Genomic DNA, 576,716 nt, shown 5'->3' on the forward strand with positions numbered 1-576,716 from the left:
TCCTAAGGTCAGAAGCCTCAGCTGTACTTTGTGTTAAGTGCTAATTAAAAATGTCAGTATGATAACATGCTAAACTAAGATGGTGGACATTATACCTGCTGAATATCATCAGAACATTAATAGTGTCATTGTGAGCATGTTATGTTGACGTTAGCATTTATCCCAAAGCACCACTGTGTCTATGCATAGCCTCACACAGCTGCTAGCGTGGCTGTTATCTTACAGTATATAATAGTTTCTGAGAACTTACTCAGAATGGTTTTGTTTTTCCATGAAAAAGTTTAATCTCAGAAAATAAACCTTAATTAGATCATTTGGACCTGTGTTGAGTGAGAATAAACTTAGACCAGATCCCATTTACCAAGATATGTTATTAATAATGAAACATAGTCTTCAAAATTAGATGTAAATCAACACCATAATACCAATATAATATAATAAGCAATTATGACAGTACCAGTCAAAAGTTTGGACCCAATGGGAGCGTGTGTCCAAACTTTTGACTGGTACTGTATATAGTATATAAATATGTTTAATATAGAAAATGTTTATATGAAAATTACCATTACAAATACAAGGAGGCTAAATGTGTGGATAAGTTTTAAGACTAACAGAAAAGCTGTGATTTTACAACTCTGAACCTTTTTAAATGTAAAACATGTAGAAAAAGAAGTATACACTTACCCTAAAGCCATGCAAGAGGATGGGATCTGAGGGCAGACAGGCAGGCACTCTACGTCACCCAGATGCTCAGAGAAGTAGATCCCTGCCACACCAGACAACTTATTCCCTACAAACTGAAGCAGCTTGTTCTCCTTAGGATGATCTGCAGCCCAGCTCCACGCCTGTCCGGCTATCAGCACTCCTCCTCCAGCTTTCAGAAATGCCACCAGGTCCTTCACATCTGCACCCACGCTGTAGGCATCTGTCACATACGTACCAACGTCCAGATTCACACTAAAGGCCTCCACAATTTTGGCTTGGAAGCTGGATCCGCTGAGATTATCAGCAACTCCCTTGACATTCTTGTGGACCCCCACAGACAGGTTTTTAGATGTATCTCCTCGCAGCCAGGTCAGAGCGTTCTCTACCAGAGCAGGAAAGGTTGTCAGGTAACCCTCATGACCCAAGACCACAATCCTTCCACTGCCGTACAGAGAGGCAGCCATCAGGATCTGGCCTTGGCTGTTCATTACTAAAGGAAAGGCATGGTCTCCAATCAGAACCAGATTGCTAGGAATACAGGGACCACAGAGGTCCAGCTTTTTCAAGCCTCTCATCAGGGAGATGTAGGCCTCTTCACGCTGCTGGTGTTGGGAGGGCTGGGTGGTCATGATGAGAATTATCGATGCTCTGAAGATCGGATGAAGAGGAGGGTGGATGGCAAAAGAAAGCTGTGCTGAGTGAGATGTAAATTGCACGTAAGATTAACCAGTTGAGCGTAGATGGAGGTATGTTTTGTCAGGCTGTGCTGTGGGATAGAAAGAGAGTTGACAGAGTTTAAAAAATAGTATTTAAAGTACATCAGATGGCCTGTATGTTACAAGTCTGTAACACTGACATTAGAACAATAAAATGTTAACCTACAACTCCTTTAGAGACAAAAAGTAAATGCAGTAACATGTATGGATGACCAGAAGCATGCTGGTTTTCATCTTAAAGAAACACTGAAAGCTAGAAGTTACTTTTTTACCTGAAAGTTAGCTTGACTTTCTGTTTGTATTATTACACTGCGACACAACAGTTTTCCAAACGAGGCAATCCACCTAGAACACCATCTGGACAGTGAAGATATGAGATGAGAGCAAGGGAGAGGAGGGACTTCAGTCAGTATGACCCAATGACAATGATTGGGAGAAAGATCACTTACCAGTAGACCATGATACCTGTTTGTCAGCATTCTGTGTTGGTGTTTATAGCTCATGGATTGAGACAGAGAAACCCCCTGGCTGTGACTGTAAAAGAAACCTGTTCGTCCAGTCAGCATCCAGGCAGTATTTTATCTGCCTAAAAACAGAACAGTAAGGCTGGCTCAAAATATACATTTATTTCTTTTCCATTACATGTGCCGCACTTGCATCAAGTCAGATATCAAACAGCCCACGACTCCTCCCCTGTGTGAATGTCCTTGTCTCTCTCTCTCCATTGCGTGTGTGGTTTCCATGTCTCTCCTTTCTGTGTGTGTAGTCTGTCCTCTTTCCAGGTCTCCATACTGATGGAGATCGCGTGACTCATGTCCTCTCTGTTCTTGTTGGCTCCTGGAAGTTGCTTGACATCCTCCTGATCAGATATATGTTATCAATCCATCTATAATTTTGTCATCCTGTTTTCCCATGTTGTATTTCTGTAATTTTGCTATCCGGTCTACTCAATACACACAAAATCTCTTGCATGTCTGTCCATTCTGAAAGAGGGCTCTCACTATTGCTCTTCCTGAGGTTTCTTCCATTCTTTTCTTTTTTTCCCTTATCCTAATCAAGGGTCTAAGGATAGAGGATGTTATATTTCTGTACAGATTGTAAAGCTGCCTGAAGTAAATTTGTGATTTGTGATATTGGGCTATATAAATAAACTTGACTTGACTTGACTCAAAGCAACAGGGAACCCTGTGTCTAAACCCAAAAGTGATACCTTTTGCAGAAATCGGAGAGAAATTGAGCCCAGATGGTAATACTTTCTTCCATCCCTGAAATAGTTTTTCTCAAATATTCAACAAAACTTTCATTTAGTCATAGATAAAAGACTGAAGATGTTTGCTTTGTTTGCAAGAATGGTTTCAGGCCTGTGTGGGCCTGATCCTCTTCTCTAATAATACAAATTTGGTTACAATGGGAAAAAGACTTACTATATGTCACTAACCTCTGCAGAATGAAATAGAGTATGAGATTCAAATTCAAAATTAGTTTATCAGTAAAGAGCACTTTGGAAATAGGCAATATTACTTCCTCAAGACTGAAAAGATTGGAACCAAAGTCTTCAGCTCAATATTAGAATAGTTGTTGGGAGACACTTTTCTTTCATTTCTCTCTTTCTTCTCTATCTGTACATTGGACAAAACCTCCCATACTAGGGCTTTATGTCTTCTTGCAGTTTTTTTTGGGTTTTAATCTTGTGTAACATACTTGATTCTTTTCCTTTTTTCTTTACGTTCACTGCAACAAACCTAATTACACCTCAAGACACACAAACAAATTCTGTTGAAAAACCAGCTCATCCTGTTTTGGAACACAGTATGTTGTCTACTTTACTTAGGTCTGCTACCAGTCTGTTTCAAGAAAAATAAGGGTGCAGCTGGACAAGCACTTGTCCCATCCCTGCTATATACGGACACACATGACACCAACCATCATATTGCTGTGCACTCACAAACTCACATTTTTACAATAGTAATATACTCTTTTGGGGTTTTATTTTTTGGGGGGGGGGGTTTTGTTTTGTTTTGTTTTTTGCTTTGTACTGTTTGTTGTGCGGTTGTATGTTTTGATTGTGGGGGACTACAGATGCAAATTAGTTTCGAGCTAACTCCGGTTCAGTGCATCTTTAATGTTTAAAACTGCACACTGCCCCAATCAATAAAAATCAATTCAACAATATATTCTAATCAAATTGAGTACAAAAATGAATACATGAATGACCACTGCAAATGCCAATTGTCCAGTCAATGATGAACTGGACAAGGCTTCTCACTAATGGCAATGTGGTTAAAGTGCTACAGTATTCTGAAATCCAAAAAAGATCTTTTGAAAAAGTACTACACAATAAGAAGTATTATTTTCAGTCAGATATCTGTTTGTTCAGATTTCTTGTGTTATTCTTAGTTAACATAATATATAATATAATAATATTCTGTGATCACAAGAAAAAAATTGAATAATTTTTCATCATGAGACAAAAACAAGTTTTTTATATCAAGATTTTGTTGACAAATGTTGATAAGAAGTATGCAATTGGCAGGTATCTGCTTCACATTCCTGTTTGTGTGCCCTACTTGACCATTGCACCGCAAAACTGATGGATTTAGTCTCATCAAGGGGAGGAGAATCAGGCAGATCAAGGACATGCTTCTTGAGGTATTATAGTTATTTAGACTTATCTTTGAAATGTAAGTTGTTGGCAGTCACTCATGCAAATTGTATTCATTCTTTTCCCCCTTTTTCTTAAATAGTACAATGCAATTGAAGTATGCAGAGAAGTAGCCACCCCCTGCCATTCGTGTACCTTGAAGAGAAGGAAGAGTCATGGTTCTGTCACTGACCCCAGAGACTCTTGAGTTCCTGAGTTGCCATTGTCCATCAGTCCATTGGATGCCCTTAGACTTTTTGTCTTTTTTGTGAAGTGTGGACTGTGTGGGAGAGGGTTTATTTTCAGTTGGACTTTCAGAATGACCATCTGATATATATTACTTTTGTTGCCTTTTGGTTATATGGTATTGCTCATTGATATGCTGGGTTGTATTAAGAGTATTGTGTTTTCTGGGTTTTGGTTTTCTGTTGCTCTGTGTTTCCCTTGTGTGTTCCTTCACTCCTCCTGTGTTCATGTGCTCCTCCTCTTACCTGCCCTGCATTACCCTGTTAGCCCCGCCCTGCTCTGTGTTTCCCTCCTATCAGCTCCCAGCCTGCCCTTGTGTCCAGTCACCTGTTCCCCATTGGCTCATCAGTTCAGTTTGTATTTTAGCCCTGGTTTTATGTTCAGTCTCTGTTGGATCCTTTGTTCTGTTCCATTGAGTTTGCTCTTCTATGTTCAGCCTGTTTTGTCATGTTTTTGTAGTCAGTTCTGTTCAACCAAGCCAGCTTCTGTTTTTTCATGCCCAGCCTTGAGAATAAAGGTTTTCTTTAACCTTGCATTTTGGTCTCTGCATTTGGGTCCACCTGCTCCCCAACTGTTACAGAAGGATCCAACCAGCCATGGACCAAGCTGAGACAGACCTGCATGCTGTTCCTTCCACACCAGCCCTTCCAGCTCAGATGACTCTGAGTTTTTCTGCTATCAGGCATCCAAGACTGCAAGCCATAATTCATCTAGCCACCAGCATACTGACCACCAACCATTCTGACCAGCTTCTTTTTTTTTCCTGCCCAGCCTCGAGAATAAAGGTTTTCTTCAACCTAGTGTTGCACCTTGGCTACAAGTTTGGCTATCAGCAATAATTAATGATTGTCAAAGATAACTATTAATTATTAAAATCAATAGAAATTATTAATACGAATTAATAACAGGGCACCACCCTGGAGTCAGGGAAAAAGATTTCCAATTCAGTCTCAAAATTTACTAAGCTATCAATTTGAAACTCTGATTAATAATTAACTTAATAACTGTAACCAAAATTACCATAATAATAGCCAGTTAAGGTTGAGGGATTTTGGAGTTCTTTGCAGAGCAGAGGTTGGCAAAACTCATTCTTGTGCAACATTAAAACAGACAGCATGTATATCAAAAAGCATTTATTAAGAAAAGGTAAAAGAGCAAAACACACAACATTAATCTAGCTAAATGTACCTATATACAAGTGTGTGTATGTGTATGTGTGGGGAAAACAATAGCAAGATAGCTTAAGTCAAAGATGGCATGCACACACAATAGGGCTGACAAAGAGAACTACACAGACAAAAGGCCAGAACATGTGATTTCTTGAGACCAAGTGTGCTGCCAGAAGTGTGCAAAGTTGGGTTTTAAACCTCTAAACTGTGTGGTTCTCTGTTTAAGGCCATTTGGTGAGGGCTAAAGGTGTCAGGTTAGGAAGAGGTTAGTTGCATGCAAGGCCTAGTTACCTGAGGTAACGTGTGTTAAGCATGCTAACATTAACTTGGCAGTGTGACTGTGCAATAACCTGACCATCACAAGAAGGACATCACAACAATAGTTCAATGAATAACCTTAGCCAAATTAATATTAAAATGTACAGTACATTGATTGAGTTAAACATTCATGCTTAGCCGTTCTATGCTACACTATATGTTGCTAGTGTGTCAGGCTGAGAAGAGTTTGGCTCCAAGGGGCCAGTGAGACCCAACACTTGCATTTCGGCCTCTGCATTTGGATCCACCTGCTTCGCAACTGTGACAGGAAGAGGACCTTTTCAAGGAGTATGGTGTAAGTAATTCAACATCTTGAAAAAAATTAAATCCACACTGAGCACAGTGTAAACACACAGGCTAGAAAACTGCTCCTGCACTGCCCCCTGGTGGTTCAAATTCTTCAGCATATTGCATTCTGGCAGGGCAGATCACAACCCTGGTATCAGCCCGCAATGTACTGAGCACTTCCATTTTCTTTAGAAACTGAAAATGTGTTTGTTAGTATATTATTAAAGGTGATTTCTAGTTTATCACAACTTGGGTTAGATGTGTTAACTAAACCTTTAGTTTGGCTTTAAAACTGAAAGTGAGTGCACCCAAAATCCTGGCTATAAAACTGTGCACACATAACTAGGGTAAGTATGGTATGTCAAAGCTGATAATTATTGAATTAAAATATAAAAATTAATTTTACTGTTTTCCTTACTTTTCACTTACAAATAAGTTTCTTGACCCACCTTGGTTTACTGATGTTTCAGAGTTTTCAGATCTCAGTAATTATTGAATAGCATATTAAGTTATTTAATAATTAGGAATGATGGAAAAAAAACTGCAAAAATAAGACCAAAGTTGTGATAATCAGTAATTTCCCTTTAATGGAAACTAGAAACTGCTTTAGACAGTGAACTTGTGAATAAGTTGCAGGCATCAATTTTGAGCCATTGAAAACCCTCTTAGAAATCTATTTCAGTAAAGCAGCCCAATATGGTCATAGAATACTATTTTATTTATGTAATAAATAAAAATATGTTAAAATGTGTTATCTTACCATTATTAGTGTAAATCAGTTTAAGTTATTTGATAGTTATTTTTTGTCACACTTATTGTTTCTTTAGCTCATTTGATGAGTGTGTGTGCGTAAGGGTTAAAATAGAATAAAGGATGGCTCCATTGATCAACTAAATCCACTAGTCTAAAAAGTCAGCAGTAATCATCCAAATCATTATCTCTAACACACTAACCTTCTTATGTTTATTTACAAGGACATGGAAGAGTGAAAATTCCCATCATCAGTGACCAGTCCACCCCAGGATCTGGACAATTTACATTTGTGGTGTTGTGTTTTTTTTTTTTTTTAAAGATTTAAATATCATGTGTTGAAATACAGATAGTGCAGTGCAAAATAAAAGTTAACTGACTAACAATTTTGTTGCTGAATGAACAACTTGTGTTCATAGTTATGGTCATTAAGTACATGATACTTAAATATTTCTTTTGAATATTGTTTAAAAACTAGTAATTATTATGAATAACCAACTTAGGTACTTTTGTTTATGTTGCCAATTATTAAGTACCCAGTAATTAAAAATACCTTTGATTGCAGGGGAAAAGCTAATTCCCCTAACTCATTGTAGTTTGTTGGTTCAACATAATTTCACCAGAGGTTGTCATTTGTTTGTTGTTTTTTGTTTTTTTTGTTGAGCCAAAACAATTGATTTTAGAGTGTGGTAGAGGTGTATATTAAATATTTATTTGTATATTCTGCATTAACAGTAAAGGCAAATATCAATATAGTTACATTAACGACTCTTCCATCTTAAAAAGGCTAAGTACTCAGTAGTGTTGGGCTGGAGAAATAAAATGAAGCAGCTGCTTTATTATTGGTATCAGTATTAAAGCTGCATTAACAAACCAAACTGTTTCACTGTTTTCCTAACTAATCATCAAAATTAAAGTCTAGTCTACCTGATAAAATTTGTGTTGGATCAATGACCTCTTGGTCAAAGATGATCATACTCATCGGTAGAGTGATAAATTGAGCAACATATTTTTAAAAGCTGTATATGCATGTCAACTATGTAACCAGTGTTTCTTCTTTTAAAATAGTGCAAAACATATGGTTAGAAACAACAACAAAAAGAAAACAAAATGTCAGTAAATTGACAAATCCTGTAAATTTGAATAGATTGACTCATTAAACCCCTCTCTCTGCACTTGAATCTGCAGCAGTCTACAGTTCAGCCATACTGGATCATGGGGTGGTCACTCCAGGGAGGCAGGTTGGAGAGCTTCTCCTCTGTGGCTGTTTCTATGGGCCAGCCCCAGGCTTTAAAGAATCCAGACAGGTTCATCTCCACAGTCTGAGAGAAAGTCTCAGCATACAGGTTCATCTTTCCTTTGTTGTCTTTGGGAAAGTTGCTCATCTTGTGGTAGGCAGCAAACACCTTCTTAAAGGCATCCCAGCCAAACTTTTCCTGGAGCTACATGGAAGGAGAAAGAAGTAGAGGGGGGGTGAAACAGAAGTATTGCTGTCTCTCCATTTTCATCCATCAATATTTTTGTTGTCTGGTGTGTAATGAGCTTTGTTAAACCCTCACAGGGTCAGATGGGACTAGAGTCTTATTTGCATTCATGTTTGCCGGTGTGTGATCCTGTTTAAAAAGTGACTCCAGTATGATCCAAACATAGTTTCTCTGCAGAATGTGATATACAGTAATTCCCTCTCACCTGCATATATGTCTCCAGGGCGACCCACATGTGCCAGCTGCTGAGTTTCATGCCCCCCTTAGCATACTCCTCTGCTCGATGGTTTCGCTTTTCTGAAGTCATATTTGGATGAGCCTGCATTGAGCAAGACAAAAGTAAGGGATTGTGAAAGAATATAATCCCATTGAAACGCTAAATATTTTTCTAAACATATGATAAAAATGAGGAATTGTCTTTTGTGGTGTCTACTGATATAAAAATGTGTTATAATACACGTTAAGAACTATTTTGTTTTGTCAAAAAAAGGATTTACTCCACCTTTGCCCTGTTGATCCCCAGCACCTGTTCATGCACATACACTGACCAGAGGTTGCATGTACACTCTGTGGTGTGAGATGGGAACTCCCAGCAGCCTCTCTGTTGGTTGTGTCCAAGCTCATGGATGGGGCCCCACAGGCCTTTATCTTGTTCAGTGCTGACCAGCTCAGCTGCTGTAGCCTTATGTGCCATGATGGGATAACCTGCATGCATCCAACCTGGACAGAGGAAAATTAGAAAAAACAAACAGTGTTATAGCAATGAATCTTTAGGGTTTCATAGCAATGGTACCGAAACATTATAGAACTTCACATTGGAGTGTAAGTGCATGCAATGAGAGCAAAGCAAAAAATGCATGCTTCATATTACCATGTGTTGTTACAAAACTTCTCAGTCAATTTATGATTTTAAAATGTAAATGTTGCAATTTTGAACCAAAAACATTGTCATTGTCAGTAGGTTATGCATATGATGTCTTCTGATGTCCCTAAGAGTTATAATTTATTTTAATTTTTTTTCAGTCTACTGTATATGGCAAACACAATATTCTAAGCGCATCGGTTAGCACTTTTGCATGGACTTGGCATGTTATCACAAATTCTCTCTGGGTTTGGTGACTTGGAAAATCTAATTTGCCTGTAGAAGTGAAATGTGAGCGTGAATGGTTGTCTGTCTATATATTTTAGCCCTTTAATAGACTTTCGACCTGTCCATGGTGTACGCTGCCTCTTGCCCAGTGAATGTTGGGACAAACTCTATCTCGCTGTGGCTCTCAATGGGATAAAGCAAACAAGGGCCGAGACACATTTACCATGGGAAATTTGCACATCTGCTACAAATCGCTCTTTGCGAGGAAATTTGTGTGGTATGACAGCCAGGTCAGCGATCCCTCTCATGATGGCGTCCCAGCGCGCTGCCAACTCATTGGGGCGATCCAGGTTCCGAACAACATCTGATGGTACAGTCAGGATGATGTTCTCAAACTCCAGCTCTGCCCAGGGTGAGGGAGCTGTGCGCAACAAGGACCAATCAGCTGGTGTTGTCACGCCTGAAAAGAACAAAAGGATGAGTGTATCCAGAACTGAGTATTAAATTATTACTGTGTCCTCTTGTCAAGAACTAGGTTTCCAAGAAAACATCTTTACAATGACTGGCTTTCGTTAATAGCTAAATTCCTTAAGAATGTACGGTAGATACTAGATTTATACTGTAACTATAACTACTGTAAAACAATGATATTATAGAGAAAATCATCATCGTGGTAGCCAGGCTGCAAACAGGTCCACGAAATACGGATGCAAATTATATAAATGCCTATAATCCAGAAAGGACTGTGTGGAGCACAAACAGAGAGTATGGGCATCCATTCAACACCATGGCCACAATCTGTTGAAAATCCTCATCCATTCTTTCAGTGGTTTGTTTAACACCAACCATGACCCCGTAAGACTTAACAGATAATGTAGTACAAAGCAGGGCACATGCAGATGCTGTTGTTTAGCAAACCTTGTACACTGACTTAGGGCAGTAGTTAAATTGTTACCTGGATCTATGTTTGAGGTACCCTTTCATAAATTGAAATTATTTTGCTTGAATTGTCCCAACACCAGTTATGTTTGATGTGAACTAATGAGATTGCTTTAAACAGGATATTCCCAAGAAAACGTATTCATCCCCTACTACACTGGATAAATATCACTACATGTCTTCCATTGACCCCATGAGAACATACAAACACTACCGTTCACCCACAACAGACTCACCAGATTTATAATATGGTGCAGGTACAGCCATTTGCACTATGACCTCTACCCCCTCCACCTGGGTTTTGGGTGGGGCCACCAGGTAGATGAGTCCCCCCCACAGGTTCCACACCTGCATCATCTCTGTGGTAACAGGAAATCGCTCATGAACACAGGGTGCTCTTTTCAACTCTGCAGCGTTGAGATAGTCTGTTTGACAACCTATCTGGATCTGAAGAAAAGATGAAATATGTTATATAAGTACAGTTTGCACTAGAAATAAAAGGATTCAAGGCTGCAAAGATGGATAGATGGATATGGCAACGACTGCAACAAACTGCATCCAAGGACTGAATGACCTGAGAGGACTGAATGACTTGTACTATCTCCCACAAAGTAGTTTCCTCCTCTGAATTTTGGGATAATTTATCTCTGGGGGGAATGGACACCTGGGCATTAAAGAATGGGCAGATGGGGACTTAGAACCAAAGCAGCTTCCCAGATGTTTTGGTGATATTACGCTCCTTAGGGGACTGCAGTGAACAAACAAGGCCAGGACTGGGTAGGAGAGGGTGATGGGGACAGATGTTGACAGTGGTGCCTGCTCCACAACATGTAGGGGGCGCAGCCTATTGCAGCCACATGGAGTGAGGCTGGGCTATATATTGGAGGTGGGGCCTGCTGCCACTGCAGAGTTTGGGCTGGACTAGGAAAGATGTTAGTGGCAGAGCCAAGCAGCTGCTGGGGGCAGGTGCCTGCTACCTCTGCAGGGTGTAGGGCTGGACCTCCACTGAGGGCAGGGACATAACATATACATACATATATACATATAAACCCACTAAGAAACACATTGAAATGAATAATTATTTGATTTTTGTACAGTACCTTCCATTCCTTGTTGACAATCACTGCTGGTATGGATATGTAGGTCTTCATACCAGGAGAGAGGTAGAGACCTGTACTGATCCACTCCTCCCCTCCTGGCAGACACACACATGCAACACAGCGAAGGTTATACTCATTGATATTAAGACATTTAAAATCTACAAGACATATTTCCCTTTCTCCTTCTTAACGATGTCTGACGATTAATTCAATGTAATAGCACAAGCATTACTGCAACATATTAAACTTGTGCATTGTTTTCAAAGTGTGCACATACTGTATATAAGTTGAATAAAAAACAGTTCACATATTTGTTTATGATAATGAGGTCTGACCTGCTGTATTAGCATTGATTTTGATCCTGTGGTTATAAACAACTGGCATCAACGGGTTATGCTTGATGAGGTAAGGCAGGAGGTCATCAGGATCTGGGCAAACCTTATATACCTCTGCCCCCACGCTGAGGAGTAGGTGGTCTTTGGGACTCTTCACAGGGCAGCTATCACACACCTTGAAAGAAAACAACTAGTGAATATCATAAAAGAGGTTGCTCTAACAATTGGATGAGAATAATAATCATATACAATGGCTATGGTGTACAATATGCTTTGGCACATCTCTGTATCACCAAAAGCCACCAAAGCTTTGTGTTGTTCCACTTAAATATACTGTATAAATTGTTCATGTTATTTTGTCTACTCACTTGAGGCATGTCTGAACTCTTTAAGATGTCAGTGAGGGTGGACACCACCTGTTTATAGGAGGAGCAGTCATGAGCCTGCATGCGCAAGTAGTTGGCACAGTCCTCGCCCAGTTTTTTAAGGCATTTCTCCTCATGCTCGGTAAGTTCCTTCCCCTTGGTTACATGACCAGCAAAGCGGCCCAGAAGGTGGCGGAAGTGGTAGGTGTCTTTGATGGCCTGGCTGGGCACAGGGGCCTTGTAGCAACCTCCTCCAATTGTTGTCCCCAACAGGCTCAAGCCCATTTTGTTCAGGATCTTGTTCCCTGAAAGTACAACCAGTATTTTTTGGTTTCAATCCCCAGAAAGCCCAAATTTGGTTGTGATATTCAGATAATTTTAGGTTTAAATTTATGCAGGTCAGTTTATTATTTAAAAAGCAGTAATCTTTTAATAACCAATTTGTTTATGTTCTTTTGCCTCTCTGTGACATCACACCACCTCTTCTGCATTAGGATATTTTCATTTTGTATGTTTGCATTTCTTATTGTTCCCACCTGCCCTCATGATGCCCTCAGTGTTCTCCTCTGCTTGCCTGACTCCCTCATCCGCTGCAGTTCATATGATTAATTACCCTCCATTGTGTGCTTGCTGTATATGTACACCACCCGCCTATATATACTGTGCATTCCCTCTGTGCATTCACCTTTACCAGAATGTATTGTCTGCCCTATCTTCTTGCCTTCCTGCTGGTTGTCAACCCCTAATGTTTTATTTTCAGTTTAGCTATGCATCTTCATGTCTGCTTTTTGGGATTCTACCGCAGCTCAGCCCTTAGAGAAAGCTCTGGCCCAAATGACACCTGTCAGCCCCATCTAACCCGATGTACTGGAGATGACAGGTTCTGCTTTGGACTGGTTCCACTTCAACCTCAACAGTGCAGTTCCTGGTTCCTGTGCCTCATATCGCTATGCCCATTCTTCAGACCCCTATACTTAACCTACAAATTCTAGCAGTCATTCCAAGCAGCATGTGACATAGGCTTCTTGCGGTTGGTCACTGAGCCAGCAATACCTATGATGAGTCAGTCAGAAAGCTTCTCTGAGCTCTGGTGAGCATAATTTGTGGGCCTTTGGCATGACATACTCCATTGTTCTCATAAACAGCCTGAACCCAAAAAACTCATATCACCTGGGTCACTAGTTCCCCAAGCCCTTTGCATACCAATCTCCCATTTTTCTACTGTTGCCCAATGCTCCAAACCTGATCCAACCTCCCCTTCACCCCAGTGCTCATAGGCTCCTGCTGTTACAAACAAGACTTCTCTGCCACTGGGCCACTGTTTACATTCAGCCACCAGCTTAACTTGAAGTTGGTAAAAGTAGCAAATTTCCATGTTATACGGGATTATTGTGGCTGTTTGCTGCTGTGGGCTATTGGAACCCCTGGACCCAAGTAAGTCATATTATCTGGGCCAGGACTGCCCAGTTCCCCAAGGGGCCCACTCTACAGTTTCTGTACAATTGCCTAGTGCTCCTGCCTCCCTGCTGCTCAGCACTTTGGCTTCACTTCAAATAATGTTTCCATTCCAACAGCCAGTTTTGCTTGAAGTTATCCAACCAGCAACTGCTGATACTGGTGTATCCCTATGTAATGATTCTGTAGTTTCCTGAGTGTTCCTGAACCTGAATGTATGTATTTGCCAGTGTGTATGTAGTAGTTTTGAGTTGTGCCTGATATGTGGAATCACCTAGTACATTATCACACCAACATGCACATTTAGAGAGTCAGCAGGCATCATGTTATATTATCATGGGATGAACTGGGCAGTATATAATCAAACTCTTGTGGTGCATTATCATACCTGAGAAATCTGTCAATGGATTCTGCCCATGGTGTGTCTGAGCCCAGTACCAGGCATGCCCACCAATCAGCAGGCCTCCCCCCTCTGCCACAAAGTCTTGGATTTCCTCCACATGTTGGTCACTGTATGCTGTACACACAAATACACTTAGGTCTTTCCTGAAGTTTGTCTTCTCACACTTTAACCCTGATTTTCTGAGAATGTTGAGGGCATGATCCGGCACTACACCAACAACCCCCTGTCGACCTTCATCCAACCAATGAATGACATTGTTCCAAAAAGGTGCCAGCGTCTGTGATAAAGGGAGTTATTGCAAGATAGGCAGTAGTTTATCAACAACACAAAAAATTTGGCAGATAAGCACAAATCTCATTAATTACCACACTGCAGATAGTCAAATACTGGTGGCAAGAAGTATATGTAACAAAATACAAAGTAATCATATTTGCTGTCTGAGATCATTACTATCTATGACATGATACCTTTTATACCTAGATTATACAACACCCACATGAACAAATTCTCGTAATGTGCTCAATTTTGACTAAGACAGATTTTTATTCATTTAATGAAATTCTAATTCTAAAACCAATTTTAAATGTAGACTTTACCTCTCGTCCCAGAAATCCTTCATGTGACACAACAATGACCCGTCCCTGCCCATAATAGGCTCCTGCCAGGAATGCCCGCCCATCACCTGTTGTCCCAATGGGAAAGGCTAGTGGGCCATGAACCAGAACCTCAGAAGCTATTGCTCCACCCTGGATGTCAAACTCTGACACCTCCTGGAGTAAGAACTCCAAGTCGTCCTCAAAATCTTTACCAATACTTTATTAGACAAGAAAGAAAAGGAGATGGAAAGAGCGGTGCCTAATATGAGATACAGTGTATTAGTGTATTAATTATTCATTATAAATAAAAACTAATTTTTATCAATCACATTTTTAAAATCTTAAAATCTTTTAAGTACATTAATGCATAATACATATAAAATATGTATTACAATTATTATAATAAATGAAATGAGAGAAGTACAGTATTTACTCACACTACAGCCATCCAGGAGGATGGGATCTGAGGGTAGACAGGCAGGCACTCTACGTCACCCAAATGCTCAGAGAAGTAGATCCCTGCCACACCAGACACCTTATTCCCTATGAATTGAAGCAGCGTGTTTTCCTTAGGATGATCTGCAGCCCAGCTCCATGCCTGTCCGGCTATCAGCACTCCTCCTCCAGCTTTCAGAAACGCCACCAGCTGCTTTGCGTCTGCACCCACGCTGTAGGCATCTGTCACATACACGCCAACCTTTAGATTGTCACTAAAGGCCTCCACAACTTTGGCTTGGAAGCTGGATCTGCTGAGATTATCAGCAACTCCCTTGACGTTCTTTTGGACCCCCACAGACAGGTTTTCAGATCCATCTCCTCTCAGCCAGTTCAGAGCGTTCTCTACCAGAGCAGGAAAGGTGGTCAGGTAACCCTCATGACCCAAGACCACAATCCTTCCACGGCCGTACAGAGAGGCAGCCATCAGGACCTGACCTCGGCTGTTCATTGCTAAAGGAAAGGCATGGTCTCCGATCAGAACCAGATCACTGGGAACACAGGGACCACAGAAGTCCAGCTCTTTCAAGCCTCTTGTCAGGGACAAGTAGGCCCCTTCGTGGTGAGTTTGGGGGGGCTTGGTGGTCATGGTAACAATGATCAATTCTCTGAAAGTTGGGTGGAGAGCAGGATGGCAGAATCTGTCCTTTGGGAATACAAAGAGAGACAGAAATAAAAACAGCTAAAGTACAATTGATGGTTAATGTGTTACACATCTGTAACAATAAAATTATAACAACAAAATGTTAATGTGCAGCTCTCCACCTGGTACCACCGAGGCCCAAGAGGAGGTTTTAATTACAACCAAACACTAGAAGAACAAAGTGATTTTCTATTTACCTTGAAGTTAAGTTGGCTTTCTGTTTGTATTATTAAACAACAGTATTCCAAAAAGGCAATCCACCAAGGACACTATCTGACAGGAGAGAAGAGGGAGTATAAAGGAGAGCAAGAGAGGGAATGAGTATTTCAGTGGAAATGACAAGAATAGGAGGGACATTAGTAAGTACAACCCAGTGACAGACTATTAATGACGACCAAGATCAAATATTAGTAGACAGTATGGACAACACCCTCCTGCCAACACTCTCTGTGTGTGAACAGCATAATGCTTTACACATGCAGTTTTGGATGGAGATACACCCTGGCTGTGAATGTACAAGAAACTTGCTTATCCAGTTAGCTTAAGTCAATATTTGTGAAAGTTAAGAACACAGCAAAACATTTGGAATATTAAATAAACCAGTTAGCACATTTGTGGTTTTGTTTCTTAAACAAACTTTTTTTAAAAAAATCTGTGTCTACACTTTGTGATATATCCTGGTTTGGAAAAGTAACTCTGTTTACAAGTAGCTGCAATCCAGAGAGGAATTAAATATGTACACAAATGTGACAGAAACAGGATTAGGAAAACTAAAATTAGGAAAAAATAATTCACAAGATCAGTCAAAATAATCACTGCCAGTAGAGGGCTGTATCCAAAATGTCAATTTGTATTCATTTGTAATGGCATATATGTAAGTATTATGCGCATTTTTTGCATCTTTTTTTGACATTGCATAGGCAGACTAAATGATTAGTCGATCAATCACAAATCAATTAACTGATGATGATTTATGCCTATAGATGAAGTGTATCACAGCCTATTTTATTTTTGTTTAGACCATCACCTCATCTTTAGTGTCTGTGTTGTCTGATTTTCAAAGACATTTAACACATTAAAAGTGTCAGTTATAAAGGTATAAAAGTGTCATGAAGATATAGCCTATAACAATGTGATATGCAGCCTCTAAAGCAAATAAACTTGAGTACACTTCTAAAGAAAGCTGGTTTCTCGCACTACCCTGCATCAGTAACAAAACCTAGTCATCCTGTTTTAGGCTACACTTTATTAATCTGTTTCTCATCAAAACATTAGACATTAAGTATAATAAAGAGGAAAGGTGATAAACAGGTATATTTCTAATAAGACTGAATCAGTGCGAAGAGAACCATTTAGCTCAAACCATGTATGAAAGTAGCTAATTTACCATCTATTCCTATTTCCTCCTAGTCTTAGTTTCTTCCTACTTTTTCCTACTTGTCCGACTGGCTGGTTGGACAAGCTAATAAGTGACGCACCCGTTTACTGTACTGCGCAACGTTCAAAACCCAAACTCCTTAAAATGTAACACTCGTGTAATTACCAAAAAAAGACATGAAGAAAACAAACCGAATCTGTGGTCCTCCGTGAGATGACACGCGTCAACAAACCATGTCACAGGATTGTGATGGAAGGCGGACTTGTGTGTGGTATCCCGGAAAATTTTAAGATAAGAGCGGAACGTAAAGCGGAGCACGTTTCTGTACGAGCGTATTTTTGTGATGGACCATGTGACACGCTTAGAAAACAATCCCCCCTCTAGTTTGCTGCAGGGCTGCTAACTACTTCAACAACCGGTTTAAAGAAGCTGTGACCAAGAAGTAGCAACTTTGCACAGATAAAGTATGTGTTAAGTATCTATTTGTGCATGTGTTCAGTTTCGCTTCATAATTTAATAAGGCGAAACGCTTATAAAGTCACAACATGGCAGAGAGTAACAGTCTGGCTGCTCACACGTCGTGCGCGCTGGTCGGCGCCTCTGTCCGGGTCCCTCTGCAGGATGGACGAGCTGTGATTCTGGGCCGGGGGCCGGACACCGGAGTCGCCGACAAGAAATGCTCCAGACACCAGGGTGAGGACGAGGTTAACAGAAACACATCGGTGCTTTAAAGACACCGCATGTGTGGGTCAATTACATGTCAAATTCACCACGGCATAGTTTTAAACTGCTCAGTAGTTTTATAATGAATGCGAGGCAAGAAACTTGTGATCATTTGGCTAATAATTTAGTAGTTACTTGTATGAATTTAAGGTTGAAGAACATAAATGTCCCCCGCCAGAAAAAAACAACCTATGAATGAACTCCATCCACTCCAGAAGTTGCTGAGTTGAAAATAAAAACAATAAATGATCCACTTCTTACACACATCTTGGGAAAGTCAAGTCAAGTCCATTTTATTTGTATAGCCCAATATCACTAATCACAAATTTTCCTCAGGGGTTTTACAATCTGTACAGCAACAGCATCCTCTGTTCTTAGACCCTCGATTCAGATAAGGAAAAAATCACTTAAAATCCTTCAACGGGGAAAAAATGGAAGGAACCTCATGAAGAGCAACAAAGGAGTGATTCCTCTCTCAGGACGAACAGATGTGCAATGGATGTTGTGTGTACAGAATAGAGCAAGAAAGACAGATTATAGAAATGGAACAGGATAACAATATTATATTTATAATATATGAAGAATGATTTGAGTTCCTTATTGCCTTAAATCTTCTTACAGTAGGTTATGAAGGGAGAGAGAAGGATCAAATGACTCCTCTAAACCAGAATTTAGAGGAGGTGGAGGTCTACAGCTGAACCAATTAGTCAATCAATCAATTAGTTGATTGACAGAAAATTAATTGGCAACTGTTTTCATTCATTCAGCCTTTATAGACGGTGGCCTGATGAAAGCAGTTAATTTTCTTTTGTATGGTCACCCTGTGTACACAGGACAATAGAAGCAGAAGCAAAATCAAACATTAAACCTGAAAAAACTGCAAATAAAAAAGAAGGATAATGTTCAAACGTTTGAGTCAGTTTTCAAGCAAAAATGCAAAATATTAGTTGGTTGTGTAAATGTGATGATTTGCTGCTTTTCTTTAAATAACACTGTGAATCTTTGGTTGGACTGTTGGTCAGACAAAACAAGGCATTTGAAGATGTCACCTTTAGGCTCTGGAAATTGTAATGGCCTTTTTTTGTTTTCTGACATTCAATCAATGAATCGAGAGAATTATTTTGAGGTTCATTGATAATGAAAATAATTGTTTGTTGCAGTGCAGTAGACATCATTCTTGTTGCTGTGCATAAAATACTTTCCTCTTGAATAAGAGTATTACCATAATAAAAATGGCTGACAGAATTATTACCGGGAACGCCATTGTAGGCCACATTTAATGAATACAGGGCTGCAATTATTTTCATCATTGATTTTTCAAATTGATGAATTATTTTTTCAATAAGTCATCTGGTCTATAAAACGTCAGAAAAAAAGTGAAAAATGCAGATCAAAATTTAAAGCCTGTTGAAGTTGAAATATGCGAACTGCTTGTTGCGTCCAACCAAAAGTTGAAAGCACAAAGGTATTCAGTTTACTATGATAGAAGGAAACCAAGTAAATATTCACATTTGAGAAACTGAAGCCAGTGAAATTATGGAGAAAAAAACGACTGAATCGACAATCAGTCAGTTATCAATTGATATCAAAATTGTGGATAATTTTTGGTCAATTTATTAGTTGAGTTATAATTTCAGCTCTATATGCATATCAAAATGTGTGTTTGCATGTGTCTGTGAGTATTATATCTACGTGGTTCTAATATTCTTGTGTTTCTTCCAGTGAAAGTGGTCGCTTGCTTTGCAGACAAGGATGCAGTTGTTACTCAGGTATGAAAACAAACCGTTAAACCCAGATCACAGTTTAGAGTTCAGTCTATGTATGAGGTTCACAGTTGACCTGCAAATCTCTCTGGCTAGAAAAACACAGCTGGTGGCCACACCTCACAAAACACAACAGAGAGTTAATATTTGACAACACAATCAAAAACATCAGTTATGTTATTGTGTCTGAAAGACTGACGACAGCACACCTTTCACTGTGTTATCTCACATCCGTTAAGCTCTAATTGTATAAAGGCTGCGGTCCAATGTCTGTACATGTGTTGTTTTCCTCCACAGCTAGGTCCCAATCCCAGTTTCCTTGATGGTGAGAAGCTGGGCCGTGGTCAGTCTGGTAAACTCGCCCATGGGGGCACCCTCTACCTGGTTAACCAGAACCACCCATTAAAACTGCACTACTCCCTGAGCTCAAATGGAACAGCCTCCAGCCCAGCACAGAGAGGGCTGAAAGCCACAGATAAGACAAAAGGACGGAGGAATGGCAAAGAAAAAGAAGGGCAGTGGAGTCCCACGCCTAAACGCAGTATAAAGGATTTCTTTTCTGCCTCCCCCAAGAAGGTAGCACATTTGGCACTGTTAGGTTATTATTTCATAAAATAGTTTGTGCATCATATTTGCTTGCTTAACAACAAAGATAAAGTTTAAAAAGAAAAATTTAAGTCAAACAACTCAGAAACTGTAATATTAAAACATTTTCACTTCTGTGTAGCCGTCTAAGAGGCCACTGAGCCCAGACAGGGGGCACCATGACGTGAAGCGCCAAAGAAGAGATGAGGAGGACTTAGGTGGACGGATGAAGGAAGAGGAGGAGGATGAGGAGGAGAGACTGGCAGAGGAAAAGCTCAAGCAGCTGCAGAAGTTGGCAGAGAAGTCCATGACACAGAGCACCCAGCCTTCATCTTCTTCATTGTCTTCAAAGGCCTGTGTAAAAAGTAGCTGGCAGCAGTTTGGCAACCTGATGCTTTATACTGCTGCTAGTGTCAAAGGCAGCGACAAGGTGGGAACTGTTTCAATAGAACATGATTTTGCAAATTACTCTTTTCAAATGAAAATATCAGGTTAAATTGAATTCAAATTAAGCCTCAATCAAAATCTGTTTAATTGCTTGAATAGTAAAAGCTGCAATTGTCAGTAGTTCATGTTTAAAAGCAGTACCTCTGACCCCAGGGTGAAGGTCTCAAGCTCCATCCTGTTTTCCCCAAATGTGGATCTGCAAGAATATATCAACAAGATCAGACATCATTTTTTTAAATTGCAAAATGGAAAAAAAAATTCTCATTGCAGCTTTTTAATTGCGATCATTTGCTGCTTTTCTCTGTTCATAATATTGTGAACAGAAGATCTTTGGGTTTTGGACTTTTGGTTGGACAAAACAAGGCATCAAAATACAAAAAGTCTTTTCTAAATCTATCTAAATCCAAGTATCCAAAATGTCTTTAGATACAAAGCAATTAATTGATAATTCAAGAAAATAGTAGATTCATCTATAATGAAAGTAATTGTTAGTTGCAGCCTTCATTTCTGCTTTTGGTGGGGGATCATCTCATGTCACAGGAAGTGAAAAATCAAAACCAATTGTCTGCTTAATGGCAGTGAGTCAGTGCTTCTCCTACAGTATAGAAAGCTTCTCTGACCAGTGTTAGATCAGTTTCCACTCTTATTAACATGGTTTATTTTCATATAAATACAAAAATGCTGTTTTGGGCTTTAATGACATCACACTCATTACATGATTTGAGGGTGAAGTTCAAAGTGTTTCAAACAATGATCTCTGCCATTTAGAGACATGAAAGTTGTCTTGTGTCTGGTGACATCATGCATCTAATGTTTAAATGTATGAACACTTCCTCTTCCCTTTGTCCTCTCCAGATTGCTGGCTTTGACATAGATGGCTGCATCATCACCACCAAGTCTGGCAAAGTCTTTCCAACTGCACCAGATGACTGGAAGTACGTCTGCACTCCTGAACGTCCCCTTTTAAAATGTTTGTCATAGTTCAGAAATGTGATAAATGACTGGTCTTTCTCCTTTTCGGGTGGCTTGTAGATATTATATGCCATGTCTAAATGTTTTTCTTGTCCTTGTGTCTGTTTAATTAACAGGATTCTGTACCCTGAGATTCAGCCCAGACTGGCCAGCTTGCTCAAGAAAGGATACAAGGTGGGGAGGAGTAAAACACAACACTTGCTAAAGATATTTAGTGAACTTTGCAAGCTTAAAGCATGTGAAATGTTGAATTTTAGATGTTGTGGTTGTGTTTGTCACTTGATTTCTTATTCTACCCTTGTTCTCTTCCTGTAGGTGGTGTTCTTCACCAACCAGATGGGGATCGCTAGAGGAAAACTGAGACCTGAAGTTTTCAAGTCTAAAGTGGAGGACGTCCTCACCACGCTGCAGCTACCTGTGCAGGTGGGTCACGTTGTAGGTTGACTTTAACATCTCACCTAATAATTGTACATGAAACTGATTTTTGTCTGTGTCTCAGGTGTTTGTAGCTGCTGGTCCTGGTATCTACAGGAAACCGGTGATGGGAATGTGGAATCACTTGTGTGAGAAGGTAACTGTCAGTAGAGATGCATGGACACTGAGGCTGAACAATGAATCGAAAGTTTATCGAAATAGCAACATGGCCTACCGCAATTTTCAAATCGCAGCAGGTGCAATATTTGTTAAAGGCTAAATGTGTGTTAAAACACTATTTTAGATTAAATATTGTCGTGCAGGCTGATGACCTGGCCTACACATCATATTCTACATACTTAAAAAAACATCTTTGTTTGGTACAGATCCCTGCAAAAATCACACCATAATCATTTTAATATGTTTTTCAATCAAAATGAGAATATGATGTAAAAATGATCATTCCCTCTAATATCGCAAATCATAAAATAATCACAATTAGATATTTTTTCAAAATCGTTCAGCCCTATTGGACACACATACACACACACACATTTAAAAGCCACACCTCTTATGCAGTATTTGCACTGAGACAAAGCACAAATTACACTCATTGTTATCAATCATGGGAGCCGCCCTTTTATAATTTCTGACAACATTGTTTGTGGTCTTTCCATGTTTGAGAATAAACACTTTGCTTCTGTGTGTTTCCTGCTCAGGCCAATGATGGTGTTCCTGTTAACAAGACACAGAGTCTTTATGTCGGAGGTGAGTGAGCTTGGATATGAAGTGATGTGTCCTCAGTTATCTTCTCTGATATCACACAGACGCTTACATACATACACATGTGTTCACCTACATTAAAAAAAACAACTTTTTGTTCAATACTTGTGCAGTCCTTTTTGCCTAAACCCAAAAACGAACCCAAACTTTAAACCTGATCAGTACATAACACCGAACCCCTGGCCCAGAGATGACCCGGATCAAATCTCCAAGACCAAGAAAAATAACTTTTTTTTTTTGCAAACCTTAATATTTCTGTAAGAACATTTGATCCCCAGAAAGACAGAAGTACAAGAGCAGACACAAACATAGACATACAGCTGCTGACTTAACCTCTGTGCACAGATGCTGCAGGTAGGCCAGAGAACTGGGCTCCAGGGAAGAAGAAGAAGGATTTCTCCTGCAGTGACAGACTGGTAAGACCTACTCTAGCTTTGTTTTATTGTTTTTACCTCCCAGTGCTTCTCCTCCTCCTCCTCCTGCGTTGACTTGCTTGGTATGCTAATTTGTTATTGTGTTATTATGTGTCATTCTAAATGTCATTAAGTAAGACTTAAACTTAAAGAACACAACTGATATCATCTGTCTGTAGTTTGCTCTGAACATCGGGTTGCAGTTCCACACTCCAGAGGAGTACTTCTTGGGCTGGAAGAGCGCCCCCTACAGCTTACCTGAATTTGACCCTGTAAGTAGAAATGCAACATATACTCGCTGTGTGCTGTAACCTCAAAAGCAGTCTGTTTTTTTCCCCATAGTGTATGAGAATTCATGTGTAGATTAGGTGTGTGTCTGTATTTTTTGTAAATGTTTTTCTTTATCTGAATAACTAGAGGAAGCTTGACTCCTCCGCCAGACTGTACGACCCACCGTCTGCCTCCCTCACTTCCAGCAAGACAGAGGTCATTGTTGCTGTGGGTTTCCCTGCATGTAAGTGAAAGTGGACTGTGTATCACCTTTTTCCTTTCTGGTCTCCCCTCTCACCGACATCCTTCTGATCTTGTTTCCTTGTCCCTTTCCCTGCAGCGGGTAAATCCACTTTCTTCCACACCCATGTCATACCAAAGGGTTACGTGTACGTCAACAGGGTGAGTGGATTTTACAGGAACGGGTCTGTTCTGTAGGTGCACAGACCCAGAACATTTGGTTCTATATACAAGAAGATTTAAAGTGCTGAAAATAGGCAGTTAGTGGTTTATTTTGATTCCCTGCTTTTATATTTGATACAAATGTTTATAACAGTTTTAAGCATTGTATTATTGTAATTATGATGATAATCACCAACATGGTGAAGGTAATGATGAATGTTCTTTAAAGTCTTCCTTGACATGTTGTGACCAATGTGTAATGTTTCCTTTCTTTGTCAGGACACGCTTGGTTCCTGGCAGAGCTGTGTGACTGCATGTGAGCGCGCTCTGAAGGAGGGCCGCAGCGTCGCCGTGGACAACACCAACCCAGACCCCGAGTCTCGCAAACGGTAACGTACAATCGTACCAGTATGTGCTGTGCGAGTGTATTTTTGTATGTGTCCTTGCATGTTTCAGTATGCATATATACTCAGACTCCACCTCACCGGGTACACCTTTATGCAAACAGGCCTCAAAAAGCATCCAAAGACAGAGAGTCACGCTTAAATAAAGGATAATTCTATGCAGACAGATGAGTATATTTGCAGACAGGGTGGAGATGTTCAGTTATTCTGCTCACTAAGCTCTGATTTAAGTCACTGTGAACATTGTTTGATGGTTGACGCTGTTTGGAAATGATGTCAGGAATGATGCTGTAAGTGAAAACTATTTTCAGACAAAACACCTGCCAGCTAACAGAAAATAGTAACAGTTCAGTATATCAAACTGTTAAATGCGCTGAAGGGCTACAGCTGCAGAATATGATGCTCTATCACACGTCTGTCAGCTAAGAACAGAGACCTGATCCAATAGGACACCAAAACTGAATCAATTTTTGCTTTTTATAGTGTGCTGATGAAAGGTTAGCACTACAATTAACAATAAAATAAACTACAAAAAAGTTATGACAGACCACATGTTTGTTTCTGTAGTAACTGTATTTATTGCAGTTACTGGTTTTATTCTCTAAAACTTCCTCAGCAAAAAAGAGATGCTATAAAAGCAAAGATAACAGAAGAAGTCTATATACCTCATTTCATAGCAAAGAACATGACAACCTTTTTTTAGTGAGGAGAAATGTCAGTTTGTTAAAATGTCATAGTTCAAAAAAATATCCAAAGTGTTTCATTTACCTGAATAGCCAAAACACTTTTTACAAGAAAATAAGTATGATAACAAATATATTTAAGTGCTTAAGTCCATTTTCACATTTAATCATTTAACCTTGTTGAAATCATCATAAATCTTCATCATGTTATTGCATGAGGGAATATTTTTTGGCCCAAACGTGGTTCAAACACAGCAGTTTACTACACAGAAACATCGTAGGTTGCCTTCATTGCCACAGTCTTAACTTTTTTCTAAAGAAATCCAACTAAATGTTAGTACTTCATAAAGTGGACACTGACTGTATGAGGCTGTTGCTGTATTTTGTGGTATGAATCCTTCGGCTCTTTTGCTGCTTGTACGTGCATATTTTTAGTCTATGTTGGTACAAGCAGTGCTTTGTGTGTTTTTTTTTTTCCAGATATGTGGATGTGGCCAAGGCAGCAGGAGTGTCCTGTCGCTGTTTCCACTTCTCAGCCTCTCTGGAACAGGCCAAACACAACAACAGAGTATGACTCACCTTTCCACTCTCTCACACTTTCCCCTTTCTTTTCTTTAATCCTTGCTGGTGATGCAGAGTGATTTTTTTTTTTAATGCAATATTATTGTTCTCAGTTCCGTGAGATGGCTCCCTCAGACAGCAAACATCTCAAGGTCAATGACATGGTTTTCCACAGCTACAAGTAAGTGACACTGACCAAGAAAACGCTCATAGTGATCATAAAATGTATTTGTTTCTTTTACTAAAAATTCAAACTTTATGTAAAGCGCTTGAAGAAATTCAGCAAAATGCATGACACCAAAGTCTTTTAATATTCAAATGTAATGCATTTTGGAAACACAAACAGGCTTTTGTTTCATCTTTGTCACTTGATACCACTATAAATGGACTGACTGTGGACTGTGGACTTTAAAACACTGATAGATAAAAGCATAGCCTTAATAGTGACAGATGACTTTGACCACTCTAATCTATATCTCTCTCTGGACAGAAAACACTTTGTGGCTCCTGCTCTCTCCGAGGGATTCTCCGAGATTCTCCACATCCACTTTGTCCCTAACTTCAAAGACAGCCAATCAGAAACGCTGTTCCGACAGTTCTCTGAAGGCTGATTGGACTGCTGGCTGTCTAACACCTTTTGACTTCATGGAGACAGAAAAAAAATTACATATTGCAACTATTGAAGAAGTGAGATCCAACCAACAAGCAAGACCTTCTGAAAGGGCAGAAAACTTGCATTAGTTAGTAGAGACTGGCATATTTTTCTTCTCCAGCTGAGGAATGTCTGATGCTTATATGCATACTGTATGTCTAACAGCCTCAGACCACAACCTGATGATGTCAACTAGAACTGCAACACTGAATCAATCCATCCATTTATTTCCATCATATCTGCGCTTCAGGAGCTGAGTATGCATGTTATATTTGCTGGGTATAGAAAGAATAGGGTGGACAAAAACAAGTAGAATAACTTTTATATGTTGTTTATTATTTTTTAACAAAAAGGCTAAAAGAATCATTGGTATTCCACTAGACAATAAAGCTTTAGAAAACACTTGATACTGTATTCTTGTCTATGATCAACTATGATGATTTACGTTTGGATAAAGAGGTAAACTATTTTATTATATTCTGCATGAGATATATATTTGTAATCCAAGCAAATCATCCCTGCAGACCAATTCTGGATCCTCTCAGTTGACCTCTGGCAGGAACTGGATCTCCTCACCCAGATGCTGTTTCAGCCATGGCAAGATCTCGAAGAGGTCGATGTGAAAGTCTCGAGCATCAGGAGGCGGCCTGTCACTGCTGTACGGTCCACGCTGCTGGGCACAAACGTTTGTGGTGCCCCAGCTCACTACTCCCACCTGGAGATAGAAACAGGAGAAATGTCAACGTGATTGCAGTGTGTGTGTGTGTGTGTGTGTGTGTGAGAGAGAGAGATGAGTCTTGATTTAAAGGAGCCATGTGACTCACCTGAAAGTAGCGCTTTCTTCTTTGCAGGAACAGAGATCCACCAGAGTCACCTGTATAAAAAGAGTCAACATGTAGCTGTCATGAGAATCCCATGTTGGTCAAACTGAGGTGATCATTGTACAGGAAATGCTGAGTCCAGACCTTTACAGGTGACGGGGTCCTGGTATCCCAAGCTGCCTCCAGAACACAGGAACCTGCGTGGAATGTACTCATCCAAAGTCACATCTGTGGGCTGTCTTAGTGTTTGCATTGCCTTCTCCACACAGCCGGGCCTCTGCAGACAGCAAATAAGATACAGTATAACACACATCACTGAGTAGTAAGCCTGAAAGCAGTCCAGTATGAAAGTCACATCACTCACCTGACTCTCAGTGTGAATATGTGTTTCTTTGCGCTTGGAGTTCTTATGGATAAAAAAGGCAGAAGTCTCCTTGTGTGGTAGAAGCTCCTTTCCTGTACACATGTGAATTTTACTCATAAGTCTTATTGGAGGGATTAATGTACCATCATGAATGCTTTCAAAAGACGTATATGCAGACTACTACAGTCTTGTATTCACATCAGTGTCTTGTGTGTTGATGAAAGTGGAAAGGTCAAAAGGTCACATACTATGCTGCTGACAGGTTGAGTTGATTTTCTTCATGGCTCGGCTGGCTGGTACGGTACATGGCAAGCAGATAGGTCTGTTTTATAACATACAGTACATACGCACAATCAACAGTGGAACATTTAAGTTGGTTACATGGGCATCGCTGCACACTGCCCGCTTTTTCATGACAAAATCGGTTGAGTGTTTTTTCTTTGGGCTGTCTTACCTGGCCTCCCTGGAGAGAGGGATGCTCTTGTTCACCTGTACCAGAGCTACATCATAGTCATAGAACTCCGATACATTTCTGTGTTCGAGTGCGTTGATGTTGTACTTGGGGTGCAGGATCACCTTGTTGGAAAGCGCCCTCATTCTGTCACCTGCGAACCGAAAAAGGCGCTTGTTATTTTAACATCAAGTCAACAAGATGGTTCATAGAAAGAACTTTACTGACCTTTACTAATCTAGACTTGCTCTCTTCAATACAGCTAGCTGAATGTAGCAAGGACACTAACACTTTTAGAATTTATGGTTTGATTCCTAAAAGACTAACTTGCGCTAGAAATGTGCTCCTGTCGTACTTTAAGGTGATTTTGGCTTAAAACCACTACAGATTCCATCAACCTTCTTTTAACACTTTTCCTTTTCTCCCTTTCTCTGTATTTTTCTCTTACATGAATCTCCATCTCCAAAACATTTTCCTCGTACTGACACTGACCGTATTGTATTTCCACCTGTCCACTGACTTTCTCTGTGCCCACTCTGGCAAAGCAGTGAGCGGCCGTCAGCACCCAGTTCTGACTCACGATGGATCCAAAACATCCCAATGCAGGCTGCAAGAGAGAAAAGTGTTAATGGATGAAAATCCGCTTTAAGATATCAAAAAAATGGGGGGTGGGGTTGCAAACTCACTCTCACTGTTTTCACAGTGACGTGCCAGGGTTTGGTGTAGACTTTTCTTCCACCCTCCTCCTGATCCTTGGAGATGTCCTCCTGAGCTACCCCACACATTGTCACACTCTCGTCACCTGTATTATAAAACCGTTTTAATGGTTATACTTAAGTTACAAAAATATTGGTATTGCTGTTAATAGCAATCTCTCCTACTCACTGATGATGCTGTTGAACACGTCTCCCAGTACTTCATAGTCTTTTAGAATAAAGAGGTGGTCCTCACCACGTTTGTTTGAGGCTAAGGAGTTCAACTCATCTTTGTTCACTTTGCTCCCAATTCCAAACACATAGACATCTGAAAACACAACCAGATGTACATAAACCGACTGTATACATACACACCATGTCAACACACTAAAACAAAATGCACATGTGATTTACAATTGCTAGTAATTTTGGTGATGTAGGAACTGCTGCAAGTAAATGTCAAGTGTCATACATGGTGTATGAGACATTTTAATTCAATGTTTGGTTTGATTCTCTTTTATCATTTTACCCAGCAATGTCTCCTCTGTGTGATCAGGGGAGTTGTTGCTGTAGCCCAGCAGGTGCCGGATCTTGGCCAGAGCAATCTGAGGTTTGGTGCCTGTGTTGGAGTAACCTGCAGGCAGAAAGAGAAGGAGAAAATGAATGTCTATTCTCAAAAGATACAGCTTATCTAATGTTGGCTTTTCTAATATATAGGGGTTGTAAAAAGTTTTGAGAAGGAAAATGAGCAGGAAATGATGAGTTTGTGAGACTCTCCCTGCATCTTTACCATCTGTTTGTATGATGATGATGTTCTGAGTCTCATTAAAATGGTTCCTCTTGCTGTTCTGTTTAAAGAAGGCGATCACCTCACTGACGCTGTGCAAGGCTGCGTGAAGGTTGGTGCCGGTCTTACTCCCGTGGCCTGCAAATGAACAAATGCAAAAGCAATATTTCTACTGAACACATTTGGGCATCATGGTTGTAGTGTATGGCACAGAGATTGCTTGAGCAGATCACACTGCAGGAGATAAAAGGTTATGGTCATTAAATGGATTCATACAGTATATGAATAAAGGAAAACAAGCAGAATCCTACTATGGTAGTCAAAGTTCTCCAGATTCCATATGACGTTCTCTGCGTCACCACTTATTTCGGAGTGTCTGATGTCTACAATGGCCTTTGCCTCGCTGGCAAATGACAGTACATGGAACTTCATCTGTACCTCATAACTGTCCAACTAGAAGGAAAACAAAGAACACATGTAGGTTTCACCCCCACTGAGGACGAGTGGCAGACAAGCCGCTTTACAGATGTGCTTAAATGATTTCTGTATCTCTGTCTTCCACCCACATCTGCTATTGAACTGAATCGCTTAGTACAGACCTTCCTGATAAGAGCGATGGTGGCATTCCTGGATTTTTCAAAGTCCTGCTTTTCAATGCTGCCTGATGTGTCCATTAAGATGTAGATATTCATACGACTGCCTTCAGCTACACGGAAGGTTCGACCAAAGGTCACTGGATGAGGAAAAGGGAAAAATTATAATGACAAACATGCTCTCCTCATCCTCACGCCTTTACTTGACTTACGCTAGTTGCTTTTCTTCTATTCCTCTTGTTTTGAGCATCTGTATAGCAAGTTTGTTTGTACTGCAACACTGTTGAAATATCAATTTGTTCAAATCCTGAAAATAACTTATACCCACCTTTCTTTTTGGAATCTGATGTGAGGACATCCATGACTCCTGCAAGTGATCCCCCTATGGCTTCTGCCACAGCGCTGGGGGAGTCAAAGGTATTCGGGCCTGTAATAAAGCATAAATATAATCATGCATGGGAGTTGTATCCTAATATAATAGTTCATTGTGTACTGTTTTGGGGCTGCTTCAATCACGAGAATTGCTGTAGTTGCACAGTTGTTGATAATATCAGTATAGGTAAATCAAGGATTAGTTGTGCGTATCAGATTCGTTGGCTTTTTTTGGTCTTAAAAATTAATGTTCTGTTGTTTAAATGGAAAAACACCCGAAACTAATTTCTTTAATTCTAACTGTCACACAGCACCTTGGCAACGTGGCGTTGAGCCGCTCCACTCCCTACTCTCCAGGCAAACCCTTTTAGCCGATCCCAGCAGATCCAGACCAGCTTGACACCTGTAGATCACCTTCTCTCCCGTCCGAAACCGGCCTTCTGACATCTGGGCCCCCGGTGGGACCCCTGGGTTCTTACAGTCGTCAGCTGCATTTAAAGACAGGGCAACAAGGGACAAAATCATTTTTGAGGCTATAACCATTAAAAAAGGATATTTGTGCTTTTGTTTATATAGAAATGTTCAGAATAGAACTTTTAAGACATCAAAAACCCACTGTGAGCACATTGTAGCTACATTATGTCCTAAAATCTGACTTATCTGTCACTCATTTAAGTTGATATTCTGTCAGTTGTTCTCTATTGCACTAATGTAAGAAGGAAAAATATAACTATTCATTGTACATAATTTAATCATACACAAGATTTATATTACATGACGAATTTGGTTTTATGCTTGTGCCCTTCCTCACCCTGGTTGTCGCAGATAGGAGTGGTTCCTGTCCACTGCCCAGAGAGGGTGCAGTTCCTCTGGGCTGACCCAGACAGGGTGAACCCTTCCTGGCAGGAGAAGCTCTGCATCGTCCCAACACGAAACCACTGATCCCTGGGCCAGAAGTCCCCATTATCCAGCTGGAGCTGAGCCGGACACAAGATGTCTGAGAGAGGGAGTTTGAGATGGAAAGAGGACGGAGGATGAGGAGAAGAGGATTGATTATAGGCAGGATGAAAACAGGAGGAGAGAATCACAGAGAGTGGTGATGACAGAAAACTCATATTATGAACATAAGAAGCTTGTGTACAAAAAAAATTTAAAAATCCAAAATATTACTTTTGCACGAGGCCTGTGACACCAGTCTGCCAGTGGCTAATCTCATGGGTGACCATTCCCCATTTGCACCGCAGAGCCTATAGCTGACCGGGAAAGGGTATTGACCAGGACCACAGTGATAGGTCAGTACACTTCCCTCCAGTCCTCCCTGTGGAGGAAACATCTTGTCACTTTCTGAGTTAAATTAAGTAACGTGAAGTTTTACGGTAAAGAGATGCTAAATTTGTTTCACATTCCAGTCTCTCTAGTTCCTCTTTATGGTGACTGGAAAGTGACGTTAAATACTTCACTGTTTTATTATTGTTTCTAATATTTCACATTATTTTTTTTACCTTAATCTTCCATAGTTCCTCTTCTCAGTCCTTCTACTCCTGGCTAAATGAGCACTTTTTAAACTCTGTTTTGCTTTGTTTTATATTTGTGTTATAAAACTATTTTTATGTCTCTTGACTAATTTAGTTTAGGATTCAATACAAAACGACTACAGCAGAGCTTTCCAAGGAGATTAGACCACCTATAAAAACAATTTTACTTGCATACTTTTTACTAAATTAATGTTTTATTTCACTGCATATCATCGTTTCTAACATCAAAATATTTTATCTCTATTTGTCCTTGTACTGTTTGTTAATTATCTTATAACCTCTGCTCTGGAGTTCTATATTTGTGCTATATCATTAGCTCATTGAAGTGGATTTGTATTATTTTGTTACTACATAAATTAATCTTAAGATTCAATACATAACAAACAACCACATCAGGTGCGCAGGGATGTAAAATATGCAGATATACACTGTTAAAAGAGCATTCTGTCACTTTAGTGTACAATGTGACCTCTTAGCATTTTACCTAAGCCTTTAATCTCATGTGATGTTAGCTAAAAATGAAGGTAAATGGTGTGTTATTTTTACCTGTGAATAGGTGACATGTCCACCTTTGATGCTCTCTGTGGTTGAGCAGTTCAGAGGAGTATCTATGTATGAGTAATCATAATACTCTTCCTCCTGCAGCAACACTGGAGCACAAACATGCAGGCACACACATGTGTCAACACAGCCAGAGATCCATATGAATGCTACCAAACACAACTGTACATTAAGTGTAACATAGAAGTGAAAAGCTCACCCTTCTGGAAAGAGATGAAGAGCAGGATCCACGGTGTGGACTTGACATACATGACCAGACTCTGTATCAGCTGTGTTCGTTTCTTTGAGTGACAAAAACCACAGCGAGAGTGTCTGAATCGACCTGCAGTCTGCTGCTTTATTTGATGACTGATTACCCATTAACACAGCAGCACCAAACAGAGAAGGAGGTATTGAGCAATTCAAGAAAAAACACAGAATTGAGCTCTTACTTTCATTTTTGATTACCCTGATTTGATCTCTTTCTCTTTCTCTTTAGGATTCTGAGCAGTTTAGTATTTCTTTTAGTGACATTTTAACATCACATATTCATTTAAAATAAAAGCTGCTCCAGCTGCAATGTCATGAGCCAGCTTTGGGTATTAATGCTATTTCAAATCTCACAATCTCTTTAGTACAACTTAATGTTATTCTCAATTCCCAAACAAAGCCTCACCCCAATTCTGTTGTTGTTTTGATGCCTAATTACCAAGAATGATTACTAATTGACTCAGATTGCGTCGTCTCTGTGCCAAAGTTTTTTTGGTTTGATTTAAAAGTTGTGTAGTTCTCACGTGTACGATTGTTAGTGTGTTTGTGCAACTGCTCAATCATACATCTGGGCATGCAAGCGTGCGTGTAACTGAATCATTTTAGAAGCTTAAAAGATCATTATAGGGATTATAGAGTTTTAACAGGGACCCCCACCTCCACCTTCCCCTGTTGTCCCCTGTCCCCTCCCTCCTCCTCCTCCAAGGGGCTCAGTCCTCTCAGCTGACTCGGCTTTGTTCAACACTGTGAAGGAGTTTTCTAAAACTCTTTTGTAACCACTCACACACCATCAAAAAAACAAGAGAACTATACAGGTCGATGCTGCTGACACTAAACTACACAAAAGGACAGACACCAGCAGCAAACATGGATATTTTGATAAGTTAACAGGGATAGTTTTATGTGACAAAACTTTTTTTTAATTTTACATTTTATCTGGATTATGTTACTGGATGTCCAACAAAGGACTGCTCTGCTACGCTGTAGGAGTGAAGGCCGTACACTTTCTACACTTCAGTGGAAGTTTACAGTCGGAGCAAAAAGTGAACAATGTTGAGAAAACCCAGGATAAGGTCTTTAACATTTCTTCATGGACAAATAGCTCTCATCAGGATGTCAAGACTGGTGTATTTATCACGACATCAGGCTCTTTGAGGAGAGGAGCACTGATTAGAGTGCCTCTTGTTTCCCTGACGGAGGGACAGCAGACTAAAGATGTCTGACCTCAGCCAAGTAGCCGTGTACTCAGACTCCTCAGACATTTATAAGGTGAGTGAGGATGATGAGATGGATGATAATAGTGCTTTACTGTGGGAAAGGTCACAGAGTTATCGGGACGTTCAACAGATGTTCATTTGTTACAGCCTTGAAATAGACTTGGTTAAGATTCAATTGGTGACAAACAAACAAATTCATGTTTTGACTCAAGAGCTGGTTTTAATCAAGATTTGAAGGTGAAGGTTCCCCTTCTGGACTGGGCACTGATTTTTGCCCCTTCAAAATATCTTGATTATTAAGTTATAGTTATAATGCATCTTAGCTGTGAGGTTTGAACCAAGTCATATTTTTAGGCTGGAAACCTGCATGTGTCTAAAATTTGTGCATGATCACTGCAAATGTAACTGCACTGTAAGGGTTAGTATCTGAAGTGTGTGTTTTGCTGAAAAGCGACCACTGTGGCCACAAGCTGCAGTTACAGGATGATGGTACATTAGATTTTCCTACATTTCCCAAGATTCTCCTTAGTCTGTCGCTTAAAGACACCATCACCAGATGGCCTGGCCAAAAGTGAGTGGAATGGGACCATAAATAGGAAGTAAAGTCAGCAAGGTGACTTTTTAATGTCTGTTATGCAGCAATATCTATCTAAAGTTTAACACTGGTCCCACAAGCTACTGGTCATATCAGACCAAGTAATGCTGTCACCTAAATCCTTGAATGTATTGTAGTTAGGAATTATGCATTTCATTACTTATGAATTCAACTTTTCATTTGCAAGAGGAAGAATGTGATATTTCTTCTTTCAGAAACTATAAAATCTTGCTTTAAAATCAACACTTTTATAAATATTTTATGTTGATTTTTATATTTTCATTTCCACTTTCCTCTGTTCTGCTTTTCTCAGAATGTGTTCTGCAATCCCGCCTTCGAGCTGGAGGGGGAGCGAGAGGAAAGGGTGGAGGGATTCAGAACCTCCTCATCCACCCCTGAACCAATCAAACCACCAGCAGCTGGTGGGTTAGCCAACCAGTTTACTGCTTGAACTGTGTTGGACTGGGTGTGTGTGAGTGTGTGTATTGGATTAGTAACACTATTGCCTCACTTATATCTGCTGACTTTTAGTCCAGTTTTCAAAATGAGTAAATAAAAGTGTTATAAAAACTGTGTGCAAAACATGGTGATTATATATCTCAACTCAAGGTCCCCATACAAGTTTTTGTTAGAACTTTTTCCTAAATGTCATGACAACTTACTAAGCTCCATCACTGATAAAGACCATGAGATGCAGTAAGAGTACCATGAGTTGATTATTTGCCAAATTACTATTCCCAAGGTCATAAATGAACCTTTATGTTCAACAATAATTATTATAAACAGAAACCAGAGATTCATTGAAAAGATTTTAGAAGACTAAACTTAAAACATGATTAAGTTAAATACAAAGGTTACAAAACATGTGCATAAGATTCCATTTTAATAACAATTAGGTGTTAAATAAAAGGGGAATAAAAGGGAAATAAAATTCAAATTACATGCAAAAAGTAAAACTAAAAGAAAGTTAAAATAAAATCGTAAGTATATGAACTGTTATAGCAATCAAGCTCTTCTCTGTGCTGCAATACTGTACATGTTAATATGTCTGTGCACTCTATCACTCAGGCCTGGGCTGGGGTCTATTCGGGGTGTGTGTTATGCGTCTGCGGGGACCAGGTTGTGGCTGGGGAGCGGTGGTGGTCTCTGCTGCTGCCCTGCTCCTGGTAGCAGCCATCGGACTGGCGCTGGCCCTCATCCTCACACGTGAGTCGGACTGATGTTTGCAGTGATTTTATGAATTCAACTGCACCATAAAGCATGTATTTATTTATTAATATTATTATTTAGATTAAGTAATTACTTTTCTCTATAGAACAAACCTTTTCTCTGACTAGACGATCTGTCATATTTCCGTCATGTGTTGCTATTTTCTGTCCATGATGTAGAGATCAAAGGTCAGGCAGTAGAGGAGCAGTTGCTGCCCACCAGCCCTCCAGACCTGCTGAGTGCAGGAGTGTCCCACACTTTACCCACAATTCCTGCCAACAGAAGTCAGCAGGACAGTTCATCAGCACCGCAGCCCGCTAAGATCCCCCCGTCTGAAACACGTAGGACACTCAAACAATATGCCCACTTACTCTAATATTGTAATGTAATATACAACATTTAAAACATTTACAAGGTAAATTTCTTTACCTGGAGGCCTTTTCTTTTTTTTTAGTGATTTAGACAATACATTATTTTCTGTCTCCCAGGTTGTGGAGGAGTTTTGACTGAAGCAGAGGGCAGTTTCAGTTCACCTAACCACCCTGGCTCCTACCCCGCCAACTCCCTGTGTGTGTGGGTGATCAGAGTCCCGCCCCCCTCCTTGGTCCAGATCCATGTTTCCTCCCTGAACGTGGAGGGTCCATCTCCCTGCCTGTTTGACTGGCTGGAGGTGCAGGAGCAGATAGAGCAGAGCTCTGTGGTCACCAGGTTGGTCGCTGATCACTTGTCACAACACATGATTGACACATGTTCAGGACGGTGGAATCACTCCTCATTTTACATTATACACTCATACTCCCTTGTCAGCTGTTATTTTCATAATACAGTGCGTAGCTCACTTTTAAAAGGTTCTGCTTGTGTTAAAAAGTTTAAATATTTGCTACATATTATGGGTTGCACATAGATTTTTCTGAGATAAATTCCAAAACCGCCTACAATGTAAATGTAATAAGTTCCTACCATCTACTAAGTGTTTGGAGGACTTTACTATTGAAGGAAAGGTAAAGTATGGATGTGTTTTCTAGAAAATTTGAGTGAATAAAAATGTCAGACAGACCTGAAATTCAAACCTACGCAACAGTAACTTTTTAAAGCAACATTTTTATAGGTTTTACCTGAAGGAACATTGTAAGGGTTCATGTCATTACCTTAAATGTTGGTAGATGGCACTGCTGGTCTGTGCATGATTGGGGAGTACTTCTAGGTACTGAATGCTTCTTGGAAATATTTCATTACATGTAAATACTTTGACCTTTTTGTTACTTGCATTCTTGGAAAGTGTTGTAACATGATTCATGAAATTCTAAAAATGTTACACAACTCTTGCTTACAAATCCTCTCAAGAATTTACAGGGTGAAGTTCAGACTAAAAGCTCCAAACTGTAATATGGAGGGAAAAAAAGTTCCAATAAAATTCTACATTTCTCTCCTGCAGGTTCTGTGGAAACGTAGCGCCACCAACAGTCAACACAAACAGCAGCACGGTGTGGGTCACCTTCCGATCTGATGGCAGCATTGCAGGCAGCGGCTTCACGGCACAGTACAAGGCCATCCTGCCTGGACACAGTCAGTAATGTGTGTGTGTGTGTGTAACTGCATGTGATATACATGAATACTTTTTCTAATGCTCATTTGCATCTATGTGCATATGTTCTCTCAGAGAGCTGCTCCAGAGAAGAGTTCATGTGTGACAGTGGTCGCTGTCTGCTGCCTGTGTCTGTGTGTGACGGTCATCCAAACTGCCAAGACCAAACAGACGAGGCGAACTGCAGCCATAAAAACAAGGGTGAGAACATGCAAACTAAGTTAGAAACATACTATAGAGAAAAGTTACACACTTTTTTTTAAAAGCCCTAGTTGCTTCTGTTTTTTCACAGAATGTGGTGGGCAGAAGAGCGGGCCGTATGGTTACCTGGCAAGTCCAAACCACCCCAGGCCTTATCCTCACCAGCAGGTACATTCACTGCCAAACACACTCCAAACTGGCTATTACAGGACTGATAAACTTGTGTTTTTCACTAATCTTGGGTTCCCCTGTTTGCCATCAGTTGTGTATATGGTACATATCTGTTGACGAGGGTCACTTCATCACACTGAGCTTCAGAAACTTCAGTCTGGAGACTCAGGATGTGTGTGAGTTTGACTATGTGGAGGTGCACGACAGCGTCGACACTGGAGCTGGTCGAGTTCTGGGAAGGTGAGACATATCGAAGTCTTGATTTTTTTTTTGCATGTCAGATGTTTAATTAGATTCCTACCCTGCTATTACAGCTTCAACTGCCTGGACAGTAACTGTAGCTTCAGTTATCCTTTCCTTGCTGTTTAAATCCTGTATGATAAGAATAAACGAGGGTAAATGTGTCTTCATTCATGTAAGTTATATAACCACAATGTTCTGAAGCCCCTTTTGTTTGCTTTGCCTTTGTCTCAGGTTTTGTGGTACCAGCTTCCCACCAGACCTGACCTCCTCTGGCCCCCACATGACTGTGGTGTTTGTGGCTGATGAGGGAGTGGCCGACAGCGGCTTCAACGCAACATATCAGGCTGTGTCTCTACTGGATAGTGAGTTCTTGCTTTTGTTAAGCTAATTCATTCAGTTCAGTTCATTTATCCGTTGCCTCTGATCTTCCTGTCTTCCCTTTTCTTCTCCTTTCTTTGATGCCTTTTCCTTCCTCAAATGAAATGACCTCATTTGACCATATTTCTTCTCCTTACTTCCTTTTGCTCTATATGACCTACATTTATTCTCCAAAAACTGGGAGCAGCTGTTAACGCCATACTTCTTCCTTTGCTCTTCACATAGTCTCTTTTTGCTTTCTATAACCGACTCCTGTGTTTGTTTTTTCAAGGGACATGTGGTCCTAGCCAGTTTGCATGCAGTACAGGAGAGTGTCTTCAGCCGCAGTGGTTGTGTGATGGATGGAACGACTGCTCTGATGGAGCAGATGAGCAGGGCTGCGGCAACTCCACCTACCCTCCCTTCAGTGAGTCCATGCTATCTCTGACCCCAATCAGAGGGCTGCTAGACTGTCACAGATACAGTGGTGTTTGTTTCCAGCACCACTGAGAAGAAAATGCAAGAAGTTTGGCTGTTGAAATCACCCATAAAATAAAAAACAAACCCTATCAGAATTAAAACTCAAAGAAACTAAATGTTAAGGCCTTGACTTTATAGATAAGTGTAAAATAAGAACAGGAATGATTTCCTTTCTCCATGCCGCCAGCTTCATCATGCGAGTTCATAGAGGTAGAGATGTGTCAGGGCCTCAGCTACAACCTCACCTCCTTCCCCAACATCTGGCTGTCCATTGCTGATCAAAGAGAAGCTGCCACACTCCTACAACAGTATCGGGTAAGAGCTACTTTCATAACCTACCTTTTATTTCATGTTACTGATCTGCCATCTTTAAAAATTGGGCCTCTTGGAAGCACAAACACACACAATCAAAGCATGAACTGACCGCTGTAGCTTCTTCAACAGCTGTACAGCAGTTTCAACCCACACACTTAACCTTCTTGTCCAAGGTGTTGATGGAGCTGGCATGCTTCGAGCCCCTGCGGAAGTTGGTGTGTGGGATGTTCCTGCCCCAGTGCAGCCCTCACGGTGGCGTCCTCCAGCCCTGCCGTTCAGTCTGCTCCTCAGCCGAGCAGCAATGCAGCCAAGCCCTGGACCTCTTCTCCTTCAGCTGGCCCTTCAATTGCCACCTCCTGCCTGACTCACAGGACCCCATGGAGTGCTCACTGCCTTGATGCCTCAACATCAACAATGCCTTAACGTTACCGCTGTGTTGTTAGTGAGAGATCATATCATATCATACCTGGTCTGCTCCAAAACAGACATCTGGCACCAGATGGAGTGTTTGAGGACTGAAAGGCCTGAACTTCAAAGAACTGGAGACCAGGCCAGTTTTTCACAGCAGGTCCACAACATTAAAGAGTTGTGTTGTAGCAAGCAGACTGACTTCCAGCAAAACTGCAACCCTCAACACACTGCTGCCTGTGGAGCTTGTAACATAGAATATTATGGCATCGTAGCAATTTTTAAAGAAGGCTGACACTGTGGCTACAGCTGACGATTACAGGATCGTGGCTAATGTCAAAATGTAGTGCTACAGTAGCACAAGTGGAGAAGAGTGATAAGGTCAATAAACAACATCTGTTGAACAGTGTTTTCTAACTAAAATTTTTATTAGTTACAAAGTTAGTCTTGCTTTAAATAAGCCATAAAGGAGATGAAAATTAGTTTTTATCTTATTTAGATACCAACTAAGCTAAAAAAAAGTTCTCAATCTCCAATAGGAATCACGCTGTTTTGCTGTAAATTGTCTTTTTTGCACTATTTATTGCTTTGATGTCAATTGTAAAAAACAGATCATCTATGAAGAGTGAATAATACAGTCAGAGTACAATTAAAACCATCGTCATTGCATTGTTCTTCAACACACCACATCATGATGTGCTAATATCATTTCAGTGTTTATAACAGTCCAGATTTGCTCTAGGGTGAGGTAAAATGAGATACAGGCAGAAGTTGAATCACAGTGGAAATAATGACCTGTTATAGATTTTCTTCGCCGAGTCGACATGATAACAAACACAAGCCTCATGTTCAGTTCATATGGCAAAAGTTATCTCAGTGACGCATTGATTTAACTTGTTAAAATGCATTTAATTGGTAACTGCTGGTACAGAAGATCTGAAGCTGAATTAAAGCAGGATTTGTAACAATTAAAAAAAATAAAGGAAGTCTGTAGTCTTCATACTAAAGGTGTTCAGGTAGGAATTCAGGTGTATTAAAATACTGTTTTTGCTTCTTACATGTTCTACAAATCAAATTACTGTTTTATCTCCGACATCAACACAGCTGGCCACCGTCTTTATACACCTGATCTATTCAACAAAGATTCTTATACCCCCGAGGTTCAGAAAGTGCGTAAATGAGAACAGTCTCCTCCTTACTGTGAAATTCCCAGGAAGGAAATAAATGTAACTTTATGAATGAGAATGGGTGAATAAAAATCTGTTTTGTATTCACTCTGATTCCTGACATGCTTTTGCTACACAAAGGTTGATTGCACATTTGTCCTGATCAAATCTTGATGGGTGTGCTTTAGCAGAGCTGTGATCGAGGCAGTCGCTACGACGGGACAATAAGCTTAAGGGTCTGGTCCAGGGCCACGGCTGTCAGGCCCCACACTCGATGCTTCCCATTACGAAACACAGGGAGTGTGTATCCGTACTTGTCACCGGTGCGGAAGTGTGTGTAGCCACGGTTGTGAGGGTTGCACAAGTGGGACAAGGACAATGTGAAGATCTCCTCGACCTGAGACACAAACACATAAAGAGAGATCATGTTACAACTTTGGTCGTCAACCTGAAAAGAGGCGTGTTTTTATGTTACTGTTATTCGTCTATTTATTTGTATTTTTTATGTTGCTAGACAGAAAAGATGTCAGAGAAGAAACGGAGAAATGATAAAAGCTGTAGGCTAAATTGTCTGGATGTGACATCATAACCCCAGAAAAAAGACATTTTTTTAGATCTAATATGGAAAAATACACTGACATAAACTGTATAAAACATGACTTAATAAATACATGAATCACTACCATGTCCAAAATGAAAACTTCCAGTCATTTACACAAGTGGAAACCTGCCCATTTGGAGTAGATATAAAATGTAGGACAACTGTACCTCTCCAGGGTTTGGTTTGAAGGACAACTCTTCTAAAGGACCTAGGTTAGCCAGAACAGGAGCAATCATCATCCCTGACTGGAGAGAGAGATGAAAGATACAGACAGCGCCAGAATCAGATACAGACTTACTATCAAAATAATGAGATTAGCAAAAACAGCTTAGACAAGTGATAGAATTGACTGCTTAGCCTTGTTCTCATTTTGTTTTGTGTACAAGTGATTTACATGACCTATAAAACAATTTACTGTTTATTTCTTTATCATGGGTGTAGACTTCACTATGGCCTAACTTTATGACAAATCATTGAGGATTTGTGGCCATATGTGGCTCAGCACCACAGTTTTACAATTTCTGCCAAAAAAATCATTAACAATAAAAATTCCATCCTGAAATCATTTCATAAATTTAGACCAAGTGGTGAATGAAGGGAGTTTGGAGTGAAAACAGCTCACCCATTCACCACATGGCCTCAACTCTTCAGAACAGTTCTCACTCACCATGTCTCTGAGAGGTTTCAAGACACCCCAGACCCGATCTGTTGCCACATTAACACCCAGCTCCTCCTGGGCTTCCCTCAGTGCAGTGACCACAACATCTCTGTCTGATGGATCACTCTTCCCTCCTGCAAAGCTACACAAATGTAGAATTGAGGACACATACAGTACCCTGCTGAGCATTTTATACACAATGTAGCTTGTTTCCAGGCTTCCACTAACCTGACATCTCCCTTGTGCCTGCCCTTCAGTGTGCTGGAGCGCAGGGTGAAGAGAAATGCTGGCTCCCCCTCAACAGAGCAGAGAGAGACCAGAACGGACGCCCATTTCCCCTGGTTCTTTCCCTGACTCTGACTTGCCCCTTTTCTCCCCTTTTCCACTTCGTAGAGCTTCAAGTTGGGCCCTAGCCTCAGTCGACACCTGTTTTCATTCTCCGGGGATAGACAGCCTCTCCATCCGTCCGCCACATGAGGAGCAGCCTGATGAACAGCTCTGGTTTGGTGAAAAGAGAGGCTGTAGTGTTGTGGTCTACTGTGAAAGTGGTTCAAAATCCATGGCTTACATGTGGACAAGCTGAGAGGTCTTACAAAGAGCTGTCTGTAATATAAATGGCTTTGAAGATAAGTACATTGAGTCTTATTGGGGAAACTGTGTGAAGGTTGGCAAATGTTCCAAAGCCTTCTCCAGGGCTGAAGGCAAGTGGTGTTGGTTAAACAGTCCCGGTAAGTGCTCACAGCTTTGGGATTTTGAGCTAAATCTTCCACTACAGTGCACTTCCAAGGATTAGATGCTAGTTTGGATTTTCCAGAAGCAGGAACCTGGGGGGGTGGCTGATGGCTGGACAAATTGGCTTTGGATGTGAGGTTGTGAAATGAAGCCTCTCTCAGCGTATGGTTACCACAGTCCCAGCTAAAAAAAGACAGCTGTGTTGAACAGGATACAGTCTCTGCGGACAATGATGACCCCTCATATCTCCTTTCCTTCAGCTCTCTTGCAGTATGCCAACCAGCACCAGCATGCTCAGAAAAAGCAGTTAGGTGAGACTCTCTCAATAGCAGCAGTGGCCTTATGGGACAAGACCAGGTCAGGATCTGATGACCCCTAATAAACATCCTTCAAAAAGAAAAGTAATAAAAGCATCAGTCAATGAGACTCATTGTGCTCATCAAATAATTACATCAACATGAGATTGCATGAAGTTCAGTATATCTCACAGCTAAGGTAAAGCTTAAATACCACACATCTCCACTTGTGGAGGAGGAGTGATTACGTCCTGGTGAGTAGACTAGTTTGGGCTCTTGAAACCGGCTGATCTGTGCTCAGAGATTTACCCAAACTTAACAACAATCACTATAATACTTCAATGTTACATTTAACGACTGCTCAGGAGGTGTTACGGTCTCGGAAAACTGTCTCAGAGCCTGCAAAGTTCGGCTGTTAGTGCATTAAGTTACATGAATATAACGTTAGTTTAGTTAACGTTATCTGTCTTCAGACAAACTTTGGCGTACCGGCTACAGCTGCTAGTTAACAGTTAGCTGACTTGTGTTGGCTGCGTTAATAATATCAAAAAAATATCACATAAAGGTAAAGTTTGAGGTTTGTGGCTTATTTACTACTAACTGGAGCTATCAGAAGATGGTTGACAGGTCGTCAACATCTCTCTTAAAAGTCAGCTGTCGAAGTGTAAGCACGTTAACTATCCGGCTAACACATTAGCATAAAACTGACTGAATACAAAGCTAATGTCATTCGTATCCTAATGGTGACATTTAAATTTGGTTAAAAGCTAGGATCCGACATGTCCTGCACGAAGTCAGGAAACACGCCACTGACCCAGTTTTGAAAGCAAAATGTCATTTGAAGGCGGAAAACATTCACCTTGAAAGTTGAATCCACATCTGCTAGCCTCTCGTCCAGCTAGCCGGCTGCCACTAGTCAATATGGCGCAGAGTAGCGTCATGCACGTCACTGTTGCCCTCACTGCGCTGTGATGATGACAAATGTTTTTTCAAACAATTGTTCTATTTAGCTGTATGTAATGCTAATAAACAGAGGGTGGGGTGAGACTGGATGTTTGCATTACTTAATGATGAAATGTTTGGGAAAACCCCACATTGTTCTTACTTTACATCACCAGTCACATCTTCAGAGGTGGAAAAACCAGTCTATCCTCTTTGGACCCTGCATTAGTTAACTAGGCCTGTTTACTTTGGTAGGAAAACATTGATTACAGTTAGTTTCTAAGGAGCATCACATCACAGTCAAACTCCAAACATTATATGATTACACTTATGATTAGATTATTAGTTCATTTTACAGTGACATATAAGTTGACATTATTTCATGAGGCTGACCATTTCTGATTTGACTGACAAGTACCTCTGACATAAAGAGAGAGAAACTCCTCATAACCTGTTTGACCAGCCCCACCAGGTTGCTTCAGTTTTTAAGCAGCATGTGATTCACGAAACCTGGCATTTGAAATTTGCCATCTACGTGTGCCTTTCCTATTTCTGTAGCCTACTTGAACAGGGAGCCTTGTGGTTATCCATACATACACCTGGGTCTGACCTCTGGGAAAACTAATCCACCTTCCTACCCTCAACCCAGCATCATATGGCTTCCGCCTGGTCAGAAGAGGAGACTTTTGTCTGCCCAGTGTGCCTGGACACCCTAAAGGACCCAGCCACTTTACTCTGTGGACACTCGTACTGCTTGGTTTGTATCCAGAGCCACTGGGACAAGGAAGACAGCAATGGCCAGTACAGCTGCCCCCAGTGTAGGCAGGTCTTCGACCCTCGACCCTCGCTGGCCAAGAGCACTGTGCTAGCGGAAGCTATGGAGAAACTGAGAACCAACAGCCTCAAGCAAAGCCCCTCCACAGCTGTCTCCTCCGCCCCGCCATCAATGCCTGTTTACCTAGAGGTCCTACCAGATACAGGACCACGACAGGGCAGCATGTACCCTCAGCTTCCCACAGTGGCCCCCAGACCCTGCCCTCATCACAACCAACCCCTGGACCTGTTTTGCCAAGATGACAAGGAGTGTGTGTGTGAGGTATGCTGCCAGAATGGACACAAGGGACATTGTGTAGCCAAACCACAGGAGGAGAGACGAGAGAGACAGGTATGTAATATATTATTATTAATATTATCAGTGCTTTTCAGTAAGTCTTGGTGTACAGGACTCTGAGGTAGGGGAATCAAAAACTGTGTTGTCACAAGTGTGGCATTTACAAAATGCAGCTTAACTTGAAGTACTTGTAAAACAGCTAACAGTCTGTGTATACCTCACACATCTGTTGAAGTGTCCTCCCTTCTCTTTAAGATGATTTTCTGAAGTAACATCACAAATAACTAAGTACAATGTCTATGTCTGGGGCCATTACTGCCCCATAGTGTGTGTAGTGTCAGTTTTTAAATGTAACACTGGATGGTGTGTGTTTGTGTCTAGAAAGAGCTTGTTCAGATGCAGGCAGAAGTACAGAGGAGAGTCCAGGAGACTGAGAAAAAGCTTAAAGAGCTCCCACATTTTGCTCGTCAGCACAAGGTAAGGAACAATTATGATTGTTTGGTGTAGAAATTTTTGTCACTATCTCTAAAGCTTGTCGTTCTGCTTATGACAAACATTACATTCTTTGTAACCTCTTTTCATTATTTCCTTATCCCTCATTATCTCTTTCCAGGCCTTGGTTCAGGCTCTGGAGCAAGAGAGCACTGATTTATTTTCTGAGCTGGTCAAGAATGTGAATTATACGGGCATCCAGGTTGGTGAGCTTCTCAGCACCCATGAGACCTCCTTAGGCAGCAAGATTGAGGGGCAGATCCACAGACTGGAGCAGGAGGTGGTACAGCTCCGCTGGAAGAGTGAAGAGCTGAGCAGACTGGCTGATATGCAGGACCACATCTGCTTCTTGAAGGTACTGAGTGTGAAGCAGGGTGTTCTAGGAAAAAGATTTAAATCACATTTAGCTACATTAGTAATAGATAATATTCACCGCCAGTAAAATAGGGAATGCAGTTTTTTAATTTCGTGTTATTTGGTCTCAAGAATTTCCTCATCATGGAGCCACTGGGTAAGACTGGTGCTACAGGAGAGTTGATACTGACTGAGGACTCAGTGGTGGCCTCCATTCGTTCAACCATGAAAGAACTACAAGAGTCAATACAGGACCTCTGCAAAGCCAGCCTAGACAAGATCATCACATTAGGTCAGTATTTCTCTTCTTTTTTCTTTTCTTTTCTTTTCCTTTCCTTTCCTGTCTTTTCTCCTCTTCAGACAGTCAAAACCTTCCCTCTGCTCTGTAGTGAATGACGACCCCGTGGCTTCAACACCCAATGGTGCTGCAGCAGTAGCAGCAGACACTACAGCAGCTGATAAACATGGTCAGGCCACCACACAAAACTCAGGTACGGTAACTTCCAGTCAGCTTCTTCAATATAAGCACAAGAATAATTTCAAACTGAGAGGCACTAAAGGGACACTTTGAGATGTGTTCTTACAACTTACCCACTCTTTTCTGTAGTGTATGAGATGACAACAAACCCTCCACCTTTACCCCCACCACGACCTCAACGTAAGTGACCTTGCAATTTCATACAGTTTGTGGCTTATAAAACAAATGCTCTGGAATGTGTGGCCTCCTTGTGGCGGTCAGAAAGTCCCTGAGTTAATATTTTGCTTCATCTGGTCATTCTTTTTTACCCACAGGGCATGAAGATTCAACCAAATCTTCACATCTACTTCCAGCATGTCCTCTAGGTAAGAATAAGAAAGCCTGGGACTGTACATGAAAACAGTTTCACTGTTCTTTTAGTTTATCTTTTCTCTTTCTTGTCTGTCTCGCCATTTCTCTGGACATGAAGCTTCAGCACCCCCTCCACCATTCCCTCCTCCTCAGCCTCAAGGTAAATACTAAAGCACTGAAAACTGCCTGTACATATCAACTTCAAGTTCTCATTGTAGAAGTAGAAAGTGTGATGTGGAGGACTTCTAATGCCTGATTTAAGTTTCATGGGCAATGCTTTTTATAAGGCTGTGCACAAATCCTGTCTCCCTCTGCAGGAGTCAAAACCCAAAGTGGGCCCTAATTATAACCATATCAATTTTTAACCTAAAGCATTTGTCTAACAACCTGAAAGGCTGAGCTCAGGCCTAAATGTCATTTGTCCTAACTATTTTTTACCAGTGCAGTGTTGTATCCATTTTTGTACTTTGCTCCTAGCACCTCCTGTGTCAACAGTGGGACTTGTGAATCCAGAGCCAAAGACTAGAGGAGAGATGCTGAAATGTGAGTTCATTATACTCCATGATATGAAAAAGAATATACTGTAGATCACAGTGTCAAAGCCTTCAGGGATGCTTAACTAAAATGCATCTTCTGCCTTCAGTTCGCTTTGAACCCACCTTGGACCCCAACACGGTGTATCGCCATGTGCTGCTGTCAGATGGAGGTCATAAGGCCACGATGCAGGCTGAGAACCTGAAACCAACAGACCACCCTGAACGCTTCCTTTTCTGGAGACAGGTTCTCTGCAGAGAGCCGCTGGCAGGGAGCCCTTACTACTGGGAGGTGGAGTGGACTGGACAGAAGGTGACGTCAGTCAGGCATCAGTGGGGAAATGGGAGCTTTCAGTTAGGCATATGTTTCATACAATGGAAACCATTTCTAATGGCAAGAATTTTATGTGAAAATGTATTAACAAATCAACTTAAAGCGCTAACTTAGACAGCAACTGAGATCTTGGATTCAGGGTCTGTTGATTGTAGAGCCCCATTTGCCCAAATAAAAACTTAGTAGTGATTATGAAACAGCTCTCCAGCAACTTAAGTTGACAGATTTGAGAGCACAAGAATAAGCAGTCTGTCCAAAGAAAGCTGCCAATATTATGTTTAATCTGACTGCGAACCTATATAAATTCTTTTTGCTTTTGTTTACAGACTTTCCCCAAAATATTGCCATGAAATTTGGTACAGACACTCACAGTTCCCAGACGATGAATCTTAATAACGTTGACAATCCCGACTTTTCCTTTAATGCCATCATATTTATGGTGTTGATTGAAATGTCTCAACAACAATTGGATAGATTTCATTGAAATTTGGTACACACATCCATGTTCCCCTCAGGATGAATTATAATAACTTTGGTGATCTCCTAACTTTTCATCTAACACCATCATCAGGTCAAAATTTAAATCTGGTTAATGACTAAATACTTGCAAAACTAACCACAGAAGCTTCAGCTGTACTTTGGGTCGCTAATCTTCAAATATTAGCATGCTAACATGCTAAACTAATATGGCGAGCACCTGGTTGCATGCTGTTCCTGTCAGAAATGTTAGCATGCTGACTTTGATATTTAGCTTATAGCATACCTCAGTCCCTAGCAGAGCTGTAGACTTTTAATCTTGTCTTTAAAATATTTTCCAAAAATAATGAGCCCTGGGAATAAATATCAGATGAATCGGGAAAACTTAAACTCAAAGACTCAGATTACATGAGAAAACATGAGAACTGACATCCCTCGAGATGTTTTCTTAGGTATTGAAGATAAAATTCTATCTTTTAGCTAGCATTTGCAGCTACCAGGATTTGCCTCCTTTCCTAATCTAGTTTTCCCTGTCCCCCCTGCAGATCACCATCGGTGTGGCCTACAAGGAGATGGAACGTGAAGGTTCTGATGACAAAAGCCGTCTGGGCCACAATCCCCTGTCCTGGAGCCTGTACTGGTCCGGTACTGGCTTCTCCTTCTGGCATGATGGCCAGGAAAAACTGCTGGGCTCACCCAAGGCACGACGAGTTGGCATCTATCTGGACCAGCATGCAGGGATTCTGGCCTTTTACCGCATTGTCAACAACCAGGCTGACCTCATCCATAAGCACCAGACCCAGTTCAATGGACCGCTGTACCCAGGGTTCAGGTTCTGGGCAGGGATAGGGTCTACAGTGACTGTTTGCCAGTTGGATTGAGTTGTATATGAATGATAGATTGGTTTGTTATATAACCTGCTTGTCTGGTTGAAAGTATTTTACACTTGGACATTTTAATAAGGGAGTAGATGTCCTCTCGCCCTGGAGTTTGAACCCTCTTGAGAAGTAACATCTATATTTTTCTTTAATTTTTCTTAAATTTTCTTTTTTCTCAATGTTGTTTTTGCACCAGCCTCCATGCATGTGTTGTGTATTTTCTAAAAATATATTTGTTGTAAGTTAATAAAATAGTAATAAACACATTTCATCAAATCGGTACACCTTTTTTAACATACAATATTCTTGGAATGAAAGTTAACATCTCTTCAACCTTTGTGTCCTGTGACAGTATTTATTTATTAATGTGAATACTATATAGGCTAATGCAGATTCTGTGAGCTTACATGACGCTTTTTACATGACTAAATGAATAACTAGAACACTGCTGATCTTATCTTTGGATGTTTTTAAGCTTGCCCTCTGTTCTCAAGTTATCTGTAGTATCTTTAGTTTTCCCACATGTTTTAGAGAGAACTATTTGACCTTCAACGGTCTTTTGTCCACCCATTCCTTTCTCTGGACACAGGTAAGATGTTATTCATAAACCTGCAACGAAAATTCATGATTTGTCTTAATCAAAGATTTATTTTGACTCAGTCTCCCCCACCAAATTCTCACCTGCTCACTCAGTACTCCTTTGGACAAACATTTTTGTGATTTCTCTCTTACTCTAAACATAAGCATAGCCTGCTTGCTTTGTGCTAGTAAATACAAGTAATCCAACACTATTCACAGGAGGACAATGAAACTCTCATTTTACATGTGGTGGCAACAGCTTGTTGTGACCCGCCCTGATTGAAAAAGTTGGAGAAATTAGAGAGATAATGAACATTTATGACATGACGCATACATAGTCTGTGTATGAAATATCTGTCTTGAATTGGACATTTTAAAAAAATGAAAAGACAGAAAAACAATACTTCAGTGTCAGTGTTCAACATGTTGTGGATTGATGTGGACACAAACCCCAATCTCAGTTCACATCAACAATAACTCCACTGTTGTGGCTTGTCTTACTCTGCCTAATTTAAACAGATTTATGTGGACAAACTCCGTAGAATCTTCAGCCCTGCGCTCTGTCTTTGATACAGTAAAGTATTGCACATGTAAACACAGAGGAAGGAGGTTATCTTTGTGCTGATGGGAACAGCACTTGGACAGATGATACCTGACCTACATCTACAACACAAAGCCATGGAGTGTGTGTGTGTGTGTGTGTGTGTGTGTGTGTGTGTGTGTGGTGGTGGGGGTGGGAGGTAGGTGGGGGGTCTGTGAGCACCCACTCATTAAGAAACAAGTTAAGGTATACAGGTACATAGGTATACAGGGTGAACAATAGCGGAAACAGGGTGGAGCCATTTGAATGTCAGAAGACTAGAACTGATGGGGAACATATATATATAGCTGTGACTCTGGACCCTGCATCAGTCTATCACACCTTCTCTCCTTCTGAAGCTCTCATCAGTTGCCAGCATCACCATGCGAGGTGAGATGAGATATGATAGAAAATGGTTGTAACTATACAACATGTTTTGTTCAGTCAGAGGGGGAGGGTTGAAACTCAAAGCATGTTGTAGTAAGTGATTTGTGAGACCTGCAAAGGTTCCCCTTTTTTTAAAGTGGCTTTTTAGTGCTTAGTGTGACATCGCTTTTATCCTGTGTTAAGTTAAATGGTTTTGGGATGAAGGTTTAGATGAAGGGGTAAAATTCTTTGTTCTCAAAAGAGTCAATGATATGATTCTTTCTGGGTTTACTGGTACATGCCTTTGTTCTTTTTCTGCCAGCTATTATATTGCTATGTCTGTTGGAATCTGCATTCGTCCGGGCTGTTGATTATTCCTGGACTGGACCTGGAAAAAACACGGAAAATCCCAGAACTGTCAATCCCAACACAGACAATGGTGAGAGATGGTTAAGAAAATAGGTAAAGTGTCCTATCTATCAGGACATGGTCAATGTATCTGCATATACTCTGATCTGCACAGCTTCAACTTGATGTGTTTGTATCTGTGTGTGTGTGTGTGTGTGTGTGTGTGTGTGTGTTCAGTGTGTCTGACGGACCAGGCGTCGTGCGGTTGCTGTCTGATGCAGCAGCAGATACAAAGGATGAAAATGTTCTTTAACATGAGCCTCAATGAGCTGGAGAAAGAACTGATGAAAGCAAAAACTGTCCTGAATAATGTCAGAGGTGAGACACATGCACAGGTTACACAAACCAGAAGAGAGTGCAGGTCATCAAAACATCTTATTTTAGATATCTATCTTGTAACTCAATCAACTCAAGGTTTTTCCCAATGCAACTTCTAACATATCTGTCTCTTCTTCTCTGCATCTCCAGCCAGCCGCAGCGCCTTCTCTGTCGCTTTAACCAATGAAGACAATTTGAACTGCTTTGGACCCTTCCGTGACGACAGGCTTATCGTCTACAAACATGTCTTCATCAACCTGGGAGATGGCTACAATGCGGACAACGGTATCTTCACTGTTCCCCGCTCTGGTGTCTACAGCCTCGCCCTCACCGTCTACAGCGACGCTGGTTCTCCTGGTAACAGCCTGGCCGCCTGCGCCGGTCTGCAGGTGAACAATAAGGTGGTGGCAGGCCCCAGAGAAAAGAATATGCAAGACCAAGAGGATAGCGCCACTATTGTTGTGGCCCTCCACCTGAAGGCTGGGGACCAGGTGGCTGTCAATCTTCCCATCGGATGTTTCCTCTGCGATGACAAGAGTCACTATAACACATTCACTGGCTTCCTGCTGTATGCCACAGACTAATTTAGGGAAATGTAGCTGCTCTGGGATTTTGTTACCCTACTGTCTGATACATGAAATCTTTCTGTGGTGACAGCTATGCTTTATAACCCTTAATCTCTGATCCTCTGTACCCTCAAAATTCAACTCATCTATATTATGCTTGTGTTATTTCATCATGTTCCATGTCCATCTTCTTTAATCTTGTAACTGTAAATCTTTTACATACTGATTTTATGTGATGGAAATATGTAATAAACCTGTAAAATCACAAGAAAATAAATCAGGATTTTGAACAAACTAGTACCATTATGAAGTATTTTGTTTTAATCTCCACAATGGCATGCTGGAGAGTTAGGAGTTGTGTCTAAATTCAATAATTGTTATTATTAATTGAGCTAAAATCTTTAGAACTTTGAATTTCAAGTCATACATTTTCATCATTCATCTTCTTGAATACATTTACACATTTTAAATGAAGCAATTTAATTATTCAATCAACTGTATGTTGCTACTACTCCATGTGCTTTCTCATCCTGAAGTGGAAGACATACTGTATCACATGCCAGGTGACGCACTACACTGTACTTGTTCATCCTATTCTGGGTCATAGAAGCTGGAGTTTGTTACAGTATCCATTGGGAAAAAAGCAGAGTGCACCATGGTCAAGTCACCTGTCTATCATAGAGCTCACACAAAGAGAGACAAACACATACATACCTAGAAGCAATTTAGATGCCACTTAATCTGCATTTCTTTGGACTGTGGCAAGCCCACATAGCTGTGTTCAAACCAAGGAACTTCTTCAGTTCTGTTGCTCTCTCCAGTATTACTAAGAGGAACTAATATGCGTTATAGCTGCAAGCAAGTCAAATGTATTTCTTAGCTTGGAGGCTACTCTAGATCTGCTCTTCTAGGTGGCACAGAGTAGAAGAACAGCAGAGAAGACCCACATCTCCTGCTGGGAGGAGTTAGCCAGGGACACAGCATACAGTGGCAGAGCTCAGGACCCCACATGTCCCAATGGACCAGAAGATCTCAGGAAGAAGAGAGACTAACAGGTTTCAGTCAAAGATTAAGACTAAGAACTGCTTCATACTAGAATAACCTCAACTGCTGCACAATTGGCCAAATCTGCCAGAGGTGTTCAGTACAAGTATGAACAAAACTTTATCAACGAATCTTAAAAGTGAACTGAATATACTGCCAAATCGCCATTGTCTTTGACTAAATCACTAGCTTTTAGCAGTGGAGTTCCTCACTGGTGACCAAGAGCACAATCAACAAAGATAAAACATATCTGATAATTATATCATAAACACTAGGCTGATGAGATATTAAACTTATGTGCTGTGCTTGAATAGGCTAGTTTTGTACTGAACTGGATGTGAAGGCTTAAAGATTCCCTCCATACATGTTTTAAGATGTATATGTACTCTACTTTGAATAGAACTTGTTTCTGATATGGTTTTTCCACAAAAAAGTTTAATTATGTTGTTAAAATCTTTAAAATGACATCATATTGTAATCCTCCAAGACTGAAGGAACTTCAGCTGGAGGTGTCAGAGGTGGTGGAGGAGGAGAAACCTCTGCAGAGTCGGTTGTCTGGTGGGCTCCTCCTTCATGCTCTTGCCATGCAAGACTAAAGCAACTGGAGCTTCAGCTGGAGGCGTCGGAGGAGGTGGTGGAGATGAGAAAGGTGTTTGTCAGGCTGAGGCTGAAACAGCACACAAATCTCTCCCTCTGCATCAGTGATGTTGTTTAACACCTCTGTTGCAAAGAAGTTCAGCCTCTTCACCAGGACATCTGGAGTGTAATCCTGTCTAACCTTCCCCTGGATACACAAGGCCACATCGACTCTGATGGAGCGAGAGAAGATGGAGCATGGACAACAGAGTTGTGGAGAGACCTGGTCCTGAACAGCCTGAGTGACTCCAGTAGCCGTTTTGCAGAGTTGCTGGGATGGCATGCTGAAGGAGGTGTTTAAGGGAGACAACCATACTCCTCACACTACTTTTGGGACCACCTCCATCACCACCCACGGGCCGAGCAGTTTGGTCATGGGGGCCTGCTGCTGCTCTGGACCCCACAGAGACATCACAACCACTATACTGTAACTGATAATAAATGTGTGTCAAATATGACTCACTGAAACTGAGGAGGGATGGTCTCTGGAGAGTTGAGGAGCCTTCTGACTTCAAACTCAACATCTCGCATCTTCATGCTGGTGTTCATCTCAAATACCTGAAATAAGGAATGGGATACAATGAGCAGATTTGACATATTCTCAAATTCAAACTCCCAGAGCCTTCAAACAGAAAGAAAATACAAGCTTCATCTTTACTGTTCAGGTCAGGTGTAGTGCTGGACTATATGTGGGTCTCAGTAACTCGTTTAACTCTCACTGTGCTCTTGCTCTCCTCCACCAGAAGGTCAGTCATGTCTTCAGCAGTCGAAGCAGATAGGAGTTGTTTTCTCTGCTAAAGTCTCAACAGTTCAGCCACCAGTGCGATCTAAAAACATACAAGAGATCACATGTCTTTATGCTGAAGTGCAAGACACAATTTATGAGATTTTACCTGGTATTTTATACTAGTGTGGACTTGACTATAGTTACCTGACACTTATAAGACCCCATGTGCCAGAAAGCTTGCTCATATATAGATGTGTCAAACATCACATGTTAAGGAAATGAGAAAATATTGCTCATTAGTTTGTTATTCAGAGTCTTAACTACATCTGAAAAAGTTTGGAGTCTAAGTCCAGTAAGAAACTCTTACATACCCTGATGGGCCTGCAGTCCACTGGTGCCAGAATGGGGGGGACAACAAGATTTTTTGTCCCCCCACTTTCAGGTGTTATGGTAATAAAGTGGTAATGTCTAAGCCAGATATTACGGTAAGCCTACTCTAACATATTGGACCTTTGAATCCAATCATAATCAACCATTGTGTGATTCAAATGAAATAAAAGTGATCTGACATCCAATATCTGACATCTGACACTGATTATGAATTGTGTGTGTGTGACATGTCGTGTGTGTTTGCCCTAACTGCACATCCTGTGTGCTGTCTTTGCTGGCATACTGTATGTTATATAGGCACTGGGCTACAAAAAAAGTTTGTGCAAAGAAAACTTGGTTTTGCGACCAATCCTAGGCCTACAGTGCCCTTGCCAGTGGAGCTTTCAGATGTGAGAGAGAGTGCACCACCACCACCACCACCGACACTGACTCTTGATGAAAGAGAGAGAGGAGTCGAACATTCTTAGCCACTTTTTGGTGGACCACTGTGCTAAAAAAAAAAGGGAGTGCATTTCTTACCATATTAGTTGTAGAAAAACAGTAGGCTAGGCAGATTGAAAGGAAGCTGACATGAAAAAGTTCACTAACCTATTACATCAACCAAAGCTGGATGTCCCCCCACTTCAAAACTCATTCCGACACCACTGCTCTACTCCCTTCTATAAACTCCATGGTTAGATATTTTGTGGCTGTATTTCCACACAGAACAAGCTCAACAACAACAATTACACAACAAGTTCAACGGCAGACTCAAGAGTACTCAAATACAGTTGATCCAGGCACAAATCAACAGAGTGAGTTCTGGTTGAAGAGTCCGAGAAGTATGCAAAGAGATAATGATTGTTGAGTCAAAAACAAAACAGCAACAGTCAGGGATTAGGCTGGCGATTTTCTTTATTTTTCTTATTATCAACAAATCTCATGTGCAGAGTCAAACCAACTTGTTACTTACAGGTATTGCGTGTGTATCCACACATAGATTGGTGACAGCAACCATGTTTTCAGTCTCCTAAGAGAAGTTCCTTGTAAGGCAGATGCCACTGCTCGTGTGCAGGAACGCAGCTCTGTTTACAGTGCTTTGCTAGCTTGTGCTACATATCACAGCCTGGAGTTCTTTGAGAAATTTACAACAAAGTCAAGAGGTTTTGATATGTAGCACATAATGATCATAATCATTGTGTGACTCACTGATGTGTTTTTAATAGTTTTTCATTGTTGGTTTGGCTCTGTACATGAGATTTTTTGACAATAAGAAAAATATAGAAAATCACCAACCTTGACCTTTAAGCTCAAAGCACCACCATGCAAAAGTACAGCCTCGCTGAGCTCTCGTTTGAACCTTTGTGTGTGCAAATAAGTACCCTCACATTAAGCAGTCACAGCATTCATTCCTCTCGGCCTCCTTTCATTATGCCCCCCACAGATCTGACTGAACTCTTTATTCTCTTTCTACAGTGATAGAGCAGCGAGATCAACATGTCTGTGGCTTTTCCCTTGTGCTTCATGTTGGACAACAGTGAGTCAGTGCATCATTTAGTCCTCAGAATGTAGTGATGCTGTGAGCAATACTTCACACTCTCAGAAATTTTTTTTTTTCATTTCAGGAAGAAAAGTATGTTCTTATTGAACCGTGGCCCGGGTGGTTGGACTAGGTAGTTAGAATAAACATGGTGCATGGCTAAAAAGTCATGTACACTGATAAAAATAATGCTGATGAGAAAACTGAACTCCACATACAATACACCTCATCTCAGATGATAGATGATACCTGGGTGGCATCAACAACAAAGCCTTGCAGGGTGTGTGCCTGCTTGTGTGTGAATTTTGGAAAATGAGAGCCCCTAGTGATGAAGAAATACATCTCCAGTTATAAAGTTATACAGGCGAACAGGGCGGGCGATAAAAAACAAAACAAGGAGGAGTGATTTTAGAAGAGGAGGAATAAAACTGAGAGGTAACGAGGGAGGGGCTCTGAGAAAAATATATATCCATGAATCTTGTTTCTTGATCAGTCTGCACACCTTCCATCCTTATGAAGCCATCACCATTCACCAGCATCAACATGAGAGGTGAGACTGGGTGCGTTTACATGTTGCAGCTACAGGGGTATAATATGTAAGAGGGAGATGGTTGGAGCTTCACAGACAACCTGAACCAGAATGACTTTTCAACAGATCAGTCAAACATAATAGAAGTAGTTGAGGATTGAAATATCCTGACGGAAGGTGGCTTATTAATGTTAAAATTTGTAATGTTGTAAGATTAAATGGTTCAAGCTTGTATGTTAAGATTTAAAATAAATACAAATTAAACAACAAGAAAAGAAAAAACTGTAGCTAATGCATGTGCATTTTCAAATGCAGTGGTACATGCCTTTCTTCTTTTTCCCAGCTATTGTGCTGCTGTTCTTGCTGCATGCAGCTTTTGGTGAGTATAAACGTTATTCCTGGAACGGACCTGTCCAAGAAACTCCAAAGCCTAATGAAGGTAATAGAGATTGTTAAGGAAATAGATCTGTCAATACATATTCAACTGCAACTTAGTATTTTAATGTGTGTGCCTGTGTGTGTGCAGCGGGTCTTACAGACCAGACGTCATGTGGCTGCTGTCTGATGCAGGAACACATGCAGACGATGGAGTGGTTCTTTAATATAACCCACGAAGATATGAACAAGGAGCTGATGAAAGCAAAAATGGCCCTCAACAATATGAGAGGTGAGAGACACATCCATGAGTCACACAAACAAGGGCACAGTGCAGATTATCATTAGAGTATCCTAAAGAACAAAATTGATCCACTTCTTACACATCTAACATGATTCTCTCTGCATTTCCAGCCAGCCGCAGCGCCTTCTCCGTCGCTCTCAACAGTGACAGTACTATGAAGTGCGATGTCCCCTTCACTAACAAGAACATCGTCTACAAACACGTCTTCCTCAACCTGGGAGGCGGCTACGATGTGCAGACTGGTATCTTCACTGTTCCTCGCTCTGGTGTCTACGGCCTTGCTGTCACCCTCCACGGTAACGCTGTTTTCCTTGGTGGCAGATTGTCCACCTGCGCGAATCTGCAGGTGAACACGCAGGTGGTGGCTACACTCCTCGAACAAAACAGTTTGGACCTTGAAGACAGTGCCACTGTTTTTGTGGCTGTGAAACTCAAGGCCGGGGACCAGGTGGCTGTCAACCTGCTCAAAGGATGTTTCATTTGTGGTGACAACAACCACTATAACACTTTCACTGGCTTCCTGCTGTATTCTACTGACTAAGTTAGCAAAGTGTAGCTGCTCTGGGTTTTGTGGCAACTCTCACCTCATACTAACAGGTTTGAGTCTGCTAGATGAACTCTTTCTGTGTTGAGACTCATGACTTGTAGCCCCTGATCTCTATCTGCTCTTCTGTACTCTCATCAATCCCAACACAACACTCTCATCCTTGTTTTGTTTGTTTTATTCCATCATGGCTCATTATGCTCTCTAAGATCAGATCCTCTCAATTATTAATATAAACTACTGAGGGAAGCCAGGTTTTTTGATCTCATCTGATTAAACTCATGCTTTGAGTACGCTTGTAAACACTAAAAGCATTTTTTTCCTCACACCTGATTGATGTCACACTGTTTAAATACCTTGATTGTAACGGCTGTTGATCTTTAACTACAGAAATTATGTGATGTAAATTGTGATAGAAATATGGTGACAAATCTGTGTACCTGAAACTTACCAACAAAATAAACCAGACTTTAAATAAACTAGTTGACTTTGCAAGTTATTTTGTTTAAATCTCTGTGAAAGAAATGAAACATACAAAAGTGATGTCTGCATTAAAGATGTTGTTTTTGAAGTTGGATTAATAATTAAACTGCAGTTAATAAAATTGTAAGATTTGTGGATGTTTTTGCAAGTCTTTCACAACCACATAAAACATTTTTTATCAGTTCTGCAGGTTTGGTTACAGTTTTGATGACCGTGTGTCATTACCTTCCTTGAACACAAAGGTAAATAAAATCAGATGCCATGTCAGCAGACAGATGAAATAGAGTCCATAGTGAATTAAGTGTGACTACAGTATGATACATATAGTTGAAATGTTTTTAAAGACTACAAAAGTGAATAAGCACAGTGTAATAATAACAATAACTCCAATACTGTGAATTGTGGGATTTTTACAGTCTCTCATTCAGCACATAATTCTGGACACACATCATATCTGTAATGAAAGCCGTGAAGAATACGGTGTCTACATGATGAAACAGATCCTAAATGAGATGTGGCCTGTAACATATCAATGGATTTCCACCTTTTGTAGAGCCATATTGAATATTCTCTCTTCATAATTTGACACAGCAAAATAATCATGAGCAGATCAGTGCACTCAGCCATTGTATCTCATTGAATACAATAGTACATCTATACAGAATGACAGAGCAGCTGTCTGAAACTGTGAGGCTAATTTGTGACTTTCTTCATCTTAAGAATAAAATTATCAGCACAGAATATAACAATCATTTAAACTATCATGCAGCTCTTCAAAATGTATGCCTGTCTGCCGATGACACTATTCTATTTCCAGACGATAGATGATACCTGGTGCTGATCCACTAAGCCCTGAAGGGTGTGTGCCTGCTTGTGTGTGAATTTAGGAAGTGAGAACACCTGACGACGATGATGATGATGATAAAATATCCCCAGTTATTAAATTATAAAGGCAAATAGGGCGGACAATAAAAAAACAGACACACAAGGAGGAGCGATATCAGAAGAGGAGGAATAAAGATAATGAGGGAGGGGCTCTGAGAAAAATATATATCCATGACACTTCCTCTCCTGATCAGTTTATCACACCTTCCATCCTTCTGAAGCTGTCGTCATTTCAACATGAGAGGTGAGACTGAACACATTTATAGAGGCAGCAAAGGTTCATGAGTTGCCTGAGAGAAGCAACAGTGCAGTTACAGGCATCTAATGCAAAACTCTTCCTGAGTTTAGTGCTACATTTGCTTTTTTCCCCTCTCAGCTATTGTATTGCTGTGTCTGCTGGAAGCAGCATTTGCTGATATGATCTATCACTGGGATGGACCTGGCCGTGTAGCACCGGACCCCAACACAGGCAATGGTGAGGAATTGTGGGTTTATAATGAATGTGTTTGCATGTATTCTTATCTGCACAGCCTTAACGAAATGTATTTATGTGCGTTTGTGTCTAGCGTGTCACACAGACCCGGGGTCTTGTGGCTGCTGTCTGATGCAGCAAAAGATACACAGGCTGAAGATGTACTTAAACGGGACTCTGAATACCTTGGAGAAGGAATACTTAGAAGCAAAGCAAAGTCTCCACATTATTGAAAGTGAGTGACACATCCATCAAAGATTGAATATCATAAAAGCATCTTAAAGTATAAAACACACATTTTAGACTCTTCCAAATGTTAATAAGACAACACTGACCTACTTTTTACACTCCTAACCTGTCTTCTCCCTACATCTTCAGCCAGCCGCACCGCCTTCTCTGTTGGTCTATACAGTGATGATCGTGCTATGTGCTATGGCCCGTACGATTTCAACAGCCTCATCATCTACAAACAGGTCTTCCTTAACCTGGGTGGCAACTACAATGTGGAAACTGGTATCTTCACTGTTCCACGCTCTGGTGTGTACATCCTTGCCGTCACCATCTACAGTGACGCTGGAGCTCCTGGTGCCAAACTGGCCATCTGCACCAGTCTGCAGGTTGACGGCCAGGTGGTGGTCGGAACCAAAGACGTAAATACATATGACCAAGAGGACAGTGCCACTATTGTTGTGGCCCTCCACTTGAAGGCTGAGAACCAGGTGGCTGTCAACCTGCCCAAAGGCTGCTTCCTCTGTGATGACAACAGCCACTATAACACTTTCAGTGCCTTTCTGCTTTATGCTACTGAATAAGTTAGCGAGGTGTAGTGCACTGTTGTTTGTACCAAGTCTTTCCCTACTAACAAGGTTAGAGTCTGCTAGATGAAGTCTTTCTGTGGTGGCATCTGTGCCTTATAGTCTCTCATCTCTCTTTTTGAGAGAAACCAGGTTTAAATCCATCACATCTGGATTCAACCCCTGCAATTTGAAAGCTTATGAACCTCAAAGCATGAGTATCTTCTTTCTGTAACAGCTGAAATGATGTCATGTAAAGTTTGAGAGAAATATGCTGGACACCCATGTAAACAAAGCGGTTGACATTATAGTTGATTCTATTTCAACTGAGATGTTTGATGTCTACATTGAAGAAATTGTTGACAAAAGTAAAGTATTGAAATACTACTTTTGTGTCTATTTTTGGTATTGTTTTGACATTTGGATGGAACTGACCTAGTTTTGGTTTGAAATTTGAATTTCAGTTAATAATACACACATAATTTAATTAAGCCCTTTAGTTTCCATTTTGGTTGCTCTGTGTATGAAATATCCTTATATGACATCATGAAGGGAAATTAAAATGAAAGCCATATCACTAGCCATGTGGAGTAGATTCCAGTAAGATACATACAGTAACATATATATGTTAACATTTAGTTAAAAAGTCAGTTATAGTGACATATAGTGTACAACAGTATGATTTTGTTTTTTTAACTTTTAAAGGTTTTGTTCAGTGTTCATTGAATAATACAGCAACAGTATTTGTTTATAATTATAGTACCAGTATGGATATCAGATCATAACACCATCATATTACACTGGATGCACTGATTTAGTGCATCAGTCAATATAACCAATAAAGTGAGAGTCATTAAGGGAAAGGAAAGTATTTTAAAATGTTTTTCAAAAATATAAAATTTATTTGAAAATAAAACACTTTCTCATGCTAGACAGGTCACCCGTCTATCACAGGTTGAACAAACACATCCACATTCACAGTAAAGTCATTCACAAAGTGGTTAATGTCAGCTGAGCACAGCACACTAACAGATACTTTCAAACCCAGTGTAGAAGGAATCAATATTTGCAGAGCACAGCAGAGGTCAGGTGAAAACTTGTCTGTTTGTTAGCCACTGAAACATATTACTAATAGGGACGTGTACATAGATTTTAATGGGCAGTGACTCAGATATCAACAATTAGTCTGATACAATTTCATGCAACTTTGTCCTGCATCATACAGTATTTATAAGTACACTGTTTTCATAGCATGAAAAATAAATTAATTAAGCAAACAGCGCAATCTTAATACACATTGCAAATGTTCAAAGCTAACAAACACACATGCAGGTGCTAGCCTGCCGAAAACACTCTTCCCCATTATCTGACTGACTTCCTACTGTTACAGTACCATTAATTATGGAGTCTGAATTATTATATTGTGCACATAAAACAAATAACATTTGTGTGTGCAGAATTACATTAATTTACTCTTGACACCTCCTGGGCTGCGTAGCCTACACTGAACACAAGTGCACATTGTGCTAAAGAACTTACTAAACCTGCATTAAACTGATTTTTCAGCCACTTTGGGGCAAACTGTGAACATTAACATACCATCACCTTTTAAGTTGATATGGCTAACAGTTAGGAAACTATTTACATATCCAACAGACACAGAGCAACATTAGCATTCATTTGGAGTTGTTTCTGTGTTTCTGGCCACATGATATAAGTTCAATATTTACTCTCCTTTTAGCTCTGTTTTTGGTCATGAACCCTTCAGGAGAAAATATCTGTATCTTTAGCTGCTAAATAATCTGTTATGTTCACGAGCTAGCCGCTGACTTTGTCTGTCTGCTGTTTGGCAGCTAGTACAGTCAGGTTTTGGAGCTTTTCCATTGAAAAAGGCTGAAAACAATAAGAGGGCCAAAACAAAATAAACCAAAACAATAAGCGAAAGATGTTGTAAGTGTCAGAGTCAGGTGGGTTTAAATCGAACCCGTTCACCCTGAAATAGTCCTGTGTTAATATATTGATTATAGCCACCTTAATGACCAATTAAATAAAGTTATAGATGTATTTTAAGATAATGAAAAATACAACCATACAAAAAAGGGTGAAATCTGTAGAGTGAAAGTAGATCTTTTACATTTCAAATATTTTGACCTGTCAAAAGCAGGTGGCACTAATAACATTATTAATTGCTGTATTATATTGTCCTGTAATAATGTTATTATAGTCATTCTTTTCTTTTCTAGCTATCACAAGTCAGATTGTCTGCTGTAAGAAAGGTTAAAGCTTTTAAGCTTCTAAAGAAGCGAAAGACCCACTATTAAATCACTTGGCCCCGGACACCCTCTTTAATAACTGAAAAAACATACTTGACATTGTTTTATCAGTGTGATACTTCATGATGATTTCCTAATTTTATGAGCAGAGCAGATAGTTAATCCTGACAAGTATGTCACTGTAGAATATACTGTACATTGCTTTGTCTGTGAATGACTTTTTGGCAAACACAAGGAGTATATACTGTATGTTTTTATGGATAGTTCATATAATATACACAACATGAAATATTTCCTTATTTGGAAAATAATGTGTTATGGTAATTTCTGTAGTTTCAAATGTGTATGCCCAATTTGTGGCAGAGGGAAGATACTTTTCTATTTATCAAGTTTAAATAAGGTTTGAAATAAAGAAGAAAAAAACTAAGTAAGGTTTACTTTGCAATTGTTATCATTTTTACAGCATACTAGTGGGGTCTCATGGACTCCCAACAATGTGGAAGTAAGTAGCGAGACATGGCCAATGCTGCTGACTAGCCTCGTCACATGAATATGAACTGGCACATTTTCACCTCCATATCCAACAATCTCAGAAAGATGACCACTCTATTATTTTCACCATCACACAGTAACTCAAAGCTCTGGTTTGAAATCACATCTGAGGTCAGGGCACCGTGCACGTCACTTTTATCCCAAGTTATTATGTGACTCATATAGTTGGCCTGTTTTGAACTGATGATGTGCAAAGCAAACATAAAACACCTGAAACACCCTGACCTCCATCTAACAGATAAGACTATGTGTGAAGAACCAGGTCAGCTGACTTGGGACTCCATACATGCAGGTGGCTATCAAAACAATGCAGACAATGAACTGTCCCTGGAGCTAAGACCATTTCAAAAGGAACTGTCAACACAGGAAACACCCTGTTATCCAATAGGACTAGAGAAACCTCAGAGACCGTAACAAATTACTGTGCAATTTAAGATTACAAACAACCAGTGGAGATGAACGCCGGCAGGGGCTGTTGTGCACACGGCTGATTGTTATTTTGCTTTGAGCGATATCAACACACAAGAAAAAAACCAAAACTGCAGTTATTCATGGCATAACATTACTTATGTCAGAAGGCTGTTTCATGTTGAAATTAATTCAAATGTATTTATCTACAGTATAGCAAACCTATAGTGGTATAGATGAGATTTTCTGTTGTACAATATCTCTACATTTGAAAGTATTTGTGTGGTTCTTTTTTTCAAGATGCCACCATGACTTTCAGCCATATTATCATGGATGAAAAGTCTCAACGTCAACAGTTCAAAACTCCATCTGCTGTTGATGATCATGTGACATGACAGAAAGCCCAAGCTCAGCTACTAAATGGACATTAAGGTTATTTTGTCAACTGTTAATGGACAGATTAGTTTCATGCCGAATAATTCTATTACTGTATGTTAACTAATTCTGCCAGCATTTGCTAATTAGCACTAAACACAAAGTACAGCTGAGGCTGATGGTAATGTCAGTAGTTTTGCAGGTATTTGGTCATAAACCAAAATATTGGACAAAGTGAAATTTTGATCAGATGAAAAATCAGATTAAACCATACAATTCATTCTGAGGGCAACATTAATGCCTGTACCAAATTTCATGGCAGTCCATCCTATAATTGTAGATTACATAATAAATGTCAACCTCATGGTGGTTGGTGGAAAAGTCAGAGGATCACCAGAGTCATTAGGATCCATCCTCTGGGCACCATGAATGTCTGTACTAACTGTTTGTGCTACTCCATTTAAAAAGTGTTGAGACATTTCAATCTGGATCGAAGTGGTGGATGACCGACTGACATTGTCATTCATTGACCATAAATATCACACAGATTTAACATTGTCTAATTTTCCCTCCAATCAATGTCTCTATATTTTTCAATTGGTGCTCAGCTGTGACTTTTAAGTTAATTAGGTTTAATTGAGTAAAAGTAAAAAGTACCTCCACTACAAAACTGCTCCCAAATACAACAGTCTTGAGAACATATACAGCCTCTGCAGAAATTTATTTATCATCAGCTGTCTGTCACCAAATTAACCTAGCACAACCAACATCACCTAAAACCTCTTAATCAGGATTAAGGCAGCTCATAACTTCTTTGTTTGTCTGTGTGACACATTTTGCATGAACTGCTTGGAATGAAAACCAAGATGAAAAATGGCAACAAATAGCCTTCCTGTTAATCTGATTGTATTTTCTTGTGAAATAAATATTGCCCTACAACACAAGATCATTTCATTTATTCCAGCCAAATAACTATCTCAACTCTCAACAAACAATAATCAATACATCTGGGTTTCCAACAATATCCAAAGAGAAAGTAATTATGGGAACACACAGTATCACGTCTCTCCTACTTCCACCTCAGCATGAGAACCAGGTGACGCTGTATATTGTTGTCCAATCTAGGCCTTTATCGATGAACTGGCTTCTACCAGCTTCTTTTTGTCTTCTTGTCAGTGGACCATGATATCCTTGGGGACCTAACAACAATGTTATCCAATGTGCTCTGGAAGGATGGGAACCAGACACCGCTGTCCTAATAATGTTATGGTCCAAACAATAGGGGGCCAAAAGGTGCAATGACACCAATTCTTGGTCTTTCACACTAAAGGAAAACCATCTACTGTACTGTATTACCAGGGACGAACGTGGCTCAGTTTGTGGAAGGAATTAGAGTGTGAGTGTTTGGCTGTGAAACTTGTGTGTGTGTGTGTGTGTGTGTGTGTGTGTGTGTGTACATGTGAGGAGGCGGAGCTTCTGTCCCTCACCTCCTCGAGGGGAGGATCACCTGAAGTGCATCAATAATAAGCCAAAAACATCCCCTCCTTAAAACTCTTGCGGGCATTGACTAAGACGCCGTTTCACAAACTCACAAGAACTTGACATAAACTTTCAGAGCAACAAGCGGGAGGAACAAAAAACAGTAAGTTTTATGTTTCTATCCGTATATGGCATTTAAAACTTATACATCTTCAAAGAAAAAAAATCATCCAAAATTAGTCACTCTGGGTCTCAACCACCAACCAATTCACTTGCTGTGAGAAAGAATGTGACAAATCATACAGATTTGTCTTTTCTCTCTCAGATATTTTTGCAGATTATCGGGTATAATGAGTGATGTGATTTTCAGACACAAAATCAGGTTGGGCAGGTTTGATTTGTCAGAGATCGTAACTCATCTGTTGTTGAAATGTAATGGGTCATTTTTAAATTATATACTTCATTGTACAATTAATGGATTAAGCATGTGCATATATCAAAATCAGATGTATTATATACTTCCTGTTACTTTTGAATTTTGTACCTTTACATAAGTTATTTTAATTTTTTTCTAATGATTTAAACCTTTATTAAGTGATTTTTGACTACCACTAGGGAGATAAAAGAGTCAAAAACCAATCCTCCAGAAACTAATACAGTTAGCTAAAGCTAACCTTTTAGAAGTAATTGCCTATTTTCACACCCATATGCATCCCATATAGTTGTGCTTCTGGCCTCCTTCTGACAAATGTCCCAAATCCAATACTCACTCGTCTTTAACTCTGTTTTGGACCAGACAAATATCTGTTTGAATTTCTTCATAGGGGTTATATGACCTGCAGATCACTAAATCCGTGATAACTGTGTTGTTTGGTGGAAATGGCTGCCTTCGGTTATTTGCATATTGGGTGGTATTAGTTACTGAGAGCCGTAACACTCAACCATTCAATGTATTTGAGAACTAAAACAATGGGCTAAAAGTGGATAAAGTCTGAATCGATTTTTTGAGTTGGGTTTTTTACAAGCAACTTTTCATCTTACATAGAACTACTTGAGCCAATATAAAAATCCAAAACATTGCTAATGTGGGCTTAAACAGATTTAATTCTGAATCAGAATACAGGCAGCTCGTCTTCAAAAATTGCTCATAAACTGTGCGCCATGTTTTAACAGAATTTTATTATTAAATGTGACTCTGAGATGTACAACAAGCTTTGTATCAAAGATGTGTCATTACTGACTTAAATTACAAAACTGTATGACATATATGTTTTGACTGCAAGTAAAATGTAATTATGTTACGTATAATTTACCTCTTGACAGGGCACCAAGCATTTCCCCGCCTTGATGCGTAATAATCCATAACTGACAACTACTTTTTCAGATGGTTGTATTACCTCTTTTGTTCCTGTTGGGGGTGCTGTGTCGCTGTGGTCATGTAGAGGCCCAGTCCAGCACCACTGAAATGCTGAAACAAGCTGCACGTAAGCAACACAATTTACCACATTTCATTCCTTTCATCTAGTACTCATCCACACAAACTATACAGTACATCATGGATCATATCATCCAGCTTTGAGTACTTTTGTGAATGCTTTTTTTTTTAACCCAAATATGTGTTTTTAACTTTACTCAGATAAAGTCAACAGAGCAAGCATGTTCATTTGCAGCAACATCCTGCTTCAAACTGACACAGTTATACACCTCTGACCTCCATGTTGAACTCACATAACCTTCTGTCCCCCGTCTTCTCTTTCTCGCCCTGCCTCCATCACAACACAGTCCAGTTGAAGGAAACTCTGACCTGTGACAAGTGGGACTGCAACTGTACTTTCAATCGCCAGCGTGGCTGCTGCTGTGCAGCCCCAGAGATGTACCAAATAGAGGAGGACACCTTTATCAGGATGACATATTTGTGGAATGATATCAGCACACTGAATGACAAAGTACAGGCACTCACAGGTAAACACGCTCACACTGATGGATAGGAGATTTAGGCCAACATATCAGTAAATCATTGCATACTGCAGACAGAAACACACACACAAGATGGATGTTTCATAGATCTTTTGTGGACACTGAACTTTGTTGTAAAATAAAATCTCTCTCTTACTCTCAGCTAGCATGAAGTTTTCCTTCAAAGCCACCATGGACTCAAATATTGCCGTCGTAATTCCTGGATCTACTGAACATTGCTTCGGTCCTTTCAATACTAATGTGCCAATCCCCTACTCCATCGTCTCTCTTAATGATGGATATGTCTATAACCCTTCCTTAGGTAGGAAACACACATACAGTATAAACACACACAACCACACATATATACACAGATTTTAAATTTAGTCTCTTTAGTTTATTTTCCCATATATCACTGCAGTTCCACTAACCCTCCACCTACTCTTGCAGGTGTCTTCACTGCCACTCGTGCAGGAGTTTATGTCTTTTCCTTTACAGCCTACTCATCTGTGGAAGCAAATGGGCGCCTCTACCATAAAGTAAACAAAGCAGATAGATTAGACAAATATCTGATTACACAAAACATTTCACTGATTTACCTGCATAGCAACGTCGAGCCTTTTGTGTCTTTATTTTGTGTTTTGTTGTATCTGTAGGTCCAGCTGGTAAAGAACGGGAAGCCGATAAGCGGCGTGTGGGAGAACAATCGAGAAGACGGTGAAGACAGTGCCAGTCAGGTAAGAAGTAAGAGGAAAGTGAAGGTTTAACAAGAGTGAAGTAACACAATTGCACAACTGGTTGCTTGAAACTAATCTAGTGATTGCAATAACATCAAATTGCAAATAGAAGAAAGATTCCATGCCCTTTGCATGATTTTATAATGACTATGTGAAACATGACACTGTATGATATGTATGTCCTCAGGTTGTGATGCTGGAGATGATGAGAGGCGATCAGGTCTACACAGAGCTGATATCTGGCAGGAAGCTCTGTAAACATCTTGAGTTCAACGTCTTTAGTGGTTACATGATGTACCCCTCTAATGATGAGTAACACACCATTAGACATCAGGGCTACTTAAAATTTCTCACTCCAGGACCTTAAATGAATCTATTTATCCTCGTTCAACTAAACTCCTGATCCATGAAGACACACTAGTGTGTTTTGTCATATTTTGACCCACCAGAAGTGTTGTGGGACACGCCCCATAGTAACAACTCCTGCTGTAGAGACAAACAAGATGCTTGAGTTTGCAGGCATTTATGATCAAACATATTTATGCATAGCATGAGTACAGAAAGTCACATGTTTGGAAGTATTTGCATCATTAGAAAATATATGGGTACGCTTATAAATGCATTACCACACTTAATGACTGCTGTCTGTGTACAGAGAAAGTGTGAAACGGTTTTGATTTGGAAATAATAAAAGTTTATTTGACATGTCAGTTTTGTATGTGCTGTATCCCACTTGCTACACACACACACACGCAGCCCTTGAATGGAAATAGGTTGTAGTCAGAAGCTTTGAAATGAATCAGGATGACAGCGATTGGTCATAACACTTCTGCTGCTAGCATTTGGTCCGTGACTTTATTGTATAACCCTGTAAACAAGTGCCTTTCATGGAAGCTCATCGCAAATGAATATAAACCACAGCCGAAGTAAATTCCTTAAGTTGAATAAACACATGATGTAGAAGCAGCTTACACACATGCTGCATGCACGTGCACACACACACACACACACACCATAAAAGTTTAGGCATCGTCATAGACATTCCAGTAGGAAGCTTTTATGAGGCAGCAGTGTATTTCCCAAAATGTCAAATATCTGGCTCTATGTCTGTCCACCAGTCCACCAGATGCCCTGTCTGACTTTTTCCCTGTTTGTTGAACTGGACTCTTGAAGTTGAAACTGAAGTTTGCTTTCACACTAGTTGTAAAATGTGACTGAGGAGTTTGACACACCCAGTTAGACGTCAAAGATGCACCAATTTATACATCAGACAGTTCATTCTACACGTTCTCTGTGTTTACATTCAGGGCATTTAGCAGATGTTCTTATCCAGAGACTGACACGTGTTTGTTACTGTAGATACGACTTATTTGCATTTACAGCCTCTGTGTGCCATGTTAGAAGAACTGCATCATCATGAAATGGTAAAGAGTTTGCAGGTTATAGTGTACTTGTGTATTTGTACTTGTTTATTCATGTATATACTTAAATGGGCTTATTGGATATATAAGCAGATTGTGTTTTTGGTTTTCTGTTTGTCCTGTGTTTTTCCTCCTGTGTCCCCAGCCTGCTTTTCCCTCCACACCTGCCCTGCATTAATCTCGTTAGTCCTGCCCTGCTCCCTGCGTCTTCCCCAGCCACTCAGCTCTTTTCCTGTTCCACCTGCAGCTCATCCACTTGTTAGTTTAGTGTACATTTAAGCCCCGGTTTTCAGTTCAGTATTGTTCAGTTCAGTTCCACTTTGCCCGCACTCCTGAGTTCTGTCCCTGAGTCGAGAGAATAAATATTGATTCTTCAGTGTCTACTGCCTGCTGTCTCCTGCATTTGGGACCACTTGCTCCTAACAAAACTTCTCCTTTAATTTGTCCATGCTAATTTCAACAGTCTGAGAGATAATGGTCAGACTCATTGGATGTCAGCAGAGGATCAGAAGGCTCAAGAAAGATGCTATGACATCAATAATATAATGTTATCAGAGTCATATAAAACTTCATACATCACATTGCTCATTAAAATAACTGAATCTTTTGGCAGACAGGTTATATGGGTATTCCAACAAAAAGGCTGAGATACTTTTAAAACATTCATACATTTTGTGGATTTTAAGTGGAATATAAACTACAATGTTTCAATCTGAAATTTAGTGGAGTAGACATATAAAGCAGCATAAAAAGCATTTTTAATTGTAGTATGTAATTTTAGTAAATGCACCTAGTAAATATAATGACTGAGGGTGAGAAGACCAAGAACAGCCCAGGGGTGCTTGAAACTGTTCAAACATTTATCATTTCAAAAGTTCTCCAATGAGAAGTATGGAGGGCCAGAAAGGACAATGGTAAAGTAGATTAAAACATGGATTTGAATGAAGTAAATTACAAAGCAGGTGCTCCTGACGCACATGTGGTAACTATTATACAAGAGTGGGAACATACAGCGATTTCCCCAAAAATGAAGGCACAAAGTACAAAAAGTTAAAATGCATACACATGAGAATGTGTGCTGCTCAAAGTGGGTTTAAATGAGGGGAACACAACCATGAAACCTTGAAATTACTGAGCCAAAAAGACAAATGAGACGAAATTTTGTTTTCTTGTGATCTTGTGACGAGAAATATGTTGTTATCTTGAAAATACATTTTTTCCTTAATACAGCAAAGGAATTGCAATTTATGTTATTATGAGTCAATTAATCATAATTTACGTCATGATCATGTGAACTCAGTTTTGTCCACATTACAACAGGCTGATGATATATGTTTGTTATGCTGAGTTCATACAATTCTATGTTTTTTGTGAGAAATAATTAAAAGTCTGATCTCTCTGACCTCAAGCAGATAATCGTTTTAAATGTTCAAAAGGATATAGATTCATAGTTAAGTGTATATGTAACTTTGATACTTCATAGCTATCTATAGTAAGTATAGTCTAACAGTATCTGAGAATTGGTCAAGGTTGAAATCTGGTTTGTTACATACTTAGTCTATGAATCCCATTTATGTGATGAGGTAAGGGTGGTTTCTTATCCGGGGTGTGATCTAACCTAAAACTTTCCACTGAGAGAGTAAATCCAGCTGCAGTTATAAACATGCTGTACGTTAAACACCTCTTATATTCAAACAGGAGCACTGTGCCAAAAAGTGTAATGGAGTGGAAGTGATGGAAATGTCATGACTGACGGTGGTGGGGTGTACACACACACACACACACACACACACACACACACACACACACACACTCACACACACACCCTGTTTGCAGTTACTGAAGAGCACCCAGGACTTACATGGAGTTCTCTGCCTGAATGATGATGACTCTGTTACTCCTCCTCACTCCCATCCATCCATTCTGTCTCCTCTCCTCTCCTCTCCTCATGCACACCTTTCCCTCTTTTTATCTATTACCTCCCACCCTTCATGAATGTCTAAATCTAAGTAGAGAAAGTCTTTGTTCTGCTGCCTGCTTTGACGTTATTTAGGACTTGTGCGTTGTGCCTTCATTTTCTTTTCCACACCCAGTGTCTCATTTTTTTTTTTCATACGCCATATATTCTCTCCCTCCCTTTTCCTCCAGCCCCCATCCTCTACCTCACCATCGCACAGCCACTCTGAACAAGGAGGGATGTGGTGAAAGTATTTGGAGAATTCCTACTGACCACACCGACGCTGCCTGGCTGCTGTCTCTCCTCTACATGGAACAGCTCTACCCAAATAAGGCTGGGCTTTTTAACTAGACGGAGGGGAAGAGATTCAGAGACAGAGAGAGGGAGCTGCTGAAAGGCCATGCCCTTTTAAGGATGAAGTTTCCTTTTTTTCCTTCCCCTCTCTCCCTCCTATTTTCCCTCCATGCTCCCTCCCTCTCTCTCTTGGTAGACTAGTGAAGTCATCTTGCCTCATCTGCTCCTTTTAAGCCGGCATTTTTGAGAGGGAGGTCCCTGCGAAGCATATACAAACACTCAGTCAAGCATCCATACTCACCCCACAGGCTGCACTAGTAGCTGGCAGAGAACTGACCTATTCCTTCACACAGTGAGTATACTTTTCTTTTATTCCTCCATATAGGATAAAACCTATATAGTGGATTTAGGGCAGTTAGTAGGGCAAAGTCGCGGTTGGGCAAAGTCTCCTGTCTGGTCATGGCTTGGCTTGTCAAGAGGCCGTCACTTTCTTATTCAGTCAGTCGGTAGATTTTTATACCTGAGGACTTTTTAGCTTAGTTTTTTAATCATAAAATATATACATGTTTCCTTGATCTACCATGTTTGAAAAAAAATGGTGACCTACTGTAGGAGAACCGCCCAAATGTCTTAGTAGAGCTGTGTATCCAAGTATAGAGACTTTGAGATGCAGCTGCCCTTGACTAAAAGTTTCCTAAAGTTGTTTCTGTGGATTAGATGGTATTGTATCTTTTATCTGAGTTACTTTTGCATTCAATCCAGTGTGGGCTCATATGTCTGTGAGTATGACGTTAGTTGTATGTGACTGATCAGGTATCATAAATTTCAGTCCTGATGTGGATTCTGGCTGCCTGCCTTTTATTGGGGTTTCACAATAGGCCAATTTTGACAGATAAACGCCTCATTGCAAGTAAACGCACTGTTTATCTTTTATTATGATGTTGTTATATTATGATGTGAAGCAAGGAGAGCAGAAGTTGAGAGGAGAGCCAGACAGTGTTGCATATCTCTGTCAGAGTGCAGACTTTCATTTGCACAAGCAAATGATCCTCTGCTATACATGGGCTTTGGAAGCCTGTGAATTCACAAGGCTCACAGATGCAGACAGACTAGCAGGTACAGAAAAAACTATTAAAATCCACACTTTTCATCTCTGTTAATGAACCTGGGTGTTTTATATAACACACTGCTGTAAAGCCTAAGAGCTTGCTGCAATGTTTTGACTGAAGATAACTAGCAAATTCCAGCAATTCCAGTAAAAGCAGGCCCACAGTAGCAGAAAGGAAGTACCAGCGGGCAGCTCGGACTCTAAGCAGGAGCAACAGGAGCAGATAACACTATCTACGCTGCCAATCCTGTGCCAGCACATAAACACAGCAGAGCACAGTGGCACAAAAAAAAATTTTCAGGAACTAACCACATCCGTGCACCATCCAGAGCTCCGGCGTTGAGTTGAATCGGACATAACTATCTGCACATCAGAGTCAGTAGGAATAGAAATACATCAGCTCAGGCACACAGCAGCAATAAAGTTTGTCAGAATAATCAGACCCATGAAGGGTCTTGGCAGCAGTTAGAGAAAATTCTTTCTGCACTCATAAAAGTCTGGGAAGACTAAGCAAGTTTTGTCTGCAGCTGGCATAAACCGGAGTAATGTAACAAAAGAGCTTTGACTCTGGAGGCTTAGTCAACACACAATACATCAACTAGCGACCAGATGATTCAAGTGACAGTTTGGCAACTGCAACACAGCTTGAAGCAAGAGACACTATCCTCTGAGGGACTTTAAAGTTTTACAAGCTCATATTTTTCATAATCTTTTTGACAACGAGTGTCTGTGAGTGTTTATGATGGTGGTTCTGTGATGTGAACGATATCCTGTGTTTATGTAACCTGTTATCAGCTCTCTCCTGCAAAAGAGATCTTGATCTCAATGAGATTTCCTGAATAAATAAACTTTAAACTGAACATCCACATTGCTGATTCTTAATCTAGCCAAAGCTTTAGTGGACAGGGGCTAAAATTAATACAGTCACTATTATCTAAACAAGTCACCGGCAATTTATTCATACCAAATAATTATTTGGTGGTTAGCTGGTTAACTGTAGTGGAGGTGAGGCCGCATGACGCCACATCCCCTGAGGCTGCCACAGTCACCACAGCCCTCACACTGGTTTCCTGTTCTGGCATGAGGCAGATTTACCATGGCAATAGAGAAACAGAGCAGGAAAAACAAAACTGAGAGAGATGGATGGATAGAGGAACAGATGTGATGAAGTCATGTTTGTGTTCTCCTTTTTGTATTGTATTCTTTCATCCTCATATGTTGTTAATGTTGAGTGAGTTCTTTTATTCTATTCTCACTCAATTTTTGTTTATTGTATTTTTGATGTTAGACGTGCAGTAGCAATAAAGTAAAGCTACTGATGGCAGTGCTAGCACTGTGCACATAAAAGTACTAGTAGTTGTAGTAGGCTAGTCAGTATTATAGTTGCAGAAACAGATTTTATGCATGGATTGTTTAATTCTGATGTGGTTGTAATAGTATGTGTAATAGATGCTGTTGCAAAACTTAGTAGCAGTAGTAGTACTTAGTAGTATTACTTTAGGAGTAATTGCAGAAACAGTAATAATGATTTATTTCCTGATTGATAGGTGTTGCTGTAAGTTGTGTTCACTGAAAAATCAGTATTATAGATGGTTTGTAATAATATGTTGTCATATTATGCAGTATTTCAAGTGAACATGGCCTTAAATATTTGTAGAAGCAGCCAGACAGCACAGAAGCTTGTTTAGGAGATAATCTTGAGTTATTGGACTTGGGCCGGGTCCCAAGCATAACAACATGTCCCTGGATACACATAAATACCAGGAATAGAGACCAGGCTCTAAAGAACTTATTTAACCTCCAAAAATATTATGTGATGTCTCTATGGTTGTCATGCAATGCTCACATAGAGACTGATACAGGACAGAACTCAAGAGAGAAGTAAAATGAATGAAAATAATGCTTCTCTTCTCTCTTCTTGTCAAGACGTGAGAAGGCATTGAGTGCACAATGTGGTGAACATAACTTCTATTTCTTCCCCTACAAAGAGTGTAGTGTGTGTGATTTGCAACTGTGGTCCAGAGAGTAGTTTATAAGGCTAAGAACCAGAGGCCAATGGAAAAAAGGACAAGCTAACAGCATACCAGACCAACATTACCCTGTAATAATGATTATATAATGACGCATGTCAGTGAGGGGTGTGTGTGTGTGTGCCAGAGAGAGAGGGGGAGAAAGCCAGACAGAGAGAGATAAAATATAGTAACTGAGCTGGTGGTTGCATGTAAGTGAGCGTGTTGCCCAGCATGTGTGTTTGGTTTCTTGTGGCCCGGAAAAGCACCACAGGGAATGCAAAGAATATTAAACAGGGTTGGTGGTAACACTCTGCAGACACTCTGGGCAGAAATCCATTAATGCTTTTGGCATGTAGACTCTAATATGTAGAAAAAAGTATATCTATTTGCAGCAATGGAAGAAGTGTTCAAACGCTTAGTAAGCAGTATCACAATGTAAAAATACTCTGTTACAAGCAAGTCCTGCATTAAAACTTTTACTTACTGTAAGTAAAAGTAAATAATAATTACCAGTAAAACATACTCAAAGTATCCAAAGTAAATTACTTACAGAGTTAAGTTTTGCTTTCAGGTGAAAATTTTGTATCTCCAGTTTTGGGGATTTACATTCACTTCGATCAATTGAAGCGACGAGAAGACGAAAAGAAATAAGTAAATAAGTAAAGTTAAAAAATGTGGAAGAGTGAAAGAAAAGAAGGAAAAAAGAGAAAAGTACTTTACTATTAGCCACAGCACTCTATGTGCATGTTGCTAGCTGGTATATTTACTATATGCTGAGATTATATCAGTCCAGTCTGGGCACGACTTGACATTCTGTCACTTAATGCAATGAATATTACAGCGAAAATCTATGTGAGTAATAGATAAAAAGAGTCAAAAAAGGTTGTATATTGTTCATACACAACAGTTTATTGTTGCCCCTGGCAACAGCATCCCTCATCCCAGTCCAGAGACGAGCCCCTTCTGGTGAACTCCGGGGTTTAACCTTTAACATTTGAACTTTGAACCTCCCCAGGAACAGGAAGTTGAAGTGACCTGACATCAAGATGGCAACAAAGGTTGTATAGTGCAGACAGCACTTTGATATGGGTTTTGCACTTGGCTGTTGGCCCAAAGGCAATACAGAAGCATTAAACAAGAAAAAAAGTGCTGGCAATGATATGTGTGTATTTGCTGACAGAGTCCAAGAGGGATTGTGTGTGTGTGTGTGTGTGTAAAAAGGAAATATGTAAAAATCAGCTGGCTGATATAGAGCTCCCATTGTACACCACTTTGCCTCAGACGAATGTCCTGACAGGGCTCAATGGTGTGCATTAGGAGACACAACGCTGTTATTGCCACCGTTCTGGGAAAAGGTATTCAACTTGAGTGCTGAGCATCTACGCTTATTTACACGCTTTTGACATGCATGTGGTAAATGTACTCTATATGAAAGAAGTATCTGTGTGTGCCTTTGTAAGTAAATATGCCTTCATAGAGATTATTTTCACACCTACAGTATGCATGTTTGCGTATAAAGCTCCATCCAAATACTACTGCAATGTGAAAACGTTAGCTATTGTTTGTTTGTTGTCACGAACATTAACACTGTTGTAAATTGTCAAGGTGTTGGGTAAGATACCAGTGAAAATCGAACTACAAAGCTTTACATTTACTTTTTCTCCAAAGACAATTCATATAAAGTCATTTCCCTAACATTTTTTCTTTGATTTTCTCCTTTACTTCATTACATCCCTCTTTGTCTCCTGCCTTTTCTTTTCTCATGAATCTTCCTCCACTGTACTCTCCATCTTCCCCCCCATCCTCCGTTTCGCACTCACCTCTCAGGGAGTCGGCATGGCTAACAAAGGTCCATCCTATGGCATGAGCCGGCAGGTTCAGGATAAGATTGACAGCAAGTATGACCCTGAACTAGAGCAGATCCTGGTGGAGTGGATCAACCGTCAGTGTGGTGCTGGTGTGGGAAAGCCTGAGGCAGGCAAAATGGGATTCCAGGCTTGGCTGAAAGACGGATGTGTGAGTGCACCGAGTCTGTTTATTTGATTGAATCCATCTGGGAGTGTGCTCAAACTGCTAGATGTTTGCTTTCCCTTTACAGCTGATAAGTGGTTATTTTGGTCACATCGTATTGACCCAAAGAGAACATTATTATGAAATTTTATGATTAATGATCTCCATCTGGTCTCCCCAGGTCCTGAGCGAGCTGATTAACAGTCTGTTCGCTGGAGATAAACCTGTGAAGAAGATCCAGAGCTCAACCATGGCCTTCAAACAGATGGAGCAGATCGCCCAGTTCCTCAGTGCTGCTGAGAAGTATGGTGTCACCAAGACCGACATGTTCCAGACTGTGGACCTCTGGGAAGGTGAGACCGGTTTCATGGTCTTCATTCCTTGTTTACTGCAAACATTTCATGCTAGAAGACAAGACTTGGCTCAGGTTGAAGCACTTTGGTTGCACAGGTATGAAAACATTGTAATCCGACTGACACTAAGGCTCAATAATCCTAACTGTATGTGTGTGGGGGGGCAGGTAAGGACCTGGCAGCAGTGCAGAGGACCCTGTCAGCTCTGGGCAGCTTGGCGGTCACCAAGGATGAAGGCACATACAATGGAGACCCCAACTGGTTCTTCAAGTGAGTCCCATTATGGAATGAACCCTGTTTTACCTGACCGAGTATTCATAGAGCACTGGGGTTCATTTTTATTTTTTGTGACATTTTCATTGATGTGTTGCAGGAAATCGCAGGAGAACAAGCGAGACTTCAGCGACGATCAGCTGAAGGCAGGCAAAAATGTTATTGGCCTACAGATGGGGTCCAATAAGGGAGCCAGTCAGGAGGGCATGAGCTACGGAAGACCGCGACAGATCATGTAAAATCACTGAGCCACAGATACCCCAAACCACTTCAGCCCCTTTACCCTGATGCCCATTACACCCTCTTAAAGCCTGTAAGCGTCTAACCGGTTCACAACAACCCCCTTTTCATCTTAAACCCTTTCTGCTTCAGAATTGAGCTTCTTTCTAACAAGTACCCCATATCCCCCAGTCTTTACACTTGCCCTAAACCCCTTATGAAAATGCTTGCACTGGTGACCATCGCAAAAGGACCAGAACAACTGAATGTTTGTAGTCTTAAGCGGAAATAGTAACCATAAAAATGACCAACACATTATCTTGGAGATAAAAACAGCAAGATGACCATGAGAGTAGTTGAGCTGTTCCCTCCCTCTACAGAGTTTACGAAACAGTTCTCATATCACAGATAAGCGACCACTGTTTCCTCTCTGAAGCAAAACAAATGTCTGAATTATGGCATGTTTCCTAGATTTTAGAAATGGTTCTGGATTTTGACACAAATATAAATCTGTGTTTACAAAACCTTCAGAAGGGACATTCTTTCTAATTTGAGTGGTGATACAACCCCCCCCCCCCCCCCATAGCAATTCTCCTCAATTTTACTGTTACAAAATTCATTAATACTTCCCACAATGCTACGCCTGCTGTATCAGCACCAATATTTTTGTACATTGTCCTATTAAATAATGACTTTGAAATACATCTCTGAATTGACTTTGTGATTCTGGGTATTTACGCTTCCAACTAAAGGGATAGGAAAAACATCACCATAAACTGTTGAAGTGCAATGTCGAAATGTAGGCAGATGTTTCCTTTTCTACCGATATTTGAAAGGATATGTTCACATTTTTAGAAGTCTGTCTTGAAACAGTACTCACATGATGTTAGGCATGTGTAAAATGGGGAACGTTCCAGTCCTTGTTCTGTACTAAAATGCATTTCCTTATCTTTCAATGGAATTGTGCTAAGAAGGGGTTTCTTCACGGCAGTATGAAGAGGAGGAATACTTACAGCAACAAATAACTTGTTTGGTGTGCATGCATGAAGGGGCATGTGAGTATTTTTAAGACAGACTTTAAAGACTGTGAACCTATTCTTTAACTCAAAGTTTTCTGCTTCCTGGTAGTTCAGCCTTTTGCCAGTTTAGGGATTATACTTCTAAAATGTGGCACATGTTGTTGTTTAAAAGTTTTGTAAAATTTAATTAACCTTAGTGTTAATCATTCCTGCTACACCACACACACAAAAACCTCTATCTTTACAACTATGGGCAACAGATTGTTTCACCGATTCCACAAGTGTGTGTAACTGGGTTTTAAAAACTGCCTCAATGATCCTCTGAACGGATATTCCATCAGCAGTCTTTTATTATCAATCAGGTCACCTGTGACTTGCACAGCAAAACACAGTTTCCAACTTCACTCCACTCACTCATTTACATTAAAAAAGTAGAACTCTTTAATACAGGTTTAAAAACACTTTGTATAAATCATAAAACAGTTGGTATATATCTGTACAGCAGGCACACATCGTGTATATATTACACTTCATAAAAAAATACATATGCAAATCCCACACTTGAAAATCCCACTTCAAGTTTTTTCAGTAGTTGGCTGATAACCCACAGATAAGAATCCCAGACTTAAAAGTCAAATGCATCAAATCACATCTCAGAAAATAAATCTTGTTCTTAAAATACATCAGTACCCTCTCGAGGACACTTTTCATGGAAGACCTTGCATATTACAAGTACATCTACTCATGTCACAAACACACACACACAAGCTCTCAGTCATAAACTCACACACAACAGACTCTTACCTTTCTGTAGTGCACAATAAGTTCTTGTCTTTCTCTTGGTTAGATGATCACACAGGTGTCCATAAAGTGTATCCTCAGTGTCTGTGGGTACACATTTGCACGGACAAGCCTGTATACATACTTTCACACATGCAATTATACCATTAAACCCTATTAGATTCATCTTCAGTTCTGACCCTAAAGTTAACCTAATCATAATCCTGATGGGAATCTTACCCCGGGACTGGCAAGAGGGATGGGTCATGGGTGTCTAAGAAACACACACACTCTCACACACTTTCATGTCACGGCACAAACACAGATTTTCATACAAGGCCACGTGTATGGGGAATGCAGAGAAGGACAAAGGGTCCACTCTTCAGTCCTATTCATCTGCAGTCCACTCTGTGATCCCTTACCACCACGCCCAGGATTGACTGGGGTCAGCTGGGTGCAGGAGGCTGGGTGTGTGAGGAGGAGAGGGTGAAAGCCTGAGAAGTCCCATAAGCACAGACAGTTTGAGGGTTTTAGGCCCATCAGCTGGCTCAGTGCTATGTCGCCACCAGATCTCCACTGAAAAGCGGCACTTTGGCCTCGGAGTCCAGCACTGTAAGCAACTCCACCCCTGAGTCTCGCTCCTCTTCCTGCCTGTCCTCCTCTTCTTCCTCTACAACCGCCTCCTCCACTCCTCTCCCTCGGCGCCCCCTCCTGGCCCAGTGACCTCCCCGTCTCCTGCGCAAGCAGAGAAGGCCCCTGAGGTCCAGGTGGGCCAATGTGACCTCCAGTGTGTAATAGAGAGACCAGAAGAGAGCAAAGCAACCCAGCAGGAGCAGGAACTGGAGAGAGATACAGCAGAGGTGGTTAATCACGACAGCAGGAGCACTGGATCCTTTAAATCACCAATGGGTGGACGTGGATGAGGTGGAGGGCAAAAAACAAGAATGGCTCCAAAACATTTTTTATTCCTTCCTGGTTTAGTGGCAGTAGGTTGTTAGGGGAGTTTATTTTTATTTTTTAAATCTTATAAATGCCTTTTTGTGTCTGTACACTCAGTCTGCAGGATGGGATTAGCTGGCTTTGATCAATTACTGGATGTCTATGGGATCAATTAACAGCTTGGTTAAAAGGAAGGCGAATGCAACTTTAAGCCTCTTAATGGATGGCTGCTCTCACTAAACTACATAAAAAAAAGTGTAATCACATTATGTCAATTTTCAGATCCACTTTCTGATCACATGCAGCCACATAACAGAAAAATTCTATCTTTCATCTCAATTTTAATCATTTGATCACGTCATAAATTAAGTTTACAGTAAATGGCAACGGTTGAGCTGTTTTTGAATTTGACAAGAACAAAGTCAGTCAGTGCTGGAAAAAAGACTTCTTTTCAGTGGAGCTGATCTAATCCCGCAGATATCCTAAAATTAAACTAAATTAGATTAATCTCTCCATTTAACATACCCCATAATGCAAATAATGGAATTAAAAACAGCATCCAATAGTTTTTCACTCTGGCTGAATAGAAATTAGAAAAAAACTGGATGGAACGGTTCATTTGATGTTAATTTTTTAAAGGGGTGAAGTGTAGTTTCTTCCAATATAGTTGAACTTATGAAGAAAACCTCTTAAATAATGTAATTAGATGCAATTTCATTGTGTTCTCTGACTTTAACAGAAAATTAATCAAATTTAATGACATCCCAGCGGAGAAAACAAGTCTGGAGATTGAGTGATATTTTAGAAATCCACAAGGGGAATGCTTAAGTTAAAAAAAGCCTGAAGTTTGCTCTCTGCACACACTGTGTAACGTAACGCCACAGATATTTCACATTTTTTGACTCATATGAAAGCACAATTATCACTTTTTGGTAATAGATAAATGTATGACAATGGACAACATGTACGGTGTTGGTTTTGGGTCGCTAACCTTGAGGTTGTTGGAGGTAAAGGGGTTGATGATCTCTGGAGGGATGTCCAGGCCTGGAGGGCAGGGCAGAGAGAAGCTGCTGTCCAGATACTTGCCACTCATAGCCTCCTCCACCAGCCTGTCAATCAAAGCACAGTCAGTCAGCCAAACATCATTCTGGCATTCAGGCTACAAGCACTTGTATCAATTAAGTATACATACATAATACAAAGATACATGAAAAAAAAAAGTCCAGTCATTAAACATCCACTATTAAATACACTCATTAAAAACAAGCTAAACTAAAGCTTTCAATAAACCAGGAAGAAAACCACACACATTCAAACAAAACAGATTATTTTAGCAAAGGCATGAAAAGCCTGCGAGGTCTCACCTCTGTCTGTCCTTGACCTCGCTGTAGGTCATAGAGGAGCCATACAGGGTCAACTTCCACTGCTTCAACACTCCCTCACTGGCACACTTCTGAGACGACGGCTCTTCTACAGAAGCGGAGAGAAAAGTCGGTGCGGGCAGGTGAGGTACACAAGAAAACAACAAAAACCCAAACAAGAGTTTGTGTTTCTGATGCTTGGAAAGTCATTGCTATCTGACACTTGAACAGTAATTGTCATGTGTGTCAGTGTGTGTGGCAGCATCTTACTGTGGTCGGATATCTTGAGTTGGTACTGGCCTTCAGCTCTCTCTCCCCAGCAGCGCACAGTGGAGAAAGTCCAGTCCTGGTAGCCTGAAGGGTCTCTGTGTGCAAAACACAAAGAGGCCACTGTATTAGATGCCAGTCACAAATATTATTTTTGATATGACCACAGGTACATGTGTGATTTTACAGATGAATACTGTTATATACTGACAAACTGATTTCATTCAGTTTTGTAATAAAAACACACATTTTCTTGTTTTACTGAATTCAAAGTGATACCAGTGCATGTGTGTGGGTGTGTCTGCACCTGTCGACGGCACGGCGCGCCCCGATGACTGATGACATACCGCTGGGGCAAATCAACACGATCTCCATGTTGCCACGGCAGGGGTGGGTTATGGTCACGGTAACGGCCACGTGCTCCAGCGTCTGCATTCCAGACTCTCTCAGGTCAGCAGCAGAGACTGAGGGAGAGAAGAGAGCAGCTTAGTCATGTGCCTGTAAGGGAGTGGATATGATCTATCAGACTGACGCTGTAATACGACTGTATTGTGTATGTGTGAGTGTGTGCGTAACCTGTAAGATAACGATTGTAAGATTATACATAGCGAGAGAAAAGAAGAGAGAAATACAACAGGGTGAGCCTGAGAAGCACACTGGGAAAACAGGTGATTAAAAAACTGATACCAACTCCGTAAAATTCAGTCTTCGGCCACTTATCAGTCTTCCTCACTACTTCCCGCCCTCCCAGTGCAAGTGTCTAGTAATTTCTCGGTATTTCCTGGGCTCTGACTACTAATGAGCTGTGGTGTTCCCTGACCATGTAGGGCTACACACATCCTCAGGGAAGAGAGGAAGACGAAGCGACGAGGGAACGAGGAGAGTAAAGTGTGGAGGTGTGGAAGGAGAGACAGAGATGTCAGGGGACAGATGAAGAGCGAGACGGCGAGGAGATGGAGAGAAGAGATGGAGACAGGGCAGAGGTAGATGTAGGGAAGTTGGAAAAAAAAAAGATGTGGTGAAGGTGTATTTCAAACACAGATGCTATGCTATAAAACAGAAACTAATTAAATATTGATGTGCGTTTTGGGCTTTACAAGCTAACTTCTCCTCAAAAGTCATATTTTCCACTGACAATTCCCATAAACGCGCCATTCTGGCACAGTTTTACACTTTAAACAGAGTTTTCATCCGCACATCAGACAAATCTATAAAAATCTTTCAGGGTAGGGGTTGATCTATTTGGGTAGGCTGCTCATATAAAATCTATACGTGACTGCACGTGCTTCAATGACGAGGAAGGAGATCTTCGGTGCTCCCTGTAAGCTGTACATTTTGTCCTCTCTCATGTATTTTTTTTTTCCCCCCACCTTTTTTTCAGTTGAAATACCAGCTGTTGTCACATTTTTTTTTACCAACTTCTCTCTCTAATCACAATCTCTCCTTTGCTTTCTTTCATTTCAGAACAACTCTTTCTGCTTCAGCTCTTTACTGGCATGACCATGTGTTGTCTGTACAACCGCACACAGCTTTCACTCAGAAACACGCTTGCTTGTTTCTAAAACAACCTCATCTACTCCTCATCAACTGGATTAACAGCACCACTGGGATCTAACTGGTCGTTATTAGGTCACAGCACAAAAGCACACGCACACAACTGAACATCAGTACCAACTGCGTTCACATGGGAAGGCAGCACTTTGAAATTCTCAAGGGGCAGGGCATTAGCCAATAAGGCAGCCAAGATACATAGAAACTGAGTCGTGCTGAGTCGTGTGACAGGCAGACTCGAACGCTGTCGGCGATAAAATACCTGTTTGACCGAAACTGACTGAACAGAGGTCTACATGACAAAATGTACCTCATAGTAGTTTGATGTCATTTAATTTCTTTTTAAGATCAAGCCCAGACACATTTTGTTAGTCTCCTCTATAACTGTCAGCAACTCTTTGATTTGTCCTTAAGAAACTCCTGTTGCATGAGACTACACACACACACACACACACGCACACACACACACACACCCTTCTGGCAGTGCTCCTGACCGCAAGGCCATAAAAGAGGGAAGATACAGATCGAGGGAGGAGAAGAAAAGAGATGAGGGAGAAGGAAATGTTTCTGCAAGGATGAGGTCACCATGAGCATATGTGAAAAAGTGCGTGTGTGGGAGAAACAGACACAGATTGCATACACAGACAGTCGAGGGATTCGGAGAAGTGAGAAGCTAAAGAGGAAGAAAAACTAACGAGAGTGAACAGAGAGGAGCTGTAAAATACAGAGACGGATTGAGGGGAAAAAATGAAGAAAAAGGAGGGGGAAAAAAAAAAAAAAGAGAGAAATTGGGGCAATCTGGAAAAATCTCACCCAGTATTTCAATGTGGACGCAGGAACACACAAACAAGAGAACATTACCTAATATGGACAGACAGACTGACTGGGGAGCAGCGAGGGAGGGAGGCAGGGAGTCAGCTACGTAGTGCAGTGTGTAAACTCGACAATCAACTGTCCAATACAGAGCCGAGAGAGAGAGAGAGGAGTAGATAAACATCTAGTTACCAGTCCAGGTGCGAACCAGCTCCTTGGGATAGGTCGGGATGGATGTGTCCTCTTTTGTTACTGAGCTCTGATAGGACACGAGGAACGGCACTGACTCCCATACCTGAAAAACAGAGGAGAGCAAAATTTCAGGCTTTGGTAACTTGAGGTGGAAATTATGAACTTATTTTTGTCATTTCCTAAACTAACTGAATGCTAGAAAATTTTTTAGTGATACTTGTGTGTCTGTATGTACCTTGGCGGCATTGACGAGTCTCCACGCGTTGAGCAGACCGAAGCCGTGCTGGTGGCTGTGACGGAAACCAGCTCCGTTCACCCTCCAGTCTGCACTGGTGTCACACTTTTAAAGCAGATATTGAAAAAAAAAAAAAGACTCAGCCATGTTGCTGATAATTTCTCCATGCAATAACTCAGTTTTTTTAGAAAGGTGTGAATAAAATAGTTATCAGGTTATATGTATTACTCTCCTATCTGTCCCTATTGCTTGGAAAATATACCACATCACTAACTGGAGAGGCAGGTTACCTTCTGCAAAGCACTGAACACTACATACTGAAGATATCAGTAGTGCTTAAATGAGAACAACAATTAAGCAAAAGTGCCAAACATTCTCAGCTCTGTGCTGCTTCTCTCTACTTTATTTCATTGTAAATTGAACATTTTTTGGTTTTGGATTGTTTGATGGACAAAACAAGCAACTTCCCACACTGGACTGGGTTGCACCAGCTGTTTGTAAATTCATCACTAAGTTTGTGTGTAAAGTTATTCCAAAGTTCTTCATAACTACTAACTAGTTTCAAACTAGTGATTTACTAAATCAGGTTGCACCATTCAAACTTATGAAGTGTCTTAGCTAGTAAACACTAGTAATGTGTAAATCAGTTCTAGGAAACATCTGTAGTGTGTCCAATAAGAAGCAACCAACTATGTAAACAGGAAGTCACTGTTAGCATCACATGCTGTAACATCCAAAGATAACAGTTTTAGGGGCCAAAAGATAAAATAAAGATAACTGCAAATCCTTTATGAACAAAGGTCTGACATTGTTTTATTTCTATCTGCATGCCTGGAGAAGTAAATGTGTATTAGAATAAGTAGAATCAATGCAGTTTACAGTGAGAGGGAAACATACGATTATGCTAAGCTAACCATTGTTATTTGGTTATTTAGTCTAATGTTATTGGCATAAAGTTTTGTAATTAAGAATTTATTGTGTTTGTTTTTTCTGTGAAATGTTAAGTGTCGGGTCAAATATGTCGACCATATTCCACATGACCTCTTTTACTCTTCAATCTAAAACAGGTCAGATATTGGCAAGCTAACATTAGCTTTGTTAGCTAGCTTATGCAACAGTTCCACTTCGAGGTTAGTAGGCATCAATATTTAGTTACAACTCATCTCTACGTAGGAACTAGTTTGTGTGATGCAACCGGTTTTACTTTAGTGATCCATGAATAAACACTCAGTAACTACTTAGCTTATAACTATGCAAAGTTTGAACAGCTGGAGCAACTGGCTCCTGTGAAATTGTGATAGATATTATTCACTATTTGACATTTCAAACACAATTCATAAATGAGTCACTAAAAAAAAAAATCAACAGATTATTCCAAAATAAAAGTAATGGAGCGCTATGGAGCAATGTTTTTACAAGGGGGTCCTTGTTTTGTTCATACTCTGAACACTTACAAGGACACACAAGCAAAGCGATACACAGTCCTGCCACAGCTTCTGTGCTTTTCTGCTGATTGACAGTTGGTAGTGCAAAGACGCAAAGATGAAGTGTTATAATGCAGCTGCAAAGGCAGTGAAGTAGACTAATAGCAAGCAAACACAGATGTAAACACTGTAGGATTTAATGTATTTTTTTTTAAGACACACACCAAATGTGAACATAAGTTTTGTTTGTTTAGAGGAAAACTCCACAGGGCACCTTTAACAGGAGTTTAACAAGAGTTTCCTGTCAGGTCTGACACCAATATCCAGGTGACTTGAGCATCTACACGGTATACAGTAATAACTGATGCAGTGAGAAACTTCATCAGGCCTACCTTGGTGGCGGTGAAGGTGATGATGTGCTGGACATCCCTCCAGCTGAGGCAGGGTCGGACCTGCAGCATGAGGGCCACCATTCCCGCCGCCAGGGGGGCTGCGGCAGATGTGCCAGTGTGGCCGTCGGTACAGCCCGTCCCCTGCCGCATGGACCAGTCTGACGTCACCTACAGAGATAAACAGATGGGTTGAGTGTATGGTGTGCAACCATGGAGATATGTAAGGTACAAACAGTGTCAAGGTGGTAATAGCTTGGCAGGAGGCCAAACACAATGTATAAAAAAGCGCTCACCTAAACCCTTCAGAGGATATACACATCATTAACTATGCAAGTCTTGAGCATTGAGGCTCTGTATCTAAACTAAAGTGCAAGGAACACTTCAGTCGGGCGCCAGTGTCACGGAACCATCCTGACAATACGATATATTTACAGTGGGTGGCCAGAGGTTGACACAGTTTGTGTGCATCAGGGATATATGAGGTAAGGCTTTTAAGAACATAAAATGAAGTAAAGAGAGAGAGAGAAAGCAGCTGTACCAATAAAAATGATGAGTAGAAGAGTTATAATGTATATACACAGAGAATGGAAACGCAGAGGATCCTGACAGGAGGTCGGAGAGGACGATTAATTTCATGAGCAGGCAAAAAAAAGACCAATGTACAGTAAAATTGTTTTTCAGCTTTGTCTCTCATCTCCGTGTAAGATTTAATGGACAAGTCAAATAACGCTGGAGGACACATGCGCCGAGCCAAACTCATCCATATACAGGGCCCCCTACTGAAAACATGTCACTGACATCTTCCATGAACACCACCCGGTGGTGCACACGTCAGTTACAGCCTGTTTGACAGAAGCACCGCAGTGATGTGGGCGGAGGAATTCCCAGCCCTCTCTGTGTTTACACGCAGAGGACATGTGGGCATTTTCCAACAGCTGTTCAGGACCATGTTGAAGGCTTCAAGCTACTCTACGGTGTTGTTGTGCAGGGGTAGTCATGTTCATCCAGAGCAGCTGTTTTTGTTGTGACAGCGTACCAGCATCATCAGGAGACGAGTTCTGCAGCTCAACATTCAGTTCAAACACTGAATTTGTTCTGTTCTGAATATAGAGTCCTGGCTCATTATGATTTTTTTTATTTTTTTATCTTAAATAATCAGAAATCGTTGACCCATAAGTCCATTTAAATACCACAATCCAACAGAGACAAGTTTGAAAAAAGGAAAGGAACAGTTGAAAAAAAAAGATGAACAAACAGTCATTTAATTCCCCAGACTCTCCTAAATCTGAATTTGCTGTAAATGATCTGGTAGTTTCCCATTCTGTGACTTTTCCAGCCTTTACAGACTCGGGACACTGATAAAATGCATTTGTGCAGGCAGCTGTTCCTGTTCGACTCTAAGTGTCCTCTACAGAATGATACGCTAATGGGCAATGTGTGGTAAACACTTGGCCTGTGAGTATAAAGTGGTCAGCGGTGGATCAGTCTTCTTCAGAGAGAGCCAATCTTCGCTAAGCTCTTTTCCCCCCAGGCGATGACATTCCTGGTACAAACTGTGTTTCCATGGTGACACCCGCAAACAGCAGCAAATAGAGGTGAGTGGCTTCATCGGGCCTTTATTCCTGTCATTATCAGTCATCGTTTTAGATTAAAATAGTCTCTTCTCTCTCCTAACGTGGAGCTGATCTGTCACAAGCTTTCAAACAATTTTCACCATCGCTACGTTTTTACGAATACTTCAGGTTCACACGGTGAAATTTAGTTACGTTGTTCTCTGTATCATGTTGTGGAATATGTTGTCTGCAGGCTTCAAGAGAAATTCCAACCGAAAAGAGAATCCAAGTTTTTTCTTTCATATTACAACTTTCTCTTTGAGGCTGTTTGCACCTTGGTTTTAAAATGCGTTTTGGTGATGTGAACACAAGTGGACAGCCGAGACACATCGCCACTCACACCCGAGTCTATCACGCATCTCCAACATGTCCAGCTGACCACTTGTGTTCAGATTTCATCACTGCCTACGTCAATTCCACTGCAAGGTCAAAGGGCCTCGCACACATTTCTGTCACCAGACACACCCCAGATTGTTTCACATGGCTAGCTCCAAAAACGAAAATGTTTTAAGAACTAATAAACATGTTCACATGCCAGAGTCATTTGGCGTTGGCACAAAACAACCACCACATTCTGCACTGATGATGCATTTTCCTATTACGTCCTTGTCAGGGACGCAACAGGATGCATTCATGTTTACACTACAAAAGATACGTGTTCAGATGTGTCACAGATCACCTCTGCAAATGGTTTGGGTGATCAGATCACAATGAGCCTTGATGGTTGTTTATACTTGTATTTAGTGCCGTCCACTTGTGATCTGATTGCCCGACACACATTTTAAAACCAAGTGTAAACAGGGTCATTAAGTCTCTTAAGCTGAACTATAAAAGAGAAAGACTGTAGTGATGATGTCATTTAGAGGAAGATCTTATAGCTGCTCTTCTACAATTAGACCTCATACAGTATGTCATAAATAACAGAACTTTCTATAAGCGCCGGCTACCGGCCAAACAGCTGACTACTCATTCAAGTCCAGCCAGCTACTTTATTATATTCATTTTTGATTCCAATAAAATAGTTTGGATTAACAAGTTGGGATTCGCTATGCGTGTACATTTATGACCACTAGCCTCCGCTTCCAAACAATGTGAGCATGATAGAGAAAGGTGCTTATCTGTCTGTATCAGTCCTGCCCTCACATGCTCTATATGAATGTGTGTGTGTGTGCGCTCAGCTGAGAGCTTGTGTCCTGTCCTGTGACTTTGTTTATTTTCATTGAATAAGAATGCATTTCTGCTTCTTGTAAAACAATACATTAACCATCATTGTGGTGTGTCTTGATAAACCTTACAGTGAAGGTGTCGATAAATAAATAAAAAATAATAAATAAAAGGTCTAATGATTCTTAATTAGCTCTGATAAGTCAGGATTAGGTGTGGTTTTAAATGTTAACAGACAGATTGAGTCGGCTAAAACGCACGAGAAGTCTAATTCTCCTTTAAAATAATTCACTACATGTTTAGTCAGGTAGGCAAACTCATTAAAATACGCAATAATTAAGATCAGTGTATGTGATGGAATAATGGCATTATAATGTGCCAGAGGCCACCAAATTTAGGCTTTTACGGCCACCAAATCTTTCTCCAGTGGGGCGGGTATGTCCCCAGACCCCACTGGCTGGCTACTCCATATCTTTCATCAAAGCCCTGAAATAATGACACACAGGTAAAAAGGGACAAAAAAAGAGGCGTCTTACACTGCAATACTTGGGGTTATATGTACTTGTCATTATTATGTTTCTAATTCTTAATCTGGAACTGCTAATATACATGGAGTAGGAAACACACCCCATCTGATGTATCAGAAATAATCCCCCACACTCACATGCTGACACATATACATGTTACCACGGTACTTGATCTTGCAGAAACGTATACTCTGCTCGTACAGGTCACTTATAAGATCACTTTCTTCCCAGTTCAGAATCAGCAGATGCATGTAATGGTAGTTTAGCTTTTGAAATCATGCTAAAATAACATACCTACTACCTCAGACTCCAGAGCTTGGTCTGCTTCACTTTCACACCACAAATGAACAAATCAGTGAGAAAGCACCTCGTTCACTGTGACTGACTCATTGCTCGTCACTGACTTCCTGCTATTTTACTTTTCCTTTTGCAACCATTCATCTATTTTCTAGTCTAATCATCTTTTGTGTGTGTGTGTGTTTGTGTGTATGTCACGGAAGACCTACAATGCTCCTCAGCTTGGTCCCACCGCTGCTGAAAGTGACAGCCAGCATGGATGCACACTCCTCAGCGTAGAAAGGCATCCTGCCGTTCTCATCAACTGCCCCTGCAACACACACACATAGTGATTAGTAGAGCCCTAAGTGCACATGTCCACACCCAATACATGACAGAACATTTGCACACCTGAGACTCTGTGTCTTACCGATTGTGATGGTGTAGATGGAGTTGGCGTAGCCGTCATAGTTGCAATTGTCATTGAATTGACCTCCATTGCCACTAGCGACCACAAAGATGCTGCCGAAGCCTCGTCTGCCAGCAATCACTCCATGCTGCAGCGCCGCCTGTGGAGGAAAGAAAATAATTAATTAATCATCTACTGTGATTAGCTGCTGTGATAAAAAAAAACAAAAAAAAACAGAAGTATTACATTTTATACAATCAAGAACCAGAGAAAAATTAAACAAGTGGAAGCACTGTGGACACAGTTCTTCAACAAGTCTACTGCTCTAAGTGATGTGTTGCAGTCTACTGCCCTCTGCAGGACAAAAAGACAGACACAGAAAGTCTTTCTGTCACCTTGCCCAGGGGATGGGGTCCATCCACGGTGTGTCCATCATCATCAGGACCCCAACTAGAAGACGGTTAAAAGGTTTGGTGTAAGCTTGTGAAATGGAGGGACACTTGGAGGCACACATATAGTACACTCGTGACATTTTTTGTGCCACTTCTCTTGTGCAAATACCTAAGACCAGACAGAGATATGCTTGTTACCTGCAGCTGTAAATGTCGTTGACCTGGTAGTGCTTGTTGAAGGCTATAGCCTCCAGGCTGTCAGTCAGCGGGCCGTCCAGGACCCTGATACCTGAGGAGAGAGAGGTTTCACCACACACATGTAAGCAAAGTCTCAGCCTCTGTTTTATTCAACGTAATATAACAGAGCAGTGGAACAACAACAGTGCCAATTTAAACGTTCTTGTCTGTACCTGCCACCTTGCTGCCGTATGCCACCCCCACTGCACAGACGCTGTTGTTGGGAACGGCTGCAATCTCTCCGGCACATCGCGTCCCATGGTGGTTGTCACTGTTGACATCTGGGTGAGGCATGGGATCTGGGTCGTTGGAGTTCAGGTCGTAGCTGCCCTCTGGACTCTATGAGGGACAGAAAATCAATTTGGGTAAACGAGTGTGTGTGATTTACACTATCCCTCAACTTAATTTTGCGTTTAGTTTAAGTTTAACTGGAAATGCTGTGATTCTATACGGACTGGGAGCAGTAGTGACCCAAAACTGCGACTACTACGTGAAACTCATTTCATGAGTCATTACTGCATCTGAATATGATTCATTTCAAGAACTGCCACCTTTTTTGCCACTGTGTTCTTCATTTACTTCCAGATTGTTACTGCCACCTTGCTGCCGTAGGCCATGAATGCCATGAATTACATTGTGAAATCCTGCCTTCTCCTTGCTGTGAGTGACATTCTCTTTAGCTTAGAGCTTTTTTTCTGCTCTAGAAAGTGCAGAGATCAGCTTAAAATAAAGGCAAGCACGGCAGTTCTTCTAGAATGGGAATTTTATGTCTGCCTTGCAAGTAATTCATCTTGACTAAAATGTAAAAAACCCACTGGCAGATTGACAAGAACTGGCGAGCAGAGTCTTGCTGGTACACATCCTCATTGTTTAATTCTCTTCTCTTTCCAAAACATTCAGCCACGTCAAGGACACACAGTTCACATGGAAGTAACAGAGATTTCTCTCATATTTATATTCCAATTGTAAGAATTTATTATTGATCATGGAATGGAGTCACTGTCACAGTTTTGACCTACATAGTTGGGCTGGATATCCTGGTGCGTGTGTTCCACCCCGTCGTCTACCACCACCACCGTGACTCCTAGGCCAGTGATGTTGCGTTCCCACACCCCTGTCACGTTGATATCCATACCCTTGTTGACATCATTGTGCTGCAAGATGAAGAGAGAAGATGAGGTCGTGTAAAGAGGAGAAGGAGAAAAATTACACGATCAAGGAAATAAAAAAAAGAACATCACTACGAGGTATTTTCATTATCTTGAAATGCACCTTGGTTTTTGTGCCTACAGGACATACATTAAGCTTTCAATATGTAAGTTTAATGCAACTATAACCAGAATGTCAATAAAGCAGTCTGTACTGAGCTCAAGATTAATGGGTGATATTTAACAGTAACTGTGATCCCAAACTGCTTTAAGATTGTATCTGTAGTTCATCAAACCTCTACAACCATTAAATCACAGCAGAAAACATCTGTGTTCTTTCTTCAGTTTCAGCCAGTGGATTATTGTGGAGAATTTAGTCATTTCTAACAATCATATAATCACTCTTTGGCAGCAGTGGAATCATTGTCACATGTAAATGTAACCAAATCTAATTTAATACAACCCTGTTAATTACTTTAAAAAAACTCACAACCTTATGTGTGAAAAACATGGTAATGTGACTTTAAATATATCCACAAACATTAAGTGAACTTAAAAAAATACAGGATCTGTATAAATGTTGTGCTACATTTCTGCTGCGGCAATCTGCATCTTCTGGACAACGATATTATTTTCAGACAAAGAAGTCATGTCCTTTCGTCTCTATTTGGTAAGTTGTTCTCATCATGTTCCTGTGCATTCGGCACAGCTGTTTAAAAGGTATAAGATGAATAATGTGACTGGCTGAGAAGATAATGATTTACTATCCGGCCTTTTATGCACACAGGATGCTGTGTGTAAATAAATGAAAATAGCAGGTTTCATTTTCCTTGCACACAAGACCTACTGTAGTACATATTTTTATTCGGTTCCTTTTCACTGAGCATCAGTCATAACATCTGCTGGCAGATCTTTGAAAGACATTTACATAACATTTAAATACCTTGGCTTGATAAAACTTTCCCTGTGCTGACCACGGTGTATTCTTGCTGACAACATTAAAGCACAAAAAGGCTCTGTGTAAAACAGACTCCTGACTGGTCCCACATTAAGTGATTTTCTGGTAAATTATTTAAAAAAACATGAATGACAGCCATTATGTTCATTTTCAACACTGAACAAAGGCAAAACTCACTACAGGACAAATAGAGAGCAAAAAAAGATGGTGCACAGTCATCTACATCCTCACCAGGTGCCACTGTTTAGGGTATCTGGGATCATTGAAGGCCATGGATCTCTTAGAGCGACTGAGCACTCTTTCCTGGGAGTACCACAGGACGTGAGGGTGGGCTGCCAGAACGTCCCCAGGCTGGACGCTCTCTTTCCAAACTCCAGCCTCAGATCCAGCGCCAGGCTCAGATGAACACAGCAAGTAGTGGCCTTCCAGCTGTCCTATCTGGCCCTGGTTCTGCAGACCAGCCTGCTCTGCTATCTGGGGTGGAGAGAATACTGATGATAAGTACAAATAAAACCGGGACAATAAATCGGGCACCTTTTGTTTTTTTCCCTGACACATAAAACTTTAAAACAGATTAGATCCAATTTCAATGACTCCTGTGGAAAGATGGGCTTGTTGCAGAGAATACGATACACATAACTCAAAAATTTAAAACATATATTGAATTTTAAAAAAGCTTAATGTGTGCTTAATGCAGTGTTGGACATACTTAAAGAACTTTTAACTTTATTTAAAAGCTGTTAATAAAAATGTCTGTAAATCAAAAAATATGCAGTAAGAAACAAGGAAAAACTAAACATCATTTTCACAGATCATGCAGTCTCAAATAAATAAATAAATGCAGTAGCCCTCTTAGGGAATCCCATTTCATCAAGTGCATGAGATATTAGATGTGATGGAGAAAGAAACTGATGGATCGATACGGGGCCTGTGCAAGCAAAATGGTCAACAGAAATTGGCCCAAACATGATCAGACCCATTAGATAAAGTGTTATTGAAGCACTGTACCCTATTGGCTATCACATCGAGGTCCACAGAGCTCTGTTCAGCATCCTCTTCCTCCAGGTGTGGGCCAGCGTGGAGCCGGACTGCCCAAGACTGACCCGGGCCGCAGGGGGGTGATGGCCAAGATGAAGAAGGAGAGGAGGAAAAGGGAAACGAGGGGGCAACAGAGGGCAGGAGGGTCAGAAGCAATAGGGCAAAGCAGGACAGAAAAATGAGCAAGAGGAATGGGGGAAAATAGAGTGTTGCCATGGCAACGGAGGGCAAAACGCAGGGTCAACCAGGCAAGCCCTCCTCATCTGAACAGCAACCTGGATGTGAGACAAATACAGAGAGAGAAAAGGAAGGCCTGGTTAGAAGTGAGAACAATCTGAGAATGAGTGGCTGGTTGCTTATCATCTGTGTGCTATATTCAGAGGCCACGTAATAAATTCCCAGTATCACACTGACTCAACACCAGTTCAAAGAGCTGTGGCTATAGCCTGTTTGATTAATACTGCGTGGATACATCAGATACTGCTATTCCATTAGCAGTGGTGTGTTATGAAAATAAAGGACAAAACTGAAACACACACATCTACTTTCATATGAAACATCAATACACCATTTCGTGTCCCTAACATGGCCCTTCTGTAATATTTCAAGGTGAGTAATGCATGCATGTATAATTTTAGTGGAAAAGCCAATGAAAAACCCGAAGTAGTCTACCTGGGACGACAAGCATTACTAATTTAACCATGTTTTTGGACCTTCTTTGGCAAACGTCACATACTCCCACCTCATACCCTCTGATCTGACTTTGATATGAACTGATATGATATGAGTAGTTAAGTTAGTGGAAATAATTTGTCGAGCAGAGGCCCCAGGACCTGTCTTGCTTTAGTGTCACTGCTCTGCAGCCACATCTGACACATTGTAAATGATACATTAGGATAATCCATGAGAAATAGAGATGGAGATGTTCTCAGACTGCTACTTTTCTTCAACCATTTGAAGCACGTCAACATTAACAACAACAGCCTGGCTGTTAATGACATTACCACCGACAGCTGTTTAGATACTTAATTATCATATTATATTATTGTATAAATCGCCTGATACCTGCCAGAATTTGCTGTCAAGCTACAGTCAAACCTGCTGGCTGCGTAGGAAGCTATCAGCTCTGCATTTAGCTGCATTTAGTTTTTGTTTCGCTCGTAGGTCTGCTAGCTAGCTAGTTTGAAAAATACCTGAGGCTAGGCATATATGTTAATAAACCGTGAGAAAAACCGCGAGAAGTGACAGCGTCTTCATTCTACAGCTTTATTAAGATAACGTTCATCAGTATACACTCAAAACAACAGAATGAAGGCAGAACTTGGAGTGGGACTCGAGTTTCAACCGGAGCATTGTTGTTGTTGTCACAGTAAGTTAGCCACAGTCCTGAGGCTAACTGTCGACACCGTCGTTCTTACGTGTAATAAGACGAATCAGTCGCCATGACAATGAACTGCGATCATACAGTTGGATCTTACCTTTCGCTTAATCCGTTCTTCTCATCGATTTCTTGTGAATTTTTCGAGTAACGATCAGCTTGTCATCTCATTTCCGTATGTAACACACAAGTCGCAACCTGGACGTTTGACGTCATACAGCAGTTGCGCAAACGTCGTACGTGCCACCTGATTGGACCAGAGCCATAACGGAGTGGCTCTTAGGTACTATGCTGCCCCCAAATGAAAAAATAGGGTGGCATTTATCTCTATTTCCTTCAGACGGCGTGTACTTTTTGTGTGAAACAGACCACGTCACATTCATGGAGACCTCTCCCGGGCTGAGGCAACTCCGCATCGAAGGAACTGACTGTTATGACAATACATGTACCAATAGATATTAGAAACATACTATTAAAGGAATGTTACCCTAACACAGTAAGGTAAAAGAAGTAAACTTCAAAATATTACGTGAGATTTAACCAGCGAACGAATTCTTGAGAATGAGATTAATTTGTTATGAGAATAACTGTGTACTTTGTGAAAGGGAAGTTTGGAATGTGTTTTTCCATTGTGAATCAGTGCAGTCTTTCTGGAGTGACAAGCAGAGCTGGCTATAGTCCAAGGAGATTGAGTTGTCACCCTTGGCAGTGAGGACAGTCAAGTCTGGTGTTTTTGTTGAAAACAGGAACTTGGACTTTGTTCTCAATATTGTGTTTTTACTGGAGAAGTTTTTTTATGCATAAATGACCATTGGATTAAGGAGTTAAAACTCTTGACTTGAAGACAAGAAAGCTCTCAAGTTGTTTTCATCACTAGATATGTTTAAGTTAATCTGAGACAGCCCTATTTTTTCTGTTATGTTATTATTATGTATTTATTTTATTTTATTTTATTTATTTATTTATTTATTTTGGAGCTACAGACCCCTCAAAACAAACTAGGTTGATTCTTAAACTCCATGCACATCTTCTCCCTGATCATTTTATTAGTCTCAACTGGCTCAGAGTGGAGGAGAGAGTATCATAGATAAAAATGTGTGCTGTTCACAGGATTGTCAATAATGTGGTACCCAAATATCTAATTTTTCTCGGGTCAGCGACGTCCACAGTTATCCCACTAGAGGGAGCTCCACTGACTTTGTGACATGCAGATTTAAAAGAGGCCCTCCTGGCCATTGTTACATGAAAAACTGTCTCCCCTGCCAATGCCTGATCTGTCTTCTATTGAATGCCTTGCTCTAAAATGTAAACCTCCATAGTTCATGGCAGTGCTGCTCCTAAGTCTGATTGAGTGTCTTGGCCTGAATCAGCATGTTGATGTCCCTACTCACTCCCAGGGGGCACACACTTGACCTAGTCATCACTGAAACCCTGTACTTGTGCTGTGGACCCATTTCCCACAGTTCTGCTCAAATCATACATCACAGCCCCCTGATTGCCAAAGCTGCAAACCTCTCCCTTCAAACCGATAGTGTTCAAAGGTCACAGTCATCCACCCCCTCCTTATGGAACCCACCCTGGACCCAGAAGTTCTTGCCAGCTGCAGACCTTTCTCCAACCTCCCTTTCCTGTTCTGAAACAGAACAGGAAACTGAAACAGCTCTGCTCAGGGTTGTGAGTGACCTGCTGATGGCAGCTGATGCAGGGTCCCCTTCTCTACTTATTCTCCTTGACCTAGCCTAAGTGCTGCATTTGACATTGTGGATCCCACTGTCCTCTTAGAGTGCCGCCACACCACCGTTGGACAGTAAAAAGTAAAAAATCCTTTCTATTCAGGAAGGCTTTTTCATCTTAACTCTTATTACTATTTTCTTTATGTTGTGTGTTCTATGTTATTAATGCTGTAGCACTTTGAGTTTCACTATGAATGAAAAGTGCTATACACATTACATCCTTTCAGTTGATATTGTAATTTAATGATGCCTATTTAAAACTAAATTTCTGTTCACATGACCACAAACCAAACAACAATCCAGCCTTGAGGAAACTGAAGTTTGAAAATGCAAAAAAAGAAAAAATTAAATTTCCATAAGACACAAAAACAAAGTTTCCAGATATTTAAGACATTATACATTATTTCAGACATTTACTATGTTAACATGTTTACCATGCATATCTTTTTTAAATCTGGCTGTACCAATAAATATATTTACCCTCACTAAAAAGGTAAAATAATTAGTGAACTGAATTTTGGAGATATTACACCTTTTGGGCATTAAAAAACAGAAAAATTAAAGGATGTAAAGCATCCAACAAAAGCAAAATTTTAAGTTTTTTAAAAGGTGAAAGAAGCCATTTGAGAGATGATTCTTATTCAGCTTAATTAAACTGATATACCGTATTGGCCAGCAATGTAACATTAATGGCCTTTCATTTTTGCTCAGGTATGCACAGTTCATGTCATATTTATTCTTATAAAGATTCATTACTAATCCTTTCCTTATTTTTATTTATTTATTTATTTTTAACATTGAAAAGGTCAAATTTTAACTGGCAACCTTGTTTTCTTTGGCGGCACCATATGGTGATAGGTAGTGATTACAGGTGTGTTTTTGGAACTCACTCTCAGAGATCCAGTGTCGCTGTGTGATCATCATATAGTATTGCAAATTCAAGAGCTTTCATCAGCAGGCCATAGGCTCAATCACCATTGTGTTACCTCATTCAGTGACTTAACAACATTTATTTAAATGAAAATCTTCAAGATTATAACTTTAAATATATCAGATATCAGTATATACATTAGAGTTAGTGGTCAAAGTTTTGTTCAAAGAAATCAGAATCATATGTTACAGTTACAATAAGTACTTTATTGGTTCAACAGTGCTGCCAGCGCCTGACAGATAAATATACAGTTCTGAGTTTTTCTATTTACAGCTTGCTCAGAGACAATACAAACTGTCCCTTGTAGACATACATTGTGTTCTTTAGTGTGTAACATACTTTGGGCTGGTTTCCTTGTCCAAGCATATATGGTCCCCATAGAAAGATGTAGTGAGTTAGGCTGTTTCTGTGTCTGTGAGAGAAGCCCTATTAAGTCTCGGTTTGTTAACATGTAATGTGTTGTCACGTGTGCAAATCATCAGATGGTGCAGCAGTAGTTTGCAAGGATAAGCAATGTGTTTCGTGTGTGTGTGTGTGTGTGTGTGTGTTTTTTATGTGCCTGCGCAAATAGAAGATCTGGAATGCACAAATCTTATGTACAATAGATACATTTAAGCTATCAATAGAAGAAGAAAAAGTGACATCTGATACTGACTGTTCAGTAGTCTCTGTTTCATATTAAGCAAAACCGATTTCATACAGTAAAATGCTGTTATTTCATCAAATCAACCTGTTTATGCTTACTAATTTGCATTGCAGAATTCTTTGCTGGCGTTTGCAAAATAGTGTAATTTCATAGACGCTATTCATACTCAGTAGTTATCATTTTCATAAGTGTCATCTTCATTTTCATAAAATCTTCCGGTATACTCTTCACTTACAATACAGCTATGCACACATACATACAGGCATGCTCACACATATCAAACTTGTTTCATTTACTCGTAAGCAACAAATAGATCTATAAACGCACACACGTTCATACGGTATGTTCAAATCATACCATAACAAACCATGTCCATGATGGATTCTCATCTTGTATGCACATCCAGGTCACCAGTTGCTTCATGTTTGTAAATTATATTTGCCCAGTAATTTTCCCCAAAGCCAAAATCACACGTGGAGCTCTGCAGTGTTAAGAGACCTTCAGAAGTTCCATATCTGATGCATCTCTGTGGTCTATTTATACGCTGTTTATAACAATAGGAAGATTTTTTTATTTCACTTTATTTTCCCACCTCTGTGCTGATCTAATCTGCATAGGTAGTTTACAGGAAAGAGGCAGATCTGCCTGTGATGAGACCGACTTTCTCTTGTTCCTCCTTTATGTCAGTAATGGCTCTAGTAATCCTCTTATCCTCTCTCATTTGAGAGCAGCTGGGCTCACTGTGTGTTCACTGTATGCCTGCGTTTCCTATATTTTTATATATTATATTCCTGAAAAACTTTCTCAAAACTCTCTTTCAACAGCACCATTTTATAACATTGTACATCCCTTTTACCACAATCCAGCTCGGTCCAGTGTTTCAAGTGTAGGTCTTCATGGCTCCTTTTGTCCCTGTCTTCTCCTTGTTCACTTAAGGAGTGATATGTCGTCAGCAAAGTCCCCATGTGGGTGGAGGCAGCGGGCGAAGCGCCACTGGCACACCATGAGACAGAGTGGCAGCATGAACAGAGCACAGATACCCGCCATGATGTAGGCGATGGTCATAAGAGTGGACTCGTCTGTCTGGGGGATGTTGTAGCCGCAGTCCTCCAGGTCGACGCCATGGAACGGGCCCTTCACAGAGGCCGTGCGAAACTCATCGTGAACTGGAAATGGGAGAGAATTGGATTGTATTTGATCAGGATAACAGACACTCCATGCTACTAGTGCTGTAAATAAACTAAGACATCCTCAAGACATATCCTGCATTTTATTCTTTATCCTTTTTCTTCTCCCCTTTTTGGTAGCCACTGTACTTCTTCCACTGTTCACATTTCATTCCTGACATTACAAACCATAAATCATTTTAATTATAGGAATCCATTTTCCTTCTCCCCCTCCCCTCCTCATCCCTCCTTCCTCTCTTCCTCACCGTGGCAGGTGCTAACAGCAAAGCCGATACGTTTCTTCTCTCGGTCAAAGACCACATAGAAGCCCTCCATGATGACAGCGCCCATAACTGTCCCAGTGCTCGACTGCGACACGGCAAACTTATAGCAGTCCTCCTGGGCCGAGGCTACATCCTCTACTGGCCGCAGGTATTGCTGCATAGAAACAGAGGGAGGAAGAAAAATTAAGTAGGGTTATATATGGATTATGACAAACAAGAAAGGGGACAAGACATATAAGACATATAAATATGTCCTATGCGCCTTTTTCATGGACTTTGAATTGGGATGGTAAAGAAAGAGACACAAGCAGCTGGAATGAGAAGTAAAAATGTTTTTGTGTTCTCATTTGTGTGTTCATTGTTGGCTGATTTGAGCTTATCAAAAATATATTGGTATCAGCCACAATAACATAAAATGCAAGAAAAATGCAAAAATCCAGAAACACTGGTGCCATTACATTGTTTGTCCACCAGAGGGCATCTTGGGCTTCTTTTCAAGCAAATTTAAGGGCTCCTTAACATTTATTTTGTTGATAATGTGTTTTTATGGTAAAAAAAAACAAAAAACTAATTGTATGTATGTGACTGTATGTCCTGATGTATTGTTAGTATGTTCCTGCTGTAGAAATGAGAACAGAAGACAAAGAAAGTAAAAACCTTTCTCAAGCGTTTCATCAAGGTCACTTGCCTCCCACAGGTTTACGGCACTGAACCTCAGTTCTAAATCTCTTTGTCAAACCTTATTCAGTCCACAACCATCAAGGCCTTTCTGAGCGGCTTTTTTGAGATTATATTTTTCAGGCTTTTTGCCTTCATTTGAAAGACAGTGTAGAGACAAAAAACTAGGGGGAGAGAGAGAGACAGTGGTATGACATGCAACACAGGTCTCCCTATGTCGTATGCGCCTTGACCATTAGGCCACCAGGGCACCCCTTCTGAGTGGCTTTTAATAAAAAACTTTTAGTGACTTTTCAGAGCTTTGTGAAAAGCATGAAAAGCTTTAGAAAATATATTCAAAAGGAAATTCTCTTTGAAATGCGGTCATTACTTTTTTTCCTCATGCCACCTAGCCAGGCATTCATCCACTGAGGATTACACAAAGGAGTACGGTTGAAGGATGAGGTGACTTACTGTGACCAGACTCCACTGTGAAAAGAAAACTCTGCACATATTCATGATTACAGGCAGTCAACGAAATCACCCAAGACCTACAGAGGATGTACACGACGACTCCTGGGTAACTTTGTCTTTACAGAAATGACAAAGTTATTTGAATTTTCAGTAAATGTTGTAACTTTTTTTGAGGCTGAGAAGGAAAATTAAACACCCATCCCTGACAGTGTCTAACTGGTTCACTTCAAATTTCTTAGCACTGGACAAGACTACAATTAAATTTTCCCATCCATGAATGCAGGTTAAGTGAATCATAATAGCTACTGATCATTTTGACAGATATTACTTTGTACAGTCCCATGCGACAAGTGTTATCACAAAGACAATCTCAGATCTGAAAACATTTGTGAACTCCTGCTTGATGCAGCCAGTACAAGATACTGTAATTACCTGTGGCAGGATGGAGATTTGAAACGACTGGTTACGGTTTTCACTCATCAGGTAGAGGGAGATGACTGGGAAGATGTGCCAGGGTGTCGTGCCGGCCTGCCAACATACCAGCTGCTCCCCCAGCCAGAACCCAGAGGGAAACTGCTCTGTCTGGAAAACAGGGTCAGGAGGACATTCATTCTTTCCTTTTCCATAACTGCTCGTTAACAATCAGGGTCATGAGGGAGGCTGGAGCCTATCCAAACATGCAGTGGGCACGCTAGGGAAAGATACCTGCAGTATTATTTTTAAAGCCCTAACTGCAATTTTGACCTTAAATTTGAAGTATATCATAATACAGTTCATTACTCAAATAAGAGTGACTTGAAAATGTAGTCAGATCTAAATATTGTATATTATGAGTTCTTAATCAACCACAGGCTTATTGATAATGTACTGTCCACATCAGTGCTCTTCTTGGTGGTCTTTCACATTTTCATTCATACAAATTTGAGAGCATTCCTGCTTTAAGATATCAGTCTAATAAAATGAGTCTGAAGCTTTTCAGTGTGGGGTAAAACATTATCATTTGCTTTCATTGGTTATCGCAAGATAATGCTTAATAACTGGGGTAGCGGAAGCAACAGAGCGAGGAAATGTGACACAGAAGATAATAAGGATATAACTGTATTTATGGTATAGTAGGGACTGACCGAAGAAGCCGCTTCAATAGCCTTGACCGCAGCCTGGAAGACTTTTCTAGGCAGTCGAAGGTTGGTGGTTCCACTGTCCACGATGCTCTTATCATAGTTGTACTGTAATAGACAGAGAAATAGTCAAAATTACAAATCTTTTAGAATCAATAGCTGACCAAGAAGTTATTCTTTGGTTTTTGCAGCCTTCTATCTAGTTGGCAGATCTCACCTCCTTACAGTCCATGTTGAGGTCCTGCCCATTTACCTCAATGCGAACGATAATGACCTCATAGTACCACTCCCTGCGGATGGGAGTGTACCAAAGTTCTCCTACATACAGTGACGGATCCACTCCTCCAATGATCTAAGAGAACAGGGATAAAGATTATCCAATACTGGCTCCAAATGTGATACTGGATGATTTGTGTGTCTGTGTGTCTCACCATGCTGCCGCCAACAGTAGAACTGCCCAGGGAGTAGTTTTGGGTAAAGCCGGCTCCACACAACTGGAGAGAGAAGAGGTTGGGGACAGGCGTCTGGCGAACCAGAGAGTCAAAGAAAGGCTCCAATGTCTCGTCAGGCTGGAGAGAGAGAGAGAAGTAAGTAGGGTAGCTTTACTGCTGAATGGCCGAACCATAATGCTGTTTTTAGCTTTCAGTTTTGAATTTCCAAAAGATTAAATAAACCTCCTCCTGCTCTACAATACCATCGTCCAAACAACATAATTGTTGTTAAATCAGGTTTCATCCTGCCTCTCTTTTTCCTAATTCTCCTTTCCAGTGTTTACAATCTTATATTACTTTTCCTACAAGTATTGCAGTGAATTTCAACAGTAATACAATTTAATTTTAAGTATATATATCCAAAAAGAAAAAAATATATCCAACATCCATAAAGACATCACCTCTGTTCGGTTTCTCTGAGCATTTTTGAATGAATGCTGAGGTGAAACTATGTATGTTGGGAGTTCCAGAGAAAAGTAATCTAATAAACAAATAGTGTAACTGCTCCTGGGGCATAATGAAGAATATTACCTTTACAATAAGCTTTAAGTAAAATTTTAAAATGTTTCATGCAGCTTCATCAGCCCACCTTTCTTCTTTCACCAGCGGGTAGTGCAGTGATCTAGTGTTCATAGAGACCGTCCTGTACCTGAACAGTCTCATGTTCAGTCTCAACCAGCAGTTGGGTTTGTGTATTTTACTGTAACAATTTGGTAAAATGCAAGTAAAAGAGGAAGAATGACTAAAATAGAAAAGACTATGATTTCTGGATACTGTCATCAAATGTTTTACCAACTGAAGGCGCCAATGTGCAAAAGTGCCCTGTGAGGTTTCACACTGAGCTAACTGACAAAGGGACAGGCTGCTCTTACCCGGGCTATATCGGCGTAAGCCAGTCCCAGGATTCCCTCCCAGTTGGATCCATTGATGAAGAAGCGATCTGACTGGGTGATTGCAGCAATGTTGGCACGCAGCGTGGCATTTGGGCCATGTGGCACAGAGACAAGGTCGGTGCCCAGCTCCCCTTCCCAGCGACCCTGGGTGTAAGGAACATACACACTTCTGCCGAGGTCACGGTACGAGGTGGAGCTGTGAATGAGACAGAGGAGGAGTTTTACTTTCCAACAATCTTAAAAAAAAATGTATCTGATGTTTTTAAATAGTACAACAAATTTGATTCTTGGCGCTTTTTCATCCAGTTTTACCACTGATTTTGTCTCTACTCACAGTGAGCGGTGGTAGTATCTGCGCAGGAAGGGATGAGCAGCTGCCCCGACAGCAAAGTTACTGCTTCCTGTATCCACCAGGATGTTCAGCTAATGAATGCAGGGAGACAGAGAGAGAATGACAGGCAGAGAGAGAGAGAGAGAGAGAGCAACTTATTAAATATATGCTGGATGCATTCTGCACAAATCAATAGGTTTGTAAAACGGATGCTAAGGTTACATTGTGAAATTGATTATGTTCAATCTCTGAAGGGCAAGTTTAATCTGAATCTTGGCTCCCTTGGAGACAGAGACATCCTGTAAAACAATTTTCCCTGCTGCACTGAAAAACAGAGTCAGACTGCTGTGGGCTTTTTAACGTCTGATACTGACACCTCCATTTTTTTAAGATATCGATGGCCTTGTATGATATATTTTTTAGCCGAATTTTCTCTCTTATTCACTTCTCACTTAGTCTTGTTTTCATCTCCCAGTCATTCTCTATATCCATTTCTCTTTCCTTGTAGCGTCCTGTGCTGTTTCCTGTTGCCCTAAATGTCCTTCACTGTCCCCTCTCTGTCTCCACTCTAACACTCCACTCCTCTCAGGTTGCCCATTCTACTCCCCATCTCTCCATTCTCCTCCTCTTCAGGCTGCATCTCCATGTAAGTATCATATTTTGCGCAATCAGTCAAAACAGACAGTGAATGTGTGAATGGAGCACACTGGCAGACGGTGATGAGTACAGACATACAAAACCTACACGCATTATATTATATATTACCCATATAAACTACTGTGTGTCATATTTCTGTACTTGTCTGTTATCTCCATGCAACACATAATTTCATACTATAATATAAACTATATAATACCTTTGTCATTTGTCTCATTTTTCTCTTTATGCTGCTGTGGTTTTACACACTATGCATACATTGTATTATTCACACATTTTCATAGTTTTTAGTCATACACAGTATGTCTACTAAACACACTGTAGAGCTAGTGTGTTTAGTAGACGGTGTGATAGATAGACACATACTAGACAGACTGATTGATTGATGAAGAAAACACATTGATAGACGAAATGGCACAGAAACACCCAAACAGATGAAGAGACAGGCAGCCATAGAGTCACAGCAAGCTGTTCAATAATGGATTGGCTCTTTAAATATCCAGAGAAGTGCTACTGTCTCAAGGGCTGGGCCTGAAAGCCCAGAATAAATACTGACTCTGTCTCATTCATTTTTTTCTAACACACACATATGTACAGTACATCCCTGTCAATGATACATTACACACGCACACACACACACACACCTATATATACTGTCTCTCCAAACACCACTACCATCAGTAATGATGAACTACACACTCTGTCTTCCTCTCTTGGACTGAAATTTGCTGACTGCTCAGGATAGATCTGTTTCTTTCATGCATGCTCACACACATACACCTAGCCCTAGACACAGCACTGCGCACAACCACACAAACACTACCAAACACTAAAGGCTGCATCTTGACACACAGAGACCTCACATCCTTCTCTGCTCTCTGTCTCTGTCTTCCTGTCCTCTCTGGCAGAGTGCCTGTCCGTTTCAGCCATTATGGAGGAGAAATCATCGAGTGGTTACCATAACATCTGAAAGTTACTGTAAACGACTTGAGGTAATTTCCACAACTTTATATCTACCACATCACTTCTCCTTATGCACTTATTCGAGTTCAAGCCATTTTGCACTTGCTGAACCATTGAATTACACAGTACTTTAACCTACTGCCTCTTTTAGTCTATTATATGTGCAGACTAATAAATTAGTTTATATAAAGCTTTATTTAACTGGATGTGAGGGCTTTTAAGGCCTTAAATACATTTACATAATTTGATTCATGTTTATTTTAAGACTTGCTAAAGGCCTGCAGATGGCTTATCAGTGTGGGGTTATAGATATGGTTTTCCTGCCTGGTCATTTTAATGAATGAGATGGTCACTGATCCTTGACCTGCACTTTTCTGCTTGATTAATATACATCACTTGACAAGACTTGGAGCTGCTGTTTTTACTGTACTAGAGGGCATGTTTCCCTGATGTCCCTCAGGCTTAGTGTGCTTGGCTCCAAACAGGTGCAGCTTTCCTCAGAAATCTATACACCCTCATATATGGTCGTTTTCAATATGCTGTCAGAAATACACAGTGTGTTGTTGTCACCTTTATTTTTGCATCTTACAATGTCCAAATTTAAAGTCTCCCTCCTGTCATAAATGTGTTTTTCAGTGTTCAGTTGGATGTGTGAGCTTCACTTCATTCATCTCTGTGCTCACCTGAAATCTGAGTTTGAGGAGGGTACCTACGAGTTTGATTTGTGACATCACATCAATTTTGAAAGCAATTATGTTCCAGTATTCAACTTACACAAGTGTGATGTGGAAACTTGAAGCCTCCAGTGCACAAACACTGAGAATGGACTATACAGTGTTTTTTTTAAATATCTTCAAACATGTCTGGAAGGGATCTTTAAAAAACAATTTTATGGGTTTTCATTTCAGACCTCAAAGCAATAAATGTATCTGCACGCCCGGTTGTTTCAATGTAAATTCCAAACTTGTATAGAATAGAAGTAATGATATAACAGCAACAGATTCTGATAATGAAATTATAATTTTTGTTTGTCCTGAGATCAGAGGTCACAGTAGGCTACATGGTGATCAAGCCCCCGTATATGTGGCGGTGATTTTTGACACAGTGTCCAAACCCTGACATGCAGGTCATGTGATGCTCTCCAGCCCAATAAGACTTGCGTTATGGAAATGTAAGTAGGACGTGATGTAAACATTTTTGGGGTAGGCACTGTGTGAGCCACTTTCAAAGGAAATGAAGGGCCCCCATGCTTGGATACGTACCTCATGGGATCACAAATCTCAATACTTTTTTGCTACCGAACACTGAGTACCAGGAGACCGCCAAGTAGTGAAAGATGGCATTAAATACATTCACATATTCTTGCTTTTCTTTACTCACTTTTTGATCAGTTTTGCCCATTTTAGATCATATTTTATTAATTAAAAAGAGTGATTTGAAGAAGAATTTTTATATTTCTCAAAGTAAGGTGTCAAAAAAGCATTGCTTTAACATTAGTAACAAAACATAAGCATTATATTATATCACCACTAGAATCAAACATTTCAAATGATCCCCAGGTCTAGATTGTGGGGACTTCCACAGGTTGAAGGACATTCACTCTATTCAGCAAAACAGCGTGTTATCTGTCTTTGCTGATTGGCTCTTCCTGGCTCCCAGTCACTGTGGTAGACAACAGAATTCCCGACCTGGCAGATATGACTCTGTCTTTTAATGTCTCTCACTATCTTTGATATAGGAAACATCAGTGTCTCTCATGGGCTCAGTGACACCTCCGCTCAGCACCTCGGGCCCGCCGTCTCCTTTATCATCTCTTTGTAATCTTTCCCTTTACAGTATTTCCTGAAAGCTCCCAGCTTCACTCCCACATCCTCCCTCTGTCCTACACACTTGTGTTTTTTTCTCTCAAACTCCCACCTTTCTCCCACTTTCTCCATCTTCTCTTGCTTTCATTCACTCATCATTCACACCTTGCTCTCTCTCTCTCTCTCTCTCGCCATTCATTAATTTCTGTTTCACTTTCTCTGTCACCTTCTCCCTCTCGTTCTTCTCCTCTTCCACCACCTCATCACTTTCTCCCTCTCCGTCTATCCGTCGCCCCTCTGTGTGCCAGCCTGTACAGCGCAGCTGCACCCAGCTGGCACTCCTCACTCTGCAGAATTAATGGTTCCATTATCTGTCTGTATCATTCAGTCCTTTCTCTCACTTTCACAGATACACACACACACGGGCCATCTGTCATTGCAGGGCCATCAACGGTATTGTACCATCGGACTGTAAATTTTGAAATAATTTCAATTCAGTTCACTTTGATTTCTAATTCACCCAATAATCACAGAAATCTTACATTAGAAACATAAAAGTGTGATGATCTTCATATTAATAAAGAACACACACACTGCAGGTGTGTTATCCCTTTGTCACTACGTGCTTAATATATAATATAATATGATCATAATATCCCCATAGGCCCTTGGAGCGTGTCTGTGATACTCTAATATATCTGTTTTAATGTTATAACCTGTTGTGTAGCTGACTGAAACAAAGTGAGAGGAACACACATAGACACACACAATTACAATTTATAATTTCATTTAACAAACGCTTTTATCCAAAGTGATGCACATCTGAGAGCTGATACAACACAAGCAAAGATCTAGTGAGTCAGTTGCAAGGCTGAGGTTAAAGTGTAATAAATGAAAAATATATGTTAATGCTCTCATAATATTGCTTTTTCACTTTCATACTTGCATATCAATAAAGAACAGTGGATTGGATTTACTTTATTTTTGAGGCTGTACCACATTGAGTTAAGTGCACCTGGCTGAAGTACCTGCTATTTAATGCAACATTCTTGCCAATAAAGCAGATTAAATTAAATTGAAAGAGAGGGAGAAAGACAAGGAGTGAAGGATCATAATGAAAATTGCATTTTGCAAGCAGAGCCAGACTTTGTGTGCAGTTAAAATAATAAGCAGTCAAACACAATGCTGAAATAGAGATTTTATTGATTTATTAGCCATTTATATCTGATGTCATGTAGGCTAGTTTTGTTTTATAGGCCAAACATCTACTTGTGCACGTTTGTTCACATCATACATCGAGGAGTGCTTTGACAAGATGAGAGACACTTTACCTTCTGCGGAGGAGACCCCACGGCCATCTCCACGTAGTACCCCTGGCCGGACTTCCCACGCAGGTTATCGATCATGTCCACGAAGCTGATACCTCCCGCCGATGCCACCGCTCCTCTCCGCCTGCGCGCAGCTAACCTCCCCGTACTGCCGCGCTCGCGGTTGACGGCCGCGGCGGGTGGCAGCGGCGATGGCTGTTCAGCGCGAGCGCCTTGCCGCAGTGGCACGCGGATGGCTAGAGGCAGGCCCGAGGCGTCCGGCGCGGACTGACCGCTGCTGAGCACAAACAAAGTCGTCCATGTAAACAAAGCTGTCAACAACGTCGACGACTCCATGTCGACGCAGAGTGAAGTTGTAATTTTTTGGTATGTTTGGTTTCGACTTCAGGGCTCTCCGTTCAGTTTGACATTCAGTCTGCAGCGGCACCGGAGAGGAGATCAGGTGGCGATGATGCTAAAATGACGGATAAAACCATGATGAGCGACAAATATGTAGAGGGACAGGGTCACTTTCTGTTCTTTTTCTCCGGTCAAATGACATTAAATGAAACGGCTGAGAAGAAACCTATTTCAGACTACGAAACAGTATGTGGCCTAATGCAACATCAAATCACCCTCACAATGTAGCCAAGCAACCTTCGGTGTCACAGATCATTTAAATAATAATTAAACTACAGGCTCTCCCTCCGTGCTCAGTGTATCAGCAAACCGCGGGCCTGCGGGGTCTTCATGTCAAACGACCGAAAAACCATCGTCGGTAGGCAGGCTGGCCGGCGGGCTACCGTAATCCGCATCCTTCCCCTTTCCCGACCCGTTCATTCTGTTCTCCGCCTTCCAGTCTTTCACCTCCTCCTCCTCCTCCTCCTCCTCCATCCGCCCCGCTGCATCCTCAGAGCTGCGAGAGCTCGAGCATCACCGCCATCAAGTCACAATACAAAAACACACGACTTCCTGTGGGCATTTCCAAAAAAGAAGATAGTAATAATCCCGAACTCAGTACTTCTCAAACCTTTTCACGTCAAAGACCCCTGAACTGACACAAATTAGACCACGGACCCCCATTTGACCAAATTTTGTCCCAGGGTCCCCCATCTGACAAGGTTTTTGCCCTCAGATGTTTTATTACAGAGAGTGTTTGAAACCTATGACCAAAATAGTCATACATTATGTCATTGTGTCAATTATAAATGGGATTATAGTGAAAATAGATTATTCCCCTTTTTTGCTGGAGACACCTGGAACACCCTCAAGGACCCCTGGGGGTCCCCGGGCCCCACTTTGAGAACCACTGATTCAAGGAACTGCTCCATATCTGTCATTGTTCAGTTTTATTTTACAGAACACTTTTCTAAAGGAACACTTTGATTTAGATTTCTCATCGTTATTTGTTTATTTATTGTGTGTTTGTATTTCATGATGTCTTTTAGTTTGAAGGTAAAGCGCTAATGTCGGTCATGGGTCGCTTCACTTCTTCAGGAAATAACACTGCATTCTGGGTAATGAAGTTTTCACCACAATGCAGTGTGGCTCAAAAGAATGTCTGTTTCCATATCACATTTTAATTTGAGGCATTAATTAAATTAATTATTAATCACGCTACCTGATTTCATACAGTTAGGTCCATATTATTTGTTCAAGTTCAAGTTTACTGTCATTCAAACTATATATTCACATTATATGGTTTCAAATACACACATATGTGTATTTGTATACAGATATTTTTTTAAATACACACAGTATTTAAAACAGTATATTATGGCACGACTATTGAGTGCCCTGGTATAGATAGTATATAAGTTAGTATTTGCTTTTTTTCTAAACAGGTATTATGCCTAATTTAAGAAGAATCAGAGACCATGATTTCAAAATGTATTTTTATTATCTCAACAACAAACTATTTCATTACAGTTGCACAAATTTTGTAACAAGAAATAATATAACTAGTGAGACTTTTCAGTGTCTGTGGTGTCACTGTACTGCTACAATCCATATTACTCCACTATGACTCTGTAGTGCTCTCATTATATGCTGTGGTATTATTTATAGCCTATATCACTGTAGTATATCTATCCTATTGTCATAGACACTGTGGAAGAGTTATATAGCATCCCTATAGATTTATTTTGTATGGCAGACCTCAAACTATGTACATGTATTATCAAATACACAATAAAACTGCATTACATCAGATGAAGAAGCAGGTCCAGTTTTTTTCAAAACACAGTCACTTGGCTTCTATGACAGATTGCCTCTTTCATGCGATGATCCTGGACAGTCCCAGTAGGAAGGGAGGGGGGAAAAGAAAGATGCAGGGGCTGCTATATTGTCCCCATCTTTCCTCTCCATGTTGAGTCCAACTGAGTCTTTATAGGGGTGGAACAGTCCACTCTGCTCCACTAACAGCGGAGCTGAGTCTTCCTGTCCTAGGGATGCAGGAGACCACAGTTGGACAGGTATTGATCAGCAGTCAGACTAAATTTGTTGTATCCCCTATCTATTAAATCTAAATCATTAGGCCACTGCTGTTCTGACTTAATCAGATTCTGCCTATGTACCCATCGCGGGAGTGGTAAGACATTAATGATTATTACTGCGACTGGAAGATGTCAAAGCACAAAGCCCACTTTAACCTGTGCTTCAGTGTCTCTTTTCAACCATGCATTTTGTATGAGGTGTCTGCTTAGCATTCAGATACACTTCCACCACATAAAACAATGCTCTGACTAAAAGAAAAATAGCAAATATAAGTTACAAAGTTACTTTAATGATCCCTACCGGAGGGCAGGGGAAAGCAGGGAAGAAAATAGTGTGTAAGAACAGAGAAGATATTGGAGCAAACTGACTACTGTGATAAAAGAAACTGAACAAGTATAAAATTTTATTGATTGCTGAATCTTTGCTTGGAGGAAAAACAATATCATTATTGTGAAAATGTATTAATATGCAGTACCAGTCAAAAGTTTCCATGCACATTCCCATTGCCTTGATTATGCTGAGACATTATACTCAACATGTATTGCAAATAGAGAGATACTCACTGGTTAAAGTCTTTGAGCCCCAGCTTGTCTCCTCTACAGGTTTGGTGGTGAGGGTCTCAGCTCTGCCCTCTGGTGGACACCACACTGCTAAGGGCCTGGAATTACCCACCCTACACACACACACACACACACACATACACACAAACAAGTATTCACCCCACACAGATACAGTTTATGTTCACACAAGTATAATATATGATATTATACTTGTGTATATATATATATGTGCCCATACATACACATACTGTATATATCTAAATTCCTATAAGTCACCACAACCATGTATCTCACAGTTAAATGGCCAAAAATCTTCCATGTATGCACTTCTTTCTATACAAAGGTCAGTGATTAGGTATCAGCAAGACAGCTGCCTTATCACTATTTACCAGCTGATAACAGCGATAAAGATGTACTGTGATCTAGTCATGATTTCAACTGGCCTATCCAGGGAAAGATGTGTTTCTTAATCAGGCAAGCTGGATTCAGACCAGACTGAATGACACTCACCAGTCCTGAGGGTCTGTAGTCCTGAAGCCTTTAGCAAAGGGGTTGCTGGCAATCTTTAGCTGGGTGATCTGAGAGAGGTGTAGGAGATGGGGGTAAAATAAATCAGATAAAAAGTAAAGAAATTTCTCCCTAACTCTGGGTAATTATTAGTTTGAAGCCCATCCTGGGTTTCCTACCCGGTGGTTCTGATAGGCGGTGACCGCCATGAAGCGTGTCTCAGGGAATGAGAAGGAGCAGAAGTTCCTGTATGCATTCAAATGGCTGTTGGGTGCCGGATCCACATACACCACATGGAAGCGCGGCTGGTAGCGATGCATTGAGTTCAGTATCATCTGGCAAGGAATAAATAGGAGAAAACAAACAACAAGCAAGTTAAAAACATTTCTACATGTTCTAGCACAAATGTTAATTTATGTAAAGTAACGGTATTTGTCTACTCAAAAATAAATGCATATTGCTTGTAGTATATAAAATGACATTAACTAACATGTCCGTTGTCATCCAGCAGGTTGTTGGTGAGCTTGAGGGTGTCGAAGGATACAGTCTGCTTCATCCATTGGGCTCCACGGGCTGGTGAGTCTGGGTGGAAATGCATCCTGCTTGGAGCTGCAACATCTGCTCGACCTGCCACTAACCAGGATGAGCTGTGGAACGCATATCTGACACACACACACACACACACATGCATGTGTATAATGTTTGAAATGAGGCTCATAAGGTAAGAGGAAGCTAACGGAGGGACAAATAATGCTAAACGGATCAAAATCATTTACGTTAACACAGTTAGTCTCTGTTACACACGAAGAACTGCACACCTCCCTCTATGTGTCTCTTACCTGTATCTTTTATCATCAACAGGGATGAAGTCCATGAGCAGAACATATTCAGCAGCAGGATCCATGCCAGAGATTCGCACCTGGAATGTTGGAAACATCCTCCTGCAGTTTACAAACACATAAATGAACATAATGTGGTAAGAGACGCCAAAGAATATAAAAGGATAAAACAACATAATGAGGAATAGAAATATGAGTGCTGTTGTTACCGTCCAGCTTTGGTAACAATCATCTCTGTGCCCAGCTGGTCAAACTGCTGCCAAAGTGCATGCATCTCCAGCTGAACTCTGACCCCACTGACTTGGGGGGCTTTAGCGCTCGACAATGACACTCCGTCTGCACAACAGGGCAGAGACAGTTCACAGCTCCGAGACAGCTGAGGACCTGAAGAGAAGAGAGGGTGAAAAGAGGGGTGTGTGTTGAACTTTTTTCCACATTTGGATCACAGATTGAACCTTTAATCATCATCATATGAATCAATATGTTCTCCAGTGAGCTCAGCTAGTTTTGATCCTAAAACAAACACTTACCGTCCATACTTTGAGTGGACCTTGCTGTGGGGCTGAGGGTCCACAAGATGAATACTTCTGACCACAAGTAGCAACTCCGTCAATACATCAAGACCAGTCGGGAATCAAACCCACAATTTTGCTATGTAGCATAGAAGTGAAGGCAAAAATCTTCACAGGCTTCCTCCCAGTCCAGTGCCAGCTACTGCGGTAGATGTACATCCAAGTGTTAGGAGTGGCTGTTTGTGTCCAGGAACAAGCTGGTTTTATACACCATGAGCCTCTCACTGGGGACCTCCATGCCTGCCTCATCCATTAAAATACTCATAGTGCCACTGACATGCACTAATCACAGCTGCACGCACGTATATGCATGTGGCCCCAAGACCTGTGAATACACAAGCGCGTGCACATAAAAACACTCACACATTTATGAAGACATGCACACACACTCACAAAACCTATTTGGAAAATGTAGAAATTCATTTCTTATTGTTTCTCATAGCCTAAAGCCTAAATGTGGGCTTGTCTTGACCAACCAGTAACACATTATTAACATCCTGATCAGCCCAGAGTTACTGGGTGTGGACAGATGAAGACAGCAACAAACTGCTTTTATTATTCATAGCCTATTTTATTGGAGCGCAGTTTCAACACCATACTAATTGGAGAGTCAGTTATTCCCTGAAACTTTAATGAAAAGATATTTCTGGTTTGGTTTGTTGTCAAACATTTGAGCATATTCACAAAATGCAACAAATCAGACTTTGTCAAATATAGAAAGATTAGGTGCTGGACTTATTTCTAATTTCTCTGGTGTGTGTGTGTGTGTGTGTGTGTGTGTGTGTGTGTGTGTGTGTGTGTGTGTGTGTGTGTTTGTGTAAAGCAAGGCTTTGTGTCACATGAAGACCTCTCAGTAATGCATAATACTCAAAGTAAGACACAAATGATTTGATATATGATCTTGATCATTCAAAGCTAGCTAATTACAAATGTCAGTGGAAGTGTTTAGTGTTTAGTAGTGTGGTTGTGATGTGTGCAGGTGTGTTTGTGTGTGTGTGTGTAGCCCTATGTGGCTCTATGATGGGACAGTGTTGAAGGGTTCCAGCCTGAGGGATCCAAAGAAGAAAAGAGGGTTTTTCCCTAATAAAGCACAACAAGACTTAAGTTTGTCAATAGGCCAATTCGCACCCTCGACTCACTGACTCATTAATCACAGCTTTCAGGACCACGGGCAGAAATATCTCATATGTTATTGGATGCCCATCGTAAGTAGAAATGATTGTATTAATATTGCTCTTTTCCAATGGACCTTGTGATCAATGATGACCTCTCAAAATGCTGTCTTCATGACATGACCTTAGAGGCTCACTGAGGTCAAAAACACTCCAACAGAGCTGGCCGTGTTCTGTTATATTCCTACGAGGGTAATTTTGTTGTTAAACTGCATTATAGGTTTTAATAGTTTAAATAAAATGAGCTATATTATAATGTTGGTTTCTGGGGGGCCAACATGGATGTAATAACAAAGTGAAATGCAGTGTGTTATAGATTGTTATATACACTCTATTCTGCATTAGTGATCGTTTAAGAGACAAGAGTAGGATTGTAATATCTAACTGGCATATAAAATGTTTAAATTTACAGTCAGAGAGCAAAGTAGTATAAACAGTCAGATGTTTATTGAGCTGTATTTCATCAAAGCACAGTTTTCATCAAACAAGCATCATTACACAGAGGTTCAGGCACTTGAGATAATTCACACACAATTCCTACACAAAATGTAAGCAGATGGTCATAGTATGTGAAGAGTAAAGCATGTGTGTGCTGAGTATGTTTGTGTCTGTGTCTTTGCTTGCGTTTGCTTGAGCATGTGCGCATAAAGTAAGGTGTTTGCATGGGAGAGAGAGAGTCCCGCCAATTTGTTGCAAAGAAGTGCATCAGTTAGGCATTGGCTTCTTTTTGGGAGTTGGTCTGGATGTGTGAGGAAAGAGGGAATGGAGAGAAAGGTGGAATGGGTCTATTACAGACAGGTAGGTGAGGTTAGTTATAGGAACAGGGTACAGAGGATTTAGCTTTGGAAAGAAGCAAGGACGATCTCCATGATCTGCTGGAGCTTCGTCTTAACTTCCTCGGCCAAAGGTGCAATCTTCTCCCTCAGGGCGGTGAGGTCTTCGGTTTTGATGGATTTTGCCTGGTCATACATCTGCCTGGCCTGATCCTTGTATTCATCCACGTAGGGCTTGGCCATGGTCTTCAGCTCCTCCAGACGCTCACTGACCTTGGTACGCACAGCTTCCACAATGGGTGCCATGGCAGCTTTGGTCTCCTCAAGGTTGACGGCAATCTTGGAACGCAGCTCCTCCACAATGGGCTCCAGCTTGGCCCTCAGGGCTTCCATCTCAGCGGTGTGCTTGGCATAGTGCTCGCTGACGACGGGCTCCAGATGGGCGGTGTACTCTTGGATGTGCCTGTCAAGGACTTCCTTCAGAGCAGCACGTTTGGGCTCGAGCTCGGTCCTCAGGGTTTCAAGATCGGCCTCAACAGCGGCACGGAATCCAGCGGTGGCGTCAGAGATGGTTTTGACAATGCCGTCAGTGACGGGGGACACAGAGGTCTGCAGAGCCTTGATCTGAGTGTGCATGTCCTCCAGGCGCTGAGACAGCTGCTCCCTGGGAGAGGACAGAATAGAGGACAGCAATGCAATTTTAGCTAAACATTAAATAAACACATCATAAATGGTGATTTGAGAACTGCAAAAAGTCAGAAAGGTGAATAAACTAGTGACTAAGAGCGTAGACAAATTACTTAAAGCAAACAGAAAGTGGAACTGACTAAGGAGAATGACATAGCCTTACTTGAGCTCCTTGTACTCAGTGTCATCCAGCTGATCCAAAGCTCTCTTGGCGCTCTCCTTGACCTGGGTCATGTAGACATCCATAGCGGCCCGGACGTGGGCCAGCTGGGATGGAGCATCAGCCTGCATCAGGGAAGCTCCCTGAGAGCCTGAGGAGGAAAGAAAAAAAAAAAGAAAATTAGTAAGGGGAAGGAGGGGAAAACCGCAACAGCAAGCAACATACAGCTTTTAAAAACTGATCCACTAACTTTTCAACACTGTATTCATGTTAAAGTATTTTCCCTCCAGTAAGAACACTAGGTGCAGTACTCACCGACGGCCAGCAGAAGGGCGAGAGCAAGAGCAACGAATTTCATGATGGTGGTCTAAACAGGAAAAAAGAAGCAACAGTTGCTGATTATTCAATGCACAGGTTATACTCACATTATTACACTGAAATGAGTTTTAATAAAACATCTTTACAAATACATCTTTATACAAAAAAATGAACAAAAACCCATTAATCCAATAAATCTTGAATCCCCTGAGGTATCCAGATAACCAGGCTTAAGAGTTAACACACCTTCAAAGCTACACACTCATCCCAGAATTGGCCCAAATACATTCACCACTAGACATATGCCTGCCTATTAGAAGAACCTGTAATCTGGGTAGATTAGGGATTGCTACAATCTAGAGACAGCTCTGTCAGATTAGCTCTGGACTTCTACCTAATCCTGATCCAGCCTTTACAATAAGACACGGTCATAGAATTAGCTAGTGAGCCCTCTGGACTCAGAAACAATCTCAACCTAGAGGCACTGGAGTTGAGAGATTATTTTTACAAATCCTTGAAGTTAAGATAACTGCTGAAATATCACCAAAGGCTGAATAACATTCTCTCAAAGTTACAATCAATTAAATTATATTTCTTAAAGTCACAATTAAAGTTAGAATAAACTCTACTGTAACTTTACAACTTATCCTCCTGCCATAGAAACTTATTTACAACTCCATCAAATCTTACAGCGTGCAGAAAACTCAGTCACTCTGGCAGATCAAAAAGTTCTCCTGCTACAGTTACAATGTGCTGACTGCCCGTTCTACAGCCCAAGTCCCAGTTACAGCCACAGCAGTTGCTTGTCTTACCTGGTGGAGTTTCGTGAGGAGACTGAATAACTTCAGCAGGAGCAGACTTTTTATAGTGCCCGGGTGAGGGATGAGTCCTTGCAGAGAGGAGGGGGAAGGTGTGAGGGTTGTGTGTCTCCGTGGAGGTGGACCTCACCCCCCAGCCATCTCCCTCAGCAGGGGACTGAGTTGAGAGTTCAATGGTCACCTGCTGGGAGATCACTCAGCACACACACACACACACACACACACACACACACACACACACACACACACACACACACACACACACACACACACAGTCACAGATATGTTATCAGTATCATACATCTACTGTAACTCTTACAGAAGTACAAACATTTCTTGGCAGGACCTAAAAATCAATCACTTTTTTTGAGGACACCATGACATTATAACTTGTGGTTTGATGGTTTATTCTGGAACAACTATTAGCATTTTGTCCTGCTTGATAAAGGCCTTTCTCATTTGCCTTTTGACCAAGCCTCTCCTGTTGTGCAGAAGACATGAAAGGCATGAACAAAAGGAAACTTGGTGTGAAGATAGAGTCATGAGGATGGTTAAATTAGGAAAGAAATGTGAATATGACTAACAAGGGAGGGGTTGACAAGATGGAAAATTTATTTGTTTTATAATACCAGTCAAAGACAGGAATAGAGCGGGAGAAAGGGAGAGAGGGAAGGTAATAAATAAAATAAAAGCAAAATAAATAAAACTAAAGACTGAGACAAGCAAATAGGTATGAAACAGGAACAGGCTGCCACAGAAAGTCTAAATTTCTCCACATTGCCTGAGTAAAGGTATCTTGCAGGGATCCATACTTGGGTCCTGTTTTATTTTACTCATTTTTGCAGCATACACTTCAAACAACAGTTTCGGTTGAACCCCCACCAAATGGTTTTGCATGACATTTCTTTGAGTGCGTATGATAGCAAAGCCACATTATTTACAGTCCTAGTGCTGCCAGAAGGCTGCCAAGAAAAGCAAACAAGAGCAAACAGAGGACAGTGACTAGAGCTGAGTTTGATGCAATCAACTTTGTCACTAAGCTGTGGATAAAAAATATGCATGCACATACACTCCCACAGACCCAAATGATACCACGTAACATAGTGCAGTAATCTAGTATCATAACATAGTATCAAAATAGACTTATCTCAGTTTATAGAATAACAAAATTTGTGGCTGGTGTTTGAATATGTGTGCACTAGGATGTGTGTGTGTGTGCATGTGCGTGTGTGCGCTGTGATTAATAGGTCAAAGATTGGTTTGTGCCATGCTGTTGTTTGTTGTCCTGTCACCAGTGGACTTTGTCACCATGGCTTCATGTAATTTGAGGAACAGGAATGATCATAGTATAGAGTTGTCTCTAATTATACATATATATGTATATCACAGGTACTATAATCTTTTCTGTCACAAAAGCTTGCCTATCAAAAGAATTTTCTTTGATTTGCTGTAATATATAATTCTGCTCTCTCATTAAAAACTGATATAATGTGAATGTATGTGGTGAAATCAGTTAAACGCAATAATATAAAATATATAAAAACTTGCTCTGGTTAATTAAATGCCTTATTTATATAAAGAAGGTGACATAATGTGTTCTTTCAGTGATCAGTAAAGTGCTTTAAACTAACATTCTAGTTAAAACCAGACCAATATTGCAGATGGTAGGGTGATATTTAAGGTTTATGATTGATTTATTTCTTAATATTTTGGGGATACATATATTACATATATTTTTTATTAACCCTTGTGTATTAATGTGCTTTCTAAATGATTCCACAAAAGCATCTCTATGTGGTGATTGGCGAACCATGATAGAAATAAAATGTTGCCTTATCTGACATACCAGACCCAAGCTATCTGCAGGGTGAAAGCTAGTCTAAGAGTGCAGGGTTATTAGGTACAAGGTTAATCATTGTCATCTGCAATCAACAGCCGCTGAGGCTGATCTGTGTTTCTTGCATAAGACAGTTCCAGTAACATATATAATCAATACACGTTTCTCTGAATAATACTACTCTTGAATTCTCCCCCTGTCAATATTTGCTCTATGTGATTGCCACGTGTTTAGTGCATCCCTTATACAACACATGACAAGATACCATAAATTATACAGCAATTCAATTCAATTTAATTCAAGCTATTCAAAACAGACACTTGTTCCCCGTATATGCAGATGCTGCATTGAATATGCTACCATAATTGTCTGAATTTGATAGGAATGAATTAGGAGGTGAAAACTGTTTAAGGTAGATTTTTAGCTGGAATAATCTTAAAGGAATAATCCAATAATAGTGTTGATCTTAGGACAGAATACAGTGCCAAATATTCATAGTCATAGCTTAGTACCATATAGTATGCTGGAGGAATGCTACTGTACATTTATGGTTGAGGTTGAATTTGTACTAAACTATCAGAAACTACACTTACATGGTTGATCAAGTAGCCCACATTGGGACCTATTATGTGCCTGTTATGGTAAATCTGTGAAAATGCGTTTTTCATGCACATATTTGAACCAAAACTGAGTATTATCATTTTCTCATAAGTAGTATTATTGCAGGACTGTTCTGTTGGATCTTATTGCATTGTGCAGGGGTTGCAGTTTCTCTGGAGGGTAAACAACAACGCTAAATTCCAGTTTCTCTTTGTGAAAGTTAAAATGTATGTCTGCAGCAATTCATCTATCCTCTGTCTTGTCTTTCTCCACTTTCATCTGCCTTTGTTATTTATCATTCGACACCGGGGCCTCTTTCCTGTCTCTCACCCCCTACATCATCTCATTTTATGTTTTTACGGGTAGCTTGATGACACCGTGGAGACAGAGGGGTGACAGAGCAATCACCTATGCAAGCCTCACATGGATGTTATCAACTCCAGCCATTTGTCTGACACCAATTAGCAAAATACAGCAGACAATGTGAAAATGAAACAATGGGAGCCTTATAGGTGACATTTGATCATGTGTATGTCTGGACTTCTGGCCAAGGGGTGTCTGATTTAGTAAATCAAGGTATCAACTATCCTTAACATCTCACATAACAATGCATTGCTTTAAAACAACACTATACTAATACTGAATCAATCAGTTGTTTAATGGATTAGTCCATCATCAAAAACATAATCAACAACTGAACAATTGAATTCTTAATTTGTTTGTCAATCATCAAACAAAAATTCCAGACATTTGTTGGTGTCAGCATCAGAATTGTGAGAAGTAGCTGTTCTCTCCGTGCTTAAACACTTTGAATTTAATGTCAGTGTATTTTGGACCCTTGGTTGGACAATACATGCAACTTGAAGATGTTACCTTGTGCTCTGGGAAATTGTGAAAGAGATTTTTCACTATCTTCTGACATTTCACAGATTGAACAAGCAACTGAGAGAATGATCAATTCCCAGTACACACCAAGCACATTAAAATGCAGAACACATTCGCAGAACATGACCTCTCTGAATGGCTCCAGCTTGTACTGTCATTGTACAGTAGTCTATAGGGCTTTTGACCTGGCTCATGAGATAAGAGTGTTCTACATATCAGCTGCTCTGAGCTCAGAGCTGCTGACCACGATTGAAACCGGCCATGTCAGAAGAATGACTCTTATCTGGAACATCAACCTTTGAGACTGCTTGCATTGCACCACGTTGACTGAGCATCCTCTCTGAACCATCTATCTAGATTACTGCCGCCATAATTGTTATCAATAAGACCTCAGTGATCCTATTTGGCCAGACATTTGCTAAGATTGCTTGTGTCGTAATACTGTGAAGAACACTAAGTTCTTATTATGAGCAACAAGAACATTTAAAAAGGGTAAAAAGAGCAAAAAAGTTTCACCCTAACACCCTAACCCTAACCATAACCCCATCACTGGGAACCTATAGATTAGAGACATTTTCAAATTGTTGAAATTGAGGAAATTCATGGCGGAAAACTATTTTGAGCAAATCACATTGGCAGCATCACCACTGGGTCAAAGATCCAGCTAGTTTGCAAATATTACTTGGGCCTAATTTAAGACAATAGCATTGCTTCATGGAGAAACTTTAGTCTGTTTAAGGGATTTTATTAGTGTCTTCCACAAATCTGTAAAGCCAGCTAATATCTGGGCTAACTCATGTGATGAAATTTATTGATGCTCTATTAAGAAAAGGAACTTCTTTAGTGATGATCAACAACCAGTTTTACAGTGACCATCAAACAGCCAAACAGATGTGGGGTAATTGCCTGGAGCTGATAAATATTTAATCAGCAAATCCACCATTTGATCAGGCCCTGGCTGAGGTTCAAAGGTCACGTCATTGTTCCAGCTGACTCCATGATGGAGCACTGTTCTCAAATCAGCAGGGGAGGTTATCTCAGCTGTAAGCGACAGTGAGGAGCTCTCTCTCTCTTTTCACTCCAACACACACATCACTTCAGATGGCTATACCCAAGTCTACTTAACTGTAGTGATGTGGTTTTGCAATGTCGCATCTGCTGAGGTCGCTCCTGCTTTAATACAGATATTTGGACCAAAGCCCTGGTCGAAGAGTGTCACTGTAGGTTGCATCGCCCTGCGGGTTGTACAGCTTGACAGCAAAGCAAGAAAATCCACCCTGAACTCAGATAACCTAAATGATTTGAGGAGAAAAATGAGGGTGACATACAGTCAAATTGAATATTGTTCAAGCACTCATTGAACGCTCACGTAATCACAGAATGAGGTCACACTCGGGCAACTTCTATGCCAACCAACATGCAGTGAGTTGTTGTTGTGACCAGTGATAGGGATCATTATCTTTTCTGTTTATGAGCCTCTGAGGCCATTTGCTGCTCTTAAGCCTGTTCCAAAGATAATGTAGTTTCTTAAGTGCATAGTAAAATGTAAGGATCTGCCAACAAAGCAGAATGTGTTCCTCTGTGAAGTGTTGAAACCTCTGAAAGTCAATGTGGGACACAAGAGCAAGTTTTTAAAATAATATCAGAAAGGATTTGTGAACACACAGTGTGAAGTTACTGAGTGTCACAATCCATACTATGTGTCTGCTCAAGGATTGCACTGTCAGAAAAGGCATTTTAATTAATCACGTTTGTATTTTAAGTAGAGTTGGAAGTATTATTACACCTAAATACAGTTTTAAAGTACTGAGCATTTTCATTTTGACAGATTTTATACTTATACTAATGGCCTTGTTACTTCACTACATTTTTCTGATTGCTATAGAGGCTACAAATCTGCAGAGGAATATTTCACATGCAAAACATGTGAAAAGCTCATACAGCATTATGCATTACAATATGTTAATCTAACATGCATTTTATGGAGTATTTAACTCTCAGGCAGTGTTACCTTCCTCAGAAATACTTTTTGATTCTGAAGTACACTTAAATGCAAACACTTATTTACTTTTACAAGTAAAAGTACTTGAAGGTACAATTTTAAATGTAATTTGCATAAATTAATTGAATGATTTATCCACCACTGATTTGAAATAATGGCTAAACAAGGGACTGAAGCAATATTAGTTACTGGCTGAAAAAATCTGCACAAATTAACTTAGTAGCATTACTTTTCTCAATTTCAAATGAAATTTTGTTAAATAGAAAGGGTCATGATGCTTCGCATTTAACCTGGAACAAAAGAGATGTAACGAAAAAGCAGTTGACTCATATTTTAGCATTAAAAAAGGATTAACTTCATGGCTACCATGTTGTAGCTCATTCACACACTGAAATATATAGCTTATGATATATGTTTGGGGTGCTAAGATCGCATTGCACATTGAAATCTCACATTCGGACAATGTATTATGTACTTTGATGCGTAGGTGTTGAATTGACCATCTGAGTTTCAAGGCCTGTTTGTAATTCTAAAGCTACCATTGCCCAAGATATAGAGGTTATTCACCTGCTTACTAAAACCAAACCGCCCACACCAAGGACAAAACAAACACTAGAAGGATAGGAAGAAACAGAAAACAGAATGTCTAATAGGCAAGAAATGCTGTACGTGAGAGGGGAGGAAAATATATGTCGAGCAGTAGGGAATATTTTAAAACTTAATGGATTTTTCTCATTAAACCAGAGAGTTGAAATCATTTAATGAATTCAGCCATTTGCCAGAGTTGTACCAAAGACTGCTTTTCAAAGTGTCCCCCCCCCCCCCCCCCCCCAGTCCTTCCTCTTCTGCCCTCTTGTGGTCAAAACCGTAATGAAGAAATCAGGACAGAAGTGATGCTAAAATAGTGTTATTTATTAGAAAGTTTTAATCCTCCCCTGTGCAAAAACTATAATGGCTAGAATTGTGAAACTCCTCTGCAAAATGGTGGATGGGAAGCTTGTTGTTTTAATTTACTCTGTTGTAGGTAACATTCAACAATGGATTGCATGAGAAAAGTGTCATTAATCTGGAATCACACCATGGCTCCACGACTGGACAAAGGACTCATTTAGCAACAGTGTGTTAATGCAGCCTCCAGCTGTGAAAGAGAAGATTGGGGACAGAAAGTACCATTTACCACACCACAGGGAGCCTTACATCCAACTTCTCTAAAACACATGCAAAATACTCGCCTTTTTAAAAGGAAATTCACTCTAAGCTGTTTAAGACACTTTGAAAGGACTTCTTTGAATTTCAACTCACAATGAAACAAGAAATCACAGATAAATAGATAGTTTATTAATCCCAAATCCCAGTGAGGTAAAAACAGTGAGGTAAAAAGGCAAAAGAAACAAATGCAATTAAAGGCTAAATTACATACAATAACTAAGTAATCTAACTCAAATATGAACAAAAATAAATAGAACAGAAAGAATAAAATGGACAAGTGGATAATGCTACAGTAGTAAGGTGCATGATTGTCCTTGGATATCAGATTGAGTGTATTAAATATTGATACCTGAATAATCACACAATATATATTGATCCTTGAATAATCTACACAAAGTTTATACAGTACATATGTATATGTATAGTTCTGAAATGTTGATTTTATACATCTACTGTTTGATGGCATAAATGGTGAATTGTAGGGTGTCATTACAAAATGTGTCAGTTGTGCTGGAACAACGTGAGACGTATCTCTTCCTTCTCCAAATAGATTAGCTGCAAATCTCTGGAGCCCAGTTCCTCAACCGAGGAAAGTTAAAACTCTGATGTGTCTCAGTGAAAATGGTTGTGGTCTCTAGACGTTAAAGTGAATGATTCATTTTTAATTTGCTCAGTGAGTTGAGACATCAACACAGGACCAATAAACATGGGCCAGCTGCTGCCTACAGGGATAAAGGGACACATGCTTTGAAGGAGAATAGGAGGCATTTTTGGAGATGATCCTCTGCAGAAAGGATTCCACAAGTAGAGTAATATCATGTAACTGCTGAGCACCAAGAAACTACTTCAATAGATAGCTGTGACTGTGTGGGATTCAGTTGCCTAATGACAAAATGTAAACCTGAATGTCTGAAGAGCGAACTACACATTGGAGCCTCAACTGAAAGCTAGGTCTCTCTCTAAAATACCCCCCCATTAGAGTCCCTCTGGCCTTGAGGAAAGCAAGAACAGTTGAAACGTGGCATTTAAGACATTATAGTTAAAACTATTGATGTCCTATGGAGATGTACAGATATTGCTGCTTTCATATGCAGTAGGAAATAGTAAGCACATATGTGCATGAAGTACACAATCAACTGGAAAATCAATATTATTATGGCTAACATCTCATAGTAAACATGAGCTCTTCATCACAGGCTATTGTTTCCATATTAGATGGATGTGCGTTTATACTTAATTATTATTATGAATTATTAGTGATGCATTTATCCTGAGAAATCAATAAAGAAATCCGTTAAATGCGTGTTTTTCTTTTCTTGATCCACACTTATGTTGAGGGAAAATGGGTGTTTTGTGATACTTCCTAAATAAAATAAGTGCCACTGACAACACATTTGGTAGAAGTTAAATTTTTCTGTTGCTTCTTGTACAAATGTACTGTATTACTTTCACGAAGTAGTAGTTTACGAGGATACCTGAACGCCTCATGTGGCTCAGCCAGTCAGAGCCACGTTTCCATCGTCAACAGGAAACCAGAGGAAGCGTCCTTGGAGATGTTGTTAGTAGCACAAACTTTCGCATCTTTCTCCCCTCTGCGGACACAATGTTTTCGTTAAACAAGTGACAACTCATCGATATTGCCGCAGAGGCGTGTGAGAAAGCGATTAAAAGTTTGTAAGGTAAATAAATGTCATGAATAAGCTATTCTTCAACTGCTTTAACTTTAGCTGGCTGAGCTAACGTTAAGTAGCTAACGTTAGATGGCGCTCACATTAGCTGAGACGCTAGCTGAATTAGCTCACCCCTTTCCTTGCTGGTCTGTCCCTTACTGCCCCTAAAATGAATTCACGTCGATATTTTTTGGTTGTTTAAATTTACTGATGCAGAGTTGCCCACAGGCTTAGCAATTTGCCTGCTAATAAGCGCTCGCTTTTCTTTGTAAGTACAACAGCCATCCAGCTGGATACAAGAGAGTCATTTGTTAATCTTATTAGCTGAGCCTTGCTTTTTGTCACAAAGCAAGACATGTTTTACACAGCACAAAGAGTAGCGGGGGCTATCTAGTTTGTACCTGGGTAACTCTTTGCCACTATGTTGTAATGTATGAGGTATATCTCCCTTCCTTTGGTCAGTCATCTTGTTTTGCATTTCTTCCTCGTCTCTGCAGTAACCATGACTGCAGCTACTCTCATAGGAGACCAGCTGATCCTTGAAGAGGACTACGATGAGAACTATACACCCTCTGAACAAGGTACATAGGTCATGGTAAAAACTAGGAGTTGGAGGGGGACGATTAACTCACAGTGACTAGATTATCCCTATATCCTATATATATACACATATCTATCTATCTCTCTCTGTCTCTCTCTCTCTCTCTCTCTCTATATATATATATATATGTATGTATACTATATGTATAGAGCTACAGAACACTGTTCACCAAAACCACCACACACAGGAACAGTAGTTTCTTCCCCCTCGCTGTCACACTTATAAACAGTTAACTCAGTCACTGTGTAATAACCTCAGAACACTATAATACCCATATAAAATACAATATCTGCAATACATTTCACTCACTACTGTATATCTGAACAGTCTGTATATACTGTATATAACCACCTACTATATGTATATAAAGTAACATTGATAATTTTTGCCATTTTATATTTATCTCATCAGTCTGCTCTCTTCACTTCTTTGTACTATTTGTATTCTGATTACAGTTCACAGAAACAGTTTCTCATGTATATAGTTATTCCTTGTGTATATTTCTGAAGATTGTTGGGTTGTTATTCTGGGTAAGTACACTGAGAGCCACTAAACCGGAGTCAAAGTCCTTGTATGCGTAAACATGCTTGGCCAATAAAGATGACTCTGTTTCTGAATATTCAAATGTATAAACTCATCACTGCTGAAATCCTGAGCACAAGTGGTTTAAATGGATATATTGATTATTGATTATTATAAGTATTGTATTATTATTTAATGTGTTGGGTGATATAGGATCCTCGAGGATCTTCCCTGACCACAGAAGTTTGGAAAATCTGCAGTGTTATTTAGTTTTATTTACACACATTTGTCATCATATTTTATTATTGTTTGCTTTGGGATGCGTCATTTTACCTCATTTTAACACGTATTGTACAATATACTATCACATTCAGCTCTTCTCATATCACCCTTTTTCTCTCTTTTTCTCTTCCTTATCAGAGATCCACGAGTACGCGAGGGAGATCGGCATTGATCCCGACAGTGAGCCGGAGCTCCTGTGGCTGGCCAGGGAGGGCATCGTTGCCCCTCTGCCTCCCGAGTGGAAACCTTGGTAAGTACACTGAGAGAGGCTGGGGAGTAGAGCTACGCCAGAACGGCCACCCACGGGAAACAACTGGCTGACTGGCTGTGTTTTGTTGTGTATCTTATCTTATCTACCTGATTGAATAAAAGTTATATTGTATAAACAGTATGTTTCCATATTTTAAAAGGTGTGATGTTACAGTTTTGCTCTGGGTTTCTATTACTCTTGATGAAATTTGAAAGTTGTTGTGAAGAGTCTTGTTGATCCTCAGTGAGGCACCAAAGATACAAGCTGTCCGCAGCGGCAAGTTTGATTTATCTGTGTGTGACAGTAATGGAGTGTATGAGTGTTTGTGTCCATCAAGGATGAAGGTCTGCTCTTGACACCTGAAGGTGGAGGCACATGGCAGCCCTCCCTTAATATCTGCAAGGAGATGTCAGCCGCGGGGAAATTGTCTAAATAATGCACCTTAGAGATTACAACACACCACTAACACCAGTGTCAGGCATCAATGCCTGTAGATGGATGTTAGATTAAATTAATTTAAGTTACAGTTGTAGATTTATAGCAACAATATAGAGCAGTAACCAACAATTATTTTTAGTATTGATTAATCTGCCCGTTATTTTCTTGATTAATGGTGTTGTCAATGAAATGTCGTGTCATGATGCCCATCACAAGTTCAAGATGACATCTTCAAATTCCTTTTTTTATCTGATCATAAGTCCAAAACCCAAAGATGTTCAGTTTGCTATCACATATGACAAAAAAGCAACAAAACCTCACATTTTAGGAGCTTACCTTTAGGGAATGTTTGGCAATTTAAATTGAAAAATGAATTATTTGATGAGTAGATTATCAGTTTCAGATTCATTTTCTGTCAATTGACTAATAACTTAAAGTAAGAATCTTGAAGAACTCAGATTCATTCTCTTTTGGTGGCACCTATGGCAATAAGCGGTAATTGCAGGTGTGTTTTTGGTTCTCACTTCCCAGAGATCCAAACAGTGTCGCCTGTGTGACGTCAGTCAGTTGGCCATTACAGAAGAAGTCTGTTGAATTACCACCCTACCCTCTCTGGTGGACCAACCACTGCTGGGTGATGGAAAACGCATCATTAACTGTTCGTCATTTGTTATATTTCATTATCACTATTTTCCAAGCCACACATAATACAGCGTCAATGCTTGACTCAAACTGTTAACTCGTAGTCTTTCAGAATTAATGTTTCCTATCACTCAGCACCAGACACCCACTCAACAAACCGTTAGGAAAAAGGAGGCTAGCGGCGCAAGCATGGACGCCTGGCCAGTCCTCGCGTTTGAATGCTATGCAAGATGTGTCTTACCAAGAAAAGCAGTGGGATCCATAATGACGCCTCAGCTCTCCAGGAGCTGCAGCTGACAGACGGCTGCTTCTGTGAACAGAGAGGCTGAACGCAGGTCGAGTGAGAAGCGGGGAGGTCGCTGAGAGTATGGATGGACTGTTTTACTCACATGAGATGAAATTTTTTTCCCACTTGTAATAATGTGTGAGAGGAACAGACTTGACTCTACAGCATCCATGTATTTGGGGGGTGGAACTTCTAAAGGAGCACTGAGACAAGGGCTGTATTTGTTTACGTGTTTAGTTAAAATATCAACAATCTTTCTCCAAAATGACTGACTCTACCTTTAAATGAAAATCTTTGCATTTAATGCAACATTCCAGATGTACAAAGCAACCAGTCTGAATCAATCAGAAGCCCTTTTTTTGCTTTAAAACAGTATAAAGCTCAAAAAAGAAATATACAGTATTATATCTGAACTCAAAGTAAAGGTAATACCCCTCCACTATTCTTTATGTGCTCCTGTCGACTGAGGGAATGAAAAGAAATCATGGAGAAAACAAATCAAGTAATAATTGGTGGTATGTAGGTGGTTTTGTATATTTCAGCTCGAATCTGATGCTTTGATGGAGTTGGCACTAAAATAATAATCTATTATATGATTGTAAATACATAATCAATTACTAAACAATTCACTAGTAACACAGTCAGTATTGTGAAAAGGAAGTAGTCATTTGGTTCAGCATTCAGTTTAGTTTCTGGTTGTCTCTTTGTTCACCCACCCACCCACCCATCATACCTCCTTCCCTCTGGGCCTTTTTGGAGGTGCTGAAGTGACCCCCCTCCTCTCCCCCCTCCTCCCCTGCAGCCAGGATGTGACAGGGGACATCTACTATTTCAACTTCTCCTCGGGCCAGTCCACCTGGGATCACCCCTGTGACGAGCACTACCGCCGCCTGGTGGTCCAGGAGCGTGAGCGCGCCCAGCTCACGGCTGCTGCAGGAGGCACAGGGCCGAAGAAGGACAAGGACAAGAAGAAGAAGAAAGAAAAGAAGGAGAAGAAGGAGAAAAAGAAGAAGGAGCCGCTCAAGACTCCTGGAGTGAGTGCTTCTTATATTTTTCCACAGTTTTCACTTTGTGTTTTCTGTTTTGTTGTGGGAGAAATGCTGCATTCTCTGTTACTACTTCAGTGTACTACTTTACTGACAGTCTGCCTGAGTAACAAATTATACAAAGCTGATGTGTGTTTAAACTTTTGTGTTTAGTCATTGCTGAGTATGAAGAGATACAGACTCCATAGCCATATGAACAATTCCTTGTTGCTAGGAGATGTCAAAATACACACATTAAATAAAATACACAGATCCTGTCAGCTGTTTATATGAGTAGGTTGAAGACAGGCTCAAAGTAAAATCATAACAAAAACAGACAACACAACATTAAACATTATTACCTAAATTGGACAGGATTTTATGTATGGATGGCAAAAACTTGATCAGGAGATCCCTATTCGACTACGATGGAGATACTAGATCAAATAAATGTATTCAGTATTGCTTATGTGCCAAGATTCTAGGTGTGATCTTACTTTTCTGATTGTGTCTCTTTCCCATAAGGCACTGAGTTCACCTTTGGGACCCTTACCATCCCCGCTGGGCAACCTGGCTCCTCTGAGATGTCTGGATGCCCCTGGCATAGGCCCACTTCCTGGAGTTGCCCCTGCTCTGCGTGGGTCCCTTGGCAGCTCTGGGGGTCTGGAGCCCCTCAAGACATCCCTAGGGGTAAGATCCTAGAGCTATATGAAGGACCATATGATGAGTTTTTATCCTCTCCCGAACCCTCACAGTATGTAATGTGATTACTTTCCTTCTTTGTCAGGGTCCTCGGAGCAGTGGAACATCTAGTGTTTTCGGCAGCAGGCAGGAAGAGAGGGTGTCTCTTTCTCTGCCTGGCTTTGATGATGAAGATGACAATGATGAAGACAAAATCTCAGAAAATGAGGTACAGTACAGCCTAAAGACAACAGTTGGTTTAGCTGCCCATGGCTCTTCAATAGATGTTCTATGTCACGACTTTTTTTCTCAGCCAAGTCCTCGTGGTTCAGACAGACTACTGAAGAACCTCCATCTGGACCTGGATGCCCTGGGAGGAGGCCTACAGTATGAGGTAGACTGTTCTCTACAGTGCTGATCATATCCCACATTGTGCCTCATGCAAGAACATTTCATATTTTTACCCTGAAACTCTCTGACTTTTCTCTGTGAGGTTTGCTTGTACGAGTGTTCCAAGTTGGATTCAACAAACTCTCATAACTACCTGAACTTGTCATAAATGGCTCATTTCAGCCTGATGAATGTCCTGTTCATGAGGAGGTGCATGATCATTAGCATAATCCCCGCCCCTAAAATTGCCACATAATTGCCATGTTTCGCTACATTTGTGGGCGAGTTTCATTCACAAAAAAGTTCCCAAAGAATCAAAACACCAGCGCAGCTTCAAGTCCTGCTCTCAGAAATCAAAAAAACAAAACAAATTAAGTAGTGACAGTAGTCAGAGACTCAAAACAATTAGAAAATATGAATCCAGCTGCCAACAACGTCATCAGAACAGCTCTGTACTGTGACAGAAGTTAAGAGGGAATGCTGTGACATGAAGTTAGATGCTAAAAAACATCTTTCTAAATCAAAGTGATTCGTGATGCGAGGCGGTCATGTGACAGTTAATTCAGATTAGGACATTATAACCTTAAGTCAAAGAGGTGTTTCTCCAATGTGAAGAAAAGCAGAGATGATCTATTCATGACGTGTACCACTCGTACATTTCGTTCGTACCTAAGAGAAAATTCAAAGTACGAGAAAATTGATGAATGCCATAAATGTTCTTAAATCACTTGTACGTGCATCTTAAGAATGATTGTGTTCATACGAGTGGTTCTTGCATGGGGCCCAATTTCTTTATAATAAGAGAAATTGAGAATAGCTGTCACAAAATCATATTTGCCACTTGGGTTATTCTGATATATTTCAGCCTGATAATACCCTTGTATACAGTTTTGACCATTGCCTTGTATATTTCATGAAATAGATACTGTTTTAGTTTGTTCAATGATATATTTGTTGTAGAAGTGCACCTTGTCTTTTAGGTGTGAATATTAGTTTCAGTGTCCTATGTATATGTACCTTACTGTAGGACAGTGAAGCCAGTGGTGCAGCTCCAGTGGAGGAGAGGACTGAACCAGAGCTGCAGGACTTGGCCCTGTCTGGAGACCACAGCCCTGAACCACCATCCCAACAGGTACACACACACACACACACACATACACACACAGCGTCCATTTTTTCAGCGATTCCCAGGTTCTTTTTTTTTGTCCGTGCATTTCTTGCCTGCTTTGCTTTCAGTTTGAACATTCAAAATGTAAACTCACTGCCATTTCTGTGTTCTGTACACACATCATATTCTTTGAATGGCCATAGTGTTTTTTCACAGTGATTGACAAGTGATTACTCGACTGAAACATTTCTGCATATTGCATGAGTTGACAGGAACTTTACAGGCACAACCCTGGCATCTCAGGTAGATTCATACATATGGAGGTTAATATTGTGTTTCTATCTTTAAACCAGAAATTCTGTACAAATATCTGAGTATATGTTGATGAAAGGGGACGTTTTTCCTCTTGAGAAATTAAGAAATAGCACCAGACGATGTTGTAGTTTCAGTATTTGTTTTAGTTGAATTCTACTTTGACCGATTAATGGTAAGATGTGTGCTATAGCTGCTTATATCGGTGCATATACTGTATATTTTTAAGTTGGAGGGAGTCCTAATTGTCTCCATATTTCTACATGTTTTCAGTGAATCACTACCATAGCAGACTGTTCTTGTTGTCTCGTGTAACTCTGATTTCTAAACCATCTGTTATATCTTCTCTTGTGTCTCTCTCATGTGACCTCACAAACCTCTCACCTTTGCACCGTGACCCGGGGATGCGTCCATGTAGCTGCTGTGCTGCTGGGATCTGTCCTATGGGCACGGCTGCCACTGTGTCTTCCTCTTTGTCCTGCTGTCCACCTATTGTCACTGTTACTGCTTTGCTGTCTGAATCTGAATATCAGCAGCATGTCGTAACGTGTGTTTCCCTCCTGATTCATTCATTTATTCACATTAGTGGAGAGCATTACAACTTCCCAACACTTTCTGATTCATGAATTGTGCACACCTTACACATTACCTAGAAAATGAAAGTAGGCAATACACATATTCGTTCTGCTAAACATAGATTGATCATAATGTCACATGACGGCCTCTTTGTAGGGGAAACACTGAAACAAGAAAATCACATTCATCAAACCTTCCCCTGTGTGTGACAGAGACCCAGAAAAATAACATTTGTATATATTTTTGTGCATTCGTATTGGTTCTTGTGTCCAATTTTGTCCCTGCAATGTGCCATCTGTCAGTTTTGCATGCTGTTGTGTCAAGACCATCACCCTCCACCATCTTTGTGGGGGGGGAGGGCGGATCACAATCTTTTTGTCTGCCTCCTTCCCTCACCTGCCCTCCTCCATCCTTTCTCTCCCTTGTGTCTCTGCACGCCTTCCTTTGTGCCTCTGTTTGGGACGGACGGACTGTTCTCCCTATTCCCCTCCACCAAGGATTCTCTGAGGGGCCGCCACCTCCACCTGTCTCCGCTGGCGGGCGGCATAGACCATGTCAGTGAGGAAGGGGCTGACGCTATCACCCCTGAACCTGAACAGTCCGCTGAACAGGAGGTAGCAGAGGAGTTGAATGAGGTGGAGGAGGATGAGGAGCTAGGAGAGCTAGAAGATGAGGATGTTCAGAGAGAGAGAGGAGAGGATGAAGGAGGAGGAGGAGAAGCAGAGGATGGAGAGAAGGAGGAGAAAGGAGAGGTGGGAAATGAGGAGGAAGACGTAGAGGCATATGATGAGGAAGCAGATGAGAAAGATGAACAAAGCAAAGAAGAGGGGGGTGGAATGGAGGAAGAGCAGGGGGGAAGTAAAGGAGCTGTAGAGAGCAAGAAAGAGGAGGAGGGGGTAGAGAGTGATGAGATCGAGGAGGAATGCATTGAAGGTGAGGATGAAGATGAAGGGGTTGGTGGAGAGACAGAAAACATGAAACACAGTGAGAAGCAGGAGAGTGTTGAGGCTGAGGAGAGCAATGAAGGAGAGGAAGATGACAGCGATGAGAAGGTAGAAAGGTGCGTTGAAAGCCAGGACGATGAGACCAAAGACGGAGAGGAGATTGTGGAGAGAAATGAAGCTATGGAGAATGTTACGGAGGAGAAAGAAGAGGTGAAGGAAGAGGTGCAAGATGTAGAGGAAGAGCAGGAATTCGAGGAAGGTAGCGATGAAGTTGTGGAGAAATCCTTCAAAAGTTCTAAATGTGGGGGGAGTGAGGAGGAGGAGGAGGAGGAGGAGGACAAATATGACAAAGAGAGAGATGAGCTAGAAGGAAGCATAGATGATGAAGGAGGGCAGAACGAAAGCGTGGAAGAAGAGGTAGAGGTAAATAGCGAAGGAGTGCAAGAGAAGGAAAACAAGGAGGAGGACGGTGAGAGCGAGGAGGGTTTGGAGAGATGCTCTTTGAGCCAGAGGGAACTGACGGAGAGCGAAGAGGAGGTGATAGAGAGATGCGTACAGAGCGAAGGAGGAGAAACAGAGGGGGAGGGAATGGAGGTAGAGGATGAATCAGATGCCCAAAAACCACAACCGGCATCTGAGAGTGAGGAGGAAGTCGTCGAGGTTTTTGAGATGGAAGCGGCTCATGTCCGTACAGCTGAGCGAGGCACGAAAACGATGCTGAGCGACGTTAAAACACTTGACCCCAAGAGAAAAAATCTTGCTGGCAAGATGGAGAGTGTGACAAATAAATCCCCCTTGCCTGCAGAGGTATGGTTCGCTGTTGCCTCTGTGTGTGCTCACACTCCCCCCATTGCTATCCCACCCTACCCCTGCACCCACCTATCTACTGCAAGCATGCACGGGTAGATCCCAAAATCCAACTCCACTGCCTGAGGGGCTGTCTCATCCTCATCCATGTGATTCTCAGCCTGGATGTCATCACTCCCACTCTGGAATACTAATTGGGTCAAAGGACAATCCATTCAAGCCCCTGAGGACTGGATTGGAAAGTAATAAATCCCTCTTCGAACCCCTCCTCCTCCTCCCCATTGATAGCGCAGGCTGTCGGTAGTCTGTTTTTAGATTGGTGGTTGGTTTTGAAGTATTTGACCAGACACAGGACTCCCATCTCCTGCTACCACCTCCCTGATTTTCAGAGTCCGTGTGCTTTGATTACAGATTGCCTGATTGTTTAGGTTTTACGTGATGACTGCCTGCTCGCTGGACTGGATTGTGTGGATTGCATGTACGCTCTGCTCTAGTCTTAATCTCAGTGTGTTTCTGTGTCTCTTGGGTAAAGGCAGCACGCTTCCATGTTCTGTGTTGCTTGTGGGCAGTTTTGCTTGTGTCATCTCGTGCATGTGTGTGTTTTAATTCTCACCTTTTACCTTGTAATTGAGTGTGTTCGTGTGTGTTATTGCAGGAGTCTGAGGCTTCATCCTCCATAGATGTCAAGGTACCCCAATCATGCAGTGTGACACCCATCTACCGTTCATTCAGTCGTTCACTCAATCGTTTAACGACATCCAGTTTTGTAAATGTTCTTGTTTTGTCTCATAAAGCTGTCAGAGAAAGTTCTGGGCCTCAACGACTTGTCTGGCACTGTCAGTCCACTGGAGAAATATGACAAAGAGGAAACAATAGAAGAAGAGGAGAATGATGAGGGGGCGAAGAAAAAGAAGGCTGAGCCAGCCAAGAGGTTTGTTGTTCTTTTCATTTTGGCTGCTGTGATCAGACTTGGCTTTTGTGATGCATGCATTATACATTCTGTTGGTCCCTCAATTGGTGATGGTCATTTTCAGGGAACATTTTTCAACTATTAAAACCAGTTTTGCAATTTCCATGAGCCACAATGAAGGTTGTGTTGGGAGAATAAACATGAATTTACCTTTATTCTACTGAAATCTCACTTACATCAGACATTAGTAGTTTCACTAGAATACCTGCAGTGTGTTTTCATTCATTTCCATATTGAAAACTAAAGGCTTTTTAACATTTTCTTCACATTTGAACTAGAATAACACCTTTTTCTCTCTCTCCTTAGGCTCACAAAGGCTGCAGACAAAGACAACCCTCCAGCTCCGAAAGTCGAGCGGCTCGTCCTCCACCAGTCCAGCCCGTCGCCCTCCCTCTCCAGCCTCTCCCACTCAGAGCGAGGTGTCGGCCTCCGTCCAATAGCAGAAAGTGTCAGCACATCTCTGGGTCTACAGAGGCCTGAAACGTCCAGAGGTCGGCTGATCCGCTCTTCCAACGCCCGGCATGAAGATGCTGAACCCTGCATAGAAAATCGCGAGAGCTCACCGGAAGAAGAGCCGAGCTGGAGAATCCGGAAAGACAAGGAGAAGAAGGAGAAAGAGGAGGAGGAGAAGAGAAAGAGGGCTGAAAGAGAGGAGAGGAGTTTGAGGGAGAGGAATGAGGAGATAGAGAGGGACAGGAAGAAGGCAGATTGGGAGGTGGAGGAAGAGAAGGAGCGATTGATAAGGGAGAAGGAAAAGAGAATGCGTCTCCTCCGGGAAGAGTTGAAGAGAGAGGAAGAGGAGGAGGAGAAGCAGCTGAAGGAGGAGAGTGAGAAAAGATTGCGGTAGGCATAATTATGTAATAACCTCCTACTGAGTCACAGGAGTCCATTAAACTCAAATATTACATTCTACAAGTTACTCACTGAAACAAAATAGCCAAATAACAATGATGATTTTTACTTCACACTGTTGGTTATTATTATTTGTTTTATGAGTTTCAGTTTTGTAAAGATCCTTTCGGTTGGGCTCGATTAAACAGCATTTTACTGAAACATACTTGCAGAACATTTCTTATTTGTGTATGCGTGTGTGTGTGTGTGTGTGTGTGTGTGTGTGTGTGTGTGTGTGTGTGTGTGTGTGCGCACCTCCTCAGGGATCTGCAGCAGCGTCTCCTGTCTAAGAGGAAAGAGGAGGAAGCCAGGCTGAAGGAGGAATCTGATAGGACGCTGGAGGAACTGAGAGAGTCTGTCCAGATGGAGAGAGAGAAGCAGCAGCACAAGCTCAGGTCAGACACACAAACACACAATGGTTCACTAAATATTAACGACTAGCTATTAATGTCTCATTTACAAAATCTGATTAAGTGATGAATAGAATATGACCTTTCAGTAACCCGACACTGATACAGAACATCAAGAGAAAATTAACTGAACTTTATTCAGTTTGTAGTTTATCACCCATTATCCCCAAAATAATGCTGATGTATGTTGTGTGCTCAGGGAGGAGAGTGAAGCCACGCTGAAGGAGTTACGCATCACGCTAGAAGAGGAGCGGGTGGTGGAGCGTGATAGACTGGAGGCTCAGAAGAGGCGAGACGTTGAACATCTGAAGGCAGAGTCAGAAGAAGGGCTGCGAGTGGAGAGGAGGAGACTCCAGGCAGAGAGGGAGGAGAAACTGAACTCTCTGAAACAGGAGGTGACTGTGATGATGATGTCCTGCCTGTATTCAGCTCGTTTTTGATTTCAGACTTACTCAGTCTTTAAAATTTGAGTGTTTCAGTTTTGTCGTTGCACAAGGTACATCTGTCTTGAGACTGCTTTTCTGCATGACTAACTGAAGCTAAAGCTTAAGACAAATACCAGGAACAACAAAGTTAAGGCCAAACAGATTGAATATAGCTAGGATTAATGACTTTAATCAGCTTTACATTATTGTCAATCTCTGCTCAGAGAAGTGCAGTAAATTGCAATATTCAAATAGTGTCATTGTTATTAAGCAATCCTAAGAGGAAAAACAAGTGAGTCATAGAGCTTCTAGATCAATGCTAGATGTTAGCAGGTTGGCATATTAACCTGGTACATGTTTTCATGTGTAGGGGAAAGGTCAGCCAAGAGCCACTTTTGTGGGTGGCTTCATGTTGTGTTATACAAGTGCTTTGATCCCACTTGGATCGTCATCAAGTTGGAATGACAAAGATCCAAGTAGGTTCGAAACGTTGTCCAGATTTAATGTTTGTGGCTCGGAGTGAGTCTGCAGGCGTTACGTTTTTTCATTGATACTACTTTCTGATAGCCTGGCACGTATGTGATCTGCGTATAATTACTCTCCTTCAATGTGTTATACAAGTGTTACACAAGTTCTAGTGACACCTTTCTGAAAGATGTTTGAAAACTGAAGTCTTTGTTCAAAAAATCACAGTCCATTGCAGCATTTTGAATTGACTTTTTAATCAGAATTGTGTCCCTGCAGTTTCAGTCCAAGTTTATTTCATGTCAGTTATTTGCAAACACTGCAAAAGCAGGAATTATTAGTTCCGAATCCGATGATGTTTTATCAACATATGAGGTGTATTTGTTAAAAATCACATATGTCCTTTTTTGTATGTTATTAACTTTGACCCATTAAGACTGTTATGTTCTGTCAAATGGCCTATATGCAGTATATGACCCATAGGAACACCTGACACAGATGTAAACAACAAGTTTGGATGTATATGTGCTTGTTCCAATTTGATTGTACATGGTGGCATTGGAGTTGAGGGACATGGATTAATGATCTGTCTACACGTGTTTTTGTCTGTGTTTGCACTATTTTGTCTGTATAAAGTTCAAAAGCATGGAGAGGAGGAGGGAGCTGATGAGTCCGCGACCTGAACAGCAACTGGCAGAGTACCACCGAGAGGTTAGACACACGCACACACACACTTTGTACAAAATTATTTTTTATTCATTGTGTGTATTTTTTCTGCAGTAGGCTTGATGTTCAAGTAAATTATCACTGGAATAAAACTTTTTTTTTTTGCTTTAAACTGACTTTAACTTTCACTGTCTAGCTGGCTGATGTGCTCCAGGAAGTGCGGGAGGAAGTGCAGCGTGATCACGAGAGGAAGCTGGAGCAGCTGAGGGAGGACCACAGGAGAGAGATGAACAACATCAGAGAGAAATACCTGGATGAGGTCAGAGGGTGTTTACATTTCTCATTTAGCTGAGGCCTTCACCCTGTACAACTTGCAATAATGGAAATAGTAGAATATGTTGTGAATGTGCAGTATTTTTGTTTCCAGCGGGCACAAAGTGATATTGACAGTAGAGACAAAATAAACATTCCTGGGAGTCCAGGATGTTCTTGAGTAATCAAATATGGTCACAAATTTGCTGAAGTATCTCAAAACTGAATCTCAGCTTTATCATCCAGTTTATTTCCTTCCTACAGTTTAAACTAACTTAGATAAGATACGCCAACAAAGTGTATGTTTTTAGATAGATGTTAACTTGTTGATTCAGTCAATCCAAAAGAAGAGACGAACACTGACCAGTGTTGTTGTTTGGCTTCCTGATCATGGGAAGGCAAACAAAAGAACTGCTGCTTGACAGAAAGAAGATATTATTATTATTATATATTCTTAGGAAGTCTTGTTAAACAGTTTTACTTTTGCAATTGGTTAAAAAAAAAAGAAGTTTATTTTTTGAGTATCAAACCCAAAACTGTTCACTGACTAGTAGTATCACTCCTAATAGAGTGCTATTAACCTTAAGGTTTTCAGTTCTCAGTTTTTGTAATCAATTTTGTGAGCAAGATACTGATCATTTATGGAACTTTAAGATGCTGTGTGTGTGTGTGTGTGTGTGTGTGTGTGTGTGTGTGTGTGTGTGTGTGTGTGTGTGTGTTCCAGGAGACTGCTCAGAGGGAGCGCTTGCTTTCTACTCTGCAGGAGGACAGAGAACGTCTCCAGGCCTCACACGCTGTCCAACTGGAGAAACTCCGCTTGCAGCTTGACACACAGATACAAAAGTCACAGCTGACACACTCGCGCAAGGTGAAATGCAACAGATGCACACAGTTCAAAATCTAAAACCAATAGCTCATAAGGACTCCTTTCTGCCTGGCATTATTGTTTGTCTTGTGTCCGGTTTCTAGATATATGTAAATGGATTGCTTAGATTTGCACCAGTTTTCTTTTTGCCCACTCTGTAGTGCCACACACAGACAAACAAATACTATTGTAGAGAATAAATCTGTCTTATTTCTTCCTGTAGGAGTCAGAACTGCAGGATCTGGCAGATCAGTTAGAGCTGAGAGCCAAAGAGCTGAAGAGCCAAGAGGCCATGCTGCAGACCAAGGTCTCTCTCCCATACTGCATGTACAGTTTATCAACCACTGATACACTAACCTAAACCACATGGACTAATGATGATGTCTCCTATTAGGCAGCAGATCTGAAGAGAAGGAGGAGGAAGCTCGGGGAGGAAGAGGAGGAAATGGATAGACAGATAGAGGTGGGAAGTCCAGCTTTTATTTCTGAAAAGAGAGATTACATTCACCCACCCCTCCATCTGTCAACCGTATATTTCCACCTGTGTGTGTGTTTGTGTGTGTGTGTGTGTCTAGGCTCTACCCCGGCTGATCCAGGAGAGAGACCAGCTGAAGGAGGAGCTGGACAGGATGAGAGAGGACAAAGCTCAAGCCCGAGAACTCATCCACAAAGCGAGGGAGGAGAGGAGCGAGGCCAAGCAGCAGGAGGAGTGGCTGAGGGAGGAGAGAGACAAAGCCAGGGAAGAGAGCAGGAAGGCGAAGGAGGACAAGGAGCGACTGGAGAGCAAGGTGGCGCTGCTACAGGAGAGATGTGACCGTCTCAGTCGCAGAGTCAGGTACAGTTCCAGTTTCTATGCAAGACCCAGAACGGAACAGGCCTCATCCTTATTTACACATCCCACATGTCACAGGAAAGTCCAGAAGAGTAGAAATGAAATATCCATGTTAAATTCCACTGTTGATGAATGCATGATTTCCACTGTTTATGCCCAGACCAGTTTGGATTTTAAATGGGCTTGTTTTGTCCCACAGTGAGCTGGAACAAGATGAAGGAGGGGGCGCCTCCCCGAGACAAGAACCTAAACCCGGCAAAAAGAAGGCAGAGAAGGCCGAAGTGACAGCGCCCCCCAGTGACCAGAGAGACTCACCTCTACATGTAGACGACCTGGAGGACCCGCCGCTCTCCCCTGTTCCTGACAGCCACAGCAGCATGGACGAGTAAGGAGAGAGACATAGAGTTGTGGTTATAAAAGCATTATTTGAATTGTTTGGTATATACAGGATGCGAATGCTCTATTAGACTGTTTTTAGGCCTCAATATAAATGTCAATTCTTACTGGTGTTTGACTAATTGTTTATTGAAAGCTGATATGAATACTGTATTGATAGCTGATGTGCCAGTATTCAATATTTACACATATATGTGATTTTAGAGCCACAATAACAAATATTCATGCTTCTACTGGAATTATATTCTTCTCAGAATGAGGAAAAAAACAACCCGAAATGTTAGTGTGCACTCAGACAGAGTGATACTAATAATACTACTGCTACTAATAATACTGAGAGTACTACTGTACAGTCTAATATTACTGTCAGTTCTTCCCTTAGGCAGCTAATGTAGCATTGTTTGATTCTAAAATGAATACAAGTGTATATTATAGTTCATAGACAGTTGATAGTAAAGGTGGCCTAACTGTGCTGGCTGGGACAAATATGTTTAATTAATAGTAATTGGCTCATTATTGATTAAAGCATTCATGGTTTAGATGAGAATTCATGAGAGCGGGATACAGTCTGTATCTTAACTTCATCCCTACATCTCTGTGTGTTCAGGTTCCGGCGGTTCATCTCCTCACACGGCGCATCCATCCAGAAGACCAAACTCTTCCTGGAGAGGGAGAGCAGCCGACTGATGGAGAGACAGGCAGCTCTACGGGTGGCCCAGACCAGCTCCTCCCCGGACCCCGTCCAGAGAGGAGGGGTGACTGAGGAGATGGTTAGGAACCTCCAGCAGGTAGGGAAGAGTGTGATCCATCTCCTGACGAATAATAATCGGTGTGACGACTGGTGAGACGTGCTGGTTTCTTTCTCTCGTTCTGTCAGGAGGCCAGAAATGTGGCGGAGCTGCAGCGCACGGTTCAGAGAGGAAACACTCTCCTGCGGAGGAAAGAGGAACAACTTCAGCAGCTGGAGAGTTCTATAGCTGACGAGGTCGGGAACAAACATCATATTGCGTTTCTAATATTATAGTGCACTCAGTTAAAGTGATGCTTCACTTAGGTTGAGCATTTTACAATTTTCACTACAGAGGACTTCATGTAGTCAACTAGCACCGATAGTCATAGCTGAAAAATTTGGGGTAGAGGTGAAAATGAACACTTATAGCTGTTAAACTTAACCTGAACATCTGACTCTGTATTTTTTGCTCTTGAGCTGCTGTGATTATTATAAACCATTTGAAATTATGAAATGTACTTAAGTATATTAACAACATATCATGGATGTAAGTGATAAATTGGTGTACCAAAATGATATATCATATAAGTTCTCCTCAGATTTTATGTGCCTGATATATTTGTGTACACATATATGTTCACTATTGCTGGTCTTTGCAAGGTCAAGCCAACAGGTAATACTGTATGTACACAAGGCATGAAATATCTGTTTTTAGATCTGCGTCAACCACATTCTGGCTTGTTGTTTACTCTATTCAGCCGCTGTTTGAGGATCTGTCTCGGCTGGCGGGAGAGAGGAAGGTGACCTTCGATGTGACGGAGTCAGACCTCAGCAGCACTGCGGACCCACCAGATGGGACAGGTAACACAAAACACAAAGGGGCACAACACAGTAGCATCAGCTGTTCCTCAAAATATAAATGAAATTTACACTCATTTCATTCAGATCCTGGGTGTTGCTGATATGTCATATACTCGCCATACTGTAGAAAATATATTTTTCCAGCTGTACATTAAGGTCACATCTGTTGTCTGTTATCTCTTTATCTGTCTCTCTCATCAGGAGGCCATCCCACCGTCCCGGCTAAAGTCCAGGAGTTAGCAGAGTCCCTGCAGCAGATCTCAGGGCAGCTCAACACCGTCCTGAGTGCGTTGGGTTCACTGGCTCAGAGGCAGAGCGCCACACCTTACACAGCCTTCCCTCTGCCTCTATCTCAGCCTCACTCCACACATGCTTCCACCTCCACCACCTTCACCTCTGCTCCCATCCTACCCCAGGTTCACACCCTGGGCCCCACCTCCTTACCCACACCTGCAGCGAGGCTCTCAGAGCCGCCTTGGAACTGGGCGCCTCAAGGCAGCTCCTCAACCGCCCCTCTGTTCAGCACCCCCATCGCCAGTGGGATGTGGGCCTCTGAGGATGTCATGAGCAGCCGATGGAGCCAGATATTCCCTGGTATGCCAACATATGGGCCATTCTGCATAACTTGTTCAGAAAGGGTTTTTATCAGTGGCAAAAATGATTTGTGTCATTGTTGTTGGTCCTGAACTGTTGTTCTGTTCTCCAGGAGCAGCTATGGATCCAGTCACATCTAGCACCATGAGAGCCAACTCATCTTACTCATCGTACACTCCTGCTAGGTACTGTGACCTGCGATACATATTTAATCATCAGCTTACTTCTACATCCTTACTGTCTTAAATGTACTTACAACAATTCTAAATCAGTGTGTGTCTATGTGTTTCTAAGTGAACATGGCCGTAGTCTGCGCTCCATGCAGAAGACAGCGGAGGTGGACGGCCAGAGGCTGCAGGGGCTGATTGACGGCAACAAGAGGTGGCTGGAGATGCGCAAAAAAGACACCAGCGTGTATCCTTCTATCAAACATGTTCATCCACATACACTAACAGACATAGTATTGTGTTGCATCTACTGAAAGAGCACACAATCCCTTGTCTTGTTGTAGACTGACATGCTGATATACTGTATGTTCTTACCACTACATGTCTGTGACTATGGAGCCCTGAAACTGACAGGATGTTGCAGACTCCATCAGTGGGGATTTTTTTTTTTCTTTGTAATTTTATTTTATCAGGTGATAAAATAAATTAAGTACAGCAGAGAAGGACTCGCACACAGAGAACAACAACAAAAAAAAAGAATTCAGACTGGGATCTGGATTTTAAATATTTCTATTATTTACATTGCAGGGCTGTACAGGTAGTGAAAAAATGTGTCAAAGTGCATAGAGTGCACAAGTGCAAAACCACATTGCACTGAGGAAAGTCCAACATGAACTGAAACGTTTACAGCGTTGCACTCCATGCACTCTGTGCACTTTTGCACATTTTTTCACCGCCTGTACAGCCCCACACTGTAAATAATGGAAGTACTTAAAATCTAGACCTCAGTCTGACTACCACACCAGAGAAGAAGACCAACAGAGTTTTTTAAGGCGCAGCTCAACCCTTGCAAACCACCGATAAAATAAATTAACACATTATTTATCTTACTCCTCTAATTATGTCTCACCAGCTTTTTTTATTTTTCAACTCATCGATTTTCCTGATGCTTTTGGTCTTGACACACATTTAATCATTCATCTAATCATGTCTTCCAGCACATTTCCAATGTTCATGAATGTGCAGAGCAGTGATACTTTTGTCCTTTTACCACATTTTATATGCTGATAGTGAAAAGTCTGGTTATGCATGATTTATATCACTCTATCTCATAAGAAGATTCTATTCATCTAAAGCTTATCTCATATTTTATTGCAGTTCATGTTATAAAGCTGTAAGTTGTCAGACTGTTGCATGAACACTGTTTTGTTCCCGTTATTGTCTTTAATTCTGCCTTTCAGACCTCTGTTCACTCGCTATCGGGCTCCGTCCTCCAAGAGCAGCCTGGTCCAGCTGGGCCTGGACGATAACAACCAGATCAGAGTCTACCATTACTGAGGACACGACGCACAGTCCGGCCCTGTTGTACTGTGCCTGTCACTGAGGACTTTAGAGCATATATAGTGTTGTGATGTTTACACACAGGGCCACGTGTGAGAGTCCTGTCCCCCGCTTTGCTTCATTCTTTTTTTTTTTTTGTTGAAACCTTCAGAGCAAAGGTTTTCAGGGAAAGTCCAGCCTCTTCTGCTGTGATTGGAGGAAGAGCCGACAGCACAGGACTTTGCAAATCAGGGAGCCACATGACGCAGAGGGCTGAGGACTTTTATCCTCTAATATTAGATTTGATTGTGAGTAACAGAAAATGTTTTAAAGCACTTCAGTGTCTCGTTTACAGATTGTAGCTCCATGCCAGACTTGGGCCAAACTGTTATTTTAGTGGTTTAGTTTGCTTTGGTGTCAGATAGAAGGAAGTTATTGAGTGTCATAAGTTTAGACAATCACAGTGAAGTATCTTTAGGTTTACAATAACTATAAAAAAGTATTCACCTCCCTTAGAAGTTTTCATGATTTATTGTCTTGCAACATTGACTCATGGCAGATTTAATGTGGCATCTATTTTATATATATGTAATAAATTTCTCACTGTAGTGATCTGTTCTTACTGTGACATTCACTTTGATCAGTGTCTAAAAATCCACATTAAATCTACTTTAACTCCATGTTGTCAATTAAACTTGAAAACTGCCAAGGGGGTGAATACATTTTATAGACACTGTATTTATACTAATACTCCATTAGTGAACACTCCAGACATGATCTGATTTGTCAATGATGTTGTGAACTTCACACTTTTGGTGCTCCAGGCAGGACATAACACTAAGAAACGCTTCGCAGCTGCACATAGGTCAAATTTAATTTCATGACAGGTTACGTTTGTATTTATGCCACTGATTTTGTAAATTACTTATGTGTGAAATGTGATTTCTTAAGTAATTTCTACAGTTTTTGTTTTAGTCTTTCAGAAACAGAAATCAGTGTGCTTTAGTGAAGAAGGTCAAGTCAATCTTTTATTAAGCATTGATTAGTTTTCTCTCCCATATTCCTTCAAACACAGATCTTTGCACAGCAGTAGCAGTGAGCTGTTGACTAGAGAGAAAAAACGTCTTTTGTGCATATATATTTGTGTAAATAAATGCTGTATTTTTCTATGAAATATTTTAATAAATATAATTTTATATATACAGTATATTCATGTATTTCTTATGTATTGATCCTGTTATCGGTTAGCACTGTTATGTTTAGTCAGGCAATTGTGTAATTGCATGTACGTGCACACATTCACACCCTGATTATCGTACTTTGTTATCATTAGGACGTTGCTCAGGTCCATAGACTCTTGACACCTGCTTAGAAAACACGTCTAATCATCACAAGAGTTTAGGGATCTGAAAATGAGACCTTTATTCAGTAACTGCTCATTTCAATGTTTGACATTAATATCAGTTTTTCATACAGTACAGTGCAAAAAAATACCATCGCAGTCAGACTTGAGGGCAGTTACAAAGTAGAATACAATCATTATCATCTTCTTCATCATCAATATTCTCCAATGCGGACGGTTATCTTGAGCATCTGACCAATCAGCACAGTATGTGACTAACATGATTAGTACGTTGAAGGCCACTGACAGACTGGACAGGATTCATGTTCTCACATCAATGTTTGTAAACACACACACCTGTACAAACACACATACAGCATATAAACAGCATACAAACAGTAATTTCAAAATGCATTGTTGACTTTTAGGTAAAATGCAATGTGGATAATATAAAATAAGTTAATTCATACAGTATTTTTCGCAAGAGTACATTGTTATCTTCATCGTCAGCAGAAAGTAAACATCGATTACTGTTAAACTGTTGAATTGACGATGGCAGCGAGAGGACAAAACACTTCAGCATCACTCGACTTCGACCCAACTCTTGATTGGCACATTAAGTGTCCGTACAGGTGGAGGGAGGGGCTATTGCCCTCCCTGATTGGCTCCGAGCGGCAGCGACATGCCCATCGACAGCTTGGGAAACAGGCTACTGGTTTGTGCTTTTTAAGAACACAAAGGAGACGGAAACAGAGCGAGAAGGGCGATAAGGCAGAGACGAAGAGCTGAGCTCATCACAGGAGATCTGACAAATCTAGAAGACGTAGATCTTGTCTCTCTGGACGGTGTCAAGGTCGTCGTCCATGGTCAGGAGGACCTAAGCGGGGACAAGGAGAGGAGAGGAGTTAGATCAGTGATGATGCGATCACGGTGCGTTTGCTGGATGTCTGCGCTAATACACCCACACTACAAACATGGCTTTACCAGGAAGGATCCAAACATGGCGATGGAGGAGAGAAAGTGCCAAATGTCGTGGTCGTCAAAGAATGAGAGGAGGATACAGTCCCTGTTGTGCTCACGAGACTCTGCTGGAGTTTTCTGTGTCAGGAGAGACAAACAACAGTAAACCGATGGCACGTTATGAAAGAATGAAAAGATTCAGTGCATAAAAAAAGAGCATGATACTGTGTACTCATTAGAAACAGTGAAAGGCAGAAGGTGCTTCTGTGAGACAGTTACTGACCTGCCAGGTACTGAGACCCTGGAAAAAGAAATACAGAGCAAAGCCCCACACCACAGCTGTGAAGAGAATACACACCAATGCCAGACACTGGATTCTCTCACCACTCCGCAGCTAAACACAGAAAAAAAAAAACAGCTTTAGATATGAGAAAAACACATCTAAAATCTAGTCAAATACATGGATATAAACAAACACACACCTTCATAATGATGTAGAAAGCAAAGTAGAGCAGCAGGTTACAGATGGCAATGGCCAACAGGTAGGAGGCAAAGTCATTGGGTCTCTCTATGAGGCCATAAGCCGCCCTGCAGAGAGGAAACAGGAAGAGTGGAAGACACAAAGATGATGCCGACATTCAGTACTGCACAATCTATTTAAATTCATCACATGTTCATGTAGCACAAAGTTACACAAGTTTACTTACAGAGACCAGTTGACTATGTTCCCCATCACAAGCAGAACCATACGGTCCTAACAGACAGACAGAAGATGATTTACGAGCAGGAGGATAAATCATGTAATTTAGTGCATTCATAAGTATTTGGATAGTGACACATTTCCTGTCATGTCTCTCTGTACACTAACACATTAGATTTAAATTGCAAGCAATGATTAAGAAGGTAAAATGTGCCCTATAAATAAATAAACAATTTAATAAATAAAACGTGTGAGTATTATTTTATAGCATTTGATGCTTTTAGTCTGATTCTTTGTAAACATCCTTATAAAATGGGCTGAATTACGTTACTTGCAGAGTATTTTTTTGGTCATTACTCACGATGTACATGGGTCCACTGCACTGTCTGATTGAATCTGTGTAGATGATGTACACCATCCTGCGCAGGACCCCGGAGTCTGAGACACAAATAACACACACAGATATTAGCTGCAGTGTGAGGATCAAACCCATAGCACCCTGACAGTGGTGACACTTTAATAATACATTTACAAGTACGTGAAGACATGCTAAATATTCTTCTTTCTGTACAGTATACAGTTAAATTGTGTTGCAGAGTATTTAAACTGATTTCCATGAAGCACTTACAGTGTTCAGCACACTTACAATTGTTCTCTAATGTTGCATGATGTTAACAATGTACTAAATATTCCATTGTCTCTAAACAAAAAATCTGTATAAGACTGATTTTTTTTCAAATGGGTGCATGCAGCAAATTTAACAAGAAGATTGATATGAACCATCCCTAACATCTAACCATTATGAGTCCAGCCTGTTGGTATATAAGGTTAAATTTCTTGCTGTGATCTTACCGAGCCTCCACCTGCCCATGTAGTAGAGCTGGGTGCTGAGGAGGAGCGTAGCCAAAATGTGGATCACAGAGAAAACGATCCAAAATACCGTGTTTCCTCTCCCAAACACCTGCAGACAAACGAGCACAATCATGTGTGTGTCACCCAAACCCTTGTCTATTGAGTGTGTGTCATGTTTTGAGCGTGTACATACCACTCCCAGCACAGAGAAGAAGATGACTGCGGCCAGGCAGGCGTAGGCAGTGTAAGCGCTTGCATTGATGTCTGGATGTCTCTTCTGATAAAGCTTCAACATGCACAGCCCGGCAATCATGTACATGAAGGAGGTGTCTGCAAAGAAAAAGAGAAAAACAGTAAAACAGCACAACACATACATCTATCTTTTAGCATCTAAAACTATGAAAGAATAAGGACATTGTTGCAGATTGAATCAGATTTTTTCCCCCAGATTTATTTCATTTATTTATTACGAATGACCAGCTGTAACGTTACGTTTCCTGACATTAGTTGAGTTTAATCATCTCAGGGAAGCAACATAAAGCTTTGTGATGGATACAAATTTTGAACACAAGCAGTCTTACCAAACTGAAAGTTGGTGTAGTTGGGACAGACGTGGTAGCAGGCACTGAGCAAGCCCTCCATCATCAGAGCAGTTCCCATGGCATAGAACAGACCAAAGTGCTTCGGGATGCCACATTCCTGAGACGAGAAAGGAAGGATGAGATATAGATAGAGGCATGGACGAGCCAAAGTGTGAATCTGATCAGTGAAGTCTAATAAATGATCCGTGGAAACTACAGTCCAGATAGGAAGACATTAGCACTTTCCTAGTTCCCTCCCCATTTCTTATTTATGTTATTATAAACAACAAATGTCTAAACAGCAACATACCATTGCAGTATATAAAGGATGCAAATAACCATGTTTTAATCACTAATAATAAAATATCATCATCCATTCAAGCAATACGGTCCTTTAACAGTAACTGAACATGTCACCCTTTGCTGGGTGACAGTTACATACAGTACACAAGCTCCTTGTGCCATTTATCTGTGCCTGTATGATATATGTGTCTACTTCACATCTGCCTTACCAGTGCATTGAGGTCGTTGCGGACCAGGGCTCGGTTGTGGACGATGTCTCTCTTCAGGACAATGAGGAGGAAGAGGAGTCCCAGCATCACGTAGCCGAGGTTACTGAGGATGTTGTTGAAAGCACTGCGTAGGACAGCAGCTAAGAGTCAGTCATGGTGATACTTTCACCAGAGCTGCGTCATCTGTTAGCAATATTGTTTCCAATAATACATATGTGCATTTAAACAGACGTGTCCTGACTACACACCTTAGAGCTCCCAGCGGGTGGGCACACATGAAGTTGTAGTAGCAGATGTCTTGGTTTCCTGTAACGTTGACAACCTGGCGAAGAGAAGGTGCATTTAACATCCAAAGAATGCATATTAGAGTTTAAATAGTTTTTTTTAATAAAACTTTTTGACACAAAGAAACACAGTTTGTTTCCCCATCAGCATACCGTTTGGTAGGTGATGACCAGCTGGATAACTGGCAGGGCGTAAAACACAGCAATGGTGGCAATGTTCCTGGAGAGAAGACAATCATTAGACTTGTTCATAATTATGATGGTACTGTAGATTTCTTGGAATAATGCTAAAATAAATTCTTATTTATTTAGTTTTACTGCACTATTATTTTATCTCTTCCCTTGCAGTATATCTATAATTTCAGCACCATCAACAAATCTAATACAGCATGATATCAACATGTTAATATAATGTCCCCAACTGGAAGTAGAACTGGGATGAATTGGGTGCCTATTCTGGGGATGTGGACCTAAAACGGGACACAAAGTTTCCTCACCAGAAGTAGATTTGGTATTTCTTGCTGAGGACCCTTTTGTCTTTGCGAGCCAGGTCAGACACACACAGAAATTTCTGTAATAAGAAGACAGGAAACACAAGGAACGGTCAAAGTCAAACCAAGCGGGTAGCTCTGGGCCAATGCTGAAGTGCCTTAAACCTGCATTCTCTCTAATGGCCATCAGGGGGCGACTCCACTGGTTGCAAAAAGAAGTCCAACTGTATAGAAGTCTATGAGAAAATGACCCTACTTCTCACTTGATTTATTACCTCAGTAAACAGTTTCCTTATGAGTTTATGGTCTCAATCACTAGTTTCAAGTCTTTGTCAATACAGCATGATGTTCATTTTATAAATTATGGTCATATCACCAGCCCTACATCAAGGTGACTACTTCCATATTTTTTTTTACAGTCTATGATTCAAACATGATAACATACCTGATAACTAGTGTCAATATAAGCAAAGCTGACTTACTCACTGATTTACAGAAAACCAGCACTGACACAGAGACGAGCCGTACCTTGGTGCGGACAATGTTTTTGTCTGAATTGATGTCATCCAGCGTGTCATAGTCATCCTCCTCCACAGAGCTCAGAGACTCCTGTCTGCTTCGTCCAACACTGTCCAACGATCGCTCTGATGAAGAAGAGAAAAAAGACTTTTAGTTGATTTGGTAGACAATCTGAGTACTTAGACGGTCGACTGAATTAGCAAGATTTTTTTTTAGAGATGGAAAGGTGTTCAAAGACATCACACCCCTTAGAGTTTCTTTGTAATTCAGCAGTTTTCAAACTGAAATCTTAGAATCATTGCTGGTACTTTGAAATGAACAGCAAAACAATATTGATAGTGTAAAGATCAGTGTCATCAGATCAGGCGTCTGGTCATTTCCTGGACTCACACAGCTACTCACAGTCCTTTAGTTTGAATCACTTTTGAACCAATTTGAACCCAAATCCCTTTGAAACTGCATCAACATGTAAGTCTCATTGCTGTATGATTGATATTGTGCTGATTGGTTTGGTGTAAAGCTCAGAACTGATTTGGCTAATAGTGCGGCAGTGCATCACCAACGCGGACGGCTATGTGGTGAAGGTGATTGAGGATTGGTCGACGTTTGAAAGGCTCCTGTCCTGATGAACAAAGACACACAGAAAACCAGTGAGGGGCTGGAGCTGCTCGCAGGATGCCGGCTGCAGGCAGAGCAGTGACAAGTTGTGGAGAATATACTGTGGAGTGACAATGGTGGGCCAGAAACAATGTGTGTGTCCATACCCATGTATCCATAGTTGTTATCAGTTGATGTGGCGCTGTCGGTGACGGCCTCTGAACTCAATGTGCTGCAGTTGTCAGCTGGAGAGGAAGAGGAGAGGAAGATTCAACAACTCTACTAAAAAAAAAAAGGACATAAACAAAACCAAAACTGTCTTCCGTGTTGGGGAAAGCAACTAAAATCACCAAAACTCACCAAAGGAGCCATATTCATAAGGTGAGGCTGGAGTTTTACCTGTGGATAAACACAAAATTAAACTCAATTACTCAATTAAATATATGTTAACGAAATGTATACGAGCAAACAAGCACCACTACAACCGATACCTGTTAGTATGTTAACTCTGCATACTAAAACACCACTGTTAGTAGAAAACATGAAGGAGGCATCAAGACATGCAGGGATCCAATTGCCCTACAGTTTTTTCAGGCTTGAAATGCCTGAAAAAACATGTAGTTGACATGGTTAGAGGTTAGTGAAAGGGTTAAAATGTGAGGGCTAAGAAATGGTGCAGTGAGTGATTTATTTGTGAGGAGTGGTGACTGCTGCAGTGAGAGGGAATTGCTTAAAAATTTGACTTGTACGTGTCCTGCAGTTTAAAATCACATCGAGTCAGCAGGCACAGATACAAATACACACTGAGGCAGTATCGAGCTGAAGAACCACAAGTCAGCAGTTTACATATTGTATCTCTCTTCATGATTATTTTTCAGTATTTTTCCATGCTTTGTAAACCTAATAGGAACATTTACTCTGCGTCTGTGTTTGTCTATCATGCTGTTAACACTGTTGACTATAATTTGATGTGTTTCTTCAGCCAACAAAATGTAACACTGTAAGCAAAAAAAACAGGCTAAATAACAAAGAAAATATACCCTCTTGTTATTTGTATCTCACAAGTGCCCAACAGAGTCATGTGTATGTGTATTTTGAAGCGGCGAGCCATAATGCTTAACTAACAAAGAATAGTGCCACAGTTATGTTACTACACAGTCCGAAAAACACTGTAGCCAATACTATGTCTTTTTCCTGTTCTTTATGAATGATGTTAAAGAGTTATAGTATGCGAGCTGATGCATGCAGAGCATCTGCAGACAAGCAACACAGTGTGAGAAAGGGCGGTAAATGCACAATAGGAGTAACTGTGTCGTTATACCGTCTCCGTTCTTCCCAAGCAGAGAGGCTGAACCACACATTAGCAGGAGGGAGAGAGAGAGTGAAAGACACATTCAGTACACACAGACATCTTCAATTCCACAAAAAAAGTTTAAAGGGAAATTCTGGTATTTTTCAACCCGGGCCCTATTTTCCCATCATTTTGGCTGTAAGTGACTAAGGGAGGCAAATTTTTTGGAAATGGTCCAGTATTGAGTGAGAGTGCTTCAGCTGGCAGCCATGAAACGGGCTTGTTTTTGCCACTGACAGTCTCAGATTATTATTTTAAGTGTCTGACAAGAAAAGTAAACACAGGAACTAGCAGCCTGTAGCAGCATTATGGCTAACTGCATAGGGAACTACATCTGGGGCAGTTTGCAGGCTAACCAAACCACATATTCATCCGCGCGCTGGTGTGTTTACATGTATAAGGCTGACTTTCACTGCAGTTAGACTTCAAGGAAAGTAAAAAAAAAGAAGTGCAAAGACGGAATATCCTGTTGACTATTATGAGTTATTTCACTTTGACTGGCCAACTGTATTTATTTGAGCTGGAGTACACAGAGAGGAGATAAAACAAATGAAAAAAGAAAAACGAAGAATGGAGGCAGAAAGGCAACAGGACTGTACAGTCACAGTTACCTCATAGAAACTGTTGGTGTCCCTGCAGTCACTGCACTTTTCTACAGAGTTGGACCTGTTGCTGCCAGACTCGGAAAATCTAGAAGAGTCCACAGATGAGAGTAATCCCAGCTGTGTAACCACTGCACATGGATTTACAGCGTTTATCAACACTGTCGTCCTGGAGACCGTTTCACCTCTACAGAATCAACAGGATGAAAAGAGCGAGGCTGGCTGGACCAAACGTTCAGCTCCACACAGTCAGAAAAATGTAATTTCAACACCGTGTGAGGAATTACAGTATGTAACTCTCTATCATCCAGCAGTAATCCATAAAAACTGCACAGTGTGGATCTGGTCCTTTTGTCCTTGAAATGTGGAAACTTGCAGACATGAACCAGTTCCACAAGTTACTACTTCTCTAGCATGAACAAATGCTGAGCGATCCACAGCCTCAGATGTAAACAAACCAACGTGCAAACTACCCCGGATGTAGTTCACTATGCAGTTAGCCATAATGCTGCTACAAGTGGCTAGTTCCTGTGTTTACTTTTGTTGTCAGACACAATAACAATCTGAGCCTGTCAGTGGTCTCCATTACTCACTTAGATCCAAAATGATGGGAAAACAGGGTCCAGGTTGAAAAATACAGGAATTTCCCTTTAAGTTTAGTATCATATACTGTATCATCATGTCATCTACAGTGAAACAGTACAGATATATGACTTTTTAAAGAATGGTATGCTCCACACATCCTGTAACAGGCCCCTAATGGGCCAGTCCATCATAGCTAGTTGCTGGGTTACCTGTCTCAGCAGGCGACATGTCAGCAGGATTCTGAAACATCTCTCTCCTCTTATTCATTCTGCAGTAACAGAGAAGAAAAGATGCAAATGAGCGTGATTCGTCTTCAGTCTGGTGTCGTTCTTGTAGTGCAGTTGTATGAATCAACATTCTTTGATCACAGATCCAAACCTCTGTATTAAACTGGGACAAACCAGATATAAGATGAATCTGAACACTGTGAACTTGTAAATGCTGTCTGTGGATGCAGAGATAATATCTCAACCTTACCGCTTGTTCTCCACACAGGCCACCAGCAAGGTGAGCAGGTAGAAGGAGAGGAAAATACCCAGACAGAACAGCATGCCCATCACATACACCTCCGCTGTGGAGTGAGGAGACAGATGTGTTTGAGCATTTGCAATTCTGAAACTGCACCAGACTTTGACTGTACTGTGCTATGTAACAATAAAGCTTACAACTAGGACATTTACAGTATACAGAATTTATCTTACATACAGGCATTATTTCTTTCTTCAACTTTCAACATAACTTTCATCTCTTACTTTAGGGAGTCCTGAGTCTAATCTAAATGTTTCTTCTGGAAAGAGTTACATATGCTGACATATCAACACAATAGTTTCTAATACGATGATTAAACTAATGATTCATGGGGACCATTTTCATCTAATCCAGCTATTTGAGTCAGTATCAGACCTATATCGAAATATCAGTGCATCTCTCATTTTTCCTCACTACTTTCTGATGTTTTATAGGCTAAATGATTATTGGATTAATTGAGAAAATAATCCACATATTAATTAAAATAATCATTAGTTGCAGCCCTTAAATCCATCTAAGTTACGCCTCAATTTGATCAGGTCACATTTGCACATGATGTGACTTACAGTTGATGGCAGGAGTGACCACAACATCAACGATCTTGCTGCGGTTGCCGGCATCAATCAGCTCATCGGGACGCAGAGGGTAGAAGCGCAGCGGACCTCCGCACGCCTCGTCCTCCGTTTTCACCACTACCACCACATAAAAACTGTTGCTGGGAAAATCTTTTCTCTGAACGACAGAAAAGAAACATTAGAAGATGTGATAATGGTGTCTGGATTTGTTTTGTATCAAATGTTTCCGACCCATGTACATAACTGTGTGGGAGACATTACCTGCACGGTGATGGCACCTTTTTTGGTCATAGTCTGGTACATCCCAATGAAGGCCACGTTGTTGTCCAGGTCATAGACAGGGCACTGAAAAAAAAAGAGAGAAAGAAAGAACATGAAAGCATGAAACGATGAATGGGAGGATTATATAACAAGAGCACAGTAAAATTAGGCATGAAGAAAGTAAAAAGAAAATAAATCACGGCTGTATCCTCTACGAACATCATTATATGGACAGTTTTTAATTATTGTTCCAATTCAGGGCCTTACAATAAACTAAATGATGCCCTCATGTGGTGTAAGAGTGCTACTGCATGTTGACCACAGTGCCAGGGGCCACCTGAGGACAGCAGCAGTCTGGTTTACTGTACCTGGATGTCCTGAATGGACATAACTGAGCAGGGAAAGGCCATGTCTGAGCTGACCTTGACGATAACAGTGTCCACACCGTCTGGAAAGACATACTTGAAGTACTGTGACAGAGGGGAAGATAAAGAAGAGGGAGGAAGATAAGGAGTCAGGAGGGGGGTAATTAGAAAATAGTATTAGAAAACACACTGTGGCTGGTCGGCCTCAGTGATGTGTTTTATATTTGATTAGGATGCAGCAGATAAAAACAAGCCTTTTCTCTGTTTCCTGTCTTTCTTTTCTATCTAGTATACTGTATGTGGGAGGATGTAATCATTCTAACAAACAAGCATGTAACATAATGAAACAGAAGCCAATAAATCACACATCAGCAACAGACACTAATTAAAGCATTGGGACACATTGTTCTTTTTCATGTGTTGAAAAGCAGAAAAGAAGAGAAAAAGAATGAGGCTACATGCTGAATAATTGTGTCAAACCAGAAATCCCCCCTATTCTTATCATCCTTTCTCACTTGTACTTTCCTCAACCTCTGTCGTAATTTCTACCACCCACCCCCCATAGTCATCTATGTGTCTGTGACTAATCTTCCTCTCCGCAAAGTAGCACTTAGTGCCTTACTTATAAACAGGCAAAGCAACAGTATCAAGCTGTATACCTGAGGTTGCGATGGCGACGCGATGAAACTGAATTTCTTATCTGTCCTGTAATCAATGTGAAAATAACATGTCAGACATACCAGCAAGACACTTTAGTTCACTACAAAACCCGACAAAATGCATGATGATTCAGGCAGCTACTGCACTGCACATTTGTGTGATTTTATACACATATATATATATATATATATATATTTTTTTTTTTATATATATGTGTGTGTGTGTGTGTGTGTGTATCAGATATCACTCACTGCAGGGTGAAGCTTTCAACACGGCTAACCCTGAGATGGTAGTTTGTACCCTGGCTGGATAGGGTAGACACATCCACAAAGAAGTACTGGGTCTCTGAGGCGGCCCGGGTGGGAGGCTGGCACAATGTCCGGCCCACATGTTTGTAAGGGTACTTCCTCTGGTAGCTGGAGAGAGAGGGTGAGGTTGACAAGCAGAGAAAAAATGAACAAGACAGTTTCCATTAAACAGGAGTTTTCTTAACTAGACCTTAAATTTGTTTTGATTGAAAAGCTCTTTTCCATTGCACTAAATTGGTTTAAGCATTAAATGAAATATTAGATCATGTGAAGAAAGAAATCAAAGCAAAAAGACATCTTGTTACATGATGATGAGGGAAATTATTGTACTAGATTATGTAATATTATAGGAGTATACTAAATTCCCAAGGCTGGCTGTTTCAGAATCACTCATTAGATAATGCATCTTCAATATTCTCTGAGCCAAATCAATAAATACCGAGCTCTAGAAAATGTTGCTATATGCACATTGCGTAGCTCAAAACGAGGCAGAAGAGTCTTTCAAAGAAAACATGTGACTGAGGCTACGGGAAACAGAAGTACTTTACTCTGATGACTTTGAGGTTCTTAATTTTCGGTAAACTGGGATCCTCAGATCTACGCTGGCAGATCTCAGAGGAGGAAGTGAAAGTCCAAGGTTCATTACAGATTTGCAAAGGCATGCCTGGCCACGAGACTGCATAATCAAGACTGCGGCAAGCAAAACTGTAGCCTGGTCATTCTGATGTTGCACAACCATAGAAACTACTTCAGACTGTGGGAGATACACATCACATCACAGATAGGCTGTTGGCCAGTGCCTAATAAATAATCAGACTACTTATCAGCCACTGGCCGACAGCCCGTGTTATGAAATTCCGGGTTATAAAATTCCACCTGGTTAAGTCAGGTCACAAAAGCTGTGTGTCCTATAACCACTGAGGTACAATCCAGAGCACATTAAAGGCTGTGGATTTAGCAGTTTTCTTCCCTACAAAGTACATCAACTAGACGTTAATACTACTGGGAAAAAAACAATTCAGCACAGATGTCAAAAACTGAGCCACATCTCCTCCAACCACTGCATATGCAAATGAATTTTCATCTAACAACAACTAGGATTTACACATCTTTTTCTCTTACAAGGCCTTTAAGCACGTACGCAACTCTCTACACCACTTACTGTAGGAACATTGGCTTCATCGCATGACCTGAAGTCATAACTATTTACTATCTAGGAAAGAACAGCAGCAACAGCCTGACACTCCCTACTGGATCATTACTTTATGTAATGTCTGCTTGTGCTAGTTAGTCAATTAGTTACAAGGACATACATAAAGGCTTTGTTTAAAAGCTGAGTTGGAAAGACACAAGCCTGTTCAGTGTTGAGGAGACTTACAATTGATGTGGTCAGTTTAGGCATTGTGACAAGATGTCATGACATACAGCTAATCTGTACCACAGGCTATAGTGTTCCCCTTTCCCTTCTCATTCTCTATCACACAAAGCACAGATCAAAGTCCATTCAAATTACAGGAACATGTGTTGCATTGCTCTATTTGAAATACATAAACCACAGAACAAGAAGTGTATGTTCAGTATATACTGTATAGTATCTGGCCCACAAAGCAACATGTTACTGGACGAAGCTGTGACACATACTGTATATATGCCAAATTTCATTATATTGCATACAGTAATGTTTAGGGAAACGTTCATGGTATTATAAGTATATATGCTAGACAAGAAAGGCAACATGTGAGAAGTCTCTCCTACACATAAAAGTACATATTAAATCTAATCCCACCCCTGCTCTACAATTTATAGAATATTATTTACTGAGACCTCACAGGATCTAGATTCATTGGCTGTTACTCCGACAAGCAGAGGGCAACCAAACATTACGCTGGTCATCTCAACTCTCAGATGTACATCTCTTTGGATAAAAGCTTCTGCTGAATGACATTGTTAATTGTAAATCTCAGATATGAAATTTGATTTTTTTTTTTTAGCTTGTTAGGGGTCCAGAAGTGTTTCAGGGAGGTATGGAAGCTGAGAAAGTGGCAGAAGGAAGTGACGGATCAAACCAATCTACATGAGTTTTATTTTAAGCTGATTTCACTTAAAACACAAGATTGTGCTTCCAGACTGCTCCAATTTACAACTGATGTGAAGTGGGACTACTCACAGGCCTCTGAGGATGAGAGGGACTTGGAAAGACAGCACAGCTTGCTTTTGCCGTACAACAAACAGGATGGGGCTCTCCAGACTCTGTGACAACACATCCACGGTCACACGCACTCCTTCAGTCTGAAACCCAAAGGAAGGATAAAGAGAGACAAATCAAATTAAACTCAACATGAATTGATATCATCCAGTGAAAAATAAATACACTAGTCTGACGGGGTATACTCACCTTATTCCTGGAGACAGTGTGATTGAAAGCATAGATGGTCTGGTTTTCACTTGTAACCGTGTCATTGTAGGTGACATCAAATTCTGCATCTTTCTGAATCACGTTTTTGATCTCCCCAAACGCCACACTGCCGCAGACTAACTGGCTCACACAGAACCAGAGCAGGGCTGCCAATCCTGGCCGTAGCCAGCAAGGAACAGGTCCGGAGCTGCCTTTATGTCGAGATTTCCAGCAACTCCTCAACACCATTTTGTTTGACAACGTCTTCCTGAACTGTCTAATGATATCTAACGTTATACTAGCATATAAAAACTCCCCGCCCCATTCAGCAACAAATTACTCTGATAGCTAACAGTTCCAGCAATAACCAACAAGGACAACAGCTGCTAACTGACAAGCTAAACATACAGCGGGGTGTTTACATAGACTTGTTCTTCCTTGTCGACATCTGTGACAAACTCGAAGCTGTCAACCGTGCAACCAATAACACAAGTTTCGAGACGACCAGATGACAACGATACTCAATTCCTCTTCCTCTGAAATGTCAAAGCCTGACAGGCTGCTAGCTGGCTGAGCTAACGTTTGCATTGTTAGTTAGCAGCTCCATGTTTTGATCCCGGGAGTTCAGCTTCAGCGACGGCAGCCGTGACAAAAATAAGACAGCACGGGGTGGTATTTTCTGACCCGCCCGATGTAAACGGTTGTCACGGCCTGTATTCGCGGCGCCGCGGCATTATACAAGTACAGTGTTTCTCTTAAGGTGGGTGAAGAGACTCACTGTGTTTACAGCATGAAAAATCTATGCCATTATCTATGCGTTATTCTTTTTCCCTACCCGCATCCCTACTCTGCTTCTGATTGGCTCTGATCGTGATATTCTTACCTTAACCTAACCAATCACACCCCTTATGACTAAACCTAACCAATGAAGGCAACAAGTACTAGCCAATCAGAGGCAGAGTAGGTCGGGTCTTCACAGAATGCGGGTGGGAAATAAATTAGCCCTCCTCCCACCTACCCCCCCCTCCACCCCACGCTCAGACAGTAAACAAACTGAGGGCTACGTCATTACGTCATGGCGCTGTCCTCATTGCTGGTCATATCCACCCTCACTTTTTTTATTACTTTGGAAAAATGTATTGTTTGGATTCACTGAATGTGACAGGAATCTCTGTTCGCGTTTCTATTTAATTCATTTGTTTACTATTTGTCAATATCATACAATACTTTTCTTCAATATCTGAATGTACAAACAAAAGCATATCACCACTGTGAGCTTTACATGATGTTTATTTAACTTTTTTTTTATGACATCCTTTAGTCCCCCTGGTGTGTTTCTGATTGTAGACTCAAGTTGTATAAACAAGGTGCTATAAACTTGGTGTATACTTGTTTCAATAAAGCTGTTTAAAGATATATATATATAGGCTATATATATATTATAGAACAGTATAAATGTCATTCCTAGTGGGATCCTTCAGCCGATGAAATGCCACTCTGAGAGGCAAGAGTTACAGGAATTGGCACCTACGTTCTTTGTTAATTGAATAAATATTCAAAGTCACAAATGTACAAATAAACTTATAAGAAATTATTTTTACAGCAAAAGGAAAATTACTCCACATAGGAAATGTGTGTGGAACTCCTATTTTTCTAAAACTCAATGGGAAACAACATGGCTTCTCCTGAATTAATTTGTTATCCCCAACAAATTGATAGAAGTACATTACAAAATTGTGCATAATATATATCTCACTAACAAAAACCAGAAAGTTCAATGGACTGCCAAGTTATTGATTTTACTGGGAAAATTTCACATCCATAAATCCAAGTTGCGGAAGTCTTGTCCATGGTTAGTAGACAATGTTATTAATAGAGAAGCATTTTCATATTCACACAGACTTTGGTCAGGTCAGTTGTCTCTATATAACCGGATACAAAGCAGGTAAAACTGTTGATCAGTCTACCAGGGGGTCCCATGACAAAATGAGCTGATGGGCTCCATTGATCTTCTTCTCTTTGACTGTCTTTGCACTGTCTACCCTGTTGCCTTCAGTTACCCTTCAAGCACAGACCACACAGCAGATGACAAATGGAAGCTTTATTATATTTTGCTCAGAGACCCAGAAACCAACCAGTACTCCTATCTTGCGGTACTTCCTGACCCCGAATGTTAATTTGTCAGTTTAAACACAAATTAATTTAGAAATGTTGAACCATGTTGCCTTAAAACTAGATTTTGACAAAGAGCCAAAAACCAGGGCCTCCAGTACAGGTAATAATGCATAACCTGCCTTTACGCACATATAATTTCAGCTGATAGTGTAATTTAATTATGAATATATATACCAAAACAAATGCAATTAATCACATTACCTCAAACCAATTGACACTAGTGAACGTGGCCTTTTCCGGGGCCTTGGGGGTCTAGGCCCGGAGGGCAGTTGCCTGCCTTCCTCCATTGGTAATTTAGCTTTGAGTAACAAGATGCAGAAACTCCTTTCTACCATGGAGTGGTGCTACAACTACAACCTAGTTAAAGGGCAATAGAATAGAATAGAATAGAATAGAATAGAATAGAATAGAATAGAATAGAATAGAATAGATCAATTGTATTTTCACCACATAGTTTTATTGTCCTACTTAGATGGGATGCCAGTTTTATTATTATTATAATTAATGGTGGTAATCATAATATTAGTAATAATAAATAATAATTAGGCTCTATAGACTATAATCTACATGACAGCAATGCCCTCTTTGTGAGGGATGGGGAATCAGACAATTTAATTACCATGGAAATACAGCCAATGTGCTGCTTTTAATGGCAAAGTGTTCATTAAGAGATCTCCTCAAAGACCCTGTAGTACCATCAGAAGCTTAGGGTCGTTTCACAGCACACTGGTGACATTTATTATCTATGCAGCAAACCTGTTGTAGAAGTAGATGAAAAGTTTAGAAAATAGAACATATGGATAGGCTGTATAATATCCTAGATGTAGGCCTAAATACCATTTTTTCTGATGCAAAATATTAAGCTTTGAATCATAACAGAAAGCTGTGCACAGACATGTGTGATCTTCAAGGCGTTGCACAATAGACCGCTAGAGAGTGTGAGCATTCCTTTGTCTAAATAATTTCAGTGATGTGTATTTTAACACTATGATGGAGTGAACTTGGAGTGAACTTCTAAGAATGTATGTTTTCCTTGACTGGAAGATTTGAATCTGTCATTCTGTCTGTGATGTTTAAGTGGCGTATACCTTTAAAGTCTCATGAACCCGTCTGATCATACATAGTGCAGCAGTTTGCAAGGAATCACTGAATCATGGGAACCAGAGTGATAATGCGCACTTCTTTGTCGCCATGACAACCACAATACGTTTCTGTGGATGAAGTCATTTGTTACGCTCGTCGTTTCCATGGTTACAACCTAGAGAGGGCGCTGCGGAGGAGCGTTCCACGTAAAATGACGCAGAGGCGGGGGCGTGCCCGCGATGCGCGCTGCGCAAGGCTTCTTGTTGTTCCCGCAGAGAGGCGAGAAGATGGCGGCCGTGTCAAGCGGAGGTGCTGCTGGGTCCGCTGCGGCCGGGATTACGCACTCTTCCCGACCGACCCACGCAGGCATGGGCAGCCAGAACCGAGCCCAGCCATCCTCCGGGATCAGCCACCCCAGTCGTACCGGCACGGCCACTGGGTGCATCACCAATCCTGGCCACACTTCGGCCACCAGGCCCCCCCCAGCCCGAGTGGGCCACTACGAAATCGAGCGGACCATCGGCAAGGGAAATTTCGCGGTTGTTAAACTAGCCACACACATCATTACCAAAGCAAAGGTAAGAAGACTGACGCCCAAGCGTTAGAGGTGAACAACTACAAGCTGTCATTGTTTCATTTCTAGCCTTTTTGAGCATGTAGTCAGGATGCCGCTGGGGCCTTCAGGCTCCGGAGACACAGCGGACAGCCCGCTTTGGTAACACCGCTGCTTAGTATCGGGGGCTCCGTTCAACACGGGGCATCACCTCGGAACTACTAGACACAAACACTTTTAGCAGAAATACATCTTATAAACATATCGGTGCTGCCAGTATTATTGAGGAAAGCTAGAAAGGCCTGAGGTTAATAAACGTGTGGCAAAGCGCAGAGGACGGAGAGAAGGGTATTGACGAAGATGAAAAAGAGACAGCTTTCCGTCTGTAGTAGCTAGCTTAGCTTACGAGCTAATTAGCTGTTTGGCTAGATGCAGATATCTTTTAGACAGATGCCAACACAGCAGGTTAAAAGTTTGCAGTACCCTACTGCATAACTTTAAATTAACAATGAACTTCCAAAGTTAGTAAGTGTACGTTACCTAAGTGTTGATAGCTCACTGTGAAATTCAACGTACAATTACAACCGAAAAATGGTTAAAGCCAACTGTAGCAGAGCCAGAAACTTTTAACTTTTTAAATTTTGCCAGATTGACAGGCAGTGATATAAAATAGACTACCTTGCTTTATGTTTTCGTGTACGGAAATGTTTCTTAAGTTTTTCTGGTGGAATACAACCATTTTCTCGTGGTGTAACCTAACCATTTTGTCAAAGTTGTATTTCAGCTTTACCGGTCTTTGTAGCATTTAGATATCCCTTTTAATATCTAGATGACATTTCCATTAAGCCTACCGAACAACAAAACACTGACATAGCAAAATTAGTGGTTTCACAACCTCCACCACACACTTTGAGTGTACGTGGATGCTTTTGCATAGAGTGGGCGCCTGTTAGCAGTACACTGTATGATTGACACATTCACAAGCAGCCACTATTGTCTACAAATGATATTCATGCAAAACACGATCATACTTGATTAGTAGATGCACTACATTTGGGGTTGCCACAAGTCAGTCCTGTGCTGCGGATTAATAACTCTGCTCATGATGACACTTAATATTGTGCCCAGGCTATTTATAATGAGTCTGTTGGGTTTTTGCCAATCAAAAGATTTGGGTATCTATGGTGGGTAAGGAAAGTTTGGGGTATTACAAGAGGAGGGGACTACTCAAATATCCCTAGTTGTGTTTTTCTTTTGGATCATGTGCCTAATTGTTTCAAAGTTTTTCTTGTCCGTGAGCAGTCTTATGTCACTCCAAATATTTTAACCTATGTCTTCTTGGCTGGAATGGTAGGGGAAGCCCTTAAAGACCAATAGAGAAGTCACCTGTGTACCTGTGCATCTGCATCACCCTCAGTTTGATGCATTTGACAACAGCAGCATCAATAAGAATGTTGCTAATAGCCACTTTGATTTCCAGCTTGTTGGAGAACCTCTACTCAGGACCATGCTGGCAGTATGGTGACACAGGGAGCCCTCCTCTGATAATACGACTGTTGTCATCCATGTGATGAATGCTTGATTGTACTCTCACAACACATAGGGAAGCTGAGGCCTACACTTACAGACAGCTTCTGCATTATATTTTTTTTTTTACCTGGTGATGATGCTCATGATGTCGAGCCTTTAATTCTAATGGTACAAATAAAGGTGTGTCAAGGCGGCAGAGTGTGCTTTGCCTCCATGCCCTTGTTGACATGCACACAGACAGGCAGACACGGCCAAAAGGCCAAAATAAACTTGGGTCAGTAAGTGCCTTGGAATATGTCTCAGCTCTGCAGAAGATGTTTCTAGAAGGACTCTGACTGTGTTTATTTGACTATCATGTAATTTACAGACCCACTGACATGAAAGCACTACGTTCAATCTTATATCAGAGCAGTACAAAGACAGTAGTTTGACATAACGGTGAGAGATTGATGTGCTAGGTAAGGTTTTTTCTTGTGTGTGAGCCTGTTTATATATGTGTGTGTGTGTGTATTTGGGGCTGTGTCTGGCTGACTGAGAGTGAGAGACAGGCAAAGGACAAAATGACAGTGGAACAAGCACTGACAGAATGAAAGAGAGGCCTTGTTTGTTGTCTGTTTGTGGTGGTCACTGACAGACCAGTCAGTTCATGATTTTCATCAGCTAGCACAGGGCTTTCAGCGTCCCCAGTTGCTCATGAATATCAGAAGAATAGAAGTGTGCTTTTACATGCCTGTGGATATCATGAATATGGATATGATGATCAGTCATCAGATGAAATGCGCTTTGGAACCTTGTTTTATGGCCTAGGTTTTATAACGATCCAATGAGAAATGCTGACTAGTCAAAAATAGCCTAACATCTCTCTCAGTTGTTAGATGGAGCTGGATGATATCCTGCAGTGCAGTCACACAGAACAGGATCTGGTTATTTATACTTGGTAGCTTAGAAGCCCAAAGAGGGATGTTCCCTCTTTATGCCTCATTTGCTCTGTTGTTTTGTTAAACCTAAAACATTCAAAGGCAATTTGTTTAAAGTTTATTTCCCTAGTACACACTACCATTTCAACCGTGTATTTTGCTAATTCTTGTGGAATGGGGGCTGTTGTTGTACACTTGCTAACAGAGAGGCAACCACGCACTTTAGATGATCGCACTTTCGACTATCATTGTAATAGTGAAAGTTCATCTACTCCAGTCAAAGGTTAGCTAGTGAAGTGGAAGTCAAAACAGGAGTTTTGTTACACTCTCATAGATGCTGTGGTAGAGGCAGTTGGGGCACACTTTGCTACTGTCTCGATGAATGTTGATTTTAGTGTTTAGTCTCTCCATAAACTTTATTGCTGGTCATGACCCCTCAACAAGGGACATAAGCTCTTGCTGACACTGCAAACCACTCTTCTAGGTGTTGCTTCTTGCTGTAGGAATTTGGAGACTTGATAGACTAGATCAACTTGATCTAGATGCTTGTAATTTCAATTCTTAGTCTGTTTCCATCTTTTGCTTTAACCCAGTCAAAGTCACTGTTGTTGTTTATCTCCATATTTGGGACCTCTTCTGACATGCATCTCTTTACTCTGCAGTAGAGCCGAAACAATTAATGATTAATCAACTTGTCCATTAACAGAACATTGATCGGCAACTATTTTGATAATCGTTCATTGTTTCCATCTTATTTATACTGAAGGTCTGCTGCTTTTCTTTGTCAAACATGGTAGTGAACTGAATATCTTTGGGTTTTAAGCAACAAGCAATTGATGATGTCGCCTGGGGCTTTAGGACATTGTGGTGGGAATTTTTCACTGTTTTCTGACGTTACTACACCAAACGATTAATTGATTAAACTAATTGTCAGATTAATCAGAAATGACAGTTGTTAGTCGCAGCCCTACTCTCCAGCACCACATTAATCTTTATAGTAAAATGCTATATAAAACTTTAAATAACATCTTTAATGATAAAGTAGTATTTGTCCAGAAGCTGGTAAAGATATATTCAGTGTGTAGGCTTGTTGCTTCTTGGGTATTGCACAAAGACGGCAGGCCATGTTGTGGAAAGAATGATTTTTTTCTGTTGATTGAGGCTATTAATTAGGCCTGTAGTTGCTTTGTTTTTCAGTGCAATTTACTTGAGATGATATTTCACATGCCGGTCTCTGTTCATAGGTATTTTAGTTAACAAACAATCAGTAAGCATTGTATACAAATTATATAAAACATTACAAAGATAGCACAGAATTTACAGACAGGCATAAAAACAATAGGACATGTACAGTACACATACAGTATAAGTATTAACCAAGGTACAAAGCTGCTTTACATGGTGATTAGTGACACCTTACATTAGGTATAACCTAGTTATGTTAGCAAAGAGTTAAGAGGATATTTATTGCCTTGCCTCTACATAATCAATGAAGTCGTGTGGAATTTCTCAATGGAACATTATAAAGTAAATCTGAGTTTTTCCAGTTTAAAGTGTTGCATAACATCTTAAATCGCAGTCTCTTTAACGGATAAAAAAATTTGTACATTCTTTGTACAGACCCTATTGAGCCATTGTGTGGCATTGATTTTCTATGCTCACCTAATTCATCTGAATCAGTGAAAACATTCATTGTATGATTTTTTAGAAATTGTCCATCACAGCTATGTCAGGTGTAATAAAACATCCCTGGTGCTGGCTTGCCTATAAGTAAAAGGTCAGTGCTGATATTAAGTGATTATGTTGACACAGGGACATGTGATGCAACCAGAGTGTTGTAGATTCCTCTTCACAGCATTAAGGGTGTAACAGTATGTGTATTCGTCCTGAACCGTTATGGTACAGATGTTACAGTTTGGTGCATGCAGTCGTGCAAAGAATACACTCCGTGACCCAAACAAATACTGTCAAAGTGTGTTTTAATAATCCACTTACTCTGACGTGTGGAACAATAATTCTGGAGTGCGAGTTCCGCCGAAACGTTTGGCAGCGCATCACTTAGCTATAGCATGTTCATGGATGTATGCTAACAGGCTTAGCCAAGGTAGCCTGGTTACCCTGTAGTGTCGCTGCAGTAAGAATGTCAAACGAGAGACCAATAACACTGACCGAGTGTAACACTATTAAGATATGCGCTGTTGTCTCTGTAGTGAAACGATATCACGTCTTCCCGTTCCCCTCTCCTCTGTGATGGTTGGCTTTCACTCTGCCTTTGAGTGAAGCCGTTCAGAACAACGATTAAAAACATTTGATTTCTGACGTGGTCAGGCAGCATGTTGTAAGAACCAGTTCTGAGAAATAAAAATGTAGTAATTAAGTATTGCAGTAACAGTTGTGGTTTGGTCCTTCTGACGGATATATTATTATATATGACATCATTAGATTAGTAATACTGAAGCATCAGTGTGTCAGCAGCATGTTACTGTCGTAGCTGCTGGAGGTGGAGCTAGTTTCAACTACTTTAAATACAGTTAGACTATAAAACAGCTGTCAGCAGGTGTCTTGAATCCTTGCAAGAAACGTTCATTCATTCAAAGTTTCAATAATAGTTACGGCCAATGAGCCATTGTTGGATGTTTACATTTTTCAAAATAAAGGACCAAAACATTATTTTCTTTCTCTCTTTTTTTCCCCGCTGTACTGAAATCGTACCAAACCGTGATCCCAAAACCGAGGTACATACTGAACCGTGAATTTTGTGTTCCATTACACTCCTACCATTCATCTATCTGCAGGGCAGCAACAAACAACTTTTTCACTACTGATTAATAATTAACCACTGTCAAAATGGTAATTGCAGATCACATGTCACATTTCCTACTTGGTCTGATCAGTTGCTAAAAAACCAGCCCACTAAACTACAGTGAATATGCCTGATTGCCATTGTGTTTTAGTGTGTCTATACTTGTGTCTAATTTATTGAGAAAAGGAGGTATGATGGTCATTGTCTGACCAGACTATAGATAAAGTAAAGTGACACACTTTGAAAAGCCCTCCGTCGTGTTGTGCCCACAGCAAGGTGAGCGTGATTGGTAGAAGATAGCACCGTGTGGCGTGTCCTGACCCGTCCTGTCTGTGGAGAAGCAGATCTTTTTTTCTGTTCTTCTTTTTCCTGTCTTCTCCTCTTCTGCTCTTTCCTTTTTGAGGGTTTTTTTTTTTAGGCAAGAGAAGGATGAGCAGGAGGAAGGGGGCAGGCAGGATGGCAAGCGTTAGGTAACAGGCCTAATGTACTGTGTAACAATTTCACACACTCCCTCAGTCACACACACACCAACTCACGCACAGCTCTCTAACATACAGCATCTCCTCTCTGTTTCTCAAAGATACACATACGCACACTCAAATGTGATTTCAGTTGGGTGAATAATATGACAAAGGCTGTGTTTCTGCTCGACTTGTCTTCAGGCCCTCTGGTCGTCTTCTGCTGCATTCTCAGTATTGTGAATCTGCAGCCAGCTGGCTTCAAAAGGGGAATAACAAAATCCAGACTACGTGTGTGTGTGTGTTTTAAGGTTTGGCGATATGGCCTTAAACAGTATAATTGTAATAAAATAATTAATTTTATCCAGTGTGGTCGGATTTATACAGCCAGCTCCTGTATTCAGTCATTGTAATAGATGGTGGATTCACAGATTGTTTTTAAAAGAGCAGACAAGGAGGTTGATGAATACCAAACTTTAAAGTAACTTCAGTTCAGTGCAGATCATATTGGATAGAAAGTGCATCCAGCTGGTGATTATCAAGCTAACTTCAGCCTTCTGTTTGACCGGCAGCACTGTTGCTTTCCTCTGCTTGTATGGTAACTTTTTCTTCTCACATTCCTAGATGACTGTGACCGACTGTGCCATTAGCCTCTACTCTTCCAAACTTGTAAAAACCGGGAATGTTTTATTTCTTTGCAACATGCTGCTCTGATTTTATTAACGCAAAGCCAACGTACAATGTAATGATCAATCAGTGGGTCGTCACCTGAGCTGAATTGGATCCTGATGTGACTTGTCTCGTGGTCAGTGAAGTTACTAAATGACAGCGTATTGAGTGTTGTGCTTCTGCTCATTTTCTCTGGATGTTCATGTTCCCTTTTTTAAACTGGCTGTTCTAGAAGTGCAACGATTAGTTGACCAACAGACAATTAATTGCCTACTATTTAGATAACTGATTAATCTTTTTTTAACCATTTTTAAGAAAAAAAGCCAAAATTCAAATATTTTCTGGTTTCTTAAGTCCTCTAATGACACGTCAGTCTTCTAAAAATAAATCTCTTTGAGTTATGGACTGTTGGTTGGGACAAAACAACATTTGAGGACGTCACCGTGGGTTTTGGGAAACAATGATGGACATTTTTCACCTTCTACTCACATTACTCACACATAAACCACTAATTGATTAATCATGAAAAATAATTGACAACATGTGCTTTCAGCCATGTGTGTTGCTGCACATTCATAATCTAAATATGTCAACACTCAATACCATATGACAAATTTTAGAACACATTAAGATTTATTATTGTTAATCGTGAACAATGCAATGGGGCCCTACACACCCCTAGTGTCTGATGCCAGTGGTTTGTGTTCATGTGCCGTTTGTGTTTGTAACCATCGACGATCAGTACATGGCAGCACACGCAGTGGCAGTTAAAATTCACAACTCTGTGCTCTCATCATGGACAGCACTGCTCGTTGTCAGAGGCGACTGTGTGTTGCCAAGGCTCTTACTTGGAGAAAGGTCGCTCCATTGAAGTCTTACTGGTCTCCATAGCGATGATGGTGGTTCCAGCCCACATCTACCAATTCTGAATGGAACTGACGTTGCCATTGGCTTAGATTGCCTGTCATGAAGATGGTGTGTATTATGTGTTTTTTTTTCATCAAAGCTGGACACAACAGAATTTGTCTGGTGTTCTTGGGTTTCCCTCCTCAATTCGGACCGGCTGGGTTCTTCGCTGTAGTATGTAGTGATATCTCTGCTGAAACCACAGTTGTGATGGACAGAAGCAAAGGTCCTTAGTTGCTGCTGCTTCGACTACAGGTCTTCCAGAGCTTTCATAACATGAACTGTGCACTCGGGATGGGCAATATGGACACGGTTCTCTATCAGGGAATATGTAACATTATATCCAGATCACAAAATATGTCATTATATAATACATTTTCTGGGAAATCCATTTAGAAATTGTTAATGGATAAAAATATGAGACAGAAATGTCTGCTTTTGGCTGATCAAAGTCTAATCAAAGTATTTCATCACATTAAAGCAAAAAGTATATCAAAAGTCAGTATTGCCATAAAGCAGTCCTGCTTATTGAGTTACAGCGTTGTCCAATACAGTGGTACCAAACCTTTGCATCGGGACCTCCCCAAGGGCTCCCAAGATAAATCTGAGGAATCACTAGAAGACTGAAAAGATTAAAAGATTCATTGCTGCTGCATTTATCTCCCTTGGCTTTGAGAAAAATGTCACCATGGCATCATGATATGGACATTTTGCCACAGCAGGTTCATTTATTGAAATCTTCATGCAGGCCCTCAAGTGCTCTCCTTGCAGCCTCTTCTTGAAGTCTGTTTTCACCTACCAAAAGTGAAGATTTGTCTTTATTAAGTAAATTCTTAAGTTTAAGGATCAATTCATGGTTCGACAATAAGGCTGAACCATCAGAGTTTCTGAACCAGTGGCCTCTCCTCCTCCCTCCTCTTCAGCTTGTATGTTCAACAATCACAGCTCATTACTATTGTCCAGATCATGATGGAGTGTAGACAGGACTGAGCCAGGAGGCTGATGGTTGCCTGCTTCCTTAATCTTGCGGATTGTCTCAATTGTGACTGGCACCTGAAAAAAAAACAGAAGTGGAATTAAGTGTGCAGTGTGACAAACACACATCTAAATCTTCTCCATAAACATCAAATCAGTAATCTGGTTTAAAAAAAGGAGGGGAAATTTTCCTTACTTTCACAGCAAGGATATTAACATCCTCCTTTTGGAAAACGTTTGACAGCCTCGCCAGATGAGGCAGCACGTCTGACTGGAGGTACAGAGCAGCCACATATCGGTATGTGGCACAAAAGGAGTAAAGACCTTTTTGACACAGGGCACTTGTTGTGCTCCACCTCCTCTGCCAGGACCATTAGCGCTGCATGGAGATTCCCAGATTGGCTACTGCCTGGTGCTGAGAAAGCCAGCGCATGTCTTTGACCTCTTAGAAATTATTGTGGGGAAATAATTAGTACATTTCTGGCAAAAATAAAGCACAATTAACCCTAAATATAGACGCCTGTGATCTCTAATTCTGCTGGAAAGAATGAAGATTTGTTTACCTTCACATTCAGATCACACATGCCCAGGGTAGTGGCTGCTGCCTTCAAGACTGCTGTTCTATTGGCGGTGTTCCTAAAGTACAGGTGAAGTTGCTGCAGGTGGTCTCTGAAGGTCTTTTGTACCGTGTTGTCTCTGAAGCATTTTTATAGACGTTGGGCAGCACAGTGCTCAGTAAGTAGCCATGGCATGGTTTCACAGAGTCGCTTTGCCACTCCATTTTGGCCTATTTAAAAAAACCAGGGAAGAGGGGAAAAAAGTTTAGTTGTACAAACAATAAATTAAAGCACAATAAATATATCAAGTGCTTTGGTGTGGAGAAGGATGCAGTAATGTTACCTGTCATCACTGCTGCACCATCTGTCCCAAGACCAGATATCTTGTCCTGGGGAATGCCCCTCTGATTGGCCTTCCCATCAGGAAGTGGAACTAGGTCCCAAAATTGACAAAAAAGAGCTCTGTCTTTGTGTTTTTGATGTCTCCAAGACGGGTGCTTTGATAATACTGGCCAATATTTCGAGCATTTTATTTACCATGCGATGGGACCTGTAGTTGGTTGATTTTCCAATCTTTGAAAAAATTAATACCAACAGTTAAATAGATGTTGTTGACCTGTCAGCAGCCAAGACCTGTGTGATGGCCTTTTCTTGTTCCAACAGGCGCTGCATCATCTTTTGCCTTGATCCCCATCTCGTGGGCGATTGTGTTATACGTTTGTGTCGAGGCAAGTGCCCGCTGCCTCTTCCAACTGTGAGAAAAAGCACTCACTTTTTGCAAACTCCCACAGAGAGAGAGAGAGAGCAAGAGAGAGAGAGGCTTAAGATCATCTACATCAAGGGGGATCTGTTAAACCTCAAAGCAACAGGGATGCTATGCTACTTGAACATTTAAATTAATATTTCATAGAAAGGAATAAAAGAAACTTACCAATGGTAATGTGAAGGCGATGGCCAAAGCATGACAGTCTTGTCCAGTTATTCAGTGCGATAGCTTTGACAACGTTTGCTCCGCTATCCGTTATCAGACACACCTATTTCTCTTCGTTGAGATGCTAGCACTGGAGAAATTCCCTCAAACCATTTGCTATATTTTTCCTTGTGTGGTCCTCGGGAAAGTAGCTTGTCTCAAGACGGGAGCTGCACAGCATCCGTTCAGCTCTGTAGTTCTGCTTGACCATAAGTCCGTGGTCAAGGTGTAGTAGTCTGCAGAAGACAGTGAGGCTGCTACCTTACCGAGGTATTCTTCATACATGTCCAGGAGTGCTGTCTCTAAAAAATATTACCCTTCAGGGATGCCATGTTTAGGGTTCAGCTTTTATATAAGCTGTTTGAAGCCTTCCTTCTCACCTGTCGCTCCCCTTTTTGGAATCAACTCCACTGAGGAGCCACTGTCAGCCATGCTTGTTGTTGCTGTGCCTAAGTTACGCATGTAACATTCGTAATACTGTTACGCAGCATAACGATGTGATGTCATTATGAAAACAAGTTAGAATATTACATTATACATTATCACAATATGTATTTTTTTAAAATCATAGTAAAAAATTATACCAGTATTGTTGTGAATGATATGATGTGGCACACCCCTATGACATAGGTGATAAATAATCGAGAGTCGCAGCCCTACTCATGTCTACACTCAGGTTATAGTTTGTGATGATGGGTCAGGAATAGACATTGCCTCATTTTAATTCGTCGCAAGCCAAAAAGGGTGGGAACTACTGATCTGATTTATATTGGAAAATTCACATTGTCTTATGGTGAATATTGCCATATCACCTATCCCTACTCAGGACATTTGGCTTGAGCCCAGTGGCTGTGAAAGACAACTGGACAAAAAGACCTGCTGGAGTTAGTGAGAATATTGGTCAAGGTCCATAATTCAGTTTCTTCTATGCTGTAGTATGCAGACTTTGTGTGGTAGATAGCAAGATGTGAAATGTAAGAATCCCTCGATTCCAACTTTGGATTGAGTCGTGTCCCTATAGAGATTTGTTTCTCTTATTGTGCTAAACTGGAACTGCTGGTTTCTTCTTTTTAAGCACCAGTCAACAATTGTAAATATGGGAATGTGGACTGTGCAGAATCAACCTGTTTGGGTGATGGTGTGTCATGTGGCAACTGCAGTATGATGTTTATATGCTTTTTATGATTGCAGTTGTAGAAGAAGTAGAATTAAAATACCACTGATGTTGTGGTTACCGGGATGGTACTAGTACATCTATTCATGTGTGTTCATCATAACTAGTGGCCACGAACAAACTTTCCCCAAATTCTGTTGCTTTTGGTCAGGTCTGTGGGTTGTAAAGTGTGTCCTTCACTATGCAAGAAAGAAAGGAGAAAAAAATCAACTGAAAATGACAGATGAGTGTGTGATGTCCAGTTTTTCGGTACTTTTAACATGTGCCTAGTCTTGTACTTTCAGCTTGACACACTCAGTTGAGTCATTTCCACACATATACTCATACAAGCACACAACACACAAGTGCATCATCTCCGAAAGCCAATGTGCTGACTCACACTGCCTGTATGTCTTCATCTCTTTGTGTGCACGTGCATAATACGCTCATAGAATGGTACAACTTGTGCGGACGTGCCGTGAACATATCTTCTACGTGTGACACTGCCTGATGTCTATAAGACTTCATACACACACACACGCATAAGAGAAAAAACTGAAGCTACCAAGCAGCTTCTAGTTAGCTGTTGTAAAGACTTGGTTTAGATCCAGATAGCGATGATGCCGTGTTTTCGACCTGAACTGTGGAGTGTGTGTGTGTGTTTGTATGTGTCCCATAGGAGTTTAACTACTCACATGCTGATATAGGTTAAGCCAGAGCATTACACCCCCTCTGGGTGTTGTAATCTGTGTCACCTGTTGATGAAGGTTAACCTCATACATTATATCACCTCTCCATTTTGTGTGTGTGTGTGTGTGTGTGTGTGTGTGTGTGTGTGTGTGTGTGTGTGTGTGTGTGTGTGTGTGTGTGTGTGTGTGTGTGTGTGAACACAGATGAGCATGCAAGATGCACTCACCTGCCCCAGCTTCCCACTGTAGACATTACTCCATGGACCCAATTCTATGTTTAGGATTAACCTCATTATAGTTGAGTCATGGATGGATGTTTTCAAAGTGAATGCTAGAGGGTCCAAGGGAATGTTGCACGACTGTGAACACAATGTCTAAGAATCAGATTTATTGGTTAACGTTGCATTTTTTTGGTTCTGTTCAAATTGTTGACTCCTTATTTTGTGCTTAAAAAATCTAAATAAATCTAGGCAAACAATACTCAACTTTTTAATCAGAGCATTATAACAGATAGATGTATTCAACAATAATATATTGGTATCAAGAAAATGTCAACTGGGGCTGTAATTGGTCATTCTTTTTTCATTGATGATTATTCTATTAGTTTTTTGTTTAATAATGGTCATTTTGAGGCTTGTTTTGCAGTATACTGAGAGGTGCTTCTAATGTTTTGTCTATCCCATGGATATCAGTGGGGATAATCTAAAAAAATACAGATTGTGCAGTAGTAACTTGAATAAGTCACTTTATGCTCAGTCATGTAAACAGTTTCTAAGAAATGTGCAGCATGGCATGCCCTTATCTGACATATAGTCGTGCTCATTGAATAAGAGTCAATGTATTGCTTTTACAAAACATCACTGTGCTGAAAATGCAGGTATTTTTACACTGTGTTTAGTGTTAACCAGTGACAATGAAATTTCCCGGCCACAAGACGACACATGTCCAGGGTCTCGACGTAACAGATGGCTGGGGCTAGGGGTGTAACGGTTCGGTATGTACCTCAGTTTTTGGGGTCAAGGTGCGGTACGATTTCTGTACAGCAGAAAAAAGAAAGAAAGGTAGGAAATAAAATTTGAAAATTGGCTGAAACGGTTTAGTTTTCTCAGAGAGTTTGTCAACACTCGACCGTGTCCTACGGCGAAACCACCTACAAATGAAGCAGGTCTACAAGGTGCCATTTGAGAGAAGCTCGATAAGAGTCAAAGAATTGCGCTATGACATTGTGCAAGTAAATCCTATATATTCCAATACTGTAATTGATTGCATCCAATCAGCACTGTGTGGACACATTACTGTATTGTACAGTAATGATGAAGCGGGTTTCAACCTCTCAAAAAGGCGGCAACGGGGAAGGAATGTCATCAGCCAGTGTGCCATTGTTGAGGTTCCTGGCCAGTGACGGGGAACACCACCATGTACTATAAATAATCAAAGCGTCCTCCATCACCATTCAACCCTTGGCCCCTACAATGCTGCCCGTCTCATCACTTTCCCGGACACAATACACAATATTCTCACTCCAGCCCAGCAGATAGATGGCCCAGAGCAGCCCAGGTACGTTGTCATCTGGGACAATGCAAGTTTCCACCGGGCTGCTCTGGTCCACAACTGGTTCATCGACCACCCGCCTTTTTCCGTTCTTAATCTGCCACCATGTTTTCCATTTCTCATGGAGTTTCTATTGAGGAGTTTTTTTTTTCAGCTAGGCATTGAAACACGGGATATGAATATGAACGCGTACCCCTCCTACAAGCAATGGAGGACGCATGTGGTGATATAGCTGCTGAAGTATATCAAGACTAGACTCGTCATGCCAGCCGATACTTACCCCGCTGCTTGGTCAGGGAGAACATTTTGTGATGTTGATGAGGTCCTGTGGCCAGACAGAAACAAAAGGCAGGATGCAGAAGGCTTATTTTCTTTTTTCTATTGTTTGTTCTATATGAAGAACACTTTACAAATCCAACCGTGTTTGCTGAGATGTATACAGTATTTCAGAATAAAAAAAACATTCTTTTCTTGTATTTGCGTGTTTTTCTATTTGAGTATGAAAACATAACAGTTTACAACAGGCTACTGTACGTACAGTATGTAGTGTAACACCGAAAATGCAAAAGGCCTGCTAATATTATCGTAGTAGTGTTTTCCACTCATAGTGTTCTCCATCGAGCACATTATTGTTCAACTAGTTCTTAGAAATAACTATTCATTTCATGGTGTGTGTCATTTGAAGACAAAATTTCATTTTGACAAGACAACATTGTTTTGAATTCAATATTTGCTTTTGCAAGATATTTGTGGAGTTTTGGGTTTTGTGTGTGAGTTTTTGTGTTTAGAGGTTTAAGAAAATGAGCCATGCTTTCAGAAACCATGTGTAAGTAATTGAGAAATACTGTATCATAAATGTCTCCCTATGTTTTCCATACTCTGGCTTTACACAAAAATATTGAGAAAACTACATTTATACACTCTTCATTTACTGATCCAATATGTGTCTAATTTTATATTTTGCATATTTGTGTAATATATCAACATTACATATCTGTAACTAAAGGAAAACAAGCAAATTTAAAAGGGTCTTCACCGTTATACCTATTATATATACAATGAATAAATCACCAAAATTATGGGAAATAGAGTTATTTTCATTTTTTGGCTGCCGGGCCAGTGAAAATATACAAGGGGCCAGTAAAACTGATCTACTGGGCAAGTGGGGAAAAATACATTGGATACTGCATGTCTGCATGACTGCAAGTGTGTAGCACAAAAAAACTTTCTTGCATAGTTCATGCTGCTGTGTACCAGCCTGCGTAGTGTAAGTGTTATTGTAAATTTGGTAATTGCCTGGAAATAGAGGAGGAAATGCTATATGTTAAATACAGAAATAACTGCAGTTCAAATGCTGACAGCAGCAACAACTTCCTATAAGATTACTGGTATTTCACTTCTGATAAAATCAAGAATTAGTACCAATAAAAAATGGTTACCTCCACCTCTGTACCCATCGCTACATATGAGGAGCCTTGTTTTCTCCAGTTGTGGTCTGTGGTGAGACTGTCAGCAAATATGCAAAGCTAAAGGGAAGCCTATGTAGATTGTTTTGATTTGCCATTATATTTCTGAATGTTTTGTTCAAGACGGTTGTTGAATTTTTGTATTATGCAGTTTTGTTGCCATCAGCCACTGTTAATTCTTGTCCTGTGAAGTTAGCGTTTATGTTTGTGTGTCATGTAATGTATAGTAAATGGTCCAGACTCCTCCGCTGGGCACCAGCTGCTCTGACATGGTGCTCTGTTGAGGTCACTGTCTTGTGATCGAAAGGGCTATGTGACACTTCATCTCATTGCAGCAGGCCTCTCAGTAGTGTGTGAAAGTGGGTGTGCTTGAGTGTGTGTGTGTGTGTGTGTGCGCGTGTGTGTGTGTGTGTGTGTGTGTGAACCCAGATCTTTTGACGGAAAATTCCAGAGTCATGGAAGCTAGTGCAAAGCAGACCGAACACCCTGAGGCTGCTAAGGTACACACTCTCAGTCACAGCACATTTACTGTACCTTGGCTGGAGCTAAAGCTGGAAACTCAACCTTTGTACAGCGTATCAGTTACCATTACCTCTGGTCTATGTCTGTTAGAATGACAAAGTTGTCAATTCTTACCGCACATCTTGAGCAATTTCCTTAACCGTTTGTCATCCAGTCTCTATGGTAAGAGAAACCGACTGACCAATATGTAAAATTCTGAAATGTCTGCAGTGTCGGTTAACTCTTAACTGCCCCGACTGTGCCATTGTGCCTGTCTTGTCATGGAGAAATCTCCTTGGCACGCAAGGTTTTATATTCAGATGATCACCAAGCTTCTGTACAATAGTGATTTTTATCCCACTTCCCCAATTTTCAGCTCATTTGCACGGAGAAGGATTCACTGTCAACATGAGCATATTGTGTACGTGTAGATGTGTGTATACGTTTGAGTGTGGGAGTGTGTGTGATCCAGATGTCCTGTTGTAACCCTCCAGAAGATGCAGAGGGGAGCTATTACATCAACAAAACTGGACGACCGCCAGTGCCAAGAATAGATTCCTTGAGCTTAAAATACCACATAGACACACATTGCAAACAGACAGATACATACATGGCTAGAGTGATTTTTAATAATACTTTGTAGTCAAGTGCCTCAAAGACAAGCCTTTTCTGCTGAATTTAAATATAGAGAAACGTATGGAATAGATTACTATCTATGAATTAATAACTCATCCACAAAAACGGCATGATTGAATCATCAAATTAAATGCGTAAGACATCAACTTTGGTGAACTGATCAGTCTTTGTAAATGTTACATGAAGGGAAAACATGAACTCTGACGATACATATTTTCCACAATTACAAGTACAATGTCCTTGAAGGGAAGCTACACACAAAGACACAAACATACACGCACTGATCTGGTTTAATGCCACCGTTAGATGTTGTTCTGTGCTCTCTCAGGAGCCCCCTCTTCGCTCTCCCTCACTTCCCTTTCCTGTCTGCAACAGGAAGTCAACCTTGTCAGGCTTCAGATAGCCTCATCTTCTTCATGTCTGTTCTCAGGAAAAGGGGAGCTTGGGATGGCGCACAACAACAGAAATCGACAGATGAGGTGTTTGCTCTGTGTGTGTGTTTGTGGAAAAAAAATGAAAAGCATGCGTCCTGCATTAACAGACACACACACAAACACACTCGGACTGCACTCGCTCATCTATTTTTGGCAGAAGCCGTGTTTTTGGGCAGCCCCATTAGCTTCGCTTGATTAAGTCATTAAAGGCTTCCACCCATTCCTAAGTGGCAGAGCAAAGCTCCTGTCACACATCATCATCGTCCACACTGCTGGACCCATTGTTGAGGGCTCAGTAGTTATGCAAGAGTTGTGCTCGCAGTCGAAGGTCATAGCTTAGGTCATGCTACCCAAACAAGCTGGAATCCAGAGAAAGCACTGTGTTTGACAACACAGAGTGTGTTTGACAACACAGTTTGACTATTCATCATCTTAAGTGCCAGTATCTCCGCATAGCATCTTTTTTCCTGCTAGTCTCTCAGCTGGTGGCAGATGATTGTGTTTATTATTTATTTTTATGTGTTTGTTAATGGATGGGCTGTGCCAGGTCATGTTAGATTGAGTCTGTCTGACTCATACCCTCTCCCCTTAGCTGTTTTGCTGCTTATTTTCTCGGCATTTTGCTCTTCTATGATTATCGTGTCATCACAGCAATATTGCAAGGGCACTGGGACCGTGCCCTGGAATTGTTGCCTGTAATTTAAGTGTCGGCTAAAAACCATGAAATGCGAATGTATTGTCTGTGTTTTGAACGCTCAAGAGCTGGTAAACACATCGCCATGGTTTAACACGACTTCTTTCTTGTTTTTGTCTCCTCACACTCCTTCACCCCCCATCCCTTGCTCCTCCTTTCTTTCTGTCTTCCCCTCCTTCCCTCACTGTTTCCTCCTTAATCTCGCCCTCTCTCTTCACCACTTCACCCACTCTTTCTTTCTTTCATCATTCACCCTCATCTCTCCTTCCATCCCTTTCTCGTCTCTCGCTCTTCAGGTGGCTATAAAAATAGTGGATAAGACCCAGCTGGACGATGAGAACCTGAAAAAGATCTTCAGAGAGGTGCAAATCATGAAGTTGCTGAAGCACCCCCACATCATCCGCCTCTTCCAGGTACACACTCACACTCACCCACAGAGCCGATAACGCACTCAGATCTTACACCTGACACCCATGGCCCAATAGATAGAGGACAAATGAAATATGTGTTTTTTTTCAGCAGGATCTTTTTATTTATTTAATTTTTTTTGAGTTACTGTACCAAGCTGTTGATGATGATGATAGGCACTGGTTGGTATCAAATTAAAATGTACATCATTTCAATTTTTATTTAGGGAAAGTTGACTCTTTTTCATGGTTGTACATGTCTGTTCTAGTTCTCAGTCTTGTTTGTAAGAACCTCGCTCTGGTGAGACTTAGAGGTAGAAGTTGAGGAAAGAGAGTGTTTCCTGTTTGCTTTCCTCACCCAGATTTCTCCAGCTGTACGGGGACTGTAACACAAAACCAGCTTTTCCAATATCTTGTCTGCAGTTTAAACATTCTTTTAACTTTGCCACTTAATTTTAATCACAAAATGCTACAGTTTGAACACTTAATGTTGAAATTCTCAACCACACATACTGTACATTGAACACCACACTGAACAAATACCAGTTTTTTTCTCTGTTTAAATCTTTCAGTTTGTATGGCAAACAGTGCTTACTCATGCTGTTGTGTAACAGATCAACCACCCATCACTGAATATTGGCCTGTCAGAGGGTCTGTAGCTCCTGGTGATTTTCATTTGTTTGTGTCTTTAGGTGATGGAGACAGAGAGGATGATCTACCTGGTTACAGAATATGCTAGCGGTGGAGAGATATTCGGTAAGGGAGTTGCCCACTGTTACCTTGTTGTAGATCGTCTTTGTCATTGCCTCTGCTTTTCAATTTGGGTTTATATTTTCTTTTGAGTTTTCACTGGTGTCCAAATACACAAATTGTGCAAAATAAAGAAGAATACAAAAAGTCTTAAAAGTGTTAAAGTAATACTCAATCTAATTTGATTTGAGGGTTTTACTTTTGTGTTTGTCCACAATAACTTGTGTCTCTGCACAGTCTGTTCATTATTGTATTATAACACAAAATGAATCAATTGACTCTCCTTCATCATTAATGTAGTGATTTGTGAGGTCAAACTAGAAGGCTTCACTTACTGTGTATCCACATAGTCAGTCTCATGGGAAGAACAGTGAGGGCTTTCTGTTTAGTACACTCTGATGTTCATGTACACAGCAGAAACACTGCACTTAAGTACCATAAATCTTTTTTTCTTTTTCTTTAATCTTTTTTTTGGCATTTTTTTATTGGATAGAGGATTTTGAAGTGGCAGACAAGAACCACTTGGCTACCAGGGTGCTCCAAGCACCATAAATCTTTAAACTGTGTGTGTGTGTGTGTGTGTATCCAGACCACCTGGTTGCTCATGGGCGTATGGCGGAAAAGGATGCCAGGAAGAAGTTCAAGCAGATTGTGGCAGCAGTCCATTTCTGTCACTGCCGCAACATCGTCCACAGAGACTTGAAGGCTGAGAATCTGCTGCTGGACCACAACCTGAACATCAAAATCGCAGGTGTGTGTTTGTACTTAAGAATGTAGGGATGAGTAACTTTTTAGTGGTTTTGGGCTGTCTTGGTGTGAGTGGGTGTAGGCAAGTGTCAACATGTGCTTCGGGAGCTTTTTGCTGGGCTGATTGAATTCACTCTATCAAGGAAAGTGATGAGACTGAATAAACCTCTGCTCTCCATCTCCTGTCAGACTTTGGCTTCAGTAACCTGTTTTCTCGAGGCCAGCTGTTGAAGACATGGTGTGGCAGCCCTCCCTACGCAGCACCAGAACTATTTGAGGGCAAGGAGTATGACGGACCCAAAGTAGATATATGGGTAAGTAGACGTTTAGCAAGGCGTCAGGCCTTGTGAGAGTGAGATGACGTTTTGTTAACTTTGGAGGTTAACTTTTCAGCAAGATTTTTTCTTCTTTGGACATCTACTGTCTAACCTCTATCGTGAAGATGGATTAATTAATGATCAAAATAATAGTTTGTTTAAATATACATGCAATAATAAGCGTGTCACTGCTTTTCAGGCTAAATTGTGACATTCGATATTTCATAGTTTGTTTCTTGTTGTCTTTTCTCTGTACAGAGCTTAGGTGTGGTGTTATACGTGTTGGTGTGTGGTGCCCTACCTTTTGACGGCAGTACTCTACAGAATTTGCGGGCACGTGTCTTAAGTGGCAAGTTCCGCATCCCCTTCTTCATGTCCACAGGTAGGTCAACTTTTATCCCCTCTATCCGACATCCCTCCACTTTCTTCTATAGAGTACAGGCCAAACCCTAACCAGGTCAATATGTCTCTAGCTGTGTTTCCATCCAAGAGCCAAAAAAACATTGCAAAATGATTTTCCACCGAAAATGAATCTCCTTATAATCAAGTACTGAACACTGTAGGGTTGATAAGTGGCTGTGGTCAAGGAAAAGTATCAAAACATTCATATAAACCATAGAAAATGGTCAATTCTGAGGCAGAAGATAGACAGTGGAGATTTTTCTGCGGACGTTTATGCTATACATTAAAACACATTATGATTTGAATCCATTGTAACCAACACTGTTCTGAGTGTCTCACGTGAGAATGTATGTTTGTGCGTTATTGCAGACTGTGAGTATCTGATCCGACACATGTTGGTGCTGGAGCCCAGCAGACGGTTGACCATGGAGCAGATCTGTAAGAACAAGTGGATGAGACAAGGAGACCCAGACCCAGACTTCGACAGGGTGAGACCTCCTAGATCATTTTCAGTAGACATCTGGACTCAAGGCAGGGTTGTGTAATGAACATTTACCTGAAGCAAAAGAATCATTGACCTGCCTTATTTTCCAAATTGTTTTTGAGTAATTGTATTTCTCTTGTGATTATCGTATGTTTTTGCTACAATTAGTATAATTTGATGCTCTTGACTTGCCTCAGTGTGTGTCATCACAAAGATGAACCAACTGTGCTCAAAGATGGCATGCTACTGTCCAGCCTCTTTAACTGTTTTTAATAGTCATCTCAGTTCTTAAAATGTAGTAGGTGCTCCAAACTGGTTCATCTAGTTTGCACTTGCTGCTGCCATGACAATTTGTCTTCAACACCAAATCTCTTCTCCCCATCTCTTCTCCCCATCTCTCCTCCCTTGCGTTCTTTTCTTCTACCTGAATCAGTTGATAGCAGAGTGTGAGCAGGTTAAGACCGAGAGAGAGACGGAGCTCATCAACGAACAGGTGCTGATAGCCATGTCTGAGATGGGTCTGGACCGAGAGCGCACGCTTCAGGTATGACACCAATAGGCTGCGTTAAGACCAAGACTGGTCTTCGGTAAACAACAGAATGGTACAATGCTACATGGTAAACAAGGTTCTTCATCCCATGGGCATCTTTGGTGTGATCGCCTGCTTACTTGATTGGCCCATGTGGTGCATTGTCAGATGACGTAATGTTGCATTCTGGCAAAAGTTGAGCCTGGTTCAACTTTTTTGCTGGATGACCGCTGCATTTTTTTTGCTGAGCCCTACATGGCCCCCACCCCCTGCAGCATGAACACACTGCCCCCGTTAAAATGAACGGCAGAACTGCCGTTTTTCACGCATTGCCAGATTTGGTCTGAACGCCTTTTTCTTCTCTAGTCCCTACAAACAGATGCATACGATCACTACAGTGCCATCTATAGTCTGCTGGCTGACCGCCTCAAGAAACACAAGACCTTGCGTGTTGCTCCACCAACACCACGCTCCATTAGCTATCCCCTTAACGCTGTACAGGTAAATTTGACATGTGTTGATTTATATTTTGATGATATTTTGGAGATTTTGGGCTATTCTTTGCTAAGTTTTAATAGCTATAACTAGGTTTCTAGAGGCAATTGGTGCCAACTATCTTAACATACCCCAAAGTTTACTGATTGATCATGTGTGTCTGTATATACTAAGAATTTATTATATGTATAAACTGATTCTTTGTAGAAGGTCTCCAGAACCTTTGGACTGACTGATTTTTATTCAATCTCCTCTTTTTGCATCAAAGAAAAATGTTTTTTAATACCTTTTGATTTTGAATGATCTTATTGAAGACAGCAAAGTTTCACATGACTGTTTTCATCAGTGTCACCTACAGTAGTCATCATGTCAGTCCACTGAATAGAGTTGATTGGCTTTAACCCACATCTGCCAATCCCACTGCTCTAAGAAGATTGTTAGAAAATTAGTGCAATCCTCACATGACCTGTGCATGTGTGTGTGTGTGTGTATGTGCAGACGGATCCGCAGGGTAATCCAGTTAGCATGACCGTTCCCCATGTCCAGCTCATCAACCCTGAGAACCAGATTGTTGAGGTGAGTCGAAGATTATGCCAGTCTTCTGGTCATGGAGTTGCCTCACAGGCTGCAGATAGGTCTTTGCCCTTCATTAGCGATGAAATCCCCAAATCCCAAACATGGTCCACTTCTAATTGACCTGGCTGGCAAAAATTGTTACTTCTATACAGGATACTCTTAACTTAGAAAGGAATAGTTGCAACAATTCTCTGTGGCATAAAAGTCAAAATGACAGCATCCAGTTTTAAAACCATATCATTGACATAGATGTGCGTGTGTGTCGTCACTGGCTGTCTGTCCAATATTTACTACAGTTTACTACCGTCCATATAGCCTGGGATCAGTCTCAAAGACAATAATCAGACACACAGTCACACATCCATGCGCACATACTTAAACATAACACGCAGAGTCTCAAAGCTGACTCACAAATGCTGTGAAACACAAGAATGCGTCAGATCACTGCATTGCAGCAGGGATTTTAATAGAAAAGCAGAAGTTTGAAGCATGTATATTAGAACTGACAAGTGTATATATTCTTTTTTTTTTTGATGCATTGCCACATAAGCATGCAAAGGATCACACGGGCTCCCAAAGGGCATCAGTAATGACCAAATATATGTTATTTATCGTCTAGCCGGATGGCAGCATGGCACTGGACAGTGATGAAGGTGAGGAGCCATCTCCTGAGGCCATGGCTCGCTACCTTTCAATGAGGCGGCACACTGTGGGGGTACCAGACCAAAGGTAACACACGGGCCCACATTCCTTCAATATACAATTAATGTGTCTGTTATTTGCTACAGTATCATGAGAAGTATTTTTTTTTTCTGTAACTGTCAGCTGATCAGTCTGTAATATCATACGACAGCTATTTCTTATGTCTTGTATGTACAAATAAATTGCCTTAGTACTTTCTCAAAAGCATAACTTTAGAGTCTTCATGCTGTTAACTATCCTTTCCTAGCACTTCTATTTACCGTGTATGTTTTGTTCTTGATTTGGTACATGTAAATGCCAGCTCTTGTTTATAAAGACCCAAATAAGCCCTTAGCAGGATGCAAACTCATGCAAACAACATATCAGACAACAAGTCTGCATCTTTTGGCAGATCCAGTTTTTCTTTCCTCTGTGGTAAAGATCAGTCTGATTTGTGTCTCCTACTTATTCACTGTATTCAGTCATATTATTGGATGTTTGGGTAGAAGACGGCTTCACAATTGCATTTATCTAAGGCAGCTGCCAAAAAAATTGTAGAAGCTGTGTTTCTGCCAACTCCTCAGTACTGATGGCTGTCCTAAAGTGATCAAATGTAATAGCTGGTAACTTTTTATAACCTTTATAAATTAATCAGTGGGCTATCAAAAATAGGAAGTGTTTATTGGTGTGTAAATTAATACAGGGACAGTGGAGAGTGTGTTAATAAAGGTGCATTTGAATAATCTATCACAAATAAGACATGAACAAGTATATGAACTAGTTTCTGCCGTACTGACAGCACATAAAATAGCCACTGACTCCTTCTTGTCTTTCTTTTCTCCTCCAACCTCAGGACAGAGATGCAGGAGGACCTCCAGAAACTGCCACCAGGTTTCCCTCGAGGCGCAGTGCCCCAGCCCCCCTTCCCCCCACTGGCCCCCACTATGGGCCAAATGCACACCCTCATGCCCACACAGAGCCTGCAGCCCACACAGCAGCTGGAGTACAAGGTACTGTCAGTTAGATTGGGTGTTAGGTCTTTCAGTTGGGCGTAGAAGACCTCTGCAGAAACCTACAGTGTCTGACTGTTTGTAGTTGTTGGGACTAAATATTAACTTTATTGAAATTCCCTTCCAAACTGACTTCCTGTGTCTGCTGATCCTTCAGGAGCAGTCGTTGCTGCAGCCACCAACTCTGCAGCTACTCAACGGCATGGGGCCTCTGGGTCGAAGAGCTTCCGATGGGGGGGCTAACATTCAGCTACACGCTCAGCTCCTCAAGAGGCCCCGGGGGCCCTCACCACTCGTCGCCAGTCCGGTGAGTATAGACGTTAACCTCAGGATCTGGATTTTTCTATGAGTGCAATTTGTATTTTCTCCCTCTATGTCAACTGCAGGAGTCTTGACCAGTAAACTCTTTGCCTCTCTTAGCACCCTATCCCTGCTGTAGCTCCGGTGGATGAGGAGGGTTCAGACGGAGAACCAGACCAAGAGGCAGTACAGAGGTAACCCACGGTGACGGTTTTGAGCGATGGGTATATACTATACAGAAGTGCTGTCTAGACTGGATACTCTGGAAGATCCGTAGCCTGTGACAACAGGTCAGCAGGTTCTGTATGAATGCTGAGTTAAGGACTAGGCTAGTTTAAACATATGTCATTTTCTCTTTTATGATTTGTTGCATTTGCCTTTGCAATTATTCTTTGTTGATCCCACATTAGTAAAATAATAACTATAATTCTGAATACAGATCTGTATCCTCACCTTCTATGTAAACAAACCTTTTATAGGCCAAAATGCATCAGGCCAGTAACAGGAAGTACATACTGTCATTTCTACTAAAAGCTTAGCCAGCAAATGTCAAATCCAGGAAAAACAAAAAACCCAAAACATTGGATTGACACAGAAAATATGTACTGGAAGTTTATAGACATGTTTACAAAAGAAATAAGAGCTCTGACAAGGAAGGATGAGGGTAAGGACAGGTGCAGGTTTGTTGTTGGATTCACAAGTCCAGGTAAGGGTTTCCCAGTTGGTCCTCTTCAGACAGCACCTTCTGTAGACTTCGCTGGTGTCCTGGGTTGCTGGGAGTGAGTGCCTTTAGGCTGCTCTGCTTTTTCCCACGGGAGGTGGCCACTCTGCTGTGGTGCTTACCCCATCTCTCCTCCTTTCTCCATCGTGCAAGTGCCTTCTTCCGCAGTTCCAAACTGAATCTGCTACCAAATCCCGCCCTCCTGTCTCTCAAACTCTTTGGCCAAGAGCTTCTTTATCTTTCTCATTTCAGTCAGTGCCAAAATATCCTCCCGACTTTCTCACTCTTTCTCACACAGCTTTGCTAACTCTGAAGCTTGCAAAACCAATGATTAAAAAAATGGCAACCAGTCCAATTCTTAAATTGGAAGCTGGGGGGCTGTGGTATTCCCATAAGCTATAACATCCATCTATGGTGTAATTTTATTTTTTGTTTTTCTGATTGGCTAAGATGATATGAATGATGGCACCCATTGGCAGAGGTGGGAAGGGGCGGGCCTTCCCCCCCGTCTCCATTAGCCAATGAGGACAGAGAGCTGACCAGCGCTGCTTCCTGTCTCCCACCCTCACCCCCGTCCTCCCCCCTCCCTGCGGCCCAGGTACCTGGCGAACCGCTCCAAGCGGCACACGACGCACGCGCTCATGAGCACATCGCATGGCGAGCCCGCGGCAGAGTCACAGCGGCCCCAGGGCCCCCGCCAGAGGGGGGGCTGGGCCCCCGACATACACACCCGGTGAGGGGACACGCCCGCTCCGAGCTGTATATGCACAAACACGCACAAACACACATACTCACGCATTAAATGAGGGGCATATTACGCCTAACTCTGTCTTTTATCTCTCACACACATGCACACATGGCTGATCACACACATTGCTGATGATGTGCTCGCACCTGGCGGAGGTTTTTGCTTCTTCCATAGAGGAAATATATTTTTGTCAATGTTGGTGTTGGAGGTGGAGGGTGTGGCACATGACAGATATATCTCCACATCATCAGTAAACCACCATTCAAAATAACAGTTTCTTCCTCACAAACCTGAAAAGAGGAGGCATGTGGCAGGTTAACTGTGTTTGTGTGAGCAACCTCTCAAAGCTAAATCATTACCTTTGTGTATTTTCTCTCCAACAGCAGTCATATTTTGGTGTTTTGGTGTTGTTAATGTGGTAATTCTAGCTGTTTTCCCCCCCAATAAGTATCATCTTCCTCAAACTCAGTTTATAAAGTCTTTTGAGATACTGGGTCCATTTATTCTTCTTTGTAAATTTTTGTATTAACATGCAGCGGTAGGCAGAACCTGTTGTCTCAAATGGGTCTTGAGACATATAAATCTGTGCTTGAAGGCAATATCTCTTGAGCTACAATTAATGGGTGAAACTTTGTTGAACTAGAAGCTATATATTTATTCATGGAGTAATTTCTGGCAAGCCCACAGTGTGATCTACTGGGCTATTTTTTTAAAAGAACATTTTATTTCTTGATGAAAATAACAGCTGCATCATCCAGTCCAATTTCCATTCTGTCCAGTAAATTAGTTCTATGTGAAACATGCCAACACTTATGTGCTCTTTGCTATGAAAAGTAGATTATCTCTTGCTCACTTCACAGAGAAACATCTGTCATCAATGGTAAGTTAAGGAACTTAACTTGTAGAAAATCCTCAAGAAGCATTCATGTAATGTCACGTATTGGCAGTGTTGCCCTTAGACCATTCACAATGGTATGTATACAATGTCATTTACGTTACACTGATGATCAACTGTAATATTTCTTTTCCTGAAACTTTGTGTCTCATTGACTTCAGTTGTTATGTGAGGATGTTGAGGATGTGTGAAGAGTTTAAAAATAAACTTAGTCACTGCGCAACTTTCAAAATATTAGGACCAGCATCTTCTCAACAGTGAGTTAAAACCAATTTTGCACAGTTCCTCTCTAACCTGTCTCCTCCTCTGTCATGATTGACAAGATGAATGAAATCATTTAAAAAAAAAAAAAGCTTTTACCTGTTTATTAGTTGTGTCAGTGTGGAGGTCCTGATGTTTTCTACACATTTAATGTATCACTGTCAGATACTTTGTTTTAACCAGCAATATTTTGTGTGAAGGTTTGAAGAGCTCATGCTTCTAATGCATCTGTTTCTGTCTCTCATCTGTCTGTATGACTGAATGGTGTGTATGTGTGTGGATTTGTGTACACACGTGTTTGTGTCTGCTCCTTGTGGTCCCTTCCTCAGATCCAGTTATAAAGACTGTAACACCCTTCATCTCCCCATGGAGCGCTTCTCACCTGTCAGACGATTCTCCGACGGCGCCGCCACCATCCAAGCCTTCAAGGCTCATCTAGAGAACAGCAGCCTCATTAAGCAACTCAAGCAGGTACGTCAATACCTAATATCAAGGGAAAATATGAATAATGTAGTTGTATAAACAGCTACTTTGTTGAGGATAAATACTTCAATTCATTACGTAAATCACCAGAGAAAAACTGGCTGAAGAAAGAATGATATTTCATTCTCGCTGAAAACAAATAAATTGGTCTTCATCCCTGATATGGGTTCTTTTTGTGTTCCATAAATCTGACATGTACATTACATATTACCCAGTCCCTGTTTTTGATGACTGCATATGTTTAGACTAGTAATTTGCAGAGAAGTATAGACTATTGGGCAGTAATATAATGGAGATGAGCAACATAAACCAAGAAATCATCTGTGTTCTTTTCTATGAGATGTTAATATTATAACAGAAGGGTCCATAGGAGAAAATAAGGCTCTGTGGAAGGTTGATAAGATTATCGATCAATCCCAAACTCAACAATTACCTCACCAGGTGCAGAGATTTCAGAGATTCCAGCCTGGTATTTACTCTGCTTTGCCTACCCCCCCCCCCCCCCCCGAAAACACCCTCGATAGCTAGGTGCTTGCAAACAGTGATGCAACACATTTGGCTCTCAAAGCAAAAAAAAAAAGTGTAGAAATTGTGATACATTGCAGCTAGTCTGATGCAATTCCAGCTCACTTGGGAATAGAAACCAAGATCCCTGGCACTGCAAATCTGTGCTTTACGAGCTGAGGCAAAGTCCGTGATGCAGCAGTGTAATAGCAGTCACTTACCAGATGTGTACCACAGTGAAAAGCTCCCCCGTTGGCTGACTGTTGCATTTTGCCTCCTCAAGCAAGCTCTCCCGCCTGGTCTTGGCTTCAGTGCAAAACTTTTTCTTTTTTTTTTTTCAGTTGAGATGTGTGTGGGTATTACTGCAGTACTGGCCATGTAAGACTTTACAAAATCTTATTAACTTTGCCATGTGTTTCCAACTATGCTACTGTTCCTTTTTTATTTTTAGTCAGTTTAGCTCATTTCTAGTTGCAGTGTTTTAAAAAAGGAAAGGAGTACTATGTCGTCCTGAGGAAGCAGAATGCCATTCCTCATCTCTACCTAGCTGCGGTTCAGATCAGATCTTCAGGAGCTTCTGATGTGCTAGGTTAGGGGATAAGGTCTTATCCTGTGAACAGCATGTTCAGACAGGGTTTAAAAAAGTGATAGGTGAAAGCAGTTAACAGCATCACAGGGGAGAAGCTTACAAATTGTGAGCAGCAATGCTGCAAGAGACACCTTAGACTTTACTGGGGCAAAGGTTGGACTAGAAATAGAACATTATTAGAGTAGTGACAAGGGAAGGTGTAAAATAAAGTAATATTGTGGTTAAACCAAAGTTTTCTTAACTACATAGACAACAGAATGGGTGGGACAGGGAAATAGCCCTGCTCAATAGGGATAGAAAGTGAATTTAATTCATGGTTGACAACTGTGAAATGTCTCCTTATGAAGTAGAGCTGTAACGGTTAGTTGAATCATCAATAAGTCAATCATCAGAAAATTAATTGACAACTATTTTGATAGTTGGTGAAACATTTCAGTCATTTTTTGAAGCAAAAATCAAGCAAAGCAAAAAGTGTTTGATGGTCTCAACTGCTTAAATGTAAAGATTTGCTGTTTTTCCTTTTCATACATGGAAGTTAATGGAATATCTTAACATTTTAGACTTAGTCAGACAAAACAAGTGATTTGAAGACATCACTGGGCCTCTGAGAAATTGTGAATACAATTTTTTCACTATTATCAGCATTTCATAGATTAAACGATTAATTGACTAATTGAGAAAATGATCAGCAGATCAATCAATAATAAAAATAATCATTAGTTGCAGCCCTATTATGAAGTGCTACACAATATATAATAATAATAATCAGTATATATCACAGTATCTGGAGTAGTCAACATAAAAGGAAAAACATATATGAGATATTTTAAAATCATATTATTATTATTATTATATACAATTAAAAAGTGTTGGTGAGTGTTTGGAAAACGACTAGAAATATAGGGACACAAGGTGGGACAAATGTCTCTCATCAAAATTAACATGGATGAAACTAGATGGTGAACCCTGTTTTAACTCATTCACTCCAGATTTCACTAATCCTCAACTTTTTTCTTCTTCTTCTTTTGTTTATTTACTGTTAGTAATCAAGTCACGTCAAAGGTGTAAAGCAGATGAACCGATTTGAGCAATGTGGCTATTAAACACTAACACAATTACAGTAATCTTGACGCAGGTGAAGTCAAATGTGGTCTTTGACCTGAGAAAACCTCAAACTGCTTCTTGAGACATCACATCATTTTCAGCGACACTGCAGTGAGACCAGTCGGTAGGCGTAGATAGGGGGGAAGGATAATCATCATGTTTGCAATGGGTGCTTCATTTTAGACATGCACTGACGCGCTGGGATTACCATTACTCTCAAGTGTTGGGATTACCAGTACTCTCAAGTGTTAAGAGGGTTAATATGGGCAAAGGAGAGGATAACACACACATGACCTTCAGCCTGTGAAAGTGTAGCGGCGTAGAAGAACGTAGGAGTACACAAGTGCAGGGATGATTACATGGCCTCAGAGAACATGCTGTAGCTGCTCATATAAGCTGTTGCTCTCATGGTTTTGGACTCTGAGCAAAGTGCTTAAAGACATGTGCGAGTGTTGTCTCTGAACACTAAACATCATGAACTAACTACACAAATGAGAATTTGCTTTAAAACTGCTGAGATATGATGGTTGGTGCTGACATTTGCTGCAGTTGTAGTTGCTAGCAAGATGGTGATTTCTTACAGATAAGCAATAACACACACTACATAATGCCTCATTATTTTCTCAGTAACCATACAAGTCTATTTGTTCATCAGCTATCACGAATGAGCTAAGAAAAACAAAACTGCAGCCATTATCAAGAATACGCCGTTTTTAACATCCACTACTTCTTTTTAAGTAATTAAAATGACTTGTCTCTGCATGTAAATTTAATATTTGCGGGTCCATGTCTGTGATTTTCAATAGGAGTGTGAGCAGCTCCAGAAAATGTATGCTGCTCAGCAGGATGAGCGACTCCTGGAGCACACCCAGCAACAGCATATCCTCTACCAGCAAGAGCAACAAATCCTCCACCAGCAAATCCAGGTACAAACACACAGCTATCATAAAGATGTCATTAAAAGATATAACCACATTTTCCATCCATCCACTATGTCACAAAAAACACCAATGATGTTTAGAACAGTTAAGAACCTTTCATGCAAAATAGGCAGAGCCTGAAACTGTAAAACATTGTCTATTGCACGTCTGACCTGTTCTGGCAGAGGGATCTCTGCTCTGTTGCTCTTCCTGAAGTTTCTTCCATTTTTTCCTTCATTAAGGTTTTTTTTAGAGAGGTTTTCCTTGTTTGAATCGAGGGTCCAAGGATAGAGGATATTGTATTCCTGTACAGATATACAAATGAAATTGACTTGAATCGTACTTGTATTACCTTACGATCTATTGTTAGTTTTAAAACATTTGTGTTCTATTGCATCATGAAGGCTTATAGCAACTCATAATATCATCTGTTACTGTTTGCTGAGGAGACTCAGCCTGTCGTATTACTGCAGAGTGACATGGCTACTGTGTGTATTAACAAGTAAACAGTGTTTTTTCCATTAACCTCACGATAGATGAGAATGACACCTGTAGCCATGGTAACTATACACAACAAAGATGGCAACAGCTGTAGTCAGAAAAATGCAAAACAAAGATGAGACTAAAATGTAGTTATTGTTGACTAAAACTAACAAAAACCAAAAGACTAAAATTTGACTAAAACTAACACACGTATTCATCTGAAGACTAAAAGGAAATAAAAATCAGGTGTCAAAATGAACACTCTCTTCGACACTTAACAGCTTATCAGCACTTAAATCACCTCATGCAGTCATAATCACATTAACAGCTTTAAGTCAAATTATATTTTCTCTTTACCTGCAGGGTCTGTCTTTAGGCCATGGAGAGAGCCAGCCCAGTCACCTAACCCACCAGCTCCAGAGGTGAACACACACACACACACACACACACACACACACACACACACACACGTATTACTCATCAGCTATTGAACGGTGAACAATGAACTTGATACTGTGGTGCAGTGCTATCGACTGAAGTGTTACATCATTGTCGTATCTCTTCTCTTCTCTTCTCCTCTCCTCTCCTACTCTGTCCTGTCCTCCCTCAGGTTGCGTATCCAGCCCTCCAGCCCTCCGCCAACACATCCCAGCAACCATCTCTTCAGACAGCCCAATCAGAGCCCTCCGCCTGGCTCTGCAGGCATAATGCAAGGGCATGGTTAGTAATACAGTTGTGAGAGTGTTTGAATGCCTATTACCTTGTAACTGGTGTAGGTGCTTTGAACTCGGGTTTTGAAGGATACATACACCAGTCAGTCATTCACTGATCATAATTGACTAACCAACATTATAAAGATGTGGTTGGTTATTTGTTCTTTGAAATGGATATCAGGCATTAGAATTGCTGGAAGTGCAATTTGCTTTTCATCAATGTTTTGACAACGTTTGACTCTTAATTTCTCACTGGCTTTTGTCATCTCTATACAAACACTGACATCTGACGTGCATTCATCTTTGACATTATGTTATGAATAATCTACTAGAAGGCATAGTTTATGCTGACTCAATGAAAATATTTTTTGCGCAACCAGGGACAGCAGGTGAGTAAACACATCAGTCATCGAGAACACAATAACTTGCAATTACCAGAGATTATAAGATCAATCTGATTTTTTACAGATTGCAACTGTACAGTTAGTTTGGGTGTTTGTCAGGTCAATGATAATGAGTTGAAAAAGTAACAGTAATATATGTTGCAAGCATGCTTAAATAAACAGGACAGAAACCAGAAAAACTTGGGAATGAAAAAAGTAGCAGTTTATGAATCACTGAAGGCACAACTTCCTCAGATTCAACTTTCTGGAGAAGAAAACTTCATTGTTTCCTTGCTGTCATTGGCTGAGGGATTTCCGTGGATCAAAGAGAACTCGGATGATGATGTCATCTTAACGTTGGCTAAAGGTTTTGCTCACACGATCCTTCTCCCCTCCTGTCAGGTCCGTCATCAGTGCAGTACCAGCACGGTGCTCCATCACTATACCAGGGCCAGAGCGGCAGCCCACCTCCCACAGGCCTGCCTCGAATGTCTCTACCACCCAATCAGCAGGCAGCGTCTGCCCGCCCCACTGTCCCATTGGCACCAGGTGTACCTCAACAACAGCAGGTGACTGCAATGACATTTTATTTTTGTCTTTAGGGAAGGTTACATGTATGACGGGCAGGTTAATTAAACATGACGTTAACACAATCACTTTTATAAATGCTCATAAACATTAATGGAAACTAACGTAGCCTGTTTTATTCAGGTGACCATTCAGGTGCAGGAAGTGGAGCTGGGAGGTGGGGCACAGAGACCGGGCAGCTTTTTGTCCACGCCATGTGGACACAGAGTCCTCGGGAAGCAGCTGAGCGCAGACAACGCCGAGACGCACAGGTGACCCCACCCGTCCTGTCACCGCATCCCCTGATGGTTGCCAAATCCTCCCCATAAAACCAATGGACTATTTCTGTGTCTTGTTTAACTTTTAGTGTTATTGCTTTCTGTGACCTCACCGTTCTGAATGGACACCTTTTATGCTATTTGTTGTATTTTCACACATCTCACTGTAAATGTTTGTCACTGTTTTTATTTGTGGTTTTCAATCCTGCCATGTCCACTGATTTCACAAAAATTGTATTTTGAAACTTCAGACTTTAATACTGTTGCTCAGGCCAGATATTTTACATTTGATAGTACAGACCATGACAACATTAATAGTTACCACTGACAACAAAATTAATGAAAATCCCTCATCGACTTGGCTGAGATGACATCATCAACATATTCTCCACCTCATTGCTTTTGGGTGAGTGGTTGGATGTAAATGTTTTGGAAGTATGTTTACAAGTCCCAACAGTTGGACTACTTCTGACATCACTACACCCCTGTAACCAGGACTACCTTCACTGAGAGAACTGTTAACATTGTTCACACATACGCTTAAAGAAAATTTGGCCTTTAAAAATCTTAACCTCTCTCAGTGAATACTTGAACCTGTGTTTGTTTTTGGTAGGCTGTCTGTGTGCAGTGATTTCATGCAGGCCTGCTGTAGATTGTTTTAAGCTAGCTGATATATTGTCACTGTGAAGAGGATTGGGAGCATGTTCATGTTTGACGACACCTTGCTAATGATCTTCTGCATTCCTTCCTTCTGTTCAGTCGCAGCCTTGGCCGCTTCACATCAGGCTATGACCAGGCCCAGTTCAATCCCCACCTCTTCTCCGGCGACGCCGCCTCCCGGGGCGCCTCCGGAGTGGTTGGCTCCTACAGCCCCTACCTGCAGGGAGCCTCCCTCAAAGTTCCCGGCCTGGAAGGTTACCAGAGCGGGGCGGTGGGGACCAGCAGCTATGGCACCCCCTCTACACTACAACAGGCCTTGCTTTCCCCCACTCCTTTGGACTACCGCCCCCCACAACAGCACGTCACCCCCACCCTGCAGGGCCTCCTGTCCCCCCGCCACTCTTTAACAGGCCACGCTGACCCCAGGCTGCCGCCACAGGACCTGGCTGCCTTGCTGAAAAGGCAGAGCCCCCGGCCAGGCCCAGCACCCCCCACACCACCCAGTGGTGCGCCCCAAGAATATGGAGAGATGCTGCTTCTCCGCCAGCTAAGCCAGGGTGAGAGCTTAGAACCACCGGCACCGCAGGTTGCCTCAGGAGGCCAACACTACCACCACCTCCTCCAGATCCGACCCCCGGAGGTGCAACCACAACAGCACCCGGTCCAGGCGCCGTGCCCCAGCTTGCCTCACTCAGAGAGCATGGAGGAGGATGAGGTGCCGGCCGGCTACCACCACACACATGAGGGCCTGCTGGCCAAAGCAGGGGAAGGTCATGAGCTCCTGGGGCCTCCCCGAGGAGGCACCCCACCCTACAGCTCCCCAACACACAGGCATGGCTACATAAGGAATCCTCCCGCAACTAGAGGTAAGGCCTGCCTACCATGCAGTAGTTACTAAACTTTGTGTAAGACTTTGTATTAAGATTAGCATCAGTACATACACATACCAAATCTTTTCTGTCAGACTCTGAGCATGTGGAGTGCAGACCCCCGGGACAGGCGATGGAGGTGCCTGATCATAATGGTGTGGGCTATTCGCGAGGTCCCCAGGGTGACACCTACAGGTCCAGAGGACAGCTACAGCGCCACCACACCATCCAGACCGCTGATGATGCCTATGTGAGTGAAAGTCCTCTGCTAGTTCATACAGTCCACACTGATCACACTTTGTCACGAGGAGACGTAGGAAAACCCACAGCATCATAAATTGCTAATTTAGCTGGACTGTTTTAAAATTATATCTTAAGCGTGAAACCTTGCAAAATGTTTGGCAGGAACAATCATATATTAAGTGTAAGTGTATATTGGATAGTATTTTGCTTGCCTGTGCAGTGCTGGATAGAGCCCATGCAGCAGGATGATTGCCAAAGGAAGCAAGCGAATGTTTTTATGACTGAATGAACCTAGAAGTCTTATTCATTAAAATGTTTTTTTTGGGGACATTGGCTCAAAGAATACCCAGTCATCCAAACAAAATTCTGACTCATAGTCAGCTAAAAGCTGTTCATTGAGTATCATTAGGTTTTGTCTGGGTCTAAAATTGTTCACTCTCTCTCCAGGACCAGGCAGATCCCATGTCTGGGATGAGCCTGTTGGCCGGTAAGGCGCTAAGCTCCGCTCGCATGTCAGACATTCTCAGCCAGACGTCACTGACAGGAAGCCAGCAGCTGCACCAGCGGGAAGAGTCAGGTCAGTAGGAGACAGTCATCTAAAACGTTTTATCAAGGTTTTTTTTTGTCCATACGAGTAAAAAAAAAAGTATGTGTTTCTCATGCAGTGTGTGATGTTGAAGGGGAGCTCCATGCGGCAGCCTGCTACCCCTCCTCCTGCACCAGTGACATGCTCCTCAGCTATAAGCCCCCTGACCTGCAGTACAGCATGGAGCAGGCTGGGGTCTAGCACAGGTATACAAGCAGCAAAGGGTTGGTAGTAAGTGGTTATCTTAACTTTTTATACTCGGTCAAGTTAAACTAAACCATTTTTATCCATCTCATATGTCAAAAAGTGATATTTTTGCTTCGGTAAGACAAACACATACTGCACATATAAAATTGCATATTCAAAAATGTTCCTCAGCTTTAAGGCCAGTGTTTGGCCTCAAGCTGTAATATTCTCTTTAATCCCAAATGAACGGGAGCGCTGCCAAAGCCTGTCAGCCAGGTTCCCTTCTGTCCCACCTCAACCTATAAATTACTTTGTAAAAATAATTTTTATAGAGTTTATGTGATGATCATTGAGTAAGTGCTTTTGATCTTTCTTTTATGGTTCATTCAACATTAATTACCTGGCTTTCTTTGCTTTTGCTGTGCATATTATCTGTTTATGTTCCTTACAGATTTCTTTATGTGGGGAAAGTGATACAGTGCCTATAAAAAAAGTATTACCCTTCTCAGATTTTTGTATGTTTTGTTTGAATCCCAGTGGATGCAATTAGGCCTTTTGACAATGATCAACTGTCAAAGTGAAAACGGATTCATTTACCTCAAGTATAAATATAACGCACAAAAAAATGGATCGCCCCCTCAAGTCAGTATTCAGTTCAGGTACTTCTGGCAACAACTGCAGCCTGTGCGTCTGTGTGGATCGGTCTGTATGAGCTTTGCACAACTGGACGCACATTTTTTTTGCCCTGCACTGCTCAAGCTCCTTTAAGTTTCTCGGGGGTTCTGAGTTTACAGCGATTTACAAGTCCTGCCACATACTCTGGGTGATTGAGAGCAGTTGGACCTTCTAGATACAGGTGTATTTTAAGCTAAAATAACTTGTAACTCTGATTGCATAATCTACAGGGAAAAAACTTAAAACATTTTTTTATAATTATTGTTAAAAATAGTTGGTTCAGTCGATTCTATATGATCAAGTATCAGCTTCGCACTATTACACCCAGCACGGCAGTGAAAATCTTGTTCCTAAAAGGTTAAACATGCAATTTTTGCACCAGCACAAGTTGTTCTTTGATCTAAGATTATTTATTAAAAATCAAATGTTTTAATTTGAGAGTAAAGGCAAGATGATTAGCAAAATAAAAACATAATTGTATTTTGTTTTCATCCCTCCTTCTGCCTTGTGTTGCAGGAGGCGGTGTATCCTGTGTACAGCGGTCCATATCAGCCATCCTGAGTTGTGTTGACTTGAGTTGAGCAGCATCACGCCAAACCACCGTCGTCTGCCCAAGCGGGGGTGCTCTACGTCCATCTGTCTGTCTCCATCGGTCCCTGGGAGGGCAGTCTGCGCGCGAAAGAGGGGGAGTGTGGGTGGGTGTAGACATTAGAGTGGTGGGGGTCACAGGTGGGGCCTCGGGGTTCAAAGGTCAAAGTGCCAGCATTTTCCTGCACAGACATCCAGCATTCATTGCTGCGGGCTGTCTCTTCTTTTCACCTCCCATTGTGGGTAGATCGGGGTTCCCGCTCCTCCCTCTTTCAACTCGGCCCATCCCCTCAACCCCCCCTCTCCCCCCCTTCCTCCCCCCAACACCTCCTCCCCTGCAAACCTGGCCCATCCACTTCCCACGCCCACCTGCTGCCCTGACCTAAACCTCCCCTTTCACCCTGTGTCTTCTTATTAAAAGTTTGCATACTTCATTATGTGCCTCATTGGCCAACGGAACGATACAGTCATACACGCAAGAACATGGAGTCCAACAACACAAAGAAACATACACACTGCTGCCACAAACCCAAAGTATTCACATTAGGTGCGAGTGTGTGTGTGTGCGTGTGTGCGTGCGTGTGTGCGCGTGTGTGTGCGCGTGTGTGTGTGCGCATGACTGAGAAGAAGGGGTGAGCAGAGGTTCAGTCCGCTCCTCCTCTATTACCCCTCCTGCTGTTCCGCAGCAGATCATTCCGGAGCGGGCTGTAATCTCAGCAGCGACGGCCCCTTTTTCGGCCGGGTGGCGGGCGTTTTGGGTCAGGATCCAACTGGGCAACTAAACCGCTCTCTCCAAAGATGGAGCTCAGTGACATCGCACAGGACAAACCAGCTCTCTCATTGTTTCTTTTTTTTTTTTTTTTTGTTATATTTCTTGTTCTGGCATTCATTTTATTTTTTATTTTCTTTTTAAAATTCATTTTTATGGCTAATGTCCATTTAGGCATTACAGTCAATATTGTTACTCTTATTGTTATTACTGTTTTCTGTAAAAGATGGTTTATTATAATGAATATTATTATTATTATTATTATTAAAGGAAAAACAATTCTGTGTTGCAAGGAAGACAACATTGTTTATTTGATTACATAAGTAATTCTGCACTTTCGGTTCAAGCTATCCTCTCTGTCTGTTTCCACCCCTCCTCTCCTCTCTCGTCTCCTCGCTCTCTGTCATGCTGTTACCCTGCTTTTTGACTCCACCCTCCCCCACCCCCCCCAACCCTACCTTTCCCCACCTTATGTTACCCCTTTTTTTCCCTCCATCCTTCTTCCTCCTCTCCCATGTCAGTGACAGTGTATTGCATTGTGGGTAGTTTTACCAGACATTTGCTCCTTTCCTTGTACAGTGATGCCATGTATAGAACGCTATTGCAATTTCTGTATCAAATCTTTTCTTTTTGTTACATTTTTTTTTTGTTTTGTTTTTAGATGTTGTTGGGGAGGCTTTTTTATATTGGTATTGTTTATCATTTGTATTTTTGGATGTCTTCAAAATGTTTTCTTTTTTTTTTTTTGTTTTGTTTTATGAATCTTGAGATTTCTAGCCAAAAGAGGACAGAGATAAGAGAGACAGGGCTCTTTCTGTGTCGTAAAAAGATTGTTCTTATTTGTTTTAATATTATTATATCGAGACACTTGAATAAGAGGAGAGTAATTATTTTGTGTTGCTTTTTAAAGTATCATTTCAATCGTTGATGTTGTTGTGACTGTCATTCTTGTTGATGTTGGGCCTGTTTCTGTTTATGGGGTAGTGTGGCAGGCTATACAGGGTCAGGCTTTGGGCTTTGTCTGGGTTGGTTCGGGTGCTACAGAGACTTGACACTCTTTAAAAAAAAAAAAAACAACAAAAAAAACAACAACGACAAAAAAACAAGGGAATAACTTGTAAAATAGCTGACATATCATCCAAAACACAAGTGTGGAGACCGCCAAACCCACTTCTCTTTCTCTCTCTGTCTGCCCTACCTATCTGCTGTGATCCTCCCACCATCCTTTTTACTACATCAGCTTCTGATCGGATGACGCCTTACGGACATGGCCCCTCCTCCCAAGCTAACCTTGTTACTATGGCAACCAAGGAGGAAACTTATCACCACAGCTACTATTACACACACCCCTTAACCTCCTCACCCCCTTTATTTTCCCTGCCTTTAACTTCTCTCATTTCCGCCTTACTTTGGTCCCCCCCCCCCCCCCTTAGCTTGGAAGGGATGATCCGAGGAGGTGATGGCTGCGTTTCATGGACAGTTAATGGATCCTGTCGTCGTTGGATACACCTGGAGTCACCTCCACACCATAAAAGGGAAACATTTCAGGAGGTGACCATAGGAATGAAGTGTTAAAATTGGACTTCTACAGTAGAGGAATACAAGCTTTCAGTCAGAGCAGGGCAGGGTGTGCCCACCTTAAACATGCCTACCAAGGTCTGTACATGGCGCCCTAAGCTGGGTGGGGCTTAAGCACAGCCAGATGGAGGCTACAGCACACTGGGGACCACAGCAGAGGATTGAAAAGATACAGGAGCCCTTAACACCCCCTGTCTCCTTTTTTTTATTATTATTATTATTTATCCTCCCTTATGAAATCCCCCCTGGATACTGAGTCTTTATTGGGATAGCCAGAGACTGTGGTGCAAAGAATAGAGCTCCAGGTCCTCTTGTATGTTTCTACTGGCCAGATTTCAAAAATACCTGGCTGCATGGTTGACTTATTGTTTGCTATATACATCTGAGAGCTGTTGATGGTGTCATTGCAGCGCCTGTGCTTTCCATTCGCAACCATGTCACTTCCTGTTTACCGCTATTCACTCTGAAAAGCAGATGGTGTGCGTACAGGAGTAAGCAGCGAAGTGGGTGTTCTCAATTCATTCCTCTTTCAGATCTGTCCTCCTGTTTTCTCTCATTGTTTGCACCAAGCCAAAACTGAGATCTGCGAGAGAGAAAGAAAGAGAGAGTGGAGCACCCGTCGTGTAGCGGAAAGAAAAACAACTGGAATGGAAGACATTGCACTTCTCTTGTTCCATGGCAGGATAGAAACTCTAAAATTAAGACTGGAGGCTCCACCTCTAATAACGTGACATGAGAACGGTTGTTTCAGAGGTGTGTGTGTGTGTGTGTGTTGGGGAGGGGGGGGAGCAGTGGCACACAGGAAGGGATAGCCGGAGTGAATGGAAAGCACTGCAGATGATTCAGATATAACAGGGAGGAGAGAGCTGCTTCACACACATCTGCCTGATCAGACTGACCCGTCTCCCTCCTTTAACCTCCTCCAATCCCTTCCTCCTGACTTTTCTCTCCATCCCAGCCTCTCCCTTCTTAGCAAGCCAGCTCTCTGCTCCACTCCTGTTTCTTAGGTTCTTTTTTTTTTTTTTTTTTTTTTTTTCCTATCGGTTCATTTTTGTCATTTGTTTTTATGTTCATTTCTGTTGAGTACAAAAATACTAAAGTGCAACAACAATGAATAAAAAGAATATCAACCAAACTGAGATGAATAAATAAATATATATATAAATAAAGAAATAATTTAAAAAGTCATGACATGTGTGTCTTTGTGCAGCGCTAACTCTTTAATTACAACAGATTGACACTTTTTTTTCCTAAAAGAGGAATGTGCTGTTGCTGTGGGTGTTCAAGTGACAAAGGATCAAATGTGGAAAGAAAAAACCTTGGCTATATAAAGTGACTTTGTGGGAAAATTTTGCAATGCATTTTTTTCCTCAGACTTCAATGGCCATACCAGTGCATGAGCAGAGCTTGTTTCTAGCATTTTAGATATAATTTCTCCACCTTCCAGATAGCCATTTGCTGAAGTTCCATGAAAGTAGTACCATAAAAAAACAATTTTCTGAATGTAATCCATCATGCATAACATGTCTGCTTTAACTGGTTTCAAAGTTAGAGAACTATTAATCTGCAGAGTGGAAAATAGTTTAGTCACCTAGTAAATCAGACGGGTCCCAGCAGATGACATAAAAGACATAATGCCACAACAGCAGCAACACTAACACATAAAGTAACATACTGTATTTCAAGAGGACATTATGAAGCTCACACATCTGCCCTGGGCACCAATTAAAAACTTAATGCAATGGATCAATTGCTAAATAAAAGGTCAGTCATAAGTGAGGCACCTGAAAATGGGACCAATAGAGCAGAAGATAACATAAAACAGTTGTAGATTTATTTGTAAAGTTACCATTCAGTGATATAGTAACTTTAACAAAATAGCAGACTGTTCACTGTGATGGATTACTTAGCTGATTTTCTTAAAATACAGAATTAGATGCAAACTAGCGGCTGCCTGTAGTAGAGGAGACACAGTGTTAATCATGCACTTTTTTTTTTTTTTTTGCAGTAAATGTTTGAAGTTTTCTCCATCGTGTCACTGGAATGGAAGAAGTTTGGAGGACAGGAGTTACCAGTCTGTAACTAGCTCTGACCAGTCCTATCAGCAGTCTGAATGAATGTACGAAGAAGTGTGTGCTGCACAGCCTGGATTTACAGAACTGTTCACATATACTGATGCAATACTGAATTTAAACTGCCTTTAATATGCAACTTGTTTCATCACCTTGCAAAGTCTAGACATCTCCTAACCTTCTGTTAACCTTGTTCCAAAGTTGATTGAATTTATGAGTGTTTGCTAGATGTGTAACTTCTTGACCTTCCCACAGACAACACTTTCTCCTGGCAGAGAACAACTTAATGACATAGTTTTGAAGAAACAAAAAAAAGAAATGCTAAAAACAAATTTTATTATGAGGGAGTGGGGTAATAACTGAAATGATAGTGTTTCTTTAAGAATAATGTATTCCATCTATGAGTCACAATTTTATCTTGATAACAGGAAATATTACACTACACGTATACGTCTACAAGCTTGTTTCTTTTGTCTCCCTTTTGGCTGCAGTGTTCTGCATGCTGCTGCTCTGGTCTGTAGCTGCACTGCAGAGGCTTTTCAGTCTGAAGTAACTGAGCTCAGACAGAGTGAGCTGTGTGCTGTGTCTGTGTTTCATCAGGGGTTACTTTAACATGCCTGACGATGGACAGGAATGATGGCTGCAAGGAAAAGATCCCCCCTGAACTGACAGCTTACTCTCTTTCATCCTCCACAGTTCCATGTGCAATCTCCTAGAGATGGTTAAAGATTGATGTTTGCATTGAGCCCTGTCTTCTAGCCTCTATGTCATCCTCTTCTCCCCTCTCCTCTCCTCTCTTCTCCTCTCCTCCCCTCTCCTCTCCTCCCCCCTCCTCTCATCCCCTCTCCTCTCCTCCTCCCTTATCAGCTCTTTTCCTCCCTCACGACTCTGCGCCCACTCTCCATCATCCTCACACCTCTCTGCATCCTCTGCTCCTCTCCCCCTTTCTCCTCGCCTTCATCCTCCTCTCTCCATCATTCTCTCCAACTCCTTAGCTACTTGCTCCTTCTCTCTCTCTCTCTCTCTCTCTCTGTCTGTCTCTCTTCCTCTCCTCCCTCCCACTCTCTCCTCTCCTCGGAGTGGCGGCAGCGTGACTGCCTGCGTCAGCCAGCCCTGCCAAGCCTGCCAGCTAGTGAACGCTGCTACTGGAGCTGCTGTACCCTGCAGAGAGCCCTTTGTATGTGTGTGTGTGTGTGTGTATGTGTGTAAGTGAATGAGTGTACGCAGATGGGAAAGCAACTGAGTCAGGGAGGGCTGCCTCTCATCTCTCCGCTGTTATCACCATCCTTCCCTCTCCCTCCTCTTCCTCCTCTGCTGCCATGGAGCTCCAGCAGGCTGAATCACAACACCGTCTGCAGAAAGGGCTGAGGTAATACTGTGTGTTTGGATGTGTATACAAGTGAGCACATCTGCACTGAAATGCCTGCATGCAGCCTTACAAAGCGCAGTATGTGTGTGTGTGTGTGTGTGTTTGTGTGTGTACACCTACACTGTAATGTATAGCCCTTTGCTGCCATATCAGATTGCCACTATTTGTCAGTGCAAGACAAGCATCCAGAGCCAGAGAGTCGGCAGCTGTAACACCTTGTATCATGAATGCATGTGTCAGAAGAATGTCCTAGGCCGTCCTCCGTACATGGATGATTATGTTCGTTTCCTCAGCGGCTCAGTTCCTGCTTTCGTCCAAGGTGCTCACACGGATCACATGACCTATATAGCAAGCAAGCAAGCAATACACATTACCCTTCTCTGCACTCACTGTTTGGATTGATAGTGATTGGGCTTACACACAAACAGGCCTGTGAATGCTCCTCTCTGCTGTTAGCGGTGTGATAAGTCTGCAAGTCAAAGCTGGACAGCCAGTGATTTAGAAGAGTGAGAGGTATGTCACAGCTGTTTGTGAAGAGTCTTGTGTGCTGTGTTTTTGTCTGTGTTGCATCGCTTGGATAGTTTAATTTCAGTAACACTGTCTGCTTCTTTAGGCCTGAATCACAATCTCATCCACTGGCTTCTATAGTTGTTTAAAGGGTCACTTCACCCAGATAATAAAAGAATATACAAATTTATGCATTTACCCTCTGTGCAGATAGTTTTGGTTAGATGTACTGAGGTTTTTGGATGTCCATCTCTGAGATTTCTGCTTGGAGCAACTTTCTACCAAAGAAAAACAAATATGTACCCACAAAAACAGTGGACAATGAGGTGAATAACAACAATGTCTCTGAAAAAAAAAATGTTGCTGCTGAGTTTTTTAGATTTAATTTTTGTGATGCTTTGAGTGCCCAATAGGAAATTATATTTACGAACATAGATATGCTGATACAGAAGATATTTCAACATGTCGCAGAAGGAAAAGCACAGGTGCGAATAATAAAATGAATAACGGCTGAATTCCATTTAGCTGCTTCAGTTTCAGGGTCCTGGTATTTTACATGCTGGCTCACTGTCACGCTATCATGACTTACTGGGACTCCTGAATCGAACAGAGCCGCCATTAATGTTATTGATAACACCTGTGCTTTTCCTACTATGACGAGTCAATATGTCCACTGTGAAAAAGACCCGACTCAAAATTTCTAATGCTAAATCCAAAACTATTTCCATAACAAGGAGCAAGTGAGTAAATATGTTTTTGTGATTTGGGTGATTTCACCCTTTAATCTTTGTTCCCAAAATGAAGCGTGATTGCCTTGATTTGAAATAAACATGATGTCATCTCCTCTCCAAGCAGGTAGATGTGCGTGTGTGTGTGTGGTGCTCTGTTGGGCCAGTATGGAGTGTGTGTGTCTGAGAAGGTGGGCGTCCGGCTCTGCTGTCATATTCCTTCACACACTGGCCTTGTCCTGGGCAGGTAAGGTGCACAAGAACAGTCACTTATAATATATGACCTTTAGTTTGTTTTTCTGCCCCTATTTTAATTTCAATTGTCTTAGCCAATCCCAAGCATAGTAGGTCTTAACTTCAACCTTAATCTGCACAATATGTTAAAAAAGGATTTTAGGGAAAATGCAGAATAACAAACTAAATGTTTTAATTCTAATTCCTTTTAAAATGCAAGTAGAGTTGACTTTGTTTTCTTGCCAAAAGTTAGATGAGTTAATCAATGCCACTCTCACATCTGTCCGTTAAATACGAAGCTACAGCCAGGAGATGGTTAGCTTAGCCTACTTTAGCTAGCCTCATTCAGGAAGTCACTGCTCCCAGCCATGTAATAGTCCAGCACGTAACCTCCCGCCCCCCATAAAACCTCAACTTGTTATTTATATACTTTGTTTTTTGTACAGATTAAACAAACAAGACATAATGTGTTTTGTTACCTTTGAACAGAGGGCAGGCTAGCTGTTTCCCCCTGCTGCCAGTCTTTATGCTAAGCTAAGCTAAGCCCCTGCTGTCCCTAACTTCATATTTGATTCACATGAGAGATATCAATTGTCATCTTACTCTCGACAACAAAGTGAATAAATGTATTTTCCAAAATGTTAAATTAGTCCTTTAACTTATAATAAATGTGATACTCTTCTCCAAGAAAAATCACACTCTATATTGAAAGCAATACATCACAGAACAGCATGTATTTTGTTTTCATGCTCACACTGATATATTAGTGATATACAAAATAATCCTTATCAATACATATTATTTAATTCTGTCACATGTATACAGAACCAGTCACACCTCCCTATTCACTTGAATGAGAAAGTGTGTCCAAACTTTTGGCTTGTACTGTATATAGAAATTAAATTTTGCCCCCACAGTCCCATTACATCAACACTAATACTGTATCCACAGGTGCAATTGAGCCCGCCCCCAAAATTGATGGACGGCACCAGGCAGCTGTGACACTGCAGGAGAACATCACACACAGGTTCAACTGCCAATCAGACGGCTGGGATCCTCATGCCCCGCCCTTGCTGACCTGGTACCTGAATGGGGAGCAGCAGAGCGAGCCGTCACCGAACCGTGGCCGCCTGGTGATGACATCGCAAGAAGACTCTGAGGTCATGAGACCTAGGGCCAATCACAACAGCACCTTCTCTCTGCGGGCCAGAAAGTGGGACAGGGAGCTAGTGTGTGTTGCGTCAAACCCCAGGTCAGGAGAGAGCTACAATGCCACGGTCACACTCAACGTCCAGTGTGAGTGTGGATGAAATGTTTCAGGTTTCTTTTGGTAACAATTTCTAGATTTACCACTGCCTGTGAAGTCACAGGAGTGGGGATTTAAATAAACCCTGCCATATACAATTGATACAGAACATATACAGATGAATAAAGTGCTCAGTGGTTCCTCTCCTCTTTCTGCTAGTCCTGCCAGAGATCCTCAGGGTCAATGCCCACTACAGTGAAACCTCAGACCCTGGCCTCTCCCTGGTCCTCTTCGCCTTGGTCCGGTCCAACCCGCCTGCCACCATCACCTTTGTGGACCAGTCTGGCCAGCTGGTGGCCAACACCTCTGACTTTTTCATCCTGGACTCACGAAGCTACCCCTGGCTGACGAATCACACGCTGAGGGTCAAGCTCAGCAGCCTATCAGAGAATGTCTCGCTGAACGCCAGCAACAGTGTAGGAGCAGTGCAGAGCAACCTCACACTGGCAGGTCAGTGGTTGTAAAAATAAAAAAAAAATTAAAAAAGATTTAAAATCCATCATGAACTCTTTCTGTTTCTCCTCCAGAGTTCCTGCAGTCTCGTGTGGAGGTGCCGATGCTGGGAATAGTGACTGGGGGAGCTATGGCCTTCATGGCCCTCCTCATCCTCAGCCTGATAGTTCTCTGCCTCATGCAAAAAAACAAGAGCAAGTCCTTTGGTGAGGCGAGAGAGTGTTTGTGTGTGTAGCAAGTCAGCTGGAAATGTGTTGCATGCAGTGTAGTAAGAAACACTTATTAAGCAATGTAATATATCTCCTTGTATTGTGTTACAGATGAGTCAGTGGAGATTTTGATGACCAAGAAAAGGTAAATGAAGTCATCAGACTTCTGTCATTGGATGTCTGTGTAAACCACCTTAACAGCATCAGAAGTAAAACAACACTGGATAAATATATAGATATTCAATGGTAGACAGAAAGAAAGAATCCCTGAGGTGGTGGTGATGCTTTACTCCTGAAGTAGAGTAAAGTTTCCATTGTAAGTCAACTGTAATTTTCTTGACACCAGATATGTGGTCTGCTGTATTTAGAGTAGAGGTCTGATCCTGTTGGATAACATTTAAATGATTTAATGTTGAAATAAGGAAGAAATACATTGATTTTGTTTAAAAACATTACTTCTCCTCATTCTCTAAATGACAGAGTGACAAATATGTTAGGCCAACTTCATATAATCTGCACATGAGGGCCCATTTAAAAGAATACTCCACTGATTTAGCATTGTGCTCCCATAAGGCCTCGATCAGACAGGGCACTTTTTGCAGGTTGCAAAACGCGAGGAGCACCTCACTGCCTTTTTTGTTGAAGCCTACGATTTAAAAAAAGAGCAGTTTGCTGCGTCTTTTTTTATTGTTGCTAGGCAACCACCGGATCACCTGTCCTTAGCCTAACTGCTATTTTGCTGTGAAGTAAACTGACTCCAGGCCTGCTGTGTTCTGTTCAGATTATGGTAACTATGGTTGGTAAAGTCATATATCACCAGTTATCCAGCAACAGCCACCACTAGTTTGTCCCAGACCAGACTGATTATCTCCACTTGTTGTCGTCACCACCACACAAAACCCGTCTCACAATTCGTCTGATTGGACAATGTGAAAAAACGTAAATGACGTTGGGTGCCTTTTTGTTTTTTCATTTTCAAACTGGTGACATCACTTGAGGCAGTTCCCCTTTAACCTCTTAACATCCACCTTTTTTTTGGAATTTGGAAGAACTGTGAGGCCAAAATGCATGTATTAGGCTTCATTTGAAAGGTAACGTCCTCTAGTTTCTGGAAATGTGCTTGTTTAGCATGTGGCTAAAACACAACCAAAACTACATTAGTTCAAATATGGTTCAAAAAAGTGCTTTTGGTCCTTGTCTATAATGAGTCATATTTGAATAACAATAACTAGGACATGTTTTATGCCAGAACTATGCAGACATATCACCACATACCTTCTACATCTTGTCAACCACACCAGTATAAACTTCCAGACCTCTAGACCTAATCTTATTGGATCTAGGGAGTGGCCAAATTGTGCCAATTGCGTTTATTCATTACTGTGTGATGCTAAGCCGCTTACAGCTGGCTTAAGCGGGTTGCCAGTGACCCGGTGGATGTTAAGAGGTTAAGATGTCACATAACCAGTTGACAATTCAGCACCTCACACACATTGTGAACACTGGACACAAGCAGAAGGTGTCCTGCAGACTGAAGATGCTAATATGCTGACAAGGGCTTACATTACACATAATCATATTAACCTGTCACTTCTAGAGAATAAAAACTACATTAAGGATTATTAACAAGCAGACACTCTCAATCAATTCCTACAACTTTCTACTACAACTACTTTCATTGACACCACACTGACACTGTATCTCATCTAATAACTCCCATCTCAGCAACATTAGTGAACTGAATAAGAAACACTAATGAAAGCATTTTTGTTGTCTCATGAATGCTCTGTGTACCTCCAGCAGACCAATGACAAGTGTAATCCAAGTTTGATATCTCTTTATATTATCTGCACAGTGACTCTGCCAATCTGAAGACAGAGACAACTGATAAGACCTACATCCCGAGAGAGAACATGTCTCTGCCTTCCAACATGCAGCTCAACGACCTCAGCACTCTGAGAAAAGGTAAGAGTTTGATGCACTTTAAGAAGGAAACAGAAAACGCCTTCAGTTTATACATAAATGGGTGGAGCTGTAGGTGGAGAACAGACACGGGCCTGTGGTACAATTCTCTACATACTAATAGAAAGGTTATTATGTGTATTAGTATGTAAAATATATCAACATGTATTTCATCAACATGTAAATATGATCAGGAAGTTTCAAGCCATGAATTGTGAACCTGTAAACTCTGATTTCTGAATTGCTGGATGAGTGTAAAAAGTCTGGAGGTTAGCTGCATGAAAACACAAGTCAGTCAATACAAATATTTTCCTAATTTAAAGTTTGGCAAAATGAAACCTCCCACAATAGGTTTCTGAAATATGTTTCCAACAAACGGGATCAATGACGGTCCAAGTTCCTCTTATGAGCACGGAGGTATTTTAATCCATAATTTCTACAGGACCTGAATGCAACATAAAGAGAGCATTTAGTAATCTGCAACCTTCATCAGTGAGAAGCGTCAGACAACAGACCTTAACAAAACAATCCCGACTCAAAGTCCACTTACTAACATTTTCTAGACTTTAAGCTATATGACATAGTCTTTATCAGTGGATAGAGCAAGAAACAATAAGTTTTTTCCCAAAAGCTATCCCTTCAAACTTATCGTTGCATCTCTTCCCTCCATCCTTCCTGCATCACTTCTGGTAGCGCGAGAGGCCGCCCAACAGAACAGTGTGGGAGAGAAGAAAGAGGAGGAGGAGGAAGATCTGTCTTTAGCCTACGCCGCCAGAGGTCAGGGAAATACACTCTGATACTGTTGCATTTTTCATTATTTATACTTTGGGTCCAGTGTGGAGGGATGCAATGTAATGTGAAGTGATTCATCATGTTTTATTTTTCTGTGCTGTGCATCACCCCCCCCCCCCCCCCCCCCCCCCCCCCCCCCTCCATGATTCTCCAGGTTTTGCCAGATATCCAATGGTGGGCTACATTTATAAGGTGAACAGCACAAGCAGTGAGGAGATCTGGCTCTGAACGACCTCAGAGTAACACACATCACACACATACTGTACATGCATGCATAACTACTTACAAACGGTGCAGCTGTGCAACAAGAAACCCATAACAACTGCCAGTCAGTCATTCAAACACTCATCAGTCACCTTCAAGCTGGACCAGGATGAGCAGGAGATCTGTTTCTGGACCACACACAGTATCAGTACGCTATGTTTTTCTGACTCAAACATGAATGTGAATTTCATGTCCACAAAAACAAACCTGTCTGTGTTTTAGTCTTTCTGAATCGAGTGCTCGGGTATTTACACTGATGATGTGTTGTGTCAACAATGCAAACTATGAACTTTACATTAAAAATGCTCATGTTCTCTATGTTTTGACATGATTATCTCCTGTAAGCACATGCTCATAATGTCCTCCCCCCTGTTGCATTACTGGAATGCATTAATTGTTCTATGCTAACACCAGAATGTCTAAGATAATGTACTGTACGTGAGATTTTACATTTTGATCGATAATATCCAAATAAAATGGTACATAAGTATAAGAGTATGTATTTGTATATGGACATGTAACATGTCATGTACTGTATATTTGTATGCATATGTATATGTGTATAAAAGAGGACATCTAATAAAGATAATATTGAAATTGTATGAAGTGAACACTGGGCCTGCTGTGGTTTTATTGGCACTCACCAGGGGGCGCTCAAAGGTGCTTTATAAGGCTAAACATATGGAGGATTTTCTGTTAGTCATGAGGGTGATGTGTGTGTGTTTTGACATGGTGCTAAGGGAGGAATGCGTGTGTGTGAGTGTGTGCTGGGTGATGGTGAAAACATTGTTGCATTTGGTGTTTTTTTTTTCTTTCTGGGAATGACAGAAAAGCAGGTGCAAGAGAAGCATAATGCATATCCTCATGTTTGACTTTGTGTGTGTGTGTGTGTGTGTGTGCCAGGTGTTGGCTCTAGGTCACAGGTTGTTGTGGCTTCTCTTCAGACAGGAAGCAGTGTTGTGTTGTGGGAGCATCTCTGTGCTCTCTCTGCTGCTTCTTCTACACTGAAGAGGGAATTCAGTCTGCCAAACACGGCGGGAGAAACATTTACAACACAGGGAATTAAAATATTCATTTGAACACACACGTTTCTGTTGGTAGCTTTGTTTTATCAGCTGGAGCTGCTCCACACACCTCCCAAAGCAACCATACAACAAATAACAGTCAGTGTTACCAGACTGATCAGTCGTTTCAACTAATATAAAGCTGGTTGTGACTTTATTTCCATATTCGATATGAAGATGTTGCTGTTCATGCCTTTTGGAAAATGTGGAAGCTGCTTTAACAGAATGGAAATAATCCCAGGTTTAACCACCTTGGTACATTTTAACACCACAAACATCTATAACATGAATACAAAGTTAATGTCAGTGGTTGAACAGAGCATTAATTAACAAACTCAGCTCTTCTGCGGCAAATGTACTAAAAACCACATACACAGTTTAATTTGAATCCACTGAGAGAATATTCTAATATCAGCCTCAGAGGAAGTATTAAGATCCTTTACTTGATTAGAAAAAATGCAGCACCACACTGTAAAAATACTCCATTACAAGTAAAAGAATTTAAATCCTTAATTACCATTAGCTAAATGTACCTAAAGTATGAAAAGTAAAGTATTAGCCCTATTACACTATTGCAGTATTAGATAAGTAGCATTTTACTGTTGCAGTTGGGGAATTTTTTTAAACTATTTTATATAATGTTGGATAATTTATGACGATGCATCATATATTAGAAGCTCATGTAAAACCTTAGTTTGTCAGGTAACTATAGCGGTCAAATAAATGTGCTGGAGTAAAAAGTACAATATTTACATCTAAATTATGGTGGAGTAGAAGTAGAATTTGACATGAAATGGAAATACTGTACTCTAATAAAGTACAAATACCTCAAATGTACAGTGGTTGAATAAATGTATGGTACTAAATTATATTCCATCACTGTTGAACATATGGTGTCATTTACTGAAAGTTACAGAGATACTGAGGCCTCCAGATGTAGAAATCAACAAAGTCTGCTGCTGGGATGGAAATAAACCAATCACACTCACTTCCTACTCTCTCTCTCTCTCTCTCTCTCTCTCTCTCTCACACACACACACACACACTCACACACAAAGACTGAGACTTCGACATACAGAGCCTGGATACTTTGACAGCAAGGACACAGCAGCTCTCTATTTTGAGGTCAGTACTTTTCTTTAAAATTTCCTGTGGATATGATATAATTAGGTTTTTTTAAGTTCAGCTCAGCTTGTTGTGCACCAGTGTACATTTTGGAGTGGAGACCCGATATGAATACATGTTTGTAAAATAATCTAAACTCAGAGTCAAAGTTGAGATTATCGATTATAGTGACTATCTTGAAATAGCGCCCTGAAATTTTGTCTTTCACCCTCAAATATGTGTTACAATATGTAGAATAAAATGGTCGACTCAATGCAGAAAATGGCGCCCTTCCTGTTTTCTGGTTGTTGCATGCCTCTTGCAGTGATATGAAAAATCTCCATCTGTCATCAGCAGAACTCACAACTCAAACACACAATGAAACACCAGATAATTTTGCCTGCGTGCTTGCTGCTGCTTTGGACACTGACTGGTAGGCCTCTGTCATGAGTTTTTTTTGTTTGTCTTCAAGCATCTTATACCAGTTGGATTATAAGAAAAGTAATTTCCTTTAATTAAAAATAGGATGCCAGTTTTATTAAAGTGAATGTTTCCATTTTTCTGTCCCAATTCTCTCTCACAGCATTTGTCAGTTGCGCTGGTAAGAAAAAATTCTGTTTAAATCTGTCATCTTCATGAAAGCATGTCCGATGGCACAACAAGCAGTTCAATAATCAACACATGGTGCAGATTCTATTGTCTTTTATTTCAATGTTTGTATTTCTTCCACAGGTGAGGAAGATAAAATAACAGCGACACAAACCGATGAAGGGATTAAGCTGGAGTGTCACAGCAACTATAATGCTCTTATGAAAAATAATAAAGAGATACCTTCTCATGTATTGACATATAGTGATGAGTACACAGGAGAGTACACATGTGTGGCTAAAGCCGAGGACTCGGAGAACAACAAATATGGTCCAAGTATCTTTGTGAAATTTCGGAGTAAGTTCTGCAGCAAATCTTGTGTGTTGTGTATTTGTGATGAAAGCAAACATAAGTTTTGTATGTTTTTTATGGGTTTTATGTGTGCTTCTTGCATGACTTGCATTGACATTATATTATGTAATGCTATGTAAGCACAGTATTTCTTGACAGTAATCATACATCAAAAATGCCAGACTCTAAGGACATCTCTGTGTCTGTGTGTGTGTGTGTGTGTGTGTGTGTGTGCAGCCTGTGACAACTGCGTGGAGCTCGATGCGGCCTCAATAAGCGGCATAGTTGTAGGAGACGTGGTGGCTACCATTGTGATAGGAGTGGCTGTCTATCTTATTGCATCTCAGGCTCGGACTGGTCCAATGCCCTCTCACAAGAAAAGTAATATCAATCAATCAATCAATCAATTAATAAATCTATCTATCTATCTATCTATCTATCTATCTATCTATCTATCTATCTATCTATCTATCTATCTATCTATCTATCTATGTTATGCAAATCAAATGCAATATGTTGATAAATAGTTGTATTTAATAGTGCAAGTACCAGGACCTACTTTCTGTGTATTCACAAGAAACTAAATCAGTGATATTATTACTTTCTCTGCAGGCTCTGATAGACAGCATCTGGTTCCAAATGAAATGCCCAGCAGAGCCTCCAATGACCACTACCAGGTAAGCTGAAATGTGATGGCTTTTAAATTGACATATGTAATTATCACATTTAAACATTACACGATAAATGACACGTTCACTCTTCACTTTATTTACCTCACCGTTCCTCCCTCAGCCGCTGAAAAAAAAAAGTGGTCAGAAAGACACGTACGATGTACTTCACAACAGAAGAGGACCCTGAGGACACTCAAACATCTGCAGGAGAGAAAAGTGAGCTTTCTGTTCCTGGGGTCAACATCGTGGGAATCATCTCACATATTTTTCTTCTCTGTATGTAGCTTAAGTTCTCCTTGAGTTATTTTCACCATGCCTGTACAATGATGCTCTTATATAATAGACCAATGACAAATAGACTTGTTAACCTGTTGCTGCATATTATAATGTTCATCAGCTGTTGTTGTTATTTTTGGCAACGTTTTAATAGAACGATGTGATGTTTTCATTCATTATCTATATCATTCTCTTTACAGAAATAGGGCTGCTACAACAGCCATCTCATTTAATAACTCACTGTAAAAATGAAGTGTTTAAAAATGTTGCAAAATTAAAAATGAAGGAATAAAAATGGTGCTGTTTTGTCATGTTGGTTGCTATCGCCAGTGGTGGAAAGTAGATACATTTACTTAACAGCTGTACTGGAGTACAATTTTGAGATACTTGAACGTTACTCAACTACACAGAGGGAAATAAAGCGCTGTTTGTTCCACTACATTTATCTGATAGTTGCAGTTACTTTGGGGATTAAGATTGTATTTAAACACATAGTATACCTTGTAAAATATGACACATTGTTGAAGTCTCCCACAACTCAAAAATGTGGTTTGCTTCTTGTTCCTACAGTTGAATGTTTGAGCTTTGCAAATTTGACACTAGAAGACTGTTTTCACTTTCATCCGCTGACAGTGGAAAGTTTCTCTGTGCTAATTGAAAATCAGGTTTTTAGGGTTGAGCCTTTGAGCACGATTTGTGACATCAACGTCTGAACTTCTGAACACATTTCTGAAATGAAATATATTTACATTTTAATGAGAGAGAGGGAGTAGATGCCATTTTAACATGGTAATTATACTATTTTTGTGGAAAAACCATATCAGACACACATTATTGGTCCATGCAGAGTATTTTTATCTGCCTTAATATATTCCTGGATGGGATGTTTAAAGATTAAACCAGTGGTTCCCAACTTTTTTGGCTTTACAAAAACAAATACAATATGTGTAGCTGAACTTTGTTTTTCTTTCCAACCACATTCATTATCTCTTGATCCTAAGCTGGGAACCACTGGACTAAAACCAGCTCCACCTTGACCAGCTACGATTGTAAAGTGCTGCTTATGCATTGATGCATTATTGTTAATACTCAATCATTTATAACAATTACATCAGTCACAGAGGCCATTTTCCTTCATATTGAGTTTTTATGTTTGGAACTAACACTTCTGTGCTTTTACTCTTGTAGGAGTTTTTCAAGACTTTTACTTGTAATGGAGTATTTTTACATTGTTGTACTGGTACTTCTATATAAGGATCTGAATACTTGTTCCACCACAGGCTGTTGTATTTCATTACCATCTCAGAGTGTGAGAGAGAGCATTTCAGAAGTCTGTTTCAAACTGCTTCACCAAAGATGTGGATAGATGAGGGTGTAGCGAGACATGGAGAGAGCAGAGATAGACAGAATTACACAACAAGGGTAAAGAAGGATAAGCAGAGAGACAGAGAGAGAGAGAGAGAGAAGCGGGGGGTAAAGAAGAAAAGAAGGCTAAAACAGTAACAAAGAAGAGGAGGAGAGAAACTCTGGCTGTTTTTTGAAGGAAGCCTCCCCATGTCAGGTAATCTAATAGCTTAAATTCTTTGATCACTGCTTGAGTCTTTCGCCTTCTTCTTGACGCCGCTGTCACAAAGCTACAAACTGCAGTTTTCTACCGGAGCTGAGGAAAAGAAAAGAGATCAAACACCGGAGCTTAGACGGCTCGACTCAGAAACACAACCCTGATCAACCCCCACACAAACACACACACACACAACCAGCTTCTGACTCAATGCATGTGCTCACACCTTCACATAGTCACACTGAGGTGCATGTGTACGCTCTAACAACACAAGTGTGTGTGTTTGTGCACGGATGTTCACTCACACAGACGCACACACACTTGTCAAGCAGATGTAGGTCTGTGTGTGGGAGCGGTTTGACTTAACTTTAAAAAAGTCAGATACAGGATCACGTCATATACAACCCCCCCCCCCCCCCCATCCCCCCCTCCCCCCACCCCCACCCCCCCTCCGCCTTCTATACCTCTTTGTTTTCTGTCTCACACAAACATACAGCTGATGTAGATGAAGATAAATGAGCAGTAACTGTAGGAGTGTTTCCACTAAACACTACAACTCTCAGATAAGACATACAGTATAATAGACTTATCAATCATTAGTAGTCTGCACGAAGAAGCACTATTAGCTGGCGTCTTTCAATTCCATCAGTACAGCTGTGCTCAGTCACTGCTGGGAAAAACTGTGGTAAAAAAACAGAAGGCTGATACATAACATAACATTTCCATTGTGCGCTCTATGGGTACAATATACATGTGTAATGTTTCAAAGATATGCCAAATGTTTCCAAAGAGAAGACAGAGGGATGATTTGCAGTGAAAAAAGTCACTCACACAAGACAGAGAGTTGAGTGATGAAGACATATTGATGGCGGACGATGGTGCGCGTGTGGGTGTGCTACGGATATGAGCTGCGGTTTGAGGCTGCTTCACGGATCACATACAGTTATATCTGTAAGAGTCTCTCGGTGTTGTTTCCAACCATGAGCAAAGATGATATGAGAACAATGTGGACTGCGGTTTATTTATTAGTGACACACTTTTTGCACATTAACATGAACCCAGCAGATGAGCATGAAAAAGCAAAAGTAAGCTAAAAATAAGTTGATATGATGAGGAAAATAAGTTGCGGTAACATTTTACAGTGTATCTGTTAAAAATGTCTGCTTTTTTTTTTTTTTTTTTTTTACAGTGTAAAAAGCCTGAACTTAAACACAATGACATAAACATATATGTACAGCAAACAGGTATATCTTTCCATTTAAAATGACAAAACAAATCATTTTTATACAATTACACTTTTGTCAATTAGACAGTACTTTCTGTTCTACACAATACCAACTTTATATATTAAAGAACAAGTACAGAAAACAAACATACAGTATTTTCTTGTCCTGACTGGTATCCATATAGCTACGCAGCCGAATAATCCACTTAACACACTGTAAACTGTTTTCATGAGTACTATTTCTTTCGTAGAAAGTAGTTCCGATTAAAGCCGTTCACAGTAAAAGTGCACACTGATTCTGGAAATACATGTTGCTGTTGATTTTTTTTTTCATTGTAATTTTTAATACTGTGACCACAACAAATGAAATGCCATTCATGTCTTTGTATTGGGGTGGTGGCAGATTATCTGGACAAATAAAACCTAAACTACCTGCATAGCTAATACCTAATATAAAAACTTTTTTTTTTTTTTTGCCATTTGGGTGACCCAACCCTTTAAATCCAAAAGAGCAAAAGCCAGAGTTTCTATGCTACTGTGAGCATGATTGATGTTCACGTACATCTTTTGCAATTGATTGCCTTCGTTGGTGCAGCGTCTAAACTTGTGACCTGGCACAGTCAGGTGACTCATCTCTATCCGGTCCTGTTGAGTAAGGAGTAAGTATCCTGGCCACGGGTTTGAGGGTTCAGTTGCTGTCAAAACACAACATCAGCAGTGTTAGGTGGATCACAATTAAGGTCAAGTTATAGGATGGATGTCGATACAGCTGTTAATCATGTTCACATTAGCAAACTTTGAGATACACACACTACACCTTAGCCAGGAAATACATTTTCAATTGTGTTCAGTATAACTTTTGGAAATGCAATTGATTTGTTTTACTTTAGAATACTGTTAGTAAAAAAACTGAGTTGTACAGTGACTACCTGGAGGCTTAAAAACCACAATGTGTCGTTTTTACACTTACTTACAAAGGATATAATGCGTTAATTAGCAAGCTTTACAGGTGCTGGTACGCAGACTTTTTTTTTGACCTTTGGATACAGCTTAGCTGCCTGTTTCCCCCCTTTTCCAGTCTTTAAGCCAAAGTAACCAGCATCATATCTAACAGACAGATATGTGAGTGTTACTCGGTGAGAAACCTCTTAGTGTTTTAAAATGAAATACGCTCTCTAATTTTGGCTCTAATTCTTTATTTCTAATTATTTTGAAGCACCAGCGCCATTAATATCCTTATATTGATTTATTTACATTTTTTGTTTAAATATAATCGGAGATTACCGCTGATTTTAAGTCACTCTGGAAGAGAAAATCAGGTGAATGCATAGTGTTTTTATACACAATACCTACCTCATAGTCAGGAGATGGGACAGGTGGAGCCCGGCCTCCTGAACGAGCAGGAGGTGCTGGAGGATAATGACAGAAATAATGTGACCAACCACTTATGCATACATATAGGATGATTATGAGGTATTTTAAGTGTAAAAATCTAATTTATGCAAAGAGTCCACACCCATCACACTCAGTTTAACACTTTTGATACTTTAAAATGACTGAAGTGGGATTAGCAACAGATGCGCTATCTTCATGAGTGCACTTACAATGCAATTTGTTAACTGCAGATAACTGACACAATCAGCAATTATCAAAAATATCTATGTATCAAAAAAAAATGCATAACATGTGTTTCAATCCAAGAGGCATTACAGGCAACCTTTTACTCAACCAAGTTTGATATGTAATATAGAGCCATGTTTTTGTGATCTGCTTGAATGCATTCGTACCTTTGGAGGAGTGAGGTGTAGGTGAGCTTTTCTTCTTGGTGCACCGGTAGATTATCATCATCACAAATCCTGTCATGACCACGTCAACAATGATGGCCAGCATAAGAAGAGATGCCTCCATCTCAAAGCAGTTTTCACAGGCTGGAGGACGAAACAACAGTAGAACAAGTGAGAGCTCAGCAAATACAATTAACACAGATTACATATATGAAAAATCACAAGATTTTTTGCTCACCCTTTCCTTGCACATAGAAATAATATTTTTGAGAACTTTCTCCATTTTCTTCTTTCTTGGTGTATTCACAGTAATAGCCGCCTTTGTTTTTGCCATCATATTCAAGTTCATGAGTTTTTGAGTCTTCGTATGTTATGTTGTTACCATCAATCTTGTACCAAGCCCCTTCTTCTGGACAGGTCATTATGAAATTCTCCCTCCAGAACGATACTCCTCCTTAAAACACACGGACAGATATTAAGTTGCTTTAGTGCTCTTGCTTCATCAAGATTTCCTGTTGCTTTTCAGGGGGAAAGAAGGATGATCTGAGAACTGAGGTGATTCTCAACACATATCACATCTTATGTACATCTGAGTCTGATCATTTATGTTACATACCGTTAATATATACACTAAGATTGAAATGTTTCCAAAAATAGCCACAGATCATAATAAAAATATATTCATACTGTTCAGGAAACTCACTGGCACGTTACACTACAACAAAGAATAAAGCAATCAAACATCAGAATGAAAGTGTGGGGTAAAACATTTAGAAAAATATAACTGATTAATACACGATTGAGAGAAGGCGCAAAAATAAAAAACAGGAAATGGGAGAAGTTTGCATTTAAAACGCTCTCGTACTGTCATATTATCACATTTCTTATCAGAATTTGTGTTTGTTCGTAATCCAGTATTGAAACTTTATGACTTTAAATTATGATGTCAAATAAAAACTGCAGTGCAGTCAGATATTTACCCTTATCAGCCTTCATGGTGCCTATGGTGAAGAGGAGGACGGCGAGGACAGCCTGAGCACCCATGCTGTTCATTTTCGTAAGATGATGACTTTTTACGTGCTATTTTTCTGGATCTCTCTCCTCTATAGGTTCAATTTCTGCGATAACTACAACATATAAATACCATCAAGCTGTCTGTTCAATAACGCAAACAGACTCAAATAATAAGTACACCTGCTTGTTCTCTCTCTGACTCTCTCTCTCTCTCTCTTGCTCTCTAACACACACACACACGTTGCACCCCACAGGAAGTATTTTTTTTCAAGATGAATTCACAGTTAAACCTCAAAATGAAGTGCTACCTAATGAGTATGGGTGATAGAAGTATTCCTGTATTTACTTATTTGATTTAGAATTTGATTCATGATTCAACAAAAACTCAAAATAAGAAGCTACAATAACAACAAAACACTCTGAATGAGACATTAGTACTGAATACATCATATTAAATTAATACATATAAATGTTCATGCTCATTTGTTGCAGTAAAACTCACCATCATACAACTGATGGTGTGTGCTTTACACAATTTCTGTGCAACATGTAATCAATCCTGACTTTATGATGCTATGTGTTGATTTTGTACTAACGCGTATGATTCCACTTTGTAGAGTTACAGCAAAACTGGGTTTGTGTGGGTTTTTCATAAATGTTTACCTATATCTGCACAGTAGTGAACAGTAAGTGATGTATGGAACAGTAACTGAGCTTTACGGGAAATATGACACACTGATCTTTGGCTTCATCCAGTAAAACAATTGATTATGATACTTCTCACTTTACACGACTGATATGTGATTACCAGAATAGTATTTAATCAAATATGACACACTGACTGTGAATGTGTGCAAGTTTACTAATAGGCTAACAGCAACTGGCTTGATTAAGGCATTCAAATTGCCTGACAAAAATAATGAAGTCATTAATAAAGGGTCAAGAATGTCTCGCTTCCGAACGTTGGTAAGTCATCTATAAATGTAATTAGAGATGATAATGAAAAGGTTCTCATAGTAACCTATCAGGTCTGTTGTTAATATGCTCTTAATAAATGGATTTTGGTCCAGATGTGCTGTAACTCTTCTCCAAAAGGACACAGGTCAAACTGTCCATTGGAGGAATCTTTATGATGAACTGAAGAGCTTCAAACAACTTTGTGTTATGAATCTATTTATACACCTTTGTGATTTTAACGTGATTGTAAATGCAATTTCACACTATCACAGTCACATATTTGTATTCAGTACAAAATAGAAAATGTGTCCATCTAACACCCATTCTTGCCTCTCTTTACTGGTTACCAGTGCAAGCTAGAGCTGATTTTAAGGTTCTTCGTTTAACTTATAAATCCTTACATGGACTTGCACTGCCTTATCTATCTTAGTTAATTACATCATTTACACCTACACGCCCTCTTCAAACTCTCGATGCTGGTCTTTATTTCCTCTGTTAACAAATGGCCTTTGATAACATGTTAAAAAAAACACGTTCAGTTGAAATCAAGACTGAGAATCTACCTTATTTCCCTTCATTACAGCTAATCCGAGAACTTAGTCTGGTCCATCACTTTTTAACATCCCTTTAACAATGATGTTTTGTTTTATTTTCATTTTTATTTTATTTGCTTGCTTTATGATATGTCTTTAATTGTAAAGTGTGTAATTGTATTGGGACCATGCTGCATGGTAATTATGCACTTTAAATAAACCTGATGATTGATTGATTGATTGATTGATTGAGTAGGATTTAACCTCCAACTCAACTATAATATGTAGGCATGTCAACCATAAAAAGTTGAACACCATCAGCCTTTTTGCTCTTTCTCACAGGCTTCAGATTGGACTTGGAGGTTTCAAATGCAGGTAAAGATACATCAAAGTGCGGCTCTGCCCCCAAGTGGTTCAAACCAGTAACCAGCAACGCTCACACGGTAGATACACTGAAAACTACAGCTCTCTGCTGCTCTGCTATTAAAGGGAAGAACCATTCAAATGAACACCCCACTGTTTCTTTTTACTGTAAAGACAGAATAGTCCAATCAGCATCAACTTAGTGGTTTTTGACGTAAAGGAAGCTGTTGATATTTACAAATTGACTAAGTTATTATTACATATGTGAATCTTTCACTTGTATTCTCCTTTTATAGAACTGATGAACTCATTTGACTTAATTGTCTCACTCGCCGTGTCGAAGCGCGCAGTATGGTTGTATATTTCATGCTGCTTTATTGTATCATGATACATCTGTTCATATGAGGTTAGATCATATTATTCATAGTATCTACGTAATACAGATAAACCGTCCTGGGCAATTGTTTGCGCAACAGCGGTGTTATGGCATAACTCATGTAAATGTGTTTTACGCAGCAGCAGAACAGGTTAGGTGACCATCAAGAATTTGTCAGCTTTCAGTTAAACGTGTGAGAGAGAGATAAGAAGGCAGCAAGGAGAGCTGTTGACTTGTTACTCCGCCCGAAAATGTGGTGGGAGGGTGCTGAAATGAAATGTATGAGGGCAGCTGCGGGTTGGGACGCGTCTTTGGATAGACGAGGTGGACGACAAGACTCACCGTAACTTCATGTTTTCTTCCCTCTCAAAAGGGGATCCAGATACTTGTGAGGCAGTTTTTCTGACACTGTGAGTCGACTCCTGGTTTCTTGGCCATCGGACAGCCTGCCGTCCATCCAATGTGCGTAAAAGGGCTTTGTTTCTTCACCGTCCTGACTGGACTTGCAGCTTCAGGTGAGACCCCGGTTATATGTGAGCGCATAATCCGAGTGAAAAGATGATTTTGATTTGATGTTGGTTTCTGTTCAACACTTAATTTGTATTGAGCATCATACAATCTAGTGGTTAAAGTGTATATTTGAATTTTTATATTTTTTAAAATTCAACCAATGGCATATAATTTTGATTGCTATGTGTCTATCCCAGGATACAGTAGCCTATACACACATACGTTCTCCAACAATTAAAATATAAAATTACCTTTATAGTGAAAGATACATTATAAACTATATCTGTAGTGTATCTGACCAAGTATTTTTGCGTGCGTTTTTTCTAAAAGTTTACACTGGCAGTGATTTTTCACATCCCAGGAGTGATCGTAAGGCATAACAGGATGGCCCTTTAAAGACACTACCGTTTCAAAGTAAATAAGAAAACCCCGATTGTCTGTCCACTAGTGAAAGCTCCGCAGGGACCCCTAACCTCCATCTCTGAGCGCTTGTCGTGCGTCATTGGAAAGTAGAGAGTTGGCACAGTGGCACCGGGTGGGTCGTTGAAGAATTCCTGTGAAAGCCGTAAAGCAGCAACTTCGGAGAACATAATGACTTTACAGTATTTGCCGGCTTTAGATCCTGGCCGCATTGTGTTTTGGTTTAATGTAACCTCACTCCTTTCCTGCCTATTAATGCGCATCCGTGCTTATACGTCACTGAGACTGCGATGTGGCCCGCTGGACGCAGATAAGCCCACCTGCTTCCCGTAGACGGGAGTCCAGGATATGTCAGTTGGATCACAACAATTTGTCAGATACGCACAACTACGGAAATAAACATTAATAGACTAAATTCGATTGTTATTATAGCAGCTCACATTCCAATGCTGTAATAGTACTGCTAATGGAAAGTGTTTTAATATCATGAACTGACGTATCAGTGGTAATTCATTCAGGTTGTTTAACCTTGAAGTAATCTATGTCCATCCCAGTTAAGTGGATTATATTGATTGAACGTGTCCATCTACTGCCAAAGCACCATGTAGGGATTCACTATAGTAAACAAGCAGCTTATGTTTACAAGGAGCATGTGCCTGCAGGTCAGTCATAGTAACATAGTCACAGGCTGACACAGACAGATCATGACTAAATATATATATAGATATATATATACAGAGGGATATATAATCAAATAACAACATGAGGATGGAGGAAGGCATGTTGGGACTGATTGGTGCTCAGCAGCATCTCACTTATCTGTGTTGCTGTAATCACTTCCATTGCCTTTGGCTTTATTGTGTTGGCAAAACGACAGGGCATGATGAAACAAGTCAACAGATTCATCTCATTTTCATGATTGCAATCATGTCTGCAAAATAATCATTTTTACCCGTCCCTCTTTCCTTCAGGTACACTGTCACATGTCTTTGTAAGCACAGCTAACATATTTACCCATCAGGCCTCCACTGTTTTTGACATGCGTTACACTGATCAAAGACAGTTAGCACTCATTTGCAGATTTGCGTCAAAGAGCCTTTTTTTTTTTTTTTACAGTGATATGATGCAGACCAAACAGAATAAACTACCTCTCTGCCCGTTGCTCCAAACATAATCACAGCAAATGTTGCAGTGATAAAAATCCCTCATCACTCTCAAAGATAAATGCACTACTCCCTTGTGTATTTTGTAAAATGTGTGTTGGCAGGAATTTTAATGAATACTATAAATCATAATTTGTGTTTGGATACTTTTGGGAGCAATTCTGTTTCTTTTCCCAACACTTTGGAATTGCTCTCTGGAACAGACCGTAACCAGATTATATTTTTTATATTTATGTGTTGTGATAGATGCAGCGTTAAAGAGGGATCAGTGAAAAGCTCTCTTGTTTTATGACTCATTGAGTCAGGAGCACAGCACATAGGGAAGAATACGCACCACAACAGTTAGAATAAAAACTTCTAGTCACACCAAAAACATGTTCTGCAGCAGGATTTCGGCATCTGCCTACTGGAGCAGTTGATTCATTTCTTCAGCTTTCCTATCAAATGTTAGTGTACTTTTTAAAATGAGCCTGTTATGGGGCCTACAGGCATGGACCTTCATACCACCTTTGTGCCTTGTCTATGTGGTCTTTCACCTCCAAGTTCCCATTAAGTACAGTACACACAAAGACCCAAAAACCAAACAGTATTCTTGTGCTGGAATAATACAGTTGGCCCCAGGTTTTCTGATTGTGGCAATCTGATTTAACAAACCTTTATTCAGGAGTATGTACCACCGCACTTTTACATAGGCACAAACTACTACCTGATATTGTACTTAATTTGTGCAGATTTGAAATTTCTATCATTTTGACACGCAGTGAACATCAGGCTTTTGGGCCCCCTGGTTGTCTGGGGCCACGGGGCATTTGTCTGCTTTGCCCGGAGAGAAACATACTAATCGAAAAAGTAAATCAATTAATTAATGAATTAACTAACAACAGTTGTTGCTGATGTCTAGTGATAGTTACTGTATGTGGTTTGGTCCATCTCCTCCACAACCTCACATTGTTTATTCTCTTGTTTTGGGTTGTTAATGTATTTAAAAGGAGAAAGTGGTGTTTGAACTGTAAGAAGTAGTCCGAAGAAAGTAAGAGCCAGACTTGCCTGAAAAAATCTCTGTTATGAAGTTAACAGACAGAATCTCCGTGTGCTTCACTGTAGTTTTTCTATACATTTGTTGTGAAAGATTATGCAATTTAGTAGCAGTTTACATTTAAGCATTTTTTTCCCCTCTGTCTGATAACTTGGATTAAAAAGTGGCAAAATAACACCTCAGCCACATACTGCGACTGGCTAATTACAAAGGGAAACACACTTAAATCAAACACAAGATTAGTTTTAACAACTTACATCCGATTACTCTCATATCTCCCCTGTCTTGACCAAACACAGACAGGAGGCTAAAAGTCTTTCTAAGCTTTTTTTAATCCCCTCTGCTGATGATAAATCTGCTTTTTTTCTTTTGCTTTTGCGCTTTAATTTAATTCCTTTAATTTAGTTCCTTCCTCTAACATTTTCTTCTTCAACCAGACGCTTGACATTCTCGCAGACTGACGTGTACCAACCTGTCCTGACTTACAGGTTTAACACACACATGCAAACACATATGTGAACAAATGGCTGCTGTTGATTGCAGCATACCAGTAATTACACTGGTTGTTTAGGCTTCTGCTTAACTCTGTCAGGTTCACAACAGACAAGTAGCGTCTTGTATCCTGTTTACCGGGATAGAACAGTTATCGCTCCGCCACGGTGTCTCTAATCTCTCCACAATAATAGGTCAGTATAACAAAGCATGGCTGTGGTTTTTGACATGCTGTACTGTGTTGACACACCTAGGAGGACGTCTGGCCTTTGTGTGGGGTTGATGGGATTGCCTGGGGGTGTGTAGTGTTGACAATGACGCCTTCATATGCAAGAACACACCAATCCCTTACACAGAGGGCTTATAGGATACATCTGTGAAGTGTTTGATTGTGAAGGCAAGGCACTCCCTGTGTTATGTTTAAAACATGAGACTGTGCTCAGCTCCAAGTGTAAACAGGGATTTGAAATGCATTCATCACGAATAGAAAATGTTTGTGTTTGCAGGTTGATCCGAGGTTCGAGTGTCTGCAGACACACACACACACACACACACACACACACACACATACATACACGGTCAATGTTCATCTCCATCTGTGCAAATGCAAATACTGCATATTTGTGCAGTATTTCTGTTGGCTGGTCACTCATTCTTACAACTGTTTAAAGTTACAGTAAACAAGTCCATCTTCCAGTTAAAGCAACACCTCCACTAGGTTTACGGAATATGTGATAAATCACAGAATTGCACAGGACTTCTGCAGTTCAATCTTAGTCATTTGATCTGCAGAGAGACCAGGGGAAGTTCGTTATCAGTCGCCATTTGCAAAATAATTTGTGATTAAATGCAGGGCAGTCATGATAAGAGAATTTCCCAGGGTGAGAGTGTTACTCTGTGACGTTGTCTTAATTTCCTTTTCTTTGTATAGTATCTGATTTTTGTATGTTCTCCAACCATTGTTATTAAAAGACTGACTTACAAAAGTAGATGCGATTAAAAGTGTAACAGGCAGCCGCTTATCCGGTTTTGCTCGCTAAACTGTAATTACCTAACACTGGACACAGCTATTTAATGAGAGTGTAAGTTGAGGACAGAAGGGAGGTGAAGGACAGTATGCAAGGGTTTGGTCACACTTGAACACAATAATGTCCCCTATATATACAACTCATTAATTTCCATTGAAGCCCATGTGACTGACAAGAGTGCTTTGTTGCTTTGGTGCTTTCGGTGAGAGCTCCAATCTAGCTCTGACGTATGTGCAAAAATAGTGTGGCAGTCCAATGTCCAGCCAGTTTATATTTTTGCTTATATACAGTGACAGCATGGGGAAGGAATACAGAGCAGCAGAGTAGGAGGGATGCTACAGCTGATGCCTGCACTTTCACAGAGTCTAGTGACTCATAAGAGACAGATTTAAAAAAAAAAATGTTCCAGATTGATGCAACAGAATCACAGATATCCTGACTTTTAGACCGATGCAACCAATAAGCATCTTTCATTAGACCCTCCCTGCCTTGTAAATACCCATGTCTTTCAAACTTCATCACCAAGTCTGTAGCACAGGCATTCTGTTATATATTTAAAGTCTCAGTCTCAGTCTCAGTTATTTTCTTATAGTACTTTAAAGCTATTTAACTTTTACTGAGCAGTGGCCACTGCTGCCACAACTGACAGTTATGGGATGATGCTAAATGCTAAAACCAGTAGCACAAGCATAGGGTCACAGAGTCTGACTGACTTAGTAATACCAGTTATATAGCAATATCTATCTAAAGTTTGCTAACAATAGCCACTATAAGCTGCTGGTCATACCCATTGACTGTATATAAAGATGGACGCCATGACAGCTCCCCAAAAGGGAAGCCAAAACATCCCAATCGTCCCCTGGTGGCTGGCTGCAGTATAGATCATAAATCCGGCCTCCTCCGTGTTGGCAGATGGGACAAGTACAATAAATTTTTCCCAAAGATGGTTTCAGACATTTGTCCAAGTACTCATTTTTCTGATAAGTTGCCTTTAATTAGTTATTTGATGATATAAAAAGGGTGTGACGTCATGATTGAAAGCTGTGACAGCTGCTCTCAAACCTCCGTCAGACGGGGGGGCAGCTGAAGGGGCGCGTCCTGTGGGCCGTCATCCTGCCATCCATCTCTAATGTGCAGACTCTGGCTCCAAATGATGTCACACAAGCAAGATGGCAGCTCCTGGAAAGGAGATGTTTGGCTTCACTTTTGCATAGCAGAAGGAAGTGGAGACATGTTGTCCATATTTACAGTATATACAGTCAATGGTCAGACCAGACCAAGTACAGCTGTAGCAGCAAAACCCCAAAGTGTATAAAATTGAGCGTTCAAACGTGACATAGTCAGGCTTTAAAAATCTTCATTCAGAGCCACAGACAACGTTATATAACTGTTTTTACAGGCTGAGTGGTACTCTTCATGACATGTAAAATCATGAGTAAAATCCATGGCATGTCCCTTTAAGGCAGGAAGTAAAGGAGCTCCTGAGCACAGGTGGAAGTCACAGTGGGACTGGATTCACTCTGACTCATTGCACTGGAGGACACCAAACATACGGCGAGCCTAGCTTCGTAGTAAATATGTGAAACTAAAGCTGTCTTTTGAGGGTTGGACCGTCTATCCAAAAGAAGCCTGTGGGCTGTGGATGAGTTGGATCGAAACATAGGCAACAGACCCCCCCTCAGGAGTTTATAATCCCGGGGAGAAGTTGTTGAGTCAGCTGTGAGGTGGGAGTGGAAGAGGTTTGATGGATTAAACTCTTATCCTCACTCACCCACTACACGTTTCCTCTGGACACTGCAGCTGATGAATTACAATTTGCCTGGAGGAAGCAGGAGGGGAAAAAAGAAGGAGAGGAAGAAAGAGTTAGAAAAAGAGATTGATGTTTGGGCTGTGTTTGGTCTGACCTTTAGAGTGTATTCATGCACACTTTTGTAGTTTGGGAAAGTTTATACATGTACAGGGGGAAGGGAGGAATAAAAATAGTGAATGCAGTATAAAAATAACAATTTGTGTCATTTGCATATAAATAAATACCTGTAGTGCTACTCTTAATGTAAAAAACGACCCCCCCCCCCCCCCCCCCCCAAATCAAATTTACAAAAGCTTTTACATTTGCTGTTCTAAACAACTGGAGTCTGGTACGTCTTTCTGGTCTTGGTGCATTTAATGCTTCAGTTTTTTTTTTTGGAGCAATAGACACGTGCAAGGATAGTCATCATGGCAGAGGGCTGAGAGAAAACAGGGCCACCTGCAGAAAGTCAGACTCTATCAACACAATGTCCACGGAAACAGTCCAGCCCACTCTGTTTCAATGACAAGTGATCTATGAGAGGTTTGTGAAGTGCGGAAGAAGAGTTTAGCACCAAAAAAACCCCAGTGATTTTACAGATAAGAACTGAATGTTGTGTTGAAAGAAGCAAAGCAGGTGTTTTGGTATGTGCACTTGTTCATTTCTTGTCACACGCTACATGGCCAAAAGTATGCGGATACCCAAATATAACACCTAGATGTGATAGTTGAACCTGTTATTCCAAAACCATGGGCATAAATCTACTGCTTTAACAGCTGGTTTAAGGCTTTCCACAGGATTTTAGAACCTGGCTGCAGGTATCTGCTGTCACTCAGCCACAAGAGCATTAGCGAGGTCAGCCACTGGTGTCCCAATAGTGGAGATGAGGTCAGGGCTCTCAGGACTCTTATACACCAAACTGGGAAAACCATCTTTGTAAGAACTTGGCTTTGTCCATGGGGCTATTGTCATGCTGAAACAGGAAAGGCCTTCTCCAAACTGTTACACAACGTTGAGAGCACACTATTGTTTACAATATCATTGTATGCTGCTGCATTAATGTTTCCTTTAACTGGAACTAAGGGCACCAAATCCTGAAGAACAGGACCAGAATAAAGTGCACAAAAGTATGTGAACACATACCTTTCACCATATTTGCTTGTTTTGGCACAACTTCATGTTCATGTCTGAGTGGAATGAGCGGAAACCTGTAAGGAAAATGTGTACAGTACAGTATGTTACATGCTGTTGTGTCCACCTCAGGGGTTCCCTCCCATTACACCACTCAACGCTCTCCTTCAACTCTCTGTCCTCCCATTCTGCAAACACACTGTTACCTGAACCCACTATTCCCAGCCCTCAATCCAGCCATCCATGAAAGATAGGCCTTGTTACAAAAAAAGAAAGAAAAAGAGAAAACTAAGCTGGGCCTGTGAAGCCTCTCACAGAGGAGAGAAGAGACTCTTTGTAATCCACTGAGTTCTTTGTGTCTTTGGTCCTGTCCTAAGTGTTTCCTCCAAAACCGGTGAAACAGAGACTCAGGTTTCCTCTGGTGGTCCCTTTGTTTCTGAGCTATAATGAAGAGAGGAAAAGCATAAACATACCGTCTAGGAAATAATGTAATGAAACCAATTTCCTGATTCAGAGAGTTGTGCCAACTACTTTATTTGTCCTGCAGTGTTTCCTCTCTCTACTTAAAGTCCAAGAAGACTTCACATCCTCTTGACAAATGGAAAGACCAGGTCTATAGTGTAAAGAAAACACCTCTTAAACAGTGATTGGTAACTGAACATTATCCCTATAGTATCCTGGGATCTCATGATCAGATCATGGATATTTTCTTACTTTTCACTAAAAACAGCTCAGTTCCCTCTGCTTTCTCTTTTCTGTTTTCAATTCCACATATTTATGAGCAACTGCCTCAGCAAGCCCTCGAGCCACAAGGCGACATAAAAACTTTGACAAAGATTTGGATTGTACGATAAGGCGGGCATGTTTGGTTCGTTCCGTGGATTGTTTTTGAGTTATTCAAAGAGAATATTTAGAATACCAGAAGACATGTTTACCGAACAGTTATGGCAAGAGTTCCATATACCAAGCATGCCTCACTGCAGTGTGAAACACACCCAGAATGACCTAAAAATACAAAGGTTTTGGAAATATTCCCCTTGTTTGTCTGTTCGTTTGCTGGATGTCTGAAGAAAAAAAACCCTTAAAGGAATAGTTCAACATGTGGGGAACGCTTATTTACACTTATTTGCTTTCTTTCACTTTCCCTTTCTTTTAATCTCATGTCTGTAAGTGTATTTCCCAAAATGTCACACTATTCCTTTTAAGAGATTTCAGTATGGTGGTCCAAGGAGGAACATATTTCAGAGGATTGTTGTTCAGTCTTGGCAGTAATATGTGTTCCACAAGAGCACTTTATTCAATAAACATAGGGTATAACATGGCAGACTTGACATTGCAGATTAGTACAAATAACACACAATATTTTTTCAGCTATAGCAGAATGAAAACAGCTTGTGCCAGACCTTTCCTTTGCACTGACACAGGACATGCATAGAGATATATCTGGTAATGTGATACTAAAGACACTATAAAGCATCTGCGGTAGTGGTTATGTACTTTGAAACAATGCCTACGCTCTTTGACATTGGATGAAATATAATATGGGCAGGTCAAACACTACTTGATATTTTTTCTGTCTCTTTGGGAGGCTTTTATACAATCTAGGGATGCCTGCCAAGCCAAGCAAACCTAATCACACTTGAGTGGACATGGTTTGATTATTTTTCAGTCGATGAAAGTATTTTGCTCTCTTTGGCTTCAGACAGGCCAGTGGACCAGTGCAGTTTGTACTAGCAAGTGTTGACGGGTAGAATAAAGTGCATTAAAGGTTCAGCAAGTTCATTTTATTATTATATACCGAACATATTGACAGATAATATGGACTAATGCCAACACCAGCACATCTAATGGAGAATATGTGTGTGTGTATGATCTGTGAAAATGATTTGGAATTGTGCCAACAATGAGTCCCCTGGGAGATGCTGAGCCTGACACCCACACACAAACACACACACACACACACACACACACACATAGAAAGAGAGAGAGAGAAACATCTGGAGTTTACATAGACAAAAATATGCACACACGCTTTCTCCAGAGCCAAAGTCTTTAATTGTTGATATGATAGTTTCAAGTTCAAGCAATAGGGCTATCAAGCAGAAAAGTGTCAGCACACTATAAAAAAAACAATAATTATCACTGAGGAGTGTGATAGATCTCCTTCACGTGTTTCACAGCATTTAATAACTTAAATGAGCAAAATGTGCAAAAATGAGGACTGAAATCCTAGTTTTAGTATTTCTTCATATGATCAGGTTTTTTTCTTCTTGCTCTGAACTTGAAATAACTCGGCATAGAAATCGACTTGACAAAGTAGATTGTAAGTATTTAAAGCCTTAAAGTAACTTACTCCTACAGACAGATTGTCTGCAAGTGTCTGCAGACAATGTCCGTAATATTTGAAACATAATTAGGATAAACTCATATATTTGTTACTTTGGCCCTGCCTTCCTTCTGTAGGGTACATAACTCCATCTTAATAAGCTGTGAAAGCTCTCTCTCTGTCTCTGGATGCTGGGTGTGGTCAGCACTGGCCATACAGGCAGGATGTACAGACATAAACAAGTGAATGACTTGAACTGGACAGAGAGACACGCTGGTATAGAAGATTGGATGGACAAACAAGCAAAGACATAAACACTATTATCTTATCTCCTCCTTACAGACTGCAGTTATGTACATTCTCCATCACATTGTTATTTGGTCTCTCCATCCATACAGCACTCACCCCTTCATCTATGCAATCATACTGCTCTTGTTCATCACTTAAGCTCATTTTCCCCTTATTTATCTCTTGCCTCTCTTTCTCTAAATGAGTAAAATTCTGCTCTTTTAATGTCTTCACTCATGTAACGACACGCATCATCCTCAGCAATTAGCGCCCGCTAATGAACGATTAAATAGTGATCATGTACTTTTAGCTACAGGGAGAAATTACTACAGTGCGTAACTGAGACACTGTACATAGCCCTAACAGTGTTGTCATTCTGCTAATATCCATTCTGCCCACAAAACGGCCTAATTAACCATAATTCTTAATCAGCTCAGCTTGTGTCAAAGGATGGCGTAGTTGAAAGCGTTTCACTTTTTGTTGTTCAAAGGAGATTCGTAACGCTTATTTAAATTCATGTATTGTAAATAGATTGGTTAAGGGAGAGATGTGAAATGAGGTGTCATGGCCTGCAGGACCCGCTTTCTCTCCTGATATATGAAGCATGATGAATCATTTCAGCATGAGCTTTTGAACAATTTGGAAGAGGAGGATAGGCGTTGCGCTACAGCTCAGCCAGTGTCACTAAGCACTATATTCTCTGACTTAAGGATGTGGAAATAGTGTTTAGAGATTTACCCTTCCTCCTCTATGTATAAAAACAGAAAAACATGCTTTCCCAGTTTGAATTAATGCATCTGTCTTTTTCTCTTTGTCAACCTTCAAATGGAATATGAGACCTTCACCTCATGGCTCAGACTTTTCTGCTTAGATTGGGAACGCACACACTTGCCAAGGAGGAAGTCATTACTAGCTGTACTGATACAGCCAGCATTGATGCTGAATATCTTGGGACACAAGTAGTTTAATCCACTAATTTCAGCGTTTCTACACACGCCAACAGTTAGATGAGAGAGAGACAGAAAGGTGGCAGAGGTTGCCTGTGAAATCTGTCCATCAAAGCTAATCATTAAACTCATATTAAAAGTAAAAGTAAAAGTCTTGCTTTTCTTTAAAGGTGCAGTGTGTGGAATTTAGTGTCATCTAGCAGAACAGACTTTGGAGAAATGTAATATAATATTCATAAGTATGTTTTAATTAGTATATAATCACCTTCAATCTCACTGCTTTTGGCATAATTTTTTTTTTATTCGAGAAAAATACCATTTTAAGTCTGGCATCTGCAACGATGGATATTTTTTTCAGTGTGTACTCTGCCTGTATTGCTCACTTGTACACTCTCCTCCTAGGTTTCATCGGGCTCATTTAAAACACATTAGGCTGTTAGAGCGCTGTTAGAGCTGGCGATGACAGAGAAGCCTGTCTGTTTAATGCTGTGCGGGGGCCGCCTGGTCGCCCCGCTCTCTCATCCCAGCCCACAGGAAACTCTCTCCAGCCTAATAAGGAACAGAACACGCTGCCCAAGGAGCCAAGCCCCTGCTGACATTTTCCCAGCTAGCTCATGCCTTGACGCTTACTGTGATTATAATGCAGGACAGGAGTAATGATATGGCTCAATTTGCCCTTACTGAACATCTTGATTTCAATGCCTGGAGCCTTATGTTACCATTCAGCTTTGGGCAAACCCACCTTAAGTCATTTAACCCACTTTTTAATTGGCAGAATAGAGCTTAATCCACCTTTTTAGGGCTGAATTAAATCTTTATGATATACTGTAATTCATATTCATAAGGAGCTGTAAAACTGCTGCAAGCTGCAACCGCATTAGTGGTTGTTTGGCCTTTTGGTAGTCAGCCAGAGGTTATACACGTCAGACTATTACCGTAGTGCATCAACACAACCATTATGTCATATTTAAAACCGAGGCCTGGTATGACACATGCACTCTTGTGATCCGTTGAGTCACAGAAAGCTCTCATGAAGTCTTTGGGTTGCTCTGTAAGGTCCTCATATGAAGTGACCTAATGACGTTAGGAAAAGATTTGGCTACCTTGAGCTCACTGTGGCTGTTCGCTCTGCAGAAGGACGGTCTGCTGTGTGCTTGACTTTAATAAGGCTAGACATGGCTCCGGATATTATTAGGGTGTATAGAGCTTTCTCTATAAATAGCCCAGGTGAGTTGGAATAGACAGCTCATACATAGAATAAGGGTTGTTTTAGAATAAGGTTGGATCTGCCTCCATAAACAAGACTCTGTAATATCTGGGGAGAGGGAGACATGATCGGCTGGTTCCTGAAGTGATGCTGACTGGCTGCCAGGCAGGAACTCGGCATTAAGTGTGTCTCTTCCTGGGACATTGCATGCAATGTGTGTGTGTGTGTGTGTGTGTGTGTGTGTGTGTGTGTGTGTGTGAGCGCTAACTCCATTCTGTGGAGCTCCATCCATCATTATATGGAAGAGCCAAATCATTGCCCATATCCCTCTCCACTCTTCCAATCCATTCATTTTCCATCTAATAGGTCTACCACATACTGTAAAGATTGATATAGTCTATATTCATACAATATACAGCAGACTCTCAATTTCAGCCCAGTTCCAACTGTGGGCGTGTAGCTAAAGTGGCTATTATTCATAAAAATGTCAAAGATTTGGCCTGCCGATCTGAAATCAGTTTCAGGACATAATAAAGGAGATGGTTGAAGGGAGTTCACTCACTTATCGCAGATCTAATGTTCAGCATTTGGACCAATCTGTGCGGTTTCAGTGCAGTACATAATATACGTATCTAATACAGATATAGTGACAACTTGGAGCGAGTGATTTTTCTTGCAGCAGCTCTGCATAGGCAGACGTAGGGTCACTGAGTACACAGCATGCACTCGGTAGGCAGGAATTTACTGATGAGAGTGAATTCATACACTGTCTGTAGCTATTGTATTTGTGTTTCTTTCACAAAGCATTTATTTATGTATGTATTGATTTTGCTCTGTGTGCCCCTGCTTTTGAAATCAACTCTGCTGCTCTGCCGTGTGTACGTATGTTGCAGGCGTGCTGCAGGTCAGCGGGATGCGTATATACACATCTGGGGATGTGGAGGCAGTGAACGGGACGGATGTCCGTCTGAGGTGCACATTCGAGAGTTCCGCTCCCATCAACACCGACGCCGTCATCGTCTCCTGGAGTTTCAGACCCCTCAAACCGGGCCGAGAGGAGTCGGTGAGTGTGTGTGTGTATCTATGTGTGTTTGTAAGAGAGTGAGATCAAACCTCCCTCACTGTGTCAGGGAGCATCCGCCCCCTCAGCTGACTGAGAGAGGAGTCGGTGAGTCATCAGTCTCCCTACGGAGCCACCAAGACAGCTTGTGTGGGTCTATGTGTGCGTGTGTGTGCATATTGAGAATAGAGAAAAAATGCAGCAGGTCCGGGTTAATGTCTTGTCTTTCTCTGTGAGAATAAAATACCTTCCTTCCCCAGCAGCTCCCATCTCAGTTTCCTCTGAATTCCTATCTGTGACAATCTAACCATTGAAAGCAAATCAACCAAATCTACTGTTCAGGACTGATGCTATTCTGTCTGTTCTGGTCCTCGCGTGTTCTTTTAATGAAGCAATAGGAGAAGACATTGTTAGGCTCAAAATCAGCTTTATTCTAATACCAGTAGAATATGCAATATTACAGAGCTCTGGGTCTGACTATAGTCTCCCTGACAAGCAACAGAGTGTCTGTCAGTTCACTAAGTCTGACTCACCATCTCTCCCTGACCCAGTATTTTATAATACATAGATCAAGAAATGTGCAACCGGGGTGTTGTCGTCTTCTCATTAGTTGACAGCGTCCTGCTTTTCATGGTATCTGACTGAGCTTCCTGTTTTGTTTGCTGAAAGCAGAAGTTGAGGTTAAACTGACCTGTTATTAAATTCTGGGAACATGTGAATTTGTAAGTTTCTCACATCCAGTACTTTTCCTTACAATCCACAAAGTTCAAATACAGTATAATAAGCTTTCTTTCACACAGTATAAAAAATGAATCTAATATCTAAAACACCTCTATTAAAAATAAGCTTATAAAATCTCTTTGCTAAAAAGCAAATCAAGGACTTTATTTGTTGCAATTATGTTTTAGCAAAAGCATCAATCATAACAAGAAAATATCCTTCACTACCCATTTAATTCTACTTGTAGGTGTTCCACTTCCAGCAGAAACCATATCTTCCTATAGAGGGCACTTTCAGGAAGCGCATCATTTGGGCTGGTGACATCATGGGCCGTGATGCATCCATCATAATTCGAGAGGTTAAGTTCACCTACAATGGCACTTACGTCTGCCAGGTCAAGAATCCGCCCGATGTCCACGGCGCAGTCGGAGTGATTCGACTCCGTGTCGTCACCACAGGTTAGCAGTTTGATTTTCATACAAAATATTTCTTTCAATATTTCATCAACATAGTCTTGTTTTGTTTGTCTCTATCAAAGCATTCACATTTCATCTCATGGTGAAATGCCAAAAAAGAGAGGACAGCACAAGTAAACCACGCAAGGAAATAAATGTCAGAGAAATTACATGAAGCAAATCCTTATTCTAACAATAGGCTATGAGTTTCCTGCATTTCAGTAATTTCTGAATTGATGTTATTATGAATTTTATATCATAGCTTTGACACACTTTAATTGAAAATTATGCAAATGTTCCAGATATGTTGAATAAAAAAAATGAATGAATTCGAACAGTGGTTGAAAAAAGAGGATGCTACAGTACATGTATGGACTCTACTGTGATTTTTGGTTGTCACATTAATGTTTAAATGACCTATTATGACAAATATTAATTAGATATTTTATTCTGGCTTCTTTTATAAGGAGACATGTTATCTTCTTAAACAGGAAACAACATGTCAAGAAGACTAAAGTGGTGCCTCATTTCGTTAAGAGCCTGAAAATGTCCTGCTGGTGGTGCTAGACGTACAATCACTGGATCACCAGAGTCTGTATTTTATCCTCTAAGGACCACAAATCTCTAAACAAAATTTCATGACGATCCATCCAATAATTGTTGTGATATTTCAGTCTGGAACAAACTGGTGGACCATGCTGCTAGCATGTCTAACAATGGAAATGTGTCGATAAAGCAAACACAGATATGAATACACAATGAAATGGCTCTGAAAATGTCAAGCAAGCACACTCAGCCTCCGTTCCTGTCTTTCCTTCTGCAGCCTCTTTCTCCGAGCTTCTCCTTCTGGTGTTGGCCATCGGAGGCGGTATCGCTGCCGTGGTCATCCTCCTCGTCATCATCGTGTCCTGCAGGAGGTGCAAGCGGAGGAGACAGAGGCATGAAGGGAATGAGGAGGCTCCCCGCAAAGAGAGAAAAGACCCCACTGCGTGGTAAGACCAAGAGAGAGACAGAGGGAGAGGAAGAGGGGGGTAGAGAGAGGAAAAGAAGAATTGCACACTTCCTCTCTCGCTCTCCGTCTGACTCTGGGGATCGAGGCATGTGGTGCTCCTTCTTGGGTCCTGGCTCTCTTTTCCTACTGGACGTTTCTCTTCCTGCTTCCTCTCCAACCGCAGTCTTTGGATCCAAAACCTGGACCAGTTGACGGGCAGCTGTCATTGAAGAGAATTAAAACGAGAATGTGCCTTTATATAGAAGAAGTAGAAACAGAACCTAAGCCAGACTGCTGTCTAGCTTTAATGATATCACCGTGTGCCTTTCACTTGTGTAAGGAAACAACTGTTTTATCAGTTATCTTTTCCTGTTCAGCTTAAATGGGCTTCCAAACACATTTCCTGTTTAGAGCAAACGTTTTGATCTTGTAGAGGTAGAACAATGGTGTATTTCTGCTGTTTACTTCCCTACTAATACATTTCAAACTCCAACATACCAATGCAGTACAAGCCACACATTTGATATGTTATTTTAACAAACAATTGAAACTGTGGAACAATGAATGAGCAGTTTCATAGCTTCTACTGAAGTATTGTATTAATCACCACATCATGGGATACATTATAACCCATATAAAGCTTTTATCTACTCCCATTGTCAATGGTCGTATGTCTGATCCACCTAACCGCGGTTCTTCAGGATGTGGGGACGATGGTTGTGTACACTTCTGTTTTTTTTTTAACTACTGATGTTATATCGCTGTATTTTTCTGAGATTCTGTGGTGTTATTTGCTTCATTTTGTGACTCCTGCAGCAATATAGAAAGTGCTATTAAATAATCCAAATCTGATGCAAAGCACTTGTTGGAAACAGACATTTTATACTTAAATACATTTTTACTAACATTCCATTTCAATTCTAAATTTCATCCACCAATGTTTTTACCATGTAAAAATATCTCTGATGGCCTGTTGTCTGTTTTGAACAATGAGCAATTTTGTGAAAAATATCTTCTCTTGGGTAATCTTGGGGTCTTCTTTGCTTCTCTCTTGGGTTTTCAGATCTCTCTGTAATAGGCGCCTTAACTGGTTAACGCTGACACTGTGCTGCGATAACTTATGCACCAGACTTCAAAAGCCGAGCCTCTCAAGGAAAAGTTGACAACATTGCTGTCATCTTGGTTGATTTATTCAAACTTCAAAACCGAATCTCTTGTTGAAAAACTTGCTGAAGGAAGGAAATTATTTTACCCAATCAAATCCAAGATGATCCACCTTTACTCTCAAATTGGGATGACTTGTTGTGTGTGTTAAACCCTGTGTGACTCTAACCCTTTGTCCCTACTGCTGTGTTTCTGTTGTCTGCTTGTCTTTGTCCTGTCTATATTGTGTGTGACCTACACACATGCACATACATAAATGATGCATGAATATGTCACGCATGGATGCATTTCCCTCTCTGTGTGCGTGTGCTACGTCACTCTTACCTCCCCTCTGGTACGTGTCTTCCTGTCCTCTCTGTATATATGTGTGTGTGTCCCACTCCCAGCCACCCATCGAGGGCCGTCCACCTCTACTTATCAGAGACGTCCATAGAGATCGACAGTTCAGACGGCATGATCTCAGAAGCCAGCACCAAAGACCCCAGCTCCTCAGAGGAGGAGGGCCCGAGCTCAGACGAAGATGACGGTGATGACTCTGACTGAGGAGGTGGGGACAGACAGAGAGACAGAAACATTGATATAAAGCCAGCTAGGAAGCCTGCTGGAGGGATGCCCAGATGGCACCCGTGGATTATGTTCCATGGTTCTGCCGAGTGGGGACTAGATGAAATGAGCCCTGCTGCTGCTGTGTTGAAAAAAAGCACATTGTTCAAGAATGGAAGGAAAACGGGAAGAAAGTTCTGTTTGAAAGTTTTTGAATAAGAACAAAGAGATTAGAGCGATACTTTTGATGGAATCTCTGAAACAAGATCAAATGTAACTTTAGTTTAGTCGAGAAATGTTCATATGAGGGAAGAAATCTGATTGACACAGCAGGGTTTATAAAGTGAGAGGAACTGTCATTCTGAAGCTGGCTTGGTTGCTGTCCCGAAGGAAAAAAAAGAGTCAATTCATGTTTAATAAATGCCCTTTATTTTAGACATGGATCTTGTTAAGTGTAGGAGCTGCAACAAGTAACTGATTTCGTCAAAGATGTTGGCACGTAAGAAGTCAGAGTGAGTAAGGTGACTGCTGCCATGATGAGCCATACACATGACCTTTAAATTTCTGAGGGTGCCTACGTTTTACAACTCATTCTCTGGTTGATATTAATGGAATATTATATGTAGAACCTGTCATCTTTCATGAGTTTCATTTGGGATACTGTAGGTCCTGCATTTCAGCCAGTTACACACATCATCATAATACCTGCCAGTCTAAGAGCACTTGTTTGTTAAAAGCTGTTTTATCCTCCAACTGTAGGCTGAGAAGCTTATGTCACATTATATTACTTGGACAAAAAGCATAAATATTCTGTTGCTGTCATTAAGTCCGAAGGCCAAATACTTTATCAGTGAGCGAGCAACTGCATGCATGCACTCGTGTTGAATGATGTGTGTGGGAGCGTACAGTCAGATCTGAAAACCCTTTGAATGCAAAATGTCCTTGTGAGCCTGTTTTCTCTCCATGCGTCTGTGAATACATCACGTCTACTAACAAATGATTGTAATACCTGTCTTTCTTCCTTTTGTGACAGAGTGTTGTACTTGTGATGTAATGCCTAGCAATGTTTGTAGATTTTTCTATTTTTTTTTAGATAATGCCAGAAGTATTATGTTCTGTTGTTTAAAAGTGTCACTGTGTTTGTTTGTCATAGAGCTTTTATAAAAACGATTTTCTATTAAAAAAGCTTTTAAACCACATTGTGTCACACGTACACGTCACTTTAAATGTGTATAAAGGGAATCAAATGAATAATCACACACAACTTGGCATAATTTGACAGAATTCATCTATTATGTAAGAGAGTAATCTTGTTATCCAACATTTATTATGCATCATTATCTTTAATGCACTGCCTCTGGTTGTGTGTTTATGGTTCGTCTGTCTGCAGAGCTCTTGACTTGTTTACCTGTAAGCATTGCAGCAGTAAACCACTGCAGACTGCTGTTAAATCTGTTACAGGTTCATTATGCCTGCCTGTGGAACTTCCGTCGGAGTTTGCCTGTTTGTTGGATGAGATTGTTCATGACTACGAATATGTTAGTGTTTGTTACTCGATATCTTGTGTGTGGGTGTGTTGGCGTTTGTGGGCCTATTTGTGTGCATTGATCAAAGTCTATCCCTCTGGGTGCAGCTTTAGTTACTGACTGACAAGACCTATAGTGCGTGTGTGTGTGTGCATGTGTGTGTGTGTGTGTGTGAGGGTAGAGTTCGGGGCAAAGCAGGGTTGACTAACAGAAAAATACAGGGATGGAGGAGGGTGGGCGAGAGACAGAGAGGCTGTTTATCCAAGCTAAATAATTACATTTTGTTGTGGAGAAAGGCCACTAGTGTTGAACTGATAAAACAACAGTGGAGTCTCTAGATAATCTTGTTTGTATCGTCACGGCTTTTGTTAATTACTCTCGCAGAGCTTAGACATTGGCCTCCAAATAATTCTGCCACACCAATAATCAACTGTGAATGCAGAAATTAACACGATCCGGACTTATTTCATAAGTGATCAGTAATTTATTCTAATAGTCACAAATAATGACAGTCAAATACAATCATTAACATTTTGTAGACATAATGTGTTCTTACACAGCTATCCAAAACATCTAAATATCTGGTTTTCATTATAAAAAAAAACAGATATGCCATTTACTGCAGTGACAGCACCCTGAATAGAGCAGTATGCAATGCAACACACACAAGACTTTGCATTTTGAGGGAAGAATACAAATGTTTTCTTAAATGATACTCATCACATCTATCACTCTCTCCACCCAGATAAACACCAACACAGTGCTTGCATCAAGTTCATGTTCATTCTCCAGAGGTTGCTTAAAGGCATTTTAAGTAGGTTGGGGGAAAGGAAGGAAATAAATAGAATATTTGATATTGAACAATCAACTGGCAAACCGGGCACATATTAGCTGTTGTTCTCTCCTATTGATGGTTTTGGCACTTAATCGAATCAAAATTGAATATGGAATCACTGATTGAAGAATTTTCTGCATGAGTCCAGACTGACTTGTGTTTATCTACGTGAGCCAAACTCATGGGAGAGGTGCTCTCAACCAGTCCTTGTTTATGACTCATTTAATGAGACACTCTCTAGCATAATGTCTTCATTACTGCAACTCATGTGAAACATTTCTCTATAGACTTATATGGGATTTGTTTAATAAAGGAAGGAAAGAAAACACTGTGTGCCATCTTTACTAAAAAGAAAGTTATGTCTGAGCCTTCCTTGCTGGGTTTCTCTCCCTCACGCTCTTTCCGTCTTGCTTCATCTCACTCTTGTCTGCATTCCTCACCTTAGGATGGGTTGTACCTGGCACAGTCATGTGTAAATTCCATCACACAAACTTACAGTCACTTGTGTGTGTGTGTGTGTGCACACAAACATGGGCTTGGCACAACAGTTGCCGAGAAAGAGAAAACAAATCACCTCACTGGTATGTAACTATAAGCCATACTGGGACTTATACTGATAGCTGGAGTTCTCACACACCCACACACATGCATTCAAACACTACAGTTATTAATCCAGTCCACATAATGGTGGAGAGTCAGCTTCATTGTTCTCTGTGTATTGTACAGTATGTAGGACTGCCTATAGCTATTGAGTAATGTTGTCATACTTTTTTGTGACAGCTCCGAGAAAAGCTTCTCTGCATGTGAAACCTTTAAAACAGAGTGTAGCAGACGCAGCTTTTCATCAGCTATTCCCCTCCATACAACAGCAGAATGTGTATAAACTGATGAAAAGACTGAAGGACTCTCACGTTTTTGGCTCAAGGATAATAGTTACATGCACCATCTGGCCCCAACAATTTATATCACCTTTATTAGTCCCCTCCAGTGTTGACAACAGAAGAACAGGTCCCTTGTTGACCGGAGTCGCCAGAAAGTCACTTTCATTGCGACTGAGACAGAATTCAGCTGAAACTGAGACCATATTACTGTAAGCAGACAGAGAACCCCTGTATTCACACACACAATACATAACACAATGCAGCGCTCTGTGTGTGTGTGTGTGTGTGTGTGTGTGTATGTGTGAACATGCCCAGGTAAGAAGCATAATACTTTGTCTTCCAACTGAGGATAGAAGTCTCTATCAAAGTCATGGAAGATTACGGCATGTAATATATTTAACACAATACAACATTGTAGAACACAAAGGTCATGAATGCTCCCAGGTGAGGCAAGTCCGGTAACTCAGCATCTATTCAAAAACAGGAAGCAGTATCCCTGCCTCTGTGTGGGAACTGTTATATAATATTGTCATCAGATACAATACTGTGCTTGTGAATGGACACACAGAGTGGGATGCCACTGCTTAACTCCCCATATGTTTATCTTATATAAGAGAGGGCATCCGGAGAGGTTTGCAATTATATTTGATTCTGGATCTCAGACAAGCATCATAAAGATTTTCACATGTCTTTCAAGTAAATTAGAAGTCAGTCATACATTCATTTACTCACAGTAATTGATATTCACTCCCACTTCCTACTTCTCACAGCCCCTTATTAGTAAACCTCTAGGCATGGCTGCTTTTTCATTTTAATCAGTTTAGGGAGCAAATTTTAACACAAAAATATGCATTTTTCTCAAACTCATTAACCCTTACACCAAATGGGTTTGTGCCTACAATTAGCTTATTTCCAGAATACACAGGGGATTATTTGCTTAGAAAATGTTTTTTTTTCTTCGTGCAGCGCCATGTCATTATGCATTAAACTCTTAAAATAATATAAAATATCCAGCTAATACTAATAGGATGCAATTCTGTCAAATACTGAATCAGATTATGGCACACAGCTGATACACACACAATGTATTTCAGAGAAGCAGACTAAGAGGGGATGCAGACGCTCTCATTCGATATTCTGTGATGTGTCATGAGATGAAATGAGGTTATGCAACATGAGTACAACATCTCTGTTGTCAGAATGTGGGAAACGCTCCTGGCAGAGCAGATGGATATAAGGATGTAACTACAATCCAGACCAAATAAAGACATGAATAGACTTCAAAAGGACTCTGTGCAAACATGAAGGGGAGAGATAAAACATTACACCAGAGTTACACTGACCTAGCAAAGGCTAGAAAAACAAACTCCGTCTCCTATTAGAGATAATTACAACAGTAAAGACAGGAGATTGGGGACAGGGATAGCAGAGTAATATGCCTAGAAATAGCGGGCTAGTCCCAATAGAGGGCTACATGGTTTTATACAGAAGCTGGCTTGGGAGATAAGGGACTGAGCCTCAGGCCTCAACACAGTTGGGTCATATGAGGGGATGAAGGTGGGTGAAGATAATGAAACATATTTTGATGTGGTTTCATTTTTTCTCCATAGGCCATGCTGGTAAAGATGTGTATCAACAGGAGTCTCACATTCATGATCATTGTTACCCACTGTTACTGTAAAATGCAAAAATAAACAAAATATAATATTCTGCAAAAAAGCATTAATAGCTTCATTTTTATTAACAAGACTAAATCATTCAGCTGGGTGAACTGACTTCAGGAATACCCCAACAGCCCTGAAGCTTAGTGAACCCAACAGACTTTTTGACTTGTCAAAATTAATAATTAATGGCTCTGCTGTATTCAAGTGTCCCAGTACGACAGTGTGGCAGTGAGCCAGCATACACAATACCAGAACCCTAAAACTAAAGCAGCTAAATGGAATTTAGCCATCATTCATTTTAATATTTATTTTTCCTACTGTGACATGTCAGAAAGGCCTGTAGTGAAGTAACATGTATAGTTTCTGGCTGCAGCAGAAACACTGTTTACATACTTAGTAACTAACGAACTAACTAAATGATCATTAACATTAACATTATTTTCAGTAATACTTTAATACATCCATATGGAAAAGCTAGTATTTTACATTAGTGCAAACTTATTATTATTGTTATATTATCATTAATTGAACATTGCATATACTGTTTACTCCTGGTCAACATTTTGTACATTTCATTTCAAATTTAAACCTGCAGCAGTTCTTCTCACTTAGAATATATTTGACATATTTTTTTTTTATTGTAAACCCTAAATTGCTTCTTTTTTTAAATATATTATTTAGGATTACATAATTTGTGTATATTTTTGACTGTTATGCACCACAACAAGGCAAATTCCTTGTACGTACAAACCCACTTGGCAATAAACCTGATTCTGATTTACTTTATTCTAAAAAGAACTACTCTTATAACATAATATTGTTATTTCAAGAGCCTGCTAAAATGAGCATAATCAGTTCTTGTACATAAATACTAATTTGTGCCTCTTGAAGATACATTATAATATCCCTCCAGTAAATGGCTGGCTGTAATGTAAAAGTTACAAATCGACTCATTTGTGATCACTGACAAAGGCCAATCTACTTTAGTCTTATGGAATCCTAGTATAACCTTTTTATGGAGGGATATTAATGTTAATGTGACGGTAGGTTAATACAGTGATATGCTCTCCGTTCATTTAGTTTTCCACTATAAAGAAACTGCTGTCAGTCAGTCATTACGTAGCCTATTAACTCTGAAATATGGTGGTAGGATTTATCACAGCTTTCAAGTCCCGACAGGGTGTTTTCACTTCTTAGGTATATGCTGCTTTTTCCCAGCAATCCACCAGCTGCACTTCCTGATACACCTGTTTGTCAGGTAGGACAGTGTGCAGCGCAACGGAGAGTCTGAGTCATGACAAAATAGACTATGGACGGAATTTTACCGAAGCTTTGACGTAATTGGGACTTTTTTTGTATCGTCACGCGAGTGAACCCGTTTTCATATCTAAAATGCGTCGACTGCGCCACAGGATTACCGCTCTGAACGTGGTTTTGCTGCTGTATTTGATCGGTTGTTTCGGTGAGTAAACAGGCCAGAGCTCTGCTGTCATTTCGCTGATTCAACACCACTCTCAACTCCGAGAAACTTGTCAGCGTCTGTAGCTTATTGTTGCTTCTGTAGGCTCGTGCTGCCTGTTATTATTTCTCCAAAATCATGTTGAAATCCTGTGTAGGTAGGCTGTAGTTTATTTATTTAATATTAACCCACTAATAGTAGGTTAACTCACTAATAGTACAGCACGTTTCATTTTCATGGCCACCGCAGGCCTACTGGGAAAAATGTCTGTAGGCCTGCACACTATCAAAAGTCATTATAGGACTACTGTCTTTTCATTTAGCTGCTCAATGAAAGATATGTGCTTGGGAAACACATAGGACTAAAAACTAGTGCATTTTAAGTGGACAGCAAATATAGACCTCCCATGAGAATATAGCACAACTATGCAGATAAAGTGCTCCAGTCACAGTGAATTCACCATCTACGTCAGACACACTTCAAGTCCTAGAATATGCAGGTTCATTAAAGACGTAATTTATGTTGTGGGGATTAAGTGGAATTAGAAGTTAAGGTGGCTTCCTCTGTGGATACAGGAACAGCCCGTGATAATGACAGGCTGGTGTAAAAACCAGGCTTGGAGGGATTCTGACAACTGGTATGCACTGAGTTAAGAGCACTGTCTTTTTGCCAAGAACATTTCAAACATGGCTCTGAACTGCGGGCAGTTGTTTCCCTCTCTCTGAAAGCATCTGACCTTTTATTGAGGGAATAGAAATGAGAGATACATAGAAGCTACTGTGTGTTGTTGACTTAGAAAGAAACACAGGCCACATGAGAGTGTAGGAGAAGATTCGTGTCATCACAGTTTGTCTTAATTTGATTTTGTCCTTTGTCAGGCAGGATGTTGACATACAAATGTAGTTTTTCCTGCCAGGGTCACATCAGGACTTTTCGGAAACTATTACAATATGATGTTGTCAACATCCTGACTTTTAGTTTTTTTCCCCTCTATCTACTGAATTAAATGTCCAGACATCTTGTTGTTCATGAAATCAGGTGTCAACATCACCACTGAAGAGCTGCCAATTTTCCTACCCTGCCTCTAATTACTAGACAGTCAGCATCTATCATGTCTTCAAGTTCAAGAGCAGCTCAGGCTGCTTGATTTCTACTTTTATGAAGATATCTTTGTTCATGTTGCTGATGCGCTCAGCCTGGGGTCTTTGTAGATGAATCGGGCAGATCACATGATATCTCTTACACTCTTTTGTGTAAGATAAACTAAGTCCTTATCACGGCTGTTGGGGTCTCTGATGGGATCCAGTGGTGTCAGTCTGAGATTGTATATGTTGATCACAGCGATTTTTTTTGCTCTCGCTTCCTCCTGGGAGAAAAGGCAGTTTGAGGGCTTTGCTTTGAAATGGATAAGGTTTTTTTTCCATCTATGCCAAAAAAGCAGTAAAAAGCAGTTTTTCATGCTAAGTTGACCTTTAAAGCCACTTTTATTTTTAGCTGCACTGGAATTGTGGCTCAAGGCATGGCAATGTGAGTTGGTCAGTCCACCAATTTGTTCAAGACTGAAATATCTCAACTGCTATTTGTTAAATTGCTATGAACTTAGGTACAAACATTCATGATCCCCTGAGGATGAAGCCTACTGACTTTGGTGATTCCCTGATTTTTCCTTTGGTCTCCAACATGAGGTTGACATTTTTGGTTAGATGGATTGTCATAAAATTTGCTACGGATATTCAAAGGCCCTCAAGATAAATTCTAATGACTCAAATGATTCTCTGTCCTTTACTGCAGCACCACCAGCAGGTGAAAGTTTTCACTTATTCAGTGAAATAGCTTGACATCTATTGTACTGGATGGATTGTCGTGAAATTTGTTACAGACATTTATGGTTCCTTGAGGATTGAGCCTACTGACATTGATGATTCCCTGACGTTTTACCTAGTGTCACCACAGGGTAGACATCTTGGTTTTGGGTGAAATATCTTCACAATACAGCTGCAACAATCAGTCAATTAATCATTTAGTTGCTCAAAAGAAAATCAATAACCAACTATTTTGATAAAAGATTCATTGTTTAAGTACTTTTTCAAGCAAAAATACCAAACATTCAGTGGTTCTGGGTTCTCAAATGTGACAATTTACTGCTTTTCTTGGTATGTAAATTGAATAATTTGTGGTTTTGGCCTTGTGCTCTAGTATATTGTGATGGGCATCTTTTCTAATGATTTATAGACCAAATGATTGGTCAATTAATTGAGAAAATAAATGAGAAAATTAATAATAAAATAATCATTAGTTGCAGCCATACTTGACAACTATTAGATGGGATACTGTGAAGTTATATATTGAAGGTCCCTAGAAGATAAATTCTAATGACTTTGGTGACACAATGACTTTTCATCAAGCATCATCATCAGGTCAAAATTACAATTTGCTCAATAATGACAAATACCTGCAAAACTAACGACATTCCCATCAGCCTCAGCTATACTTTATATGAAGTGCTAATTAGCAAATTAGCAAATGTTAGTATCCTTGCATGCTAAACTAAGATGGTGGACCTGGTAAATATTACATTTAGCATTTAGCTCACAGCACTGCTGTGCCTGAGCAAAGCCTCACAGAGCCACTGACATATGCTCAACTGAACCCAGTGATCATGAATTAGAGGGAAAGAAGCATGAATTTATTGTTGTTTGTGAACATTGTGTTAGACCAGTGGTCCTGGCATGCTGTGCCTCTACATCTCTCTTCAGCTGCTAAGGAAATCTACTGAACCGAACAGTTATTAAACAGTTTATTAATGAGTTAGTTTGAGCAAATATTTTCTGGATATGGCAGCTCTCTCTCTAAAGTAGCTGTCAGTATTCAGGGCTTAATTATCATTTATTGTGGACGCTTCTTTGGCTGGCCTCCTTTGGCAGCTTGAATGAAGTGAAAGCAGTGAAAAAAAGAGAGCGGCACAGGGATATAGCTTTATCTGTAGTTGAACACCTCTGACAGACAGATGTGTAGCAAGTCTGTCAAATACAACAAGAGAGGCTGGTGAGAAATTTCTATTAGAGTGTCACTCAGTTCAGTGTCTACCAAGAGGAGATTTGCTGTGCTGACACTCACATGCCACCACAGTGTGGGCACATTTACAGATGCTATCAGGCTTTTTATTTATTGTTTTGCTTACATTAAGTGAGTGATATTTTACTCACTTACTCCTCTCCCTCTCCTCATTTCACCTGAACACCTAAACATGTAAATGTGCTCATATCACATTTCTCCATTTCTTCTTTCATTCCTGTCCACTGTGTCACTCCACCTTCACATTTTTTTTACTCCTCTCTACCATTTCACCTCCAGCCCCTTCCCTAGTCTCCTCCATCACAGTGAATACTCCAGCAGAGCTCCATGCATCCAAAGGGGACACCGTCACGTTGTCCTGCACTTTCACTTCCACCAGTAGGCCGACCAGTATGATGACTGTGGACTGGTCTTACAGGCCCCAGAGTGGAGGACCACCACAGACAGTGAGTAACAGTTCAACTTAAACTGTATGTTTATAATGAAGCTGCAATTGCAGTCCATTCAGAATGTAAAGATACTCTCTTTGTACTCGTATTCGTGAGAAATTCACTTTTTCCAAGACAATTTTGGGGAAAAAAATTCTCTACAAAACACATGTATTGACTTGTTCTTGGATTTGATCTATTCACCTACACTTTAAAAGAACAAAGAATCAGACACTCTGCAGTGCACCAGCTGAATGTTGATACAAGTGTTTATATTAGGTAGATATGGATGGAGGGATGAATGCAATGCAACTGATAGTTATACTTTCTTTCACTGTTCAAGGAACCATCTATTTCTAAAAAAAGATTATTTTTAAAGACTATTTTTATAGGATTTCATTTCTATTATTTTTGTTTTGTTGTAATTTTTGTTATTCATGATGGTTTGGCAACAATTAATAACTATGTATTTCTGTGCATAAACAACCCATAATTACTACCGGGTCAAATTTGACCCATAACACAACAGACAAAACTTTTTTTATAGGCATTTAAAAAAAAGAAAAATGATCAAAATGTGTTTTATATTATTAGGTAGGCCATTGTAGAGGATGTAATGAAGCCTTGTTTTGATCAGAAAAAATTAAAAGTATATTTCACACATCTAAACTTGAAAACAGGTCAAATTTGTCCCTAACACAATAGGAAGGTTAACTTTATCTTTTTACAGATGGGGATTGTGGGGTTTCTCTTTTAATTGGGTTACAATCCCAAATTATTCTCTGGCTGTACTGGATTGCTTTATATATCAAAAAGAGCTGAAACAATTACCTGACGAATTGATTAGTCGATCGCCAGAAAATGTATCAATTATTTGTTTCAGTAATTTTTCAAACAAAAATTCACAGTCTTCAGCCTCACAGGTGTGCTGGCATTTGCTTGTTTTCTTAGCCCTCTATGATAGTAAACTGAATCTTTGGAATTTGGACTGTTGATCGGACAAAACAAGCAATTTGAAGATGTCACCTTCAGATCTGAGAATTAATTGATAATGAAAACAGTTGTCAGTCTTGGTCCTAATCAAGTTTAAATGATTTAATGTGTACAGAACTCAAGGCATCATTCAATTCTCAGAAAAAAGGTGCAAATATATGTCAAAATGTGTTTCTAGGTATGTTAGTATATTTTTGCACCCTGGTCCTGAGAAACATTTTCGTTCTACTGTATGTGTATTTTTATATGGATATGGTTGGAAAGACAAATAAAATAAGAAACTTGAAACCTCACACAGACTGTATTCGGTGTGCAGGTATGTGACTTCCATTGCTCACACTGTACAAACATGACTTGTTTGAATATGTGGTTGCTTTATTTGCGTTCTTCACCAGCTTGACTTCTGCTGATTTCTGATCCTGAATGTACACTTGCTGTGATCAAAATACTTTGTGCTTGTGCACTTTATCAGCATCCATCTTGTACAAAATCACATTCCAGCCCACCCTCTGTGTCTTTCAGAGGCTTTCCCAGGAAACCCCGGCTGGTCAGCTACCTTAAGCTTCCTCTTTGGTGGTATCGTGGTCTTGTTCTAAATGCGATCCAATGTATCCATCCCAACCCATAACTGCACTCAGTCCTCTAACCCTGCACACTCAGGGTTCAGTTTCAGTGGCCAATCCACTAAAATCTACCACATAATTTAAGCACTTCCATTCGGACTTGAAGATAGCCATCAAATGTGGTTCTATATAATTGCATTTGGACCACTGGAATCCATAGTGTGGTAGTTGCAACTCTATATGCCATAATTTCCTATAGGAGCACTCAGAGTTAAGTGGAGCCTAATGTTTTGCGGCTCGGCTGATATGGAGTGCTGTTGGTTTAGTCATTTAGATGTAGTAATCTGGTCTCAAAGTGCACAGGGGGAGGAATGTTATATCGAGAGGGTGTTAGCTTGTGTATGCATGTGTGTCTCAGTCATCTCAGTCAGCAGATAGCATGGTTTTATTTCACAAAGCTGAAAAGGTATTAGTAAAAAGGTGTGCCATCTGCTACCCAAGGAAATGCCAGTGCCCATACTCCCTTCAACCCAGCCCAACTAGTTTGTTCTCTTTATCACAGATAAATAATGTGTGCCAGTCTCCTGATATGGTTTGTAGATTGAACCAAGTCTGGAAGTTTCTAATTTCTATTTCTATGCCTTCATTTACTTTCCATCCAATTTCATTAGCAGTTTTGGCTGGTTTATCGGTCTGTGTGTCCCTAGTCGTATATCACACTGGGAAAGACCATGAATAAGCATGCGAAAAGCTCTATCAGAAATATAGTTTTGCAGCCAAAGCTTTAGTGTCAATCTGAATTGCTGCAGTGCTTCACTGGCTTGCATAATAACCTCATTCCTGATGAGAATTCATTTTGTAGATTGGAGAAGAGAGGCTGAATGTTCAATCAAATATCAGTGCAAGCTGGTGGTAATTGGAGGATTTGGCAATTGAATTGTGCTGAATAATGCTCAAAATAAATCTATTATTATGATCTAAAACTTTAGACACTATTGTTAAGTTGGTCTTTAATAAGCCAGTCAGTGGAAGCTATTGTCAAAATTGTCGAATAGATTTGGAGCACAGGTGGCCCCAGTTGAAAACAATCCTTGGCAGTGCTGCTGTATCTCCTGAGTTTAAAAGCACCGTTGGGTCTAATGTTTGTTTTCAGACCAAGCAGACTATGCAGTCCCTGAATTCAAGCTGCTCTCTTGTAGGCTGAGCTCTGCCAAGTCCTCAAATGATCAGCCGAGGATGAATAACAGTGCAGGGAAATGACTAGGTTTATCTCTGCCATGCCTGCAATCAGGCTCACTAAAAAAATGCAGCTTATAGACACATGGCTGTAAAACCATAAAGCTGTGTCAGTGATTGTTCAGGTGACTCTGTGTTTGCATGGGATTTTTTTTTGCCTCAGTTTATTGGGATGACAAACAGTTATCCTTGTTGACACTGTACCTAGTCGGTAAATTTCTAGGTAGTATAATGATGCCTCATAGCACTAGACATACATTTGTGCGTGATCTTGATTTAGGCGGCATCATTAGGTATAAAATATTGTCTTGGGACTGTTCTGACACATATTTCAGTTTTTCCATATCACATTTTTACACATAGATCCTGTGCATACTGTATAGCTTTGATTATGAAAACAGATTTTACACATTTTAAGTAAGAAAGACAGTGCTTACTTTTCTTCATATTTCAATATGCTGTACATTAAATTACATACATACTTAGCCTTTACATGATAAAGGGGATGTACCACTGGGTGTGGCATTGGTAAAAAGATATGAGTGCCATTTAATTTTGTTTTAAAGCAGAAAGTGCAAAGCGCCTCTAGATTAAACGGTTTAAATGATCTCAAAGCTTTATCTGCTCATGTTTGTTACATTGCTCTCTATATAGTTACAATCTTCAGATAAAGAAACATGTGGCACATCCTCTGAGTCCATTAATAGTGTAGATTTGATCTTTATTGGCTGAAATAGTTTGTCCCTGATTTCTGGAACATTGAATTTGCAAATCTGTTGATTGTGATGGCAAGAATGTGAAGAGAGTAGTCACAGTGTGACATCCTGTGGCTTTCCATGTGCTGCCTATGGTTGTGAATCAGGACAAACATTCACGACCCTCCACTTGTTCTAATAAAGGTCCTGGAGTGAGAAGGGCATTATTATACTCAAAGCTGATGTCCTCTACTAACTAGGGAGGCTTTGTGCCTTTTTAGAACACTTTGGGTCAAACATGAGGCAGCTGCATGAATTGGCAGGATGCAAAAGCATCCATAGTGTTTTGAGAAGAAATCGATAGCTTCCCTCTGCTCTATTTTGACAGTACAGATGATGGACATGAGGATCTGATCTTATCCTGCAAATATTCTGAAAGCTTTAAGTTTTCATGCTCTTCATCTGACTCAACCAGCTCAAGACAAGAAGCAGTTGAAAAGAGTAATGTCTGCTCATAGTACTTAATTACATACTAATTATATTCTGTAAACTTAATGTAAACTTTTCTTTTTTGGTCTTTTACTCATTGTTAAACCGATTTTAACCAAAGTTACTCCTTCAAGTTGATGTAGTTCAAAACCTTACTTGACTTGACTGCTCTTGACTCGACATTTCTCAAATCACAAATTAAGAGAAAATTCCACCTTTTCATTCTGCTGCACAAGTACTTACTGTTTTTGTGTTGAGCTCTGCAGCCCAGATTTTGCATTCGTTCATACCAGTATATAAACAAATACAATATACTGTTGTACGTGAACTTTTCTGCTTGTCTTTCTCTTCCTTTGCCACATGACCTTTCTTTCAGCTTTCACTAAGTTAAAATCTAATGTATAGAAAGTAAACAAAAGATCATACATACAATACATAACAACATAGGACAATGCAGCACACAGACAGAATCAAAGACCTATTGGTTCTCTATTGAGAACAGATGACAACAAATATATTTACACTCAACCTCTCCATCTCATCTTCACCTTCATCACTAATCACTTGTCATGTTCCATATGTTTTTACCTTCAATTTGTTTACCTTTGAGTATCTGGTTACTAATTAGAGCCTCAGTAAACCTACCAAAACACAAACTCTACAGTCTTAGTTTACATATACTGTAGTATTTTCCACCCGCCTCCAACTGCACACACACACACTCTGGATGTCATGTTTTGGAGAGGTCTGGGTCAGCTTGTCGTGGGAGTAATGAAGGGATGTAGATTGTTGTTGAAAACACACTTATGTTAGACTAAAATGTAAATTCAGTTTTTGTGACATCTGTAGTTAAAAAGTTCTCTTTCTGCATCATTCATGCACACATATGAATTATCCCTCGATCAGATTTGTGTTCATATTTCTTAGATGAGCACACAGCTCTCTTCACTCTGCTATTGACAATATTGCCAACAGAAAAAGTCCCAATACCATCTGTCCCACCACCTGTTGCTCAAGACACTTTCCCTTAAGCAAAAAAAAATTAAAATTTAGATTTAGGAGTGATTAGTCTTATTATATGTTTTCTAAACAAGAGAGGATTTCTTTTCTGTTTGTGTTTTCTCCCAGCACTAATAGACCTAATTTAATATAACTTTACGCCCTTGCTCCGGGCATACTCCATTTGACCACACCCATTTATTTTAAACAAATATTTTTTTTACTCTCTCTCTTCTCTTTCCAGTTTTTCCACTTCTCCTCACGGGCGTTCCCTAGTCTTGAGGGTCAGTTCGCTGGTCGTATCCGGTGGAAGGGAATCCCTGCACGTGGGGAAGCCTCCATCTCTCTGATCAACGCCACGCTGAATGATAACGGGACCTACACATGCTCAGTCAGAAACCCTCCCGATGTCCACGGGTCCCCGACTTCACACACCGTACTCACTGTCACACCAAAGGGTAAGACATACACACGTAAACCGAGCAGAGAGTATTTCACTGTGTGCACAATCATTTGACTTCCCACCACCTCAATATGTGCACACTTTAACACATGTAGCATAACAGTTTTCAAATCCAGACTCTTTTGAGCTGAAAAGTATGTTCATCTTCTAAAACATCAGCGCTTGTCCTGATTTGATCCCAGGCGTCTGGATTTGGCTTGTCTCATAATAAACTGTATACTGTGGAAATGCAGAGTCAGAGGGAGGCTGAAACGAGGACTTTTAAATTCTGCTGCCAGCCACAGATTTTTTAGATAGGAGAATAATCCAAACATCTGTTTAGAGTTTGTGTAAGCCTGTCATGATGTTTACCGTATTGATTCATGTTTTAGCCTGCCTCTGCTGTCAGCAGAATATAGATGGTTAGAGGTAGGGATGTAGAGGAGGGTAACTCATCAGATCTCAGTTACCTAATTTTACACACTGACATAAATGTTTTTAACATAAATTTCTAGTAGTTGTACTAAAATGTGTTAAACTAATGTAATATGGATAGGAGATAGGAGTTCAAGTTTACTGTATCTTAATACAACACTGGCTGCAAAGACATGCTTTCTAAAAGCAATGTCTGTGCAAAAATTACTTGTGAAGATACACAGAATGAGGACTGTGAGTTTTGTCCCCCATGTCTACTGAAATTTGTTTTGGACAGGATCTATTTGCAGCTCAGTATGAACAGGAGGAATGATTGCTGCAAACACTGACTGTTGTAATGTACATAGGGAAACATAATGATTGTTTTAAGACAGACTTTGAGAGAGTTTTGTTTAACGGTTGTCAAAGTTCCACCACTAAGTTGATAAGAAGTGATTATTTATTGCTAAGGAGAGCAGAGTGATACTTGTGGAACTGCTGTATACAGTATATGTGCTGCGCATTGTGTGTCTTTGCAATATACTGTATGTTTGTGTAATAAATAATATAGTAAGTGAGGAACATATGACGTCATGTGTATGTGTTTGGTCATAAACAGCTTGTTAACATGTTTCTAATGACCTCACATCCTCCTCCTCAGCGCCCAGCATTCGCTTCTCTGATGTTGCGGTCCTTCTCGCTTTCATCCTCCTCCCCTCCGCTATCATCACCCTCATTCTGATTGGACGGATGCTCTGTCCCAAGAAACAGCACAGCCAATCGAAAGCCTACAGATCACCCATTGAGGTCACCGAGGGGTGAGTGGATTGATTCAACCAATCACTGAAGGAGGTCTCCTGGGGGTAATGCTAGTCGTTGTAGGCTTTGATGGTTATAGATGTGCTTCTGGCTTGCTAATTTGATGAAGGTTAAACAGGAATTTAAGTTTGAGTCAAAGGTTTGATTTTAGTAGCCTCTGCTTGTCATAGAAAGGTGCTATGAATCAGAACAGAGTCCTGCACAGGGTCTACAATTAGCTGATCTGCAGGCTGGTTTTATAGTGTAGCACTGTTACTCCTTGTGGTTTGAATGTGGCTGCAAGAGCTGATATTTTCTCTTTTTGTTGATATAATCCAGAAATATAAATGTTAAACAAGCCATTGCAGCTCTAATACATGTTTAACAGATGAATGAATTACAGTGACGGGATTATGTAAACAAGGATGTAGCAGCAGCAACTCAAGTTCACTTCAGGCACTTCAGAAATTATAGTTGGCTTTTATTATTTAAAAAAAACAACTTTGAGGTAAGATCTGCAGCATCACTTATGTATTTTCTCCTGCATTGTTCTCTTTACTTCCTGAAACCACAATGAGATGTTTACTGTAAACTGTGCTCCAGTGTCTCCATACGGCAGGAAACAGATGTGTGTGTGAAAACTTCAAATCCGGATGGGAATCAGTTTAAATCAGTGTGCTCTTTAAACAGAGTAGAAGTTGTAAATCAGTAAAAATCCAACAAAGAGCCTTGTGGCTGAAATGACGTTTTCCTCATTTGGACCAGTGTTTGGAGTTTGTAAATGCAAAATGTGTCAAAATATAACAGGCAGGCTTTTTCATGGTGATTGTAAATATGATTATTGTGATTACTCACTATCTTTGCTGTCCATTCTGCATTTATCAGAGAGGAGTATGGCATCAATCCACCGGGGGCCAAAGAAAAGAGGGTCTCGTGCTGTGACCTATATCTGATGGTACAGTACAGAACATTTCATTATGCTACACTGTCTTCCAACCCATAAATAACTTAATGAGACATGTCTGCCAGATCTGTTTCACAATTTTAATTTTACATGCCCTCTATGTCTGACAACAGGACTTGAGGGTTTATAAAATATTGATTTTTCCAATGTAGTTGTTCTGTGTCTGGGTCTATATATATGTGTGTGTGTGTGTGTGTGTGTGTGTGTATTTTCATCTGACTGTCTTGTCTGTCTGCCCAGGACTCAGAGGATGAGGATGAGTACTACAGCATAAAAAAGATGCCTCCTATGGATGAAGGCTATGCTGAGTCCCAGTGCTAGAGAACCCTGCTGGTTGGGAGATGTAACTGCAACATGCGGACCCGCTGGTGCCTTTTTTTTTTTTTATGAGAAGTACTGAGCGGAAATCAGTGCTGGATTCTTCTTTTCCACAGTCACTCAATGGTGATGAAGTTTACTTTTTGTGGTGACCACTGTGGAATACACATGAAGAAGTGTATTTTTTTTTTTTACGTCTCTCCAGCATTATGAAATATGTCAATAAGGATTTGCCTTTCGTCTAGAATCTCTTAAATTCTCCAAGCCTTGTTAAAAACCAGTCAATTGTTTTGTTGTTTTTTTAGTGAGCTATATAAAAGCAGATATCTAAACCCCTAAGGCTGTGGATAAGATATTTTCTGTTTATTCTGTCTGTAAAGGTCCACAGCTGATACTATTCTGTCAACTTACCCTGTACATGCAAACACAAACACACAGACGAGCACTATACCTACTTTATATCTTAAACATTCATCTATGTGTCACTTTAAAACTTCTTTTTGTGAAGGAGATGGATATGTTTTGTCTAATTTATTGCCTGAGCTGTTGATGTCTTTGTCGAGCTGTAGTGGAACATTTCTGTTTTATCTTTAATATTTGGACAGAAAATAAATGATTTGATTTTGAATGTCAGACGTGACCCCTTAATAGTATTTACACTGTACATAACACTGTATATACAGTATATTTGCTCTGTCTTCAGTCCTCTGTACGTTACTGTGCCATGTCATGATTTCAACATCAGCACCTCACTGCTCATTTTACTCTGGGGACGTCTGAGTTTGGATGTGGTCTTTCGTGGATGTAGTTATTTCATATGATATAACAGAATTGAGTTTTGGTTTTGGATGCGCAGCTTTCTTTTGCTGATTAATTTTTTAGCAACATTTTTGCCTAAATAAATTGTTAATGAGTGGATTCGTTTTGGATTTGTGTAGGAATGAACATGACTTTTTACAAAAATGCTTCCAGCGAGTCGATACGCAGCATTTGTTCATTAAATCTTCTTGCTGCATCTTCTTAAGCAAACAGACAATTTGTTGGTAAATCTGATAGCAGATGGCCACCGTTTCCTCTTCTACTCTTTGTTTAGTCTGTTGCACTATTCATGAATGGATCTCTTCCACTATTCATGAACGTTCTTGAATATTCCTTTAAAAACTCACAGGACAGTCGGGGGTCTTGGAGCTTCACTCACAAATTGCGGCAGCATCTGTCTCATCTATGCAACTGTGAGACTTAAGAGTCATGGAAAGAGAAAAATAACCATACCAATGAAAAACACACAGAAAGCGATAAGTCCTCATTCTATCTCATTTCTTTTCTATTTCTCATTCAGCTCATTCATGCCCTCTAGGTTTTAATAATTCACACACTGCTATGGTGAAACAATTATCATTCCCGCTTCATCTGAATTACCATGGCAACAGCTTACTCATGTCAGCCAGAAAAAAAAATAAAAAAATAAAAAATTGATTGAAGAAAGAAAATGCTCAGTTGACTGCCTGGACTCTATTTTCTGGACAAACGTCATTGGGGAGAGGGTTTCTAGTCCCCAGGCTGAAGAGTTACAATATCATTACTGCCAAATAGCATCATTTACATTCACAGAGTTACTGTTCCAAATGTAGATCTACTCAGCATTTTCTTTTCTAAACGCTCCAGTAAGACAGATGTTTTTCTAAAATATCTGTTATCTCAACATAAATTATATCCTCGGGCTTAGCAGAGAGGAGGGTCCGATCCTCCCCAGATGAAATTGTGTTGATTTGCCCTGTTTATCCACATGTATCTCAGCTGTCTGGTATTGTTATTGCCAGGAAATATTGGCAGTTGGAACAAATCTTAACAGTGAAATACTAAAGTCTCCTAAACAGCAGAACCAGGCGATGGCTGAACCTTTCATTCATCCTCCATCCAATGAATCTACAGATTGTTAAGTAGCAATATCTTCAGACTTTGGCCATTCAGAGTGATTTTGAACAGAACCAATTTAGGCACCATTCAGTTTCATTAAAATCTGATATTGATACATTGTGTGTGTGGTGGACAAACGGACAAGGCCTCTTTCACCAGGTTCACTGTGGTTACTTCATGATATACACTGGTTAGACTGCACAAAGATTCAAGATATAACACTACAAACTGGTGAAACTAGACAGTAGATATCAAGATGGTATCAACCAGCTTGGGCATGCAAATACAATGAAGTACAAGTACTTAATAAAGCAAGGTTCTTATGCTAATGGAGTTTTGGATGCACCTCATTGCCAACTTGCAAAATTATTGATCAAATTATTGATTTCTCCTTGTGCTTCATCACAATTAAGTGGGTAAGTTCGGTCTCTAAAACTATTGACAGAAAGTTTGGGGGAGGGGAGGGAGAAATCGATCGACTTTGTCCTGACTCAGTAAATTGGGTCCTAATGGAAGAGCACCTGTGTGACTTTTTGTGTGAGTGCAGCTGTGTCAGATATGTCCCAGTTCAGGAATGGACACCTGCTCCACTTTTATCTTATTATGGCTGATGGGAAAAGCTTTGATTTTCATCCTCTGGGTCTTTGTCCTCTGATGTCACAGATCATATGAGAGAAATATGAGGAAAAAGAACTAGTGAGAAACAGAAGGATAAACTGAATGTTCAAAACTTTGTAGATGTAGGGACAAACTTACTAATGCTACTTGAGTGAATAAGAAGGATGTCATTGAAGCATACTGACACATTGTGCAATGCACTCAATCACTTACATTCACATGACCGAAAAACATCTGTCTTTATTCTTGAAATGGCCACTATGCACTGGCACTGGGATTTTGAGGGGGGAGCAGTTTTGATACACGAAGCCAGAATTTGATGGACAAATTGACTGAATCTACTGTTTCTACCTAGAATATTAAATATACATTTCACAAAAAGTGAAGTTTGATTATATAGATGATAAAATAAGCAAAAAAAGCACAAATAATAATAATGAATACTGTTCCCACTATTTCACCACAAGTGACTAATTCTATACTATTGTACTCCTGACCATTTGGCCAGTTGAGTATTTCAGATAATTTAATAATCTTGGTCCTTCTGGCTTGGGATAGAGTCTAGGTGCACCCTTGTCACCACTGGGAATTTATATGCTACACAAGTCTTCATTTTGACATTTGGTCTTATCAAATTCCTGCTCATTGATTGTCAGTTGTGGTTCCTCTCCAATGATGCTCAATAAAATGTCCTTAACAGTGAATCATTTTCTTATGTGTGACATTTTGGCAGCTTCCACTTATACACACACACACACACACACACACACACACACACACACACACACACACACACACACACATATATATATATATTCACATTGGTATTGGTGTTTAGCTGTAATAACACCCATAATGTACCACTTAGCATGAAAGAGGTATGAGTGCCTCTCACTTAACAGGTAATAATAATGTTTTGTGCAAAAAGGTCACTTGTGGTTAACTTTCCGTCCATTGCAGTTACATGACGATCTGGGTAGTGTGATGTGTAATCAGGGCCTTCTCACAACACTAGTACCATGTCAGTTATTACACTGTGACTTCTCAACTTCAGTCTCACCATTGAAATACTATCTTATTTTGTGTTGCATTTTCATGTCTTTTCTTCCAACATTGCAGTTTGATCTTTGCACTAATGACATTGTTTGCTAACTTCTGTGGGGAATTCTTTATGTCAGTTACAGGTCAATGTGATTTATGTTGAAGATCTTTGATGTTTCAGCAACTGTTTGTCATTGAAAGAGTCTGAATTGTGCAAGATAAAATAATACCCCTTTAAGATCACACATTATTTAAAACATACACATCTATGGAGGAATGTATGTGTCTAACCATTTACCACAGATCACAGACTAATTGTGAGTTAGATCACGATCTAACTTGACAAGTGTTTTAAGATTTTTGCCCTCCAGAAAAGTCATTGGTGTACAGAATATCAGAGCAGTTTGAAATACCAGGTTTCTCTTTTTACAAAAATACAAAAATGCCCCAAAACTAGAAAAAACACACATTTTCAGCAGGCTTGCAGAACTGCAGTGTGAGTTCCAAGTATTGTGTTCACTACTTTTCACTGCCTGAGTTTTTGTATTTGCGTTAGCATTTTATTGTAAAATGCTATGTCCTCTTCCTACGCAAAAAGGGATAAGATCCTATGCAGTACAAATATAATTGACAAATATTTTATTACATTAGTTATGGTAAATCTTATAGAGTACTATTTTGCTTTTACCTTTACATCTGCATATAACATGCAGTTGGTAGATTGCATTTGAATCTCATTTTCTTTCACAGATACAGTGACCTTTAATGCTGCAAATGAGGAGCTTCATCACAGTCAGTCTGAAAGGACAGACTGCTTTGTTGTTGTACAATGCAACAAGCAATACGTAGCTATCAATAGGGTGTATTCAAAGGTGCATTCGCTTAGTTCATCCTTAGACAGATGAAGAATATGAGGAATGTGAACTGAACACCAGTGTATGAATGGCAGAGTAAAAATGATTGTAGTCTGCACCGTACCTGCATCCTCCAAAGGGTTCTTCACCACCTCAAAGAAGGCACAGTTGCAATGCTTCATATGCAACTCATACAGTAGCTACAGCTTTATTTAAGTTGTTTACAAAAAGTATGACAAATAACATTTCTCCATAAGGAAGCAGATAAACTGAAAAGAGAAAGAAATAATCCAGCATTAGCTGATGATGTGGCAAAGTCTTTTGGGTAGAATTACTGTAGAAACCTGATTACACACATGTTAACTGGATGTCCCATTTTTGGAGACATCATGTTTAATAGAAAACTACACTGTAATCACGAAAATGACATTGTAATCACAGTAATAGCAGCAACCTAAAGTGTTGCCAGAACATACCTCTTGACTGTTTCTCAATACTGGCAAGACAGTGTGACATTATTGATCTCTGTGGCCAGTACAGCAGCAGATTCAGCTGCTTAACAGAACAGTCAAATAACGACATAGATTAGCATACTGAGACATTAGGATAAGGAGCAGATGCTTTAGGCTGGGTCAGTTTCCAGTAAACTGCAGGCCAACCTGCTGCAAATGCAGCAGATGGATTGTTTTCGAAGAACATCCTACACACTCTCTCTCCGTCTCTGCTGTTTACTTCTTTAGCCACCACCGCCCGCCCTCAGCTTGATTTGGCTCTTAGGGATTTGAGTGTTTGGATTTTTAATTTTCATTTGGACAAACCCAGTCATTTATAATAAGAGATTACTATTGTGTTTGTGTTTTGCATTCCTCTCTTAAAGAATTTATAGCGGCACTCAAAAGTCCCACTGTAGGGATTTGATTTGAAGTGATTTGCCACTTGATGTTTAAATGTTGACGCTGTAAAGCTTTTCATCAACGTGCAGCAAATAGCTTTGTTGAAACTGGCAAAATGTATCACAATCTATAAGTAAATAGGATGCAATAGCTAGTTATATTCAGATGGGTGACAAACACAAAGTGTCTTAGTGAGGTACTGTTTCATCGTGAGCCTCCAGAGCAGCTTCAATACTCCTTGGAATAGATTCTGCAAGTCTGGGGAACTTCAGTGGACGATTCAACACAACATTCTTCCAAAGCATATTCCCTCATTTTGTGTTTTGATGGAGATGGTGGATAATGTTGTCTTAACCCGTCATCACTCTAAAATCTCTCATTGGGTGGAGATCTGGCTACAACTAATGATCATTTTCAGTTTCCAGTTATTCTGCTGATTATATTCTTGATTAACTGATGAATCCATTGGTTTATGACCTGTCAGAAAACAGTCAAAAAATGTCCATCATAATTTTCCAGGGCTCAAATTGCCGTGTTTATATTGTCTGATATTTAGAAATTCAAATAAGATATCAGAAGATGAAGAAAAACAGCATTTTGTGAAGCTGGAACTAGTGAATGACTTAAACCACAATTGATTATCATTGTTGCTGATTAATATTCTGTCCATAGACTAATCAGTTAATTGACCAGTCAGTTCAGCTTTTATCTGGTGACTTTGATTCACATCATTTTCATACTCGTTGTTGTTTCTCCAAATATCTCCTTTAATTCATTACCTGTCTCTGCATGTGAAGCTCCCTTAGCATGAACATATGAAAAATATGATCTTAGGGAAAAATCTGGACTAAAAGTCATTTCTCTTGAGAAGAATTCCAGTGGACTGGCCCAGTAAGGGATTGTGAACTGGCAGCTGTACAGTATGAATGTGCATCAATACTGTTGTGTAAAAGTAAAGCAGGGGAGTGCTGAGAAAGATGATGCGCACTCAGCAGAACCGTGCATTGTGTCATACAGTCCGTTATAGAACATGATGACACATAGTGATGATGTAGTACAGTCAAGTAATAGCGCTAGATTTGGCTGTGTGGCAGCAGCGACCACCGGGAAGGCTGTGGCTCAGCGATGCAGGTTAATGATTTCCCCTCAGTGAACTGGATGTAGAATAATCCTGTAACAGAGAAGAATAGCAAAGCACAAACCCTCAGGAGCCTTTCTCCTCCCTCCCGCTTTCCCTCCCTCCTTCCCTCTGTCTGTCCTGTTCTCCATCCCTCCCTCCATCTTCATTGTGTCTGTAGCATCTGCTGGTGCTCGCCAGTGTCAGAGCGGGGGTGGGGACACTTCTGACACCCCAGTGTGTCTGTGTGTGTGTGTGTATTATGAAAGACAAATACAGAGTGTGGGTGTTTGCATGAGCATGCGCCTGCCTGCCTGTATGTAATGGTTATAAATGTAGTTGTGGGGATAATGCATGTGTTGTGCCCGTTCATTAAACCAAACTGTGTACAAATGTGGGCACAGAGGGAGAAAAAATGGGGGAAGGAGGGAGAAAGCTTGCCTTTCTGCCACACCCGGCCCTCTTTCTTCCTCCTCCTACCTTCATCCTTTTCTTTCCCTCCATCTCTCTCCCTCTCTCTCTCTCACACACTCACTCCTCCTCCTCTACTCCTCTAGTCTATCTGCTGGTGTTTCCATGAGAACAGAGAGCGCTGGGTATGGGGGGTGGGGGGGTGGGTGGGTTGGTGGTGCGGGTGACGTGTCCTAAGAGCACTGTGTGTGTGTGTATGCATGCATGCATGCATGCACAGACACACACACACACACACACACACACACACTGCTCTCTTTCACACGTCTCTCCTGGCAAGAGCTGCTCCCGGCAGTGCCAGAAAACATGCTTTTGGCATCGCCGTGGCAATTTGGACGTGGAGCTCACAGGCTCATAACACTGATCTGAGATCCAGTGAGTGTATAACACACAGTCTGAGAGGAAGCCTGAGCAAGCAGAAGAGGCGACTTCCATTTGTGAGCCTCTTTTTTACAACAAAAAAAAAAGACACATCCCTATGTTTGGGAGGGGAGGAGATAAAACAGAGGGATAGTGGAGAGAAACAATAACTCAAAAACAAAATCAGATCTATGAGAGCAAAAATTGGAGGTATCCAGTCAGTCATTAAGAGAGAGCTTTTTTAGGGTGGGGCCGCAGCTTTTGCTGGAGCCAGGCTGAAAGAGAGGAGGAGGAGGAGGGTGAGAAGATGTAGAAGAGAGGAGTGCTGATCTAAAAGAGGTGGGGGGGTTCATCACTATGAGTGAGAAGAGGAGGAGGAGGAGGAGAAAGAGGAGGAAGGGGATGGTGTGGAGGGAAGAGGGGAGGAGAGAGGGATGGAGGGAGCGAGGGGAAGGGAGGGGTTTAAAGGGTGGGCTTGTAGTCATTGTCAGGCAGCGAGTAAGAGAGAGAGAGACAGAGGTGCGCCCAGGCAGACCGACTGAAGAGCGCGTGTGTGCAAACTGGGATGAGTAAATGCACTGGGCGGCTTAGCTGTTGATACAGCCACAGAGAGAGAGAGAGAGAGAGAGTGTGTGTGTGCACGAAAGCGAGCGAGAGAGAGAGAGAGAGAGAGAGCGCGCGAGAGAGAGAGGGTGAGAGAGAAGAAGTGAAAGGGAGAAAAAAGGAAAGAAAGAAGCAGAGCAGAAAAAGGGAGGATACTACAACTACAACTATGCTGTGCTGCATAAGAAGAACCAAACCGGTAAACTGCTCTGATTTGCTTTATCCATATTTCAGCTCTTTCATGTGACTAAATGATGCTTCTCAACTCTGAACTTTGTGAGTGTTGCTTTGTAAGTCAGATCAGGGTGCTTGAGGAGAGATTAGAGAAAATGTTGGTGTAATTTTCTTTTGACTTGGGGCCCGGCTTGTCTTATAGAAGTCTATCCACAGAGCCCAGACACGCCTAGTTAATGTGATTATCCTGCATGAATGGATGTTGCCACAATGCCTCTCAGACCTCACACTGTACTTGCAGAGAGGCACAAGACTGTAACTCGATCTTGAGGAGCCGGGCATTCCCTCCTATTGATCATGCACTTGTAAAAAGTGAAAGATTATTGAAAGACACTTGATAGGTTCTGTATTCTGATATTGTCGTAGCTGAAATACTCCATCATTTATTCAGGAGCTCTACTGAACTCGGCATAATCTACCATTGTTCATATTAATTAGTGCAACCTTTAATGTGCTCTTAATTGATGCCTTAAACAGGAGTCTTAATATCTTTTGTATTTGCGTTATCTTGAGCAGAAATGGGTGACATGGGAAAGTAAATTTCCACAGTGAGGAAAAAAAGGGTGGGGTACGGATTGAGTGAGCAGCACCATCATGTCAGTGGCCTCGGGGGAATACAATGGGAATAAATGAGTCTAAATGGATTATCATAGCCCTCCAGCTTTATAAGTGGATGCTGTCAATGGAGGGTACAATGAAGTGTGCACTCATTTAAAGGGTGTGAAAGGGTGGTGTTGGGTAGTTTGTAATAACCCATGTCTATTCTCAGTTGCAGGGAATTTAAAAAAAAAAAAAGGTGTTGCATGGAAACGGGTGGGTCTGGACAGTGGAAGAGAAGGTGCCACTGCTTCCTGTGCTTCCCTCTGTTGTATTTCAGCAGCTATCGTGGTAGTTTTGTGTGTGATCAAGGCTGGTTTCCTGCTGCTATCTCAAACTGATTATGATTTTATCGGACTCATAACATGCTGGATTCCGATGGCACTTGATTGCTTCTTAAATGTCAGCCTGGATGAGTCATATTAGCTCTGACAGGGAGGAGAGAGAAAGAGGCCGAGAGAAAGCAAGCGAGGCTCGCCAGTTGAGAGGCATGCGGGGAAGAGCAGGAAGCAGAGAGGCAGGCGGGGAGAGAACGAACAGCAGGGTGTGGAGTGTAGCTGGTGCACATGGAGGCAGATACGCACCAGTAAAGATGCATAGAGAGGAGGTAGAGAGCGAAGGAGCAAGGGTGGAAGGGAACCTGATGGCAGAGAGGTAGAGGGGCAGGTTTAAAAAAAAAAAAGGATTTAGACGGAGAGGGAGGTTTGCAAGGTATGGGGGAAGGTAGGGAGAGGCAGGCATGCAGCAAAGCAGAAAAGGGAATGAAAGTGGATGGGGGCAGGAAAACTCTGAGGAAATGTGGTGGTGACAGAACGAGGGATGAGGAGGTGAGCAGGCGCGAAGGTGAGAAAAATCAAAGGAGGGGGGAAACATGAAGGAATAGACGCCAGTGTGCTGCACACTGCAGCCATGTGGGTGAGGCACCGGCTTTTCGGCAAGCTTTTCCCACAGAACGCCATCGCTGCCTCGAGCATGTGTGTCTCACCACAGGGAAAAATATCCCCCCGGCCTAGGAGCACTTATCCTCCTGTTCCTGCTTTTGAGGAGCAGAGGCATAAATTAATCCAGACAGACTCTGTGGTCTTAATGGATGGATGAGCAAAGAGCATGGTTTTCTGCTTTATAACATGGCAATACTGCTGTGGGTCCTGCCACTGTGGAGTGTTAAGTGCTGTTGCAACATGTTCACTATGGGAGTGGCTGCTATTGCTTAATTTAAGTCTCCTTGGTAGCCCCAGCTTTAGCTTTATCTTCAGTTTTAGAGCAAAATTCAACTTAAGCTTCAACCACAGAGCGTGCTGCTTGTCTTTGGGGAAACAAAAAGGATCAAGTTCTCAGGCCCAGGTTCTTATTAAGCTCAGGTGTTCCACCACCACCAGGCCTACTAAAAGAATTTCATCATGAACCACAACTTATCAAATCCCACCCATATCTGCTCTTTTCCAGCGCCGCCCCAACTCCATCTCTACCTCTCATCCTAGCATCAGGACCATACCTGCCTGTCTTGTCCTGCCTAGCACCACCTCCACTTTTAGCATTTAGTTAAATCATTCTAAACCAAACTCCAAAGCCAAGACCCAGTCAGCTACCTTAAAACCAAATGATCTCCTCTCATATTGTGGCTCCACTTGCACTCAATGCCCTTTCCTCAGAGCCGGCTCCAGCCAAAGCATCAGCCACAGCCCTCATTTCCAGTTCCTGTTCATGCTTCACGCAACACCCCTCAACCCCAGCCCTTTTCCTCCAGCCCCTCTCCCTCTCCCCATCCTCATCCCTGGCCCCTATGAGATCAGTGGCGATTGCGGAGCCTTTGTTCAGACAGAGAGCCGGTGTAATTGAATTAAAGGCTGCTCCAGAGGATGTAATGATGTTGGCATATGGCTGCTTATTAGTTGCTGCGGAGCATCTTTTCCCGGGCCGTCGTAAAAAGAAACAGTGCATCCTTTAACATTGCTCATTTATTCACCGTCAAAGGATGGAGAGAGATAGAGAGAGAGAGAGAGAGAGAGAGAGGGGGAGAGGGAGATGGCGAGCGGGGGCTGTGGCAGTCACCACCTGAGCCCCCCTCTCCTCATCTGCAGGAGATAGCTGGCTAAAAGGGTGTGGTGCTCCGCTGAGTCTATCTGTATGTGTGTGTGTGTGAGGGAGAGAGGGAGAGAAAGAGAGAGAATGAGTGGGTAGCAGTTTGCTCAGTGAGAAAGAGAGGGAAAGGCGACAAAGAGAAAGAAGGAGAAGCAATTGCAGACAGCAGCCAGTCTTTGCTCTTTGGTGTCTGGATGGATCCTGCAGAAAAGCAGACGGCCATTGAAATCATGCTGGGATTTTCAGGAGAGAGGTGTCATTGCAGGAAGTATGTGTGCCGCCAGCAGGATGGCTAATATTAGCCTATCCCTCCGCCTGCTTGGGAACAGTGGTAATGTGACAAATGCTTCATTAGTTTTTCCTTTTTATTTAAATGAGATTTTATTACTTACAAAATTTGGTTTAATACACACAAATCTCCAATAATTACACATTAAAGTGAACTACATAAAATAAATTCAGCGGCTGCACCTGTTGGGTTCGTGATAAGAGGGGCCTCTGCAAAGCCACGTTCTCTAACTCCACCATTATAAATGCAAATATTACCTTTAATATTTCTCTCCCCTCTTGCTAGCGGCACTGCATTCGATCCAAAGCGGGGCGGAGCAGCGAGGTGAAAAGGGAGTCTCCCGCTTGAATGGATCAGAATTTCAAAAAAAAAAAAAAAAATCACGATCATATGCCCGTTTGATGCGTGCATTAGCATGAGCTGTGGTTGTGTGGTAATTCAACTAACCCCACCGCTCCGCCGTGTCTTCCCTCATTTCTCCACCTCCCCCCACTCCTGAAACAAGTCCCTAATGGCACTGGCGATGAGGCAGTGGGAAGGTGGCGGATTGTTACTGTGTGTCACCATTGGGGGATGGTATGTGTGTGTATTATGGATCTGTCGGTAAAGCCATTGACTCTGGGGTGTGGTTCTCACGACAGCCGGTGCCCACCCAAGGACAGACAGGGAGAGAGAACAGACTGCAGCTGATAGGCAAAGCTATAATAGACACATCCAACCGTCAGATAATGTAGGCTACTAAACACACTTTAGCACAGTCATTTATTACCTTTACAGACAGGACAGGATGTGAATGGCACTTCATTGTTTAGATAAATGAACCTGTGAGCTTTTGTACATTTAGATTCTAAACATGAAGGTGGCATTATTTGTCACCCACATATAGTACAGTAAAGGTGAGCTGCATGTCAATGCAACCTACAGCAAGCATTTAATGTCCCTACATTACAGCTATTATAATTGCAGGCAGATTGCTTAATTTGTTTCACAATCAAACAAGGAAAATCCAGCCATACAGCACTTTATATTGCAAATGTTCTACTTTTTGCCAGATAATAAAAAAAAACTGCTTTTAGTAGTTAACACAGTGTATCTATGGCAACCAGAAAAGAACGTGTTTAAAGAGGAAGCACTGCAGGCTAATTGTAAAAAGTCATTTGATTAACCTGATAATGCAAATATGTTGTCTCACTGCAAATTAATCAGGGAAGAGTTTAAACGGTCATGGAGTCTTAGTGTGAAGACTTAAAGGGAGTGTACCTTGTGGTGCGCTGTACCTTTGGGAGGTGCTGCTGTATTTATGAATGAAAATGTGTGCCGCACAGACACCAAGTGGAATAGCGCCTGCAGGAGGGGACGTGACCAGGGTTCAATTAACAGTCAGCCTTCCTTAACAGATTTTCAGTGATGTTTCTGTTTAGATAATACACAAGTTTTTCATGTGTTGCAGCTATTAACCACTGGTAGATTGTATATTACAACATAATAAGTTTGATTTTACAGGTAAAAGTACCTCAGCGATGAATCTTATGGTCCATGGAAACAAACTATATCAGTCAAAAAATCACAGCACAGCATTTTTGAAGGGACGCACGGACAAATATCACTAATGCAAATGATGATGCTACAATTGTGGTCAAACCATGATGGTGATTTTCTTCCCTCGACTTCATACACTGATATGAGATCACTTGGCACTCTGCTGGTATTTTATTACATTTGCACTCACACACCCTAATCTCTAAAGTAAATGACATCCCCTCCGTTCCAATAATGATGTCATACCCCCATATTCCCAAACACCCTCATCCATCGCTTTCTCTTTCTCTCTCTGTCTGAATCACTCTTTGCAGCCAGTAAGTAATTCTATTTAGAGTTAAGTGCTTGGGTCAAATTTTGGCAATTGTAAGCACCCATGAGATCAGACATAATAAAAGCCCAATAAGTCACCAGAGACACTGCATATTATTAAGAGCAGAGGGTGTGTCAGTGGTGCTTTGTCTGTCTCTATCTGTTCTAATAGTAGGACATTTGCTAAACTTTATATCCTCACTTAATAGCTAATCGTTAAGTAAACAGCTCTAGTTCAGGTTTTAAACATAAATCACTATATTTGAGGAGTAGTGTGAAGCCCCTGAAAATCAACTCTAGCCTCTCTAGCCAACCGTAGCATGTTGGTTTTTTTTCATTACATGGCACAAAATTGCTTGAGAAGATGGTATATATTAGAAATGCAGGAAGGTCTAAGGCAGGATTTACACCCTGAACCCTGGGGAGAGCATGTGAATAAAGGTGGAGGAGGTGAATATACCAACACAGCTGCACCTTGGCCTCGCTGCTGCAATATTGGACTGACACACTGACCCTGAAGAAGACATGTTGGTTTAGGGCCTCTGGCTCTTAAATCATGTCACACAGATGTGATACCTCACTCAGGCAGCTGTCCAAGTCAAACCCTGTATCCAATATAATGACACTATTAGAGACAGAGGGAATCGGGAAATAGACTGATGGATGTAGCTCCCAAGTCACATCTCGATTTTCATTCACGTTCACTGACCTTAAAGAAGATACCACTGCTCGGTTGGTGACACAGACCACCAGTATTAATACAGACACACACACACACACACACACACATTCAACCCCTCCAGCCCCCCACTGGCCCCGCACCGCACCCTGCTGCTACATCACACACAACCCCTCCTTAGCCATGCCGATTGCACCGCCTGATTTACGAGTTCCTATTGGCCCGCTCCCCTGAGGGGTCAGGTGCACTGCCAATCAGGGTGACATATAGTCTTTCATAGCACCAACCAGCAGACAGCGCTGTGATGAGTTAGCACTCTGGTTGTCAAGGTAACCTTTGATGGTTGGGAGGGGTATGGCAGTGAATGCTGAGGAGAATCTAGCAGGCAGCCCGTTCCCTAGCAGCCAGAGATGGAGCCGTAGAAAGCTACTGTACCTAGAGAATTGAGATTGGCTCATTATTTTGGAGAAAGCGCTTCAATTTTTGAATGCTTACATTTCTGTGCTAACAATTTTGATAAATCATTGGCAGAGAATGCAGAGAACATTAATGGATGCCATGAAGAGGCTCTACCTTGAAGTTTAATTATTCAATAAATCTATTTCAGCACAATTATCAAGAGGACAATATCAACCTCATGCCTGGATTGAAAAACCACAATAAATGCCTAGAGTCATTTGTTGTGTCCCAAATCCCAATGTGTTCAATTCATTATGTGGAGAGAATTGACCCACAGACGCATCTGTTATTCCCTGATTCTCATGTTTCACAATGGCACTAAATCTCCCCTCTCCAGCGCATAAAATGCCATAGATTAATTCTTTTGTCAAACCAATCACTGGTTCCCTACAAAGCCCTGATACCTGGAAGGACTGACACCAATACAAAACCATTCCGACTCTGCAGTTTTCTCACATCTTTATCATTTTGGCCTAACTGATGCTGCACTGCCTGCATGCTCTTTGACAATTTGTGTTTGCTTCATGTTGCTTATACACATTTATTTAAGGTGCACATTTAAAGTTTTTAATTGGTTGAACCTTGGTTAGAGAATATTTTACCTTGATTTGTTTGCTTATTCATTTTGATTGTACTGATTCATTTTGTTTGCCACTTTCAGTGCTCATCATTCATTCCTTTATTTGATTTGATTTCTTTTCATTAGATTTATATGACTCATATAGCACAACCCACTATTTGATGGACAGCTATGGATCCAGTTACCAAAGGTAATATCATGGACCCCCTTTCAATATTTCATTGTGTACTGTCCTATCCCTAACCCTGTTCCTCATCCAATCCTACACTTCTACTCAATTCTAAACCAGTCCTGAAACCCTAACCTGACTTGCCCCAGCCTATAATTCTCCAGTAAGAGTTATAAATAAACTCATAAGTTAACTAACACACTCCCTCTCATAGCATATACTTTTGTCTTTCTCTCACTTCTGACCTTTCAACTCATCACAAGTTGTAATGTACCTTTTTCCTTCATAGGATTGTAGGCTCAAATAAAATATGCCAGCATGAGATCTTGGGATGATCATTCTCGAGCTACATTCCACTACAGTAGTGGAATACTTTGATAGATTATAGCAAAACAACTGTACATTTCCATACTGGCTACCAGTGAACCTTTACCATGGCTTACAGTTAACACACCACTTTCTTTTGGCTACCAGGTGGAGAAGAATGAGGAGGCGGATCAGAAGATTGAACAAGATGGAACCACCAACAAACCTGAGGACAAGGCCCACAAGGCTGCCACCAAAATACAGGCCAGCTTCCGTGGACACATAACTCGGAAAAAGATGAAAGACGGAGAGGAAGAGAAGGAGGGAGACAGCCCTGCTGCTGCAGAAGAGGCAACAGAGGGAGGAGAGGAAGCAAAGAAAGCGGAGGGAGAGGAGGCACCTGCAAAGGAGGAGGAAGCTGCAGAAGAGGAGGCTAAGAAGGAGGAGGAAACGAGCCAAGCCAAAAGCCCAGTGGCAGACAAGCCAGATAACTCTCCGGCAGCTGCCGCTGCCTCTCCTGCAGGCGCAGCAACGTCTCCTGTAGCAGCAGCACCCACTGCTGCCTCTCCTACGGCCGCCACAGCGCCCTCTGAGCCCCAGAAAGAGGAGCCAAAGGCAGAGGAGAAAGCTGAGGAGAAGCCCAAAGAGGAGGAGGCCCCAGTGGTGGCAGCCAAGAGTCCCACCACAGCCACAGCTGAGGAGAAGAAGGAGGAGGAGAAGAGTGAAGAGAAAAATGAGGAGGCCAGACAAGCCGATGTGCCTGCTGCTGTCAGCCCGACAGCTGAGAAGGAGGAGCCTAACCAAACAAAAGATAAACAAGGTATGCAGATTGTTGGGGCCTCATAACTGGCATTCATTGCAGCAGGATTCATATGAAAATTAAACCCATTACATGCCAAATGAAATAAGCTTACTTGGATTTGAACAAGTGCCTTCAAGCAGGTTCTCTATCAACGAAACACTTAGTTGCACATGTTTCTGAGGGCACTGAGTTCAGAGACAAAAATAATTCAAGACACTGTCAGCAATCAAAAAGCAATTACTTACAATAAAGAACTATAGGTGAATAGGTGAGCTTTCCTGTAGTCTGCTTGGCAGGCACCACAGGAAATAACTGCTTGTCGAGTCTTTGGGATTTTAAGATCTTTGGCAGTGCTCCACCATTCACTGGTTAACACAGAAATGCAGCTCAATATTTGATTAGGCAGCTTTGTATCTGAGACTCTGCAAGATCCATACTGATGAGGTGGAGACTGGAACTGAAACACAGGGTTGCAGATGATTAGCACCAGTCAACAATGTTGTACAATGTGTCAGTATTATCTTGGGAATGGTCATATCTCAGAGGTACTGTGAAAACGCAATGTTTCATGTTTTGTGAGTTACAAAGATTTATCTCAGATGGATTCATGAACTAAAGACTTTCATGATATCAGGACCAACATATGAACATTGCTGCTACAATCATTTATTCAAATTTAAAAAAAATATTGAAATGAAAATTGATGACCCCATTAAATCCTTACACATTGCAGCAGGTTGAAATATTTGATAACCTTAAACAACAGCTAATAGATTTCAAAGCAAACCACCATTTGACGTCCAATTATAGCAGAAACTTGTACCTGAGAAGAAACTGGAAGACCATGAAATTACATTATAACATTGATACAACACACTCTCCTGACATATACTTGACATGAACTCATATTTCTGGTCCAAGGACTCTCAGACTGGGTCAGACAGGTAGTTAATGGAGCATGCTCAGTCTGGAATAAGTGGGGGTGCGAGGTGGGAAACGCACGCACACACAAACACACACACACACACACGCACACACACTCCAACTGGAGAACTACACCAAAACTAGGTCACCTAGGCAGCACTGTCTCTCTGTTGTCATAGTTACCACCTCGATGGGATAGCTGGCCTGCATGGAGCAGCGCAGGGATAACAGGTGCTCTGATTTAAATGAATGATTAATGATCCCTACTGGTCACGATCCGCACCAGGGAAGTCTGTCACAAACAAACACTACTTGACAAAGAACTGCTAATTAAGAACCCACTGCTGGGTCACAATCTGCTTTACAAACTGAACTTACTCAGAGAACAAATGAATATTTATAACTTATGCTGAAGTCACTTGCTTATGGTTTGTCAGCGCACAGAATGGAGTTTTATACACAAGGACACCAGGTACTGTGATCCAGTTAAATAATTCATGAGCTAGCTTGGGTATGATCCAGATTCTCCACCACAGAAAGTCTAGTGCCTGGCTTCAACTGCATAATAGTAATTATACATAATAATGATTAACTTTATTTATATAGCACCTTTCATACATGAAATGCATCTCAGTGCTTCACAATTTAAATAACAGGTAAAATATTAAAATACATTTTAAAAAGGGGGTGTAAATAAAATAATGAACTTAAAAAAGAAAAGACACAAAAAGATTCAAACATGACCATAACCAATTCCATTATCATCATCTTAATAATTGTAATCTGCTTAGACTGAATAGTAGTGTACATAATAAGAAAATGGCAGTGGGGTAGTGATAACAGCTAAACTCATTGTTGCTGTCCTCTATCCTCAGATTCAGAGAACTCACAGTTTGTGTCCAAAACTATAGAGAGCAGGGACTTTAGAAAATGAGTGATGTGAGCTATTTTCTTTGTTCCAGTTAAAACTGGCAGCAGCATCCTGTATGAGCTGTAAATGACTTGTGAACAGAGGATTGCAGTAGTCAAACCTACTTCTAATAAAAGCATGTAGAAGCTTCTCTGCAGCTGCGATAGAACCTGTATGCAGCTGGAAAGTTAGGTCAGACACTAATTAACGCTAAAACCCAGATTTTTTTTACATGTGGTGTGATGTGCTGAAATGGTGCTGTAAACTGTAGGCACATTTTTTGTCTTTGCTCATTTGGGCCAATAAGGGTTTTGATGTGATTTAGTTTTAGGAAATTTTAATGATATATATATAAATTAATGTCAGAGATGCAGCTCTCAAGGGAGTAAAGGGGACTGAGGTCATTAGGACCAACAGCTATATAGAGCCAGGTGTCATCTGCATAGCAGTGAAAATCAATACTGTGCTTATGGATGATGACCTACAACGGTAACATATAAAGACTGAAAAGCAGAGGACCCAGGACAGAACCTTGCAGGACTCCATGTGGAATGTCTGTTATTTGTAATGAGAAGTTTTAAATTGAGACAAAAAGTTGGGTCATGTCTTTTATTACAAAAAAAAAAAAAAAAAAAAAAAATCCGAAATAGTGATCAAGTTAGAAGTGATACCAGTCACAGTGCTTCCTTACATTTTATGGTTTACTTTATATTTGGTTTTTAGTTCCACAGTAAACTATGTGTCTTGTTCTCATTAACATTGTTTACTGAAGACTTACAAATCAATGGGCAGACCATGACATAGATCACCAGAGTTTGGGAGTTTAATTTCTCATCTGCAATCATTATTTGCAAATTACTCAACAAAACTAAAGCAGTAATATCACCGTTGTAGATAACTGAATTGGCACTGATGTCAGAATACTTGAAATGACAGACTTTGCCTCTGCAAATTGGGTGAAATTGCATTTGCATCACACAGTTCAGTGACTGTAGAGACACTCTCAAGTCTGTCGTAGGGACTAACAAGCAAATTACCTTCTACCTGGAAGATCTGCTATGACTCATACTGTCTTAAGTCACACACACACATTAGTGCAAGCACTAACGCAGACATCATCGCCCCGCCTCTCTGTCTTTTTCTCTTTCCCGCTCTTTCTCTCTCTCTCTCTATCACACACACACACACGCACACACACACACACACACACACACACACATACGCACACACACATACTAATGCATACACACACACACACACTGACACATACACACACACACACTAGCGCATACACACACTAATGCATACACACACACACACACATGCACTCCATTACCCCAATCTCCGATGCAATGATGTCATCCTTTGATGCCTCCTCTTTCTATTAAAAGAGTATGAGATCATTGTGGTGTATGACATCATTGCTCTCAGCATGCTTGAATAATAGGTTTGATTAGAAACAATAAAATAAAGCTTTTAACCTTAATCCTACTGACTGGGGTACCTGCAGACCCCAGAGATTTACTTTTTGTCATATCTCACAGGTGCTTTATTTTATCATTCTAATTTTTCATGATCTTGTCAATCAGTTTGTTCCTAATGACTTCATATCATTGTTTTCTGTTTCTGTTTTAATTAGTGCTTTTTAAAAATACCAATGCATTGGGGTCCTCGGGGTCCCAAGTCAAACGCACCCAATTCCGCCTATGCAATTTTAATAGATTTAAAAATTTATTGAGTTTAAATTTGCTATGGGTTCTAATTTAAAGTATCACACACTATCAGGCGGGTAAGCGTCATTTTGAGGGCTTTGTGGAAAGACTGCACTTGGGATAAAAGCTGCAATTTGTATTAAAGGGAAGTAAATATTTTTGTTTTACACAATATGCAAATTAACTGTAACTTTCCTAAATAATATTAATCTGTATTTTTTTCAGATGACATTGATTACATAACAGTTTAACGATTATAATGGTTTGAGTAGAAATAAGTTCACTTTTAATACACCAGAGCAACATAACTCAACAAACCTGAAACTTGTAATGGTTGAGTGAGGTATCATGGATCATTATTCAGCAGTATTCGCCTCTTAGTAAACCACCACAGGATGTTATTACTGTGCATGACACTCTGGGCATCACACATTATCAGATGTGACAGGCCGAGATGCTGCTGTTAGCATTGTGATGTCAGTTCAAATGCTTCATGGGTCCATTAGGAGCACTCTCCTTTATTATTTACACAGTCAATGTAGGATTTCAGACATTAGGTTGCATCCTCTGACTGACGTGCTCTGAGGTTTAGTGAAGATGACATGGTGTGAGCAACATGCAGTTACATACACAGTTATTCATATTTTCATACAGTATGAATTTGAATGTTACTTTATGCTTGTTTTTCTTTCACCAAGAACCTTTTGAATTTAAATATTTAAAACATCAAACGTAGCAGCTGACATGTGATACCTTTGATGCTCAGTATCTCAGAAGAACCAGACAGAGCTTTATTATTCCAACCTCACAATGTAAAAAGTCTTCTCCACAGGCTAATTTTCTCTCTTCTCTCCAACCCACCTTTTATCTATCATGTCCCCCTTCCTCCCACCTTTGCCTCTTACTTTCCTCCTTTTCCTTTTTATGTTTTCTTATCTCCTCTTCCTCCTTCCCTCCTTCCACCCAGATGCTGCAGAGGAGTCTAAAGCAGAGGAGGCCACCCCGGAAGATGCAGCGGCGGAGGCCACCGAGTCCAAGGACGACTAAGTCAAAGTCTAACCTGAAGAAAGCAGAATTAAGAGTATGAAGAATAACACAAAACAAAAATCTAAAAAGGTTGCTCTTTGCCTTCCCAATGTGAAGGCAGTCCGTTTCTATTTGTTTGTCATTTTTTGTGTGGCAATGATTTTCTCATGTTGGGGGAGTTTCCAGCGTGAAGTTTTTTGGCTCAAGCTAATACTATGAAGAAGTGGTGGTGGTGGTGGTGGTGATGATGATGTTGTTGATGACTATGAAAAATGATTGTTACCTTGATGATGGTGAGGAGGAAGATTTGATTTGGAACATCTCCACTATTTATTATAAGTGAATCAGTGGTGGAATGAGTGCTCCCAACTGGATCTTTACACATTTAAAATGCATTGCGAATGCATTGTACTTTATGTGCATCGCAATGCACTTCCTTAAAACACATCTTGCAAATAAAATCCGTACCTCTGCAAATGCACGCACAAAACAAGCTGGTTTTAAAATGCAACTCTAGTTTTCAACACGGTACAAGTGTATTGAGAACACAGCAAACAGGTAATATACTGACACATCGGTTGGAGAATAGAATGTATAAATAAATGTGTGACATTTCCAGTTGGGCAGCGTTATCCGACATCCAAAAACAACATCGAGGACAAAACTATTACTCTCTCTCTATTCTGCTTGAGTCATTCAAGCTTGGTTTACACCCCTTTTAAAAACTCTCTGTTTACTCACATTTACAGTAAAGGACCTGTTGCCATTTGAATGATCATATAATAAACTGTAGAAATCAGCTATAGTATTGATGTAACTGGCTCTTACATGACGATTTATGTTCTGCCAACCAAACATGAGAACAGTAGCATGAACCATTGAACCAGATGCATGATGGGAACTCTCCCTCTGAGAGGAACGTTTTCGCAGTCACAAAAACTTAAGAGGTGTGGCGGCTTCTTTTTGATGTCTTTGGTGTTGTTATGACAGTTTATATGAATTGGAAACATACTCTTGCACTGATGTTAAGAAAAAAAAGTGTAAAAAGAAAAATCAAACAAACGAGCAAACAAAAAATACTTTTCCTATGTTCCAGTGAGTGCAATGTCCAGTTTCAACCTATCAAGGAGTTCAAACTTGTGAGAAAAAAAAATATGAAAAAATAAAAATGGTTTCAATGTCTGTTTTCAAAATAAAGCAAATGTGCCAATTACCATCATAAACTGTGGAGTTTGTTTAAAGCTTCCTGTTACATCAGAGGGTGGAACATATTAAGGGCAATATTGACTTTAAAGACATACTTTAACAATCTGGGAAATGCACTTATTCACTTTCTTGGCAAAAGATGGAAGAGAGGATTGATACTATATTTGTCGGTCTAATATAAAGCTGGAGTAGTGGGCTAGCTTAGCTTAGCATAAAAGAGCTAGCGGTAAACACCTAGCCTGGCTCTGTCTGAAGGTAGTAAAAAAATCTGCCTACCATCACCTCGAAAGCTCACTAACTAAACCGTATATCTTTATTTGTTTAATCTGCACAAAAAACAAGGTGTAGAATCAACAATTTGTAGTTTTGTAGGGGTTATGTGTGGGACGATTTCTTGATTGCCGGCGTAACTTGCTGGGGTCTCTGGTGGTTGCCTAGCAACCTCAAGGTGGCATGGAGATATAATAAGTTAATTGGTAAGCTTTAGCAAGTGATCAGAAACCTGGACGAGGCGTTTACATGCCTCAGTATCTCAGTATATCAGAGTATTCTAGCTAGCATATCATAGTTTCACAAAACGAGGATAAATTCTTATCCAGGTTTCTGAAACCAGAATATGATGTTCACATGAAATACCTGATCATACTGTAACCAGGACACTAGTGTGCATGTAAACACAGTCAGTCTTAGGTTTGATTTGAGTTTGTTAAAGGATAGGTTCACAATTTTTCAAGTCTGTCTTAAAACAATAGTTAGTTATATATGAACATTGACAACCTGCTGTAATCATTCCTACTGATAACACAGACCATTACAAGATTCCTTTCAAACACACTAATAATATAATCGATGGAGGACAAAATCCACAGTCCTCGTTTTGTTTAAAAAATGTTCTTAAATGTTTATCTAAAGCTAATATTGGCTTCAGCAGTCTGAGTTAATCAAATCAAGTGGATATCTTCCAAAGTTATTTCTTCTCAGTATAAAATTCATTAAGTTTGTTTCTCCGGACAGTGTTTCCCTGTTGAGCTGCAGTGGAAGTACAGTAACAAAAAGAGGGAATTTGGCACTAAAAAGACTGTAACTTTGAAAAATATCTACTTGATTTGACAAATATGGAAGGCTGAAGCCTGATATTAGCTTCATATTAGCTTCAGGTAACTTTCAAATATATTTTTGCACAGAAGGAGACCAGTAGATTTTATCCCTCATCACTTACATTGGAAGTGCGTTAGGAAGGAATCTCTTAACCATCTGTACAGGCACCCCTGTTTTTGTGCATCAGCCCGAAAATAATCTACTCTTTAAATTTTACCACCAAAAAGTCAGAATGAGTAGAAGTGATCCTGAACCAAAGTTACAGAGGCTAAAGTGTCCCACAGGTGGGACAGTGTTGTTTAACAGGTTAATGGTCACTATTGACAGGAACTATTACAGCAACAAAAAACTGTTTCAATGTTCATTTGGGCACCTGACTATTGTTTTAAGACAGACTGTGACCCTATCCTTTAATCTTGTTTATACTGAGATAATTATCTAAAGATCCTATCAAAAGAGACTGGATGCAACACTAATAAATGCGAATGCTGGGAATTCAAATTGGACCCATGTGACTTCTGCTATGATAGTTTGGTTCAGTAAAAATGAAATAAATAAGAATAACCCCCAGGGTTAACTTAAATATCAAATCAGACACAAAGAAGTTTCATGACCTTCACGCTAATGAAGCTGGTTTGCTGAACACGCAGTCCTGGAATGAGCATGATGCCTCTGAAAAGTTTAATTTATCAACCTCTACCTTCTGAGTCATACACTCTCCCATACCGTCCTCTCCTTATATACTTTTATTGTCAAGTTATAGAAAAAAAACTCCTTCCTTGCCCAACACTTTTAGGTCCCTCTATTTCCAGGACTGAAATTGGTGTCACCACTCTATTATTTTTTCATTTTTATTTTGTGTGCAACTAAGTGAAAAAATGACGCTCATTTTCACTGTTGCATCCGGTCTTTGTGGATGAAAACATCACCTACAGTAAACATATAAAATACAGCATCTACTTTCAGCCACTGAGCTGTTGCAGATTAGATATTTCACTCATGGATTCCTCAACAGCTGTTACAGGAAATTGTGAGTGTCTCATTTGCTTTCCCCGCCCACATTGTCCCAGCTGGTGTGGGGGTGTGATCTGGGAACCATGCAGACACAAGCCTGTTTGTCTGACCTTCGACCTGCAAGATCCTCTGTTCATCTTCAGAGTTAGACGCTAATAATGATGGAGAATAATGTGTTTGTGTACTCATTCTTCCACAGGCATACTGGGAACATAATTTGCTGTGTTATGACACCTTGTGGAGAAACGTTTAACCGCAGCATGGCTGGAAAAAAGCAACAGTTGCCATGGTTGTACAGTGAGCCTGTGCCATATTGTGATTGTTGTGCCTCCATATGTGGTTGTGATCACTCCAGTCTTACCTTTCATCTTTGGCACCAAAAGTGAAACTGAAACCCTCCCATGGTGAGGAGCAGAACCTCAGTTGTATTTCTCACACTTTCTGAGGACAAAAATGTCTTCCAGAGAGTAAATAACAATACATATATTATTTTATTTGCATGTTACATGGTGATAAACACAACAGTACGTGTGTTCCAAGCTGTCTCCAAAAAGAGTTTACTTGCCCCGACATCTCAAGTCACATTCAAATACAGAACATTAAATTCAAACAATTTTTATTTTGTATTATGAACATTTTCTCATATACCTTTATTACATACCATTTTTTTTTTAGAAACTGACTGCAATTACCTTATGCCATAATAAAGTAAAGTAAAATTAAATTAAAAAAAAACAAAATGGGACATTGCTGTGTCATAATGCGTGATTCAATCTTAATTTCCCATGACAAAGGGCGGGAAGTACAAACGTGATAGTTACATTTGCTTTTTAAATTTTTCAATGTTGACTTGTATAAACACGATCTTATGGATTTGCTGACTTTACAACATTCTACGGTAGAAACATCATACTGTATATACACACAGAGGAGGAAAAGGAAAAGAAAAAAAGAATCCAAACTTAAAAATAGAGGGTTACCACTGTAACCATATAGCTCAACAGAAAGCAGAAAGTTAGCTGTTTGGCCAACTCATCATGTATCTCATGCCTCGTAACTTTTCAGGTCGGTTAATAATAATGAACAGAATCAAATGAGTACACGCGCACACATACGTAAGCCAGATTTATACAGTGAAGCGATGGTGATTTTTTGAGGCAATGCTCATAGTAAACTAGGTAGCTGTATCTACAGTCTTTAGTAGATATCCAGGGTCTGTCTACAGGGGGGTTGGTGCTGTGTCCATAGGCTGGCTGTTGGTCTTTATGAGTAATGGAGGGACAGTTACTCCTTTTTGCTTTATGGGTAAAACAGAGCTCCATGGCTTTTACATCTGTGGTCTTAGTACACCAGTCAGTGCTTATGGGCTGGTTTTAACCTGCATGGACACACTTGGACATCCACATTTGTGAGATTTCACTCATGAAAATAGTAGAAAGTTTAGGCAATGACAGTCAATTTACTGTAGCATCTTTTAAAATAAACTTCCTTATGCTATCTCCTTGATGCAGTGCATACCAAGCAGATTAAAATAAAATGCTGAGCACAGTTTGGCCCTACTCTGGCAGTCTGCCGGGTCTTCTCTGGCTAAAAAAACAAAACAAAACACATCTTAGTTTGTCTGAGAGTCTGCCAGTTACTGCCCAAGACCAGCCTTGCTCTGCCCTGAGGTTTGTAATGTGACACAAAGTGAGACAGACAGACTTACTGGGATAGACATGTAGCACAGAGAACTCTCATGCAAACTGACCATGAAGAACTTTTTCACCACCAGATCATTCACTTCTTATTACAGTAAGAAGATAAATGTTGCAAACTAAAAGCAACCCATGCTAGCCAGAGGCTAAAAAAGCGAGAGAGCCTGCAGAAATTCCAATCTTGTACAAAACATCAGGAGTCAAGTTAATCATTAATCAAACATTAAAGTGGTTACACCAGAGTTGTTCAGTTCTAAAAAATGAATTAAAAAAAAGCATGTGTAAGATGATGAAAGCATAAAAACAAGAAGCTTTCTTATCACTTCCTAGACTGAAGAAATCAGATTGCTGTAACTGATGGGGATGTGAAATATTATTTAACTATTTAAATGCATCACTTTTGATTGGATTGTGGCCTGTTTCAGTCTCTGCACAGCACTATTTTTACCATTTCACCCACATGAAAACAAGATGGCACTACAATGTCACACAGCCACGGCCTCAGAAGCATTTACAATGAAAACACTGGGAACAAGTATTTAATGTATTACAAAGATGACATTAATTACACGTGTGTTTTACAGTACTGTACCGTCTCGGCTCGGTTGTTAAATGAGCGGAGAGACGTGAACACACATCAAGTGGAGGAGCTGAGCTGGGCGCTGGAGTCTGTACGCTATTAGTCACCCTACCGTAGGTCAAAATAAATGTCAAAAAAGGCAGCTAATAGTGCACCAGTTCAAACAATTCTCCACACAACAGCAAGGACCTTTGAGCTATTTTCTGAAGGAATTGCACTGGTTGAAAGATCTTGTGAGTTTCACAAAATACTGACACATGTAGTATTCATTTAAACATTTTGTTCATAAAGAAAGAAATTCAATAATCAGCCTAAATACTGGCAGAGGTGTGATTTAATGGTATTATTTTGTTAAAGAGGCTCATCAGCAGTGGCCTTCAAGCAACCATTGAGGGGAATAAGCTTTCAGTGTTCAGTTGTGCTGCTCTTATATTGAATTCTTGGTATATGAAGGAGCATTACAAGTTAGACATAATATGCCATTCCCTACAATGTCATGTAAGCCAGCACTTGTATCATCTCAAGGATAGGTACAATAATAACTGCACAAAACTATCTTCTTTTTATGCTAGACCTTATTTTTTTAAAGAAAAAAAACATCATTGTCTAATGGGCTTCAATTCACATGATAGGGCAGGATTGCCAGTTTAAGATCTACAAGTTATTCATTGTTCAACAAATTGCTACCCTATTCAAAAACATGGACACATAAAATTTGCCTTTTCATATATAAGGACATTGGATTCAAGTATATATATATACACAACTAAAATGAATGAGGTAAAGACAGAAAAAAAAAAAACCTCAATATCAATATATCATGGATTTTCTGTATCATTTCATATTAAAACACACATACTTCTTTGAAAGAGAGAAACTAAAAGTAAGTCATTCATTGGTGTCATACATTTTTATCCAAATTCCAGCAGTATAGAAGAAAGATCCTAAAACTCATGAACTAAATGCAAACACTGTATGTGGTACAGTATATGTCACTAAATGCAGTGCAGTCTGCCGTGGAGCAGAGACAAACCGCACAGTATGGTTGGTCGGTTGTCAAACAAGCAACACTGCAACAATTTTACTCTGTTTCCAGTTGTTACAGAGGCAGAACAAGTTGTCTTATCATAGAGAAATACAAAATGTTACTATGTACAGTACGCATCATTATAACCTACTGTGTTTTTTTTTCTCTTTTTTCTTTTTGAAAGTGAGAGTCCTGCTGCAAAAGAAGAAGAGGAATTATTTTTGGAATAAAGGCGAGTGGTTGCAAAGCCACTGAATGAGGATGTAGATATCTATCACTAGATAAACTCATTTCCTCAGGTTTGTTCTCCGCATGGTTTAGCTCAGGAGGATCAACTCGATTCTATTAACTGCATCCTCGATTTATGGATTCGGCAGCAGCAACCCAAGACTGCTGCATCTAGAAACAATGTCATACTCAGCTAATGCAGTATATCAGTGTTTCAGTCTAATAGCATCAGATTATAGCAGTACAGACTTTAATATCAAGCTTTAATCTTGTTATAGAATCACTTTACTGGCTGCAGTATGTTCCCTTTTGATTTCTGTATGTGTTAGTCTAAATTCCATATAGTTTATTGATGTTTGGCAGATACTTTGCTGCTCATTAATGCACTGGTTAAACAGTTAAATCTACAATTTCAGTTAACATAATGCAACTATGGGAGTAAGGAGAAATATACTTTATGTCTTCAGTACTTGTAGAGACAAATGATTGTTGGCATCCCTATGAGTGGGGCACCTCTGCTTTCATTCCCATGAAGACAAAAATACAACATCTCAAACCCCATCCAGACCCCAAAGACAAGATATAGCAGAAACAAAGAAGTGCATACGAATTAAAAAGAGCAACACAATTCTTTAACAGAGCACTGTTTGCTTGTTCTGTCCTTCATATCACTGTTGTTTTTTGATTTTTTTTGTTGCTGTTCTTATAACATTTTACTTATAACCCATCGCTTGTCGTAATATCTGTAAGCAGTGCCAGAGAGCACATAAGGTTTTCGTATGATGCAAACAGTCTGGGGACGGTAAAGTTGGTAATAAGGTAGCAATAAGGATGTCGGTGAGTTGGAGAGAAGGAGGAGAGGGAGGCCGGGGGAGGACGAGGAAGAGGAGGACAGCGGTATTAACACTTGAAGAAAAGGCAGGCGAAGCAGGCCAGCAGGAGCCACAGTGATTGAGATACACAGGCAGAGCCGTTGATATCTCGACCTGTCCCGGGTCCTGTGGAGAGAGAGAAAGAGGGAAAGAGAGGAGACAGGAGTGTTAATGTAGAAGTCGCTGCCAGAGAGTTTACCCAGACTGGCAGACCCAACACCTTGAGAAACAGTAGCAGACCTACTGCCGCTATTTCTATTTTAACAAGTAAAATTATCACAGATATTTTGGTTTTCTTGATTATTCACACTGAAGACATTACACTGAAGAGTAATACCACTAATATGTTTGAATCCCTCAGTCTGAATCACTAAATGCATGAGGTGTTACTGACTGCAGCTTGTCCAAAATTATAAGAGACTGCAGACTTTAGGAAGTGTTTGGTGACATCTGGTGGCCATAATGTGCAATTCACTCTATTGCTGTGATAGAAGCTCAGCAAGTACAAAAAAACCCCCACAAACAGCCTTTGAGTTCTAAAAATGAAAAGGAACATTGAATCATGTAGAGAAGACAACTGCTTGCACTGCGTCATGGATTTTTGAGAGTTGATGGGCTCCATTTGGCCATGCTGGTGTGCAGAGTGGGAAAACCTGCAGGCGTCAAATGAGACAGCAGGTATGACACTGAGAGTCTTTATTAACTGATAATCAAGCAGCAGCTGGTAGTGAAGATACTGTAGTAAACTTTAAATTCAACTTTTCACAGCTTTTAAGTGCTGGATGTTTCTATTTGAATTCAACCACTACAAACATAAAATATTTGCTTGCTGATCTGTATTGTGTATGATGCTGCTAGTACACATGGTATTTTGTTTAAATCTTTGTGTGCTGAATTATAATGGAGTGGAAACTATGCCAAACCTACTTGAACCGGCATTATGCCAGTTGAGTTTTGAAGAACACTCATGGAAAACACCTGCTGTTACATCATTGGGGTGATTGGGGTGTGTTTTGGTGTGTGAATTTAAATCAAAATCTAGAATAATTATTGCTGATATTAACAATGAATTAAATGAGTCTGTCTAGTGTGGAAGGGATCACTCATGGTGTCAAAATCATGCAGAATTATCACACAACGCTGCAGCTCTACTGAGCTTTAAGTATCGTCTGGAGTTGGTGGATTAAAACAGGGATGAAGGGAAAATGAACACTTAACTTACATTCATCAGGTAGTCAGAAAAAAATGTCAATATTCATTACTAATATAAATATTTTATTACTAATATTTCTCTGTGACTGTGATTGCTAACATGTTAGCCATACCAGCTCGTGTTTCTGTCAACTTTGGTATATTTCTGCCCTCTAGGGGCCAAAACTTGATTAACCAAGCTCATGAAGTTTTATAACATTGCAAACATTACCCTGCTAGAGCAGTTATTAAAGCCATTTACATCTTAGTTTTAAACATTTAAAACTTTCTTCTCTAAAATCTTAGTTTAGATTTTTATGAACTGTGATTGATTTGACCTGTAGTACATCACATATTGAGTACATCAGCTATTATGGGATATAAACTGACCCTCTTGTGGCAACTTCTCTTCATACAGGTGTGATTTTGAATATAAAATTACATTGTATTTACAAAGTTACAAAGACTTTCAGCTTTCCTTTCAATGTATTTTGAACTGACAGTTACAGAAATGATAAAAAATTAAGTATTTTAAAGTGGATTTGGATTGTCATTCAAAACTGAACTGTGAACTTATGACTCCTACCTTTTTTACCCATTTACTAAATATCATCTTCCCTCTCCACACATTTTAATGGCTTTCCATGAGGGCTAAGTTAAATTATTGTCATGCAGAGTTGAGTACACTGTTAGCGAAATGACCAAAAATTACAACGCAGGAAGGTTCTAATTCTCAAACTACCTTCAAATTATTCTGATCTTGCCACGGAGCTTACAGAAGAGCATACAAAGCTGCAGTGAGTTTCCTCCCTGCTGATTTTTCAATGATTCAAAGGGAAATTAGATTAATACACTTAACACTTGAAAGTCATTCACTCTCACCTTGACACTCTCACAATGATTTGAATGATGGTGTGTTTGAACGGTGTAGATGTCACTATAAACTTGCTGTTATATTTCATGCTCAATATTTTATATGTGGTCTGCGTTGTCAAATATAAAATTATTATGGGTGTCACCAATATAAGAAATGGCAGCAGTGTCTATACTCACTATAGAGGAAAAGGCTGGCATTCTGGACGCCCAGTCGGTTCGAGGCCACACAGGTATATTTCCCATAATCCTCTTCGGTGACGCTGGTGATCATGAGAATAGTGGTACTGCCAAGAATTTGGATATTGATGCCCTGGGCATTGGACAGCCTGGAGGAGAGAAAGATAAAAGGGAGGCCATTTAAGTAAACTGCAAAGTAATGAAAATTAGAGAAGCTGAAGCCAGAAGGGAGTCAGTGACATTTTAGGCAAAATAATCAAGTCTGCACTGTCTGTGTATGTAAAGGTGAAGGAAAACTCCAGCAAAGCTTAATTAACCAACAAAATATTCCAAATTTTTATTGGAAGATAATACCCACTTTTAGTTTTCTAAAAAAAAATTAGCCACAACCTACTTCTGGCTTGAGAATAGACTTTATTATAAGTCTTACAGCACAATAATACTTTTCACAATGTGGTTGACAGGATTCATCTGTTTTCTGAACGTGGTGAACAGAGGCACAATTCTGCTGCTTCTCGCACACACTGTCATGTTAAAAAGATTTCTGTGAATCTCTTAACAAAATTACTTTAAAAAAACATATTCATTTTATCAAGATGTTACATTTTCTGCTCTATCTGTTCATCTATAAATGATATTTCATAACTCAGCTAAAGTAGAGTGTACGCGGTCTGATTGTTGAGATGATAGAAAAGCCATTTTCATTTTGGAACAAACCTTTTCATTAACAGTTCGACACAATGCTGCATTTACCAGAAAGCAATTCTTGACCTTTGGATTATGTTGCGAGAGAAGAAAACAGGATGCAGTTTTCAGAAAGGCAATGTCACTGTCCAGGCTGTACATTTCTATTTTTCCATTTCAGGCTTACAGAAATGTAATAACTTGTAAAATTGACAAAATGGCCAAAACAGAGTGCCAATTTGAAAGAAACACTGTTGAGAATGTATCTGCGTTTATGTGTGTAAAATCTTTTGCTTTAATTCAACAATTTATGACCACAACAAAATGATTTTCTTTCATAATGATGAGTTACTTTGTACTGTTTTGTTAGTTGCCATCAAGCAAACAGGATCATTGTTATGCAGTTTTCGGATGAATGATTTAGTATGCTGCTGAAGTTCTGCCCTGCACTTCAGGGAGCTTTAATGACCACCAAACTTCTGACAATCAATTATGTCAACCTTGAACCCCTTTCAGAGCAAATTAATCAATACAATTTGCTGACTCTCACTGTATACATGTAACTCTCTGATGAACTGTTTCTCCCATCATCACAACCAAATAAAACTCTTTTAATAACACAGCACACATAATGGATTCTGCTTGTTTTAGGCTGATTGAGACCTTCGTATCATGAATGAGGTGAAGTTAATTTAAGGCGCCTCAACTTAATCCTGCTTAAACCTGGGTAATGTGGTAATCGGGATTTGAGCAGGGGAGCAAGAAGTTTATGCTGACACATACTTGGCTGATAGAAAGTATTAACATAAAAAGGAAAACGCACATCATGGCGCAGCATAATTTGGCTCACTGGGGAGCAGGAACTTGATAAAGTGCTGAAGTCCTTCCCATAGGGACACCTTGAGAACAGTGGCAGTGTGTGTGTGTGTGTGTTGTTGTATGTGTGTGTGTATGAAGAGAGAGAGACAGACCTAAGGGAGGGCAAGTGCACCAACAGTGTCCCCACTTCATCTAAAAGCAAGCCCCCTCCAACGATAAGGCCAGCAGCAGATATATTCTCCAGTGTGTCTTCATGAGAAGTGACTGCACTATTAAAAAGGCTTGCCTGCCCACAGAGCATGCTGAGAGACCCAGATAATACACAGCACCACAGGGAGTTGAAAGCAAACAGCTATTTTTACTATAGATTATAGCGCATGATTGTAATGCAGCAGCAGGGGAATAAACTGACCTAAACAGGTCAAAAGAGACAGAACTATCTTTTGTTTTCAAAGCCAGGGTTTCAGCTTGGACTCTGCCTTTATTTGCAAACAGGCTATGAGTCCAAATGCTCAGGGACACAAAACTGGAAAGTAAAGAACAGGAGACTGGATCTCTGGCCCCCAAAGTACATCATCTTTTCTATTAGCATTTACCAAGCTCAACATTTTGGCTGCCCATTTTAACTTTTAACGTGTTGGCACGCGCAGATCTGCAGCCCACAACCTCTCTCACTTTTGAGTTCAAGTTTGTCCTCAAATATACCTGTATCTTTGCCAGCGTCTCCATCTGGCATAATCGACTGGAATAAATTTTCAGAGAAGTTGGCAGAAATTGTGCACGTTTACCTTTCTGGATAGAAGTTTTTCCAAGTTTTTTAATCATTACTGTATTCTATCTGACATGCTTCCTCGCAGGCAGAGGGCAGCAGAGGTCTATTGAATGTCTTCAACAATCATTTACTGATGCACGGAGCCACTCTGTTACATTAAACCCCAGACTGAAATGATTTGACCCCTCTATTTGGCAGAGGGCATGCAGTGTGTGTGAAGGGCTGCGGTCGCAGGCCGGTAGAGATGAAAGACCAGAGCAAATCATCAGATGGACAGATTTGATTCTGTAGTGTGTGGGAGCATCTAAAGTAGGTTATCACTGCCACAGAAAGTGACAGGCCTGTTATATTCAAGGCTGATGATAAATGAAATCAAGTGGGGAGTCCTGTTGAGACGTGTAACCCAGAGATGATTGAAAACGGTCCAGTGGCTGTGACAGCCATGTATCAGCTGACAAAACAACAAACATATCTGTCTGTCACATTGGCTGACAGCTCAGTTTGGATTTTCTCATGTTATAAACATGGATGAGGTGATTAACTGCACAAAGATCAAGAGCAAAATGCTCCTCAGAGCACTGCTTTTGTAGATAGACGCTGGTTGATTATACAAACACAATTCTCAAGACTTAAGTACTGTAATGTATTAGGGAGCTAATAAAATCTACTGCATAAAAGTGACTAATATTTTCTCTGTGCACAATCTCTGTGTAGCTTCTCCTTTAGGGTTGACATTACAGAATCATTTGCAAAAACATTTAACAGGACCAATATTGTATGATTTACAGTGTGATTCAAATTCCATTATGTACAGCCAGTGAGCAGACACAGAAATAAGAAGAGCATCTTGATGGCTAGGAAGCAACAGTTAACGGTCAGCTGCTCAGATCATGATGGAGCCGTCTCTGCTGAGGCTAATTGGGTCTCTAAGCGCCGTGGAGACTCTCAGATCCTGGTGAAGTCAGAGACGCTGTGAAGTCATTTATGTTTCAGAGGATGAGCTCTGTTTCATCAGCTAAGGAGGCCCACAAATTGAATATTAAGACTGATAGGGGATGGATATGCACAAGGATAGGTGAGTTAAGCATCTCTACTAAGAGGGGAAGAGGATGTGTTCACCAGCTTGTGCCAAACAGCTTTCAGTGTGCAGTTCAGTGTGGTTTGTTTGGGCAGGTGAGGGTGATGCTTTTTCATACTTGGCATCAAATACAGTAAATGGACCAAAAACAAATCTCAGTCCTCTTCCTAGAGAGTGTGGCTGGTTTGGAGTAACATAATCAAACAAGAGGAAATGAGTATGAAAAGTTGGAAGTTGCCAAAATGAGCAAGTCTGGACTGAGAGTCTAGGTTCCACTTCAAATTTGTGGGACTGTCACACAGAAGTAAAACATTAACAAACTGTACTTGGGGTATAGGAATAATTTTAACTCTAGCTTTCCTCCCCACATTAACAAATCTGAAACAAAAGGTATTAAAAGTATTACGGGGGATTAAGGAAAACAAATAATCACTGTCAAATACAGTGAGACACTGCTAAAATAAATCCTGCTTTTGAGGGGTATCAGTGATTAAAATATGAAACATGACAGTCTGGTTTGTTTGTCGAAATACAGTTTAAAGAAGGGATTAAAGAAGATTTAATATAAAAAGGGACCAAAGCTAATCAGAAAACTTCAGTAAAGCTCAACTGTACTTCTAAATTAGTAAAGTACAATGTTCATGTTTGAGGTGGAAATAATGAGAGGTGACAATCTAACTCCATCAATTCTAACATAATAAGAATAAGAATAACTTTTGTATAGCACCTTTCATACAAAAAATGCAGCTCAAAGTGTGCTTACAACAGCTTTACAACAAAAGAAATTACACGCACCAGGTGCTTCTTTTTAATTGTTTATCTCCCTGTCTGCTCGCTTTTTATGTGTTTTGAGTGGTGTGAACTCCAGAGCAGGTGCATTAAAAATTTGTCACTTGATGTGCAAGCTTTACCTGTAAGAGTGCAACCACACCTCTGGTTTGTTGAGGTGAGGGGATATGACTCTTCTACTGCCAACATGATAACCCTGGGGTGATGGCTTGTTCTCATTTAAAAAAACAACAACTTAACAACTGACACCACAACTGATTAAAAACACATATTGAATTAAATTTACAAAAGTAGCCAATTAACAGTTCACTAAACCAATCATAGCTTAGCAACTGGCACTGCAGGCCTGTAAAGCTTTGGATTTCTCTGCATGCTGAAGTGGTGTGCATGAATCCATATGTCTTTTTTCTAGGTTGTTCCAAAACCAAAAACAAAAGAGCAAACATGTAAGGAACGGATCACACATCCATTATCCATCCATCTGTTCCAACATGAGCTGCAGTCATTAGCATGTCTAGCCAGCTAGTAAACTATCTGCTGAGTGTTACTTCCTAGGTCAAGAACCACATCATTAAAACGTTCCAAGGGGCACATTTTAAAATAACAGATTATCTTAAAAACAAAACCTTTATGGCTAGCACATCCACTGTGTAGTATTTTCCCACAATGTGAAAACTGATCATGGATGCTATCAGTTGTTAGCAGGTCTTACGCTACAGCAACCCCAGCTAACATTACTCGAGATAGCATTAAGTTTGCCTGCCAAACACATCTGTTAGTCCTCCGCCTTATCTTGCAACATTAAAAGTGAAACATACTGTTTGAAAATATGATATAGAATAGAATACTGAAAAGTAGATAATCAGCCAAACAGGGCTGTTAGAAAGAAATGAGTCTGATGTTACATATTTTTTCTAATCTTTACTTTTAATAGGCTGTAAGGATGAACTCTACATTGCAATAAAAGAATGATGTTTCTTTTTTTTTCATTTAGCATGATATCATGTCTGCACAGTAGCCATCAAATGAATATTTAAGACCCCTTTTACAAATTCTCGCTTTAAAAGAAGTCAGCAGGAAACATCAAAAAGTCAGCCAATGACAGCGTTTTTAATTAACTCACTTAATTAGCAAGCTAGCTACAGCTGATAAAATCTGAAGGCAACAGTTTGCAATTCCAGCAGGCAAAACGGACAGTCGTCAGCTCGAAATGAGAAACCTGTTTTTCTCTACTTCTGTCTGAAATCATGGATGAATTGTTTCAAACATGACTAGGAATTTCAAGTGGTAAATCTGGCACCTGTAAACTGTATATGTGACATGTGAAGTTTGAAAGCTTGATGCAACAACCGTAAGTGACATCTTCTCTTTGCCATTTATATGCAGATTTCAGGGCGTCCACTGATAACCTGTGTGCTGGTGAGGTTAAACTGATTAAGAGGGAAACAAGCACAGGAGCAAGACCCCACCTTAACAATCATTTAAATAAGACACAACAGGCAACAGTGCATTAGCTTTGAATCTTGGGGACAGGACTATAAAATTAACTAGCCAAGCAAGGATAAATTGTATTATTATGGTGCATTAACATCATCATCCAAGGAGAAAGTGCAATAACACTTTCCGCTGGCACAGAGTGAGAGGGGGACCATGAACAGGCACATAGCCAAAATCCTCCAGGGAGAAAACAACAGAGATAGATGGAGGTTGGAAACGATGGATAATGCAAAAATATTTCAACAATCATAAATCTTTCTTTTGAAGAACTGGTAGGCCTATTACTTTAGAGACCATATCTGTGATAACACTTGTGACACGCCTCCAATATTCTTCTCCCTATCTTCTGTGAACTTTTGCTGCTGTAGTTGGGGTACAAGTGAAAATTGCAGATCATGATGCTCTTTAATTTTCTTATCATTACCTTTTTCCATTCAAGCCCTCCATTTCCAAACTGACTCAGATGGTGGGTTTGCTTCAGTGGAGGGAATCTCTCAGGTTATTAAATGACAAGTGTTGAAATGGAGGGACTTGGTTTGTCATTGGCCTTTGAATGTCATTACGCTTCGATCCTCTTCAAGTGTTTTTCAGATACATGCATGACACTTAAACTGATAGCTTTGCAATGAACATCTGTGTCTGGTCACACAATTTTCAGTTGCACAGGAGACAGTACACTGCAGGAAATCTGATTTCCATTTCAGTGGAATAACTTGTGGTATGAGAGAAGGGTTACTGAGATTTTCAGTGACTACTGTATATAAATTGCATACAAGAGAACACCCAATCTGTTCTCCTTTTTCTCTTTTCAGAAGAATATCACAGAATCCATCCCTGTCTTACACAGTAATGTTCAATTAACAATGGAATAACAGCCTAGTGAGTGATTAAGTGGGTGATTAGTCATTATCAAACTACTCAGATGATGTCATCAAATTAACTTTGGGATATGACAATGGAACCACTGTGAGAGCAGATTTAACAAAGGGATCAAAGAGATCCATTATAACTACCGGGAAAATGATACAGAGCATTCCTGGAACAGAGAACAAAGAGATGAAGCTGCTGCCATATTTGAGAGCAGAGCAGGAATCAACTCAGGACAAACCATGTGAAAAGATTCTGACCTTCGTAATTTCAAAAGGACTGCCCGTGCAAAAATCTGGACAACAATGTTGTACTGTTGTCTGAAGACAACTCAGAGATGAATGCTCACATTCACCAAAGGCTTATGTGGACACTGTTCAATATCATTTTTAGTCATGCTAGTGGTGTGGCTCTAGGGATGGAAATGTGTGTCAGTTAGTCCACCACTTTGGTCCAGACTGAAATATTTCTACAAGTACTGGATGATTTAACACACATTTTTGTGCAGACATTGATGGTACCCAGACAAGATATCCTAATGACTTTGGTTATTCACTGGATTTTTCTCTAGTGCCACAATGAGGTTGAAAATAACTGATGATAATAGGTTTTGAATGAAATGTCTCAACAAATATTTGATGGATTGCCATTCAATTTGGTACAGATATCCATGTCCCCCTCAGGATGAAGTTTAATAACCTTGGTGATCCCTTCACTTTTCATCTAACACTATCATCTGGCAAAAAAATTATTTGCCCAATACTACAAATACCTGCAAAACTGATGACATTCCCATCAGCCTCAGCTGTACTTTGTGTTGACAGTCTCAAAGAGCTACTAATGTGACTGTAGACTCTTAGAGCCAAATCCACAAAAGGATTGTGCAGCTTTTGCGGCTGCTAAATCTGCGCAAATGAGACAAAAAAACAGCGTGTAATTCACAAAGCACCAGAAAAAGAAAATGCACTGCAAACTGTGCTGCCAAGCAGATAACGCCATGGTGCGTCTGTTCCATTTGCATGTATGTAAATTAGGTAATATTCATACATTCAGCACAAAATTTTAATTTCTTTGTAAATAAGCCTTGTTGCAAAAACCAGCGCTAATTGCCACACGCAATTGGGGTGGCGTTATTAGCATCTTCAGGTGTTAACTGCACGCACAGTCACTCCTCACTCACTCTCTGTCTCTCTATCTCTCGTCATATCTTCAAGCTTGTGAAGCTTGAATGATATTGAGTTGATATTGAATGATATTAAGGGTGAAACCTACAGTCAGACATGTGGGGGATCAAGTGGGGTTGTGAGCTTATGTTGGATTTAAAAATAAAAATAACAGCACTGATGGAGTTCAGGATTCATCCATACAGTTCCACCATATATATCTGGAATCTGTGTGTAACAGCTGACCTGTGTAGATGGGTAGCAAAACACAGAGCATTAATTACTGTCAGATCCTGACTGATCCGGTGTTCATGAAGTTGCTGCTGCTGTGCTGTTGTGTTGTGTGCGTAAATGCACACAGCCTCTTTCTTAGTTTGGAGATACACTTATTGTTTCAGCTGCTGTGTGATGCTGCAGCCAGCTGTGGGCAACAAACAGAACATCAGTACTGATGTTTCTCTGAAATCCGGGATACATTAAGCAACACCTGGACATCATTACTGTAAGATTCAGATATTAATCTAACGAGTTTCAGACCTGCCAGAGTCACATTAATAGCTGCACTTTGACATTTGACATTTCAGTTATGTTATACATGTGAAATACTACAGAAGTAAAAGAGGCAAAATACATCAAAGTTGGTTTGTGTTTGTGGAGAGGTCTGTATTTGCGCACCTCTGCTAATTAAAGACATGCAATTTGATTGATTCATTATGGACCAATCTGTGTGCTGAAATGTGGAGAAAAGCCTGAAACACTGGAAAATGCTCCACTCACTCAAACAGATGAAAAACAAGTGCAAATTGCACTCAGCTGCAAAACTTTATGGATATGTTTGCACCGACATATCATTAGCGCAAAATCTTTTGTGAATAGGACCTTAAAATGGGGCAGATTGTGGGTGCAAATGCTGCACAATTCACGGTTCTATTAGCGGGTGCAATCTCTTCTTCGTGGATTTGGCCCTTGGTCTTGTAAAATGCTAAAGCAATGCTATTCATTAATAATGCCTTAATTGTGCTCATAATAGTGAACAGCAAAGTCTCTGTACAGCTGCCATGGTCATGCATAAGTAAATTCAATGTAAATCTCATTATTTTTGTGAAATGGTGACAACATAAATCAAATTTCCTCCTTGCCTTAAGTTAAGTCAGTTCAATTAAAGGGTATTAAACCTTCATCACATGCAGGTCACCAACAGGAATTTATAAGTGTAACTAATCAATCAGCACAAACCGGAATGTTTCAATTCAGTATTCACCATTAAAGATGACTAAAGGACATATATGATAAGGCCTGAGACTAAAATGTTACAACACAAACTTTTCCAAACTGTTGTAATGTGTTTACAATGTGAGTTGTAAAGGCCTTTCTCAAAGACTTTGTTGTTTCCAGTAATTTGACATGTAAGGGAAAGGTTTTCCATCCTGGCGGCATTAGAGGGATCATTACAGTAATAAAGAGACTTCAGAGCACAAGGGTACCAGCCTTTGTGGATCAGTTGTACAGTTGATATGGTTGTTTGTGATAAAGGAGGCTAATCGCTTGTGCTCTATTTAATGGCTTGTTTGAATGGCTGCCTACAGCTCATATATTTTAACTTAGACTCATTGTGTGAACTATACCATGGCTTTTGGGGGAGCTCATTTGTTTTTGGGGGGGTGGTTGAGGGGTGGTCACTTGAGGACTGACTCTTGTTGCAGAGAAACATTCATAGCTGTAGGTATGTAGGCCTACTTGCTTCATGTCAGCACATCTAATACATAATTAAAAGTTAATGAACACATCAAAGGTCCACATGGGTATCAAAACCAAACATCACAGTATGATACAATACTGCCAACTAAAGCAGGGCACAGTATACCCTGCAGAGTGATGTACTATATTGTATAGTTTATTGGCTAAAATAAGACATGGATAGGTCAAATAGCAAAACAGCCTATAGATACACAAATGTATGAGCATTAAATCAAAAACAGAGCACGGCAGGCTGCCTACAAAGGATCGAGTCCTCATCAATGACGGTTAAAGTTACCCATCACATAAAGATGAGCGCAATAATTTTTTGGTACAATTAAGACATCAAATGTGAGGGTCACATATCAATAAACCAGCCTACAACAACACACACATGCATGAGCATTGTAAATACCAACAAAAACAGGCCAGGCTGCCTACAAGGGATCCAGCCCTCATCAACACCCATCACATACTGTGCTAACAGTGAATAATACAGTTAATAAGGAATAGCTCTTATTTTAAAACAGACGTGACCACAGAGGCCTGACTTCAGAGTTAATTGGCTTAGTTCTTTGGTAAATACAAAATTGGTGAGTAAGCTTCCTTGTTTTCTGACATATCTGTATGCTGACTACAAAACAGAGAAATGAATATTGGCGATTCGGTGCACAGACTGACTGGGAGAAAGAATGTTTGTTTTTTTCTGATCTTTGCGTTAAAGTGATTGAAGTTTATGATATTGCACCACCATGCTTTGATGGTGATGGCAAGAATAGCATGTATGCCGGAATTTTTATTAAAGTGAATTAGTGATGAATCACCCTCATGCATGAATCATACATCAATGATAACACAATTTTACGCATGATCCATGAATATACAGAAAAATAGAAATGCATGGCAAAAATAGCATAGTGTCAATATTTTAGAGATCCCCCAAAATTTCACAAATCATGTTTTCAGGGGAGCTCATGTCTTATTAAGAGGAGCCAAAGCTCCCCCTGGATCCCCTGTAGCTCACACCCCGCTTAGACTCTTAGCCCTTGATTGGGCTAAAATGTGAAAAAAAAAAATCTTCTTGAAAGCATAATCTTGTTACTGCCGAGTGTTTCTGTCTTTTTTCATGGCCATTTAATCTTGAAGTGTCCCAATTCAGGATGAACTATTGAGAAATTGTCCAACATATTTTGTCATCCAACCATGACCAACTTTAAGTATAATTTCTCACTGAGGAAAGGTGTTTGTGGTTGTGTACAGGTGTTTCTTTGTGACACTGGTGTTGGGGTTGGTGGTGTAAATGTGAGTCAAGTTTTACCTTTTTTCGTCTCTGTACCATTCAAGCTCTGGTGTGGGCACAGCGGTGGCGTCACACTGCAGCGTCCCCATGCGGCCCACCTGGGCCTCTGAGCTCTGGGTTTTCTTTATTGTCGGAGGGTCTGCAGAGTCACACAAAACTGACATCAGTTACATTTTCTGAACAGCCAAACCATCTCTAAAGCACAGTAACATCAAGTGAACTGCTGCTCACATCCCATGTAGTACCTGTGAGGTTTTTTTTCAGTCTTTCTTTGAAATGGTTCAATTTCCTTTTCCTAAAAGGTGAATTACTCTTATTGTGTCAAGTGTGTTTGAATGGTGTCAGTGATTCAAGCTTGAGATCAAGCCCTTTCAAATGCTCTGTGTTGAATCTGACTGATAAAAGCTAACCTACAAACAAATATATTGGATAAGCTGAAGGACTTGAAAGGTTCCTCTACATGCCACATTTTTAATCCATGTTTTTTGTAGACCACTGAAGGCCCAGAAATCAGTTTAGATAGATTTGTGGCTAAGACAATCAAATTTCAAGTTTCTTTCAACATCTATCATCATGCACACAACGATTTCTATAAACACCACAAATACCAGAAATACATCCAAAGTGGTTAATTCCTGTTTTCCATTTAGAATTAAAAGCTAAAAAATGGTTTAATATAGTAATCTTTATCATTTAATTCAGGCACTCAGACTTGGCTGAAGTACAGTTTGGGCAAACAGCCACACATGATTTGTTCAGAACAGAAAATTCTATAACTCCTCTGGGATTAGTTCGTTTGTGATGTCTTATGAGTTGTTCATCAATCCTGAACAGTCAACGTATATTATACTCATCAGACCTAACATGGTCCCCTGACAAGATGTAATTAGGTGGTCTTGTTTCGAAATGACAAGTGTCTCTTGAATGATGATATGGTACGTGAGAATTACCATGGAGATGACAGCTGCAATCAAAGTTAGACCTCTTTCTGTTTCTACCTGGATTCATCTTGAGAGAACTGAAGGGTGCTCCAAAACTTTTAAGATACAGCCTTCACTCCCCGTCACACTAAATTCTGCGTGTCTCCACCCTTAACTCCGATCTTGACTCTTGTATGCTCTTATCTGTTGAGTGTATCATCTTTTCTGACATGAAATGTGATGAAAGTATTGATCAGTGTTCAGTTTGGAATATAGCATGCCCTGCAGTCTGTCGTTACTTACAGTTGACAATCACGTTGACATATTTAACATCAGGCGTGGCGACGTCGTTGCTGGCTTTGCATTCATAACGACCTGCTTGGTTCCGCATGATACCTATAATGTCCAGGTACTCTTCTCCATCCAACGGTTCTGCTGCAGAGAAGGAGAGAAAGAAGTTGGGATGAAGATTAAGTTATATGTTCTTTTTTTCCAACTCTTACTTTTCCCAATGAACTTGAACCAACATAATCTACTGGCCATCAATTCCAGTGGAAAAGACACAGACTAAATATGGATTTTCATGGATGTTTGTGTTGCGCTACAACTGCATGAAGGTTAAGATTATTTGATCTGTTTAAAAGTGGACAGTGACAATTTTTGATTAAATGTCTTGATGCTTTTATGTTTTGTTTCATACTCTGGTCCTTAATAAAGCATATTTCATTTTAAGTTATTTTTTAACAGTTGAGATTACAAATAAACTTGGAACTTGAAACTTGTTGGCTAAAAAAAATGATTCAGTGCTTGTGAATGTTCAGATGAGAATTTATCAGCATTGTCATGATGCATGAGTAAATCTGGCCTCCCCTGAGAATACTGACATAATAATTGCCACTGGCGACCATTAGCATGGAGGACATTGAGACACAATAATGGAAGGAAGCAGAATGGGCAGCCTGATTCACTCACAACTGTCTAAAATACTCTATTTTTATGTTTTTTATGTTAAGGCACAAAAAGGAAAGTGCTTTCTTTTCAACATTGCTGAAATGTCTACACACAGTTCTTCATATATTGGTATCTGGATATGGATCTTTAAGGGTGTCAGTATGCTCCAAAATGAAGGCTTGAAATGTGCCCTCTGAACACAAAGGCAAAGGTGTTTATAGGTGTCCTGAATGGTCACACTTGAAGATGGGGTGAAAAGCATTCTCTCCTCAAAGGCATTCATGGTGTTGCACTTGGTTGTAAGCACGAAAATTCAGTTAAGTAATTGTGTAAAAAATGAAAAAAAAGGCCTGAGAGAGAAGTTGAAATTTCGTACTTTCTAACCTCCACACACCCGACCGATTGCTGCATGAAGTAGGGGTGATTATGGGACTTGTTGGTTTGGGAATGTGACAAAAATTGTCAGACACAGGCCTCTCAATCCTGATATTGGAAAGGTGTGGGGAGGAGGGGGTTTCATATGCTGTTGGACCATCTGACAAGCACTTTGGTTGAAGCACACTGACACCTTTGAGTCCACTGAGACTTGCTTTTGATTAAGGGGTAAATAAATAACTGATCCTGAACTCAAATATCTTGGAATACACCTGAAAATCAAGCAGCCATTATGGACGAGACCACACTTCCACACTCTACTCTAATACATCAGAAGGAAATGCACATTCACAGCCAGTTCAAGAACTCAGACTGAATGACTCTACAACTGAGAGAGCATTTAATATTCAACAACTTGCTAAGCTGACTTATATTAGTTTGTCAGAAAGCTTCAATTAACAGAGGGATGATATCTGCACATGTCAGACAAAACATCTGAACAGAGTGGGAGAAAACCACAGAGACTATCAGAGAGATATCTGACTAATTGTTTAATGAGCAATCCAGCTAATTAGCCATGTAAAGAACACAGCATCTCATTAAGGAAGATCTGCTGTGTCTTATTAAAGATGGGTCAGGAGGAGGAAATGGCAAATTCTTTGATGTGTTGCCATGTTAATTGCTCTACATCTTTTATCACATCTGAAGAGAGCATTGGTGTGACGACCCTGAGATATCATTATTTGGGATATAACGATTTATTTGGTTTATGTGTGTGTGACATTACAATTAATTTGGCAGAAATGTGATAATTGATGTTGTATATTATAATAATCTGTGTTTGCATACTACACTAAGTACAGCAGGTTCATTTGACTCGATGACTTGAACGTTCATTCAACTCATTCATTCATTCAACATACATTTCAAAACGATAGAAAATGAAATTATTGGAAATTGCAATAACTTGATAAGGAATCATCTGTTTGCAGCCACTAAGCCACTAGTGCAGATCTCTGGGTATTTCTCAGAAAGACACAATTATCTGCACTGAATAAGAGGGAGTCTCTGAGGACCCAGAAAATGTAATAACCACTATGAAACTGACTGATATGTCCCTTAATCTAAGAAAATAAGGAATGATGGAATCTTGGTGGTTAAAATAAATTGCTAAAAGGAGATCTCTGAGGTGCAAGGAAGGGGTTTGTTACTGTTTGTTACAACAGTAAATGTCAGTAGTCTCAGTTGCGGGCAAGTTCATGCTCATGTTCCAAGTGAGGGGCTACAGGCACTGTGAGAGCGAAGTGTCCTGCCCTGAGAAATGAACTGGCAACTTCAGGGACCCTGATATAGGAGGTTAGTTGAAAAACAGCTATTCTGCTTTGGTGAGCACACATAAATGCTGTGCCATTTCATGCCACAGAGCTCACAAAAACACCAGGTAACAACACCGCAAAAACAATAATCTGACTTATTATATAGGCCTGCAGCTAAAATGCCAAAATACCTACAAATCTGGGTGTTTGAAATGGACAGAAAAATATCTAAATTATCCAAATCAAGTGCATGATGGAGATGGACGTCAGCTGATACAATGTTATTTCATGTTGATTGAAAGATCAGTGGGACCATGATCAAAGTCTAAACCAGATCATATTCAGCTCTCCCTGGATGAACTGCCAGGGTAACGTGATTGGAGAGGTATGACTGAAAATCAGTTGCCATGGAAATTCTATTGAAGCTCAATCTCTTCTTCAGTGCTTTGGTTTGGTGCTGGATAAAAAGAAAGAGAAAGCCAGGTGAATGCAAAGATCAAAGAATAAAGGAGAGAGAACAGAGGAGAGGAGAGAATTTAAATGAGAGATGAGAGGAAGCTGCTCGACTAGTTGTTTAAAAGCAACTATTAACTGTCAGTAATCTCACCTGGAGTGTAAAGGGAGCAACTCAATCATAAAGGATGAATGGAACGTGATGTATTGTCTAAAGAAACAATTAATCACAATACAACATTTCATACATCTTTGTCCGCGCCCACAGGAGAATACTACTTCCTGCACATGAAGTGTGTGCTTCACATGTTATCTATTTAATGAAGCATAATGAAGATAGATTGGTTAATCTTGTCTAGAGGGAATTGATTAGACTTTGTGTACAGTATATGTGTGCAAACACGTGCCCATACTGGTGTTAGGAGGCTTAATGTCTCTATGGTGAATATGAAGCGTGCATGCATGAACTGGGGTGAAGACACATTTCCTTGAAGGTTTCCAGGGAAAAGTGAGAGCAGTGACTGATTCAAAGTGAGCACATTAGAAAAGCACAATGAATCCAGGCATTACACTATATTATATCATCACATTTCTATGCTAATCTGGATAGAAGAGGAAGAGTGTGTGACATAGAGGAAAAGAGTATATTAAGTAAATGAAGAACAAGGAGTGAGCATCATTTTTATCCACGCTAGCAGCTTGGCTTAAGGGATGGTAGTGTCTCGGTCTGTTGGTCGGGCCGTGAGGTTGACATTTGTGGTTCAGAGTGAAATATCTTGACAGTTATTAGATAGATTGCTTTGAGTTTTCACTTATTAAGCGAAAAAGCTTGGCATCCACTAGATGGATTGGCACAAAGTGTATGTACGGACAATCCTGTTTCCCGGACTAATTGCTTTCATCTAGCCATCATCAAATGCCTGCAAAACTACTGAAATTCCCATCAGATAGACAGATAGATAGATGGATAGATGGATAGATAGATGGATAGATAGATGGATAGATGGATAGATGGATAGATGGATGGATAGATGGATAGATGGATAGATGGATAGATGGATGGATGGATAGATAGATGGATAGATAGATGGATAGATGGATAGATAGATAGATAGATGGATAGATGGATAGATAGATGGATAGATGGATAGATGGATAGATAGATAGATAGATGGATAGATGGATAGATAGATAGATAGATGGATAGATAGATGGATAGATGGATAGATGGATAGATAGATGGATAGATGGATAGATGGATAGATAGATGGATAGATGGATAGATGGATAGATAGATAGATAGATGGATAGATAGATGGATAGATGGATAGATGGATAGATAGATGGATAGATAGATGGATAGATGTATAGATGGATGGATAGATGGATAGATGGATGGATGGATAGATGGATAGATGGATAGATAGATGGATAGATGGATAGATGGATGGATAGATGAATAGATAGATAGATATGGTTGAGTTATGGTAGTAATGACAATATCTGATAATGTTTTATATCTGATTGACGACCCCTAATGTAGCCGCCTAAGCTAACATTAGCTCCACTGACTGATAGAATGAGCTACTCGAATCCTGGAGGTCTCAATTCAGAGCTTTTAAGGTGATCAGCTTAAAATGACCATATGTTTCAAATTTAATTGGGAGAGTCCAACAACTGTTCACCAGCTGTCTGTCAGTTATACTCGACAGGTGCCGAGCTACCTGACTGAAGCTGACATGAGACAAACTTTCCACTCTTTTTTTGAAGAGCAAAAACATGCAACTCTCTTTTTTTTATTCTTTTCATAAATCAAAAATGATAGTGTTGTTTTTTCTTCCGCAAAACCATCTTTGTCCAAGTGTAAATGGACAAACATGGCCATGCAGAAGCCCTATTAATGAGACAGCCAATTTTTTTGTTTCTGCTTTTTCACCAGTTCATCAAATTAACATTAATTAGCTACAGCTGAGTGAATTCATAGCAACAGTGTTGTTGTTATAGTTGATGAAATCAGCAGTCTGCAAATTACTGTAAACTTTCAGTTGCTAAAGCTTCTTGAGACACTTAATTATGTCAGTTAAGTTCAGCCTCTGGCGATTTGAAATCTGCACGCTTTCTAATTGCGATTTCGATTAAAATAAACATGGTTGATCGTTCAGCCCTCGTAGATAGATAGGTAAATAGATAGACAGATAGATGGGTAGCTCTCTCTGCAGAGACTGAAGGTTTTTTTGGCAGTACCACTATAACACTTTCTTTTCTCACACAAACGAGTGTGAGAAACAAATTTAGAAACAAATCTTACTTTTCCTTCGAGGCCAAAAGGAGATTTGCTGCTGCCACCTTTATGTCTGTGCTGGACTATGGTGATGATATATACATGCATGCATCTTTGCAATGCCTACACATGCTGGATACTGTCTACCATGGAGCACTGAGATTTATTACAAATCTCAAAGCCCTTACTCACCATTGCCCTTTGTATACTCGGGTTGGATGGACTGCCTTGACTTAAGCATTGGCATATTCTTATTTATAAGGCTATTCTTGTACTGCCTCCGTCTTACCTACAGATCTATATCCCTCAGAAAAGCATGGGAAGATATTGTCTTTGCTCCCAGGACTTATCCCTACAACCTGTCCCTAAAGTCCGTACTGAATTATGAAAAGGGCGTTTAAGTATGCTGCTCCCTCAGCTTGGAATCTGTTGCAAAATTACCTGAATCTTTGGGAGTTGGTCTCACTGGATGCATTTAAAGTGACTCTAAATGACTAAATGAAGCAGGCACATCTGGTTGTAGATGTTTTGAATGTTGATGAATGTTTTTTGATATTTCATAATTCTGTAATTTATTCTTTGTTTTTATTTTAAATTGTTATTTGTGCTGCTGCCTGTCTTGGCCAGGACACTCCTGAAAAAAAGATTTTTAATCTCAATGGGTCTTTTACTCCTGGTTAAATAAAAATAAAAAGTCAGACAAACAAACATACATACATACATATGTACGTACACACAGATGCATACTGCCTCCTTTCTACTGTACCTGTGGATGCAGGTCAGAGTTTGAGCCCTGCCAAACAGCACTACATTTGTTGCATTTCTTTTGATTACATTTCCATGTTGCAAGCGTTTTCCTCAAACTGTTTTGCTGGTATACTTTGAGTGGGGGCACACAAGTGTCAGTAGCCTTGAGCTACTCTAATAATAGAATTCACAATGAGGAAAGCAGAGGGAATAGGTGGCAAAATGCATTGTCTAGTTTCTACTCTGAGAGAACAGCATTAACTGAAATAGAAACTTGTGGTCACAGGTGTTTTAGACCACTGAACTGTGGAGTATCGACGGATAAAGCATCCCCCTGTCAAAAATATAGGCTGAAGTTCATCTTTCTGTAAAAAATGAATGGTCTACTGTGTGTCATCACTTGGATGCAGCTATCATTTTGCTATGAAAATGCTAAATGTCATAATTTGTTCCAATTTTGTGCTTGTAATGTTTTTTTTTCCCCAAGAGGTATCCCATTTTAGGGGTTACACATCTAATTTTAGAATGAAACTATCTGTCACAGAGAAATGTATATCCAGCCCACTAACATCCTACATTACCTTTGCTGAGATGCTTGGTGATTGGAAACCATTTCTTTTTAAGAAGCAATCTTTTAGGAGCTGTTGAGGAGTAATATCTCTGATGTGGGAGTTTGAGCTACTGTGGGTATAAGAGACACAAGGAAACATCACTCTGCTCCAAACAGTGGTGTAAATGGAAACCATGTGATAATCGAGAATTACAGGAAACATATGCGAATAATTAAGTTATACAGTAAGCTGCATTTCAGCTACCAATACTGCAGCTGAAAAGTGATGGCCTGAATGAGGTACTTCAGCCAGTTAGTCTCCATTACTATTATTATTTGAAAGCAGGGACATTACAGGAATTACTGTTTTTTTTTTTTTTTTTTTTTTAATAGGAAGTGTGCTTTCTCCCCTACTTGGACATCAAGCTCAAATTGTTTTTCAGCCATTCTCTAATTTGCCATGCAGCCTGGTGCTAGCAATGTTGGAAAGACAATGCATAAAATTGCTGTCTTTTTCCACACATTATACTGTTGAAAGCCTTGCGGCCTTTGGGATATGCAACAGCAGGCTTTTGGAAGTGACTTGGGAAGAATTGAGGGGCCTGGAAGAAGTACACTTCTACAAATGCCTGCTGGATACTGATTTGCATTGCACTGGCAATTTTAAGTTTGTGTGAACAAACACAAGTTTTCCATGTCAATTAAAGTACTCTGTAGGAGTGAGGGACGACAGTGGGATGGGAGGGCAAACACGCATTATGTAGGTCCATACGCACTCCTCATGCCCCCCATCTCCCAAAGCAAGGGAGGAGACCAGAGGGGGAGAAAGAGAGAGACAGAGGAGGTGGAGGGGTGAGCGCTGTGAATCGCAATCCAGCAACTTCAGTTGGCAACTGGATGGTGCTCATTTGCATATCCTCATGCATCATTCATCAGCATCGCTTTACCACAGTGCAAAACATTACATTTATTTTGCAAATGCTAATTTATGTTAAGCAGCTGATTTGAGAAACTTCAGAGTCGAGTAGCATAAAAGACCCTGCGACATTTATTTTCTTTTGTCTGCATGAGTGTGACAGTATGTGTGCTGGAGTCTATATACGTGCACATACCCTCCACCCCCCTCTGGACTTTCATCTGTGTGTGTGTGTGTGTGTGTGTGTGTTTGTGTGTGTGAGCATGTGTGCATTGTGTTTGGACAGTTGGTCTTGGCTGTATCTAACACAGCCACATGGCAGCTAGTTTCCTGTCAGGAGTCAGTGTGATTTAAATGATGGGTCAAAAATTACAAAGTGACTATTCTCATCAACACATTCCTCACAGTGGAGATGATGAAAAAAATGACTAAGCTCAGAAACTAAATTAATCTTAAATTCACTTATGACTGTGTTGCCAAAACCAAACACACCATAAAATGCAAATATCCATCTACACAGTAAAATACCACTAGAGATACTGCACTCTAAGTTAAAATGCATGTTATTTCAGTGTGTCAGGCATTGGTTTTAAATGACAAATTTCCTTTTATGACGACAAAAAGGCATCTAACACATTTCCTCTCTTTGGAAGTATAGGAAAAATCACTTATCAGTACATCAAGATGGAACCTGAAATGTCTTACATCCTCTAAATAAAAGCACCTAAGTGGGAATCCTCTTGTCGACATGCTGTGTTTTACTGCTTGAATTCTAATGTCCTGTTACACTTGGCAGCAATACTGTATATCTGAGAAAGACTTCCTACATTAACAATATCTTTTCAGCAGTCTGGGCACAAAAGGAGAACTTCCACTTCTTTTCACAAGCCATTTACCGCCACTGCTGCTGGCGGTGCAGAAATAACACAGGTGTTGGAGCCAAAAACAAGACGGCTGTTTATTTGCCGCTTCTTGAGCCGAAGAAATGATACGCACAGCAGAGCGGTGCAGCTGTCTGTTTTTCAGAACACTGTCATTCCTCTCTCTATCTCATTTTCCCACTCTCTCCTTCTTCCTCAACTCCTCATGTGCCTTTGTTGTTTTTCTGAGGCGGCTTCAGTGTGGTTCCTCTCGGCGTGGTCGCATATTGTATGGCGCTTTATACCTTGCGCTTGTTTGTCCTATTCTAAGTCTGAGGCTTTAAAAGGAGATTAATTGTTGATAAAACAGAATGGGTTTTAGTGATTGAAATCCCACGAAGGGGAGTTGGGTTGTCCGCTTTCTCTTATACTCTGCAGATAAACGGATGCAGGCTATTGTTGTGGGAAGACTTCTCATTACTGCCTGGAAAGATTCAATGGGCTTGTGTTTGCTATGGGAGAAGAGGCTTTGTATTAAGCAAGGATAGTAAGGTCAGGCACAGAGTATCACTGCTTACTGCTCTATCACTGTTTTAATCTGCCCTCTCTCCTTTCCTTTTATGCGTCACGCACACACCAACACCCACGTGTGCGTGCAAAGACACGTATATGCATGATAGCATCATTCATACACCCACACTTCTTGTCAGAACCTGACACTGACAGTGAGATAAATGCATAACAACATTGCTGCATCCCTGAGTGTAAGATTTGAGGTTTGGTTTTAGGAGGTACATATTGTCAGAGGGTGTACATAAAGATACTAGTACAAGGATGTGTGTGCGTGTGTGTGCATGTCATTAAAGAGATGTGTTGCCAGTAGGCCAAGGCTCTACCTTTGTCATGCACACCCATCACTTCACATGGCCATGACTTTATCAGTTTTATTTAGTGACTGAACGTACCACCTGCATAATCACCTGTAAATCATTTGCTTCCTGCAAAAACACATCTCCATTTTACTGTACTGTAGCTGACAGGTGACATTGCTCCATGTCACACACGTAGAACTATTTTACCATGTCCTATTAGACAGACCATTACCCTTTCATTTCCCATATTTCAGAGTACTGGGGCAACCCTTGTGGGAAAAAAATCAGAGATTTTTCGGAAAAAAGTTGGGTGAATAAATTATCATTTCGAGAGAATCATTTTGAGAGAAACTCAGAAAGAGGAATAATTTTGTAATTTTACAAAAAAGAGACAGTTATAATTGTACAAGAAAAAAAAATCATAATTTATGAGTTTTCTGATTACTGTGTGGCCCTGATAGCTCAACGCACCGCATCTTAAGAAAACACATGCAAAATGACAAAACACAAGCAAAGGAAGAAAACATCTTTATCCATTTGACAACACCTGCGCAGCATTTAGTCAAAGTGAGAAAACAAACAGATACACAAACAAATACAGTATTCAAATACAATATTCTATAAATACAGAAAACACGACAAAGTACACAAATGCTACAAGTTTACATATGGCACGAGGGAAATTAGTCGGGGGGAAGGAGGGTTTTACTCTCTCAAATTATGTTTTTCTTGGCCTCAGAATTTGCCAATACTTCATATCATATATTAAGGAAACTGACTGTAGTTAGGGAGGATTACACTGTTCATACACACATGAGAAATATTAAAAACCAACAAGAACCTCCAGAACAGCCACAGTGTTCCTTGTCATAAATTCTCCAAGTCTGTGGAAGGATGCAAAGATAGTCTCTCATTATGTGTTTTGATGGTGGTGATGAGAGCGCTGTATTACAGAGTTCAACATCATCTACCATTCTATAGGTGCTCAACTGGGTTGATTAATATAATTTTCATACATCTCAAACCATTCAGTGTCACCTTGTGCCCAGATAGAGGCATCTGGATTTGTATTACTAATCACTGATCCAGGCTCTTCCTTTAATTTGTCACCTGTCTGGAAACAATAGCTGCCTATTATGACCATATTATTTTACTGTTGTGTACTTGGGTTTAACTAGCATGCTAAAAGGCGTGAGAAGAGAAGAGCATGAGAAGACCATATGTCTCCCTTTTTCCTCTCCTACCTGTATTTCTTTAGCTTGAACAGGGATTCAAACCAGAAATCTTCAAATCATGAGTTCACTTCTCCTTTAGGCTACTGCCACCCAGAGGGGATGTGTGACTTGAGGCTTTCGAAAAAGTGCTTACAGACTCGAAATAAAAGTGCTGAGTTTCCGTACAGTTGTGACTTTAAATAAATGTGAGCTCCAGTGTTCAGCCAGCCCAGCGGTGACTACACCTAATGAGGCCGGGTAGACACAGGGCAAGCTGTGCTTGTGATGTTCTTTCTGTTCGCCGTGTGACAGCAGACTGATTTCAGACCAGCTGTTGATGGTGCTGATTGTAAACAAACAAGTGAACAGTGACAGTCAGCAGATCTGAGACCTGCTGCGAGACGGATGAGCAGCTGTCTCCTCTTGCTTCCCCATTGGGCTGGTTTTCAACGGATTGTGCACACATAAGCGCATGCACACACTAACACACAGCTGGAGACATGGAGAGGGAGGTTTGACCTGGGTTGCTCTGACAAGGACCTGTCACCACCTTACACTTCACTCTCACAATCAGCAGGCTTGTCAGCTACTCTGTCACTGACAGCTTGGCACACAATGATGTGTGAGTGTGTGTGTGTGTGTGTGTGTCTCCTGCCTAATCTGCTCACTCACTTCCTACTACACGGGAGTTACACTACTGAGGCACCTATGCATCTCAACACTTCCTTGCTCCACTCCCTCCTGAGAGCCAGAGATACGAGTGTATGTGAGGTTGTGTGCATGCGTGTGCTGTGCTCTCTAGCTCCATTTCTCTCCCCAGACAGTGAGATGAGGTGCAGAAAGGAACATGGAAGTGACTGTCATACTCAGCAGAGGGAATAGATGGGAGGGTGATGGGAAGAGGAGGAGACAGTGAGAGTGAAAATGAGGGAGAGGAAGACAGAATGACAGCTGAAGACGGATAGACGGAAGACTTGCAGAGAGGAACGGGGGGAGAGAGCTTTTCAGACAAGGTGACAATCCGAGGGTGACTTTCCTGAGCTCGGTCTTGGGGTATGGCCGACACTGCTGAGGCCGGCGTAGGAGGTATGTCAAGGGTACTCAGCATCAAACCTCTAAAAGGCTGCCCTGCCAAGCACTGTTATAAAAGGGTTATGACTTCAATATTCAGCCTGATCATATAGCGTAGGAGTGTGGGCAGCCGTCCAAATCAATTCATTTGGACAGATGTCTTTGTTGCAATGAAACTGTTGTGTTAGATTCATAGCTTACCATTTACAGTTAGCTGACGCTATTATCCAGAACACCTCAAGGGTGTCTTGCTCAAGGACACTGCGTCAGTAAACATGACTGCTGATGGACAGATAATAAGTGTTGAGGAATTCTAACCGTTGTTATTTTAGTTGCAGGACATTCTTCCTAGCCATTTGTCTGGTCTGCTGCCAGGGTGCAGCATCATAAATAAGTCAAGGCATCTTTATGGCTTGAATTTAAATCATCACTGTCTTGCTACTTTCACTGCAAACTCCTCAGATGTCCAGATGCATGTCTTTGCTTGAGTGGTTCACTGTGATTGTCCTCTGTGAGGTAAATTACATATACTACACATATAATCAAGTGCGAGTATCTTTATTGCACATATCTGAATACAGATACTGCACATTTGACAATTTTGATCATGTTCAGTTTGATCATTCTGAATCTTACCATGTATCTTTAACTGAGAGAACTTTAGCCTGATCTCATACTAAAGTACTATCAATATAACAGACAGCAGCCTTGACAGGAGGGGAGAGTTCCAAGGTATAAAAGATGTGAACAGCTTTTTTGATGTGTGTGCACACCACAGACTAACTTTGTGCTGTCTACCATGCTCTGAGCATTAATAAAGTGTGACAATACTGTAAGAGATTTTTGTCTTGTTCCTCTTTGTCAGAGTGGAATTGCAAAATTGCCACGACACCTCCCTGCAGCGCTAAATGACTGACAAACTCTATTACACCAGGGAGGTGAGAGGATCTTGAATGCATAATTGAACATTAATTAACTATTGGAGTTACTATAACTAATGATAAGAATGATTGCACATCTAATGAAACTGGCCATTTACATGCTGAAACACAGTTCTGCTCTTTCTCTCTCCACCTCCTGCTCCCCTTTCTTTTCCTTCCTTCTTTCCCTGAGGATAGTCAAGTCAAGTCAGTCAAGTCAATTTTATTTGTACAGCTCAATATCAGAAATCACAAATTTGCCTCGGGAGGTTTTGCTGTCTGTACAGCAATACGACATCACCCTCCTTATACCCTCGATTCGAATGAAAACCCCCCTAGAAAACCCTTTATCAGGGAAAAAAGGAAGAAACAATAGCATAACTTCTTCCAGTTCTTCCTCTTTCCAGCTCTGCGTGGGTCCTCCTTGTGTCATGGAATACCAGAGGCAGCCAGAGGGCATGTATTTTTCATACTTGTCTGGCTTCTATTTTGGTGGTCTGAGAGGCGTGCAGTGAAGGATTCCTTGCTTGACCAGCGGCTCCATTTCCCCCCTCATTGTGCTCGACGGGGTGCCGCCATTCCCCCAACCTCCCACCAGGAGCTCCTGTCTCCGACCTTTAGCAACTATTCTGGGGGAGTTTAAAAGGAAAAAAAAAAAACCAGCAGTGGACTCAAGCTGGGAACCAGCCAGCTAAAGAGACTAACACTAACATGCTTGCAGATCACATTCATGTTGCCTGCACTCACACACATGTATTCAGTCTCTCCCTCACACACACATCTCAAACCTCTCCTCAACCTTCTCTTTTATCTTCTTTCCATCCTCCAATCCCTCTGAATATCCATTCACCTCTGCACTCCTACCCGTCCCTCCATGCTCTATTGATCATTCCCCTCACAAGTCCGAGCAATGACCTATTCAGTCAATATTCACAGCGCCCACATAGAGGCCGAACAAAAAGTGTTTTGATAAAATCTACAAGAACTACAAAATAGCGTGCTGCATACAGTATGCCCACTACCCCACACAGATAAAACAGATGTCATACTGTTTCAGTGGACTATATTAGAACCAGCCTCAGATCTTCAAAGTTTGCCTTGTTGCTTTCAGTGACTGTGTTCAAAGAAACCTATCTAATGAGACGTCCATGTAATGAGACACCTAATGGATGTGTTGGTTTTTGTTTGTGTTGTGGTGCTTTGAGCTGGTTATCATGATAGACTAAAAGGCCAATGAATGGAGCTACTGTAATATCAGTAAGTATTTCTACTTTGAAATTCTATGCAAACAGCGCAGTGAAAGTATAAAATGACAGCAACATTTATTCTCTTGATGAATCACACTGATGAGGGGAATCCAGGTAAAAGCCATTAATGCGTATTGATTTCTTTAAAACTATTTTCCTATCAGAGATGAGCAGATGAGTTAGAGGACTTTTTAAACTCTAAAAAACAAAGCTGCAACTCACGATAATGACCACTTCATATTTTGAACATGGAGGGTAGGAAATAAAGGGTTAATAATCGCACAGTTTTCATTCAGGCAATTATTTGTGATTGAAGTAATTGTTATACTTTGCTTGTTATCTGCTTTGGCAATGTAAGCCAAACAACAAATAAAACTCTTTAGGTGAACTGGTGCATGTAGCACTTTAATGAGCACCTTGTTTGTTGTGCTCACAAAAGTCCACGTCCTTACTCATAATGAAGTATCGCCTGCCTCATTGTCACTTACATCACGCTGAAAGGGTTGTAATATTTACCAAGCCACAGTGTTCCTCATTTCATCGGATGGCTCTCTGCAGTCTCGGCACAGCAGGTCCAAAAATCTCTGCCTCAGACCTGCTCTAACAATGTATTGAGAGACCTCACAAAAATTAATTCAATTCATACCCTCAATCCCTTAATTACAAATGCAGCTGAATGATGTGCAAGAAATAACCTGCCCGCCTGACTTCTTGTCTCAATGACAAACACAAACAACATCTTTTTCTTGGAGTCTAATTATGTATAACTATATATATATATATATATATATACATATCCTTGGCACTGAAAACATTCTTTCTGTTTATCTTTCAATCTCGCCAGCATGCCATTTTGTCATGAAAGCCCCTTTCACACTGGACAAAAAACCCACTAACACCCACTAACATCTGGCTTTTGTCTTCAGTGAGAAAGGGTACAATCTGCATTCACTCCCGGGTCAAATGACAATAGTCTCGGGTATTTATAGGCTCCAGCTCTGATCGGCGGTGATGGAAACATGACATCTGGGTACAAACGCTAATTTTTCACCTTTTCTGGCTGCTATTTCATCTATTTTTGTCTGCGGATGTCTTTAAACATTATAGTCTCTCTGTAATAACAAAGTTATGCATACTTTGTTATTACAGAGAGATCATACATAAACATATGGTTTCATCCATGTATATGTAGGATTAGCATGCTAGGCTAACAGTCTGTCAGCTGTGTGATTTTATATCCATGCCATGATGTCTTTCAGAGCACACAAACACCATAAACACACCTGTCAACTGCCCAGCACAGTGCTGTTAAACTGGAGACACTGCAGCTACACCTTATTTTTATACAGTCTATGGGCTACACACAGCACAGCACGGCTATGCTAATGATGCTAGAAAAATGCTAGCACTCTAGAAAAAAAAAAAAAACAGAAAGGCAAACTCGTCTACTGGCAATGTAAAAGTAGTCAATTGCCTATTTTAGTGTGTTTACCCACGTTTAAAAAACCCTGCATATACACACTAATTTTGGTGTAAAAAGGGTATAAGAAACCTAACATGTCAATCATAATCTAATTAGCTCCGTGATAACCAAGTGACAAAGGCAACAATAATGGAGAAATAGGATTGTGTGGTGCTGAGAGAGAGCAGTTTCAGCTTGGATGGCCCTGTAGAAACAGATGACAGCCGTAATCAATGTGGACACCCAAGAAACCCTGCTATTAACTAGCCTATCTCGTAAACAAATCCTAGCATGGAGTACCAATTTAGGCTGAAAACATTCAACTCAAGAATTGAAGGCATCATTTGTCACTAAGGTACAGTGCAATGAATTGTATGGGATTGTGTTTTAATTTGGAGCCCCTGAGAAAAGAAGTTTTACAGACAAAACTTGACAACAGACATATTCTAGAGCTGACTTGTTACCGTCTGCAGTTTGATGACTTTCTGGGTTGTTACAGTCTTGTCAGTTTGAATAAAGCAAACCATTTTTTATGCTTGCTCCTTTAGCCTCTCTTTTGGCATTGATTGTTTTTGAGTTTTGCAACATTTCAAAATATAATTACACTGCGTCATTACCTGTTGTGTTTAATTTACTAGGTAGCCTCTGTAGACAGATTTATGCATATGCAGGAATGTCATTTGTCACAGTTGGCATACACTTGCAGGTGTGCCTAAATTTGATTAACTGAATGTTGACATAGAAGAGCTAAAATCATTTTGCTTCATGCCAACTTCTTAGTGCTTTTTTATTTTATTTTATATTAGTTAACTGTCATAAACACAGGTGGAAGGTGGGCACTTTGAAAAAAGTGCTGGCATATCTTTAGCAAGAGTAGAGTGCTTCGTAAAACTTTGGGAAATAAGACTTTTCAGTTTAGCACATGCACATTTTCTTTTTTGTGAGCAGGCCATTCACAACAATAAGATTGTTAAGGCACAGATGACAACAATAAAAACAGCAGAAACTACAGGACAGAAGGTTGATGGTTGGGTTATGCAAGTGTTTGCAGGCTAAATATACAGTAGGAAGGTGTTTGTATAGGTCCTGCAGCTCATCCATACAGAATAGTGCACATTTCCACTGGGGCTTCTTCTCAAAACATGAAAAGTGTCAGCATTTTTCAACCAGTAAGGCAGAGAGTTTGTTCTTCTGTCAAAGCTAAACAAATTGTTTTTCTTTAGGTCATTTCTCACTTAACACTGAACACTATGCAATTCTAAAAAGGATTTTTCCAGTTGAAAAGACAAACTATCTCTACTCTGTCAGACTGACATCTCTGGGTGGCTGTCATTCATTTTATAGGACTGTTGCGTCACGAAGATGTCATAAAGTGCCCTCATTTAAAAGAAGATTGTCTGTATGAGTGTGTTTGTGCGTGTATATGCTTAATCGCTCTTGCAATTCTGTGCTGTGAGAACAAGTTTGAGTTCCTGACAATTGGAGTGTGGATATTTGCTAATCAAGGTGATTTTAACGGGTGTTCACGGTTAAATCTTGGGTTTAGGGTTAAGATTAGGATTGTGTTTCAGTTCTGGACAGGTTTGAATTCTACATGCAGTGTTCACAGTTTAAATCCAAGCGAATAATGTATTTACTGGAAGGCTTCATATGGACAGAAACACAGGGAATATGTATATGTGACGAGTTTATTATGTGTTTGTCTTGTGTGTGTGACTGCCATTTAATTTTCACACCTTCACAGCAACATGTGCACAACATCATCAGTCTGAATGTGAATATGCATGTGCTTATGCAAGCATGAGCTCCAGCCAGATTTTCGCACTTGAGTTGGTGACTCATCCTCGAATCTTTCTCTAGTCTTGAATACATTTGACTTGACACTCGTCTTTACTGATTTCAGACTTGACCTTGACTTGTTAATAATCCCTCAAAGATTGGTAAGGCAATATTAATATTCCTGCTGAATATTGTGAGGGTTGTGATACTGAGCATATTTGCTGCTTCATTTGAAAGTAATCATAATCTTGGCTCCTTTGTACCTTTTATACTTTTAAAATATAACTAACAGTTAATAGCATTTTATTTGTATGTCTGAACCACTGTAGAGACTTAACACCTGATCCCTAAAGAATTGACACTTGCCTTGGGCTCTGAATCAAAGACTTCAGACTCAACACAGAGACTGGCATTCTGTGAGTCATGAACATCTGTGGTCCCAGCAAATAGTGAAGTGCGTCGCTAGCTGAGCGAAGCCACGTTACCATCCAGGCAAGCAAAGGCGTGAAGCAGTGAGACCACCAGCTGCCACACATCATTATCTCTCTCAGCAGTCCCACACATGCTCTCGAACTGGGTTAGACTTATGGATTCTGTGGTGAAAGACACTCGCAAAACAACAAAACAATGACAGTGCCAGTGTTTGCAAATGGTGTAGAACCCCCATCTCAGCAGCCACGTGCGCTTGTGTGGACTAACAAGATCCGATCCTGCAAGAATGCTGACACGATTTTCCTTCTATCACACTGTTTCTGTTTCGCTATTCACAATGTTTCAGTGAAGAATAAAGAGTTGTTGAAGGTGGTCTGCCCACCATTTCCTCAACAAAACAGAGAAAGTGAATAATGAAAAGAAAAGCTTCCTTATGGAGGCAAATGCACAGAACTTGCAGAGGCGTAGTTACTAGAGCCCCTTTCACCCATGCTGTCTATCCCTGAAATATTCAGGAACATTTCCTGCACGGGGTCATGTGTGAATGGGAGCAGGGATCGATATGCAGGGAAATCTGTACCGCCAATTTCCCACCTCAAGACCTAGTGACATTTCAGAGAAAATGCCAGTACAGCTGTGTTTTGAATGAAAGCAGTAACAGTGCAGGAAAAGGCACATAAAGGGTAACGTAGATAATATGAACAAGCTAAAACAAGAAGTGTTTGTATGCTGTGAGACTCGACTTGACTTGAGACTTGAAGGCAAAAATGCTGAGGAGACCCGACTTGGTGACACAGTAATATTGAAAAATGCTGCATTGAATGTATTGTGTCTTTTGGAGCACTGCCAAATTGTCATGAATAATTAATAACATAACAAGCTGCTGCTGTCACCAGAATAAAACGTAGAAGACTCGAAATTCAAATGAGAGCCTTTCATCAAATTATCAATTAGTCTACATGAATTAGTAGGTCAATGGGTTTTTTTTAAACTCTCTGAATCTGTGAAAATATTCTGATCAAATCACTTATGTGGGTTATAATTCCTGCATTTAGTTATTAAAAATGTCCTCTTAGTTTTTGTAAAATATGTATGAGTATTATTAATGTGTTTTCACTTGTTCCGTGATGTCATTCAACCTGTTTTAAAACAGATGACAGAGAGTGCAGCAGCCACTGCTTCATATCATCCTCAGAGCCAATCTATCTATCTGTAAATTTTATCCATCTGTACAAACTGATCTTCATTATATTAATAACAAATTACCTATCAAAGTTATTATTCTATACTTTTTAATCCTTCTAAAATTAAGCCACCTGTGTGAGTTATTGGTTCAGTGCCATGGCATGTGTGAAAAGGCACAACTATATGTGCAAGATGCTTAAGACTGAATCCAGCGCATCTTGAAAAATCTACTATTGAATATTACTTTTTTCTTGCCTCTATATCCACATCTCCATCCATTTCCTTAAAACAAAAGCTGTTTAAACTTACAAAGCAGCGTTACCAACAGCAACTCCTGTCTGAACAGTCTGAATCACTTGGATCGGACATTAAATGGCCTTTACATTGCCAGCTCCCTAGTACAAAGTCTGTAATGTCCAATTGAGCCCATGTGTGAATAAAACAGGTCATTGTCCTCACAGGGAGCAAGTGGGCATGTTGATGATGTTTCTATCATGTGACTGGTGCAAAACCGAAAGAATACAAACACTCGTTGATATTGCGGATACGTCCAAATACATGTAGTATTGATATCGACACAAAAAACTAGTCATCATTATGGATGAGTAGGTAGCCTCTTCCGCCATCTTTGATTTGCTGTAAACAAAAGCAACGTATCCTCGCAGTCTACCGTCACAGCCTTAATTTCCAGTAAGTGAGAAGGCATCTGGCATAATCTCCTGTTGTGTGCTACATGTATGAAAGGGCAACTGCGGACAACGTCTGGACCTGATTCTCTGGACACTGTCCGGAGTTCATATGAGAAAACGGCTTCAGCTTGCTGGTGCGGGAAACAGATGTATTTGATGACACATGTTTGGAGTGCTGAAAAACTGGTGCAGTAATTGATAAAGACACACAAACAGAATGGCTTTCAATCAGTGCAAGGCTGTTATCAAACTGAGATGCTGTCAACTTGAGTATCTCCATCCATCACACTACAAGCTTATCAGCAGTTGGAGACATTATTGTTTTTCCTGAAATTGGATTCAATCCCAAAAGAAACAGTATTTCAACTCTCTGACGCATGCACATATATGAAGACATAACACCATGCAGCTACCTGTACACACAGGATGACATGTACAGACATCAACATAGCTATCATACATGAAGACCTACTGTATAAAAAACTCTCCTCATGGTTAAATATACATTATCCTTACTAGGGGTGTAACACAAAGCTAGTTCCTGTATCTGTTTATTTCACAAAAAAATCAGTATTTGTTTCTTCATATTTCTACCATACTTTTCTACTACCATTTGTGCTCCTCATGTATTTTTGAACAAGTTTAGCTGCTAAAAAAGTACATAATACATAAAAGTAAATAATATTCTAAACATGTATCTAAATGTATCAAAGAATTGCATTGGTCCGTGATATTTTTCTTTTAAAAAAACTGGAGGTTGTGTATATAATTGGAGGAGGCCCAGATGAATTTAAAGTTGGTCTGAAGTGTCTATGATACACCTCTGTGTCTTTAGCCTAAGGCCTATTTGTTTACGTTTTGGCTAATCTGCATTACAGAAGGTCATACTGCTTTGGCTTTTAGCAGTTTCACACTGTACAAACAACAACCACTAGATGACTTTGATCCTGAAAGAAAAGTCTGAGTGTAACGATTATGAGCCAAGATCTGAAGTTATAGGGAGGGCATTTATGACTTCTAAATGGATTTATGGAGCTTATCCTCGATGGATATTGGAGATCCTGACACCAGTGTAAAGTGTATACTGCTGATTCTCTCTCATTCTCTCTCAGCCTTCATATTCTGTAGCATGCACTACAGCTTATGCTCTAAAACTGATTAAATTCTTTAGGTCACTTAAAACAACTAATTTGGCATTTAGATGATGAAAGAATCTGGCACACCACTGCACAGACAACTAGACTGACACACACGGTGATGAGCACTGATTGGATGATTCTTACCTGAGGGGTTGAGCAGCCGCCAGGTGATTAGTGGGTCCGGCCTGCCACTGGCCAAACAGCTGAGTGTCACGTTGCTGCCCTCGTTCACTATCATGTCTTCTGACATCTTGTAGATGTTGGCTGGAACTGGAGACACAAGAGAAATAACATCCAAGTTAGGGATTTATTTTATTTTATTTATGAGAATCAAAGGCATGCTTTATCTCACACAGCCCTCGATCCCGACCTTACTGAGAGTTCTCAACTTCTAAAAGTCAGAAACTGACATTTTTGCTCTTTACTTAACTTGACAACAATGATGTTTTATTCATCTTTCTCTAAAATATTTTCACTCCACAAAATAACTGAGACTTTCCCATTAAAAACTGTTGGCTTTAAACAGAGGTTAAACACATAAAAACAAGCTGACCTTGATTCTTTCCATGAAAGGAAGAGTTTAGAAGAGCTTTGGAGAACATTTTTCCTACTGCTATAGCCCTCAGAGGTACTTACAGTAAACTTTCTCAACCCAGGATCCAAATATGCAATTTAATCTCCTGCCCCGGGACCTGAGCTCATGAAAACAGATTGCTCCTCTTGTCATATAGGGACCAACCAGAAGCTTGGCACTGATTCTGAGTTCAGACACGTTCTTTCAGAAAAGTAAGCTGTAATATATGAATCCAAATTTAAAGGTGAAATGAGGAATAATTTTAAGCGTGTGTATGTGACATTGATGTTCAAAGTAACACGGATATTTCATCTGAACGCAGCGGTTAATAAGTCATCCCTTCACACTCACATTCACACACTGACGGCGGAGGCTGCCATGCAACTTGCTCATCAGGAGGAGTTTCTAACGCTCGTTCACACATACATACACCCACTGACGGCACAGCCTTCGGGAGCAATTTGGGGTTCAGTATCTTGCCTGAGGACACGTCGACATGCGGACTGGAGGAGCCGGGGATCGAACTGCCGATTTTCCGATTAGTGGACGACCTGCTCTATCTCTGAGCCACAGCTGCCCCCTTACTCCTCTACTCCATTTACTCCTCACTTCCACTGCTCCCCACTCCCACACAAACAAATAGAAACCTAGAGGGAAGGAGCGCGAGACAGAAACCTTTACTCTGGCACAAACAACTCAGATGAATTAGGTACACTCTGTTTTAGAGAGTCAGCAGCTAAGATGTAATCAATCATGAAGGATATAGAGGGCATACATCAGTGTTTTCATAAACTCTGGCTGAATTGGTTGAGATAAGGTATCGTATATGCAGATATGCGGCCAGAATTACAAATAATGATCAATGACTTGGGAATATGATGAATAGTGAACACACATAATGCGGACAAATGAAGAAGTGTAAATTAGTTTTCTCTAAACTTGTGATAACTAGATTTACTATTCTAATTTCAGAAATGTGTGCGTGTGTGTGTGTATGTCAGGTCTAAATTTTTATCGGCTCATCACATTAGCCCATGTTGCCTTTCTTCCATTAACCCTGTTAGTCCCAAGGTAACACATGCGTCCACTTTTTAATTGAAGCTTGAGCATGAACTGATTATTGTATCTCTGGGCCCTATTTTAACTGCACAAGTGCAATGACAAGCACAGTGTGGTAGGTCTTGGGTGCATGGACAGTGTGGGCGTCTCCATGTGCATCCGCTATTTTGGTTCATATGTGTGCAGCAGAGCAATGTGCAAAAAGGGAGGAGTGAAGGTGAATATAGATCAGCGGGTTTGCTGATTATTTGATACTCTCTCAGCCAGTCACATCACTGCTCTCGTAGCTCTGAAACTGTTGTGCTAATTGCAGTTAAATGTGATAACGACAGCTCAGCAAACAGAAAGCTTTTCTTCAGGAAATGTCTGGATGGTTCAGAGCGTCACGACATGAACACACATCACCACAAATCTGCAGCCAAAGGCAGATGGTGTAGTTTTTTTCATCAGTTAGTTACTATAATTTTGATTGAAATAAAAAAAAAAATAAAGAAATTGATTCGGAGAAGCTGTTTATGTGATGATATCAGACAGACGCTATTTCAGCAATAATTATAATATCTATCTCACCTCGTACACGGTCACATAGTTTACTAATTAATGCTACACAGCAGCGTTTGCATCACAATGTGTTTCAAGAATAAAACATGAGATGCAACTTTTGCTAAAAAGAAAGTTGGAAAAGAGGCTGATGAACTGCTAACCCGATGTCGCCTTCATAAAAAAGCTGAATCAAGTTACAACCGACCAGTCTGATGTGTGTAGAGGTGTGTGCGTGTGGTTGTTCTGTAGCAGCCTGGTAACATCAGGCGATTTAATGAAGGTAAATACAGTGAACAGCCGTGTGTAATGGCACAGCGCTTAGATGCGGCACTTCTCAGATTTATTAACATATCAGTCCTGCTGGCTTCAGATGCTGCAGGGATTTAATGAACTGAAGGAGAAGCTTTTCATACAGTATAAACAGCTGCGGACAGCAGATACTGTAAGAATCACCCACATTCATTTATAGATCAATGCAGACTAATTTACCGACTTTCCTCCTTTAACGACATTAAATGTTATTTTCTGTGCCGATTTTGGTTGGAGAGTGTTTAACTGAAATAAATTATTCATATTTTAAGCATTAATCAGTTTTTGCAGCACATCTGCAGCAAGTATTTAGTTTGATCTTGTTGATAAAATCACCAAAGCAGCAGCAGATTGAGGTTATGCCACAAATAGACAAGGTCCTGAAACGTCTGTTTTTTGGGGCAACATCTAATTTCAACCAAAATACAACAACTGTCTTAGCTCTGCTTCATTTGAATGAATGTCCCACCTGTCTGTGCCTCTCCTCCCACCTGCGCTGGTCAATAAAACACCACACAGACGCGCAGAGCGAGTTTCAAGCTCAGGAAAATACCAAACAGTTGGAGCACTGCTTGCACTGGTCGTTGTGCCTCCATGAAAATACAGCCCTCTGTGTCAAACAACATATTGAAATGAGTAATCATGCTTGACTGCAACCTCTCCTTATGTGCTGTTATAGCAAACCAAGCAACACATGTGCAACAAGTTTGGTTGTGAAGAAGCTGTAAGGAGTTCACTTTTGCTATAGCGACCTATGTCATTTATTGGTAATGATGCTTTTGTAAATACTTCACATTCTAGGTGTTGACCCTTGATGAAGTAAGAAAGGACAGTGACATGGTTGAACTGGTGTTAAAGTTGAGTTAAAGTTACTGTGACTGAAGGTTTGTTCATCAATTTGTCACATATGTTATTTATTGGTTATGATTCTGTTGTAAGCTTATAGTTACCGTCAGTTACATCAACTTCTTGATTTGTGGGATTATTGTTTATTATATTCAACACCTCCAGAATTCTAATTAATTTTGTAACTTGATTTTTTTTTTGAAATCCCTCACATAATCCTAAATACATTTTTCCCCATCATATGTTTCTTCATTTTTAAATATCCCTGGCTGCACTGAAATATAAGAAAATATGCAAGAGATTTTGTACTAGTGCACGTTATCATGAACATGTAGACTTATGAGCCTGGTTTGTTACATGTATCTGTTTCTAGAGCAACTTTCCATAGAGAAATAGCCACACATGTTGTAATATGTTGTAGTTCATGATAGGCAGACAACAGAAGGAGAGAGCAACACACTTATAACTCACATGTATTGCTTTAGTCTTTTTGAATATGTCTTTATGTCTTTGAATATATCTTTTTATCTACAACTGTATATTTTACATTATATATACATCTACTTAAATTATATTCAAAGCAATATTTTTGTCTTTTTCCCGCCCTAGCTTTAAATGTTGAATATGAAATTAATTTTTGTAATTTTAGTTCAGATAAAAAATGTAGATATTGAGGCTTTTCTTTACAATCGGTGAGCACGTACTGAATAAACTGGATGCCATTCAGATGAAGTGTGAATTTTGGAGATAAAAAGATGTGCCAAAATGTCACTTTATGGATAAAATGATTGCACACAGAGTTATGAGTCTGTACCCTGCAGACATGCATGGCCGTGCCATAAGCTTTCACCGCCGTGATTAAAATAACAGGCTCCAGTCTCTACGCATTAGTCTCACATTTATTTGGCAATCCAAATCATTTACACATGAAAAGCAGAGTTGGGAAGTAAACCATTAAAGCTTATGGGTTACCTGCTTAAAAGTGTCAGCAGCACAATTAGTTGCAAAAAGCTGGTGTGGAAAGTAACATACAATGCAAGCTCTCAACAACTGTTGTCAATTTGTCCATAAACAGGGCACTTAAACCCCGACTGCTCCATTAAAGTTACTCAGTGGCCTGACAATAAAGAATGTGTTCCAGATGTACTCCTGTTGTAGGTGCTGGCAGGTACAGCTTCTTGACTCAGGAGGGTTTTATATTATTTTTTGTGGTTTGCCTCGCTGACTAATTAACAGAAATACATAATGAATAATCTATACTGAATGCATTTAAGAGGAGCAAGTTGTAAACCCACTTGTGAGAACTACATCATGTAGGGATTCATATGCTATTTAAATCTGATAGGAGTGAATTGAAATAAAGCTGCCTCGTTTTTTTCCATATCGACCATGTTTTCGAAGAAACAACATTCCAGTGTATGTCTATTTCAGATTGTTTCTCCAGAAAGGTTTTTATTGAAGATTTGTCTCTGTACAGCATCAGAGCCTCCCCTCAACTAACATCTCTCTCTTTCTCACACACAGACCAACACACACTAATCCATGCACACACACACACACCATCCGCAAGTAACCCATCTCTCTAATAACAACTGATAAGACAGTCACAATTGTGCCAAACAGCATTTTAAATGAAGTCATGCAGAGTTATTGCCGTAGTCAAATGACCAAGCCAAAATGAAGATGTGTTTTCCCGATATGGCGAGATGGAACAGGGGACGCCGGGGCAGAGGCACTCGATTGAGGTGACAAAGAATACAATTCACCCCCCCCCCCTCAAAAACAACCAAAGCGGGGAGGGGTTGGGGGGGGGGAGTAGGGATATTGATTGGCTGAGTACGATGTGTGACTGGAAAATGAATCCTCGGAAGGATAGATAAAAATGGATCGGGGAGGAAACAACTGCTCATACTCTGATAACCCTGTCAACTCTATAAATGGGAGGGAAGGGAGGGGAACAGGAAAGATGGGGAGAAAAGTGGAAAAGAGGAGATGAAGAAAGGAGACAACAGTGAAGGGAAGAAGTGTGAGTGACATTTCAGCTCTCGTGGCCATAGCGCCTGGTCTCCAGCTGTCAGCAAAGAAGAGGGAGGTGGGGCAGAGGAAAGGAATGAATTGTAATCTTAGTCATAGGTCAACTTTCAAGGAACAATGCTGGAAAGGGCAGCTCTTTGAAAAGCACTTTACCTCTGCAACTGTAGGATGGATGAATTCCTTGGAGATACTCTGCACTCCCCGCTAATGTTTTCCTTGTGGCTGGGTTTGGGTGAATTATGGTATACATAGCTGCGGGCTAAAACCTCCTACATTTAATGTCACACTGTGCACACTCACTTTCATATACAGTCATATCTCTACACCTGCAATCTATTTTCTAATTTATTCTGTTTTAATTTCACTCCCTAAAGAGGAATTAATTTCCATTCACAGCCAAATATCACAAGCTACTGTGGAGTATTTTCTCTTCAGGTTAGGCAGGTTTCACCCTCCCACAAAATCCCATCATGTCCTCTCTGGTTAATGATCTTCTATTTGGTTTTTCAATTCCTTAAAAATAATAAATCTCTGATGAAAACTTTATAAATACACTGACCTTGCTTTCAACTCTAATTTCAAACTTCAAAGAAAGAAAGGAAAGAGCGAGAGAAAGACAGTGAATGAGAGAGAGCAAGAGTAATTAGGGACGAATGTGTTTGTGTTTGTAGGTTTGTGCTTTAACACAGCCACAGGCACTTCCTTAGTCTATGTGACAAATTATTCACCACAGGGAGAAATGGAAGGCGATGAAAGCACTAAACTTGTATCTCTGCATGATTAATAACTCCTCCTTCATTACTACGTGCACTTACTATTGCCAAATAGTCTTATCAAGACTATAATGCGATTAAGTCTTTAAAATAATTCTATTGCATGAAATCTCTAAAAATAATGTGTTTATATGTGGCTACAATTAAGGCCTACACATTAGGAACTGATTGATATCAATGCAGGTACTCCACATACAAATGTGTGTTCTAAGCAGTTATTAAGCATTCATCAAAAATAAATACAAGACAGTGTGCACTTGAAATTATTAAAATGCACCATTTTTAAATTGGAGGCTGCTGATTTACCTGTCATGTTATCTTAAGGTACAGACTAATTAAAAGAAAGAGCTTTTGAGCAGTCTAAAAACAGCTGTGAATAATAGATAATGGATTAAATAACTTATTAATTTTTTAGCACAGTACAGAGTTTTGCTGTCTCTCTTGTTATAATCGCAAACTGGATAGTCAAGTTTTCCATTTGTGTTTGTTCACCTGATTATCATCTGAGTGGTGCAGGAAATCCAGCCCACAGTCCCTTGGGATTATGTCCATATTGGATGATTCTGCACCTTACAATTATACTCAGTACCAATGCAGGAAATAGTATTTCATGGAATGTAATGATGTGGAAAGTAAGGGTGTTTTTAGACTGTCCTCCTAAGAGACATCAGTCCTTTCGAAAATTCCCCAAAATGACATTTGTTTCAATTTAAGTGACAAGATCCTCTAGTGGCCGTAGAAATAATTATTTTTGTCCATTGGGAGCAAAGGTGGAGACGCTGTTATCATAGATTCTGTTATCTGGTAATTTCTGGACTTGGACCGGGAAAATCTGTTGAAGTAAAACAAAATTAAATCAAATTTAAATCTCTTCAGTCATAATGTGCAATACTCTAAGCACAATTTGAATTGTATTAAAATAGGCTAATTTTAACATAACCATAACAACAAAAAGTAATGAGCGAGAGAGATCAGGCAGGGCTAAACAAGCAAACCTAAAAAAGTATTTTCTGAAACCAAGCAGGTCTAATGACAATGACCACGATGAGTCTGATATACAGTCTGAGTTCACGGAGACCGCTGATGCCATGGCTCCAGCTGAAAAGAAACAAAAAATGTTGAGTGCTCAGGCCTGAAGGGAAATGCAAATTCCCCTGGCTGAGGTGCGACATTATAGATGGGGAATAAAAAATGTTGTGCTCAAACTGTGAGAAATCTGGGAGAAAGAATGGATTCACCAAAGTAGCAACGGACATGAGAATCTTGGCTCTCATTGACGCACACACTGGCAGATGTGCTACCAGTGATGACCAAACTGAATCTGGTTTTCCAGAAAGACGACGTCAATCTGGCCACAATCCAACCAATGGTTCACACATCATTTGCAGCACTAACACAGTTACGACATGTCCCAGGTCCAGAAGAAGAGAGGTTCCAGGCGGATTGCCAAGATGACCGGTCCATTCAGGCATTCAAAAATGCCCGAGCACGCTACCTTCAACATCTAATGGATGCTTTGCACGACCGATTCCCTGAAGATTCCCTGGATCTACTTAACTGCCTCAACATCCTTCTGAACCCCTCTCAATACCCACAGACACTGGGTGGTGAGTATTTGATTAAGTTTGTTGCAAAAGGCATAGCATCATTCTTTAAATAGACCTATCCTTTTTGAATAACCTTAATATGCTCATCTTTATTGCGTAATATACTGGCTATCATAATAATCATCATAATCATCATAATAACATGATCTAATAATAATCTAACTATAAAGGAGGAATCTCTATCTGTCTGTCTGTTCTTTGCATATCTTGAGAACTATTTATCCAATCTACTTCACACTTGGTGGTTGTATATTGCTGGGGACCCAAAGAAGTGCAGTGTCAAATTTGGTGCAATTTGGACACACAACACGTTTAATATGAATAAACTTTGAATAGAGTTCAGCAAGCCGGGCCATCAGAGCTCTGGACAGAGTGTATGTCTCGTATGTCTCATATAAGCACAAATCCTTTGAGCAAAATGATCCAAACTGAAGCCACAGAAAATAAACTATCTAAGAGCCTAATATGATCAATCCACTTTATTTTAGAATGCACTTTTTTTTTTTTTTTTTTAAAGCTCTCTGTAATGTATTTTACTTTTAAATGCAGCCCCCATTACACTTGAAATGAAAAACAGGATAACAGGATAACATTTAACCTTCCTGTTCGTGCCATTTTGTCATAGAAATTGTTTAAAATTGTTTGTTGGATTTATTATTACCCCATCCCCTCAGGCCTACATGTATTTTTTGGTTTGTTTGCAAATAGTTTTTATTTTGTTTTATTTTATCTGAGAATATGTTGGCCTAAAGCTGAGGGAAATTCTTTGTGTTTAGGAGTTATTTTATTTGAAATAGCCTACTTTTCAATAAAAAAGATTATAAATCTACATGCCTTGAAGATGTCATTGTTTCTACAGCCTGCCTATCAACTGTTTTAAGATCAATAATAAACACATTGTAAACACAATGTATTTTGTTGCTTAATTTGGAGGACTTGTAGATATTCTAGTTCCCTAAACCTGAACATACAGAGGTTACCATGTGCAGATATTGCAGAAAATAAAAATTGTAATTGGCATCATACATGCATACACATGACTGTATACAATGAACGATGGTCAATCCCACCTGCTCTCCACATCTGCTTGTACCTCATTTACATCAAAACATGTGTGCATAATGTGAAAGACCACCATAGTCTAAATATAGGACAATTCATTGTGGGGAAAAAAGAAAAACTTCATGAAAAAAGAGGTCGAGTGAATGCTAAATGTGGTTCAGAAAAATCAAGATATTTAATTTGGCATTTTCACAACTGGCTTGTACGACTGAACAAAAGGCACAGCACGGGGGAGGGTAATTAATGCACTATGTACTCATAGTAATAATACAAGTAAACATAGTTTGACCTAAATGTTACAACCACAAAAATAAAACAGAAAACAGACAAACAAAAAAACAAAAACAAAGGCATACTCCCTGGTGTTGATGTTGAGAGTGAAACTCTGTTAACCACAGAGGAGAGTGGACCCAAACACTTAAGGGAAATTGCTGGGTACACATACACCAAACAGACGGATAAAGTGCATTTAAAGACCAGAAAATTACAAACTTGTCATAGCACTGCTTGTGCTTATCTTTGTGATGCCACAAAACCAGAAACTTAATATCTCTATTTAGTGATTTGGTTTAGTTCAGTGAGCAAAATCAAAAACATGCTGACAGCCTTGCTTGATCCATCTCAGATGCAGGCGTATTGAGCATGAAATTAGCCTTTGAACAGAAGCAGAGAAGGCAGCAGGTAATGCATGATGCAACTTTGCCCACCTGGACTCTGTCAGATTACTTTATATTCAAGCTAAACTGTTCATTACAATTCAAGGATTACTGCGCCAAACTCTATTCCACTCTTTAGGACACATAAAGGAAACAATAAACAAAAAGACAGCTTTGGGATTTGACTGGGAAATTCTTCTCACTTCGCCCCATTTCAGACTATTAGTTAAAACACAAAATACTGTGCATCTGACTTCATGGACATAAAATAGGAAACAATAACCCTGACCTTATATCTTTTTTTTATGAGCAGAGCTCAGACACAGTTAAAATTCTTTTATATAAAAGACCTTAAAGTATGGCATGGCAATAAATCTACTGTCATCAGTTCTGTGTACACCATTTTACATGTTTTGTATTTTTCCCCTGGGGCTCTTTTTGCTCCCTCTTACATTTACCCCCCACTGGCTCTCAATGTGACATTTGGAGGAGTGATGTGGCACTGAGTGTAGAAGAGGCGTGCGATTATGCTCAGCTAATTTGAAACCATTAGAAGATAATCAGGAGAAAGCACTCGCAGGTCTTTAGCTTTTAGCTTTTAGTGCTTGGAAGCTTTACTGCCAATTACCTGCTTTCTATAAAACAAGGTCAGCCCAAAACCTCCTCTCCAAAGGCCCCAAAAAGGAACATTATAACCAGGCTGTCCGCCACCGGGGTGGCTCAACTCAGAGATTGAATAACGTAACCTTAAACAAGCACCTGCTGTGCCTTGCCCACTCATGATGCCAATGTGTGTTCATACTCGAGTGCGCATGAATGTGGTTTTTGCCTTTTCCTGCATGCATCTCCACATTGGCACCTTGACCGAGCAAGGCAATCTGTTCTTGCGGAAACTAAGAGAGTGACAGTCAGGGGATCTCCACTATTCAATGGTTGAAAAGAGGAGACTATTAACCTCTTCTCTAGAGTTAGCCATTTGAGGTCAAAGGAAGAGGAGAGGCATGCACATCCACGCTAAAACAGAAATCTTTGATATCTCTTTCACAAAATTTGCTCCCTTACACATAATATGGCTTACCGAAAGACTTTTGAAAGAGTAAAAAGGGCTGAAGGAAAGAAGAGCTAAAAAAGGAGAGAAGGAGCAAAATGTAATCGTCTTACTACAACTCTAAATGTCTGCAATGTGCCACTGTTGATAAAGAGTTTCTCTTTAGATTGATACTAAACCTTGTGGCTGAGTCGTTGGTTATACTCTTACTACTGAGTGATACACACACACACCTGTATGCATACACACAAGTACAGTTACAAACACACATTTTGTTTTCTGTAGCTTAGACAGTATGTCCCCATACAGTGTAACTCATTGTTCATATCCACCGTTGATCCCTTCAATTATTCATGTTGACAGTGTTACTCAATATAATGACAAGCTACATCTGCATTGCATGAGCTGCACACGCACACACTTGAACACACATTTTGCCTGTTCCATCACGTCACCTCATGCAAAATATAAAGGAGCACCAATCTCGTTTGATCTGAGACCTCAGGGTGTGTTTTCTGCAGGGACACACACGCACGCACACACACACACACACACACACACAAATTTTTCTCTGCCTGGCACAGCAGAATTGAAAGAGAATGCATAGGTCTGAGAAGTGGGCTGACGCTGCTGTTATGCTGCAGGAGATGAAGCACAAGTGGCCCGGCAATGCCAGTGGGCCCGTCCTCCCCCTACGCTCTCCTTGTGAAAAAAAAAAAAAAAACAGATGAGGAGAGAGAAGAAGAGAAAGTAGATGAGAGAGGTGATGACAGAGGAGAAGGCACCACCTCTCCCCCATCCAAACCATAGCCATCAGCAGCGGCAGCGCGTTAAAAACCCAAGATGCCTGTGAAACTTTCAAAGGAAGTGCCAGATATGAGACAGATGCAATGGCCTGCTGGAGGCACCGATGGAAGCGAAGGAGGAAAACGGAGCTTTCTCTGTGTTTTTCTGAAGGAGGAGGATTTTCTGCATTTGAGACCCATCACATTTCCATCCATTCCTAATATCTAGACCTCGCTCTATTAGGGGACACCGAGGTGATTAATTAAGGAGATGGTTTTTCTGTGTTGAGATGTGTTTTTCCAATGAGGGTCCTGCAAGGGCAGCAACTCATAAATCACATGAACATTTAATTGGTGTTTGCGCTAAAAAAGGGAAAACAACCGAGGTGTAAGGTAGAAAGGTGCAGTAACAGTTTCTGCTAACAAGCTCTACACATGCAGCCAGGGCGGGTCAGAGAAGATGAAATGCTACAGATAGTATTTTTTTCATTAAACCAAATAATGGCAGCTCTAGCCCCTGTGAAAAATATCTATGTTTATATATTCCATATAAGCTGTAATTCTTATCTTGGCCTGACGGAGGTACCTCCGTAAATCCTTTGCCTCCTCAGAAGCAATAGCTTTGTGCTTTAAGCTTGGCATTCACAAAAGTGTGGAGGGCTTGCCAAAAAGGCAAAGCAGATTTTGCATTCAAGCCATCAGATGATTTAGAGGCTTACGATATCATACTGCTCATGATAATGAGAAAAAACAAAGATGGCTAGACAAGCTAAATCCAAGGTTAGGGAATCTTGGCTGAAATGGCGGCCTATCTCTCCACAAGTTCCATTTCTTTGGCTGTTTAATACCACTTCCTGCCCTTTGCTCTTCCACTTCCAAATACCATTCCTCATTATGCCACTTTGTCCAGACAAACCCAGACAGGGTTATTGAAGATCAAAGCCCTCCCCCAACCCCTAAGCCTATGCAGCTCAGTTTAGATGCCTTTTACACCCCACCACTTCCCATTTTCTCCCAAATGTGAAACCACCATCACCTCCTCTTTCTTATTCCAAAGCCATTTTGTCCAATACAGCTGGTTCAGCGAAACTTTGGTTCCTGACAGAGTCAAGGGTGTTGTGCAAATCGTTTTTCCCTTCCCATGTTTCACTCATTGCTGTTTCAGCTAGTTTGCTATTTTTCATAATTAATTAAGTTTTACCTATCAATAATTTAATTATTAATAATGAAGTTTTTTTTAAAGCTTCAAACTGACTAAATTACATTCAGAATCAAAGTTTTTAAATCAATATGAGCTGTGGTGGTTTGACTGAACACATGACTATTTTACAAATGATTTTGAATCTTTTCCATAAAAACAATCAGTCATAGTTGTCTATCTATACTTAACAGAGGTACATATTTTCTCTGGTACAAAGACAGTATCTTGTGGATTAATTAATTAATTAGTTCAAAGCAACAACATACTGTCTTTTTTACTTGAGCATTATCGCTTACAGCTGGTAGCGATAATTCTCCACACCAGGAGTCCATCAAGCCTCATCAGCACCCACATAAGGAGGCTTGATGGGCTTCTAACAGACAGAGGCAGGTCAGTTTAGATTTCACCTCAAACCACAGCTCACACCTCTTTGTCTACTCATTGTTCCTAGATGGAGAGGTGGGAGGTGCAGTGCACCTCCGCAGAGTTGTACAGAGGTGTGGGGTGGGGTGGGGGTGTGAGCGTGTTTATTTGTAACTGCCATGACACAATCAGATAATAACATTTTATTTCTCTCCTTCACCTGCTTTCTTGCTACCACTGCTCACTCTCAAGCTTGCTCGACCACTGCTTCTCTCTCTCTTGCTGGTGCTCTAAACTCGCTCACGCATTCTGTCTCTTTCTCTTGTGTTTTTCAGGAAGCCATCAGTAAGCAAGCCTAACTTTACTTTTAATGTTATCATACCAAGAGTAATGTCCTCCCCTCTTCCTAGTAACATCTTTGTCCATGGGCCATCCACCAACTAAGGTACTATCTGTATGGCAGAAAATTCACTCTTACTGATCATGCTCCCTTACAGTGGACTACCAGCTGCAGGTCCAGCATCAGTCGAGGGCACCATGGGAAAGTGGATGGCTTGACAAGGATGCATGCTCTCTGGTCAGGCCTAGTTTGTTCTCCTCCTTCTCCCCATCCTCTTTGTTCTGCTCACTCTGCCTTGTCCTCTGGACTCTCACCCACAGGTGCATACTTGGGGGGGTGGGTGTGATGAGGAGATACAAGCACTGTCAGCCCTCCAGCACCAAGGGCAGAGATTCACCTGGTCAGCATTGCATCTACAACCATGTTAGCACCATGGCTAGAAGCACACAGCAGAGGGCGGGGAGGAATGGGCAGCATGGCAATTATCACCTACAGCTGGTAGCCAATTCCCCACACCAGGAGCTCATCAAGCCTTATCAGCACCCACATAAGGAGAGACGTCTTACAGCCAGAGGCAGGTTAGTTTAGAACTCACCCCAAACCACAGCTCACACCTACACTCTTTGTTCCTAGACAGAGAAGACCGAGGTGCCTCACTAACCCTGACGACCACTATGACGGCAACATCTCTTCACTGCTGCCTGGACTGGCTGCCCCTCTCCCCCACACGGACTCCCTTGGGATTCACCACAGTCCAGGTAACCATACCTACCCCTTCCCCCCCAGCTCACCACTCTCTCCCCTAACCTTTGTCTCCAGTAAAGCACTGCTCTGGGGGACGTGTTTGCACCTTTCTACTGCATCTGTGTTGTTTAACCCCAACGGCATTTCCCCATGCCACAGCATCTCATAATGGGGAGAGTGGGTGTGCATGTTTATGTGGATGCACTGCCGTTTGTGTGTGTGTGTGTGTGTGTGTGTGTGAGAGAGAGAGAGAGAGAGAGAGAGCTAACCTAACTCAATGAGCTAAATAGGACTTAAATGGATAAGAACCCAACAGTCCATTTTATGGATGTACCTGCAGCTCTCTGTGATGTGATACTGCAATAACCAGCTTACAGCAATCCTTACTCCTGATCCACATAACACAGTAAGCACTTTAACAGTTTAGTGCCTGTGTGAGCATTATACAACAGTACATTCATGACATAGCACAAGCCCAATGGAGGCTGTCACAGGGAATTTCATGAGTTGGTTGATTTCCTTCCTCAGTAAGGCCAAGTGCTAAAGGCAAAATGCTTGTTGGTAAATAGCACCACAGCAAGGTAAAATGATACAGACCAAAGCACATATGGTTTAATCAGAATTGATTGGATCAGGTTTCAAGTCTTTTGTGACAGAGAGAAAGGCAGGTTGTGATTTCTTGACTAAGTTAAAAATGTTCAACAAGAAGCCACACATCCCCTGTTTCCAGCTTCTACATTAGGAATAGCTGATTATCTCTGTTTTATATAATTGCAAATTATTAAAACATATTTAGGTTTTAGATATGCAGTTGGACAAAACAAGCAATTTGAAGAGGCCACCTAGGGATCTGTGAAATTGTGATGAACATTTTTCACCATTTCCTGATGTTTTAGCACCTACATGAACAAGTAACAGATTCTGTGACAGTGTTACTAACCATGAGTTTCAGCCCTATAGTGTATGAAAATCTAGGAGCTTATTAAACAACTGATAAACTGTAAAGGATGAGCAAAAGGGGTCATATTGATTGATTGATTAATCTATACCGAAGATATAGTTTGCACAACTTTCAGTGTGTCATTGGCTCAGAAATGTGAAATGTAAAAATGAAGCACTGCCACTGTGTTTGTGTTGATTGGGTTCCAGATCTGTAGACTCTCAACTAGCTTGTTGGTTCTCGCTGTGTGAAGAGCTGTGAACAGCTGGTAGAGTGGAGAGCACCTGACACACTCAGCTGGAGACCACCCCATAGTGCTACACACACACATACACAGACACACACACAGCCTCTGACTGGGCTCACAGCTGCTGTTGCTGCTGCTGCTATGCTGGTTGATGGGAGGGGTGTGTTCGCCATCGCGCTTTCTCTCCTGCGTCTCTGTGGGTGTCACTCTTGCTGCCTTTCAACTTCCTCTTTTATCAACTCTTTTTCTCTATCTTGCAAATGTGCACACTTGGATGAAAATGTTCATTTAGTACAAATACGGTACATACAGACAACCTCCGCCCCTCTGTGTCTCTCATCCGTCCTACCTTGCATTTCTTCTATTCTTTTTCTCTTTGTCTGCTGCCATTAAGTCTCCTCCACTCTTGCCTCATCACTGTCACTCTTTTTCTATCTCCTCGTGTCTTTCTTTCTTTACTTTTCTGTTTCTGTGCTTTGCCTTGAGCAGCAGTCTAATGAGCAAGTGGCTGGTGTTGGGAGAGTGTTTTCTAGCTCAGAGGAGAGATAACAAGCCCATATGTTATTTACCACAGTGGCCACTGCAGAAGCCGACCAGTGCCAACTCTCAAAGACCCTCCCAGGGAAAAATATTTCCCATCAAATCCGTAGCTGCGCCATCAAAGTGCCGGGAAGAGGCACACACTCGACAACACTCTTCTGTAGCTGTGAGACGCCTATGCATTAGAGAGGAGCATATTGTAATGAAGAGTCATAAATATTTTTCCTCCATAAGTGATAAGCATTTTTTTTCCTCATTAGTGAGATGTATTTAGTGTCTCCGAGGGCCTCCGTTTTGATTACAGTGCATGTGTATGCTTCTAAATGAAACTATCTATATCAAGATAGAAGCTTTAATCACTTTATAGAAAGTAACTTTAAATCTATTCTGACATCATGTATAGTTAGGCAGTAACATTTCTGGGAGGTCTTTATACGACTTTTCACATCATTCGTGATGAAATACTTACGTGGTACAATTCGGTACCTTGCCACTTATTAAAAACAGCCAGCATCAGTTTTCACCTTCCTAAGCTTGTCCCTTCCCCAGCATTTTGAAAAGCAGTCTTCCATCAAAAAGACATCCAACAAGACATATGCTGCATCACGAGAAGTGTTGAGCACTCTCCTGCCACAGAGAAGACTTGGTATGTAAAGCACTGCATCAGCGTTGGTTACCATATGGTCTAACTGAATAACATGCCAGACATCTGGTGGGTCAGTGGGCGCAGAGAGAAGGAGCAGCCAAGTACACTCACTAGAAAACACTGAGGATGTGCATAAGTATGTAATCCATGCAAAGCACATGACACGTCAGCCAATGAATTTTGAATCTCTCTGAAATACCCCTGACATACAGTAAACAATGGCTATAAAACGGTTTCATACATTCTTTCTCTCAGTTTAAACTGATCCTTAAATAGAGAATGCATCCTATTATCAGAGGGCCTATACTTCTTTTTCTGATTGCTTACAATACGGAGAAGTAAAGGAACAGTAGGAAGTATTTGGAATCCACATGGGCCCAAGCAGTGCTGAGCTTCATACAATCGAGCCATCAGAAAGCCTCTGAAATCAGATATCTCTCAGCTCGCGTCTGAAGTGCAGCCTTGTGCCACCGACACACACCGAGTGCACACAAAACAAAGAATATTCTTCCTCATGCTGTTTTCTCTCCCCCTTCAAGGGCCTATGGAGTTAAGTGGAAGCCATTCACAGACCAGAGCCGTCACACACTGGTCTCATCAAGTCCAAATTAGCAATTTCTGGTAATATTTTGCCCTTTCTTCTCAGTATTATGTCTCTGAGTAGCACCTCCACATGTTTGCCTCTCTCCAGCCCATGGTGATAAAAGCAGGATCAAGGTCTAGCGGTGGGATTGACCTGAACACAGGCACGGCTGAGTGGTATAAAGTTCACACACAAAAACATGCACACACACACACAGCAGATGACCCTGAGTAATGTGGGGCAGAGACATTGAGGAGAAGGTGACAGCATTCTATTAAACCACAGCAGGGCGAGATGTTAAAAACAGTCTTAACAGGCAGTCACAAGCTCATATATTTACCTATACAGGGCCACACACTCACTATGACATGTTGTGACACACCGCGCCACACACTGACACAACCTCTACCACTGTTTTGCACACCCAACTTCATCTTTTCCCCTTCAGAGAAGCAGGTGAGGTCAGGTTTAACTGTGCCACTCAATCTCACTTCCAGAAGCATCCACCAGTGTGAGGAGCACCGTGCCAAAGGGCTGTCCATCTATCTGACAGGCCCGGGTCACATAGAGGATGGAAAAAGATGGAGGGAAAGGATACTGGCAGGTTCTAAGCAAGTAATGGGTATGCGTACGAAGAGCAGAGGCAATGGAGAAAGAAATAGTGGTGCTCTATATCGGAGATAAGACCGGGGAGACGCTGGCCAGAACCGATGGCCACTGGCTCGCCTGGTTAGTCTGTGAAATATGACTGCAATGGTTCACCTGCAGCCTCTGTCAATACCCCTGCTGTCATGTATGTCCATGGGATGGCCCCATTTAAATGCATGAGAGCACCTCTTGCAGCCAGCATAAAGAAGATTAAAGGAGACTGCAGTTTCATTTTTTTTATTTTTCAGACATTCAGTCTAAGCAACATAAGCTCAGCAGCCCAGGGAGAAAAAGGGAGATGGTAAATTGTTGCTTTCATTAAAACTTCAAGGAGTCAGTTTCATTATGAAGGTTCAAAGGCAATGGAAAATGTGTGTGGCTGCATTCTCCCACTCTCTCTCTGCCTCACTTTCCCCTGCTTCATCCAACTGGATGGCTACATGGAATAATGGGCAATGTGACGACTACATGTAATCTTGTCCCTGGAGGGCTGGCGTATATGGATGTGACTGGTCTGCTGTCATGCTCACGGCAAGCATAATGAGGCAAGACAGAGCTTACTGCTGGCCTTCACACAAGCCAGTGCTTCTGCAGGGTTTACTGTGGGCTTTGCTTTTCAAGTGCTCGAGTCCTGGACTTCGATTTCCTCCTAATATCCTGAATGTTTACAGGCTAAAAAAGGGCAATGTGTGTGTTTTCAGAGATGGGTAAATCAACTGTGTAGTAATGCATTTAAAGCTGCACTGATCAATATTTTTATATTAACAATGATTCCGTTGACTAAGTGTAATGTGAAAGGTGTTGCGTGTTGTAATAAATCCACAGAATTTTCATCTGACTCTGCAGTTCCCTTCAGCTCTACAGGTAATTTTAGCTTCTCACCTCATTGTCTAAGTTTTATGGCCTATGACTTTACTGTTTTTTTTCAGTCTCACACCTCTCAGTAGCGTAATATTATCTAGATGCAAGAAAATACACTACTCTACCATCCAAGCACCCAACTGCAGTAAACACAGTGAAGCATTTCATACTTAAGGACAACAAATATTGAACTTAAAATCAGTCATGTGGCCAGACATATGATGCCAAATGAATGCTAAGGTTGCATTTTAGCTGCTGGATGTAAAAATTGAAAGGTGTTCGCTAAAACTTTTCTGAGTAGATAGAGTGAGGAGTCAGAGATACGGCTACACAACCACAGCTCTGAACCAAATTCTGAAATCACTTCAACTGCCAAAAAATCTTTCCAAGTACTCTTGAAAACACTGTCAGGAATCTCTACATTGCATTAGCGGCCTGCAAAACGTGCAATGCACAATTGCCGTTGAAACAAATTGTAGCAAATTAATCTGTATCGTTTATTTATCAGATGGATTATGGAGTATCTAGAGGTGTCTAGACAACTATCAGATCAGTTGAAAGGGATATATAAGCACCTCAAATCAAACCACATGACTAATATGGTACTGTACATGGTATCAAGTGGTGTATAAAAAAACACTTGGACATTGAATAGAAACTAAATTGTGTTCCAGGCTTCAAGTGCCATGCTCCATGCACTCTTTAGCTGTTGGACAGTGCTTGACAAGGAAAAGCTTTGCCTTCATTGAGAGGCTGCTAACGGCTGCTGGATGGAGCTTGGTGAGAAAGAAATGTTGTTGATGTGTTTGCTTTTTTTCCCATTGGTGAGCGCAGGCTTCATTGATCTTTCCTAATATGCTTTTTTCACGAAGGTAAGGAGGGAACATCCAGCAAAAAGAATGTAGTCTGAACTCCATGGCTGGCGGCAATACAAGCAATAATGTGTATGTGGGTGTGATCATAGTGCTGTAGCAGTAGAGCCAGACAGACTGCCGATATCTAGAATTAATGATAGCCATACTTAATCTGCACTATCCTCTGCATCTCTTTCAATTACTCTGCCTTTCCCAGACTTTCTATCTCTCCTCTTGTCCTTATTACCCCATGGTAAGTGTGAGAGGAGGTAACAAAACACCTCAGCAACAGCACAGATAAGGGGTGGTCTAGGACGCAGAAGTGTAAGGCGTGCGCAGGGGTAGAATGAAAGAGGAAGGAGGAGTCGAGATGGGAAGAAGTGGAGAGGAGGATAGTGGATAGATGGCTTCACAGGCATTGCTGAAAGGTTCTGATTGTCCCATGATAATTCTTAAAAGGTCAGTCCTCCTCCTTGCCTAGACTGTAGAGTAGAAGATATGCGCAAACACAAAGACACACATATGTGTGCACAAACACACCTGCCCCCTCCTGCTAGGGTGCTCTTCAGAGTGACATGGCTGCCTTTCGAGAGGTCTGCGGATTAGCTCCTTAAATACCACAGCACTGTGATACAAGGGTGAAAAATTGAAAGGGAGATGGATAAGTGTGGAAGAGGAGGCATTTGATGGTTCCTATCTTTTAGTCAGAAATTCAGTGATGCCTAGGGATAAAGGTTGTTTCCTGTGGCTGAGTTAGAGTCAGTAATAAAGTTAGGGCTCATGCTGTTAAAAACAAGGGTAGGATCACTTGCCAGATACCCATTAATGGTTAAAACAACCAATATGCTGGAGGGGAATGTAGTAAAAATGAGCTCTAAAATGAGTTATAAAAAACTATAACATCGCACCAGGCTATAACTGTAATTGTCTGATTTTGTGCCGTGGCCAAAACGACACACACAACATCCTGTTGTTGCATTCATTTTGTCATTTCACTGTGCTCCAGAGCAAGAGCCTGCAGTACATTAACATGTGTCACTTCTCAATGGACACAACATATTGAAATGGGGTCACAGCAGCCAGAGAACAGCTGCTTACGGGACTATTCACTTTGTCTGCTACTTTATAGTCACTCTGTTTCTGTGACATTTATGAATGGATAATGCCATCTGTCTTGGAGGGAAAGCTGCTCGCAAGGAAGGTTTGCATGATAACTTGTAGATTTAAGAGCTAATCCAGATTGCCTAGCCAGACTGGTTCTAGCCATAAACCCAACAGAAATAAGACTTATGATGTTTATATTGAAAAATAAGCAAGAATATACAGTCCAGTGAATATGACATGTTGTTTTATCCATGCTGCACTGTGTTCCCAAATGAAACCAAGAAAGTTTAAAAAAGAGAATTGTTTGACAGGTTGAATTTCAATTTTTATATTAATGATGCTACTTTCATAAAGGTCAATAAATATTAAGTGCTGACTTTAATTCAAAAGCCACAGCATCAGATCAATGCTGATTTGAATCAGCTGATAAAGCACTGTCATCATCTGAGTGAAAGAAAGAAAGAAAGAAAGAAAGAAAGAAAGGGGGAAAAAAGAAGAAGAAATAGAACCAACAAAGGAGCCTATTGCAATGGGAGACCAACACATGATCAATACTATTGACAGGCTTGAAGGAACACTGGCATCTGGCAAACAACCAACACACACTCTTGTATAATTGATTGCACAGGTTAGTACACAGAGAGAGCGGGATGCATATATGCACATAGACACACATGCATTCATTTTATGACCACTAGCAGTAGGACACTGTATGTCAAAATCCATCCATCTATTATGAATCCTTCAGCTTGGGATGCACGAAGCAACCAAATGACTTCAATTTACTGGTTGCTAGTGATTAGGCTAGTGATTTAAGTCACTGCAAGCTGATTCAATCACTGGCTGTGGTTGCTATTATTTTCTGAACTGGTGAAATTGTCATGTCAAATGAATACTGACTGTTGGATACAGTAGTGGAAATGAGAGTTCAACAAGCTATAGTATTTCTGATTGGGGTCAGCAGTCTGCAGGCTGGTTGTCAGTTACAGTAAGGGCTAAATGGTCTAAAAGTTCTACTCCTGTGGGATGAGTACTATAAGAGGACCTCATGAGATGAATGAATCACTCCCCAGCCTCTGCATTTTATGAAGCTAATTAGCATAGAATATTGAGATTTGCTGAATTTGCTGAAACACTGCTGCTACGGATAGGGCAAGGAAATTATTGAAGTGAGGATTGGGGACTACATCCCACCAGCTTTGGTGCTAACTGGCAAATGTTAGCATGCTAACATGCTAAACTTAGATAGTGAACAACCTCATACCTGCTGAATATAAGAACATTATCATTCCAATTATGAGCATGTTAATGATCATGATACATTTTAGCCCAAAGCACTCAGCCTCACAGAGCTGCTAGAAAGACTGCAGCACTTTAGTCTTGTTTAAAAAATGGAGGCCCTTCCCATCTTAACAGTACTTATATTCTGACTGTGCACGCTCTTTGAAAAAGTTAAAAAAAAAAAAAAAAACACCTCTCACCCTTATTTCTCAAAACAGTAGTGAGATAAAGAAAAGTCACAAAGCCTATAGAGTACCCATTACTTTTGGCCACAGGCACATAGCACAGAGAGGCTTTCTGATAATGTTCAGACTCTATATTTTTCAATACTGTCTACATTTTTTATCACAAAAGAAGGGACAAAACTACAGGAACAAGAAAAATAAATTGCAGGTAGTTTGACTCACATTACATTATTTTTTATCAGAGGATCTCTGTCTTCACCAAAATGCAGTATATAACTCACCAATTACAGACACAGCAAACTTGATTTTATATTGTCAAATTTTCTAATGCATCTGTATTACACCAAATGATTGCTGATATGAACTATGATATTCAATAACACCGACCTACAAAAGAGGGTTCATTATCCATGTATATTCTTACATGATTTGTGCTGCTTTATTACCCTTTATACTGTGTTGTTTCTCGCTTGTTCACTTGCTCCAATCTCATTTTGTTTCAGAGCCTGCTGTTTAATATAATGATGTTTGTATTTTAATAGTGTCTGTTATATCCCATTACATTTAACAATTGCTAGTTCATGTGTGTCAGTAAGAATTTGTAGTGACTGGCCTGATGTTTAAAAAGAAAAGATGAAAAAAAATACTGAATATAGAAAACATGATTAATATGAACATATAACATATATAGCTATTGCAGATCATCAGATGCCCCCAAGTTACATTAGTCCTATGCAAATGGACCTCCAGAAAGCTTTATCTCATTCAGTATGACAATAGTTATGTGAAACGATGAAGGAATAAGCTACTCAACATTTTAATGTGCCAAATATTTTTCTTTTACATTCTGAGAAATGTATTCTTGCCGTGTGTCCTTTAGGAGTGGAACAGTATCATTAATGGCAGCCAAGCAGTTTATATGGGCTACAGACAGGATTTAACACCATGAATATCAGCATGAAAGCACAGACTGTTCCCCCTCGCTGGGATTGCTGTCAAACGCAACGTCCACAGAGTGTAAGTTGATCAAGTAGTGGAATATTTAACTTGAGCTTAATGCAAACTACAAAAATCCCATCACAGCAGCACGAGTAGTTATAATTTAAATGTGGTGATGCTTCAACCTCAGTGCGTTAAGTGTATATTATTTTTTATTACCTTCCCATAGGCTATAGAAAAGGTGAAATGGATGGATTTACTGATTAAAAGTACATTCTTCACAATTTTCAACTGTGACCATAAATCAAACAATGCTCTGAACTATAACTTTGTGATTTGGCCCAGGACCACACACACACACACACATACACACCTACAGACCCACACTCATAAACATCTCTTGACTGACTAATAGACTTGGCAAACATCAAAGTCAAACCTTCAGTCAAATCATCACAACACTGGCCTGGGCTTGCCCATCGGCTAAACTTCTATGTCTGTGTTTCATAAAAATCAAATTGGATTGGGGTGGAAAGCTTGCCATTATATTGGGATTCTTGTCATGTGCAGTGACCCTAGTGCTTGCTACCACTCGTCTGAGCCCTGCGAGTCCGCTACTTTTTCATCCACCGCAAATTTACTTTGTCTGATCATTTGTTTTCCAATTACGTCCCTGTCCCTGCTAGCAGAAAATTGTCAGCTTTGGTTATGTGAACCCGCTCTTGGGTCTGTAACCAGGGGCAATGTTTGATGCTTGGAACATTTTCATACCCATTAAAAGATGAAGGCAGGGTGAATTATTATCCCACAGAGTTGATTGGGTTTTGCGGGGGTTGGTTTAGGTTGTTGCATGTGATGGTATAGTGAAGCCTCACACAAAGCCATATTTGTATCTTCTCTTAGTAACAGACTTACACAAGATGTGGCCAAACCCACATACAGAGTAGAAAATGATTGGATAAACCTAGACCAAAGCAGAATTAAGAATTTGAAGTTAAATAAGTGATGGATTGCTCATGAAGCTTATATACTCTTGTTATTTAATCAGTATTCCACATTCAGTAGTTTCCTCACATTTGTGTTCAATATTTGACCACACTTTAAAAGTAAATAAAAATAGTATTTGTTCACAGTAACACGTTCACAGTAATTGCAAGAAACCTTTGCCTTCAGCACTGCACCACAATTTAGATGAAAGATGCTGAACTGAACCTCAAGGAGAAGATTACACCCACAGAGTGCAGAAATACAAATGATGAGCATAACAATGGCAGGAAAATTGAATAGGACTTTGAAAGCCACAGCAGAGGACAATATAGCAGGGAAAGAAAGCAACAGAATCAATGTTTGGCTATAACTGTCACATTAGCTGTGATAAACGAGGCCGCCGACAGAAACTCTGGAAGTCGACGCATGACATTCCAATGATCAAGCGCTGAATAATCGGACACAGTGGAATCTGGGAAGGAGAGACAGTTTGCTGCCATACATCCCAGAAGAGGAGCATCAATTCACAGATTGACCTTTAAAAACGGAATTAATGGATAATATCTTCAGTTCATAGCACTGTGAGAAGATCTTTGGTAGCCTATTGTCTGCCGCGAAATTACACTATGGTGCATCTCCTCCACTTAAAGCCTCTAGTATTTATCAATCAACTGTGGTGAAATGTAAGCCATTAGAACATTAGATTTGCCACTGCACTTTACATATACAGCACTCTGTTGGGCTTCAGCGTGTTGTCTCGGGATAACGGACAGATGACAGTTGAAGGATTCATAGCTGAAAACAAAGCATACAAAGCCACAAACCCCACAAACATATAAACAAATAAACTACAGGAGAACCCATTTTTGAGCACTCTGGTATTGCATTCATGTCTGTCAGGCAGCCTGTTTCTGACAGGTTAAGAGCAATTTCTGTCAACTAACTGTGGCTTTGGAAATTGAGACTACAGAGACTTGGCAATGGCATTCTGATGGATAATGAGCTCTCTCTTGTTGGCCTTGATGCACAGCACACTGTTTTTATTGTTCTTATTCTTTCATGATCCAGTGAGGTTACTATTAATCCAGAATTTCAGTTGTATAAAGAAGAACTAAAAAGGCCAAGTACTCTGACAGTAAAACAAACAAAAAAAGCCATAAGCCAGCAGCTGCTATAACACAGAGAAGTAAGAAGATCAGTTAAGATGAAGACATTTAAGATGTTCAATTTTTTCACATTGTAGTACTCAAATAAGGTAAAGCAAGTTTATACAGTATGTATGGCACCTTTCAACAAGTTAATTTAAAGTGCTCTACATAGAATATAGAAAGGCAAAGCAAAAGAAATCTAAAATGTAATAAAACTGAAGAAAAAGAAGGGAAAACATATATAATGCAGTGAGAGATATGAATCTCCAAATTTATTAAGCAGCTCGTAGTTTGATCTAAATATGTGGTGTATGAAAACTGAAAGCTGCTTCTGCATGTTAAGTTTCGACTAGGGGAACAGTAAGCACACCTGTCCCCCAGATAACTTGAGAGATAACATAGCAGCAGATCAGAGACTGGCCCTAAACCTTTCAGTACTTAATAAATCAATAGTAGTACTTTAAAATCAATATTTTGACACATGGGAAGCTAATGAAAAGATCTGAGGACTGGAGTGATGTGTTTTACTTTCTTAGTTTTAGTGAGGACTCAAGCAGCGGAGTTCTGAATCAACTGCAGCTGTTTGATCAACTTTTTGGAGAGACCTGTAAAGACACCATTACAGTAGTCAAGTCTGCTGAAGATAAAAGCATGTAAAAGAAAGTTTTTCAAAGTCTTTTAAATACATAAGTCCTTTCAAGTCATACAGTATGCCCTTACATAAGCAATGTTTTCTAAGGTGATAATGGGCTGGTTTTGTAATTGTCTTAGTGTGGATGTTAAAATATAGGGGCCAAGGTGAACAATTAATGGTCCTTCTTTGGTACCAAAACCAATTATTTCTGTTTCATCTTTACTTAAACCTGCCTCCACCAACTCCTGAGGGAAATATCTGGCTCTATACTTGTCAAATGCTCCACCATGTTCACCAGCTAGTCAGTAACTTTGTGAGTCTGCTGTTTGGTACTAGGCAGGTAGTGTACAGTGGGCTTTTAGAAAATTTTCGCTGAATAAAACTGCCTTCTGCAGCCAAAAACAACACTATGAGAGCAGTGAGAGTGGACTAAAACAGTAAAGTCATGGGCCAGAAAACCAAAACCTTGATGTGAAAGACGCTATAAATCTTTGCAGAGCTGGGGGGAACAGCAGAGTTAGATGATAACAGCCATGTCTCTCTTGAAAAAGAGATTTTAATCTCAATGAGACTTTTTACCTGCAGGATAGAAGAATAATTCTCTGTGGGTTTATCACTATGAGTGACTCCTTTCACTTACACATTGATCCAATGTTAAAAAGAAAAAAGAAAAAAAAGATCATAGCTGCTTTAACGAGAGGACATTTTGGCACATCCGATCACTGATTTGTTGGATGCACCACAGTCACTTGGTGATATTGTTGTATGTAAGTCTGTGTGTCGTCTGCATAATTATGTTAAACTGTTTTTTTCTTAAGTACTGTGAAATGTTGGATCATTTGAGCATTTATTTAAATGAAGTCATGGAGCTGTTAACAACTCATAGACATCTGAAATGTGACCCCGACTACACACTGCTTTTTGTAAGACGTCAAAAGCCAAAAAGATTGGAAACCACTGATTTCATCTTTAGCAATGTGTTGTATTTTAGAAGCTTGTTATATTATCCATTGTGTCAAATCTTCATCTGAATAGTAACTAAAGCTGTCAGATAAATGTAGTGGAGTAGAAACTACGATATTTCCCTCTGAAATGTAGTGGAGTGGAAGTGTAAAGTAGCATCAAATGGAAATACTCAAGTAAGTACTTCAAAATTTTACTTAAGTACAGTACTTGAGTAAATGTACTTAGTTACTTTCCACTGCTGGTTGGTATGTGAAGAAAATCACCTGAACAAGTTTCAATGCTTCTGAAAGACACAAACCCACATGCATTATACTGTATAGTGTGGAAGCCAATCCACGTCCACAATGCAACTTACACAAGTGTGATATGGAAACTTGAAGCCTCCAGTGCACATACACTAAGCATGGCAGTGAAGTAGGAGACATGTTGTATCCAACAGTTAAACTTCTGGAAATGAAATATATTTGCATATTTATAGACTCTGGAATTTTTAATGAGGGAGAAAGAGTAGATGTAATTTTAAGTATTTTAACAAGATGACTTTTTTGTGGAAAACCATATCAGAGTCAAATTATCATTCAAAGTAAAGTATTTTATATACATCTTCAAATATGTCTGAGGGGGATCTTAAAAAAACCAAACGAATAAAAAGAAAACATAAATTCCATTTGCTTAGGATCTTTGTATAGAACATTTACTCTGCACTCATCACTGAGGATGGAAACCAGTCGTTCGGCACAATCTATACAATCCCTTTGAGAGATTAGATTGTGTTGCTTATTCTTAACTTGAACAAACTCCCTCTGACAGACATGCCCTTCTTTCATCTCGCTTACTTTGTGGGTACTTTAGTCACTAAGACAGTGAGGGATTTGTGGACCCTCATCCCCCGGCACCCTCTTGTTTCAACACCCCTAAACCCGCCAGACATAAATATGAGTTGGAAGCGCCTTTGCCAGCACAACAGACTGAGGCTAGTTTGAGACACTGTCACTGGCCATCCACATCGCAGACTCTTCCCGGTGCCGCCATTGTCCCACCAATTATGATTGAGGCAACATAGAAGAATGTCATGATGTTCAGACTCCCTCTGAGGCCTCGAAGATGCCATTCCCCAAAAAGACCTGACCGGCCTCGCCTTGTGCATCTTAAACAGCTGGGAACATGGTTTAATAGAAACATTATAGAGAATACATATGTTTTAGGAAGAACCAGTCAAGATCAAGCTATCCGATCAAGAATGTCTGGTTGTAGTTTTTTGATGGAGGCAGAAGTTTACGCTAATTCTCACTCAAGTAGGAATTGTAGCTGCTGCTCTGGCTGCATATTCCATTGCACGGAGAGGGACTATCACTGCCTCTCCCAAGGCACGAACAGCTGCATGCTCTATGACAAGAGCCGGGACTGCAGTTATTATTTCTATGCTACAACATGTTGCTAAGGGCATTAAGCTGACATTTCGGTTCAGATGGATACTGCTGATACGGATCTTCCTCGCGTGCTTGCTCTTTTTCGCATTTATTTCCCGTGCGATCTGTGAAGCATTCACTGTGCTGACTGCCAGGGGCAATGCTACACTCATAACCGAGGACATTGTCAGACATCACAAAGTGAGAAGCTGAGCACAGAAGACGACCGTTAAATGGGCCTACCCACTGAGGTCAGGTCCCACAATTCACTCAGCGCCCCGGTCTCAATCAATGTGACCTTTCATGGGGTCTCTAACTGGCTATGGGGCTCCAACCTTGTCAGGAGGGCAGCAGTGAAGCGCCGGGTTAGCAGGCCAGTGTGTTACATTGGGTTTTCTCTGGGTACTCCGGTTTCTACCAAAATCATGCAGCTAACTGGTCATTATCAAATAAATACTGAATAACCAAAACACTTGAAGTAATGATTTTATTTGAAGTTGCCTATTTCAAACTGTATAGCATTTTCCTGTGGTTGAAACACTTATTTCATGTCATCTACAATACAATGTATTTAACCAGGGCTCCTCTATACGGGTAGACAAGGCAGGTAGCCTAATAAATAAATCATGAGGCTCTTATCAATTGAGGTGAAATGTTGCTTTAGTAATGCATATTCCCCAAACAAATTTTCAATCATTCAAATTACAGCAAACCTGTTTCAATGAGGACCTTTGGAACCCGCCAGTTACCAGTTTTTAACTGCAAGGTTATATGGTACACAAAAAAATCATCCACTACAACAATAAGATTCTCAAAAGATGACACCAGCTATAATAAGTTCCACTCAAATTCCAAGCAAACCTCATAAGAAGAAGTTTGTATGAGCATTAAATTTTTTTATTTTTTATTAATTAGACCTTTATTTAACCAGGTGAATCCTGTTGAGATTACAAGATCTCTTTTTCAAGGGAGCCCTGGCCAAGATAGCAGCAATACAGTGTTTCAAACAACAAACAAGAAAACAATTAAAACACACATAAAACAAAACATACAGTAGCAGCTCACACAATCATACACATAAAAAAACCGACAGGAGGAAACAGATTTAGCGAAAGAAGCAGTTTTAACAGTTTTAAATGCCCTAATCGGGATCAGGTCATCCAGCTGCAAGTCTGTCTGCAAGTGGTTCAAGGCTGCAAATGTGAAGAAATATTCTCTTACAACAGATGTTTTAACATTCAAGGTGACTTCCCCTCTAATTTTCTCCAAAACTGTAAAATTACCTGAAATTTGATGTGGTCTTAGTCGAGGTTACTATTCCAATTAATTTTTTTTCTGCCTTGTGAGGAAACGTTTTTATAAGAAATTATAAAATTAAATAAAATATATACAGTATCTTGTAATAGATATTTTGACTTTAGAGGGAAAATTCCCTTTAAATTTTTCAAAAACTATGCAGTAAAATAACTTCAAATTTTATATAGCTTTAATTAAGGCCAGTTTTATTAAGATTCCATTGAAATCTTCAGCAAACCTCATAAGAAAACATTTTTATATGAGTTCACATATGAAGGAATTATCTCTTAGTTTTTGACCTTTGAGGTGACTTTCTGTTTGATTGTCTCCACAACTGTACAGTAAAGTGACTTCATATTTCATATGGTCACAGTCTGGGTCACTTTCAACAGATTTCATTTGAAATTTTCAGCAAACCTTGTAAGGAAAACTTTTATAAGAGCTTTGGTCAGGGTCAGTTTGCAGGATTCCATTGAAATTTTCAGCAAAACACAACAGTACAGTAAAGTGACTTTAAATTTTATCTTGCAGCAGACTCAGTCCAGTAGGCCTACATTGTGAGCAGAAATACACTGAGATTCTCAGCAAAGTTACATTCGAAAGGTTTTATCATATCTTCTTTAGTGATGTCATCTTTTCAAAAATACATTTTACTTATGTAATGTGTGTTGTAATTTTTTTTATTTATCTAAAATCTAAAGGAGCCTCTCATTTTATTTTTTCTGGTTTATCAGCAAACCATTACAAATATGTGGCACAATAAAAAGGTGAGGTACATTTCCAATTTTCTGCTGGGACACACAAGCAACAACAGTAATTATCTACTAATAAGATATAAATGATGATATGTTGCTAATTGCAAGCAAAGTAATCACAACTTAATCTACTGTAGGTTCAAATGAGGATGTGTTCAAAGTTTGGCCGGTATATTAGCAGATTAGCTTAGTTTAGGTCTGTGGTGGAAGAAGTATTCAGATCCTTCATTTAAGTAAAAGTACCAATACAGCAATGTAAAATACTCCATTACAAGTAAAAGTCCTGCATGAAAAATACTACTTAAGTAAAAGTACTAAAATAGTAAAGTAAAAGTACTCATTTCGTCCTTCTGACTGACATATTTGGATTATTAATACTGAAGTATCAATGTGAAAGGAAAGAAGAAAAAACAAAGTTCTGGTACCAAAATCTGTTTTAGTTTATGGACTTTTTCTCTAATCTTTGATTTTGAAATATTGGATCATTTGAACATTTATTGAAATGAAAGCATGTGAGAAGTTTAGAGGGAAAATCAGTATTTGGTGGAGCTGTTAACAACTCATAGACATCTGAAATGTGACCCCGACTACACACTGCTTTTTGTAAGATGTCAAAAGCCAAAAAGGTTGGAAACCACTGGTTTCATCTTTAACAATATGTATTTTAAAAGCTTGTTATATTATCCATTGTGTCAAATCTTCATTAAAAAGGAACTAAAGCTGTCAAATAAATGTAGTGGAGTAGAAAGTACAATATTTCCCTCTGAAATGTAGTGGAGTGGAAGTATAAAGTAACATCAAAGGGAAATACTCAAGTAAAGCACAAGTACTTCAAATTTGTACTTAAGTACAGTACTTGAGTAAATGTACTTAGTTATTTTCCACCACTGACTATCAGCACATGTCACTTCCCTACAGAATTACAAAAAAGAAATGTGAATACAGAACATGGCTGTGCTTCTATGTCAGCCCTCTCTGGTACAGCAATTTGATGATGTTTTAGAACAGCTTTCACTTTCATCTCAAGAGCTACAACCTTAAAACTCCAAAGATAAATATTGGTAGACATTTTGCCAAAAAGAAAGCTTTTGCAAAAAATCTAAATTTCCACCTTCTAGGCCTTGGATCAAATCCTGCAGCATCATTTCTCTTTCACTGTCTTCACGATTATCTCTGGCTCTCAACATTCATGCTGCCTCCATTCAGGAGAAACAACTTCCTATTCTTTGAAATGGAAAACTGGTGCTGAAGGCTTTTCAAATGCACTTAAGATTCATTTGAACTTGAACAAGAAATTCTGTTGCTGTAGGGGGAAATTCATGACATATAGCTTTTTTCCCCCTGATAATAAATATTCATATATTTTCCTTGCAGACACCTTAGAAGGACACATTTCCATATTTAATAATATAGAGAGGTGACACTGACGTCTCTGACTCTTGAGACATTTGTAATATGATTTAAAATGTGTAAAAATATAACAAAGGAAATTTGTAGTTGATGAGTGCAAGCGTCTGTTCAGTACATAATATGTTTTATTGACCCACTTTTCAAGTATATATCTTTCCAGCTGGCATGGATAAGTGGCATATTACATGTATATTTTGCTGCTGGTATTTAAATACTGTAGGTACAGCTTACCTTGTACAATGAGGTAGACCAGTGAGGGCTTGGGTTGCTGCTTAGTCTGTATGGAGCAGGTGTACGACCCCTCATCATACACATCCACCTACACACAATAAAGCAGAGTAATTGTTATTTTATTATTTTGAATGTAAATTTATTTTCTTACTATCAAGGCATTTTTTTCCAAAATGCTGTATGACAATGTATTTCATGTTTTTTCTTACAATATCTGCTCTTGAAATGCAAACTCCACTCATAACAACTAAAGCGACATATTTACGGTTATATTTAGGCGCTCATAGAGATTGTTCACCCGTGAATTGAGGCATGAGACAGGATGACTTTACATTTTTTTCTAACCTTAACCAAAGTGTTTTTGTTGCCTCATACATACTGTAAATGTGGTGCTTCCTACAGTAAAAAAAAACCAAACATTGCTAATGAACACAATCCAGGCAGCAATACAATAGGTAATTGGGAAAACAAATTAGTAGTATTTAAACATAATTTCTAGGAGACACACATGCATAAACACTAAATCAACAGAACAGTTAATTTTTAACTAAACCAAACTTGCATACACCCACACAATCTCTCATCTCTTGATTGTGATTGCAGTTGCATTTAACCTCATATTTTGTTCTGTATTCCTTGTTTTGTTCGTCTTGTTTTCTACATCCAAATTGCAACTGAGTGTATACTACACCCTACACCACACACTGTGTTTTGTCTTGCATTTATGCTAGGCCTTGCATAAATTTTGTTTGGAATGTTTGATTTATTTCATTTGAGCTGGTGGCCAGCAGATATTTTCTAAGTGTTCTAACTGTCTTCTCATATTTTCATGCCTGGGAAAGCACACAGGAAGTGTTAAATCAAAACTTCAGAATAAAGTAGAAAGAAAAGTCTCTTCTGACTGAATCTGCTGCATAAATAAATAAATATTTAAACAACATGGCTCCAGATTAATCTAAAAAAAAAAAAAACATATTTAAGACAAAGAGTGCAGTTTATTAAGGTCATGTTTTATGAGTTCTGAAGGAGGTCCTTGAAAGTAAAACATTATATTCTCTCCCATCTCTTAATGCAACTGTCACCCAAATCCAGCTCGTGATAAATCAGATTTGTAAGGATTGTTGTCTAGACTGGCTCAGTTTTTAGGTCAGTATTACCTTTTGTATGCGCAGGCTGTACTCCAGCTGTCCTTTAGTGACCAGGTCTACTCTGGGGTCCAGAGACCACTTGTCCTCGCCGGCAAAGATGATGTTGGATCGATTCAGCCAGGCCACCTTGGATGCTTTGTCATCAACGTAACACCTGCGGGCACATCAAGAACAAGTGATGTGAGGAGAGGGAAATAGAAATAGAAGTTTTGGTTTCTCATTAGGGGATGCAGAGTGAAAAAGTCATGAAGAGAAGGGGCAACTAACTTCTTTCATTTAGGAGGAAGGTAATGTGGAATTTTGTAGTTAGGAAACAAACAAATAACAGCAATTATGCAATCCCACAGAGTAGGCGGGCTATATGAAACCCAGAGGTGTGAGGCTTTAAACAAACAATCATGTCTTAAAATAATGGGCCAACATGGGTATATCACTATTGCAATGCAATTCAGCAGAAGGGTAATCCAGATTTAGTTAACCTCATCAGAAAACTCAGCATTCCACTCCTGGGATAGCAAAAGAAAACCCAAAGTTGAGGAGCATCTCTTTCTCTTTCCCACCCTTATTCATCCCTTTCACACTCTCTTCCTCTTACTCCTCCTCTCTCATCGTCACCCTTTACCATCCCATCTCAAGTTCTCAGTCTCCTTCTTCCTCTCTATGATAAATACATCTCCTTTAACAGTGAGCGTATTCCTGTGGATGAGAAAGGACACCAGTATCCTCTTGTTTACTTCTTGTTGCACACTGTCAGAGCATTATGCCAAGTAAGCGCGAGCTAAGACATCTCGCACAGGAGGGAAAGGAGCCGAACGTCTGACTAATGAATAAATGTAAATGTGAGAAGACGTCGGAATCAATGAGAATGGATATCAGCCGTAATACAAGCCGACAGTGGATGCGCCTCACATGCAAATACCAGCAACTCCCCGAGCCTTGGCTGCGCACACTGTTGGGATACATGAGAGTAGATTAGCAAGGCAGTGGAGTGAGGCTGTCTTTGGCAGGTGACCCCGGGTGATGAACAAAAGTGGTGGTGCAGTCACCCCAGCCTGTTACCCAGTGGGAGCTGGATGTCAGATTTGTTGAGGGCTTGTACTCTCAGCTTGAATCCCTGTTGATGTTTCTTCCCTTTGTGTGAAATCCAGATAACTCACTGTACTTATTGACTCGCTTTGACATCTACCTTCTAATTCCCTCAGTCTGAGGTGTACATGTTTATCCTGTTTAGTTTCAAATATCTTCGGGGCTCTAAATAATAGAAAGACTCGATTCAAAGGCATCCTAAGCTCAAACACATTATTCTTATAATAACTGAGAGAAAAACTGACAGTGCAAGCGAACTTTCCCCCAAATCTACAGAGGCATTCTGTGATTCCAGAGGAAACACCGGGAGTCTGACTCACACAGTTTCTGTCTATATAATATAGATCTTTTTATGACTAATATTTAGCTTTAACCGCTGCAGATCATCAATGAATGATGGTCCCCTGCCGTATGCAATTCATGCAAGTTACATGTTCAAACCCTCAGAACTTTATTTTATATTCTAGATAAGACTTCAGCCTTTTCAAAGATCTTTCAAAGAACAAAAAAACATCTTTATTCATTCCATGGAAATGTCTATCAATGTGCACAAAACATGTAGTTACTTTACCAAACACTACTGTGGTATACTGTGCTGTTGTTTCAATTAAGCGTTGGAACAACTGGATGCAGAAGATACACTGTATACAACTGTACACGACATTGTTCTACAGTGTGGGAGAAAAAAAAAAAAGGTTGATGCAATCAGTTACTAAGTTCTGATGTGTCTGTCTTTGTTCAACACCTGTTCATCCAGTATGCAATTATGTACTGTGCATTTTCATTATACATTCATACTTAATTATACCTCAGCATGGCATTTCCTTTTGATCAAATATTAGTTTGACAAAGCTGGTTTTGTTTCTTCACTAAAAAAGAACCACAAAGATGCATATTTGCTTTATTAGAAGTCAAATCAATACGAATACAGAATGTAACACTATTGACAGATTCCTCATGATTATGTATGACGGGTTTGTTTTTAAATTAAATTTTTAAAAAGGAAGCTGCTTCCTGTGTGTATAAAGGTTCTAACGCTGTGATTGACAGTTCAACAATCCCTCCTTTTCTAAATGATAATTGTAGCGCCGCCACCTCATGGAAAGGGCAGAAGATGGTATTTAGCATTTAGAAACTTTTAAAGGGATGTTAAAAAAGCAGGCCAGACTATGTGCAAAAAAAGGTAATAATTATTAACTAAAATATTAATGACACAGAGGCAAAAATGAAACCTGGGAAATTCAACAAAAATAATTTAAGATGAAGCAAAGACCAAACAAATAAAATGTGCAGCCTCACAGCAAACTGCCACCTTCTCTCTTCCCGACTGACCACTGAATGGCATTTCACCTTCTCAGCCTCACCTAATTGGAACCTACCACCTGCTCAGGTGAGTATGGGGGTGAGCTACACACATACTAAGCTTTCAAAGCACACAGAACACAACACAATTATAAACACTGGATTTTTTCTGTGACTGCTGACAATCAGAATCTACTATAAGCACGCAAACAGTTCATAAATGCACAAAGTGCAACCAAATGTCATTTACTGCTGAGCAGTTTTACCTATCTTCCCACATCCTAACAAGGCCTAGTCCCTCGCTGCTAAGGGGACTTAATGATGCAAACCTGTTTCCTCTCTCCCTGACTGAGCAGCTGATCTACCTGCAGCAACACAGACAGAGCTACTAAAAGAGCAGACAGAGTGGGCTGATCCTTCTACCAGATCATAAACCTGTGAACAAATATAACCCACACATATTCAATTCAATTATCTAAAAAAACTAACAGACATATTAACAAACATTTGACTGAAAATAAGATGATTTAACACACAGAACAATTCTAATGTTGGGGAACAGGGACTAGTGAAAAGGGAAAAGGGAGAGGAGCAGCCTTCTGTTTTTTTTGTTTGTTTTTTTTTACAATAATGCTCTATATTAGTGAAGTATAGACACTTCACAATGACAAGTTGAACATCCTTCAGGTGTTTGCACTGAAGCAATAAACTGACCTGGCTGACTGAATGGTTGCATCTTGTTTGTTTTTTCCTGCAGTTTGCTTCCTTTCCTCCCTTATTACCACTCGTTTCCTACTGTGAAGTAACCGGTGGGAGGTGAAAAACCAACAGCAGTAAAGTGGGAGACAGTAGGAGGAGACGTGAACAGAATCAATGACACTGGTTTTCCTCATTTGTAAAAAGAAGACATTTGTGTCTCTCTAAAAAACTTTATATTAAACAGCATGCTGTTACTGAATCCATCTGTAAGTAAGTCTGCACAGGTGTAAGCCGCCGCATTAGCCCGCCAGACAGAATATGACAGATTTGTCATATTAGTTTGTGATATTGACCGTGTCTCTTACTGTTACTGATCTCAAAGATACTGAATGTATTCCTTGATTCATAAAGGTGTTTCTGATGACAATACCCCTCAGGGCCCAGCCCAAGCTTTCGCATTAATGTAGAAGACTCTAACTGAATCTTTGAGTTTTTAATTTGAGGTACAGCAATACTCTAAAAAAAACAAAACTCCCTATTATTTGAGTTAATTGCACAAAATTCATTGGATACAATTATTGCCAGACACTGACTGATACCACATACTGTCTTATACATTACTATCTATTATTTACAGGGAACAAAGTGACAGCCTTAGATGATCTTGTCACTCTCTGCAACGTCTGGGGCAAAGGCTTTTGTTTAGTACATTTGAGGCTTTCTTTTGGAGATGTAAAGCACTCCCGACTGATGATTTGTAATCGCTAGAAACACAGTTCAGAGGCTACAGAAATAATACTCAGCCTATTGTAAACAAAGATTCATCATGCAATTAATATGTAAATGGTAGAGACTTTAAACTCCTCGACTGGATTTGAGATGAGATGGAATTTGTATAGAGAGTGGGTATGTAAAAGAAGCAGCTATTATAATACAATAAAACTTTACAAAAAAAATATGGAGCGATAAAGTAAACAAGAACAGTTTTGCATATTATATAAACACATGAGAATGACATTTGTACAGCAGGCAGTTTAAAGATTGTGCAATTTAATAGAATTAATAGTTTCTCCTGTATAAATATCCATTTGTGTATTCATTGTTACAGAACTACACAACAGCAGTATTATGTAACATTGTATAAAACAAATCAATTATATATTATGTCTTTCCTGTTTTTTTATACAACACTTGTGTCATAGTGAGTCTCCTAAACATTTGTCTTGGACAACATAAATGAGGAGTTCAGTGGGTTACTCTGCTTATTTAAAACATTTTTGATGTCTTATGATCATCACCATGTCCATTTTTGTCATTTTATCTGAGAAATCTGGCTCTAATATGTTCAAAATTGTAAAATAAGCATTGACAAAATGATGACTGTCATTATCTAGCACTTCTTTTTGGTTTATGAAATGTAGCTGTATTCTGTGATTTGTTAGTTTTGTGAAACATAGTTGAGATTTGAACTTCTAGGCCACTGTAAAATAACATAAAATAAACTCTTGAAAGAAAACTCCTGTATCCTCTGTCAGAGGTACTTTGAAGGTAATATCAAAGCAACTTACTATGATTCCCAGTTCTGGGACAGCTGTCAAAATTGCATGGTTTCAGTTTCCAGGTCATGCAGGAAGGAGGACGCAGTGAAATAAAAGAGGAAACATCTGTACTGTAGCAGGATGCACCCAATTAAACCCCCTGTCTAAGTGAGACAAGCATTTTCAACTGTGGCTCCTCCAAAACATCATGCCAGCTCTTGGATAAATACAGGTGACTGGGACTATTAATCATCCAAATGCCCCTAATTGTATTACCTCCTTTCAGTTAGCGGCCACCATATGCTGCTCCATATGGGTCAAATAAATAGATAAATAAATACACAACACATGGTGTTGTACTGTACATGCCACCACACCGAGACTTCAATCAAAGCCACATTCCATGGTTCCAAATGTTCTCATCTTCACTTGCCTCATCTCTTTCCCTCTCATCTCTTCACACGTCAGCATCACCGCTCTTCCACTTCTCTTCCTCTCCTCTCTTTCTACCCCTAGCTGTGTTTTCTCACTCTATCTGCCTCTCATCCTGGCCCTCCTCGCTCCTCTCTGTAGGTTCTGTCTCCCCTCTCATCTCTCCATCAACACAACGGAACAGAAGTGGACAGCATGGAATAGAAATCAAAGGGACTATTCAGTGATCTGTGCTGAGGATCGACTTTCTCGGCTACCTCTTGCCCTCTTCTTTGTCTGTCTTCCTTCGAAGTGCTCAAACCTCCAGAGGGTCCTGACAACCCCTGGTGCAGAGTGTAGAGCATGCTCAGTAGTAGCTATTTCCTGTTCTCACTAATGAGCGACTGACTGGAAAGCAGAGAACTTCCTATCACTTGTCAGAGCAGTTGTCGGCCTGTAGCTCTCACTTCTTTCCAGCGGTGTAGCTGTCAAGGTGTGTCTAGGCAGGGCTGGGTTTCTCAGGCTGTGCTGGGACCCTGCTGGACTAGAATGAGAAATAAGAGCTTGGCTGTCTGCGGCTGCTGGCCTGATCTAAGATGCGTTCAACAAGTCGCTTGCAGGGAACACGATTTGATTGGAATGGCGAGCCACGCTTGAACGATTTGTAATGAAAATCCATCCCATTAACTGGCTGCAGCCCTCACAATGATGCAGTAACTCAGCTGTGTTATTTAGCCAGTGTGACTTTATGTATTTGAATATTTGGCAAAAAATCAGCCCTTTTTAATCACAACAGCATCTCCATATTCACAATCCTCTGCAGAATCCTCTCCGAGCCAATAATCCTCTGCGGAATACATGGTCTCTGCTAAAAAGCTTGTAAATGCTAGCAAATATTTGCTGATGCTTGTAAACAAAAAGCCTTGTTAAATGCACCTTTTTTTTGTAACTGGATTTTACAAAGTGGCATTGTTGTTTATCAGTCCCTTCAGAAGACCTGGACTAGGTTTAGGCGGGGTCTGCTTGTGATGGATGCTTAGGTTGCTGTCCTGTACTGTTTTACCCTCAGCTTTGTTGATGGATGCTCTGCTGTGCTGTATTATACTCTTTTTCTACCCTGCTTTGCTGTGCCAATATGAACTGGCCAAGAGGCTATGGCTGACAAGGGACTGTGTGGGCTGACAGATGCCTGGGCTGGAGCTGCTGAGCTGGGCTTGTGTTGACAGGAGGGCTGGGCTGGATGGATCCCTGCTCCAGGGCTAGCCGTGGGGGAGGACCAAAGAGCAGGCTGGAGCCAGGGAGTGAAACTGTAATGAGAAGAACGATGTGCCAAGACTGACAGAACAGCCACACCACCCGCTATCGCCATCAATACCCTGTTCTCCTCATCTCATCTCCTCTTTTCACTCTTTTTTTTGCCTCTCTGACACCTCTCGCCCCTTAACAAAACACTTTTTTTTCTCTATTTCCTCTTTCTAGTGTGTTTGTCTTGTTCTGCCCTCCACCTTGATCTTGATCCCCTCCTCTCTCCTTCCTACCTTTTATCCTCACATTGACTGGCCAAACTGTGTCACAGCGGCCGAAGGTGTATCTGTGTGCATACGTATAGGGATTTCTCTGTGTGTTGTAGATACCCTGATATACCTGCCATACGGAGAGAATTTGAAATCTTTTCTCCGGAAGAGTCAAACAACTTGTTTCAGCAATCAATAAAGATTAAGGGCAGGATTGGCACACCGGCTGTCCGATCGACCTCATTCCAGCCTGGTGGGCAAGAGCCGCCAAGCCGAGCCACGAAGTTCGGTGTCTTTGTTATCTATAAGCATGTGGCGGGGGGCACAACAGAGTGAGGGAGAGAGACGGAGAGATTGCCAATCAGACCAACAAACAGAGAAAGAAACGAAGCGCCATGAAAGAAAGCGACACTGAGAACAAAGCTAAAGCTGCATACCAAATCAAAGTCAGGTCATTCCTTTATAGCCCTCAAAGCACTTTCTTGCCCTAGATATTCTCTGCATAGCAGGTTAAATGTATTTCCGGTAAGGTCTAAGTTTGTCCCCTAGGACCAGGCTTAGCAGAACAAAGCATTTATTGAAATACCTGCTGCAATGCTGTCTTGCTAAATAATTCCCTTTCTTTCCCCTTTTTTCTATATCCACCAGCAACAAGATGGTTATGTATCACTATGCTAAGCATCACACAAACACGTTAACACAATCATGACACTTTCAAGGTGAATGTATTGTATCTGTTCATGTGTGTGCGCTTGTGTATGTCCCCCTTTTATGTTGTGTTAATCAACAGTCAGTGGGTAAAATCTTCATTATGCCTCTGTAAATCAGTGTTGACAAGGGTGGTAAACAGGTTACATTAATAATTGTGATCTCAAAAGAAGGTGCAAAGTGTTAGACGCTTGTTTGTGAAATTTCCTTTGCAGGCTTAATGAAGCATTTAAACGGAGGAATGATGACGGTAATGCTTGGAGGGTGTTAAATTGTCTCTTTTCATTAATAGTGATTTTAAACAAAGCTGTTATCAACAGGAGGAGCCGCACCTGTGGGCCCCGCAGATGTCACAGAGAGGTGAGAAACACTGACCAGTCTCTTTCTGTCTGTCTCTTTCTATCTGTCCCTAAGATCCGCGTACAAAGATGAAGAACATAACAAGCCCTGAAGCTGTTTTAACCCCTTTAAATTCTTCAAGACCTGCTGTCAGTCACTACAATCCCTTCAGCTTGTGCCCTCAGTATTCCCTCCCTACAGCGAAACCATGTAGGGAAATCCCCAATGATGCAATGTCATCATAATAGAGTTGGAGTAACCTTTGTTGATTTTTGTATTCTACTTCAGAACCACAGAGAGCCACAAATTCTCATATAATTCCCCCATCATGAAGCCCCCCCACCTTGGTTGGCATGCATCAGTGCTTACAGCAAGCCATTAATCACGGCAGGAATGATTGTTTTGAGACTTGGCCAGCAGACCTAGCGGGGGGAAATTATTAATCAAAATTGGTTACAAACAACTTAGAAATTTTCAGGTCTGGTTGATTCAAATTTGCTCGGCACAGGTGTGATTTCACCTCTAAGGCTTTACGAGTGCCAGGGCCGTTAAATTCTGCGTGTGTCGTCTTTTTTGACATTTCTGAAGCCGCTCCAAATAGTCGCTGTGTTTCGATCTACTGTTAAGTGCGAGATTTTGCATCTGCACCGCAACTGTCGGACGCCGGTAGAGGAAGGCAAAGGCAAAACATGCACAATTGGAAACAAACATTTCACTGCAGAGCTGAGTTCATACTGTACATGCTGGCAGCGCAGGAAGCCTGACACTTCTCCTGTCAGTCTAGCTTCACTCTGACCCATTCATCCTCATTCAGTTCCCTCTCCTTCCCTTCACGGTGTGGTGTTTTTAAGCAGGAGTTTGAGGGAGAAGTGGTTGGATGTAACGAGCCCATGACAGATGGTGCCTCATTGAGACGTAGGCAGGAGGATCTATGGCAAGGGCTGGATGCTGCTATTAAATCTCAGGAGATGTACCGTGTTTCCTCTCTCCCTTTTTGTCACTCTTGCTCTCACTTCCCTCTCTTTCTGCTGTTTTATACTTTCTCTTATCTTCAAATCTTTGCACTTCTCCCTGTGTACTCCTAATTTATTCTTGCACCTGTCATTTCTCATTCTCTCCATCACCATCTGTCTTCACCTGTCCCGTTTTGCATTTGTTTCTCACTCTCCCCTGCCTCTTATTACTCCCCCGTACAGCTGGAGACACACTGTACAGCACAACTGTCAGCTAGTGTATGTAGGGGGACAAAATAACAGTAATACTAACTTAATATACTACTGTACCTTTGTGAAGTTAAGCGCACGTGAGAAGTGTTATTTCAACAGCTTGTATAGCACAGCATCAAGATATCCCTGTACGTGTTTATGCCTACAAGTATAGTATATATCTGTGTGGATTTGTGTGGTTGTAAGTATAGTGTCAGTATAGGGTGCATAGTGCTATTATAGCTACTGTAAGCCACATGCCTCTTATTGCTGCAAATTACACTAATAACTCCACAATTACTGGCTGCAGTGTGTCGACCTTTCCCACCCACCGATGTCTTTGCGCAGCATTCCTCTCACCGCAAACAACCTGCCCTTATTATTACGTGATGTCACATACAGTAGGCCTCGTCTCTAAGTGTGACACGCTGTGGAACAACTACCTCATTTCTCCACTCTCCACGTTCACCTCTTATGCGATCCATCACTGTGCTCTGCTCTGGCGCATTACGGGTAGAAAAAGGTGAATCAGTTGATGATGCACTGCCAGCGAAAGAGAGCAGAGGCAAGAGGGAAAAGATACTCTTATAAGTGCTAAAATACTCCAGACCTGGCTGCCTCTACTTAGGCTGGAAATGAAATGCAGCATCATAAATTCTGTCTGAAATGAAATAGGCTTATTTGAATTTGTTGGCCCAGCACAGTATTTATGTTTCTTGGGAAGGCTTCTGATAATATACCAGAAAGTAGAACTAGCACGACCTGCACTACATCTCAACAACATAGATTCCCCGCAGATCTAGTGGAGCTTTAGCAAAGTTCAGAAAAAAACCACATGAATACAAGCTGGAGCTTTGCTACCTTTTCTAAGTCGCAGTCTTTTTTATCTCAAAGGTAACACTTTGAACTGAAGATGTGTCTTAAATAATTTTGGTGTGAATCAGAGCTTGGGGCGCAGGTCGTTTCATCATCATTTCCTATGTGAGAATTGGCTTTTATACTCTCTTGCTACACTAATCAGCATTTCTCCCTTGTGGGCTAATTTTTGAAAGCACAGCCTCATTAAGCGGGTTGTGAGGGATCCTATTTGATGCTGCATCTACAGTGTGCACCGTTTAGTCTTGCAGATGGACTTTAAAGGTTAACCAGCAGTGGTATGGGAGTCAGCCTATCAAATGCAAGATTGACAAGTGTCATGTCAAATGAGATGGTCAGAAAGGTCACCTGTGATTTGTTGCCAGTGATGGAATGGATCATTCACATGCCGGTGCAGCGGGAGAAGGCAAGAGGTTGACAGCTATTCTTCATATCTATATGAAATCTAACAGGCACTTGGAGGAGCTGCTTATATCATTTAAATGCAAACATCATACATTCAACACATTCAATACAGGGGCCTTGAAAAATAGAAAAAAAAATGAAAAGAAAAGGGTTTTTTAGCATGCCAGAGATTAACACTGACATTATCAAATATCATACTTTTAATTTTTCACACTAAATTGCCTTAGGCTATGAACAGTAGTCTGATATCACAATTATAAGAAAACTGAGTTTTTACAGTTAACTATTGTTGCTCCCAATGTTAGTTTCATATATTCATGTAACTGGTTTTGTTTTCCATACCTATTACAGATTTAGTTGATGCATATGTCCTTGAATAAAAATACAAGGATATAGCTAGGATGTCTTATCACACTTGAATGAGTTGCTAGCTGTGACAGTGTGTATTTACATGCTTTCATAGTCACAGTGTTCAAGCTATAAGGAACAAACACACAGCTGTAAATGTAATCTTGAGGAGGAGATTTGTTGGTAAACACGAGCTCTAATAACTCCAGTATTCACATATAAATTACATCTAGATACTGTATTCACTTTGCTTGTTTGGTTGCATCCTTCAGACAAAAATTGCTTTTGAGGACCAACCTCCTGTTGTTCTACAAGATCAAATAATCGTATAGCCATGGCAACAGTATAACTTATCACAATCCCAACATATAGTATGTTGCTATAGTTCTAATATTTTGTCCTTTGCATGTGGTATAATCATAATTAGACTTTAGCAGAGCCATTTCAGATTGTAGTACATGGACTCAGAATGAATCCCTCTGCTGCTGCAAAGGTCTTTCATAGCACTTAGCAGCAAGGATAACTCATCACTTCAAGTGGTCCCCTGAGTCTGTGCAAGGCTAACTAATGTTAACAACCACTGTATGCTGCAAAAGGCTTAAGTGTAAAAAGGTTTTGACTCTGTCGGTTCCAGGCTATTTCTTACAGTGATCTTTAATTATGTTGACTCGGTATCTGTCTGATCAAAGAACAAGGGAAACATGAGCCTAATGGACTTTGTTATGTAGGTGTTGATCTCAGTATCCACTGTGCCGTATCACAATCCCTGATAACATGGAGGCTGTGACAGCACATTTTTAGCCTTTCAGACTATGATCTGATCCAGATCAAACCGCGTAAGGATATTTAAGCGTAAATTTATTGATTCATTGATTCATTCATTTAGTTATTCATGCAGCGAGGCACAGCCCCAGATGTGCTATTAAGTTCAGCCGTAAAATTCATTGCCGCAAAATAATGATATTTTAAGACCATAATTTAGACTCAGCAGGGGACTTATAAATGAATGCAAATAAATTATTATCTAATCTTTGACCTAAATTACTGCTTAATTGCATAGCAGAGGCCCAAGAGATTAACAAACATGAAACGCTCGTCTTTTTAGCACCTTGTCACTTACTATGAACACTCCTTAGATCACAGAGAAATTGTTTAATAAACTATTCTGAGAAAGACTTTTTTTTAAAAAAAAAAATACTTGCATATTGAGAAAATACTGTAATAACTGAAAGTGCATGTATAATTTAATATTGCTTCTCTAACATGCATTAACCTAATGGTCACACTCGATGTGTCATTTTATGCAGAAACCATACTTTGGTCCTGTTCATTCTAATGCAAGTGCAGTAATTTTTATAATTGATTTACAGGCGAGTTCCTTTAAGTGCTCTCAATTTAAGCCCTTCGTGAAAACTTTAAAGAGGCCAACTTTAAACAGTTTATTAGTAAAGGAGGACAAAGAGAAACAGAGAAAATGCAGGAATCTAAAGAAAAGACAGCAAAGATTTATAACTTGCACAGAAACTGTGGTTGAGAATAAAAGGCCTCATGCCCTTTCATGTGTGCCTCCACTCAGAAGGCCCTGAGAGATAGGCATGAGTAACATGGAGAATCTAAGTAATGATGCAGCAATGTGTTATTATCATAACAGCCCGGGAACCTACTCAGAGATGGTATAAACACCGACAATCTAGCAGATTCCCTTTTAATTGCTTTCTCTTCTATGCAGGGCAAAGAGAAAGGAGGGTAGTCACGAAGATGAGGAAGGGAGGGAGGAGGAGAGTTTGTCTTGTTCCTCAGAGCAACTGTTCCTGCAGATAATACCAAGCAACCCTGACGGGAAAAAGGGATGAGAAGAAGTAGGAGCAAACAGGAGGCAGAAGAATCAGTTTTTATGGGTTTGAAATCATCTTTACTTCTGTCTTCTTCTGCTCAAATCTATGAAAGTGAAAGAGAAAAAGCTTGAAGCTAATAATCATGCTAAAATACTCAACCGCCACTAGAAAATAAACAACCCGAAGAATGTAATTTCATCACAGTGATGGTTTAATAACAAAAGAAACTATGCCACTGTTGTAAAACTCTGACTCCGTGCGGGAGGAAATTAGCCTCTGGCACAAACAAGGATTAGGAGGGTTTTTAGAACATTAGAACAAAATGTCACATGCTGTTTGTCTTTCCACATAGCACTACTTAATGCAACAGTGCAACATCTAGAAATCACTAGAAACAATGAATAGTGAGCAACTGCAATTGCCAAGGGCATAGTTTAACAAATCTGTAAACAAGGTTGAATGTTTTGTTATATTTTACAATAACAATCTGCTGAAAACTATACAAATCAGACCGTACGTTTTCCGCCATTGGGTTCCTTCATTTTAGGGTGCGACAAAAAACAACTTTCAAAGACTTCAGAGTTGCTTGATACTGTGGGTAATCCATCAAATTTAATATTTTATTGGTTGTATGTTTTTGATCAAAAGGTATATAGGTGTGAGCAGGGACTGTTGTGAGACCTGTTGTGTGGTGGCTGCAGAAAATTTAAAAGAAGAAACTGTGAAAAACTCACATTATCCTTTGGGAAGCATTCATATTTGCTTATGCCCTGTGATTGATCCTCCAAAAACATATAGCTCATGCATGCAATGATTTTCTGCTACCATCTGTCAAGTCTTGGATTTCGAAACATCCCTCCAAGCAGAACAGTCAGAACAGTCTCTGCTCAAAAAACTGCAGCTAATGATCACATAAGAGAAACAAAACTAAAGACATTAGAATATTTAGAGTTATGGTTACAAAAAAACCCTTATAAAACACAACATACAACACTACAACTACAACCTCAGCAGCGAAACTTCTGGGGTCAAACTTTACAACTCCAGACACACAGTTTGTCAGGTTGCTGGATGAAAGGAGTTATCATGAACAGAGAGGAGATAATGAACTTATCTTTCCAGGTCCGTAACATCACCTGCATCTGTCAATTGTATCGCCACACTCCAACAGTATGTACCAGCAGGCCACCAGACCACCATTACAGTCTGAGGCAATCTAAACCCCTACTGATTTTGATTCCCCTCCAAGTCACTGGCTTTGGTGCTCTCGCTCACATCAACTGGAAAACCCATTTTGCGCGGCCTCAGCCCGGCCAATTTCTATCTGTCACAGGTAGTGGGGAATTGACTGTGCGACATGTAGCATATCACTTTAAAGTGACAGTAAAACGGGAAATCACTTTGTGCCAGCCACATGCTCTTGTCGCCTTCCATAAGAACTTTGTTCAGTCAGAGGGAAAAGTCCTTAAAGCTAAACAGTTTGTGGGGGAAAGATAGCGAATCACTGCCAAGTCCTGTCTCCTGGCACCCACTCAGGACACACAGTGTAACTGGGTCTCGGCATCGTACACTTTTTAAATTGACAGACACACACAGGATGTGAAACAACACTTGCGCGCACCCACTCGTTTGTACACGCATTTAGAAACACAGTCGCGTAATCCTGCGACTGACCGAATGTGTAAATGAAGCAGCGAATGCAACACCTAAAACGTACAATCACTCTGCAGCACACAAACATCAATTCAATTTAAATATATTTGTATAGCGCCATCTCACACAAAAGCAGTTCAAAGTGCTTTTCATAAAATCAAACAAAACAAAAATGTGCAAATAAACAGAAACATCTATGCATACTTACACATAAAAACACATATACATACAAACAAACATACTGTACAAGTTCAGCAGGCAATTTGTTCCATTCTTTAGGTGCATAAAAACTAAACGCCTTCTCACCAGACTTAAATGTTGTGGGCACATGGAGGAAACCACCATGAACACACACACACACACACACACTATAAGTATAAAATTCCCACACAGAGAAACAAACACTAGAAATACTAGTAACAAGCGGTGCTCTCAGGGCAGACTGAGGAGTTTGCTGTTTTGATTACCTGCTTACTCATCTAAGACAACCGGAGATGAACTTAAGGAAAATTTCTATAGCTACACAACCACTGATTGATGATCGAATTTAATCCTGAGAAAAGAAACAAAGGAGACAGAGGCATTCTTTCTCAGCCTCGGGTATTAGGCAGTCCGGCTACATTCATGCATGACCTAATGCTGGGGAGGTGATTTCTAGAATTCTTAGCTTGTCATAGTAGATTTGACAGTGAATGAAGCTTGAAATGTGAATGTAGAAAGGCGGGAACCAGCCTCTGACCCATGGAGATATTTCCATAACCACAATTATTTTGTTATCAGCAGAGGTAACCTTAGAAATCATACGATACAAACCTTTTAAAGCATCGTTTGTGGTATGCTCTTCTCAGCTGCTATGACTACAAGCTCATACAAATGAAGAAAATATCAATGTTTAATGTAATTTGAGAATTAATTATTTCTAACATTTATCTAGTTTTGCAGTATCATTTACATTTTAATAGACACTATTTACCACTGCACAGGCATGGTGCTTTTACATAAATGGTGTAAAAAAAAAAAAAAAAAGAGCTGAATTTACTGTGTGCTGTTGAAGGATTGTGGGAAAAGACAGTTTATTTTGGTGTGTAAGCTGTTTATGCATTTGTGGGCATTTTGATGTTTATTTTAAATGACTGTGTCAAGTTTATCGTGTTGAATATCAGCCAGTGACAGAGACCCCGTCTGTGTGTGTACAACATGTGTGTGTGTGTGTGTGTAGCATAGAGACATAGAGGCGGAGAAAAATGGTTTAGGGGAGGAAGATAGACTGCAGAGGCGTTTTGTGGGAAATGATAAGTGTTTATAATACAGTACATTTCCATGTAAAAGGTGGTGTGCAAATGGTTTGGCAGTTCTTATGTATGTGTTTATTATTATGTATGTGTGTGAGCTGTGATAACCTTGCAGTGTGGGATGCTAATCTGCATTAAAGTGAGAGACAGATCAATTTAAGGTGAACTTCACCCAACTTAAAAGTGTCCGTCATGTATCTGATCGAGGACGAAGCGTTTTCTCTATCACGACCAGACTGTGTGTTGCGGTGTGCGACGCACGCACACAAGTCGTTAATCACTTGGACAGCGCTCCGCTTCAACTTCAGTTCAAGCGGTGTCAGAGAGGAGCAAGGACTTCACACTAGAGAAAAAATATACTGTTATTTTTACCACGAACACCAGGTGCTTATAGATTTGCATGTACTTCTTCTGAGAGGACTGAGGAGAGGTGAGAGCAGAGCTGGCTAAACACAATCAACCTTGTGAGGCGTACTGTTTCAAAGAAAAACTCCTCTATGATGAAGTAGCTCTCTCTGAGATGTGAAAAGAAGTTCACTTCATGAAACACTTTTGATTTATGAAGCTTTTTCTTTAAGCCAGTTGGCTGGTATTTTAGAAAAAGCAGCACAGTTCATACCATGCTTTAAGGTTGGTTCAAGACTCTTTTTGCTCCATAAACTCAATTTAGTTTGGTTATGTAGCTGAATCAACGTGTTATGCTGTTTTACTGTGGTATGGCTTTGTCCTTGTTGATGCTAGTAAGCTTAAAAGTCATACATTTTGGTTCAAACAGTATGGAGATGTAACAGTATTTGTAAGAACTATGTGTAAGAACTGACTGTTTCCAATGCTACTCTGTTATAGGTACGTTATGGTGTTAAATATACTTCTTTTCTTGCTGTGCATCAGTTTTGATATACCTTCATGTTTAGGCTGCATTCAAATAATTAACTTACAGAAAAATAAGCTTTTTATAGAAATTTTATATTTACTTTGGTTACAGCATATTTACATACATTTTTGTATTTGATGATGGAATTTCTGGTGAAATAAAAGCCATTAAAATTAGGTGAATATTAATTTTATTTAGTGCCACTTGGTGATGTATTTGTTTTTGTTTTGTTTTTACTATATAAAAGTGTAGATCACCTTGTAGCTGCTACAATTTCAAGCAGCTAAATAGCATCCAGCCATGATTATTATTTACACCTGTGTTATTCCTACTGTGACATATCTAAATGTCTTCTGTGATAAAGGCTTGTGCTTCCAACGTTCATCTATTCAAAATACCACAGTAATTACATCCCTCGCGCTTAGTGTTTGATGAGTGTTTTTCCGTGCTTCTGTCCAGAGAGATAACTTCCCATCCAACACTGAAAATCACCTCTATAGACAAATGCAATGTGAAAAATAAGTGAAATATAGACCACAAACAAACAAAACTAAAAAGCGCACTCTGCTCACTGTTTACTAAGAGGTCATTACGAGCTACAAGGGTTTTGGGTTTAGGCACAATGCTGCCTCTGACTGCCTTGTTAGAGTGTTTTGTTGCTCAAAGATGCTGCAGCTAAGATACAAGACGGGCCAAACATCAATCCTTTTGTCTGGCATGGCTTGTAGTTTTGGACTCAATAAACTGTTTGCACAGTGGCAGATCAACTCGAGCACTCTATGAAAAGAATTTCAAAGGGAATTTGCTGCAGTTGGTGCTGGCAGCAAGCTAATGGCCAAATCAGATCACTCAAGTCAGAAATCCATCCAACGCCGTAGGAAATAGTTGACTAGAGCCAGCGAAGAGGGCACATTCTCTGAACTGGTCTGGCAGCTTAATAAAGTGAACTGATAAACAGCTAAATAAAACACACCTAGTATATAAATAATGTAAGCCATGTTTTAAGGTAGCATACTGAATTTTGATGTAATTGAATTATTACAATTATAGAGAAGAGTTTTATTGATGGATGTGTCTATTCCACATTCTGTACAGCTGAAGACAGTACAGAGAGACAGAGCGCATTAGCAAATAAGTCATCAAAGTGTCAGCGTCTCCAAACACATATGGTAACTGCCCCTGGCTGTTGGCCTCTCTTTCTGTCCACTCTGGCAGCAAAGATAATACTAGAAGCCAAAACTGTTTTTTCAGCAAATTTTGTGTTTTTTCTTTCTAACAGCACATGGAGCACGTCAACACTTGAAAGAGAACTACAGTCGACCTCTGCTACGCTCCTCTCTCCACTGTTACAGAAATACAAAAGGTCTTCAGAAGTGAGACTATAGCTTCAGATTTTTTTTTCGTTTTGATGTTGAGCACCACTTAAAAGTACAAAACTTATTTCTTTGTATTGTATTGTATGAACAGTGTGAATGTACATTACACACTCTGGGGTGAAGAGTTGAATGCAGACTATTTAACAGTATAGGCAGAATAGAAATATAGAAAATTACTGCCTCTTTAAATATTCTCCACAAGGGGGCATTTCTCTGCATCCCGATCTCAGGTCAAGTAGCGATCTGTCAGTGATAACAGGTATTAAAGCAGCAGAGTCTTTTATGTAACATGCTCTATTCATAACTTAAGTCAGTTGGAATTATATTTGAGTTATTACTTAACCTAATCAGGGACACTAAATGAATAGGCCAATGAGTTATAAAGATGTAATTATGTTCTCTTAGGGTGTAATGCCCCTTTATACTTTCTTAACAATTCATTTTTTTCTGTTCTAATGTTTTTGCTAGTTACTATTGTTATGTTTTTCCTGCATGATTCATGTTGCTGCATTTCTGATCATTAATCACAGTACTATACTTAAAAGTTAAATTTTAAAAGGTAGGAAACATCTGTGTGACGTCTATATTTGGCATGTAAACACCAATAGACAGAGGCCCACTTTCACAAACACTGAAGGTTTCTGTGAAGGAATTTTCATATGTATATCATATTCTTCTATTCATATATCACTTCTGAGGCCAAGCAGATAGAGAGAGCAGGCAGCTGTCTGTCCTTCTCCTGGTCAGGCCAATTGGTCCTCATGGCCATTCTCATGAGAACCGACTCTAATGTAAAGAATCTTATGGCAAAGTAGACTGCTATGTTGTGACTTGAGCCAAAGCTGAAACCAATCCTTATCTGGATGATGCGAGGAGTTAATTAAGTGTTGCTCACAACACTTCCTTCAGACTTTAACATGTCACAGTGTTAACTACATGCATTGGAAGTGTGTATCCCAGGGTCTCCTTAATCGATTAATATCATTAAATCCTTTTGCTCAAAACATCAAAGGTCTCCTGGTATTTCTGAACCACCCAGCTCTTAGATTTCCATCACAGTTTCATTAAGATAGTCCTTCCTAACCTGGGGGTCGGGACACCCTAAAGAAATCACAAGACAAATCTGAGGGAGTCGCTAGAGGATTAAGAGGCCAGGAAAGCAGAAACAAATGCCTTTCTGCTACACCAAATTATGTTTAATTTTTCACATTTCTAATCTTTGCCCTATTCCTACAAATTACTAGATAATTTTGAGTAATCAAAAATGACTCAAATAGAAGAAGGAAAAAAAGGTCATTCTTTGATTGAATAAGTCACAGGTGGTGAACTTAATGACAATCTGTGACTGAAGGTCGCAGGCAGACATGACTTTTTTAAGGGGTCCCAAGCCAAAAAGGTTGGGAACCTATGGATTAAGAGATGATCACATACTTCTTGCTGCAGCCCATACACAAAAGCTGTCAAGTCTCACCTCATACTGACAGAATGGGATAGCAGCTTGGCCATATGGTGAGAGCTGGACCTGTGAAATCTCAATAGTTGGTGTCTGGCTCTGAGGTTGATGTGGTTTTGTTCTCTGCCCTAGCTTTTAGCTTTCATTGAATTTTGCTTCTCAGGGAGCAATAACAAAACAGACTGTTGACACCAAAATGAAAACAGTGTTTGGTTTCTCTATAAAAGTTATATCAGTAAGATGCCTGAAATGAAGCCGATTTATTTTAAAATCAGCTGAGGTTCCAGCTAAGCTTGTGCTTTGCCATCACCAACTGATGGACTAGTTAAGATGTCATCCTCACTGCTCATTCTCTTCGCTGAATATGCATCTCACACCAATAAACCTGCTGCAATTGATCTGTTGCTTGTTCACACTTTTGACTGGCTTTAAATTACACTTCTCAGGGACTGATACAAAACAGAGCCTGGGCTGCAAAATAAAATCACATTTTTTACCCCACAATTCTTCAGTATACCTGACTTGTCTGATAGAAATGCATTATTCTTTCAATTTCTACTTGACCTTAATGTTAACTGAACAATTGTTCAGAATGGGCTTCTTTCAAGCATGCCTCTTTGTTATAGAGGCAAGCTTTGATTGTAAGATCACAGTTTAAATCTGTCTGAGAAAAGCTGAATAGTGGAAATGAATAGGAATATAAACTGCTGCATCACCCTTGAACAGCTATGCAACTGTGCAGTATCCATCTAAAGAGACACATTACTTATCCTCAGTACCGTATCCCATATATGCTGCCTTACTTTTAACAACTGTTCAAAACATACCACAAACTTGATTGACAATAAAAATGTCTCTGTTTTTCATTTTTCTACCGCATATACAGTCAAATGGTAGGTGCAGTGTGGTTACATGGTCACGCAGTTGAAGCAAGAACTGTGCCTTGCTGGAAAGTCACATAGAAATGACTTGACAATCTTGTACCGGGCAGCAACTTTAATGATATGAATGAACTGCGAAATTCATGTCATTCTCACAATGTACATGTTTGCTTGTTGTCATAATTTAAAACCAATGGCTGCTAGTTAGGAAATCAATTTACAAAACTACTGGTATGCTTTCAAAAATGGTTGTAGAAAGAGTCCATTATGGTGTTTGAATGCTTGAGTTTCCCAATCCTCAAAGTGCGACTAAAGCAATGGTGGTTTTGAAATCTTCCTTTTGGATAAACCACATGCAAGACACAGTGATAAGTTGAACCTAGTGATTTAAGAACTGACGTTGCCTTGATCTTATTCATCTTTTTACCAAGAAGAGATGAAATGTTGGTGATGATAACTGACATTGTAACTGCTGGTTTTCACACACTTGTAAACTTTCAGACACACATAATTTTTTTTGACATTACAGGGATTAAGGAAATCCTACATTTATCTACTTTGGCAGCTCAGGACGCAGAGACAGTTTTTATAGAGGATGAAAACCAGGCAGAGGATCTGTAATGACTGCTTAACATAAAGGAACAATCGACCCTTGTACACATGTTCAGTGTTACACTTTGTCAATTTGTGATAGTTCATACATTCTTTGTTTCCCAGAATGCCTTTCAAAAACTCCAGGGGATGGGATTTGAATGAAGCTCTTCCATTGAGTAATGAATTACATGTGAGGAAAATTATCTTGCTTAGATAACATGCTGTAATTTATTTTTCCACTTTAAACAACTGTTAAAGAAAAGAGTAAAACTATATTGATGAAATATATCATTTAAGAGAATCTGTTATATAGATTCATATAGGACCCATTCTTCTCATTTACCAGATTTGAATGTCATAAAATCGGTAACTAGTCTGGATTTAAAGCACTAACAACTCTTCATAAACTTTTTAAGGTTACAGTCTTTATTCTTTGGAACTGAGAGACTGATATTAGCATTTGATGTTTATTACTTCCACCTTGGATAGAAAATGGTTCCTACATCAGATTTCATTATAATTGCGCCAGAAAGTCTGGAAGTGACATCATGTTCGCTCATGGATCCATGGGAATAATCAAGTTTTAAGGGTGAAATTTTCCTGTAAGTACTGGATTGTAGAGATAAAACTCAAAGATACAACACACAGCTGTTGAAATAAAACCCATGTTATATTCAACTAAGCCTTTATCACTATTTTGATCACAGTAACATCAAGGCAAGCCAAACACTGATTATGAGCAACTCAAAGATTCTCATCTCAAGTGTTGATCTTCAATCGATACACTGTAGGCTCGGGGTGTCTTCTGATGTGACTCTGGGTGTGTAGGTTTAGCTTTAATGTTGTCTGGCAGCTCTGGCTTTGGCTGTGTGGCCCCCTGCCAATACGTCACTGGGAGCCAGAAGCACGGATCTGGGACACCGACTGATGGCTGTAATCTCCTCACAAGCACGCTGTCAGTTGGTCTATTCATTAAAGGGAAATTCATCCTCAGTCAGAATAGACAGGTTTTATTTCTTTGAAGTTGGAAAGTTAGACAAAAAAAAACGAACAAAAAAAAAAACTTTCGGTGTGAGAGTCTTGTAATGATATCCAATTTGACAGAAAATGGGAGTTTGAATGGTTCATTGAGATGCTCATTGTGACTGGTTGATACTTGTTTGTCAAGAATGGACTTGGAAGAAAATTTGAATTTGGCACTTTATCTGCTACAATCAGTCCAGTTATCCATTCAATTATCAATCTATTTAACTCACGTTAGACATTCAGTCTAGCACCTGTCCAGAAAGAAATGTTGTAGTTGTCACACTGACAGACCGATTCAATTTCCAGTGTAAACTCTACGAGAGGTTCTTCAAATTAATGACAAAAAGCACATTTGGTTTATGCACTCCAGAGTGACACAGAGTGTTTTTTGATCTAAGGCCACTACCGGCAGTTACCAGCAGAACATCATTTGTCTGTGCCTTCCGAAACCATTACAAATCATTGTCAAAAAAATGATATGTCTTATGGTGTGACAGCACTGTGGTTAGGGTTAGGCGCAAAAAGCACTTGGTTAGATTTAAGGGAAGATCATGGTAAAATAAGTACTTTGTTAGGGAAGCAGTGTGGTTTGGGTTAAAATGACTACGTCCTTCAGATTAGGGCTCGTTCATCATCACAGTCACAATAACAACCATGTGGTTGAGGTTGCGGGATGATGTTGGTCATGGTGTTTAAAAAACAATGTTGAGTCATTGCTGGAAACAGGGAACAAATAGTAATCTCCCATTTTAAAGCTACACAAATCAATATTTTTATGATAAATTTGATTGGATCAAGTAACAGTGTGTAACTCTGACTATGTGTAATGTGTAAGGTGTCACTTGTTATGATGAACCCATAATTATCACTGACTAATCTGTTCCCATCAGCTCTGAAGAGTGCGTCAGTGTCTTTCAGCTCATCGTACTGTTTTGGTTCAGTCGTTGGTTCAGTCTCACCACTCAGCCTCGTTACATACATTCACCAGGTGGCCAGTGACACAACTCCAAATGGACACCATAGCAACTTTATATTGAGAAAAAATGTCGATGTTACATTTACAACTTGTGCTGCCACCAAGTGGCCAAAAAAACATTTAATGCATATTTGACCCAAACAAAGTTTGGTTGCCATCTGCAGATACTTTAGAAATATTCAACTAAAAATGTTGTCAATATATATGCAATATGATGAATTATTAGGTTTCACTGAACATAAATATATATATTTTTACTAATGCACAATCATATTAATTCATAGGAGATGTAGTTGCTGAAAAGGACTACCTCAGAAAATGATATGGATCACACATGCAAAAATATGTGAGGACTCATCAGACATCATAAAGACCCCCATTATGAACAGAACTTGATTGGGAATAGCGTGTACTCCTAAGCTATCGTTAAGAGCAAAAAGAAAGATGCACTCTAGTGAAAGTTGACCCTGTTACAGCTGACAGATGAGCAAAAAAACAAAATCTTAAATATCAGCAAAGATATTGTGCTTTTATCAGATATCGTCTGGATTCTACAAACCAATATATGTGTCTCTAAAAACACATTACACTTTTACTGAGGCCTGAGCAGAAGCAAAATCAGCCCTTAAATATAGCACAACTGTCTGTCTACTTTAAAACTCCCTCACTGCTACAAATGATTTACTGTTTCTTCTTCTTCACTCTTGGATCTTTTAAAAAGTTGTTCCAGGATTGTAGCAGCAGTTTTTGAATACATTATCTTATTTACAACATTTTTATTTCAAAAGTTTACTGTTGCCTGCAGGCTGCTCTGTGATTAGCTGACACTTGTTCTATTGCAGTGCATTCAGGTGCTGTTTGAACCTTGAATGTAAAGATTTCATGATTTGAAAGCTGGTTGCTGTTTGCTTAATGTTTGTTTTATGGGTTTGATTTTCTGACAACTTAGCTCATGAATACAACACTGCACACACACACGCAGACACACACACACATAGCTGCACAGGCACAGAGAGTGACCTTTGTTTCAACTTGGAGCATAATCACTACTGGGGCTCTGCCTTGAGACGGGGATCCAAACCCAACTGGTTCAAGCAGATGGCCGCACAGTAAGCTATAGCTTCCCGTTAAAGAGGAGTTCTTCCTTGCCACTGTCAACAAGAGCTTGTTTATGGGGGAATGTTAGGGCCTGCTCTATGTGAAAAGTGCCCTGAGATAACGTCTGTTGTGATTTGGCACTATATAAATAAAAGTGACTAGAATTAACTTGACTTAAATACTCAACTCAGCTAAAATGTACTGTAGCTCAGTTATTAAATGAACAATAAAGGAGAGGTCAGCACCTCATCAAAAGCTTACTTCATAGACTTTAATGAAATGATGACATTAAATTAATGTTCTATACAAAAGCCTGCATACTAGAAATTGGTGCGCCATAGGGTCAAGACCTAAACCAGAATAGAATAGAAAAGAATATAATAGAATTTTACCCAATAAAGCTGTTTCACCTGGATGCTGATAATCTATAATAAAGCTCATTCAGAACAAATCCACATATTTGTTAAAAGGTCACTCTAAATTTAATTCTTCAATCCAGGAAGAGATTTTTAATTTTATGTTCTTAACTTAAAAACAATGTTTAATCTTTGAGGGAGCAAAAGAAAAAGGTGAGATATGGGGAGATGGGAGAACAGAGAGAGACAGCACATCTCTTTGAGTTGACTTGCAGCCCACCAAAGTAATTACAAAGAACAATGTTCTCCCATAGAGAGGTAGAGGTGGAAAGGGACAGAGATGGAAGCAGCCTGGCAATTATCCCTCAGGTACCTCTCTAAGGTGAGCGACACAGATGCCATTTCACAGTGTGTGGAGACCATTCCCTGCCGATTGAACTAGTTTGACTTGTGATGCCGCTGTCAGCTTTCTGTGCAGGGATCCTCTCTCCATTCACAAACTGAATTGATAATATCAGTGCACCCAGTATGCATATACGCGTACCTCAGAGCGCGATTGTGTGAGCAGCATTTTTGGAGTCAGGGAAAAGGAGAACTTTTGTCCAGAGCTTATTACCCATAGTGCACAGCAGCTAGACATTTCTGGCATTCAGGTCCTTGGCTAATGAAGTGGCTTGTCACAGTGTATGCATGTGTATGTGTGTGTGTGTAGACACATACTTTTAAAAGCCTGTATAGAGGCACATAAGGGCAGTCACTGTCAGGTAAAGGCTGGATCATAAAAATAATTCCTTTCAACCACATTTTCAATAAGATCCCCCAACTGTCACTTTATTCTTAAGGAAATAATATCAACATGTTTCCCCAAACAACTTCATTACAGTTATGTTCTATTAAATCCCTCTGGTCTGACAATAAAAAAGACATTGATAAATGACTATAATGAGAAATGCCATATACCCCTACATAACACCCATAATATTTCGAGGGACACTCAATTATTGAAGCAGTCATTAAAATGAGAATAGGTGACAGCATAATTTTCATGCTGTCTCGTGATTGCAGCATAGTTACATCACCGAATTTGTATTATACCATATTTATTCTCTTGTCAAGCCCACACTAGACAACACATTCACAGTTGCCAAAGGTAGGTAAAAACCTGTCTATCCTATGGGCAATGACAGTGCAGCTCCTGGCCAAAAAAAGGAAAAAATGCTGTTGCTTTTTGTTTAAAAAAAAAAAAAAAAAAAAAAAAAAACAGCTTCCCAGATCTTACATCTCTAAATGCATAAGAAGAATACTTCCAGAGGCAATGAGAGCACAACGTAGCGGGCATAAAGTGATGTTTACATTCTCCTGTCTGCTTGTGGGAGGGAAGTTAAGCGGCGGCGGTCTCTAAAATGAATGAGTCGCCCAAGGCTTGCTCCTGGATAGCGGTGATCCTGAGCTCACTGGTCTTGCCGCAACAAATGTGTGTACTTGTGCACATCTGTGTGTCTTTGTGTTCTTGTGATGTGTTTGAGTGCTCCAGGGCTTGTTATTCTGTCAGTGCAGAGAGAGGAACTTGAAAATGTGAGGATGTTTCCCAAATGTACACCAAATATATGCTTGTGATTTTTCTGCAACTTGGATGCATGTAGCAAAATCATTAAACAGGAAATGTTGACAAGTATACTGTATTCCTTATGGGGCTGCAGGGGCCTTGTTTGCACAACTGAAAAGAGTGATGTGAGAAAATAGCAGGCAGAATGTCTTGTCTAATTTGATGCAACTACTTTAATGAAGATCTAGCTGCTAGATGTTGGCGGGGGAAGCGATCAGAGGTTTCAAAGACTGGATGGATGTTTCCGTGTTTGTATTGATGGATGAACAGATGGATAGCTAGAGAAACAGATGACTGAATGAATGATAGAGAAATACATACTGAAATGAACGATGGGCCGGTGATGGATAGATATTTTTGTTGTGTTATATTCGTACTGTAGGTGTACTGACAGATTGTACTGCAACATTGGCCCGCTACACCTGGCATACGTGCTGCGCCAACAGCTGTTCATCCACCCATCATCTGTATCCGACACAAGATATATGAGCTACAGCTAACCTCACATTATTATAAACTTAACTGAGTTACAACCCAGTTTAGCTGAACGCTCTGGCTCAGCTCTAAACAATAACGCTAGATTGTGTTGCTGACAACACAGAAACAACAGGTGTTGGGAAATAAATGGATCATGTGTGAATGTTTGTTTTTATGTGTTTGCCTGGTATATAAATGAAGTACACTATCATATATTATAGTTCTGCCTCCAGATTCTTTTGATCCTACTGCCAGATTGAGTGTGGATGTGTGAATGTATTTGCATGTGTATATGCGTATGTCATGTTGCATGAGAGTTTGATGAGGGATTACACTTTACTGATCCCTATGGGGGAACTGCGTCATTCATTACAGCAGCAGAGCTGAGTTAAAAATCAATATGGATTTTGGTATAAATAGAGACAGAGCAGAGCAGATCATGAAAAAGAAAAACACTAAATAAATAAAGGGAAATATAAGTAGTACTTTAAACCAATTGACATTACAGTTAGACGAATATAAACACCAAGCACAGGTGTGCAAATACATACCAGCAGGATGCTCCTCAAATATCTATATGTGAGACTCACAGAGAGATACTGTAGCATAATAACACAGTGTTGCTATATAAAGACGAACTATGTGCCATCTATACAATGAAAGTCCTATGAGCGGGACACATATTAGACTGCAAGCAAACTATGTAAATGTATGACAAATAGGGATGTTACAAAACAATTATCTCACTTTGTACACAGTTCAATATTCTATATTCTTCCAACATTTTCAGTAGCATCTGAACAAAGATCACCACAATGAAATGAATCCAGTTTATTTCTAATGGGACACAAAAACAAAGCAAAAGTGCAAATCATGAACTACAATAGGGTGAGTTCAGGGTTCTGCCAGTTAAATATAAAGCGTATTAAGTCTCTTTATAATGCCAGTTTAAGACCATTTTCATTCCAAAGTAAACCTGAAGATTAAAAGAAAACAAAAAAAAAATAGTATACATGCAAGCACAATTCTCATTAGAGGTACAAAGCAAAGACAAACAGCCATGTTTTTAAGACCTCTTCAACCAAATCTCAAAAGGCACAGCCAACTGCTGCACTGTATATGTTGGCAGAATTTCATTATGATGGGCTGTGGCTGGAACTACCTATTGTGTACAGCACGGCTCTCACAATACAAATGTCAAAAAATCACAAAACAAATATACATCTCCAGTTTCTGGTCCGGCGTGCTCTGCCTAAAGTCACGCAAAACAAACATTACCTGCCGAGGAGGACATTTACAACCCTGTTTGCTTCTTTGTCTGTTAGTTAGCAAGACATCTCAAAAACTAGTCAGTTTTCAGTTAAATGTGGTAGAAAGTTAGTTTTATTTGCATCTTTACTACAAAGGCCGATGCCTTCTACTTCATTATCTTTGATTGATGATCAGCATCCTTTTAGGGGAATTATCTTTAACTAAAAACAGATTTTTAAAATTTTTTTTAATCTGAAAATGCAGGGGAGGCATGGGACGTTTTCAACCCTGAGTAGTGTTAACAGGCAGCATACAGCCCCAACAACTTTCACCAAGAAGATAGGACATCGTCTATGTTGCCTGAGAGGTAAAACCTGGGGTATAAAAAGTCTGACATTCACTCGCGACTGCTCTACAGCTTAATTGCTGGAAGTGCATGGTAATAACTGAAGGAGACTCATGAGCCTGTTAGGTTTTGATTATATCATCTGGATTTTGGCAGCTGGACAGTGAGGACTAAAGGACTATAATATGATTTTGAAAAGTGAGGGGGACATGTCACCCACATCACCAGTGGAAATGGTGCCCTTGTGTAGAGGCAAACGTCTGACATGTATTTCTTTATATAAGATGACGAACCTTAAGCCGAGCCATGCTTTGATGAAGGCTTCCATTTGACAGCTAAATGCATGAGAATGTTTAAGGCGATTTTCTTGTACTGTATGTACTAATTAAAAATAATGACAATGTGGAGCAGATACCGCCTTTTTGCTTCTTCAACATTCCCTTTTATAAAACTCACTACCGCACTTCATTTTGTCAGTTGTCTTGTAGCTGTCTTCTTCTTCGCTTCAATATCCAAAACTCTCTTACATGTTGTCTGAGTCTATCATTCCCAAACTTATAATATAATAAACTCTATTTATAATGTGTATCCATAGTGTTGACTTTCAGCGTGTATGTGTGCGGTTAAAGCTGGATAGAGCTGTGCATTCATCAAACAGAGTGAGTAAGTTGAGTTGACTGATGCAGATTAAAGCTACACAGCCAAAATTGGGGAGTACTTTTTGCCTTTTAAGGGCCTGGAATCTGCCAACTGTGGATAGCAGGGCTCCAAGTATGCATATGATGATCTTTTAACAATACTGAAACCCTCTTGACAGAGTGTAAGTCTTCCTGTCGTTCCCCATTGCCATCTCTATCACGACTTTCCCCAGCGTATCCCTCTCCTCCCAATAATCCCCCCCTTCTCTTTCTCTTCCTATCACTCCCCTTTGTTGTCTTAATCATCTCTATTCTCTGGTGAATCCTTCTCCCTTCCTCCAGCTCCCTCTTCCTCTCGTTGTGATGTTGGGGCTCTAGCCTGTGGACCCGTCAGAATAAACACAACATCCTTATATCTATCTTGCCACAGGCCATTCTCTTATCCCCATTAGACAGGACTTCAGTGAAAGATGCCGCCAACAAACAAATGTTCCGCCAATATACAGACACCAAAACACATTTGCATGGACATATACTGTACTTACACAGACAAACAAACATTAAAAAACACATGAACACACAAGTGGATACTAAACTTTGTAACACCCTGCCTAAGGACAAGCAAACTTTCTTTAAAAAGCTTTAATGTTTAACATGAAACTGATTTTATAAACATAATTCGAAGGATAATCTCCTATTGCTTTCATTTTGATAATTTCTTTGTTTGCCCAACATGGTTGTTGCATTGTACTGTGGTCTTTAATAAGCCAGCAGTATCAGTTATCCTTTTGGATTCAATTTGGGGGTGTAATGAGGCATGGTTAAACCCAATGAGTGGACATTTTAATTTTTGTTTGTATTAAAAAAATATCATCACAGTTTTGCACAATTTCTGCTCTGCTGAACTCGTGTTTATGGAGCCAACAGTTCATGTTATTATTGATGATGTTTTGGGTTTTTTTTGATCATCCCTTTAACTTGCTGTGGTAACTTCAATGCAAAAAAATACACACCAAAAAAAATATAGTTGTTATAATTAACAATACAAGCTTGTGTAGACTGGTGTATATTGACCGACACAATCAAGCTCCTAACATGAATGACTCATCAGCCTCTGGATAACTTCAGTCTTTAATATTCTTTGTTTTTCCTTCTGTTAGCTCTGCGTTTGACATCAATCAGACTTTATTTGTGGGAAGACAGTGGGACTTTCATCTGCTCTTTTGGGGGGGTGGGGAGGAGTGGGTGGGAGGGATCTCTCTCTCTCTCTCTCTCTCTCTCTCACTCACACACATTCACACACATAAACGCAAACAGACAAGAGATTAAAGCATTAGAGTTTTCAGCATCGAGTGCCAGGCTTAGAAGATGACAATCCTGTTTGTTCCCAAAAAAGCCAAAAAAAAAAAAGTTAGATCAATAAGAATAGCACCCCCCTTGTTTGCCTCCTCTTCTCATGCTCTTCCATTTTTATCACCCCCTACCACCCATCGCACACCAACCCTATCGCCATACAAGAACGTCAATATTGGATGACTTTGCAAAGCCCTCGTTCAATAACAATGATTTTCGTCCAATGCCAACCTTTAAAAAACTTGGTTAAGGTTAGGGGATGGATGTGATTACTGTTAATAAACAGGCCTTCTGCATGCTCCACGGACAACCATCTCCCCGACCTCCACACCCTTACTTTCTACCTCGCTACATAAAGGGCACACTACCTCCTCCATTGGTCCTGAACCTTGGCATAGAATATAAATTATTACGTGCAGAATCATCCTTTATGGACATTATTCTTAAGCTGCAACACACACACCCTAAAGATGTAGAAACCTCATGTACTCTTTTAGTCCATATGATTTCTTATGCATTTAAATAGCTTTGTTGCTGCCCATCTGGGCAGTGAGTCGAGAGATATCTTTCATTCAGTGGCCTCGTTCCCAAGCTGTATCATTCCTTCATTCACCCTCCCACCCAGAGGTGTGAGGAGCAGCTCTTTTGCCTCAGGTGTAGCACAACTTAAAGTGTGGCACAAAGAAGGAAACTCTCCTGCAGGGACACCGCAAAGTGTTATCAATCTGCGATGACAAGGGAAGGAGGTGACAGGGAGGGAGGTGTAGGGTGGGGGTGGGGGGGGGGGGGGGGGGGTTACTGTTTCAGTGTCAATCTGTCACAGCCTTGAGGCAGGGTAAACGACGGAGGGGAAAGTGAGATTGAAAGGTGGGAAGACTTAAGAAAAAGGTGAAAGCAAAGTGAGGGACAGATGGCAGACGAAGGCGCAAAGGGAGAGGTGGACGGATAGAGAGGGAGGAATAAAGAGAAACGAGGTAAAAGGCAACTAACAATTGAAGGCTTTGATTACAAAGGATTGTGACCGAGTGTGTAGGTGTGTGCATGTGAGTTATTATGTGTGTATTGAAATAAATCAGCCCAGTTGACCAGACGGAACAGAGGACAGAACTCCTGTTGTTTGTGACCGAGTGCACTCCTCCCAGTAACAGTGGTGGGCTAAACACTGAACAAACCTGCCTGTGTGTGTGCGGGTTGGTGCAATACGTGCGCGTTCCGAGCACACGTTTTGAATTCATAAGAGGGCTAAATCTCTATTCCCCCTTGCAGGCATTAGTGAACTGAGGGTGTTACAATATGATTACACACAGAATACGAAGTGTTTTTCCCAAACACTATTTACCGAGACTATTTCCTGGATAAATACATTACTCGCCATTTAGAACATTAAGGTTTATTTTCAGCAAAGAGATGGGAACAGTGTTTGGGAAAAGGCACGGTAAGATGGCCACAAGCCATAACAGATATCCATAACCCCCATGTGTGAGGGACTGTGCAAATCTAGTTAGGCAGGAAAATGCTAAAGCATAAAGCAATTAGACCTTGTGTGTTAAAATGTGGACTGGGGATGGAGTAATGAGAGGGAGAGAAAGGCTGCATCCAGTGACCTCCTCCTCTCTTGCACAGGCCCGTCATGCCGAAAGATGAACAAAGATCAGAGTCACACAAGACGGACATCATGTATCAGAGAAAAAGCTTCTACTTGACGCTAGGGGACAACAAGCTGGGATAATATGATCCATAGCTGTGTAACAATGTGGGTCATAGACATTTCTGTTGCATCCCAAAGTGTTTCCTAGAAGTCCTAGCCGTTGTTCTCAAGTGACATTTGATTTTTAAGTTAAATAACAGTGAAGGGCACAAGGTGGAGAAGGGCCAGGGCAAGTAGTGAAACAAATTCCACCACATCTCGGTCACAATTGCTTTTCATTTGCAGTTGATAGGGTGCGTCCTCACAGGCGAACAACTGTCGTGGCCTTTGCTGCATTTGACTTTTGATTTGACATATGATTAAACTCATAGAGGAAAATGTATTTCAGGCGTGGAATAATTCTGGGATTGTTTTCTCTGCAATTCATTTGAATGTTAATTTAAATTTAAATTGAAACATTGTGGTATTTTAAATAGACTACCTGGCATGCCCTTTTTCCTTAGTTAATTAAATGACTGATTGTGTTTTATTGTTTTTTTTTTTAGTGCTTATTTCACAATAGCAAATTTCTGCACTTATTCTATTTTACCCATCAACCATGTATATGTGTCTTTAAGCCCACACTGTGTATTACACACACTTTATGGTACGGTATGTATTGATTGCACTCATAGCCTATGCTACAATGCACCCAATATGGTGCAGCAAACACCAGTTCTCTCTCTCTCTCTCTGTCTCTCTCTCTCTCTTTCTCGCTCTGTGTTCGGTAGATGACTTGACATGATCATGAATAACTTCTGGCTTTCAAGCTTGCACTTCACTTCCCTTTGATTCCCAGGCCTGGCCTGAGGGCTGAACAACGTCTTGCCCTCGCTGGGTTTCGTTCATTCAGAACTGGGGCAGTTAATGTCATGGTGGCAGTTCATGTGATCACACAAAATCAGGGATTAGTGTGTAAGGCAAGGGCTTAGGGGGCGGTGTGGGACCTGATGTTCCAGTGAATCAGAGGTTTTCTCCCCTGCAGTACTTGCCAGAAAATTATGTTCAGAAGTGAAAATACTTAACAAAAGCTGAAAAAGCTTAAAAAATAATTGCATTTTATGTCATTGGTAGTTGAAATACTTGTCTGTGATTGGCCAGAGGCTGTTTGACGCACGAGTCACATCTCAAACAATAAACAAGCATGGTAATGACAAATGTCTGCTTAATTCCTTCCTTAATTTTCAGTCCTAAAAGTAAAAAAAAATAAACAATTGCTGATATTTAAATTATTTGGCCAATGACCATGATATAAGCAGGATAATCCATGCTAAAATGTTTGTAAAAGGATTTCAAAGCATTCTGCTTCTCTTTGGGTGGCTCCTTCTCTCTGCACTGTGTATTACAAATCTTTGGTGGATTATCTCTTACATGTCAGTCAGCTGTAAGAAAGCAGCAGAAATGGATTCAACTCTGGGGAAATGGACAGCAGTACAAAAAAAATGATAAAATGTTACATAAACCTAATCTCCTCTGTTCTGACAGATTTTCTGTATAGTGTCTGGAATACATTTTGACACCTCTTACCACAGCAATGCAAAGAACCACCATCCTATATTGCATGCAATGGATTACATGAGTTAAGTTGACTTGGCTTAAGGGGAAGCTATGGCGCTCATGCCTGAAATACACAAAATACCTGCAGGTGTTGTTTTTCTACACCTCCACCTATTCTTAGCTGCAGCACCTTCTGCTCTATATTCAAATCAGACTACAGGTTCAAGACACTTTTCTAAGGTGACAGCTTCAAAGAGAAAATCTCTCTGACATACTGCAGCACCACTAAATGCCACAGAAAACCTGCCTTCTTCTGCTCAACCTGTACTGACACTGAGTGGCAAGACAAAGGTTCTGTTTAACTTTTAAACCTCTGCTTTTTTCAGTGCAAATGTTAAGCTGAGACGACAAGGCAGCCAGGTGGAGGAAAAAAAAGAAAAAAAAGTTGGAGAAATAAAGACAAAAGGGTGTGATTAAATGGAACTCAGAGATCTATCAACATCCAAAAGAAGAAACTGAGGATTTCTTTTAATTTCTCTGTGATTACACCTTTGAGGTTTGTCTCCCATTGATTTCTGCCACACAGTCCAACAAGCTGGTGTCCAATAGAGACCCTGTTACTGTCTATCCAGCTGTACTGTGTTCAAAGGGTTAGTGGACTTTCCAGTGGAGAGCATCTAGCCTCCACGCGTTGCTGAGTTAATTGCAGACATAAATTAAGTCCTGAAAAACACAGCACAGGTTCCAGCTGATGCTAACTTCCTCTGTGCTGTTGCTGTGCTGCATAAGCCAGCGGCATGTCTGTCTGTGTTTGTGTGTGTGTGTGTGTGTGTGCCTACACAGCACTCTCAGCTAGCTCAAACATTATTAAGTGATGGCTGGATGGAAGGCACATCAGCTGGGCGATGGAAAACAGCTGTTCAATTTCACACTTCCTCTCTCTCTACCTACACTCTCTTTACCTTCCCTCTCCCCGACACTACATACTCCGCCCCCATATCTGTCCAAACCTTATGCCCTCTCTCCCCACTGAATATACAATGATGCCTTTCAGACAGGAGCCTCTTAGGTCTTTCAAACCCACAAGGGGTGACACACAAACACATGCACGTACGCACAAATGCAGCTTGTTCTGACCCAGACCGCTGGGCTGAGTCAACATTTCAATTATTTATCACAACTCTCCTGCAAAACACAGGGGCCGTCCAGCAGAGGGATTGAGCGAGTTGTCGCCACAATAACAACAGTGATGAGTTCTTGTTACTCGGCTCAGCGTTTTTCTACTAATACGACAAATTGCACTTCCAATACCATAGAGCTGAAAACCATTTCTTGTCATCATTCAGTAGATAGCTTTCCCCTCCCTCTCCTTGTTCCTCTGTCTCTCTTTTTTTCTCTGTTGAACAATCACACACACACACACACACACACAGAGCACAGTATGAAAAGCCTTGTCCTATAAACAGGACTTGTACTGAATCAAGTTCAGGTAAAGGGACAAATACTTTAGAGTGGTATACTTTTTAATGCTTTCACATAACGCACAACCGCTTCCTGCATCACTTGCTTACACAGAAACACAGTTAACCCTCCTGATGTCCTTATATTCTGTATAAAAATGAGCTACCCTTACCACACCCCCTCTGACGAAGCCTCAAGACTAGATTCAGTTCCCACATCACAATGGGCAGATTAACTTGCTTGAGGGCCCCACAGTTGGGCCCCTGTTGCCTCCAAGTTCCCATCAAATCCAGAGCACACAGCGCCATATGGATGGCAGCTTCATTAGAATTTGCACAGGGACTAACCAATACTCTTATAATGAAAAATACCTGCCCCCAGGCTCTCTATGATAACTTCATTTTATGTGGGAAAATCCACCATGTGAGCACAGTATATAATAAAATAATAAAGGTGTTAGAACCAGATGTTAACACATTGCAGCTACAAAGAATGTGTTAATGACTTTTTTCTGTGTGTCTCTGTATGTTTTGCAATTGAAAATGTGTAAATGTGTACTGTCAAACACACACGTACAACACATTCGACATGTCGATCTCTGTGTCCAGTTTATGGTATTTTCTTATCTGAAGATGAGAAAAAGAGAGTGGAGCAAGCATGGCTGCCGTTACCCAAAGACCACCTCATTTACCTCAACATGACCTGCCTTCAATTGCTTCTCTCAGCACTTGATGCAACAGATAAGCAACAACAGGCACACATGCGCTTATACACACAGAGACTCAGGCACATTAACACCAAGGCCTCAGCTAAATTGTTTCAATCTAAATGGATTTAAAAAAGCTTTTGGCCCAGAGGCAGTGGCAGAAAGTTGAAGCTGCTCAGAGGACAGGCAGTGTGAGAGATAGGAAGAGAAAGGAGAGACAGATACAGACAGGATAACTGACATGTATTACTCATCTCTAACATCATAATGTATTCATTTCAGTTGTGAGGGAAGCCTGTTTCCAAGATAGCACGAGTTCCAGTTTCATGTCCAATTTCCATTTTGCCTTGAGAAGAATGAAGAGTGCAGGACCGCTGAAAGTGATCAGATGCCCCGCTCACGCTCAGCAAGTCTACTGAATGAGGCTCTATTCAGTCTTGGATCAAAAAATCTCATTATGAAATACACATCATGTAGTTTACTGTTATTGATTGACTATTATGTTATAGATTGCTTATTACAGTGGCACCAGCTTTGCCAATTAGATTTCAAGTATGTTTTACACAGATAATTGCTGATGTAAAGTCTGTCAATATCAGAATCATAACAAGAGATTTATGGGTTGCGGTAATAAAAGCAGGGAGCGAGCCAGGAGTTTTAAGCCAACGGTTCCCTTGCCAGATTTCTAAAATTTGCTTTTTTTTTAATTAAGAAAACCAGGTCAGTGGTTAATACATGGCTGAAAGAGTTTTTTCTGATGTAAATTCTGATATGACGTAAAGTGAACTTGTCTTCCAATATAAAACTGTTTGCACCCATGCTTTCAGCCATTACCTCCAGGTATGTTAATTCCACCCAATGGAGATACCATCTGTCCTTGGTGACTCTGCACCTATTGGACACATTTGGGACACATCTCTTAGGAGATCTGAACTGAACCCTGATCTGAACTGAACTGTCATATAAAACTGTCAGGCAGCAACAACAGGGAGTGAAATACTTTCCAAAGGAATATGAGGGGTGTTTTTGACTGGCCATGATTGTCAATAGCTCCTAACACCCACTGATGATGTTATACGCCTCTGGCTGCAAAATTACCAACAAACATCGTTACCACCTCCTGTGCACCTCATGCAGCTGACTGCACTTTTCATCGTGCACCAGTGATTTACAGAAGCGTGGCACTTGTGGAACATAATAGTTCCCCCATCTATAAAAGGAGAAGAATGTATGTAAAGACCCTGCATTGATTGTACACCTTACTGTGCATCGCACTCTGTCTACATGTGCATACATGTTGTTCCACCGCTATTTCAGACAGTTCCATTATCTGTGGCACTCAGGTGCCTATCTGACAGTGTGGTCACACCTCAAGTCATTTTCTTTTAAAGAAAAGTTTTTTTGGCTTCTTACATTTATTTGACAGTCAGTGTAGACAGACAGGAAACATGGGGGGAGACATGCTGGGTCCCCCAGCTGGGAATCAGACCTCGGACGTTGCATTTATGTGCTACGTGCCTTAACCATTAGGCCACTAAAGTGCTCCTCAAGCCATTTTCAAGATAGACTCCAAGACACAATGACACATTCAGAATTCAACCCAACTCTCCCACAGAGGTGTTAAAAATATGTCATCCATGACAGCAGCCTTACATCAGCTGAAGGATCTCTTTGTTATGTCTCTGGTAGAGAGCCTGGCTGCTCTTTTTCATTTGATTTATTCACTTTTATCTTTTTTGAGAGAGCTGCAGAATATCTAGCACTGAAAGTACTGCATATAAAAATAACTATGTCTTTGCAGGGAAAACAAAAGGGAGCCTAATCCAAGTATATTAGCTCAAAGATTGCCTTTCTTTTATGTTCTCCCCAAAAAAGTTAAAAGGTTCCCCCTTCAAAGCTTTAGCAATACTACAACCCACAGTGTTTTGCATTGTTGGTTTTAGAGGCTTCGACAACATCTGGTTGACAGTTCATGTTGTTTAGAAGCAAAGCAGAACACAACATTTTATATAAGATGAATGTTAAAATATTGTATGATTTTTTTTTCTCTCAGATTCACTGAAGCAAGAAATGGAGAGCAGGATTGGAAATTCTTTCTCTGCTTCTAATGTGCACATTCATATGATGCAGGGCTGGAACTGCTTTCAACATGTTGACAGTCTGATATCTGTTGTAACTTTTCGAAAGCAAATGCCAATTTGTCATTCACAGCAGTGCCTTACCTTTATGCATTAGATGTCTCTAAAATTGTTTCCTATGCCATTTGAAATTGAATGGGACTAAATGAGCCCTCGAGGTTTGCAAAAACTAAGTTGAAAATCTCTTTAATTTTGCATTTGCATATAATAAGAAAGCCATTATAAATACAAACAAAAATGAATTTGCCAGATTTGCCCTCTACTGTATACATTTACATAAGCAAAAAGAAAATATGTCTGGTTAGCCAGCCCACACTATGTAGTCAACAAATAAACAGTTCTGTTCCAAATTCTGCAGTACAACAGCATTGGGAATCAAAAGATATTATACTAAAAGATAATCTCCCTGATTTTGTTAAAGAAGCCCCAAGCTCGTACATTTCCTCCCAGCTCCCTGTTGATATTTTGAAGCTCAACTGCACAGTGAAATTTTGAGGGGACTATTGGGGGAGCTTATCCTTAAATAACATTTGTCTAACTGTGTCATGTCTCCACACATTTACATAAAATACTAATGAAAGGTTACCACTGCATGATAAAATTAGATGTAAGAAATCAAATATGCAGATTTAATCAATACCAAACTCCTCTGTCACATGATCAGAAAGCTGATTAGGCCAATCTCCTAACTGGTCTCCAGTAATAATATTCACTGGTAATATCTGTTAGCAACCCTAATATTATTCCTACTCAAGTATATGTAGTTGGTATAACATATCTAGGCTTTGATGTCTACTAAAGTAGTGTTTCTTGCCCTCTCTGGTTGAAAGTTTCAAGCCTGTTACACCAGAAGTGTGCTTTGTTGCATCTGTACCACACCCATGGGCGATGTCAAGGGGTCCAGGGGTACGTCTGTACATCGCAGCAGTAAGGTGATGAGTTAAACCACTGGAGGTCAGTAAAGACAAGACGCTCAGGTGGTGTTAAGTTACTCTTTAAGTTTGAATTGTGAAGCCCTTACAGATAAGCTCAGCACCCCCTGAGAACCTTGCCTTTGCTGACCTCCAATGGTTTAACTTCTCACCTTGCTACAGTGATGTACAGATGTACTCCAGGACATCAATGTTGTGACATCAATGTCGGGTGTGGTTACAGGTGCAACAGAGCACATTGCTGACCACACCCAGTAGTGATGCAGAGGGCAGCAAAACACTGCTGTTCAGCCTGGCAAGTTACTCTTTTCAGAAACAATGTCAAAGTTGATTGTACGCTGTAAAGCCCAGTTTGCATATTTTATCATACAACATGACCTTTCATGTTACAAACCACGACCTGTACAGTGTCACTTGTACTTCATAGTACTGTACTGCAGTTGAACATACTGCACTCTAAGAACGTTGTTGAAGTTTTAAAACCTCAACTGTAGACAAGACTGGATTAAGAGAGTGAAAGATATTTTTCTGTGAAGAACAACATGAATGTAAATTGTGTCACATGAAGTACATGGTGACATCAAAGAGGAAGAACATCAAAGAGAAGGATTCATCTGTTCCTGCAGGCATATTGCATCTCGCTGAGAAACAAAGATCGCATAATGCTGCTGAAAGTGTCTCAAACCGTGAACGAGATATGAAAATGGCCTCATATGGAAAGCGTGACGCTCGTGTGCCTTGTTTAGTACAGGTCTCAAAGAATAACACAGTCTTTCATTTCTCTTGGTGATGGACATCAGTCTTCTCTGGCGAACATAAATATCTGTTACAAAACATAGACTGCAAATATATTCTACATCACCCTCCACACACAAGGACCTTAGAAGCACCACTTTTAGGCACGCCTGGTATGTACTGCATAACTTGTGCAGAAATCATGCATATCTTGAGACATCCTCAATGTTATTCAAACCAAAAATATGAAAAATATTAATTTTATTTGGCTCCCTAATGCTAGAACTGTACTCTAGATAAAACATATCCTTGGATTCCTGCTTTGAGCAAGAAAAAAAAAAACTTTTATCTATTGTTCTTTCCTCCCTTTAGACATATAATGAGTGTAATTCTGTCAATTTCGCAGTTTGACAGAACATTGCACATCTCCAAAATGTGTCCAGAAAATAAAAGGTGGCATAAAATACACTGCGAGACTTTAGGATTTATAGAAACCTCGCACAGTTGAGCCTCTGGTCTGTGACAGTAAGAATTCAGTGTTTGTCGCTGGGACTGCAATTATGCTCAACAGATAAAATTGAACTAAGTATGTCAGGCATCCTAGATGTGAATACTCCCCATTGTACTGTTGGTCATTATCACCCAAGCCCTGCAGGCACATCACTTGGCTGGCATGGAGATCAAGTAATACCATCAGCTATGCAGAAAGATGTGTCAGGCTGGCACACACATACCTGCACACGAGCACACTTGCTGGCTCAAAATACAATAATGGACAAGACTTTCAATTATTTAGACTGACCAAAGCGGCAGTTTCCACCAGCTTTCTCATTCACACTGGTGGGCATGCAAATGCACACAGCCTCACACACGCAAAAGTACACACATTAATTCAGTCTCTCTGTAGCTCTCTACCCTTCATCCTTCAAAATGACAGAAAACAAGTCAGTTGTTTCAGAGTTGAGCTGCCTCAAAATTGTTCCTTCATCACACAGGCGATTGTACTGCCACTTGCTTCTTAATGGAGGCCATATGGACATGAGGGCCTGGGGCTGGGAGGGCTTGGCCAGCAGTGAGGCTACACAGCTGTCCTCTGGCAGCGTCCCACCCCCTACTGGTAGGCCACCATCATTAAAAGGCTTAGTGGATGAAGGGGAGGATCTCCGTGCACCCCGGGGTTGAGCAATCTATAATGTCCACGGCCTGACAGAGAGATCACATCCAGGGCGGACAGAAAGAGCAGAGAGAAATGCAGAGGCGGGCTTGCAAATATGCAAACACAGACTGTCAGGGGTGTGAAAAATGTCAGCTTTTATATATGTCTCCACACACGCTAACATCTAACCCTGCTCACATCACAGCCTTTACTTAAAATATATTCTAATGTCTATTCATATTCAAACATTCAGTGTATTTCACTGTGGAATACAGTTGTGAAGTGAACATTATTAATTGCAAGACTTGAAATAAATAAACATTTGTATTGCAGGTCAATATTTCAAGACTGTGACTTCTATATATTCTTTTTTAATGGGTGAATTTTGTTGTTATTTAAACTGCAATTAACAGTCCAAACTTGTCTTGGTGTGTCAATACAAAAACTATTAGCAGAGCCAGATACTGGAGCCTGAACTGCATTTACACCCACATTAGTTCCACGTTTTTGGTTCTGACTAGAACACAAACAGTAATTACTGAAGATCTTTTCTAAAGGAATCCTAATCCAAGTCAGCCATGACATTATTTAATGATTCTTGGATAGTCACCATACATCCTCTCCTTCCATAAAGAGCAGCCATCATACTGAGGAAGAAAAACAATACTAGCAAAATGAATGTGATGTTAATTATACTAGGACTCATACCATCAGAATCAATTTTCCATTCTAAATAATTTTAATGTTAAACCAAGATGACAATTTCACATATTTATTGTACTTGTGTGGGATTATTTAAATTAAACATGAGTAAACTAAAAGACTGGTAATTAAAACAGAAAATATTTTTATTTGAGTGTCTCAGTGTTGAAGAGGAATCATAAGAAATGAAATAAACAAACCTCAGTCTGTGTGTCACCTTAGTCTTCAACAGTAGCTTTAGCTGTTTTTATTTCATTGGCGGTTTCTTAGATGGAAAACGGTTTGAAGCGCAGAAAAGATCAACACTGTTAGTTTATCTTTTCTCAAAGCCACATTCATGCTGCCTAATTCTTTTTTGATAGTACCATATAATTGGAACTCTATTTCCCTTCTGAACACAAATCATAATTTGATGTTTCCCAAGCTGTATTACAGGACTGTAACCGCACACATAACTACAACATTTACTGTTTTTTTGTGGCTCCCTGCGCTCCAGACACATTCACATAAGGTAATGCAGACACAAGTTACAAACAACCAGCTGGGTTCTGATCCTAAGAGGAGCACATTGCCAGTTGTCAACCCTGTTTCCATGAATAATTCATAGGGCTGTCATGTCTATAACATCCATACTGTGTGCTGATGTTCTCTGTATCACTGTAGTCAGCTGTAGCAGCCTAGTTTACTTTTGCCATCCACTGACGTCAAATCACATCAGTGGAAAGTGGAATCAGCTAGAAGAACTACGGGGAGAGCTTGGCTGAGCTGAGTTTTGTTTTCCCCTCTCGGACTCCAGGGAAGTATCATACCCTTCAGTCAGCTTTTGGATTTGAGAATGGCATTTTGGACAGACTAAATAGCCTCCCAGTAGACTATATACACACAGAGGAATTTATGGATTACTTCATATTTCCTAGCATACTGTCAGAGTTGAGGGCTACTGACAGACTAAGCCTGGAAGAGGCCAAAGCAGCTCCTGACCATTAAAATTTGATTTAATTTTATTCAGGTGTTGGCCTTGCTAATCTTTTAATGCCATCCAACTAAAATGAGTTGGGTGCTATTCAGCTATTCATTTTATGGTATGCAATACAGTATGACTCAGTACAATATAATGAGATATAAGCCTAATAAAAGCAACATAATAGCAGCCCATTGTGAGAGACTCTTCAGTGTTCACTTTATGAAGAGAATATATAGTTTATTTTACAATTCAAAAGCTGCATCAGTGGTGACAATTTATGTAAAATTGTTAAGGACAGAAATGCAGCGTAGAGAGATACAGTAGAATAACAAGGCATTGAAAACAGGACTGCTGGCATATAGTGGAGTGGCACCGCACTGTACATTGAAAAAAGAGCCATTTTTAAAGTTATTTTCAATATGTTAACAGAAAGCAAAGTTTTCTATTCAGAGGTACATCCAGTGAACTGTGGCATTGTACAAAAAGCATTCATAGTCAGAAGTGCTGCCTCTGGTGACATTCTTTTTACTGTCTAGATTAATCCTGCTAGAATAAAAAAAATGTGTGTAATGCTGAAAGAACTGGTTGATAAATGGATTAATATAACAGAAACTTAATCTGAAACTATTTCCAGGTTTCAGTTTATCAAATGGAGTTGCTGCTTTTCACTGCAAACTGAATATCTGTGGGCTTTTGACAGATGGTCAGACACAGCAAGATGGTAGAAGACGTCACCTTGAGCTTTGGTAAACTGAATCTGTTTAACATTCTAAAGACTGAAGGATTAATTGAACTGTCGCAAAAAATACAATATTAATCAAAGATAAAAAATAACTGTTGCAGCGTTCAATGTATGTTAAATGACACCAATATTTTGTAAATATTCAATTTAATTAAATTTTTTTATACAGCGCCAAATCACAACAAAAGTCATCTCAGGGCACTTTTCACATAAAGCAGGTCTAGACTGTACTCTTTAATTTAATTTAAAATACCATCATTAATGTCAGAAAACCTTGAGAGAAGAATAAAGCAAAAAACACAAAAAAACAATGGTTTAATGGCAAGCAATTAAAGGGGTTATAGCTATATTAATAATATTAAACGTAATAAAGGAAGAAAATATACAACATAGTCAGACAGCGTAGATAAAAGTAGAAAGCTGAAATAAATGAGCATATAAAAGTATCTGACACACTATGCAACAGCTTGACTTCACTTGTACGTTTTAATAGATCATATAAAACGCTTTGCAGCTAACTTACCAGATAACAACATTGTGAAATATCTTTACAATTGTGCATATAATCGTTGAATAAAAAGCAATTTGTTATGTTTTATTTACAACTTATGCACAGTAGACATGAGAATCACCAGTTTGAATTTTCTCCAAACAGTGGCTGGAGTGTTAATATTGGTGAATCATGAGCCAGAAATGCTGGGAGAGAGACAGAGAGGTGGGGAAGTGGGAGGGTAGCATTCAAATATTACCATCATCCATAATTAATTTGGCAAATTCGCAGGCACATATAATCCCCCCAACCCACAAATCCAAACACACACACACACACACACACACACACACACACACACACACACACACACACACACACACACACACACACAGTCAAACTCCACATGTTAAACTTCTCAGTTTGTTCTACATTAGTTAGAGGTCATGTAGTCTCACGTAGCCAGACCTCTCTCCACACTTCCATTAGCGCTGTGCTAGTGCTTGAGAAAGGTCTGGCTGAACCCATTATCATTCTGCTATAGGGGGGAAAAAAAACGCTCTGGCATGTTTGTATTTCTTTAAACCAATCACAACTGTCTTGGGCAGCACTAAGCCCAGGATGCAGCGACAGTGCCCTTGCAAAAGAGTGTTGGTGCGGAACTTGTTTTGGTGGAACATTTGCAACATTTGCAAGTATGGAGGCGAGTTCCTGCAAAATGGCTAAATCCCCAAAAAAGAAAACATCACATAAAACAGTAAAAGACAGATGTTGACTATGTGATACGACTTTTAATAATAAAAAAATAAAAACATAATTTGATCATCAGTGCCCTAGAGGTGAAGCTTGCCTGTACTTCAGCTCTGGAGGAGTTCACTAGACTCCTTAAAACCACAAACAATTTAATAGCTGTATGTAGCTCTTGATGAATGTTATTAAACCGAAATCACAGAAGCTTGTGTGGAGTGGAACGGATCAGTACATGGACCCAAATCTTTGTCAAAACTAGCCATTTTCAGCGTGTAGGTTGCTAGCTCGGAGGTTGTTTCACATAGCGACAGCGATTTTGAAAAACGGTAACACGCGGATAGCGGAAGGAGAGGAGAATTCCGACTGTAATAGTCGTCCAGTGGCATGCTCATACCCACAGTCTACATCCTGTGAGCCATGCAGTTATGTATGGGTCATGCAGCCCTCAGTTGGCCTTTAAGTGTAGATTACCACTGCTGGAACCCTATGATGTTGTGTCCACCAGTATGATTCAGCAACAACATTTTCAGGGACATGACATAATTTCAGTGGACAAAACAATGTAATTACTGCTGCTGTGCAATGTAATTTTCTACTAATCTTTTTTTTTTCAGGTCAGAATCAAGCTAATAGGGCCATACAGGAGGTGTGTTTGGGCATTTGTGTGTTTTGGGAGTGGGGGTTGCTTAGAGGCTAACAAGTGTGCCTGTGAATTTCACAAATTAATTATGCACACTGACTTAACCTATAAGGTGGCAGCATTTGCTCTCTTCTGTCCGCCTGTGTCTTGTGATTTGTTTTCAGCGAGGAGGAGGATAAACACGGCCTTACCACAATTATAACTTCAAATCAGCTGCTTTTTGGAGAAGAACCCCAACTTCTAATTTAAAATGTGTAAATGCAACAGGTAGGTGTGGGCGTTTGTTGCAGACTAATGCATCAGGCTGTGCAATGATTCGTTCAACAGAATGTACAATTTTCCAGCAGTTTTAATATGCTGGAAAAAATGGTAAACCCACTCACACACACACATACTCATTCGCATACACAGCAGTGAAGCATCCATCACCTAATTCCAATCAACGAGAACAGCAAAACAGACTTCCTTCACTCACAAATAAACAAGATCGCTGTCTCGTCCCTTCTTTCACTCATTATATGTGTGTGTGCGTGTCTTTGTTTGCCTGTAGACAAATTTAACAAAACAGCAGCAAGCAATCTTTCACTTAGGAAACAAATGGTCTAGACTTGCAATAAGAGCAAAGGCTTATGTGTAAAAGCACAACACCCACTAAGCCATAAATTCTGCTTCTTTTCATTTAATATAATTACTTTGCAATTACCTACTGATAATCCTATAAAAAGGAAACGAGAGCAGTGTTTCCTTTGACAAATAACACCCAAGGCTGCTGTGGAAATTCCACCTTTGCTGTGATGACAGGGATTTCTTACTACTGCTACTATGAATTCATCAGGTACAATATCTGAATGAGTGTTGAATATTGGAGTCAGTGTCTCATGAAAGACACAACTCCCTACAGGAGCCCAAATTCTTTAACAACCGCTGGAGAAATATATGGCACAGTGCTGAGTAGGGGAACGCCATGCAGCTGACTGTTTGCATGTCTGACTGACAGTCCGTCTGAATGACAAGCTGTCTTGTGTGATTGACTGACTAGCTGACCGTCCAGCTGGAGAGCGAACAGACTCACTCCTGACCGACAGACTAACTGACTGATATGCTGACTTAACTGACCGGCTAACCGCTCGCTGACGCAGACCTGATTGGCAGGTGTCACTACAGTCGGTGGGTGGCAACGAGCAGGGGGGAGTTGGGAAGAGGATGCCGAGGTGTGGGAGATTGCTAATGCAGAGCTGCTCATGCTGCTGAAGACAGCGGGAAAGAAGGAGGAGGCTGATGAGGAGCTGGTGTAGTCAGAGAAAAAGAGAGCACAATGTTTTCCTGTGATACAAAAACACCTCCTGAATTTGTGTGTGTTTGTCTTGGACCTCAGGCATCCCGGGCAGCCAGACAGCTGTAATAACCTCTGGCTGTCAGCATGACACTGCGAGTAGTAGAGTAATGCCAGCAGGCACAAGTGGATTGTGTAATTGTGTGCTTGCGCATATTCCTTTGCTTAGACTTATATGCATGTTTGAGTGTGTGTTTTTCTGTGAACTCAGTTTGTAGCTCTTTAACAGCACACACCTCCCCGAGCGCTTCCATCTCGACAGCCGCAGCTTCACAGTTCACAATAGCTGTAGCTGTATTGTGTGCCATATTTTGGGGTATTTGTGACACAGGCAAACTGGGCTCAGCTGGCCCTAACTGGCATTTTGACGGCCAGACCTTCCAAGCTGAATAAAATTGCACCAGATTGCCATGTGTGAAAATAGCATCTTCTCTCTTTCTGTGATACCTGTGGTAGCCTGTGCCCAGCCAGCTAAATCTCTGCAATCTCACCTCAGGTGTACTGGGAATTGAAATTATATTCTGTTTTACTGGCAGTGGTGGGCAGAAGTGTCAACGAAGCTCATCTCAAGAAAATTGGAGAAAGAGTACGTCAAACTATTTTAACCCAGCATTGGCATGCAGGTGACATTCGGTGGGATTTGGTTCAAGTTGGCATATTTGCAACCATGAAATCACCAGAGGTCCAAACAGTTCCCAGTGAAATGTCCATGAAGCCAGAAATGACTGGCAGTTAATCAGCCCATATCAACTCAGAGCAGTATTAGAATTGATTTATATTTTAAATACAACTAAATACTGTTTCTAAAGCAGCCACAGTAATGTTTACAACGGCAAAGTCACAGAGTCACAAACTCAACAATATCTCACTGAAAACAAATCCAAAATGTCAGTAAAATAAATAATATTCCTGACATCAAAATACTGAGTGAAGTTTAGAAAGAATAAAGAACACAGACATCAGTCAGTATCAGTCATTCATCCTGTCCTCTGTCCTCCTCACTCTGCTGCTGGTGTGATTCACTGCTGCAGGTAGAAAGAGGAGGGGCTGGTTTAGGAGGAGAGCCTGGTTTGTCTCAGTCTGTAGTTAAGTTTACAAGAATTTGCCAAATTTTAAAATTTGTGGCAAAGATAAACAGTTGGGCTATATACAGACAGTTTTTATTTTAGCTTGTTTGCAGCAATTTGCTTTTAGCTTAATCATCATGCTGTGGCTGTGTAAAACATACTGGCAGACTGCGAACAGAGCAGGTGGAAATATGGCTTTTTCTATATGCTCATGCTTGTTGAACAGGTGGTTTGTTAAAGTACTTTTTACTCGCAAAGGTTTTATTGCACCAACAGTAACGAACGTAGTTGTCATCAACTTGAGTGATCTTCCAGTTAGTCTGTGTGTCAAACACAGAGCAGAGGAGAGGACAGACAAGCAGCATGACCATAAATGACAGCATAACGAGTACTCTCAGCATATTTTTTTTTATTAAATTAGGCGCTTTGCCTGAGTCTTATAATGGTAGGGGAAAACCCTGACGGTGTATGGAGCCTCTATGAAAAACGTCGCCATGAGACAGGTGGAGCCTGTGCAGCTATCGGCCACTGTCAGAGTCAAGTTCTGCTGATTCCAATAGTTTGTAAGACATCCTATAAGCACCCATTAATCGGCCAAACCGATTAATAGGTCGACCTCTCCTTAATTTAACTGTATGTGTTTGAAAAGAAATCCATTAAAACCTATGAGAATATCTTGGTGGCTTTATTGTACAGCATTTCCGTGTTGTTGCATTTAAGTGGCATTAGTGTTGAAACATGAGAATTTGCATTTCAGTTTGGTTAATGTGAATTCCGGTCCCTGTTGCCCTGTCCCATTCCTTTCTAGCTCCATGAGTTGCCAATAAGCAAGAGCTAAGAGGGATTAAGTAGATCCGGGATTCTTTGTAACAGCACAGAAAATGCAGCACAGAAACAGAGTTTACATTTGTTATACATCCATTTAAGTTCGACTGGCAATACTGGCTGAAATTTGTTGCCATTCTGTTTCATTTTGAAAACTTAATGAAAACCATCTATCTCCTTGTGGCGTATTCACACCAAACGTGAAATGAATTTTGTCAAGTCTGACCTCGAGATTATTTGTGTTTATTTACGTTATTTGTGCAAGATTGACCGCGGGATCATCTGAGTTTATTCACCCCAAACAGGCAGAATACATTAGCTGTAAGCTAGAGAGCAACGTCAGGCACCAACTGTGTCTGGGGGTGAGTGTGTGTGTGTGTGTGTGTGTGTGTTTGTGATCGCTTCAGCCTCTGACTGAAACTCAGCAAGAACTCCAGTTCTTTCTGTTAGTTCCCTCCAGTCTCTCTTCTTTTTCCCCTCTCCTCTCTGTACATCCATGAAGTACCTTCAAGTACATTTCCCCTCCAGCTCCAGTCAGCAATCAACATGGACGAAGAGAGACTAATTACGTTATAGCACCCAACAGTGGAGGTCGGCACCTCCGCGGCTCGTTGCTGCAGACAAGCTGAAAAGCGAGAGTGAAGATAAATCCACTTTTTAATCCTACAAGTTTAAAAAATAAACTCTGAGCTCTCCTGCTGCTGGTGAATGACTCCGGATCAGAGCAGAATCCAGTGTGACTCTGCTTGATTATTCCTCCAGAAGCTCGGGCTCTGCACCCGGTTCTCTCCTCCAGAGCTCCCTGGTGCTCAGCAGCTTTCTGTTGACTCCGTCCCTCCACTCCGCCCAGACCTCCCCACCCAACACTCTGCAAAACCCTGTGATACGCGCAAATTTTTCGCTCAAGTTGAATATTTTCAACTCAGGCAAATATGCAAATTTCGTATATTCGTGTCATTCGTATTTTGTAATTTGCGTCAACCGCATCGCGTCTTTGCATTGACTTTATATCCAATCACAAAAAAACTGCTTTACGTTTGGTGTGAACAAACCATTAGAAAGCATAAAAGACAGAAAAGTGATAATTTTTGACTTGCAGGTATGGAGAAGACATGATAATATTTTATCCAAGGATATATTATTTTAAATGAGAGAGGAGTTAGGGGAAGAAAATTCAGTAAAAGCTCATGGGAGTTTATAAAGTTAACGCCATTGAGGCAATCAGGTGTTTTCTTTTAACATCCTTTAGGCTTCCTCCATATGGTACTGGAGTGACTTTCACAATTCATACTTCACACATCTTACTTCATCTCCTCGTAATGGCTCTCCGGGAGCATAGCTGTGCTGATGATAATCTTGCCAGATGGCATAAACGGTAAAACAGTAGAGGCAGCTTCTTTCCTTCATTTAAATAAATAAGTGATAACCTCAATGAAAGCTATTTCTTCCTGTCGCACAGTCCAGATCTTGCCTTTGACTTGAAACAAATAAAAGGAAAAAATGCTTGGATTCGATCTCTTTTGAATGTGGGGTCTTATGTAATTTAGCCAGATGGTGAGTCAATCCAAACCTTTAACCAAAGCCTGACCTGCTTATTCATACCACTGACTGATGCTGAAGGAAATATAGAGATGTGTAACATCAGTGTTTTAATCAATGCCACCCCACATAATATTTCATCCTAGGATGAGCCCTTCCAGACTAAATGTCTGATCTCTTTCTAGAATAACAGAGAGGTCAAAGAAAGCCTGCCTGGCAGGCAGCTACATAAAATGAACATGTTATGTCTCAGGGATAAAAACCTTGGATGAGCAAATTATTCATGAGGGCATGTCTTCATAAATGATCCCATCACATTTACATTATTAAAAACCATGCTGGTGGCAGAAAGACGTTAATCGCAGAGTTCAGTATTAAGCTAAAAGACACGGCTGAGGAGGAAATTAATGAAAAATGCATTGACTTTGCAGCTAAATCTACACTTAATGGACAGCATTTTGCCAATGGAAAAGAAAATTCATAAACCAAATGCTTGCATTTATTTTTACACATAATACAATGACAAAAGTGTTCTAACTATTCTTCAGGAATTGTACAAACCACATGGATTTATCAAGCTTGCATGAATAGCTATTCATAAAAATATCATGAGGTCAGACACTAACAACACTCTGGAACTACATTATTCCTGTATGTGTTCCTGTACCGTGATAACTTGGTTTGTTGCCATGGAAATGTGGCATGCCATGGCAACTCATATTGCTTGGAATGACAATTAGGTATCTTTTTGTCACTGTCTCTGACAATAGTGTTTTTAGGGACACTCTATTCTACCCCGGCACAAAGAAAAGGAGATTAAATTCAGTTTTAACTCATCAAAATTGTGACAAAGAATATTTCTCTACATAACCATGGCAAGGAGTAAGTTTTATAAGGACTGATAAGTCACTGACGCATTCACTGTGTCTTTCCCTGGAGGAATAGAGCAAGTTTAAGTCTAACTGTGGAAGTGGACCATAAAACCACAAACACAGCTTCTTTTCCCTCTCTTTTGCTCTAAACCCTCTCTTTCCTAATAGAAATCAGTCACTAAGCTTCCCAGGGACAACCTCATTAGAAGAGAGGAGCAGACAAGCAGACTTCCATCTGTCTCCTAGTCTACTAGTTTAATGAGCTTTTATTTGTCTGCTTCACCAATCGCAAGACATAGTTATATTATTCATTCAAAGCGACACTGTCCCCAGGAGGCCAATCTACTTACAGAAAGAAAGGACGTGTCATCTTCACCATACACGCATATTTGTGTTAAACATGGCATTTTAGTTTTAGCATATGGTGTCAAATACAGCTTGTATTTGACACAAGATGTATTTGAGAACAAACTTGGAATCTTTTGACAAGGACAGTCACTCCTGGAGTCCATTCTTGTCAGACACCATGCGTAAATTGGAGTTTTTGACCAGGACTAACAGGGATCACATTACTCCTATTTTGACATCCCTACATTTGCCCGTCAGTTTCAGAATTGATTTCAAGGCTTCACCCCTGGTTTTATCTTAGTCCTTGAAACAATAAATCAGACACGCTCAACATTTCGGTTACCCGCTTGAACAGGTGTAGATACAGAGACACTAAAATAAAGAATGCCAGCACTCACAGACAGTTTTCAGTGACTTTTTGATTCTGAAGAAGGCCAAAGGCTGATTGTTCATTTCTTTGCTGCTGTGCATTTATTAAAAAAGAAAAAAAAAACAGGCAAGAGAGAAAAGCAGACTGCACTCTGAAAGCAGAAGTGTTTCAAGCACATGTTGTTTTGAATCAAGGCAGAGTAACATACAGCGCCAGCCAGTAGACCAATACTGGTCTAACCCTTATTTGTAGAGGATATATTAAATGTACATTGATTTATATTGTATAGTGTGCTACATGAGGTACTGTCATGGGATTTTTTTTAGGTTTAGGTTTAGGTTTATTGGCAACACTCAAATATGTTTTAAAATACAACACATCAGACTTTGTCAGGGATAGAGGGATGAAGCCCTGGACTTATTTTCATCATTGTCCCTGGTGTTTTCACAGTCCATCAACCATTGAACAAGATGGGGGCAGGAGTTCATTGTCTGACATGAAGAGATATTATGATATAAGCACTAAGCGTTTTAGGCTGTTCTCAAGATGAAATGGTAACATAGACTCACATACCATGACATCATGATAGACAATGGAGGAGTGACATTATTTGAAGATGCAAATATCACTGAATAAAGGTTGTACACACAGGCATACAGAAACCTTTTAAAAGTGCCTCACTTTAAAAAAAAATGTTGCACTGATGTCATGTTTGCATCAAAAAAAATATAAAGATATTATATATTAATATTATTTTCCACTTTCACTGAGTTAAATCTTCTAACTAACATCAGTTCTGATCATAACTACCAAATATACATTCATTTTCAGAATTTTAACCCTTTAAATGCCAGTTTTGACACATGGGGGGGGGGGGGATTGTGACCTTCAGTACCATCTCTTTAGCCGCACACTGTTCACACACACACACACACACACACACACACACACACACACCACACCACTCTCCGACATCCATATCAACACACACAAATCATTTTAGTTGTATACATTTTCTACATGTGTTCAATAATACAGCAGCAATGCCCGTAGTGGAAACTTATTCCACTTCATGGCCCCAGAATACAGAAATTAATTCTCATCCATCTTAGACTTGAATCTATAAAGATTTAAATTTGCTACACTGGCTCCGGTGTTATGACTATGAGCTTCACCCACCTTCTTAAAAAAGTAGCTGGGAGCACTTCCGTGTAATACCCTAAAAACCATGTTTAATTGAATATGATGAGCTCTGTCCTCAACTGGGAGTCAGTGAAGTAAGAACTGACATCTGCCAACATGACTCCTTGGCTCAAGGCAGAAGATGACTCTCACTAGTTTGTTTTTATAGGTGCTCCTCACGGAATAGAGAGGTTACTTAAGTTGGGTAGAGTTAAGTTGGGTAACAATGTTCAGTGGCGACACCTTTCACATTACGCGTCCTTTAAGACCTTCAAAAACTCAGACACAATCACACTTTCTTCAATTGTTCCTTTAAAAAGTCTTAGGTGAGGCATTCTCAGTTCTTCTGTGTATATTTTCACCAAAATTTTAAGGAAGAGTCTTTTTTCTATCCTTAACCTTCACCAAGGCCATTTTACCACCTTCCTCTAATCCCCAATCATCCCACTACTTACAGTTCCTGCCAGTGCTGTACTTTGCCAAATCAAAATCCAAGGCAGTCAGGATTGCAGGAAAGCACTAAAGCAAAGGGAATAAATCCACAAATTCGAGTTCATTTAAAAATCAATCAGGTCGTCACCTCAGCAACTTCCTCGTGACACCGCTCTCCATCTCCCTTTCGGTCTCTCTCTCGCTCCACCACTCCGCTGCCTTGGCCCCAAATGATCGGAGCCACTGAGGCATGCAAGCGTTAAAGTGAAATAGGGAGGTGAGAAATGCATGAAATAAGTGAAGGTATGAAAATTTTTCAGGTGTTTATGTTTCAGCGAGCAAAGGAGATGGTGCTGAGACATGAGGCACGGGTGTCATTTCCATCACGTCTCTTGGTGGAAATGGCGTGAAATACAGTCTATTTCACAGGCTGCTGGGTGGAGTGGGGCCAAAAAACGGCACAGACCTGCTCTTTACTCACTCTCAATTAAACACTTCACTTTGCAATGGAGCACAAGGTGATGAACCCGCGTTCAGTATCAACACGCTGTGGAATAGGTGCATCAGGGGTGGGTAGTGTGGGTGTTTGTTGATGATGGAATTTCATTGTCTGTGTGCATGTGTGTGTGTGTGAGGGGTTATTGCTGTGGTCGATACTTGCGTATGAGTAAAATGTGTGTGCAACTGCATGCGCAAGCAAGCGTATATGCATATAGGAGCTATCACAGAAGGTTGGCTTTATTCTGCTGACTGTGTAATACATTTCACAAGCAAAATCTTCTTTCAAAGGTAAAATCAGCAACCAGCAAAGTAGTAACAGAGGTTTGTTATCGGTATTGTACAGTGCTGTGCTTTATCTTACACCATATGTGCCAAAGTGTGTTGTCAGTGAATACTTTATGTGTAGATGAATATGTTCAAGCCTCACTCTGACTGGGCGATGCTTCATCAGTCATCACACTGAATAAATAGAGAGGAAACAATGCATACAATAAATATTAGATTTATAGATGAGGATTATCTCATTTCGAAGTAAAACAGAGCCCTGTCATGGCTCCAGAGCGAATGAAAACATCCTGTCAGTGTTGGGCAGCCTCATCTGCCGGTAGTAACGTCATGGTTGAAGCACTGCTATATTGATTAAGTACTGTAACAGCCCACTGGGCCAGTTGGACCCCTACAGCACCTGCCAGTCAGCATCATTCCCTCAGTCTGAGAAGAGGAAACATACCATATCTGGCACATAGGGGAGAAATGAAGTGTGGAAGTGCACTGTTGCCTCTCTGCCTCTCTCTGGTAAAATATACTATATTTTGCTTTAAATAAAATCAGCTACAGAGCGAGGGAATTTGCAAATTACTTTCTGCGTGTGAGCTTGCAAACACACAGTTGTGAGCTCACACACAAATGTGCAAACACAAAACAATCCAATTTAAATGTTTATTGCCCCATGAGGGGAACTCAGTTTTCAGACATACTTTAAAATACAAATCATCATATACCCTGTAAATAAACATAACGTGCTCGCAGAACACACACACACACACACACACAGCCGCCATAACACACCCTCCATCCAACCTTTAACAGATAGTGGCGAGGTTTTCTCTGCTTACTCTATTAACTTTCATGATATATACCGGGGCATTCCTTCGTATGTGACTACACTTTGTCAAGGTAATTGTCACTTATGGTGGGACAGAGATACACATCCGTCAGGCCAGATCAGGTACATCAGCCAGAGAGCCCTTGATGCCTTCAATACAGAGTGAAGTATAGCATACCAGAGCCCGGTCGAATGGCTTCTCTGCCTTCTGCACTCAAGGTGTGCTTGATTCATACTCTCACAAACAACTAAGAGAAATAAAACAGTCCACTGAGGGCAAAGGCATTATGTGAGTAAAGTTGAAGTCAAAGGCACCTCAGGAATATGACTTTGCACATTAGTATTTGATATGTTCCAGATTCAGGTCAGCTGCACTACTGACCTCTTAACAGAAACATGGCAAAATCAGTGTGTGAGATGGGACAAATCGACCTCACCTTATTCACACCCTGGTGTGACAAATATAAGAAATGAACATAAAATATACATGAATCACTCATTGGCTCTGCACTAATAATAGTTGGTGTAAGAGATCAGTGTAGAACATGTCCTTTTTAAAGAAAAAAGGAAATTATTTTAAGCTTGAATAGGGACATGGACTGAAATGTAGTTTAATTTTGATACCAAGAATGCAGCTTGGACATTATGATCCAGTTACAGTACAACTTGTATCTTTATTAGTCTTCATTTTATGTATGTAGGTGCCAACATAAGAACTTATGAGCCTTATAAACCTGCAAATGCTAATTTTCACACATTACTTCAGAAGATGATTCATTTTCTTGCGACAGTAAGGACAATATTTTAAAATGAAACAGCCCACACATTTTCCACAGATGCGTACTGCAGCTTCAAGACAAAATTTGACAGTCTGAGAAATGCATCCAGTCCAGCACAGGTTGTCTCGTGTTCCTGGCGAGCTCCAGTCAAATCAAGCCAATCTCAAGGCTATGTAACCGCTGTGTGAAATATGCATTGAGTCCTAACTATGCTCTCTTTACACCACTGGCAGCATAACTCTCAGAGCATGTTACTATCAAACGGAGTGCGTCTCTAAACTCTGCATATTACAACTATTTTAGATATGCCTTCAGCCACGGTCAGGTACTCTGAAGGCATCCCTCCACCTACTCTTTTCGAGGCGCATTAGTCCATTTCTATTTACTCTACAGCTCCTGAAAGACTGTGATAAAAAAAAGCACTAACCCAGCCCTCAAGAGCCTCTAGGGTCCAAAACCCTGTTTTCTGTGAATGTATCAAGTCAGTATGTATATGTCTGCATGTGAAGCAAAGGGTGTCTATGTATTTACCAGACTCTCCTAAGTGCACGCTTACGGCCCACGCTAAGATGCCTCCGTGAACGAACAACAGAGAGGCACTGCTAAGCTGCTTTCCTCTACGATTCCATCTCCGTGTGATAACTCCTTCACCATCTTCTCTTCTCCGCTTCCATCCTTTCCACCTCATCCATAATACATGAAGCGCGCCCTCGCTCGTCAGTTGCAACCGGAGGGACACAGATGTAAAATTCACAGCTGGTGACTCAGTAACTCAGAGGGAATAGGTGTATGGTCGTCCCTTCTCGTCTCCTCCCATGATATGTATATCATTTCCTCTCCATTAGCAGGGCGCCCTGCGTTGTAATGTACACTTACAAGCACAAGAAAGAACATGTGTGCTGTAAAGCAAGTGTATAGCAGAGTGGAGGTTTAGTCACTTTATGATGCTTTATTAGCTTTTTTGCAGAGACTGGCGTGACTATGGATGTGTGTATGGGTCAAAAATGCATTTTCCTACACTCAAGATGGCATCAGGACCTAATTTAGCAGTAAGCCAGGCAGACTGAACGATTTCATGTTTATGCAACATGCAGGTGTACGGAAGGCCAAAGGCATTATGAATTTTGGAAGGCTCCCAGAGCATGTAATGTGGCCTCTGTTGGGGGGCTCTGGAAAGCACCTTTTTAAAGAAATGCGTTGGACATGTATTTCCTGGCATATCCCTGTTTGACAAACATCCACATGGAAGTACCAAAGAGGTCAGAGCAGAATAACAGTTCTAGGTGGAGCTTTCTTCTGCCTCTAGAACAGAAAATGGGTTAAGTGTCTTGCCCCGGGCCATGTCAGACTAGGTGGACACTAGCAGTGACCCTCTGGCACTACCTATGCGGCAGACTGTCAGAGTACTGCTCCAGCTTCACCACTGGAACATTTTTTTTTTTGGGGGGGGGGGGGGGATTTAAATGACCACAAGGAAAAAGATCCCCTTTATTCACTTACACACAAAAAACCCTGCCAGTTTTACCAGGATTCAGCCTTAACTGATCAAATCTACCATTTGTTCTATACTTAGAGATCATCTTCCATTATGTTGGACATCAGTTAACTCTAAAGCACTTTGTAACCATGCAATACTTCTCTTCAGGATCTACGAAGCGGAAGCGCTTCGAATGTACTTAAAAACGTGCCTTCTGTTGATGATTAAAAGGAATGTGACAAAACACGGAGGATAATACTTTTCTCTCAACAGTTTGCGCGATCTTCCATTCATCCTGCCTCATATCAAGACATGGAAACATAAAAACACAGTGCCATTAATGTCTAAAATAATTGCCCACACTAACTTTCATGTAGCCTCATCAGTCAACTAGCAGGAAATAATTAATTCCATCTGTCCGCTATCGAAAGTGGTTTACATATTTGATATGCGGGCTTCAGGAGTGGAGCCGAGGCCCAGGAGAGAGTCAGGCTCGACAAGCCCCAGCTCCACATGGCTGCATTTAATTAGGAGGGATGCTGGAGAGGATGTGGGGGTGGTGCTTATGTTAACTGATTTCCCTCTTTAATCAGTGCTAATCTCCAGTCATTTTCACAGCACAATGCTGGCTCATTCATGAACTCAAATTAATAAGTGAGGAATATAGTGCTGGCTGGCTAGGCCTGGCATCATACGATGTTGGACTCCTATCTCTTCCTGTCTCTCTTTTCTCAATTATTTTATCTGCACCTCTTGGGGGTGGAAAGTTCTGCACGAGAAATTGGGGGAAAGACGGCGTGTGTGTGTGTGTGTATGACAGAGAGACATAACGACAATGTGCGCATGAAAGGGAAAGAATTGCTTTCACTGGTATTGGATATTACAACATGCGAGTATAACTAATGTGTACCTGATGTCCTATCTTGTCTCTGTCCTGATAGAAGCTCACAGCAGCTTCGGGTTGATATTGCAATGTTTTCAGATGCATCTTGAATTTTGAAGATACAAACATTGCTTGTGTGAGAAAGAGAAACAAGAGATGGAGAGAGAGAGGAAGTCTCTTTATAAGGTGAGGTGGAATAATTCAGAATAACTCAAGCTACTACCATTAAAACGAGCGATGGCTTGATTGTAATAATCTGAAAGCTCTGCCTGTCCCTTGTGTCCTGGAATTAAATTAAATTGGACAGCGGAATGAGATGAAGTAAAATGGAGACAGGAAAGGCTACAGCTGCTCAAATGAGACAGCAATGGGTTTGGTAACTTTTATGCTCCAGCCTTCAGACTGGCTGGCTTTGCTTCAGGTTTGTGTAAGGGGCTCACAAAATATTCCTGCTGTGTCTCTGTACCTGTGTGGGTGTAAAAGAAGAATAGGGTCCTCTGGCCTTGAGATGTTCAAAATAAAATGAATAAAACTATTGTTGGTGAAGGTCAGAGAGCCAACAAAGACCATAGTGGAAGGTAATGTGAGCCAGAGACAGAGAGGGTCTCAACTGAAGCCAGATTTGCAGATATGGATGTAGGAGGGAGAGAAAAAATGGCAGTGAAAGTGTGTGGAAGTGTGTGTGTGTGAGAGGGAAAGAGAGAGAGAGAGAGAGAAAGAGAGAGAAAGTGAGAGAAAGTAGAGGTGGCCATCTGCAGGATTATTACAGGGTGCTCTGCCAGGTTAAATGAGGCAGAAGGTGGGGACATTTGGTGGCACATCTTAGGTAACAGTGTGCACATATGCAAGTGTGCGAGTCTGTTGGGTGCACACACACACACTACTCATTCATGTTAACGTCTGAGTTGTAGCACAAAGTACTCTTTCAAAGTCATATCCTCTGGACCTTTCTTTTTGTTCTGTGGCACAAACTAATATAAAAAGCAACTGTTCCAATGAGGGATTAAGGATCTATTTTAGGCCCTGTCCTTTTCACTGCTATACAGTAACGACATTGTGTTGCATTTTATGTACTAGTGCAGCCCATGTCTATGCTGATAACACAGTTCTGCATTGTAATGCTCAATCAACTGTATGAGCTTGACTTCTGAATAACTTCAGCTTTGCTTTCAACAATCTCCAAAGAGCACTTATCAAGCTACCAGCCCAAAAAAAGAATTGGCTGATTGGCTCTTGAGTATTTATTAAGATCTACCAAACGGACTACAATTAAATCTTTAGTTCTCACAAGGAAATCTGGTTCACAACATATTTGTTCTGTAGACAAGATAAGATACATGCTTCAACAGTAAATACTGAGCATGGGAGGTCTGATTTTGAAGTGTCAGGTGGTAGTTTCAAAGAACTTGTTAAGGGTATGATTAATCTTAATAGTGAATGTTTTTATCAAGTCTTCATCGATACTTTCCTCATACTTATATTGCCCTCCTGTGTATGTTGATGCATTTAGTTAATGTCTTTGCCTTTGTGTTAATGATTTCTATCTTTCTTTTTTATTTATCTTTTGTTTTGTGAGTGTAGTCTGGTTTTTAAATTGTTAACCCAGCACACTAAAAGAGGGCTATTGCTCCTCAGTGTGTCTTTCCGAGTATAAATAAGATTGGAATTAATAACACCATTCAACTATGAATTTATGTTTGCTGCTGTAAGAAAGTAATGAATCGTTTCTCCTTTAAAATCTTTCACGATATAGTTTTTGCTTTTCCCAAGCGGGTCTCAAAACAGCTTCTGTCTGCCATTTCTGCTGTCACTTATTTATAATGCTCCTTTAAATTTTTAGTGGCCTTTTTCATCATTCTTTTACATTTCTTTGTAACTGACAGTACACAAATCCTCCCTGTGTGATTAATAAATCATCAAGGTCTGACATATTAATTGTAGCTTGATAGTATTATTCATAGTACTACATTTGCTAACAAGGCAAACAAGTTTCAATCAAAGTTGGACAACTGGACCAGTGAAACAGGGATATCCAGAGTTCAGAACAGCTCGCATCACTCAGTGTCAGCTTGTAATTATTTCACATGACCATAATTCTAGTTAAACCCAGACTAACATTCAATTATTATTCAATAACAACATCTTTCTTATTTTTCCTTTATGTTTCTTTAGTGGTGGTGCCCCACGATGGGTATGTAAGTTGGTCAGTTATTCTTTCTGTTCATCTGTCAGCTTCTTTTGTCTACAGTAATCACTGGAAATATTGACCTTACATACTGCAAGTAAGGCATAATACCCAACAAACTGTGTGTTCTATGATTGCAATCGATGATGCAGGGGCATAGATGCAGCTCACTGACGAGCTACATATCTTTTTATTTCTTTTTTAGTGGTTATTCAAGTAACACTATCTCCAAACTCTCCAAGCCTCACTGTTGCTGTCCTTACCTACACTTTAATACAGCCATGTAGGAGTCCGGTTTTACTGTCTAGTGAAAAGTTAGTCCAAACCTAAAAGCCAATCAGAATTGGCTGATTCATCAATCATTGGCCATGTATTGTCCCGGATCAACACTGACTAAAGTATCTTAAAAACTAATGTCATTGTTGTGGATATCAATGGGTCCCAGAAACAACAAAAAATCACCAGTAATGCAAAAGTAATTAATATTGCAGCCTCCATTGACAGGTGGTAGAGGTTTAGACTTTTAATCTTTTTCAAAATAATTCATGTCATTTAGCATACCCACAAGCTGTTACCTGTAATTCATAACCAATGGGAGTGATGGCAACAACTATAAAATTATATAATCATTCTCAACAATCTTGAAATTTCCTTAAATACTGAAGGAAGTTCTACGACCCAAATGTTGAGAGTTTCCTTTAGTACTTATCTGGCTTTGTTGGCAAACTGAAAAGACAAGACGGAGCATGTGTGAAGGTGAACGAGACTGTTTTCTATTGACTCAAAGAAGCATCAGACTTTGTATTTTACACCACAGACTCTCTCTGATCTCACATGGTATACTTTGAATAAATGAATAAGCATGTAATGCAATAGCCACACGCTGCATGTGCCTCTGTGTGTTTACTGAAGGTCAGTTATGCTCCCCCATCCTCACAAATCCCCCTGGCATTTCTCACATACCCTCACCAAAACACCATTACACACACACACACACACACACACACTTAGAGACCAGCACACCTCTCCCTCTCCTTATTGCCAAGACTGTGTCTATGTTGAGGCTGACAACACAACAGGCCTTAATCCCTCTACCTGTGACTTTTTACAAACAGGATTAGTCCCAGTTTCCCCACTAAATTCTCCCTGAAATACCGGTAAATCCAGGGCTGCTGGCTGATCTACGGGCCGTGGCCCTAACCCTCTGTTTCATGTCCTGAATACGCTGCTGCTCTTATCTAAATGAACAGCTCTGCTCTGGATGTGAAGCACATCCATTCCGCACTCGCGCACTCTTCAGCATGCTGCCATGTGGACGGAAAAGCAGAGCTGAATACATGCATGAGCAGGAAGTATACACCGGTGAGTGTCCAGCACTGAGAAAAAAAAAAACATGCTAATCCCGTCCATTTCCACATACACAGAAACGCATTAACACACTCTGACACTCACACACAAAAATCACCAAATCTGCAGGTGAAACATGATATCTGTAATGCAGCAATCGGTGCATACTGAAGAATGACAAGCAGTGTATATCAACTTGACTCTTTGAACATCAATAATGTGCTTTAATGTGGGAGGGAGAGGGATAGAGAGTGGAGGAACACCGCTGATGATTTACTTATCAGGCTTTACAAGTTATACATCTAAACACTGTGAAGTAGCACATTTGCAATTTATGAGCAGGATCAGTACAGCCAGACATATAAATGAAACCAGGTAACTTCCCAGGAGTAGCAGGGCTTTGGGGTTTGTATTAAAAAGTATGGCACAGCGTGGGAGACAAACATCTACAGCACTGTTCGCCTGACAACTTTTGTCTCATTCTGTCATTTATTGTTAAAATGAATGTGACAGAGTTAGTGTTTTGTTTTTTTTTCTATATGATGTTTAATGTTAATTGTTGTTGATAATAACACAAAACTAATGGCTGTTCTAAACAACCAGTCATCACAGCTACTTTTTATGATCAGTCACACAAGCAAAGTAAGTACTCACAATGCAGGCGATACAGCTTTCCTGACTGCTACACGCTCACAGTTTAGCCTTATAATGATATGGAATACCAATATGGAAAAATAGTCAAAGTCCTAATGTAGAGACAATTATTTTCTGTACAAGAAAGACTGATCAATGTAAATATATTAATATTGTTATATTGACTTCAGTACAGTAAAATATACAGTACAATGGTCATCTCTAAATGGCAAAAAAGGGCAAAAAAAGAGAAAAAATAGCCTACTGGATAAACATGACTAATTAAGAATCTATGGCAATGCTAGCACTTTGTATTTATGCCCAATGGCGCTTTGAGCTAAATGCTAACTTCCACTCAATAACATGATGTTTAGCATCTTACTTTAGCTATGATAATTAGAAAATGTCAGCATGCTAATAATTAGCATAACACACAAAGTGCAGCTGAGACTGATGGGAATGCCATTAGTTTTGACATTTTTTGGTTATAAACCAAATAATTGGACAGATTAAAAGTTTGACTTGATGATGGAGCTAGAGGAAAAGTTAAGGGGTCACCAAGGTTATCGCACTTCACCCCAAAGGGGACATTAATGTCTGTACCAAATTGTACCAACCAGTAGCTGTCAAGATATTCACTCCTCAAATGTCATAGTAGTGCTACAGGACAAGTGAGGATATCTCCAAAGTCATAAGGATTCATCCTCTGGGCACAATTGATGTCTTGACGAAATTTCATGGCAGTCCATCCTAGAGTTGTTGAGATATTTCAGTCTGGATCAAAGTGGTGGACCGACAGACTGACATTGAGAACCATGCCATGAGCATGGCAAAAAAACTCACAGTTATGATGATATCAATCTTCTCATCTAACTCTCAGCAAAAAGTGAATAAGCATGTTTCAAAAAATGTCAACCAAAATGTCAAACTGTTCCTTTAACTTACAGTTTGCGGCTTTAGAAACAAACAAAAAAGAGTCTGTAATGCAGAGTAAAATCAGTGACTTTGTGTCAAAGAATAGCACAGTTTCTCTTATTTGGCTATATTTTCTTCAGCCCAGAAAAAAAGGGTGGATGTAACAGAGCCGCCGGCATGTAAGGGATTGGCATCAATTAATTTAATTCTTTCAGTCCAGTCCTACTTTATTTCCTCCCATTCCCACTTGGTCCCATGGCTTTTGTTGTTGCTAATTCTGTCATATTCAGAGTAAGTAACCCCTGTCTGCTTAACAAAGTAGCATATAAACCGGGCGGTACTCAATGAAATATTAAATATGTCATCCAGTCTTGCAGACATCAACAATGTTTGTCACATAACAAATAACAACTGTTTAAACTCCCTCTTTCTTTTGATTGATTTTTCTCTTGTCATCTCTACATCCTTCATCCTTTTCCCCTTCTGTTCTCCTTCCCTTTTTATTCTAACCAGTTTTATTTGGACCACTGACTCTCTTGGACCTTTTATAATTGAGAACAGTGCACCAGGAGGAAACATGCAAAAGTCCCTATCCTGTGCCTTAGAAAGGTTATGAGTATTTCCTCCCCTTAACAAGAAGTGACACTACTTCTACCTCGACCTGATAGACAAGGGAACAGGGAATTACATCAGCACGGCAGTAAGAGACAGCTTCTAATCTTCCTCTCTTTCCCCGGGTTTTGTACTCGGACTATTGGTTTTTGGAGATAAACACTTTCACCACTTTTAAGAATCCCTTAGTCACATCTGAGAGTGAGTTGTGGGGACTATTTGGATGGATGGGGCATGACACTTCAGGCTTGTAGCTGTCCACTGGGTTTATTAGGTCTCCCCCTTAGTGAAGAGAGATTTGAGAGAGGAGTGCATCTGAAGTGATGGTGTGCGACACATCAAGCTACAAACCCTTCACTGGGCTTTTCTTAAAAGTGTCCCCTGGTCTAAAGGAGACATCAGAGATGTAAAGTAGATGTATATGCCTGTGTATGCGTGTGGCTGCGTGTGTGTGTATAAGGGATGACAGCAGGTAGCACTGATTACAGTGTCTTCAAGAGCTAAAATTGCTCCGTGATTCACGGGTTGTGACAGCAATCTCTATTTCAAACTCGGAGACTTGTTTTCAGCAGCATATGAATATTCAATGAGATCCAGGAGTGTGTACTAAATATGCAAATATGAGTTCACAGTCAGTCCTCAGCTATACATACGTGTCAATGATGCAAACTTTGATTCACATTAGAGATCATTAATACTAAATAGTCCTGGAGGGTATGCTTTCATTGCGAAAAAAGAAAACGTTTAGTTCTAGGATGAAGTAGCTCTCTTACCTGTAGTTAAGCATGTGTGTGACACGGATCATTCAGGTGGATGACAGACGCATACATGTCCCCGAGAGACCATAGAAGATAAAAAGACAGATAAAAGCTTTGTTAGCAAGAGGATTAATTCATACGTATGACCATTTTACAAAAAAATAGACATATATAAGTCCTTGTAGCACCCGATCTGTGCTGAATACAAAGGTGAAGAAATGACATGCACACATCACACATTCTTGGATTGCATGTTCTTACGTAACTCTTACTCCTGCTGTGAATTATTCAGTTTGGCTTGCCGTTCAGAACCTGCTATTCTTTTTCTGAAAAACCCAGGAAAACTCTACAAAGATATGCATCATTTAAGGGAATTTGTTCTCCAACATATCAGCAAGTGGTTGAATAATGACAATTATTATACAGAATAGATAAAAAATAAGGGTTTAGCTCAGGAAGCCCCATTATCACCATCATCATTGTCATCACAGCAGAGGCAGAATCAGCACCACGGCTGCCACCACCATCATTACTGCCATCATCAGCAACACCACTAACCTTGCCACTACCATTATCAATATCAATACAATTCCCCAGCGCTACAATCATCATCAATCTCAAAATTCTAACAACTATTGTAGTAGAAAAATGAAAAATATAACTCCCTTTATCAGCTAGGTGTGGGAAACTCATTTTAGATTAAGCTGAGAAAGTACTTCCTGTACTTTAAAGTTACTTTTTCAAGATGAGTCAGAAAGGTTACTTACAAGTATGTATAAAACTGCCTGTGTGGATCTTAATGTTTTTCCTCAAGGCCACACACAACCACAATGCATACTATAATAAACTATTCATTGTGTCTGTATAAGTATGTAGAGGTTAGATTCCCTTGCTGGCAGACACCTCTTCCCTGCACTACCTCCGGAGCTGACAGAGAAGTTATTTCACACCTTTTCCTTTAAACCATTTTTAAAAAATTCAGCTGGTAAGAAAGTTGAAGCAATTCCAACTGCCTGAACTATATCTGACATGCTACCTCATGATGAACAACCCGCCAGATGGAGACGGTTCCATTTCCTGTTCAGGTCGGAGTCCAAATCCCTGTCTAGTCTGTTCTCTCGACGGACATAACCTTTCAACTTCCCCCACTACTCATCGCAGCTCCCCCGTGGGGCTTTATGAAGGGATAGACGACTGTTATAAATGGCAGCATCGCTTCTCTTCTGCTGCTGGTGATTTCATGTATCAGCGAGGAACAGTCTGTGACAGATCTCTGCTGTTCCAGGGACAGGTGTTGAGTTGTGGAGAGGGCCCTGCCTCGGCGCTATGGAGGTAAAATGGCAGAGTATTGATTGGGAAGATAGACGACTAAAAGACCAAGCAGGGGTGTCCTTGGGCAAGGTCGTGCACCTTTCGCTCACCATTTTGACCAACACTCCCGCCCACACAAACTTGAACATGTAGACAAGAGCAAACACACACACACACACACACACACACACACACAACAGTTACATTATGAGGATTCCAGGCAAGCAGCCACCCTAGGCTTTTTCCAATAATAACAATCTCTTTCAATAATAACCACATTAAATGGCGAGATTAGCTTCTGCATGACGACACTGAATGTGTTTGGTTCCCCTGAGTTATAAGTATAATGGGAAAACGGTGTTGAGTTCATGAGTAAAATTGATTGTTGATTTGATCACAAAGTTCCTGCAGTTGCCTTTGAGATATTAATTCCTAAGGTGTTACTAATAGTATTAGTTTACAAAACGAATGTCAAGAATTGAGCCAGCAAAGGTAAGTAGGAAGGGTGATTATAATTAAAAGTAACATGACTTAATAAAAGATTGGCCGGTTAAATTGGCTTAAGAATGCATTCTTCTAATACATGACTTCCATGCCTGTACATGAGTATTTCAATAAGCTGACATGCCCTAACTGAAGTTAATAGGCCGATGTGTTTTAATAAGGCGAGTCCTACCACAGTGCTCCATTCAAATAATGAACTACTTTAAAATCAGGGCATGATAAAACTACACACACAGACTATATAACAATAACAGAACAACACATTTATAATAATGAATGTGGTGGGAAAGTGTTTTACCGTATTCACTTCAGGGTTTCAGGACCATGAGTGAGTTGTGAAAAGGTTACTTCCTCTGACATATTGAATGGGGAAGGTTAATGAGCAGGCCAGAGAGATGCTGTGCCACATAGCTGGCATTTAATTAACTGTGCTTTTATATTGAGAGGTTATGAACATCTACTAGTTTCCTCACAACCAAAGGTCCCTTGCTGTGATATATGCAAGTGGGTTTGATTGTGAGCTTTACAAGCAACACTGTTTAATTGCCTATTAGCTGATGACAATCTCTTGATGTGTTTAATGCGGTGCAATGAGAGGAAGTTAGGATGTTAGTAATCGGATGTCAGTGGAAGAAAACATTTTATTCCGGATTTTGAAAATAATGCCATTTTCCCATTACTGTTTGTTCAGGGGTTGTTGTTGTTAAATGTCACAGGAAGCACAGAAGAGTTTCAAATACAGTATGTTGTATCTGTATTTTGAATTATGGCCAGATGGGAAGATTGATTATTATTATTACACAAGGTCAAAGGAATACATACACATACATGTAAAGGAAAATATTACTGATGTCACCACCAACAACAACAACAACATGTTAGAAAAGAAAAAGGAAAGAAGAGAAAAAAAAGATTGATTGAACTTTTATGAAACTATGTATTGCTTTGCTCCAAACAATGTAGGATATATCTGTATATGTTTCCAATACTGAAATAACGGATTCCACTTTTTGGTTAGGAAAAAGCATAACCGTGAACTCACTGTCCTCTGAACTTTGAAAATATAATACTAATATCTACCTTAAGTCTCACTGCACCTTCCAGAGTTGCAAAGCGACTTGATAGAAGTTCTTGATTTCTTTCAGCATTGACTATGACATATATAAGCAAGGTTGGTCTCAGGGGGGAACAAATGTCATTCCATTTAAAATCACTTTATAAGATCTGCTTCAACTGGTTATGTCTTCTTGTGAACCACCGGGCTAACCTTCATCTCAGTATCATAGCGTTTCAATTTGGTCCCGGGGATTGAAAAGGCTTTTTCATCTGCAGGCAGTCTTAGATGGTCGTCTCACAGAGATACCACCTTTCTCAGTACAAAGTGAATCGAGGTCTGGGCAGAAATGAGTCCAGAATGAGACAATGTTGGAAAGAAGCTGCTGTGGTAGGAGGTTTACGGGCCATACTGTAGTATTAAGGTGCTGTAGGGATACTGCTGGGATTTCGGGAATGCACGGTCAGCAAGGGGTTGTCAGTGGCAGAGTACAAAAATGATACATTTCAATCAGATGGGATTTTTTTTATGGAAAAGAGTTTAAAAATAAACTATTTTTTGGGATTGCTTTAGCTTGCATTCACTGTTTGCATTCTACCAACATGTCACCTAAATTGCATACCATTCAGCCTTACTATCAGATATTTCATTGAAGTCAGGGTCTGCACTGTCTTTTTGTTTGTGCCTTCGAACACTATGTTTGATTTCTATCAGAGGATGTCTCTCCTGGATGAGAGTGGCTGACAATTGGTGTTTGTATTCCGTCTACAGTATGTGTGTTTGATTCAGCCATTGATTGTTTGTGAGATTTTGTTCAGTGGTCCAAAGGGGATGACAAGTGTTCAAATTCCACATTTCATTCAACGTAGAATGAGGATGCAGAGAGATCTGCAGCCAACACTTACACAAAGGCACGCAAACAAACACGTACAAACACACGCTATCCCAATCAATCTGTCTGACAACCTCTACTGGGCATTATTGGAGAGAAAAAAAAAGGATGAGAAAATCAATAGGCCAGTGGCCACCCTGAAATAGCTGCTGCTGTACCGTCACACGTCGTTTCCACATGTGTACCGCTCCTGTCTTGGACAGAGAGAAAGGTAGAAAGAAATGGAAAAAAATACAAGGATGGATGTTGGAAAGATAGGAAAATGAAGAATTCCTTTTGCAAAGTCACAAGAGAATGTTTTATGCAATGAGTTTGCGGGTCATTGTCTAAATTTGTGAAACACGTGATTGCACATTTGTTTAATTGCTGGAAATCTGACATGATTTAAAAATAGAAACGAGCCTGCCTCCACACAGCAGAGCACACATAAACTTGAATGAAAGAGAATAGGAGGTGTGAAGCGAGCAATTACTGTATGTCCCCTTAAGGCCAAACGCCCACTTGAAGATGTTTTGTCTGAGCCATGTCCAATCTGCTGAGTGTAATTTACACATTGATGCCAGAACAGTGGGCACAGGAAGAGCATTTAAGGACATGGGGACACAATTCAAGTTGCAGTTTTTTTTGTTTTTTTTTGCACAACACATGCAGTGTTTGGTTCACATATAGTATGATCCCTTTCTTTTTACTTCTCCCCTCAAGTGCCAGATAAATCATGGGTTTCTTGTTTCTTGTTTAGGTTGATATGTTAATTTACTTACTAAATTGCAAATTAACCACAGATACACTTAGCACTTAGATAACAGTCATGCAAACACCGGTAACAGACATCGCTGAAGTTTCATTTGCCAGACGTATGCAGTTAGCAAGATGTTTTGCAAAATTCAAGCATGTTTGATATGGACGGGACTCACACAACAGCAGGTGCCAGCCTTCTCACAGCAGGATGACAAAAATGAAGTGCCAAATTTCTTCTTTCTTACTGTTTGGATTTAGTTTTACTTGAACATGACTTGAGTCAGTTCTGTCTTTACTGTAAATAAGCACCTATCCTGTGGGAAATTAGGTAAATTGGGGAAGTAAGAGAGAGAAGAGAAACATATTCATATTTCTTTTTGCTTCTTTATCACAAGACAAGTACATGGATATTGGACAATTCTGCAATGTTCAATGACAACATGTCCTTTTTACCCATGTCCAACACCAACGTTGCATTTTCTATATAAATTGTATGGTGCAGAATTGTCCAATGGGTGTAATTTCTCGTGATACTGTGCTGTTTTTAAATCAATATCACAACAACTAGCTAACTTATTTTGACCAACAATAACCCATTAATTATACAATCCATATTAAGTAAATAAAGTAATAAAATATGGACTGACTGCACATTCTTAGATGAAATTACAGTCATACAATAAATCAGTTAATGTCCTACCTCACTCCATATTTTTGTTCTTATTTATAACATCTTATCTCATCTTATAACAAAATGTAATTTTTTTAGGGCCCAGATCATCTAAAATAGAAGATGAAATGAAAGCCAGTAAAAAGGATAATAGTCTATTCTTTCAATTCTTGAAGCTGGCTTTGTATTATGAAGTTATTACAATAAATCAGACAGAGATAGAGGAAGGGAAAGCTGAAGAGGTAGGCAGGGAATGAGAGAGAACAGTAAGGTTTGGGTGTCAAGCCTGGATGAGCATGACAAGAGGCTGCATCTCAAAGGTCATGACTGGACTTGTTGATTGGTTCTCCCACATGCCGCCCCTCTTCACCCCTCTTCCTCCTTATCTCCTCCTCAGTATGTGTCACAGAGGTTCTCCAGATCCTCCCCTCGCTGACCTTCTTGAGCCCAGATTGGAAGATAGCAGGAAGAGAGGAAACACATTGTGAATGTGGGAGAGGAAAAAGAAGAGGTGCTTGCTTAAGTTGGACGCTATAGAACCCAGACACACAGAGAGACACCCACACTCACACATGCACACAATACTCTACAGTACTCGGTTGTTCAACTGCGCAAAAGTGAGCGAGGAACAACCCGCACAAGATTCGACGTGGTTACTGCAGCTGGTTTTCTACACACAGACTCTGAAAGGCTTATATTTGTGTGCATGTCTGTGTGTGTGGCTTATAGCTGTGTATTTGTTCCCCCGGGAGTAAGGAGGACGGTTGGTGAGCTAGGGGAAAGAAAGTGAGGAGATGAAGAAGTTCATGGACGCGTGCAGTCTTATCTCTCTTCCTGCATTGGAGGAGAGATGAGTGGAGAGGTGGAAGATGGGGAAAGAGGGATAGCGAGACACGGGGGATTCGTAGATCGAGTCCACAGGGTTCTGCAGGACCTGAGAGACTGGAAGAAGTGAGAGGAAGAAATGAAAGGGGAGAAAGAGAGCATGAAGGCATGTCCGTTCGAACCGGCTTATCTGTTAGCTTTCCCCAGGAGAGGCAGGGAAGGAGGAGGACAAGGGTGGGAGAGGAAGAGTAAAAAAAACGAGAGACTGAAAGAAAGAGAGGTGGCGAGTGAGTCAAGAGGCAGGAAGGAGGTGGAAAATTGCTGCAAGGATGAGTGAAGCGAAAGTGAAAAGAGGGGTGAGAATGAAACAAAAACAGAGAGCAAATGGAAGTAAATGGAGTAAACGTATCAGCTACATGTGAGATAATTACATGGAAGGGAGTAAGATAAGATGGGGAATGTATTGAGCTCACGGTGATGATGGGAGGAGAAAAAAGGCAAAAGAGGAAATGTGGCAGAAAAGTTGGAAGCTGGATCCAGAGAGTGTGAAAGAATGAATAAAGAAAGCAAGAAACGAGAGAGGGTAATGAGGAGTGATTAAAAGGATGAATGAAGGAAGGGGGAAGGTGGAAGTGGAGGAGGAGATCATGACTTTGCGGCGGCGAAAAGCACAGCTGAGAGAGGCTTTCTAAACATTGAGGGACATCAGCCTCTCTGACACTCCTATCTCTGTCCTCACCTCTGTTTAATAAAACATCACCCAGCAGCGATCGATACACAGCTCACAGAACACACCTACACACAATGCACACGTATAAGTATGCATACACACACACACACACACACACACACAGCTTTACATTCTACACCATCATTTGACTGAAAGCCCGAGGAGAAATGTGAGAAAATGTGTAATCTATCCACCCATTCATTCAGTCTTCCATTGTTTCAGGTTTTTGTCTTTCATTATAAAAAATCAATCTCTCAATTAAAGTTTACATGTGCTGCAGAAGTCGCACATAAAGAGGGATTATACTCTCAGAAGGATGATGCACAAGCAATTTAGAGTGTTTCGTGGAGCAGTTTTACAAGCTGTATCTGGAGTTTGTCTTGCTGCATTTACACTCACACCTATCCTCCCACACACATGGAGGTCAGATCGCAAGCAGATTCAATATATGTTTATACGAACATTTCTGGGAGGCAGTGCTGTTTCCAAATCGGGAATTATTTCAATGTGTAGAGCCAAAAAAAACTAGAGTTTTTACTGGCTGGTTTTTTTCTGGCTACGTAATGTAAGACTGATGCCAGACTGGTGCTAGTTTTACACCATATCAGAAGAAACATGACGTCTTGTTGCTATGAATTGGAAGTATTCAATCTCCACTTTACAGCACATTCATACAAAATGTTTTATATAATGAATGTGAATTCAAATAGAAATAAACTGAAGCATACTATAGTCACATGGAGTTGATTACCACCTTTAACTGTAATGCTGATTACAGTGGTGCAGCCATACTGATCCACTTCTGCAACATGTGATGCCAAATGAGAGATAAATGACTTGTTATCATCACTTGGAGTCTGCTGTGAACACTTCTTGTTTCCATTGGCTTTTAAAAGTAATCTGATGTGATGTATATATACAGCCTGAAGTCCAATGACAGATGTTGGGGGGTTGAGAAAAGAGCAACCAAATGTTAGGAATTCTTTCACTCTACATTCCAATGGAAAACATACAAACTAGTCCCACAGTGACCACCAGTTTTAATGTGTGGTTTGGCAACTCGACTGAAAATAAGAAAAAAACAAACAAACAAAAAACCCCCACAACCTCCAGAGAGTCATAAAAACGTATATACTAGAAAAGATCATTAGCTCATGTCTTCACATCGTAGAGTCTCTGAACACAACTGTGTCAGGAACAAAGGCCCCTACAACCCTGGACACTTTCTTCTCCTGGCAGAACACCAAGTACAACCAACAATGTTACAGACTGAAACTGAGTCCATAGACTGTGGGATGAGTGTGGAACTATAAATTATTTAATAAGTTATCATGTTGAATATAAATAATTCTTCTTCTTCTTGATTATTATATAGACTTCCTTTGAAAAGTTTATTCTAGTTTAGAGTGGGGGTCACTCTTTTGTAGTTCTGGCCGTAATTATCTGTACTAATAACATTGTGCTCACAAACTTATCTGCTGAGAGCGCAGCAACCTCACCAAAAAGAAGACAGACGGATCAAGAAACACAAGCAATCACACAGTCAGTAAAATGGTAAAATATTTGCCCAACTGTCTATTCTAAACACACATCACAATTTAAGGCAGACTCTCAACGGACCACTAGACGACCTGCAGGGTCAGCGTCAAGTGACCAGTGTAGACAAGAGTACCTAGCTGCAGACAAAATGGCGGACCTCCACAAGAGGCACCTCTGCAGTTAACAGGAAATCATGTGACCTCAGCAGCAGAAGTTGGTCTTCTTGTCGTTTTTCCCCCCGTGAAATATAACATGGATTTGAAAAAAAATCCACAAAGTTTATTCATTCAAAATATATCTTAAAAGTCAACTGACTCTCTCAAAGGTTTTTTGCAATGTTTTATTGAGAAGTTTGCAATTAGTACATATTTAAAAATGGGCCAAAATAAAGTTAATTCAATAAGTCTTTAAAATGTCACCAATTCTTTTAAATATTTTATGTATGTTTAAATCAAATGTATTTATTAAACATTGTCTTATAAACACATTATTAAACAATGTGAATAGGCGATGCCTAAGTGGAAGACCCTGTGAGCTACTGATGAAGACAGTGACCCTTAGCTTTTTTATTGCATCAAAATTAACCCAGCTATTATGTTAAAATAAACAGACATCTTTTATTTTAACTTACAAAAAAAAGACTGTAATTGAAAGTGTTACCCATGTTTACACAATCAAATCATCAGCAAGGAACACATAGCAGTTAGTCAATAATGGAAAAAACACCAATACAAAGTATATTAAAAAACTCAATTAATAGTAATTGCACTGCAATAACTATATTCTGTAATGATATTCTGTTTCCGATCTCATCCTTTCTTCTACCATTTCATATATATATTTACTGTTTTTCTTGGTTTTTTGTATATGTTTTATATTGGTTTAGATTGACTTTAATTCTTTCTGTCTTTAAATGTACATTAGGAATGTGCCCAGTATTTGTATTTGTATCTGTATTTGTTGAGGCAGCAAAATTATTTGTATTTGTATTCTAATAAAAGTAGGAATAGGTGTAAGATTCCTGTTTTTGTTTTTATTTTTATTACACTTCTAATTTTAGAAAGTAACTAAAATAAGTGCTCTTCTATAAACTTTTGTACTAATTATGAACACCTAAATTTAATATTGGTTTATGGTTTTCATAAACCCAGAAATAAACACGTATAACCATAAACATGAAGGAAAGAAAATCATTTTAAAACTAACATTCAGTTCATAATCGACACTCAAACCAATAAACTAAACTCTAAACTAATAAATGCCTCTGTTAACAAAACATTGTGAATCCCGCCGCCACACGCCCCAATTGAAGGACACTGAACAGACACAATACAAACAAACAAAAAAATCATTACAAATAAATACTCTCTTTGAAATACCATATGCCAGGAACTAAACCTTAATAAACCCTGACTGGGAGAGCTGGTGGAGCACAAGTTTTAAATAGTTATCAATACTATTATAAACTGAGAGATACAGCCTTATTACAGTGTTATTATGTAATTTGTCAACTGTCTGCCAAAATATGGCCTAAACAAAAATCAAAGACCCAGTGTTTTTGGGTTTTTTTTTTTTTTTAGGTTTCTTTGTTTTGTTTTTAAGCATTTATGTAACCATAATGTTTTATATTTTTCCTTTTTTTCACAAAATAATGTCTAAATCAAAACAAGAAAAAACAAAGTTCACTGGGAAGAATATATTTTCTGATACCATACTCTTATTTAAATTTCTCCAAGTTGTATTTTGTAAAGACAAGCTCCTCCACACGTGATGGGAGCAGTCTGGAGCGATGGGGAGACACAACATCTCATGCTGTGCTAAACAGACGCTCAGAGGAAACAGTTGTTGGGTGATAAGTGAGGTATTTCACTGCCACATGAGCCGGAGCCGGCTGTGTCATCATCTTTGTTGACCAGAAGGTCACCGCAGGATCTGAGATCAGTGAATCTGTGCTGGCCCCAGCTAAGCAGCTCTCAACTATGTTGATGGAGGTCATAGTATCAGATGAGGCAGACTTGGCCTTTGACTTTGAAAGGTTATGCATACCCCCCAAAAGAGGGTTTTTTGCTCACTGGTCTCATCTGAGGATGGATTGCCAGTGGCAGCTTCAAGCAAGTCTACCTCAGAAACATCATCCACTGGACTCAGTTGGAACTCTCTGTCCACCTCTGACGCCACATCTGCCTTGAGCCTTTCAGACTCTGATGGACTGAGTAGGGATTTGGGCAAGCTCTTAAACCGAGGATCCAGGAGGGTGGCCTTACAGTAATGACCCAAAGGATGATCAAAGACAGTCTGGAAGGGTTCATCCAACTGGGACTGCAATGTGGTCACAAGTTTAAGAGCTTCTGGTAGACCCCATACTGCCTCATCCCTCATTAAGTTTGTCACTGCAGCCTTGAGAGCCTGCACACAAGAGATCACAGAGGACAGACAAGCTACATCCTGACACACAGTAAACCACGGCCTGCACCAGCTCCCACTGACGGTGTGACAGTACACCTCCCAGATCCATCTCTGCACTCATGGCAGTCAGAGCCTGTCTCTGCTCCAACAGCCGCTGAAGCATGTGGAATGAGGAATTCCACCTGGTAGACACATCATGCACCAAAGTATTCATGGGAAGGCCGAGCTCTTCCTGGATCTGGTGAAATTTGTTCACAGCATTGTTTGATATACGTAAAAAAACTGGTTATCTTGCGAGCAATCACTATCACAGTGGTCACTCCCCCTGAAGCACCCTGTTCCACAATGGACAGGGTGCATCAGGTGCATGGCTCACACCCTGCTTGTTAGCTATGAGCCAGTCAGGTCTTTCAGGTCATCTTTTAGCAGATGCTTCTCATCAACTTACCTTGGAAATGCATTTTTGATGTGGGCATCCAGGTGTCTACATATTGTTTTCCCACATGTGGTGTTAAATTTGGAACATAGAAGACAACCCAACTGTGATAGGTTGTGCTCTCTAACTGGCTTCTAGTCTTAATTATGGATGGGTGCATCTGGAAAAAGAAGAAATATATATATATATATATATATATATATATACATTTTTTTTGGGGGGGGGGGGGTGGGGGGGGGGGGGGGGGGTCATTCTAGATTGTTATTTTAAAGTGACTTTAACCAGTAACACACATGTAGCTTACAGTATGAGCTGGTTTCGCGGAGAGTGATTGAGTCAGGCCCTACACTACAGATGGTTAGTTGTAGTAATAGTTAGGCTAACTGACTAACTGAGCATCTGAGCAGCTAAACCCTGCTGTCCATTAGCAAGCTAATCTATCATGATTCAAACAGTTTGTACTCAACAGTACGGTATCCATTTTAAACTCATTTAAACGCAGGATTCATTTACACAAATATTTTTAAGACGTGCTTACATGACCTGCAACAACAAGACAAAAATTGCTAATGTTAAATGATTGGAGCCCCTTCAATTTTCAAATGTATTTTGATTCTGTATTCTGGATTCTTCGATACTTTAAATATTTAATATTCTTCAATATATTAAAGTTTGATAGACAACATTGAATAAAACCTTAGAAAAGCCAACATACTCTTTCAAATATCCCTAATGGACACTGTATATTACCACTGTAACATCCTCCTGCCTTCTCGCCTATTCTGCCACATGTGGACTGCGCACATGCGCAATGCAGATATTCACACAAAAATTACACAAAGATGACCAACTTTCACTGCTGAGGTCATGTGATTTCCTGTCAACTGCAGAGGTGCTTCTCGCAGAGGTCCAAGATGTCTGCCTCTGTGTCCGCCATTTTGTCTGCATCCAGGTCCCTCTCAATGGCCAAAGTTTGCTATTTTTTTCATAGCCCTGCAAGCTTGTCTACTTGTACTGTAGAAGAAGTTTATCAACAAAGCAGTGCATAACACAGCTATCCTTGCAATATTAGCAAAAGTCCAAACAAACAGCAAAGGGGAACAATCCAAGAAAGCTTATTATATCAACCTGCTGCATTTCTGTTTTTATCTCAATTTAGTGGTCACAAATTGTGATTCAAACACTACAAACATTTTAAAATGTAAAAATTGTAATTAAGAGAGAAACAAACTAAAGAAAGACTTGTACCAAGCCAACTTCCCACCAAAATATGACTTTATAATAATCATGAATATTCATGAAAACATAGCTTCTAGTTAATCAAGTAAAAACACATTTAAGAATCCTGTAAAAAATCTTCAAATTCTTGAATTGTTACAGTTTTCATGTGCAGAGGGACTATTACTGACATGTGCTCACTTTCTGTTTTGCCTCCAAATTAAATGGTTGGACTATTGCTATTTTATCAACTGTCTGATCATCTGAGAGCTCATGTTTCTTGCTCCATTAGACTTTGTTGCAGTGAATTCACTATGGTCTCAACTCTCAATTAATCAATTACTTTGTTCACTGCAATGTTACCTTAACTCAATAAGACCCATTTGTAATAAACTGGAATTATCTTAATTTGTTTTCCTCAGTAATGATTTGTGTTTTCCTCTGATTTCCCTTTTGTGTTGCTAGTAAAGGAAACATTAATTGTGGCATTTTAAAAAAGTAAGGTAAACAGTAACCTTGCAAATCCTCCTAAAAAAACACCTCGTGGAATCCCCCATAACCTCAGTCCAGACCCAGGCTGAGAACCATTGTGTTTATGTAATCAGGCAACAATTAATAAGTATTACAGCGGCCTTAAATTAGTTTAAAACAGTCACACCCTGAGAGTCCATTTGTATTATTTAGGATACTTAGTCAAGTCTAATGCTCTCTACACAGAACTTGTACTTGAATAGATTCAAAGCTCCAGTCATTTACACAATCCTCTGCAGAGATAACCCCAATTACTGCTTCTTAAGACCCTCACGCACACACGTGGCCACATATATAATGTGCGATGTACTCAGGAATTGAGAGCTGAGAGTCAGCAAGAAGATAAGAATGAGAACATAAAGACAGAGAAGGAGAGAGAGGCAGGCAGAGAGGGAGAGAGAGAGCGCAAGGAGATGTCCATTTGAATTAAACTGAGGTCAAAGGTCAGAGTACAGGGGAAAGCTGATGATGGCACTGGAGACCTGAACTCAAACACAACCTCTGTCCTCTGCTTCCCACTCTCTCCTTCCTTTTTTTTTTTTTTTTTGAGTGTGTGTGTGTGTGTGTGTGTGTGTGTGTGTGTGTGTGTAAACACATAGTTCAAACTTCAAAATACCCTCACTATTCAGAAGAGAAATCGATTGTTCAGGTTGTTTAAGTGTGAGATGTATGAAGACTATCTATGTGACCAGTGGACATGCACTTTAACACACAGTAGAGTAGATTTGTTCCCTCTGGCTCAAGTTTGGTATGTGTCAAGGCTCAGATGTGGTAAGATAACACTACAGTCGAGTTACACAACAAAGCACATATGAAAAAAACTCCAAGGATTACCTGAGATGTGGTCTTCTATAAGGTTAAACCAGCTATACAGTAGGTCAGGGCTCAACTATTCATGTGTGTGTTTGGGACTGGGTTGAAAAGTGGCGAGACAACACAGTAACAGCACAAATTTATGTTTCCTATTATTATTATGTTTTCTATTTTCAATTGTCAATATATAGAAGTTGTTTTTCCTCCTCAAAAATATCCCTGAAAAGAATATTGACCTTTCATTTGTATGAAATGATAAATAACCCTTTACAAAATAACCATATTGTGGTTCATCAAATGATGGAACAGTCGTATTTGTTTTGATTTTGTGCAATATACCGATAAACATGTACATGAGGTGGATGTTCTCTGCTGCTGTTTATGCCATATTTGCCGTCGTTCGCAGTAAACGATGCATGCACACAAAAAAACATGCATATGCCATTTCCCGCACACATAAACTGGTATTTATAAGCACAAAATGTACCGTGAGAATGTGTCTACCTCACGAATACTTCAGACCAGATGTACACATGTCTTTCTAAAGCATTTTGAGGGTGATGTGATGAGGTGGAGATGAAATATAAGGTGAGAGATGGAATCTTTTAGTAAAATATTATTTGTTTAGGTTGATAACCACTGTAATGATTGTGTAATTTTATGAGGTCTACAAAGCGATCTGTAAAATGCCAAATGCGCATTTATAAACATAATATTAATTAATTGTGTGTGATTAATTTTGCATTCTTTTAATTTATATAGGAGTCAAAAAAATTAGATATGAGTGCTACAAACTAATCATTGATTACATTTCTGAGATATCACTGCTGACGATGGTTTGCAGGTCCATGTGATGAATTAATGATATGGATAGTATAAACTGACACATGTAATGGTCGTGTGTAATGACCAATGTTCTTGCAACCTAGTCTCAAATCAACATGTGTAATAGCTATGTTGATCCACAGCGTAGAATGTATTAGTTTCACATTAACGGCTCTAGAATGGCTCTGGATTCGAGTAGTTGTGATTGCAGCCAACCGGCAGAAATTTGAAATGGAATGAAACCCACCCACAGCAGACCTAAAACGGGAGTTGAACACGCCAAGTCCATCCACAACACAATGCCCTTCCCTGACCCTAACCTGCCTTTGCACTAAATTGCATCAAATCTCGTACCATGGCCATATAAACAGGATGAAGACAGCGTTACCAAACTAGACTTCAATTTCAAATCCCTCCAATGACAGAAACTTTCACAGACAGAAACTTGACAGTCACATGATGTGGACGCAGGCCAGTAGAAAAAGTGGCCTGCCAGTCACTGTGGAACCAGTCACTAGTTCCACAGTGACTGGGATTTCTTAAACAGAACCATGCCTACGCATAGCTTTATAAATCTGATGAAAACAATGCATATGCATATTTCTGATTTTGTGTGTACACACAGTTTTAGTTATGAATCTATACAGAGTTTTATTCATCTGGCTACACGTTCCCACAGAAGTGCTGGTCCTGCAGGTGTGCACCCAAGATGCCCTGATATTTGACCTGCACCCTTATATCTGTTGGTGTTAATATGTTAAATTGTCATCTCCTCTGGAGGCTGCGACCATCAGCTCTCCTTTGGAACAAAGATGAGGTTAGTTTTAATGCTACAGGAGAAAGCAACACAGAGAGCACTGCTTTCAGGAACGTACCTTGCTGTCTAAAGGTTAAACTGTCTGTTTGCTAAAGCATGACGGTACTTCTGGTAATGACTACAATTATTTTAGTGTAGTACAAAGGTTGCTGTTGGGCAGGTATGGTAGCGCTCTTTAATTCAGCAACAATCAGAGACTGCGTCTGTGGATGTGAATGTGAGTCTGTGTTAATGTCTACAGACTGTTCCTGATTTTGTAATAATTGGGAACAAGCACACAGAAATAAACAGATTTAAATTGGAAACAGACAACTTTTCAACGTCTTTCCCTAACGTTTCTAAGTGATATTATTGTTTTTGCCATTGTCGCATAGACAACCAGATCGCTCTCCATTTTGCTCAGATCCAAGCTCTGTAAAGAAATGATCAACACCACTTTGGAAATAAGTGAGAAAAAAGAAGCATGTTCAGTGAAGAGGTAAATTGAAATTGTGATAATCGTCACTGTCACTGTAACATTACTGCTTTGCACAAATAAGTAACCTCAGCTGGGATTGGCGTCGGGGTGGAGGGGGGAGTAACATTAGAAGATAACTTTTCATATGAACCAGTAGATGAGCTTGACAGCCAGCCTGACCGGACACTGATCCAGTATTCTATGGCTGTAAGGCTGGTAGCTTAGCTAACTGATTTTGAGAGGGATTTTGAGAGGAGATATAAGTAGTGTGTCATCACATTTGCCTGTGCAACATTTCACATTTATCATATGGCAATAAAACAATAGAAAGAGGTTGGCCACCTAATAAATTATTATGAAATATAGCTAACGATAGCTACTGGGGAAAACAAAAGAGCTATCCTCTTCCTCTTTTGGTTATGCAATGGTTGACACACTTCCTTTGCGCCATGAATTGAGCCTTCATTTTCCTGGGAGATCATACCCGGTGGCAGACAGAACTGCATAGTGAAAGCCAGGCTTACAGGGAACCAGTATAAATGCCAATGGTGTCATTATTCTATAGCTATTACACTGTTCAATTAACATTTACTTCAGAATGATAACTTAAAGCAAAAATGTTGTCTATTTCCATTGGTAAGAAACTGAAAATGCTACATGAAATGAAAGCAAATGAATTATTTCTATTTCTATACTATAAAAACATGCACATACAGACTCTAGTGGCATGTACTATTCATTCTGGAGTCTGTAACAGTAAACATGTTCAGTCTTTTGAATGATTTAATAGATTTTTTGGCCATATGGGGGCAGCAAGTTGGAAACAAAGCATCAATATATCACCTTATAAAGTTTATATGGCAAAAGTGTAAGCAAAAAGTAGCCTATTTACACATCCGGCAGACACAGAGCAACATTATCATTCATTTGGAGTCCAGTTTGGCCACCTCGAGAATGTGGAAGTCAAACATTCACTCTCCTTTCGCTCTGGTTTAGTATCCAGCAAGTCCAATGGGAAAAAGCTCTTTCGCTGTCTAATGCTGAACAATGTTCACCAGCTAGCTTGGTTTGGTGCTGGACAGGAAAGCGTGCAGTGGGTTTATGAGAGCTTTTTTGCTGAAAACAGCTGCCTGCTGCTGCTGGAAAGGATGCAGATGAGAGAGGTCACACTGAAACAAATCAGTAACGTTCTGGGCTGTAAAAAACAAAACATTGAACCACAAGAGATGCTAAAATGCTCCATATAGCTGAGGGGAACTGCAGAGTTGAATTGGGTGATTATGGCTGCTAATAATGGTTATTTTCATTATCAGTTAATTTGCTGATTATTTTCTTGATCAAAAATCAAATGATCAACCATTTGGTTGATAAAACATCAGAAAACAGTGAAAAATGCCTGTGGGTGCCACTGGAAAAAAATTCTAGAGCTCATGTCATCAAATGTCTTTTTTTATTGAAGAACTATTCCAAAACCCCTGAAAATATTTAATTTACTATATTGTCAGTGGCAATTGTCCCATTTGAGAAGATGTCTTGTATTCTTGCTTGAAATATTATTAATTGAATATCAATAAAGTTTCCAATTAATTTATTAATTTTCTGCTGATCAATTAACTGACTAATCATTGCAGCTGCAGTGATAGTTATCTCTAGGCTGTCACTATGAATGACCCCCTTCACACTGTCAATTCATTCATTGTTAATCTAAAGATATTGATTAGTGTAGCTTTAAAATTTCCTTGAACCACAACAAAAACTAGTTACTTGCGCCCTTCCAACGAAATTCATTTGAAATTCTTTGTGTAAAGATATTCTCTGAAGTAACAGAACAAAACAAAACAGTGTGATTCATCGCTGATCAGTATGGTCTGATATCACATGTATTGGAAAAATGAATGAGTAGATGTAGACCAATCAATAGTCTTCTGTCCAGTCTCATTGTTGGTGGAAAAGCAACAACTTTTCTGTGACTATGATCAAAATCAGTTTCAAACCAAATCACATCACCTTGTTGTAAATGGTTGCCAAACATTTTGCATGGACCTCTGAACAGGTACTACTTTATCTTTTCCTCTGGAATAGTAAGAAGTGGGACTCATCATTCAAAGACTCAAATCACGTTTAACTGTTCCCTCTCATACAACAAGCCTTATGAAAACATTATTCTCCAAAACTAGACTTGAGCTCCACTGGCTTCAAGTCATGTCAACAAATCAAAGCTTTAGCCACTGAACTGTACGAGTTTGTTTTGAAATGATTTGTACAGTCTATATGCTTGTAGTAGCAAAGTTAACTTGCATGACTCAAAGACTGATCTTTTTTTTCTTTGCATGAAAGTACACAAATTGAAGTTTTTAACTTATGAAAGCACAGGCTGTTGAGGTTCTTCATCTGAGGAATTCAAATGCAGTATTTCTTTTTCTGCTTCTCCCACCTCTGCTGTACAGTGGTCCTTGATCCTCCCAGCAATGGAAAGTGGTAATTGCATAACAGGATTAAAGGCTGAGACAGTTTCTGAGGTACGGCTGGTGGTATAAAAGATCATCCTCGATTAGGAACCTCCTCTGCTGCGGCCACCAGACCCCGAGGCTTGTGGGTGCTTCCTGACAAAATGGCCTGTCTTTATTGATGACAGTGATTGATCACGGCCTCCGGGGAGCTATGAGCAATAAAGTTATTCCTAATTGAAAGTTCACACAGTGGCAGAGCCTGCACTCACACACACACACGCGCGCTCTCATAGCCCTCCACTGCGGTCCTGCAGGCGCTAAACCCACATTAGGGAATGGTACACACAGATTTGGAGACAGTTTGCAAATGTGTGTGCAGATCGAGCCAGACACCGACAGACAGCCAAACAGAGAGACACACACACAGAACTTTGTGTCAACCAGCTAAGAAGAGCTTGGCTGACATAATCGATAAGGAGAGGAGAGTCATAGTGCATGCACAGCCTCGTCTAGCCGGCCCACCCCAGTATGGCATGACCAACATACAAGATAGAATCTATCCACAAATCCACAAAGCAACCTTACTCTGCCCCTTTAATTATATTTTTCTGTGTTTTATCCTCTGTTGACACAGTTTTTTTTCTCTCTCCAGCTGTGACTCCCTCCCTCTTTCTCTCTGTCTTGTTCTTTCTGTTTCCACCTAAAATACAAATCTTGTTTTCTGTCTACTCCACTCTACTTGGTTTTTCTCTTAGTCTCTTGGCCACTACCTCTGCCTCCCTCCCCTCCATCTGCCCCTCTCCCACCTGCTATCCTCCTCTCTATCCCTCCCTCCATACTGAATAGATGTTTGCAAGTGTGTTGGCCTGGCTGAACTATTAATTAATCCCACAGTGTGTGGACCTCCATGGTTTTTGGTAGGAGGGGTGAAAATGCTCTAAAAAGCCTTAGGGGGCAGGGAAACAGCAAGCTGACAGTTCAAACATTTTAATCACAAGGCAGCAACTAATATGCTAACCGCAGTGTGTGTTGACGTGTGTGTAAGTGTGCAGTATGTCAGTGAGCTGAGGTGGATAAACTGCATAAAGATGCACAAGCAGATATTAAGTATGTGCATTAAAATTATGCAAAACACACTTCAGTGGAAGATAATGAGAATAATGTGGCATGTGCATACACTCTCTCACACACACTCACGCAAACACACACACACAAACTAACTGAGGGGTGGATTTATTTCGTAAGGGGAAATAAATCCACCTCTCAGGTTGCTTCTTCAGTCACTAGAAACTGTATATCTCTGGCTGTTTGACAGTGGATCAAACTCTGGGCCATTAAGAACACCGTTAGCCACTGGTGTCTGGTGTGTGTGTGTGTGTGTGTGTGCAAAAGAAAGAGAAAGAGAGAGTGTTTGGGGTAGAGAGAGACAGAGACAGAGACACAGAAAGAGAGAGAGAGGGCGAGAGCGCTCATGGCGAGTCCACAGCCAACTCAGTTTAAATGGCTCCTTGGGGAATCACTAAAGCGGAACAATCGATTTCAACAATGGATGGCTTAAAGAATGAAAAAAAAAAAAAAAAAACGGGACTGTGGTGTCCTTTCCTCATTCTAACTTCAGTTGTTTCCCTTCTAAACTATTAACTGATTCCCGTCACTTATTAACGGATTCCTTTACTAAAAGGGAGGTAATGAGAGAGGCGCCCTTGGAGCTGTAATGACTGCTTCCAAAAGTGCTGCATTACTGCGAGGTGTTCACCTGTCTCCGTTCGGTCTGCTCTGACTGTAATGATGGAGACTGTGATTGTATTATCCCTTCAAACCCAATTAAAGTAACCATGCAAAGTGGATCATGTGGGTCACCGCTTACATGTAATCATCTAATTGGAGTACAATCTGCTTTTTCTTATGCTTAGTTATGTCTCTTGTCTTTTGTGGTAATTGGTTGGCTTAAAAACAATGTAACCAAATGTGTGAAAATCTGGTGCATGAAGGGGGAAGTATGGTGTTTCCACCTCAAGCTGCACCGGACTCAAAATGCCTAGTTGTGTTCGTGTTTTTGCACCACAGTTCATATACAGTCTGTATTTTGGATTCTTTCATTAACTTATAAGGATGTAATTGTGACTCTTCTGGCACATTCACCTTTTTTTTTTTTTAAGTAGAAGTCATACTGTAAAATTGCCACATTGCCATCTGGTATCATGATGAAATGCATGCATTAAAGTTTGCCGTTTGTATCAAGCTATCAGGCTGAAACACATATCATAAGGGAGGCCCACGTCCGTCTGGACTGATGAAGTTGATGGGTTTAGCTTCAACCATCTGATGTGTTCAGATGAAATAGTTTCAGTTGGCTTGGGGCTCAGCTGTTACTTGATTAATTACGAGGCAGCGATGGCTACGTTTCCAATGTGTTGAAATCTAATTTACAGAGTGCGAGAGCAGATGACAATAATGAGTATGTTTCCACGTACACTACTATGCCCAGAGGAATCTGCTTGTAGCACCCAGTGTTTGATCAAAGTGTTTACACACACATGAAAGACACATGAATTCTCTAATAACTTGGTTTATATACCTCAATCTATATGCACTTTTTACATGTCCAACATGAAAACATTAGCTGCATTCACATGAATATTCCACTAATAATCAGAATAACAATGCCTCATGTAACCACCTCAATCAGAAGAGACTGGCCCGATCGGAGGAATTTTCAATCAGGTTGAGAGGGTTGGTGTAAACCTGTGATAATCCATTCAATAAGAAAATATTAGCACCTAATAACCATGTAAATGCTTAATCTGATTGTTTCTCTCTGGTTGGAATGAATATATTCTCTCTGTGCATGTTTGCCCCATCTGCGGGTAACATTAGGTGATGTGACAGTAGAGAGGGGGAGAGAGAGAGAGAGAGAGAGAGAGAGAGAGAGCGAGCGTGTGTGTGACAGAGAGTATGAAGTTAGCAGCTGTGAACGTAGCAGTGCAGTGTGTGTACAGTTTAGGCTATTTGTCAGTGAATAAATGCTACAACTCCTCAAGATCCAAGCTGAGTTCCTGCTTGCCATCTGCTGATTAAAATGAAGGAGGTTAGCCCCGAAGTTAGCGCCAATGGGTTAGCCTAACCTGACCGGTTCACTTAAAGTGGACCAGCTATTCTCATTGTAGTGATAGTCTCAGCCGCTCCTAAACAGAGAGCGGAGAAATGTATGGCTGCTGAATGTCTCCTGAGTTTTACTCAGACACCCCCACCACGCCCCCCCAACCTCGTTGTTGGGTGGACGGCGGCCTGTAGAAACATTTTGACATTATCACCCTGATGTATTCATCACTTTTGCGCATGTCACACAGCTGTTACGATTAAATGCGTCTGCACATGTCAACACCAGAACATAATGGATCACATGAGATCACATCCCATGTAAATAGTTGATCGGAATGACCAAAAGTGTGCATGTAACTGCAGCTATTGAGCAGAGATCTATAGAAGAGTTTATTGGATTGTGCTTAATCTGATTATGGCTCCACTCCAATTAAGACAATCAGATAATGATGTTTACATGGCAGTTTATATAGCCTCAGTACTGTATTAATGAGTGTGAATTATAACTGGTTGATTAATTGGTACTCTATAAGGTTTATTAAGGCAACAGTGGAAACATATTTTCCCCAAAATATTAAATGGAGCTACAATCATTCTGACAATGAGTCTGACCTGAAACTTACCAAAATAATGATGTCCTCTGCACACCATCAGTACCACCAGCACACATCAGCCATGCGTATCTCTAAGCAGCTTTGGACTCTACCCGTGCGTAAGGTCAACCTCGGTCAATTATGTAGTTATTTCTGCTTGGTCAAGCAATTTGGATTTTAATCTCATGGCTGTTATCTCAAAATCCACTTTATGAAGTATGGAGCAAACCAGCCAGCGGAACGCATATTTCATCCTCTTCTGCAGATGTTCTTACAGCAAACGGGCCAGAACAACCTCACAGACAATAACAGTGATGGGTCAGGGGAGAGCAGGAGACATAATCCTCTGATAATTTGTGTATAATAAAAAAAAAAAGAAAGAAATAAACACATGACAAAAAGCGTCTGAATTTCATCAGTCAGCTTGTTGTCTATGCCTCCCTCTCCTCCTCCTCCCCAGTCCACCACAGGCCTCATTATGGAGTGCTTTGGAGATTGACTAAGACGCTGCCGCTTAAGAAGAGAGAACAATTAGTGTCAGAAAGCATCATTCTCTGCATTCTCTGACACTCCACAAGGGCCATTATCTCACATCAGTTCAGTGCGTACAGATGAACAAGGAGGATCTGGAGCTGTAAACATTTTTGAGGCAAACAAAAGGAGCATGCCAGTGAGACGGGGAAAGGCTCTCAGTTTGGGGCTACTGTACCCATCTGTGCAAAGTGCCTGTTTAAGAGGCTTCATAAAGACTGGATTGATGTGGATGCCAGTGCTTGCATATGTTTTGATTTTTCTTCTGTTGTGTTGTTTAGAAGGAAGAAAAAAAAAGCATACAATGCGCACTTTAAAAGTGATTGTTGATGAGTTCTATAGTTTGGCCATCAAAAGAGTGAGAGGCAGCCACTGCTTCATCGCTTTACTCAATATCAAGAGTGTGTCTGAATGGGGATGTGTGAGACTTATTGTCCTTCAAGTGCACTTGCCACACACAAAGTAGCAAACTGGACAAAAGTCTTACTATATAACATGCTAGAAATAGGGAGTAGAAAGTCAATACCTCTGAAAGCATAGAGCAGAAGTAACTGTGCTAACTCTAACAGCGCCTTTAATTATTGACAATGTTTGTATTGATTTAGAGGGGTAACTGAAAGTTTCTGAAACAGACAGTCAAGGGGAAACTAGAGGATAAGGAATTTAATGACTGTCATGGGTTATGGTCATTAGCACTAATATACTGGAGCCATGACAGCATAAATTTTTTTAAGTTCACACTGGTCATTTTTTGAGGATTTATGAACTTCCAATGGGGCAAACCCAAGATAATTAATAGGTTTACTTCACTGAGAGGAATCTTCTTTTTAATCAGTTCAATTTCACTATCAAGGAATGATGAATTGTACAAGCTATAGTGAAGATTTTTTTATTTTACTCAGCTATGTGGATGGCCATTAGGGATTCTGTTTGTTCACACCATGCTGAGATGTTCTTGCTGAAAGGCCAGTGCAGAATTACTGTGGATGAGCAGGTGTGGTATTTCAGCCTGGCATCATCAAAAGGTGTAAGAATAACATGCCAATTTCTTAAGTCATTTTGCATGTTATCACTACACATTTTGTGCTTTTTGTGTGTCATTCAAAGCCATATAGTCCCCATAGACTTCCCAGTATCACAGCAGTCTAAGTCATGTGACTGTCAAGTTTCTGTCTGCGGAAACAGAAAAATGTCTCACATTCCCTTTATTCTCAGTGGAAAATGCAGTAATATCATCTGAGCTGTTATGTTAGCTTGTGTTTCAAGCATGTGGCTTCCCTTGATACACATCAGGTCATCAGTAGAAGTAGCAGTGACAAAGACATGACAGGGAAGAGGAAAAGTTAAAGTGCTATACTCTTAAATCATTCCCTGAGGACATGACATGGCAGATAAAATATGTAAAGTTATGTCCTAATATCCTGAGTATATCCTCAGCCACATATTCTTGGAAATATAAAATTAAATGAACAATTTCACATTTTACAATCACGGGCTATGAAACGCCTTTTCTTAACACAGATAGCGGCGTTTGGATTCAGGTTGCAGCTGCAATTTGAAATGGAATGAAGCCCAGAAGGCAGACAACCCAAAAGCATAGTAGAACGTGCCAAGTCTGCCCATAACACCATGAACTTCCATAGCCTTAAAAAAGAAAAACAAAACAAATATTGACATGAAATTTCTCAGAATCAAAGTAGAAATAATTAAAACGGATGGTCTTAACATTAACATATCATATTGTTGAGTTATCAAAGACACTTTCTATGTTTTTGTGTTGAGAAATGTTAAAGATATCATTAAAAGAAAACCTTAACACAGTGACACTGAGGAAAATACTTCCAGGTGGGTCCTCTGGTCAGCCAATCACAAAGCTTCAAATTCTGGATTTCAAATTCAATTTATCCCTGGGGTGCTCTAAAAAATCTCTTTTTTTTATTGAAAGAACATCATCAAACAGTTACATAAAATAAGACAAATACCAGAACAGCTCAGATAACTACACAACACAAAGACAATGATTCAAACAAGATGCAACTACATGGTTTCAGCGATAGCAGTGTCCATAGCAACCACTGATGATAGAAAGCCTGAATGAATCTTCGTAATAACTCATATCTCTTCACTGAATGAAGATTATGAAAATAAAATGCACATTTCTCGCTAGAAATGTTACTACAAACTATCTTAAAATATTGCATTTTCCATTAAATATCAGTCTTTTTTTCTTTTCGTTTTCGCTGAAAGAAGCTTGACAGTCACTTGACGTGGACTGACGTGAAACTGAGTTGCAATGGAAGTCTATGGTGACTAAATGTCATTAAATGACACGTGAAAACTTTCCAATGCATAAACATGATATGTGAAATGTCCTTAAAAGTGTTAGTGCGCTATTTATACGCCATCCCATGAGATCACATTGGGTATAGCTGTGAGAATCGCCAGTGACACATTGTCACATCTGCCACAGGATGAAGTCCCAAAGGTAAAGTATGTAAATGATTACTGGAGGTGCTTTTCTTGCAGTAGCAGTAATGAGATTTACTTTTCACCAAGTGCCTCTCGGTAGCCAGTATTTTTAGCATGTATCAAATGGTAAAATCAGCTAATTAACAGTTACTTTAAGTGTTATAGATATTTTATCTGTTCTGTCATGTCCTGAGGAAATGAATCAACAGTATAGCACTTTTCTACTTTCCTGTCATGTCATGTTTTTTTTGGTGCCCTTTTTTATCCCCAATTTGGGAAGTCCATTTCCCTGTGCATTGCAGTCCTTGTCACTGCTACTTCTACTGCTGACCTGATGTGTATCAAGGGAAGCCACATGCTTGAAACACAAGCGTCAACATGTACCAAGGTTAACAGTGTTCCCACCACTGTTCCTGGATAAGAAAAAAAAGTACTGTGATCAGATGTCAGAACACGTGTAAACACTCACAGGTGAAATTGGGGTCGCAGAATAATCTTGACGTATACACACAAGGTTTATTTATAGTGATTCTCAGTCGCTGTGCTCGTCTACAATTTTCAGTTAGAGCTGCAGCAGTTTCCACAAACTGAAGAATGGCCACTTCCACTGTTTAGGAGAATAATACAAATGTTTCAGAGAAACGCCTGCTGGCCTGTGAGAAATCTGTTGATGCTTGCCACCCACCACGCAATAATGTGGCAAGATGTTTGAGCACATGAGCATAAACTAAATGAATAGTAATAGAAATCTTAAATCACTCCAGCCAGGAAGAGTCCCTTGAGGGAGGGGGGTGGGGGGGGGGTGGATGTTTGCATAGGTGACAGGCAATAGAATGATTCTCCCATTTTATATATGAGGTAATAAAACTTTGATGTTCCTTTTTTTCTTTTTCTCCTACCGGCGCTGGATGATTATGTGCCATTCTGTTGAGTGCATCTCTGGCTTTGTAATGTTTTTTTGTATAAATTCATGAAGAAGCCCTGGGCGTCTTATTGATGTAAGCGCTCGTACAATAGTGCAGTAAAATGCACAAAGATGTCCTGTATGTCTGAAGCTGTTTGCATGTAGTTATAAGCAGACATTTTGCAGGGCTGACATTGATGTCTCCAACTGTCTCGAATTTTATTTTGTTTCACACTAACTATTAACTAACCTCGAGTGCAATAAATAGCACTTAACAGACTGTGCAATACCGTTTCTTTCTTTTAAAACTATTACTGTTGTGTTGTTTTTATTTTCACTTTATCTTAACTATTGATTGATGTTCTTAACTACTGTTTTGCTTTGTTTTAAGCGCTTACTTTGTTTTAAGCGCTTACTTTATCAACGTTACGTGTGGGGAGCTGCACTATAATTTCTAGTGTTTCAACGATGATAACAAAGCTGATTTCTGATTTCAAGTGGTGGCACATTAGCCCTGCTGATTCAGTAGTGCCTCCATGCCAAAACAAGAGCAGTATTGTTTCTATAGCTTGCAGCAGAAGCCATATACAGTGTCTCAGTCATTCAGTGTATAGCAGCGAGCAAAATAATCACTTCTTTCAGTGCTGAGTGACTGCATTTGTCCGATAAAGAGACAACTTGGCAGATGCGGTTCAGCAGAACAGAGATTGACAGTGATAAAATGACTGTCCTTCCTTCCTGTCCTCCTGAACAAAAGAAATGTTTCAATCACTACGTAGCCAAGTGAAAAAAACGCTCTGGTTGTGCGTATGGCTGTGTATATGCGTCACATGGCGATAAGCAGGACCCCAAGCGTGTGCGTGAATAGCTATGTTTGTCTGTGAGTGGGATAATTAGAGCTGAGATGATATTCAGGCACAGATATCCAAATTCATCACCTGATCAGGGGAGCGATGTCAAACAGAGAGAGCCGACTGCAAAGCCTCATACTGTTGTTCAATCAGACTGCACTATTCATGTCCGCGTGCAACCTTGAAAATCTTGTTAGTGTATCTTTCATTTGGCTTCACATTCATTCCACTTCATTTTATTTCACAATAATGAAAAGATGATGGGTCAAGGATCAGCGAGTTGTTTCCAGCACTGAGTTAAAAGACAAAAATGAGCTCTCATTTGTTGCGAAAATGATTATAAAAGAGTGATGGAAGATTTACACAGATGACATTCTCATACCTGAAATTAAACAGGTTTCTACCGCGGCGGATGATGGACTGTATCTGCTGGGTGTCTTGTTAACCTTCTGTGCACTGTTTTATTACTACGCAAATGAAGCTGTAAGCTCAAACTGCGTAAACAAGGATATAGGGACATAACAGTTATATCATATCAGAGTCTGATCTTATTACAGCTTATCTGGGAGTAGAAAAAGTCAGTTACTGATTAAACGCTTATCTGTTTGTCACATCATTCAAGTTTATGTGGAGCTGAAATCACCGTGGAAGGAGTATATTGATAATCCCATTTTAGAACATGTTGTAACTGCAAAACCAATCAAATTCAAACCCAAAGTCAAGCTCAAACTTCTGTGTTCACTACGTTCTCATACCAATTTGCATTATATAGTTAAAGCCTAAAGAACGCCTTTCAGTTCTCCGTTGTTGTTGTGAGTCAGTGTGTACTTCTCTCTAGCTACAACAGAGGCATCCTTTGTGTATCTAAGGCCTCTTTGCTGTGCTCTCTTTCTCTGGCCCCTCTTCAACACACACACACACACACACAAACACACACACGCACCTCACCCCCAGAAAATGAACCTCTGCTATTCCTTCCAAGCTTTGCGTGGGGAGGACATTCCATTCCTTGCATATTAATCGGCTCATTCATCCACCAACGCAGCGTCCACACTCTAGCCAACAATTAGGCCCTTCCTTCCCCTGCTCCTCCTCCTCCTGTTCCCAGAGGAGAGGAACCCATAGCCTGGGTCAAGCAACCTATAATCAGCTAGCTGCTAATTATGAAGCAGAATCACTATGCTGACGGCCGAGGCTAAACCCTGAAAGTGTTACAATACTACAATACTCACCCAGGTGTGTACACACACACACACACACACACATACAGCAGCGACTGAAGCCACTGACCATTCAAGATTAACCAAATCAAATCAAATTCAACCATCACATGGTCAACTCTTTTCAAGAATGGGAGAATTTTTTGTTGTTTTCCATGGTTGTCATCATCATAATTGTCTGAGCCACAAGCAGAGGCGAGAACAAAGAGACAGTGATACAGCTGCAATAAATGTGATTGAAAATGGACCCAAATTGTCCCTTAGTAATATGGCTTTTTATTTCACAGCTGGGACAAGGGGCTTTAATGACTTGGGTGGTGGCCAGCCAGGCGCTAAGATGGTCAGACAGTGGGACAGCATGGCACCACTTAGCCCCTGTCAGTAATGGCCTGGACACCTCCATACCTCTCCTCTGTCACAATGGTCTGGCTCTGCCATCCCTCACGTCGTCCCTTTTCTATCTCTGCTTCTCTCTCCCACATATAGCACAAACACACAACAGAGCCAGAGCCCACAGTAGACTGAAAAGGCGGGTGATGAGTGGAAGAGAGAGCTAATAGGGTGAAAGGGTAAATGGAGAGAAAAGAGAGAGGGACAGTTAATGGAGAGGGAGGACAGTGAAGGCGCCATCAAAGGAAGGGAGAGTCTCGTGAAAGAGGCAGAGCCACATAGAGCAGGAAGAAAACGACTCAGGGGGAACTCACGGGTCTAGATGAATTGAGATTGTCATACGTCTCTTTTTCTCCACTGACAAAAGGGCCAAGCCCCCATTCATGCCTGTGGGAATGCCTGGGCCAAATAATGAGAGCACACAGTGCATCCAATCCTTGACTTACTGCAACAGCTGAGGGATGACTTCTGAGCCAGCGACGCTTCCCTGTAATATCTCCACTTACAAAAACAGTTAAGAAAAGAGTTTTTAAGTTTTCTTATGTGCACTAGCAGTATAGCTATTAGAAGCATGTAGTGTAAGCACGTGCTGCTTGTTTTGCTTGCTAGAATACCAAAACTAGGCCCGTGTTGTCCTCAAGGAGCCTACTTTTATGTAATGTAGTGTGTTATTCACGCTGACACAAAACTCTTATTGAATATTCCACATTGTGTACTGTGAGGGTCCACTGGGCCGAGCATTAAAGCTCATTGTGTTGAAGAGACTCCAGCATGTCTGGAAGTAGGTAAACTCTCACTTTGAAGGATAAGCTCTATATTGTGCTGTTGCCTCTTCAAGACTCACTCTGAAAAGACACAATGCTCAGCTCTCCTTTTTTTTTTTTTATTCAGTGCTGCTTTCACTATTTATCTGCCTCTATCACTTTTTCCTTCAGTCTTAAAACTTTTCTACGTGGAGACCAAATGCCGACTGAAGCTCTACTTGTCTCCGCTTTTTTAAAATAACTTGCCAAACAAATTGGTCCCCAAAAGCCGAAATGCCAAGGGCAGACTAAATTGTACTGTGGGATAGAATAGAGAGGGAATTATGGCAGCAGAAGAAATGTTGAAATTGTAGGCAGAAAGGTGAAGAAAATGTCTTAAAATGCAGCAAAATGCACCGTTACACTTATTTCAACTTAAAGGTAATTAGGAATACAGAGATTCTGTTGGCTCTTTGCTCCAATTAACATTGCGCAACAGGTGGAGTGACGACTTCCATGTACTTCACTATTTATTCAGCACATCGCTCACGCCTATGTGATGACATAAGTGAATTAGCCCCTTGAAATCCAAATATAGTGCCAAGAGTTTAGAGCTTAGTCTTTGTTCCTTCACACAACTTGAGGTTCAGCAAGTCCGGTCGTTCAATATAACACAAGCTCTGTGCTGGTGACAGTGATAAAATTCTAATTTGTTAATAAGGTCAGCCTATGAACTGACCCAGTGCACTAGCCAAACATATGCCCCAACATGCCAGCCTTTGATCTACTTCGGCTAATGATAGAACTGTGTAATCAATAATAGCCTCATCGAGTGTCACTGAACTCCTCACACACACACACACAAGCACATGCACAAACACAAAACATCTCTCCCTCCTCCTCTCTCACTCTCATTCTCTCTCACTTCTCCTCAGTGTGTCCTAATTCAATAGTCCACTCTGCCCGTGGGTCAGCAATCTGTCTATCTCTCATTAGAGATCTGTCACATTAATTAGGAATCCCTCTTTTTTGTGGGGGGGCAAAAAAATTACAGTGGGAAATCCATGCTGTGCCGCATTTCATACATTTCACTGAGGAGAGAGCAGGACAGATAATTCACTTCAAATATTTCTAATCTCCTCCTTATTAGCCAACAGTAAACTGGGGAAGTAAATTTTCCAGTATTTCTGTTTTTATTGGGCCTGTGACAACATATGGGGAGACGACATATAGCACACCAGCACAGACTGGGTAACAAGTCTGGGAATCTGTTTCTTTAATTCCTTGCCAATAAACCATTAACTCACCTTTATTGCCTGTCATAATGCTCGAATGTTCAGGCATGTGTTCAATTTAATTAAACCTAATCCATGTGGAAAGAAAATAACACACAGGTACTGTGATTGTGTTGTTTATTCAACCCTCTCTAGTTTTGCATGCTCAACAAGGGCATGGTAGTAATTAATTGGAGCCTGGAGGTTGGAAGGCCTGGGCCTATCACATGAGGTCAATACGGTGGCAAGGGCCACGCCTGTCCTGTAATAAGCTGACATAGTTACAGCCGTAATTGGCTGGCGCAGCCAAGCGACAAGGGCAGGCCGGATGGAAGCGCTGACCGTGGAAAATTAGAGAGGATGGTTTAAGATTGATCACCGAAAACCTCTCCACCGGGCTCCTCCGCTCATAATAACCCACAAGGATTACAGAACGGCAGGCGGACTAATCTGAGGGAAGGGAGTATAATTGCAGAGGCCATATCTCTCAGAGCGTTAGCTATTTAAGCCTAGTCATCCGTTTGTGAAAGATGACGCCTTGTGGGAGAAAAAAAAAAAGCAGTAGACAAAGAACAAAGAAAAGTTAATCTTGCAGAACTGCTAATTCATACCATTGTCCAATATTCTCTTTGATACTTGTATGCTAACTAGATGTCACTATGTACACTGTCCTCGATTGGAAAGTGCTCAGCAGATACGCCCCAAAACACTCCGGGCTCATCATGGGCAGCGATAAAAAGACGTCAGGAGCGTCAGGAATGAAGACATAAAGCTCAGCCTGATCCCCCACAGGACTCAGTCGGGATGACAGTATTGACAGCCGCGGCTGTTTGCCGTTTAGACTAATTGGAATAGTGATTTCCATATAAACAAGCAACAAATTGTTACAAATGACGTGTTAAGTGGGAGCGCATAATGCAAGGTGGCAGACTGCGCAAAACAAATTGGAAGCAGGAACTAGTGCCTAAATACAGATTGTGGTTTCTCAGTGGACCAGGAGGGGAGGGGGTAAAGGATTGGCCCAATTATGGCGGAAAGAGAGAAGATGGGGGGGGGGGATGAGTGGAAGATGGTATGGCAGTGCAAAGTGTGGGAGAGAAGTAAGGAAGAGATGAGAGAGAGTGTGAGGGAGCTTCGTTACACCTCTGTGTCCTGTTTTGCATGCTTCTAAGCCCTGGAAGGATTGGCTTTGACATGCATGAACATATGCACTCAGCCCCCTTGCCTACGTAATAAACTGCCATCCACCTACTGCTCCCATCCCGCGCTGATGTGAAACTCCACTCATCTCTGCAGCTGCCAAAATACATCTATACATTTACGTGCCCGCTCTCACCACAGTGTGTCAAATGAAACACCCTAGAGAATAATGAATATGGCCTCTACATACATGAAATTGGCCAACCTGTCAGTTTATACTGGTTGAAATGACATACGGCATGTGAAACAATTTGAAACACACACACTGCTATGCTGTGCATGGTCTAAGACCCATTTCTTATAACCCCCTGTGGTCATGCATCATCATCAGGATGGATGCCATTCATGTTGGGACACTGGTTGCTATGTAAAATTCATGATTTTAACATGAATATACACTAGACTGGGACAGTGCTGCACAATGGGATGGCATTTTCAGCAGGACATGTGATATTTATACTCAGTATATTGGCAATGTCCAGTGTATGTACAGCTTGACAAATAGATGGAGTCCTTATGAATTCCATTCAACTCTTACTGGGGGCAGCATATATCTTTCAAGGTTATGAAGAAATGACATTCAGACATGTAGCTGCAATGGTTAACCATAGAACAGAGTGAATCCTCCAACACTGACACTGTGTTTTTGTTTTTCCACTAATAGCTCTATTTTTCTCTTGCCATATATCAAATTAATTTAGTGCCTGATATGCAGTCCCAGGCTATTCTGATTTAAATAACTAATGAAGCGTTTCTTGCTGCCAAGCAAGAGCATCTGCTCAAAGAGACGCAGAGTCAATTTTCATAAATTCGAAACACCCTCTGGGGAATCACGCAGAGAGAGAGAGAGAGACAGAGAGAGAGAGAGAGAGAGGGAGGAACGATGGAGGGATGAGGAGGAGGATGGGAGGAGGAAGAGTGGGATAAACAAGGTTAATCTGTAAGTTAATGTACAGTTCCAGACAGTTACACATCTGGTGCTGTAATAGACCACAACAGCTATACTAGACCACTTATATTCAGCCAAATGTACATGTGATAGCATAGAATAATACAATAATAGCATGAGTACTAATCCGAAATAACATGTTTTATTAACAGTGCTTCACAAATCCTGATCAACAAGTGCTAATTAAATCTTTTACACCTGCAGGTTTATCACTGGGTCATCATTTGTAAAATAAACAAATATGCAATGAGATAAGAAGTAGAATTTCACTCTATAATGATAATTCCCAGTGATATGCCATCATTACTGACTGATCACACTGAATAACATGTGGCCATGTGGAGCTCTTGTAGTTCCATTCAGACACGGCAACACACTATGTATGTCACACCTTTAATAATTGAGACAATTCAAGCTATAACTTCATTTGTTCACTCTTTGACTGACAGTGTTGGAGCTTGACTGCTTACTTTGCAACCACTGATTTTGCAATCATCACTGTTCCTCATCAAGCTGCTGTCAGAAATACTGTTGCTCACCAATTAACCCCACCTCCATCCTGTAGACGCTGATTCTACTCTGATTCTGGGACACAAATTAGTGCATCACAAATTGTCACCTTTTTTGATATTTTTGCTCATTTCTGTTGAGTTCAATTTGACAGTAATTACTTGTCAGTTCCTCAATTAAAGATATATTATATCTCCAACACATAAATAATATGGTATCTTAAAGATATAAGTTGCCAAAAAATGTCTTATTTTCTTCTACTCACTGCAGACTGTTGGCAGATGTACACCCTATTACTTGACAAACCAACCCTCAGTTTGGACTGTCTCTGAGTTTTCCAGTCCTGGCTGTTTGTAAAACCTGCCCTATTATGTGATTGGGACCATGTTTGTACTGCAGGACCCAACACACTGGATATATTTACTCAGGTGGAAGTGGGTAGTCATTATCATCGAGGAATAATAGAAGATGGAATTTAATATATAAAAAATATGAGAGGTTAATATTATTGGGTTTATGTATGCAAATGCATTGTCTTCCAGTCATATACTTTAAAATTTCAAATAACAACAAAGGTTTATTTTCAGATTAGTTTGTCTCTTCTGTTCCCTCCATCCCTCATCTAAATCAGATCTGAAAACAACAGGATTATTACTTCTGCACTGTTGCAGTACCTGTTTTGTATGTTGCTGAGGGAACTGACATAAACGATCTATAGTTAGATAGACAGATAGACAAGATAGACAAATAAACCTTGAAAATGCTTTTTTTCCATAACCGACAGCAGTATAGCTGTGTCCTGAGGTTAGATGTATGTACACTGCACCTCCTGCGTGGGGGGTGCATTAGTGAAAAGCACAGCACGCCACATTATAGGAGGGCCTGTTATGAAGCAATAAAATATGGATCAATAACTCAACATTTCCCCCTACACTAAATGTGTGAAGGCAGACCTCCACAAAATGCAAGGACACACACTAAACGCATCTATAGCATCAAAGCATCTATACTAGAGGCAAGAATACAAGACATAGTAGAGGGCCTTCATTAAAAAAATGCTGAGATGATGGTGAGAGAAAAACAATCCACAATTCCTGACAAAAGGTTTAGCAGAACTCCACGATGGAAAAGACAAAACAAGTGATATCATATCAAACAGTGTGAAAGAGATGGTAACAAAAGTAAAAATCCCTTCATTAACCTCATTGCAATCAGAAACTGTGATGCTTCTGAGATAAATAAGGAAGGCAGCACCTGAACAGCCTAATACTTCATCTCAAGTCGATCTTGTTAGTTGGATTCAGTCTACTTGTTAAGCACAGTGGCTCTAAAATGCTCTGCATCTACTATCCGATCAGCTGATTCCATGCAGAGGAAAGTAAATAGACATTAAACACCTCCTGCAGCTCAATATATCTATGATCTGTGATGTTAAGCAAGACTGGCATTACAACACATGGGTTGCTTATGATGGAACTCACTTGGATGCAAATCAGGCTAATCAGTGGCCAGTCAATGTCAAAAGACCACATTGTTTTTCCAAAATCTCCTAAGTGGTGTCTCAGATATGTGATGGATGGGTTAATGGTCAGACTGGTTTTCCAATCTATGGTAGAGTTCAATGCAACATCCATGCAATGCAAAATTTACTGAAAATGAACTTCCGTGTTCACAGGTGGTTTAATATTAATTGAGGAAGACTCTATTTTAAGAATAATGATATTAATTCTTGAATATATTAAGACTATTAAAAATACATTAAATATTTTATAATATTTCCAAGAATATGTGGCTGAGGATATTTAATAAAGAGAAATAAGTGATAAGGATGGACAGTAGGCTATAACAGGAGTTTAGCTCCAGTCAAGAGTGGCAACAAGCCCACATGTTGGTCTATGAACTGCAAGGAAACAGAATAAACTGCATTAGACCATCAGTCTAGGCTTACATTTTTTCAACTGGAACACTACACCATTGATATCTACTGAATAGCCCTGCAGGTGCGAAACTGACGCTACAGAGGGTTACCTAGAGTGTCATAATTTGAAGCTTAGGGCCACTGACCGAGCTGCCGACCAAGCTTGACGAGTTGGAATGTGTGTGCATGCATGTAGCTAATCAGCGGGATGAAGTCAAGATCTTTAATGACACCATTAGATGTGTCAGAAACCAATTCATATGCCATCTCCCGAAACTCGTTTCATTATCACCATCATCCACGGAGCTAACACAACCCTTCACAATCACGCATGTCTCCATTGATTAGATCTGTTGCTTCTTGAGCAGTGAATCTTTTTCACTTGCTCTCTAAGGAAAATAAATGCATGAATCACTGAGTAGCTATAGACACACTGGAGAAACCCGTTACAATGTGGATGAGATATGCATAATACAAGGAATAATAGTGAATTTATGCTTGCTGAAAAATAATGAGGAAATCCATTATTTATTATATATTACCCTTTTTTTTCATGTCAAGAGACAGCTAATTGAAGGGGTTTTCTTGCGTGTTTGTACTGCAAATAAAAGGCCAATGTGACACATGCATCACATTGTTGTATATTACCTGATACTGTGGTGGCTGAGCACTTCAGCACGTCCTATAAATTAAGGTTATGTATTTAATTAAACACCTACATTACAAGCACACCTTGACTTTCTTCGCTTGCCATCTTGTGTACATAATTTCTTTCAAGTAATTACAAAAGTGTCGACCTTGCTTCATGTTGACAGTTATGGCAGCTGTTGAATGAAAGGAGAAAAAGATTAAGAAAATGTAGATACAACGGCAAACATTATGGGATAAAATCACGACAAGCTTCTATTTTGTGATTTTTCAGTCTTTCGGCTCAGTTTTTCATTTTCTTTCCCTTTCTCTGTAAAACTTAATCCACCAGAGATAGGACTTACATTAGTTCAGTGGAGCAGTACAGACAACACATCAGACAGCAAAACTTAGCAAGTGCTTAAACACCTGCACATATGCTTAGAGGGAAGCGTTATACTGTAGCTATTTCTTTTTGCAAATCTCCAGTTTTTCATTTAATTTTTTCAGCGATTCTTTGAAGCAGTGAACTCTGTCTCGGCAAGATGTTCGATATTGTTTTTCCCCCAAGATCAACGTGAGCCATATCACACTCTGCCACAGTCAAAGAAGAACTATGTAAGACAGAAGAGAAATGAAAAGAAACAGAGCACATTTACAACAGCAGCTAATTAGGATTCCTCTTGGAAGGCATGTCGCACATTGCCACCCAGCGTGAGCCTCCGATGTACAGAGGTTGAAAAAGAGACTGCAGTAAAAAGACCATCAGCAGCTATTTGTCTCTTAACTGGCCTTGAATGTGAAAGTTCAAGATACAACGCATTTTTCATTAACACTATGTCATATTCCTGTGTAAGTAATTGTACTGTAATGAGGCAATTTACTCTTCTTCAAACTACCTCCTCTCCTTCGACACTTGATGAAAAACAGCTTGGAGAGACGTGTCTATGAGGTCCCTCCACTTTTCCTGTTGATGCTTTAGAACCTTTAGAATAGAAGTTCATGCAGTAATTACCAGAGGTGGGTGGTTTAAGTTTCAGTATGCAAACATTCTGTGCATACGTGCGTCTTTTTGTTTTTTCGCTACTCCAGGCTAAGCAATGAGTGCATTGAGCATGAATGCGTGTGTGCGTGCGCGTGCGTGTGTCTTTGTATTAAATCAGTACCTGTGAAGTTGAAATCACTGTGGAACATTCCCCCGGTGCCCCGCAAAGCTTGAAATGAAAGTTTCCCCTAATTATTGTTTATTTTTAAACTTGAATTAATAAAGCCCCATTTGCCCACAGATATCAAGATACTTTTGCTCTGAAAAAAAAAAAAAAAGAGAAAGACTTGAAAGCACACAGGGAGACGCACACTCTGCAAGTGAAATAAATATCGATATGTTCTCTGCTCTCATTTGCTTGTATGTGTCCTACACTTAGAAAAAGTCAGTAGCATCTAACTAATGAGCTCATGAGTGAATCTTTCTGAATATTTGATGTTCCTCTTAATTGGGGAACGTGTGTGTATGTGTAGAGTCTCTGTATGCATACTTAAAGGACAATACCTTTCATAAGAAATATCTCCTGCTGTCTATCTTAACAACTTCATATCTAGCCTGAAGCTAGATGATATCTGCGTGTTCATGTGGGTGTGGCCCTCTCTGTGACGCATGGCAGTGCCTTTGAGCATTCTCTTGTACATATGTGTCCTCCTAAGTCACTAATCCTCTTATTAAATCAACCTTTACCATGCGATTAGTGTCATGTCTGAAACTATCACTTGCAAACGAAAATATCGCAATAGGGCAGAGCACTTGATTCTTTTGGAGGCACGGCACATCCTAAGAGATTTAAGATGCAAAGAGAGAGGATAACGAACACTTGACAAACAGGGGAAAAAATAATCACCACTGATTTATGCCTCAAACAGGCTTTACAGTTTCAAGAAATTCATTTATGAGGATGAAAATGGAAAACAGATAATTGGCTGGAGTCCTTCTTAGCCTCTAATGTGAAAGATTGTCGGGTTATGGGCTCTTGAATAAACAAGGATCCTCTGTTGATTGTGGGGAAAAAAATGATAAGAGGTGCTTGACAAGTCTGTAAAAAAAAGTGTTTATTCTATTTGACAAGCTGTATTGCATGTTAAAATCTCTGCTCATTGGATCCTAATTTGGATTTGACCTCAGGTAATCAACTATATCCACTTCAAATTGTCATTTGCATGTTTATTGCCTGTCGAAGATTCACAGTATTCTATACGAACAGCTTTCAAGCATGTTGCACTTCTATAGTGATGTCAAAGTGGGTAGGTTACCTTCAACATCTGATGTAAAACCCCTGCTGTGACATCACTGAGTGGGTGTGGCCAACAGAGCAATGCACTTGAACATTTATACCCACAAGCAGTGCAATAGCAGCAGCTTTCAGCCTTATGTGACCTCTTGGTGATTTGCAGAAGCAAAGTATACTGAGAGCAAAATTCAGCATGTTGGCAGCAGACCTCGACACCCGCTACATCCCACCACCCACACTGCACACAGACGGTATAAACACCCTCTTCACTCAACCGTGATTTCTCAGTAATTTGAGTTTCAAACGAAGTTGGCTCTTCTAAAGTAACTAAAAAAAATTGAAGGGAAAGAAAAACGAGGAAGCCCTAAGTGAGAAGAAGGAAGCAAGGGATGTGGAGAGGTGTATGCTGAGTCCAGAGAAAGGTGGTAGAGTATCTGACAGTGCAGGAGGGCTGAGGAATGAGGTCTCCCACAGTCAAAAGCCTTCTAACCCTGACAACCCCCACAAGGCGAGGTTTGACAGCATGCTATTTCTATTATCCATCCTCTCTTTATTACTACATCTGCATGCAGCACGTTCCATCCCTCCAAAGCGCAATATTTTCCTGTGCAATTCAATTTATCATGCACGCATGCTGACAACCACTCTGTCACACAACCACAATGTCAAAACAATTACAGCTCACAGAAAACAAGATTCAGAGTGTGAAGAAGCTCTGCTCTCCACTCAAGCAGCAGCAGCAGACCATTAGCCTTTCATTAGCACAAAATAGCACAGATTTAGAGGAAATGCATGTTTAATTGTATTGTGCTCTGACAAATGAAGAGATATGGTACATATGGGATATGGCATTCTTGTGTATTTGGTTGGAGAAAAGGATAGGTGCGAAAAGGAAGTCGTTGTGGGAACTTAATAGTAGAGCTATGCATATACTGTACATGCATTTGCATGTGGATGCATGTAGAGTTTAAGTGTGTGCATGACTTTGGAGGAAAAGGGTGTAAATGTGAATATCTAGGCCAGCAGTAATGAGTTTTCAGTCGCTGCAACACTAGCCACACTGTGATCTATTTCTACTGTGCCACTGGAGCTTGCCTGCCTCATACCATACAATATACTGTACATACGTATGGGAATATGCATGTGCGTGTGTGTGCAAGTGAACGCCTGAGTGGCTGAATGTGGGAGTGCTGACTACAAGGCGGGGATCCCGATTAACAGAGGGTGTCTGGAGAAGCCAGCGAGAGGATGTTTAATATTTTAATCTTTGAGAGGGGCTGGCATTTGCAGAAAGCTCGTGTCAGTTGTATATTTTTTTTACAATCATGTTCGTTAGCTGCAGATAGTTTTATAGTGCAGCACAATGACACTACAGGTAATTTAACAGAAACACACATAATCACATACACAACAACACACCCACAAGCTAACAAACCAATGTGCACTAATCAATCTTATCTGCTCTGCACATGTGCGCACACAGATACACACACTTACAATGCTTATGGGCATAGAGTTGATTAGCAGTAACCTAGTTCAATAATATCCACCACATGTAGGTCAGTATAATCTAGGACCCGGGTGATGTTAATGTGTTTGTGTGTGTGTGTGATCAGTATAATAGGGCTGCAGTAAACCTGCTTGATGGCAAACAGCAGCAGGTCTGCCAGGCCTCTAGCTGGGGCTCACTTTATAGAGGTCAAACGTCATCTGTTCTAACACGTCAGAAACCTTTATACTGTATGTATATACACACTCAGATCCATATAAATATCACATACAATATTAAATCACATCCATGTTATAGAAATTCATATTCATGTGATGATTTCTGGTTGCGACAGTGAGATCAAAACCTCCATTGTTGCCCTAACCAAGTAACGGGAACATGCAGGATAGAGATACCTTGTGTCAATTTTATATCTGGGTCTTTGAAAAGAATGAACTGGCTCTTCAGAACAGGTGTAGCTGATGACACAACAAGATCCAGTTGTCTCATTTGACAACATCTCACAGATACTTACAATTCTCACTGAGTAAACTTCAACATGGCCAAGTGGGGTCATGCCAGATGGCCGGTACACGGTGTTTATGGATCAAAAAACACCATTAGTTTATTTGAAGCTGCGGGCCAGCTGGATGATGATTTCTGTTGGCAACAAGATGTTAAAAGAACGGGAGAAATTTGATGTAGGAGACAGGGGAACTGGGTTTAAGTTGTAGATAAATAATGAATAAGCCCTGGCAGGCCTTGGTCGGCCCTGTAGCTAGAACATGAGCTACTACAGCATGTGGCGGTCAGTGCTTGACAGTTTCACAAAGTTAAGCACAAGTTTTTTTTTTCTTTCTTTCTTTCTTTTTGGCACAATAGTGACAAGGAGTTTCATTTCCTGGACACTCTATGTCTTTCTGGTTGCAGGGTAGATTGTCCACTTTTTGTCTGCTGTGTCCTGAGCTGGCCACAGTTCACTGAGGCAGCAGCACTAAATTAAGAAGTGATTTCAAGGGAATTGATAAAAACCTTTGATGAATTGGTGAACTTCACACTCCCCTTGCTGTAGCGAGCGCTAGTTGAGAAACACAGCAAAAGATGAAAGGACAATTTGTACCCGAACCTAGGCGTGCTTAGAAATATGAGCTAGTATAATGAGATTGTCTAAAAATTATCTCCCAGGGGAGGATAAAGATGAAGAACTTCTCCTATTGGAATCAATTAGACCAAAGAGGATTACTGCCCAAAAACCGCTTTTTGTTGTGATGAGCAGATCTTTTTTAATAAAATTAGGGCTGTCAAGCAATTAAAAAAATTAATAGCGATCAATCGCATAAATTTGTGTGGTTAATCGCAATTAATCACAAATTTATTTTTTTTTTTAATCTGGTGAAATTTTACCTCGATGAGAGATTTTTCAGTGCAATGATGTTATATTAAGAAGAGTCGACACAATATGCTTCATACCAACGTACTTATCACGTTCAGGTAACTGGAACAAGAGAACATTTTTAAAAAACTTCAATTGTGAGGGAGTTTATTCACTCACACACTAGGGCTGTGCAATATTGAACACAGAAAACAAAAAAATTGGACTTAGATTGTAAAATAGACAACACAAATTAAAGACATGTGGTGTCATACTACTACTTACTTTCTTTACGCTCTTGCGCTGAACATCAAGTGTAGTCTGTCACAAATTACCAGGGTTAATGCTGTTGACGTTAGCTGTGTGCTTGGCTTGCATGTGATATTGTAGGCTGGATGTACTCCGGTGATCACTAGACTCAGTCTGACAGTAACTACACACAAAGCAAAAGTTTTGAAAAAGAAGTTTTGAAATGGAAGCTCCCATTCAAGAGACCTTTCTCCATCATTCACTGATTCATAGAGTATACAGCGACTTCTAATACAATCTGATTCACATTCAGACTAGACTGGCGCACAGCGTTATTTCATTTCCTACTCGCATTCTAAGAGGACCCCCCCCCCCCACACTGCCTCTGACCCTGATATTTTTACTCTAATCCGACAATCTCACTCCTCATGCCTAAACCTAACCAACTTAATCAACAAAGGCAAAGAGTACTAGCCAATCAGAGTCAGAGTAGGGCAAGTCTTCACAGAATGCAAGCAGGAAAAAGGCAGCTTAAACTACAGATGATTCATAGGGTGAACAGAAAAGCAAAGGTTATACTCAGGGCTGATTCATAAAGGTATATTCATACACAGTGATGCAGACACACTCACACAAATACACTCAGTCACTCCAACAAAGAAACTGCCAACAGTGTGATCTCAGTGGTTTATCCCAGCTATAGACTCAGTGGCAACTGTATTACAACTTAACATAAAAGCTGTAACACAGTGCAGTACTGTACAATACAATAACAGTCATTCATTAATTCACACAAACAGTACGCAGTTCTATATACAGTTCTGTGACAGGAGGTGCAGCCATCCTGTCATAAGGGGAAACTAGAGATAAATCACTCAAACACCCAGACATCATGCAAACTAAACAGAACCAGTCACTGCTGGGTATTACACCCAGGAACTTGTTGCTGTGCTAATGACCAAGCTGCTGCCTTGCCCTCCTTCTCCACTCTCCAGTGCACACCACAGGGGACCCATAAGAACACAAAATACATGCACAATCCCACTCACAAACGCAGCTTGCAGCACAGAAATAATCTACCTTTCTCCACTCCGTTTTGAGAAAAATAATAATGAAAAAATCAATGAGCATTCTCTGAGGCGGACACACATAGCGTACACACGGAATGGGCAAACACAATACCCTCATCATGTTCAGGGCATCTTAGCCTAGGTTTCTCATGTGATGATAATACTTCCAACATCTGAATTTCACTTGTCGACTGGGACAGCAGCACTAAAAACCCTCATGGGTTTTTAGCAACCTCTTTTTAATTAGGGAACTGGTAACTGCTATTGATGGTAACTTACCTCCTCAGTGGGTGTCAATGACAGTGTTTCCTCTCTGGCCTCACCCTGTTTACCTCAACTGGGATTTTGCTGAAACAAAACGTCAGCCACACTTAGCAATATTTGTTTAGCCTGATGGTGCTCCAGTCTGGTTGACTGTCTGATTGTCTCTCTGACCTACATGTTGTAATTCGGAGGGATTTCCACTTTATAGCACAGACATGCAACAAAAACAGGATGTGCAAATGCACTTACATGTGCACCCACGCATACTTAAAGGACCCACACATACATGCATGCAGGCATTTGTATTATGTAACTAAATTCACATCCACTAATATACTGCATGCACATACATCCAGAACTGAATGTAAGAAATCTTTAACACACTTAAAAAATCTCTATTCAGTTAATGAAGGACACAGTCTCAACCCAAACATGCTAGCAAAAAATATTGCAGAACAAATACAGTACACATGATGTGGTGTGTGGATAGAGAGTAATCAGATTATATGGAGATTGTCATAGGGGCCAGTGCATCCGGCACTAAGCTTGGCCTGCAGTCACACTCTGATCCCACAGTAGAAAATGCATAAACAGGTTTTGTCTGAAACCTGCCAGCTCTGTAATCAAAGTAGAGAAGAGAAATCTTCCGCATGAGTGTGCCCTCTTATTGAGTTCTTTTTAAAGAACCAAAATAAGAGATGATGCAAGAAACACTTGCGTAATAGCTTTGTTTGTTGTAAGATGGATTCAGGCTTCTTGTTGGCAAAGAACTAATCAAGAAATAGGGCTGCATGGATTTATTATTCTACTCTAAAACAAGGCAAAACTAGTGATCAAGTATAATCAGCTTTGTTGAAAATATGACTAAGACCAAGATACAGTGGCACTGCCAAAAAAATGAAACAAAACTGCAAATGCCATTCTGTGTCAGATAAATGTGTTATTATAGCACTTGTGCAATTGCTTTTACTGCAGTTCCACACAATATATGTGCAAATGATTAAATCTGTTGTATGTGAATCTATGCCATGAGGAATTCAGGTTCTTCTGAAGGTGAAACGAAGGGGCCTGCTTGGTGTCCACTGAGTGCACAAGCCATAAATAATCTGTCAACAAACAAGCCTGAGCAGAGAACAAACATCAGGCTTCCAGCTGTGTGTGCTGCATGCTGTATATGTGTGCATGTTTGCTGACTGTTGGCTGCAGCCCAGAGGATCCCCTCCTCGACAGTGTGACTGAGCCGAGGGTATACAGTGCTGAGCTGAGGGGTCTTAATTGGCAGGCTCCCATGCTGCTCAGCAGTGGGGCGTTGGAGGCTGAAACTCCTGCATGTCTCAGAAGTGGCTTTCCCTTATGATTGATTTTAATTATGGCCTTCTCTGCAAATCCTAGCTTTCCTGGGTGGGCAAGCTAACGTGCCTGGTGGAGGCTTAGATGAGGGGGTAAAGCACAGTAATATGATGTGAGCAGACACAAACATAATCACACATACACATACAAAGGGAAACAACAAGTCATTTGCACACACACACACACACACACACACACACACACACACACACACACACACACACACACACACACATACATTTCTTCTCCCCGCCCTGTCATTGAATAGTGGATATGGGAGTTTGATAAAACCAGTCAATTAAGGAGGAGCACTGGCTTCCTCTGGAGGAAGCAGAGAGGAGAAAATTGGAGAGGAGCGGAGATACAAGAGGAGGAAAGGTAACAAAATGTAATGTAGGGAAAATGATGGTGCTGATGAAAGGAAGGGACAAGCAATGTACTTGTAAAAAGCTGCGGAAAAGCATCACCAAAATGCCATTGAAAAATGTACATTTTCAGATGTGTCATCGACTAAGCTCAATCATACAAATCTCTGTTTAAAAACGAGCGAAGGATAAGTAAAATAAATTCCCGTGGGGACATCATCCGCTATATATGCGTGAGTGATATAAAGAAGCAGAAGACAAACAAAAGTGGGTGCTTACAGTGAGTATATAGCAAGGAGGACCAAACCATAAATCCAGAGAGGGAAACAGACGCTGGGGGTGCTTGTGAGGTCTGAGAGAGCATTAGACAGAAGTGTGAAAAAGAGCACAAATGGCAGCTTCCACATGTGGAAAATGCATTGCCTGGAGCACACTGACATTTCCACCCACTCAGTGATCAATCTCTTTCTTCTCTCTCTCTCACACCCTCCCCACATCTCTCCTCACTATGCCTCTCATCACTCTCTCTTTGCCAAATCATATCAGGCTGATTTCTTTTCAAGTGCCAGCCTGTGTGTCATAGACAAAACTGGCATCATGTCTCTTTGTTTTCCGTAATGAGGTGGAACAAAGGTTAAGTGTATACATTATGTTTTCAAAAAGCCTTGCATTGGGGTTCTCCGTTAGTAACCAAACCAAGACACCTGGCAGATGTTGGCAACTTGGGGACTGACCATTCTGCTGCATTAAATCAGCCTTTCCTCACTTGCTAATTCTTCCCAGTAGTATTGTGTTTCTGACAGTAACATCTATTTAAGCCCTGAATGTTATATCACTGTTAAATGCACACTACGCATATGAGTATAAACACACACATGCACTTAAAAACACACTTTATAAAGGTATTCAAGCTCAAAATCAAATAAATGTTTTGTTATCTGATAAATACAGACGTGCACAAAAGTACAGCAACACAAACAGAATCAGACAAACATCAGTCTGGAAAATGCAGTGAGCCCAGTTGTACACACACACACACACACAAACCTCTTTGTCAACGGTACCATCAGAAAGCAGCAGGCATGCACTTGGAAACATGTCCCTCAGGTTGTGCCTCTTTTGTCTCGGCTGTGATAGTGTGTCTCGTTTCTTGTATCCTGTGATCTCTCCCTCTGTTTCTCCTCACAGCTTACAAACACAACATTTATCACTCTCTTTCCGCCCTCCATATGCTGGATTAACCAGCTCTGAATCAGAGATAAGTCAGGCAGTATGGAGCCGTATATCGTGCACCATGTCAAACTGTTTTTAGACTCATGGAATCAATAGACTTCCTTAAGATAAAAGAGTTTGCTGATTTTTTTTTTCTTCACCTGCCTGCAAAAGAAAATTCAAGTTCTCGGGTTGTGGCATGCCATCACGCTAAATGATGAAGGTCTCTCCTGGTGTATTTTAGTCTTACTGTCAATAAAGTATTGTGGAGGCACAGTGCAAAGCACTCGACTTCTTCCATGGTACGGCTCTTACATAATCAAAACAACTGAGAGTTGTGACACTGTAAAGGAAGGAATCACTGGGGATCACAGACCCTTTGTTTTATAATCAAATCATTCCCACTCAACTTGACATCACTGATCCCTTCAATAAGTTTCCTTGCAATGCTGGTACAATCCAACCCAACAGTGTTGCCACAGTGACTGACATACGCTTGGGGAATTGGAAATTAAGTGGATTGCTAAATTTAGTGGTTGCTGATAAGACATTTCTGACTGAATATATTGTTCTTACAATATATAGAACTGCAGGAACAAGGCCACACAAGTTTTGGTAAAGTAGTACCAAAGCATTCCTTCCTTTTGATTTGTACTCTGTTTTGCAGAATAGTGTCGACTTGTAGCTCAACAGCAGCACTAGATGCAAAACCTAAGAGCTTAAAGGCAAGCTAATTACACTGTATTTTTACTCCTGCAAATAGATATTGGCCCGAGGACAGAGAGAGTAACTGCATTCATTTTAATCTTAATGTATTGATTAAAAACTAAACCTTCATCTTCTACTGTATGTCCTTTTTTCAGGTTTTCACAAGTGCCCCAAAACGATTCATATGGTTATAAATGCATCATTTCTAGGGTCATTGCTGAGGTCTTGGGTGACACCCTTGAACTAGGATTTGTTCCTGCCTTTCTTTCCACTTTGCTGCTGAAATAGATCTTGTAGTAAATGCTCAGATGATAAATGGTGGCAAAAAAATGTTTGGAGCAATTCTATTTAAGCAAAAATGATGTAAATACACCACAGTCAATCAAAAATTACATTAATGACAGAATTCCTCTGCTAATGATAATTGGGAAAGTTCATTACCATAATTAAAATGTGAATGACAATTTATTCGCACCACCACCATGATCATTATTTTCATTATTGTCTTCCCCCACCGCTATTGCCATTATCATCACCATGGCCATCATCACTTGTCCCTCACTTTTCCATACATAGGGTTAAAGTCCTAGTAATTACTACAGTTTCAAACAGCCAGAGAGGCAGCAGAGAATGTAGAGGATTGTGGTTATAGGTCTATCATATGTCCTTGGGGTAATGGGAACAATGGCTCCATTATACTTTTTTTTTTTAAATCTCTAAACTTTCAGAAGTAGCTTTTGATAAATGAATCGCATAATGTATCATGGGAGAAAACTGTAGGGACTCCTGGAACTTTTGGGTTGTATCTTCAACTTTTCATCACTCAAAGTCAGCCTTTGTAAAACTACTGCGTTACATAATTCTGGAAAGCTCCACGCTGCTAACGGTTTCTTCATACTGAGTCTCTTCAAAATGTGTCTAAGAAACAACACAGATATGGTGCAACGGGCCGTAACTGCTACTGAAAGTCTAGGACAAGGAGCAGAAAGAGACAACCTGGGGGAAAGCACTTTGCTCACTCAGAAAGAAAGAGTAAAGGAAAGTAAAAAAAAAATGCATCTGGTGCATATGCGTCCTTAGCTGGGCCCTCTGAAACACTTCTAGAGAGAGGCAGCTTGGTATGTGGCCAAAAAACACATATTTCACCATGAAAAGTTGCGGTAGAAAGGCAAAGCTGAAAAATATATACAAAGTAATTGGAGGACAAGTGAAGCATACATAGAAACCAAAAAGAAGCAGAATCACTGAAAGTATTGAGTAAACACATTTAAAAGTTTTCAAGAAAAGGTGTTTTGGTCGATTACCCAAAAGCTATTCTCTGAGGAGCCAAAATTTCCATGATGCCTGTCCATGACAGATTTACATTTTTAAAAGCAGCTTAGTTTCAGACAATTGAGAAATCAAAATAAATAGAGAGCAAAGGAGAGCAGCGGAGACTAGACAAATTATAAACAGAGTAAGACTGGAAGTGTGATGTGCATGAAGCAGAGAGCACAGCAGGGGACTGGAGGGCCAGTTTTAAAATACTGAGAGCGAAGCTGAGAATGTTCTTGTACAAACATGACACACTTAGTTGCTGGACAACTAATAGCATATCACAAAAGAACCTCAGGAGCAAATTCACCGAGACGGCACAGCAAGGGAGATCTGCATGTATTCCGCATATATTCATACACTGTAAAAAAAAAACTGTTGTTTTTACAGGAAAACGCTGGCAGCTGTGGTTACCAGAGAATTCCTGTAAAAAATACAGCAGCACAGTAGACAACTTTACAGACGAAATATGTAAATTGATTTACAGTGAATGAAATCACGGCTGAATCACATTAAAAAACTGTTAAGTCTACAATTTTTTTTTTGTTAATTTCACATAACGGTGTTGTATATAAATAGACCATTTCCTGTATTTTTTACATGTAATAACTGCTAATTGTGCATCAATAAATGATAAAATTAACAGGGAAATATCAAACAAAAACTAATTTAAACCGGTAGAACAACAGTAAAACTCTGCATTTTAAATGGAATGGTTCTGTATATTATATATAAAATCTCTTCAAAATATGCTGTGTTTTTATGTTTTAATAATCAAGTTATAATGTAAAATTTACGTATAAACCTGCAAAAATACATCTTGAGAAAAGACGAGAGAAAAATATCACTTTTGGGAAATTTATTTAACAGCAATAATAGTTGTAAACAACTGGATGCATTTTTTTCAACAGATACAACATGCAAAGAAGCTACATATAATGGTTCTTGAACTATGACTGAATCCAAGTTGAGATACTCCAGAAGATTAGCCTCTTTAAATCTGGACATTTTTAACAAACTTTAACAAACAAAGTTTAAGTGTCAGGCACACAACAACAACCCAATTCAATCAAAATTTTGTTTACATTCTGAATGTTCCACAGTATGGCATAAAACTTATCTATCTCCATGGAGACAATCACGTGATGCCAACAGGCCAAGTTACAGGTCAGATCTGTGGAGAGGCGTACCCCCTCAAAATAAGAATGCACGTTTGTTAAGGTATTTTTGCAAAATAACAAAAATTACGTTGTGCCTTAATTACCATAATACACATTGTGGATTGAACAAAGCGAAAAGTAACAGTACCTCTTCTCAAACAAACAGTCAGAGTGCACAGAAGGAGTCCATATTTAGGCTTAACGCCACTCGTGATCGGAGAGGTCCTGGATCAGGGTGAGGACTCGAGGGTTCAGATTGAGACGACGCTTCGAGTTTTTATTCTCCACCTTAGTTCCTTTTTCTGGGTTTATCGAGAAAAAACACCTGTAGAATAAAAGCATATTAAGCATTTTAATTGATCAGTTAAAAAAAAAAACTTCATGTGTTCTTAACTTATTTACTTCGTGGATGTTTTTAAAGCCAAAACGTGGCTTGTTCCCATGAACTGCTATAAAAATAGTATATTTTGATATTTTTTTCTACTTTAAACATGTCACTCTTTTAGAGTCTGAAATATACATATCAAATATTAATTATATTTTTAGCTTTTTAACCCTTTCAATGCCAGTATGTTTACATAACTCTACATAATGCTGTTTTTATACAAAAAAAACTAAATAATTTCCATTAAATGCATTTAGTGAGTACACATACACAACATTATCCGACATCAATAGCACACACACTTTTCTTCCAGAAAACAATAAAAAGTGTGAAACTTTGCGGCATGCTTTGAATGGGTAAAAGTGGTGCCACCTGATGGACAAATATAAAAACTACAAATTGAAAGCCTGTGGTCCAAACCGAAATCTTAACATAAAGGAATGCATTAGTTTTTGTCAAGATAAACGTGGGATCAAAAATAGTGGTTTTAATGGGTTTCAATGGGGCAGTTTTTGGCCCTAGGAACTATTAAGGCAGTTTTTGTGTAGCTTAGCCATTTTAGGCTTAATTAAAGTACAGGTCTGAGAAATGCCATGCCATGTTTACTCACCTTTGAAGAAACTCCAGAGTTGAAGCCAGCTCAGATGGATAATGGATGTTGAAACAGAAGTAGCTCCCGAACATGAGGCACAATGCAGAAATGAAGGAGGAGATGTTTGTGTTGATGAGGTTCCGATCCAGACTCAGCATGTACCTTGTTGAGGAATAGCAGGACTGTCCTATGAACAAATTATTTAACAGGTTATATTAATAAGCGCTGCACTCACATGACAGATTCTATAAACAGTGCAATTAAAAAAAAGAGATATGAAACAGACTTACCACAGACAATAACAGCAGGTGTCAGAGGCACTTGCTCCAGTTGGACCTCTTCTGCCAGACAGGTATCTTCTACATGGAAGAACATGGACTCCTCCTTCTCATCAAAGTAGCTGAGCAGAAGCAGGACCATCTCTTTCACATCATCTGAGCAGCCACTCTGCTGTCCCCGCATCCTCTGAAGCCTTGCATAAGTCTGAAGGAACTTATTACTCTTGGTGACATAAACTGTGGTCATGTAGTTGAGAAGCCTTTTTCCCTTCAAATCCAAATTTCGCGTGAATGTCTCTTTGAGGTCAATCCCAGTGAGTTCCTTGAAGTGGACCGACATGCCAAGTTCGTCAAACCAAAATGGCCACTCCTCTCGAAGGCTTTTGATACTTTTTCCCTGGTTGACATGTTGACGCTGTGTGTAAAAAGTGGACTTCATTAGACATTTTACCTCCTCTGGATTGGCATCAGATTGTTGGAACATCTCCTTGAGTTTTTCCTTCTTTTGGTGCTGGCTCTCTTGAGTTTCTTCACGGGGCAGAAATTTCACATTCCATTTAATGCATCCGTAAGTGTCCTGCATTGCTGCTCTCTCTTCTAATGGGATCTCATCTGTGTGGTCTGAGTCATCAGCCTGATGTTTTCTTTTTCTTATTTTGGGTGTTGAAGTGCGCCTCACATTTTCGATTCTGTTTTGCAGCTGTTTTACAAGGGAATGGTAGCCTGTTCCAACAATATCGCCCTCTATTACATCTTGCAGAGAATTGGGATATTTTGCCACCATTTGCTTTGCAACATCAGTTGAATGCTTTTTACCTACATGGGGGCATTTTTCCATCATCTCAGTCACAACAATCCGGACCATTTGCCTCCTCAGTTTTGGGCCTGGCCTTTTTCCCCTCTCCAAAGAATCCATCACTTCCTCAGGAAATTTACTCCATGGAATTTCAAAGTTGTCTTCCCACTGTGTGTCAAGTCCTAGGCTGCTGGAGGAGGTTGACGATGAACTTTGGGGTGAAACAGAGAGCGATGACAGCAGTTGGGTAGGTGAGGCTTCCACAGATGATAGTGAGCTGTTCTCGGGAGTTTGGTCTTTAAATGACAAAAAAATAAGATTATGATTCACATTGTACAATATTACACAATGTCCATGTCTGCTTTTGCTGTTGAATAGCTGTGTGTTGTGGTGTTTTTACTTACATTTCTGTTTCCAAACAGAAAGAAGCTTTCTGGCTTGTACAGGTCTTAATACTGTCATCAAATCAGCCTCCGTTACGAAGCGTAGATCATCATACGTCTCGACTCCAATGGACTGCAAGTGCTCTTCCAGGATGTTTTTGTTTACTACTTGAAGTTCTGGTAGGGCTTCCATGATGGCGACATCTAGGAAGGTTCGCCCTGAGTCACTCATATTTACACTGAAGAAGAAATGCAGAACAGAAAAAATATACAGTACATACACTTAACAGAACAGGGACATGCATCAGGTAACACTTATATTAATGTCAAACTAACAGTCCAATTAACAGCTTTAATTGGACTTTATTTTGCCACAATACTGTGTTTTAGTGGAATGACTTGGAATCCATTAAGAATATATGATACCAAAGGATAGAAATCAGGCAGGTCATTAATGTTGATACATTGTAACCCAAGACTGTCCTTTGTCACAGAATACAGATGGTATTCTGAGAGGAAGATGCCTTTGTGGATATCCATCAAAACATACACAGATGTGTCATTTTGAATCAAGATGAGTAGAAGTTCACCAAACTCCATATACTCATCATTTCTGTACACAAGAAACTGTCCTTTTTTATATGCAGTGCCCTTGTACTGAATATCTGTGGCAACTGTGGTATTGCTTTCTGAAAAGGCTAACTCCCTGACTGCATGTTTAATAGCGTCACTGTAGAGGTTGGGATAAAACGCACAGCTGTCCTTCACTTGCAGTAGTTTACTGCATTCTTGCCCAGCTAAAAGATATGCCTGATACATCTGATGACGCTCTGACAATGTTTGACAAATATTTTTGAAGTTTTTCAAGTGTCTGGCACATCTTTTAAAATAACTGTGTTTACTTTCAAACCTAAGCGTCCATAATCTCCTCAATGGACCAAATTTCAACGACAGTGCTGAATAATGGCGCAAATAGTGGTGCTTGGGTTTGAGTTGAATTTCAGGAAACATCATCTTTCTCAACTCCAAATATTCTTGGATCAAAATGTCAAGATATGCTATCTGGGACAAGGAAATGTTCTGAGCACAAATAAGATCCACAATGTCTTTTAGCTGGAGAGCTAACTGCCATACTTCATCCTCATGATTTTGCACTTTGTCACCAATCAAAACTGGTAGCAATCTCAGAAGGTTCCAGTTTTGAATGGCTTGCCCTGATAACTTGGCTCCGTCAGGTTTGACAGCACATGGCTTTGTGAGTGCTTCAGATCCTTTGTACTTAAACTGTTTGATGCGCCTGTTTAAGAGTGAGTATGTGAACCATTTTTTCATTTTTATAATGTTCTTCAAGTACAGTGCTAGATCATATGACAAGACTCCTTCAAAGAGGTCATGACCTAAACAAGGCGGGAGACCAGGTTGGGATACGTGAAAAGACTCAAGGGTATTAAAGATAGAGTTTACCTTTATTCCTCTGACGTCTTGGATGTTTTCAGCCTGGAGATCAGCAACAGCTGTGTCATACGTCTCTGGGGTGCGTGGAGGACCACAGGCATTTGGATCAGCCTCAAACTCACTTCTCGTGATGTCACAGTACCTGCAAAAATATTGAGAGCGGCTGAAGTTCTCTGTAAACCCACCTATGCAATGAGAACCAAGGTTATCCCCAGCAATGCAGTAGAGACCCCCTTTTACTGTTTTTCCATCTACATTTATTCCATCTGTCTCCAAGGATTTCAGATCTGCCAACAACTCTGAGAAAACTTTGGCTATTCCAAAACGCTTTAAGTCATTCTCAACACACAACAAGACTAAAAACATATTATCAGTATTTGAACGCAAATGAATGGGTAAATTTGCTAATGAAAGATAAACTGCAAGAACTTTGTGTGTCTTTTTAGCAGAACCCAGGGGATTCACAATTTCAAATGAATCTTGATACAAAATCAGTTTGAGGCTTTCAGGGTTTTCATTAAAGAACTGGTGACATTTGAAAATTTTTCCATCATATAAATCCGTAAAAACCTCTACATCAGGATCTCCAAACTGTTGTGGCTGTGCATTCCTCCATAACTGGGAGTGCAAAAAGCTCTTCAGAGTTTCTGCCACTGGTATGTAGTACGCAAATTTTTGTGTCATGTTTTCATCCATTCCCAATAGCACTTTTTGGGGTTCCGTGTACTTAAACATTTTTGTGAATGTCTGATTTCTGGTGTATGTTGTTCTTAATTGTCCCTGATGACAGGCAGAGAACAAATCTGACTCTTTAATGCAGTCACATATTTTAGTGACTGCTTCATCTGATAGGCTCATATCATTTTTTAATAAAGAACTTACTTTAGTTATTGTGTAGGCTTGACCTAACTCGTGCACATTTTGCATCTCCTCAACAATAGTCTGTATAGTAGAGGCAGGAATAAGCAGCTGTCCTTGCAGTTTAAGGTAAAAGAGACACATGTTTCTGAGATAAGACTGACTATCATTCTCTGGCATATCACTGGCTGCACTAGCTGTTGGCATGGCTTCATGTGTGCTTTCTGAATCATCTGTACTGGCAATGACATTTGGGGGCTGAAGGCGAGTTTCCTTGTACATGTCATCAATACCATCAGGGGAGCATGCTTTATGCTTCCTACACATGTGAGAAGTAAATGATGACTTTTTTGTAAACACATGCTTACAACCACTTACTGGACATGACACAGACCTGCCCTCTCCAAAATGATCATTTAAGTGAGACACTAGCTCTTTCACCGTGTGTAAATTGCGGGCACATAATGAAACTGCGCATTTTAAATCCGCAACAACAGCTTTAGGAGCAGCTTGCGGTGCAGGTGCATTGTGCACACGATAAAAATGGCCCTTGAAAGCTGAGTAAGTGGTAAATGTTTGACTACAGTTGGCGCCAGCACATTTGAAAAGACAATGAGGCTCATTCCTATGTACTCTGCAATGCAGTACATAGCCTCTTAATGTAACAAATTTGCTTTTACAAAAGACGCAGGTGATCATTTTTAGGATTTCAAATGTTTGCCTGTGCTTTTCAGCTGAATTAAGTTATCACACATTGAGCTAACGTTACTGGTCTTAAATATGGACTGGTGCTAGCTAGCTAGCTTTCAGCACACATTTTCGTCTGGTCTCGAAAAAAGAGTAGCCTAAATATGAAGCTTACCTTCCAATTGAACAGCCACAGACCCTCCAAAAAACTTGTAGATTTGTCCTAAAATCTTTTAAAATGAAGTGGTCCGAAGATTTCTGCTCCGTTCTCTGCTCTGCAGACTGCACACTGGCTCCTTAGTGACGCTAACGGCTAATGGTTCGCGCTTCTCCCGCCCTCACGTCATTATCCAATCAGAGACGAACTTCAGCTGCGCACTTTTAAATTTCAAAATTAGGAGGACTCAGTGCACAATGAGAGAGTAAAAGTACAAGTGGTTAGAGGTGGCACTGTTAGGTTGTTTAGCCTGTGAAAATGATAATGATAAAGACTAAAAGAAACATAAAGCATACAAGGATTAGGACTGAACAGTGTTACTTTGCATATATCAATAATTTGAATGTCTTATACACACACTCTACAATATGCTACAAATAGCCTAAATTATAAATGCAATGTTATTAAAATTGTATATTTTTTATATTTAAATAGATAGGTAACCTCTCAGGTTCACAATAAAACTTTTTTGTGAAAACATTTTAAATAGGCCTACGTCAATTTGCATCATTTTATCAATCATGTTAAAATTACAGCATAAACTTGTAAAGTGACTTACATATATTTGTATTTTTTAAAACAACTGACTAAAACTATAGTTTTTACAATATTTGCATGTGAAATTAACTAAATTGTTTTGTTATGAGTATTACAGTATTTCTCTGTTTTTGTTACCAATATTTGTAGTTTTAACAAATAAATTTGATTGTAATCACATATTGTTGTTGTAAATATAACAAAAACATTCTGTTTAATAGTTTCCAAAAATTCACTGTACTTTAAACAAAAAATATATGTTTTTGAGTTTACAATACTTTTCTGTAGGGATTTTACATAGTTTTTATGTAAATTTCACAGTCATTTTTTACAGTGTATATTCTGACTCAGTTGCTTGAGTTAAGATTTTTTTTTGTCTTATTTGCTAAAAATGGTCCCATTTATCACCAGTCATGAGCACAAAATGTGTGATTCACTTTAAGGCTAAGCCAGCAAGGCTAGTCCTAAATAACCATTTGCATTGGGATTGTTCAAGGATGAAAAAGCCCTTTCGTTTCCTTTCCTTGCCTGACAACAGCCATTCTGTACTGCTGAACTCTTTGCATAATGTCTTCATGCCACCATGAGTAACATCTACATAATTCAGGGGAAGTTAGAGGGTTGAATGACCTCACCTTAAAGTAAATGTTATATTGTCAAAATAATGAGATTTGCATACTGTAGCATTTCGTTATGCAAGTCTCTGACAGGCACTGTTAGAACACTTTCCACTCACTGTGTACAGCGAATGAATAGCATACCTATCCAATGTTGTCACTTTGGCAGAAGTCGTTAGTGAATGTGGGCTTCAGTCTGAATCTGAATAAAAATAGAGGGGATTTACGTCTAATACTTGGACAAGCCCGGCTACTGAGTCAATCCTAACAGAAAGGTATTATAGAGTGACAATGAGAGGTTATTTGGTCTCTACAAAATCAGAACCCTTTTTTGTGCTATAAAATGCCTTGAGAATTTTACAATTATATTGATAAAAAGAAAATTGTATTGAAAATTATTATTATGCAGAGAGCATAGTGGAGAGTATAAAACATGTCGCCTCACTCCTGAACATGGTTTTTGGCTAAAGTAACTACAATTCTAAAGTCAAATCATGTGAAACCATCAGGTGTTGTCTGTTGCTTCTGGAGGTTCTTCAAAGAGATGTAAAAGGTCATTTTAAAGATCCCCTCCAGACATGTATTAAGACATATAAAAATGCTCTGCATGTAACAATAATGTGTGTCTGATATGTTTTTTGACAAAAAAAAGTATAATTGCCACGTTAAAACCCTTAAAATGGCATCTACTCCTTCTCCTGCCTTAAAAAAATCCAGAATCTCTGAATATATAAATATGTTTTTTTCAGAAGTTTAACTGTTTGACAGAAGATGTCTTCTTCACTGTAAAGTCAATTCTCAGTGTTTGTGCACTGGAGACTTTAAGTTTCCATATCATACTTTTGTGGGTTGAATATTGGACCAGGATTGGCTTCCAAACTAGTTGTGATGTCACAAATCCTGCTCATAGGCCCGCCCCCTAAAAATGAGATTTTCAATGAGCACAGAGGAACCTTCCACTTTCAGCAGATGAATATGAAAACAGCCTTCTAGTGTGGAGTGTGTCCACCAGCCCTTTTTAGTGTATTCTGTCACAGCTGATGGGATAACCATAGAGGTTTCTAATCCTTTTAACCCTGGTACAGTGGGCTTCTCACATAGCTGTCAGTGGCAAACACACACATAAACATGAGAAAATGGACACACATCCAAACACACTGAACACACAGACACAAGTATAAACACAGACGCTCTACATTCTTCTCCTCGCTTCTCTCGGAACAATGCACGTGCCAAACATATCGCACAATTCACAACAACACCATCCTCTCCTATGATTTATTTTTGACAGCCTTTGTTGCAGGGATATAACAATTGAATGAAAATGCCCTCAGTAAATAAACCAGACATTATTTTTGAGCAATGGCTTATAAGAATCTGAACCGAGTCGTGGTTAAATAGGCTGAGCGGTTTCCTTCCTTTGTTTCCTCTCTGTTTGAAGACACAAAGGAAGGCTGTTACTGCCATCTCTCCAAGGGACTGTGTATTTGTACTTGGCCACCTGTTCCTAGTCTTTGGGTACAGTGTTTACTTCAGGCATACCACATTGCATTACGTCCTCCAGCATTGTGCAACAAAGCAATAAGATGCAAATGTCGGCAAACTCCTGCATTTCAGGGACTGCAATAATTAAGCAAATCAAAAATTCAAACAACTTAAATAAACTTTTCAAGCATATGGATGTTCATTTTACAAAACACAGAGTATGGCTCTGTAAACTAAAAACTACTCTGTGTGGATACAACAAAGCAGTGACTGGATACCAGTTTTCATTTCAGCAGAATTTTGCAAAAAAAAAAATATATTCAGCAGAATTTCTAAACATGGTATGAAAACACACACTGCAGGTTATCAACCACTGCTTTATTTTTAAGATTTTATTTACTTTCTCTTGTTTCACTGATGTGCTGCCAAACAAATACTGGCAAATGCCACCCCTTGGCCTCAGGTGAAGGGAGAGGCTTTTCCACGACAGTTTTTTAAATGTGAGCGTACAACATCAGGTAATAATGAATTAGTCAGGCTTGCTATGTACTCCTGTGTCAGACCAAGCTCATAGGTGGCAGCTGACAAGAAGGCTTTGTTGAGGGTCAGTGGTGCATTTTTTAAAAGGCAGAGGAAGGTTATGAATGGGGGGCTTTCAGTAATCAATACCTAAACTACTCACTAGGGGACTTGATTTAATTGGCCGTAATCGTATACCATGCCTAGACACAAGTGAGATTTAGTAATTGAAAACAATGTTGCTCCATTGGGCGGAGGATTAAATTGAATTGAATGGGTATGATTAATGGCTAATGAGACAAGCAACACTGACTTCATTTTCTCTTTTTTCATTTGTCAATGTGAATGCTGAAAAGTTAAATCTAATAAGCCTGTACTGTGTGAACTGAAAACAGGTATTCCAGCTAAACTTTTTACAACTGACATTTTTATGCTGTATAAGTCAGAGGGGAACACAGAACAAGTAGGCCATGGAGTCATCTCCATTTCCTGAAATGCCAAATGCTCAAGAGAGAAACTCTACTTCATCTCTCGCACCTTTACCACTTCATATCTTTGATTCTTTTGAAATGGAAAGTAAAACTCAGTAGGATAATGCAGCTCAAAACACACTTTCATTAAGACTTACATCACTTACAGCACGTCTTTAAAACAAATCTATGTGTCTTCTCAGGGTGCAAACAACATTTCACTGGTATTAGTATTAGTGCAGAATATGGGTACAAAGGCTGCCTCAGTCATAATGAACAGTATGCGCTCTTTTCATCACACCAATTCAAATTTAACATGGGATTATCATGTTGATGCCTGAGCGCAACAACACGTAATTTAAAATAGCGGTTGATCTACTGAGGCAGCAGAGTGAAATCAAGAATGTCTCGAATACACTTTTATGACAGCTGTTAAAATACAGAATTCCTACATAATCTACATGCTGACATTACATGATGTGGCAACAGGAAATAAACTGTTTTTCACAAGCACAGGCACTTGTTTATTTGTTTGCTTTTTTTTTCGATAAGAGAAGCTGTCGCCATCCCTAGAACCTGGCTCTTTTCCCTCACTTGCTAATTCATTTATACTCAAATATAATCATATTTCATGTTTCCTTTGCCCTCTTTTCCATCTCTTTCCATCTTTTACAATCTTCAAAAATATTGAAATTTCATGGTCCAACCAATTATGTGTTCAAGTGTTTGCTATTCTTGTCTTACTCAATATATACTAAATGGATAAAGAAAGAAACAAAAAATAAAATAAAATAAAATGCTTCACACAGATGTTTGGCAATTTAGTTTGTGACTGCAGCCTGCACCATGTTGTGAAATTGTAATATTCCATGACCACCCTCAGCTATCTTATGCTTAATTTTGATAGGATCATCATATCCTGCATTATAATTAAAGGATGATAACAAACCACTTGAATAGATTTTCCTGGTGATTATGAGAACCCCACTGTCCATTGTCTTTGGAGAAAAACCTTGGTGATGAGTAGCAATTGGAGGTTTTTCAGTTTTGAGTAAGAAAATTATATTCGGCAAGTATACTGTTATCATCAATACCATTGCCTACATTTGACATTTAGAAAAAAAAACTGACATGACATTGAAGTGACTGACAAATATAGTTGTCAAGGAAAGGGTTTAATAGTCACAAAACGCTATTCATATTGTTCATTATAGTGTAGAATGTGCATGCCAAACCTTAAAGACAAAAATTAACAAACTACTCTTTTGTACTGAAATATTTTGTAGTTCAGTGTGTAGCAGGTCTACTGATTGACTGTTCTGCGTCCAGTATACAGCATCTAATAACACCTGATCACATATTGCTTCTGTATATTAACAAACTACACACTGTCAGCAATTGCAATGGATGGCACTGGATTATAATATATAACATTAACATTACAATGATATCATATAATATAATATAACATTACAATAATCACTGAGTGCTACAAATTCACTTTGTATGCGACTGCCACGAAGTATAGCTGACTTTTAGCATTGTGGGTGGTGATACATGGTCCCCTTTGGGTGTGCTGTCGCTATAGGAAGTCACTGCAGTGTACTGTAATGACGCTGGTATTTTGACGCTTGCCATTTAGTCAAACAATAGCACACTCTAGATCTTGACAGCTCCTTTGTTATTCAGTACAGAGTATTGTTTGTGGCATAACAAATAATGGTGTTTTGAGGAATGTTAACGGGGGATTTTCCATTATGTTCCTTTATTGTGCTGATGGCACTGATTATTGTTACTACACTGAAACTCGGCTCAGCTTGGCAGGTGGTGGTACTGAATGTTGGTGTTCACATTGCTGTGAAGCAATTAGTTCGGGGACTATAACCTAATAAATATAATGCATGTCTCATGATGGTGTGTCAACAGCCTGTGCAGAGCAAACACAAAAGACCAGCATCTGTATTTGAGAGCTGACCATGCAGAGTAATTAATACATGAAGGTAAGTGATCACTGCCAGTACAACAGTGTGCCTGCAGGGCAAGCGCAATTTTTGTGTGAAATTCATTTGTTTTTACTGGAAAACAGACAAATATTAATTAAAATGTCAATTAAAAGTCAATGCAATTGCACACTTAATAGAATGAAACAATAATTAATAAGTTTAATAAATTGTTACTCACCAACTACATAAATAGATAAATGTAATGGTGGGATAATGAAAAATAAACAACATAAACTGCCAATTAAAGTGCCAATGTGATACATATGCGCTGCCCTCTAGTGGCCTAAGAGGCAGACAATAATTAGTTGATTAAGAAAACTTAAAACTGCAATGTACAAGTCATTTTAAACTATGATAAATGATAAAAACTGTGAAAAGTACCCTCACATTGAATACCACATTTCAAAATAATAAATGACTCATCATATAACTTTGAATAACATGGCACCAGGAGCTAACTGTGCCAACACATTGATAGAGCTCTTATTATCCTGTCTCATGACATTTTTCCTATTTTGCTAGTAAAGCAGGTGAAGATTGCTGTCTAGGTTTGCCACAGTGAAAACTATCATCCAAACCCTGGCATCATGGCTCATGAATGACCGTATAATTTAAATAACCATTATATTTTGCTTTACTGACGACATTTAAGAAAAGTATATGTCATCTACATGTACAGCAAGTGTCAGTAGGTCAGTAAGCAGAATTTTTGCTGATCTTGGAGGAGATGGGAGGTAAACAATGAGTGTGCTAATCCAGGACTATACTTACTGAAGGCCTCTAATCTGCTTTAAAGCCATGTGGATTTACAGCTGCAGGGACGGGAGTCATCACAGCTCAAACCCACATGTTTCAGCTTTAATTTAAATTCATCCTGACCAACTGAATTGAAAATGTGTTTAACCTGCTTTCACAGTTGCAGCTGAACTGACTTCAACTTGGGCACATTGATTCTATTCATTTGCCCCACTTCATGTCAGGGGTGACACAGGGCTACTTGTGGATATTTTTACATTTTAAATTCAAATCCCTGCTTTGTTCTCTTAAGTTCTACGTAACAGCTAAATTGCTGCAAACTGGTTGGTTAATGGCAGTCGAGATTGAACATTCCAGTAAAGAGCTGTACTGATTTTGTAATTAATCACGATGCAACACAAGTAATGACGCTGAACCTCTAAAAGATGAATGCTCCATTACAGTGACAAGGCCTGAGTGAACAGTAGAATATACTTGTACAGTACATTACTTGAAACATGACCTTTAAGTCTACATAATTTTTATTACTACATCTTAGGCTTTGGCAATAAAACAATAGCGATATGTACTGGTGATAGACGCTTCATCAATAGCAATAAGAAAACTGCTCAATAGAGTTAAATATAGATAGTTAAATGCATTACACGCAAACCACCATGAAAGCAAACAACGAATACGCAAAGTTCGGTTACAAGAACAAACCCCAAGTGTGCCTATCATATCCCTTGATTATGGAGCGTGCTACAAGTGACACGCAAATAGCCCATCATTTAACAGGTGTGTCATTCGGTTGCACCATCAACATGTGACACAACAACAGAAACAGTGTGGACTGAGAAATGAGTGCAGACAGTGAGGAAATTGTTGATAAATTTTAATGTATTAAAATTAGAATTATTTCCTGTGTGCCTTGTTAAATAAAGTGGTTAAATTCAAAGTAAGGTGGTTAAATTCAACTGTTTTCCTGGTCTTTATTAAAAAAATAGGTCATTAAAAAATATATTATCAACATCGACTAAAATGAAACATTTTATCGTGATACATTTTTCAGCTGTATCGTCCAGCCCTACTACATCTAATGTAGCTCTGTAACACCAATGTTTTAAGGTTTTCTGAGAGCAGTAAGAACACTCTTCCACTCCACTTCCACTGCCATCGCCTATAGGTAGCCAGAGGCTGTGAGAAATTGCTGAGTAGTTTAAATATGCACTTAGAGACAGTCTGGCCTGCCCAACAAAAGCCTGGGTAAAGAGGGAAATGGAGTGGAATTGCTTTTAGGGAAAAGCATTGCTTTAATATTCAGTTGTATCAAAAAACATTCCAGGCCTCAGTTCTTCTTATTGAGTTAGACACAGGAAAAACATGGTGAAAGCACATAATGAAGAGCTCAGAGAGTCCTGGTATTTTTTGGGAGGATGAACCACCGAACATCACACTACAGGCTGAAAGCATATCTCGTTGGGAGCCTTTGAAAGAGGACCAGACAGCTCACTGAACTGTATTGAACTATGAGTTTCAGATGAGAGCATCAGAACTCTGTTCATCTGCTATGTCAAAAGACTTCACACTGTCTCTGCAGGCCATTTATTCAGATCCTACTGACCAAGATGAAAGCCTCTGGAACTTCTGATTACTCAGAGCTGTTCCAAAAGACTTCATAAAACTTTGCTGACTTGGCAAAATATCAACCAAAACCCATGTCCCTGTGCCCCTGAAGCCTTCCCCTCACCTCTGCTCTGTCCCATGCCAAAATTGGGACAAGACGATAATGACCCAACTGGCAGCCACTCAGCTCCCCCACTGTAGCATCATGAGTGGAAATGAAATTGATTTGAAAATCCTACGTCGGCCCGGGCTGGAACAGAAGGGATTATTGTGCTGATTGTACTAATACTGTGTCCCTGCCCTCCCCCCTCCCTCCCACCCTAATTCTACCCATCATACGCCTCTCTCTTTCCTCTGTTTGTGTAACTCTTCCTTGGTAAGTGCTCTTTGGCCATCACTCTTTCCTTTTTTCTCTATCGTCCTCTTACTGCTACCTCTTTTTTCTCCCCTTTCTCTGGTCTGACTTCATGTTCACTCTGCGAATCAGGTTGAAACAGCACAGCTGGACACTTCAGTGCTGGCAGAGGGGGGAAAAGAGAGGGGGAGATGTGGGGAGGGAGATGAAGAGATAGAGGGACTGAGACATGCCTAGGGAGGCTCCAAACTGCAAAAAAAAAAAAAAAAAAAAAAAAAAAAACCCCAAAAAGTAGCACTCAGATCAGATGAGCTGTAAACAGAGATACAGGAACCCCCTGGGGGACGGACATCCCAAATTATGTTGCACTGTTGCTGTCTGCCCAGAAATACAGAAATTGATCTGTTTCTCCTCCCTCCACTTAGAATACAGCCTGGACTGTATTGTCCACAGTATCACCTTACCAAATCTTTGTACTATCTGTGAAAATGAATATCTGCACTGCACCTCCATCATAATTTAATGTGACAGCAGGAAATGTTGATTACCTAAACACGATACTTGCATGGATGTGGCCATGTTTTCATATAGACTTAACTGTGTCTTTTAATGTTTTATGACAGTGTTTTCTATTAGTGTCCATTCAATTGCATTAGTGTCAACCTTGACATCTTTGCTTTCACTAGGGCCACACTACTTCCTGTATTGGCACAGAACTTTGCCATTAGACCACTGTACATTTGTCCAACATAATTTGGAATACTGAGCTTAGCAAAAGGACTAAATTGTTTTCAGAAAGTTCTTATTTTCTTAGTGAATGACAAATGTAATGCATTTACAAATTCAAAATAAAAGTCTAAAACACCTGTGTACAATATTAGCTGTTAAGATTCAAAGCAGGAAGAGACAACTGGCTATATAATGGATAGGGCACAATATTTATCCTGCAATGTCATCATAGCACTTTCTAATCTGATTTGCTGAATTTAATTAAAAATATGCTTTTACATGCCATATCTTGCCATCAGCACTGTAACTATGATTAGAAATATGTCAGCAAATTTGAGAATTTTTATCATAAAAAGTAACAGCATGATATTGGCTTATATAGCTTGATAAAATAGTGATCGAGAAGTTAAAATAAGTATACACTGTTTTCTCAAAATTGGTTCTGACATATTTCATTTTGTATTGTAACCTTCAAAAATGGCTCGCAGATTTACTGCGTGCTTTCAATACATGTGTTGTTGGATTGGTAGACTCAGTTACTGTATTATAGAAATAAATTATCCATTTTCGAAATGGTGGATGCTGGGAATATCAGCTCATTCTCAACATCTGGAAAGTCTTTATTTCCATGTTGGAAAAGCACTGTTCTTTGGAGTGTGGCTAATGCACATCACAGTACTCAAAGACACATCAGCCATCAGAGTTCAATAGTTGAGGTTTTAATAATGCAAATGAAAATAATAGTATTCACGAAGGCAGTGTGAATTGTATTAGAACTCAAATTAGAATAACATAATGTCTTATGTAGTGTCTGAGCCTCTAGCAGATTTCACACATAATATCTGGTTGACTCAAATTAAAGGCAGAGTTCTGGGGTAAATTTTGACAAAGATCCTTTGGGGCAAAGCACAAGTGCAGAATCATCTTCCCAGAAAGTAACAAGTCAGACGGAGTGTATTGTCAAATCGCAGATAATTGACTCAGAGGAGAGCAATCACACAGACTGTGTCATTAATGCTTTAATAAGCAATTGTCAATTATCAAGGCTTTGTCTGACATTGCAACCTTCCCCTAAAGGCCACTGCATAGTGAGGGAATCAGAAAAAAGCAATTAAAAAGTAAACTATTGTGACACAGAAATGACTTGGAGAAACGTGGAAAAACTTTCTTTTTCTTCTCCTCAGATTCATATTGTGACTTGGCGAGGATGAGAGGGGTTTGATTTCACTTGTTGGCGTCATCCTTGTAAAAAAAACAAAAAAACAGGCTAAGTCACCATGGAAGGGGGCTGTGAAAAATGGGGTGTTTTTCAGTGACCTAAATCTTGTAGGTCTGAAACAGGACTGCTGGGATACAGACCTAGATTTAATATGCTGGGACTTGTGTTCATGCTTTTCAGGGGCAAATGTCACTTCAAGCAGACAGAAATGATCAGAAAGTCCCCCTATAGAGCAAGAAAACAACTTGGGTACAAATGTAAGACCCAAATAGCCTGTAATCTTTGAACTCAGTAAAGAACCACCAGATCATTAAAATAGAAGAAAACTCAGGATGCAGCAAGCTGACTTGGTTACTTCAGAGAAAAGCATGTTACACAAGACCATATAGGAATCCGAACAAACTATGTTACAAAACCAGGTATGTTTGTGGAGTTTAATCACACAACCTACTCTACACAAAATGAGCTCTAACTCACTTCACACTGCAAACTATAGTGTGAAAATCTTTATGTAAGCCAGTCAAACATACTGGTGCCTTCAAATGAGTAATCTCTTTCAGATTAACCCACTGAAGACCTGCTTAGGCAGAGGGGTTAAAAGGTTAAGAGTAGCTAAATCTTGACATCCGAAGCTGACTTAAAGGAGAACAGCCTACCACTGCATTTCAATCTAGTGAGGTAGAACACAAGCTCGTAAAAATCAATTTAGATGCCCTGCTGTTCCCTATAGGCGCAAACAGTTGGTGGAGATATCCGTCAATATTTGGTTTATGCTCACTTTTGATAGAGTCGAAGTGAGAATGAGATTCTGCGAGCAAAGCACTGTGTCACAATATGCAGACTTGTGTCTCTTTCACAACAAAGTATTGGCAGATTATTGAATGCATCTAAAAATGTCTTATATATGCATATATCTGATCTGTAATGAATATTGCTCCTTTAAATGTGCATTAAATATTCTCATAGCATCATTTACATAGCTATTGTAAAGCTTAAATATTCATCTCTGACACCGGATTTCGCAGTGAGCCACAATGGTGCTGCATATCTGAAAGTTTTAAGCACGAAGACAGAGACTTTGTTTGTTTATTTATTCAGCATGACACAGTTCTGGGCCCCTGGTAAAAATAAATTTCCTTTCTTATTTCAGTAGCGAGGCCTGCTGCTGTGTGTTCTATCACAGCGGTTGTTTGGCCACATACTGTTTCTCTACTCCAGCATCTCTCCCCTTGTGCCATGAATGTCACGACTGCAGCCACAGGCTCCACTAAAGGAGCACAGGCTATATTACACCCCCAGGTCACCAATATCCCTTCAGCCTTCACAAAAACAGCTTATGGAATCAGATACACTGTGTAGCTCGACAAATTACTAGCCGACGGCCTCCCACCCCTGCTCAAAGTTCACGCATTTTAGCCCTCGTGGTTTTTTTTTTTTTTTTTCTCTCTCCCCCCTCGTATCCAATTTGTCAGGTGGAAACTGGGTGTGAAAAATGGCTGTGTTTTTCAATGGAGCCACAGGGGTCTGAGTTGCAGTTTATCGTTGTGTGACTGACAATAATATAAGACTGATCACTAATGCCAACAAGATGCATTATAAACACCGAATTAATTACGACACTAGGTGAGTGATTGCCACAGACAATTACACAGAGATAATTTATCAGACATAATGGTAAAACAGTGGACTTATGATGCAAGTGTTTTCTTGGAAATGAGAATCTAATTTGGCTCTGGCTGAGTGCAAAGCCTGCCATCACCTTTCAAGGAAAGAGACTGACTGGGTGACTAAACGGCTGAATATAGCAAAGACTCACTCAATTGGATTTGGAAAGTGAAACAAATAGCTGTGACCCCCGGTGAGTTCACCGGTAACTCAGTCAATTGACTAATTTGATCAGCAGGTACCTGAATGGATGGCACCTGTTTGCAAGAAGGAATTCATTAAAGGGATTTATTTCTTTTGTGCGTGCGTGACCATTCGTGTGTGAGTGTGTGCACCTAGAAGTCAGTTCAGGGCACATGTGAGGAAATGTGGCTGCGTGTACGTTTGTGTGTCTGTGCCTGACAGGTTGTGTTAAAGGTCTGACTATCCCATAGGCCTAATTGCATTCTATATTCTTGCACTCATTAGACAAGACTGGGTGGTGATACTGTAAATACAGCATAAAAATGGGGAGAGGACAGAAAGAGGAGTGAGAGAGAGAGAAAAAATCAATGTGATTGAGTGTTCTGTGTGCAGCCTATTATACCTCTGGACTTCCCTACATCCCGTTCCGAGAGAGAAGGGAGGGGGGGGGGGGAGGGAGCTGGGGCTTGAGGGGAGGTAAAGCGCCTTGTTTACAAAAAAAAGCACCAAATCTAAATCCCCTTGCATTTTATAGCTTGCCACACACACACACACATACACACACGGCTCAGATCACGTGGTCACTGACATCTGCCCAGCAGTATCACAAAACCAGAGTTGGCAGCTTGTATTGTCTGGGAAGTGATTAAGTAGGCTGCGAGGCTATTAGACACAAAAACTGACTCCACCTAACAGACAAAACTGGATTTGGAGGCTGGAGTTTTGTATGCATGAGGCTGCAAATAGGTGCATATGATAATTAAGTTTTCCCCTGCAGGCTGCAATTAATATTTTCTAAACATCCCACAGCGAGTCGTACTGCTAAACAAGAGTGCACTCCTCTCCTCGCATCATCCTCTTCTTCCACTGTGTCTAAAATCCCCTCCATTAAAGTCCTTGCCATTAATCCACGCACAAACATCATCTGCGGACACCGTGACGCACTTCGCTTTATCAAGAGATTGTTGAAAGAAGTAAAAGAGGAGCATCGGTGACCACAGCTTCGGTCCTCTGCGCGTCATGTGAGCGCAGGCGTTTGAGCTGTCTAGCCATGTAGATCCCTTAAAAGAGGAATGTCATATCGCTGCAAAACTATAGCCTGCTTATGTCTGTGTATGGATAGGAGATATGAGATTATCAGATACTATAAACTCCTTGACGACACGAGTCCCAGAATGAGTATTTTAGTACTATAAGAATATCATAATGCCAGGACTGGTTGGTGAGGTAAAAGTTGGAAACATAAACATTTACTTCTCTGTAATCTTGGAAGAGGGGGGTATAACTTCTCTGCAATGAGATCAAGGCGAGATCATCTTAAATTATTGTGCAACATCAAAATAATCTTCGTCAACTGATCACCTTTGGGAGTGCGATCTGTACCTCCCGCAGCTGCCTGCTGGTGGGGAGGATGCTGCCTGTGCCTGTGAGGGACCCGGGAGGAGAGGAAAGTTGGAAGATGAGTCTTACCTTATAATCGCTGTGTCGCCCTGGCGGACGGTGATGTTGTCGGTTGCCCGCTGCATATCCACACTTCGGACGGGGAATCCTGTGGGGATAAGACATAGCAGTCTGAAAAAAGAAGCCTGCAACTGCCTCCAACACGATTTACGTCCGACTTGCATTTTAAAGCACAGGAGCGCGCGTTTCGTGAGCTATAGATCCAAGGGTAAAAGGGAGGGAGGTAGGAGAGTACTTGTCCAGACTTCTCGAAAAACGTGGGATGCCTTTAGGTCCAAAGCAGCCCGGAACTGATAGGTGATAAGACTTTCCTAAAATACTTTTTGGGGCGAAAACGTGCGGTGTTGTGCGGGGTCCTCGCACTATAGTCCACTGATGCGTAATGCTCCCCGCGTAAAGGGACGGCACAGCCAGCAACGGCGATGGAGAGAGGCAGGCTTCTGCTCAGAGTCTGGGAAAATCACCCCCCCCACCTCCCCTCTCTCTCTCTCTCTCTCTCTCTCTCTCTCTCTCTCGCTCTCTCTCTCGCTCTCTCTCTCTCTCAGATTATCCAGCCGTCTGACTGTGATGCTCCCCTTATTGGTTGTCAGGACAACAGCACCACCTGAGGTCCCTTTCAGTGAGACACAACTGAGTGAGGACTGAGAAATAAGGGCGAAAGGGGTTTTAAAAAATGGGATGTTGAGTTGTTTTTTTTTTTTATATTGCCCAATAGCATAAATGCTTTTTGTGTATTTGGAAACAAGTCCCAAAGATAGACAGTGAAGTGGCCAGTGGGCAAAATAAAAATGAAAACCTCCAATCCTGAGCAGGTCCACAGGTGATGATCGATACAGAGTTGTGTGCTCGTACCTCCCTGGAGGTGAAGCAATGCAGAGAGACATTTTCCCATTGGGGATCCCTACAGTATCACATTATAATTAGTTTTCAAACAAAAGCAACTGCTCACAGGTATCCAGCTATCTAGAGCAGCCACCCCCTTGCATTTTCACGGCAAGCAGATTCACATTTGACCAAAAACCCTCCAGTGGAAAAGGCTTTCTGTAGTTAATTATGATTTAGTGTGGAAGATTACATAAGTTCAGTGTGCTGTTAGGTCAGGAGTAGTGAAACCTGTCAAACAGAACTCTAAAGTCTTTAACTTCTAGTGTGAAAACTATAATGTTGAAATTGTAGAGTTAGTATGTTCACAGTGTAACCACCCTCAAAGACTTTGGACTCAGCATTAAAAAAGCACTGTCTACATGAACTATTTAATTCTATTCTTGATTACCATTGCATCATCCCCTTTTACAGCAAAATGAATTAAGCGGAAAATAGAGGAAAACAGATCCATGAGCACAAACAGTCTATTGACCATGAGCTGGGAGACGCTCAGATGTGAAGAGCTTAACCAGACATAATCATCTCGTCTAGACTTCCACGATTGCCGTGAGGCTGTAGTTCAGTAGGTAATTACTGTACATGCACTTCAAACCTAAGCAAGGACACACATTTTGAAGGTGTGCGCCTTCCAAATCAACAGAAATGCGAATGCAGAATGAGCTTTTCATTTCACCACTTGCCAATCAAGCACCAGCTTAATAAGCCATGATCTAATGCTCATTTGGCGATGTGCTTAATGAACTGCAGAGTGACAATTTAGGCTGTGCGTTTAGCATTTTATTTGATTTCAGAAAATATATTAATACTAATGTGAATCATTGCCATTCATTGCACGGCACATTCCCGTTTTTGTTTTGTCTCAAGGGATGTTCGGGTAATAATTTAGAATCAGACATACAACAAAGTCTTCAACTGCAGTGCTCAAACTCTGCACATAGATACAAGCACATGGTAAGGATACCATCTATGCATGTAGAAAGCTCATATAATGTTAGCATTGCTCAAACTTGAAGATGACGATGACTCTCTCATATCTCTAAAAATAATGCAGTTGTTCTGGTGCATATACAACAAGGAGTAATCCTATTCTGAGCACCAGCAGCCTGATTGAACCACGGCAAAGCAGTATGGTTAAGCCTTATTTCCAGCATCACTAGATTTTAAGCACCAGATCAGACGTAAACCCCAGTTTTACAGCAGCCCCCTCCAGCAGCTGTAGCCTACTGTGACATGTAGAAAATTGAAGTGCAGTAGGCTAGTACACGCCACAAAAAGGAATTACAGTGTGGTAATTGATATGGGGGAGTGTATGGAGGTGCTAATAGTTAGGGAGCACTAAAATGTTTTCAGCTAGGAGCTTGTGGAGCTTCTCACTGCTTGCCCCTTAATGATCAGTGCCTGTTTCCATTTCCTCAAAGCTTCATTTCATTTATTGGTTTATTTAAAACCAGGACAGTGAACAATAAATGTAATGCACCAGATATAACACAATGCTCATTTCCATCTATTGGCCCTAGGCGTGTCTACATGCGCATATAACAATATAAAATGATAATTCCGTAAGAGTAATAAATTTGCCTGTAGGACAGACCAGTACGTATACATTCAGAGAGGCACTATCAGACCTTAATGACAACATGACTGGCTGTCTTTCAACCATTTTTTAACATTAGTTTTACACTGATTAAAACTAATACATTCTCTAATATTTGTAGGGATAGCATTCTGCTGTTTTGTTGCTGCAACTGAAAAAGCAGTTTGAGCAAATTTTGTTAAGCAATGTTTTATATAACAATCTCCCCTCGTTGATGATCTCGTTTGTCTTATTTCACCATGAGCTGTTAGAATAAATTGTTTAAGGGGTGGGGGAGCTAAAGCATGCAGTATCTTTTAAAGTAAACATTGGTCACACACACACACACACACAAAAGAAAATTCAAAGCTCAATAATTTGTATTTTTCAGTAATCTTCATCATAGCTGCACCTTAGTAAGTTTAAGTTTAAGTAATTATGAATAAATTTGAAATTTATTAAACTGTGTTTGATTTTTCCTGAGATATAATTGATATGTTTTTAAAAATTTAAGTAAGAATTGATAATCATGCCTAAATAATTAAAATGGTTAACAACTTCTTTTCTCCTTTCACTAAAATCTAAGGATTAGGAGTGTTGATGTTTTTAATTGGGAAAAACATAGAAACAGTCTTGAACATATTTAAAGACAGACATTATTGAGCTAACCAGTCAGCTATTTTCTCCGTAGCTCTTGTGAGTTGTAAATCCACTTGCTGTTTTGATTTAGAATGAACATATATGACCATGTCATCAGTGTACATTTGAAAAATCATTGATATAGAAACTGAACAACAGAGGTCCTAAAACAGACCCTTGAGGTACCCCAGTTCATTGTGCTGTCAGATTTATTATTTTGTGATAGTTTTGACAAGAGAACCTTATGATTCAGTGTATCAAATGCCTTTTTTAAATCAATAAATATGGTACCAACTACCCCCTACTATGCAGCATACTTTTTAATTTTTTCTATAAAATAACAATTTACAGTTTCTGTAGAATGATTTGTTCTAAAACCAAACTGCATTGGGTCATGTGGATGATGGAAAGAATTCAGATGCTCTTGTTGTTTAAGAGCTACTACCCTCTGCAAGGCTTTAGATAATATGGGCAGGACACTGATAGGCCTTTAGTTATTCAATTGAAGTGGATCACCATCCTTAAATATTGGGGTAATCACAGCAGCTTTTAGACAATGAGGGAAAACTGATTCCCTTATTGACTGGTTAACCATCTTAGTAATGGGAGTGCATAAAGTGGCTAAATTTCTTTTAATCAAACAAACAAACAAATATAATATACTTTTGCATCTGTTCATGTTACTTCATTGTTAATTCTCAGTTCAAGACGATGAGGACCCTTCTTTTCCATTCTGGTCAGGGTATTAATATGTTTCCAAAGCAATGACTATTTCCTTTAGCTTGCAATATAGGATTATTAAAAAAGTTTGCTTTGGACTTCCTGAGTTCAAGATTTTTCAAAGCAAGCATATCGGTATTGAGACCTGACTTTATAGCTGCTTTTAGAGCATAATCCCTTTGTCTCATAAGGTCCCATATCTGCTCAGTAAGCCAGGGAAGGTTGGCCTTTTTCTGTCTTTTACTAGACACCATTATAAATTTACTCTGTATATTGTTTATTTTTTCCAGAAGGGTTTTACAGTAGGCCTCTGGGTTATTGATGGTGTATATAGAACTCTAATCCAGCTGCCTCAACTCAGTATCCAGCTTAGACTGATCCTTTTTTGGAATTTTTAAAAGGTCTCATATTTACTTTGTTTACCGTGTTTTTAAGGAATCTATTTTTAGTCAGTTTACAAGCAATGAGTATTAGATTGTGATCAGAGATCCGTGTAATAAAATTAAATGATTTTATTATACTTTCTGGTCTATTGCAGAACACCAGGTCAATTTGTGATTTTATTGTGCTGGTGATTCTTGTGGATCTGTTTATCAGTTGATTAAAATCAAATATGCTTGTTATGTCCTTTAGTTTTTTCTTAAATTTTGTCAGCCAAGTTTAAATTAAAATCCCGTAAAATTATCAACTCTTAGATTTAAGGTCATCATAAAAACTTCCATCACAAGATGGTGGTCAATAAATTCCCACAACAACAAGACATCTGTGGAGACAAATTAGAAGAGTAGACTCCTCCCTTTTCTTCGTTTCTATCTTTCATCAAAATATAATACCCCGATACCACATTAAGCCCATTGTGGTGATGTTTGTTTCAACTCGGTTTCTGATAAACATAAGAAGTCCAAATTAGAGCCTGCTAAAAGTTTTTCAAACTGTTCCTTTGTTGAGGATACACTTCTAACATTGATATGACCCCCTAACAGACCTTTGGGTTTACATCTTGGATACAAGATAACTTTGGCATGATTTAATGTTTTGAGAAGGGCTACACTGTATTTATATCCTTGTGTTTTTGTTGCTGTTTTTATTTTCCTTGTATTCCGCATGGGTTGTCCACTAGTCTTTCCTTTGGTATACGTCCTCAGGGAGGCGTTGGTGACTTTTACTCCATGACAGCAAAGGGCAATAGTGGTATTCAATATGAAGGATTCAACACACACTGAGTTCTGGGTATGTTTATCTTCCGGGGCTAAATCAAGTCAGTTAGTAGAAGCATCTACATCATCATCATCATCATCTACAGAGGCAGTTGGCATTGGATCAGAGAAAAACGACAGGTGTTTGGTCTTATTCTAACCCCTTTTGACAACAACAGACCAATGCTCTGGATTATATATAGTGGAGACTTTTGCCCCAGAAATTGGGCAAAGATCAGATGTGGTGTCTACAGTCAAATTGGACTAGAGGACAAGCCCAACGGCATCGGTGGCAAGACCTGTCCAGGAAATGGTAGTCTCCAGATCAGCCACATTAGCAGTTGCCACTGCTAGGGAGTCCATTTACTTTTCATCCTCCTTAAATTGATATAGCAGGGATATTTTCCCCTCCAGTTTGATGATTTTCTGTCTAAGCAGAGTGAAGGTAGTACAGCCAATTGGAGAGGTAAGAGGTGCCATCCCAACTTATTTACTTTATCAGGAGAGGGAGACTCTGGTATCAATTTTTTCATGTAATTGCCCTGTAGACAGAGCTGGTTACATGTCGTCTTAGGTACTGTGGTAGTTAAAATAATTGCAGTGCTTAAAACTTATACATAGTAGAAACTAACAGTAGGATATAAGTAAACTTAACAGTCACGTAAAAATTAGTAAATCCAAAAAATAGCTACAACAGAGATTCCGCTGACATAAGTGGATGCCAACATCGACACATGTGCATCAGTCTGTCAAGCTTATGGAGGTTTCAGCTATCTTTGAGATTGCACAGTTTATGAAAGAGTATATGCATCAAGACCACGTAAAATGTGACTACAGGGCTCTGAAGAAGAGAGGATAGGCACTCCCTTGCATACAGATTTATACAGAAATGGCTGCCATGTGGCTTTTGGCTATATTTTTCGTTAGGAATTCTCAAAATTCTGTCAGTGATCTGACAGTTAGCGTGCATAATAATTAGAAATCTTCCTTGTATGGCAGGGAGATGGATGATGGGAGACGAGGGACACAGCAGCATTAACCAGTTCCTAACAAAAGGCCAGTGATCCCTCACTCTCTATCCCACACGGGTGGTAAACACAAACACACACACACACACACACACACACACACACACACACACACACACACACACACACACACACAAACACATACACACACACACAGACAAACTGAGTGCTGGAGGACAGAGGATTTATTATCATGCTTGTGGAACGCTCTTGGTTGGGCAGTGTTGCAGTTTAGAAAGCAAACCTGGTCATACATTCTGCTGTGGTGCACACAATATAAAGTGTACATTGGCGGTGCCCAGTACGTCGATCGCAATTGACCAGTCAATTGTGAACGTCATGCTGGTAGATTGTGTGCCATTCAAAGAAATGCATCTTTTAATGTCAGATTTTTCTAATTTTTATCCCTCCTCCCTATGGCATCTGCCACTCGAATGACATAGAGAACAGATGGTCTGCTGCTGTTGAGAACTTTGTTACATTAGGTTACGATAACAACTAACTTATAAAGGTTTTTCGCAGCTTCTGTAGTCAGCACTGCACAGAAACCCAGAATGCAAAGCTAGCCAACAGAAAACTCATTCATAGCAACCTAGCCTTCCAATTCAAATTAATATGTAATAGCAAAAGAACAATATAAAATTGAGTGCGGGACCAAGTAAGAAGCCAAATGAAAAAGGAGAGGGAACTGAAATCACAGTTAATCAGACGGCAGTGACTTTTCACGCAGTCAAATTCAAAAGCAAAGGCAGCAACCGAAGTATCATTCTGGGTGAGTCATGCCATCATTAAACATAAGAAGTCCTTCCAAAATGGACAACTGGTAAAAGAGGCCTTCATTGAGGCAGCAGACTCGTTGTTTTGGGATTTTAAAAACTAACCTGAAATAGAATCTGCTATTAAAACCATCCAGTTATCCAGAAGCACAGTTACACAGCACTGTGAAGTGATGGCTGATGATTTGATGCAGCAACATTGGAAGGACATAGCAGACTGAAAGTGTTTCTCACTGCAGCTAGACGAGTCCATGGACCTAAGCGATACAGCACAATTGTGTATTTTATTAGGATGGTGTTCAAAGACATGATAGTGAGAGAGAAACAATTAACAATGTTACCAATGACAGAACACGCTTGGGGTGAGGACATTTTTTCAGACATTCAAAAACTGTTGACCAAACCCAGTTCCCAATGTCTAAGTTAGTGTCAATCACCACCAATGGTGCACCTATGATGGTGGGCCGTTCTAATGGATTCATAGCCACATGCAAGGAGGAGGATGCATTTCCTGATTTCCTTAACTATCACTGAAAGAGGTCATGGATGTGTCAAAAAATGGCCTGTTCTATTCGGGCAAGAGCTCATCAAACATACCTGGAGGAGGCTGACTGCAACCACGCTGAACTCTTGCTACACAATGACATCAGATGACTGAGTAGTGGCAAATACTTGCAGAGATTTTGAGAGCTCCAACTGGAGATAAGGCTAGATTTGGCATTTTTAACAGATCTGACCAACACGTTGAATGAGCTTAATTTAGAGCGGCAAGGAAAAGACAAAACTGTTGTTAACATGATCAGCTCAGTCAATGCTTTCAAACGAAAACTACAACTCCTGTCTTCAAAGTGCAGTGCCATGATTTGGGGAACTTCCAAAACATTGCATCTGAGCTGGAGAAGCAAGGGAAAGAACTTGTGAAACTTGATAGTGCGTGCTACACCGTGCATATTGAAAATGTTCACTCAGACTTTGACAAACGCTTTCAAGACTTTGCTTTACTTGAGTTGATCGCTACCTTCATGTGCTTTCCATTTGGTCAAGACACTGAGGCTGATTCCCTGGCCTTCAAAACTGCAACACTGTTTCACATGAATTTGACTGTGCTGGAGGATGAGATCTTGTCACTGCATGCTGACATTCATTTAAAGTCGTGGGCCCATGCTGGACAGTTTTAGAACTTATTCACAGAGATAAAGTATCCAAACATGAGGAAATGTGCTACCTCGTTAAATGCATTTTTCGGCTCGACTTATTTATGTGAGTCAGCTTTTTCCCACATGAAGATTATTAAGTCCAAATACCATTTCACCATGACTGATGATCATTTGGAGGCCTGCTTGACACTAGTTACCAGCAGTTACTGTTCAGATGTAACCCTGGCTGACTCCATTCAGTGCAAGTCATGAGAATAAGGTAGGGACCATAAATCTATTGAAATGTATTGTGCTGTGGAGGGTTCATGCAGTAATGCAAGATACAGTTTTAATTTATTTTCTGCAATGGTATTTTTTCATTTATTAATTTTTTTGGTAGATTATGTTGAAGGGCACCCATGCTGTACATGCTACACTATACTGCAAATAAATACAACAACTGGGGAAAAGCACCTTGTTAGCTGTTAGCATTGTGAAGACAGTTGACAGCTAAATAAGTGGAGGATGATACACATGGGCAAATTTCCTTTATTATTTAATTTTGTTCACTGGTGATATATACAACACATTACCCTCTCATTTGTCTATATAATTCAGGAATGATGAGAGGTGAATTATGACTATGTGTTGTTCACATACAAATGCCCAACTTTTTTTTGCGTCTGCAGCAAATACTGTAGCACTATAATACAGGACCCAAGAGAATTTTTAGGATAATGGCAATGCTAATGCATCATATAGTGAGGAGGAATAGTATCTTCTAAGTACGGCTGAACATTCGGTCTGTGACAGATAAATGATGAAACAACGATGGTATGAGGGATTTCATTTCTTTGAGGGGAAAGCAGAACATGATCTATTATTCAACTCTATGTAGCTCAACTTAAGAAGGTGATAGCAAGGAACGCCCTAAGAAGTGATTTTGTTGAAACACACCAGAGACCAGTGTAATATAACTAGAAATCACAACTCTCTGCTTCTTCACCCTTGGCGACGGGACGATCACACTGCATCGCAAATGACGCCGACGCTGGTGCTTGCTTAAAGGCTACATTGAAAACTGAATATAATTCAGATATTTGTTAGCAATACATGACTTAGCCTTTTGTAATTTTTTGACATGCGTTTTGTATCCAAGGGCAACCACTATAGAATGATTTTATTAATGCACATTACGAGGTGCCCTGACTTTCTCCCCATCTCATTAGTCATAATGACTCTAGCAGAGTGACTCTGCATGGCCCTGCTGATCAAAGCAGAAAAACTCAGCAGAACAGCAGAAAGAAACATAGATGTATGAACATCCTCTCTTGAAACTGAATTCACATGTATGTTGTATGATGTTAGTACAGTCAACATTTTGCAAATGAAATTATTAATTAAAGACATCAGAGAACCAAGGCTTCAGTCTGTGACATGAAAATCACATGGCACATACACATAGACTGAATCTGCTCATTCAGAGCCTGAATGACTCATAGAATGCCACTTTTCCAGACAACTATTTATTTGAAATGTAAAAAGAGAAACATAATATTCTACATTTTAGTTACATTCAGCCACTATCATTATATTCAGAATATGATTTAATATTGCACACAAAATCTTTGAAAAACTGTCCCAAAGTACTTTCTAGGGCAATTTTATAGCTAATAAGTATAACTAATGACCTCGTAACGCAGACATTCCAGTTTCACGCTGTGTTAAAATGCATGCTTTTTGATGTGATTATAATATGAGAATAGAGCATAAGAATTGGTTACAATAACTTGCTTTACATTCTGCTTCAAGTAAACTACCAGCAGCTTGTGCTGCATGTTTTGTATCCATTGTTCTGTGTACTTACTTGTGAACCAGGCTACACAATTTCCAATTGTTTATTTCAAGTCATGCTTTTTTTTGTCACCCACACTCAGTCCTCATCATGTATTATAATGACATCAGTAAGGCTTCTGCCTTTTGAAAGTCTTGTTCAGAAGGGCAGATGTAACTATACATTGCCAAAGTGACAATGGCTGTGCATGATTTCATAAAACCACCATGACCCGGATTTCATCAGTATTAACTGGATTTATCATCACTGCCTAGATTTCATCATTTGCCATCTCTCTCGGTAACAGTTTTATCATCTAGACATTTTACTGTGGGTCACATACTCTGAAAATGTACACTTTGTTTAAAGGGCCAAACCACTTATTTTACACATTGAGATCAGTTTACTAATCATGGTTAGTACTACTCAGCCTGTGAAAAAAGCTGTGTCACGTCTTGGCTCTGAAGGAGCTTTTTCAAGTTTGAGAAAATAACCCAGATGATGTCATAGCGATGTCATCAAAATTATCACAGCTTAGTCTTGAAGACTACCAATTTTTTTTTAACAGGCAGTCTGCATTACAAACTGGGGGCTTGGGATTTAAAAGACGTGTGCATTTAGGATGAGTCTAAGGAAAATCACCATTAAGTTGCATTATGGGAAGTGTAGGATTTAGTGTTGTTGGAGCTTAAACCATACTAGCAACTAAAAGTCTACTGCTTAGTTTTTGATCATTCTTTATCAAAATATGTCTCTTGAAAGACCCCCAGCTTTATGGAGGTGCAACACTTAAACACTGGAGAGCCCCTTTAAAGAATAATGTTCATACTGACAGATAAACTGTCATTGTATTTCTAAGAGTGCATGTTCTAAAGTGCCTTCACAACGGCAAACTAACCCTCAAGGCCAGCCAAACTTGATGATTGGCATGTGTAACTGGTTATTAGTATAAGCTCCGTACTACATATGCCTGCTGAAAGCATGCATTTCTGCTTGTTTGGCAAGTGTACAAACAAGATATGGAATTGCATGTACAATTACAAATAAACAGCACATGCCCAACTCGCTACTGTGAACAGCTAGTTTCTTCTAGCAAAAGTAACTACAGCAAATAATACATTGTTATATATTTGTACTGATGCAGAAACATTGCCTTTTTGTCTTTGATTTTCTTCTTTCAGCTGATATTTGAGGAAAGTCACAATTTTCATATAGACTATTAAGCTGCTGTCAAATATCAAAATGAGTGCAAATGGCAGTGGACTCACAGCGACTCGAAATCTGTTCACTTAATAATCTACACAGATGGAAGTCACAGTAGGAAGAGACAGAGTGGAGGAGAAGGATTAAAATGTTATCACAGTCTTACTTTGCACACACATACAAAAACCAGTTAAATGACACAATCTGCCTATTGCTGTTAGTGGTGTTTTTTTTAGGGGGGAAGTCTGCAATGAGGCTGAGCAAAAATCTTAACAACCTTGACATTTCAGCATGCACAGACTGCCGCATCAAAGCCAAATTCTTTATTTCATTTTGGTTGCAAACCTAACATTTTGCCAGTGCGAATTCTTAGAAGTACTACAGTCGGTGTAAAGGTCGACTGCAAACCTCTCAACAGCAAAAAGTAAACTCAAGCACAAACTTCCCGGCTAGCTGTGCTGCTGACCGTCCACAACAACAACAGCATCTCTGGTTCACTTTGCTGCATTTCCTTGCTGATGGCCACTGGCTTATACAGTATGCCTCCACTCTGACAACATATTATAAAATGTGAGTCAATCAATAAAGTCCTCTGTGGGTATATATTGAGATGTAATTTTGGCTGATCGAAGTAAAATTTTCAACTCCATTAGGTGACTGAGCTGCAGCAACATGCCCTGTTCCCTCCGAGACTCAAAGGAGAAAACTAAATTTGGCTGAGTGAAACTCTCCCTGTAGTTCTTCCACCACTGAGATCAGTATTTGTCAGTATAAGCCATCACTTTGATTAATTAGAAGTTAGTTTTCCCTCAGTTATATTTTTTCTGGTGTTTTGTTAGAGTCGGAGTTAGAGGAGGTGTTTTTATGTTTCTAAATGTTGTTTTGTTTCAAGATGTATTTCCCCGTCTTTGGATCCCATATCAATACTGATATGGAGCACAAACACCAGAACAGTTTCAACAAGAGGAGGATCTATAATGGGATTCTGATTCTTCATCCACCTCCATTGCACACTATCTAACCTCTGCATGAAAACAAATGGTATCGGCTCTGTCGTGAGCTATAGAAGATCAATGAGCCAGGCTCGCCCCTCAGATTCTTTTTTTTTTTTTTCCTAAGCCAAATACACTCTGTGTTAAACTAGAGTGGGCTGCATTAGCAAAACGTGCCCACACAAACACATACAGTGAGTGTGTGTGTGTGTGTGCATTTGTGTGTCCAGGGAGATGAAAAAAAAGAGTGCGTTTTCTTCTCTTTTAAAAAAAAAAGAGTGTATGCATAATTTGCCCTGGCATTCTTATCAAAACCTGAGTCTTGGCAACAAAATGCATGATACGCAGGAAAAAGGATACCCAGCAACATACTCAGCACTATACTGTATCACCGCCACCAACACGCTCACACACACACACACACACACATACACACACGCGCAACATAACACACCTTGGCCTGAAGCCTCTTGTTCTTCATCCCTCTCTTTCTCTCTGTCAGCAGAAACATAAAATAAAGCAAAACCCTGGCACGAAGCTTGGTATATTGTAGACAACGTGCTAAACTGATACTTCCAAGTTTAGCTTGAAGACATCACTGTGAACACTTAAGTGAATTTCTGCTTCTTGCCATTTAATTCGAGTATTTTGTGCTAAAAGCATAAATTTTATCAGCACGCCATCTGATAAGCAGGTGACCAATCTCTGGCTGCACACTTATTCAACACGGCAGGTGCATACTGCATTTATAATAAATTGTTGGCAAGAGAGGAGAGTAACAAATGATCATCTATGTGTTTTTTAAGTCTTTTTTTTCCTGCTTTTGGTTAGATAAAAATCTGAATAATGTGTTCTGCATTCCCAAAGAAGCCTGTTTTTGCTGGCCTAACGCCTACCTGCACAACTGCCAACACCTATAAGACAATGACAGACATAAAACACTCTTCAAAGGACACATTAAGCATAAAAAACACTCAAAAAAGCCACCTCTCAGGGCTCCTTGCATAAATGCATAACCTTGACAAAGTTTCAGCTGGCCTGTAAGTGGTTGTGTTTTTGAGCAGATGTCTGATTGAACTGCAGTTCTGATGTTTTTTTCTTTGTGCTGACCTGTGAGCTCTTTTATATGTGAACTGAACAAGGCTGGCTGTTGAAGAGTGATTTCCTTCCCCGGTCGCTTGATAGTGTGTTCTCCAGATCTAGAGGCCAACTTCTGTACCTGTGCCGTGTAATGTGATCATATCTAAATTGTTGTTTTCTCTTCTGCTTGTATGTTCTGTCAGATAAACATAATAGGTATCGGTTTGTGTGTGCGTGCATGTGTATACATGGTGTTTGGATCATCTCACAAATAGCAATGTGTTTTCTGTTTTCTATTGGGTTTTCATTTACGCCTCAAACTTCCATCAATATGTGCTTTGCCAAAAGCTGTTATGGTCCTAAGCTACACTTGAAATATTTCATGCTGTCTCACAAACAGCAAGGACCACAAATTTAGATCTACAGAGATGAAACCACAAATATTTCCCTAATGACCGTGAGATTTTTTTTTTTCCTGAGGGAGTGGGATTTTATTTATTTATTTATTTAATTATTTATTTGTCCTATGTTTCTGAGATGAATAGGCCGGTCACTAATATGAACTGAGCCCAAAAAATCACCTGGCCAAGGTGTGATTATACACAGCTTTCAAAACACAACCATAATCCTGAGGTCTAGTAAGCAGCATGGTGCATCATGCCGTTTTCATTTCTGCTTGTTTCCAGTTCATTCACACTAAGCAATAGTTGCTGACTTTGAGTTGGTTTCATTTCATTCAGAGCTGAAATACAAAATGCAACGGTCGGCAAAAATCCCTGAATAACATTCCTGGATGAGGTTTCAGTCCACACACACATTTGCTATGGATTTATGTGAGGAAAGAGAGCCAACCCAGAATTGCATGGTTACAATTCTACAGTATAACAGTGGAATACATTGTATATTTTGTGAAAGTGCATAATATTTCATATTGACTGATAATGTAAAACAGCATCATCCTTTGATGTGACAGGTATTTTTATTTATTATCTCAGCCTTTGATTGTTGCAATGCTTTTCTGCTCTCTCAATATATTATAAGATAAAAGGGAAAGCAATTGCATCTACTATGGGTCAGCTGCTGATGCAAATGCTCCAGCGCTTCATGCATGCCCATAGTTAGGAGAGCTAATTACGCTGTGAGTCACACCATATCTGTAAATTCAAAGTCTAACCTTAGCTTTCAGTGCCTGTGCATTATCCGTCTCCCCTACTGGAGATGCTTGCACACTACCTCTACCCCCACACAACATCTCCTCCATCTTCTTGCAAAAGGATTGCTTTGAGCTGGTCCCTGATGGTCGTCCCTCCTTTTGCTATTCAGTTCTATTAGAGAGTTCAGGCACAGAGAGACCTTGCTGAGGAGGATTGGTTTAGCTGCAGCTGTAATGTTCAAGGTGAAAGCCTAGGGGGTAACGAGATGAATTCTTCACAGAAGTACAAGGATGTACAGCCCTGTTAGACTGCAGAAGCTCGTCCTTGTGAAGCACAAAGCAACTCTAAGAGTCAGGACTCAGTCCATGCAAACCATCACAAAAACACTTTTCACTTAAGTTGTTGTTTCCCCGTACAACTCATTTGCTAAATGATGGGATGCATTTCAAGAAGTGATGGATGACTAATTAAGACTTTCAGAGTACGCGCTGTTCCGCAGACCAAATGACTGTGAGGACTGACTCCATACATTAAAATCCAAGCAGTGGTGGGAAATTTCCTCATTGGTGCCCAGATTTTATTTAAATTCAGGATAACGGGATTGTTCAGTCTTTTTTTTTTTGACAGAAGTTAGTCTGAGTTACTTACTGTTAGTGATACATAAACTTATGCTCAGGCTACGGATCTTTTGGATAGAGATATTCCACCGAGGTGGCTGCTTGGTGTGCAGAAATGAACAATGTTAACAAAAACATTTAAAACTACACCACACACAAAGCACTCAGACAGACATGACTCCACCAAAGCTGCACAACCATTTAAATGTGTAATAGACAATGTTAAATGGTTTTACATCAAACTATGATGGACATACAGCTTTTTGCGTTGCAAAAATCTTGAGAATATTTGTAGTTGATACAAGGATGAATTTTACACAATAATTTTCAGTATTATACATGGTGAAGGTTGGTTAAGATATGCAGGAGAAGGTGTGGAAAAGAAATTCAAAATGGCAGAAAATCTTTCTGGTGGTGAGAGTGACCCACACAGGTAGAAACAAGTTGGACCAAGATATCCTTTAAAAAATGAACGCTGCTTCTACACCTTACCGTCAAGACATTATGTACGGCTGTGCAGTTTGCACACAACCAAACCGACCTTTGCCCTGCTCATGAACTTTCTGTTAAGTTTCACCAAAGTTTGCCAAGTAAAATTTGTATAAAGATATTCTGCTAAGTACCAGACAAACAGGCAGACAAACAGGATACTGTGAATCAGAACCTCCTTGACAGAGGTCAAGTTTTAAACTTACACAAGAGAATACAACATTTTTCTTGTGTTTCTGATGCTTGACTCAGACCGCCCTGTATCATGAAACGATTTAACAAACAAAACAGATTTACACCTTTGCCTGCTGTAATTTTGAATAAACATGTTTATCTTCAGGCCTTGAGGTTTTTTGGCAACCCTTGCTGCCAAGCATTTGACTGTTTTTGTTTGTAGATTTCGGTACATTCCTAACAGATCTGATCAGATCATTCAGCTTTCTCTCTTGGGATTCTGTACTGAATTAAAAACAGACCAACATGAGAAACAAAAGGCTACAAATAATCCCGCTGCCCCTGTGTACCATCCAGATATTCTCTGGCAGCATGCAAACATTCTTTGGGAACTGCACATGAACTAATTCGCAGTGTAAATCTCAGTAAATTGTATTTTCCTCTTACAGGAGAACCCCCTGCTAAGACTGACCTATGTATTGATCATGCAGTAGCCAGAGGCGCAGCTTTGAAAATGCGACTGATATGATTCTTATGGCTTAGCAGTTACTTTGAAGGTAGAAGGAACATCTAACAAGTAGGTCAGACATGAGATTTTAACTTCTGATTGTTGTCTTCATTTTCGCCTGCACGCTGCACTGATAATGATGTCTACAACCTGATACAGTAAGTGAAAAATAAGTAAGAGTAAATCCCTTTATTTAAAATCAATAACACCAGTTATGTGGCAGAGATAAATGTCTGGTGTGTGGAGATATTTTGAACAGTCTCTACAGATGTAACAGCTTGTGGAAGCAAACAAAGGGAGCATCTTCGTGCAGCACTGTCATTTCTTGGTAAGCCGTTACAGCACAGCAGCACCATCATGAGCTAAGAGGCTAACTGTCATATTTTGGTAAATTGCATGCGATTGGTAGTTGGAAAGGCTGGGAGTCTGTGCTCAGAAAGATTTGACCCATGAGTAAAAGTAGGGGAAATTGCTGAGAACCCACACATACTGTAAGAATTTCTCTATAAGCTCTACCAAAACCACAAATGTAAAAACACCCCTAGGAGAAACAAATCTCAATTGCTCTTTTCCCCTGTAGTCCAGCGTGCCTCTGTTTCTCACTCCTGGAGATGAATAATGTAGACCCCTTCATTGTTTCGTATGAACGGAGTGATTCCCTGGATGAGGTTCTCTCTGAGGGCTGGAGAGCCACAGGCCTATCTCCAGGCCCTCCCCTCTAATCTGCATTCTCCCTCTGTTCTCTTAATTAGAAGGCCATAGACGAGGAGGCACAGTAATTGCAGTCAGTTGTTGCAGATTTCTCATTTTATTCCTCCCCTGTGACAAATCCTTATCTTCTCCTTCCCCACATTTTTCTCCACAAGTCATATTTCTTCTATCTTTTCATCTCAGTCATCTTCATCTTTTCCACACTCATCATCCTCTTCATCATCATAAACACGGCTTATTTTATCCCTACACATGTTCTAGTCAGAAACAGAAGCAATGAAGTGAGGCTAAAGGGCAGAGTAAATAATTAAGGGAAAAAGAAATGCCACAAGCCGGAAAAGTCAATAACATCCCAACATAAAACCTTGAATGACTCATTGCTTATTAGGTGTTGAAGGGAAACTACCGAAGCTTCATTTCTTGGGATAATAGCTTCATTTCTTGGGATGATAGCCTTTTTCATATCCAATAATACATACTAAACCAGAATCTGTTCTCTAAACCTCCCTTGACAGAAATTAATATCTCTCTTTTTTTTTTCTTTCTCTCCGGTGAATTACAAGGTAAATGTGTACAGCAAAGGAATGACAAGCCTGGAGCCTCTGTGTACAGGAGCATACAACACCCAATGGATCATCACCTATTTCGTATAGTATATAAGCTAGAACACAGCAATCCAAGATGGTGCAACAGTACTCTCCTGTGTGTTTACATTAAGACCTCAGGCCGCATTAATATCATGTTCTCACGGAAACCATCCTTTCACCTCTCTGTGTTCAGACAGCACTACATAAAAAAGAGACTAGGTCAAAACCTAGTATATGGCTGGATCATGTATGGTCAGTGTGTGTAAAATGTTGGCCAGTTTGTTACAGAGATAGTCAGTGGTAGTGTCTATAATTTGAATTCCTGGATATTAAGTGTTCATCTGCAATTTTCTGTAGTGGTCCCAGTAGTATTTGCTGGTAAAGTGTACTGAAGTAGCATATCACGTGACATGGTTAAGCTACGTTTGAGTCAAAAAAAAGGTTATAAATGCAGTTGCAAGAACAATACTTTCCACTCATATCTTGGGATGTTTGATTTGAAAGAGAACTTTTAATTCTAATTATAACTATTCTAATTATCTGTTAACTCCCGCTGCTCTTTCATCTGTTTCACTCTGCAGAAGTCTTTCGTTTTTCACTCTGCATTGAGTGTTTTGTCAGAGTGATTGTTATTTGGGATGCTTTAACTGTGCGCTCTCCTTTATGCCTCTATGCACCTTTTTTCGGCCTCTTTCCCGGTCAATGATTATGGAGGCTGCGGTGGAAATTGTAAATGAAAGTTTTGACAGCATTTTGCGTGCAAATTCAGGAGGCTTATCTCCGCCCGGTTACTGCAGTTACAGTTAAATCAAGCGCACCAGAGCAGCCACCCCACAGTAACCTGATATAACAGCTACATGAGCCGCATATTTTACCTGCAAGATCCGTTTTTTAATGCTGTTGTTCATTGTTTGTGATGTGAACATGTCGGAGAAATAAAAAGCTTGCGTTCCAGTATAAGCTCAGTTATAAAATCCAAACGTACCGTGGAGCGTCTCTCCTGCCGGCTGCTCACAGCACTACCAGCTAGAGAGTTGATCACACTGGATGGTAGAGGAGGAGACAGTAGACACGGTGGTATGCTTTTGTTTAATCAGGAGATTAGCCGACTTTGCTGCATTTAACACCGGAGGTGAGAGCGTCAGAGCGCGGTGCAGGAAACACAGCCACTCTGCGCTGCACTGCTGTCCTCCGCATCCATCATCTAGTACAGATTCATTTTGAAAGAGCAATGGCCAATGAGGAAACTCCAAAACTTGGCTGGCTGACCAATGGTGTACCTTCATCACTCACTCAGGCACTCAGTCACTCACAGACAACCAGGGTTATAGGGCTGGCCTGTGGCCGGTCCAGCCAAAAAGCAAAGCCCTAATTCATTACAAAAAGATTATAGTGTTGACACAGTCGGGTTCCCAAAGCAAAAGGCTCTAGCATAAAACGCAGGGTTGTCCAGAAAATAAAGTTGAACCTATCTCAACTTTTGTCTGTGCATACATGTTAGTACACATTCCTGGTCAATTAACATGTAACATTAAAGGTGTAATTCTTCTATTTACCTTGTGATTGCTGAGACAGAGAATAAAATGTTTGCCATCCCAATAACTTAATTGACCTGTAAAATCCTGCCACATATTAGAGCAGCAATGATTGTTTATTAATTGATTAGTAAATAAACAGAAAATTAACTAGCAACTATTTTGATAATCGATTAATCATTTTTAGTATTTGTTTTAAATTTGAGAATGTCACCTTAGACTTTGGGAAACAGTGATCGACATTATTCTGATATTTCTAGATCAGACAACTACTTGATTAATCAAAAAAAAAAGGTAATGAAAATAGTCATTAGTTGCAGCCCTATCTCATATTACGTCATGCAGTGTTTTGCTTTAGATAAGCTGTCAGAATCAAAGATGTCAAACTCAAACTGGACTTTATCTTCTTACAGGTACCCATCCAAACATGTTATTGCAGTCTCATTTTCAGTCTGAATGACCCCTGGATGTTGTTTTTTTTAAATTAGTTTGATTCATTTATAATATGTTTAATAACAGAGTGTAAAATACACATTCATTTCTGCAAGACTGAGTATGATGTACATCTAACTACATAGCTGATGAAGAGCAATTCTTAAAGGAATAATTCAACATTTTGGGTACTAGGCTTTAATCACTGTTTGCTGAGAGCCAGATGAGGAGATCAATACCACTCTCATATCTACACTAAAATTAAGCTAGAGCTCTTAGCTTAGCTCAGCATAAAGACTAGAAGCAGGGGGAAACAGCTAGCTGGCTCTGTTAAAAGGAACATACGACTCTTGTGACATCCTGTGACACCCTCACCAGCTTGTGTTATGATTCAGTGCCTCTTCAAGATGTTTCATAGTAACCAGTTCAGTTTGAGTGGTGCAACCCAAAATATTACTCAATGGAGACTAATAACTAGTAATATCAAGGACTTTACACATACTGACTTATGAGAGGCTGGTGCAACCCAATCCCAATCATTAAAAAAAAAGAAATCACTAAACATTAAAGAAGCAATTCATGCTAAAACATATATCCACCTCAAAAACTACCTTTTAAATCTCCAGATATTCACTTTCTGTTTGTTTTCTTTTTCAAAACTGCATGTGTGCTCTTCTCAAAAGACTAATACTTCAACCAGAACCTTGAAGGCAGCACACTGCTCACTTGTTAGGGTTCATTTTCACAAATTTATACAGAACACTGTCAGCTCAGCATTCAGTGTGAAGAGCAGAATGTACCCAAGTAGAAGGGGAGAAGAGGGATGGATGTGACAAATTTATGACCCTGTATGTGAGCACATATACAAACAAACCTGTTAAGGAGCCAGCCAACCAGTCTACAGCAGAAACACAAAACAGCATGGAGTTGTTTTTGCTTTTCATATCGGTGCTGACCAGGCCACCAGAAAACCACCCAACCGTTCCAGTTGGCCAGACTGCCCCTGGTGCCTGATTTAGCCATACATACATTACTGCTGTTTTTGTCATACATATAAATGACAAAAATAACACTTCCTATGGTTCTGTCCACTTTCTCAACTCTCTCAGTTTTTTTCACGGAATGTATTGTCATGATGGCCCTTTCTACTGAGACTCAGTTAGCTCTGTGTTCTGTCCAGACCTGCGTGTCCATGATTATCATCCTATCTGCCTGACTGCACTTAACCAGGTAACATGAAGAGTTTCCCTCCTCCTCTCCCTCTTTACCTCATGTTGTCCTACCATCTATGACCATTTAAGTACTGGCATGCGGCAGGGATGTTTGCTCTCACCCTTCCTCTTCCTCCTATGCATGGACTGGACCATGAACCAAGTAACAAACAACAACAGCAGAACTGGCATACAACAGAGCCTGGCCAAACAGCTAGAGGATCTAGATTTTGCTGATGATGTAGCACTACCTGCACACACTCACCAACGGATGCAGGACAAATCGCACAAACTAGAAAGAACTACTGCTACGCTTGGGCTCAAGATCAACACTACAAAAACAAGTCATGGGAATAAATAACAAGAATAATGCACCAATAATCATCACTTATAATCAACTACAGGAGGTAGACAGAGCATAATTACTGTGGACAGAGGAATATAGGAAGATGTAAAAGCCAGAATAGGAAAAGCAAGAACAGTTTTCAACATCCCAATTAACACGTGGAAAACAAAAAACCTAGCACTTAAAACCAAACTGAAAATTTTCAGTTCAAATATCAAATCCATTCTGTTGTATGGATCCGAAACATGGAAAATTACCACCAACATACTCAACAAACTACAGACATTCATCAACCGCTGTCTCTGACGCCTCCTGGGAGTCTACTGGCTAGACACCATCACCAACACCAACCTGTGGGAGCGCACCAAGCAAGAACCATTAGAACTTCAAATTAGGAGGAGGAAGTGGAACTGGATGGGTCACACACTCAGAAGACACAATGAATCAATTACCAAACAAAAACTAACATGGAACAGAGGAAGACCTAGAACCACCTGGAGAAGAAGCACAGAACAGGATATAGAGGCAGAGGGGCTGTCATGGCAACAACTTGATTGAAAGGCATAAGACCGGAGAGGATGGAGGGCTTTCCTTAGGGAATACAATGACCTAAGTAAGTAAGTACGTAATGATTCAGTTGTGAATATTGGTAATCCATTAATACAAGTTCATGAGCTTCTTGTTTTCTGCTGTTTTAAATGTTGATAGGTCATTAATAAAGGCTTCCAATAATCAACTCTGCAGCTGTAAGTGTTAATAAGTTGTTAATGAATGGATTTTAGTCCAGATTGTCTGCAGCTGTTTTCTAGAAGTAAACCAGCCAAAAGCACTTTTTACAACCTGGCAACCCAAAAGTTGTTGTTTAATGACTTATAATCGATCCACAATATAAAGTGTTGGTATGAGAGTAATTAACCATTAATAAAGCCATATACTGAAAGGTGTGCATTATTAAAAAAATTCTGCCACTATTCCTTTCTTTATCATTTTTGGCACATAAAATGCATTGCTGACATCTCCATTGTCATTCAAGCTGTGGCCTGCACACAGATTACCCTTACTTCAACTCAGCAGTGACCCATGACCTGCTTACATTTCACATCATTCACATTTCACATCCCCTGACAGATGGAAACAAGGGCAGATTTAGATCAGCAGTGTGAAAAAAGAAATTCATCCACACAGCTTTGGTACACACTGCTTATCAATGAAGACGAGAAAATAAACTGAAAAGATAACAACAGACTGCCATGCACACTTATTATAAAACACAAAGGTTTTGTCAGGTATACTGTAATTGAAAAAAAGTAAATGACACAGTGTTAAGCAGCCCTATACACTCTGGAGGTATCTTTTTAATTTATTTTTCTATCATTTAACAAAAAAAAGTGTGGCACACTAGTACCTAGTGTGCCAAGATAGACACACATGTTTAATGCTGTGCACTCAATTCAGCACACAATGTGTGTTTAGCTGATTCCTGACTTTAAAAGAGTTGTAGCCTCCCTCGCTGTGATAATAACCTCTGCAGAGAGCTGCTGCTGAGAAGGAGGGAAGGAGGGATAGATAGAAGAAGAGAAGAGGTATAGAGGAAACTGGGGAAGGTCAGGAGGGAGTGGAGGTGACCTGATTCATGCAGACACGTACACACACACACACACACACGCACACAAGAGCATTCACACCAACTATAATCCATCACTACATTACTCGTCGTTCCTGGACTTGCCATAATGACCCAGAGCCGTCTGTTATGCTAGGAGCCAGAGGTGAGTCCTGGGGTAGTATCACACACACGCACGCAATGGTGCACACGCATATGTGCAGAGGCCCTGTGGTGCAGAGCAGCATTCCAAGTCCATCTGCTCCTGGACCAGCTCTAGTTAGGTAGCTAGCAAAGGGCACAGACAGCAGATCTCAGCTTGTCGATGATCACAGGTTGATACTATAGACTGTCCAAAACTTTTCTCCTCACCAATCTGCATCCATAACTCAAGTGAAAATCACCTCCAAAAACTTGTGGAGAGAAACTTAAGAAATATATTCATGAACTCATTCTTGTCACCTAACTATACTGATGCAAGTATACTGTAACTGAGTGCTGGATTGAATTAATATGTGAGCTAGTTTGGCATGCATAAACGGGGGCTGTGTCAGCTCAACACTACGTCCAAAATTGTGCTTGACAGCATCTGTCCATGATTCCAGGAAAAAGTAGGTCTCCTTACCCTTGCAAAGAATATTATGCCAACATATGTACACATTTTATAAGCCTAAATCACAAAGTGGTGATGCAACAGAGTTCAATATCCAGTCTATGACTGAAACTGAGAGAATGCGATTTTGCCCTGTTTGGCCAAATCAAATTGTTGTGTCATGTGACAATCACTGACAGGAAATGCTATAAATACAGCAAGCCAGTACTCTGTCTGGAAGTTGAGCTTACCAGTGATTGCTGAACACATTTTTGCACCCCCCAGCTATAAGAGGAGAACATTTAGTCTGCTGATATCCCATCATATACATTGTACTCCTTCAGTATTAGGCACATAATATGTTTTTCCTTATTTTGGCTCTACTCCAGATCACTTGATGCCAAATGAAACACTGAGTATGAGGTTTAAGTGCTGACTTTCAGCTTTAAGGATGTTTGCATTCATAGTGGGTGAATAGTGTACCGTAGGAGTCTTTTTAGCCTTAAGAGGAATTTATGAAAAAGGCTAGAATTTTTACACAGTTCAAACACTGACAAATTAAACCTGCAGGTCAGCACTTTAATCTCATAGTTATTGTAACATTGAAAATCCAATGTGCTGGAGTACAGAGCCAAAACTGTTCGGGCTGCATTTCACTTTCTTTTTATTATTGTGAAGTCAGTCTCTGACAGGTAAGAAGCAAAGCAAATAAATAGCTTACTGTAGTTTTTTGAAAGCTGCAGAGGGATGTTTTTATGGACAACGATGAATGATAGTGATACAAAATCATTGCTGATGATTTTATTACTGATTGATTATTACTTTTGTTCTATGGTTTCTTAATGCTCTGATGGGATTACATAGTCATTACATTAACTGCACTGTATGTGCAAATGTGTTGTTGTGTGGATTATCAGTTGAAAGTTTTGTTCATTTTGCACATTCTGTCTCTGTTGCACATCACTCTAGATGGAAAATGGCTTTTCAAATTCATTTTCAAAGCTGCGGCTCTGTAAAATCAAGCTTATGTTTTCTTTTTCATACTGTAGATGGTGGAAATATATTGCTTTGGTTTATCTCTTGGGTTGTAATTGACAGGAAGTCCTAACATAACCGCACAGAACGCTCACTGTTGTGAGGACAGAAATTAGAGAAGCAGAAAGAGAAGGAAACGAGGAATTTAATGGGAATGGATAAGAACAAGACGTTTGCAAAACTGAACATGTTCTGTTACGACTTGCGTATTATCATTGATGTATTTGTTTGTTTCCTGCACCAATAATGGTGCCTAAAACTGGGCTTACAATAAATGTGACAATATGGATTGAAAAATGGAAAGAAAAAAAAAATGAGTAAAAATCTACCAATGTGCAACTGTCCATTAGGTTCCATTAGGTCAGGTTTATTTCCCTAAAACACATTAATTCCTCTTCCTTGCGTTTTGTTTGTGTGTGTTTCTTTTTCTTTATACAGGAAAAAGATCTTGCAGCTTAGCTTCTCCTGTAATATTGATTCTTTACTTTGCACTCAGTTCAGCACTTTCATGACAGTAAATTGTCACTCAATCTCTGCACTTTCAGCAGATGTCTCTACCTTGTTTGAGAGGATGTTGAGAAACAGTTCAACATCCATAAATGTAGGACACACACACACACACACGTGATACCACCGGCCTCTGATTCTATTGTGTCTGTCTGAGATTGATGCAGTTAATATTTCATGATTCAATCAGGGTCACCAAGAATTCAAGCAAACAGAGAGCTCAGATTTCTATTGACATATAGACATTTCCAATGCAAAACCTGGACTTTTATATGATGACACCCTATTTTGTTGGAAGTAAAAAATAAGCAACATATTCAAATTGACAGAATGAACACAAGCATCTCAAATAAGACGTTAAAGTCAATTGGCTACACCAACCCTTGAAATGATTGGAATACTTAACCACAAGTCTATCTCTCACATGTTTGCGAGTGTGCAGTCAAGTATTCTGTGCTTCATGAAATAAAAAAAAACTTCAGCATTATTGTAGGTTAACTCTCTAAGACAAGTCATTCTCTCATGTGCTGTTTGACAGACTGAAGATGATATCGAGGTTGTCCTGAGGGTACGTGATGAAAGGCGGAGCTGTGCTTCTGTGTAGTGTGCACTGCTGCTGAGCACTCCTGTGGACCCAGAGGGCACGTGCACAGTGGGAAGAGGAGGACAGAACAGCTGATGGACTGTAACTACTTTAAAATTAATAATATATAAGCTGTGCTCCGCCGCCCCAAGCCAGCTGCCAACCTACAGTAAGTGACTGCCTATCATCGACTGTAAGCCGCTGACTTTAACCACTGAACTAAAGAGGTTTAACTAAATTAGTTTAAAAGTAATTATAGTGATTTTGCTAATACAAGTGATTCTACCTATAGACACTGACACCACTGAGCCTTTTTGCAGTGTTGGAAAGGTATCCAAACATGTCATGTATCACCTCATTTCACAAAAGAAATTCACAGAATGACAACATTTCAGTGACTTCTAGTCCAGTGTTTTGGGAAACATATTTGCTTCCTTGCTGAGAGTTAGATGAGATAGATAAATATCCCCCTTGTGTCTGTAAGTGAAGCTACTCCGCAGCAGCCAGAATTAACTTAGTTTAGCTTAAAGGATGGAAACAGGGGGCACAGCTTTGTCCAAGGGTAACAAAATCGGTCTAGCAGCACCAATAAAGCTCACTGACCGAGAAAAAGTTCAGCACACAACCCCAAACAGCAATCTTTTGTTTTTGTTCTTTTTTTGTTGTTGTTGTTTTGTGCAGATCACACAATGTTGGTTAGTGAGCTTTAGAGGTGCTGTCAGGCCAGACTAGCTGTACCTTCATACTTAGGGGCGAATTCACAAAAGGATTGTGCAGCTTTTGTGGTCGCTAAATCTGCCCAAATGAGACAAAAAGAAACCGTGTAATTCACAAAGCACCCGCAAAGGGTGAAATGCACCCCAAACTGCGCTGCCAAGCAAATAGCATCTCAGTGATCCTTTGATATTTGCACATATGTAAATCAGATAATATGCATACATTTGGTGCAAAATTGGCCCCTTTCTATGCAAATGAATCCCATTGCAAAATCAGTCTAATTCACAAAGACCAGCACTAGTAGCCACACGCAGTTAGAGTGAAATTATTAGCGTCTGCAGAGTGTTGGTGGTAAGTGAAGCTCACTCACTCACTTTCTGTCTCTCTTCACTTCAAATCTTCAAGCTTGTGAGGCTTGAATGATATTGAATTGATATTGAATGATAACTAGGGCAAACTCTTCAGTTGGGGGTGGGGGGTCAAGTGGGTATGAGGTTTTAGGCTTATCTCGGACTTTCACCTACTTAAAAATAACAATGTCCTGATAGCTCTAATGGAGTTCAGGATTCATCCATAAGGACTGCTTTATTACAAACAATCAATTTGATGGTTTTGTGCTCTCTGCAGTTTTCATTATGGACCAATCTGTGTGCTGAAATGTGGGGAAAAGCCTGAAACACTGGAGACCGCTCTGCTCGCTCAATCAGATGCAAAACAAGGGCAAATTGCACTCAGCTGCAAAACTTTATGGGTATGTTTGTACCGTCATATAATTAACGTAGAATTTTTTTTCGGACCTTGAGACTGGGCAGATAGTGGTTTCAAATGATGCACAATTCATGGTGCTATCAGCAGCTGCAATCCGTTCTTTGTGAATTTGCCCCTTAGTGTACAGCCATGAAAATGTACGAATCCTCACATCTAATTCTCAGTTAGAAAGCCAATAAGTGTATTTCCGAAAATGTTTAACTTAAGTGTCTTAAAATGACACCGTATTGTGCAATTAGCATATAACCAATTCTGTTTGCATGTAACATTCCAGATGTATATGGACCAGAACAAGTCGACACATGCCATAAAAGATAAGTATCAATGAGAAATCTGACACATGAAAACACACTCATTTAGTGAAAAAAAATAAATGAAAACAAGCCATGCTTCAATCGATGATTATCTGTTCTTCATTGGGATGTTTTATTTCTGGCTTTTGAATCACATCATTTGTACCATTTTCCCCACGCACTACTCTTCCAGACACACACACACACACCACACTTCCTCTTTATACAGTCTATGACTACACAGCTTATTATCTGTATAAATTCAAATGCACAATATGATTGTTCTGGCTTACATAACATTCACAAATAACACAATGTTCTACTGTTTTGCATCAACTGAGGAGCTTATTCACTGATTTTTGAAATACACTTTTTTTGAGTGTTTTAAAATAGGTAAAACTGAATGTGAAAGACAACTGAGACAAAAACTGTCCCTATCAAATATTATTTATACAGTATAAACATTGTCTTCAGAAGATTCCTTTGTTAGCTACCTTATCTAGTCTAAAAATCAAAGCAGGCCTCTTTACTTTTATGTGGAACTGTCTGTTTCTGCTGCATCTCTTTATGTCCTCCCATTAGATCTCATAGCAACCGAGTTTGGCCCCAATTAAGCCCGTTTTCAAATGTGCATGAAACTGTCCTGAGAGGTAGAGATTTCATGTTCCGGCCTTATCCATGGCGGACTAATTATAAAGCTGGCTGAAAAGGCAGACTTGATCAGTGCTGACTATCTGTCAGTGCACAGAAGGACAGATAGGCAGCTCTTCAGAAAACTCCTTTTAAGGACAAAAGGAACAGATAAAAAAAAAAATACAAAACCCGCAATGTCTGAAAGTCACTCTGAATCCACATGTCATCGCTGGCGCAGTTGGGAGTGTAAAAAATGAGATCTTGAAAATCTGCTGGGGAACATTTTGAACTGCCATTATGCAAAAAAGAAAAAAAAAACAAAAAAACAAAACAAACAAACAAAAGAAACCCAGCCCACTCTCTGCAAGATGGAGAGGATTCTTTTACATCATAATGCAAATAAAGGAATGCTGTGGATGAATAATCCATGGTGAATTTTCTTCTTTAAACTGGTCATTTTATTCAAAGGAATTTAAAATGAGATAGATAGAATCACCTAATTTATTGATGACATCTATTACAAGAATGAACAATATGTTGCTATCCTTCAGAGGTCATTTACAGCTTCTGTACAAACTGTTCCAGTCTCTTGTGGCTAAGTCTCATGTAGGCAACATGAGGAAGAATATGAAACACTGTAGAGCCCATGTTATTTTCCCTTATGGTAAAACAATTGATCCCAAAATGGAAACTAGCTTGTTTTAGAACAAGCCAAGAATGTTTCATTTTGAAAGGATCAACCTTTGAGATTGTGGCTGTCACTGCAGTCTACAACATGAATTCACATTGTTCCATATTGGTCCTGTTTCCAAGAGAAAAGTCTTCAGCTCATGTTGGCTGAGGTACTGTCTGTGCTTTTTTACCATATCCTCTGCCTTGTTCTCTGTTTCTTATCATTTTAATAATGCTCCAGCTGTCTCTCATCAAAATGATGAGGCTAAAGCGGTACGCTGAAATGCATGTTAAATCAAAATGGATGTCTCAAACTTCAACTTTATTTTAACAGCATAAAAGAGACTGTGCTAGATTTGAATGATCGGTAGTGGTTTGTTAAAAAAGAGTGATATTGTTAGGATATAAAAGACATAAACTTTGATATTCTAAAGGGATTAGCATCAAGGTGTCACAAAAGACCTGAAAACAAGCCTAATCTTTGTATTTATTTTTATATCATGACATTTTAAAGCATTGCCAAGAGTCCTCTTAAGTGTTTTTTTTTCATGCGGGTGGAGAGGGAGGGGGGGTGGTAGTCTTGTGAAGCAGATTCTTTCTTCAGATAAGACAAATTATGACATGCTGCTCAAAAAGAGCGAAGCATTTTTAAAAACATGGCACAGAACTGTCAAGCTCTCAAGCCAAAACAAGGTCTTGAGATTAAAAAGAAAAAAAAAAAGTCCATCCATCAACTGCGAGGCAGTGAAACGGAAACAAAGTAACAATCCATATGAAAACACTGTACAGTGATAGTAACACTATGAAATAAAAGACATTACCACTACCACTCCACTGCTCAGTTGTTGAAACAACTGATGTTGCATTCAAGACAGTCTTTAGCCAATTTACAACATCTGAATCCAACAAACAAACCCTTGCCGTTGAAGAGTATAGCCATCTATCATTATTGCATTCTGTACTCTGCTACCCGGCGATTAGGAAATCTTCCAGTGTGGTGATTCATTAGGTGCTGGGTATGTGCTCTTTTGAAACCTGGCTGATTGATTGCTTTTCTTCCACAGAGCTGTGAGTTGTCTAACTTTGCCAGCGTCTTTGTTTGTCTGGAATTGGCTTGCAGTAAAATAAATAAATAAACAAATAAATAATAGAATCCCAAAGATAGATGTGCAACAGTCTCACATTATTGGACAATTTCTGATAATAATGGCTCTAGCAAAACACTTGAAAATAACTCATTTCATCCCACATAGCACAGCACAGTACAAGGACTTTGCAATTATGAAGGACTGAACACTTAACTGAATCACCACCAAGCCTTTCTACCTCCAAACATTTAATTCAATGGCTCACCAATTACCTCCCTTCACCAGTTATCCAAATAGTGAATGAAAATTGCAACAAACAAAAACAACATTCAACACAGCTGTGTTGAATATTCATCTCAACCGAATTTCGAATTGTTCAAGTTAGAGAAAAAAAAAAGAATATATCCAAACACCTTAATATGCATGCTATGGAAAAAGACAACAGGAAGTAACATTTCCTGGTTGGCTGAAAGAACTAAAATGCATGTTCATTATGAAACTAAATGCTAATCTACTAATATGTGCTTATTTGCTTTCTTACTGAGTGTTAGATAAGAATATTTATACCACTCTCAAGTCTTTATGCTATGTATGAAGTAGGGATGTGCAGAAAGCCCAGTATTTGTATTTGTATCTGTATTTGTTGAGGCAGCAAAATTATTTGTATTTGTAGTCAAATAAAAGTGGAAAGAGGCTTAAAAATCCTGTTTTTGTTTTTATTATGCTTTTAATTTTAGAAAATGAAAGTGTTACAATAAGTGTTCATAAATAAACTACCTTATGAAGGAGGTCCCCACACCGGGTCTTGAACTGGAGTCTCCCAGATCATAGACGACTGTGCCGACCTCTAACTAACAAATATTTTTAAAAATATTTGTATGAAACAAATATTTGTAAAAACATTATTTGTGCTTTGCCGAATAATGTATTTGTATTCGGGCACACCACTAGTATGAAGTTTAACTTAGCTTAGTATAAAGACAAAGCAGGGGGATAAAGCTCACTACTTAACATGCTATATCTCATTTGTAGCTTCATATTTCATATATTAGAGTGGTATCGATCTTCTCATTTAACTCTCCTCCAGAAAGTGTATTTCCCCAAATATCTGCCTATTCCTTTAATATGCATGCTATGGAAAAACACAAGAAGAACAATCTCCAGACTGGCTGAGACAGCTAAAATGCATGTCTACCCTGAAACTTATTCAAAAGCAATTGTGTTAGGAGCTCAAATAACCCAAGCAGTAACTTAAGAAAAAGTACTGATTAATGCTTTGGCTTCTTTTCCCATCCCAGAGGATAGAAAGAGTTTAAGTTGTGGTCTAATAAGCTCACTGCAACCAGAAAAAAAGAAAGCAAAGATGAAAAAAAAGAGTGAGGGAGAGAAAAGAAAAGTCACGAAAGGATGAAACAATGAACAACATAGCGGAAAAGTGGGATATGACAGTTAATGCTAGGTCTTTGGGGAGAAATAAATCAGTATATAGAGTATGTCTGTCAATAAATTTGGTCTGACAGTCTTAACTTTAGAGAGACATAAATCTGAGCAATTTTCTTCTCAGGCTTGACTTATTCACCAGATTGCCAATCTACTCCGAGCAAAAAGGAGACTTAATCCCCTAAAAAGTTAACAAATCCACTTCTTTTCAAACAGAGAGAACACTTTGAGGAATATCCAAAGCACAAATAGTTAAGGGCGCTCAAAAGTAGGCACTGAAGAAATGTTTTTTTTGATTTTTATCCCCACTTTAGTAAATATGGTTGATTTAACAAAGGGAGTTCAATTATTAAATCGGTAAAAGGCAGAGAAAATGTTCCAGCTAAATACAGTGTGAATCAAACAAGCTTAATTAATGGTTTGTATGGCATTTCTTTGTCCCACTTTGTTCTCCTCATATTTGGCCAACATGCCACTCATATTTAATTCTCTTTGTAACAGTCATCATAACTACTCTGGAGAGAAAAACAGTCAGCAAGAGAGAGGGGAGCAGAAGAGAACAAAGGCATTTGCTGGTCCAAAAATAATATCAGTGAAAGTTACTGAGCCTCCCATTGAACAGTTTCTTAAGTCTACATGAAGATGAACTTTCCTAAAGTATGGCTGATATTTTATAATAGTTGTATGAACTTCAGAAAAAAAGAAAGTGCTTCTTGGATAGAGTTAAGTTTTTCAACTATAAAATGATGTCAAGTACTTATAGTTGAAAATAAATAAAGCAGCACTACAAAGATATGATGAATGCAACAGCAGCTATTTTCATACGATAGACTCCATATAACTCCTAACTGCATCTAACCTAGTATCACCCACGTTTGCATTAGTTTAAGTTCCTTCTCCACATTATTTTTTCTACAGCAGGTATGTATGTTACTTTATAAAAACCTACATTTTTATTTGTCATTGCAAGCGTTTCAACATGTGTCATCATAGTTGTCCACACTGTGAATACAATGCACTACAATACATTGGGTTTTGATAATGGCATGACTGCACTAATGCTGCAGTAGTTAGTGGAACTGAACAGAGATTTCTTGCTCATCAATCTTGATATTTAACTTTATTATGCCAGAGGGAAATTAGTTTGTAGTGTGTGCACAAAACTTTACATACATATTAAGAGAAACATACACACTGGGAAGAAGAAAAAAGAAATCCAAGACATAGCCCACACATGGCATACATCCTTTGGAAAATACAACACAACACCTCCAGCAGTGTTCATGGAGTACAAAGATTCAATGTGAAAGATGACACAATGCAGCCCAGAAATATACACAATATGATATTTTCTACTGTGCAGCACTGATTATAGTCCTGCTATGAGTTCTAGGAGTTTTTTTATGAGCAAGACAAACACATCCGCCCCCCTTGTGCTACATGTGTGTTATAGAGTGCCGTGGCTGATGGTATAAAGGAATTCCTCGCTCTGTTACTTTTGCAGCTGGGCGCCCGAAGACGTTGGCCTGTTGGTAGGGGCTGAAGCTGACTAAACAGGGGGGTGTTGTGGGTGAAGAAGCAGGTTTTCAATCTCTAAGAGGGCACAGGTTTTGTAGATGTCACTGAGATGGAGACAGGAAGCAACTGTCTCACACAGCTGGATTTACAAGCCTGTTTTGTTGTGTGTGTGATTGTACTTTTGTACAATTGCACTTTGGAGGAACAGATTCACATCAGGATTGCAAATCGTGGATGATCCACCAAAGTTAGGACATCTTGCTGGTCCTTCTATAAAGAGCTAAATACTGGAAGCTCAACGTTAAAAATATTTCAATGTACTAATCAATGACATTCACGTGTCTACATTGTTCACTGATTCATACTGTATAACTCAAAGCAAAGGATCAGATTTATCTGCAGACATGACAGTATGTTATTTTTCTGCACTTGTCGTGTCTGAATTTAAGTTTGATTTACTAAAGCAGAAGCTGATGGTGTAATGAGTCACTATGATTGGCTTCAAGGGGGATTAAAAGATGCAGTTCAGTGGTGAGATTTGTATGAAATCAGGAAGCTCAGACGAAAATACAACATGTAATGATGTTGAATTAAATGAGTTACACATTATTAAAGAAATGAGATTAAAAAACATGTACAATTGCAATTAAACTTAAACGAAGAAAAACATACGGGCACCTATTGCTCATTATGTTAATCTTATCTATCTTATCTTTCTATCTATCTTACTTATACAATTATTATTCATATAAAATATATTGACCTGGTTGAACGAGAAGACTCTACAATACCTTCACCGAGTTAATAAGGAGGCGAGTTCAGTCTTGCGACACAACTGTCAACAACCACCCACCCATGAAGGCATTCAGGCTCTGTCTCTCTTGGGAGCAAATTAACATTGTATAGAAACATGTTTCTGGCCTCTCTGTGGAGGTCTGGGTGATGATTCAGATATGAAATGCCCTGAGGTGACCCGCGCTCAGTTGATCAGTTGCTCAGAATTGTCTGCGAGGATGATTCAGTCTTAAAGAGGTGCAGCTGGTGTCATCATTACAGTATATTTTAAACAACCCTTTTTTTCCTTACTTAGCATGCAAGATAAATGTTGATGTTATTAATAATAGGAATGCAAGACAGGAACAGATGCTACACCTCTGATTAAAGATTAAAAGTGAATAATTTTATCCTTCAACATAACTGTAATATAGATGAAATTTGCAAAAACATGGAAAAAAAAGAAAAGAAGAAAAAAGGGGGAAAATAGAGACTGAAAAAAAATTGAATCCAATGTCTTATGTTAATATAACATTTTTTGTTACATCTTTAGTAAATCTGTACCTCAGTAAGAGTTTCCCAATAATATAGTGTAAAGTTGGTCATGAAAACTGTTATGAAAGCATGCTTGAGAAAACTTAAAATGCTATATGTGATCTGTGAACCAATGGTTTAAAGAGTCCATTAGTCTTATTTGTATCAGCTCTTGTCCAGAGTTAATGTGAAGTGAAGCTGAAATGGAGGAAGGTGAAGAATTGAGTTGAAAACCTTGGCATATGGTGCCGTCCAGCACACTCAGTGGTGAAAGATTCATTTCCTTCTCTAGCTGGTCTTACCAGAAATGTCAGTGTCAATTTAGTAAAGGTCTCTCTAAAAATGACTCACATAAAATCATCATCTCCACCTTTTCAATAAAAGGGAGTGGTGATCCGCTGGGAGGAGGACTTTCCATCTTCTGAATCTCAACTGTTGCACCGAGGCAGACGGGCCTGGAAACTGCCCGAGGACATTAGCTGTCTTATAGAAACGATACTGTAATCGAGCTAAGTTATACATCAGAAAGTCGATATCATCAGACTGTTCTTTGGGGAAATGGACCATTATGTCAAAAGTGGCCCTTACTGTCATGATGCGTAGACGCATAATGGTATCTGGATGTATGTAATTAGTTTATAGCGCTAACGATTGATGAAGCCACAATTACGGTATTTCTGAGAGGAAGGCCTGACTTTACAGCCTAAGAATGAATGAAGAATGAGTAACTTAATGACTTTGTTGCTCAAACCGATTGCTTAAGAGGCTGGGGGCTATTCAGAGCTGCCCGCTAATCTTCTGCAGAAATTTCATTAACTTAAGTGCAGTGTTGCAAAGCGAACACAAGCAACATATGCAAATAAAGCTGTAAATAATCTATGGGCCAGTATGTGTTTCATGGATAGAGCCTCCACCTCTAGAACTCTATGAATTATGGAATTGTTTTGATTCCTGATGCTTTCTAGTCTGATTCAGAGTCATTTTGCAGCAAACACAAGAATTTATTTATCGTCAGTGCAGCATTTCAAAGATGTAACTGGTCCTGTGTGGCTTGGCTGCTGCGGTTCATGGTTCATGTACCATATCTCTAATGGAAATGTACATCAAAATAGAAACATATGCACGCACTGCGCCATGTGTTTATTTCAGTAAAAACATTTTCAAAGTGTTACACAATAAGCAACTTGAGTGCGTTGAGTTGCAAGTATCAGATGATGTATAGTGTTTATACCAAAGGTAAAATGATGTATGTTGCAAATTAAGGGACAAATTACTAAAGACATCATCCCACAGAATCCTAAACTAAAGAATGAGACTATGAGACTTTTCTTGGGTGTGTGAGAGGGTTGTGGAGATAAAGAGAAGAGAGAAAACCACAGCAGGACAATGCATTTGAGTGGCCTCTCCAACCTTGACACTTTTCCTATCTCGAATATGAGGAAACCTGTCAATGTGAGAATATCTACTACATTAAACGGAGAAGACATACTTGTTGCTATAGCAACACATGTATAACAATGTGAGTGGATATACATGTGCAGATGTGGTGATGGATGGATGAAAGGATAGAGTAGGAAAAAATATGGGCTTGTCAAATAAGAGAAAGACATTCTATTTACATGAACTGAAAAGGAATAAGACAAACAAGCTTACGTTGGTGCCTGGATGACTAGTTCTGCTGTGGAGAGAGTATGAGTGGGTGTGTCCGATTACGTGCATGCTAATGTACATGTTTAAGGGCTTTACAGCTTTAATCTACTGATTGCAGCAGTGTAAAGGCTTGGAAGGTCTGGTCACATGGGATTTTTTTATGTCAATGAAAGATGGGTCAAGACTGCACTTGGTTCCAAAAAAAACCCCACTGAATATGATTCATAGTGTAACATTTTGATGTTGTGTGAAACAGTTAAATGTCATCGACTCAGCGACTTTTCCTAAAACATGCATTTGAAACAAAGCTTCTTATTTATTTATTTAGTCTTTGTTGTCCCCAGCAGAACTGCAAATGGCATTGGGTTGAAAGCGAAATTACAGTTAAAAGAACAGTTGGAAACACTCTGGATGTTTGGGCAAATTAGTGCTGCAGAATAAGATGTATGTCAAAAATTTTTGCTTCAGACAAAACCTTTTTTGTCACAAAGCCACATTTATTTTCTTTAATTCTTGCGCTCTCATACACTTTTCTCATACACATTTTGCTCTCATTTTTCAGCACAGTTCCATTTCAAGAAAGGAAATCTGTCTCCTGGGTTCCATGAAGTAAATAATAAAAAAAAAAAAAAAAGAAAATCATAATTAGCTCATTTGGGGAGCTGCATGCATACATTCAGGGGATCATTCTGATTTCAAATGGGTTTCTCGTCCATGAAATAGCATATAATGGGAATTTGTCAATGGCTTATGCTCTGATTGTATTTCCCTGAGCAGTAGCAGAGACAGACGGAATTATAGTCAGAGCAATCGCAAGATGGGTGGGGGAGGGTGGCTGGAAAGGGCGGAGTGAAGTAAAGAAGGATGTAGATGGGAACATTTGAGCACCATTTGTGACCGCCATGCTATTATGTCCCCATTACACTCTTAATCATGCTGGGAGGGAGAGGAAGTTGAGAGGAAGGCAGGCATGCTGCTTTGTTTACAAACCAAATCTATGTTCTCTGCAAGCGCGACACATCATTAGCAATGGACACATCAGATCATAGAGATCTGAATACATAAGCAACAATCAATGCTTCAATTTGTGCATAAAACAAACACCAACAACAACAAAAAACAACAAATTCTGTCCATATACTGGAGAAATTAACCTCATCTCATCTTTGGAGACTTCAACAAATCTTCCTTAAAGTGCCATCTCATTCTACTTCCTGTTAGTTTGGGTGCCATATCTTCACACAGCTCCATGGCCACTCAGTCAACGCTTCCCTCCCAGCTAAATTAGCTTTATTGTGTTTTATCCTTGATAACTTTGTAAGAATGTGTGTGACAAGTTGGCTTCTGCATGTTTTCTTTTCAAAGTATCGAATAAAGTCAATCAATCAATCAATCAACAGCCAGCTGTCGGCCTCATTTATTTATGGTTCGCCCCTGAGATCCGACTCTGCTCTGGTCTGACTCCAGCTGCTTGCCACCTCCCGTGCCCTCCCCAGCCGTCAGTGCTCAGCTATTTCCCTAGCTCTTTAAAAGTTCACCCTATCAGAAAGACAGCATCAAGCCCCGGCTTAGCCACAGTCCTCTCAGACGCTCTCTGCATTTCAAAGTGGTTGGATGGGCTGTGATGCAGAAAGAGAGACACAGAGACAGAAAGAGAGAGAAAACCTTGGAGAATTCTCCACTCGAAGGTGGCTGATATATTCTACACAAACTGGTGCAATACATACAGAGCATTGTACACATGCAAACATACATACGAGCCACTCACACATAAACATATGTGCACGCACAAACATGAACATACACTTTTCTCTTCGCTTGATTAACCTGACCTGTGCTGTATCAACACAATCTGAGAAGCAGCAACACCACAGTGCAGAAAGCTGCCACTGTTCTGGGAACGGTTCCATAACCCTGTTACACCTCCCTCAAGTGAACACACACACACACACACACACACACACACACACACACACACACACAAGCACACACCTCATAAAACAATACACTTCAAGGGGACACATTAGAGAGGAAGACCTATTGCTCAGAGCACCTGGTGTTCTCATAATGTCAGAGTCAGATAGAGACTGGTAACCTGCTTTTCACAGTAGGTAAGGAGAACGTCTGTGTGTGTTTGTGACTGTGTGTGACTGCGTAGGCGTGTGTGTATGCATGTGTCATGTCTTTTATCTGCACCCATAATTGCATGTATTTGACAAAGCTATTACAAGTCCAAACCCCCAAGACGCTGACACCAACAGCTGTGTCATCTTCTGTCATCTCCTTGGCAGATTTAAATGAAGCATTTGCACAAAATTACATCAATTCTTTTTCTTAGAATTATGGTTTGATTGTAATGCATTACTCGCCACAGACATGTGATCTCCAGAATGCAAATCCACTCTTGTTCAAATAAATCTTTTAGTTCCGTCCTAATTATTTGAAAACAAGGCTTTTGCATTTCACTGTCAAACCTCTAAACACACACACACACACACACACACACACACACACACACACACACAAGAAAAACCCTTCTGTTCCTCTCTACTGTCATTAAAACTGTGTTCACACTGATGCACATAAATTTAAAAATGATGTTCATGTCTTAGAGAAGGTTTCCAGATCACTTTCAGTCTTTCTCATCCACACTGAAACTCCAAAACCAAAGGAAATCCATCAAGTTTCTTTTATCTGCTTTACCTTTCATTTGGAAAACAATGCAATTGCAATTAGAGCCACCGGTGCTTAAAGATGTGGGGTTGAGAAGATAAACCTTGTTGATAGACACTCACAGTAAATACAATATAACCCTCCATTCTGTCTCCTCTTATGTTGTATTTCAGTTTAGCTGAACATGCTACGGGTCTTCTCATTGCCATATCTTCCTGCTTTGTTGTCAGTTTTCCAAGGCAGTGACAAACAACATTATTTTATCTTTCAGTCTGGATGACTTGTCTTCACTTCAATGCAGAGCCTGCATCACTAAAATGTGGACATATCTCATTAAATAGCTTCACTGTCACTGTCACATGCCAAATCATAAAACAAGCCAAAATTGTGACGCTGGTATGTTAATAGGAGAAATCAAGCAGGAGTAGAAGTATTGCCGCTTTGGAAATCATTTTTATGGCTTTTCTGCTTTATTGGCAGCACGCTGTGTTCAAAAATGAGAAACAGCGGAGAAAGAACGATAAACAGTTTGATAAATCACAAGGTTGATTCATATTGTGAATAAACGCTGTGTCTGTGTCTGACCCCAACCTGTGTTCTGTAGTAAACCTCGATCAGGTGCTATTAACTGTGATTTAGACCTCAAGTCTGAAGCACTGTGAGGATTTTTGCTTGTGAGTGCAATAGGGAAATTGCATGAAATCTAATTGAATACTTGACTGCTCCACTGTACCCACCCACAAATAGCCCTCAGGTGGAAGCTGCATCCTCAAGGACTCAGATTCCTTCTGGTGCTTTACGATGTCTTTGATTTATCATTTACCATCAATTTGAAAATTAAGTCATGCCAGGTTTGAAACTGCTACAGCCTATTAGAATAGCCATCAGCCTTATGGGCCTCCATGGGAAATGAAGGAGACGAGGGAGAGGTGGAGGCGCAGGGAGGGGAGGGAGGGCGGACAGGAGGAGGAGAGGTAGAGAGATAAAAAAGGGATAAATGATACAACTAGATGGATAACGACAGTGAGGGGTAGAGGAGACGGATGGATGAGAGAAGGTAAGATGAGGAGAGATGCAGCACGGGAGAAAGCAGGCTAAGGAAGAGAGATAGCGGGAAGCGAAGCGATGTAAAGAGAGTGAGCGACAGATAGAGAGCGAGTCAACAAAAAAAAAAAACAGAGGCAGGGGGAGAGAGATAAAGTGAGATACAGTAAACAGGGAGAGGAAGACACTGGATGAGAGGAAGAACAAGGGGAAAGAAAAAGACAGACAGTGGGGGATAGCAAGAAAAGAGAGGCGTGATGTGGTCTGACACTAGCTAACCCTCTGGAACCAATCCCACCCCCATCACTCAGAAAAGCAGAGTGCTCTTCTTTGATCCTGAACACTTTGAACATTCTGTCAGCCTTGTACTTTTACACCAATGAAGAAGAACGAGAGGCAAAAAAAAAAAAAAACCCTCTCTGAGAGATGAGTTGCTTGTAAGCCACTCCACTAACACTCCTCCTTTTACCTTCATTCTTCCCATGTTTTGATTTTCTGCATGTGATGTAAGGAAGAGGAAATTTGCGGAGAGAGCCCCTGAAAGGGGGGGTTAGTCGAGCGGATTTGGGAGACATTTGCTGAAAACGAAAAAGAGAAAGGAAGAATGGGAGATATGGAAAATATATGGGGGGGAAAAAACAATTAGACATATTTTTTTCCCACAAAACTGAGGCATAATTGAGAACAAGAGTCCCCTCCAGCATCCCTGGTGGACTCTCTGTCTGTATCTCTCTGTGTCTCTCTCTGTATGCCTTTTATCTTTCTTCTTAGCTTTATCGCTCTTCTTAGCAACAATGGAAGTGTGTCTTTAAAGAGAGGCAACAATAAGGCGCTGATGATTACACAACTGCTAGCAGCTACCATGGGCATAATCACAGCCTGGCAGACGCTCCTCTGCCTGCAGTGCATTATAACACAAGACAGACACACAGACACACACACACTCGCACAGAAAGACAGATATTTATGAGCCCGAACACACAGAGGCCCCTTCACTCATCATTAGGCAAGTCTTGGTCATGGGGAGTCCTGTTCTGGTCTGTTGCAGCTCCCTTACGAGTGGCAGAGAGGAATACAAAGCGTTCGAACCTTGTTAAGCAGACAATGCAAAATGCTAATGCAAAGGTATTGTTTGAAGGAGGACTACTGCGGTGAAATCATGTAGAGAGTGAATGCAATAAACTTCAAGATAATAAGGGCTAATTAGAAAATGCTTGGCCTTGGCTGTTTTGTCAAACAAATAAAGCTGCGGTGGAATGATTACTAATGGGTGACATCAAAGGAGGATAAAACTGTAAGTGCATTACCATGGTAGTTATAAATCTGTCATGAGTCACTTTATTTACTCCTTAGGAATAATATTACCGAGCATTAACATCAGAGCTGTTCCCTTGGGATTTCTGCAGTGATTTCAGTAATATTTTGTAAAATGGACGTCGTCTGTTTCTGTTAAATCGCCAGTACCATGAGTTTTACTCCAAGAAATGGCTCAATATTGATGTAAAATGGTGATTTTAAAAGATAATGTGAAATCGATGTAATAGTGAGAAACAAATGGAACTCTGTCAGTCTACAGCTATGCTAGCAGCTCTGTGAAGCTGTAATTAGGCACAGTAGCATTTTGAGCTAAATGCTAAGGTATAATTTTTTAACCGTAGTCACTATCTTAGCTTAGCTTGTTAGCATGCTTACATTTGCCAATTAGCGCAAAACACAGAGACAGCCAGAGCTGATAGGAATGTCATAAGTTTTGCAGGTATTTAGTCATAAACTGAAGATTTTGACAAAGTATAAATTTGATGATGTGATGTTGCCAGATGAAGAGTAAAGGGATCATCAAGGTCATGACAGTTCATCCTGTGAGAAACACGACATTTGGTGCAAATGTGAAATTTGGTGCAATGTCTGTACCAAATTTCAAGGCAATCCGTTAAAAAGTTGTCAAGTCATTTCACTAAAAATACAAAAAATCAACCTCATGCCAGCATTACAGGAAAAGTCAAGGCCTCACCAAAGTCAGTAGGCTTCATTCTCTAGAAATAATGTACGTCTGAACAAAATTTCATGGCTATCCATCCAATAGCTATTGAGAAATTTCTGTCTGGACCAAAGTGGTGGACCGACGACTGGCAATGCCATCCCTAGAGTCACGTAGCTTTCTAAATTCTGAAAAACAAAGTGACACCTACAAAAAACAATTTACAGCCAAAAATAAGGTGGATAATATAAAGTCACCTATTTAGATGATACATTAGAACCTCAATATTCTGTCTTTTAAAAATGCCCAACAGTGGAGCAATCTTTCTTTCTGAAATATTTTTAAAGGTGATTCTTTAGATGGCGATTCTCTCCCTGCTTCGCTCGGTAAGTGTGTGAGTGTTTTTATGGCCATCGATCAAGCCAGGCTATATACAGTGCGGTTCAGCCGGCCATGGTGCAGACTGAGTTGCTGATAAATTGTGAGCAACAACATGTCATGGTGGTGGTGGATCCATGGAGAGAGCTGAGAGCCTAGGCACTAAAGAGAGAGAGAGAGATGGCTATGTGAATGATAGATGGGAAGATGAAGAGTTGGTTGCAGATTCCATGACAGGATGTGCAAAAAAACAGACTGAATCATCACAAGAAAATTGCTATAAAAACACTTTACCACAGAGATGGGTGATAGATTATTACATTCACCTACTATAAGTTATCACATGTGGTACTATACATTACAACATGGAAAGCACTAATTAACACTTTATACTATTTAAATATATTCGCGGCTCCCGCAGGAGAGGTTCGTTACACACAGTAGGCCTGCAAATCTAAATATATTACACAGGAATACGTACACACGATCAAATCAACTGCAGTAAATGGGAACATGCACAACTGACAGTGAGTGTATACGTGTGTGGTGGAAGAGATGTGTAGGTGCACAAGCTGCTAAAACAAACATGTCAGCTTCAAGCGTGTCTTTTGGGAAATACTCTTTCTATGGTTGACAAAGAACTCTTTGGTTTTCATGGTAGAGAGGTCACACACAAACACAGACACATTACAATCAAACTCTACAGATACCGAGATAATAAAATCCCCTCAAGCAGCGCTATCTCCAGTGGAAATATATCTTACAATGGAGGTGTGTGGATACTTATGCATTTGAGTAACTGAACCACCGAAAATGTCCTCAGAGACTGCAGTGTAAAGTGTACCGATGCAGTCACACAAAGCAGCAGTATGCAGAGGGTGCATGTATAGCATGGCCTGATTGTTTTTCTTCACAAAGCCAGTGTGACAGCAGATGCAACGTCAATGGACACAGTTGTTCAACAGTCATACAGGGAAAATACAGGCATCTGTCTCTTAACTGCAGCTGGAGAGCTGAGAGTACACTGGGATAAATAACATACTTTTCTTTTTAATGAGTAAACTACTACAGAGAGTCAGTGGTGGATAGAAGAGTCTACTTGTTTATCCTGTTCTTTTTTTATCAAATGTGTGGACAACTTTTTAAGTTGAGTTTGTTCCCCTAAGGCACACAATGTCCTATTTTCTGGAATCAAGGTGAGTGCACAGGTGGTGGCACAGGTTCATGGTGCTTGCTCACGCGGTTGTGACCAAAGGTGCTGGCACACCGGTGACACAGTTGAAAATTAGGTTATGTTGGGGGCAGGAGACAGTATCAGTGGGTGTATTAAAGGCTGTTGACAATTAAAGTAGGTCCTCTTACCCAATATAAAAGTTGCATTCTCTATTAAATCCTGGTATACTGTAATTTTACCAAGTATTAACCTCCTCCAACAAGTTATGTTATTGTATTACGTTATTGAGTTGTGTTAAGATTCTGTACTGTACAGTACCAGTCAAAAGTTTGGACACACTTTGTCATTCAAGAGAATGGGATGGTGTGTCCAAACTTTTGACTGGCACTGTATGTACACACATTTACATGGTAGCACTAAATGACATTCTGCCAAAATAACACTGTAATAATAATAATAATAACAATAAAAAAAATTTGGTTTGTAAAATCTTGTTTTCATGAAGTCTCACATCTGTCACAGCCCCAGGACTCTATTGGGATTTGGGTTCTATTGTTTACATTGTATAATGTAATTGCTGTGATTTCACAACACTGTGACAGTAGCTAAAAACGCCTACAAACACAAGTGACAGGTTTAAAACAAACCTTGGTTAGTGAATCTTATTTTAGGCTTTAATTTTACACAAAAGATCAAATACAACCATATAATATCTATTGAAAACATCCACCACAGCATACTGCCCTGCTTCAACCTTGAACAACTGCACCTGCTGTAGTTGTGTACACTCAGTTTTCTTGTGCAATTTGGGATTATAAACAGTATTTTGGGTGTCATCACTTTCGGTTTTAAATCCAAACAGGTAGTCACATTAGATGACGCTTGTGCAGCGCTTTGAAAATATACACCACATTCTTCAAATTAGAAGCTGCAGATGGAACACGCAGACCAGTCTGTCTGTCCCCAGATGGCTGCAGAGATTTAATCAACAATAGCTTATAGGCAGTAATGGATAACTGGTGAGAATCACCTCTAAATCTAACCTATTTCACACTTTGTCTTTATATCAAAAATACATGCATAACATGAATACCAGAGGTTTAAATGTTTTTGGAAAGGTTTACTTTGTCAGCAGCTACTGTACCTAGAGCCACTATGATTTGCTGGGTGAGCCAGCAACAGTGCACACTTTTGATATTAAAATTGCATTGTGTCACCAGTGTATATTCCCATTAGTGTGTTCTTGACCCATTTTAGCTCCAAATATGTCACTGTGAGCCACAGAATTACAGAACAGATGCAGGTGAGAAAACATCTGTTTGCATCCAGCAACTCTTGACTGTTAAATGTAACTGCTGCTGTATTACGTCGGGCATCATAACAAGCTAGCACTGGATTATTTCACAAGAACTTGAACGCTGCAAAAATTGTCTGACACCTGAAAAACTATAGCCATGAAAAGCTAAATTTAGCCATACTGCAGTTCTGATTCATTGCTGTTTTTGCAGCAGTAAACTATGCACTGTTAATGATCAACATAAGGCACACAAATACCAATATAAATACGTAAATGAATATCTAAACCAATATTGATGTATTTCATCTAATTCTCAGCAGCCTAGTCAGTTACCATATGATATTATTTTAAGCTTAAGCTTAAGCTAGACCAAAAACAATTAAATTGTTTCTTTCGTTAACAATGTGGGATTACACCTGACAATGTTATTGTCAAGGTCTTTGAGCTGAGTTACGTGCTGGCTAGGATTTATTCTGGATCTTGTATGTTTAAGATGCTGGGGCTGTTACACAACTTTTCGTCATCCCCCAACTCAGCACCCTGCCAAAGAAAGAAATGCATTGCATTTTTAAACTCAAAAGTTTCAATGACGCGCTCGACATATCATCATTCTTTTTATTGTTCCATTCCTTCCCAATAGCACATACAGCAAAACAGAAACTTACTTACTATCTGCACCCTGGTCCAAATTTGACTAGCAGGATAATTTGATCGTCAATGACAATGAAATTATGGCTTATTTGCTCATTTGGCTACGACAGCGGCTCTCTGGTATATTGGACATGCACAGACTGTTGTGTAGCAAGCAACTGCTAGCATCAATCATTATTTGGCCTCATTGGAAAGCTCTGCCCCATCCATATGCCAGTGTGTCCATGGTCACTGTCTCCCGACAGAGAGGATTTGGCTTTCTGTTGCTCCGCAGATGTTCTCAGCTTGTGTTTGCTGCCCCTGCTGATTGTATTGCACTGCCGAGTGTATGTGTCCGTGTGAGAGTGCGAGTCTTTCCGAGACAGAGATAGGCAGACACGGTGACATGGTGGTGAGTGGGACTATCTGTCTCACTCTCTCTCTCTCTCTCTCCCACATACACACACACACACACACACACACGTTATCAGCATTATAAGCCCATCTGGCGAGCTGTCTGCCAACAGTAGACTTGTGAGGCCTCTTTTAACACCATGTTTGTGGTGTGAGACAAAGATGAACTACATGGCTGCTGTGTTAAGCAGCTTCAGTCATTTCATTACCTCTGTGATCAAGGTCTAACAAGGAATGTCCAGATTCCTCACTGAAAAAGCTGTGATTAAAACCACAAGCTAAGATATGGTTGCAACACGGTTGATGGAGTTTTGTGCTCGGCAGGCTGGTGGTGGGACGTGAGACAGCAGGGCACTGCTCACCCTCAAAAAACATTGTTGAGGATGGCTTCATTTGCAACTGCTGCAGCCAATAACAAGAGGCCATGCTGCACATTCATTCAGTTATACACTGATAAATTAAGTTACACAACGATCTGAAATTGTGCTGAAATGAGTAGTCAGATAGATAGTTGACAGTTACAACAATTTTCATTGAATTCATTCAATTGATGAATGGTTTGTCATACAAAAATACATAAACATAGCTGTTTTTTTTTAGTTGTGCAAATGTGATGATTTGCTGCTTCTCTATTTTGTTTTTCTTGGAAATTTAAAATCATTGAGTTTTGAGTGGACAAGACAAGAAATATGAAGGTGTCACATTGAGCTTTGGGAACCTGTGAGAGTGATTTTTCATAATTCAGTCAGTAATGAACTTAATACTTGCAGCTTCTATTTGAATATATCTTATTGGATGTATACAAATTGTTTCCATTTTTTTAGATTATATTCTTTACTACTTACACTGGCTATTGAAACATGATCTATACGGTAGTGAATGTATTATATACTGTTAATGCTTGTCAGTCATTATAATGAAGATTCAGTGTGTAAGTTTGATGCTGTAGGCAGGCATGTCATATTGGATGTAGGTGCGGGTGACATGTATGACATATGTGTGAAGCTCTTCTAAACCACTGTATATAATGTGTGTAGGAGTGCAGAGACACCTTGTGAAAGTGGCTTTGATGAAAACTCGGTTACAAACATAATGGAGGGCATGTGGAGACCTCACCAAGGTCACTCGGCTGTACACGTGATCCTGCTTTTGTCAGGAAAGTCCATCTTTCTTTAAGAAGGGCTCAGTGGCAATCAGTCCCTTGCTGCTGTTGGGAATGAGCCTCACAGGTGGCTTCCGCACTTTGGTCTGCTGGCCAACTACACTTCCTCAAACAAAGACATAATGTTGGATGGATATTAGCATCTTGTGTGTGTGTGTGTGTGTGTGTGTGTGTGTGTGTGTGTGTGTGTGTGTTGACTCTGAGCTGCGAGGAAGTGCGAGCAAAGAAGGTGTAGGAAGTGGGAGGAGGAAAAAAGGTCCAGGAGAAGATGAAAGAGAAGAGCCTGGAAAGAAAAGCAAGAGAGCACAAAGGAACAGGAGCACAGAGCTCTATCCTCCAGGCACCAAAGAGAAAGTGCAGAGGGAGGGAAATGAAAGGAAGAGAGGAAAATTTGAACTCCAGACCCCCTCCCCTTAACAGACACTGACTCATGCACGCATACACTTAAGAGCTACTCCTTTTTTTCCACATGTTTTGGCAATGTTTTGCATAACCTGACATTTCTGCATCTTTACCACTGAATGGCTTTGATGAGATATGGCTTTAAGGCATAGGCTGTGATTAAGATATTCCTCAAGGGAAAGCTTTGTGTCTTGTAGAATGGCTCCCTCTCTCATCAACTATAAAAGTCTTCATTTAGCTCTTCTGCCATTTCACAATTTTTCCTTTGTATGCATAAGAAGTGGAATAGGTGCTGCAGCCCTCCTACCCATTTGATGTCTACATGCAAATTTTTTGCTTCTTCCTTATAGAAACACATCATTTTCAAGGACCAAAACAGCCTTCTGACTTGAACATTTAAAATAACTAGAAAATGCATATCCGGCGGAAAATTAATGTGAATACTGACAGCTGGAATAAATCGCAAAAAACATTGCTGAAAATGCAGAAATCTGCAGCAATGTTTTAAAATCTTGCAGCACCACCTACAGGTGAAATTGTATCAAATGCTACAGATTTGCATCCCCATCTGTACAACTTTGCTGAATGTGGTTACCATGGAATATTCCATTTAAGAGAAATTGCAGTTAATAAGTAGTATGGTGATGTTTCACTAATGGCCACAAGTTGGCTCAAGGAGAACATGGAGAACTGTACTGAAGTTCCATTATGTTAAAGACAGCAGAATTGTAGAAACATCATGTTATGATATTACAGTAGTGCCCCCTGTGGGTAGAACTGAATCAAATGTTACACACTTGTGCAATGTGGCTGTATGTACAACATTCCCAAATTTGGTTGCAACTGAATTTAGCATTGAAGAGTTATGACCCATTAAGTACATCAGGCCACGCCTTCAAAAGTTTGGTAACTAATTACAGATAAATGGTAAGTGATACCCAAAAACAAACTCAAAAGTTTTATTCAGGGTCATCTAAATATAGTATGTACCACGTTTGGTGAAGATTAGATGAAATGTGTGGCAACAGAAGCAAAAAATGTGTTTACCAAAAACTCCAAAGTGGTGGAAAAATTTTCCAGGCACAAATGGGCGTGGCCTATATCAGTCAAATCGGCATTGTCCAAGAACACACTGTGCAAATATTATTTTGATATGTCTCACAGTTCATGAGTTATTAGTCAGGATGTAAAACATGTAATGACTGACCACGTGGTGGTGCTATTGGTAACATGTTTTAATATGTTGTATGATGTAGTATTTCCACATGGGACACCTATACATGAAGCATGAATACTTTAGCACTTTTAGTTTTTGAGATATCAGCTTTCCGACATTCCCACCAGACTTTCCATTATAAATTTTAATATTATAAAAGATTATATAAAATCAAAATCAAAATATGCTAAATCTAGAATAGAATTTAAAATCCTTCTTCTCACCTACAAAGCCCTTGATGGTCAGGCATCACCATATCTTAAAGAGCTCATAGTACCCTATTACCCCACTAGAACACTGTGTTCCCAGAATGCAGGCTTACTTGTGGTTCCTAGAGTCTCCAAAAGTAGAATCTTCCATTCTGCTCTTGAGCGATCAGCGATCAGGCTCCTCTCCTGTGGAACCATCTGCCAGTCTCGTTCCAGGAGGCAGACACCCTCTCTATGTTTAAGAGTAGGCTTAAAACTTTCCTTTTTAATAAAGCTTATAGTTAGGGCTGGCCCAGGCTTACCTTGACCCAGCCCCTAGTTATGTTGCTATAGACCTAGACTGCTGGAGGAATTCCCATGATGCACTGAGCTCCTCTCTCCTCCTCTCCCTCTTCATCTGTATGCATTCATGTCCCATTAATGCAAGTTACTAACTTGGTTTCTTCCCCAGAGTTTTGTGCTTCCTCGTCTCACAGGTTTCTATGGATCATGGTCATGGATTGCCTGGCTATGGATTGCAGGCTTCCATGGACCGTGGCTGTGGACCTCATGCTGCCGTGGTCCTGTTTGACGCCCACGCCTGCCATTATTATTATTAGTCATATTTCTATTATTATTGTTGTTGTTATTGTTATTGCTGTTTTTGTGCGTCTCTGTGTCTCTCTTTCCCCTCACCCCTCCCTCTTTCTCTCTCAACCCAACTGGTCGAGGCAGATGGCTGCCCACCTAGAGCCCGGTTCTGCTTGAGGTTTCTTCCCGTTAAAGGGGAGTTTTTCCTTACTGCTGTCACCAAGTGTTTGCTCATGGGGAAATGTTGGGTCTATGTAAATTAAAGAGTACGGTCTAGACCTGCTCTATGTGAAAAGTGCCCTGAGATAACTTCTGTTGTGATTTGACACTTTATAAATAAAACTGACTTGAACGGACATATGCTAGAAATAAGAAAAGTCATGGCAGCTGATCATTTTGATATTTGAATGGTCTCTGTAGCTGAGAGAATGCAGAACTAGATAGCAACTGAAAAAAACAGCAGAAGATTGTCAGCATTCACACAAATAAATCTATCAAATCTCTATCCCATATAATTCTGCAGAGAGGTATTCATAGTTATTGTTCTGAGATCTCAGAGGTTTCTCACCAGTCTGGCTTGAAATTCACTTGACATATTGCAGCCAAGTACAGATTATTATAGCTCTGCCACTGGGACAAAACACCTTCCCTGAATCACCTTTTGTGACTCGATTTTTCCGATCGCTTGAAATCGTGATTCAGACATCAGCCCTCGCTGGGATGCATCTTATTTCCCACAAAATACCAATCAGACTTTTCCTAATTCATTTCAATGAGCAATGACTCAGGCAGCTTAAAAATTGTCAAGACAAAGTGCCCACTCTCCCACTTGTCACATCAGTCTCTGCAGTTAAGACCCTGTTCCCACATGTAGGCTTCACAGGGCCCCAAAGATAGAGACACGCAGCAAGTCAAATGCTTGTTGCTAATGCTGATGGTGGTGCTAGGAAGCGGGAGCATATTGATGCCAGTGGGTGTAAATCTTTTATTTCCCCACAGTATTTCCATCAGTAAGGCAGAACTTGACAAAGTAGGAAGTTCCCCCTGTGAGCAGCACCTTCAGCTGAGCTGCTGAGCTCACACTTATGCACACATGTAGCCTACACACATGCACACACGTTTTTATTATTAGTGTTATGCTACCACGCTCACAAAGACATTGCCAACATGCTAGTATTCATAGCACTAAAAACAAAGTACGACTGAGACTGATGAAAATGTTATTAGTTTTGCAGGTATTTGGTCATAAACCAAAGTATTGAACAAATTTCAGTTCTGACATGATGATGGGGTTGGGGTAGATAAAAAGTCTGAGGATCACCAACATGATTATAATTCATCCCGAGGGGAACATAAATGTCTCTATCAAATTTAACGGCAATGCATATCCAATAGCTGTTGGGACATTTCATTCAATACCACAAATGTCACCAAAGTCATTAGAATACATCAGCTGGCCACCATGAATATCTGTAGAAAGTTTTATATCAATCTATCTAGCAGAGATATATTATTATCATATTTCACTGGATAAGTGAAAACTTGTTAACCTGCTGGTGGTGCTAGATGGAAAGACAGAGGATCACCAAGATCATTAAGATTCATCCTCTGGGAATGATGAATGTCTTTACCAAATATCATGGCAATCCTTCCAAAGTGGACCAAAGTGGTGGACTGACCAACAGGCTAACAGAACGACAGAACGATGTGTTATTCAAATTTTTAGACACCTCATGTGAAGGCAGAGCTGTCAACTACAGCATGTGCCTGTATGTACATAGGATAGGATATGTATACAGGAAAATCAAGCTCCATTGCTGCTCTGTATCCACTGGTCCTATTTAGTGCAGGACACACAGACACAGACACAGACACAGACACATATGCACAGAAACACATATATACACCTGCACATGTGCACACAGACACACTTAGACACACACACACACACACACACATACACACACACAGACACACATACACACACACACTGCAAACCACTCACGGTTCCAGCTCTTTAACACCAAAGTTATTTTGTTCCGGGCAGGAACATGTGGGGGAGACGGATGCTATCAGAGAGCTGCAGACCTGCTCTCAAACTGACTAATCACACAGCCAGAGAGAAAGACTCAGGAGGAGTACCCGAGCTGGAGACAGAGGGGGAAGGAAGAAAAAAAAAAAAAAAACAGAGCAAGAAAGTGGGTGGCGACGGGACAGGCAGGCGATCAGAATGAGTATAACTACAGTAGGGATGATACAAGAGAGGAGCTAAGACAAATGAGGAGAAATGACAGAAGAAAACAAAATAGGAAAAACTGCCCCCTGTTTCTTTACCACCACATAATAAATTGCACTTATTGAAGTCTCTGTGGAAAGTTCAAAACTGAAGCGATTTTGAGTCAGCGGCTTGTTGCAAGGGATGCCAGCGGTGAGTGCTGGTGGGCGAGACATGAGGAGAGTAATCCGTTTAGCCGGCACGGTGCATGTCATCGGATTCCATTAAGGTTGCATTGTGTTACACGTAATATTCAGCAGTAATAAAGACTCCCTCTGAAAACACTTTCCAGGAAGCTCGGATTCAGAGGCTTACACTTAAATTGCTTCTAATGACTCCTATTCACATTTAATTTATTTGCAACCTTCCTGAGGGATTTGATAAATGCACAATGTATATCTGTTCTGTGGCTGATTTTACTCAGTTATTGCATTGGTACAGCTTATTTTGCTGCATTCATGAATAGGTTAGGTTAGGTTATATATACTATATATAACCTTTTTTATTTTTTTATTTTCACATTTTTGACAGATTTTGTGATTGGTGTAGCAAGGATTGTGACAATATCATTTATTAGGTGGTATTCTTATATTGACTTATTGAGAAACATAATATAACTGTTTAACGGCTGCTGAATTAGTGGCAGCCTCTTGGATAGAGGCCTTTATGTTCTCACGGCCCAACATTTCTACAGCAGGTTAACTATAGATACTACCTCTAATTAGTAATGGCAATGTGTGTGTATGGAACTGATTTTCTTTGCTGTGATAGTCCTTGCGATCATCTTTGCTGTGACTCCACATTGTTTTGTTTTGAATGAAAAGCCTCACCCATGTAAAACACCAAGTTTTATTTGAACAAGTGCTAAAAATTAATTAAAACAGTGTGACCTCTATCTGGGTTTCAGCTCTCTCCTTACTATTTTTTTTTAAAACGGGCAAAAAGTAGATGCTGTCTCTTTGATGCTCTCCAACAGGGGAAAAAAAAGTAATTATGCCATCAAAACCAAAACCAGGAAGCATCCAAATTTAATCTCCAAGTCATTTGATTAATCTGATAGAAGCATTAGTTTATCATTAATCTTTAATCTCGAAGTTCACTGTGAATGTCAGAGTGGTTGAATTTCTTCTCAATTAAGATGGGTCCGCTTGTGCCAAATGGCTATTGCAAGTCATGTACAAAGATTTCCAGATTGCATCATAAAATTTTAAATAGCAAATCCTTCATACTTTTCTGGCCACATCTCCTCCGCTTGCTGTTGGAGGTCATTGTACAAACCTGACCTTGAGAGAGTGGGGCTGCAAGGAGTTGGTCTGGGCTGAAGGTGATACCCAAATATATTTTTCCTTTCATTTCCACTGCACAGAGAGCTCAACTTCTTTTCACTATGCACTGGGATTTCCGGATTTCATTAAAATGGTTTGGGAGAGATTAAACGTTACTTTATCGCCAGTCCATGAGAGCTCAATTATCCTCTTGCCTAGTACGAGTAGATCCTGGCTCTTCACATTAACCTTGGCCACCTCTAATCTCTATTCAGGTCTTATCTTGGCCTTTCAAATACACTAGTTTGGGCCTTATCATCCGGTGAGAGTGGTTTTTGTTGTGTCGCCAAGAGCTGTAATTGAATGTGGATGTGGTGCACCCTGGACAGGGGTTCTAGAGATCCAGAGATCCAGTGATCTTTGAGGTGAAGTATTTGCTTGATGCTTCACTACTTAAGTTTTATGAGGAGAGACTATATTTCAGCATTTTGCATGACCCCTCTGCTAGTGCAACACCATAACTTGGATCTTGAAGTTTATTTCAGAAAGAAACTAACTGACCAAAACATAAATAATAGATAAATACCAAGATCATTCAATTAACTTACCAATTATTTTACTGCTAGTGTGGAAAATGCAGCAGCAAAAGTTGCTGTGTCAGCTATTCCACTGCCCATGCTTGCATGAAAAACATAAAATCTTGAATCGTCCTGATCTTTAAGCTCCCAGTTAAAAGAGATAGCATACCAATGGCCTTACAAAGCAATTACAGGAACGTAATGATTGAACAGTAGCATATGTACCTCCTTCTCTGCACAAAGATCAGGGCACATCAATAAAGGATGCACACAAGAAGACACACACACACACGCACACATACACTTACACACCAATGCACACAGTAAGAGCCTCCTTATCTTGATCTATGTAAGTACATGACCTCTATTGGCACAGCAGTCAGACACGTGTACTCCTGTGTCATTAGATTAGTGAACCTTACATCTTTGCAAGCAAAGCCAAACCAGGGTAGCACATAATGAATCCATAATAGCAACAGCATACAGAAAATGAAGGCAAGAGGAAATCAAGCACCTATATCCTGATTAGCATATGTAGTATGTGTATTACCGTATTACGCCATGGAGATCATCACAGTTTTATGTTAACGATCCTGTGGCAAATGCATGCAAACTGATATGCAAACACATGAATCCACAATCTGCCTGCTGGCCTTTCCATGGATGTATATTTGATACCAGAACATAGCACAAATTAGTTTAGGGTTGCAAGTAATTATTATTTTCACTATTAATTAATCTCTTGATTTGTGTGTTTTGATTAATCGAGTATTTGTTATAGTGACAAATGTTCCCAGAACCCAAGGTAATGGCTTGAAATGTCTTATTTTGTCCAACCATGAGTCCATAACCCAAAGATATTCAACTAAAAATGGTATAAAATATATTTTTGACAATTGTTTTACATTTGATAATTGTTGCAGATTATTTTTCTGGCAATCATCTAATAAATTTAATGATTACTTGTTTCAGTGCTTAATTAGTTGGTAACCCTTGATGTAACTTGATGCACTGCACAACACAAAACATCCTAATTGTCTTAAAGGGGCCATATTATGAAAAACTCACTTTTTCAGTGTTTGTGCGTATGTAGTTGGGTCTCTGGTGTGCCTACTAACACACAAGCAGTTTGGTGTGGGCTGGCTTGCTCTGTACTCTTGCGATTCAACAAGTCATTCAGATTTGATGCCCCTTCTTACATCACATGGGGCGAAGCTAAGCTAAGCTATAAGCAAATTTTCCCTGTTCGCAGGGCTGGACCGGGGGACAGAGCTCTGGCGAGCCTGCAGGAGAGAGCTGGCCAGGGAGCAGAGCCGAAGAGTCCTGCATCACTGCTGCTGTCTTCTGGGGGAATAAACACCAAATTCTGTTCTGATCCAGAGCAGTTTACAGGAGGAGTTTCTTTTTTAAATTTATGCAATTTAAGTGGATTTATCTTCAATATCACTTCTCAACCTGGAGTTAACACACCACCTCAGCTGCTGGCATCAATAATAAACATCTTAAATGCTGGTGAATTTATATAAATTTAAAGTTACACAGTAAGTAGATATCTGTGTGTATAAACAGTAACGTTGTGGCCATATTTATACCTTTAGATGACGTTAATTTTAGTGTGGAGGGAGCAGGTAAAATGTTACCATAGCTCTGATCGATCTGAATTTCATACAAAAAACAAGCATTTTAAAAGTTGTTTGCTTGTCGTCGTGCGGACAGACCTGACAAAGGAGCCTGAATTCAGGCTTTTTACAAATCGACATCATGATGTAGTTATTTCGGCATCCTTTTGATCTGTTTATTGCAATTAAATCACATCAAAATCTAATTTTATTTACACTCAAACCGGCTGTTCTGAATAGGGCTGTTTAGACAGGATGAGAAGGCTTCTGTGGTGCTTGATCCTTGTGGTGTTTTGACCAAAGCAAGTCAGATACATTTTATTAAGACTCCAGGGAACTGTGTTAACTTGTGGAAAGGGGTATAATATGGCCCCTTTAATGTGGGCCATTTCTCTCTTTTTATATTTTCTGAAGAAAATTGTTTCTGTTTTTAACCTTGCTTATGTAGGACAGCTTTTGTTTTGATCTTTTGAATTTGTAATAAGAAAGAAATGATCAAAACACTGGGTGGACATGTACGTATATCATGTGCCCACATGTACACACACACAAACACACACACACACATATGCACAATGGTACTTTACATCACCATTAGATTTTCTATTCATAGTAATGCTGGGTTATGCTGGAGCCCAATGGAGAGGAACAAAGAGATTTCTGAATACAGCTCAAATGGGGACATTTCCACAGCTCATCTCACATGGATGTTTCCAGGGTGCAGCTGAAGGGGAATTAACTGTACTGTCTTGAAGAAACAAAATGCTTCTTAGAATTACTTTGTTGTCACAGATGTGTCTTTCTTTTACAAAATTTCATGTAACATGTGGCCCTATCCCAAACCAGCGGGATTCAGTAACTACAGCAGAAGAGGCTCGTCCATAGAGGCAGAAGAGGTTGCTCCTCCTCTATTTTTAAGAGGCAAGAGGCAGATCAAAATATAAAAAAAAGAGTAATGGTTGAACTAAACCATTACCAAATCTCAATATCATTTATAAATAATTTTTCTCTCTTCTTTGGAAAAAATCCATTCTGATTAAAATGCTTCAACAGCGACACCTGCAGGGCAGGCAAGAGGGGAAAAGGCAGTCTGTGTAAAGTGGTGAGAGGAGAGCAGAGGAGGACGGGCTCCTGCTGTCCTCCTCAGGGCAGGATTTCTTATATCAATTTAACGTACTTCATTTTTTTATGCTAATCTATGATTGGCCAAAACACGTAAAATGATGCTCCAACAGAGAACGTCCTCCTAAACCAATCAACAAGAACACACAGAACATACAGAATACACTATTGATATCTTTTAAACACATCACCAAAAAACTACATTTTATTCAGGCCTTCTCAACAGAGTCCAAATTTCCTTTTTTCATATTTACATTTCCCTTTTTTATCAAGCAGTAGATAGCTACCTGCGTTAGCCAACGCAACAGTTAGCTTGTTGTAGCAGCCCTGATGGACTGTTGCGGACTGTTGTTAAGCTAACAGTGAGAATGGATTTCAGCTGTCCGGGTGCTGGACACATGGTGGGACTACAGTGGCGTGTGGTGACCTTAAATGCTGCTGCTCTGAAGTGAACTGAAGTTAACAACTCAATTGAAATGAAACAAGCGGAAGAGTTGGCTTGTTTGTCATTGTCAATGAATCAGACTGGTTAACCAGCAGTGACAAAGTTCTGTTAACAAACAAACAAGATGACCAACAGCAACAAATGCAGTGGGACGTTATGACGGATACTTCATCTCCATGAAAGAAAGAAGAAGAAGACATCAGATAACATGAGTCAGATACAGCTTCTCCCTCTCTCCGTCTCTTTGGTCGCTAATTTCTTCTCTGATGGTTAAATATCTCTGTGGATGTTGTGTGAATTTATCTCCGTAACAAGAATGCAGCAGAGATCATATAATGTGTTGTAGGTAGTTTTCCTGGACCCTGAAGCTGTTGAAGAGTTACAGTGAGCTGTCTGGCCTGGACATGGAAAGAACCTGATTCATTTGGAATTCATCCAGTTTTTATATGAGCGGTTGTTCAGTCACTTGTTGATGTTGTGTGATTTGTGAATGAGTGTGCAGGAGGTCTGGCTGCTTGTTGTTCCTTCATTGTTCGTTTTTAAGCTGAGCCATATATTGAGTTATAAGCTTCAAGTAACTAATTAAGACATTTTTAATACTAAAAGTGACTAGAGTAACAACAGTGTTAACATGTCAGCTTTGTAGGCTATTTTTTGTATGTCGTGCATATAGATAAGTGTGTAAGTCATGTATTTGATACATGCATTAATACTTTTTGATGTGAACCTACACTTTTAGATCTGTGAATGTTCTTGTGTTAAATGTTCCTTGTATTCAGCACTGATCTGTACCTGTATCACTTTATAAGCTTTGTGGTAATTTCTGTATACTATGAAAATACATTGTAAACACGTGTAAATCATATGATATGTTGCCTGTTTTTGAAGGGAACATAAATCTGTTGTCACAATAGAACAATACTATAAATTTGAAGTTAACTGTGTTAGTAAAATGACACATTCTAAACCGCTCCAGGGCTAAAATGAATGCTTCTTTGATAGAAACAATATGTATAAATGTCTTTAAAGAAGCAGCCTTTTCACCATTCATGGTGTTTTAAAGTCTCGTTCCATGTGCCTCTTTTTAACATTGAGCACCTGCCCCTCTAAAGGTCTCTGCACAGCCCTGCATTTGAACATAAGAACATAACTAGAACATATGAAAGTAGAGATCAGTAGCCAACTAATGTAAAATAACATCACACCGTGGATTGGTTTTCCTCCTGTCCTCTCCAATTTTTTAAGTCTCCAGCCGCCACCGACCTACAGTGTATTTATGATTCAGAAAAAAAAAGGAGTGGGTGTTTGTCCCAGGTGGGTGTGATTCTTACCCATAAAATATGATGCAGACTCGCTCCTATCCTGTTCTTAAATTGGACCTGATATTCTCTACTGCAAAAGCAAAAAAATGCAAAAAACTTATCTCAGATCAAAAGGGTGCCCTTAATAGTGTAGGGACAAAAGGACTCCTTGTTACTCACCAAACAATGTGTGTATTGTAAATGTGGTATCTGAGTAAGAGAATAACTTTCTTAATGCTGATTTTGATCTATTTGTTTTTTCTTTTCTTGTCATGTGCTTTCTCTGACTAACCGTACCTCCTGTTGAACTGTGACTAGGGACCGAGCCAGTAGTTGACCAAGCAGACATAGAGTAGAAACAACACTCAGCTACACAAGCCATTACCCTCTAAGGCTCTCGTATGACTTACCCTGCAATCAAAGTGTCTGCATAAAAAGAACAACACTTACACAACAATTACATGTCTAATTTAAGAGATTATTCCATGATGAAATGTAACAACTGCAATTTTAGATAGTCAGAGTCCATTTACTATAAAAAATATTGCATTACAGTCCATAACTATACTAACTTACATATGCAGTCCCTGGGTGGACATATAGCAACAGAGGAAGACAGGAAAATGTAAATGTTTACATTTTCAAAATACTGAGCCGAGCACCTGGTAAGCTTTGTTTTGGATATAAACTCTTTTTCTCTTCTCCACCTAATTATTATTACATTAGGTGCTATTGCTGTGAGACCGAAATAAATTGTGACTCTTTAAACTGCAATTATTTCAAATTGCACGGTTTACCAGCTAAGTGGATGGAACGTTCAACAGCGGTGGAAAATTGAGAGACCAAAATACAGTTTAGGTACCCACCTGAATGCACTTATTCACGTCAGTCTGTGTGCACTGATGAATTTTGATTTAGTTGCAACCGTGTAAGAGTCTTCATACAAAAGATTTAATGGAATACACATAAACCAATTACTGAAGATCTACGTGTAGACACAAAGAAAGAAAAAAGGCGAGAAAGGAACTAAATGCTTTCTGCTTGCTAAAGGTTGTTAGTGTCAGTGTCTTAAGTATTCCTATGTTTATCTGTGCTGATGAAGCATTGATTGACGATGATACAGCGTCATTTGGCTCTGATAAGCCTAAGTTCTAAACAGGCCATATGCTGACTACCATGTGGAATCAGCAGGCTAATATCAAAAGGCAAAGTTACTGGTTGTAATGTAGCTGCTTTACAAGGCGTCTATAATAACAGTGGTAAAATAGCAGTGCAAATCAGGGAATAAATCAGTCCTACATATGCTGTTGGCACCATGGGGGGGAGTGAATTTAAGTAGATGTTTGAGAGAAAATTTGCTGCAGACATCTTGATTCTCATAACAGTTTCCTGTTAAAATAAACTGACTTAATGAATAATGAAACAATCAATAACATGTCAGTGAAACAGGAAATGACAGCTTGCTAAATCTGGGAATAGAGTGAATTGTTAATGGCTGGATTTATAAAACAAAAAAAAGTAGCACTGCTGAAAATGACTAATAAATAACTCTGACCTGAGGTGATACATAGTGATGCTAAATATGCTAATCTCAGCTAGGCGGTACATCTTGATATTTAATCAATCCCCAAGCCTTTCAGATCGTTTCCTCTTCTCATTGATGAGCCTCTTAGACCGTGCATTGTGTTGCCTGCTGTAATATGTGGGCTTGTTCCCATAGTTACTGGTGACTGGAGCCTCATTTATTTCACTAACAAGACCTAACTCGGTTCGAACAATTCCGCAGGATTCTTCAATAGGAGATAAATTAGCATAGAGATTGAAAGCAGAAACAGGCCTCATAGGTAAGCTCAAATCTTCTCACATTTAACTGGCAATGTTGCTATGTACCATTGACAAAGGTGTTTAATTTTCATCTGTCTGTTCTGACCTGGGAAGTGATTGATTGGTGAGAAAATTGACCAAACACAAGACAACCCGAAAAGTTTTACTTCACATTTTTCTTTTCTTTTCCCCCTCTCTTTTGTCTTGTACTTTCTGACTTGCTCTTGGTAGATATGCAATGCATTTCCTGTGTATTTGCAAAATAATGAATGCAAAATGTGCCTGTTCAAAGCACACTTGTGGGTTGTAATTCCACTAAAAAAAACCAAAAAACAAAACAGACACAGTCCTAGAGGGGAGATATTTTCTAACACTGTTTGTACTTTCTTGGTCTCTGGCATAAAATAACACCTTTTAACATCAGCTTAAAAGCATAAAAGAAGCCAAATGGCCCTGTTGAAATCACTTAAATATGGATTACTTTTTTTTCTTTTTCAGTAAGTTTTAGTAAGCACTCGTTTCAGGCTGAGTTCAGAGTACAGAGTGCCCTCTTCATGAAAACCCATCATTAGAAAAAACTTGGAATGTCTAATACAGCTATTAAATTAATTCAAATGCTTTTGTGCAGGCAGGATGCCTGATAAAAAAAAAGACAGACTTACAATGCATTAAGTGTTTTCTTTTCGGGTGAATCATCAAAGGACTGTATTGCTGCACCATGCAGGACGTGATTTCATTTTTATTTAGCATCCGTCCACCTGGGTTCTTCAAAATGGATGTTCCTGCTCTTTCTGTTTGTTTTAAGCGCTCCTGTGAAGTCTTTCTCACCCTCTTAAATGCCTTACACAAACAAACACAAAATGAATGGAAATGAGGGAGCACACGCAAGATAAAAAAAAAAAAAAAAAAAAAAAAAAAGCCCTGAACCATCTCTATCATGTTGATCAAAAGTGACAGCTCTGTATTGCGTTTGACTACACTCGGCCAGCCCCACAGGCAGACGAATAGACGTAAGGAATATCATTCCTCAGCTTCAATCCTTCAATAAAAACAATAGTTGGGCCAAGCGCATGGGAGGAGATGAAGGGTGAGAGTGATACGATGTGGCATTAATTTTCCCCAACGGCAGCGTTTACCACGTTTCATTCAATAATGCTAAGTCTTTCAGAGGACACTGCCGGGTTAGTCAGCCATTTAGAAAAGAACTTAGGGGATTAAGAAGGCACTGAACAGGCACTGTGTAGGCTAGACAGAGGGAGGGATGGAGGGGGTGGAGAGGGGTGGAGAGCGAGTGATGGCTGCAACAGGGCTGATAGAGAGATAGCAGAGAGGATGGTTGTGGGAGTGAAGGGATGGATGAGACATGATCAGCGGATAGTAACAGAGATATGGGGGAAAGTAGAGAGCAGGAGAGATGGGAAGGGGAGGGTGAATTTATTCAGGTGTTGGCCATGCAAGCCAGCACTGGAGATTTAAAATCCTCCCCTGTCTCCCCCCCATGCTAATGGAAAAGCATCAGTCATGATAGAGAGCCAGAGATAAATACATCATGGTGACTGGAGGCCTGATGGCAACACTTTCTCTAGGAGTCAGAGGAGGACGGGTGGATGCCGCGAGGGGGTATTAGTCATCAGGCCATCGCCTTGTAATTCTAACCGTACTCCTACATCTTTAGTCAGCAGCAGCAGCAGCAGCAGCATGCTTTTAGTCATCAAGCATTTTTGTGTTTGATTTAAAATGTTTTGACTGGAATGTGCTGTTTGTTTGAGTAAAAATTATGCTACAAAAGAAATTATTCAAAAAAAACAAAACAAAACAACGGCAAGACTTTATGTTCTCAGCATCAAATGACTGTCAAGCCTGAATGGTTTTACTGAAGGGTAACTCCACATAAAGCAACTATTTTTAAATTATGTGGCTACATTAAAAATTAATCAACATTTTTATATGACTAACAAATCCAATAACTCCACATAATGTGAAAGGGTTGCTTAGAGCCAAAACCACTGCAATAATAGCTCATTGTTTTTGCTTAAGTATATATTGTTGAGAGAGTAAATGAGTTGCGAAAAACATGAGCACCTAGCAAGCCAAAATGTTTCTGCCATCATGCTAGTGGCAAGGCTCTATGGAAGGCAACGTCAAGCCCTTGTTTGTCTGTCAGTCAGTCTATTGCTTTGGTCCACACTGGAATGCCATGAAATTTTGTACAAACACTATAACACAATCCTTATAACTGTGGCGATCCCCTGATCTTTCCTATAGCATCACGTTCATATTTGCTTTTAGCTCAAAGTACCACTGTGCTAAAGTACAACCTAACAGAGCCACTAGCATGGCTGGAGACGCTTAGTCTTGTTTCTATTGAGGTGGCAGAGGACTTCATCAGGTGACCAGAAACACAATTTCAGTGGGTCAAGTTTCCCTGTGTCTGCTGGATGTATAAGCACTGTAGGCAATTTATTAACAGGTTAGCCATAACAACTTGATCTCTGAGCTGTGTTTCAGTGAATTTGTTTTGCATCTTTTTAGCTCTACAGTGGTAAATAGGACACAGTGCATAGTACTGCTAAACACAACTGAATTCATACTATTTCTTTATAGGCCCTTAATCAGCTTAAAGGCATAGTGACAGTGAATACAATTTAAAAATGTAAAAGGTACTTCGATGGTAGCATTGCTGTAGGTATTTTGCAAAACAGGATTAGAAAGTTGTGTAGACGGGTTGGAAAAAAGAATACCCTATGCTTTGCACTCTAGCAACAGTGACTGACATAACCTTATAAAGTTAAATTTACGTTACTGCCATGAACAGAAATTATTTCTGATTATAAATCATTTAATGTGCCCCTAATTACAGCTTATGCAGTCTAATATAACAGCCCTGCAGTAAACCATACATTCATGAAAGTTATAATCTCGAGTTTCTGTTAAAGTGATTTAGAGAAGTGTTGATCATGATCATTTTGTAATATGTAGATTGGTTAACTCTCATTGTTCACTTTCTATAGGCCCTGCACACCCACACAAGTATTTTGAGCTATTCTGGCTGATGGCTGAGGCACTATGTTGGGAAACGCATGATGTCACCAAAGTCCATGTAGTAGTGAGAATGATGTTATAAGTTATTAGGTTATAAGTAATAGGTGAAACAAAACTAACATCAGAATCAATGATATATCAGTAAAGCTCAATATTTACACTAATATGTACTCTTATCAGGCAACACAAGTGAAAACACCTGTGTGGGTGGAATATGAGTCAGTATGTGATTTAAATGGGATCTGGCTAACTTGCTCATGCTGGTGTCTGAAGTTTACGGTATCTGAGTGGAATCATAACATGCATCATCTTATAAGGGGATGCAAACTGCGAGCTGCAGCTCTCTTTTGGCCCATTAAGCAGAGCTGAGCAGAGCCATAAAAGAGTCAGGTCAAGCGAATAAATATTAAACGACCCCAGCAGGGTATTGTGGAGACGATGCAGAGGAAGGGGCCTGGCAAGCTGATGCTGTCTTCCATACATCAATTACCCAACGCTGGACATTTGTCATTTCAATAGCTCTCTGTGATGGCTGGCTATTGGTAAAGCTATTTGGTTGGGAATCATAGGTTAATCAACATCCACATCAGACATTTCATAGATGTTTATGGGAAACTGTAAAACCATATTTATGTTTATCTACGAGGACCTAATTGATGGTTGTTATTCAGTGGGATTTGATGGAACAGTGGTGCATTTCTACCTATCTTGGTGTCTTTAACATAAGTCAAAACAGTTTTCAAGACAAGGTCTTGGCTGAGGAATAATCTATCTCCTTAATGACGACATAATCCTTGTGTTAATTACATGATATGAGCTTTAAGCCTATCTATTACCCATAATGTCATCCATGTAAAGGCATTTAATACTTAATAAATGTATCATCCAACACTGCTCTTTAAAATGAAGACAGGCCTTCAGTGTTAACGATCAGGGTGTGCAATCCTCAGGAATTTGTCGATGTGTAGGCTAAGAACAGCTGGAACGTCGAGCACCTGAAAACAATTGAATGCACCATCTGCACAGAGGCTCGGTTCACTCATGACTAAACACATACACAGATGCCATGCTTACATAAACAACAATAACCAGGTTATATAAAAGGCAAACAAGGACCATATTAACTCAGTTGACTCTTAGGATTATCTAGATTTGCATATCAGTTATGTAATTAATCTGCCCAATGCACGCCCTCACAAAGGCCTTGAATTTTCAAACCTTGAAGCCTTTATTTAAACAGGCAAGTTCACTAAGGACATCCCTATATACAACAGCTACGGGGACTGTCTGCACTGTAGGATTATACACACATATATTCACACACACGCTGAGATACACAAAGCACCCTCACCCAAGCATTGCTTCACATGCTAATGTGTAAAGTTGATCATTTGACCATCTATAAATATATGTGAAGTATTGCTGTGAAAGCGTAAAGCCTGGTGTGCATCAGTGGAGCCAGCAAACTAGCAGATGTGCATTTTAAAGGCAATGCCACTTAACCAAGTGGTAAAACAGCATGTGCACAAAACATTTACTTTGTGATATGATAGGCATGCATCCTCATTCTCTGTACCCCTATCATCTGCATGACTGTCAACAGACATAACACTGAAAATCTCTAACCCAAAAACTATTTCAACTGAGCTGGGCCTTGGTGTATGTGTATGTGCATGATCATATGTGTGTGCATGCCTATAAGAGAAAGTCCAGATCAAAGCGCCCCATGTTGTCCATGCCCAGCCAACTTGGCAGCCTGATTATTTCACTCCCATCAGAGCTGCAATTCAAATTGACAAAAAAGAAAGCTGAATGGAGTGGGGTGGGATGGTGAGAGGAGGAGGATGGTGAGACAGAAAGAGGTGAGAAAAAACAAAAAAAATAGAGCGAGTGAAGAAGAGAATGTAAATAGAAAAAGTGAGATTGTTCCTGGTTTGAGAGCTGAGCTATTTTTTCTGCTTTTTTTCTCTTTTGTTGTAGGGAGGCTGTTATCTGAGTGGCAGATGACAGATACTGGAGTGTTGCAGTGCTGCGTGACGGGTCAGGCTGAGTTACAGTGAATCTCTTTTCTGCTCCTATCAAATTGCAACCTGAGTGGAGGAGACAAAATAATCGAATCAATGACAAAACTGTCAGACAGACAGGAAAAAACAAAGAATGGTGAATTATAATTAGTGGCCAAGACAACAAGCAAATCACCCTACACCAACAGAAAGTAATAGAGAGTTACAAGTGTTGTTAGACAGTCGGATATTCCAACTTTGTGCAGGGTAAAATCCATGCAAATGACTTTCGGCGATTTTAAGCATTTCATATTATATCAAAATCTATCGTAATCCATTGACCTGTAATGGTAAATGCTTCTACAGAGGAATGACAAAACCAATATAAAGTGTCTCAGTAAGGTTTTAAGTAAGTATTCAGAGCATCTCCAGACTGGGTCTATTAGACCAAAATTGGAATACAATAAGAAATAACTGTCCTCATTTTTTTTCTTTCTATTTACATCATAGCACTACAATTCAGCAGACATTCATCACACCATCTGCTAATTAAAACAAAAGATGTTATATAATCTGACGCAAACAGCAACAAAGACTTCATTAGACAGATCTCACACAGTGTAAGAGGTAGTTAACTTGTAAGATTGATGTTACCACAGGTGCCCTAACACGTCACTCCAAGATCTCCCATTGGTTATGTCCCAAGCGGGTTGAGATCTGATGACTGTGAGGGCCGTAGCACCTGATTCACATAATTTTCATACTCATCAAACCATTCAGTGACCCCTTGTGTCCTGTATGGAAGCATCTGCATTTGTTGCGTTACTTAACTCATGCATTCAGGTTTTTCCTTTAATATGTCAACTGTGTGTATATTTGTACTGCAACGTTGCACTCAAGGTTCCTAAATTCAAAGCTGAGTCATCAGCTAACACTGACAAATATAATTCATGTGACACTGGCTGTTGCAGAGTGCAGCACTTTCCATTAGGCAAAAGAAAATATCATTCTGTATGTTTCATCTATGTTTTTTTTTTTTCAACTTGACCAGTGAAATGCAATTAAGTTGTAAAAATACACAAACAGGAAATTGGAGCTGAAATTTCACTTCAAACTCAATGAAATGTGGCAGTTACAGTGAAAGAGGTACAGAGTGAGGAACAAAAGAAGGCAGAGGGAAGGCGGGGGAGAGCTCCTTGCTCCTTGACTTCAATCAGTGCCTGTTGTTTGCCAACAGCTACACTCTCCACCCTGCTTCACACCGGAGGTTGACAGGGTCAATCCAATTGCAGCTCAGGCTTTGGCCTCTTTCATTCTCCTTTCATACAGGAGATAAGCACATGACGTAGATCTATTGAATGCCCACGTTCAAGCCATGTTTGACCCCATTCATATGAGACTGCTGTCACAGGTTAATCTTGTGCTGTTGTCAGTGTTTGTAGAGGCTCCATTCTGCAACTGTAGTTGTCAACATATTGCTGCAAAACCTTGGTATAAGACAGAATTACATTACAGAGGTACCAAATACACTTTCAACTCTCTCCTCACACTCATCCCTTCTTTCAGCCCTTTCTAGACAAGTCAGGTTGTTGGTTTAACAATAAATTCCCTTCCGTAATGGAAACGCCTGTTCACCAAAACCAGGAGGAGGGTCAAAAGGTCAGACTGGATGATGTGTGTTGACCCATTCGGATCGAACAACATGGTTGAACCTGCATCGCTGACAGGAGAAATCAGACCCAAACTTAGACGTACAGAACATTTGAAATATAGCATTTATCTTGGCCAAGAGGAACTGTATTTACAATACTCTGACCTGACAACTGACCCGGAACCTACAGGCTATGCAACATGCTCACAGAACCAAACAAAACAAAGTTAAAGTTGCAGTTGTTCTGTTCCAATACAACCCAGGAAGTACAGCTAAGAGCTTGTACAGGGTGTAGCACAGAAACTGTGGCCCTCAGGGAGTCCTCAGGGACTGTAGGAGCAGCATTGACGTGGAACACTGTGGACTCTTACAGCCTGACAGGTCAGTGTCTGCAATAACCCATAACACACAATGAAATGAGATGACCAACCAAGTGCATCCATGTAGCTGAAATGTCTCAACTAAAGCACTGACACATCCCTGTGTGTCTCTGCACACTCCCCCATTGTACTTGTTCACCAGGTTTCTGCCCAATACTTTTCTATTCTATTTTGTTGTATGTGGTACAAGATCCATTAAATAATTAGATTTGTTTTCTCATCTGTCAAAACAAAACAAGATTCCTATCCCCCGGTGTTCAGGACCTTCCAGTTGTAACCTCAAAATGTGGGTTCCTAACAATTCTCCAACTTCTTCCCTGTTTTTTTTTTTTTTCCAGTTTCAGACAGCATATTGTGTCAGAACAGATTTAGACATCTTCCTCTCAGAAACCAGAGGAAACTCATTCCTTCCCTGACTCTGCACCTGCTTCTGTTATAGACAACCTGAGAACATCATGTAGCCCCTTTCTCCTCCAAAGCTATGCCCTGAGGTAAGCCTCCACCTAATACCAACAAGTGCACCTGAGGGCAAAGTATTTTTAAAGCCCAGAGAAGATTCTGAGGTAGAGAGGAGAGGAGAGGAGAGGAGAAGAAAAGAGAAGAGAAGATCTTTTTGGAGGAAAGTGGATAAGCAGTGGGGGGTGTTGCCTGGAGGAGAGACACTCTGCTGTTACTGATTGTCCAGTGAATGGGTCAATCTATCGATAGACTCCTCTGTTTGTTGTATATCCACTAACACACAAACTGACACTCACACACACAAAACCACATTCTCTAAGAAGCTCCATTTACCCCCTGAAGTTAAGCTGAGGCAGTGGTGAGAATGTATTCTCTGGCTTGTCATCTTTGAAAACACTCTTCCTCTGAGGCTCTGTCAGCAAGTTGTGATGGATAACAGGGCAGTATATTATGTGTTTGTGCCTTAAAGGAAGTACAGACACACACAAGACACCTGTGCACGTTTGGGTATAGCTGAAATAGCACGGGCAATCCCTCGATGGCATTACCAAAGTTTGTTATTTATTCTGCAGCCCTGCAACATCAAGAAACTCTGTGAAAGGTGCCACAGTTGATATAAAGGAGGAACAAAAAGGAAATTGCTTTTAGAATCAGTTCATGAAAGATTTATCAGGAATCAGGAACAAGACATCTGGCAAAAGTGCATAACCTGCTGGAATGTTGTTTGAGATTTCCGCATCTAACACACATCTGTCAGCCTTTAGAGTGCAGAAAAAGGGAGTTTTTCAAAAGTAAAGCAGTGAATCCTCGAGAGAGACCTTCAGGCCTGCATGCACTCAGCTGAGTTTTTGTCTTTTGTGTAACAACGGAAATACAGCACACAAACATATCTCTATCATTTCACTTCTTGCAAATGTATTTTATGCAGCATGTGCAGCAGTTAAAAACACAGCATTTATATTTAATTGTATTTCATTTAACTATCCATGTTCTAATTTCTGGCCATCCTACAAATATACACATGTGCACTGTGGTAAAAGTAAAGGGAATGGCTTTAGGTGCAACAGAGAAAAGGGAGAATTGACGTTGTAGTGTTATGAGTCAACACAAATCCTTTAAATCACCCTACAATGGCATAGTAGGTGCTAATCACCTATAACATGAGGTCCACAGCTTTAATCAGAGATTGATCGTGCCTTCAACAATATCAATAGCTCTTATTGATAAGGAAGTAGAGGTCACCCTATAACACAATAGCAGGGCTCTTGGATGTGAGGTGTTTAATATACCAAACTAGTGCCATTTCAACTTTCATATAATGAATCTACATGAGCATTTAGGAGACATTCTTACAATCACTAGAGTCTACAGAACAGTGTTTAAAACAAACAAAACAGGTCTTGTATGTGCTAAGTGGACCAGAGGCCAGTGCCGCATCAATTTTTGCATTTATTTTCTTTTCCTTTATGACATAAAATAAAATGTGCAGTACGGCTGTAAATACTCATTTTGTTTGATGCTTTTTTTTCTGACGAGATAACATGATGAAAAGATTTGTGTCATAATATTCCTGTAGTTATGCTCTCAATGAGTTGTTAAAACTGAGCAGGGCAGTGTCTGAACATTAAGAATATTTCATTATTTATCAGCTTTTGACAGGAGCATTTATTCAGGATTTCAGCAGATAAGCATCAAAATAACACGATTATGCTAATACCAGAAACGCAGCAAACCCTGTTCCAGTGTTTAACTCACTGAGTGACACCTCTCCTTCTGGGAGAGCAGTCCTATAGGAACCAGCAGGTGACAGTGATGTCATACACAAAATAAATCATAAGACTTCTCTTCACTTTTCTTTTGATTATGCAGATTGGTTCATTAATATATGCAAATAATCTGAGGGGAAAAAAAAAAGAATCAAGAGCTGATGCAAATCAAATGCAACTCTCCCAAAAAGACTGCAAGGATGTGGAAATGATGGTTTTCTTGCAAAGCCCCTTTTTTGTTGGTCAGAGTTAGAAGATCTGCAATGTGAATGAGGTTTCTCAAGGGGAAACATAACTGAGTCAGAAGCACCACACCTTGCATTTAAAACATAGATTTAAAAATTATTATACAGCAACTGAATATATTCAACTCTTCCTCTGGCATAAGGTATTGGTAATCATTGGAATGCCTGTCAGACAAATCACATTAAAGTTAATGAGTGCTGCAACTGTTTGTATAATACAGAATGGCTCAACAAATGAATGATAATGCTAATTAGCTTCTGAAAGCACAGTGAGACTTGTAGCTATGGGTAGACACACAACAGTTAATTGCATTGTATCTATTCCATAATCTAATCTTAATAAAACATTTAACCAATACTTGTGAGTGAGAGAAAGAGAGAAAATGAACTGTACCTGTAAGAGCAAGTTTTATTGAATTATGCTGTACCAAGAGCGCTGGCAAATTATCCCACCAGTCACTGTTTAAAGTTTTACAGGTCATTGTTATTCACCACCTACATTACACTGAATAAACAAGAGGTTCATGATGCACACTACTTTCTGATTCACAGTCTATATATCTAAGTATGTCACTTATGAGTAAAATAAGGTTTTTTTTACAAGGATGTATGGTTGTAATTTTCACATGTAGCATTGAGTGATGCAAATTCTATCTATCTATCTATATGTAGATATACTGTATGTGTCTATTCTTTTTTTTTTTAATGACGGGAACATGGCCTATCGTGGCCGTGATTTCACCCCACTCACTGTCAGCTGCCAAGCCTTTGTTTTCCTCGCACAGGGCCATCCAGGCATGACCAACTCCCGTCCTCCAGTTTCCACCTAATCATCACTTCACTGGTTGACAAGGACGCTCATAAAAATGGTGAATTATTTGACTAGGGTCGAATTGAGCTTTTTGTCACGTCATTGCTGAAGGATATTTCACAAATCCAAACACTGATTTCAGTTGACGAATGACATTTACCCACAGGAAGTGTTTTCCACCCCATATTTTGGTTCGAGGTGAAGAGAAAGATGGAAAGAAAAAAAAGGGGTTGATGGATGGATTAAGGGTCTTAGTGCATTAGCGTAAGGTTAAGTCATGAACTTGTCTGTTTTCCATATTTTCCTGAGTTGCCCGTACGTGAGATGAATTCAGCGGATCAGTGGATTGCAAATGACAGTTGAATATGTTATGCTTGAAGAGGCTTTTTCTGTTTGACCTCTTCAGCCCATGAAAAAGCACTTATGGTATCCTTACTTCAAAGCAGTTTGTCCAAAAATAAAAATAAAAATAAAACCGCCAAAGAAGTGGGAGACTGCAACTCTTGGTTCCGCTTAAATTGCCTTTAGCAGTTCTATTGATGGGATTGGGCATAGTCTTTATTCCAGAGCCAAAAACAGTCATGAAAAATCTTTTTTTTTTCAACTTTGTGCACCCAGCCAGAATGTATGACTTACATCTCAAATGTTTTTATACTGATATCAAATTGTAGGATTCAAACAAACGCTGGGGGCCAAAAACATTGTACTTATCTTTGGCCAAAACTGCATTAGTTTAAAGAGAAACCGAAAAGTAGTCACTGTTGAGTTTAGATCTCCTCAGAACTTTTAATTAACTCAAAGAAGAATTCCAAATTGATTTGCAAAATGTGGCTGTATAATTTAAACTTGAAACAATGTGCAGTAATAAGATGAAACCCTGGATGGAGTGTGTCAGCACAAGGGGACATGCATGCCTCCATGCACACGTGTAGGAGTGTATTTGTGCATGTGTGCGTTATGGTTATAACAGTTTTAGCAGAGGACGCCCTGCACACTGCAGAATTTCTCATGAGCCAATGTCTTCAAACATAAGATGCCTTTTTAACTGTGGTTGGTGCTGATAATAATAATGAGGAAGAAAAAGGGAAGAAAAAACAGCTAACTCCAACTAGAGATATGGCACCATGGTTTGTTTACCATGTTTTAACGACTTTCATGTCCTTTTTGTAATTAGTAAAAATTCAGAATTTTAAGAGAGAGAGAGAACTGTTGTGTGCTTTCCCCCCTGCTATGAGTCCCTGGCATGGTCCAAAATAAAACCCTCCACAGCATCAGATAAAGAATATTGTTAACCAAAACATACTCAGCGACCTACAAAGGAATGGCAATGGGAGGATAAGCTAGTTTTGCTATCATCACAACCACCAGACCTAAATCCAGTTTAGTTTAGGTGTTTTTGGGAGCTATCACACATAGATATCTCGCATTTTGTCAAGCAAAGTTTTTAAGTTAATCTGCAAGATATTGTGCATTTTTTCCTTAACAAGATGTATTCATGTAATCCCTGCCAATCTTTTTAGGTACACCCACACTACAAACAATCGCCTTGTTTTTTTTACTCTGTTCCAATATAATTGTGAAGTGGGAGGAGCCATGGGTTTGGGAATATTTTCCCCATTGTTTTTCCCCACTTGGAATTTTACTTTTAATATTAAAAATATAATACAATAGAATAGTATAAATAGTATAATAAATATAATACAATATTACTGAACACAGAATCATGGAAGTCTCCTGGATAAATACACAGTACCACGGGGTTATGTTATGGCCATCGCTTCTAAATGTTATTCAAATTACAGAATTTGAAGTTTTGTAATTGGCTGTGTCTAGGGGCAATGCAAAATGGGATTCGTAGTTTACTTAACTTCGTTTTTATATGCATAGTCTTGTACCTTTGGCTTTTTTTCAATGAACCTGAATTATTTTGGTGCAGTTGCTATTTGTTTGTACTGATGAGGGAGAGTTTCATGCCTGTCCACATGTTGAAAATGCTTAAACTGCCAGTCATGTAACATTGCTTATGGAAAAAATTAATGAGATTTTTGCTTCCGGACCCCTGGCCGTCCTGGCTAACCCCGCCAACTTCGCTCCATGTGGAGCATTCTGGGCACCTATTGCAGGTTAGATACTACGGTCTTTCCAGGTTTCATATTGTTGTAGAAATAATTTTTTTTTAAAAATCAATAAATAAAGCAGAGGCTTTTCATGTAATTTGAAGATGTGGCTATAAAGTAGTTGCTTCTAGTGTAACTTGAGGATATATGAGCATATATGTGGCTATGAACTAAGGGCTGTAGTGTTATTTGAAGTTAATGTTAGCAAGTGGCTAGCAAGTATTAGTGTTATGATCAGACGGGAGAATGACTTTCCCTTGGATAGAGTTAGATTTTTTTTTTCTACACAATACATCAAAGCAGATGCACGTTATGAAATCAGCACGCATTTTTGCTTGGAGAGGCTCATTTTAGCTGTCTGTGATGATTGTCAGTCATCCAGGTCATGGTTATCCAAGGAAGGTTGAATCAATGGCAACTGGACTTGGTTGAAGATACTTGAAGATTTTGCCTCTCATCCAAGGAGCTTCTTCAGTTCTACCTGACTGGTGGGGTCCCAGGTACTTAACCTCTGTGGGGTCATTATCAAGGTCATTGATAGGTCTCAAGGTCTTTGATGTAGATGGCCTCCTTCACTCCTCTCCCTCCCTGATAAGGAGGGCAGATGGTTTGTTGTCCTCCCTCATACTATAAATATAATAGGGAAAGTAGGGCAAATGTTCTATTATTTAAAAGAATAATTATCTGTTATGGTTTTGGTTTCTTGCATTAGTCAGTTACTATATATGACATTGTATCCTTACCAGAGGATTCTATCTTGACAAGTACCTTGCACGCAGGTATGTACAAACACTTGGTTAAATGTAGTGGTGAAAGTGGGGCAAAAGTTAGATTAATTCAGTTAGCTCATAGGCCAGACAAAAAGCCCCTTCTCCCTCAAAACCTGGAATGCCCTCAAATCACATTTGTGAAGGACACATTCAACTAACAAGTCAACACCAGTAGTCATTTGTTTCAATTTTCAACTTTGTAGTTCTTGTTTCTGCACTCAGAAGGATTACTTCAACATCTTGGAGTTCATCTTACGAAAAAATAAACTGCACTGTCTTTAGAGAGTGTGGTTTTTACACAAATGTGTATGGAACCTTTGCATCACACAGATCCTGACAACACACAGCACATTCTTCAAGTGACTTCCGGGCACAAATTGTACATAAGTATATAGATTAGTCAAAAATTACAGATGATATTGCAGAAGAATTGAAAGAAGAAGAAATTGAACTGAAATAAGGCCACCTTTTATTAAAATTAGAGAGCCTTTATAATGTGGCCAAGCAACTGCATTACTGTAGTAGTAGCCGAACTCCAGTTTATATCCTCTTTGGTGTCAGGTCCTGGCATATAAAAGGCTGTAAACTCAAGTTTAAGGAAACATGACTGTGTGTTTGATGACATAGTCATCTCCAATTTAGTCAAACAGTTGAGTGAGTCAAACCCTGTTAATCACAGCTTTAAGAGCTGACAGTCCTCTTGCCACATCTTATAAAGGACAAGAGTTTCTTAAGAAGAAATTTCATTTAGTTGAGCCTGTTGAATACATTCTGGACAAGAAGGTCAAACCTTACAGTATGTTCCAATTCTTTAGTCATTGTTACAGATATTATGCCTGAAAGACATACAGGAGAAAGATTTCAACTCTTCATACACCACTCAGAAGGCTAGGTACACATCATTTCATGATGGAACATATTTTAAGGAAAATGCACTTTTATCAACTGAAGACATTACTCTTTCTCTCCTCCTCTACATTGATGCTTGATTTTGAGGTTTGCAATCACCTGGGAACATCACACAAGATTACTGCCATGTATTGGGTATTGGCAAATGTTCCACCACAGTTTTATGCTACATTGAAGTCAGTTTATTTAGCTGTGCTTTGCAAGGCTGCAGAAGTATGGTTATGAGATACTATTAAAAGACCTTGTCCAGTTGGAAGAGGAAGGGCTCTTTATTCCTGTGTTTAGAAAGAAAATCAAAGGCACAATAAGTAGTGTAGCAGCTGACAATTTAGGTGCCCATTCAATTGGTTAGGCTTTTTGGAAAGCTTTTCTGGATCTCATTTCTGCTAGTTTTGTTTGGGAGAACTCTCCGAATTTCAGGAAAAAGAATTAAGAACTGGATCCTTCCAAGCAAGAACAAAGCAAGAAGATTCTCTTCATGTACAAGCAGCTTTAGACGCTTTAGAAAGCCCCACTCTCACTCACTGCTTCAGTATGAAAAGGCAGTGTGCCTTAACTAATTAATTAAAATATTTTCATGCTTTGTTGGGGTATTCACCAGACTTGCACCACCACCTATTCAAGGGAATAGTACCTCCGGAGTTGGCTTTGTGCTTTAATGTTCTGATAAAGAAAAAAATACTTTATTTCAACTCAATGAGCTAATCTGACAGTTCCCCTACATGTGGACTAACAAAGCTGGAAGCCCACAGCCCGTCCCGCTGAACCTGAAAGCTCGTAGGTGGAAGCGCTCATGAAAATTGGAGCTGACTGTGTCGGCTCCCTCTTATCATTGGTTTCAAAGTGAACCGGCATGGCATCTTCCAATGAATCTTAAAGACGTTGTTGAACTTTTGGTTTATCTGTTTCACACAGATGACACAATTAGATACCTTGACACCAAGATATCGGAACACAGGAATAGATACTTGAAGATGGCATCTGCAACTAATCAAAGCTTTTGGACCATTTGTAGCTCTGTGGACAACGACGCTTTAAAGTGAAATATAGCATTTTTTAAGCGATTCGTTCAACATACCATCTGTTCTCGCAACATTTTACTGTCTCTTGCTGTTAAGCATCAGTTCATGCTGGCTCCCATCTGCATGGCCCAGACATATTCAAACCTGCCCTATCAAATCTGTCCACAGTGCCTGTGAATGTCCTCAAGGGAAACATACAGGAAGCAGTGCAAAGAAAGTTTCCTGGAGAGACATGTATTCAGGTTGCCAATACAGTGACTTGCTATGGCACCAGTTACTCAGTGGGAATGATCTTGCCCCACAGATCCACTGGAGGGCTTCTGGAATTTGTTGAACTAAGTCTAATCCTCATTGTGCACGGCCAGCCTGTATTTGCTGTCAAGTGTCTACATTCATGGTACAGTGAGCACCTTAGGGCTTTTGAATTGGAATCCACAAGACAAGTGACAGTCCTCGAGCAACAAAAATTAACAGACTCCTACTATCTTGCAGTATACACTGTTGAGCAAAAGCGATTTTTCACCTTGAAGTGTCACATTCCCATGTAAGATTAGGTAGTTAAACACCGTATATATTGACATGTTTTCAATTGTTCCTGATTCCTCAATTCACTGTGATTAATTAGTGGTTCAAAATGGTTTTCACTTTCTGAAAAAAATTTACAAAACTACTCCAAAATGTCACCCAGTATCCTACCTAAAAAGTGACCCATATCTGATTCCTATTTTTAAAGTGATAGTTTGGGTTCTTACCTATGTAGTTGTATTTGATAGTCGAGTAATAGATCATTGAAATTTGACAAATCAACTCCTTCCCTGTTGTGAGAACAAGCACTTTGTCAAGTGGGTGCTGCTCCAAATGAATGCAAATGGATCAGGACCAGCAAACAACATGATTTTAAGCAGCAACTCAAAACTAAAAAAAAACAAAACAAATTGCAGGATGCACTACAGCACAGGTTTGTTTGGGAGTCATTATTGTCGCCCTTTTCAGGCCTCTTGCTTCCAAATTGTTTGAACTACTTTCTTATGTATAACTGTGTCTTTATCACTACGCAAAAACACCATTTTCATTCACCTACCCGGTGTGTAAACAAACGTACTGCACTCTTCTCAGAGCTGTTGCATGGATTTTTGTGTATCCTGCAAAACATTATTTTTAGCTTTGGTTCACCACTCAATTTGTGTTTTTGCTAGTCCTGAACCACTTGCATTCATTTTGGAGCAGCATGAGCTTGTTCTCATGACAAGGAAAGAGTTGACAGATCAAATTTGGATGATCTGTTACACTATGATGCAGTAACTACAACTATCTTGGTAAGTACCCGAATCATCACTTTCAGCTACTAGCAAGCAGTCCTGAATAATCTGACATTTGTCAATATTAATTTTAATTGATATGATCAAACTTGGCTTTCATTCTTTATATATAGTTGAACTGTATTTAAAGGACCATACCAGTCATAATAAGACTTTTAGACAATTTTCTGCATTGTCCTGCTCTATTATATTACCCCTGGTTGTTTTCCTGTACACTCCATACTTGTATGAGTCGATTGTTTTGTTTACCTTACAAGACTGCATTGGTTCCATTCATTTGTTGACAATGTGAAATCAATATGAAAACCAGTCTAGACACTTGAAAATCACTTGACATTGGTAATTATAATTATGAATGTTTAGTCACCACTTACATTTATCAGAGTTTCTTGATTATGCTGTAATTCATCATAGTTTCATCTCACTTGTGGTCAGATCAATGTGTGCATGCGTCAAATTATCATCAGTTTGTATGAGATGAAACTTAAGAAATTATAGCATAATGACAGCAACTTTGACGAATATAAGCAGCAACTAAGGGTCACACAATTCAGAATCCAACAGAATCCCACATTCTGGACAAACTAGCAGAGCGCATCTTAGTCTACACCGCCTATCCTTCACAAGCACAAAGGGAGCAGGTTGCTGAGACCCTGGTTACAAAGCATCCATGTTTGAGGGACACAGTATCTTTCAGTGGTTTATATGGTTGGCACAACAGTCTGAAGTACAAGCAAGTCCATTACATAGCAAACGTGAAACACCTTGGACTTCCAGAGCTAAATGTAAACTATCTGAACAGAAAATCAGCTGCAGATAGAACCCCAGTAAAAAACTTGAACAAAGCAAAGAAATCTGAGGTAAACTACCTCATCCTCAAGGTGAAACTGATGCAACCCTTGAAAAGGAGAGAGTGGAGCTTCTCTATGAGTACAAGAAGAGAGACAACAACAAACTCATCAATGAGAAGATGTCAAAAACCTTCTCACTGTGTCAAAATGATGTAATTCTCAAGAAACCACCTGTGATGGACTTCAAAGCTTAATGGCCTGCCCTGTTTGAGCTTTCCCAGGTATGTTGATTATTGTGTCTTCCCCAATACAGGGTCTTAGTGGCAAAGTTTCAAACTGAATTTCTCTATTTTGAATAAATCATTGCCTTGTTTGCCAGTATCACTGCCATTATCCTGTAACCTATTTGACACTTTTCGACAGGAAAGTCACATGTCTTCCTGTTAAAAATATACCTCTAAAAATAAAATAAAATAATAAAAATTAATATACCTCTGCCATTACTCTGATTCAAAGCCCTGTCTGTATGAAACAACATTGTTCAATCTAGAATAGATGATGGCTTAGTGGTATCATGTATACATGTTTCTACTCAAGTATTCATCAATTTGAAGGCATACTTAAAATCTTCGGGTTCTAAACTACAGATAAGCAATTAAAACTTTTGAAAAATTAATATATACAATACAGTAGGATATACTATATAATAGCTGGAGATAAGCAGAGTAAGCACTACTTTTAAATTTATGTATTCACTTTACTAAACAGGATTGATTATATACATTTTAGATTCCATTGATTTTATAAGTGCATAATGGATATGTGTTCACACAACATGACCAAGCCAAGGGTCAGCAATGGAGATATCCTCCAGTGCAGAGCTGTATGGCTAGCACAGAAGTCAGACAACAAAGCACAACTTGGGTTCAGATCAGGTAGGCCGCTCCTCCCCATCACACACCTCCAAGTATCTCCATCACTGCCAATGTGAGCATTGAAACCTTCTAGTATATATTGTAATTAACCCGACTTCCTTTATACTTACCTGTCATACATAATCTGTAGAGAGAAATCCAAGAAAATTCTTATACTTAATCTTTTTCAAGTTCTGTGGGAAAAAAGTCATGGTTAAATTTATTATTCTTACATTTGCACTGGACCAAATATATAATACTTCTATACATCTGCAATGCTTTATTGAATGAGCAAAGCGATGATTTCTCCAATAATAGGTCTTAAATTGACTTACAAATGGTCTTAAATGGCATGAAATTTAACTCTGTGATACCTGTAGACACACATACTAAGCTACAACACCACTCAAAACTACCAAAGCAACCACATAATACCAATCTGATCTTCCATCTGGAGGGAGAGCAAAGAGAGCTATATGCATCCTTCACATTAATATACAAGAAGTAGATTTTATTCTCTCTGGTGAATTTTAAAGGTTTTTGACAATGGCAATGCCGCAGTTGTGCAAGAAGCCCTTACTACATTTGTCCTCAACATCTTTGTGGTCAGCAAAGCCAGGGATGAAGGTTTCCACAAGGAAGCTGGAATAGCCATCAAGGGAGCAGAGGTCCCTTTTGGTATTTCCAATGTGGCACATGCTTATACCTACCTGATGGCCTTCATCTATGCCTTGGAACTAAGCTACCCTAAGAAACTGAAATAAGCCTTTGAGGTTTTTCAGAAGATCTTCCCAGAGCTGGAGGATGTGACCAAAAAAAAATTCTCCTTGCATTTTGCATTATTGCTGACAGTGGAAGGCTAAGAAAGTTAATTTAATGACATTTTTTACATCAACCACAGTTCATAATTAAACTGGAATTTTATAATTGTAATCATAGTGGCTAATTACTGGACTGGAGTTTTTTTTTTCCTCTTGATTTCTTAGTATGTAAAGATTGAAAGTGACCCAAAGGGTATTTTTCAGGCAACTTTTCATGTACTGCCACAAGAAGCAGACAAATCATGCAGAACTGGAAAGTTCTCTACTATAGTTTTAAATTTAGAGAGGTGCTGGATTTTGTTTTGTTTTTTGCTTTATCAAATCTTGTTAGTTTGAATGTAGTATTGATGGATGGGATATCATTTGCTTATGGTGTTCAAACCTTTAAGATAAGAATGTCAGTGGGGTTTCAACCATGTGCTTCTCAGGGCAAACAAAATAATGTTTGTGTGTCATTTTATAGAATATTTGTGGGAGTTCACTTTTTTAGATGAACCTTTCATTCATGGAATGTGAATCCTTTTAGTTATGTGTTGGTCAGTAGTCAAATGAAGTTTGTTTTAAAATGTGTTGCTCAGATGTGCACATTCATCTGTACTCTTCCACAGATTGTCTTAGTATACACGGACCTAAGCAATTTGATAATAAAGTAAGACATGGCACAACATGGAGTGAGAAAATATTTGCCATAGATAGAATATTTTTCACTCACTTTGACTTGTACACTGCACTATCCACAGCCCCAGGAAATGTCAAGATTGTGGCTTTGTGCTTTGCCGCAGGCCTTGCTATTAACACATTAACTTTAGACAATCATATCAGGCATATAGTAAAGTTATAAAGATTCTTTAAAAATGGCTAATTAGATTTTACCTGTATGAGTTCCACAGTGTTGTGCAGGCCAACATTTTGTCTGGGCTACAGTGTTGTTGTAGAGTTGTTGCCCCCTACTTTTACTAGCTGTAGTAAAAATCAAAGTTGTGCAGCCATGTGAAATCTGAAGGTGTTATGGGCTGATAGCATGTCTTACGCTGACAGCGCTGAAATCTTTAGTGTTTCAGATTTTCTGATTGTTAACTAATGGAGTTAATTGTCTTATTTTATTATCAGTGTTTTTGGTATACTGTACATTCCATGCCGTAAATGCAAACACTAAATACACTAAAATGTCCATGACACATCTGTGACTATTGTTACCGTAATTGAAATGAGTATTTTAAAAAATAAGTCCTTACTTAAAGTCTTGTGTTGGATTAAGTTGCCTTTCAAAATGTTTTGAAATATAAGTTGATAAACAAATATTTATACCTGATGTTGTTTGACTCATGGGGGTGTTGTTCAGACTATATACTCAATTATTGCCGAGTTGGCAGGTGGGGCCAAGGGATGGCCATGTCCATTTGTCTGTATTGTCAACACTTGGCTCCACAGCAGCTTATCTTGACATGTAATGAGTGGAGTGAGTCATGAAATTTTGTGAGCACATTCATGATATCTAGACAATAACTATCAATTTTGATTATCTCATGACCAAAATGTCAGTTTTATTCACAAAATATCACAAAATGTAATAACTGGATTGCCATGATATTTGGTGAGGGCATTCGTGCTCCCCAAAGGAAGATTCCTCTTGATTATGGTGATCCTATGACCTTTCCTCTAACGCCACCCTCAGGTCAAACATTTGACTTGTACACAACATATCTCTAGATAATGGATGGATTGCCACGTAAAATGCTGAGTTTACTCATGCTTCCCAGGGAATGAACCCTCTTAATTCTGGTGTCACATCACCTTTCCTGTAGTGCCATCCTAAGGCCAAAATGTCAATGTTATATATGTCACAATCTATTGGGCAGATTGCCATGGAATTTGGAAAGAACATTTCTGCTACCCAGAGGATGAACTCTGTCAACTTGGGTGACCACATGATCTTTCCTCTAGTGCCAATGTACTGAAATGTACAAACCTCATTCCCCCATTACTTGCATTCCCCTGACAAGTACCAGTGGTGTAGGGCCCACACAAATTTTTACGTAAATAATTGAAATTGCTATTACTATTTGAATTGATATTTTCAGTATAAGAAATACTGTGTTGCTAACTAGGAAATGTGAGTAAATGTAACTTTAAAATGACACTAGCACATCTGGAAAAACAAAGTAGATACCACTTCAAGTAAATAATATGTTTTGTTTTGTTTTTTTTTAAAAGTAGGTTTCAATTAAAAATATACATTTGAAACTCTTTAAGTTGATCACACACTAAAAAAAAAGACCAGAAAAATGCTAAAATTAAGTTGGCTTTAATTGCAAATTTATTTATTGCGTGCAAAAATTTAGGTAGTTTAAACAAAGACTAGTCTTGCTTGATCTGCTGTACATAATAATCTGACAAAAAAGTTGACTTGATTTTTTAAAGTAGATCAAGCAGGATTTTTTTTTTTTTTTTTTTTATCAGTGCAGCACTTAAGACCATCTAACAGCTCCTGTAATAAGTGTGTTAAAAAAATAAAAAAAATTTGCTAAACTTAAAATCCTCGCATTTTACTAAATACAGGGTCTCCACCCCTCCACAGTACACAGCCACAGAAGAAATAAGCCTTGTGTTTGATTCTGCTATCGGCATTCATCAGGCTCTGTTTGGTGCCACCAAGCAGCTGCACAGCTTATGGGCTCTATTTTAAGCAGAGCAAGAATGAAGTCAATACGTGGATCGTAAGCTCCTAGCCAAAGATAAAACTGAATGGAGCAGGGAGCAAACTAGCAGGGGTGAAGAACAGCATGACTGTTTGACCTGAGCAACATCTTGAAAGGAGGTTAGTTTCCCAAAGTGTGATGTCCACATGAATTTTATGAAGAGGATTAGGACTTTTTTTAAAAACTATACCAAAAGGGTTAAAAAAAAATCACAAGGGAAGGAAACTCATGCAGAGAACATCAAACCCAGGGCCTTCTGCTGTAATGTGACAGCACTGTGTGACAGTACGAACCACCACTGTGCCACTCCACAAATAAGGTCAATTTGTTACTTTCAGATGTGACCTTACAATGTTACAGGGTTCATCTTATTGCTTAGCACAGACATTAAGAAAATGCTAGCATCTTCTCAGAAAATTGGTCCAAACTAAATACAGAACTGAAATGTTGGCATATAAATTTAATGTCTTGCAGGGCTTATTATAAATTGTTACAGAAGAGAACTATTATCAAATAGGTTTGCATCTTGTATCCATACACCTACAGTATACTGGATGCTACTGTATAGCAACAGTTGGAGATATCAAGATATCAAACTGTGTCTGATTCCAAATACTGCAACTATAAAGAAAGTACACCCTGCACAATAAAGAAAATATATCTGTCAAACTTGTGCTGGCATTAATATCAAAGCTACACTGATGGATTTGTTGTGGTCCTTAAGAGATTTCAGGTAGGTGCCAGGGAAAACCTGTCATGTATTCTTAATAAAGATACCAAACCACACTGGTAACATGTAGAAACAGATGATGTATAATAAATGAGCACGCTGTTCCAAGTTAGGGAGTCAGGAGGGCCAAATCCCAAATGTGCATCCATAATTGACTTCACTCTGGCCCACAAGGAAGGACAGACAAGAATGAATGATATTTTCTTATTAGTTTTACTTGTTGGATCATAATGGATCAGATAGAGACACAGAGGACCTGATCAGCAATTCCAATGCCACCCTCCTTCATGAGGATATCTGTGATAAGCCCCATCTATCAAACTTGACTGCCTCATTCAAAGTGATGGGAGAAGTGAGCCTATCTGTTTATCAGCACTCTGTCTTTCAGATAAGCCTACATACTCTGGCAACATAGGAGAGAAACTGAAATTAGACATGGGAGTCACTGTGGAGAGTATTGCTTCCTCAGTATAGGAGAGACATCTGCTGGCTATTGGCTGTCTTACAGTCCTTGTGTGTCAGCCGGGAAAGCCAAGTTATGCATGATGGACAGGAAACTTTGCTTGGTGGTCATCTTCGCCTTTGACTTCCTTTAATCTCTTCATGAACCAATGTACTGCAATTAAAAGCTTACTACTACAGTTTATGTTTGGAGAAATCTGGTAAAGGATAGCAAGTATTCATGGCAGAATTGGTGAAAAGTTGAAGCCTCCATAAATGATTAAAAAAAAAAAAAATCAATGCAACAATTTTTGGCAGCCAATGTGGACATCCCAGATGTTGGATTTCTGCACCACCACATGTACGCAGTAAAAATGTTCTGGCTAAAAATGATGAATCCCAGATTTGAATCACGACCAAAATCCAATAAACTTGCCGAGGGCGATATGTCCTCCAAATTTCAGCCAAATCCATTTGAAAGTTTTTTTTTATCTGGTAACATACAGAGAAATGAAATAAACAGAGGTGGAAACTATCACGTCATGCAATAATGTTTTTTTTGTTGTTGTTCTTGTTGTTCTTGTTATCCGGTTATTAGTAATAAATTAATGTAAAGAAATGAAAAGAAAGGAGGGCTTCTGTCTGTTTTTTGCTGTTTCTTTGCAGTCCAAATATTATATCACATACTGATATTATGGTATAATATACAGCATAATAATACAGTAACAGTACAAACTAATAGGAGCTTTAATACAAACATATGTTGATGTTGGCCTTGATTCCACCAATTTCTAATGACTACTTTTCCTCACTACAATGGCCATCATTTTTTCTCAATTAACAATTAGGAATGTATGTTTAGCTTGCTGTTATTTGAGGAGACTGATTTCTGAGTCCCAAATATATTTGTTCACTCATGCCGAACCTTATTTAGTGGGTCAGCCCAATCATTTGTGGTTCAGTGAAACGGCACAAACACAAATGACAGATGCCACAGACAACAGGGTCTTGTTTACTGTGGTGAGGTGAGCTGGGACATGATTTGCAAAAGATCTGAGTGGGGCTTAATGGAACCACAGACTGTGAGGACAGCACTTGTTTACTATTTCTAAAAGAAAATGTCACAGGCCACCCTGCAGAGATAACTGTTTTCAACATGTAAACTAGCAAATTACGGAATTATGGACCACAAAAATTGTTAGCAGACCCCAACTGCGCTTGCCTGTGTGTTTGTGTGTGTGTGTATGTGCCTGCAAGTGTCCCATGCTTGTGCACGTGTGTGTGTCAGTGTGTGTATGCACAAAAACACGTGTTGTGCCTCTTGCCGTATTTGCACAGACAGATTCACCAAACATATGAACAAACTTCTCTCATTATTTATCAATTTAGCTCATATCCACATTTAATCAACACAGCCATATTTATCTCCAGCTGCTCGCTGTTGTTTTGTTGCTGCAGTTATATGGGCAGCGATCTCAAATTTGCACCCATATGCTGCCAACCTAATTCTTGAGAGAGGTCCATGTTTAAAATGACTGTGTGCCGTGGCTGCCAAGTCTGCTCTGAGTGAAATTAATTAAAAAGTACTATACAGTTCCATCTGCCCTGAAAATGTTGGCAACCCCAATGTTTTACACTTTTGGGAGACAATTGGAAAGTGAGTTAGAAAAACATAATTGTTAGGTAAGTCTGTTGGAGAGAGCTGTGTTTCAGGATGAGAATGGCAGATCACAGGGGGAGGCAGAGTGTTAGAGCTACTATTCAAGGTGGGGCTGCGCAAAAAAAAGTGAGCACATAGATGCTGATGGTGGTTGAATATGGACAAGACAGTTCAAGATGCTGTTTGTTTGACAGCACAGTCCGACACTCAGCATCAGCCAATTAATAAACCACAGACCCAACCACAGGCCTAACTAATACCATCATTGTGTTTCCAGTGCTTTTCAGTGGACAATAGGACAGAGTCTGGAGTTGAATAATAGCACTGTTATGTGAAATTCATGAGGTGTAGCTATTTCATTCAATTCCAACACCATCCATATTCGAGTTGTTTTTCAATGGGCTAATTACCTAAGCCGTTGTATATGCACCTTTCACATGAGAGTTTGTGGCTAGGCCCTTGAGCTTATCCTCGCAAGCAAGGATATTTTTTGCCACATTATTCATCTTACCTACTAGTCAGTCAATACAGTATAAAAAAAAGAGGAAAAGCAATCCCCTTTCACAATTTCAATTTTAAAACTATGTCACTTGTAGTTCTAGTTTAGTTTGTCTGCTTTCCATACTGTTGCAGACTCAAGCTTCACTGTGTGGATAAACTGGCTGTTTGCATTACTGAGCAGGTGTGTCTAATAAAGTGTCCGCTGAGATTTCACATCACAGTGATTAATGCCACACACTTTAAATGTATTTACTTATTGTAAGAGCCCTTCTATTACCGCTATTCCCGTAGTCAAACTTCTATATGCATATTTTGACTGGGGGTTCTGGATATGACTGTTTCCCTTCTCCCACTTCTGGGTCTGCCTCCATGCCGTTGCTATAGAAACATCAGAGAGAGAGAAAGAGAGGCGCTGCTTGGAATGGAGGTGTGTGTGTGTGTGTGTGTTTGTGTGTGCGTGTTGATGTGTGTGACTGTGACAGAGCGAGATTTCAAAGAAGACTGTTGAGCTGTGTCTAATGAGTAGAGTGTGTACTCACACTCTCATCTGTGCAGTGAATGTGGAAGCCTGCAGCAGGTCACATCTCAGTGAGAATCAGCACCCTGAGCATCCACACACACACACACACACACACACAGACATGCACACACTGTCACTCTCTCTGACAGTGGGTCACCATGGAAGTATGGAGGTGCAGACACTCATGGTAAGCACAGCTCCTGAGACAGTGTAAGGGCGTCCAGTTTGAGGAAATATATGTTACTTTGTCTTTGTGTTGCTGCAACTAAAGAATTCCTCTTTTTCTTGTGTAGAAATACACCTGTAGTCCAAATTTCCTTCAGCTAAACAGCAATAACTGTAAATCATTCCAAACAGTAAGTGTCCCAGTGTGACAGTCATTAACCACAATATAAGGGTTTATGTTACTGCTGCAGATGCAGTATTTTTAACGACTGGTCCACGACAAGGCCTGGACTGGCTCATCTCAGCTGGGTCTGTTCACACTGCCTGACTGATGCATTATCCTTTCTGAATCAAGCAACTGAATGCAGAACAGCTTCAAAATGCCCCTTTGCCCATTGTGTAGAATTCAAATGCAATGCTTTTTATTTCTGCTAGAAGGATTTTACTTCTTTATGTGTTCTTGGGCATTGAAAGATGGCCTTCACATATGAAACGGGTTAGAGAGAGGTACTACTTCTGAATGTAATCATGTTGTTTTTTTCTGACTGAGGCAACAGAAAAGAGATATAATAATTTAATCTAGAGATATAATTATTTAATCCAGGAATATAATAATTTAATCAAGTGAGAACAGAACCAAATTGCACTGAGCTAAAAGTATGATAGTTTCTTCTTGCAATTCACACTATTTACTATTAGATGAGTCATATATAATTAAAAAGATTTGAGCCGTATTCAACTGCAGTATATATAATAAACCTGAATTATTGAACCTAAAATAGTACATATCTGGATTGTTTGAAGGTAACATCAATTGATTGAAAAAATACAGATGTTCAGATGCGTGTACAAAGCAAGTAGAGCAAAAAAAACAAAAAACAAAGAACAAAAAAACCTGATTTAGCTGGACCGTACACGTTTTCATTGTAGAAAGGGTTAGGGGGTCTGTTTGAGAGTCAGTCAGCAGCAGCCCCTTAATATAGAGACAACAGGTAGGCCAACAGGGTTTTAGGAGTGATGTTTAATGACAGTGATTTGCTAATGATGTGGTGTCAGAGTTGCCGTGTTACTACACAACACCAAGGCTACAATTAGACTGTCAAGGATTTAGCGGCGTTTAGCTGAACAGATCTGGTCTATGTTTGTACACACAAACACTGCAGTGAGAGGCGCACACACACACACACACACACAAAACACTATAGTCCATCTGTGGACCTATGTACGTGTTAGTGTGGAGTCAACAAACACATTTTTCCTGTTGAAATTTGTGTCCATGTGTGTGCACTCTCACCTTTGGTTTGGTTTTGCAAAATCAACTCTGTCTCCAGCTGCTGTGGTAACCTCAAAGACAAGACAGATCAAACCATCCTGACATCACAGCTCAAAGTGCCCCAAAGCTACACTGTCCTTTCCATGCACATCACAAATCATATTTATTCCTTTCTCTCTCAAATAATTTTGCCTCACACACATCTTCCAAAAAGTTACTTTCAAAACTTGGTGACTGTTGCTGGCACATGCGTGTTTCAAGGAAGTTAAAGAGATGACAAAAGCCTCGGCAAAGTTAAAGATCTGTGTGCCCGTGATACACAAAGCATTTTCTCTGACTTTCAACTCCTCTGATGCTGAAATATTTACTGTTTACTTTTTAATGAAGACTGCAAGGTCACTGAATGTTGTTTTCCTCCCCATTATTTATTCAAACTAGTCAAACTTTTGACTCTATGATCTGAAGCTTTAGAGACTGCCTTATAGTTAAACTTTCAAACTGATCTTTTTATTCTCCTGCAGACTCACATTTTAAACAACTGAATTCATAAATTATAATTATGCCATTTGCATATATTAAATGTTTAAAGTTTTTATTCATATCTCCTTAAATTCTCACACCGAGCCAAACTCAAAGAACGGCAAAAGCCGACTGATCAAACACTTTGAGATGCCTTGTATGTTCTGCTAAAAGTTATTTGAACAAAAAGTTCAACAAACAGCGAGCTGACCGCTGACATGCACACATGTTCAGTGTCTGTGTGAGAGGAAGTAACAAGTACTCCAATTCACCAATACATATTGTCAGACTGTGACAAAAGGCCGACAGGTGCAGATGATGATAGATACATTGCAAAAACTAAATCTGATGGTCTTACCGCAGTCTTCGCGTGGTGGTTCTTAACATGGAATATGAGTTATAATGTATCTCAGATGCCATCGCAACTCAGTACACAATGAGGGAGATGTAACAGCTTTTAAATTAAAACCTAAATATTTGGATATATCTCCTCTTGGTGCTTTTTTAAAGACCTGGAGGCTTTTTTTGTTTTAATGAAAACTATCTTGTTGTATTAATGAAGACTGTGCCCGACCTCATGTACTGTCTGGTCTTAGTTTCCTTTGCTTTGCTCACTTTGTTCCCACCCTGTCCATATCTACTCTTTCATAGCTTTCACAATACCTACTAAATAATACATTTTGATTACAGCCAGCTGACTAAAAGGTGAATGTACTATGTCCAGATTTGCCATAACATTTTTTTAAGCGGCCTATAAGAACATTTGTGCAGCTGTATGGAAACTTGAAAGAAATAAGATGGAATTTAATCATCAAATGTGTTTGCTTTGGATTATGGTACTGCTCATTGTTATGAACATCTAACTGCCATGCAATTCATCTTTAAAACACCTGTATACATCTCCACTATTGGACCATGCAGTGAAATATAGTGACCACTAGATGTCAGTAGATCCTCATAATTGCCTTAGTCACCATATTAGTCCACTGCAAGCATTCATACTGTATTAGCTCTGTGTGTGTATGTGTGGGTGGGTATGTGTGTGTGTGTGTGCACATGCATGTGTGTGTGCACTGTTATGTGTGTGCCTAATCTTTCACATTTTATTTTGATAAATAGATGCTTTTTATGAATGTGCATTTTACTATGTGAGTAAAACAAAAGCAAAAAAAAAGAGAGAAAGAGAGACGAAAAACACAGACAGAGAGACAAAGATAAATAGATAGTGACTCCCACCATTAGTCATGGAAGACATCCTTATTACCGAACCTCAGGATCATTAACATATTTTACCAGCAAGACCCAAGAGCTTACATCCTCAATCTGGGCTCCGCTACATGAGTTCTACCTCGCAGATACTTGACATATTGCCTTGAGAAGTGGGATTCCAAATAAGATTCAGATCATTTGAGTGCATGTGTGTGTGTGTTCTTGTGTGACAAAAACAGATTTAACAGAAGACTGATGAGCAGTACCTAATGTGTTGAGTGTTTGCATACTCACACACTCCTCTGGGCGTTAAATGAGAAAGCCCACAGCAGGCACACACAAACCCACACAACCACCACCAGTGTACGATGATGGATAAATCAGAGCAGTGTACGTGTCGTTCTAATTACATGCTGCATCCATCCTGTTCTTCTCTCATTATATAATGACGTTTAATCTATGGCCCTGAGCCTCGTCTACAATACTGCTGTGATAAGGGCAAATTAAACAATGTGCACCTCTCAGCTCCGCTGATAACAAAGGTGAGTTTGATCGAAGTGATGTCCACGCGTATATACGCATCCCTTCATGCCATGCATGCACATGAATGCATATCAAACCGACTTTCTTCACAACCAATTGAGCTGAGAGTCGATCAATTTTAACCTTGAGCTCAAGGTTGATCAGAGAAGGACAGTCAACCTTCACCTCACCCACACACGGAATATCAGATAGACAGATAGCAACTAGAAAAACTAAAGGATGTCTGCAACGGAGGGGCAGAAATTGACAAAAATCTACGTGACTGGGTGATCCTAATTAAAATCAAGTCATCAAAATGTTGTTCACGTGTGTCCTAAAAATACAGTATGCCTCCTCTGTCCAGCACTGAATGGTATTTGGATGTGCACATCCTTCTCCTTTTTCTAGTTGCCAACTTTTATCTAGGTTTTTAAAAAATGCTGGGTTGTTTTCTGTTAGTCCATGAATATTATTCATAAGAGCAACTGAGATTCAAAAATGCACATGCTAAATATACCTCTACAAAGACAGAACTCTATCTCTACTCTATCACTTAAATCGCATGTTAAAACACACATTATAAATAAAAAGAAATTTATTCACTTCATTCAAATACTTCTTTATGTGATGACAAGTGTGTACACACACTCCTTTCCCTAGCCCATGCAGCTGAGCCATCATATGGACAGGCTCTTTAATTAAATGGGAAACAACTTCATTTACACAAATCCATGTAAGCAGACAGAGAGGATATTATATGCATGAGCAGGTGTGCAGGTTTGCAGGTGTACGTTGGTGTGACTAAATGTCTGCCAGATGACGACGGAGAACATTTGTCAGAAAGAAAAATGTGCATAGATGAATAAATAAATAGATGCAGCGGATGGATATGCATCTTTCTGGTCTGGTCTGCATGTTCAGTGCTACAGCTGTAAAAGCTGCCACTGCCATCCATAACATATGGAGCAAAATAAAGGACAACATTTTCAACAATGCATTCATTTAAATAAAAAACGGAACAGATAAATGACTCTGGGAGAAAGAGGTCAGTTTTCTTGTTGAGTGAGACCTGAACACTGCAGGGTGCTGACAAGATGACTGTGGTCATCAAGCTGAGCCTCCCACACACTCCCACACACACACTATACTGCATATGTTGTTGCATGACCTTTCCTCCGCAGTGAAAGAGAGACCATACGGACACATTAAGGCTTTTATGGAAAGAAACACATACACACATAGCCTACTGTAAATGCACAAACACAGGCCACATACTACGCACCCATCAGACACGTGCTCGCACTCATATCTCTCATGCACACGCTAGTAGACACACACATCATAGCACCCGAGGGGTGATTTTGCAATGCGAATGAGCTTCCTTAGGAGCCTCTGTCACGGCTCGAAGAAGCCACAGTGCAGAGGACGGTCTGAATACGAGAATTCTAACTGCTGTGTTGCATCAGCACCTCCCTGACATGCCGGGAGAGCAGACTGTGTTTGCTGCCATGGCTGAAAACAGCTTGAATTCATACAACACACACTGCAATGACAGATAAATTGACATAGTGAAGCCAGCTACTTGGATTCATGAATAGTAAATTTAATCCCACAGATTGGTGAGTTTATAGGGGAGAGTTTGAGTGTGTATTCAGTGTGTGTATGCATTTCTAAGTAATACTGCAAGTGCACATGGCAGGTACCACAACAGTAGTGCAGTGAGGTTCTGAAGTCTGTATAGAGAGAAAGCGGTAACTGAATCACTCCTGGGATAAAGTCTCTCCTGGCATTCAAAATGCCATGGTGTAAGTGTGTGTGTGCACAAAATTGATGTAATCCTTTGATAAGGTTGTTTCAGCAACACAGTATACTACAATATCTCTTAGATCCTCAACATAAAAAAAGAATGTCTCTAGGGCAGTGAAAACACACATGTATCCAAACAAACTTAGATGAGAGAAAACATGTTGTTAAAAATCAGAGCGCTGCCTTCTTCTTACAAAATGTCTTTTAAGTTGACAGACAGGTCTCTATCCAACATGTCAAGTATCTGCTAGGGGGGGCACAGGAGCTTGTACTATATATATGCTGTGAATGCAACTCCTCCACGCTGGAGTCCCTGACTCAACTGATACGAGCCCTGATCTACATGTCCATAACCTTCCTGTTAGGGAGCAAACTGACACACTGACTTGCTCTGTCTCGCCCTCTTCTTTCACATCCACACAAGTTTGTTGTTCACTGCTCGGAAAATTCTGAAAATAACCCAACTAAAGGTTATTATGTGCCAGAGGTGACTGTGTGATGAACACACTGACCATATGGCTTGTCAGTGAAAGAGCTGGCATAACACTGGCAAGAACACAAACTAGACACAGCTGGTCATTCTCTGAAAAGGTGACTCTGGCTGGCATAAAGTGCTAGAATGACTTGGAAATGACATTTTGGGGAGATATGGAATCACTAAATTATGTAGCATTATAATATTGTGCAGAGTTACACTAGAAAGTTAGAAGAGGAAGGAACAAAAGTAGACCTTGGATAAAATAGGATACATACATGAAGTTAATGTGTTGGAAAATATCCAATAATGTGTCAATGTGAACATGATGTTACATTTGTCCTCGATGTTTCACAGATGTTTCATTTTTTATTACTTGATCTTCTCTGGAAAAAGAATCGTTGTTGCAATCAACACTATAGACCAGGAACAGGTTCAAATGACATACTATCATAATATGAAATAATCCAGTGATTGTACATTTAATTTAAAGCTCATAAAAAGTTGATTTAGTGTTATGTTACACTTAGTCTCAAAACAGATGTTCCAACTTGCCTTGTTTCTCTTTGAATTCATCTGCAACACTTAGACATTCAGCATGTCTGTAATCTAATCCCTGGGGCTGCCATTCGATATGATGGATGAGAAAAGCGAGACCACTGGGATGCAGGAGAAAAAACATGACAGAGTGTAATAGGAATTTACTGTAGTTTTCTTTTCTCAGCTAGTAATCCAAAACATCTGCCAGTGAAAAAGGAAAGCCCCATTGCAATCATGACTACTGCAGAGGAAACTTTCTTCCTGAAAGAAATGTCACTCCCATTTGAAAGGAGTGGTGTAAATGTTTTATCCTTTTGACAGAGAAAAAGGAAAATCATATTGGAATATCTTACCCATATGAGGTTTACTACATTCTTAGAGAGTCTGAATCACAGTGGGAGGCTCACATTCCTCTGTTCAATATCAGCAGCAGCGGTATACTCTGATAAAACCATAGCTCTGGTAGAAAGCAAAGCCGTAAGCCAATAATGGTGTCAAGTGCTTAATGCAGGTCCATCGATTAAAAAGAAAACTGCTGCATTTGTTGTATATTGCACAAGTGTGAACCCTTCTTTCTGATTGCTTACTGTAGAGCATCTAAACAAGATACCTTATTACATTATTTCATTTTGTCCTCATGTACTGTAAATATTGTTGAAGGAATCAATTGATTTAGGGAGAGAGAGAGAAACTGGCTCTTGTAATCACAGCCTTGAATGCCAGAAAACTTAGGTTGTCTGGCACTTCATTTACTGTTAGAGGAGGAATCATTACCAGATCATGCGGACAGTTTGCCCTATGTCAACATATATTGCTACGTTTTCACTGCCAAATAAATATGGTCAACGGCTGGAAAATATTTGCATACACATTAAAAGAGTTCTACTAGCAACAGCATTCAATATTGTTCCAATGGCCAGAAGTTATATGGGGAAATTTGGAGGCATATTGGACCCAGCTGTGTTAATGAATCC

General features: G+C 40.1%; 27 protein-coding genes and 2 long non-coding RNA genes across 48 annotated transcripts in view; 17 read left to right on the forward strand and 12 right to left on the reverse strand.

Moving 5' to 3' along the window:
* The window catches only part of LOC137185755 (TRPM8 channel-associated factor homolog), a 14,057-nt gene extending 12,283 nt beyond the window's left edge, over positions 1 to 1,774 (reverse strand). The window contains exons 1-2 of the mRNA XM_067594099.1: positions 1,694 to 1,774; positions 685 to 1,471 (exon numbers count right to left, since the gene is read on the reverse strand). Of these exons, the coding sequence (XP_067450200.1) occupies positions 685 to 1,334 (650 nt within the window). The 5' untranslated portion in view covers positions 1,335 to 1,471; positions 1,694 to 1,774. The remainder of the gene's footprint in view (positions 1 to 684; positions 1,472 to 1,693) is intronic.
* A 3,652-nt stretch (positions 1,775 to 5,426) lies between these two features.
* On the reverse strand, positions 5,427 to 17,403 carry LOC137185759 (TRPM8 channel-associated factor homolog). Of its 6 annotated transcripts, none has more exons than XM_067594102.1 (13): positions 17,308 to 17,396; positions 15,936 to 16,007; positions 15,038 to 15,741; positions 14,601 to 14,817; positions 13,990 to 14,281; positions 12,150 to 12,451; positions 11,782 to 11,956; positions 11,447 to 11,541; positions 10,583 to 10,793; positions 9,631 to 9,867; positions 8,820 to 9,037; positions 8,523 to 8,636; positions 5,427 to 8,275 (listed from the first exon to the last, which is right to left on the reverse strand). In XM_067594102.1, the coding sequence occupies exons 3-13, from the start codon at positions 15,682 to 15,684 to the stop codon at positions 8,033 to 8,035; spliced, it is 2,751 nt and encodes a 916-aa protein (XP_067450203.1). In that variant the 5' UTR covers positions 15,685 to 15,741; positions 15,936 to 16,007; positions 17,308 to 17,396; the 3' UTR covers positions 5,427 to 8,032. The 6 variants fall into 6 exon arrangements, with proteins under 6 accessions (XP_067450203.1, XP_067450204.1, XP_067450202.1 ...); XM_067594103.1 differs by having other exon boundaries at positions 15,038 to 15,736; positions 15,936 to 16,011; positions 17,308 to 17,394; XM_067594101.1 differs by having other exon boundaries at positions 15,936 to 16,011; positions 17,308 to 17,394.
* Positions 17,404 to 17,468: 65 nt separating this feature from the next.
* Positions 17,469 to 26,590, forward strand: pnkp (polynucleotide kinase 3'-phosphatase). Of its 2 annotated transcripts, none has more exons than XM_067594109.1 (17): positions 17,469 to 17,580; positions 19,562 to 19,608; positions 19,900 to 20,178; positions 20,330 to 20,617; positions 21,490 to 21,569; positions 21,723 to 21,780; positions 21,922 to 22,029; positions 22,106 to 22,177; positions 22,740 to 22,788; positions 23,149 to 23,219; positions 23,396 to 23,488; positions 23,634 to 23,730; positions 23,827 to 23,888; positions 24,168 to 24,277; positions 25,456 to 25,543; positions 25,650 to 25,717; positions 26,027 to 26,590. In XM_067594109.1, coding segments are annotated over exons 1-17 (1,692 nt in total). In that variant the 5' UTR covers positions 17,469 to 17,579; the 3' UTR covers positions 26,148 to 26,590. The 2 variants fall into 2 exon arrangements, with proteins under 2 accessions (XP_067450210.1, XP_067450209.1); XM_067594108.1 differs by having other exon boundaries at positions 17,489 to 17,809.
* Positions 26,533 to 32,726, reverse strand: si:ch1073-280e3.1 (complement factor B). Its single transcript, XM_067594107.1, has 19 exons — positions 32,567 to 32,726; positions 32,353 to 32,456; positions 31,442 to 31,589; positions 31,083 to 31,268; positions 30,586 to 30,759; positions 30,228 to 30,326; positions 29,906 to 30,039; positions 29,618 to 29,759; positions 29,310 to 29,444; positions 29,049 to 29,153; positions 28,710 to 28,847; positions 28,511 to 28,626; positions 28,317 to 28,431; positions 27,828 to 27,978; positions 27,622 to 27,695; positions 27,374 to 27,465; positions 27,154 to 27,286; positions 27,013 to 27,062; positions 26,533 to 26,903 (listed from the first exon to the last, which is right to left on the reverse strand). Exons 1-19 carry the CDS (start codon positions 32,616 to 32,618, stop codon positions 26,730 to 26,732), a joined length of 2,322 nt encoding a protein of 773 aa, XP_067450208.1. The 5' UTR covers positions 32,619 to 32,726; the 3' UTR covers positions 26,533 to 26,729.
* Positions 32,727 to 33,212: 486 nt separating this feature from the next.
* On the forward strand, positions 33,213 to 39,901 carry mfrp (membrane frizzled-related protein). Its single transcript, XM_067594114.1, has 13 exons — positions 33,213 to 33,885; positions 34,742 to 34,850; positions 35,497 to 35,634; positions 35,817 to 35,978; positions 36,126 to 36,345; positions 37,073 to 37,203; positions 37,298 to 37,423; positions 37,515 to 37,591; positions 37,686 to 37,834; positions 38,069 to 38,199; positions 38,487 to 38,621; positions 38,862 to 38,989; positions 39,163 to 39,901. Exons 1-13 carry the CDS (start codon positions 33,832 to 33,834, stop codon positions 39,385 to 39,387), a joined length of 1,785 nt encoding a protein of 594 aa, XP_067450215.1. The 5' UTR covers positions 33,213 to 33,831; the 3' UTR covers positions 39,388 to 39,901.
* Positions 39,902 to 39,959: 58 nt separating this feature from the next.
* Positions 39,960 to 43,817, reverse strand: nudt8 (nudix hydrolase 8). Its single transcript, XM_067594115.1, has 5 exons — positions 43,710 to 43,817; positions 42,051 to 42,941; positions 41,832 to 41,964; positions 41,332 to 41,409; positions 39,960 to 40,960 (listed from the first exon to the last, which is right to left on the reverse strand). The coding sequence occupies exons 1-5, from the start codon at positions 43,727 to 43,729 to the stop codon at positions 40,775 to 40,777; spliced, it is 1,308 nt and encodes a 435-aa protein (XP_067450216.1). The 5' UTR covers positions 43,730 to 43,817; the 3' UTR covers positions 39,960 to 40,774.
* On the forward strand, positions 42,976 to 49,066 carry ftr86 (finTRIM family, member 86). 3 transcript variants are annotated; one of them, XM_067594110.1, is made up of 12 exons: positions 42,976 to 43,104; positions 44,351 to 44,957; positions 45,285 to 45,380; positions 45,517 to 45,750; positions 45,882 to 46,041; positions 46,139 to 46,240; positions 46,357 to 46,407; positions 46,542 to 46,592; positions 46,697 to 46,738; positions 47,056 to 47,121; positions 47,222 to 47,424; positions 48,468 to 49,066. In XM_067594110.1, exons 2-12 carry the CDS (start codon positions 44,448 to 44,450, stop codon positions 48,801 to 48,803), a joined length of 1,851 nt encoding a protein of 616 aa, XP_067450211.1. In that variant the 5' UTR covers positions 42,976 to 43,104; positions 44,351 to 44,447; the 3' UTR covers positions 48,804 to 49,066. The 3 variants fall into 3 exon arrangements, with proteins under 3 accessions (XP_067450211.1, XP_067450213.1, XP_067450212.1); XM_067594112.1 differs by having other exon boundaries at positions 44,442 to 44,957; XM_067594111.1 differs by lacking the exon at positions 42,976 to 43,104 and adding an exon at positions 43,134 to 43,415.
* A 1,155-nt stretch (positions 49,067 to 50,221) lies between these two features.
* Positions 50,222 to 51,894, forward strand: LOC137186707 (complement C1q-like protein 4). Its single transcript, XM_067595760.1, has 4 exons — positions 50,222 to 50,349; positions 50,648 to 50,764; positions 50,911 to 51,051; positions 51,202 to 51,894. Exons 1-4 carry the CDS (start codon positions 50,343 to 50,345, stop codon positions 51,633 to 51,635), a joined length of 699 nt encoding a protein of 232 aa, XP_067451861.1. The 5' UTR covers positions 50,222 to 50,342; the 3' UTR covers positions 51,636 to 51,894.
* Positions 51,895 to 56,476: 4,582 nt separating this feature from the next.
* LOC137186849 (complement C1q tumor necrosis factor-related protein 3-like) lies at positions 56,477 to 58,057 on the forward strand. The gene is made up of 4 exons (XM_067595884.1): positions 56,477 to 56,483; positions 56,806 to 56,901; positions 56,989 to 57,129; positions 57,252 to 58,057. Exons 1-4 carry the CDS (start codon positions 56,477 to 56,479, stop codon positions 57,680 to 57,682), a joined length of 675 nt encoding a protein of 224 aa, XP_067451985.1. The 3' UTR covers positions 57,683 to 58,057.
* Positions 58,058 to 59,290: 1,233 nt separating this feature from the next.
* Positions 59,291 to 60,615, forward strand: LOC137186850 (complement C1q-like protein 2). The gene is made up of 4 exons (XM_067595885.1): positions 59,291 to 59,297; positions 59,430 to 59,528; positions 59,620 to 59,760; positions 59,904 to 60,615. Exons 1-4 carry the CDS (start codon positions 59,291 to 59,293, stop codon positions 60,335 to 60,337), a joined length of 681 nt encoding a protein of 226 aa, XP_067451986.1. The 3' UTR covers positions 60,338 to 60,615.
* A 4,871-nt stretch (positions 60,616 to 65,486) lies between these two features.
* On the forward strand, positions 65,487 to 69,852 carry cbln18 (cerebellin 18). The gene is made up of 7 exons (XM_067595762.1): positions 65,487 to 65,569; positions 66,791 to 66,890; positions 67,189 to 67,368; positions 67,526 to 67,684; positions 67,813 to 67,901; positions 68,019 to 68,099; positions 68,287 to 69,852. Exons 2-7 carry the CDS (start codon positions 66,791 to 66,793, stop codon positions 68,413 to 68,415), a joined length of 738 nt encoding a protein of 245 aa, XP_067451863.1. The 5' UTR covers positions 65,487 to 65,569; the 3' UTR covers positions 68,416 to 69,852.
* A 2,103-nt stretch (positions 69,853 to 71,955) lies between these two features.
* tagln (transgelin) lies at positions 71,956 to 78,450 on the forward strand. Of its 2 annotated transcripts, XM_067594117.1 has the most exons (6): positions 71,956 to 72,123; positions 75,907 to 75,949; positions 76,719 to 76,907; positions 77,083 to 77,254; positions 77,422 to 77,524; positions 77,628 to 78,450. In XM_067594117.1, the coding sequence occupies exons 2-6, from the start codon at positions 75,938 to 75,940 to the stop codon at positions 77,764 to 77,766; spliced, it is 615 nt and encodes a 204-aa protein (XP_067450218.1). In that variant the 5' UTR covers positions 71,956 to 72,123; positions 75,907 to 75,937; the 3' UTR covers positions 77,767 to 78,450. The 2 variants fall into 2 exon arrangements, with proteins under 2 accessions (XP_067450218.1, XP_067450219.1); XM_067594118.1 differs by lacking the exon at positions 75,907 to 75,949 and having other exon boundaries at positions 71,964 to 72,123.
* A 647-nt stretch (positions 78,451 to 79,097) lies between these two features.
* pcsk7 (proprotein convertase subtilisin/kexin type 7) lies at positions 79,098 to 94,777 on the reverse strand. Its single transcript, XM_067594116.1, has 16 exons — positions 94,452 to 94,777; positions 93,675 to 93,917; positions 92,357 to 92,491; positions 91,511 to 91,676; positions 91,299 to 91,389; positions 91,104 to 91,158; positions 90,730 to 90,868; positions 90,530 to 90,630; positions 86,720 to 86,887; positions 84,904 to 85,008; positions 84,669 to 84,771; positions 82,420 to 82,576; positions 82,116 to 82,210; positions 81,849 to 81,954; positions 81,476 to 81,593; positions 79,098 to 80,384 (listed from the first exon to the last, which is right to left on the reverse strand). Exons 1-16 carry the CDS (start codon positions 94,695 to 94,697, stop codon positions 80,100 to 80,102), a joined length of 2,313 nt encoding a protein of 770 aa, XP_067450217.1. The 5' UTR covers positions 94,698 to 94,777; the 3' UTR covers positions 79,098 to 80,099.
* A 3,931-nt stretch (positions 94,778 to 98,708) lies between these two features.
* bace1 (beta-secretase 1) lies at positions 98,709 to 110,215 on the reverse strand. Its single transcript, XM_067594119.1, has 9 exons — positions 109,340 to 110,215; positions 104,587 to 104,675; positions 104,232 to 104,448; positions 103,300 to 103,437; positions 103,086 to 103,220; positions 102,875 to 102,976; positions 102,183 to 102,332; positions 100,602 to 100,773; positions 98,709 to 100,335 (listed from the first exon to the last, which is right to left on the reverse strand). Exons 1-9 carry the CDS (start codon positions 109,670 to 109,672, stop codon positions 100,097 to 100,099), a joined length of 1,575 nt encoding a protein of 524 aa, XP_067450220.1. The 5' UTR covers positions 109,673 to 110,215; the 3' UTR covers positions 98,709 to 100,096.
* Positions 110,216 to 112,877: 2,662 nt separating this feature from the next.
* LOC137186851 (T-box transcription factor TBX1) lies at positions 112,878 to 114,254 on the reverse strand. Its single transcript, XM_067595886.1, has 6 exons — positions 114,248 to 114,254; positions 113,927 to 114,101; positions 113,718 to 113,819; positions 113,369 to 113,540; positions 113,058 to 113,213; positions 112,878 to 112,949 (listed from the first exon to the last, which is right to left on the reverse strand). The coding sequence occupies exons 1-6, from the start codon at positions 114,252 to 114,254 to the stop codon at positions 112,878 to 112,880; spliced, it is 684 nt and encodes a 227-aa protein (XP_067451987.1).
* A 1,632-nt stretch (positions 114,255 to 115,886) lies between these two features.
* On the reverse strand, positions 115,887 to 118,305 carry LOC137185769 (apolipoprotein A-I-like). The gene is made up of 4 exons (XM_067594120.1): positions 118,212 to 118,305; positions 117,397 to 117,448; positions 117,085 to 117,232; positions 115,887 to 116,898 (listed from the first exon to the last, which is right to left on the reverse strand). Exons 2-4 carry the CDS (start codon positions 117,437 to 117,439, stop codon positions 116,298 to 116,300), a joined length of 792 nt encoding a protein of 263 aa, XP_067450221.1. The 5' UTR covers positions 117,440 to 117,448; positions 118,212 to 118,305; the 3' UTR covers positions 115,887 to 116,297.
* Positions 118,306 to 126,260: 7,955 nt separating this feature from the next.
* LOC137185770 (centrosomal protein of 164 kDa-like) lies at positions 126,261 to 146,368 on the forward strand. Of its 3 annotated transcripts, none has more exons than XM_067594124.1 (28): positions 126,261 to 126,429; positions 126,918 to 127,001; positions 127,964 to 128,075; positions 130,201 to 130,475; positions 130,992 to 131,156; positions 131,254 to 131,376; positions 131,461 to 131,541; positions 132,565 to 132,669; positions 134,031 to 135,284; positions 135,940 to 135,972; positions 136,079 to 136,215; positions 136,561 to 137,097; positions 137,409 to 137,540; positions 137,755 to 137,950; positions 139,082 to 139,156; positions 139,308 to 139,430; positions 140,148 to 140,291; positions 140,512 to 140,595; positions 140,683 to 140,751; positions 140,864 to 141,123; positions 141,320 to 141,505; positions 142,124 to 142,304; positions 142,394 to 142,501; positions 143,005 to 143,107; positions 143,309 to 143,701; positions 143,814 to 143,886; positions 143,996 to 144,115; positions 145,110 to 146,368. In XM_067594124.1, exons 2-28 carry the CDS (start codon positions 126,975 to 126,977, stop codon positions 145,204 to 145,206), a joined length of 5,193 nt encoding a protein of 1,730 aa, XP_067450225.1. In that variant the 5' UTR covers positions 126,261 to 126,429; positions 126,918 to 126,974; the 3' UTR covers positions 145,207 to 146,368. The 3 variants fall into 3 exon arrangements, with proteins under 3 accessions (XP_067450225.1, XP_067450224.1, XP_067450226.1); XM_067594123.1 differs by having other exon boundaries at positions 130,244 to 130,475; XM_067594125.1 differs by lacking the exon at positions 134,031 to 135,284 and having other exon boundaries at positions 126,265 to 126,429; positions 130,244 to 130,475; positions 145,110 to 146,365.
* A 217-nt stretch (positions 146,369 to 146,585) lies between these two features.
* On the reverse strand, positions 146,586 to 160,504 carry sidt2 (SID1 transmembrane family, member 2). 3 transcript variants are annotated; one of them, XM_067594126.1, is made up of 27 exons: positions 159,657 to 160,504; positions 159,429 to 159,550; positions 157,205 to 157,369; positions 156,953 to 156,998; positions 156,297 to 156,398; positions 155,929 to 156,012; positions 155,659 to 155,824; positions 155,042 to 155,135; positions 154,774 to 154,832; positions 153,348 to 153,374; positions 152,387 to 152,425; positions 152,194 to 152,271; positions 151,989 to 152,051; positions 151,439 to 151,554; positions 150,917 to 150,990; positions 150,573 to 150,639; positions 150,384 to 150,457; positions 150,136 to 150,259; positions 149,624 to 149,741; positions 149,236 to 149,372; positions 149,043 to 149,151; positions 148,552 to 148,628; positions 148,198 to 148,244; positions 147,973 to 148,078; positions 147,774 to 147,884; positions 147,515 to 147,628; positions 146,586 to 147,407 (listed from the first exon to the last, which is right to left on the reverse strand). In XM_067594126.1, exons 1-27 carry the CDS (start codon positions 159,903 to 159,905, stop codon positions 147,345 to 147,347), a joined length of 2,631 nt encoding a protein of 876 aa, XP_067450227.1. In that variant the 5' UTR covers positions 159,906 to 160,504; the 3' UTR covers positions 146,586 to 147,344. The 3 variants fall into 3 exon arrangements, with proteins under 3 accessions (XP_067450227.1, XP_067450228.1, XP_067450229.1); XM_067594127.1 differs by lacking the exon at positions 153,348 to 153,374; XM_067594128.1 differs by lacking the exon at positions 151,989 to 152,051 and having other exon boundaries at positions 159,657 to 160,503.
* On the forward strand, positions 149,736 to 150,259 carry LOC137185772 (uncharacterized). Its single transcript, XR_010928907.1, has 2 exons — positions 149,736 to 149,915; positions 150,068 to 150,259. It is a non-coding gene; the product is annotated as an uncharacterized lncRNA (long non-coding RNA).
* Positions 160,505 to 163,160: 2,656 nt separating the features above from the next.
* On the forward strand, positions 163,161 to 201,666 carry sik3 (SIK family kinase 3). 4 transcript variants are annotated; one of them, XM_067594129.1, is made up of 26 exons: positions 163,161 to 163,492; positions 180,673 to 180,789; positions 181,476 to 181,539; positions 182,123 to 182,284; positions 182,470 to 182,594; positions 182,856 to 182,979; positions 183,369 to 183,487; positions 183,917 to 184,027; positions 184,379 to 184,513; positions 185,006 to 185,083; positions 185,703 to 185,812; positions 186,618 to 186,774; positions 186,932 to 187,081; positions 187,195 to 187,268; positions 188,394 to 188,528; positions 190,029 to 190,170; positions 193,186 to 193,305; positions 194,146 to 194,204; positions 194,393 to 194,502; positions 195,281 to 195,447; positions 195,590 to 195,717; positions 196,483 to 197,249; positions 197,348 to 197,502; positions 197,943 to 198,072; positions 198,161 to 198,312; positions 199,459 to 201,666. In XM_067594129.1, the coding sequence occupies exons 1-25, from the start codon at positions 163,202 to 163,204 to the stop codon at positions 198,280 to 198,282; spliced, it is 3,852 nt and encodes a 1,283-aa protein (XP_067450230.1). In that variant the 5' UTR covers positions 163,161 to 163,201; the 3' UTR covers positions 198,283 to 198,312; positions 199,459 to 201,666. The 4 variants fall into 4 exon arrangements, with proteins under 4 accessions (XP_067450230.1, XP_067450231.1, XP_067450232.1 ...); XM_067594130.1 differs by having other exon boundaries at positions 198,161 to 198,305; XM_067594132.1 differs by having other exon boundaries at positions 163,163 to 163,492; positions 198,161 to 198,287.
* Positions 201,667 to 204,435: 2,769 nt separating this feature from the next.
* Positions 204,436 to 212,384, forward strand: LOC137185775 (transmembrane protein 25). 2 transcript variants are annotated; one of them, XM_067594134.1, is made up of 9 exons: positions 204,436 to 205,318; positions 206,678 to 206,800; positions 207,739 to 208,083; positions 208,253 to 208,543; positions 208,621 to 208,752; positions 208,867 to 208,900; positions 210,611 to 210,720; positions 211,411 to 211,494; positions 211,664 to 212,384. In XM_067594134.1, the coding sequence occupies exons 2-9, from the start codon at positions 206,722 to 206,724 to the stop codon at positions 211,735 to 211,737; spliced, it is 1,149 nt and encodes a 382-aa protein (XP_067450235.1). In that variant the 5' UTR covers positions 204,436 to 205,318; positions 206,678 to 206,721; the 3' UTR covers positions 211,738 to 212,384. The 2 variants fall into 2 exon arrangements, with proteins under 2 accessions (XP_067450235.1, XP_067450234.1); XM_067594133.1 differs by lacking the exon at positions 204,436 to 205,318 and having other exon boundaries at positions 205,449 to 206,800.
* A 1,437-nt stretch (positions 212,385 to 213,821) lies between these two features.
* LOC137185776 (T-cell surface glycoprotein CD3 gamma chain-like) lies at positions 213,822 to 216,123 on the forward strand. 3 transcript variants are annotated; one of them, XM_067594136.1, is made up of 7 exons: positions 213,822 to 213,962; positions 214,299 to 214,374; positions 214,525 to 214,542; positions 214,674 to 214,886; positions 215,118 to 215,261; positions 215,493 to 215,557; positions 215,673 to 216,123. In XM_067594136.1, the coding sequence occupies exons 2-7, from the start codon at positions 214,320 to 214,322 to the stop codon at positions 215,736 to 215,738; spliced, it is 561 nt and encodes a 186-aa protein (XP_067450237.1). In that variant the 5' UTR covers positions 213,822 to 213,962; positions 214,299 to 214,319; the 3' UTR covers positions 215,739 to 216,123. The 3 variants fall into 3 exon arrangements, with proteins under 3 accessions (XP_067450237.1, XP_067450238.1, XP_067450239.1); XM_067594137.1 differs by having other exon boundaries at positions 213,856 to 213,962; positions 214,296 to 214,374; XM_067594138.1 differs by having other exon boundaries at positions 213,878 to 213,962; positions 214,267 to 214,374.
* Positions 216,124 to 218,395: 2,272 nt separating this feature from the next.
* Positions 218,396 to 221,636, reverse strand: LOC137185777 (T-cell surface glycoprotein CD3 epsilon chain-like). Its single transcript, XM_067594139.1, has 5 exons — positions 221,378 to 221,636; positions 220,636 to 220,851; positions 220,401 to 220,541; positions 219,967 to 220,022; positions 218,396 to 219,308 (listed from the first exon to the last, which is right to left on the reverse strand). Exons 1-5 carry the CDS (start codon positions 221,448 to 221,450, stop codon positions 219,249 to 219,251), a joined length of 546 nt encoding a protein of 181 aa, XP_067450240.1. The 5' UTR covers positions 221,451 to 221,636; the 3' UTR covers positions 218,396 to 219,248.
* A 2,216-nt stretch (positions 221,637 to 223,852) lies between these two features.
* Positions 223,853 to 242,103, forward strand: LOC137185778 (myelin protein zero-like protein 2). Its single transcript, XM_067594140.1, has 5 exons — positions 223,853 to 224,155; positions 236,871 to 237,040; positions 238,005 to 238,215; positions 239,036 to 239,204; positions 240,754 to 242,103. Exons 1-5 carry the CDS (start codon positions 224,101 to 224,103, stop codon positions 240,908 to 240,910), a joined length of 762 nt encoding a protein of 253 aa, XP_067450241.1. The 5' UTR covers positions 223,853 to 224,100; the 3' UTR covers positions 240,911 to 242,103.
* A 4,926-nt stretch (positions 242,104 to 247,029) lies between these two features.
* On the forward strand, positions 247,030 to 259,322 carry LOC137185779 (myelin protein zero-like protein 3). The gene is made up of 6 exons (XM_067594141.1): positions 247,030 to 247,278; positions 250,630 to 250,796; positions 255,998 to 256,211; positions 257,271 to 257,427; positions 258,293 to 258,362; positions 258,612 to 259,322. Exons 1-6 carry the CDS (start codon positions 247,209 to 247,211, stop codon positions 258,690 to 258,692), a joined length of 759 nt encoding a protein of 252 aa, XP_067450242.1. The 5' UTR covers positions 247,030 to 247,208; the 3' UTR covers positions 258,693 to 259,322.
* Positions 259,323 to 266,443: 7,121 nt separating this feature from the next.
* Positions 266,444 to 280,406, forward strand: gap43 (growth associated protein 43). The gene is made up of 3 exons (XM_067594142.1): positions 266,444 to 266,762; positions 273,978 to 274,629; positions 279,125 to 280,406. The coding sequence occupies exons 1-3, from the start codon at positions 266,733 to 266,735 to the stop codon at positions 279,202 to 279,204; spliced, it is 762 nt and encodes a 253-aa protein (XP_067450243.1). The 5' UTR covers positions 266,444 to 266,732; the 3' UTR covers positions 279,205 to 280,406.
* A 2,567-nt stretch (positions 280,407 to 282,973) lies between these two features.
* Positions 282,974 to 485,301, reverse strand: lsamp (limbic system associated membrane protein). The gene is made up of 8 exons (XM_067594145.1): positions 484,863 to 485,301; positions 354,000 to 354,144; positions 352,843 to 352,930; positions 321,379 to 321,504; positions 301,079 to 301,210; positions 299,874 to 299,994; positions 289,150 to 289,298; positions 282,974 to 287,031 (listed from the first exon to the last, which is right to left on the reverse strand). Exons 1-8 carry the CDS (start codon positions 485,015 to 485,017, stop codon positions 286,934 to 286,936), a joined length of 1,014 nt encoding a protein of 337 aa, XP_067450246.1. The 5' UTR covers positions 485,018 to 485,301; the 3' UTR covers positions 282,974 to 286,933.
* Positions 334,972 to 339,601, forward strand: LOC137185783 (uncharacterized). The gene is made up of 3 exons (XR_010928908.1): positions 334,972 to 335,192; positions 338,091 to 338,172; positions 338,632 to 339,601. It is a non-coding gene; the product is annotated as an uncharacterized lncRNA (long non-coding RNA).
* LOC137185781 (uncharacterized) lies at positions 465,283 to 471,901 on the reverse strand. Its single transcript, XM_067594143.1, has 6 exons — positions 471,208 to 471,901; positions 469,497 to 469,629; positions 468,054 to 468,271; positions 466,866 to 467,945; positions 466,594 to 466,762; positions 465,283 to 465,923 (listed from the first exon to the last, which is right to left on the reverse strand). Exons 3-6 carry the CDS (start codon positions 468,262 to 468,264, stop codon positions 465,797 to 465,799), a joined length of 1,587 nt encoding a protein of 528 aa, XP_067450244.1. The 5' UTR covers positions 468,265 to 468,271; positions 469,497 to 469,629; positions 471,208 to 471,901; the 3' UTR covers positions 465,283 to 465,796.
* Positions 485,302 to 576,716: the final 91,415 nt, after the last annotated feature.

The sequence above is a fragment of the Thunnus thynnus genome, chromosome 7, assembly GCF_963924715.1.
Source record: "Thunnus thynnus chromosome 7, fThuThy2.1, whole genome shotgun sequence".
NCBI lineage: Eukaryota > Metazoa > Chordata > Actinopteri > Scombriformes > Scombridae > Thunnus > Thunnus thynnus.

Coding starts and splice junctions, on each gene's coding strand:
- LOC137185759 (XM_067594105.1), bottom strand. CDS start 15,684: ATGACCACCAAGCCCCCCCAAACTCACCACGAAGGGGCCTACTTGTCC. Junction 14,818..15,037: donor TCCTCCTGGATGGCTGTAGT/GTGAGTAAATAC, acceptor TGTCTAATAAAG/TATTGGTAAAGATTTTGAGG. Junction 8,637..8,819: donor TGGGGATCAACAGGGCAAAG/GTGGAGTAAATC, acceptor TGCTCAATGCAG/GCTCATCCAAATATGACTTC.
- pnkp (XM_067594108.1), top strand. CDS start 17,662: ATGGCAGAGAGTAACAGTCTGGCTGCTCACACGTCGTGCGCGCTGGTC. Junction 23,889..24,167: donor GTTACGTGTACGTCAACAGG/GTGAGTGGATTT, acceptor TTTCTTTGTCAG/GACACGCTTGGTTCCTGGCA. Junction 25,544..25,649: donor AGGCCAAACACAACAACAGA/GTATGACTCACC, acceptor TATTGTTCTCAG/TTCCGTGAGATGGCTCCCTC.
- si:ch1073-280e3.1 (XM_067594107.1), bottom strand. CDS start 32,618: ATGTATGTCAAGTCCACACCGTGGATCCTGCTCTTCATCTCTTTCCAG. Junction 27,063..27,153: donor GGACCCCGTCACCTGTAAAG/GTCTGGACTCAG, acceptor CTTTTTATACAG/GTGACTCTGGTGGATCTCTG. Junction 26,904..27,012: donor GAAGAAAGCGCTACTTTCAG/GTGAGTCACATG, acceptor TTCTATCTCCAG/GTGGGAGTAGTGAGCTGGGG.
- mfrp (XM_067594114.1), top strand. CDS start 33,832: ATGTCTGACCTCAGCCAAGTAGCCGTGTACTCAGACTCCTCAGACATT. Junction 35,635..35,816: donor GCTGGCCCTCATCCTCACAC/GTGAGTCGGACT, acceptor TCCATGATGTAG/AGATCAAAGGTCAGGCAGTA. Junction 38,622..38,861: donor CTCCACCTACCCTCCCTTCA/GTGAGTCCATGC, acceptor CCATGCCGCCAG/CTTCATCATGCGAGTTCATA.
- nudt8 (XM_067594115.1), bottom strand. CDS start 43,729: ATGTGGATTCAACTTTCAAG. Junction 41,965..42,050: donor AGGCACAAGGGAGATGTCAG/GTTAGTGGAAGC, acceptor ACATTTGTGTAG/CTTTGCAGGAGGGAAGAGTG. Junction 40,961..41,331: donor TCAAACCAAACCCTGGAGAG/GTACAGTTGTCC, acceptor TTTGTGTCTCAG/GTCGAGGAGATCTTCACATT.
- ftr86 (XM_067594110.1), top strand. CDS start 44,448: ATGGCTTCCGCCTGGTCAGAAGAGGAGACTTTTGTCTGCCCAGTGTGC. Junction 46,042..46,138: donor AGACAAGATCATCACATTAG/GTCAGTATTTCT, acceptor TCTGCTCTGTAG/TGAATGACGACCCCGTGGCT. Junction 47,122..47,221: donor TAGAGGAGAGATGCTGAAAT/GTGAGTTCATTA, acceptor TTCTGCCTTCAG/TTCGCTTTGAACCCACCTTG.
- LOC137186707 (XM_067595760.1), top strand. Junction 50,765..50,910: donor CAATCCCAACACAGACAATG/GTGAGAGATGGT, acceptor GTGTGTGTTCAG/TGTGTCTGACGGACCAGGCG. Junction 51,052..51,201: donor TGTCCTGAATAATGTCAGAG/GTGAGACACATG, acceptor CTGCATCTCCAG/CCAGCCGCAGCGCCTTCTCT.
- LOC137186849 (XM_067595884.1), top strand. Junction 56,902..56,988: donor AACTCCAAAGCCTAATGAAG/GTAATAGAGATT, acceptor GTGTGTGTGCAG/CGGGTCTTACAGACCAGACG. Junction 57,130..57,251: donor GGCCCTCAACAATATGAGAG/GTGAGAGACACA, acceptor CTGCATTTCCAG/CCAGCCGCAGCGCCTTCTCC.
- LOC137186850 (XM_067595885.1), top strand. Junction 59,529..59,619: donor GGACCCCAACACAGGCAATG/GTGAGGAATTGT, acceptor GTTTGTGTCTAG/CGTGTCACACAGACCCGGGG. Junction 59,761..59,903: donor AAGTCTCCACATTATTGAAA/GTGAGTGACACA, acceptor CTACATCTTCAG/CCAGCCGCACCGCCTTCTCT.
- cbln18 (XM_067595762.1), top strand. CDS start 66,791: ATGGTTGTATTACCTCTTTTGTTCCTGTTGGGGGTGCTGTGTCGCTGT. Junction 66,891..67,188: donor AATGCTGAAACAAGCTGCAC/GTAAGCAACACA, acceptor ATCACAACACAG/TCCAGTTGAAGGAAACTCTG. Junction 67,685..67,812: donor TGTCTATAACCCTTCCTTAG/GTAGGAAACACA, acceptor CTACTCTTGCAG/GTGTCTTCACTGCCACTCGT.
- tagln (XM_067594117.1), top strand. Junction 76,908..77,082: donor CTTGGCTGAAAGACGGATGT/GTGAGTGCACCG, acceptor TGGTCTCCCCAG/GTCCTGAGCGAGCTGATTAA. Junction 77,525..77,627: donor GACCCCAACTGGTTCTTCAA/GTGAGTCCCATT, acceptor GATGTGTTGCAG/GAAATCGCAGGAGAACAAGC.
- pcsk7 (XM_067594116.1), bottom strand. CDS start 94,697: ATGGCAACACTCTATTTTCCCCCATTCCTCTTGCTCATTTTTCTGTCC. Junction 92,492..93,674: donor ACCCTAAACAGTGGCACCTG/GTGAGGATGTAG, acceptor TTCATCTTGCAG/CACAATGATGTCAACAAGGG. Junction 91,159..91,298: donor AACGACATTTACAGCTGCAG/GTAACAAGCATA, acceptor ACCGTCTTCTAG/TTGGGGTCCTGATGATGATG.
- bace1 (XM_067594119.1), bottom strand. CDS start 109,672: ATGGAGTCGTCGACGTTGTTGACAGCTTTGTTTACATGGACGACTTTG. Junction 102,977..103,085: donor TCAACATGGACTGTAAGGAG/GTGAGATCTGCC, acceptor TGTCTATTACAG/TACAACTATGATAAGAGCAT. Junction 102,333..102,874: donor CTATTGAAGCGGCTTCTTCG/GTCAGTCCCTAC, acceptor CCTGTTTTCCAG/ACAGAGCAGTTTCCCTCTGG.
- LOC137186851 (XM_067595886.1), bottom strand. Junction 113,541..113,717: donor GTTGATGATAAAAGATACAG/GTAAGAGACACA, acceptor TGTGTGTGTCAG/ATATGCGTTCCACAGCTCAT. Junction 113,214..113,368: donor TGCTGGATGACAACGGACAT/GTTAGTTAATGT, acceptor ATTCCTTGCCAG/ATGATACTGAACTCAATGCA.
- LOC137185769 (XM_067594120.1), bottom strand. CDS start 117,439: ATGAAATTCGTTGCTCTTGCTCTCGCCCTTCTGCTGGCCGTCG. Junction 117,233..117,396: donor CGCCCTTCTGCTGGCCGTCG/GTGAGTACTGCA, acceptor TTTCCTCCTCAG/GCTCTCAGGGAGCTTCCCTG. Junction 116,899..117,084: donor ACTGAGTACAAGGAGCTCAA/GTAAGGCTATGT, acceptor GTCCTCTCCCAG/GGAGCAGCTGTCTCAGCGCC.
- LOC137185770 (XM_067594123.1), top strand. CDS start 126,923: ATGACTGCAGCTACTCTCATAGGAGACCAGCTGATCCTTGAAGAGGAC. Junction 131,157..131,253: donor CCCTCAAGACATCCCTAGGG/GTAAGATCCTAG, acceptor CTTCTTTGTCAG/GGTCCTCGGAGCAGTGGAAC. Junction 142,305..142,393: donor TGGTTAGGAACCTCCAGCAG/GTAGGGAAGAGT, acceptor TCGTTCTGTCAG/GAGGCCAGAAATGTGGCGGA.
- sidt2 (XM_067594126.1), bottom strand. CDS start 159,905: ATGGTGTTGAGGAGTTGCTGGAAATCTCGACATAAAGGCAGCTCCGGA. Junction 152,052..152,193: donor TAACAACTATGGATACATGG/GTATGGACACAC, acceptor TTTGTTCATCAG/GACAGGAGCCTTTCAAACGT. Junction 150,640..150,916: donor AAATACCAAATCTACTTCTG/GTGAGGAAACTT, acceptor TCTTCTCTCCAG/GAACATTGCCACCATTGCTG.
- sik3 (XM_067594129.1), top strand. CDS start 163,202: ATGGCGGCCGTGTCAAGCGGAGGTGCTGCTGGGTCCGCTGCGGCCGGG. Junction 185,084..185,702: donor CTGAGAACCAGATTGTTGAG/GTGAGTCGAAGA, acceptor TTTATCGTCTAG/CCGGATGGCAGCATGGCACT. Junction 194,503..195,280: donor AGGCATAATGCAAGGGCATG/GTTAGTAATACA, acceptor CCCTCCTGTCAG/GTCCGTCATCAGTGCAGTAC.
- LOC137185775 (XM_067594133.1), top strand. CDS start 206,656: ATGATGTCATCTCCTCTCCAAGCAGGTAGATGTGCGTGTGTGTGTGTG. Junction 208,753..208,866: donor AAACAAGAGCAAGTCCTTTG/GTGAGGCGAGAG, acceptor ATTGTGTTACAG/ATGAGTCAGTGGAGATTTTG. Junction 210,721..211,410: donor CCTCAGCACTCTGAGAAAAG/GTAAGAGTTTGA, acceptor CACTTCTGGTAG/CGCGAGAGGCCGCCCAACAG.
- LOC137185776 (XM_067594136.1), top strand. CDS start 214,320: ATGAAACACCAGATAATTTTGCCTGCGTGCTTGCTGCTGCTTTGGACA. Junction 214,887..215,117: donor TATCTTTGTGAAATTTCGGA/GTAAGTTCTGCA, acceptor GTGTGTGTGCAG/CCTGTGACAACTGCGTGGAG. Junction 215,262..215,492: donor AATGCCCTCTCACAAGAAAA/GTAATATCAATC, acceptor CTTTCTCTGCAG/GCTCTGATAGACAGCATCTG.
- LOC137185777 (XM_067594139.1), bottom strand. CDS start 221,450: ATGAACAGCATGGGTGCTCAGGCTGTCCTCGCCGTCCTCCTCTTCACC. Junction 220,023..220,400: donor TACACCTCACTCCTCCAAAG/GTACGAATGCAT, acceptor ATTATCCTCCAG/CACCTCCTGCTCGTTCAGGA. Junction 219,309..219,966: donor TCCCATCTCCTGACTATGAG/GTAGGTATTGTG, acceptor GTGTTTTGACAG/CAACTGAACCCTCAAACCCG.
- LOC137185778 (XM_067594140.1), top strand. CDS start 224,101: ATGTGCGTAAAAGGGCTTTGTTTCTTCACCGTCCTGACTGGACTTGCA. Junction 224,156..236,870: donor GACTGGACTTGCAGCTTCAG/GTGAGACCCCGG, acceptor CGTATGTTGCAG/GCGTGCTGCAGGTCAGCGGG. Junction 238,216..239,035: donor ACTCCGTGTCGTCACCACAG/GTTAGCAGTTTG, acceptor TTCCTTCTGCAG/CCTCTTTCTCCGAGCTTCTC.
- LOC137185779 (XM_067594141.1), top strand. CDS start 247,209: ATGCGTCGACTGCGCCACAGGATTACCGCTCTGAACGTGGTTTTGCTG. Junction 250,797..255,997: donor GTGGAGGACCACCACAGACA/GTGAGTAACAGT, acceptor TTCTCTTTCCAG/TTTTTCCACTTCTCCTCACG. Junction 256,212..257,270: donor ACTCACTGTCACACCAAAGG/GTAAGACATACA, acceptor CCTCCTCCTCAG/CGCCCAGCATTCGCTTCTCT.
- gap43 (XM_067594142.1), top strand. CDS start 266,733: ATGCTGTGCTGCATAAGAAGAACCAAACCG. Junction 266,763..273,977: donor GCATAAGAAGAACCAAACCG/GTAAACTGCTCT, acceptor TTTGGCTACCAG/GTGGAGAAGAATGAGGAGGC. Junction 274,630..279,124: donor CCAAACAAAAGATAAACAAG/GTATGCAGATTG, acceptor CCTTCCACCCAG/ATGCTGCAGAGGAGTCTAAA.
- LOC137185781 (XM_067594143.1), bottom strand. CDS start 468,264: ATGAGTGACTCAGGGCGAACCTTCCTAGATGTCGCCATCATGGAAGCC. Junction 466,763..466,865: donor ACCTGCTGTTATTGTCTGTG/GTAAGTCTGTTT, acceptor ATTTGTTCATAG/GACAGTCCTGCTATTCCTCA. Junction 465,924..466,593: donor ACTCTGGAGTTTCTTCAAAG/GTGAGTAAACAT, acceptor TTTATTCTACAG/GTGTTTTTTCTCGATAAACC.
- lsamp (XM_067594145.1), bottom strand. CDS start 485,017: ATGCAAGTCGGACGTAAATCGTGTTGGAGGCAGTTGCAGGCTTCTTTT. Junction 354,145..484,862: donor GGCGACACAGCGATTATAAG/GTAAGACTCATC, acceptor ATGTGCCCGCAG/GTGTTACGTTGATGACAAAG. Junction 287,032..289,149: donor TGCCAGCCTTTTCCTCTATA/GTGAGTATAGAC, acceptor CTCTCTCCACAG/GACCCGGGACAGGTCGAGAT.